General features: G+C 37.5%; 1 protein-coding gene and 3 long non-coding RNA genes across 7 annotated transcripts; 1 reads left to right on the forward strand and 3 right to left on the reverse strand.

Moving 5' to 3' along the window:
- Window positions 1-8,766: 8,766 nt before the first annotated feature.
- Window positions 8,767-457,123, forward strand: adgrb2 (adhesion G protein-coupled receptor B2). Of its 4 annotated transcripts, none has more exons than XM_030146710.1 (36): window positions 8,767-9,696; window positions 159,322-160,225; window positions 244,821-244,901; window positions 253,862-254,050; window positions 271,704-271,865; window positions 284,008-284,172; window positions 288,254-288,418; window positions 292,124-292,225; window positions 298,532-298,638; window positions 301,319-301,513; window positions 303,419-303,487; window positions 304,927-305,035; window positions 305,516-305,662; window positions 317,627-317,714; window positions 318,490-318,592; window positions 326,914-326,957; window positions 349,933-350,059; window positions 374,748-374,851; window positions 375,266-375,368; window positions 375,763-375,913; window positions 379,181-379,250; window positions 383,271-383,337; window positions 392,011-392,096; window positions 393,771-393,869; window positions 398,732-398,831; window positions 402,617-402,688; window positions 408,918-409,010; window positions 411,330-411,623; window positions 415,132-415,171; window positions 416,850-416,864; window positions 418,715-418,887; window positions 419,858-420,574; window positions 425,581-425,616; window positions 428,283-428,396; window positions 444,509-444,562; window positions 454,897-457,123. In XM_030146710.1, the coding sequence occupies exons 2-36, from the start codon at window positions 159,337-159,339 to the stop codon at window positions 455,071-455,073; spliced, it is 5,307 nt and encodes a 1,768-aa protein (XP_030002570.1). In that variant the 5' UTR covers window positions 8,767-9,696; window positions 159,322-159,336; the 3' UTR covers window positions 455,074-457,123. The 4 variants fall into 4 exon arrangements, with proteins under 4 accessions (XP_030002570.1, XP_030002571.1, XP_030002572.1 ...); XM_030146711.1 differs by having other exon boundaries at window positions 408,918-408,998; XM_030146712.1 differs by lacking the exon at window positions 411,330-411,623 and having other exon boundaries at window positions 8,768-9,696.
- On the reverse strand, window positions 40,447-61,621 carry LOC115427957 (uncharacterized). Its single transcript, XR_003936562.1, has 3 exons — window positions 61,608-61,621; window positions 54,398-54,400; window positions 40,447-40,548 (listed from the first exon to the last, which is right to left on the reverse strand). It is a non-coding gene; the product is annotated as an uncharacterized LOC115427957 (long non-coding RNA).
- On the reverse strand, window positions 443,443-460,321 carry LOC115427958 (uncharacterized). The gene is made up of 3 exons (XR_003936563.1): window positions 459,157-460,321; window positions 444,038-444,039; window positions 443,443-443,475 (listed from the first exon to the last, which is right to left on the reverse strand). It is a non-coding gene; the product is annotated as an uncharacterized LOC115427958 (long non-coding RNA).
- Window positions 460,322-534,684: 74,363 nt separating this feature from the next.
- LOC115428571 (uncharacterized) lies at window positions 534,685-553,956 on the reverse strand. Its single transcript, XR_003936648.1, has 3 exons — window positions 553,890-553,956; window positions 550,614-550,618; window positions 534,685-534,701 (listed from the first exon to the last, which is right to left on the reverse strand). It is a non-coding gene; the product is annotated as an uncharacterized LOC115428571 (long non-coding RNA).
- Window positions 553,957-576,716: the final 22,760 nt, after the last annotated feature.

Genomic DNA, 576,716 nt, shown 5'->3' on the forward strand with positions numbered 1-576,716 from the left:
TCAGAGGACACCGGTCCAGTCCCTGGAAAAGACGCCTACTTGGTACGATAAGGTCACTGAGCATTTTCTTAAAAAGGAACAGAGGGCCGAATGTATGTTTAAATAACTTGACTTTTTTTTTTTTTTTTTTTTTTTTTTTTTTTTTTTTTTTTTTTTGATGTAAGCCGACAATGAACTTCCCCTGTCTGAAAGATGAGCAGCCACCACTGATATGTACAGTCAGTCCAGTTTGGATTTACAAGGCTGACAATTAATACTGAACAAACAAGAACTCAAACTATGAATTATGAAAGAGCTGCAGCATCTGAAACTGGCCACAATGAACATTTGAAAGATAAACAGTACCACAGTGCTTCAGTTTCAGCTTCAGTTTGTCATGTCTTTTATGTATTGGGATTGTTTCTCTCAACTCACCATATATTTTTTATTAGTAGGTTTTAATTTCTATGTTTTATCAATTACTAGAAATTTTAGGTGACCCCATTTGAATTCCAGGTGACCCCACATGGGGTCCTGACCCCAAGGTTGAAAAACACTGGGATTGGTTGTAGGAGAGAAACTGCATGTCTGCAAGTGAATGTACAAGCGGCAATAAAGATGACACAGTGCTCTCAAAAGATGTTTTTTATTTAATGCAACACAGAACATTACAACTCGGGTTCTCGTCCATTTTCCACACTCATGTTTTCTTGGTTTGTTTATTTTTCTGCTTCTGACCCAGATCAACCCGGTGACCATCCACTCATGTCATCACGGTTCACTTAGAAAAAACTAATTTTACTTGATGCCTGTCGGGAACAAAATTTTTAGTCCCTGAATGCTCTGATTTTCAGTGTGAACACGTCAGCCGGTTTGAGATTAGGTTTGGGAACCGGTTCTCTGTCGGCCTGAAAAGAGCTACAGTTGCTTGTCTGGACATCTATTTCAGGCCGAGAGCAAATATCTTACATCCAGAAATATTGCTCTTTGCTCTAAACAACAGGTCACCCATTTGAGCCATTTGGAACGGATGTACTTAAGATGTTTTTGCCACAAGCTACATGCAAAAACTGGAAGATGCTCCCTTTCAAATGTCAACCACTGTTTTGTTGCTGTAAAAGCGCAAGGACCACCCAGTAGCATCAAGTGCTGTTTCAAGTGTCACCTTTACTGAGGATGTAACGTGACATAAAATCATGCAAATCACAAATTGGCTTATCCAAAATCTGTGCTTTGTTGGATGTGAGATGTGGGATGCCAAGCTGAGCAAGTGGAAAATCTCATTAAAGCAAATTGTCACAGAGTCTTTATCATGATAAATTGATCACAGATTTGACTCTCAACAACAATGTTATCATCTGAAAGTCTTATTTCGGGAAAGATAACTTACATTTTTGTTTGTTTGTTTTTTTTTACTTAGTTTTTATCAGATTTTTTTTTTTTTTTTTATCAGTACAATACAATGTATACATTTAAATACAGCTCAATTAGTTTCTTTTCCTTTTTCTCAGCTGTATGTGTATTCCTACAAACCTTCATAGGCAACATAGGATGGAAATGAAAGAAAACAATAACAACCACAGCAAACAAATAATGTCCACTTCCAAAAATAAGGCTGCTGCTACAAATCTTAGTCACAATTAGGATGACAACACCTTCATTAACAACATGGGGTTTTGCATCACCAATAAATATTATTGCAGCAACAAAGGTAACATGCAGTAGGTTCCCATCTTTTAGTACAGGTGGTTTTCTGAAGCCTGAGTAAGAATTTGATCTGCTCCATTTAGTAAATATCCCAAACTTTTTGAATCCATATATTACATGAGGGAGGTTCTGGTTTCATCCATCAGATGGTTATAGACTTTAAGGCAGTGGTAAATAATATATTCAAGAGGTATTTGTCTGCCCTTCTATCCAGACCTATATCGAAATATATCGAAAACAAGCTCATCGTCCGAGACCATTATGTCATGAGTAATTTCATAAAATAACAAACCAATAGTCGCTTTTCCATTGGACATCTGCGCAAAACTTTTTACTATATATATATTTTACTATTTACTAAATGTTGAAAAAACAGAAGTGCGTAATGTTGGTTTTTCCATTAAATCACAAATGCGATAATTTGTTTATTTATTATCGTGAGATGACACAAGAAGTCATTCCATAAACATGGCGACAAACGTAAATATGGGGTTGATGTACAGATATATTCATTATTATTATATATTACTCCTCTATCTCGTGCTAAATTTTAAAAAATGATTAGGTTTCCTGGTGTGTCCACACATACCGCAACATGTTTCTTCTTCTTCTTTGCTTGTTGTAACGTCTGTCAACATCCGTTTTTTTAATTCACCTGACTCTAATTGTAAAAAAAGGTCTTTCCATTGCAGTTTTGCGTGATATACCATTTGTGCTACGCCCAAAAAAACAGCTCTTGCCCGCGCAAAAACTTTTAATCGAAAAATGAGACTTTTGACGAAATTGTTGTTTTTCCATTAGTTCAATTTTTATGCGCAAGTTATATTTGCGCAATTTGAGGGTCAGTGGAAAAGTGATGAATGAGACAAACTTTTCAGCGCTAAGCTAACGCTAAGCAGATCTAACAGTACAAGTATAATTTCATTGTCGCTAAGACTCATTGAACGAACTGAAGAAGTGCAAAAATAAATGTTGCATTGAATTTTGTCTTCCCTTTTTTGTTTTCTGACCATAACTTGGTTTTATATGATTGAAGCTTCTGCCAATCTGCTAATAGTTTTATGTCACATCAAAATGTTTCCAACTGGAAACAAATGGTCCAGGCAGGTTGAGGTGATACCATAAGACGAAATGCTGCAGAATACATGCATCTTCATCGTACACCTTAACCTTAAAGAAAATTACTATGAAAAGGCTGAATGTTACAGCTTCAAAAGAAGAAGAAAAGTCAAGGGAATCAAGCAGTGTCCATTAGAACATAAATTGCTGTGTTCGCAAACATAGAGAAGATCTAGTCAAGTGAAAAAACACTGTTGGTTTGCTTTCGAGTCAAACTTGTGGACTTGTAATATGTGCAGGTTTTCTGGTTAATATCACATCTCTGACATGCTGTAATTTGGTCGACTCAGTCCCATGATAGCCTTTGTTTCCCCCCCTCTATCAGCCGCTCTGTTCAAGGAGCCTACTGGTGAGCAATTTTCAAATCTGGGTTGTGAAAGTAATTGTCCACTTTTGTCTTCAGCGATATCGACTTCATTTCACATTTCATTTTGCTTTCACACCGTGATCTGTTCTATTTGTATGCCTTTGGCTGCAAGTTTACAACCTCCTGCTAATTTAAAATTTTCAAACCTGAACCTGCTTTTTAAATGTTTACAGAATTTAGCGACAGGGATTTTATGCAAATTTGTTCCAAGACAAAATAATGCCAGGAACACTAGAGGTGCAGCCAGTGGTAATTGTAAAATCGCACATTGAAAGACCTCCATGGGGCAGTCAACTTTCACTTTAAAAGTCTCTCAAATGTCAAACACACTGCCGGCAAAAATAAAATTAACACAAGACATGAAAAAATTTAACAAAAGTGTCAAAGGCTGGCTAAAGCAAAATCAAAGATGCAAGCATTTTTAATGATTCTGATTTAACTCTGTAAAACCTGAACCATTAAATCATTGACAGAAAATTCCAATTCTTTGAAACTGGAGCCTTTATTGGTCCTTCTGAACAACGCGTTTTTTTTTGTTTTTTTTTTAAATATCAATTTCCATGTATGAGTTTCAATTTTGTATCATATTTGATACATCAGGTTTCAATGCTCAAATATTATTATTTTTGAACAAACAAAAACGTAATATAACATAAACATGTCTAACAAATTAGTAATTCCTTTTCAAAATTGACAAAGTTCTGCCTCCTTCCTCATTAATCACAGTCTTGTAGTGTCACTGGAAAGGCCTCTGGTGAACGCATTCCTACCCCCTGGTGGATTATCTGTGTATGGCATGTATCTAATTGTATACATTAGGTTTTTCAAGAAATAAAGTATCACACTGATTATGTAGAGGACTTCAAAACTCATGTATCAAATATGATATGTTTGGCGTTATAGGGTTAACTGTAATTTTATATGTTTAATGTAAATATTTAACATATGCCATATATATACATATATATATATATATATATATATATATATATATATATATATATATATATATATATATATATATATATATATATTAGCATGTAAATTTTTGCAATCTTAAATGTTCTTTCTTTCTTTCTTTCTCTTTTTGCTCTACTAAAAGCCTGACTAGGGACTGGAGATGGAAACTAACAATAGCTATAATCTCTTTATGTAAATCATCAGTTAGTACAGCTTGTTTTTAACAGGTAGAAGTTATACTGTGTAATTTGCATTGCCCCTACCAAATAAACTTCATAAATAAATGTACTGTTAATTAAAAAAAAAAAAAAAAAACTTTCATCATGTACCTTCTCCTTTGCTCTAACTATTGATAAGGTCTTCATTAAAATCAAGAGTATATTAATCATATTATTAACACATCGATCTGAACTAATTGCCAGAAAAATGTCACATGGCTGACAAATGGATGATGGATTGATATTGGGATGAGTGGCAGCGAGAACAAACGTACCGGTGCAGCTTCTCTCACCAAGCCCTCACTTGAACTGTTTAATATCCTTCTCCAACTTCTCATCCATATGCAAAAATATGCAGCAACATGCTCCAATCTATAATCCCATCATCTAGTGTGTAGGGGATACCTGTGATGCAAGGACCTGCATCTACTCATATGATTCAGCTGATGTGGAGGTCATGGGAATACAGTATTATGATGGAATGGGGCAGGATATGAGAGATATGGAGTAAAGCACTGTGTAAAAATCTCAGGACACCTTTAGCTTTGTTGTTTTTGCAGAGTTGAAATGAGCATACATATGCATTCTCATTCTCTTTTCTTCAAATTTAGAAAGAAAATACAGGGAAATACATGAACAGCTTGACAAGATGCACAATAAACTGAACTAAATAGGTTCTAACGGTTAAAGGGATGATTTAGTGTGACCTCTGACCTCATGACAAGAAGGGAATGCAAGTTTATTTATGACCATACGCATCGTAATTCACACATCAAACCATACAGATCGTAAAAGTGCTTCACAAAAATTAAAGTTAAAAATACATAGACAAGAAAAAAGGTAAAAACTGCAAAATATATAATTTTAATCCATAAAGACTCAAACTTCCACAGGCGACCTAAATGATTTACTGATCTAAAATGTTTAATACCTGTTGATCCACTAATCCTATCAATACATGTGAATAATTGGTGTAAAATACAGTTTGTCATCTTTTCATGGTCATCAGATATGACCCATTTGGACGTTCAGAGGCTCCGTCATCTTCTACAATGTTGATCCACCAGTAAAACCCATGGAGTTGGATCAATGACAGTGGATGGAGACACTTAGTTTATGTTCAGTTAATACTTATAATATTTGAATAGAGTTATTGTGTCATACTGTCATATATTTCCTTGAACGGTATGATTATAGAATGTTATGACATGTTTAAAGTTAAGGGGGAAAAATATATAATGTGATATAAGGAATGAATTGTGCGCTGTCCATTGTGCTGAATCAGAGACCCTTACACGGAATTGGTACCGAATAAGCAGATCCGAGAAAGTTTATCTTTGTTTTGAATGTGTTTGAAAGAAGGTGTTTCAGGGGAGTCACTCATCTGATTTTATTGAGAACTTATTGTTTTTTTTTTGTTTTGTTTTTAAGGAAAGTTTTTGTTTTACTTTAAACAATGACTTTACCTGTATTTCTATTAGCCCCGTATGCTGCATGTGTAATACAGCACCATGGACAGCGCACGAGTCATTCCTTATATCACATTTTATTATATTGTTATTCCTTATACAGCTTTAAACATGTCATAACGTTCTATAATCATACCGTTCAAGGAATATATGTCAGTATGACACAATAACTCTATTCAACCCATAAAGACCCAAACCACCACAGTCCAAAATCATCTACTGCTCTAAAATGTTTAATAACTTCTTAACCACTAATCTGATCAATACATGCAAATAATTGGTGTAAAATGCAATTTGTCATCTTTTCATGGTCAAAGTAGAGCTTCCAGCCCGGCTTGGTTCCGAGTTCTTTAAACAAAAACGGTTCTCAGAACTGGATCCGCGCCCCGGGTCACAGCGGCTCACTGCACAGCTTTGAAAGCCGCAGAAGCCGGCATTCGGACCCTGTAGGACGGCTTCCTCCATGGCATGCGGCGATGTGGGAGTTGGAGTTAACATTAAGGAAGTCATAAATGACATTCACCAGCATTAAAGAAAATATAAACAGCAGAGGAGTGCAAATGTGTATGACTTTTTGGCTCAGACCTGAAGGAGAGCATTATTCAGAACTAGATCCGAGGTCCGTGGAGAGGCGGCATGGTCTCCTGGTTCACCCCATTTTAGAGCACCTCCCAGGCCCACAGAAGCCGGGGTTGGAGGGCTTGATGAGGGCAAAGCGGGGCTTGGAGGTCGGTGCATGGCTTGGTTCTGAGTTCGGTAAACGAAACTAGTTCAGTGATCCTTAAACGGAGCTGGTTCCGAATAAGCAGATTCAAGAAAGCTTATTCATAACCAGCACGGAACTGGACTTCTGCGGTCCATTTAATTTATATGTAGCCGGTAGCTGATGAAAAGCCTGGAGGTCGGAGGTCCGTGCTGCGGCACGGTGTACCGGCTCACAGCGGCTTAGTGCACCGGTCTGCAAGCTGGCGCTAGAAGCCTGGAGCCCGCTTTGTGCAGGGCACAACGGGCAATGTGGAAGCTGGAGTTGGCATTAATGAAGAAAAATAAAATGACATTTGCCAGCATTAAAGAAAATATAAACAGCAGAAGAGTGCAAATGTGTATTAATTTATGGGTCGGACCTGATGGAGAGCATTATTCAGAACTAGATCCGAGGTCCGTGGAGGACCGGCTTGTTCTCACGATTCACTGCGGGTTAGAGCAGCTCCAAGCCCCGCAGGAGCCGGGCTTGGAGGGCGCTAAGCGGTGCTTGGAGGTCGGTGCACGGCTTACTTCCATTACACTTAAACGGATCTGGATCCATAAACGGAACTGGACCCTTAAACAGGACTGGACCCTTAAACGGAACCAGTTCCGAGTTCCGAAAACGGAACTGGCTCCGTTTACGGAACCAACTTCATGCTCCCATAAGTTATGTCGTCATTGTCAATGTTGGGTACGTGTTTTCAAATACCGAATTTCAAATGGTTAACGTGATATCGGCTTGGCGGCTTTCATTTTACATGTCATTTTATGTTTACTTTTAATTGTAATATTTAATTTTCACTTGGAATAAATTGGGTACAGAAATAATTGTATCTTTTTTTGGCCCCTGCAGGCACTGGGACTATAGTACATCATATGTAACACTGTAGGAGGCAGTTAAAAATCAACACTCTATGGAGTAATTTATTAATGAACACGTAGGTTTAACACTGGAAAAGTTATTTCTTAACACTTAACTCTTCAGTGTTGAATGTGAATAACACTATAGGTGTTACTTCTCAAATAGTATAAAATTTTATTTGTCTGCCCACAGTGAGGTGTTACATTGGAAGGTGGACTTGCTTTTTTTTGTAGTTTATTTTCTAAAAAGAAAAACTTGCGAAAAATCCACGGAATTATCCTTTAAAGAGTGATGCGAAATTGAATATGCTCGTGCACTTTGCTGTATTTGGAAACTGCGCGTGCTGACGTCACTACAGGGGTTGGAAGTGGGGGTAACGAGAGAGAAAGAGTTGGTGAAAATAATTGGAGTTAACAGAGGTTTTACACTGTCAGTGTCATATATTCAGTGTTAAAGTGAATTGACTCTCTCAAAGTTAATTCACCAACATCGTGCAAGAAGAAGTGCAAGAATAAAGTTACGTCGTCGTTGTCAATGTTGGGTACGTGTTTTCAAATACCGAATTTCAAATGGCTAAAATCAACACTCTTAGGAGTAATTTATTTATCAACATGTAGTGTTAAGTAGGTTTAACACTAGAACATTTATTTCTTAACACTTAACTCTTCAGTGTTGAATGTGAATAACACTATAGGTGTTACTTCTCACACAGTGTAAAACTTGACTGAGACTAATTAGTGTAGTGTAGTGTAAAATATTAACCCTTACTAGAGTAAAGTTGACTCTGGAAATGTAACTCTATGTTCAGTGTAAATTTTACACTTTGTAGATAGGGACCATATGTTCACTGAGGTCGTGTTAAAATGAACTCTTTAAATGTTATATAAACACTAGTTATTTGACTGTGTACTAAACCAACAAACCTAATAACAGACTTTTGTACAGTTCTGTAAACAAATAAAAGAGTTCAACTGAGCTTTTTATTTAAACTTTTAGAGCAGTCTGCCCACAGTGAGGTGTTACATTGGAAGGTGGACTTGCTTTTTTTTGTAGTTTATTTTCTAAAAAAAAAAAAAAAAAAAACTTGCGAAAAATCCACGGAATTATCCTTTAAAGAGTGATGCGAAATTGAATATGCTCGTGCACTTTGCTGTATTTGGAAACTGCGCGTGCTGACGTCACTACGGGGGTTGGAAGTGGGGGTAACGAGAGAGAGAGAGAAAGAGAAAGAGAGACAGAAGAGAGAGTGAGAGTAAGGAAGGGAGGGGGGGGAGAGGTGGGGGGAGATCCTCTGTGAACGCGCCTGACAGATCCCCGGCGGAGGGCAGCGAGGGCGCGCATCTCTGTCCTCCGCTTGTGAAGCGACTGCAGGGGAGCCAGATGACCGAGTGTGAGCCTCTGCCTGTGGATACCTGTCCCAGATGCATGAGCAGGAGAGATCCGCACACGCCTTTCACTCTCTGACAGGGACGATGAGAGAAGAAGAAGAAGAGGGACAGCAAACGGAGTAGGAATTGAACCGCTTCTATGTGTGTGTGTTATCCACCCTCCCCATCTCCTCTCTCTCTCTCTCTTTTTCTGTTTCTCCTGTTTCTGCGCTTCACATGAAGAGCTTCTTTGGACTTGGAGTACCGGGCATCAGTAGAAACCAACCCCGTCTTCTTCTTCTTCTTCTTCTTCTGTGCTGCTGCTGATGCTGCTGCGGTGCCGCTGCCTCTGAGCACGTCCTCCCATTGCTTTGGAATATCCAGCGTGCCTATATGCGCCAAAACCATGGAGCTTATATGACGTGGATTTATGTTTTTTTTTTCTCCTCCTGATCAAAGTGGACATCTACAAAACCTACGATCTTCTCTCTTCCCCCCTTTTCCTCACCTCCATTTCTTACCTTGTTTCTCCCCCTTTTTTTTGCGTTCTTCTGTTTGGTTCTTTCGTTTATGCGTCTATGGATACTTTATGATTTCATGTCCTTAGCCATCCTCCCTTGTTTTTATTTATTTAATTATTTACATATAAATATATCTTTTTTTTTTTATTATTTTATTTTATTACTCTTATTATTATTTCTGGTCCGCTTCGGAGGCGCAGAAGTGGGATGCCTCGCAGAGAACATTTGTGGGGAGAAGATTCCGCGCAGCAGCGAGGGTGAATGAATGATGGTCTCCTTCTCCAACTGAGACCTGCCATGGATGGGAAACTTAATTTGTATCCACGGAACCGATCCGGGAATAGCCGTCGCATTAAATAACTACTGCTGACAGCGATCAGGTAAGAGTCTTATTATTTATTACCTAATTTAAATTAAAAAAAAAAAAAAAAAAAAAAAGGTTGCGTCTTTGCGCCATGCTCCTCTCCGTACCCACTCCGGCTCCCTTTGCAGTCAACCGGCTTATTTATTTATTTATTTATTTATTTATTTATTGAAAGATCACGCTGACTGAGTGTTGTCCAGTTTCTTTCTTTTTTTTTTTTTGCAGATCGTAGTCATCTGTGTGTATATGTGTGTGATCCGTGAACCCGAACGGAAGTCTCGGTCAGAAAAAAAATAAATAAAAAAATTAAAAAAAAAATCCCCCAAATACCATTTTAGCAGTTGAATTACAGCCTATGAGTTGAGCACAGGTGGACAGCAATAGCCTTGAATGCTGAAGCCCTCTGTGGGAGACACAGGGAGCTGTATTATAGCCTCTAAATCCGCTGGCAGACCTGTAACTTTGCGCAGTGGCCAAAAGAAACACACACACACACACACACACACACACACACACACACACAGAACATCGTGCGCGTATATCTTTGCACGGGCACTTTTATTCCCATCTTCCATTCTAATGTTCACGCACAACGATGCTGGTGTCTTTCGTCATATGTGTGTGTGTATATGCATGTGTGTGTGTGTGTGTGTGTGTGTAAATGTGTGTATGTGTGATGCCATTTTGAGTTTAGAATAACATGAATATAAAATCACGCTCTTCCAGCCGAACGGAAATGTCTTTAATGGTTGGAAATGCTTCTTGCCAAGGAAAGGTGGTGGTGGTGGTGGTGTGTGTGTGTGTGTGTGTGTGTGTGTGTGTGTGTGTGTGGTGGTGGGGGGGGGGGGTTGTCTAGTCCCTGGTAGCCTATTCTACATATACCGGTGGGTTTGGAAAGGCTGGTGCGTGTATTCGCCCCCTGTGCGCACTGTGCGTCTGGGTGAGTGGGTGCCTTCTCCCGCTGAATGCTAAAAAGCCAGGATGTACCAAAGACTCCAGTGAGCGTGCACTGGGGATTGAGTGGGGGAGTAGGTGGGGAGGGGGTGAGGGGGTGAGGGAGGCGGGGGTTTGACTTACATCCGTCCTGGCATCTCACCACGCAACAGAAAGCCCTTTGAAAACTACCTGATTACGCACTGAGGTTCGATTCATTTGACAGTTGCCGCAGTGCCGCTCCGACCGCTTCGGACTTTTACGCAAAAATGATAAGTATGTGGTGTTTGTTAGGACGGTTTCTTCAGACGTTTTTCTTCTTCTTCTTCTTCTTCTCCCGGTGGAGAGCAGGTGGCCCCGGTGACGCTGAGCGGGAATGACAACCGGGAGTGCAAAGCAGCCTCGGAGCATCCTCTGTCTCCGTCTCCCTCTCCTCCTTCTTCTACCCATCTGTTGAGCGTGCAGCGTGTGCGCTCTTTTCCTGCACGCACCTCTGACAAATTCCCATCGCTGCTATCAAATACTCTTTTAACCCTTTCATGTATAGTGGTCACTACAGTGGACAGCTATTCTACAGCTACTTCTCTTGTATATTCATGGATTTTTGGTGTTTTAGTTTCATATCAGCCAACACAGTGGACGCTTATGAATCATCCCATACAGTGCAATTGATAACATTACTATAACTTTGCTGTTCTAGATAAACCTGATCTAACATGTTTGAGTGTAAATCAGTTGCTTGTTATTGTTATTAGGCTGTAATTAACAGCAAAGTTTTTTTTTTTTTTTTTTTTTTGCATATTATCTCCATGAAGTGAGTAATGGCCATTATTAGAGTATGTTAAAAATGTGAGAAAAGATCAGATTAGCAGCATTAGAATGTTTTTATTTCATAGTTTTCACACAGAATACCAGTAAATGTACATGTTTGCTTCAAAAAAATTAAATGTATAGTGTCTAGCTTAGTGGACATTTTTGCAACTCCATGAAAAATAGCTTCATAGAAAAATGGAAAATTCAATTGCGTTTTTTTTAATGCCTAAAGAGGAATAAAAAATAATCAGGAAAAAAAAAAATCTTGACTAAGGTTCTCATACTTCATGCATGAAAGGGTTAATAATAATAATAATAATAATAATAATAATAATAATAATAATGGAATGTGTCAGCCAGAGAAGCCTCTAAGAAATCATATGTTAACACGTTCAATGCTTCCTTTATTCCAACAAACTAGTCCGGTGGAATAAAACTGTGCCCAACAGCCGGTGCATGAACTGTTGGATTTAACAGGGACGTTGATTCATTAGCACTGACTGTCTCTTTTTTTGGCACCATTGAGGATTTACTGAGATTAACAGGTCAAACATAGCCTGTAGTGTTACTTATTGTGACTTTTGGATTAAAAAAAATGGAGTCATCTTCATTTTTTTAACAATGACCATCCATAGACATATATTGAAATACTACCTTGATTTTTTTTTTTTCCCCACCCCTCCAGGAGCTCTGTCTGTCTGTCTGTCTGTCTGTCTGTCTCTCTCCACCCTGGATGTGAGCAGTGAATAGCCACATTCTAGCCTCTTCTTTATTTTAATGCAGTGAATAACCTCATTTGTTTTATTTCTCGGGGCTGCTGTCGGAACTAATGGAGCCGGTGGGGCCGTGTCCCCTTTTAGCAGAGATGAGCAACCCACAGATTATGGCTGACGAGCTGGATGTGAGATAGAGCTCCTCTTTTTTTTTTAAACCCTGTTGGATAGAGGACATAGGGTGGACAGTTGCATCACTCCAAGTCTGTAAAGATGGTGGATGTGTCATAAATCAGTTTTCAGCCAAAACTTTAAAACCTTCTTATGTCCAAGAGTCTGTTTTACCTGATTATGAACTTAAAGGAGTGATTTTTTTTTTTTTTCAATGGAATTATGCATTCAAAACATTTCCCTGTAGTCTACATGAACTGTAAATGCTATGCTTGGGTCTGAATTCTTCATTAATTCAACTCCACAGGTCCATCTTTAACAGTATTTTTGAGTAATGACACCAGAAAGTTTGTTTTGAGCGCTGGCCCTTTAAATGCAAATGAGCCACTATATGCCCCACCCCCTCCAGGTTGTTGACCGTGCTTCTCTCTGTCCCATTCAGCCACTTCCGTTTGTTAATACAACCAACAACTGAACATTTTTAGGTAATCGGCTCAAAGTTTGGACATATTTTCAGTATGAACTACAACCGCTGCTGCTGACAAACAATTAAGTCGTACTTGGAGAAATGTTCATTGGAAGTCTTGATCTTATATGTGCAAATGCAACTCGTTATAGATGTAACAAATTAAGCAGGAATTCAAACAGGTTGTAGAAATCGATTTTTGCCAAAATGAACATAACGATAGCTTTGCAGCACCTGGAGGGTTCAAATTCAAATTTTATGAACTATCAGGGTCCAAATACACAAATAAATGTACAAAAGACTAATAAAAGTAGGTTTAGCAAAATATGACCCCTTTAAGTAATTATGAATGTAGCTATAATTTAATAAACCCCAGTTTTAAAACCATTAAACTTGACAAAAAAACTATAAAAAGATAGTATCGTCATCCTCTGTTTTATACACTTCTGAGATTTGTGCTGCCAAGACAAGATAATAAACGTGGTGGCATACAGCATACACAACCTACATTAACCCATGAAGACCCAAACATCCACAGGTGACCAAAACCATCTACTAATCTAAATGGTTTAATAACTTCTGATCCACTAAACCTACCAATACGTGTCAATAATTGGTGTAAAATACAGTTTATCATCTTTTCATGGTCATCAGATGTGACCCATTTGGACGTTCAGAGGTTCCGTAGTAAACGTGGAAACACCGTCACCTTCTACAACACTGATTCACCAGTAAAACCCACGGAGGTTGACAAATGACAGTAGTTGGAAACACTTGGTTTATGTTCAGTTAATGATATATTTTGTTTGAAAAGTCACTTATTCCTCCTTTTTTTAACCTTAACTTTTGCATTTATTTTGAGCTTTTGTAATCATCTACATGATCAGTAAACGAATGCAGGAAAATATCGGATTTTCACTAAAATAGCGCAAAATAAATACGATAACGTTATAGTAAATTGTGATAAATCACTTAAAAAAGGTTAAGTATAGAGAAAAATGTATTTGGGAACTACCACAAGAGTAGCACTGGGTCTTAATAGGTTAACTTAACCAATACGCGTACACTATAAAGGTCGACTAACAGTGTTTAGAGCAGGAACATTGATAACTGATCAATCACCATCCCGAAAATATTGATCCTAAAAAAACAGTAAATTTTTTTTATTAGTAACAGGGCAACTGTTGAATTTTTTGTTTTAAGTATTAAATACATAAGTGAATAAATCAGCATCAAACTTAAGCTCAGCCTTTTCAGTTGAGAAGGCACATTTACCCATCGGCTGCTATCATCGCCAACTCCTCCTTATGCCGATAGTTAATAAAATGTCCCACTGGCCAAAAATGATTCATCAGTTTGTCAGCAATACAATATCTTGTACTCTCTCTGGTAATATTATTTAAGATATTTTTTTTTATTACTATTATATGTGTAAAATGTTACTAAAACATGAAAAACTTGATGGTTCATGGATCTTCCTATTTTGTCTATGGATACTATGTGTACTATGTGTAACAGATTTGCAGGATCTGCCTTGTAAATGAGCATAAGCATTTGTGCTACATGATGCTATTTTTTTTTTATATTACTCAGGGAACAGAGTTGGCATCTTCTATCCTCTCTCTTGTTCTGTTTTGGGTGGAGCTGTTCCAGAAGCAGAGCCTCCTCTGTGTTTGAGCGGCCACTTTACAAACCGACCAAGGCCATTTGACTAGAAATCTCTACAGATCTGTCTTAACTCCTTGAGGAAGATCCTCCTTATGGAATCTTTGAGCTCTAAGCTGAAGAGTTTAATAATCAATGTAGCCAAGATTCTCTTCACTGACAATTAGTCCTTTGCTTGACTATAATCAGAGTGTAGTGTTGTTTATCAGTAAAAGTAGAGGGGCTTTTAGTCATGGTTGGATGCATAATTGTTCATAGATTTGGGTGAATTAGAGATAACTAGAATGTGTGAAAGTCAAAATGTTGCACATTCTCCCCTCTGCCAACATAGAACAGGTGCTTTTTCCAATTCACATACCTAATTTTGAACTATTCCAGCATTTCAACCAAAACAAATTTGTTCAGAACCTGTAAAGTTGGTTCCCAGCTGGAATCAAATAAATACATTTTTCATATTTCAACCTTCCGTACAGGTTATTATGAGGATAGAGAGCACAATGGAAAAGGTGAAGTCTAAGAAACTGGAAAAAAAAGGAGAATATTGCACCTTGTCATCTCTAGAGTTTCAGGAAATGCTGAGAGGTAACACAAGGTAGAGAAAACTATGCATTGTTCAACAGCCTACATAGAGAAGGGAAAATGTTAGTCGACAAGACCGCATGTAGCTTCTGAGGATTCTTGAACAACCCCTCAACCTTAGCAAATCTGATGCAAAATCTCTTATGTATACAGTCACAGAAAAAACAATTAGACCATCAAAAGTCATCAAAAACAATGGTTATGCCATCAAGTACTAACTCCTGTGTGTATCATGTGACTAAAACAGACAGAAAAGAAAGCATGGAATGCCTAAAAGCACTGTTTTTGGCAGGACAATGCCATAGATATTGATGTAAGAACTTAAGGGATTTTGGTTATTATCAAGAAAACATGATAAATGGCTAAATATCAGCTCTGAAATTAAACTCCTATGAGCTACTTTTGTTGTTATCATTAGTTTGGCCAAACACATGTACCTTTAGTTGTGCCAGGCATTAAAACGAACAAGAAATTGAAGAAAACAAGGGCGGTCTAATAATTTTTTCCGCAGTTGAGGTTGCTTTGTTGTGAATGGGAGACGATTAGCTTGCGTTAAAGAAATATCTGCACAAATAGACATCACAAGACATTAAACACAAAAGAACCGTACAGGATATACATGATAGGATGTATTGTGGCACTAATAATCAACATTTTTATCAAAAACTGTTGGCGTTCTGATCAGTTTCCCCTGCCAAGTTGACTTAGAAAGATCAATGTTTCTTGATTGCACACACAGAAATGGAAGACGCGATTAGATTGTGTTAAAAAGGCGTAAAACAAAAGCTAAAACTAAGCACTTTGACTCTTCCTAGTTCCACATTCTGTGAAACTGACCCCACAATGCATTGAATAAATACATGATTCCTTTCCCATTCTTTTGTCGCCTATTTTCTTTAGTTACACATTACAGACATAGTGATACCATTGTTATTGCGGGGCACCATATTGTGAGTTACTGTGTGATTCCCACCCCTATTAAATACACATTAAATAAGCAACCCATTTACTTGTTTTCACAGATACAATAGTTCCAGTAGATACAATAGTTGGCGTGGAACATTTGGCTCCATTAGGGTGCATATGTCGTTTTTTGCGACTCCACGGGTGCATTCAGTCACGGAAAAAGTCATTTTTGACCAAAGCACAACAGGAAGGTTAAATAGGACAGAGAAATGAGATGTTGTGTTATGACCGTGCTATCAGTGAATGATCATCTGAGCAGCTGCTGGAAACGCCACACAAATAGCAGTGCGACACATATCAGCTCAAGATGTATGAAAACCACCCAGCTCCATGGCAGTTTCATAAGGCCTGTAAATGTGATACTAATAACATCTTCAATATCCGCCCACATGTCATGCACTAATGCTGGCAATGCTAAATCTTTCTGCCTTTTTTGTCACACGCATACACACCGTCCACACATGCCTCCTTTTCACCTATCTGTCACTCCATGCATCTATGTCATGTCTCACTTTCATTCAAGTAACACTGATGGGCAAGAGTGTACATTAACCATCACATACACAGTGTTAGGATACAGTACTCAAAGTGATGGTGGCGTATGAAGCGACTTGTGTTTGTGTGTGAATGCGTTCCGTTTAAATACTGCATATGGACAAGGGGCCAGGCAACAGCTCGGTCTTGCTTGGATCACTGCACCCTGGCTGGGCCATTGTTTCTCTGTCGACCCCCCTCCTTTACATACACAAACACACACTTCCTCCTCTTCGATGCCCTTTCCCTAACAAGCTTCTTGCTCTCTTCCCCTCATCTCATCACTCCTCCTTCTGTTCCCATCCATCCATCCCACTGTCGTCTTATGAGAATGTCCCGGCCTTGTTGTTTGTGTTAAATTGGCCACTTAACTGCTCAGTGTATGACGCACCGGTGAGGATCAGGGTTTTATTTTACATCGGACCATCGGTGTCATTGGCCGAAGCTTAGCAAAACAACAGAGGGTTTTTTCCACTTCTAATGTGTCGTGTATTAGCCTTAGAGGGTCAATTTACAGTGGAAAGCAGTGTTTTTCAACCTTGGAGTTGGGACCCTATGTGGGGTCGCCTGAAATTTCTAGTAATTGAAAAAATAATTATAAAAATTACTAAAAAAAAATATACGGTGAGTTGACAGAGACAATCATAATACATAAAAGACATGACAAATTGTGAAGCTGAAACTGAAGCACTGTGGTTCTGTTTATCTTTCAAATGTTCATTGTGGTCGGTTTCAGATGCTGCAGCTCTTTCATAATTCATAGTTTGAGTTATTGTTTTTTTCAGTATTAATTGTCAGCCTTGTAAATCCAAGCTGGACTGACTGTACATATCCTGACCAAGGAAAATAAAATTCTCACTTTGTGCAGTAATCTACACCTGGCTTTTCTGCCTCCGTCCATAATAATATACATTATATAGACTAAATGTTGTCTAAGATTAACATTTATTCGCAACATAGTATAGTAAGCTATTACATGATCAAAAACAAATTAATTTTAACAAAAAAAAAGTCTCCGTTTTGAATGTCTGGGGTCACCAGAAATTTGTGATGTTATAATCGGGTTATGAGCCAAAAAAGGTTGGGAACCACTAGCATAAAGGGTATCAGATATAAGTCAGACAAGGACAAGTTGACATTTTTAAGAAGGCAAAAACTAATAAAGTGTCTAGAATGTTTCTCAACGGGGGGTGGCACTACCTCCAGGGGGCATTGGGACAGTGTCGGGGAATGTTTGGAAAAAGAAAACTGAAAGGGGGGCGCTGCGACCGAAATGGGGGCATTAGTCTGTATAAGTATGAATATCATGTTATGTTAGTGGCAAATTTCCATGACCCCCCCCCCCCCCCCCAGCTCCTCTGCAATAAAGTATGCCCCTCCCCAGGTCTTCGGCGGTAACGTCCGTCATGTCCTCCATCCCCTCCATCCCCTCCACCCCCCTGGCACTACCTATGTGACGTATATAAGCTCTGTCAGATGCACTGTCATCCCTCCCTCGACAAGTTGTTACGGACTGCTGTAAGGGACCCCCCTGCCCCACTGCAAATTTTTATTTGAGGGGGGGGTAGGATGCTCATGATGATGTAAAGGGGCGTTTGGTCAAAAAAGGTTGACAAATACTGGTCTAGACATATTATTAGTTTATTTCCTATTGTGTATTCTTCTTGTCTATCTATCTATCTATCTATCTATCTATCTATCTATCTATCTAGTCAGTTTTTGGACTCTCCTTCGGACAGAAAACATGACACCTAGGGGTATCCTATGCATCATCTGTTTGCAGTAAGTTGACAGTAAGAAGGCGACAGTCTTTACCACCACTTGAGGTACCTGCTGTTAGCTTTTTTTGTCATATCTCACAGGTGTATCCTTGGTAATAGCATTGCATGTTTCTCTCCAAATTACTGATTTCATATCATTGTATTCTGTGCCTTTTCTGATTGGCACTTAAAAATACCACTGCGTTTGCCCGACCAAAAAAACCCCAATTGTGCCCATGCTGTTTTAATAAATGGAAGTTTTTAACAGTGCCATGTGTATCACAAGGTATTAAAGTGGGTGAGGGGCAATTTGTCAATCATGGTCAAGGTAACTTTTGGTTATATGTTAACACTATGTGAACCAGTTGAGTACATTTAAATGTGGAGTGTATTTATTCAAGTTTCATTTTGATTGGGGGTCATACTGAGAAAAAGGTTTCACAGTGCTTTTGTACTGACAGGAAAATAAAAATGAAAAGGTGTCGAAGTTGAATCGCTTCCTTTTTTTCATCTGGGTGTCAAAGTGACCTCAGTAGGCTTATTACAGTCAAAAACTAAAAGTAGTAGCAAGTTGTTTTTTTTTTTTTTTGACAAGTTTTAGAACCAGGAATTAAAAAGTACAACAAAGAATGTGCCACAAATTAAAATCAAGTATCACTGCAGGTAAATCAGCCTCATTTTAATTCCCCACAGTGTTAATGGTTTGTGGTAGGGCTGCATTATTTTGGAGAAAAAAATGACATTGTAAAGTAATTTCTTTTTTTCATTTTTTTTTTGACATTGAATAAAGAAAAAAAAAGAGAGAGAGATTTTCACCATAGGCCTGGAATGTCTCCATTTGTAAAGAATTAATTCTATGATTTGGATCAATTTCCAAATTAACATCCAAAAAAGACTGTCTAAATGGAAAGTAATGAAAATGTCAAAGCTATAAAGACTCCTCTAGGGATAAAAACTCCTATTTGAATGAAAGCACATCTTTTCATTTTACACAATATGCAAATGAACTAACTTCTCCAAATAATAATTTTATTCTTAGAGTTTAGTAAGAAGTTCGTTTACAATCTACGTCATTACAGTAGTTTATTCCTGAGGTCCTGAATTAGTCGGTTGTCCTTGTACGTTGTCTTTGTGGTAGGATGACAGTTGAACATCATCCACATCCTCTCCTCCACTCTCCTGCAGTGTCATGTATTGTACCCTCCTACTTCATATGCTGTGCCATGCTCCATTTGGAGTCACAGATGCCTCTGTCACTGGGGCGGCATTCATTTGGCACAGCCCCGGGTGACTGTGTCAATATTTGCAGTGAGTGCCATTTTGGTTTAGGGCACTCTATAAGCATGACTGGGCTTGGTTGAGGCTAAGGCTAAAGGAAAATCAACAGGAAACAAAAGCCCAGCCCTATAGACTTGCTTTGTACAATTAATTAAGCCTTTTGGCAAGAAAAGTGAAAGGATGGTCTTCCCTGGGAATAGATAGGTTAGAGTTGCAGGAGGATGAGGTGGGAGAGAAAACAAAACAGATTAATTGCTTAGAATTGCAGGGATAATTCACATCTCTGATTAATATTGATCGCACAAGGGATAAGAAACTGCCACAATATAACCACAGAGAATAGTTAATTCATTGAGTTTCGTGTTAATGTGTCTTTGTTCAAAGACGAACGCAGACTCTTCGCCGCGTAATGACTGTGCAGTTTGAAGTGGTTACTTTATCTGCTCCAGTGGCGTTTGTCGAAACCTGTGTTTGTGTGTACAAGTGCACCATCCTGTTTGGTGACTGACTGCGTCCCAGCAGTAATATTTGCCTTTCATGTAATGTTTTTCATAATGCGTGGCCCGTGGGGGATGGAGAAAGACCAAGAGTCGGCAGATTGTATTGATTCAGAGCATCTAAAGCTGCTATTTTATAGCATAGTACAGGAGGGCCCTCGAGGATAGCTGTAGCTAACCTTTTTTCAGGAATTGTTTTTTCTTGGGTTCTACTTTCTCAGTCTTGCATTCCTGCATTGTGCTGCTATTGTTTGTCAGTGATTTGTTGAAAAACTAAAAAAAAAATTGCTCCATTATGGTTTTAGCTAGCTAAAGGAGGGTAGTTCAGATTATGGCTCATGTAAAAGCAGGTGGTTCGTTCCAGCGGTGACTAAAGCTACAGTAGGTCTGAACTCAAACTGTCGACTTTTCCAATACTCATTTGGTAGGTAAACATCTGATTTTCAATTTACATATGAAAACATTTGCATTTTCGTTAGGTTTTGCTAACCAGTGAGCAGTGTTGGGTAAGTTACTTCCAAACTGTAATATATTACAGATTACTTGTTATTGTTATTTAAAAGTAATCCCTTACCTTACAATCTTACTTTTGCAGAATTGTAATGTATTACATGATTCCTGTATTATTTCTGAGGTCAGACTCTTGTCACCCCCCGCCCCCAATACAACACATAGTAGAGCCTTGGGATGCATAAGTTTGTGCCCCAAAGTACATGTGGACAGATAGCCTGGTAAGTAACACTATGGTCTACGATGTTCGAATCCCAGCAGGAGCACTTGCATTTTTTTCAACATTTTACATGTTCAAAGACGCCAATAAATAAATCTGCAATTGATAAAGAATTTTAACTTATAGACACATGAGCTTACCTTGTCATTGCTGATCACAGGGATCATGCTAACTAGCTTCTGTAAAGCAGGGTTAGGGTTAGCAATGAACATACGTCCATGTGGACAATGGACTGTCTTCTACCGTCTTCACTGATTGGCTGAACACCAACAGGAAATAGAACTGTCCTGATGCATTTTTGATTCTTTAAGGTCTTGCGGTCTAGCTGTTTTAGTTTTTTCCTCTTAACGATTAAATTATGGGCAAAAAGTGTGTTGTCATGCCAGTGCCATTGAACATGTACCGAGTAAAATATTACTGAAAATTGATTAGTAATGCCTTACAGTACTGTGTTACAGCAAAAAGTAATCTGTTACTGCAATGCATTACTTTTGTAACACGCTACTCCCAACACTACTAATTAGTCCTTAGCCTGTTCTGGCTTGAGCTCAAGGCATGGCTACTCTCCATCATGTGCCATTAGCATTACCATGGCTACGCTAGCGGGTTTGTTGTACTGGTTAAGCTTCTGCTGTCGGACTTAAAGTGCATTCAGACTGTGTTCAATGGGAGATGCCTGTGAGTCAACGTCCAACCATATGGTGAGTCTTGGTCCCAGTGGGCCTGTTGGAGAAGTCCCAGCAATGGACATTACTGCAACTGTTACAGTCATTTTGCCACGTTATGTTGTTTTATGTTCTGTTTTATTATCTTTACAATTAATTAAATTTATGTTGGGTTGACTACAGTCTGCAGCACCGGAATGAGTAAGATTATACAAGAGAACACAGATCGGCGTGTTAAAATTGTCTAAACAATGTTTCATGGTCTTTGCGGTTGACTATCAGTGAATCCTTTAAAGGAGGCATTCTGGCAGTAGACTATCCAATATCAGCCCAGAAGAAGAAGCTCATGATGTGTCAGACACGCCAATTAAATAGTTTTATCATGTCCATCCTCGACAACATCTCGACGATATCTCAAAAGGTTCATTTTTTTGGCGTTCCACATTTAGTTCCTTCACTTTTGTGACTTTGACCAATAAAAGGACATCATATTTTTCCCAACTGTAACCACCATAAAGTGTTATTTTAACCTTAAGACTTTGAACAACCCCAAGGTCTAATGTCCTCTTCAAAATGATGACAATGAAAGTGCAGTTGTTTAACACTTTTTCAAGTACAAGACAGTCTGATCTCAAAGTTGGTTTCCAGCACTTCTTTCTTATATGTTTCAATGAAAGACTCTGTAAAACCTAATCTGATCCGACACACTGACCATCACAACAGTCAAACACGTTATCCAGTCCAGTACCTGCTATAACTCCTTTTTCAGCAAATAGAGACTTATTTATCCCATTAGAGTCCGCTAAGAGCTCTGTTTGATATCTATCAGCCACTATCACAGTTCCTTATAAAAGGGGGGGGGGGATGCTTTGTATTTGTGCAGCTAACAAGTGGAAGCTGCAGCAGATGGAGGAAGCCTGGGCTCCTTTGTGGTGTGATCTAATGGGGTCTGATGTGTGCGTATGTGTGTCCAGTGTTGCGAGGGTGGACGTGGTAAATAAAACATCCCATGTTGTCTGCTGCTTCTGGTTGGAAGCAATTAAGTGTTGTTGGAAAAAGCATATTTTAAAAGCTGCTGTTTTGTTTTGTCGTGAGGGAAACTTGAATACATTTTCATTTAATTAGGAGCTCAGCATTGGGTATTTATACTGCAAAATGCTACTGTAAATTGTACAAGTTTCCGCAGCAAAAATCTATTGGATTAAGTCATTTCACTCAATAATCAGATAAATACCTTACTTTGTCTGAACCAAAATGTGTTTCTGTGAGTCTTTAAAGCCCAAATCAATTAATTGTAAGCCTTAAAATGTCTTGGAACACCTAAAAGACTGTTTTTGGAGTATGTATTGTATCAAAGCAAAACCAATATCAAACCAGTGACCACTAATGCATAATGGAAAGACCTTTTTTTCACAAATAGAGTCAGGTGAATTAAAAAAACGGATCTTGATGTACGTTATAACAAGTGAAGAAGAAGAAGAAACATGTCGCGGTATGTGTGGACACACTAGAAACCCAATTATTTTTTAATTTAGTATGAGATAGAGGGGTAATACATAATAATAATGAATGTATCTGTAAATCAACATCATATTTACGTTCGTCACCACGTTTATGGAATGACTTCTCATGTAATCTGGCAACATTATCAAAACAATTCATCGCATTTGTGATTTAATGGAAAAACTGACATTACGCACTTCTGTTTTCTCGACATTTAGTAAATATTGGTAAAGTTTTTGCAAAGATATCCAGTAGAAAAACAGCTACTGGCACTAATGTTCACCTGAACCAAACTGTCGGCAGTTTCAGAATTCGTGAACGTCCCCATGCATTGGGGCGCCTTAAAGGGGGGGTAAACGTGACACATTCATGGGGCCCAGCATTTGTGTGTCCATTGGATACAGGTTAGAAGTTGTGAAAATTTCATGTAAGATCCGCTGTATGATAGAGGAACAGAACCTGGGAGTTGGATGTGGAAAGTATGTAAAGTTTCACGGCAGCGTTAGTTACATTAGTTATGGACCGCACGCCCACGTATGTAACTGCCCACCCCCCGTCCCACCCCACTCTGACAAAAATAAATAAATAAATAAAAACATCCCCCCTTCTATTTCTTTGACAAATTGCACCCTAAAAATACCTACATCTCAAAGTACAATAGCTGGGATAAATGCAAATTCAACAAGATCTGGCTCAAGAATAGTGCATTTTCTGCCTGGGTGAAGCTTGTGGAAAATAATGACTTTGAAACCTGTTGCAGCTCGGGCAAGAAAAGGCTCAAATTAGGAACATGGGGCATTAAAAAGCCATCAGCAAACACCTGCTATCACCCACTACTGTTTTGTATTCACATCAGAGACTTGACCAAAGTCAGACCTCCATTTAATTCCTTTCGTGCTGGATGGAACATGACAATCCCTGCCATGTTTATCCTTGGTGGAAGAATAAGAAGGCCTATTATAGACTATGCATGGGAAATGATCGTGAATAGGGTCTTCTACAACTCCCCAGGCTGCTGCTGTTAACAAAATGTGTTCTTGGAATGTGCTCAGCTTGCCTGTTTGAATAAAGGTTAAGATGAAAAATCTGCCAGGGAGTCAGGGTAGCATGCTGTGATTTTGTGTGCTGCCAGTTTTCATGTTTCATTAGTTTTCTGTGGGTCTGAGAGCAAATGTGTTCTGTATATGTGTGTATGAGGATGCATGTGTGTTTATTCATGCTTGAGGAATATACGCTCATGTGTGTGCAGATCCTCCCAGGTCCAGTGGCTTGTCAAAGCTGCAGCTTGTGTGTTTTTGGAGGAAACACAGTTGACAGGTGGAATTCCAACCCAGAGGCATGCTGGGTTGAAAAAAAAAAAAAAAAAAAGAAATAATAAAAAAAAGAAATAAATAAAAAATAATAATAAAAACTAAACAGCATAGCAGGTGTGTGCATTTGGCTGCATTGGGTTGCCATGGAAACCATTAATATAATCCCTTCGGAGCATATTATCATGTTTTCTGAGCAAGTCTTTGAGACACCAAGGAAGACAAACAGAAACAGAAAAAAAGAGAAGGAAAAAGAGAGAAATAAACAAACAAAAAAAAAAGTGAGAGAGATGTTTCTGAGTTGGGCTAATAGTATTAGACTGCACACAGAAAGTTGCATGCAAATGTGACCCTCCACAGTGGTTAAAAGTCTGCATGTATTAATGAAGTAATTCTTGATACTGTTAGGCTCATTTAGAGCGAAAAGAGGTAGGAAAAAGAAGGCCACTGTGAAATGCAACGCTCTGTTGGATGCATGTTACGGTGTGTATTTGAAGGTCAGACGTTTTGCTCTGAGTTATAGCTGTTAATTTATGCTTATTGAAAATCTTCAGTCCATTGGCCCATAGTATTTTTCATCACTGTGCACTGAATATAGCAGTTTTTACAGGTCAAAGACACCCTTTAAAAAGAGTATTTCAAGTTCATTTTCAAGAATAGCGTAAGCAGTAAGTACTAATTGTGAATCACTGCACTAGTCATATACTAGTGTGTACTGTCTGTACCACTTAATGGGACTAAATAGGACAATTGTTTTATTAATAACAATATATTTTCACATTATAACTTTACCAGTGTTCCAAGTTTAACCCATAAAGACCCAAACATCTACTGTCAACCAAAAGCATCTACTGATCTAAACTGTTTAATACCTGTTCTTCCATTAATCTTATCAATTCATGTAAATAATTGGTGTAAAATACAATTTGTCATCTTTTCATGGTCATCAGATATGACCCATTGTGGACGTTCAGAGGTTCCGTAGTGAACATGGAAACACCGTCATCTTCTACAACATTGATTCACCAGTAAAACCCATGGAGTTTGACAAATGACAGTGGATGGAGACACTGGGTTTATGTTCAGGTAATGATATATTTGCTGGGGAAAAAAATGGTTTTCTTCACTTTTCTGTTTTGATATAATGACCTTTGAATTTAGTTTGATTTTCATGAACATCTAAATTACATATGGGAATTTAAATATAGGAAAATACATGATTTGCACTGAAAAATGCTAAATATAGAAGATAATATTATAATAAATGGTGATAAATTGCAAAATTGAAAGGTTAAAGTTAAAGTTCTTCCTCCTTCCTCATTAATAACAGTCTTGTAGTGTCACTAGAAAGGCCTCTGGTGAATGAATTCCTCCCCCCTGGTGGATTATCCATGTATTGCATGTATCTAATAGTATACATCAGGTTTTTCAAGAAAAAAAAAATATCACGCTGATCATGTAGAGGGCTTCAGAACTCATGTATAGTAGTGAATGTATAGTACTTATTTTGTTTGTTAATTTATTTTAATTGCATTGGGCTGTTGTATATGTCCTGTTTGTGTGTGTGTGTGTGTGTGTGTGTGTGTGTGTGTGCGTGTGTGTGTGTGTGTGTGTGTGTGTGTGGGTGGGTGTGAATGGTGTAAGATTAATGTAAAAATTTAAAATTGTAATGTAATGTAGAGGAGACCCCAGGAAGAATAGCAACTGAATCATCAGTTGCTAATGGGGACCTTAATAAATGAAATGAAATGAAATGTATCAAATATGATACATTTGGCTTTATAGGGTTAATGATAACAAGTCACTTTTTCTTCATTTTTTTTTCTGTTTTGATATAACAACCTCTGAATTTACTCTGAGCTTTGATGAACATCTACATGATCAGTGAATTAAACACAGGAGATTAGATGATTTTTACTGAAAAAAATGCAAAATGCAGCAGATAATATTATAATAAATGGTGATAAATCATTTAAGAAAGGTTCAATAAAGAGAAAAAATCATTTGGTAAATGGCACAAAAGTCACACTGGGTCTTTATAGGTTAACAGCACCTACAGCATGATTGTGAAAGTGGCTACAGAGTCAAACAGAGGCTGAGGTGGAGGTGGTCAGGAGACAGGAATAATTTAGGGACATATAGGACAGAAAATCACAAGACCCTTATCAGGCTCTAAAAGGGTTAGTTTGAGTTTTTGTACTGGTTTTTTCTACCACCTAATAAAAGCTGCCTGAAAATCAATATCCATTTAAGTGTACACTATATTTAGAATATTTTCACTGCTCTTGCTCCCCATCTCACAGTCTTCCCCATGGGGAACTGAAGCCCTGAAGTGCACTTAAAACCTACCAAAGTTCCCTGACAAAATGTACACCCCATGAAACCATACACCCCCAATATATCTGGATCAAAAGATTAAGAACAAGCATAGGCCAAAATGCTTTTCTGTATGTGGGAAGAAAACGTTTTCACCTGAAAATGTGATTTATTCTCCATAGATAAAGTGTAACCAGGGCTCAGTATGTAATCATTGTACCTGGGTAAAGGTGATTATTTATGTGTATAAATAGGAATAAAAAGAAGAATGTCTCCAAACACATTATTCCAACTTAATTGACAAGAGCGTATATTCAGCCATACATATATCAAGGCTGAAAGCATGTCTTGCTTTAGTTTAACCTTGAATAATTTTCTTTGTAAGTGTTTTCAATGCGGTTCCATTGGAGTAAGTGCAGCAAAAATCCATACAATCTCAAACAGTGCACTTAAAGACTGCTGTTATTTGAAAGTATTTGTCATTTGTTGGATACAAGAACATATTTAAGTCTATTTTTTTTTTTTGTATTTCTTTACCTGAAATGGCTTCACATGCTGCATTATAATTCCACCCGCTTTGTAAGAAATGTCAGCACACGTGTCTGCTGGGTTGGAACATAGCTTAGGAGAACTGCATCAGAGGTGACGTTGGGGGTAAAACAATGCAGAAAACTTATGTAATAGTTCATGCCAGCTTCTATCAACTTCACTAAAACTGCAATTTTCAGCTCATACAGAGGCCTGGACCTTGTGGGGTATGTAAGTGCCACAGTGACTTTGTGTTGAGTAGCTTTTTCTGAACACTGGGTCTGTCTGTAGTTTCTTTCAGGGAGATTTGTTCTCTGTTGCGTCTCGGTGTCTTTCGGCCCCTAAAATTCGACGCGCATGTTCCGAAGTGACAGTACAGATGTCAGCTTTAACAACACGAAGTGACTGCGCTTCTTTGACAGTACACACTACAGCGATCGCAGCAGAAGTAACGCAAACTCTGTCTTTTGTCCCTCAGACTGCCATGTTTCGTCACTGTCTCTGTATATTCATCAGATGGATTCATACAGTTCTTTACAGCTCGGGATAACTGCGAAATTTTGCTCAAGTTGAAACACTGTCACCTCAAGTTGACTCGCCTCTTGTCTCAGTTTTTGCCACCTACAGCAAATCTGAATCTGTGCGCTTCTGTTTGCAATCTTCCCATTGCCTTTGTACGCATTGCTGCCAGTGAGGGAGTGGGTTTTCTTTCCAATGTGAGGGGAGGGCGGGTGGGGAGCGGCAAATATAAAACCAACAGCAGGAGGGATGGGGGTGAATGCACAATGTTTTGTACAGAGAATGGAAACTGCTGCTGTTTCAGTCTGTTACTCTGGGATTATGTGAACTGAATTTAATGAAATTCTATGAACTTCTTGTGGACAAACACATTTAGGTGCAAAGGTCTCCATAACGGGCCAAATATGAATTTGCTTTGCGCGTGTTTCTCACAATAGCAACAAAGTTTTGGAAGAAGAAAATAAGTTAAACGAGTTTCATGGAAATAGCTGTAAATAGGAGTTTGGCTTCTTTCAAAGTAGTCCCATATGGCGCCGTTATTCATGAGGTCCGTCTTGGTCATGCAGCATCGAAAAATGTATCATCTCAGGGGGAAACTGAGTGAATGTACAAGCACGGAAAACAACAACAGCCTCTGCAAAGCAAATCAGGTTTAGACTTGCAGCTTTACGTGTCTACAAGTGAGTTACTGCAGTTAATAACAGGCTCAGATTTTCATGGAGCACCGCAGAGGAATACATCTTTGGGACCCACAATGAGGTCTCCTCACAGATGCGTAGTGTAATTTACTGTCTCCCCACTAAACATCGTGACCAGATGCTGTGTCATCATGTGGCCCTCCTGCTACCTTCACAGCAATTAGACAGCGAGATGAAATGAGAGCATTGCAGAGGCCGGCGGTGTAATTAAAATATGGAGTGAGAGGCTACTTGTGTAAAGAAAGACCACACACACACACACACTTCACAGATCTTCACAGATCTTACATTAATATAAGAATGAGAACATGTCAAATAGACCTTGTATAAATCAATTATTAGACTGTTGCACAAATTATACACATATCGTCCAAGTACTAACTCCTGTGTGTATCATGTGACTAAAACAGAAAAGAAAACATGGAATGCCTAAAAGCACTGTTTTTGTCAGTGCAATGCCATAGATATTGATGTAAGAACTGAAGTGATTTTGGTTATTATCAAGAAAACATGGAAAATGACTAGATATCAGCTCTGAAATTAAACTCTTATCAGCTATTTTTGTTGTTAACGTTATATTTGTCCAAAACAAATGTACCTTTAGTTGTACCAGGCATTAAAATGAACAAGAAATTGAAGAAAACAAGGGGTGGTCTAATAATTTTTTCCATGATTATATATACTCTTACTCAGGCAGCTTGTTTTTACTTTTATCTTCAACATATATTTCATTACCATGCATTTATCGTCTATATCACAGGTGTCAAACATGCGGCCTGGGGGCCAAATCTGGCCTGCCAAAGGTTCCATTCCGGCCCGTGGGATGAAAGTGCAAAAATTAATCTAAACAGTCAAGGCTGTCAAAAATCATTTTAGTTCAGGTTCCACATACAGACCAATGTCATCTCAAGTAAAAATAACAACACAATAATCCATAAATAATGACAACAAATCTTCTTCGTGAAAAATTATGTGGAAAAAATTTAAGTGAAAAAAAAAAAAAACATTACACTGTGAAAATATTTACATTTACAAAACTTTCCTTTGACAATAAAATGCAAATAAATACATAAATAAAAACAAAGATGAACAACCCAAATAGTGCAATTTTAACAATATTCTGCCTGTTACTAAATGTTTTGTGCATTTATGGATCCACTGTGATCTGTAGTTGTGTTAATAATAAGAGATGTAATGTTGTAGAAATTGTTCAAACTTTAGTTCCGAACTCCAAAATTTTAACAATATTCTGCCTGTTACCAAATTTTTATGTAACATTATGTGTAAATGTACATGTATAAATAATAAGTCGAGGCATAATATTGTTAAAATTGCACTAATTTTTCAAATGAAATTTTTGTTTTTTCAGGTTATTCACATCTTTTTTGCAAAATGTAAATATTTTCATAATTTAATTGGAGGTTTTTTTTCATAGTAAAACAAAAAGAAAAACTTGGATTTGTCATTATTTATAGGTTATTAAGTCATTATTTTACTGGTCTGGCCCGCTGCAGATCAAATTGGGCCGAATATGGCCCCTGAACCAAAATGAGTTTGACACCCCTGGTCTATATCATTGTTTCTCAACTGGGGCGGTACTGCCTCCCTGGGGGTGTTGGGACACTGTCAGGGGGGCGTTTGGAAGGAGAAAGCTGAGAAGGAGCACAAATGGGGGGCGTTAGTCTGTAGTCGCTTTTCCATTGACCCTCAAATTGTGTGAATATACTGTAACTTGCACATACAAATTTGCCTAATGGAAAATCTCTTGCTTTTTGATTCAAAGTTTTTGCACTGGCAAACGGTGGTTTTTCGGGTGTAGCGCAAATAGTATATCATGCCAAACTGCGATGGAAAGACCTTTTGGTGCAACTAGTCACATGAATAAAAAAAACGGATGTTGACGGACGTTACAACAAGCGAAGAAGAAGAGTTTTAAAAGAAACATGGCGCAGTATTTTGGTGCAAAATTCAGACACCGCATGTCCATATTTAGCCACTGAAATAACTTCACTGGCAGAAACTTTACATCTCAAAAGACAATGACATTGATAATATGACATGACAGAACACAGTCAGGAACGTTTGTCTGTCTTCCAATAGTTATATATACAGGGGTTGGACAAAATAATGGAAACACCTTAAAAAATCAACAAAATATAATAATAATATGGTGTAGGTCCGCCTTTTGCGGCAATTACAGCCTCAATTCTCCGAGGTATTGATTCATACAACTTGTGAATTGTTTCCAAAGGAATTTTAAGCCATTCTTCAGTTAGAATACCCTCCAACTCTTTTAGAGACGATGGCGGTGGAAATCGACGTCTTACTTGAATCTCTAAAACTGACCATAAATGCTCAATAATGTTGAGGTCTGGGGACTGTGCCGGCCATACGAGATGCTCAACTTCATTAGAATGTTCCTCATGCCATTCTTTAACAATTCTAGCTGTATGGATTGGGGCATTATCATCTTGAGGTGAAGGTGTTTCCATTATTTTGTCCAACCCCTGTAAGTGGTAGCCTGTTAATCATGATCCAATACATCCAAATGGAGAAATAATATGAACCCTCTATCGAGCAAGTGACTATTTTTGGTCATTTCCACACACATTACAAGACAGTGACAGCCACAGTTCCAGTGAGGAGAGTGAGTCAACAATCTCAGGTCCAATGTGGTCTACAGGGTCTGTAAGGTCCACCTCTGCATGAATAGTGAGTGTACCTGCTTTGTTAGGTACCATGAAGTAATAATAATAATAATAATTATAATGATAATAATAATAACTTTATTTGTATAGCACCTTTAAAAACAAAGTTTACAAAGTGCTTTGACAGAGGGCACAACAGCAGGATACACAAAGCAAGTAAAAACACTAAAACAGAAGCAACACAATTAGAGAGATGTATGAACAAGTTCATAATCAAACAGGATCAAATTTAAAAATTAAAATTAAAATTAAGGTAATGGTACTAATGTAAGGAATGATGTTCAAAGGGATAATGTGGATGTGGACAGGGGTTTGGATCAGCACTTAAGTTGGTCTAATGTTCTAAAATACATGTTCCTTTCACCTTTCTTTTTTTTTTTCTAGTATTTTTTTTTTTTTTTTTTTACATATTTACTCCTTAGGTTATTTTTTTTTCCACTTATGGGCAAGTAACTAAATATGGTAACTTCACTGACCTTGATTTTCTACCTGAGAATAAAAAAATATATAAAAATTTCACAAGAGTAATACATTTTAGAATATTTCTATGAGAGCCCTGTAAAGGGTTAATAAATGAAAGTAAAAAGCACACTTTCCTTGCTGTGTGAATACGCCACATTAAACATAGATGTGGAGGGTTATTTTCCAAGTCATTGGAGGTCCACATGTTATATTAGTCCCATGTGAACAAGTCTTAAAAATACAGTATATTGCGATAGTTCTCACCCTATTTTCCAGTCTTAAAAATAACTACACCGAATGTACTGTAGAAAATGATTGCTGTATGATAGTTTTCTCAAATAACAAGGACAGCAGATAATAATTGTAACAGGTCTAACACATGTACCAAAGGTGCATTTTGTTTTTTTAATAAGCTCTCATTCAGTGCTATGTATGTTTTCAGATGAAACTATAATGACACCTGTTCTGATTGTCATGTAAGAACATCAAAGATGATCCTGGATCCCAAATGTGTTTCATTGTATCTGCTTTTTTTCCCCCCAAAAGTGCACTCTGCTGACACAGATGAGGACTGGAGCTCAGTAAATAGAGACCAGTTTAATTATTTGTAGGCCAAGTGTAAAGCTAAAAGCTATGTGACATACTACTTGGGCAGATTTTTGCAAGCGTTCACTTGAAACTAACACGGCCATACAGTGCACTTTGATTTGCTAATCAGTCAGTTTCTCTTTGTTCAGATTACAATGACTTGGCCTCTGGGTCTTACATAAGCCCCATATGTCCAAAGAGTTTCTAGAATTCAGGAAAGCAAAGGCTGAGCATCCCAGCCGGGCTCATTCTGAATGCATTATCTTGCTGATGTAGGATTATAAAACATCTTCTTAAACAGCAGATGTTACAATTAGAATTAAAAGTTTCCATGTGTCTGTTGGACTGAAATGATGTTTCATCCTTTTTAAAGCCCGCTCCTGAAATATGGCTAATGCTGCTTGTTTTTTTACCAAATAATCACAATTTAATCAGTAATATTTTTTTCCCTCTGCAGTATACAACAGACACTATGTTTATCTCACCCCCCGAAGGGTAGGCAAGGGGTATGGTTTTTGGTTCGGTTTGTTTGTTTGTCAACACTCTAGCAGCAAAATTGGGTGAATTCATACCAGATTGGGTTTATAGATTGCCAGTGACCCAGAATAGATCTGATTATTTTTTGGGAACAGTAGGTCAAAGTTAAATTTTTTTTTTTTTTTTGGGGGGGGGGAATTTTTTTTTCCCCATTTACTAAAAATGGCAAAATTTCAAATGTCTGTACCAGTAAAACTATTGGTTGAATTCGTCCCAAATTTGGTTTATAGATTGCCAGTGACCCAGAATAGATGTGATTACATTTTGGGAAAAATAGGTCAAATTTAAAATTTTGTATTAATTTTTAACCCCCCCCCCCCTTTTTTACTTATAATGAGTGAAATTTCCCATCTTTAAAAACATCAGTCTTCTGTCAATTTACTTCAAACTTGGCAAATATATAGAGGCAACTGATACGCTGACATGAGCACACGCATAGACATGATGACATCAGCTGGATCGATGCCAAAATAAGCTACAATATGTGCGAGGGGCTGGGTTTGTTGTGCCTGGTACCACTTGTTTCAGTTTGTTTTCCTCTACATCCATGTGTACAGCTGTTCCATTCTTGTGAACATGACGTCTATTCGATTCTATTCTATTCTATTCTATTCTTTATTCAACATCATCATTTCTCCAACTTCATGCCGAGTAACCCTGAACATTTAAGAGCAAACATACATTCAAGTATTACTATAAATAGACTGACTAGCCTAGCAACATGTGCTAGCAACAATAATTCTACAAACCCATAAGGATGTGTGCCATAGGTTAGTGCAACACTGTGTAAAATACTGTAATTACACTGATAAATGATCTGAGATCATGTGATTGTCCAGCCTTTATCACCTGTCGGTCTCATCAATTTATTGCTTCGTACTGGGACAATATTAAACTACATCACCTCTATCAGATAAATATATGCAGATTTATTTGGCGATTATTATTACCTCAGGAACAGAATCCTACGAACAACAGTGGGTGTATTTTTATTAACATTTAAAGCACATTTTGGAAAATTTTGATGGAAATAGAAGAACTTTTTTTATTTTTATGATGAAGGGTTAGTGGAATCAGGTCTGGTACAATGGGTAATGTGTCGATTCCTGTTTCATCCATGAAAAAAAGAAGTTTTAGTCATTTCACATGAAAAACCGCAACAGAGTCTTCTGCTTCTTCTGCTGTTTTTCTTTTAGAGCTGTGAAAACTGGCTTGACATTTGTAGGGAAACAAAGCTCCTAATTGCAGTTCTTCATAAAGTCCTGCTAATATAATGCTTTCTTTTATGCCTTTATCTCCAGCGTTTCACCTTTTGTTGTCATTCTTCTTCATCTGCTGTAGTTTTGCAAAGGCAGTATTCTGCTACATATGCACTTTCCGCACACACGGGGAAACACACTTCCTTTATTATTTAAGTGAAAATCTCGGTCTTACATATTGAACAGATCTCCACGAAGCATGGATTCTATCTATTACTGCTCTATTGAATAAGTGGTTTTCTCCTGAGTCCATCTGTACTGTCTCACACACACACACACACACACACATACACACACCATCATTCTATCCACTCAGCTGGGACACACCAAAAACATATAACTCTATACACACATGCTGCGACACATGAAATCTTGTCATATTGCATTTGCAGCTCAGCAGATTCCTTTATTAAAGCATCGTTCCTGTGGTATTCTGTTCTCCACAGTGACTTCATATCGTTGTTTCTTAATGTTCTCCTTGCCGTCAAAAAGTCACTGAGGCAAATATTGCAACTGTTTGATTATGACATTGAGGCAAACATGTCAGTTGTGAAGAACAATCGACTGGAACGTGGCACTTCTATCGCATATTGAATTTCAAGTCAGTTTTTGTTGGGATTTGCAACTTTTTATGTGCTGACATAAATAGGGTTAGCATCTTAACCCATACAGACCCAACACTACTTTGGTGGCAGTTCCCAAATTAATTTTTCTCTCTATTTAACCTTTCTTAAGTGATTTATCACCATTTATTATAGTATTATCCTCTGTATTCAGTGTCTTCTTTGGTGTAAATTAGGTATTTTCCTCTATTTAATCCGCTAATCATGTTGATGTTCATTAAAGCTCGGAGTAAATTCAAAAGTTATTACATCAGAAACAGAGAAAACTGAAGAAAAAGTGACACTTCCACTGCCATTGCTCAAACTCCATGTGTTTTACTGGTGAATCAGTTTTGTAGAACACGATGTCAAACATATGGCCAGCGGGTCCAATGTGGCCCATGGGATGAAAAATGGGATTGTAAAATGCTAAAATTACACTGAAGACATTAATCATTTTGGTTCAGGTTCCACATTTAGTCCAAACTGATCTCAAGTGGGTCGGACCAGTACATTACGATCACAATAACCTATAAATAACAAGAACTCCTACTGCTTCTCTTTGTTTTAGTGTAAAAAAAAAAAAAAGCTAAATTACATGAAAATTTCTACATGTAAAAATGATCTTTTCACAAAAAATGCAAATAACCTGAACTGTATTCAGAGAAGTGTAATTTTGATGTACATTTGTTGATCCACTGTGATCTGTAAATTGTAATATATGTGTGTAAATAATAAATTTAGGCAGAATACTGTTGAAATTGCACTTATTTTTCTCAGAAAATGCGACTTATTGTATTGGAAATAAAGAAAAGGTGACTTTTTAAGCAAAAATATCATTAACTGAACATGTCTCCATCCACTGTCATTGATCAAAGTCCATGGGTTTTACTTGTGAATCAATGTTGTAGAAGATGACGGTGCTTCCATGGTAACTACGGAGCCTCTGAACGTCCAAATGGGTCATATCTGATGACCATGAAAAGATGACAAACTGTATTTGACACCAATTATTTACATGGATTAATAGGATTCGTGGATCAACAGGGATTAAACACATTTTATATCAGTAGATGGTTTTGGACGTCAGTGGCTGTTTGGGTCTTTATGGGTTAAAAATCAAGTCAAGACAAATAAAAATGCACCAGAAGTAAACAAATACAACAGGATGGCAACTTAAAAGTTTACAATAGCTTTTAACTGATGTTTGGACTATATTTGTGTAGTTATAGCCCATTTAACAGCTTAATGTTAAATTCAATCTCTTCTAAAATAAACCGGCAGACTTTTAGCAGACCCACACCTGGTCAGTACATATGAGCTTTAACATCATATATAACACCGTATGACTTTCTCTATATGTGCTCTAGTGAAGAAGAAAATCCCTGGTGACGCTTAGATAGGTTTTATTGCTCGCGGCTTGACAGCATTTTAATTCCCCTCGCGGTTCCAGTATCATAGCAGCCCAATCTCTTCTCACCACACCATCAGCACCTTTCTCCCGGACCCAATTTAGCCCGCGATCCTCAATCTAGCATGTTAGAAACCCGGGAGACCCAGAACAGTTGCTCTTCGTGGAATAGCACCCAAAGTACCTTAAAGGAATAGAGCGCCTCGGAATGTAATTAGACGCTGCCAATCTCTGGCCATCGCTCGGGATGGATGGAGGCCGGTGGATCTCTTAATGGAGATGGTTTGCGCGTTCCCGTATCCTTCGCAACTAGAGCAGAACTCGCTTTCAGACCCGTGTGTGGAACATCAAAGTATCTTGTTAAAAGGCCCATTGTTATGAATGTCCCCGTTGGATCTGATCTCATTTGCTAAATGATGCTTTGTTAAGCTCGCACATCTTGTAAAGCAAATTCACAACATTCACAACCCCAGTTTGTAATTGGGGAAGAGGGGTTATTCAGCCGCTTTTCAGCTAAAGTGCAGATCTCTCGACAGTATTGAAAGCCAAATGGTGTAGAAATAAATCGCTACTTTAGAATTTTTAGGTTATTTTCCAGAAAACGTCTTTAATCTTTACATTTTAACATGGCATATCTGGACCTTTTACTTTCCTCTGTGTTACTTTCCTTTTTGATGCGTTTGAGGGAAATTATTGATTCCAGCATCAAGAGCGTTTTTCGACTGAAATGAGACAATAACGCATAACAAATGAGAAGACGATCCTTTGGTGCATCCATCTGTGTATTATCACGCATGACAAACAAGACTTAAAAGACAAACCAGACATGAAAGAGAAACTGGACCACAAAGAATATGCTTCAGAGTGTTTTGAATTCTGTCGCTGACATTGAAAACTGATTTATGTATTGTGATGGCACTAATATTCCTTCATCTCAGTGTGGATTAGTATTTATTAGGCTATATTTGACAGAATGGCATCATGGTCTTTGCAGTATATTAATATAAAATGAGGTTCCTTCACCCTTTATAGGGCACACAGAAATACTCTGAAATTCAAAATAGCTGCTTTTCCATTGACCCAAATATAACTTGCGCATACAAAATTGCCTAATGGAAAACAACAATTTCACCAAAATTCTTGTTTTCCGATGTAAAGTTTTTGCACTGGCAAGAGGTGGTTTTTCAGGTGTTGTGAAATTGGTATATAATGCAAAACTGCAATGGAAAGACCTTTTTCCACAACTAGAGTCACGTGAATAAAAAAAAAAAAAAAACATGATGTTGACGGATGTTACAACATGAGAAGAAGAGTTTTAAAAGAAACATGGTGCGGTATGTGTAGACACACCAGGAAACCAAATCATTTTTTTTATTTAGTACGGGATAGAGGAGTAATATGTAATAATAATGAATATATCTGTAAATCAGCGTGATATTTACATTTGTCGCCATGTTTATGAAATGACTTCTCATGTCATCTCACGATAATCAGTCAACAACTCATCACATTTGTGATTTAATTGAAAAAAAAACCAACATTATGCACTTCTGTTTTTTCGACATTTAGTAAATATTGGTAAAGTTTTGCGCATATGTCCAATGGAAAAGCCACTAGTATTAACCTTAGTGTGTTATTAGAGAACATAACAACACTTTATTACTTTTGTGAATTTTTTTCTATATTTTTATTGTTATGTAGAAATTTAAGGTCAATGAAGTTACCATATTTGGTTCCTTGCCCATAAGTGGAAAAAAAAAAAAAAAAAAAAATCCAAGAAGTAAATGTTAAAAATACAAGAAAAACACATGTAAGGTGAAAGGAACATGTGTTTTTGAACACTGGAACTTTTAGAGTCAGGTACACTCACTGTTCATGCAGAGGTGGACCTTGCAGACCCTGTAGACCACATTGGACCTCAGATTGTTGACTCACTGTCCTCACTGTAACTGTTGCTGTCACTGTCTTGTAATATGTGGGGAAAAGACCAAAAATAGTCACTTGTCCGATAAAGTTTTAAGCTTTGTGTTTACTCTCATATAAAAATTACAATTACATGCTTGTTCTTTTTCCCTTTTACTTGAGTAAAAGGTTGTTGGTTTTTTTACACCCATAAGTATCCATTCCTACTTGAATAAATCTCACATGAGTGAATTGTACATATCACACAGCCCATTCCGTACAGGGATTCTGTAAGCCTGTTCTGTTATCTCCCCAACAGATATGATGGCCGCTGTGATTTTCAGTAATTTATAGTAGCCAATGGTGTGCTAAAGCCTGATATGAATGTGGTTTTAAATCCTATGGTGCTCATGCTAAGATGAGACTGTAGCTTATGGGACTTTTACTTCTACTAAATCTATTTCAGATGACATTCTGACGCTTAGATCTGCCATTAAGGCTTTTCAGGGTATTTATGGTATAGAGACGCTATTAATGACCTGCTACTGGAAGATTAATGTGTAAATCACGGTGAATGACACGGATATGCATATGCTGTAGAGACATGGGGGGGGGGGGGCATGAGTGTATGGACATGCTTTTGCATATCTGCATTAGACCATGGACTGTAGAACAAGGGCGCTGACAACACTGCATCGGCTCTCTGCTCAATATGTGGTCTTCGTTCCCCCTTAAGGCAAGGTTAAATGGCTGTAAATACCTATTGAGCGAATGAGACTGCAAGTCTGACCGCATGAATCTTTATGTTGGTGTGTGTATTTGTGTGTGTGTCTTTGTCGTTGTGGATTTGTGAGACAGTGCAGTGATGGGACTGTCTGCCTTTCTCTATCTCGCCTCTACCCTGTGTCTACTCTGCCTCTCACAGTTGCAGGATTACATCTAACTATGTGTGTGTGTGTGTCTGTGTGTGTGCATTTTTGGTGTGAAAACTGTATGTGCTGATGGCCATCAGTGTGAGCCACTGTCAGGGCTGGACAGCAGAAGGTGACGGCAGGAATAAGAGGCTACTGGCATTATTAACCCCTCACCGGGTTGAGTGCAACAAGCAATTACAACCAGTCATCTGCTGTCACTTTGCCAGAAGGAGACATTTCTAGCACATACACACACACACACACACACACACACACACACACAGCGATACAGAAAGTATTCAAATACTCCCTTGAAAGAATTACTTGAATGATAATTCAGACATTATTTCAGTGCTTTAGGTTGTTTTTATTGGCAATAGTAAGTTTCCACTCATCATATAAACTGCAATCGATGAATATCAGCTTAAAGGGCAAGAACGGAGCAGTGTGTTAACTATAAACATTCAATGGTGTCCAGTACTATATGTTATTTGTCCTAGTCATGTGCACACACAATTCTTATTTTAACTAGGGGTATAACGGTACACAACAATTTTTCAGTTTGGTATGTTTTTGGTATAGGGGTCTTCAGTTCGTTACGTTTTCGGTACAGTGAAGGGGGGTGGGGTGTAGGGGGAGTGTGCTCCGTAACTACCGAACACCAAAAGTGAAACTTATCACGCTTTGAACATCTGATTCGGCTTCTGTGCCTCTGTTATACTCTCTGTTGTCATGTTTACCCCCCCCTTATCGGCACCCCAGCCTCAAAATAAAGTGTTTTTTGGTTTTTTTTTTGCAGTGAATGTATATACGGTAAACCCTGCGCATGGGTTCTGCTTGTGGCCACCCTGCTTACCAAGTCTTTTCACTCTCCACATAAGCTACATGTATTCGTTCGGTACAGCTCTGAATTTTATCGAAGGCCCCTAACCAAAAGGGTTCGGTACAAATGAGTGCACCGTTACACCCCTAAAATCATCTATTGACCCAAAATGCTTAATAACTTCTGACCTGCTAAACTTATCAATACTTTGAAATAATTCAGGTAAAATGCAGTTTGCCGTCTTTTCATGGTCATCAGATATGACCCATTTGGACATTCAGAAACTCCTTAGTTACCATGGAAACACCATCATCTTCTACAACATTAATTCATCAGTAAAACCCATGGAGTCTGATTAATGACAGTGGTTGGAGACGCTTGTTTTTATGTTCAGTTATTAATACATCTGCTTAAAAAGTCACTTTTTCTTCAGTTTTCTCTATTTCTAATATTGTAACCCTCAACTTTATTCTGAGCTTTTATGAACATCTATATGATCAGTCAATTAAAACATGGGAAAATACCTGATTTATGCTGAAAAAATGCAACATAAAGAGGGTATTAGTACAATAAATGGTGACAAATCACTTAAACTTAGAGATATATTGAGGATGCAACCTCATTTACAACATAGCTGAGACAAAACAAAACATTTGAAACATCTAATAGACATATCAGAAACACCAAAAACTAAAAGTAACAAAGACAAATTAAAAACAGTGAAGTCTGCTTAAAAAGAGGAGCAGCTGGAGGTGAAATAAAATGGAATTATAGATTTAAAACACTAAATATTTGAAACATACTATGCACATATTAGAAGTACCAATAAGTAAAAGTGACTAAGATGCACTAAAAACAAGGACATCTACTTAAAAACAGGAGGAGCTAAAGGTAAAATAAGAAGTGATTAAGGACTTAAATGTATGGTAAGTTTCAGATGGTTTTGGAGAGTGATCCAGGTTTCAGGTGCACAGTAAGAAAAAACGGACTTTCCCAATTCAGTATGAACTGAAGGAACCTGCAGTGTGAGCCAGTCCTTTGGGCCAGTGTGATATGGACATGCATTAAAAGATACTAAAAAATTAATATAAGATGTAACCTGAAAGAATGTAAGATGTACCCTGAAAGAATATAAGATATACCCTGAAAGAATATAAGATATACCTCGAAAGAATATAAGATATACCTCGAAAGAATATAAGATATACCTCGAAAGAATATAAGATATACCTCGAAAGAATATAAGATGTACCCTGAAAGAATATAAGACATACCCTGAAGAATATAAGATATACCTCGAAAGAATATAAGATATACCTCGAAAGAATATAAGATGTACCCTGAAAGAATATAAGATATACCCTGAAAGAATATAAACATATCAATATAAATTAAAATGTATTCAATTCTTGAGTATTTTTAGTGCATTATATGGCCAACATTTAGGTACAGAAGGAATTATCAGTGTGATATGACGCAAAGATCTGACATGATATGCATAGCTAATATGATACATTTATTACCCCAATCCAAAAATAGTTGGAATGCAATGTAAAAAAGTAAATAAAAATTGAATGGAATGATTTGCAAATCTAATAAACCCATATTTTATCCCCAATAGAACTTAGAGAATGTAACATTTACCTTTAAAAGAACTAAATATGCTCATTTTATATTTGATGCCAAAAACATGTCTCCAAAAACTTGGGACGGAGCCATTTTTACCACTGTAGCATCAGTTCTTCTGGAAACATCTGTGAACTGAGGAGACTTGAGCAGAAAATGGTCCAATAGTTGTTTATATTGGATTGTATCCTGGGTTTTCTTTGTCTGTAGTTTCATTTTATTTGTTTGGTTCTTCTTAATCAGACATCAGACAGTCATTTCTTAAAGAAATACTATTTTTACCTCACATTTATTTCTCTCACAGTAGAATTTCATTCATGCTGTTTCTTTTTGACTAATAGAAAACAGTCAGCTTTTACAGAAACAGACACTTTGCAGACAAATGATAAAATAAATAAATAAATAAAAAAACTTGCATTGAAGCCTTCTTTCCTGATTCATCTCAATTTGTATCCATTGCACTTTTTTTTTTTTACAATGCACCAGTGTCAGTCAATGAATCTCACCATCCTTAAGATTTATTACAGCTTGTTTTAGTTTTTGTTTGATAGTTTAAGCATTCATTTCACTAAACAAAGTATCTGATTACAGGCATAAAAAGGCAGTATTGGTGGACTAGGAGTGATGCTGCAGTCATCACAGATTAACCCATACAGACCCAGTGCAAGTTTTATGTCGGTTCCAAAATTTATTTTTCCCTTAATTTCACTTTTTTAACCCTTAAGGATCCACGGTCACGGCCCTGGGACTGAATCACATGACATTTTCAACATGTCGTAGTGTCGGAAGTCGGCCATGTAGACCTCTGAGCAGCAGTGCATTTGAAAGTGTGGACTTGAAACAATCTCCCACTTTTTATTTGATGTTGACAGAGTAAATACGACTAGAGATATGACGGTTTGAACTTGAACAAACATGAATAAAAGTATGAAAATGAGGTGCTGGTGTGTGTGTGTGTGTGTGTGTGTGGGGGGGGGGGGGGGGCGGGGGGGGGGGTTATATTTCTGACCATATCGACGTCATTTTTTTTTCCTTTTTCAAAACAGAAAAAACATGCTGAATCTGTGTATTCTAATCCACAGACTGCAGTAGCATTACAGGCAAGGGTGAGGATGACCCCCACCTGAACCGGATGTGGAAACCGGACTGACCGTGGTGAGAAGGGGATCTGATTGTGTGTGAAGTGACCAAAAAGTGTATGTGAATGGTTTGTATGGATGTTTTGTGTTATTATAAAAATATACAGAAGAAAAGGTGTGCTAACAAAGGAAGCAGATTTAATTTATTAGTTTGTTAAAAGGGGTGGGAGTCTGTAAGTTATACTTCTTCCCACCCCTTTTTGAGTGCAGAAAATTTTGTTTGTCCATGTTGTATGGCTCTTTGTTATCTGATGACTTTATGTGCTCGAAATAAAACTACACTACTACTACTACTATTACTACTACTACTACCACTATGTAAAGATATGCTTTTACTTCAAATATTTGAGTATAGTTTTAATTTTTTACAATTTTTAATTTTATATACCTAATATTTGGAACTAATATTCACTTTTAAAGTCTTTAAAAAGGTTCATTAAGCATCTTTGTGCTATTTATGCAATAAATTATACACTGTAAGCCCGGATAAGTAGAGTTTACTCAGAAAATTTGAGGCAAGTGATTGCATTAAATGATTTGAGTAATGATCAACTAATCAATTGGTTTAAGTAGGTGCAAATTTAATGCTAAAAGTATTTAACTTAAATTATTAAGTAGAAAACACTAAAAGACAAGTTATTTGTACTTTAAATCTGTTTGAAAATCAGCCCCACTATCCAACCATTCAACTCAGCAATTTAGATTACACTGACTAATTTTCTCAATTGCAGCCAGACTAAATTATCATTGATTTAACAACATTTTTTAAGTTAATGAAACTCATAATCCTATTCCTGACCAACGTAGTTATGAAATTTTTCATCTTAATATACTGTAGCATGAATGTAAGTTATTTTAGTGTCATTTGCCAGTTCAGGAAGTAATTTTAATTTGACAAGACATTAAAATCTCCATTGTCCACTAACAATCTTAGATGAACAGTAAAGCCATTGTTCTTCCTCTGGCTCTGACTCATGGTGCAGCTCTACAAAAATACAAAAACAAACACAAAAAGGCCAATAAACACTGCCATACACATATTAAATCCAAATTAACACTAACACCACAACCCCGCTGAACCCCTGCACATAAAAATAACACATTTTTAACAACATGCGCAATACCCACAATGCAATGCGAAGATAAAAAGGTGTGGTCATGACTAAAACTTAATGATTTAATTCCATTGAACTGAAACTTTTTCGTACTTTCAACTATGTCTACAAATTAGTAGAATATACTTAAGATTTTATAGTAACATCATAAAACTTAAATCATTTAAGTGCATTGTAAATAAGGCATTTTGGTAAATACGAATTCCGGGCTTACAGTGTACACATTTTTCAGAGCCGATTTTATATTTTTTTTTTTGTTTTTTGGCCTTTTATGTTGATGTAGTAGGTTAAAGTGAAAAAATAATAGGCAGATGACATAGATGAAATTGTGCTAAAAAAACAAACAAACAAACAAACATTTCTTTATATAGTATATAAAGGCAAAATCAAAAGTACTCAAATCAACCAAAATAGGCTCAGACCCCTAGGGGTTAAATAAAGGTTATGAATGAATGAATATTACCAAGAAAATCCCTCCAAATACAAAACATAGTTAAAGCTAAATGTAGCCTGTCAGTGCGATGTTAAATACAATTTACTGTATCTATTCTGAGCATTATTAGTGTGTTATGCCTCAGCCTGAGGTGGAGCTACATTGTCATATGAAATATGAACTTCTAATTAAATCTGACAAATCAGTGTAGAGCAGTACAAAGAGCCTGCCTCTGATATCCATTAAAGCAAAAAAAAAAAAAAAAAATAGAAAGTATTAAACTAAAAGGATTGTGTTCAAAGACTTCAGTGCTTGGTTACATTCCACCACACATCTTCCTTTTCCATTACATCTGTCTCCTCTGCAGCATCTTCCTCTGTTAGCAGCAGCCACTTGTGCTGCTTCCCCTCTTCATTGCTGTTATTGTCTTATAAACACTCCGCCCACACCAACTCGCTCCCTCTCGCGTTCTATTTCAAGGTGTTAAGCTGCTGAGCACGGCCAAACCTGCTCACACCAGTGTATCTGATCAAATCAATACCTATTTCTCCCTCTCACACTTTTTTTTTTTCGTTTTTCCCCTCGTTTCGGACTGCAGTAAGACGCGATAGGACGATTGGAAGGTGATACATCCACTGGGTCCGTCTTGTCTGTATGAGATAGATAGATTAACAGCAAAAAAAAAAAAAAAAAGTGTGTGTGTGTGTGTGTGTGTGTGTGTGTGTGTGTGTGTGTGTGTGTGTGTGTGTGTGTGGGGGGGATCACTTTAGTACACTGCAATAAAGTATTAGCCGATCCATCAGAGTAGTAGAGGAACATGACCCAGTCCGGCTGCACCTGCCTCCCTCACCATCCCGTAACGCCTCACGGGACCAATCAGGGAACAGATTGAGACGTCTTCTAACGCCCACAAACATGTCAGCCATTTTCCATTGTGCGCCTCCACTAGTTTTGTCTGTCAGACACCCATATTTCTCACAGGAATCTATTCTCGCCTCCTATCTGTGTTGTTGTCTCGTCGGTTTCCAATCTTTCTTCTGCCACACTTGAAGCTTTAGTAGTTTGGCAAATTTATATGCGTCTTCCACAAGAGCTTAGTCTTTTATTTATTTATTTATTTATTTCATTTATTTATTTTTTGTTCTGCTCATTGATTCTTTTATTACTCCCTGAGATGATTATATCTTCACCTCTCAGTGTGAAGGCAAGTTTTTTTATTTTATTATATTGTGGTTGCAGCGAAGGACGTCGGGGGTCAGTCGTCTGTATCTCTTTTCATCTCATATCTTTGCTTTTTCTTTCTTTTCAAGTCTAATACTGACTTCTTGGCTGTGTTTTTTTATAGTTCTGGGTGCTGGCTCAGGTCCTGCTAGGTTTAGGAAATAAAGTTCGGAGCCACGGTGTTTAATTAGTACAGTCGGTCCCATCACAGTCGACTAAACACACACTCATACACACATACACAACCTGTTTATTCATGACTCAGCCAGGCCAGCTCTGTGTGAGTGAATATGAGGATGTGTGCTGCTTTTGTTTTTCCTCTTTTATCAACATCTAAAACCTACTCAGTCTTCACATGCACGTACCCCATTGTGTATAACAGTCCATTTCTATCAGTCTGAAGTCCCCTACCACATCTCCTACTTCCCTTCTTGGAGTCTACTTACATATATTTATATATTTTTCTTTCTTCCTTTCCTTTTTTTTTTTTTGTCTCACCTAGCACATTATTTTTGTCGTGTTTTATAGTCTCATTTTGCAGACCCGCTGCTATGGTTACAGGCTGTCTGCTTTTCAAATACCACTTTTATATGCGTGTGCTTCTCTTTAAGAGCCTTAAAACACACACGCTGTTTGTCTTTTTCTTCGTTATTCACTGCCGGCAAATCCATCACATTCATGTTCAGGTGGTGACAATAAATTTCCTTCTGGAGAATAATCTGATCATTACTTAGGCAAAAACACCCCGTGCACCTTTTTAATTAGACCATTCCACACAATTGATGCTTAAATGGATCAACCACAGGGACTATGATTGCTTCCTGTGTTGTCAGCAGCTACAGCTAACGGCTAATGGCTGATGGCTAACACTGGCTAGCACTCCAATAATGAAGCATGAAGCAAATGTCAACCATGACACAGTTTCTACCCCACTGCATTTCAGAGGAAAATGGTGCACTTTTTACTTTACCAAATAAAGGCAGCTGTTTCTTAAGATACAAATTCTGTGAGAATTTCTGATTTCATAGGGTCTTCTTGCAGATTGTAGTGTATGTACAGTAGAGGTAGAGCTAAAACTCTTGGTAACTATTAGGATTAGGGCAGTGGCGATTTCTCATAGACTGCAAGGGAGGCCCGGCTTCCCCTAAAGTTACGAAAATGAAATGGTTAAATATGTTCGGTTGTGTTGACATTTTATTGACTACAAATATGTTAGGACACGTTCATCTCACAGATGAGTTCGTTCAGAATCAGCTTTATCACAAACCAACGGACGCGATGTTGTTCACTTCTCATACATTCCCGTTGCGCTGTTTTCTCATTCGATCTCTGCTCAGTGCATTTGTCCGTAGACTGCGGCTTCAATGGGACTGAGTGGAACAGTTTTTTTCATTGCCTCAAAACTGGACGGTAATTGGATAATGCCACGATGTTGTCCCGCCCCCGGACGCCGGGCGTCTCTGGGGGTGAATGGAGCTGTGGGCGGAGCTCGGCCGGGCTGGATGCCAGAATCCCACGTGCTGATCGGAGGATCAGTCGAAAGGCTGAATCCCGTTTGATTGACAGCTAGTTTCAGATCTCCTCCTTCACTGACACAGTTCAGTTTAATACACACACACATTCTGCTGTGAAAGAGAGCGAGAAACCACTATGAAACTAGAAGCACTCGGAGAACGCAGACCTCCGCCAAGGCTGATCAGTGCCCCCCCCCCCGTGGGCCCCCCCCACCCCCGATCACCACCAAAATTTAATCATTTCTTCCTTATCCCATTTCCAACAAACCCTGAAAACATTCTGCTGTGAAATCAAGAGAGAAACCATTACGAAATTACTCGTTCATTTCTTGCACTGGAAATAAAACACACTCATTGTACTTCCTTGTTTCAATTTAACATAATTTCAGCGTTTTCTTGTTTCAGTTCCATAATTTAATCATTTCTTGTTCGAGTTTAATATCGTTTTGTAGATAGTTAAATCAATCAAACTGTCGGCTAGGTCGGAGTGAAAGGAGCATCTGTAGTTTAAAAAGGCTGAAGTCTTACACCCACAACACAATGGGCCAAGGCCGTCTAAGCAGCCCAGCTCTGATGGATATTCAGAGGACACTGGTCCAGTCCCTGGAAAAGACGTCTACTTGGTACGATAAGGTCACTGAGCATTTTCTTAATTCTTTTTTTTTTTTTTTTTTTTTTTTTTTATGTAAGCCGACAATGAGCCTCCCCTGTCTGAAAGACGAGCAGCCGCCACTAGATTAGGGATGCAAATTATCGAGTAATCCATTAATCATTAGTTGGTTGACCATATTGATCGATTACAATTAATTAATTGATAAGCAGCGATTTTCCTGAGAACCTGAATTTGTCTTACGATAGGGTCTATAAGAATAAAAGCTAAATGTTGTTTATATACTTAATGAAAAAAGCACGTTATATTCCTTAATGATTGATTTATTGTTCCATTGAATACAGTACAGGCAATGACATTTATGGAGTAGAGTAAACTAAAGAAATTCTGCAGAGAAATTCAAGTAAATAAATGGATCTGAAGAGGGGCAGTTTAGAAGAATTGGGCATTTCTGAGTTTGCATCACTACCTGACATGATGGAGCAAGATTTCAGCGAAGATGGGATGTAAGGATACAACAGCACATGACTAAGACAGAGCGGGATTCGAACCGCCAGCCCTTCGGTTATTGGACAACCCGCTCCTACCTCCTGAGGGTTAGGGTTAAAAGAGTGACTCCTTGGTCACTTTGTTCAATACACCTTACTAATGCTGGGCTGGACCGACTTTTGGCTTCAGAGATGGTAGAATTCTTTGTAGCATACATTCAAGAAGGGTTTAAAAATATACCTCAGAGATTCTGGTCTAATGCTATTACGATGACTTTATACAGTGTTTTTCAACCTTGGGGTCGGGACCCCATGTGGGGTCACCTGGAATTCAAATGGGGTCACCTGAAATTTCTAATAATTGATACAAGTAAAAATAAACTCACTAACAAAAATATATGGTGAGTTGACAGAGACAATCCCAATCCATAAAAGACCTGACAAACTGTGAAGCTGAAACTGAAGCACTGTGGTACTGTTTATCTTTCAAATGTTCATTGTGGTCAGTTTCAGATGCTGCAGCTCTTTCATTATTCATAGTTTGAGTTCTTGTTTGTTCAGCATTAATTGTCAGCCTTGTAAATCCAAGCTGGACTGACTATACATATCCTGACCAAGGAAAATAAAATTCTCACTTTGTGCAGTAATCTACACCTGGCTTTTCTGCCTCTGTCCATAATAATATACATTATATTGACTAAATGTGTCTGAAATTAATGTTTATTCGCAACATAGTATAGCAAACTATTACTTGATCAAAAACAAATTAATTTACGCCAAAAAAAAAAAAAAGTCTCCTTTTTGAATGTCTGGGGTCGCCAGAAATATGTGATGTTAAAATGGGCTCATGAGCCAAAAAAGGCTGGAAACCACTGACTTAATATCATGATCATAACATCTAATGATATGATACCAAACATGATAGCATGACAATGTTGGTACAGATTTGTCAATTATAAATCCACGATGCAAATCTCTCTTTGAACCCCATCCCGAAAGTCTTCTATTGCATTGAGATCCGGTGACTGTAGAAACCATTTGAGCCACCAGGAGATAGATATGCTTTAGTACCAATGACCCTGCAGGTACCAAAGTCACTTAAATCACCTTTCTTGCCCATTCTGATGCTCAGTTTGGACTTCAGCAGATCATCTTAACAACATCTACATGCCTAAACACACTGAGAAGCTACCAAATGATTGGCCTGTTAGATATTTTGCGTGATCATGCAGTTTATTAGACGTACCTAATAAAGTGGCCGGTGACTATTGCAGTGCGCTGTGTTTTAATAAAGCATTATTTTTAAGAGCGACCCGTAGCTGAAACAAATTAGAGTTTTTTAAAACTAATTTAGGCTCCCTGTCAGCATCAGACATTAGACATATGGACATTTAGCTAAGAATTCCACCCATTAAAAGTTAATGAACATGTAATAGAAACTGAAGACGATAAAATGCCTCTGCGTTTGTATTTTTACACTGCTTCATCAGGACGTAGTGTTTTTAAAGTGAAATACTAATTGTGATTAGTTAGCCCGCCAGTGGTATTAGCACATATTTCAGCGTAGAAGGAGCTAATGAACTAATCACAGCACCTCACTAAATCAGCCAATCGCAGAAGAGTAGAAGGTCCCTCTGGCGAATCCATTCCAGCACCATCCATTAAAAACATTTAACAGCTAGACACCCATTGTCCAGATAAATGCGCCGACGTCCGCCACCCCTTCCAGCTTTGTCGCAAAACCGCTCTCCTCTTGATGCATTTCTTAACTTTACATTTTTTTATTTTGCCTTGCGATTCACTGTTGGCTTTGTGGATTCAGTCATCAGTTATTTATGAAAAGCCCTCACATGCACTCCAGTTCTGGAGGCGTGGTGCTGAAAGAGATTTTCTTTCTTTTTTTTTATCCTACTCATCCTTTCTATGGGTTTTATCTTTGTTGGCACTCATCCTCCCTGTCTCATTTCCTTTTGACTTATATTCATCTGAGAGTCCTCTTAGGGAACTAATGACGCGACTGAAGCATGAAGCTCAATCAAGGCCGAGCTCTGATAGAGTGACTAACGCGTCCCCCTTTTGCCTGATCAGAACTTTGATTGACACCTTCCCGTATGCTGAGTTTAAAAATCAGAGCACATTAAACGGATTTGCTGCCTTCATTTGCAGGAACAGATTGTTGCACTCTTTCCCGGTACGTAATGAATCACAAATGTCAGCTATGGTTATGAACAAAATTGTTTTGATATATCCTTTTTTTGTCTGTTGTCAGTAAATTACTTGTTTGTTTTTTTTTTGGGTGCCTTTTTTTTTTTTTTTACTCTTATAGGCTTTGGTGTCCTATACCCATTTCATTAGAGCAACACCCCCAATAAAAGCAGGAAACATCAATTTAACCCATAAAGACCCAAACATCCACCGTCAACCAAAACCATCTATTGATCTAAAATGTTTAATAAATTCTGATCCACTAATCGTACCAATACATGTACATAATGGATGTAAAATACAGTTTTTCATATTTTCATGGACATCAGATATGACCCATTTGGACGTTCAGAGGCTCCATTGAGAACATGGAAACACCGTCATCTTCTACAACGTTTATTCACCTGTAAAACCCATGGAGTTGGATCAATGACAGTGGATGGAGACACTTGTTTTATATTCAGTTATTGATATCTTTGCTGAAGAAGTCAATTTTAAGTCAACTTTAATCTGAGCTTTTGTGAAAATCTATCAGTAAATTAACCCATAAAGACCCAGTGCTACTTTTGTGTCAGTTCCCAAATGAATTTTCGTCTAGATTTAACCTTTCTTAAATTATTTATCATCATTACCTCCGTTTTTCCTTACGTTTTGCCCGGCGTTAGTTTGTCTGTCTGTCCATGTGCAAGATAACTCAGAAAGTTCTGGACGGATTTGGATGAAAATTTCGGGAAATGTTGATACTGGCACAAGGAACTAATGATTAAATTTTGGTGGTGATCGGGGGGGGGCACTGATCTGCCTTGGCGGAGATCTGCGCTCTCTGAGTGCTTTTCTACTTTATTACAATATTCTCTGTATTTTGTGTTTTTGTTTTTGGTTTTTTTTGTAAAAATTATGTATTTTCCTGTATTTAATTTTCAGATCATGCAGATGTTCACGGAAAGTCAGATTAAAGTTGAGGGTTATTATCTTAAAAAACAAAGAAAACTGAAAAAATCTGACTTTTTAAGCAAAAAATATCAATAACTGAACACAACAATAAGTCCTTCCACTGTCACTGATCCAACTCCATGGGTTTTACTGGTGAACCAATGTTGTAGAAGATGACAGTGTTTCCACGTTCACTATGGAGCCTCTGTATGTCATGTTTATTATGAAATAATCATCTGTATTTTGCATTTTTCCAGTGAAATTTGGTATTTTCCAATATTTTATTTACTAGTCATATAAATATTAATAAAAACTCAGATTAAGCTTGAGAGTTATTACACCAAAAAGCAGAGAAAACTAAAGAAAAACGGACTTTTCCAGTTAAATTTGTCATTAACTTAACATAAAACAAGTGTCTAGGACCACTGTCATTGATCCAACTCCATGGGTTTGACTGGTGAATCAATGTTGTAGAAGGTAACGGTGTTTCCACGCTCACTACGGAGCCTCTGAACATCCAAATGGGTCATGTCTGATGACCATGAAAAGACGACAAACTGTATTTTACACCGATTATTTCCATGTATGGATAGGATGAGTGGATCAACAGGTATTAAACAGTAACATCAGTAGATGGTTTTGGTCACCAGTTGCTATTTGGGTCTGTATGGGTTAAATCACAGGTGTCAAACATGCGGCCTGGGGGCCAAATCCGACCCGCCAAAGGTTCCAATCCGGCCCGCGGGATGAATTTGCAAAGTGCAAGTTAGGGCATCAAACTCAAAAATAATATCATCATAACCTATAAATAATGACAACACCATTTTTTTCTCTTTGATTTAGTGCAAAAAACATTAAATGATGAAAATGTTTACATTAATACACTGTCCTTTAACAATAAAATGTGAAAAACTTAAAATGTCTGAGGTAAATTAAGTGCAATTTTAACAATATTCTGCCTGTTATTGAATGTTTCGTACCTTTGTAAAATCTGATTTGTAATGCATATGTAGAAATTATAAATCAAGGCAGATATTGATAAAACTGTAATCACATTTCTTAACAAATTCCATTTTTTTTTTGGGTTATTCACACCCTTTTTTTTTGGATAGTTTGTAAATGTAAATATTGGCATAAGTGAATGTTATTTTTTGCGCTAAAATAATTTGGAGTTGTCATTATTTATTGGCTATCATGCTATTATTGTACTGATCCGGCCCACTTCAGATTAAATTGGGCTGAATGTGGCCCCTGGAAGAAAATGAGTTTGACACCTGTGGGTTAAATATACCTGATTTTCATTGAAAAAAAAAATTAAAATAATTTAGGAGCGTCCACAAAAGTAACACTGGGTCTTTTATGGGTTAAGGAGATGCATGGCCTGTACATATACCTACTAACTATATGTGACAGACACATATAGCAGGAAAGAACAATCATGTGTGAAGAATATGTAAATAGGAGTCGAAGAACCCTGCTTAGAGCACAGAAAGGCGTAAATTGGTTTGGATTACAGTTGGAGGAATACGCTTTGCATTAATAGCCATTATCCTAAGCCAATCAGTTGGAATTAGTCCTGACAGTGTAATCATTAAAAACAAAACTGCAAAACTTAGAATTCAACTGTGTTCAATGAGGGCATAATCCGTTTTTACTCAAGCTAATCAGGGCATAAAGCAATCAACCGTTACCCCGAGTAACAGGCAGTCGGGCATGTTCCACCGCTCCACTCTGCACGTATTAAGGCCATAAACGGGTTTATATACATGCATTATGATAAATATATCGGTGTGTTTCAAGACGAAGGAGTACCTCTGCGTTGTTGACTATAACCGTGGGATTAATCCGCCTAATGAAAGGAACTGGGAGAAAAAAACAAATCTTCAAGTCTCTTCCTGAGCTCATTTAAAAGGTACTAACGCAGCACTTGCCCTGTTAATGGAGGACAGAAGTGGTGTGAAGGCCAACAGAGGAGAGAAGCCAATTTAGAGATACCTTTTTGGCAATAAGAGGTCTTATTTGTATTCATCATTATCAATTTCATGGTTTATTCTCCTTGTAACTTGTTAGTTTTCAATTCTTGTTCTTTTGCAGATCTTCTTTTGACCTTGAGGTTTATTGTGCACGCATTTACAGCTTATTCTTTAGTCTGTACTTTCTTTTGGCTTTCAGATTCCAATCAATTTTTCATTATTTCTATGTGATATTTCACTGTCTTTTCCCATGGTAACATTATATGATTTTACTTTTTCCAATACGCCTTCGTCATCATTTTACTATTACCCCACTGCTATATGAAAGTCACTTCTTTTTTTTCTTTTTTTTGTTTTACTATTCATTCCTGCCAGTAAAATCCAGGTTCAGCTCAGGCCAGCAAGTAATGAATTATGGCTGTAATATCTTCCACTGGATGACAGCCAAATCTCATCTCTATACACTTTTTAAAGGTGTGTGTGTGTTTATCTGTGCTCCTGTCTGTATCAGCATATGTGTGAGTGTGTGTGTGTGTGTGTGTGTGTGTGTGTGTGTGTGGGTGTGTGGGTTCGCTGTTTAAGTGGAATGATCTGTCATCACCATCCCTGTCTCCTTCCGAGGTAGGATGTTCCATCATATGCATGCACATTTCACCGGAAAATGCACCGTCATATTCCTGTCATTTGCACAGCCATTATTATAATCTTTCCCAAATCTCATCCATTTTCAGAAGGTAAAGGCAAATATCTTCAAACTCCACATTTAAGAGTAAGCGACAAATAACCACATGCTCAACTCGACTCTCGTGCCGTTATCTTTTCATAATCACAGGGAATAATATCGCCTTAGATTAGAATCTAGGAGCCGATTCGTAATTGTCAGAACGTCTCAACCGATCTAATTGTCCACTTCATGACGAAGCTTCGACTCTTTAAGCTGACTTTAATTCTTTATAACCACCATAAACCCAGACATTCTGTGAGCAAATCATCTTGACAACCAGGTAAGCTCTTATACCGTGTGAAATATGTGCTGGGCTGCTGCTCTTTTTGGCAGATGTCTAAAATAACTAACTCTAATTGGAGAGAAGAGGCCAATCCCACAGTGATACTTGAATCTTTCAGCTCTGAATGCAGGATGTTTGGCCAAAGACGGCAATAACACACCATGATTACCTCTATTGCGCTCATATTATTCCATTTTGTTGCTCAAATAGGAGGGGTGATATGTTACACGCCGTCATACATTGGTGCGCATACATACAATCATGCATATTTGTGTATGTGTGTGTGTGTAGGAAATGCAACCAACTGGATCTGACTTGTGAGAGTTAATGAGGGAACAAGACAGATTCATTATGTTTTCCGCACAGATATTCGACGCACGGCTTTAAACATGAACAAACACTGCCAAAAATGTGTCACTTATCCCGTTAATTATGTTCCAGACACACGTCTCTGCAGGGTTAATCATTGTGACTGCGTGTCACGTGTGGAAATGCAACACATAAACACAGTCCACTTTGTTTTGTTGCTGCGATTTGGGTTTTTTTGTTCGACAGAAAATTACACCTTTCACTTTGACACCGTCCCGTGTTTGTAATAATCACCGTCTGACTCGTATTGTTGTTCTTGATAATTAAAGCTGATTTTTTTTTTTTTTTTTTTTATCCTTTCTAAATTGAGAGTCTTGGCTCTGTAACCAAGGGCATGCGCAGCAGTCATTGTACTGCAACAATGATAAGTAGAAGGGGAGAGGAGAGCAGAGTGTGGGAAGAACAGAGTGTCTGATTTGGCTGTAGTGCTGCCTTTCGTCTGATCTTCAGCTAAAAAGGCCCTAACTTCTACAACAGGCTTATAACCCCTCACTAATCCCCCCTTCTGACTCATTTCACTGCAGTTTGAAGCTCTCTCTTTAAATCTCTTGTTCGCTTGCTGCCGTGCGTTTGCACACACACACACTCGCGTACGCCGGAGTCTCTGAATAACAAAACCCTTCAGTTGAAATGGAAATGTCTCGCTGGACCGGTAAATTGCACTGTGAGAAATATCTTTAGCCAAATGTTCACGCGCGGGCACAAACACAAACACGAGCACACACTGCAAATCCATTGTGTGATTTTTGTTTTTAATTATAAGTGTGTGAATGCTAGCCACCCATGACTTCTATTATATGTTTTATTTTGGGTTTTTTTCTATCTTGTGTTAAGTTTTTTTGTTTTTTTCTTTCCGAACACGATGCTTTCGGGGGGTAAAACGACAACACACACACACACACACAGACAGACATACACACTTCACAACACTGATGCGGTCTTTCACTCATGCGTCACGTTGCTTATTTTTCTTTATCTTATTCAGTTTAAAATTAGAACTTTTTTTTTTTTTTCTCCCATACAGACCAGATGGGGAGTTAGTGAGCTGGTAAGCTGTCAAGGGTGTATGGAGGACAGGAAGTAACCCCTCCCCTCCTGACAGTAGGCCTTTGTGTCATTATTAAAGATTAATGTTTTTACAAGCACCGGAGGAATTAGCATTAGTGACGGTTTTAGTGTCAAATGCTTGTTTCAGAGCTGTCACTCGTTCCCGCCTCCCTAAAATGAGACGACTTAATATCATGGTACTAATAATACCACCTCATCACACTGCCAAAATAGAAGATCACAGCAATGGGTTTAATGGTAGGGGCAGAAATACAGAGAAAAGACACAATTCTGTCACACATCACACTGATGGTATTCATAGAAGGCAAAAGCTACTTCTATTTATGTCTGTTGTATATGTGATTATCATAATTGTCCATGCTGGCTTGTTTATGTATCTAATTTTGCCATGGGATAAACACATCTGCTGTGGTGGGTTCAGCTGTTTCAAAGCTTTACGCTTTAAGCATGTCTTGCCTGTTTTGTTTCATGTTAAAGGCTCAATATGCAAGACTTCCACATGCTCATGTGCACGAATGAAGTTTATGTAGGACTGTCTTGGGCTTAGAGCCAGTCATTATTTGTCCCTAACTTAATTTCTAAGTTAACTCACTGCAAAAATCAAAATCTTACCAAGTGTATTTTTCTCATTTCTAGTCAAAATATCTCATCACACTTAAAATAAGACATAATCGCCTAAAGAGTAACTTTTCAGTGAGATATGAGAACTTATTTTTAGACAATAGATCTTGAAAATTATATTTCAAGAAATCTTACCAATGACAATTGTCACTTGTTCCATTGGCAGATTTTTTTTTTGTTTTGTTTTTTGCTTGAATTAAGCAAAAAAAAATCTTGAATTAAGCAAAAAACAAAAACTGCCAATGGAACAAGTGACAATTGTCATTGGTAAGATTTCTTGAAATATAATTTTCAAGATCTATTGTCAAAAAATAAGTTCTCATATCTCACTGAAAAGTTACTCTTTAGGTGATTATGTCTTATTTTAAGTGTGATGAGATATTAGGACTAGAAATGAGAAAAATACACCTGGTAAGATTTAGATTTTTTCCTGTGCTGTCCCAATTGTCGACATCCATGATGACTTACACACTCGTTCTACATAGGGGACTCTTCTGTGCAACACAACTTACTGTAGGGTCTGATCAAGCGAAAGTGAACATCAACATGAAAAAGTACATTTGCACACATCATAATAGATCGCCTGAGTCATGTGACACACAACTAAATGTAACTTAATCCTATAACGCCAAATGTATCATATTTGATACATGAGTTTTGAAGCCCTCTACATGATCAGGGTGATATTGTTCTTGAAAAACCTGATGTATACAATTAGATACATGCAATACACAAATAATCCCCCCGGGGGAGGAATTTGTTCATCAGAGGCCTTTCCGGTGACACTACAAGATTGTCATTAATGAGGAAGGAGGCAGAACTTTGACAATTTGGGAAAGGAATTACCAATTTGTTGAACATGTTTGTGTTACATTATGTTTGTGTTTGTTCAAAGTAATAGTATTTGATCATTGAGACCTGATGTATCAAATATGATACAAAATTGAAACTCACACATGGAAATTGATATTTGGAAAAAAAAAAATTTTTTTTGGTTATTCAGAAGGCCCAAAAAAGGCTCCAGTTTCAAAGAACTGGAACTTTCTGTCAGTGATTTAATGGGTCAGGCTTTAGGTTTAACCATCTTTACCATGAACTGTAGCTTTCTTTATTTGTAAAATTATATTTTAACATCACACATGTAGATGATAGCACAATTCACATCAGATGAATTTTCTTTTTTTTTTTTTCAACTGGCTCATATTTTTAAGTCCTATGGGGCGGGACTTTGCATACCAGTATTTCTTTGTAGAAGTTTGTACTATCTGCATAATAAACTTGGCTTATGGAGCAAAAAAGACAGACATGGCATTTGATTCATAGTCTTCAAGTCCATCATGCTACACATTTCTACATAAGGGCGCCCTAGACTGAAAATAATGCAGCATATTCTTCATAGTTCCCACTGATGTATTGGTTCACCTTCAGTGCAGCGCAGAAGCTCTGTTCTCCATCTTCATTTCCTTATGCCATTGCGCTGACCACTCACATGTGAATGGGATGAGAATACGATTACAGAATGCCGGATATATTTACCATGCAGAACATATCACCCATCTGCCTCATTCAGAGCCATTAGGCGCCACTCAAACTATTTTTCAACCGTTCTTTAAGGCCAGGCTATCAGGGGATTTTTATACGATCCAATTACCTTTGTTCATCAGACAGAAGTTAAATGTCAGTGATTCTCACTGTAATGTGTGTGCTCTCAGCTCCATGGCACACATACCTGAACCCACTTACTAGCACACAGCCTTTCTGTGCTTCATGTAATATGAGTGTGTAATAGCACAGTGATGAGGGCGGGCTTATCATCGGAATGTATGAACCATTTAGGCTGCCATTACATAAATGAGTATACTGTACGTTCAATGAGCAAAGCAGCTATTGTAATCTTTATGCTACACTGCTGGGTTTGAGAAATTGTGTTTTGAAAGCACGGCTCATTGACAGAGGGCATAAGCCTTAATTCTGCATAAATGTGGAATACTGAGTTGAATAGCTTTGCACTTTTGAAAAGTGTAACCTCAGTCACAGAGAATTAACACAGTCACTGTCAAAGCTTAGAAAAGTTTTTAAGGTGCCCTCATTGACCCTGAAGGGAATTTGTTCACCATATTTAGCTCATCCTGAACAGTGGTTGGCCTCCGTTCATCACATTTGAGGACAGGGTCAGGGTAAAGGTTTTACACACCCCATGATGCCTTTGCATGGTAACATACTGTTTCAGACTATTGTTTTTATCAAATGTACTTTCACACTGACAGCAGTCCAACTGTGTAGTAGACCATCTCTAAAACAAATAAACAAAAAAGGAGAGGGGAAAAAAAGCCAGAGAAGGGGAAGGAGGAAAAGGAATACCTCTGGCTGGCTTCACCCCTCCATAGCCATATTGATTTAAATTAATTCATATAAATTCAAATTGATATCAATTGATATCAATTATTATAAATATTAAATTATTTCACCCATTTTTTCTGTTATTATGACTATCACCCCCAGTCAGTCTATATTGTTTAGTTGCTCTTTACGTTTATTATCTTTTTCATTGTAATATGATGTTGTTGTTGATCATTATTTGTTTGTTTGCTTATTTGCTTGATTTGTCTTTTGTTTATTTGTTGTTATTTTTTCCCTTTCTTTCCACTATGTCTTTTTAACATTATCACTGATAAAAAAGATAAATTTCAAAAAATGTGGAAAAAAAAGTACTTTCACACAGAACATGAATATTACATGGCAAAAAATCTATTGAGGTAATTAGCATAATGAGTCACTGACATAATGACATGACTTATAAATGTGTATATGTTTCAGTGAATACTGCACATAGACTAACCATCACATATTGCACTAGAGCATACATATTGGAGTCCATATTTTTTCCTTTAGATTCTCTACCAGTTTGGATTCAAAAGATTTACAAGCCCGTTTTCACTTTTTTCGTATCACTTATTCATCACATCCTTGGTTTGGAAAAGCTTTTAGTGTTTCAGATGCAGAGCTCGCGTACACTGTCTGGGTGAGTTTGAACTACATCCACCACAGTTCAACACAAAGGCTTAGATACACTGATGCCACCAGCACAAGACAAACAAACCCTCTGTTAGTGAGGGGATAGTGCACTTCTAAAGCATGTAGCAGGCTATAGATAGATATTGTAGCTGGTGGGGACACTTAAAAACAAGTTCATATGTGACCATCATTACATAATGGTAACTGGTGTTTGCGGATGCGTGTTGACAGTTAGCCACACTTGTCATTATGCTAGTCAAACTTTACACAGTTCAAAGGGCTAATATAAAGTACGACTACTTTTACATGTTTAACCCTGTAAAGCCTGAACCATTAAATCACTGACAGAAAATTCCTGTTGTTTGAAACTGGAACCTTTATTGGTCCTTCTGAACAACCAAATAATTTTTTTTTAAAAATATCAATTTCCATATGAGTTTCAATTTTGTATCATATTTGATACATCAGATCTCAATGCTCAAATATTATTATTTTTGAACAAACAAAAACATAATATAACAGAAACACGTCTAACAAATTGGTAATTCCTTTTCAAAATTGCCAAAGTTCTGCCTCCTTCCTCATTAATGACAGTCTTGTAGTGTCACTGGAAAGGCCTCTGGTGAATGAATTCCTCCCCCCGGTGGATTATCTGTGTATTGCATGTATCTAATTGTATACATCAGGTTTTTTCAAGAAAAAAAAAATCACACTGATCATGTAGAGGGCTTCAAAACTCATGTATCAAATATGATTTGTTTGGTGTTATAGGGTTAAAAACATACATTACAATTATTATTAGAGTGTTTAGGGATATGAACTCATGTGGTAGGCCTAGATTGTAGAGATATGAATTGAATATATTCGTATCAATGGTTCTGTGGATTCATGTGACCACTAGAGGGAGTAGTGAGTCTCTGTACCAGTCTCTCATGGTGAGGAAAACTACCACCACAGGGCCTTTGACCAAAACATCAGGAAGCGATGAGATGGAATCAGAACCACTAAGAAACAACTTTTAGAGTCAAAGAAAGAGAAAAAAGTGATAAAAGCTAGAAGTACTTTGTTGTTTTCACCACTGGACATGTTAAAATCACAGTATTTCATCTACATAATTGAGTTTGATTATGAAGCTGATGAAGTTCTGTGAGATTATCTTTGGTAAGTTGGACATTTGTTGATCCATGCTTCAGACTAAACTGTGACAGTTCTGACCATGTTTGGACGATTCCAAACAGATTTTTATTGCTATTGACAAAAAACATACAGAAAATGGAGGTGATTTGTGGTTTTACTGTGGCTGTTTTTGGTCTTAACTCATAAAGACCCAGTGTTACTTTGGCGGCTGTTCCCAAATAAATTTTTCTCCCTCAAAGTGATTTATCACCATTCATTGCATCATTATCCTCTGTATTTTGCATTTTTCAAAGTAAATCAGGTATTTTTCTCAATGTTTAATTAACTGATCATGTAGATGTTCATAAAAGCTCAGATTAAAGTTGAGGGTTATTACATCAAAAACAGACAAAACTGAAGAAAAAGTGACTTTTCCAAAAAAATATATCATTAACTGAACATAAACCAAGGGTCTCCATCCACTGTCATTGATCCAACTCCATGGGTTTTACTGGTGAATCAATGTTGTAGAAGATGACGGTGTTTCCACATTCACTACGGAGCCTCTGAACGTCCAAATGGGTCATATCTGATGACCATGAAAAGACAACACTGTATTTTACACCAATTATTTACATGGATTGATAGGATTAATGGATCAATAGGTATTAAACATTATAGATGAGTAGATGGTTTTGGTCGCTGGCGGGTCTTTGGGTCTTTACGGGTTAAACCAGAGCTAAGCTAACAGCGCTATAATGTAAACTATCAGTTGATGCAGCACATGAAGTTTATAAGACACAGTGTTGTTTTGACCCACTGTCAAAATAACCAACTTGAACTAAACTAGAGTTTTAGAGCAAATAACAAAACTGTTTTTGTAAAGAAAGAGCTTAGATACATAGCATTATTGTTGATGGTTTTGCTAGTTGTCAGTGTGTACAGTTGCAGTTTTAGAGAGTATCAATACTGCATGTAACCCATTTAAGTAGGGATGTCTGATATTGGCTTTTTTGCCAAAAACCAATATGCCGATACTGTCCAACGCTTAATTTCTATATCTACCGATACTGCTGCCGATATGTGTGGGATATTAAACTAATTTTAGGTAACATCACATATCTCCTGTCATGGAATTAACACATCATGCTTAATTTTATTGTGATGCCCCGCTGGATGCATTCTCAAATGCAACAAGGCTTTTAAAATGTAAACACTGTCTGTGCAAAGAATACGTACTTCAACTTAAGTTGTGGAAAAAATGCCATATTTATTTATTTTCTCTCCCTCCCTCCATGAGTCTATTACAGTGTGGCAACTCTACTGTACAGTTTTGAAAACTGCACATTTCTTTCAGCTACAAACAATGCTTCATTTACGCTTCAGTAAATGCCAGCGAAATCAAGGCATTATTTTATCGGTTTTAATGATAGGCAAAAAAAATGATAACGATATTCACCGATATTGCATTTTTATGCCAATATCGGGCCGATAATATCGGTGGGCCGATAATATCGGACATCCCTACATTTAAGTACAGTCATAACAGTGTAGCCTTTAAGTAACTGATAATGTCGGACCACTGTTTTGTATCTCTGCCATCCAGTTAAAAAAACATCCCGACTTTTCTGCCGGTATCGTATCTGTTAAGGTCCTTCTTTTCTTTACTTAGGACATAAACGTCTTCACACCAAACACAGTTCTCCCTCTCCAATAGTCCTCTAAAAACTCCACTGGGGTGCGTTCCATCCCATTTCCATTCCCGTTTATCGCTAATTGCTAACTAATGAATTGTTCTCAGCTCCTCTTTAAACATACATAACTAATGTACAGTACGACAGCTTCTGCTTAGCAAGGGAAAGCCATTCGACAAACAGCAGAGAATTAAAAAAGGAGCTCAGCACTGCAGAGGCTTTCTGTAATAAATTATGTTCACATCCTTTTGTATCACTTTTGAACCTAATTGTTTGCTCTCTGTCAACAGCCACATGGTTAAAGTTTACAGCTCCAGAAGAGAAACAAAAACAGCCTTTGCAAAATGCTTTACAGTTTAAGTGCCAAATACATAGATTAACAGTCTCCCAGATAAGCAGATTCCTGTGCTGTTAATTACATTGTAGGGCATCGGTCTAATACTCCAACGTCCTTGCTTCAGTTACACCCCTACTGTAGCCCTGTTTGTTCATGTCAGTCGCTGGGACAGTTTGCTCCATGCTAATTAGCGACTTGGTTGTACTGTGGTAGTTAGTATGCTAGTGGACACAACCTGATGGAGAAGCTTTCAACCAATGTCAGTCAATGTCACTTAACAGCTTGTCCTGACTGAATAAACATAGTAGGATGGAAAGATGAGAGGGTACATGTTTGATTAGCTCATGAAGAGAGGGATGTGCTTTTAATCCTTTCTGCAACTAATCCCTCTCCTCTTGGAGGGTCCTCACCGCCTGGGGGGTTGAAAAGTCTAAGTCTTGAGTGTGTGTGTGTGTGTGTGTGTGTTGGGGGGGGGGGGGGGGGGGGTTGTTCATTTTACAAATGAACCGCCCCTTATAACATTTATTTTACCTTTATTTAACCAGGAAGTCCTATTGAGAGTAGAAATTTATTTTGCAACACAGACAATATAAAAGACATACATAATACACAATAGACAATAAAACAGAATAACAATTATCCAACCAGAAATGAATGTTTGTAGTTTAAAAGTTTTTTGAAGATTATTCTATGACCATGGTGCACGGTAGGAAAATGCTGTTTTCCCAAAGTCTGTTAGAACTCGGGGAACAGTTAAAAGCAACCAACATAGATGGAAACTACAAGAGCAGGGGTGTCAAACATGCGGCCCGGGGGCCAAAACCAGCCCGCCAAAGGGTCCGGCCTGTGGGATGAATTAGTAAAACACTAAAATTACACTGAAGATATTAACCCTTTCATGCACAAATTATGAGAACCTTAATCAATTTTTTTTCCTGAGTGTTTTTATTCCTTTTTAGGCATGAAAAAAAAAACAATGCGATTGAAAAATAAATAAAATAAAAATAATATAAAAACAAAAACATAAAAAAATAATAATGAAAAAAAATTCTCATGAGCATATTTTTCATGAAGTTGCAAAAATGTCCACCCAGCTGGGCACCACATGTTTAATTTTTGACACACAGAAACATGTATTTACTGATAAATTGTGTGAAAACTATGGGGAGGGCTTGTGATTCTGGGGGTTTATGCTCAGGAGAGATCTACATAATGTTACCAATTCATGTCAGAAAAGATATGTAATGTCTTAAAATTTTAATAAAGATATGTGTAAAAAAAACAAAAAAAAAAAAACAAAAAAAAAAAAGAAGAAAGAAAAGAACAACAAAATCCATGAATATACAAGAGAACAGCTGTAGAATAGCTGACCACTATGCATGAAAGGGTTAACAATCAAGGATGTCAAAATAATTTTAGGTCAGTTCAAACTAAAGTGGGTCAGACCATTAAAATACTATCATAATAACCTATAAATAATGAAAACCACAAATTTTTCTCTTTGTTTTAGTGTAAAAAAGTAAAATTACACAAAAATGTTAACATTTACAAACTACCCTTTTACAAAAAATGTGAAAAACCTGAACAAATATGAACAACCTGAAATGTCTTAAGAGAATTAAGAGTAATTGTAGCAATATTCTGCCTGTTATTAAATGTTTTGTCTATTTGTAGATCCACTGTGATCTGTAAATTGTAATGAACATGTGAAAATGAGAAGCTGAGGCCGAATAATGGCATAAATTGTTAAAATTGCACTTTTTTTATTAATAAATTTCATTTTGGTCATGGTTGTTCATGTTTTTCCACATTTTTTTAAAGGATGTAAAAATTTTGATAATATAATGTTACTTTTTTCACTCCAAAACATAGAAATTAGACATACAAATTTTGGAATTGATATTGTTTTTGTATTATTGTGTTATTATTTGAATCATCCGGCCCACTGCAGGTCATATGGGGTTGTATGTGGCCCCTGAACTAACATGAGTTTGACACCCCTGGACTAGAGCTAACAGAAAGAAGATTACTGATTATTATTTATTTTGGGAGTTTACCCATGGAGTTTCAACATGGTCATTGATTATGATACTACATGAGTCAAAATAGTTAATGCTTCTCAATTTTGCTGAATAAAAAAGAAAAAAAGAAAATTCTGTTGAACCAAGACCTCCATTCTATCGCAGGCAGATGGCCAACAGCTGTATGAACATACTTAATAGGGGGGTAACGGTGCAGTTTGGTTTGGGGGCCTTTGATAAAATACGGAGGTGTACTGAATGAATACATGTAGTCTATGTGAAGGACGCAAACACTCGGGAAGCAGGGTGGACACTATTAAAAAAAAAAAAAAAAAAGTGAAAAAAACGGTATAATTCTGGCAGCAGGGGTGCTGAAAAAATACTGTAAAATAACGGAAAATAACCATCACATAAAAATACAGTAATTTTCCATAATTAAAATACAGTTTTTTGCCCTAACTTTACATGAGATTTTTTTTTTTTTTTTTTTTTAACTTTTTAATGTTTAATAAAGAATATTTACATGTATTAAAACAATCAAATTATCAATATATATATATATATATATATATATATATATATATATATATATATATATATATATAAGTAATTTTCAATGAGACTAAGTTGTACAATCCAGTGATAAAAAGTGTATTTGGACAGTTTATCAGTGCTTATACATGTTATACATCCACAAAAATACATTTATTCAACATTTTTGTTGTGAAACCTCCTGTAATTACACAAGATATTTGTCAATTAACAAACAAGTCTTGTTAAACTTACAGAACAAATACTTCTTTTACGGTTAATTGTCAGTAATTTTATCTCGTTTTATTTTATTTTACTTTTTTACAGTATTAAACTTTAAATTAAACAGTTTAATCTCATAAATAGAAAAGAAATATTTGTGAAAATATGATACATTTGCAAATGTATTTTAACTGTATTTTTCTGTGAAAAAAGAAAAAAATCTTTAAAAAAAATTTACATTTTTTGGTTATTCACAGTTACAGTTTATTCGTGTTATTTTACATTTGACATGTAAAATCACAGTCTATTTTTTTCATTTCATTTATATTTTCCTGTATCTTGACAATACAGGAAAAATCTGTAAAATAAACAGTGAAAATTCTGTTAAATTACTTCTTTTTTTTTTTACAGTGGACCTAAGCAGAACCCATGTGCAGGGTTTTCTCTATATACATTCCTTATACAATTCTCAGCGCCACTGCAAAAAAAAACAACAGCACTTTATTCTGAGGTTGGGGTGCTGATAACGGCGGGTAAACATGACAACAGAGAGTATAACAGAGGCACAGAAGCCGTACGTTTGAAGTGTGTTAAGTTTCACTTTAGGTTTTTGGTAGTTCTGGAGCACATCGTAGAGGGGAGGAAAGTACTGGAGGCATGCTCTCTGAATTTGTCCATTAATAAATGAGTAATGCTATGTATTTGGCATACGTCTGTTTTTGTTTCGTTCTATTTGAAACGCATCTCACTCTGACACCGCTAAGTGAACTCTCGGACCATCAGTGACCTCTAAGGATGATAAAGGTGATTTATGTCTTGAACAGTACCAGCTAAAATGGACGTTACTGCCCTGTCATGTCTGTTATATTGAAGATGAGCCTTACTGTGATAATTCTGTTTTGCACCTATATTATTGTTTGTATTATAATTTACCGTATTAAGTATTTATCATAAAGGGATTATTGTCTTTGAAAATTGTGGAATTGCGGAAAAAAAAGTTATGGAGTACACCCCCCACCCCCACCCCCCACACACACACATACAGTGATCTCCTTCACTGTACCGAACTGAAATTTTTCTGTACCATTACACCCCTAGTACTTAATACGACCTCATTTTGATGCACTGACAATAAAACGAATTATGAATTTATACCACTGAGATTATATGAAAAACGCTTTTTTTCTTTTTTTTTTTTTTACACTTGCTCTCCATTGCTGCATCCATCGCTCTCATCTCTAGAAATATTTTCTTTATGCAAATTTGTCAACATGTTCAATTGCAGAGCGAGGTCACAAATGCCATGTACGATCCAACCCACACTGAGCACAATTCCGTGTAGCAATATAGAAAGTGAACAGATTAAAAAGAGGGGGAAAAAAAAAATAACTGGCAGCAAAAGCTAATTGTAATTCCCTAAGCGCCACTGGAACTGGAAACCTCAGCTTGTAGTTTTATCCTGAATACTGAGTTTCAGCTGCCTGTACCCATTATAGGCTAACATGCCAAAGCATATCTTGCGCTGTGCAATTCAATTTAGTCAAATGAGTACCCAGGCTCCAGATAGGCCACTCTAGTAGCAATTGCAAACCTCCACACACAGACAGCAGCTGTCATAAAGGACCAGCCACTGCATAATGTATACCAAATGCTTTGCCGGTGGTATCAATGTGTGATCAATATGCAATAAAAACTCATTAAAGCATTCTGTGTTCTGTCATGGAAATTAATCTTGGAAGACAAATCTGTGATGTGTCACCCTGGATATGATTTCAGTCCATCCATGCAGAAACAAGTTATTTAAAGCCAGAAATTGGATGTGGAGGAGAGGGGGGGGAGGGAAAAAGGAGAGATACAAAAACAGAGATGGAATGAGGAAAAAGGAAGGATGAAACCAACCCATCTGGAAGAGAGGAGACAGAAAGAGTCTATGACAGCACGGCATAATGAGATTTAGTAGTCTGTGTGGCTTTCTATTCACCTGAAAGGGAATTAACATAAAAAAAAAAAGAAAAGAAAAACCCGCACAAAAAAAACCCCACACACACTCTTCTCCATTCTACTCACATCTCTTCAAACCATCATCGTGCCATATCCATCCCTCCCATTCTTAGTGGTTTTTAGCATCTGGTGGATCAATCATCTGACTGTTTATTGTAAATGCAGTCTTTATACCTGGTTTGGAGACAGTGAGACATAAATGTAAGGGAAAATATGTGATCTTACCATATGCTCACATTAAAAGTAGATACACCAGCAAGATATCGGTATTTATTTATGTTTTAGTTTAATCCTCTAACAACAGCAATCTCTCCAACCCCTCATTTTGCATTTTACAGCATTCAAATTACTGTAACTCGTGAACCTTTTTTGCTATCCACAAAATTCAAATGTCACCAAAAAGCGGAGATCCTGAGCTTTCTGACACTATAACGCTTTACGGCAGCAATGTGGGACTCAGGAGGTATTTCAGAGACTTCCACACAGGCTTGAAAAATGCCTGGAAATAACAAAAAAATATGAAGTTATAACACGGATACTGAATGTTCAAAACCAAAAAGCATGTTTGAGCAGATGTAAAATAGTTGCAAGTTCATTTCTGCAATGTCAAAAAAAAATTTCACAACGGACATTTACAGTTGTTTCTGATCAGGGTGCAGTTTGTTGGGGGGATTGAGGGAATCAACCCCCCCTCTGGTTTATACATCCCTACTTCTGCTCAATGAATTTTATCCTCGGGGGGGGGGGAGGGGCAACCAACCGATGTAAATACCAGACAGGTTGTGACAGTTTTCTTACACCTATATCCTACATTACTGCCATTAACGTTCACCTGAACCGAACTGTCGGCAGTCTAAGAATTAGCAAACGTCCTCATGCACTGGGGTGCCGTAAAGGGGGGGTAAATGTGACAAATTCATGGGGCCCAGCATTTGTGCGTCCAGTGGATACAGGTTAGAAGTTGTGAAAATTTTGTGTAAGACCCGCTGTATAATAGAGGGATAGAACCCGTAGTTGGACGTTGAAAGTAAGTAGTTTCACTTTCATTTCATGCTAGTGGTAGTTCCGTTAGCTATGAACCGCACCCTGCTCTGACAACCCCCCCCCCCAAGTTTTTTTTTTTTTTTTTTGACAAATCACACCCTGTTTCTGATAAATAAATATGCGAAAAAGGTCTTTTTTTTCACACTATTATAAGCATTTATTATTTACAATAATAATTAATGGCCAGATAACCTCCTGAGACCCAGAAAAGTGAAATTTTTTTTAAAATCTTTTTTACATTAAACAGTTGTCTTGAGTGGAAACAGCATAATGCAACAGTTTCTTCAGATACTTTTTAAAAAATTATTCTTATTTATTTATCTATTTATTTTTTAATGGAATGTCCTTTGCAATGGACAGCATTTTTTTTAAAGTAAATCTGTCAAACTTTTGTCCCCTACAGAGGACAAAAATGCATTGCTGGGTCTCAGGAATATATTGAAAGTTAAGTTCTTCCTGAAAACAGAGGTACAAAATAATTGGCAAAAAAGACACTTTTATTGCAAAGAAAACATGAAGACACCTAGGCGTTTCAATCTTTCTCCTTACATTGGTATAACGCTGTGACTATTGGGTAAAAACAAAGGCAGAGTGAGTAAAAGCTCTGTATAATCCACATTTATATTCCTCATTTGTCACTTAAGGACACAAAAACACAGACTTTACTAGAACAGTTCAATTTATATGATAAAACGAAACCGTTTCGGAAATACAGCTTTCCTCCTACTCTGCAACTGCTGATTTCTGTTCACAGTTTGACAGGATATAAGATGCACCTTTTTATTTTTAGATGCTAAGGAGTAAACGGCACATGTGCATTTGCTGACATACAGACTATACTTACACTTTTCCTCCGACGTGAGTTTTTTAATCTAATTCTGCATTTTACTCTGATGTGCATTAATATGAAAATCGTGCTCCTTATTGATCGCTTGTTTTTGTTTTGTTTTTTTCACACATTTGCGTTTATGCCATTCGGGAACAATGAACTATAGGAGATGCAAGCAAGAAAACAAAAGAATATGGGTATTGATCTGGCTTTACTTTGTCTTTTATCTCAATGGAGCATAATCCCTCTACAGGACTGGTAGACATTAAAGATGAGGCACATGTTTGATAACTTTCAAAGGTTTCCTTGAAATGCAACAGATCGATTTAGTGGGTGCAGAGGAACTGGGAGACTTACATGATGTGGACCATGTGACACATGCAGTTTTCTTTCATTTTTGCCTTTGATTATCTGCTGTGCTGAAATTGTGTATTGATTCATATTACATTATCCCCGTCATCTGGTAACCAGCCTTTGAAAGCAATGACTCTCGCCGGTCCCACTGATTTGTGATCGATGATGTGGATTACTCACATGAATCACTGACTTTAAATCTATGTAATTGGCTCGTAATCATTACTTTAGCCTGGTAAATCACCATAAAAGTGGCACTTACGGAGTTTCCTTGATGATGCTGCAGCTAAAGCTTTTGTTAATGCCGTCGATAGGCAACAGGATGATGTTCTTTAGTCTGACTCTGGTGGACTTAAAGGCATACTTGAAGTGGAGAAAAAGGAAGAAAATGGTGGTTGTTTGTTGGTTTGTTTGCTTTGTTTTTGGCGAAAATGACTGTTTTTATCTATTCTTGTTCTGCAATATATATGTAATATTATGATACAACAAATGCAGCCATTTTCATTAGAGGTCTTTAGTTATTGTTAGAGTATCAGTATAATCATTGTGGTGATTCTGTAGATTTTTGTAGAAGACATAGAAAATAAAATAATATTAATCGACCTTAACCCATAAAGACCCAAACGTCCATCACAGACCAAAATCATCTACTGATCTAAACTGTTTGAAACCACATCATCCACTAATCCTATCAATACGTGTAAATAATCGGTGTTAAATACAGCTTTTCATCTTTTCATGATCATCAGATATGACCCATTTGGACGTTCAGAGGTTCCATAGTGGACGTAGAAACACCATCATCTTCTAAAACATTGATTGACCACTAAAACCCATGGAGTGTGATAAATGACAATAGTTAGAAATGCTTGATTTATGTTCCGTTAATGGTAGATTTGACTGAAAAAGTCACTTTTTCTGCAGCTTTCTCTGTTTTTGATATAATAAACCTCAACCTTAATCTGAGCTTTTATGAACATTTTCATGGTCAGTAAATTAAATACAGGAAAATATCAAATTTATATTGATAAAATACAAAAATACAGAGGATAATGTTATAATAAATGGTGATGAATTACTTAAGAAAGGTCAGATATAGAGACATTTTCATTTGGGAACTGACACAAAAGTAGGGCTGAGTCATTATGAGTCATTATGAGTTCTTTTGTCATTATGACTTTGTACTCTGAAGACTTTCGGCTGCAAAGCATAGTTTCTTTAACTTTTCTGGTACAGTGTAAGGTTTAAGGAGATTTAGGATGTAATTGCAGAGCTGCAAAAATAACACCAGTGTGTTTTTTTTTTTTTTAGATTGAGTCCTTTATATCTATAGAGAATCTGCCATGTTTTGACAGTTACTCAGAATGGCCTTAATCTTCTTCTTCTTTTTTCTTTTTGTGACATGTGCCATCCAGTATTAAGATGTTTTTTCATGTCTTACTATATTTTAATGAAGGCCGAGTTGATGTCCTCTTAAGTGAAAAGCTTAGTGTGGCCAAAAAAACAAAACAAAACCAAAAAAAACACTGCCTCTAACAAGGGCCTTTTGCATTCTGGTGGCCACTGTAGGAGTGGGTGGGTGGGTATTCATTTGGTTGCAATCTGCAACTTCACCACTAAATCATATGTACTGGGTGCTTAATGCTACAACAGATAGACCATGTGACCACCCTTGTAAAATGATTTCAGTTTAAATCTGTTTGGAAAGTGGAGCTTATACAGGGTGACACAAAAAAACGGGAACCAAAGAGTTGAAACCAAGAGTGATGGAAGAAAAATATTTTATTCATAGTAATTGAAACCTTAAACCATGCCATTTAAGGAACAATGATGGAATTTTCATTTTTTAAAAATGACTTCCTGTAGATGGCGTCCTCCTGTACGAATGCTTTCTTGAAATCTGCTGTTGAGATTCCTCATTGACCGCTGCAACATCTCAGCTGGGATACTGTGAATTTCATCCTGAATTCTCTGTTTTAACTCATCCAGAGTTCTTGGTCGAGTCGTGTACACTTTACTCTTTGATAGCCCCACAAGAAAAAATCACAAACGGACAAATCTGGCGATCTAGGGGGCCGGGGACGTTACCGAATCTTGAGATCACATGGTTACCGAACAATTCTCGCACAGCCGCCAATGGTTACTAAAATGGGGGTGTGTTTACTTGCTCAAGGTCACTGTCTTGCAGTGCTGCCACTTGCTCATGTCTGCCAATACGCACTTCAAAAATTCCCGTTTTTTTTGCGTCACCCTGTACTTGTACAATTCAACCGCCGCCAATGGTTACTATGGTCACCCTGTACAAGTACAGGCGGTTGAATTGTTCGGTAACTGTGTGATCTCAAGATTCGGTAACGTTCCCTGGCCCCCTAGATCGCCAGATTTGTCCGTTTGTGATTTTTTCTTGTGGGACTATCTCAAGAGTAAAGTGTACACGACTCGACCAAGAACTCTGGATGAGTTAAAACAGAGAATTCAGGATGAAATTCACAGTATCCCAGCTGAGATGTTGCAGCGGTCAATGAGGAATCTCAACAGCAGATTTCAGGAATGCATTCGTACAGGAGGACACCATCTACAGGAAGTCATTTTTAAAAAATGAAAATTCCATCATTGTTTCTTAAGTGGCATGTTTTAAGGTTTCAATTACTATGAATAAAATATTTTTCTTCCATCACTCTTGGTTTTATTGGATTGTTAAAAAGTTCCCTTTTTTTGTGTCACCCTGTATAATCTCAATTGATAATGCTTTCATTTTTGGAATTTTCCACCTGTTTCTCACTTATGTTCAACTTCACACTGAGTTAATTTGATTAGATGAGAGAAACTCTATGCAAAACAGTACATTATGTAGTCCTATCTTGTTTTAACATTAGTTTGTAACATCATGGTTTGAGTCCTTTAGAGGTGCAGATGAGGTTATACAAGTTATAAAAGTAGAGCGGTTGCATATGTGTGTGTTAGTGTGTATGCATGCACTTTTGTGCTCATGCTATGACTGCAGTATTTTGCTCTGAGTCAGATCCTGTGAATAGCTCGGCTAATTTTTTTCATTTATCCCTGACTCTGCATTTACAAATCGGCCCTGTCACATCCTATTCATCAGTTCCCAGCCTTTCATTTATTCAACATTCACCTTCTTTTTTTCTCATTCTTTTTAATTTTTCAGACTCTCTTGAACCAATCGGACCTTTTATACAATACACCCACAGCAGCAGGTCTAAAACAATGTCAAGTGGTAGTGTCAGAACATTTCTTTAGTCAATTGAAAGCGTTCAGCAAACTTAAAAAAAAAAAAAAAATATCCCCACCTAACCCCATAAAATATTGTTTCTCTTCATTTACATAAAACATTTGAATATCATTTGCCTATATTAAGCTGGTCTACAACCCTTGGGAGCATTTGTAAATCAAAAATGTGTGACAGTACTTACAGTGAAATCTCCAATGAAGATTTATTATCACCCTCATATTTTTAGACCTGTACCAAGCATTATGCTGTGTCAAAGATGGAGTTGTTATTTGTACCTGAAACTGTTCTGAAATGAAATATTCTATCTCCAGCCAGTCACTGTGCCGATGCATTCCTGATCTCCAATATAATTCAATTTAGAAAGCTCACCACAGGCTGGGAATTCATTGGAACTGTATGAATCATTGCATGTCTGTCTTTTCTGTCCCATCCGTCCTCCATTAGTCTGGGTTTAAGACAGAGCTCAGTGGATTGATGAATGGGGAAGTGGTTGGCAGGGCATTTCCTTTACTACTCCTATCAGCCACAGAATAGAAGCCTTGCCAGTCTGCCTTTCAACTCTTTCAGTGCTTTTCCTCTACTAAACACTCAGTGTGATTCATATGTGTTATATACGAATGGTTTTATATCGGAGCTTCATTGCCACTATATGCTGATACTCTGCTGCTGTCTATGAATGGCAAGTCTGAGCAAAAAGGCGGCTTTCTGCCACAGAAAAACCCTGCGACAGCACAATGTATATGGCTCAGCTTTCACTGCCCGGGGCATCATTTGAATTGACTCATATGTGGTTTGTTTACTCACATTTAGCTGCAGCAGATAGGAATATCCTGCTGGTATATGTGGTATATCTGTTTTTCATTACCCAGCATCTTCACGGGGATGAATAAAGTTCATCATTTTCATCTTTTAGCATTTCCTTTATCTGCTTTTGAACTAAAGGCCATAGATCAGTCACTGAGTTCTGATAAGAATGAAAATCATACCCACCATAGCTGATGCACTTATAGGAATTTAGTTCTTTTATTTAGGTTGAGTTTGGCAGCTTAACTGGTTTTCTTGGTCCTTTTCACGGCAAAATGTGTAGTGCTGTGTGTGATGTTAATCTTTGGGTGTGTTCCAACCTGGAAAGTCCTTTGGTCCACTTATCTGATTGGGATGGAATGCAGACTTTGTTTTTTTCATTTGAGTCAGATCACATTCTCATTGTACTTTTTGCTACGGGACCAAAACTTGTAAACAGAAGCATGCATGGGACAAACTACACTGGAATTGGACAGAAAAGAAGTGGGCGGGCCGCAGGTGTTGATGAAAACCAAGGTTATTATCGGTAACGAAAACTAACAAAATGACGAAAACTAGAATTGTAAAAACATTTTTGTTAATTGAAATAAATGAAAACTAGAATTAAAAGGAAAAAATGATAACTGAAACTGTATTCTGTGTTTACAAAACTAACTAAAACGTATAAAAATTATGGATAAGATTCCCTTCATTTTCGTCTTTGTCAGTGTCGGATTGATATAAAATTGATTTTTTTCCCTCAAGCAGTTTTAGCCACTGGCACCATATGATATTTAACAGTCCGTCACTTCTTGTCACTTGTCGTTTAGGCATCTTCTGGTCCCCACTCTACCTGGAAACATGAAGACTAAAGTTGGGAGAAAGCAGCAGAGTCCTGTCTGGGATTTATTTGAATACGACGGTGAAGAAGATAAAAGATTTAAAAAAAAACCTAAAACTAAGCATTTAGAAAATAATGAAAACCAATTAAAAACTAGCAAACCTGCTCTAAAAACTAATTAAAACTAACTGAATTAGAGAAAAAAAAGTCAAAACTAAATAAAACTAAACTATAATGAAAAATCCAAAACTATTATAACCTTGATGAAAACAAACATGGAGATCCTACATGCAGTTACCGTTTTCAGAATACGTATTCAATTTTTACTCACAAATTTACAAAAATAATGTCAACTGTCAAAAATAGCTAATTCTGGGCCAGTTTCATAATATGGACATCTGACCAAATGTCTCCTCACTGGTCCACATCTGTCCACGGCTCATGGCTGCTGCCATTAGCTCTGACTTCCCGTGCGGCTCGGCTACTTCCAGCGAATAGAACAAAAAGGCACACGGTTCATTGGTTAGTTTCAGCTCGAGGCCGGTTATATTCACACCAGAAGTGAACCAGCCCAGAGTCCATTTGGAAGCAGACCGAGACCACCTAGAAGAGGTCCTAAACACCACCTTCACACCTAAAAAAAAGTCCAGACTTTCAGGGGAAATGAACTCTGGTCCGTTTTAAACAGACCAAACAATGTAGGTCTGAATACTCGCTTAATCACCTCAAACACAAATTCAGAAAACTGATGTTTGTCCACAAAGGAGGATAAGTGAGTCCAAATTTAGGTCCAAGTCACCCTTCCCAACAATCGGGGTGTTCCATATCAAGGGTGGCCATGGCTCAGGTGGTAGAGTGGGTTGTCCAATCACCGAAGGGTTGGCGGTTCAAATGCTGCTCTGCCCATGTGCTGTTGTGTCCTTGGGCAAGACACTTTACCCTCCTTGCCGCCAGTGCTGCTGCTCACACTGGTGTGTGAATGTTTGGTGGTGGAGGGGCCGTAGGCGCAGATTGGCAGCCACACTTCCGTCAGTCTGCCCCAGGGCAACTGTGGATACAGATGTAGTTCACTGCCACCAGAGGGAGAATGTGAGAGTGAATGAATAATGGATCCACTGTACATGCTTTGAGTATGTGTTCATAGAAAAGCACTATATAAATCTAATCCATTATTATTATTATTATTATTATTATTATTATTATTATTATTATTATTAAGGCTGGTAGTAAACATTAACTGTACATATGAAGTGGCTAGAGTTCGTGGATGTCACCCATTGGTTTTTGGATTGTTGTTTTGAGGCTAGTAGTAACTCAATTCACAAAAGGACAGATATGGGAATAAATGAAGGGTTTGACAGTAGTGTACTGACATGGTAAAATGCAAAACATCATTCAAGCTGTGGTTGTTGGTCACTGGTCGGGGCCAATTATCTGCTCAAGTGACCTGTGTAAGCTCGGAGGAGGGATTTTCCAGACATAGTATTAATGTTTCTGTCACAGATGTGGGTTTTAAATTGTAAATATCAAACATGTTTCATACTGGGTTTTGGGGTTTCTGAGGTAACCACTGAGAACAAGCTGACCATGAAGTGTCACCAACTGGATGTAGCCCCATTTGAGCCTGAGACTTCATTTCCAATTCCACTTTGCACTGCAGTGTGCATAACGCCATGCAATTTCTGTCTTCTCAGCCATGACTTCATTCAGAGCTTTTTTTTTTTTTTTTTTTTTTGAATATGAAAAAAAAAAAAAAAAAAAAAACACAAAACCACCTGATGAAGACAGTCTGCCTTCATGTTTGTTTTGCAGCAGTGCCACGTTTAATCACTCAAGTCTGTCAGATCTTTGGAGAGACGTCCTTGGAGATGTTGCTCAGAAATTGTTGAAATAGCATTAATGGCAGTTCTTCACTCTGACTGAATCATCTAGTGCAGTCATTTTTGTCATTAAAATATATAAAAGTCAGTTATTTTTTTTGTTATGCCAAGCGAGACCCAATAGTGTCTCATGTTTAGAGGTGTTAGCTGAGGTGTACCCGTCTAATTTAGCAGCAAAGAAGAGACTGAAATGTAATTAGCCATGACTGAAACCCTCTTGTTACCAAAAATGTCTAAATTGGCAGGGTGACCGTCAACAGACCTCCATAGTAATTGTATATCATTTTGAGCTTTAACAAACTGTTTAAAACCTGTTAAACCCTGACCATATTTTCAGGGGAAAAATGCCTAAAAAGACATACCCAAAGAAAATGAAGAATTACTTATAACACTTATAATAATAAGGTTCATATGGATGTTCTTGGTGTCTATGGACATTTAGAGACCTCACCGAATCTATTCCCATTGTCTAAAATATTGTATTTATTACTATGCCTGAGTAAACTGTAACAAACTAAAAGAGAAATTAGAATTTTTTTTATCCTCGCCTATTTTTTTTCGGCTGGATTGACGATGATATGCATAAATTAATTGTTCGTGTCGGAAATTTTTAATAGCGTATATTTCACCCCACAAAGATTAAAAATCATGTTTGAACATTAAAGTTTGCACTAAAATACACTTTTTTTTTTTTTTTTAAACTTTATTTATAGAACTTTTCAACATTTATAAAACTTTTCATTTCAGAAGTATGACATGTATAATTTCAAGCAATGTATTTATAATACAAAGATTGACACTAGACATGATAAACAAACAGAACCCAAGGCAAAACAAAACAAAACAACAACAACAACAAAAAAAGGGCAATACAAACAAGACACACATAAAGACAGTCGAGACAGTGCATTCTGGTACCATTAAAGGAGGAGAGAAAGTAAATAAACAAAACAGGTCAATAACAATATAAACACTTAAAATGTTTTTAAAGTTCCAGGCCAGGCAACATATTCACACAGTGTAAAAGAGGCTCCCATATTTTAAAAAATTTATTGATAGAGTTATTTAGGGTGCACCTAATTTTTTCTAACTTTATATTAAGCATGATGTCTCTAATCCATTGATTGTGTGTTGGTGGTGATGAGTCCTTCCATTTGAAGAGAATGGTACGTCTAGCTAGTAAAGATGCAAAGGCCCTAAAATACACTTTTGATGTACTTTTATTAACATTAGGGTCTAAACTTTGAGCAAAAGTTGAAAAAAACATTAATTGTCCTGATTTATTATATTTTTATAGTAGATGAATATTAATATAATTTTTCTGGCCCACAGGCAAAAGGGGTTTTTAACTGTGGCTTGTGTGAAATACAAAAGTAGTAATACAAAAACATGGAAAAATGAATAAAAATCCCCATGTTGTCATTCAGAAGGAGGTTTTAGAGTAAATCCTAACTCTGTTATTATGGAACTACTAAGGTGGAAGGCAACAGTGGAGTGTAAAATATTAATAGACCAGCTTTTTTTTTTTTTTTTTTTTTTTTCTTTGACTTTTGAAGCCAGCTTCCTCAGGTGCTTGACTTTTGCACAGGCTCATTGACTTCTGCAGGTATCCTTGCATTTCACAAGCTCCCATTTAACCAGTAATTTTCTTACCTACCACTGGTGGAAGTGTGTTAAACCGGCATATGGCGATGCATGTTTGTGTGTCTTAGTGTTTTCCTGTCACAACTAATCCTGGGGGTAGACCACAGCTGGGCCAGATTTTAATTGACTTCAGGGGAGCTTTGAAGGTACATTAGTATATATGTGTATGTATATGTGTGTTTGTGTGTGTGTTTGTGTGAAATTGCATGGCATAGAACAGGCATATTTATGGGGCGTTAACAGAGCTATTAATGTCACAGCTGGAGGGAAGCATTGGCGTGGAAAATGGAATTTGTATGCTTTTAAGTGCATGTGTGCTGTTGCTTTTATCTATGGGAATGAGGTAGGTAAATGTTGGGGCAAATGTCATACCTTATGTGAAGCAGAAGGTTTTGATATGGCACATGTAAACATCAACCAATTAAAGTCCTAAAATATCTCTTGAGTGGGTGACGGATAGAAGCCTATGGGAACCAGTGGAAATAACTGGCCCCAATTTGAGATTATTAAAGTCCTATCAGTAATTAATGATCACAGACAAACTCGCAGTGACTGCTTCGGTATTTGAAGATTTGCCACAAGATTAAACCCTTTCCGAACGCTGCAGGTAAAGGTTACGGCGGTGTCTCAACTCGACAGAGATTTGATGTGGTTTATCATATCACCGGAGGCTGTTGATAAAATGTTGCGCTATATAATGCAGGATTTCTTTCAGTATTTATACACTAGTACATTTGTTACCATGAGGTGCAGCGTTCACGTGGCAAGTCCTGTCTCCGTCGTCCTTGTATTTTCTCCTTGTTAGAGATAACAACCGCCGCTCTCGACTGCAGCTGTAGTAAACTCACGATCACCGTCTTCATTCGTATTTTAAAAAGATACAAATCATACCACGCTACAAAAAAAAAAAAAGCCTAAAAAGTCAGCGGTGAGAACAGGAGAGTTGTTGCCATTGAAATATGGCGTCTCATCTCGTCTTATTGGTCTAAACCAGGAGTGGCAAACTCATTTTAGTTCAGTTAAATTTGATCTGAAGTGGGCCGAACCAGTAAAATAATAACATAACAATAATATAAATAATGTCAACTCCAAACTTTTCTCTATGTTTTAGATCAGGGGTGTCAAACTCATTTCCTTTCAGGGGCCACATTCAGCCCAATTTGATCTCCAGTGGGCCGGACCAGTAAAAGAATAACACTGAAAAAAGTACAATACTAGAAGCACTCGGAGAGCGCAGACCTCCGCCAAGGCTGATCAGTGGCCCCCCCCCGTGGGCCCCCCCACCCCCGATCACCACCAAAATTTAATCATTTCTTCCTTATCCCATTTCCAACAAACCCTGAAAATTTCATCCAAATCTGTCCATAACTTTTTGAGTTATGTTGCACACTAACGGACAGACAAACAAACAAACAAACAAACAAACAAACAAACAGGCAAACAAACCCTGGCAAAAACATAACCTCCTTGGCGGAGGTAAATATTATGATCAGGTTTACATCTCCAAAGTTTCCTTAAAAATCTGAATAACATGAACAACTTGAACTGTCGTAAGAAAAACAACATCATTTTAACAATATTCTGCCTCGTTTTATCAGTTTATCATTTACACATGTGCATTACAATTGCACAAAATATTTAGTAACAGGCAGAAAATTTGTAAAATTGCATTTACTTTTCTAAAGACATTTCCGTTTGTTCAGATTTGTTCAGGTTATTCACGTTTTTATAAAAGTATAGATTGGTAATGTAAACATTTTCATGTCATTTTATTTTTTTACACCAAAAAAACAAAGAGAAAATTTGGGGTTGCCATTATTTATAGGTTATTATGATAATATTTTACTGGTCTGACCCACTTGAAATCTAATTGGACTCTATGTGTCTGTATGTGGAACCTGAATTAAAATGATTTTGACACTATTGATTGTTAATTTCTTCATTGTAATTTTTGCATTTCACAAATTCATCCCACGGGCCGGATTGGACCCTTTGGCAGGCCAGATTTGGCCCCCGAGCTTTATGTTTGACACCTGTGTTTTAGAGTGAAAAAAGTAAATTTACATGATGAAAAGGTTTACATCTACAAACTATCCTATCACAAGATGTGAATAACATGAACAAACTGACAAAATAAGTGTAATTTTAATTTTAATCTGCCTCAGTTTATCATTTACACATGTACATTATAACTTACAAATCACAGCGGATCTACAAATACACAAAACATTTAATAACAGGCAGAATCTTGTTAAAATTGTACTTACTTCTCCTAAGACATTTCAGGTTGTTCATATTTGTTCAGGTTATTCACATTTTTTGCCGAATTATACTTTGTTTTACTGTAAATACATGAAAATATTTACATTTACAAAGAGCAAAATTTAGAGTTGTCATTATTTATGTTATTATGATAGTATTTTACTGGTCCTGCCCACTTGAGATTGAAATAGTCTGAATGTGGAGCCTGAACTAAAAGGATTGTTAATATCTTAGTGTAATTTTTGCATTTCACAAATTCATCCCAAGGGCCGGACTGAACCCTTTGGCGGGCCGGATTTGGTCCCTGGGCCGTATGTTTGACACCTGTGGCCTAAATTTTTAGGGTTTCAGATCATTGCATACCGTAGCATTGCAAGCAGTTTCAAGTAGTTTCAAGTTGCAGATCATCTCATTGAAAATATTTGTTTAAAAAAAATCAATCTCATGCCTCATAACGTTAAGTGTGATGACTGTCACTTTTTTGTTATACGACAACAAGAGAGTAAAGTGAAAAATTAAATAAATTGAAAATAGGTCTGTCTGTGGAGGATTTTGTGAAGGGAACATGAAAGAAAAAGGGATCACACACACACACGCACACACAGATGATACTTATGCACACAAGAGACTGCTGTTTCATCCATAGACCTGTGTGGAACAAGGTTATAATAGTTTTGGATTTTTAATTATAGTTTAGTTTTATTTAGTTTTGACTTTTTTTTTTCTCTAATTCAGTTAGTTTTAATTAGTTTTTAGAGAATGTTTGCTAGTTTTTATTAGTTATTGTTTTTTCTGAATGCTTAGTTTTAGTTTAGTTTAGTTTAGTTTTAGTTATTTCATATATTTTATCTTCCTCACCATCCTATTCAAAGAAATTAGTGAGGTGTGAATCAGCGGGTTACCCTGGACACTTTATTTGGGGGTCAGGTTAGGGCGGCTCATTGACTGAGCAGAGACACAAACACATGTACGTTATGATGTATAAATTCCCTATAGCAGGTTGGGGGGGGGCATCCATACACAACGTAACTTAGGTGAAAACAATGCAAAGATGTGCAAAGCGTGAGAGGAGATGCACAAAGCAGCCAGCAGTAAACCAGATAGAAACATATATAAACCAGCTAACCAGCAGTTAAACCAGATACAAACATATATAAACCAGCTAACCAGTAGTTAAACCAGATAGAAACATATATAAACCAGCTGACCAGTAGTTAAACCATATAGAAACATATATAAACCACTTATAAACATATATAACCCAGTTCCTCATCAGTAAACCCCACCTTAGCAGATATCTCATATCTTAATCATATACAGTTCCATTATTAGCCAACTTTGCTTAATTTCAGTTCAGCTAGCTACCATCAAAGCTAGTACCATCAAACGTTTTTTAACATTCTAACAGGTTCCATACCTCTGTAATTGGATTAGTTTTCATCCTCCTCTTTTCTCCTCTTCTAAACTGTGCAGTTAAAGGCTTTGAAGGCCTTTTCATGGTGATAAACTCTCCAGTTTTTACTTGGATGCTAGTTCAACACTGATGCTGTCCTTTAGCTCCGCTCTGTCTCTGTCACTCATGCACACACACAGTGAGCAAAAAAAAAAAAACAAAAACGACCCCACACATCACTGGAGTAAATCCCAGACAGGACTGTGCTGCTGTGTCCCAGCTTTAGTCTGTATGTTCCAGGTAGAGTGGGGACCAGAAGACGACTGGAAACCACCAGTGACCAGACATGACAGACTGTGAAGTGTCGCATGGTGCTGCTAGCTAAAACTGCTGGAGCGAAATAAATCTATTTGATATCAATCCAACATTGACAAAGACAAAAACGAAGGGAATTTTATCCATAATTTTTATACGTTTTAGTTAGTTTTGTAAGCACACAATACAGTTTCAGTTAGTTATTTTTTTCTTTTAATTAGAGTTTTTATTTATTTCAGTTAACGAAAATGTTTTTTTCAATTTTAGTTTTCGTCATTTCGTTCGTTTTCGTTAACGATTAGAACCTTGATGTGGAAGTCTCTGAAACAGTTTCTTTCTACTTGTAAGAGAGTCCCACATCGCTGCCATAAAGTAGCACAAACGGTTCAGAAGTTAAAGTAGTTTGAATGCTGTAAAGTGCAAAATGAAGCACCGGTGGGATTGCTGTTGTTTAAGGGTTAAACAAAATTCTAAAGTCATGACACCCTCCCTTTAACAGACAAAAGAAGTGAATGTGATTTTTTTTTTTTTTTTTTTTTAATGTTGCTTTTCTGCAGCGTCGGTATGTGTTGGTATTTAAAATTAGGACAATGGCATGTCCTAAGGCTACAACACCACTGAACCTGCCACCAGTGTAGGGACTTACATATGGGTCAGCTCACCCACTCATAAGCAAATACGTGTGAGACTAATTAGCATCAACATCTCTTCATTAGATCACATGACTGTAGACTTTCTATTACAAAGCATCAGGGTGACAAAAGGGCCATAAGGGCTGTTAGTTGGTGGACACAGCTCAGCTAGGGTTTCTGTCCTGTTTTCTTGTGACAAATATTGGTAACTGTTGGTTGTGTTCATTGGGCTGGTTTCTGGAGTGTAGTTTCTTATTTGGACTTTTTCCTTATATGTCTCCTGTTTCTTTCCACTACACCTGTCTAATAAACTGAAACTGCCTAGCTTGTCCTTCTGTTGTAGCATCTATCAACAACCCTGTTCCCTACACCCCTACCCTTCCAGTGCACACACAGTGACAACTGATGGAATAGTTTCTACTAAGTGGGTGAAATAAGGGGAAACAACATAATAAACAACAGGAGAAAGAAAGTGGATTTGACCTCCAATGGGAGACAATTCAAATGCAGTGTTAACCCTCAGGGGTCCACGGTCACAGCCCCGTGACTCAATCACATGACATTTGCAACACATAGCAGTGTCGGAAGTCGGTCACGTAGACCACTGGAGATAATTGCCTTTGAAAGTGCGGACTTGAAACACTCTCCTACTTTTTATTTGATGTCGATAGAGAAAATACAGCCGACGATATAATGGTTTAAAACTGGAGCAAACAAATGGGAGTAAAAGTATGAAAATGAGGTGGGGGGGTGTTATATTTCTGACCATGTCTTCGTCATTTTTTGTCCTTTTTCAAAACAGAAAATACTGTCAGAATCTGCCGATTTTAATCCACAGACTGTATTAGCATTACAGGTAAGGGTGAAAATGACCCCCACCTGAATCAGATGTGGAAACTGGGAGGACCGGGGGTGGGGAGGTGGGAGGAAGGGGGAGAAAACCATAGAAAACAGCTATGTAAAGATGTGCTTTTATGTCAGATATTTGAGTATAGTTTTAATTTATTACAATTTTGATTTTATACACCTAGTATTTGGAACCAATATTCACTTTTAAAGTCTTTGAAAAGGTTCATTAAGGATCTTTGTGTTATTTATACAATAAACTAGAAGCACTCGGAGAGCACAGACCTCCGCCAAGGCAGATCAGTGCCCCGGATTTGGATGAAAATTTTAGGAAATGTTGACACTGGCACAAGGAACAAATGATAAATTTTGGTGGTGATCGGGGTTGAGGCACTGATCTGCCTTGGTGGAGGTCTGCATTTTCTTACACTCGTAGAGCGCAGACCTCTGCCAAGGCAGATCAGTGCCCCCCCACCCCCGATCACCACCAAAATTTATCATTTGTTCCTTGTGCCAGTGTCAACATTTTCTGAAATTTTCATCCAAATCCGTCCATAAGTTTTTGAGTTATCTTGCAGACAAACAAACAGACAGACAAACCAACGCTGACAAAAACATAACCTCCCTGGTGGAGGTAATTATATAAGTTTTTCAAATTGGATTTAATCTTTTTTGTGTGTTTTTTGGCCTTTTGTGTTGATATAGTAGGTTAAAGTGAAAAAATAATAGGGAGATGAGATAGATGAAGTTGTGCTGAAAAAAAAGATACCAAACATGGGTATAGTACACATTTCTTTATATAGTATATAAAGGCAAAATCAAAAGTACTCAAAAATGGCTAAAATTGGCTCTGACTCCAAAGGGTTCAGATTCTTAACAGTGTGAAATACATGTTCATCATGCGGATCATCCTCAACAAACCAACACTTCTACACATAAAGGAAACAGCATTGTAATAATAAGAAGTTCTCTTTTTATTAAACTACTGATGCGAATAACAGAGTATGTAACAATCAATATAAGACAATCAACAACAATACATCAAATGTGTCACTGAATAAGAAATAACAGGAAGCAGGAATTATGTATTCATTCACTGTTGTCTCACTGTTGTGTCAGACAACTCAGATAATGCACCGAGAATTAATCATAGTCAAATATTTATGATGTATTGCATATATGATACCATGCATTATGTTTCTGGACTGATATTTTGCACCAACCCTGAATTAAACAAACAGGAAAAGCAGGAATTTTAGAACATAATATTAAATTACAGTTTACAGTATTTTTGGTTGTACATGGCATGTTAAAATCATGCATATCAATCAGTAAAGTTGCCATATTTCAAAACCAAGCACATCTTTCAGTTTTGGTTTTAGAAACTTCTACAGGGTGATGAGGCAGGGCAACCTCGTACTGTGAGGCTGTAGTGGAAAAACATATCAGACTGAGTCAACTAAACCTAGACAGACTGTTGCACAGTTGTTTGATACCTTACAAAAATTCAAATCTTTCCAAGTGTATTTTTCTCATTTTCAGTCAAAATATCTCGTCACACTTAAAATAAGACATAATCACCTAAAGAGTAACTTTTCAGCGAGATATAAAAACGTATTTTTAGACAATAGATCTTGAAAATCTTATTTCAAGAAATCTTACCAAGATAATTTTCACTTGTTCCATTGTCAGATTTTTTGCTTGAATTAAGCACAAAAAATCTTGAAGTAAGCAAAAAATAAAATAAAATCTTGAATTAAGCAAAAAAAATAAAATAAAATCTGCCAATGGAAGAAGTGAAAAATAAGGTAAGATTGGTAAGATTTCTTGAAATAAGATTTTCAAGTTCTATTGTCTAAAAGTAAGTTCTTATATCTCATTGAAAAGTTACTCTTGAGGTGATTATGTCTTATTTTAAGTGTGATGAGATATTTTGACTAGAAATGAGAAAAATACACTTGGTAAGATTTTGATTTTTGCAGTGTACTGTTGTTTCAATGCTATGTGTGGGGAAAAAAAAGATTAAAATGGCTGTTGCATGGGTAAAACTCTCTTGTTTTGTTTTGTTTTGTTACCTTGTTTAATGTCATAAGATAGTTTTTTTTAACGACTTTGTTGGGATTAGCATCTGCACCTTCCATGTGACTTATCCAGAAAACACGTATAAATGTAATAAAAAAAAAAAGTTCCATGCACTGCTGTATTATAGCAGAGAAGAAGTTTCAGAGAGAAAACTTGATCATATTAAAATCAATCCAATGTATTACTGATACTGTTCCATACCACTAATGGTAAGTGAAAAGAGAGTAGCCTTTTCTGTACAATTTAGACCCTTATGCTTTTTGTCCTCTGCAATCGAGCAGCTCAAACGGCTGTCAAACAACAATCAACAACAACAACAAAAAAAACCCACACTGACATCGCAGCCGTGAAGTCATTACACCAAATTACACCAGCAGAGGCCTTTCTCGCATCAGGCAGACAGACTACATCTCTTCTTATTAAAAGCGAGGCAACATGAAGGTGAAGTACAGAAACCTTCTGCTGCCTCTCAAAGGTGAACGGAGCGGGGAAAAGACCGAGCTAGAAGAGAGGCGAGGGAAGAGTGAACTTGACAGTTGGCGTTCTGAGAGCGTTTTCTACTGACAGGTCCCACCTAGACTGGGTCAAAGGCAGGAGATGGGATGAAAAAGAGGAGAGGATACGGAGGTACAAAAAGAAGCTGCAGAGGGAAGTTGTTCTACACCTTTATCTTTCAGTGTGGAATAAAGTCTGCATTTTGCTTAAGAGCATGCACAAAAAGAAATAATAATAACACAGCTTGATCTTATCACTCTAAGCTGTTGGTTTTTCATTTTGTACAAGCTGATATCACACAGCTCGTCACAATGCATTTTCCATTTAGGAGGAGGAGGAGGGGGAGGAGGAGGAGGGCAAGCAGCACTGGAAAGTAATCCTCTCTCACAATAATACATTTATTCAATCCACAGCTAGTGGATCAGGTGACATTTGTGCTCTTATAATCTCCATCTTTCTCTTCGTGGCACTTTCTGCCCATCACTGTCCCCTCGGGATCCCATATCTTCATTGTTCACAAAGCACATTTCTACCTTTCTGTTTGAGGACTGGGCTCCGTCTAAGTGATTATGTCACCTACTACAATGTAAAACCTTATATATTTACATTAAAGCGTGTCGCGCCGCCCTAGTGAATGTGCTGATGGATGGATAGTGCCTTCGCAGCGTTTACACAAGGGAGACGAGTGAGGAAGGGAAAGCAATAGAGTCGGCGGAAAGACTTGTTTATATGCAAGCTATGGATACGTTTCTGAACTAAGGATATGCTTCATATTGACATTTTAGTGCTCTACACTTAGCATTTTAATGCTTTCACTTGTTAGATCGATCAGGAGATGGTTGGGCTGGATGGCAGATAAACTCCGAGACAAAAAGTTTTTCTTAGATTTATGCACTGAAAATGTTTCAAGAGGATTAGGAAACCATGATTTATAGAGATTTTTACAGGCTGTACAAAATAGAAACATATAAACAATCAAATTAAAAGGCATATTTAAAATCAATGTTTAATCCATTAGAGTCCTTCCATATGATGAGTATTGTCAGAATACAGCATATGATTGTGGAGCTGTACAGGGAGTAATTATGATGTCCCAGATACCCACAACAAATAAGTCAAATCTTTGTTCTTAATATAATAATGAAACGGCCCCACACTTTTTCAGAAGTGTCTTGTTTGTCTTTTAAAGTGTGGTAAACATAAAGACAATTCTTTGAGTCATTTTGCTATGCTCCGTTTGTCCATTTCTTTCCGTGACAAAGCGATCACTCTCTTTGCTTGTAATATTCCCAGGTTTATGAGGATTTTCTCACAGTGATTTATGTGAGTTTCTTCAGGGTATAATCCGAATATAAAAAACTAGTTTCACAGATAAAATCTCCTGTAACATACCTCTAACTTCTCCCCAAAATTCCTTGATTTTTGGACATAACCACAGACAAAGGACCAAAGTGCCCTTATCTCCTCTGCATCTATTTCACAGATCTGGGATCTGTATGTTGAATTTGTTAAGTTTTTTTGGTGTAAAATAAACTCTCATTAGCCAATTAAATTGCAGCATAGCAAAACCATGATAATTGGATTTATAGAAGCAATATATATCATTCAAGTATGATTGTGTACTGATGTGGAGGTGTCATTTATGAGCTGTTAGTTGATGTTTTTACAACTGTAGATGAGCAGATGAAACATGTAACCTAAAAAAAACAGCCAACAAGCAGCTTTCACGGATGTAAGTGTACATTTTTGTTTCGCAGCCTTCATTACAGTACACGCACACTGGAAACAAAAAATAGAGACAGAAAAAAAGTAATGTATACCTGTATATACTGTACATTACACACATCAAAGTACACTTAACTAAGTTGTTATTACCCAAACCTGACCATAAACATACTTAGTTATGTATATATGAGTCATTAGATGTTGGATATAAACAGATTTGATTTGATTTGGTTTGATTTGATTTGATTTAGTGATTTATTCCGAATATGCAATGAAATTTAACATATATGCGAACAACCAAATCATGCATAATAATACAAATATCAACAATCATAACAATCTTAGATAGAAGAACAGCATAATATATATACAGAGTTGATATGGAAGGTGTTTTTGGTTACTTAGGGTTTAAATTATAAATATACCTTCCATTTGCATGAACACATAGCGGCAAAATTCTTTCCAGTAATTGAGTTGCTAGCAATATTTAGAAAAACTCTTTCGATTATTCTTAATTAAAAGGTTGAATATGTAGAATTTGGAGTTTTATACTAGTTTCATTAGCTAACTGTACTGCTAATGTATCACTAGATAATATTAGACATTGATGTTGCTAAAGAGAAGCAGAAAAGAGACATTAACAATTAATTCAGGAGTGAGCATGAGGAGAGAATGTCTACTTAGAAATGACGTGAACAAGTGAGACGTTAGTTTAGAGATGAAGTTAAGTAGCGTCAAGCAAGGACAACTTAATAGCATGAACCAGACTTCAACACAAACTCCACATAGGTTAAGGCTGCACGATTTTAGCCACAAAAAAAAAAAAAAAAATCCAGATTTTTTTCCCTTTAAAACCTCGATTTTTGATTTGAATTTTTGGGTAAAACTACAGAAGACAACAGAAGTCAGCATTCTCATGTGCAGCCCGCAATGCAACACACTGCTGCCTACCTCAAATCTGTGATGGCATCATGGAATCGTCGAAAATTCAGTGATTGGCGCACAGAAGTTATACCAGTGTAAGGCAGTGACAGGCATCAAACCTGTGTGTGTGTATGCAGGGAGATGAAATCGATTTGACAATTACCCTCTTTTTAAAAATCGTCCTAATTTAAAAAATCCAATTTTGATTTAAAATCGATTAATCGTGCAGCCCTAACATAAATCCACAAAAACAAGCTTAAATTTTGTACTTAAATGGAAATATGTGCTCGCAGGTTCGTTTGCATTACAATGAAACAGGGGCGCCACTACCAATTATGGGCCCCATGAAAGCATAGTTGTTATTGACCCTACAGAAATTGACTATCTATGATATGTGCGTCACTTATGATACAGTAAACACAAAACTTAACATGCTTTCAACGTTCGCCTCCCGACTTCTACACCTCTCTTATACAGCGGATCTTACATTGAATTTTCACAACTTCTATATCCACTGGACCCCTTCCACTGCTCTATGGGCCCCCCACAAGTACTGGGCCTTATGAATTTGTCATGTTTACCCCCCTATCGGTGCCCCAGCAATGATGTCTTATAAACCGTTACCTTTTCAGATTTTTTTTTGAGGGATAATGTATAAGCTGATTGCAGCGATGAAGGTTGTTCCACAGAGAAGTGACAAAGTTTGGAAGTGAGGACAGTGAAGACAGAGGCCTTATCAGCATTCACTCAGCCTACAGTGGATGAAATTACCCTTCTCTGTCATGTAATGTCTGCGGTCACTGCTGTCTACTCAGGCTGGGAATTTGCACCGGCCATAAATCTGCGTGTGTGTGTGAATATGTGTGTTTGCATGGGCATGTGTCTGAGAGACGGGTGTGTGGGCGCAGGTGGGTGTTTGTGTTTAGATGTCCTGTTGTTAAGATGAAAGGACTTTGTGGACAGAATAAAATGTACGGAAATGAAGCCGTAGCCTGAGGAACGACCTTTCATAAATCATACGTTTGGGTGCGTATGAGTGTGTGATAGATGCGGTAGCTGGTTAAGAGTAAACCAAAGTCCTTAGACGCCCTTATTTTTTTTTATTTTTTTTTTTCCCATTTTACACTAATAGTGAACCAACAATGAGCTGCAGATGTCCGTGCATTCCTACATGTTTTTGTGCATGTGTGTACGGATTAGCTCCATGCAGAAACACTAGTTAAAAGAGCCCTCTAGTTGATGAATTCTCTTTAGTGAAAAAGCTGATTTAATTGGGTTGCTCCCCAATCCTTTCACTGATAAGGACGCCTTGATAAAAGATAATTCCTCTCTGCTTTATCTGCGTCATCATTTCATTTTATTTTTAAAATTTCTTAACCGCTGCCAGCCGTGCACCTTTTCTTTTTTACCTTCATCACCGTGTATACAGTACATTTTCTCTCTTTCCAGCTTTTCTCTGCTCTGCCTGCCCCTCTAATTTATTTTCTCTGTGTGCTGTGTGTGAAATGCTAAATTAGAAGTCGGGTAAAAGAGAGCCTTGGAGCAAGAGACATCAATAGCTTCCTTTTAATTCTGAGAACTCCCTCTCTCTCTCTCTCTTTCTCTCTCTCTCTCTCTCCCTTCCTCTTTCTCTTTCTCTATCTGTCGCTCTCTCTCCTCTCTTCTTCTTCTTCTTCCTCCTCCTCTCTCTCTCCTTTCCCCTGCTAATAAAGCCAAATTGGCATGAAAGCTAGTGACCTCTCCCCTCATCTTCTCTCTTTTCTCTGCTTAAAGAAGCGTGTCGTGAAACGGGGAGGAAGAGAAGAAATGACAATGACAAAAAAAAAAAAAGGACAGATGTCATTTGCCGTCCAAAAATATATATCCCGCATAGAGCATGTCTTTTATTATTTTTATACATTTCACGTCTCTTTCATGCGCCCTTAACGTCTAATCTGTTTGCTTCAGGTGCCATTCTTGCATGCCTGCCCTCTGTCATAAAAAAAAAAAAAAACCCTTCAGTATTTTTTCTTTATTCCTTTTATTCAGTCTTTTTATGGCATTCCCTGGGGAAAGTGGTTTTGAATTTTTTTCTTTTTTTTTTAATGCCTGACTCACTTGGTGTGTATTTAATAAGTCTGCCTGCCAGCCATACCTGCCTGCCTCTGTGACTGTCCCTTTTGAAGGAGTCGGTGCACAGCGACCCGGAGGTTGGCGAGATTCTAGCAGAGTTTAGATTTAACAACCATGCTCCCTTTTTTCATCTCTGTGTCTTTCCTGACCTTGAGGGGCTTTTTTTTTTTTTTTTTTTTTAAACGGCAGCTCCATATCGCTTTGTTGCTTTGCAGAAATAATAATTTAAAAAAAAAAAAAAAAGGAAACTTCTTCTGTGGTTAAACTTGGAAGGGCTAGTTTTTGTGAATTCCAGAAGGGCAAGCAAAACTTGGGCACACCTGTCATTCGCTTGTCCTCTTTTCACAACTTTGGATATGAATTATAAATACGGTGTTTCACTCTCTTTATCCTCTCTTGGGCATGGATGGCTGTATGCATTGACACACACACACATACACACACACATAAACGCAGAATCCCTTTTGGGTTATTCATATAGTGTACATTGCAGCACTTGATCCATTCCTTATTTGCATTTCCTTTGGTCTCTGTCTCTTCAATCGCCGTCCTATGGTAACCAAACCCCTCTTCACACTTCCCTCTTTACATTTCTTCTTTGTTTTGCACCCTTTCTTTGGCATCAAAGTGACACAGAGGAAGAAAACTTTTGGATTGGTCGTACCATCTTTTGAAGATTTGCCCAGTTGCTAGAATGAAATTTTAGCATTGTACACTACAAACAAAAAGTTAAGGATGTATCTTTTGTCATTTTTTTTTTTTGATAATTTTTGCCATTTGTAAATAAAACTATGTCTGGTCATTAAAAAATGTGTTTCAATTCACACACAAAATGTAAGAAGTGCTGTGCAAGAATCCCAGCTGAAAAAAATAGCCCAAAAATTAAAAATATCCTTAAGTTTTTCTCTGTAGTGTATGTTTGTGGACTCTACAGATATATGCTATTGTCCATGAAGGTGCAAGCAAATATTTTTACCTTTTCTCATGAAATGATTGTGACAGTGTGATTTATGTAACTGGGACTCAGTATGTAATCATTGTACCTGGTCAAAGGTTGTTACTGATGTGGAGAAATAGGAATAAGAAGGAGGAATGTGTCTGAAAAGGAAATTATTCCAACTTTATGGGCAACAGAATATATAGTATAAGCATTTTATTCATTTCTTGATCCATATTTATGGTTTAACCGCTTCTCAAATGTAGCAATTATGTTCCTGTCATTCACTGTACAATAGTGGTTTTACCTACCGGTGCCCTCCTGTTAGGATGGAAAATGTTAAAAATAATATATAAGCGCTTTTGTCAGGATTCAAACCCCAGTCTCCTGCATCATAGACTGTAGCATTACTTACTGAGCTATCCATCCACGTGTACAAATTTATGCGCGCCCTGTATTAGGGGGGGGGTTACTGTGGACATGCAACATTTATGACAAGCGTCTATATGGTAAAGGAAGTTAAATCTAAAATATTTAAAGTCTAATCATGAAGAGACAACAGTCTATTCAAGCATTATTTGGGTCTGCATGAAAAACAAACAGGCAGCCACAGAAGGGATGTAATGTATTTTTATAGTGGGAACTATAGAACTGCATGGACTGAATATTAAATATCTTTGAACACAGCCAGTGATTGAGCGAATCACACAACATTGTCAAACATAGGCCTATACCTCCACTGGATCCTGTTATTTCTTGTTTTGAATTATTACCCACACCCCCTGAAGGGGTATTGTTTTTAGTTTGCGGTGTTTATTTGTTTGTTAACACTTTAGCGGCAAAACTACTGGTTAAATTTGTACCAAGTTAGGTTTATAGTTTAGCAGTGACCCAGGATAGAGCTCATTGCATTTTGAGATAAGTAGGTCAAAGTTCAAATTTTTAATGAATTTTTTAAATCATTTTGTTCCCCTGTATTTATCATGGGCGAAATTTTAAATGTCTATAAAAATATCAATTTTGTTTCAATGTTTTAGTTTTATTAGTTTGATCCCCATTAGCTGCTGCACACCACAGCAGCTACTCTTCCTGGGGTCATCAACAACACAAAAACAAAGCACCTCAATTTCCCACAACTCACTCAACAAACAGGATGTACATACACTCAACTCAACAACACAAAAACCAAAAATCAACAGCACACAATACAAAACAATTACAATAACAATGATAATACCAACAACAGAAAAAAAGAATAAATAAACCAAAAATCAGAAATAAAAAATAAAAACATAAAATAATAAAAAAAAAATAAAATGTACTTCAAACTTGGCACATATATAGAGGTAGTTGATATGCTAACATCAGCACAGGCATAGACATGATGACATCAGCTGGATAGATTCCAAAAGAAGCTACAATGTGTGCGAGGGGTGGGGTTTGTTGTACCTGGCACCAATCATTTGGAATGCAATGGAATCCACTGCCATAACTGAGGACAACCTTATCAAAACCAACTCTTTGCTTTGGTTCCGAAAGTGGTCACATAAGTGAGGTTAAATTGTATTCATTTTAGTAGTGTGTAATGACAACAACAATAATAATAATAATAATAATAATAATAATAATAATAATAATAATAATAATAATAGAAACAATTTTATGTGAAGTTTTATGTTATTGGAAGCATTTATGTTAATTCTGCCCCCCTCCCTTCCTTTTTTTTTGACCCACCACTGCTGTATGTAATTAGTGGACAGAGTTCTCATGATTTCACTCACTGAATTCTGATGCTGCAACTACAGTGATGTTTATCAGGAAAAAATATTTTATTAAATACACAGAAAGTCTGTCAGTCTGACTCGGCAGGTGAGTGAGCTGTCATGCAGAAAAATCAGTCAAAGCTTGACACGGCAGACATTATGTCCTCTATTCGACCTGAGCCTGTATTAAAGGAGCAGTGAGGATGAACCACCAGATCACTTATTAGATGGTGTGAATAAAACAAATGAGACCAGAGTGGGTCTTCAAGAAACAAATGTTTAGTACACATGTTTTTTTGTTTGTTTGTTTTGTTTTTAAATAATAATCATCATCATCATCATCATCATCATCATCATAATACATTTTTATATTTGTATAGTGCTTTTCATGGTACTCAAAGACACTTTACATAAAGCAGATAAAAACAGAAACCAAACACATTAAAACACATAAAATGCAAGTGCAAAAGACAGGCATATGAATATAAAACAATTACATATTAAAAGCACTGTTAAATAAATGAGTTTTTTTGGCACCAACCCCAGTGGTCATGAGCTGTTTTACACCTTTAACCCAAAAAGACCCAAACATCCATCACCGACCAAAAGCATCTGTTACTGGTCCCAGTATGGTACCACAGCAACAAAGTACGAATCTGTAAAAAACAGATAAAGTTCAGCAGCAATGAAGACACAGATCACTCAGTTCTTCATTCCAGTTGTGTCTGATGCATGGGTGGAAGTTCCCACCTGAAACAACTGCTCCTATAACAAAAGTTCCACCTGGATGATGCTTACATTTATCATCTTTCTCCAAGATAAACATGAAATATAAAATGACATGACTGTCAATTAACTTTCCAGTGCAATATTAAACCCTGCAAAACAAAGGGAATTATTTTCTGCCTAAATTAAATATAATGCAAAAATGTTAGCACTATTTTTGGCATGTCACACATCTACTGATCTAAACTGTTTAATACCTATTGATCCACTAATCCTATCAATCCATGTAAATAATTGGTGTAAAATACAGTTTGTCATCATTTCATGGTCATCAGATATGACCCATTTGGACATTCAGAGGCTCCGTAGTGAACGTGGAAACACAGTCACCGTCTACGACATCGATTCACCAGTAAAACCCATGGAGTTGGATCAATGACAGTGGGTGGAAATGCTTGGTTTATGTTCAGTTAATGATATGTTTGATTGAAAAAGTCCCTTTTTCTGCAGTTTTCTCTGTTTTTGATCCAATAACCCTCAACTTTAATCTGAGCTTTTATGAACGCCTACATGATCAGTGAATTAAATACAGGAAAATACATGTTTAATACTGATAAAAATGCAAAATACAGAGGATAATATTATAATAAATGGTGATAAATCATTTAATAAAGGTTAAATATAGAGAAAATTTCATTTGGGAACTGACATAAAAGTAGTGCTTTATGGGTCTTCATGGGTAAAAACACCTCTGCACTGGCTTCACGTTATAGCTGAGGTCTTTGTTTCTCATTGTTTCGAGGGAATGAGTCGTATTCTTCTCTACAAAGAAAGCACATAACCTTTTTTTTTTTTTTTTCAAGTTTTAAGTACATTATTGTATTGCATAAAATGGCACAATGATAATAGTTTTTCTGGCTATTGAGTTGACATTTAATTCTTTATTCTTCTTTTTGCTGTCGGTGATTAATTCAGCAAGTGCCATCCTTTTCCTTTCTGATTTCCCCTTATGGCATCTGCATGTTTGTGTGTACTGGTGTGTTTGCATTCAGCCTCAGTGTAAGTGCGTCCTGTCCCTTTGGGAGTATTTACACATTAAGTTTGAGCCTGTGATTATTTTGACTTGGTAGCTGTGTTGTACTCAGAAGAAGTGAGGCACTAATATAATTGGCAATTAAATTAAGGAAGCAAGCTTTCCACACACCCCCCCGGTGAGTTAGCTCAGTGTCTCCTGAAGTACTCGGCACACATGCACTCAATGCTCGGTGAAGAGTCTCCCTAAAGTAATAAGGTTCCAAAAATTGTTATAAGATAAGCTAAATGTAGACTGAACAGATTTTTCTCCGTCACGGTCGGGAATTTACAGCAAGGAAACACATTTTTCACAATCAACACTTGATCACATGCCATATTTCACTTGATGATTGAGTACAAAGCGTTGAAAGTTTTGATCGCTCGATGAGGAAAAAAAACGTCTCATTCAGCTTCTAATGTTCATCAAGGTCAAAGTTATGCATGATGCATCACTCTCTCTGCAAGGCTTCGGAAATGAAAACATAAATTGCTCCATTTTTTTGACAGGGAATGTGCATTAGTATGTGAAGCACCCCTCACTTCAGCTTTCTAAATTACACTCTGCTCTGCACATTACTGCGAACCCAATGGGAAAGTGGTTTGTTTAGCTCCGCTCCAATGGGAACGCATGTTGTTTGAAGGCCTGCCATTTCAATCAGGGTTGTTGTTCAGCTGTTGTTGTCTTGTGGGGGAACCTGGCCAGGCTCATCGCCAGGGGGACACATGTGGTTCATCACGCCTGTAATTGGATTTGATTTTGCGTGTTCGCTCTTTCCCTATGTTTAATTAGGGGACTCGGCCGCAGATGAGAATAAACTGGAGTGAATGAAGGGAAAAAAAAAGAGATGAAGAGAGGATAGAACTGACAGGAAACCCAAAGTGAGACTGCATGGCGATTAGCGATTTGGGAAAAGTGGGCAAAGTTAATTGGTATATGTGGGTTATTTGTCAGTTTACAATTAGTTTGAGTTTCACTCTTGGGGGATGAAGCGGTTGTATACAGGCCGTGAGTGATTTTATTCGAGACCAGTGTTTTCACCTTGTGTGCATTGGAGTGAATCTGTCCAGCAGAGAGAAGGGAGGGGAGGGACTGATATACATGAGTAGCTGCATCGATTATGACATGGCCTTACTCTCAGGGGGAACCATGGTCAGGCCGTTTGTTTGACGGGAAAAAATAGAGGAAGTCTATTAGCGCCGTGCCTTCATGGAGTGATGACATGCAGCTGCAGTGACTGGGGCCGAGCCCACTGGGGCCGACCCCTTCACCCCCTCTGCTGGTGGCTGAGGCAGAAAAAGAGAAAGAGGCAGAGATATTAGGATACGAGGCTGGACGGTGCTCCCGAACCCCCCCAAGGGGGAGCTTTGAAGGTCACGATCTTTGTACGGCTCCACGCTTTATCTGAATGGGGGGGTACTGTGTGTGAGAGGGGGAAAAGAAGGGGGTGAGGTCAGAATAATGACTCTAACCTTCCCCTTTCGCTTTGTTACTGACATAGAAAAGTAGAATCGGGCCCAGATATCATCACCGCTTTCATAAACCTTTTTTCAGGCAAGTGACTATTTTTGGTCATTTCCGCACACATTACAAGACAGTGACAGCAATGATTACAGTGAGGACAGGTTAAATGTGATCTACAGGGTCTGGAAGGTCCACCTCTGCATGAACAGTGAGTGTACCTGCATTGTTTGATACCATCAAGCAGGGCCAGATTAACACTTCATTGTACCCGGGGCAACAATATTCAAGGGCCCCATCATCACAACCCCAGGATCCCTATAATCTGGCAAAATACAGAATAAGTTCCAGGAATATATGTAAATATACCCCATACTTCAATATCTAACTATCATCAAATGCATTTTGATGTACAAATGTGTAAATGCTCGTAGAACTGCAAGTGCACCACTATAGCCTCTTGTCAAGGCCACTCACTTGCATATGATGATATGAAAACAAAACACATTAGCATCAGTATAATCTAAAATTGATCCACTACACTACGTTCTTTAAATTTTCAGCTTTTTTAATGTCCCTCTCCTTTTTTAATTTTCGTTTGGCGCTCCCACTTAGCTGCTTCTCCATGTTTGCAATGTTGTGATTCGCGTATGTTGCGTAGTTCTTGACGTCTCACATCCCGCTCAGTGCACGCACGTTGATTTGCGTCACCGCTGATTCGCTTTTTGGACTGACCAATGAGGAGAGGGTCTCAGCTCACGGTCACAGACAGCAGGAGCAGGGTTTCTGTGCAGTGCAATGGCTCCGGGCAGCGGACAGTTTCATTTAGAAGCAAAAGATAACCAGATATTTTCGTTATGCCCGAGATACCCAGGGCCCTTCAGAGGTCGCGGGCCCCTGGGCAATTGCCCAGTTGCCCATATGGTTAATCCAGGCTTGCATGAAGTAATGGTACTAATGTAAGGAACGATGTTCAAAGGGATAATGTGGATGTGGACAGGTGTCTGGATCAGCACTTATGTTGGTCTAATGTTCGAAAATACATGTTCCTTTCACATTACTTGTATTTTTCTTGTATTTTTTATATGTACATCTTGTTTTGTTTTTTTTTTTGTTTTTTTTGTTTCTTTTGTTTTTTTGCCACATATGGGCAAGGAACCAAATACGGTAACTTCATTGTCCTTGATTTTCTACATGACAATAAATAGTGCTAAAATTTTCACAAAAGTGATCAACAGGGTTCCTGCAGGGTCTTAAAAAGATTTGAATGTACAAATCTGCATTTAATACCTTAAAAAGTCTTTAAAAGGTATTAAATTTGCTATGATAGGTCTGAAGTTATGTTACCATAAAGTTGTTCACTGTATTGTGTTTAAATGTGTCTGTTAACTGTCCAACCTGCAAAGAAAGTAATGCTAGTCTATACCAGGGGTGTCAAACTCATGTTAGTTCAGGGGCCACATTCAGCCTAATATGATCTAAAGTGGGCCAGACCAGGACAATAATATACATAATAGGATAAGAACTGATAAATAATGTCAACTCTAATGTTTTCTCTGTTTTTGAGTAAAAACAAAGTCAAATTCTGTAATGAAAATGTTTACATCTACGAACTGTACTTGAACATAACATGAACAAATATGAACAACCTCAAGATGCTAAAGAAACATAAGTGCAATGTTAACAATATCATGCTGTAGTTTATCATTTACACATGTATATATATTATAACTTACAGATCACAGTGGATCTACAAATATACAAAACATTCAATAACAGATAGAAAATTAGAAAAATTCCACATCCTTCTCTAAAGACATTTCAGGTTGTTCATATTTATTCTGGTTCACATTTTTTGTAAAAGGGCTAGTCTAAATGTAAACATTTTTGTGTAATTTGACTTTTTTTTTTTTTTTTTTTACATTAAATCAAAGACGAAAATTAGTGTTTTTAATTTTTTTATAGGTTCTTATAATAGTCTTTTACTGGTCTGACCCACTTTAGATTGAATTGACTTAAAATGACTTTAGCATCATTGATTATTAATATCTTCAGTATAATTTTTGCATTTCACATATTCATCCCACGGGCCGGATTGGACCCTTTGGTGGGCCAGTTTTGGCCCCCGGGCCACATGTTTGACACCTGTGGTCTATACAGTTCCACCCGTTCCAATCTAACAGTTTATACTGACATTAGGAAGCAATTATTGCAAACTTTGCAGCCCCTGGTGAGAAATGACTCGGAATGTTGGTGTTGGAGAAAATAAATACATTTTCCTAAATTCTAGGAGTGAAGAATTTTTGCCAGTATGGATGTGAAATGGGCATTAAATTCTGTTCTAAGTAGCCTTAAATAGGTCTTAAAAAGTCTTAAATTTAACTTGTAGAAACCCTGAATAAACTCTTGCTAAGTAGTAGTAGGAGTAGGAGTATTTCTGAGTGCCCTTTAAAGGGTTAACCAGTAGGTCTGTTTGCATCTTGCTTTTTCATAGTTCTAAAAATGCCATTTCTCTAAAGATACCACAAGATAAGGTAAAGATAGAAGAAAAAAGGGATTAAGGATGATTCTAGAGACTGCAGACAGTATTTTCTCCAAAGGTCATTGTCATTTAGAGTGTTGATGTGCAGGAGATAACAGGTCAAGATGGTGAAAACACAGCATTTTAACTCGACAAATCAACAGTTGATGGTAAAACCTTGATTTTCAGACACAGCTCTGGTATTTTCGCCTCTCTACAGGCCTTTCACATCACTGCTGGGTGTTTTATGTCACTTCTGGTGCAAAAAAAAAAAGCAGTTCAGCTTTATTTGATGGCTCGTGACTATCTGTTTTCCTCTTGATCACAGTCCCGATTCAGGTCTGACAATTTGAAGAGGTTTTTATGCATTTTTGTCACAGCCATGTTCACTCCACCTAAGTGCTTTTATTTTGATGATGTGAAATTTCATAGTCAAGAGACTTTTTGATTTCCAGCTTTTCTACAATGACTCAAAGTTTTCACAAACCAATTTTGCTGTGTATTAAGCCTGGAAGCTTCTGGAGATTGCTGGTAATGACTTATGAAGTCAAGACTGGCTACTTGGAAGTCGATATCCTGTGGCTGGATGACAAAACCTCCCTGCATATCCAGTTTTTTTTTTGTAATTGTCATAAATCTATATGGGTGCTTCTATGAAACTGGTTCCTAAAAACAGGACATGGGGGCTAACAGTTCAAACCAGATGTAGACTAATGTTATGAAGCAAGTTTGGAAGCACTTTGGGTCTATTTTAAAAATAAATATTTACTGAGATAAAACAGAAAGTATTTTTCAGATAAAACACATTTTTGTATCATTTTACACTATATTTAATACAAAAATCTGCATGTAACACAGTCAATAGGACACGAAAATTATGCCCTAATACAGGGTGACCCAAAAAAACGGGAATTTTTGAAGTGCGTATTGGCAGACATGAGCAAGTGGCAGCACTGCGAGACAGTGACCTTGAGCAAGTAAACACACCCCCATTTTAGTAACCATTGGTGGCTGTGTGAGAATTGTTCTGTAACCGTGTGATCTCAAGATTCGGTAACGTTCCCTGGCCCCCTAGATCGCCAGATTTGTCCGTTTGTGATTTTTTCTTGTGGGACTATCTCAAGAGTAAAGTGTACATGACTCGACCAAGAACTCTGGATGAGTTAAAACAGAGAATTCAGGATGAAATTCACAGTATCCCAGCTGAGATGTTGCAGCGGTCAATGAGGAATCTCAACAGCAGATTTCAAGAATGCATTCGTACAGGAGGACGCCATCTACAGGAAGTCATTTTTAAAAAATGAAAATTCCATCATTGTTTCTTAAATGGCATGTTTTAAGGTTTCAATTACTATGAATAAAATATTTTTCTTCCATCACTCTCGGTTTTATTGGATTGTTAAAAAGTTCCTGTTTTTTTGGGTCACCCTGTATTTTTTTTGAATATCTCTTTATTCTCTGGTACATTTTGGGAATTGAACTAATTATGCAAAGCAGAGTGTTTCACAAAAATGAAAAATTGCAAAATCATTTGCGATTTATGTGTTTAAATGGGCAGGTTTCGCATTTAACGCCAGTGGACTCGATAGGTTACACACAAAACCTGGAATAAGACTGAGATTCATGAAAAAGCCACGTCTGGATTAGAAAACCACTAGGGTCATCAAATTTAACACAGTGTCTTCATTTATAGTGGTATATACAGTAAGACCATTTCAAACAATGTGTTCCAGATCAAATGCACTGACACCTAGGCAGCTTTTCATCTCCCAGTTTTGGCCCCAATATTTTATTAAAAAATTCATTAAGTTTGGGATGGTTCAGGGTAAGAGTATAATTTTTTTGCATTTATCTGAGGTTATCATTAGGTACATCCTGGGGGGAAATACGTCTAAATTTCTCTTTTATTATTGGGTCTAAAAAGCTGGTAAAGTGCCAGGTACCAAAATAAACCCAGTTTGATAGCAGCACCCATAAAATACTGGAAGGTCTCAAGGCGTGTGTTTGTGTACATATCAGCACAGTTCTGAGAAATTGAGACATTTTTTAACTGGCCAATTTGGTACCTACAGTTGAGGAATAGTCCCATCTCCACATGAAATATCTCAGGAACGTGACAGGACCAATATTTTTTGGGAGATATTAGTAATTTTGCAATACAATAGCCATACAATCACGTTGCGTTGCTCGTGGTGATTGACGGGAAGTGCAGTACCGCGCTGCATGATGGGAAATGAAGTTAAAACAGGAACGATGCATTTACTAACTTCAGTTCCTAGATATCATATTAATATGACCTGTGGTTTTGCTAGTAATAAAATAACCCCAGAACATTAGACCTTCACCTACCAAGTTTTACCTCATAAACTCTCAAAGGCACCATTTTCAGTCATTTGTCTAAACACCAACAGCCAAATCTTCCAGGAAGGACCTCACCTGTATATGTCTTCTCATGTTATATGTAAAATACACCACATTCTTTGTTTTGGAAATGGTATCCCATCATAAATGAAATCTCCATAGATTTATAATTAAATTCTGAGAGCTTTTTAAAGTTTGATGCTCATGAGGTTATTTCATGATGCTGGTGATGTTTATTCCAGATGTTTATATCGTCTGTTTGCTTTTAAAAAAAAAAAAAGTGATTAAATGTGTCAAATGTTGTTAAACTATAGCAATAATTTCAGGTATGAACTTACCTGACAGTCGCAGTTTAGAACAGCAGATCGTCTAAAACTTTATTAATGTTGAATCACATTACGTCAACTGACAATAAAGAGAAGCAAACAATTATTTATGGGACAATTGTGCAGATTGTTGCTTGCAGCATATCAAGCAACCACAATCAGTCAAGCTACTTGGCTTACATAAATTGCTAAGCAGCTTCCTTCCTGACTGTGCAGCTTTAGCCTCAAGCTACAGCAACATTTGCTCACTGCTTTCACTGTCATAGATCAAATTTGGGTAGTGATTCCAACTTATTTAAATTTTCCCACATGATTTTCCAATCCCACGCATATAGCCCAAAGCCGGGATTGAGTTAACAGTGCCACTCTTTTTTTTTTGCACAAAATTCAGTGCAGCCTCTCAATGTGCCTCGCTATTTTCTCTTGCTGTCATTCTGACAACCCACTGACCTCCTCACCGCTACCCACACAACTTGAGTGGCAGTAGCTCGCCCACAGAATTGCACACTAATCTGAGACAGGCACCGAATGACCATCACAACAAACTAATTACCCAAAATAGTTTAACAACAGAGCATTCTACAGTGGTGATTTGACATTCACAGGTATATGTTGCAGAAGAATAAAGAAGCTGCTTTAAGAATATGCAGTTAATTTCACATCCTCTGTGTTAGTGTTCATGGTACACAAGCCCCAGGCAGGAAAAACTAACTATATATGTATAAGATGCAGAGAAAAGGACATTTTGAGTACTGAGCTGCATATCGAGTTGTGCTGCATTCATATGTACACATTTACAAATATTGTGCCGGTGGAAATTTTGGTGAAAACAGTGATCAAACGCAAGGAAAAAAAAGACATGTTTTTGTATTTATTTATTTTTATCTTTAACAATTGTAATGTCCTTGGCTTTGTTGTTACCATTTCACGTGGGCTGAGTGTTCAGGCACAAGGCCAAAAAGATTAATCCATCCCAAGCCCTTGACTCTCCAAACAGCTGTCAGTGACAGAAGTGAGATTGATTTTTGTCCCCGGGGTGCAATTTGAGATTCAAACATAAACATAGTCATTTTCATTGCAATTCTGAAAGGTTATGTTGTCTGAAAGCAAATGAAATAATGAATAAAGTGCCTGTCTTGAAGCCGCACAGACTAAATTGTAAAGTCGAGTAAAGGGCTGTTAAGGAAATGGAGTGTTGATTGTACAATTTCGGTGTCAGAAAAAAACAAAGTAAATTTACAGGTTGTTGGAGTGAATAGAATTTGTCCAAAATGAATATTGGTGTTGGGTGATATGCGAGGACGGATGGGAAATGCATTCAAATGTGTGTGAGCGCAGAAGAAACACTTTACCAAGGTCACTGTGGCAAACATTAGCTTATTTAAACACATCGGAGTCAGTCGTCTGAGACGCAAAGCAGCAGGTTTGGCTTTTCATTTTCCATTTAGGTGAGTTGTTACTTAAATTACAGCCTATCGACGTGTTAAAACTTAGTCATTGGTCATTTGAGTAACCTGTATAGTTATGTCACTTTGTGCAGCAACATCTAGTGGTGCAGCAACTTGTACTGTTACTGTAAATAGACTGGTCCATGTGACAATTAGCACTGTGACTAATTAATAATGTAGTTGAGTGCTTCTATGAAACTAGTCCCTAAAAACAGGACAGAGGGGCTTACAGTTCAAACCAGATGTAGACTAATGTTATGAAGCAAGTTTGGAAGCACTTTGGGTCTATTTTAAAAAATAAATATGTACTGAGATAAAAGAGAAACTATTTTTCAGATAAAACACATTTTTATGTTATTTTTATATAAAAATCCGCATGTAACACTGTAAAAAGGACACAAAAATTATGCACTACTATTTTTTCAAATCTCTTTTTATTCTCTCAGGTACATTTTGGGAATCAAACTAAATATGCAAGGCAGAGAGTTTGACAAAAATGACCACTGCTGCAAAATCACTGGTGATTTATTTGTGTTTAAATGGGCAGGTTCTGCATGTAACACGAGTGGACATGATGGGTTATACACAGAACCTGGAATGAGACTGAGATTCATGAAAAACCCATGTGTGGATAAGAAAAACCACTAGCATCATCAAATTTAACACAGTGTATAGCGCAATATAAGACCATTTCAAGTGATCTTTTCTAAATAAAACACACTGACACCTAGGTAGTTTTTCATGTCCCAAGTGGGTCCTATTTTTGGCCCCAATATTTTATTAAAAATTCATTAATTTTGGGATGGCTCAGAACAAGAGTATATATATATATATATATTTTTTTTTTGCATTTATCTGAGGTTATCATTAGGTACATCCTGGGGGGAAATATGTCTAAATTTATCTTTGATTATTGGGTCTAAAAAGCTGGCAAAGTGTCAGGTACCAAAATGAACCCAGTTTCATAGAAGCACCCAATTATGATTATCAGCATTACTGGTGACTTTTTTCTTGCATCAAAATAGCCAGCAAAAAGAAAAAAAAGTGTCGGGAAAAGAAGACAAATGCAGCCTCTTCTTCTAATTTCCTGTTTATGATCTAACATTAACAGACCTTGACACGAGTAAATCAAGAATAAGTTAGCATCACTCAAGATGGCTAATGGCTAACGGTTCAGACAATGTGAGCTTTTAGAGCTAGAAGTATTGACAGATTAAAACAATACACATCTGCTAAAATAATGGCAAAAGTCTCTGGGGTTATTTCTGCTGATCAGGGCGAAGCTGCTCCACCCACACAACAACGACTGAATGTGAGACTTGATCTGCAGTCTGGAAGCCGAGCAGAACTAAATACACTAATCACATGTATGTTGTTGAAGACACGCAGATGGAGTCTGTTATCGTCACACAGGCAATTAGCAAGACACCGGCGGCAGTGAGACACCACGCAAAGAGACATTTTCCAGCTGTTTGTTTTCCATCATGGTGGTATCTGGGCGGAAAGGTCTGATCTCCCATTGTGCATTAATAAGAGAATGAATCAGACTTTTATAAATAGTGGAAAAGATAGTTCTAACAGCATCTAATTTCTCATAATATGCAGGGAAGTAGATAGTGGTAATTAGTATTTTTAAGCACTGGTGGTCACTGGTGATGTCAAGAGGACAAATACAGTTGTGCTTATAAGTTTATATACCCTGACACAATGCGCATGGGATGGTCTTGGATGTTCCTACATGATAATGACCCAAAACACAAGGTCAAGTTACAGATACAGATCCAGACAACTTTATTAGTCCCCAAGGGGGCAATTCAGTTCAAGCAGTTCCTAAACATAGAAGAACACACCAACAACAACAGCAGCAAAAATGACATCAATCAGAAGACAACAGACAGGAGCATAACATGTCAAAGACACCACATCAGTACATAACCAAGGCCACAAAGGCAAAAGGACAAAGAAAAGAGAACTCACTGGCACTTAACCTGTTTAACCCTGACCTTATTTTCAGGGGAAAAACGCCTAAAAAGACATACCCAAAGTAAATGACGAATTACTTATAATACTTATAATAATAAGGTTCATATGGATGTTGTTGGTGTCTATGGACATTTAGAGACCTCACAGAATCTCTTCCCATTATCTAAAATATTGTATCTATTACTACGCCTCAGTAAACTGTAACAAACTAAAAGAGAAATTAGAATTTTTTATCCTCGCCTATTTTTTTTTGGGCTGGATTGCATAAATTAATTGTTCGTGTCGGAGATTTTTAATAGCCCCACAAAGATTAAAAATCATGTTTGAACATTAAAGTTTGCACTAAAATACACTTTTGATGTACTTTTATTAACATTAGGGTCTAAACTTTGAGCTAAAGTTGAAAAAAACATCCACTGTCCTGATTTATTATATTTTTATAGTAGATGAATATTAATATAATTTTTTCGGCACACGGGTGGGCTGATAGGGCTAAAGGGGTTATTAAACCACTGTCCACATGATTGGTAGAGTGGTGGCACAATAACGTAACCGAGAAGAAGATAAATAATAGTAAAAATAATAAAATAAATATAAGAAATAAGTGGGCATACAGAGGTGCCTTCAGCATTAAGTTACATGATACAAGCACTCCAAAGTATGACCATCGCTATCCTGGTTTAAGAGCCTGATGGCAGATGGGATGAAAGTTGACCTGTCATTGGCTACAGCAGAAAAAAGTGAAGGTGAAGGAGTGGCCATCTCAATCTCCTGACCTCAGTATCATTGAGCCACTTCAGGGAGGTCTCAAACATGCAGTTCATGCAAGAAAACCCCAAATCTTCTCTTTTGCCAAGAATGGGCATCTTTACCATCTGAGAAAATAAAGTGCCTCATCCACAACTACCACAAAAGACTGGAAGCTGTCATTGATGTTCAAGGAGCGAATGCAGATGATTAAAAACTAGTGTATGGAAACTTTAGATCAGGGTCATGTGGATAGTTTCTGTTGTCAGTATGATTTAAAAAGAAGAAACACATTTGTTTGATAACACTGGTCAACAACAAATTTATTGTTTAAGTTTTTTTGAGCTGATTTAGGACAATTTTGGTGTGCTGAATCCAAAAATCACATTAATTTTGCTCAATCAGGTCAACTTTCTGAACTATGCTACATATTGGCTTTTTAACATTTTTGCTTACATTTATGGGCATTTTCACATCATATGATACAAAATTCTTTCATATTTCTTGCAATAAACGAGTTCTAAAGATTTTACTTTTGCCAATTTATGATTAATGGTTTTTTTTAATATTACAGGTGAATGAAATGGCTTCAACTAGAAGATCTTGCAAAAATAAGCCTGACGTATTCTGCTACATCTGCGGTGAATACACCATTGTACCTAACAGGAATCAAGTGATCAAATGATTTTTTTTCTCTTACAACCTATTTTGGGTGAGAACTATATAAAAAATCAACTGATAAAGTCACAAAAATGTAATCAATTTTGTGAGAAGATCAAATTTTTTCAAAATCAAATTAGCAAAAAAAAAAAACTGACCCGATTGAGAAAAACAGACGTCATTTTTGGATTTAGCGGTGCAAAATGGTCCTAATTCAGTTGAAAAAACCTAGACAACTTGCAAAAAACATTTTTTTGTAACCCAGCGTAATAAATGGCTTCACCAACCACTAGCCACGAGTGAAAGAAAAGTTTCTCTATTCTCTGGAAAATGGCCAAAGAATCATAAGTTCTGCTAGGGTATGTAAACTTATGAGCACAACCGTATAGTGTGGCGTTAGTGGAATTACGACTTGGTGGGTTCAACTCATAAAGTCCCCAAAAAGCACTGGCAATCAAAATCATCAACCAATATAAACTGTTTAATACATGTTTATCCACTAATCCTATCAATACATGTAAATAACTGGTGTAAAATACAGTTTGTCGTCTTTTCATGGTCATCAGATATGACCCATTTGGATGATCAGAGGCTCCGTAGTTACTGTGGAAACCCTGTCATCTTCTACAACATTGATTCACCAGTAAAACCCATGGAGTTTGATCAATGACAGTGGATGGAGACACTTGGTTTATGTGCGGTTAATGATAGATTTTGTTGAAAAAGTCACATTTTTTTCATTTTTCTCTGTTTCTGCTATTATGTCGATTAACTATAATGTGAGATTTATGAACATCTACATGATCAGTGAAGTAAATATGGGAAAGTACCTGATTGTTATTGAAGAAATGCAAAATATAGAGGATAATCTTATAATAAATGGTGATAAATTACTTAAGAAAGGTTAAATAGAGAGAAAAATTCATTTGGGAACTGCTGGAAAAGTAAAACTGGGTCTTTATGAGTTATACACAGGAGAATTCTGTCACTGTTTACTGTTTTATTGCAAAGGTAAACGTCTAAAACCTGTGTTCGACACAGACGATCATCTTCAATCATACTCATTAAGGTACTTTCCTAACCCTCAACAAGTTACCCTAAATGTAATCACACCTTAACTGTAGGATGAATTTCAGTAGTTATAGGGTATGTTTTATTTTGTGTGTACACAGACTGGCCAAAAAAGTCCCACACATATTTTCTTGGATTACCTTTAGCTTTAATTATAGGATGCATTGACTGTTTATGCTATACAGCAATTATGCAATGTCATAAATAATGGCACATTTAACTCCATCCAGTGTTACATACATTTACATCAAGATCTTGTATTGATGATGAAAAAGTTAGACTGCTACCTTAACTCACAAAGACCCAGAGCTACTTTTGTGTCAGTTCCCAAATCAGTTTTTCTCTCTATTTAACCTTTCTTAAGTGATTTATCACCATTTATTAGAATATTATGCTCTGTATTTTGCATTTTTCACTGTAAATCAGGAATTTTCCTGTTTAATTTCCTATATTTAATTGAGATATTCATGAAAACTAAAGAGTTTTTTTTCCAAAGGTTATATCAAAATAGAGAAAACTGAAAGAAAAAGTGAGTTTTTCAGCAAAAAATATCAATAACTGAACATAAAACAAGTGTCTCCATCCACTGTGATTTATCAAACTACATGGGTTTTACTGTTGAATCAGTGTTGTAGAAGATGTCGGAGCCTCTGAACGTCCAAATGGGTCATATCTGATGACAAATTGCATTTTACACCAATTATTTACATGTATTGATAGAATAAGTGGATCAACAGGTATTTAACATTTCAGATCAGTAGATGCTTTTGCTTAACAGTAGAGTTTTGGGTCTTTATGGGTTAAGTCTTTCTCCCCAGTGATTTTCACTGCAGTTCAGACTTGGACTCTCTGGTGGAGCCTCATGCTGCCTGAACCACTTTTTCACAATCTGAGGCATGATGGGTAATCACTTCATCACACCCATCACTCTGGAACAGGGTCAATCTGGACTCATCAGACCACATGACCTTTTCCATTGAAACACAATCCAGTCTTTATGCTCTGTATTAAACTGATGGCTGTTTAAGAAATTAGGTAGAGTTGAATAATTACTGTAGTCATTATCCAATGACAGGCTCTTACCTGTGCACATATACATATGCCACTCATTCACCTCACTGCCCACATTCTGCATTGTGTGCAATGTCTTCTGCTACCTCTAGGGGCGCTAAGCCTTTATTTTACAAATGCAGCAGACCAGAAAATCTGCAAATGCTGGTTCTCACTTAAATATTACACTTGGACAGTCTCTGGCAGTGTACCTGTTGGGTCATTTGGACATGAGGATGTGTTAAAGTAAATGTGATTAGCTTTCAGATCAACAGGACACCATGACATGGAAGAGTGGAGAGTGGAATAATGGATTTTTTTTTTTTTCCCCAAAGCAACACCATTTTGCTGATTTAAAAAAAAAAAAAAAGAAAGAAAGAAAGAAATCAATGATGGGGAATGGTCTGTTTTTAAAAAGGGATTTTTTTTCTTTACCTAGGGAGACAGAAAAAGCCCATTTTGTCACATCAGCAGCCTCACATCCACCATGTAGAGCGTGTTACCTGATGAGAATTTTCCTATTTCCCTAGATTTTCAACACCTCCGAGGATTCAAAGGAGGAGGCTGAGGGTGTGTATTTCTGTGAGACTGTATCGGTGTGAGTGTCCAGACTTGGCACCTCGTTCTTCTGTAGCCAGTCTGTCTTACACTGCTCCGCTCAGCACTACTGTAATAGCCGCTCATTCTCTTCCGATGCTCACACACACACATACACACACACACACAGGCCGGTGCTGACTCAGGATATATGGTGACCAAGAGAACAGACAAAGAGCTGACAACACCAGGTTGTTTGGCTCGCAGCAAAAGGGTTGCATCGCTTGACAAAATTTACAGCTCAGCGGTCATAGCAGTTCGGAATTTCTTGGAGTGAAATGTTAGCATTCATTTTCTTTTTCTACTGATTAACTATGAGCCTGTTTACATTCATTCATTCATTCTCTGAACCCGCTTTATACTAACTAGGGTCACGGGGGTCGCTTGGAGCCTATCCCAGCTACTTACAAGCGAAGGCGGGGGTACACCCTGTACGAGTCTCCAGTTCATCGCAGGGCTGACATATAGAGACAAACAATCACTGTCACATTCACACCTATGGGCAATTTAGATTAACCAATTAACCTATCAGCGCATGTGTTTGGATGGTGGGGGGAAGCTGGAGTACCCCAAAAGAACACACACAGACACGGGGAGAAGATGCAAACTCCAAAATCGAACCCAGGACCTTCTTGTTGTGAGGCACGTGTGCTATCCACTGCACCAGCCTGTTTACATCCACACTAAAATTCGGATCATTATCTAATTTCTGACATTATCGGATTATTCAAGTGATCATCTACAGCATAATGTCATACGCTTTATCAGATAACTGCAGTCATCTCATTACGAGAAATCAGATTAACACATAAAGACCCAGAGCTACTTTTATGGCATTTTTTCTCTGTATTTAATGTTTCTTAAGTGATTATCACCATTTATTATAATATTCTACGCTATATTGTGCGTTTTGTCACTGTAAATCATGTGTTTTCCTATGTTTTATTTCCTATATTTAATTTAGATGTTTATAAAAGCTCAGTTAATTCAAAGGTTATTATATCACAATGGAAAACTGAAGAAAAAGTGAGTTTTTCAGCAAAATATATCATTAACTGAGCATAAACCAAGTATCTCCATCCACTGTCATTGATCAAAGTCGATTGGGTTTTATTAGTGAATCAATGCTGTAGAAGATGACAGTGTTGCCATGGTAACTACAGAGCCTCTGAATATCCAAATGGGTCATATCTGATGACCATGAAAAGATGACAAACTGTATTTTGTACCAATTATTTACATGTATTGATAGGATTAATGGATCAGCAGGTATTAAACAGTTTAGATCAGTAGATGCTTTTAGGTCTTTGTGGGTTAACATACCTGGATTTCTCCTCAATATTCTAATGTCTTTGTCCATGTATACACATTAATCTGATTTATTTCATTCTTTTACATCAGCACATGTGTAAAAAATAATTAACTCATAGAAAACAGAAGTGGCATTAGTTGAGAATAAGAGGAAGTTTGAGTCTATCATCTACCAGGGTTTCTCAATTTTCACATTTCTGAAGTGCATGTAAACTTGTCAGATCTGATTATTACAGTTATATTATTAGTTATCAGATTTTTATGGTCATGTAAACAGGCTCAGTGATGAAAAAAAAAAAAAAAAAAACACCCATAAACAAACAACTTTTTGTCACACATTTATTATATTTTCTTGTATTTTACCAGTTTGGTCCCATTGAGATGTTGGATAGTCTTATCTTATTATGATGGGAATCTTACTGTCCAAGAATAGAATGGAAGAAAAACTCATTTGCTTTAAGCACCCAACCCTTCCAGTCATTGCTTCCTTATCTGATTATCGACCGGCTGCTGGATTAACCACCTGCTTTGACCAGTATGTGGTATCGACTGGATGCCTGTCACCGTCACCAAATTCCTCCGAGCTGATGAACAGAAGTCAAGATGGAGATATTGATGCTGACCTGGTAACCTGCAAACCTCACAGGAGTCTTTTGGCTGTTATCAGCGGGTATCATTATCAAATGCTCACAGTGGGTTTGGGTAAAAAAAATAAAATAAAAAAAAGAAAACAAGTGGTGCCAGGGACAACAAACCGCAGCCCTCGCATGTATTGTAGCTTCTTCTGGCATTGATCCAGCTGATGTCATTATGTCTATACATGTGCTGATGCCAGTATATTGCCTCTGTATATGTGCCAAGTTAGAAGTAAACTGAAACAAAATATTTTAAAAAGGCTTATAATTGTTGATTTTTTTTTTTTGATTTTTTTTTTGAGGGGGGGGGTGGACTGTCCTTTTCTACTGTAGCAGTCTGAGATTCACTGAATGAAAAGTAAGTTAGAGATAAAATTGTATTATTTTTATTATTATTTATAGACCTTTGAAATTTCACCCATTATAAGTAAATGGGAGAAGAAAAATATTTTTTTTTAAAAATTATAAAAAATTTCATATTTGACCTACTTTGCCCAAAATGTAACCACATCTATTCTTGGTCACTGGCAATCTATAAACCCAATTTGGTATAAATTCAACCAATAGTTTTACTGCTACAGACATTTGAAATTTCACCCATTATAAGTAAATGGGAAAAAAAGATTTAAAAAATTCCTAAAAAATTTGAACTTTGACCTACTTTTCCCAAAATGCAACCACGTCTATTCTTCTTCACTAGCAATCTGTAAACCCAATTTGGTATGAATTCAACCAATAGTTTTGCTGCTACATACGTTTGAAATTTTGCCCATTATAAGTAAATGGGGAAAACAAAAAAAATAAATAAAAAATTCATTAAAAATTTTAACTTTGACCTAATTTTCCCAAAATATAACCACATCTATTCTTAATTACTAGCAATCCATAAAACTAATTTGGTATGAATTCAACGAATAGTTTTGCTGCAACAGATATTCGAAATTTCGCTCATTATAAGTAATTGGGGGGAAAAAAAAAAAGATTAAAAAAATTCATAAGAAAATTTATCTTTGACCTACTTTTTCCAAAATGTAATCACATCTATTCTGGGTCCCTAGCAATCTATGAACCAAATTTGATGTGAATTTAACCAGTAGTTTTGCTGCTACAGTGTTAACAAACAAGCAAACTGAACCAAAACCAATACCCCTTGCCTCCCCTTCAGGGGACAGTGTAGAAAGGACAGAAAAATCCCATTGGCATTGAATGAATACTGTTTACATTGTTCCTTCTCTAAATGTTTTCCATGTTACAGGCTCTTTTCCTTCTAATAATGTACAACCTTAATGAATCTAATTTAATTCCCTTAAATGTGTACAAAGGATCAGATCGTCAGAGTCAAACCAAATTGCCAATTACCAATTCCACTGATTGGGAAAGTACAGACGTTTTGATAGAGTAAATAACTGATGACGGCTGATGAATTCAATTAGTTGGTGTGAAAACCCCCCAATGAAAATCAACAACAAAGTGAATTAGATTTAGATTACATTACATTAGATTAGATCAGGACTAAGCTGCCCGTGCTTATCAGATTTACTTGTAATTATCAGCAAATGTACGTTTAGGAGAAATGTTTAATTGTTTGCCCAAGCTGAAAGTTATTCTCAGATTTATCATGGGTTTTCCAGCCACAGCGCCTGTTTGTTTGGTGATTAGCAGGTGAGAAGAGGTCAACGTCATTAACAGCATGCTTGTTTTAAGGTGATTTATTTACTTGTATTTAATATTTCTTTCATTAAAAGATTTCAGTATTCACAGAGGGAGATTTCCAGGGCTTATTTTCAGTAATGCGTTTATTTCTTCCAACTAACATAGAGTAGATATTGTTCTTTTCTTCTTCCAGTGGAAATGATTGCTTATTGCTGCCTGACTTTTTTGTTTTTAAATCATTACACAGGAGAAACAAACATGCCCTTTAACTTAACTGTGAAGATACTTTAATTTGGATTATTCAGGGTTTCTATAGGTTTCTACAAGTTAAATTTGAGACTTTTTTTTTAAGGCTACTTAGAACAGAATTTAATGCCCATTTTACAGCCTATTTCACGGCCATACTAGCAAATATTGGTGGCTCTCAGAGTTTAGAAAAATGTATTTATTTACTCCAACGCCTTTATTCCAACCATTCTGAGTCATTTCTCATGGGGGGGCTGCAAATTTAGCGATACTTGGTTCCTAATTTTAAAATAAATTATCATGTTGCACAGGTGGAACTGAGTCAACCAACTTTACTTTCTTTGCAGCTTGGGCATTTAACAGACACATTTAGACACAATACAGCCAACAAGTTGATGGCAACATAACTTAAGACCTACCATGTCAAATTTATTACCTTTTTAAAGACTTTTTTATAGGTATTAAATGCAGATTTGTAAATTCAAGACTTTTAAGACTTTTTAAGACCCCTGTTATTGTGGAAATGCTATACCAGTACTGGGCTGCATATGCATATCCACAGTTACACATATTCTGACCATTACGGTAAATGCAGCAAGCCAGGAGGCACGGGAGAGATGAAATTGATTTGACGATTCCCTTTTTGAAAAATCATCCTAATTTTAAAAATCCAATTTTGATTTAAAATCGATTAATTATGCAGCCCTAGTATGACAATAAACGGAGATTTTATGAGTCAGTTGCACAACTCAACTCAATGATAAGAGCAAACAAAGTCAAATAGTTTGATACACAGAACAGCAGTAGAAAGAGGCAAACAATCCACAAAAAAACACTGAGGTGAAGGTATGATACATGAGGCAAAGGCAAGGGTCATACACCAAAATCAGATCAATGAGAGAGGAGGGAGAAAATGGGGGGGGGGGGGGGGGGCTGGAACACTTGTCACAGAGAATGAGAACAATCTGGGACAGAGAGAGGAGAAGACGCAGACTAAATGCACTTGGAGAGGGGAGACAATGGGACGGGGCGGCCAGTCACAGCTACAGGAAGTAAACGATAGAAGAGGTTAGATGTATAGAAACAGAAGAATGCAAAAACATCACATAACTGCTCCTTATAATATAATAATCATAATCATAATAAATTAATTAAAAAAACTAGAAAAGCACTCTGAGAGCACAGACCTCCGCCAAGTCAGATCAGTGCCCCCCCCGATCACCACCAAAATTTAATCATTTGTTCCTTTTGCCAGTATCAATATTTCCTGAAGTTTTCATCCAATAACGTCCATAACTTTTTGAAAGATCCAGATCAGTCTTTGCCATTTGATAGAACACCCCATTGTAAATCCCTGAGTCAAATTGCATGAGATTTGCACAATTCCCCCATATTGTGATTTCCACCATAAATATTAGTCCCATATTTATTTTACCTATATTTTAAGATTCCTTGACCATGAAAACATACCATTAGCAACTGGATTCATAATTATATCCTTATTAGTTCAGTAGTTATTCACGAAAATCACATTTCTCGTAATGGCGGTTTTCTTCTGGATCTAGCTCCTTAAGTATTAAAGCTACATGAAATCCGGTGGCATACTCCCGATGCGGAACTGACTGAGCTACACGATGGCGCTTGTCAGAAATTTCTACCTTTAATATTAAAGGCACAGTAGGCCAAAAAGTAAGGGCACCCCCATTTTTTATATAAATTGAGATAAAATCCGCCTTCTGGATCAGATCCGGATCAGCCTTTGAAATGTGATAGAGGACCCCATTGTCAATTCCTGAGTTAAATTTCATGAGTTTTGGTCAATAATTAAGCGAGATATTGGGAAACAAAAATTTTGGCCCCATTTACCACAATGTTAACGAAAATTTCAAAGTGATCCAGAATCCAGGATTTCTTCCGGATCACCCCCAAAAGTAATCATTTCTTCCTTATCCCATTTCCAACAAACCCTGAAAATTTCATCAAAATCTGTCCATAACTTTTTGAGTTATGTTGCACAATATCGGACACACAAACAGACAAACAAACAAACCCTGGCAAAAACATAACCTCCTTGGCGGAGGTAAAAAAAATAAATAAAGTGACAGTACAGACTGAATACTAAGAATGTTTACTTCATCCATTTATATCCTACTAAATAATGCACGTTCTGTGTTCGATCAATGTGTGATTGATGTTGCAGCACAGGAGGGCATACGAGTACAATGTGTTGTGTTGTTGAGTACAACGAGTACCTCCTGTGTTGCACCACAGGAGGGCGTTTTAGCCTCTCACGTTATTGTACAATGGCACCACGGGTACAATGCTGCTAGTATTTTCAAATTGCAACATTTGCACCTTGAAATGGCTGCATTTCTGAAATGTAAGGTCATGTAAAACACATCACACCTCAATTCCTGATTTTAGTTCATGGCAGCTCTGAGTACGCACTAAAAATTCCGCCTTTGTACCGAAATACAGAAATTCGTGCGTAAACATTCAACATTGGCACCTTGAAACATAGCTCCTTTTCTAAATTTCTGAGGTGATGTAAAATCATTTTAGGCAGTTCAAGTGTTATTGCTCACATATTTCAAATAATCACACCCAAATATACACACAATTGGATGTTTTTTGTGAAATTCTCAGTTTAAATAACCTTGTGCAGGTAGCTGCTTTTTTTTAACTTCATCCAAGAGGTAAGCTGGTAGAAGAAGAAACACAAAAAAATGTTGCTGTTAAGTATATTTTTTGACAAACACAGATGTGGAATCGAACAGAGGCGCAGCGTTGTACTGTACGTTCGCAGGGTTGTAAAACAAAGCTCCTTACATTTATACTTAGCCCCGAGTGTCGTGTGTCTATGTGTGGGACTGTGTGTGTCTGTTTGTGTGTTTCTGCTCATGCTATCAGCTCCTTTCGATCAGTGGTGTGGGTTTATGGTCTGTGCCTGGTTCCTGAATCGCGCCGGGTCGTCAGGCCTCTCTGGCGTGCTACTGCCGGTCTGGAGCCAGAGATAAAATTCTGGCCTAAAGGAGAGAAGGCAAACCACATCCAGCCTCTCTCTCCTTAATCTGCCCTCTCCCCCTCTCATCCCCTACCTTGTTCCCACTCTCCATCTCACTATCTCTTCCCTTGCTTACCACCTCTCAGACCCGTGTCCTTCAATACACCACACTCTCTTCATTCCCCTTCCCCTTGTTTTTTTTTCCCTTTCCTTCCTGCTGCTACATCCTTCTGCCCTATCTCCCTGCATTTTATTTTTATTCCTCTTTCCACCTTCCCTGCCAGACCACCTCCATACTGGTCTATACCCCCTTTATACTCCTGTCACTGTGCCACTTCCCCTTTAGTGTTTCTTTGTGCTTGTGGTTTAACCCTTTAACCCCTGACGTGTCTGTATGTAAGATTTATTTGAAATATTCATCAAAATTCAACCGTTTGCTCAATTGGAAAAATTTCAAAACGTGCTGATAGAACAGACTTTGTTCTTTCCAGGGTCGTCTGAGCTAACTCAGTGCACCTCCCTACCATGTGTGGAGTGGGGGGTAAAACACAGAGCCGTGACTAAGACCGACTCACTATAAAAATAGATATTTTGAGCTTTTTTTTTTTTGCACCGTTTTCCTTATCGGTTTTTGTTTTTACTGTTGTTTGCAGTGTTGTGGTGATTTTCCTTTATTTATTTTTTACTGTGTTTTTACTGAGTTTTGACCGTGTAACTGCTTTTTGGAGCTCAACCAGGTGTGAAAATGCAGCTGGACTGATTTAGTAAAAAAAAAGAACCCCAAGGTTCAAGGTGACTTTACTGATACCCGTAGGTAGATTTGTTCTACAGTCTGGAGAGGGCATCTCAAATGTTATACACAAAAAACATTACAACCACAGGACACATACAGGGGACAGATTAAAAACAGCCCAGACCAAAGACGCTGACAGGTACTACCAGCAGCTCACTGATCAACAGACTAAAATAAATAAAAGTCATTACACTGGAAAAAAATCATGTATTTTTCTCATTTATTGTCGAAGTATCTCATCACACTTAAAATAAGACATAATCACCTAAAGAGTGACAGTGACATATTCTAACTTATTTTTAGACAATAGATAGAAATCTTACCGAGATCATTTTCACGTCTTCCATTGGTAGATTTTTTATTTTATTTTATTTTTTTGGTTAATTCAAGATTTTTTTTTTTTTTTTGCTTAATTCAAGCAAAAAAAAAATCTGCCAATGAAACAAGTGAAAATTATCTTGTTAAGATTTCTTAAAATAAGATTTTCAGTGTCTATTGTCTAAAGATAAGTTCTTATATCTCACTGAAAAGTTCCTCTTTAGGTGATTATGTCTTATTTTAAGTGTGATGAGATATTTTGACTAGAAATGAGAAAAATACACTTGGTAAGATTTTGATTTTTGCAGTGTAGATATTACTAAAAATGCTAATATAAAACCTGTTAACAGGATGATAAAAACATGATATAATATAATACAAGGAACAATATGTGATAATTAAGACCATGTTAAAATAAGTCAGACCCCAAGAATTAAAGTAAAGTGAAGTAAACCCTAACCCAAAACAAAAACTACTGGGCCAAAACTTAAATACTTGTTGTTCAGTGTGTTCCAGTTCACAGTTCATGTTCAACATCCTAAATCTCTTACTGATGTACATTCTGAGTGCCTTATTTAGTAAAAACCTGTCAAACTCCAATTCCTCTCTTTGTCTTTTTCTGTTTCTCCACCCTGTTTTGACCCTAAAACACACAGTAAAACAAAACCACTGAAGAAAAGCAGCTTTTATGACACTGAAACAGATGCAAATTAGCAGCAGCACGTTCACCCGGAATAATGTCTCTGGGGTTAAAGGTTTAATGCTTTTTTGATCATCTCAGGTGACGGATCACCAGTGTCTCAAATTATCCTTGAAGAGCAAAATCAGTCAAATCCATGTAGAATGAAAAGATTTCTCCTGTACTCTGCGTCGTTCTTTGATAATACGTTAAGTAGCGTAGAAGTGATACTCGAAGTGCTGCTTTTTGTACGTTCGGCAGGCCTGTTTTACTCCCTCAGGAATAAAATATTTTCGAATTCTAAAAAGCTTGGAAATGGTTTGAAGATCACAGGAGCATTTCATCTGTCACAGGCGTTTAGAAAGGCATTTATTGCACTGCTAATTAGAAAACGGGCATTGCTCTTGCCTGTTAAGCGAAATACACCCCTTTCTAAACTATGCCTTCGAGTGTTTAGATTGATTCCCCCTCCTTTCAGAAAACCATTAGGTCTTATTTATTCTCCACTATAAAAATCAGCATGCAGAAATTTGAGATAATCCATCACATTTCGTTTCCTTTATTTTTATGATCCGGTTATTCAGGGAGATTGTCATATTCTTTTCCCTTCATGCAACGTTCAGTGAAACTCAATGAAACATGTAAGATTTAAGAGACATCTGTCATCCAGTCTTCTTTTTCCTGCAGGTAACCGCCACATTTTGTCTTTATCCACCATCCTTGTTTGCTGTCATCTCACTTGTTAATAACATATTTTGTGTAGAAAATGTATTCAAGCCGCTATCATTCAAAATATGATAAGTGGCCTATCCACACTCATGAAATTATTGTTCTAAATAGGTGTTTTCACCCTTTGTTTTCATTTTACAAAATATATCTGTCTACACTGGAATGCAAAAATGACTCCAAAGCAGTACAAGCACTCAGATGAACCGTTATTTCCGGCAGACTTTAAACTGTGGACACCATGTGTAATATTGGCTGCAGAAGATGTAAAGATGAGCAGCAGCAACAAGCTAAGTAATAAACCTAAGTAACTTTATTTGTTAATTCAGGTTGTCATATTGTATTCTTTAAATTATGTAGATTTTGTTATATTACTGGTACCTCAATCAACTGCTGACCTTAATTTACTGCAAGTTAATTCACAGACGTATTCAACTATACTTCATTTAACCCTTTCATGCATGAATTCGTCTAAAACTGAGTGGGATAACTACTCCTTAACAAGGCTTCAGTGTCTCCATTTTGATTATTCTGAGTGAGATACATATATTTCAGTCTTTAACACAACTTCAATCATAAATATATACTGTTAGCATAGCATCCAAAAGCCTCTTTCTATAAATGAAACATATGATTGATGTAGGAAAAATTCACCTAAAAGATAACTGTGGTGGATATTATATATTTCAGTGATAATATTAGTTATATTATAATAAGTTCTTATGTGATAACGTAGAAAATATTAGTAATCAGAGAATCTGTGTTGAAATGTTAGTGTTGTAGTGCTATAATTGGGGCAAAATCAGCTAATTAAGAGCAATTTACTACAGTTTTATTGCAAGTATAAGGGCGTAAAAGGGTTAAACACAGCTGGTTATGTATTTCCAGATGATGCTTATAAAGGCCACTAGCTGAAATGCATTGGTCTATATTTATAGTTACATAAAGTTCTTCTATATGACACACACTGCTGGAGATCTTGACCTTACACACCAGTGTTTCTCAGTGGGGGCGGTACTGCCCCCCAGGGGGTGTTGGGACATCTTCAGGGGGCGTTTGGACGGAGAAAGCTGAGAGCTCAGGCACAAATGGAGGGTGTTCATCACTGTTGTACATTATAACATTATACATCACTGAGCCCCCCTCCCAGTGTAAGGAGTCTATGTCTGATGTATACTACACACAAAAAGTTAAGGATATTTCTTTTTTTTTTTTGTCTTTTTTTTTTGTCATTTTTGCCATTTGTAAATAAAACTATGTCTGGGCAGTAAAAAAATGTGTTTCAATTCAATTCACACACAAAAAAGTGAAAAGCGCTGTACAATGTTAACCATTCTCATGTTTTTTGGAAATGTTCAAAACTTTCGGAATATTGGGAAATGATCTGCAATGTCCTATGTCAAGTATTGGGATACACAACTCCACAGAAACCTGAAATTCTTTATTTATGCAACTTTGGTGATGGCACTATACGTGAATACGATAAATATTTGGTAAAGGTGATGTTGATAGCTGCAAAAAAATGTATAACAAGAATTTGGGGGAAGATGAACGTACCATCAAAGGATCAATGGATAAATACGATCGAGGACATATTTCTAATGGAAAAACTAACTCACAGATTGAGACTACAAGAACCACAAATGAACAAAAGTGGAAAAAATGGACATTATATAAGCAAAATAATTGATAAGACTGTGCTACCCAGACTTATTTATGTTGTTGTGTTTTCTTTTTGTTGTTGTTCTTTTAAAACTAATAAAATATAAGTTACAAAAAAAACCAAAGTGCTGTGCAAGAATCCCAACTGAAAAAAATAGCCCAAAAATATCCTTAACTTTTTGTGTGTAGTGTATTACAGAGACCCATACTCACTCACATAGCCTACTCCTCACTGGTCTTTTGCGCCACCTTGTTTTTGGGGGTGCCAGGTGGCCAATGATGAGGTGAGGGGGCTTTACCTACTGAGCTATGTAACGTACAAACTGGTCTGTTGCGGTTGCATTTTTTTTTTTTTTTTTTTTTTTTTTTTTTCGGGGATGGGGGTACAGCAGGAGGCTCATGATACTGTTAGTGGGCGTTTGTTCAAAAAAGGTTGAGAAACACAGTTATACACCCATATGACCTGTATTTGATGTGAGGTGTCGGTATCAAGTGACGTCCTTACACACAACAGACATTCATCATGCGCCATGTGACTCCATTATTTCCTAATCTCTCCATTTTTCCTGTCTGTACTAATACACACAAACTACAGTCTTTAAACATATTCACTTCAGAAAGTCTGTTTCTGTGACCTAAAATGCAAGAGGTCAAAAGGTCAATGTTGTAAAATATCTGTATTCCTGTAGAAGAAGTGCACTGTGGGTATTTAGAATTTTTGTGCTGCTTAATGTTACTCAGTTGCCTTTTGTAAAGTTTATACTTCACTCCTGTCTGCTCAACAAACATGAAAAAGACCAATGTCAGTAGAAAGAGGATTAGTGGAAAACTTTGTGAAAGTGAAAAATAAAATGCCATTTCCTGATTGTGTCACAGTCGCTACATTTTAAAGCGTAGGTAAACATGGCCACCCCTCCTGTGTACTTGGCTTAGAGGTAGCTCTGAGTTTCATGGTTTTGTTTTAATTTAACCCTGAACATTGTCTGACAGGCGAACACACTTGCGGCAAACAGAGACAGGAGACTCTACATTCAAATCAAAGCCAAAAAGTCCATGCCTAGAACCCTCATGAACACAGTAGAGCTAGGAAAGTACAGACAAAAGTGATATATTTATGGTTTAATCACTCTTATAAGAAAGTGCTTAATATTAGACATGGTTTATGTGTTTCAAGTGCATGTAAAGCAGGTGAAATGACCCTTTACTTTGTGATTTATCGTTACGAAGCCTCAACTTTGTATTTTGGCTGTTGTATCTTCTGTTTTTGGAACCAGAAATGATCATATTTGATCAAGGGGGCAGAGCTGAGGAAGCATTAGAGATGATGCATGACACTTACCAAGCTAATGCTACTGCTAACGCCAACCATTGAGGGAATCAGTTCTCAAAAAATGTTACATTAGATTTCAGATTGCAGATTTCAGGTACATGCCAAATGTTAACACACAGGCTATATTTATCTGATAGCAATCAAACCAACTTAAAATATAAGCTCAAATTAACAGGCTGGCTGAAACACAATCAAAGGTAAAACCACCATTACACAATAATGCCAACATTAGCTGATTAGGCTAAATTATGCTAACAGGACAGGCTTTGAAATTTAGTCCCACATCGAATATAATCATGAAACATAATCCTGTGAAAGCCTTGTCAGTAAAATGTCTTAATGACAACTTCAAAAGAGCTGCTTGTCTGGCCGAAAAAGAAAAAGAGAAAAAAAAGTTACTCAGTGAAGAGAAACTTTCTATGTCTGACTCAGCAGACGAGCTAGCTGTCAATCTCAGCCTACACAGGAGGCATGAAAGCCTTCCATTAGGCCTAAAATCTTATAGGAATAACTTACAGAGGGACCACAAGTTAATGATAGAGTCCAAAAAAAGTGAAATTGACCAGACTATTGAGAAAAGGTATAATAATAAGCATATAATAAAAAATAGTACATGAGAGAAGTTTATGAACAGAAGTCACTTAGAGCACCCTCTACAATTCCAAGCTGTGGTTGCATCCACTTGATGTCAACTCTGTGTAAAATACTGCATCTTAGTCATTTTACATTTAGTACATAGAGTTAACCTAAAACACACATAAGCAGTGGTAATAGACAAACTCAAATGGACTCTTTAAGGTGGTAAGAGGCAGAGGTTTACTCTAAACAAGGGTGTCAAACTCAGTTTAGTTCAGGGGCCACATACAGCCCTACATGTGCTCAAGTGAGCCAGTAAAATAAAAACATAACCTTTGAAGATTTCCTTTTCTTTTTAGTCAGACAGATTAAAAAAAAGTTAATTTATAACCTCTACATGTTTCAGCTAAACCTGTAGCCTTCCTCAGTAAGGTCACGGGATGTTACTGAGACGTGTCTGCTCAAGTGTTTTATCCAGGAATGCCAGACAACAGAGGACGACTATGCCCCCTGCTGTCTGGCATCGTGTGAAGAACAGCGTCCCAGGTGTGGGATAAGGTGTAAGACCCCTCCCTGTTCATGGTCCTTGGGGCCCATTTTCTGATCTCAGTGGCCTTCCTAATCCAGCCCTGTTGTCTGGCATTCCTGGATAAAACAGCTGACAAGATGCATCACAATAACATCACGTGGCCCTTCTGAGGAAGGCTACAGGTGTAGCTGAAATATGTAAAGGTAAAAATTAACTTTTTTATCTGTCTGACAAAAAAGAAAAGGAAATGTTTATGGTTTCAGTAGACAGCTGAACACGATTGAACTATAATAACCTATAAAATATCCCAACTCTAAACTTTTTTTTATGTGAAAAAGAGTAAAATTACATGATGGCAATGTTTACATCTATAAACCATCATTTAAAAAATGTTAATAACATGAACAAACTGAAATTTCTGAAGAAAAATAAATCCAAATTTGCAATATTATGCTTGTCAGCTTATCATTTACACTTGTGCATTACAAGTTACAAAGACACAGAACATTAGTAACAGGCATAATATAATTGAAATTTGGTTGGCACTTGGTTGTCTTACGACATTTCAGGTTCATATTTGTTCAGGTTATTTACATGTTTTGTGTAAGGATAGATTGTAAATGTAAACAGTTTTGTGTAATTTAACTTTTTTTACACTAAAGCAAAGAGAAAAAATTTGGAGTTGTCATTATGATAGTATTTTATTGGTCGGGCCCACTTCAGATCAACTTGGGCCTGAACTAAAATGATTTTGACATCCTTGATTGTGAATATCCTCAGTGTAATTTTTGCATTTCACAAATTCATCCCATGGGCCGGGTTGGACCCTTTGGCGGGCTGGTTTTGGGCCGTGGGCCATATGTTTTACACTCCTGCTCAATAGGACTCCATATATACTCCTCCTCCTCTTCATATACTGTATATATATTTGATCACTGATTTAAAAGGCATCAACATTTCACCCTGACTCTTCGGTGAAGTCGGCGGAGGCTATCGGTCCAGTATATTACCAGTCTCCAGAGTTCCACCAAATCACAGATGCTAATCCACCTTGAACCTTGCTTAAAACATGTAGGATTATCTCAAAGTTATTCCTAAAAGGACAGTTTCTCTCAGTACCGTATTGGGCCACCATCGGTCGGTTTTTGTACCAATGGAAGAAAAAACAAATAAAACCACACACATATTAGAGATAAATAGAACCGGACTGGGATACCATGTCAGAGCTAGTGGGATTGTTTAGCTTAATTTGTGAGCCAAATTTATTGTCTCTCTTTGTGTCCAAATATCTAGACACAGATTCGGTCTGTGTGAGAATGATTGTCCCTTGCCACTGTCATTAACATTTGCATTTCAATAGTTCTTGCTTGATTGAACACCAACAGCAGCGTAAGTGGTTTGGCAGGGCAATTTCCTTTTTGCTTCAAAACAAACATCCATACTTATTGATGTTTCTCTTCATTCACTTGCAGTCACAAACAGACTACGTTCTGTTCTTTTTGTCTGTCAGAAAAAATATTTCAGACTCCGTACTCTACTTTTTTCCCCTTATATATTTCTTTATTTCAAACTTCCATTGCGTATTTTTGATGATAAATCCTTTTGTTGCCCGTTCGCTTTTACCACAGCATCTTTTCTTTTTGTAGATCTTGCTTGTTTTTCAAGTGCGCACGCTTCATAAACATGCTTTATCTGCCGTCCTCTGCTCTTAACACAAGCATCATTCAGGAGACAGCATGTGTTCTGACCTCTCAAACACTAAGGAAATGGTGCCAGACTCCAGCCAAGGGCGCAATTCGTGTGCATATGAGCCTCCTTTTGTTGCAACTGCCCTTTCCCTGTTGTCCTTCCAGGTTACTGTGACCGCTCTTTCCATTTAGGTGTCATTTCAAGCGATTTTCATTATCAAAATTGCCCGTTTATTTATTTATTTTCCCCCCTCATCGATCTTGTGGCAGACCCCCCAGATCCAGTGTTCACCTTTCATCCGAGAAAGGAGGGTCATATTTTTCGCCTCCCTTTCTCTCTCTCTTTTTTTCTTTGTTTTTATTTTGCCACCCGTCTCTTCGCCATCCCTCTCTCCATATATCTGTCAGTGCATGAGGCGAGGAAAAGAAGTGAAGCAGACAAGAAATATATCCCAGTGAAAGACAGGTCTGGATAAATAAAGAAGAGGTATACTCAGCCCTACCCGTGAGGGAAGGCTAGAGGGACGAGGGAAGGGTTTTTTTGTCTGTCTTTCTTTTTTTTTTTTTTTTTTTTGAAAGCAGCTGTCAGATTTTGAGAGGACGATGAACACTGGAGGCAAAAAAAAGGTAAAAAGAGGAAAAGTTGAAGCGAGTGGTATTCAAGAGAGGAAAGGTGGGCCAGATGGATGATGATAAGAGGTAGGGATGGTGTTGTGAAGGATGACAAGGACGGATGCAGAACAGTGTGTACAGACATAAATAATTACTGACATCATAGTGTCAGCTGATTTTATGATAAACATAAACCTTTAATAGTAAAATACATTAGAGTGGACATTAATAATACAGGCATATCTTTCTGTTGATTTGTTGTTGTGATGGAAAATTTGGGACCGGGTTAATTCAGATGTCTTACAGAAGAAAAAAAAAATTACACATGTATTGACGCTCAACTGGATGTAAAAAGGAACACATATCATTTAATTGTCAAAGTTCTGGAAAGCATCAGGGAGGAGGAGGAGGAGAAGAAGCATTAAAAATACTGGCAGTACTTATTTGCATGAATTGATACAATTATTGGATCACCAGGTATTAAACATTTTTTTTACATCAGTAGATGATTTTGGTTGATGGTGGCTGTTTGGGTCTTTATTGGTTAAATACTATAAGAAAATACATAATTTCACTTAAAAATGCAAAATACAGAGCATAATATTAGAGTAAATGGAGAGAACTCACTCAAAATAGGTTAAAAATAGAGAAAACTTTATTATATAACTATGTTATTACGTATGTATTGACACTCAGCTGACTGTAAAAAGGAATACACATCATTTAATGTCAAAGTTTTGGAAAGTATCGAGAAGAAGAAGAAGGAGAAGAAGAAGAAGAAATTACATTTGTAAGTACTGGCAGTACTTATAGGGAAAACATACCAGGAAATAGACACTACCAAATTACCATCTTTACTTAACATAAAGTAGTTTTAAACTTTTTCCATAATTTACTACAAAATGTATAATTGCAACACTCTGTATTTTTATTTGCCATCCATCATTAACCAAAAAATGGTAGCTTCATCAGTGATTTTTGTATCTGTTTTTTGCAATAATAGGAAATATCCGATTGCAGCCCTTTTTTTTTCTGACAGTTCACTTAAAAAATGAACAACTTCTTTACAAATCCTCCTTTTCTGATTCTGACATCAATACTAATTAACTTGAATCACCCCAGGGTCACAGGATAACCTTCAGAGAGGAATTCACGAACATGTATACAATTAAGAAATGAATAAAACCCACTGAGTCATCAGTCATAATAACAATTGAAAGTATATAATCTTTAGCAATCAACTATGCCACATGGCAAATGCCAAGGCCCCTGTATGTATGATTGATAGGGATTTAACTGCAGTGATGGAATATAATTTTCATAATTAAGTTTTCATTAATTCGCAGTCACACAAAATAAGAATTGTTAGAATGAGTCATTTATAGTGTTCTACACAGAGTGGTTCACAGAGAGCACATTATGTTTATATGATTATATTTCAGCAGCAGCAGCTCCAGATTTCCACACTTTGTATTTTTTTTTTTTTTTTATCTCGTAGCCGGTGGCATCCAGCATTCAGTGCATTACCTTCACCTTCTATGTTAATATCCCATTAAATAAAGCCCAAAAAACAAACACCAGCACTAACAAGGGACTCTGCAGGTCCATTATAGGTGGAGGTGAGGGTACAGTTTGTAACTTCACTGCTACAGATCATACACTTGACCTTTACGCAATTAATTTCGATAGCATACAATATTACATGTGTATGTTGGGTTATTAAAACACAAAGATGGACTGTATTTGTATTTAAAAACCAGATTATAAATTAAACATAAAGGACATTTAACCCTTAAAGACCCAAACATCCACTGGCGACCAAAACATAAAATGTTAAATAACTGTTGATTCATTAATCCTATCATTACATGTAAATAATTGATGTAAATCCAGTTTGTTGTCTTTTCACGGTCATCAAATATGACCCATTTGGATGTTCAGAGGCTTCGTAGTTACCATGGAAACACTGTCATCTTCTACAACATTAATTCACCAGTGAAACCCATGGAGTTGGATCAATGACAGTAGATGAACACACTTATTTTATGTTCAGTTGATGATATATTTTACAGAAAAAAACTTTTTTTTTTCTTCAGTTTCCTCTGTTTTGGATGTAATAACCCTGAGCTTTAATCTGAGCTTTAATGAACATTGACAAAATCAGTACATTAACCCATAGAGACCCAGTGGTAATTTTGCGGCAGTTCCCGAATGATTTTTAATCTCTAGATTTAACCCTTCTTAAATGACATATTGCCATTTATTATTCATTTTCTCAGTGTAAATCATGTATTTTCTTTTATTTAATTCACTGATCATGTAGATGTTCATTAAAGCACCAGATAAAAGTTGAGGGTTATTGTATCAAAAACAGAAAAAAAACTGCAGAAAAAAGGACTTTTTCAGTAAAATCTAACATTAACTGAACATACCAAGTGTCTCCATCCACTGTTATTTATTCAACTCATGGGTTTTACTGGTGAATTACTGGTGTAGAAGATGACGGTGTTTCCATGTTCACTACGGAGCCTCTGAATGTCCAAATGGGTCATATCTGCTGACCATGAAAAAATTACCATGAAACTGTATTTTACACTAATTATTTACATGGATTGTTACAATTATTGGATCCCCGGGTATTAAACATTTTTCACCAGTAGATGAGTTTGGTCACTGGTGGCTGTTTGGGTCTTTATGAGTTAAATATTATTCGAAAATACCTAATTTTCACTTAAAAATGCAAATAAAAGATCATAATATTAGAGTAAATGGTGATAAATCACTCAAAATAGGTGAAAAATAGTGAAAACTTCATTGGGTTAATAACAGTAAATGAAAAAAAAGTAAAAAATAAAATATAAGTGGAATTAGAGACAGACATGAACATTATTCTTTAATCGAGTATATGCACACAGAAACATTTTTGCCATACATCGAAGAAATCATGTTTAATCCTGTATTTTCTACTAAAATTACAAATAGAAAGACACTCCTTATGTTCTGACATTAAACCAGTTGCTAAATTCTTACAAAACGTGGCACTTTTTTGTGTGCAAACTCTAGTTTCGGTCACAAATCTTGGTTCTTTAAACCTCATAACCCCAAAATGTCATCTTTTATGGTAGGCAGAGGGAGGGAGGAAAGCTTTCATTTCATTAATTAATGTTGAAAAGGTGTCTTAATCCCGCCAGCTATTTTCTCAACCCAAATGGAGGCACGTATTCCTTTAATAAAAGTGAAAACATGAACACCCCAAATTGCAATAACAAGGTTTTTACCTGACAGCCAAAAAGATGTCAGATTCTGAGCATTTTAATGGGCCCTGGTGTACATCACTCTGTCAGGACTCTTAAGTGAACCTATTTTAGTCCTCAAGTCTAAACCTTGAATATGGAAATTAATATTAGATGCAGTGGTACACCTGTATGTTCTGGTCTTGATCTGAGTTAACAAGTTTAGACGAGCATGACATCTCGTAGTCGCTCAAACGACGCCATTTCATTTGCTGAGAAGTGTTTTTTTTTTTTTTTCCAGTCCTCAACTAAGAAATAACATACAATCTGAATGTAGCTTTTGTAATCTTTAAAACCTGCTGTTCACTCAATATAATATTGCTTTCATGTCTCATTTTTACCGCTTCTTTTGGATTGTCAGTGTCTTTTTCGTCGAGTAACTACACTTTATCTGCTCATTTCCCTTTGAACACTAGAAGAAGTCTGACAATACTGACTGTTTAAGCTTTTAACTTGGCTATTTGTGGATTTAGCGAAGCCCGTTGGCTGTCGTCAAATTTATTCATAATTGTCTACGACTGAGAATGTACTTGGCAAGCCCAGTGTTTTAGACTTCACTTTGGCAAATACAGCTTATGCGACAAGGGATCTCTTTTTCAGACGGTTCCATCCCTGAATTCTTCCATGTTTTTTTTTTTCTTTTTTTTCATTGTTCTTCATCTTTTTATAGTTAGCATTCTGCAAAGAGCTGAGAATGCACTTTTTTTTCCCCACAGAAAAAGACAGCTTTTTTTTTGGACTTTTTTTTTTTTTTTTGGGTCCTGTTGTTAATGGAATGCATTGTTGTTCGTCAATAAATGCAGTTTTAAGTGTGTTGTTAAATTATAGTGTGAGGGAGTATTTCATCTTTTTTGTCGGTGAGGCCAGATCTGGTATGTGGGTGTCTAAAATGGCACTTACTACAGCTCTGAAAAACGAAAGCTTTTATGTACATGTAACATTCACCGATTGAGCAAAACTACTCTCCATTACACACTTAAAGCTGAAAGAAATATTAGCATTACTGAAAAATATGTACTTACATAGAGGGAAATACCAAAAACACAAGTACACTTTACAAGTACACTTGAATATACAAAATTAGGAGGACATTTAGTGACAGAATCACAGTCATTTTATCCAGTGTTATCACTGCTATTGTGCTTCAAGGATGATGCTCATCTGTCTGAAAGGAAAGAAAAAGTTCCAAATATACTTATAAATTGATATCTATTACCATGTCGTTAGCATCATAACATAATTGCTAACTCTTACACAAATAGGCAAAAGTATTAGGTCACGTTTATTCAGGTGTTTCTTTTCTAACAAGGGTCCGGGATACAAACCAATAATAACAAATGTCATAATATAGTTTTATATTGTAAATATTTGATTTGATTTATTTCGAACTTGCAAAAAAAATAAAAACAAAATGAAATAAAAGCAAAATAAAACATTCAAATGGACAGAATCTATCTCCAAGCACATACAAGTCTGAAATTTTTGTCGAAATAAATATCATATTGATTGTAAATACTGATTTTTATATGTCAAATCAGCGTGAACATGAGCAGCGGGAGCATCTTTTATTTTATTATTTTATTTTAGTTATTTGCACATCATAAACAGCAAGAAAAAAAATTAAAGAACAATTTTCATGCAAGTAACACCATTGTGCAGGAGAGGATAGAGATAGAGAAAGAATTAAAAATCCAATATAACTGAAATAATAATCTAAAGTAAAAACTATAGAAATACCAATCAAATGATATACAGCCTAACATTTTTTCATAAATTAGAGTCCTTTTCAGATGCTTTTTAAATAATGACATAGAAGATGTTGATTAAAGTTCAGGTTGTAGATTATTCCAAAAATGTGGTCCATGATATTTTAGAGAATACTGACTGACAGAAGTTCAGCGGTACAGAAGATAAAAAATTTGCTTAAGTATCGTGTAGGATACTTGTGAATAAAAGAAAACAACATAAAAAAGTTCTGGAAGACATTAGGAAGGACATGAGTTAAGTGAACATATTTGTACATGAAGACACAGGTCTGGTAAAGATTCTTATGAGGTGTAGCCATGATATGTCCCAATACTTTTGTCCATATAGTTTAAAAACATCAATATTTCCTTAAAGTTTAATGAGAGAGTTTTCTTCATAAGTGAGATGCGGAGAAAGTAGATGGTTGATTGTGGTGGAAATGTTTTATTTAGTCAGAGCATGAAAATATATTTTAAAAATTTAGAGGTAGAGCATTTAAAATCGTAGTCACTGATAAAAAAAAATAGATAAATAAACAAATCACTAGTGAAAGAAATTACATAAAAACCATCTCTGAGGCATTTTGGATAACAATTTAAACCAAACTAACCAATGCAATGATATTTATCACAATATAAAACTTACATTTGTCATTATTGTTTTGTAGCCCAGACCCGTGAATGCAACATGTCCCAATACTTTTGTCCATTTCTGTATGAGTTAGCTAATTATGCTATGAGGCTAACGATATGTGCATGTATTTGGTTTTTATCCCTTTCATGCATAAGTCACTCCAGTGGACAGTTATTCTCCAGCTGTTCTCTTGTATATTAATGGGTTTAGTTGTTTTAGTTCCATATCAGCCGACACAGTGAACACTTACACATCATCTCATATCCTGACATTCATACCATTACTATAACTTTGCTGTTCTTGATAAACCTGATCTGCACTAACATGTTTGAGTGTAAATCAATTGTTATTTGTTAGACAAGAAGGTTTTTTTTTTTGCACATTATCTCAATGAAGTGAGGAATTACTAGCAATAGAATATGTTAAAATGTGAGAAGACATCAGATTAGCAGCATTAAACATGTTTTTATTTCATTGTTTTCATATCCCACTCTGATATTGGGTTTTAAACACGTTTCTTTACTTCAAAAATTAAATGCTTGGATATTTTTGTAACTCCACAGAAAAAAAAAAAACCTTGATCGCATTGTTTTTTTCATGCCTAAGGAGGAATAAAAACTGAAGAAAAAAAATCTTGACTAAGGTTCTCACAATTAATGCATGAAAGGGTTAAAGTCAAAACTGTGATCACTGTGAGGTGTAGGTTGAACCAGTTTGGACCCTTGGGTGGGCCGGATTTGGCCGCATGTTTGACACCTGTGATGTAGAGGGCTTCAAACCCATGCAGGGCCAGATTAACACTTCATTGTACCCTGGGCAACAATATTCAAGGGCCCCATCATCACAACCCCAGGATCCTTATAATCTGGCAAAATACAGAATAAGTTCCAGGAATATATGTAAATATACCCCATACTTCAATATCTAACCATCATCAAATGCATTTTGATGTACAAATGTGTAAATGCTCGTAGAACTACAAGTGCACCACTATAGCCTCTTGTCAAGGCCACTCACTTGCATATGATGATATGAGAACAAAACACATTAGCATCAGTATAATCTAAAATCGATCCACTACATTAGAAAGAGAGGGAAGTGTCCTCCATTTTCACAAAAAATAAATAAGAAACCATTTCCCAAAGTATCCAGTATTTATTTAAGAACACTTTTTGCGGACAGTTTCATTTATAAGCAAAAGATAACCAGATATTTTTGTTTTGCCCGAGCTACCCAGGGCCCTTCAGAGGTCGCGGGCCCCTGGGCAATTGCCCAGTTGCCCATATGGTTAATCCAGGCTTGAACCCATGTATCAAATATGATACGTTTGGCATTATAGGGTTAAGATACACAGATGATAAAGTAGTATAGAACCCAGACTTATACACCCTGACCTGATCAATACATCAAAGTAGCTGGTGTAAGTACAGAGTAGATATGTTCAGCATTAACCTGTGAACCCAGCTGAGGTGTGATACGTGTGAAACAGACACAATAAAAAAAAAAGGTCACACACATACACACACACATGCACACGTACAAGATGTCCCACAGGCTGACTCTCACAGTGATCCCGTGGCCTCCTCAAGGTCTCATTACAGTGTGTGGTGACATACAGTAATGAAAAGTCACAGGTATGGAGCATGCCCAGAAAAAAAAAAAAAAAAAAAAAAAAAAAAGAGCTTGTGTTTACCTGTGTGAAATCTCCCCCACCTATCATCACCTCACACTGTTACTGCAAGAGAAGATACAAGCCAAAAGCACAGACCCCACCGTGAATATAAAACCCAATTAAACAATAAAACGTGGATTCAGATAACCACGCAGGAGTCAGTCGGATTTCCCTCATCTCCCTCAAACATATCCTGATTCTTATTCACGAGCACAAACACACAGTCCAGAGCTGGAGGCCTGTACCTGCAGCGTCAGCTTTCCCTGCCTCGACGCCTGTCTTTCCCTTGATACCGAACCCTTAAAAAACAAGGGGAGGAAATAGAGAGAGAGGGGAGATAATGAAATAAATACCCTGCCTGGCAACACTTCAAAGACAGAAGGAGAGTCTGATGTGTGCTCGACTGCAGCTAGAGGAGCAGAGACGTTACATAAAGAGAAACGAGACGGGGAGATAAAACCCACCACCTCCACGATCACACACACACACACACACACATAAACACAAATATATAAACAGATTCATACCGACAAACACATTAATAAAGCCTGACCGCGTTAGAGCCGGATAGTTTAGGATCACGTTCGGTATTTTACTGCTGAGTTAGTTAGTTAGTTACTTCGATGTTTCCTGATTAGTAGAAACATAAACACGTTATTCCACATGAACTGTTGCATGAAAAAGCTGTCAAAGCTACGCAAACCCTGATTCGCGTTTATTTCTAGTGTTGTACGAGCACAGGCTGCATTATACACTCGTGTCAATGCATTTATTATTCATATATTCATGTAATATGCACATGCAAGCGGACAAAAGATATGCCCCTTTAAAATATCCTCCGATGTCCACAGCGCTGTAATTGTGTGTGTATATAGTCGTCTGAAACGGTATCCACACTCCGTAGCTATGATTTACATTCACCTAAGCTTTACATACAATTACACTCAAGAGCGCACATACTACACAGACGCACGAAGTCTATGTGTTTGTTAGAATAAACATTTTTTTTATTTTTTTATTTATTTTTTTTTATTCATAGACATTCCAAGGTAAAATACCTGCTTGATGGATGATTTTTCTATAAGTTCACACACTTAAACACATGCACGTACACAGAAACGCAACCTTGCGTGATATACAGCCGAGGCGTACATAGAGACACACTTTTACCCCATATCTTGACTTTTTCATTACAGTTTCCCTCTTAGCTGTAGCATTTCTGTTGACATAGACAATAAATTTTGCTTTAGCTATGTTCTATCCCGAATCCTGAGGCCACAATTACATTAAGTACACTATTGCTTTGTGTGATATATCATCTTTTTTTATTATTATTTATTTTTTTATGAATATCTCTCCTTGCTACTGCTAATCATTCAATGAGTTTGGAACATAAAAGCTTCTTTAATGCCTCCTATAAACCATTCAGATGACTTGTCTTTTCATATTTGTGTATTGTATTTTTTTTTTTTTAATATGTCGGTCCCAAATCGAATTTAGGATCAGGTTTGCTGCAGGGATATTGGTATAGTGGTGCACAGCTCTGCATATTTACATCAGCGGGAATCAATTGCTGCACATATTTCGCCTTGAATACTGATCGTTTGCTTGCAGAGTTTATCTCTAACCTTGTCACAAAGGAAATGAAACACTTATTTACCAGCCTGTATTACATGTGCATGTCCTTAAATCAACACATCTCTTGTTTACTGGGATGACACACATAGGCCCCACTGTACATAATCTAATCTTTACTGCTTCTAAAATGAAGAGCGATACCGTTACATACTGTAGAGTGATTAGTCTTCTCTTCTCTTCTCTTCTCTTCTCTTCTCTTCTCTTCTCTTCTCTTCTCTTCTCTTCTCTTTATTTTCATCTGCTAATCTGACATGTTTTCTAAATGTCTAATAAATGAATAAACATATAAATATAAGGCTTATATGTAAATAATTTTCTGTAAAGGTCAACAATTAAAAGTCACATGCGTTGACACAAACTTTGTGTTGTAATCATTTTTGTACTGGAAGCCGATGGTCATTAGCAGCTATGCTAATGCTAACACTAATGCTCTGTTTTCTTTCTCCATTGCTGTGTCTCTGAGTGCTTAAAAGACATCTAATTTTGTCTTAATTCATTCTGTCTACCAAATTATTGTCACATTTGATACATCTATATAATGCCTAATATTTTAAAGTAGGCACATGTATCCACAAGCTATGTATTTTTTTTATTATTATTATATTATATTATATTATATTTATTTATTTTTCTATTTACACTGGCTCAGTTAATATTTTTGTACGTCACAGATTTGTTACTGCTTGTACTTATTTGATTTTCTACTGCTCAGAGACTATGTTATAATATTCGTATCCTGCTGTTGCCCCTTCTCAGAGGGCTTTGGGGTTGGTTTGGGCATGGGGGAAAATGATATAAAAGGTAATGTATAATGAATGCACCGTAATTCCATGCATTTGTATGTACTGTTACACTGCTCAAAAAAAGATAAAAAAAAAACAAAAAAAAAAAACATATAGTTTTCATTTTAACATTTTCCATGTGATGATAAAGAGCAGAGGAGGTGGTTGAAGCTGATAAGTCAAGTTTTAAGTCTTAAACAAAAGAGAAAAAATATTTAAATCTAGCGTAACGTTAGAGCTGCTAAACCAGAACCTTATGGAAGAATGTGGCTTTTGTGAGGTGTGTAACATCTTCACACTATGGTTTAACTTGTTTCATTCATCTGAGCTGTCCAATATGTTGAACATAAATAGAGTAATTACACTGGTCAACAACAAATTTATTGTTTAAGTTTTTTGAGCTGATTTAGGACAATTTTGGTGTGCTGAATCCAAAAATCACATTAATTTTGCTCAATCAGGTCAGCTTTCTGAACTATGCTACATATTGGCTTTTTAACATTTTTGCTTACATTTATGGGCATTTTCACATCATATGATACAAAATTCTTTTATATTTCTTGACATAAACGAGTTCTGAAGATTTTACTTTTGCCAATTTATGATTAATGGTTTTTTTAATATTACAGGTGAATGAAATGGCTTCGACAAGAAGATCTTGCAAAAATAAGCCTGACGTATTCTGCTACATCTGCGGTGAATACGCCATTGTACCTAACAGGAATCAAGTCACAAGTTTCATAAAGTGTGCTTACCAATCTTATTTTGGTATTAATTATTATATTTTGTGAGAAGAGCAAATTTTTCAAAATCAAATTAGCAAAAAAACCTGACCTGATTGAGAAAAACAGATGTCATTTTTGGATTTAGCGGTGCAAAATGGTCCTAATTCAGTTGAAAAAACCTAGACAACTTGCAAAAAACAGTTTTTTGTAACCCAGTGTTATTTATGTAAATATGAAGAAGGAAGTAAAGTGATGCACCGTTCGCTTTAACAGTATTGAAGACATTTAACATTGCAGGGTAGCAGACGTTAAGTGAAAAGTGACTCTAGAAAAGCACACTAATAAATGTGTTTTGGTTAAATGAATTAATTTAACCCCTTCTGAACCTAACCAGTGCCTCGTTAAATAGAAAGATAATAAATGAACATACAGACTTCACTGTCACGCACTATTTTGACACGGAACTGGGTTTTATTGCATCATGACTTCAGACCTAACAACAGATAGCAGCAACAATGTATAACACTAGCTTCAAAATGGAGTCTGTTAATATCAGCAAATTGCCAGCTCTCACAGCAACAACAGACTCCGACACAAACACGATATAATGCACACCAGCCCGTGTGAATCTTACATCTTGAACCTAAAAAGAAAAGAAGCAAAGAAGTCAGCCATTTTGGCAATAATTGTTGACCACATAACACTGGAACCATTTTCATCGACGGAAGACGTCCTAAGTATCATAGAACATATGCTGTTGCCTCAAACCAATCTGTTATTTATAACAGAAGGAAGCCCTCTTTTTGGCTGGTGTTGTCATATCACAGTATTGTTATCCGTTCGCAAAAAACTGAATTTTGGCAAACTTTGCTATGCAGAAAACCAATTTCCACAATACAATACAATCCATCCAAGTACTCTGTCTGCGCCTCTTCCTCTTTTGCGTATTTTGTCTGTCTCTGCCTTCTTTTTTATACCATACATCTGTGTTGTAAGCTGATCCGTTGGCAGGGTTTTCTTGCAGAGGACAATCACCCTCTTCCTCAGTCTGTGATTCCCTGTTTCACAATGATGCCCAAATTCCCTCCAGGCCCACCGCGATACTATAGGCTTTTTTCCAGCTCCTTATTGGACGCCCCACCTGATCCACACACGCTTACACGCAGATTTATGCAGATGTATACATGCGTACAAAAGAGGGTCTCCTGCACTTCTTGTTGAATAGCATATGACTGTGTGCGCATGTGTGTCACCTCAGATTCAGTCCAAACACTCAACAGATGGTGACATTTAGTTTTTTTCCCCCAGTATGACAACAAGGTTAAGGGTGTAAAGATGCCCGAGTGGGCGTGTTGGGTTTATCGGGGTCAGGCGTGACACATGCTCGTATAAATCAACATTCTGTGTAAACATTATTAGGTGTTTTGCATGATTGAAGGTAGTCATGTGACTTTTATGATCCGCTGCTTTCTCTTTCTTTTTCTTTTTTTTTTAAACCCTTTGTAGGGTTATTCGAGGACATAACAAGACTTTATAGCTTTTGTGAAATTTTTCTATTTTTTTATTGTCACGTAGAAACTACAGGCCAATGAAGTCACCATATTTGGTTCTTTACCTGTAAGTGGCAAAAAAAAAACAAACAAACCAAGAAGTAAATATAAAAAATACAAGAAAAACACATGTAAAGTGAATGGAACATGTATTTTAGAACATCAGAACATCACTTTTAGAACATTAGACCAACGTAAGTGCTGATTAGTGTTGTTTTCGTCAACAAAAATTCTGACAAAATATCTTCGTTAACGAACCTTTATTGCGTGAGGAAAACGAGACAAGACGAGACGTAACGAAAATAGTGGTCGTGTGACGATAACTATAATTAAATGTGTAATGCAATATTGTTGACAGATAAAAACGAGACAAAATGTAGTTTACAAAACAAAAATACTGATAAAATGCCCCCCCCAATCAAGGCATCTTAAGGCGTAGGCTATTTGCGTAGTACAGTGACCGACCAAAGACTCACACTTGCCTTCATGTATATTCATACAGATATGGTAATTGACAGCATATAATATATTTCTGAGTCCATAAGAATGATAAGATAACCTTATTTGAACTAAAAGAAAATGTTGGTTTTGTCAAGACTATATTGACCAAATTAAATAGAATTGAAGAGACTAAAATACGATTTTCATTGACTAAAACAAAACTAAAATGTCATCAATTTTCGTCGACTAAAACTAGACGAAAATAGTCATGTATTATTCTGACTAAAATACGACTAAAATGCTCAGAGTTTTTGTCGACTTAAACTTGACTAGACAAAAAAACTATGAACGTGACAAAAACTAATAGAGACTGAAATGAGAGTTTGGCACAAAGACTAGACTAAAACTAAAATTAAAACAGGCTGACAAAACCAACACTAGTGCAGCAAATATCTGAATGGATGGGCCATAACTTTCTTCAGTTAAACAGAGAAAAAACTGAGGTAGTCGTTTTTGGACCCAAGGAGGAGCATCTTAAAATCAGCATGCAGCTCCAGTCACTTCAGTTAAAAACCTCAGACCAGGCCAGGAACCTGGGTGTTGTCATGGATACAGACCTGAATTTTAAAAACCACATACAAACAATTACAAAGTCAGCTTACTATCACCTCAACAACATTTTTAGGATTAAAGGACTGATGTCGCAGCAGGACCTTGAAAAACTTGTCCATGCATTTATCTTTAGTCGAGTTGACTACTGTAACAGTATCTTCTCTGGTCTGCCTAAAAAGTCTATCCGACGACTGCAGCTGATCCAGAATGCTGCTGCTCGAGTCCTCACTAAGACCAAGAGAGTGGACCACATCAGTCTGGTTCTGAGGTCTCTACACTGGCTCCCTGTCTCTCCGAGAATAGACTTCAAAATTCTCATACTAGCATATAAAGCACTGAATGGTTCAGGCCCAAAATACATCAGAGACCTTCTAGTCCAGTATGAACCATCCAGACCACTCAGGTCATCTGGTGCAGGTCTGCTCTGTGTTCCCAAAGTCAAAACTAAACATGGAGAATCAGCGTTCAGTTTCTATGCTCCATATATCTGGAACAAACTACCAGAAAATATCAGGTCTGCTGAGAGTCTGAGTTCTTTTAAGTCAAGGTTAAAGACTCACCTGTTCACTGCTGCCTTTGACTAAAAGGATTTTGACTTTTTAAATGTTATATTCTCCTTGAAACTCTGCACTACAACTCTTAATATGTGTGTGTTTTTAATTTTTATTTTATTCTTTTTTTTTTTTTTTTATGTGTTGTTTTCTTACTTGCTGTTTTTAATCACCTTTTACATGTTTCTTTTATAATGTTTTAAATGTGTTTCTTTTTGTTTCTTTTATTTCAATGTCCTGTGTGAAGCACCTTGAATTGCCTTGTTGCTGAAATGTGGTGTACAAATAAACTTGCCTTGCCTTGCCTTGCCTAGTGCTGATCCAGACCCCTGTCCACATCCACATTCTCCCTTTAAACATCTTTCCTTACATTAGTACCATTTCTTCATGGTACCTAACAAAGCAGGTACACTCACTGTTCATGCAGAGGTGGACCTTACAGACCCTGTAGACCACATTGGACCTGAGATTGTTGACTCACTGTCCTCACTGGAACTGTTGCTGTCAGGGTTAAAGGGTTAACAACAAATTTGCTCAGATTACAACATCTGACTAACATATTTCCTACTGTGTGTCTTGCTGTGTTTCAGTGATTAGAAGTAGTTGAGAAGACCATCTTATTTATTTTAATTAGCAGCAGGATTGGCATGTGAATGAGCTGTGATAGGATGTAACTAATGAGTGATCACTAGCTGCGCTTTCATGTACTTGTCAGATAAATTTGAAGTAAACGTCTGAAAACAAGAAAATGCAAATGAGACGTGTTTCCATCAGCTGCAGAATAAACTCCTGTGATTTTTTTTTTTTTTCTTCATGGATGAAACCGGAGAGTAATTCTGTCTTTTCATCAGTCCGCCAGCACCTGTTCCCACTATTTACAATAATATATACGAAGACACAAAGGAAACAGTGAGTTTAATGTTTATTGTATCAGAGGATGTTCATGTTTCAAATCTCAAGTATTTTTGTTCTTTCATTTCATTAAAAGTGCACAAAAATACATCCAACACGTGACACACAAAATGTATGGTCACATCTTAGGAGTTAATTTAACCCATAAAGACTCAAATATCCTCTGGCAACCAAAACAATCTGCTTATCTAAACTATTTAATATCTGACGATCCATTAATCCTATCAATACATGTAAATAATTGGTGTAAAATACAGTTTGTCATCTTTTCATGGTCATCAGATATGACCCATTTGGACTTTCAGAGGCTCCGTAGTGAACATGGAAACAATATCATCTTCTAAAACACTGATTCACCAGTAAAACCCATAGAGTTTGATCAATGACAGTGGATGGAAACATTTGTTTTTTTATTCAGTTAATGATATTTATTGCTAAAAAAATACTTTTTCTTCAGTTTTCTCTTTGATGTAATAACATTTGAATTTACTATGAGTTTTCATCATCATCTAAATTAAATATAGGAAATTCAATACAGGAAAATACATAATTTACAGTGAAAATTGCTAAATACAGTGGATAATATGACAATTAATGCAAAATGGTAAATAGAGAGAAAAATACATTTGGGAAGTGCCACAAAATTATCACTGGGTCTTTATGGGTTAAATTAGTTCTTACTTTTAATGTAACACATTATGTTTTCTAGTAAATTTGTACTACCACAAACCTTTAATAAACAACTTGTGCATCTTGCTGAAATATGCACTGAATAATTTAGCTTAATAACTCATTTTTTGCAATTTATACAGTAAGCTCAAACCTGTAGGAGACAAATAGCCACTGATCTCCTTTTTTTTTTCTTTTACGCAAATCTCCTTCTCATTTCCTTCTGTTCTAAATAGCATCATTGAAGAAACCAAGGATCCTTCTATGACTATAACTCATATCTATGACACTGAGTACTGAGTTACTTTTATTCCTATCCTTTTGTTCAGCCTATATGAAAAACACATAATGCCATCCTGTAAACCAATTAAAGCTGCGTCTATTTGTTTATCCTCAACTCCAACAATTACTTATTCACTTGTGGAATTAATGGGCCTTATTGTCAATACTTCCCCTTGACTACAACACAGATCAATATTGAAATCTAGGTTTGGAACAAATGTTAAATGCCAATGAAAGTATTTAAAAGCTATTAAGGCAGAGAATAATTTAGTATATTGAAAAAACACTTGGGTGTGTAAATGTCTCAATACAGAGGCTTATATAACTGAGCCGCAATATTCTTCGAGCAATATGAGATGATATGTCGACCGCAATATGGTATCACTAATGGCACTGTCATTTATTTCTTGTTTTGTTTGTTTGTTTAGTATGGATAATGATAGCACCGTGAAGAACTGACGGAATGATGCGCACCGAGATAACCGTTGTATTTTATAGTCCTTCAGAAAACTGCTTCCTAAAAGTGTTGGCAGCAGCGGCGGCGGTCATCTCTGTACGGTTTAATCAGTGCTCATTTTCATACTTTATGCTGTCTGTTTCTATTTTGCTGTAGATTACAAATGTTATGGATCTCATGTGGAAGGAAATTGCACTTCTGAAGTCGCTAATCTTGAGTAGTCACTTTTCATCGGGCCATAAAAGGCATATTTTCCCTCGCTGCTTTCTCTAGGTTGCACTTTCTTGAAGGCCGGTTTTGAGGACTCTGAGGTGCAATTTACTAGACGTGAATTAATAGTGCTAGGTGTAAAAAGTTTTCAAGGGAGAGCTCCACTGAATATTTCTCATATTTCTCCAGGTCTGGGAAACTGGATGTAAGTCCTTAGATGTGTTATTAATTGAACTATTGCTTTTACCTTCCCTCCAAGGAAACACTTGATTTTAGCAACTTTTTTTTCCTACATTTATTGACTTCTGCCCTTTATGAATCCATCGGACCAGAGCTAAAAAATGTTAGATACTATACGCCACTGGGCTTTATGTTTTATTACTGGTTAAAGAAATCACATACATCGCCTGTCTTCCATCTCTGAATGCCCATAATGTTGACTTTTACAGATCTTTCCTTAGGCCGTACCTTCTTATCTGGATAAACATCCAAAAACCAAAATCAATGTGGGGCATTGTACTTGTAAATGTGCGCTGAAACCATTTAGCAGTTTAGAAATTTTTGTATTTGATTTTTATTCCATGTAAACTGGATGTTGTGCTCACTTGTTTGCAGTGTATTTTGTATTATTGAAGGAATGTTTACGCCCCTCACTTGGCAAGAAAACTGTTAAAAAATGAAGAAATCTCAGGCTTTTCACTGGTTAAAGGTTGAGTGTTCACATGAGGTTTGTCTGTTTAGTGCTGGAAGCCAGTTTTTTTTATTGTTTTTTTTTTAAGCCTTCTCTGTGCTTTCTATGTGCAGGAATCAAGTCATTTTCCTTCACAAAAATCTACATGTTTAAGTTCTTCAACTCGTCTAAAGACTGACACAAACTTCCTGTAATGTAATCATGCATGAATCTGAAACACTGGACCTTTATGTAAATGATAATGAGATTAATTAATATGTATTATGGTATAATGACTAAAATTTGCTTAGTCTTTGTGCAGAAGAAATCAATATAAGTGAATCCCCAAAGGAACTTTGTGTTGGTAAATGCAAGTTCTGCAAATGTACAGGATTTCAGTTCTGTTGCAACATGTTGATGGTCATATGAACTATGTTTTCAGCTCAAAAATGTCCAATTTCATCACAATTAATGCTATATTTTCATGTCACAAATGGCCAAGTTATATTTTAACTGAATTTACCTGAAAAACAAATATTCTATTCTTTCAGATTCCCCAATTTTTCTTACCAGATTCTCTCCTACATATCACATGTTTTATTTTTACAGGTTCAATATGGAGTATGGTGCTGATCCATCCTGCTTATGTTACGCCAATACATAAAGAATGTCACACGTCACTTTTTAAATCAACAGTTTTCTAATAATAACCATTTTTATAAAGAAATAATAATTCTGTATTGTTATTTACTCTTTAGTATGATGATAAACTATACAATAAATAATTCTGATCCTAGTTTTTGCACAGGGATCATTTGTGGAAACGGTGACATGGCTGCCGAGCATCAGTATGATGGGATCTGTAACAACCATGTCACATCCGTCCACTGACACATTTTGTGTTTTTGTGTCAGCTGTTATTGTTTTAGATCCACAATACTAACATTTATGAATAAGAGGAGAATTAACAATAGTAAGTATATAAGTTTATTACTAATAAAGTACTGGTACTGACCAGAGCATCATGGGTAATGTCACGTCCATTCACCAGCAAAAGTTTTCACATACACGTGCTATTCAAAATCCAGTATTTCTGAAAATATAGCTTCCACTGTCAAATAATATCAGTAGTCTGTGCACAAATGTATTAGCATTATTTCAACACAGTTCTATGCATTTCTTACAACTTTTTTTTTTTTTTTTTTACAAAAATGGTCACTCATTTGACCCCCTAAGTAAATTTTAGCTGATAATAATATTATTATAGTCGCCGCTCTTAATTAAGCATACTTGCCAAATTCCATGAGGAAGAGTAAAGTTTTTGGAGGAGGAGAAGAAGAAAAAAGTCAGTAATAACAAACATGGTGATGACTGAGGAGGTAATACTAGTGTTGATACTGATGAGGGTAGTTGTCATAAATATGTCAGTAGTTTTTCTCAGCTGAGTGGATATTTTTGCAACTTCATGAAAAATAGGTTCATAAGAATTTTTTTGTCATTATTACTTTTTTAATGTATTTTTAATTGTTTTTAAAAATTGTTTTTATTTAATTTATTTATTTTTTTCATTATTTTTCAGAAGAAAATTTTCGATCACATTGTTTTTTTCATGCCTAAAGAGGAATAAAAACACTCAGGAAAAATTTTTTGATTAAGGTTCTCATAATTTGTGCATGAAAGGGTTAAACTCAGAATTCTGACTTCGATATCAGAATTCTGACTTTTTTCTCAGAATTTTGACTTTAATCTCAGAATTCTGACTTTTTTCTCATAATAATAAAAATATATATTGGACCTTATTTTATTTTATTTTCCTCCAGTGGCTTTAATCCTCCTCCATACTTTCTGATACTGGGTTTTAAACACATGTTTCTTTACTTCAAAAATTAAATGCATGGACATTTTTGTAACTCCATGAAAAAAAAATTAAAAAATTAAAAAATTGATTGCATTGTTTTTTTTGTTCTTTTTCATGTGTAAGGAGGAATAAAAACACTCAAGAAAAAAATCTTTACTAAGGTTCTCATAATTCATGCATGAAAGGGTTAATTTTTCATATTATCATTCCCTTTATTTTCCCACCCTTCTGTTGTGAGATCTCACAGGAGTTTGTAGCCGTGACATTCAGACGTCAAATAAAGTCAACATTCTCCTGATCTGTGTGTGTGTGACAAATGTCTTTTTAATATCCCAACATTCAGTGGATATGCAGCTTGTGAAAAATGGCTCCAATTTTTACTGGTTTGACTTTGGGGCAAAAGAATCAGTCAAAATCTGTAAATCTCATTCCCAATCATTTGTGTCCCATTGGAATGAATGAAGGCAGGATTTGCCTCTAGTCTGTTAAATGGAGAAATCATCTGACTGAAATAAGAAATTACCAAACCGTCTCTCTTTGTCTGCACCTTGAAAGACATTACATCATCAACAGTTGGTTTTGTTGAAGCTTTACAGCGTTCCCACGTGTGTCATCTGTTTGAACATCCCTCTACCTGATTTAATAAGGCGCATTTAATCCTCCATCTGCAGCTCATATGTCAACTGTCATGGGTTTTTTGAATATGTAAGCATGCATGGGTGTGTCTGTGTGTTTTTCTGTGTGCAGTGGGTTCCATAGCCGGAAGCCAAAATGCCCTTTGCTGTGATCGTGGGGTTTAGTACCGCTGTCTCTATTCACAGTATGAGATCCTCTCATCTCCACTGCCATTTGTGAATAACTGATAAGGCAACGTGACAAGCACTGAGCCTAATAAAAGGATAAAGTGAATAGCAACTTGTAAAATGTCAACCGGGCTAAATTAGTTGGAAAAACATTGATTCTTCATATGGGGTTTTCAGTCATAACATCTTATTGACCACATAAATCAGATAAGATATGGATGCGTGTAGATCTTAGTAAATAGATTGACTTGAATTATTAAGGGGTTCACGCCAAAGATGAAAGGGGGCCATGGTTGAGGATTTATGCTGAAAGGCAGAGCGAGCAAAGCTACGTTTTATGACTTGTTAATCACTGGTAGAAAGAATCTCCAAACGCTTGGCATGAGGATACAATTTTGAACTTTTGATAACATCAAAGTCAGCGATGCAATGTGTGAAGCATGTGTTTGTGTGTGACCGCACAAGGATTAGTTAGTGTGCATGGCGGGGTGTAGGCAACATGCTGATCTCCACTGAGAACTGCAAATGAGAGAAATACTCTTCACTGCTAAATCAGACAATGGTATTCTCTACCGCATGCACTTAGATGTCTGCTCTAAGAATAAGAGATTAGGGGAGAGAGAGAGGGAGATAAGAGGAGCAGAGTGGGGGAGTAGGGGAGTAGGGGGGTGGGGGGTACCACAACTCAAAATGCAGTTCCCCAAACACTGCTACTCTGTCCAGGGATATTGTTAAAGCTGGTGCCCACAAGCTATCGCAGTTTATTATTCCACTAGAACTAGAAAGTTTACGGGCAGATATCTGTTGTTCAGCAACTGATATCTATTCATGAAAAAACCTCTTATGGAGCTGACCCAGCATTTTTACTGACCGCCACTAAAACAGCTCCTAAGATTTGTATTTCCAAAATTTCAACACTATAGATCTCCAAGGTAGCAAATTATTACAATTTATTAATATTATTAAATTACATATTAGAATACAATACAACAGGACAGGACAGGAAACAACAGAAGAGGAAAGGAAAGGAAAGGAAAGAAAAGGAAAGGAAAGGAAAGGAAAGGAAAGGAAAGGAAAGAACAGAATAGAATAGAATAGAATAGAATAGAATAGAATAGAATAGAATAGAATAGAATAGAATAGAATAGAATAGAATAGGAAAGGAAAGGAAAGAACAGAACAGAATAGGAAAGGAAAGGAAAGGAAAGGAAAGGAAAGGAAAGGAAAGAACAGAATAGAATAGAATAGAATAGAATAGAATAGAATAGAATAGAATAGAATAGAATAGAATAGAATAGAATAGAAAAGGAAAGGAAAGAACAGAAGAGGACAGAATAGAGTAGAATAGGAAAGAATAGAATAAACAGAATAGGAAAGGAAAGGAAAGAATAGAATAGAAGAGGAGAGGAGAGGAGAGGAACGGAACGGAACGGAACGGAAAGGAAAGGAAAGGAAAGGAAAGGAAAGGAAAGGAAAGGAAAGGAAAGGAAAGGAAAGGAAAGGAAAGGAAAGGAAAGGAAAAGACGGGGAAAGATGAGGATAGAATAGAATGGAATGGAAAGGAACGGAATGGAACGGAACGGTACGGGCTGGATAGAATAGAATAGAATAGAATAGAATAGAATAGAATAGAATAGAATAGAATAGAATAGAATAGAATAGGAGAGGTACGGAACGGAAAGGAATGGAAAGGAAAGGAAAAGACGGGGAAAGATGAGGATAGAATGGAATGGAAAGGAATGGAACGGAACGGAACGGAACGGAACGGAACGGAACGGAAAGAATAGAACAGAATGGAAGGGAAAGAATAGAATAGAATAGAATAGAATAGAATAGAATAGAATAGAATAGAATAGAATAGAATAGAATGGAATGGAATGGAATAGGAAATCCAGCTCCTATATCATAGTAGATTTCATATGTTGTAGTTTAGTAGGTCCAGTTATACTTTTAACAGAGAACACTTTATGAATTCATATTAAGGCCAAACGTCCCTCAGCCAACAGTGGCCGTGAATGCATGACCCTTAGATTAAAAGTCTCAAGCTCTAATGACTAACCTAATCAGCTTCCTTTTATATTTATTGATACGTACTTAACCCAGCATTGATACATAAAATAATAAAATAAAATATGGGATAACATCATATTAGAATCCTTGAAAACACTCCATCCATTTGAATAAAGTTAGTACATGCATTATTCCTGTTTTTAACTTCCTTTCCCATTATATAGTGTGGTACTGCACTTCCCATCAACCATCATGGGCATAGCAACGTGATTGTAAGGCAATATATTTTATTCCAAAATTACTAATATCTCCCAAAAATATTGGTCCAATCAAATTGCTGAGATATTAAATGTGGAGATGGGACTATTACTCAACTGTAGGTACCAAACTGGCCAGTTAAAAACGTCTCAGTTTCGCAGAAGTATGCACACACACACACACACACACACACGCTCTGAGATCTTCTAGTATTATGATATAGATTATTAAATCAAAATAGCAAAAACAACTGAATAAAGGTTTAACAGTGGCATGTATATTGTTTTTGGTAAATGTCTTATAATCATGACGATATTATTGATCCTCATAAAGGCTGATTAACATAATAATGTTAAAAAGCATCATAGACAGACTTATAGGGACATTATTATCCATTAGCACATAACACTTACAAGCACTGTTATATAATGTTACAAAAAACAGGAGTATACACTGATATGATGGAGTTTGGGCCATGTTGAGCTAGGTTGAATTGTTGGGGTTTTTTTTCTTTTCTTTTTTTCTTTTTTTTTTTGGTGTTTAGACAGCCGTGCACCAAGAGACCGAGATAAACCATTTACAACATACATTACACTGTGTTTATGTGCTTGTGTTTTTACTGTGCATAATTGGCAGGCAGCTGTACACTGGCAAATGTGATGAACAGCTTTCATGTAAACTCACTACCCAGGCAGGATGAGTCTTACATATACATTATCCATCTGGGGGAAAACAAAACAAAACAAACAAAAAAAAAGAGTCAGAGTGGGATAACTGTGATAATTCATGATGAGTTTTATATATTGCTGTACTCTCCCTGTAGTTGGTATATGTTCTATTCCCATTACACCTGTCTATTGTAATAATAACAGCAGTGCAATAAGAATTTTCAATGAATTGCCAACAGCTCCATATGTGAATATTTGACAGCACACACATTACACATTAACTTCTACCATATGGACTCTTGCCCAGTGTCAGCTGGGATTGGCTCCGGCCCCCCTGTGACCCTGCAAGGGTAAATGGGCATATACACAGGGAATGGATGGATGGATCTGCCATATGAGGTCATCACTGCCTTAACTGTCTCTGAAGAATTAGGATTTTCACACACTCTGAGATATGCATAATACACACACACACACACACACACACACACACACACACACACACACACACACACACACATATATGTATTTATTAACCCATAAGGACCCAGTGTGACTTTTGTGTCAGTTCCTAAATGAATTTTTCTCTCTATTTAACCTTTCCTAAGTGATTTATCACCATTTATGATAATATTATCCTCTGAATTTTGCATTTTTAAATCATCTATTTTCCTATGTTTAATTGACTGATCATGTTGATGTTCATAAAAGCTCAGAGTAAATTCAAAGGGTATTGTATCAAAACAGAAAAGACTGAAGAAAAGGTGACTTTTACAGCAAATCTATCATTAACTGAACATAAACCAAGTGTCTCCATCCACTCTCATTTTACTTTTATGACAGTTCCCAAATTAATTTTTCCTCTCGAGTTCACCTTTCTTAAGTGATTTATCACCACTGATTGTAATATTATCCTCTGTATTTTGTTTTTGTTCATCGTAAATCATGTATTTTCCTATATTTCATTTACTGATCATGTAGATGTTCATAAAAGCTCAAATTAAAGTTGAGGGTTATTAAATCAAAAACAGAAAACTGAAGGAAAAGTGACTTTTTCAGCAAATATATCAATTACTGAACATAAAAACAAGTGTTTCCATCCACTGTCATTGGTCCAACTCCATGGGTTTTACTGGTGAATCAATGTTGTAGAAGATGACAGTGTTTCCATGGTAACTACGGAACCTCTGAATGTCCAAATGGGTCATATCTGATGACCACAAAGAGATGACAAACTGTATTTTACACCAATTGTTGACATGGATTGAACATTTTAGATCAGTAGATGCTTCTGGTGAATGTTTGGGTCTTTATGGGTTAACAAGTGGACTTTTGGCATTTTACGTAAATAGAATGAGGCTTTGTTTGAGTTTTTGTGGTTAGGTTTAGGCATTGTATTTAGCAGTGTTTCAATCAAACCAGGATCTTTTCTCAATTAAAATCAAAACACTAAAATCTTCAAAACCTACAGCCCCTTATACTCTGCCTTACATTACACTCTGAAGGAATTAGACCCAAACACCCAATACTGACCAAAAGCATCTACTGATCTAAACTGTTTAATACCTGTCAATCCATTAATCCTATCAATACATGTAAATAACTGGTGTAAAATACAGTTTGTCATCTTTTCATGGTCATCAGATGTGACCCATTTGGACAATCAGAGGCTCCGTAGTTACCATGGAAACACCGTTATCTCCTACAACACTGATTCCCCAGTAAAACCCATGGAGTTGGATCAATGACAGTGGATGGAGACATTTGGTGTATGTTCAGTTATTACTATCTTTGCTGAAAAAGTATTCTTGTTCTTCAGTTTTCTTTGTTTTGATATAATAACCTTTGAATTTACTCTGAGATTTAATTAACATCTACATGATAAATGAATTAAATATAGAAAACTACTAAAATTAAACTGAAAAAAACTCAAAATAGGATAATATTACAATAAAATGGTGATAAATCACAAAAAAAAAAAAAAAAAGTTAAATATGTAGAAAATTTAATTTGGGAACTGTCACAAAAGTAGCACTGGGTCTTTACAGGTTAATCTTTGTTGTTTCTGCACATACATGTTTACTACTCATTCTCTTTTCTTCAGATGCAACAAGAAAATACAGGAGATGTATGCACAGGCTTGAAAGATGTAAAAAACAAACAAACAAACAAACAAACAAACAAACAAAAGCGGAACTAAAGGGGTTCTAAAGGTTAAAGTTGCTGCTTAGTATGACCTCTGACCCCATGACAAAAACAAAAACAAACAGAAACAGCCGTCATGTGTTGAATGAAACCTGGTATAAAACATCCGAAAATCAACACGATAAATGTCATATTGTCTAAACAAAAATGTCACTAATAGAGGTCACACTAAATACTACCACTGTGGTTTACAGAAGCTGTTTTTCCTGGAAACATTTGTTTTTGCTGCTGCACATACTTCACATATATCCAGAATGTATCTTAATATAGAGTCTGTAAGATGCATATGCATGGTTAAAACTTTATTAAACCAGCGACCCTAATGTTGCCCCAGGACTTTTGCACAGCACAGTATATATAACCCATATAATTACATCTATTTACAAAATTCTAATGAGATTCTTAATGGAAGAGAAGTAAACTGGATATTTTAATTTACAAACTTTAACCTCTAAAGGCTTGAATGATGAGATCACATTGTAAATTATGCTCTAAGGAACATTATAAAACTACAGACCTATTTATAGTGCACTGGTGATACAGTTTACAAAGACTTTTCACAGCTGCAAGGCCATTGGTTTTGTGCATTAAGTGCAGATTTCTATAATTTTGCAAATAGATGTATTTATGTACCACTGAGGGGGGAGTTTTATTATATATACAGTGATTTTCCCCTTTTTTTTTAATCTAAACAAATATATGTAGACTATAATTTAATGGCATGCTGAGAGCCACCCCTGCAGGATAATAAGCACCCCACTCCTGTGCATACAATATATGTGAAGCATTATTATTTTCAGATTATGTTTCACGTTCTCTTGATAAATGCACAGAAGGGCTGAAACACATACGATAATACAACAGTAAACCTACTATAGGATGGCCTCAGAAACAGTCCACTTTTTGGATCAGCTCAGTGAGGGCCCATGAAGAACGATCCAAAAATCCCCCTCAATGTTGTACAGGTCTGATCAGCAGCTACCGGAGAAGCTTGGTTGAGCTTAGTGCTGCAAAAAGGAGGTTTGACCAGTTATTAAATTTAAGAGCTCTCTTAGTTTTTTTTTTTTCCCAGCAGCACTGTGAGTGTTTAATGGGAAGCACTGGGAGTAACACATTACAAAAGTAGTGCAGTACAGTAACAGATTACTTTTTGCTGTCACACCGTAGTGTAAGACATTACTAAGCAATTTTCAGTAATATTTTACTCGGTGCATGTTCAATAGGGCTTGCATTACAACACATTTTTTGTGCATAATTTACTTCCTCAAAAGAAAAAAAACAAAACAAAAAAATGGCAAGACCGTCAGACCTTAAAGGGGTCATATTTTGCTAAACCCACTTTTATTAGTCTTTGGTTCATTTATTTGTGTATTTGGACCCTAATAGTTTATAAAGTTTGAATTTGAACCCTTCAGGTGCTGCAAAGCTATTTTTATATTCATTTTGGCAAAAATCGAGTGGATTTCTACAACTTGTTTTAAATCCTGCTTAATTTATTGCATCTGTAACTAGTTACGTCACAACATTTGCACATATAAGGTCCAGACTTCCGATGAACATTTCTCCGAGTACGCCATAATTGTTTATCAGCAGCAGTGGTTGTAGTCCATACTGAAAATATGTCCAAACTTGGAGTCGATTACCTAAAATGTTCAGTTGTTGGTCGAACGGGTCAAAGCAGCACAGCCATCAACCTGGAGGGGGCTCATTTGCATTTAAAGGGCCAGTGCTCAAAATGACCTTTCTGGTGTCATTACTCAGAAATAGGGTTGAAGATGGACCTGTGGAGTTAAATTAATGAAGAATTCAGACACAAACATAGCATTTACAGTTTATGTAGACTACAGGGAAATGGTTTAAAATGCATAATTCCATTTAACCCTTTCATGCATAGTGGTCACTACAGTGGACAGCTATTCTACAGCTGTTCTCTTGTATATTCATGGGTTTTGTTGTTTAGTTCATATCAGCCAACACAGTGGACGCTTATACATCATCCCATAAACTGCAATTCATCCCATTACTGCAACTTTGCTGTTCTTGATAAACCTGGTCTGCAGTAACATGTTTTAGTGTAAATCAATTGTTATTTGTTAGACAAAAAGTTTTTTTTTTTTTTTTTTTTGCATATTATCTCCATGAAGTGAGTAATAACTAGCAGTAGAATATGTTAAAATGTGAGAAAACATCAGATTAGTAGGACTAAAATCTTTTCTTTTGTTTTTATCTCACTTTCTGATATTGGGTTTTAAACACGTTTCTTTACTTCAAAAATTAAACGCATGGACATTTTTGTAACTTCATTAAAAAAAAAACTCAATTGCTTTTTTTTTCATGCCTAAGGGGGGAAAAAAACAAGAAGAAAGAAAAAAAAGCTTGACTATGGTTGTCATAATTCGTGCATGAAAGGGTTAAAAAAGCAAAATATCATTACTTAAAGGAATAAAAAATGTAGCAGGAAAGTTCTATTTCCTGTCGGTGTTCAGCCAATGGGTGAAGATGGCAAAAGACATGGACGTATGTTCATTACTAACTCTCACCCTGCTTTCAACAAGCTAGTTACCATGTTCACCTGTGATCAGCAATGACATGGTAAGCTAACATTTCAATGACAAGTTAGAATTCTTTATTGATTGTGAATTTATTTACAGGCGTCCTCGGCGCTGCAACCCCTGTTTGAACATAAAAGTGTTCCTGCTGGGATTCGAACATCGTACACTGTAGCGGTACTTACCAAGCTAGCCGTCCACATGTACTTCTGGGCACAAATTTGTGTCCCAAGGTTCTGCTGTCTCTTCTATGGGGGGCACATGCGTCATTTATGATGAGAGTCTGTATGTAGCTCAGAAGTAATACAAGAGTCATGTAATGCATTATACAATTCTGAGACAGTAATATTGTAAGGTAAGGAATTACTTTTAAATAACAGTAACTAGTAATCTGTAATGTATTACGTTTGGAAGTAACTTGCACAACACTGTAAATGGGTGTGTTCAGTGAAGAAAGATATTACAGGGTGGGGAAGCAAAATTTACAATGAACATTTAGTTGTTTTTTCTCAGCAGGCACTACGTCAGTTGTTTTGAAACCAAACATATATTGATGTCATAATCATACCTAACACTATTATCCATACCTTTTCAGAAACTTTTGCCCATATGAGTAATCAGGAAAGCAAACATCAGAGAGTGTGTGATTTGCTGAATGCACTCGTCACACCAAAGGAGATTTCAAAAATAGCTGGAGTGTCCATAAAGACTGTTTATAATGTAAAGAAGAGAATGACTATGAGCAAAACTATTACGAGAAAGTCTGGAAGATACTATTAAAGAAGAATGGGAGAAGTTGTCACCCAAATATTTGAGGAACACAAGTTTCAGGAAGTGTGTGAAGGCAGTTATTGAGAAAGAAGGAGGACACATAGAATAAAAACATTTTCTATTATGGAAATTTTCTTGTGGCAAATAAATTCTCATGACTTTCAATAAACTAGTTGGTCATACACTGTCTTGCAATCCCTGCCTCAAAATATTGTAAATTTTGCTTCCCCACCCTGTAGGTTGAGAACGTTGTGTTTGTCTGGACCTGTGGCTCTTACTGCAGAAAAACAGGAAGACTCAGTATGTTTGCGTACTTTTTCTTGCCACTGTTTGACCAATAAATCGTGATGTGATGCAAAAAGAGGCTTTAGGATTTTCTGTTTGTGAGATCTTATGAATTTGAGAAAGCTGGATGTGCTTGTGCAAGCATCCGCCATCCAACCTCCTTCTGTCCGCTGAGGCATCCTTCAATGACAAATTTCATTAAGATGATATGTATGGGTAGTTTGCAGAAATGTGCAATGGAAACATCTTATTCTGGTGACTAAATTCTATTATCGTGAATCCAACTGTGTGGGTTTACGTGCATGTGTACGCGTGTATGTTCTCAGCGTGTGATTTTTCAATCCTGCTATTGTGGAGCTGAAAGTGTTTGAGTTTGTCAGTATCTGTACCAAGATTGCAGAGCTTCCAGCCCCATGGAGGATAATAAAGTTGGTGATAGTTCCATTTGCTCTTACTATTATGGAGCGCTTACAGCCTCCCACTGTGTATAAGAAATACATCTAAACATTTTTTTTCTTTTTTTTATGTGGCTTGAAGTCTTTTCACATGCCGATTAATGGTAGAATCATAAAGACACATTGAAAGAAAAAGGCAAAAAAGAAAACTAGAACAGTTAACTTTTTTTTTTTTTTTTTTTTTTTAACATGTATGTAGGACACTGAATCTGGAAATATTCATGAATCATAAAGTAGTACCTTGGCTAGAATTGAAAGTATTAATTTTGACACATTATGTCCCAGCACTGATCTGTTTTGCATGAGTCTTACAATGGAGACAAAAATCAGATGAGTCATATTGTCACTTCACTGCATTAAAGAATGAAGAAGAACCCCCGAGGAGAGGACGGGAAAAAAATAAATAAAAAAAGAAAGAGACAGGCAGTGAGGGATATACATATTTTCCCATCCTTGGTGATAACATTAATGTCAAGGTGCAAGGGGGGAAGGAGAAGACATCAAAGCTAATGAATATTTATGGATGCCCACAGTAAAGTGCCATATTAGAGTGAAGTGGGACAGAATGGCCTCATGAAGACAGCACTTTAGGGCCTAGTCTTGCACAGACTGTGGCTCTATGAATATTCATTGTTCATTGTCCCAAAAACAATTTGCTTAACGCTTTTCACTTCTTTCCGTCCGTGAAAAATGTGCGTAAGGATTTACCTATGCATGGGTTGGCCTTTAATGCTATGTGTCCTCACTTTTGATAAGTCTGTGACAACTCCAACTTCTATTTGTGCAAGGGGAAAAAAATAATAAATAAGTACAAATGTCAACAAAAAAAAAAGACTATTCAACCGTAATGCATCTTCAAATTCAACTCAGCTCTGGAGGCGACAACTGAAGTGCCATTAATAATATTCCGTCCATAGAATATTATAAAATAAGCAGTGTATTCAACCGACAGTGACACATTGTTAGTGCGACATATGGCATAAAGTAGGATGCAGCCTGTATGGACGTCGTATCTGTTTGAAAGTGTGGAAGTGTTTTCAAGTGGCGGAGTATATAACCTTATCATATGGAGCAAACGCTATCATGTCCTTGAGCATATTTCACAATATGCTACATTAGTCTTCCCTCAACCCAACTGTGGCGTGCATTTGTCAAAGTGTCACCGCAGCCAAAGCCAAGCGCTCCTTAAAAACCCTTCATGTCATACGTAACGTGTGGAAAATCTCAGATGAGAATCCTGGGCTGGAAAAGCCGGTCCAAATCTGTGACAAAAGAGTCAGATAAAAGCAAGCAGAGAAAGCTACCACAAACCACAGAAAAAAACATTTCCAGGTCAGGAGATAGTGTGTTGCTATGGTTACTTGTCTCATACTACTACTACTATGACTACTCCTTAAGTAAACCCAGTAAAAGAAACAATAATTTTATGTTATAACATGCTCTACACTGGACACAAAGTCTGTTTTCTGACTCACTGCAATGTGTCAATGTCCAGTTTTGGATCTGTCACATACCTCAATGATTCCCTGAACAGGAGATACATCTGCAGGTTCTGTTGGTAACAGGTGTCCGGGATTACAAACTACCATTAAGCCGATCTTTAGTAAATGTAACATGATTAACCCCATAGGGACCCAAACATCCACCAGCAACCAAAATCATCTACTAATATAACATGTTTAATAAATGCTGATCCACTAATCCTATCAATACATGTAAATGATTGGTGTAAAATACAGTTTGTCATCTTTTCATGGTCATCAGATATGACCCATTTGGACGTTCAGAGGCTCCGTCATCTTCTACAACATTGATTCACCAGTAAAAGCCATAGAGTTGGATCAATGACAGTGGATGGAGACACTTGTTTTATGATTAGTTAATGATAGATTTGCGGAGAAAATCACATTTTCTTCAGTTTTCTCTGTTTCTGATAATAATTCTCAACTTTAATAATAACCATCTACATGATCAGTAAATTAAATATAGGAAAATATGTGATTTTCACTGAAAAACCCAAAATATGAGTATGATATTATAATAAATGGTGATAAATCACTTAAAAAAAGGTGAAGTCTAGACAGAAATCCATTTGGGAGCTACCACTGAAGTAGCTCCGGGTCTTTATGGGTTAAACTGACGTCAACATGAGTCAGCTCAAACCCTATTAAGGCCACATGTTTGCAGTTAAAATGATGTCTTAGCTCAAAGAAATGTGAAAAATGTCAGAAATTGTACTGTACTAGTCAAGTATTTTCTAACTAAAGATGCAAGATTTCAGTTTTTAGGTACTTTGGGGGTCTTTGAAGGGAGACTGTGGTCTGTTCTGCTTGAGTGAAGTGGCTCAGTTCTCTGAGTAAACAAGTATTTTGTGTAAATTGTTGGTTTCGTAACAATCAGATGCCCTTATCCATGGACTGAAAAATTATGATGCCTCTTGATAAGATCTAAATGATCAGTTTGTGAGACAAGTGACAGTTTGAGGCCCACTCACAGCAGCTCCACAATTTGCCATGAAGATGAACCATGGACCATCCATCCATCTTCTGAACCGCTTTATCCTCGAGAGGGTCGCGGGGGTGCTAGAGCCTATCTCAGCGATCTATGGGCGAAGGCGGGATACACCCTGGATCTGGGGCGCTGATAACGGGGGGTAAACATGACGAATTTATGGGGCCCAGTGTTTGTGGGGGGCCCCATAGAGTAGTGGAGGGGGCCCAGTGGACATAGAAGTTGTGAAAATTTCATGTAAGATCTGCTGTAGAAGAAAGGTGTAGAAGTCGGGAGGAGAACACTGAATGTGTTAAGTTTCGTTTTCACAGAATAATAAGTGGCGTTGTTTATGGAGTGCGCAACCCCCACCCCCCCAGTCTGACAGATAGGAAAGATAGTCAATTTCTGTAGAGTCCACAACAATTATGCTTTTATGGGGCCCATAATTGGTAGTTGCGCCCTTGCCCTCAATGTGTCGCCAGTTCATCGCAGATCTGACATACAGAGATGAACAACCAATCACTCTCACCCATATGGGCAAGCTAGATTAACCTATTAACCTATTTTAGTGCATATCTTTGGATGGTGGGAGGAAGCCGGAGTACAGAGAGAGAATCCACGCAAACAGAGAGAACACGCAAAGTCCAAACAGAAAGGTCTTGGTGTTGGAATTGAACCCAGGTGACAGTGCTAACCACTGCAGCACCATGCCACCCAGTCATGTACCAAATATATGCTTTTTTTTTTTTTCATCTATTTCTATTTTTGTCTTTATTCTTCAAAGTAGACTTAACCAGCCCGCCAAATACGTGACGATTTGCCCCCATCACAGCTAAGAAGTCATCTCTGTGGCACGACTAGTTGAGCCAGGTTAGCCGTTAATATTAATGGTGAAAAAGCCAGACTGGAATCTTTTTAGTATTTTTAGTCCCAATGATTCAAATTGTAAAAGTAATACATGAACATTACAAGGCTTATACTTGTACATTGTTCAAAGAATATGCTAATAAAGTTGATAACATAATGTCTCAGAAACTAAAAGTAACACATAAAGGTTAAGGTTAAACATATAGCTTCTCAAAGTAGTGAGTTAAATGCATGCATAAGCTGACATAGTAGATGATTTTGTATAAAAACTACTGTAAAAATATGCAAAATAAATAATTGTAAGTAATAAAAACATTGGTTTGTAGTCCATCTGAGCAAAATATAGTGTGCTGACAAGTGGTGCAGAGCTTATCTCATTGCACATGAGGGTACACTGGACAAAAACAGCTGGAAACCACTGACCTATTTAGTAAAAATAAACAATAGGGTGAGTATATATAAAAACAAAGAAAAAAAATCTGACAGTTCAATGTGAATCATGAATATTCTGCTTTGTCTCACCTTTGGGTGTGACTTCAGTATATTTTTTTGTTTTCCATATATCAGCCCTCTTTTGAGATCTACTATTTATTCTGCACAGTAGGGTGAACGTCTGTGATGCAGTGAGATTTAGTGTTTGCAAAAGCAAATCTGTGTCCATAAAAAAAACTGTGAGTGACTTGTCCTTGAGCGTGACAGCAGAGCATTTTATGCAACGCGCATCACTCGTAGCATCATCAGAATGCCTAGAACCAATAAGCTTGTTTATATCTCATGATGGATGATACAGTTTTTTTTCTAATGCCCTGTTTCCTCTAGCATGTCCTTTTCCATCTTTTTCTCTTTCAAACACCCCCTCATCACCGCTCGGCCTTTCATGTGCCTTTACCTCTCATTAGCAGCTTCCCCTTATAAGCCCAAGTGCCTCTTACTGTCCAACCCCTGTGGAGTCACCTCTTGACATAGTGAAGTAAGCACAGCTCCCAGCCTCTCACCGTGGTCCTGTGGACTATGTGTCTACCACTGGAGAGCCTTAACAGACTTACATAAATCCTGTGAGGTGTGGGCTTACCGCTGCGTTTCATTAACCTAGGCCTTAGGGAAGTGGAGGACATGCATTAAGGGTGCATGTGCTGCAGTTATGTCACCCAACTGTTAACCTCAGCTTCTGCTATGAGGAAAGCAATTTGTGTGTAAAAAGCAATGTGAAATATAAAATAAAATGTGTTAACACTGTAAGACCCTGCAGAGTCACATCTTGGGCGGTGGTAAATAGGGACAGTACATGTTTTAAGAATTTTTTAGTTATAGCTTAATTCAAGTTACTTTAATTTAAGAGTGATAAATACAGACGGACAGACAGATAGCAAAATCACATCATCAGTCTGTAGTATAGTACATTTACTGACTACAAATATATCTCTGTGTTCAAAATACATAGACAAAAGGGGTATTTGTACAAAAAAAAGGAGTTTTATATATTTTGATGTGAAAATGTCCACCCAATTAGCATATATAGGTTACCATTCTGACAAAAACATATATATATGTGTGTGTGTGTGTGTGTGTGTGTGTAAGTAAAACAACTTAAACAAATTAATGCTTATGGATGTGAAAGGAACTGTATTTACCCAAATACATACACTTATACATCTAGTTTTCTATTGACCTTGATATAAAAACACTCTACATTTATTCGTTCTACCTCCATCTCCCTTGTTTCATCACATTAATTTTGTTATTTGGTTATTATAAAACTGAGCAATCCCAATGGATGAAATTACACCCACACTTAATCTACATAGAGAGGCACAACAATATTTTGAGAGTGCTTCAATATCACACTATAGGCAATTCTAGAGGAATGTCTCTGCATATTATGCTGTGAGGTTATTGTTAGAGTGGCATGAACATTTCCCAATTCCCACACATCCTCCTGTGTTGATGCAGAACCACTTGAAAATCTCAGGTGATGGAGCAGTCATACAGGGTGTACCAAATGTACAGGCTACTGATGTATTTGCAAGGTGAATACTAAAACACTGTATATGGTGTATATATTTCTTTTTGTCAGCAGTGTGTATATTGTGTGAGTCAAAATCAAGCTGTTGGCGGACCCTCACTGTGTCAGTGATGGTAATAGTTTGCCAGAGCCTTAGGGGAGCTACTCAGCAGGCAGTGCAGTGTGTGTTTGTGTGTGTGCATGCGTGCACTTCAGTGCTTCTGTGCACGTACCAGCAGGAAAGGGTAGAGCAGGCCCCACAGTGCATGTCTCAACAGCCAAGTCATCAACCCTTTTAATCCAGCCCAGCAGGGATGTGTTTGTGTTTTTGACAGCGTGTGTGTTAGAAGAAGAACTTCATAAGAAATGCTGCCTAAAACTTGATATTATGCTTTAAGACAAAGCAAAAACCCTTTCCAAAATGTTTCAGACTCCACCTGATTCTTCAGTCCAGACTTGCCCAGGACTATTGATTACTCTGCCCGTGTCATGTTGGTTTTGTCAGGTTGTGTTTGAAGATATCCTCTGATGTCTCTACCATTTGTGTCTCTTGTGTTTCCCTACAGGACGAATGTCATAGGATGAACACTGCTGGTGGGGTGTGTCTGTCTGTGCTGTCCTCTCTCCTGGCTGTGGCTGGGGCCCTGGCTGCCGTGTCTGCCCTCGCTCTAGCTCCTCTTTCTGCCCTGGCTGAGGCTGCCTATGGGGTTGCCAATAGTGTCCCCAGCACCGGGGCAGAGGGGGCCCCTTCACCCATCTCCTCACCGTGCTCCAGCTTGGTAGCTGGGGTGCTCTATGGCTCTTTCTCCCTAAGGGAGCTTTTCCCCTCCAGGGCACCAGGCTGCTCCTGGTCCCTGGAAAACCCTGATCCCACCAAGTACTCCCTCTACCTCCGCTTCACCCGCCACCCGACCATCTGCCGGACACACTCCCCTATGCTCCTGTCACTTGACCACCACCTGGCCAATCAAAGCTGTCCTCTTCATCTACAGACGACTGCTGCCAAGGATCAGGAAGTCATCGAACTATGTGGCAGCCAATCCAGCTCAAATGGACCTTACGCCTTCCTACAGTTTGATAAGAACTTTGTTCAGCTGTGTCTAACAAGACATCCAGCCGCAGATGAGCCTCAGGTAACCAAGGAATTGCTGGAACTGAGACTGGTGGAGGTGTTGCTCATAAACAATGAGAACTCCAGCCAGTTTACGTGTGGCGTGCTCTGCCGATGGTTCGAGGAGTGTTTACGAACAGGTCACAATGGCAACCAGGAGGCCTCTGACGGGGACGGTTGTGGGATGACCCAGACAGGATGTATCTGTCCAAACCACAACATCATGGCACCTGCTATTCCGTTGCTGCCGGAGACTCCGCACAGCTTCAGCAATGGTTCAGTGGTTCCCGATGACTGCTGCGTCACTGAGCTGCATTCCAATGATGCAATCGCCATAGCACCCAGAGACGTCCGACAAGGTAAGAGAATGTTTCTGACAGATACTGTGGCAGCATCACAACGATATGCTTACATGAAACGCAGAGATTATCATGATAGGGCAACCACTTTACATCCTACATATTTTTTTCTTTTTTTCAAGCTTTGCAACAAATAGACACGTTTCAAACACAAAGCAGTAAAAAGGGAGCCCTCAGAATATCTGTCCCCTGCTCTTTATATTACAGATTCCCCAGTGTGGTGCAGATTGCGTGTATGGGATACCATCTGTTGTCAATGCCGGGGCAATATCAGTGTGCCTACACAAATGCACATGGCCATTCATACATCAGTGCATTCAACATGAAGCAATCCCTTTGCACACATAACACATGGGAATATGTACTGTATGCAGTTGTGTGTAAACATGTATTTCAGAAAGTGTCATCAACAAAGAAATGTGTTTTGGAAAATGGACAAAGATTGAAAGAGTTTTAATACATTTGAAACAGGAACTTGGATGAATGCATTCAAAGCTGAGCATATATAGTCCCTTGGTTGGTTTAGTTAGCCCAGCCACTTATTTATTTTGAGAATATTTAATTTCACGTGAGAATTATTAACCTTTAAATTGTGAATTAAATGTTCTACATAGTCAGTTGTTGCATTAGTCAGTTTATAATATAGGTACAACCATGAGTTATGTGGTCTAAAATGGAATTAAGTGGAAATTTGGCCAAAAAAGAGCAATTTGGAATAGCAGTAACTCAAATGAGAGCGTATTTGAGGTACACAGTGTCCGATGAGAATACATTTTAGTGGGAGGATGGTCCCCGGTTTGCCAGACAGTGTGTATCGAAATGAAACGTAAGGAAAAATGTGAAAATTTGAGTTTAAATGCATTTAGCCAAGGTGTATGCAAACTTCCACTCTCAACTGCATAATCATGTTTGAAGAGCGAATTGTGCTAATTAGAACCCAGTAATTTGTATTGCAAGACTTGGCGTGCCTTCAGCAACACACTACTACACATGCTCCGAGCTCTGGGGAGACTCTTACCTTGCTGACGGGAAGGTTATCGGTCTCTGCATTCAATCAGCAGAGGGGAGGATTTTATCATCTAATAAACTCAGAGAGAGAATAAGGGGAGGGACAGAGGTAGAGACGGGGGGGATAGGAGGATAAAGAAGGAGTCTTTTATCTGTTTCACTTGGCCTGATGTACTTTTGCTTGAGACAAAAGCCAAAAGGATTGAACTGCTCTATAAACTGATGCCAAGTGTTGGGTTGATATTAAAGTCGTGCCAGTTGCCTGGAAGCGTTGTTGCCGTTTTTGCGCCTCACCTCAAATACACTTCAATAGAATACATATTGGTTAGTGTCTGGTCGCTCAGCAAGTGATCAGTAACCACTCGCGGAGACTGCTGTGAACTGTGGCTAGCCATTGATTGAGATGAAAGCTCGAAGAAGTGTGGGTCAGGCTTTTTTCTGTGAACATTGTATCTTCCCACAATTCCCTTTATCCCAGCTCCTCTAAACTACCAGAATTACCGTAAAACCAACATTTTTGCTGTCAAAGCACAGCCAGAATCCCATTCCTGCTTTCTATCCACTAAAAAGACAAACACACCCTTATTGGAGAAGAGACACTTAAAAACAAATCTTAAATGCTTTCCTTTTCCGACCTCACCTCTCTAAATCACTCTGAGTCTCTTTCTTATGTTATCACTCTGCAGCACTATCTGCAGTGCTCCTTAAACTAGCGAGATAATGGAACACTTTTCTCTGTTTAAAGCAATTCTTGTTGAATGCAAGTCAAAGCTTTTTGGGGCCTTCATATGTTAGCATGGTAATTTAAGACACTTTTCGTACCGTCTCAAGAGTTTCCTGAGGACCTTTCGCAGCATGTCAGCGTGACACTGTTTTTTAATGTCACTAGTTACATCTGAGTGTCCTTGGATAACTATCAGTATTATTAAAGGTACAAGAAAAGAAAAGAAACATAGCTAAAAGCAGCAACAGTGCTTGTATCGGTGGTAAGTACAAGTGGTTCTTAGTTTTGTAATATATATAATGTCCTTTCCGGGTACAAGAGGCACTTAACACAATGTTTACTTCATATGCAGTATATTAACCTTACTTTTACAGTCCAAGTCTGTATAAAAGGTGCATGTAGGTGAATGGAGTTATACACAGATCTCATACAACAGCTTAGAAATGTCTTGTCAACACCCAACAGGCTGCATTTGTATATAAGAATCTGTTCTTAATTGCTTGTTTGGGTAAATAATGATTAAATGAATAAATAAAATAACCTTGGTTCTTCACAGAAATATTTGACAACTGGAATGAAAGATTATTTTAATAATTTTTAAGCATTTTATCCTCCTGAGACCCAGCAATGCATTTTTGTCCTCTAGTGTTTAACAGCTTTACTTTAAAAAGATAAAAAAAAAAAAAAAAAAGAAAAAATTAAATGTCCACTGAAAAGGATATTACATTAAAAAAAAGTATCTGAAAAAACTGTTGCATCATGCCGTTTCCAATTAAGACATTTATTTAATGTAAAATGGCAGAAATGTTTACTTACTGGGTCTCAGGAGGATGTAACTGGTGCTAAGTTTGTACAAAATGTGTATTATTATGCGTTAGTGAGACTGTATAAGTATATAGGAACACTGAAAACATATTTATTCTTGGCGGACACAATATTTTTAAGTCCTCACAAGAAACTTAACAGTTAATAACCTGCTTATCAGTTGCATATTGTGCAGTAGATATTACATTGTCAAACTTTGCATTTCTTTTTTTTGCGATTCACTTATTGAGGTTAAAAATGCTTTATGAAATGGACCGCACTTATATGAAGTGCACTCAATGTTTACTGGACAAAGCACTTGCAGCGATAAACACGATGACCTGGAGATCAAACCGCCAACTGTGCAGTTTGTGGACGACCCACTCGACTTCCTGAACCACACTCGCCCACGATATAATGCATGTATTAACACATTATGGATTTTATTATAATTCCTCATCTGGAGTGAATGTTCTCAATGTTATTAGAATATAAATAAATATATATGTTCTATGTGTATAAAGCACAAAAGCCATAGTGTCCAACAGGCCTTTAATTAGTAATGTCTCGTGATATTTTCAGACTATCTGTAACATATAATTTAACCCAACAATGAAAGACAATAATATATTATTTATATTAAACATTTATATTATTGGCCTCATTATGAAGTGTTTTTTTATTCATGAGGGGTTTTTTTTTTTTTTTTTTTTTTAAAGTGTATTAAAATGCAATTAACAAAAAAAAAAAAAAAAGTATGTGACAGTTCTTTTAATTGGAAACACTATATGGAGTGTAATTTCAATTGCTTTGGCCCTGGTTATAAAAGACACATGGACTAAGACACAGTAGAAGGGAACCTGTAGAGACATGAGTGCTATCTGTCAATAATACAGGGTATTTTATTCACTTTAAGCCTGTTTGTCCTTCAACACTTCTGCTAAGAGGACACGGGAACTATTTAAAAAGACATCCTAATTGTATTTGCTCACTGGGTTCTTATACGTTGTATTTTCAAGATATATGTATATTTTTAGGTTTAGTCTTAGGGCAATAGGGTTTGTGTCCATCAAATTTAAGAATACATTATCCGATAGTAATTTAAGACTCATATCTATGTAAAACATTTTTAAATAAAATACAGTCTAATTTCCATATAAATTGGGTATTATGGAGGAGTGTAATCTGCATTATACTATATAAAACAAGTTGTTGTTATTATTTCTTTAATTATTCAGCATTATCTAGCCTTACTCGTGGTTAGGACACTATGCACATACAGTTTATGTGTTTATCTCAGCTATCTGATTTTATTATTGTGTGTGCAGAAGGATGAAACAGAAAAACATTGTAAGCAACATCTGGGTTCTTCATAAACTTCATCAGACTACTACTGGACAAAAATAAATACGATAAGATAAGATAAGATAAGATAAGATAAGATAAGAAATATAGAAGAGTATTTATTTATTTATTTATTTTTATTTATTTTGCACATCATAAAACAGCAAGAGAAGATTTAAAAAAAACAAACAAACAAACAAAAAAACATTCAAAAAAGTAACATCATTGTGCAGCAAAGGTTAGAAGCCAAAAAAGGCTTACATGAATACCTCCCCGGAAATGAACAATACACAGAGAAAAAAAAAAAAGAGAAAAAATAATTAAAATACAATATAACTGAATTAATCAACTAAAGTAAAAACAATAAAAATGCAAATCACATTACAAATCATCAAATCAAATGATATACAGCCTTATATTTTTCATGAATTAGAGTCCTTTTCAGATGCTTTTTAAACAATGATTTAAGAAGATGTTGATTGAAGTTCAGGTCGCAGATTATTCCATAGATTTGGTCCACGATATTTCAGAGAATACTGAGATAGGGAAAAGGGAAATGAGCCTTAAGTTTCACTTTTACTTTCGCGAAGTACAAGCGGCACGGATTGCTACCGTACCCCACCACCACCAACAACCCCTGGCCGAACCACAGACGCCAGACTACCAAACCCCCCCCCCCCTTTCGGATTACACACCGCTACATGAAGAGGTCACTTCCACAGAAAACACTGAACTACAAGGAGCTACCATGGCAAGAGACAAGTCCTACACTGGTACCCGGTCTCTTCACCAGGGCCAGGAGAAGAGACTGCAGCCTGGCCCCGGGAGAAGACACCGACGGTCTGGAACCGGGTGAAGAGACCACGGCCCCAGTTCTAAGTGGTTCTTACCGGGTAGTCAGACTAAGGCAGAGCCGGTGTCGATCTTCAAATTCTTCTCTGCTTTCAGTCATCTCCATGTTTCAAAATCATCTCCTGTACATATCCTTGTTTTGTTTCTCACTTTGTCATAACGTATTTGGGAATAATAAGAGGCCTTTTAGGTTTATTAACGTCAGATATTTATGATCAGAAATGTTCCAGCTGCAGCTCAGTGGGAACTGGCAACCTGGATGCTGAAAGGCTACTGACTCTGTGATTGGAAGACAGGTGATGGGCGGAGCCTCAGACCAAAACACACAATGAAAACATAAACATTATTTCGGGGCTGACACTGAGCTTTTCAAATGCAAATATTCTGGCTGGACTACTACTGTCAGTGATATCAGTATTAGAAATGAACATGATTCCTTAATGTCATAATGCCTTAATGACATTGGATACTCTTTAAAATTGGACATAAACAAGAAAAAAAAAGAAAATAGAAAAGAAAACCCACAGTAGCCTATTTACAAATGATTTGCAGCTATGGGTAAAACAGAAACATAAATTAGTGGAGGTTGGTCTTGATAGGGGAGGGTGAACAGCTAGTTGGTCATATTTCAGAAAGGCTCATATTTCTTCCTCTCCTCCCTGAGTTGAGGTAGCAGTTCTTTTTGTTTCATGCGGACATTTTCACTGAAGTCCTCATTGATAAAAATGTTCGTGCCTTTGAGGGATTTAGCTCTCTTTAAGATTTCTTGCTTGTCTTGGTAACGAAGCAGATTTATCATAATGGATCTAGGACGACCAGAATGGGCGTAACGTCCAACACGATGAGATCTCTCAATTTCAAAAAGCTTGGGGTCTATTTTCAGATGGTCACAGAGTACTTTCTTGGCCTTGATCTCTGTCTCATTCCATGATTCAGATTTAGTGTTTAGTGTCAGGTATTCCCTCAATCAGTAGGTTATTTCTTCTTGACTGATTATCCAAATAATCTCTTTGCAGACAGATTAGTGATAGAAATTTGATAACCAGCAAGATTTGCAGAGATGGCTTGTATTTTTTCAGAGCTGCAGGTTGTTGTGCCGAATTCTACTCCCTGCCGAAAACGGCATCACGCAGCAGCTACCGAAAACAGCTCCCCCTTCCTAAACCAGCCATAAAGAGGCCAAAGTGCACCAGATTCACCGTGTCACACCAGAATAGCTCCAAATGTGAGCCGCTAAAGTCATTTCACTCCTGTAGCTTCGCAAGCTTTTTGTAATTGGGGATGCAGTTTTCGGCAATATCTGGTGCTGAATTCTGCTCCCTGCCGAAAACTCCATCCCCAGCCACAGTATCTATTGTTATTGTTATATATTTTGTGTGTTGTGTATCTAAGATTTAACTTTAGAAAGTTTTATATACCTTACAGTTTGCACATTCTTTAATATTTACCAGATTAAAAAAAAACATAACTGCAATATCTTACAATATTATTCATTATTTAATTGCTACACAGCTATGATGGTGTTAAGAGGTTGAATAATTCACAATTAATTTCATACCCTGCAGTCAGAAAGGAGAAAAAGTTGTGACAGGGTGAATTTGGTGCACATTGTCCTCTTCATGGCTGATTTAGGAAGGGGGAGGAGTTTTCAGCAGGGAGTAGAATTCGGCACAACACAGGCTATAGTAGGTTTAATTTCATCCAAGTTAGCCTGTGAAAACTGGAGGCTTTCTTTAAGATCCTGCAAGTCTTTAGACATGTTCAGGACGTCTTTAGTTTGTCCATACGGGAAAACATTGAGTCAACGATCACTTGCAAGCAAGATCTGTAGCTCTCTTGTTGTTCCAGTAGCTCTTTATAAAAAAGTTTTTGCTGTTCGCATAACTCATGAACCACGGACAGGGTGACCAAATCGTCCTCACCTTTTCGAGGCATCTTGATGATAAAGCTCCGTTAGGTTAAAAACTTCTTCTAGTCCACGTTTTTCCTCAGAAAAAGAAAAAAAGAGACTTCAAAGCAATAGCCACCAACTCAGAAGTGCAGTCGCCGTTCCAGACCAGCCTTTGTCTCCACTCCCTCTGAGTCAACAGTGTGTGACTCCTGTCCCACATCCCCAGTCTAGCGTCCTTCTCCGTCGGTCCCTGCACTCTCCAGGATCGCCCACGAAAGTTTGCCGGAGTCCAGATGTACTTTTGCCTTTGCGAAGCCGCTGTGCATGCGTCTCGCTGCGTCTCTCTTCCCTCATCCCTGCTGACAGCCTGGTTTAGCCAAATCGCCAAACATTTCCAATCCAGTACAGGTCAGCAGATACTGTATGTTGTTGTCCCATTTGGGTCTCTCCTCCACACTAGAGCCCATGTTTAAGCCGACTACTACTCCAATTTGGTTCCAAGACAGGACTGAACTTTCTTAACAGGCAGCGCAGTTATTTCCAAGGTTATTATCGTTAACGAAAACTAACGAAATGACGAAAACTAGAATTGTAAAAACATTTTCGTTAATTGAAATAAATAAATACTATAATTAAAAGAAAAAAAATGATAACTAACTGAAACTGTATTGTGTGTTTACAAAACTAACTAAAACGAAAAAAAAATTATGGATAAAATTTCCTTAGTTTTAATCTTTGTCAATGTCAGATTGATATGAAATTGATCTATTTCACTCAAGCAATTTTAGCTAGCGGCACCATGTGATATTTAACGGTCCGTCACTTGTGGTCACTTGTGGTTTCCAGTCGTCTTCTGGTCCCCACTCTACCTGGAAACATGGAGACTAAAGTTGGGAGAAAGAAGCAGAGTCCTGTCTGGGATTTATTTGAATACGACAGAGAAGAAGAGAAAAGATATAAAGAAACTAAAACTAAACTAAAACAAAGCATTTAGAAAATAACAAAAATTAATAAAAACTAGCAAACCTGCTCTAAAAACGAATTTAAACTAACTGAATTAGAGAAAAAAAGTCAAAACTAAATAAAACTAAACTATAAGGAAAAATCCAAAACTATTATAACCTTGGTTATTTCCCAAACAGCTTTTTATCATCCAGTTCCATTGGGGAGTGATGGAAGTGATGCCCAGTGCTCCTGTCTTTGTCCTGTCAAGTATCTGCAAGTTAACCACCTGAGACCCAGGAAATGTCAGCAAAGTACCAGCTTTTTTTGTTTTTTATTAAATAAGTGCATATATAGGAAACATCATGATGCAACAGTTTTTTCAGATGCAGTTTTAAAAGTTTTTATGGAATGTCCTTTGTGGTGGACAGTTTTTTTTGTTCTTTTTTTTTTTTTTGTATAAAGTTGTGAAACTCTTGTCCGCAAATGTGGACAGAAAACCCATAGCTGGGTCTTAGGAGTTTAAATTACTTTTTCTGTACATGATAAAATTACTTTAAATCATAATAATAATAATAATAATAATTAAATAAATTAATACAATAAAATGAATAGAGTCACGTGAGAAAAAAAAAAAAAACTGATGTTGACGGATGTTACAACAAGCGAAGAAGAGTTTTAAAAGAAACACGGTGCGGTATGTGTGGACACACCAGGAAACGGAATCATTTTTTAATTTAGTACAGGACAGAGGGGTAAGATATAGGAATAATGAATATATCTGTAAATCAACACCATATTTACCTTCATCACCATGTTTTTGGAATGATTTCTCGTGTCATCTCACAATAATAAATAAGCAAATCATCATATTTGTGATTTAATGAAAAAAAAACAGACATTACACACTTCTGTTTTTTTGGGTTTTTTTCGACATTTAGTAAATATGGGTAAAGTTTTCTACAGATGTCCAATGGAGAAGCCACAACTGTCTAGTAACATATGCAGAAATTACCACAAATAGTCACTTGCCCAATGAAGGGTTAATCTGCTTTTATCATGTCCTCTACTAGTTAATCATAATTTCAGGCTCTATTGTTGCCCAGGAAATGTTCCACCTCTTGAACAAATGAATCCCAAGCTGTTAATTCTAGAGAGCTGAGCTTTTAGGCGATTACGGGGTCACCAATGAATTTTCTAATCTGGGCTCCAGTGAGAATTCCAGCTTTGGGCTTTGCATCACTTTGGACTGTACCGCATTTTAGCACCTGAATTATGATCACTTAGAATTTCTAGGAAATGCTATTGTGATGTGGCACTAATGGATTTATCCTGCATAAGTCAACATCCTGACATGCTGAAGAAATTCTGATTTCAGTGCAACAGATTTTAGTAGAATCAGGTATTTTTTCCTCCTGGGAGCAAAACGAGTGTTGTCCAATGTGATATATACAAAAAAAACGAGGTTAAATAGGAAACATTTTTGCAAGGCTAATGCTTTTATTGTACCAACCTCTGCAGTAAAATAGGTTGCAAAACACTGTTCATGAATAATAACCTTTTCCCACACATTTTTTTTTTTCTATGGACCAAAAAGGAGCGGACATGTTTACATAGAAAACACCTGTGTGCTAGATTGTCTCACATGACACTGAGCATTGAAGGTGAGAGAGAATAACAGCACAAACTGTGAATAACATCCAAAGGTACAACAACAACAGCCTCCTGTATATCTCAGCACGCATTATTTATTCCACAAATAGTGTCAAGAGTTTTGCTCACCTTATGCTTCCTGATGGCACATTCATGCAACACATCCATGTACATTGAGATGCTTCCGAGTCATATGGCTCAATTCCTAACCATGCAGAAGCCAGCAGATTTCCTTCCCTGCTATGAAATGATGCAAGTCATAGAAACCACATACTTATACAGTATACCCACACACATAGACACACACTACCTGCACATGAACTCGCTTCTTGAGTTTCTGAAATTATAAGTGATGAGTGTCAGGTTCGCTACAGAGGGATCGTCTCTTTCACCAACACACACCCAAACACTCCACAAAGATAAACACAGATACACACCATACAGTGGCTCATCTTCACTCATTTTGTTCCATCTACCGCGTTTTCATTATATCGATCTTCTCCTTTCCCTCCTTCGTTTTTAGTTCGCAGCCCAACAAACGTTTACCCTTTAGAAATTTTCTCAGGAATACTTTGAAAATCCAAATTTCAACCTTAGTGTGTTATTGGAGGACAGAACAAGACTTTATTACTTTTGTGAAATTATTATTTTATTATTATTATATAGAAAATCAAGGTCAATGAAGTTTCTTAAGTGGCAAAAAAAAAAAAAAGAAAAAATCCAAGAACTAAATATAAATAATACAAGAAAACCACATGTAAGGTGAAAGGAACATGTATTTTAGAACATTGGACCGACATAAGTGCTGATCCAGACACCTGTCAACATCCACATTATCCCTTTGAACATCATTACTTACATTAGTACTCGTGATGTTCAATACCACGGATTTCCTTTCCAATCCAATACTGATCAAAATTCAGACTCGTATCAGCAATACAGATACAATATCGATAATTTGCACAAATACACTTAATGTCTGGAAAATCTAAAAAAAAAAAAGTGTATTTCAAATCATAACTTCATAAAGAATACAAGACATGACAGTAATTATTATTTAATTATTAAGAACTATTATAAAAATGAGAACTTGCATATTTAGTTCATGCTACATGAACGTGTTAACATGAAACATGAAAAACATTGAAAATGTAACACTTCAACAAAAGCATCCAATATCGACACTTTCCCACATTCACAGGTTTTTGTTATTGAACAGTTTGTTTAGTCTGTTCTGTTTTCTGCTCAGAATCTCTCCTGCCTTTGAAAAGACTCTCTCTGCTGGTACAGAAGTGGTGGTCATTCCCAGGTATCTCACTGCTAGTTTACTTAGGGCTGGGAAGGACAGACCCAGGCGGAAGATAAAGTAGTTCCCACCAATCACAGTTACTTTCCACTGTGTTCCTGATATACATTACCTCAAATGACCTAAGTATCAAAAATATCAATATTTTGATTTCTGAACTGATTCTACAGCACAGGTGTCAAACATGCGGCCCGGGGGCCAAATTCGGCCCACCAAAGGGTCCAGTCCAGCCCTTTGGATGAATGTGTGAAATGCAAAAATTACACTAAGATATTAACAATCCTTTGAGTTCAGGTTCCACATTCAGAACAATTCAATCTCAAGTGGGCAGGACCAGTAAAATACTATCATAATAATCTATAAATACTCACAACTCCAAATTTCTGTCTTTGTAAATGTAAATATTTCCATGTATTTACACTAAAACAAAGTGTAATTTCTCAAAAAAATATGAATAACCTGAACAAATACGAACAACCTGAAATGTTTTAAGAGTATTAAGTGCAATTTTAACAATATTCTGCCTGATATTAAATGTTTTGTGTATTTGTAGATCCACTGTGATCTGTACGTTATAATGAACATGTGGAAATGATAAACTGAAGCATAATATTGTTAAAATTACCCTTATGGTTTCAGTTTGTTCATGTTATTCACATTATTTGAAAAGATAGTTTGTAGATGTAAACATTTTCATTGTTTAATTTTACTTTTTTTACTCTAAAACATAAAGAAAATTTTGGAGTTGACATTATTTATATATTATTATGTTATTATTTTACTGGTTAAGCCCACTTCAGACCAAATTTAGCTGAATGTGGCCCCTAAACTAAAATGAGTTTGACACCCCTGTTCTAGAGTGTAAAAATCTGGTATCGGATATATCAATATTTCAGTATCAATCCGCACATCACTAATTAGTACCATTACTTCATGGTACCTAACAAAGCAGGTCCACTCACTGTTCATGCAGAGGTGGACCTTACAGACCCTGTAGACCACATTGGACCTGAGATTGTTGACTCACTGTCCTCACTGGAACTGTTGCTGTCACTGTCTTGTAGTGTATGCAGAAATGACCAAAAATAGTCACTTGATAAAGGGTTAACAATGAAAAGGGATATTGTTGAAAATAATGAATAACTGCATGGATTGAATGCATGTGTATGGATCGTCAAGTTTGATGCGTTCTCCGTTACAATCTCCAGTGTCAGATCAGATTTACACACCTAACGTACAGCGCAGATTTGCTGGCGACTGGCATCCTTTCCGAGAACAATTTTGGAATTCATAAAATCCGCCATGAAGATTGAAACTCATAGGAAAACCACCTTGATGTGAATGCACGTGTCTGCGTTTTGTACTGAATAGCATGTAAGTAAAGAGTCTTATCAACACCGCAACAGAACGAGCACTTCACAGGCTCCAAAACTACAAAAAATAAATAAATAAATAAACAACAATCAATCCAGGTATCCTGACAAACAGAAGGTGGAAACAGGAGAATGGATTATTATAACGTGTTACTGTATCCACTCAGCGCCCACAGAGTGAGAGCCTGAAAATCTTTGAGGCCTTTTTAGTTCTGCCAAGGAGGTTATGAGACCACTCCAGTTTGTCAACATGTCCGTCTGTCTGGTCAGCAGGATTATGCAAAAACCTTAGCATCGATTCTGATGAAACATGGTGGAAGAGCAGCAAAAGGGCCAAGGATGGGCCCCTTTATTACACTACAGATCCATAATAACAGATTGGGAAGAAGAACTGGCTATTGGCCTTGGCGGAGGGCCCCCCCCCCCCCCTCCATCCCTGTGTCCTTCTAGTTTCCATTCATGTCCTTGAAAGAACACTAAATCCTTATTTGACTCACAGCCAGTGGAGAATTAAGAGACTTGGGTCAAAAATAGGTAAGAAATACACCTTATGATATATAGTATAGCCCTGTGTACAATATATTCTAATATATCAATATGTCAAGGAGAAAATACAGCACTGACGGTGTTTGGAATTCAACAAATCAGCAGGTAATGATGTGAAAGAGAGAAAGAAAGGGAAATTAAATGCTTATATTCAGTTTATGTATATGTTTTTCATGAGTGTCAGTGTTTTCCCATTAAAATACATATGAAAATGACTGCTTTTGTGTTTCTGTTTAACTCTTTGCTTCATCTTGTTTTGTTGAATTTAATTAAATCTATGGTCATATATACATGCCGGTTTGTGGTTGTTAATAAGGATAGATCAAGAGGCATTTGTGTTTATGTGTGGACCTAAAGGTGTTGGTGCCGACACCCACAGCGCCCGAGTACAGCGGCGACTGTGTCACTATGATGGATAATGGATGCCTCGCAGCCATTTTTTTTCCCCTTGATGCTTGAGAACTAAAGGCCATAAGGGGTCAGAGCTGGGATCTGGACTAAGATGGAGCTGCTTATTGTGTTATTCTGCCCTTCTCACCAGGAGAATTTTATCTAATCTGAAAATGGCGCATAGACATCCGATTTATCTTAATGTGGTAGTATCGGCGTCTTAATGTTTTCAGCTGTTACAAGGTTGTCAAGACTTATAGACGTGTCATTTGTGCAAGAGTGTTTCGGCGTACAATATGGAGTTAACGGCATTGTTCTCAATCAATCATCAATCATTCATGGAAAAATTACACCATCCTCCATGTGTTGGCTCATCCATCATGCCGCAGTAACCACCATTCCTGTCCTTTAATTTAATTAGTTGGCTTGCATTAACTTGTGGCTCGATGTGGAACCTTGTCTGAAGGGTTCGCTGTTGTTTCTTATCAGGAGTTAATCAGAATGTTTACAGAATTAAAACAGCCTTACTACTGAACTCACAATAAACGCAGTGTTAAGCAAAAATATTTCTAGTAATTAATCACGACCGAAGGAGAATTCCCACCACAATCAGACGGTGGATGTAATGTCCACCAGCGGTATTTCCACAACAGACGCAGGCAGAACAAGGACAAACACATCCCTTTCATTTTGTCTGTGCTTTTAAGCACTTACAGTAAATAATGGGAAGCCATTTGTCAACTTGAAGAATGTGAATTCCAATACCGTGCAGTGTGAATAAATCTTAATTCCAGTCGAATATAACTTTCTACTCATTTATTTATGAAAAGAGAGACTGAATGAAAAAATACTTCCACTGTACATTTTTGCAAACCGCAGAAATGTTGACTTTCCACATAATTCTAATGTCTGCGGCACATTTGCTTGTCCCTTGACAGGCGGGATGGTGGATATTCAGTATCCATGACAACAGAGATTAGTTTTTAGTTTTATGAATTGGACATGCTTTGGTCGGATTGGGGAAGCCCAGGTATCTCTCCTGTTACCGTAACCAAGTACTTAAACCTAACCAAAAAAATGATTTTCTGGTTCCATAAGAGGTATTTTTGATGGAAGAAAATTAGAATGGCATCATGTGTGGTTCTGTTTTTTGTTTGTTTTTAGCTTCACTGTCGAATTTCGTTCTTCATATCACATGTTGAATGACAATGAATCTTTTTTTTTTTTTTGTAACTTAAATCTTTGTTGAGTTTTATGTTGAATTGTAACAGTTACCAAAAAAAAAAAGAAACAGACAAAAACAAACAAAAAAGACCCCCCCCTAAAAAAAAAAAATAAATAAAAACAAAAACAAAAAAAAACAGGAGCACAAATGAATAAAAAAAGAAAACACTTTGTCTGGGTAGCAACAGTCAGTCTATTGATTTTGTGTTGCTATAGTCCATTTATTCCACGTTTTATCCAGTTGTGGTTCTTGCAGTCTCAGTCTGTATGTTAATTTTTCCATTAGAAATATTTCTTCAATCGTGGATATCCACTGGTCCATTGATGGAATGGTTGCCTTCCCCCAGTTCCTTGTTATAGGGTTTTTTGTTTTGTTTTTTTTTATAGCTATTAGGAATATTTTAATCGAGTATTCTTTCTTTTTAAGAATGGTAATGTCCCAAAAGTTACAAAGATATAGAAAATCAGGAATCAGTGGAGTTGAATAACCCAATACATGGTACAGTATGTCCCCAATCATCTTCCAAAACACAGTAATATATGGACATTTCCAAAATACATGTGAATGGTCTACATCAACTTCACCGCATTCACACCAACACCTTTAGTGCATCTGCATCTGTTTGCTTTTTAATTTTGGAGTAATAAAAAACCTTACATGATTCTTCCAGGTAAATTCCCTCCACGATCGAAAGCAAGTGGTTGTTTGATGAATCTTCTGATGACAATGAAGGATTTTGAATCTTGAATCTAATGTTTTACTTTGGGAAACTGGCTGCCTTAAAGTTGTTTCACAGCAAATGTGGATTTTTGCCTGAAAAATATGCATGGAATGTAGAAAAACATTTGATTTTTTGAGTTTACTAATACTTGGATACTTAATGAAAAAAAGTTTCACTGGTCTATAAACACAAAGCTTTCAGAATAAAAGCAGAGAAACTTTGCCATGTTTGAGTCACTAAAAAAAAAGAAAGTCAAATATGGAATATGGCTATAGCTTTCAAGATACAGTATTGGGTCAAAATGAAATTCTATGTGAGGATTTCTATCACCAAAAGGAACAATGATCTCTGAGTTACCAGTTCTACTTCAAAACATTGTCTGCACATTAGAATACCTTCACTTTTCAGATTCCTTCTAGAGCAGGGGTGTCAAATATGCGGTCCGTGGGCCAAAACCGGGCTGTCAGACGGTCCAATCCAGCCCATCAGATGAATTTGTGAAACTCAAAAATTACACTGATGATATTAACAATCAGTCATTTTAGTTCAGAGGTTACATTAAGTCCTTTTTTGGTCTCAAGTGGATTGGACTAGTAAAATATTATCATAATAACCTATAAATAATAACAATTCCAAATGTTTCCTCTTTGTTTTAGTGTAAAAAACTGCAATTACATGAAAATGTGTAAATTTACCAACTATCCTTTCACAAAAAAATGTGAATAACCTGAACAAATATGAACGACCTGAAATGTCTTAAGAGAAATAAGTGTAATTTTACCAATATTCTGTCTGTTAATATATGTTTTGTGCATTTATAGATCCAGTGCAATATATAAGTTGTAATGCATGTGTGTAAATGATAAACTGAGGTATAATATTGTTAAAATTGCCCTTTTTTTTTTTCTTTAGAAATTTCAGCTTGTTCATGTTATTCACATTCATTTACAAGGATAGTTTGTAAATGTTAAGATTCTCATAGTGTAATTTTACTTTTTTCACTGTTAGTATTTTACTAGTCTGCCTCACTTGATATTATATTGGGCCCTTGAACTAAAATGAGTTTGACACCCCTGTTCTAGAGTAACCTTTGTTAATGAGGTTAAGAATGTACAAAAACATATGTATGTACAGTATGTAATAACACTTTATCCTGTATATTGAAAACATTAGCCAAACAGCACTTTTGTCATTTGTTTTCTGATTCACTGGATCAAATTATGTAAGATTTAATACATTCTTTTACCTCTGAAGCAGATATCTGCCAAAAAAAAAATCACAGACTGGTGTTTTCAGATGGACTTTGATTTCTACAGATTTTGGCTTGTGGGAAAATATCTCTGACTAAAGAAATCATCTGTTCCAACTGCTGGTATTACAGCTAATTACTGTATCCCAACCCTCCCAAAGCAGTGGAGCCACCATCTACAACACACTAGCACTAAAGCTCACCAAAAGGCTGTCTCCCACTATTACTCAGGCTTTTGGCCTCAAGTCAAGCATCTCCGTTACTTGAGCACCACAAAGACAATAATATCATTGTGGTTAGCAAAAAGGCAGTTTAAACAACTGAAGCCCAACTAATTATCTACCATTTGGAAGAGAAATGGCAAAAGAAAATGCTCACCTCCAGCACACTGCCAGTTGTTGCTCAGGCTTTAGCGGTTTGTGTGTTCTTCTTTGGATGTGTGAGGCTATCATTTCCAGCAGGACCTCAGACTGTTTCATAGTCATCTGAAAATATTGCCTAAAGTGATTTAAAAAAAAAAAAAAAAAATTCTGTATAAAAACACTGTTGGAATTACTGATGGCCTGGTCATGCTAATACGGATGTTTTGCAAAACAAACACTTTTCTTTCCTTTGGGCTATTTCAGGTTACTAAAATATTTATTTATTTATTTGTTTATTTATTTAAAAAAAAAACTCCCAGAGCAAAAAAAAAAACAAAACAAAAAAAAAGATTTTTGTGTATTTGCATGAATAAAAAAAACAAAGATGTCAGAAAACACTTTTAGTGCATGCATTGAACTTGCACCTGAAACATGAAATATGGATCATATAGGTCTATTAAATCTAATTTACATGAAACTACTAAATCTTACAGACCTTATATTGCTTGGATATATCGTTGTTATGTCTACTATTACTATTATCATTTTATCACTTTGTTATAACTATATAATTTGTGACTATTTACATTGTAGATTCTCACTGAAGGCATCAAAACTATGAATGAACACATATGGAATTATGTAATTATTTTAAAAAAAAAAGTGTGACATAATTCAAAGCATGTTTTATATTTTATATCTTCAAAATGGCCATGTTTTGCTTTTATTACTGCTTTGCACATTCTTGGCATTCTCTTGCTTCATGAGGTAGTCACCTGAAATGTTTTCCAAAAGTCTTGAAGGAGTTCCCAGTGATGCTGAGCACTTGTTGGCCATCTGTGGTCCATCTCATGGCATTTAAATGAGAAGGTGAGCCCAAACTTTTGAGATATATATATATATATATATATATATATATATATATATATATATATATATATATATATATGTATACACACACACACACACACACATACATACATACAATCATACATACATACATACAGGGTGTCCCAAAAAAATTGATATCATTTCATCACCTAATAATTTGTTTAAAATTAGATTGCTCTTTTTGCTCAAAAAAGTGTATTCATTTCTATTATTCTGCTTTCAGGAATAGACATGTCGTTTACTGCAACAGAGAAGGTGTTCTGTGTATTGAAGTACAGCCAAACTCAGACAAATGTGAATGTGCAAGGTGACTTTGTTAGAAAATTTCATAAACAAGCACCAACAAGAAAGTGGATTTGGACATGGCATAAGAAGTTTCAAAAGGAAGGCTGTTTGTGTCGGAAAGGAACTCCACTACCGACTTGATGTGTGCCGCATCACAAGCGGTGCACACACTGAACATTTGTAATAACTTTGGAACATTATAAAACGACCATCTCCCAGACGTTTTCATTTGAAATTTGTAGAATAAAACATTTTATATTCAAAATCAATCCTATTAAGTATCATTTCTCCTGAACATGTAGTCACTCCAAAGGAAGTCATCTGTGATCTTAATCCTGTGGAGATGTGCCAAGTCTGTCTGTTGTAAACTAAAAAAATCCCTTTAAAATGACCTACGCTTCATCAGCAAACACAGACATCCTATGATAATATTAGCCCCATCTGACATTCATGTGATTGGGTATGGTTTGTAAACTTTTTTGTTTCCACTGCGCATTTATTCAGCCTATTTCTTTGTAAAGGACTATGGAGACTGCACTGGTGGTGATAAATGAAAGTTTTAAAAGTGTTTTGGGTGCAAATTTACAATGCTTCTGTCAATATAACATGAATATTCACTGAAAGAGAAGAGTTAAATCCTCCAGTAAAGCAAAATCTCAAAAGATGAGACAGATGACAGGCATGACAGTCAGAGACATTTTTCTATCTCCAGCATCTATCTGTAACTGATGAGCCTGGCCTTGACATCAGAACCGGAGAATAAAAGTAAATCTGAGTCAAAAACAGATGTGTGAATGTTCTGCATGGAAGACAAATGTGAGCATTTAATTTCCAAATAACCAGAGGTCCTGAGGTTATTTGACTCCTACCTGAACATTCACACCTTTTGGTCATTTAGATCGATTGGTTAAATCTTCCTGCACCAAACACGATGAAAATACTGCAAACAATATTACAACAAATTATGTTTTCATTGTGTGAAATAAGTCTGGTTTTACTCAGCCTTTCAACACAACTGACTTCACAGTATTACTTTGACATCTGCACTTTCCACACAAGTTGAAAGGAAAACTCAGTGACGCTCTGTCTTGCTGCTAAGTCATTTTAAATTGGTTATGATGTTGCGTTCAGGGACTCTTAAAGGCTATTAATGACAGACTAAATCCTCTATGTCTGCTATGTCCGGTGTTATTGTCTGAAACCCATGATATCAGTTTAAGCCTTTATAGGGCACTCATAGATATACTCAAAATTTCAACTTTAGCGTATTATTGGAGGATATAAGACTTTATTAGTTTTGTGACATTTTTCAACATTTTTTATTGTCATGTAGAAAATCAAGGACATTGAAGTTACCATATTTGGTTCCTTACATGTAAGTGGCAAAAAAAACAAAAAAAACCCCTAAGAAGTAAATATGAAAAATACAACCAAAAAAATGCATGGAACATTAGAACATCATCTGTAAACATCCACATTATCCCTTTGAACATCATTTCTTACATTAGTGCCATTACCTCATAGTACCTAACAAAGCAGGTACACTCACTGTTCATGCAGAGGTGGACCTTACAGACCCTGTAGACCACATTAGACCTGAGATTGTTCTTTCATTGCACCTGTTGCTGTCACTGTCTTGTGTGAAAATAACAAAATAGTCACCTGGCCGATAAAGGGTTAAAGTCTGCCAGGAGGAATGGTGACATTTTTCAACATTTTTTATTGTCATGTAGAAAATCAAAGTCATTGAAGTTACCATATTTGGTTCCTTACATGTAAGTGGCAAAAACAAAAAAAAAAAAAAAAAACCAAGAAGTAAATATGAAAAATACAACCAAAAAAATGCATGGAACATTGGAACATCATCTGTAAACATCCACATTATCCCTTTGAACATCATTCCTTACATTAGTACCATTACTTCATGGTACCTAACAAAGCAGGTACACTCACTGTTCATGCAGAGGTGGACCTTACAGACCCTGTAGATCACATTAGACCTGAGGTTGTTCTTTCATTGCACCTGTTGCTGTCACTGTCTTGTGTGAAAATAACAAAAATAGTCACTTGTCCGATAAAGGGTTAAAGTCTGCCAGGAGCAATGGTTTATCTGAGTGTTTCTATGTGTTTGTATTTTTTTCATGTTTTTGCAAAGGTTGTGTTGTGAGAATTTTTTTCCCAATGTTAAGAAAAATATCCGTATTAATGTGCAAATGGCATGAATACATGAGACGTTTCTGATGTGGCACAGACTCCATTATCCAGGTGTCAAGTCTCGACGCCGGACACCTGCCTCGGTTCTCCGACATCCACATCTCCCCACGGCCCACACCTTACGCACACACCAAACACTTCCTCAGCCATCAGTGGGAATTCTCATTAGCGCACAGAGGAGAGAGGAGGCGGTGAATGTGTTTTATATGTGAAAGGAGGAGGGGGGGGGGGGGGGGTAGTAGAAGAGGAAGAAAGACAAAGAAAGAGAGGGGCGCAAGCAGATAGAGAGAGGACTGGGATTTGGCTGGGACTCCTGGGACCAGATCACCCTAGCATTGAGCAGGAGCCAGTGGTCTGTCACTTAGAAAACACTCTTGCACACATGCAGACAGCTTATCCCATCCGTATGGAATACTATCTGCTTCCTGGTAATTAGAGCAGAGAGAAGTGTGTATTTTTTTTTTTTTTTTCTGAGATTGCGTTGTGGGTGAGATAGGTGGTTTTTTTTTGTTTTTTTTTTTGTCACAGTGTGTTTTTAATAGCCCATTCTTGAGGCCCTTCGCGGCTCGTATGTATACCCGTGTGTGTGAGTGAGTCTTCTCCGGGAGACTGTGGCGGCAGGATTAGTATTCTGTGCTCATGAGCTATGACTCTCTCTGTACAGACTCAGCACTGAGCCCCTTTATGCTCCAGCAGAGGCCCTTATACACACACACACACACGCACGCACACACATACACACACACACACACACACACACACACACATATACACCTTACCGTTTAGACCCATTGCTGTTTTCTCAACAGATCTCTGCGGATCAGTATGGATTGCTGTACAGTACACTCACCGGCCTTGGCTGTATTTCAGGAGCAACACAACGGCAGCCAACTTCTTTCTGATGCCATTAAAAGTGTCATAAATCAAAAATAAAAAAGAGAAATACGCTGTGTACCTTCCATTAAATAGACCTCTTTGTCCTGTTTCCTCGTGCACTGGCCACATCTCACAAATATATATAGATATAGATATAGATAGATAGATAGATAGATAGATAGATAGATAGATAGATAGATAGATAGATAGATAGATAGATAGATAGATAGATAGATAGATAGATAGATAGATAGATAGATAGATAGATAGATAGATAGATAGATAGATAGATAGATAGATAGAGAATTTTGTTTCATTCTGACAGAGAACATCATCACGATTTGGGCATTATCGGCTGGCATGTGTTCTCAATATTCACAAGGAGTAACATTCTTATTTTACCTCCCACTGCTACCATCTGCATGAGGAGCAGAGGACTAATCGTTCTGCATTTTTAAGATATGTTGCTCATTCCAACTTATCTTGAGATATCTATTAAAATTGAAGTGTTTATACATTACAGGGCTTTCATTTGGTCTGCAGAGCAATTTAATGGCTTTTAGTTGTTGGTATTTGATTAAGAGCAATGCATTTAGAAAGCATCTCAAAGGAACCCGAAACGAATCTGATCGTCACTGAAGTCGCTATATAATTTCAATTTTGCAAAAATATGCGACCCCCATTTTTTCATTTCAAGTGTATACTGGAGTGCCGATAAGAGGGGGGAGGTTAACATGACAAATTCATGGGGCCCAGTATTTGTGCAGTGGAGGGGGTTCAGTGGATACAGGTTAGAAGTTGTGAAACTGTTGTATAATAGAGGCACAGAAGTCGGATGTTGAAAGTATGAAAGTTGCAGTTTCATTTCACGCTAGTGTAAGTGACATTATGTACAGACCCCCCCCCCCCCCCCACACACACACACACACACACACACACACACAATGTTTATGCTTTCATGGGACAACAATTGGTAGCGGCGCCCCTGGGTGTATACAATGATAGGCATATATATATATAATTTCCTATTATGCTCTGATGTTTATATCTTAAATCATACTCTTTCAGGCAATAGTTTTTATCGCTCACGTAATTTACATTTTTTTCACACAGCACAGGTGCAAGCAGAAAATTTGCATGAAAGCAACACAAACAAACATGGAATAAAGAGAATGTGATGCAGAATGGGGTCATTCTGAACAGGAATTGGTAATAAGAAGCTCCAGATAAAAGAGGAAAATAATCATATGCGATGAAGTGTGGTATGTTAAACCATTTCTTAATCAGATTTACAGAATATTTCCTGCATTGTGACGTATGCTGTTACTGTGGTGGAAAATAACACACATGGTTTTAGAGGATTTTGTGACTGAACGGGACAGAGCAGCAAAGTCAACAACCTGGAGGTGGGGGGGGTTCATGTGCATTTAAAGGGCCAGCACTCAAAACAACCTTTCTGGTGTCATTACTCAGAAATAGGGTTGAAGATGGACCTGTGGAGTTGAGTTAATGAAGAATTCAGACCCAAACATAGCATTTACAGTTTATGTAGACCACAGGGAAATGCTTTCAAATGCATAATTCCATTTAAAAAAAAGCAAAAAAAAGCAAAGTATCACTCCTTTAATTTGGTAGATGACTGATCATATCCACATGAGCTGCAACACAGGCAGATAAATGTAAAATAAAGAAATAAATACAGCATATGTATAAAATTATAGGCTAGAGTGGAGCAGTGTGTAGTTTCATTTCTTCTGCTTCAACCTTTTTCACATCCTGTGGGATTTAACCAGCTTCAAGCACAGAATAAAGGGGCAAAGGTTGGTTCTGAATAAGTCCCATCCATGTATCTGTATCTAATGAAAGCTGTATGATGTTAAGGAATGAGCTGGGGTGGAAGCAGACGTACATTTGCGAGCGGGACGTTTTAGACGGAGAGTTGAAGTTTGGAGCGACATATGAGTGGGAGTCGAAGAGAGATGTGGCTGAGGCACCAGTGGGCCAAATTAGCTAACCTCCAGAGATACCCTCACGTCTGTCCGCCGAGGGAGGCTCTACGCATCTGTGTGTGAGAGAAAAAGAAGAAAGTGTGTGTGAGCTCATATGTGTGCGTGTGAATGAGTGGAAGACAAAAAGCCTCAGAGCTACAGTGCGTCTCAGAAGGCTCATGCAGCTCTGGAGTGATCGTCGAGCGATTCCATGATAATGGAGTACAGAGATGTATTACTGCACCACACACACACACACACACACACACACACACACATATATATAGAGACACACCGTCTATATCACTCTCTGGCCCACTGACTCCCAGTCAAGCTCCACTGGCTTCATGTGATCGATTAACTGCAGAAAATAGACGGGCATCCCACAGTGCACCTGTGCCCGTGGTCATGTGTTATAATCCCCGGAGGCGTGCGTTTTCATGGGTGTTTGTGTGTGTATGCGTTTTGTGTTGTTCCGCTTGAAAAAGTATCCCAGTGTCAAACTTCAACCATGCAAATCTGTGTGGCAGGTTTGACATTTTGCGCCAGTGTAAGTCTCTGTATCCTAATGAAAATATGTTTGTGAGGCGCTGCTCTTGGAATTTCACACGCAAAACCTTCCACTGTTGTTTTGGCAACATTGACATTTCGTGTGAACAAAGTGTTGTCATACAGTTTTGGAGCACAGCATTTTGAATAGGGCAGTGTTTTTCAAATGTGAGGTTGTCTGGAATTCAAATGGGGTTGCCTGAAATTTATAGTAATTGAAAAAACAAAACAAAACATATTAATAAAAAAATATATGGTGAGTTGAGAGAGACAATCCCAATCCATAACAGACATGACGAACTCTGAAGCTGAAACTGAAGCATTGTGGTACTGTTTATCTGTCACATGTTCATTGTGGTCAGTTTCAGATGCTGCAGCTCTTTCATTATTCATACTTTCAGTTATTGTTTTTTTTCAGTATTAATTGTCAGCCTTGTAAATACAAGCTGGACTGACGGTACGTTTAGTGACCAAGGAAAATAAAATTCTCACTTTGTGCAGTAATCTATACCTGGCTTTTCTACCTCCGTCCATAATACAGACTGATCTCATGAAATTGCGTTGTATTTGATGTTAGTTTATTGAACTTGGCGAGCTATACATACGCATTTTCATCCTTTCGCATGTTATTTAATGCCACTTGATGGTGTGTCAATGCTCTAGCTGCTAATCATGCTAATCGCTAACCCAAACCCTACACCTAACCTTAACCACTAATCTCGTTAATGGTGTGCTATTTTACACAGTGTAAATATACACACTGAAAGCTTATAATACATACAGATAACCCGCTAATTAAAAGTGGCGCATTATCTGTGATATCATGTTGCATAATAATATGCATTATATAGCCTAAATGTCATCTAAAATTAAAGTTTATTTGCAACATGGTATAGCAAACAATTACAAAAAGAAATGAATTTTAGCAACAACAAAAAAAAAAAGTGTCCATTTTGAATGTCTGGGGTCACCAGAAATTTGTGATGTTAAAATGGGGTCATGAGACAAAAAAGGTTGGGAACCACTGGATTAGGGTGACTCTGGGTATGAAAAGATTCTGTTGTTTCACTGCTTTGTGCATCCAAACAGCTGTTTTAGTGCAGTGTTCAGTGTTCCAAAGTGGGACTAAACAACAAGCCTTGAATGGGGAGGCTTTGGCAATCGCATGAATACATCAAAGATATCAATATTTCCAGTGGGAGATGCAACATGAGGCTTTTTTTCAGATGTTAGCTTGTGTGTGAACAGTGTCATTTCATAGCAGGCTGTGATTGTTATTGGTGAATTCATTATGTTTTACTGTACATTTTATACCAGTAGTATATGGGCTGAAGAGTGTTTTATTCATACATGATTAAATTAAAGTAAACAGCTGAAAATAGTCTTATTTAATGCTGTTTGGTTTTGTATATTTGTGCATGTGTGTAGGCGTTTATCTATGTATGTGTATTTTTGTGAGAAATGACAATTGTAATCAACAAATTACAAAAATGAAACAAGGACATTAATTTTCCATACTTTCCATACAGCTTTATAGTGACAGAAAGCTAAATAATTGACTGTTGTGTGGAGAAGGGGTCAGATTAAATAAGTTTATACTTCCTCCCACTCCTTTTGGAATATGTGAATCAAATCAGTATGTTTTGTTATAAGTTGTCATGTTTTCACGAAATCCTATTTCTAGCATTAATGTAGAGTTATTTTGTTTTTCTTGCATATTTGAAAAAAACTGAACTGAAAACGTACTGATGGATCTTAACCCTTTCATGCACTGTCCACTCCAGTGGACAATTCTTCTCCAGCTGTTCTCTTGTATATCAATGGGTTTTGTTGTTTTAGTTCCATATCAGCGAACACAGTGGACACTTATGCACCATCCCATACACTGTAATTCAGATCATAACTGTAACTTTACTGTTCTTGATAAACCTGATCTGCACTAACATGTCTGAGTGTAAATCAATTGTTATTTGTTAGACAAGAAGGTTTTTTTTTTGCATATTATCTCCATGAAGTGAGTAATTACCAGCATTAGAATATGTTAAAATGTGAGAAGACATCAGATTAGCAGCATTAAAAATGTTTTTATTTCATTGTTTTCATATCACTTTCTGATATTGGGTTTTAAACACATGTTTCTTTACTTCAAAAATTAAATGCATGGATATTTTTTGTAACTCCATAGAAAAAAAAACTCGATCGCGTTGTTTCTTTCATGGCTAAACACTGAAGAAAAAAATCTTGACTAAGGTTCTCATAATTCGTGCATGAAAGAGTTAAAATTACGGAAAGCTGACGGACTCTTTATCGGAATACTCCATGTGAAAGATTGAGATATAAGGTGTCGGGAAACCCACATAAATTTTACAACCCATCTTGAAGCACCTAAAACTTTAGATGACCCCTGATAAACACCTACTCTTTTGTGATTGGCATGTTTTGGTGGAGATTTAACTGTGACACTAATAGCCTCATTGTTTGTATTTGTGTGTGTTTTACTTTGTGTGATGTTTATTTGTGTTCGTGTTTATCTTTGGACTGTTAGTTTGTTTTAGGTATTTTTTTCTATGTGATATATAAAACACTAAAATTTCTAAACAAAGTTATAAATGTACAGATGCAAATTTGACATCTCCCTCAGTTTCATCCAGCTTTTTTTATTCATATCAATGGAATCAGTTTCAATAATTATGGAACAAATAATTGCATTCAGGGAATTATGTCCGACACCAAGTTTACTCGGATTTATCTAAAACACACCGGTGGAGCTTTGTGGCAGGTGGTCACTGAACCCCCACCCCACTGATCCAGTTGTATAAAGGGTTATAGTTTCACGGCTCGTGGTAGTGATACTTAACCCTATAACACCAAACGTATCATATTTGATACATGAGTTTTGAAGCCCTCTATATTATCAGTATGATATTTTTTATCTTGAAAAACCTGATGTATACAATTAGATACATGCAATACACAGATAATCCACTAGGGGGGAGGAATTCATTCACCAGAGGCCTTTCCAGTGACACTACAAGATTGTCATTAATGAGGAAGGAGGCAGAACTTTAACAATTTTGAAAAAGAATTACCAATTTGTTAGACATGTTTGTGTTATATTATGTTTTTGTTTGTTCAAAAATAATAATATTTGAGCATTGAGACCTGATGTATCAAATATGACACAAAATTGAAAATCATACATACAATAATAATAATAATAATAATAATAATAATAATAATAATAATAATAATAAATTTTCTAGCAGTGATTTAATGGTTCAGGCTTTACAGGGTTAAGTCATGTGCTGGTAGTATCATAGTTGTTTTTTTTTTTTTCTTTATTCCAAAATTTTTTGTCAATAGATATATAAAGAAAAATAGCACTTTAATAGAAAGGAATGCCGCTTTCTCCTGTGGTCTGAAATAAGATAGTGAATGTGTATGTAACGCCGCTGCTGCCATACAGAGGATATATAAGGTACATGTATAACTTACAATGGAGGCACTTCTGTATGACATTGGCTTCACATACCAGTCCTTGGGTTGATTCCTATGACAGGGGAGACTGGGAATACAGACAGGCGAGCTGAAGTTGACTTGAAGGAAAATGGTTGAAGGAAACTGGAACACTGAGGACAAAGAAGAATGAGCACGCTGAACTGTACGTCACCATGGTTTTACCTTGATGAATACACAAGTAAAACTAAATCAATACAAAAACATAAAGGTTTCAGGTGTACACCTTGAAGAGGAAGCAGTCTAATATTGTCTGAAATATATATAGCCTATTTTTTATTAAGCTAACATAACCTTATCATTACACACCAACTGATACTTATTCTACTTTTAGTTCTATTCTTATTTTACAACTTGTAAAATTGTATATTCTATTTTCTTATCTTACTTTTTGTTGTAGTTGTAGTAGTAGTAGTTGTTGGGCTTTATTCGGTCGTCAATTACTTTAAACGACAAACAAAAACAACATATTGTTCAATATACAATGCGACCAAAAGGGTTTAGGCTGAAATACAGACTTATTTTGCCTAACCGTATTTACAATTAACACAATGTTTCCACAAGAGAACAAACAAAAAATGAAAAACAAAATTTCAATATAATTACTGCTAAATATACAACAGAAGAGAATACATATTTCATTTTAATTCAGGTAAATCATGTCCTAGTCTCAACTAGCAATATTGATCCCAGTCTTTTAAACTAGTATTCTCTTTAGTCAATTCTGAGCTCTATATTTTTGAATAATAGTTAATTTGTAAATCTTTTTAAAAGTTTTAATTGTTTTAGACTGTTTGAATCAATCTTCGAGGCCATTCCAAAGATCACCCCCTCTAACGGATATACATCTACTTTTTTTTATTTGTTCTTTTTTCATTTGTTCTCTTTGAGCTGTTTTAAACATGCCGGTTCCTCTGAGGCCATGCTCACTTTTCCTGCATTCAAACATCTCCTGGATATAAGGAGGGAGAAAATTATTGTGTGCCTCGTACATCACTACCACTGTATTAAGGTCAACAAGATCATGTATTTTCAGTAAATTAAGCTCTGTAAAAATAGAGTTTGTTGGTGCATAAAAATCTGCATTAGTAATAATTCTTATTGCCTTTTTTTTTTAAGTAAAAAGATAAGATGAATATTTGAATAGTAGTTGTTTTCCCCATATTTCTGCACCATAATTTAGGTATGGAAGAATGATAGAATTATATAGTATGACGAGTGAATATTTATGAAGTATAGTTCTCATTTTACCAATTATGTTTTTATGTATTATGTAATTTTATATTCGCTCTATTCTTATTTTCTGACATATTGAATTTGTATTCATATTATTGCACTGACTAGAGTAGCATTCCTAATTTTATTACACACACAATGACAATAAAGGCTATTCTAGTTCTGATACATCAGTTGAATCAGATATCAGAGTTTTTCGTGATCCTGCACAGATTCAATGTGACTTGATTATGGGTTATTGTTAAGCAGGCAAATTTAACATTTTCGTTTGATGTTTGATCACATATACCACTATCTGGGCATGTAACCCACGTATTGAACTACTTTCTTTCACGTCGGTATGGCTTACTTACCATATTTGTCCGTGGATATCTTTAGTGTATTCAAGCTTATTTAATGCAGTAACTGGTAGCTTAGCTCATTACACTTTCCAAGAAGCTTATCCAACACTGACTGTACACTTATACAAGCATTTTACTGGATTAGAAAGCTGCACAACCTTTATTATTGCATGTGCATTGCATGTGGTCCAGTTATGATGCAAATCAAGTGTAGAAAATGCCATGCTGTGTGACCCATGTGGTAAACAACTGGCCACCTGAGCCCACAGTGGCTCTTCTGCAGTGTGAATATGCGCATCATAAAATATGTGCATGACTGTATGCACAATCGCAGGCTTGTGGGAGATGATCTAACTTGCCAAGCTATCAAAAAGATTTACAATGGCACTATAATTACCTCTTGGTACAGTCCTGTGATTTAGTGTGTATTGGTCCTACCATCTCAAAGGTGGAATGATACTGAAAGCGCCATAGCATTTGACAACCAGTAGTTATCTAATGCTATTCTGAAGATGGTATAGGTGCAGCTTCCATCCATTTCCAGAAGTGAGCAAATGGTATTGTCACCAAGAGAGACATGCAGAGACAGACAGAAGAGGTTTATAGATTCCAAGCAGCGAGAGTTGTGACAGATGACCTGCCATTATGTAAATGCATTGATTAATGATCACGCTTTTAAGTTTAAGTGTATAATCCTGGAATATTGAGCTCTGCGTGTTTGAATATGAGCTTGATGCATGATGGAGCCACGCTCCTATGTGGCTGTCACCCACACCTTCTCCTCACCCATAAGATGTCCTTCACGATAAGTGTCACAGGGACACTTTTCCCCCTGAAATGTCTCCTCTGGGGAACTCATTTGTGTTCATCTGGCTTGACGTGAGGGGAATCTGTTTGCCAGACACAGCTTTACAGGATAGACAAGGCTATTTATCCTAATACAGGGCGGGAAGCGACTCAAACACACAAATTACACATGCATACCAGTGTATTCTTTCACACAGACACCAAGACAGGACTGTTTACTAATACTTGCTACTAAGCTTCCACATCTTGTGTGTCACAGGGAAAGAGGATTATTACAAGATCGTGGACATGAAATTGAAGCCGATGAGGAAGTACAGTATTTACTACTGATGAGTACAAGATGCTAGCTCGAAAAATCCTATTTGCAGTGACTCCCATTCAAAATAAAAACAAAAAAAATAAAAATAGGACCAATGGCCCTGTAGTTTACCAGCCAAATTAAAAGCTTTGGGAAATGTATCCAGATGCCATTTATTATCACCCAGTTATGTGTATTTATTATATTACAGAAATAGCCCATGTTTTGGTCATATTCCAATCAGATCTGTAAAAAATTCAAATTCCAATTTGATATCATTGATACTTACTGATTTATTGGATCAATCCACTTCCTATCTCTTATAATGGGGAAATTTTTCAAAGTCACACTAAATCCAGAATCAAATCCGGATTGAAATAATTTCAATACCTTGTGTTGACATCATCATACAGAAGCTGTATTCCAAGTTTGAAGTCAATCAGAACTGTAGTTTTGGAGAAGAAGATGATTGAAATTTTTTCCCCCATAAGAGCCCATGTTAAATTTTCCATAAGTTCCCAGATCCAGAAGAAGATCCTGATCAGCATGTGGCCTTTATGTTTTGGTCATCTCCCCATCAGGGCTGGACTGTAGAAATTTACACTGGATATCATTCATATTTACTGAGTTATTGCATCGATCCACTTCCTATCACTTATAATGGGGAAATTTTTCAAAATGGCACCAAATCCAGAATCAGATCCGGATCCAAATAATTTCACTAACTTTTGTTGACATGATCATAAAGAAGCTGTATACCAAGTTTGAAGTCAATTGGAATTGTAGTTTGGGAGAAGAAGACGATTGAAAGTTTTGTAACGGAAGACAGACGCCACCGGCGGACGCTGCGTGACAACAATAGCTTACGATCTGTCGGCCGGTAAGCTAAAAACAGCTATAGTGTTCCAGTTTGCTACAGTGTTAAGCAAGAAGCTTCTATTTAATGAGTAAAACTATTCCTATTTTACCAGACCATTGACCATCATACTTTACCATTACGTAATTACAATACCTAGCCTGTTAGCATAACTTTTCTACAGAAGCTAATAGCAGCATTAATGTTGTATATGTATGTAATATTTGAATGTAAATCTACATAAATGTATAGAAATAGCAGATTTTTTTTTCTTTCTCATCTTCATATTTTTTTTTTTTCTTATCTTATCTTATCTTATCTTATCTTACCTTATCCCCTGTCAGCTAGCCTGCTAATTAGCCCCCTTAGCCTACTCATTAGTGTGCTTATACATAACATGAGAGTAAGTTATCATTTCTGTTACAATTAAATGTGTTAATATTTGATAAGCAGCTGAAACTTTAGAGACATTTTTGTAAAGTTAGTGCACACTGAGAATTGAGTCTCATTCCGTTGCAATAGAATTGCCCAGCAGCTTCTTCCAAGAACTGAAAACATTTCTCAAAAACCACCAGTTTGATGTTTTTTTCCCTCTGACCTCTGTATCTCCACTCTTTACTACTGTCAAACAGCTTTAAATGTTGCATACAGCCCCGCTCTCTCCAAGTATGTTTTATTCTGTGCTTTTATTCTGATTTTCTTTGTGGTGGACAAACAGAAACGCCACATTGGAATAAAACCATGCGGGTCTACGTACACATCTCTTCATGTCTTTGTGTGCACGTGCGTGTGTGTGTGTGTGTGTGTGTGTGTTGGTGAAACAATGCATTGTGTGAAGTGCCAGTGTGAGGGAGTAAAGGAACTGTGGCTAGGTCTCACTGGGTACTGATGACACCCCATGAAATACTAGATTAACATACATATATACAGAAACCCACTCCAACATATTCACAAATGCGTATATGAGCACACACCAGCCTGCAACACAATGGTAATTGCAAGGGAATCTGGTGACACAGTACAGAAAGAGACAATAGGCTGGCACAGAGGTGGACACGTGTGTGCGTATATGTGTGTGTATGTGCATGTATGCAATAGAGAGCGAGTTGTGGGCGAGCGAGCACACATGTGACAGCCTGCTCTTCCAACAGCTCCAGTCAAACTGCCCAAAAACATCCATTCATTCATTCTGACCACTGACTGGCAGTTGCTCTTGCCCTTGCTAAGTCAAAGTTACTTCAAAACAAGTGTGACTAGCTCCTCTCTCTCTCCCTCTGCCTCTTGCTCTCTTTTTGTCAGTGCACATTAGCATCACCAGCCGGTGTGTGGCAATTAAATATATCCCTGGGCAACGAGGCCCTATTTAGAAATCATTACAAGAGAAGGAAATCTTGCCCCACGAGTTTAGCAAAAACACATGAGAAACTATGTGTGTGTGGGTGTGTGTGTGTGTTGGTGGGTGCTTGTGTGTGTTCCTTACCTTCACCATTCGTCATTCTGTTCCACTCATCCATGGCTCTTTGGTTCCAAGATAACTCTCCCCTTCAGACATTCTCCGGCAGTGCTGTGAAACATCCCCTCCCACCTTCCCCTCTCTTCCCGTCTCGCCTCCACGCTGAATAAAGATGATATCTTCTGCATGGGAGTCGAATGGACCAATGGGGTGACGCTATACTGGGCGGAGGTGGGGATGAGTAAGAGAGCTCAAATACTGGATGTGGGGTTTTAGGGAGCACACAGTCATGTTTCTATCCACTGATTATTGCTGTCCTTGACTGGGTGTCTGTGTCTGTGACTCTGGTGTTATTTGGAACAGTGATTTTCAAAGTGGGGTCTGGGGTCCCTTGTCAGTTCATGACCCATAGCCAGGGGGTCCAGGAAATAATTGGCCATAATTTACAAGGCTGTGCTCTTAATATATCTATAGATAGGGACTCTTTGTGGCAATAAAATAAGCCTTTCATGCCCATCCCACACCTTTGAGCCAGTATTATGATTTTCTTTATAACATTGTTGAAGAGTTAGAAAAAAAAACAGCAAATTCATTATTATAAGTTAAAATCCAGTACAAAAATCACCTTTAGACGGGTTATTTTAAATGTGTGGGTTCATTATGTTTGGTTTTGCACTATTTAATTTCAGGAAGGTTTTAAGATGAGTTACGAACACCTACACCAAATACCCTTACACTGTCACTTTATCCAATTGCTGATTAAGATTGCATTAATTACTTGCACTGTCTGCACAAAACCATAACCAGTACTGTTATAATCTCACTCAAACCCACTGGTTTTGTCCACACTGTATATTGTGAAACTTTCTCTTACTTGTCTATTCTATTCTATTCTATTCTATTCTATTCTATTCTATTCTATTCTATTCTATTCTATTTTAACTGCATGCTTCTTACCCACTCCATGTTCTACGTATGCATCAAACCACTGAAGCAAATTCCTAGTAATGTAAACCCTGTTTACATACATGACAATAAACGTGATTCTGATAATAAATTAAATATAAATATAAATTAATAAACACCCTCTATTATAGGTAGTAGTAGATGACAAACCATAATTAGATTAGATTAGACTTTATTGATTCCACAATGGGGACATTCAAGGGTCAAGGCAGCAACAGAATAAAGTACAAGAAAAAGAAAAGGTGTGTATGCATAAAGATAGTGCAAAAAAACTATATGGAATAATAACAATAGTAATGAGAACCATACAGACTATATACATATTTACAACATATTGGAATATTGCAGTGGAGTTGAATATGAATGGGTGTCTTTTTATCACATTAAGCATGTGGCAACTGTTCAAACTGTGTAGTGCCAAGTTTTCATGTGTGAATCAGCTATAGAAAATAAAACATAACATGCTGCGCATTTTTAATAGCCCTGGGCTAAATATAGTGTAAGATTCTGTTTAAAGTTACTAACCTATAATTTAGATTAGATTGTCTTTGTGTAAGACTAATTACATACATATAGACACAAAAAATGATTAGACCATCAAAAGTCATAAAAAACAATGGTTATGGAATTAAGTACTAACTCCTGTGTGTATCATGTGACTAAAACAGACAGAAAAGAAAACATGGAATGCCTAAAAGCACTGTTTTTGGCAGTACGATGCCATAGCTATGGATGTAAGAACAGAAGTGATTATGGTTATTATCAAGAAAACATGGAAAATGGTTAGATATCAGCTCTGAAATTACCCTTTTAGGAGCTATTTTTTGTTGTTATAATTATATTTGTCCAAACAAATGTACCTTTAGATGTACCAGGCATTAAAATGAACAAGAAATGGAAGAAAACAAGGGTGGTCTAATACTTTTCTATGATTGCATTTATATTTGAAAGTACACAGAAATTATAACTGCATAAGGCGGTTTGACCTTGGAAAAAAAGTAGGTCAAGGTCATCTACACTACAAACAAAAAGTTAAGAATATTTCATTTTTTGGTCTTTTTTTTTTTCATGTATGGTTATTAAAAACATATGTTTCGATTCAATTCACACACAAAGAAGTAAAAAGCGCTGTGCAAGAATCCCAACTGAAAAAAAACAGCCCAAAAATTAAAAATATCCTAATTTTTTTTTTTTTTTTTTTGTAGTGTATTTTCAATAGACCTCTGCTCCATGCCAAGATGCACCCACAGTCTAAATTTAGGGCAGATATCTCAATGCATTCTTCAGATAATGTGATTATGTTGTTGAAAGGACAGATTCAAAATGTATTTGTCATTCCAGTATACAGAATACACAGAAACAAAACACTGTACTCAGGTACCGGTTGTCAGCAGGATTTAGTAAAATGCAGACGTACAGATGCACAGACAGACATCAAAACGACTACAATTCCACTTCAGCCTGAAGTTGGCCAAGGGGTTAAAACAATCTGCTGCCCCCTGAACATCTATCTGATTTGTATGAATAGTGTAGTTTGCTGTTTGCGCTGCATAAAGCAACACCGACAAATGAACACGTATTTTGTGTTTTGAATGGTTTCAATGATTTCATTTATTTATTTGTACCAAACAAATGAAGCAAAGCAGCCAGCCTGTTGAAAAGTCACAGTGCAGGCAGAGGTCAAGCACATCTGAAAGGCTAGGGCTATGAAAACAGAAACTTTAGTGCAGGCGATTTGCAAACATACAACACAGGCTGTCAAGTTGAACAGGCTGGATTTGAGATGATTCATCCCAAATGTATGGTATCACACCCGGAGAAACCTTAATTTGAGTAAGCAATGAACAAAACGGTGCTTAACTTGTTGAGATTAACATAGTGAGGTAGACGTGTTTTAATTCCATTCAACGCGCTGCTCGAGAGGTGAATTTTACGAGGGAATATTTTGTTGTGCTCAGTGTGTGAATTGGTTTGTGTCAATGTCAACATGAACGTTTAATTTGCTTTTTACTGATTCTTTTGTATGATATACACTTTAGTTAATGATTTGATGTTCAAGTGCTTACAAAACGGTATGTGAACTTCAATTACATCATTTAGATTGAGTATTTCATTTCCACATGTCTATGGGATGACAGAATCTGATAACCTTCCTTTACCACCTTCTATTTCTTTTCATTTTTGTTATTTCGGAATATTATATCTGCACATAAAAGGAGAATTTTATCTCATTTTATTTAGGGTACATTAAGCTTTAGCTGGATTTAGTTATTACAAGAAATTGAATAAGTTAAAAAAAATTTGAAAGACCCTTCCACAGTTTTCTACTACTGAGCTTCTTTGTCTGCTTTTGGTTCTTCAGATAAATATATTGTGCTTAATAGTCTGAGTAACTTGAAATAATAATTCCATTATCCTTTTTTTTAATTATTATTAATTATGAGTCACCCATTAAGTATTTTATTGCTTTTTTTGTGGACAATACATGAATCTGCATAATGCAATGTTTGGAGGAGTGAATTTAATCATTAACTATTCTGTTAGGGATGCAGTCAGGGAATGTGCATGCTATCATGCAAATGAAGACAACTTTCATCTAATAAATACACAACAGAAAGATGATGAAAAGCTAAGGAGGTAACAAACAACTCATATATTATGCTCCGACTGAATGCCATAAAAGTTTATTGTGTATGTGAATCTTTTAATATGTAAATAACAGGACAAATAAGGGGATAGAAAAAATAAAAAAAAATTCACCTTGCCTTTTTCGTTCTGCAGGGGACATAAAGTAAGGCATGCTGCCTTGGTCTTGCAGGAAATAAATGCGCTTGGGATTTATCGACACACTGGCTGTTATAAGCCTACTGTCACACTCCAGCAGTTACCCATGGCGGATTTAAGACTCCAGGAAGAAGAAACACTCTTAGTCTCCATCTCAGTCTCGTTGCCTTTTCTTTTGCACCCCGCTGCAAGTACTTTTATGCCACTGCAGCTGATTCTTACTCAAATGTGGTCAAGTGGAACTGGAAAGGCATTTTGTTCCGCACATTTTTAAAAAGTTTTTTAATGGAAGTATCTACATCTGTGCCAGCCGACCTATAATTCAGTTGATGGTAACACACTTGGAACAGAGCCACAATTCCTTTCTGGCCCTCTGTTTGTCCCATGTGCACAGCTGCCTTTAAATTGCATTTTGTTTATATGATGGTAAAATATTCATAGAGAAAAATAGCTGTGGAAGCTGTCCATATAATTCCTCATAAACCGATATCTAAATCCATCATACACTCATGCACACAAACACACTCATATTACCATGCACTGAGAGCTGACACCCTCAAGGGCATAACGAAATGAATGACAGCAGCACCCGGATGTGTCTGTCTTACACCAAACATTTTGCTGATACGCCAACAGATATGCACACAAATACCTGAATGCACAAGACACATGTACACACACGCGCACACGCATTCACGCAAACTCCCAGATGGACGCTGTGGTTTGGGGAGTCAGTATCGATCGGCACTCTTCAGCATGTCCTCTATAACGAGCACTGTCCCCGAAAGCACTGCAGCAAACCTGTTAGGTCGAGACACAAAGAAAAATAGTGAGAGAGAGAGAGACAGCGGCGTACCTGTGTAGACGGAACAACAGGCTGACAGGTGAAGCCTACTCAGTGTGAGTGACTGCTGAACACAAACAAATGCCCGACAGAATCATCCAAAAATGGCCACTTGTTTCTGTACCCGCAATGAATTGGCACAATCCTTTCTAATTTGTTTTTTGACTTTTACTCTTTTTTTTTTTTTTTTTTCCTTCTTTTCATTGCAAAGCCCGCTTGAAGATTATGAGCAAGGGCAGAATGGCTGCAACCGAAGTGCAAGCCTGATGATAATGATGTAGTATCTAGCCACCCGGCTAACGAGAGCCCAGATCCACCCAGAGTCTGCCTGCTATGCAAATTTCTCACACATGAGCAATGAATCAAAGGCATAGCAAACCAATGTTTCTCTTCGCAGCACTTTAGCAAAGCCATCATTCACAAAGGACACGCCAAAGGCAAGCACGCACTAGCAACAAGCACGCATGCATATGTATACACGCCAAGAAAGTGGGCGCACTAACTTTAGGAGCTGACCTACAACATGTCAAAACACTTTTTCTGCTACTAAGAAAAATGCTAGCAGTATTAATACTTATTGAAGCTAATAGAATCCATGTGCACAAGTCTGTGTGTGCCTCATTTTTCTGTTGGTGTATTACTTCACAGCAGAATGGCCTCTTACACCGAGTCCACAATAACAAGGCTCCCGAGACAAATTCCTCTAAGTTGATGTTCTTGGCAGTGAAACACAGAGACATATGACAGATCTTTCCTCCCTCGCCACTCTGACCTTGTGGCACCCCGGTGTTCCCGCAGTATGAATTTTTAATGCTCAACAAATAAGTTGTTTCTTTGGCGCCAAGATGAAAAGTGAGAGATCTAACAGACAAAGCTTTAATTGATGGATCGAGGCATGCACAGATGCTCACAAATACAGAAGCATTTTCATGTCACTGTATATCCTTCATTCTTTCTTTTTTGTCTGCTTCTCTGTCTCTGTCTCTCTCTCTCTCAGTCCTCTCATTATCTTGTTGCTCTGTCAGGCTGTAGGTTTGCCTCTAGGGTGTTGAACTGGCAGAAGTAACAGTATGACAGTAATTTGCTGGAATGGAAGGTTAGACTGGCTCACCTTGCTTTTTAGATGGTGTTATACGGGCCAAATGGCAGACCTTTAACACTATATTTAATTATGAAACACATGTAGCGGAGGTTTTCTTTTTTGTAACAAGATTTATGTCTTAATCAAGTGATTACACCGGCATATGGGGCTAATTTCAACACATGAGCAATTAAAACGGCGCAGATTTATGCTTATTTGAGGCAAAAACATGCAGTGAATACATATAAAAATAGACAACAAATGCCTATGCTCACGTACGAACATGTCATACAAGCACACACACAAACATGCGGTGACAGGCTTTTAAGCCTTTGTCAGATTAATAGCCACTTTCTCTCTGTGGTCAATAAATGCTTCAGGGAGTTCCCTAAAGGCTGCAGGGTAGCTCCCTGTGCGAGGGTGTGTATGTGCCTGTGTCTGTGTGTATGTGCGCATCTAACAGGCCTCATGGGTCAACCTGTCACCACAAAGATGGCTAAGCAGTTGGTTGGCCAGCGGGAAATCAATGTAAGGTGATGAGGCTTCTGTGTGCGTGAGTATTGGTGTGTGTCTGTCTGTCAGTGTGTTTTATGTATACCTGGGCTCTTCTGTGTCTTTCAGCACAGCGCTAATTTACACTGAGAAAAAAAAAAAAACCCAAACAAGAAAAACTTGAGGGGACTGCAATGAATTGATTGATTCACGCTTTACAACACTGAGAAATAAATAAAAATGTATTACTTTTGCCTAATTATTTTGGTTCAATATTGCAATATGAGTGCTGTTAATCAAATGGCAGTGTCAAGACAGTGTGACATAACTTGAAGATTCTCGAATGGCCAATTGAGGCTGAATTTAGAGCCACTTCCACAGACTGCATTTAATTAGAGGAGAGAGGAAGTACTACCGAAGCCAGTAGTTTGGGATTTGTCCTTGTGACCAAATTTGGATAAAAGGATGGAACCTGTTTATGTGGGGGCCCTAAGCAAGAACCCCCCCATTACCAGTACCATATATCCATAAACTGCAAAATAATTTCACTCTGAATGACAACACTAATTCATGTCACAAGCTCAGGGGCTATACATACCAATGTGTTTTATTTAACACAGTGACAGTAAAACAAAAGACTAATAAAAATTAACTGACTTTGGCGCAGGAGGCTGGGGTTTGGATCCTAGTCAGGGTGTTCCCAGTTTCTGATGCACTCACCACCTGTCAGAAAGGCCATAAGGGGCTGGTGAAGTGGCAGGAGGTAAGCACATCTAAGACGACTGGTCTGAAAGGGTTAAAATCCCAGTAGCTGTCTTACTCTGGGGTCCATACAGCAGTGGAGTGGGCCTGGAGAGTTAGAGGAATGGTGAAGCGCTTTCAGTTTCAGTTTCACCTTGCATCCCCCCTCCCCAGCTCCAGTATTCACAGACCGCTACCCCCCTGTTCCAACATAATGTATTTACTGGACTGACAAAACTGCATTTGGCATAGCATAGTGTTTATTGCACATAATCAGTTGAAAGTAGTATTGACAATGACTCAGGACGTCATGGGCACTGCATTAGATTGTATCTGAACACTAAAAAGACAGCGCTCAAACACTCTGCCGAGTTACCATGAAGCATTTGGTGTCATTATGTGTTCATGGAAAAATGTATTTCACATAACCTTGAGAGAGTTGTTTCTTTTCTTTTTGCAACTTTTTTCTTCTTCCATTTATCGGCGGTATAGTTGTTTGGACATGGTGAAACCGCTCCAACTAACTGAGTAATCGCTTCATCCTGGGTTGCCAGGTTTTCATTACAATCACCGTTTTCACTGTTTGGCGTTGCCAGATCATCAACAAATCAAATGACATGATACATAAGTTTGGGGCCCCCTGGTGGCTGCAGGGCCCTTAGCAGTCACTTAGTTCACTGGAAGGAACTAAGAAAGTCCAAGTGGAGATAGGTGAGCTCCAGTGGGGAACCTCAGCATGTCAGTTTACAGTCTTTGGAGTGGGATCAGACAACAAAGATTACAGTTGAATTATCTTTGATAAAACAAAATGTGTTTTATTAAATAAACCAAAACTCCTAGAGTCCAATGTGACAGATAAGTGAGCTTTCAAACCAAACTGTCAGTCAAAGCCTAATGTAGTGGACATCCAAGCCTCCTATTTGACCTGACATCTAATTAACAGAGGAACAATTAAAGATGGACCAACAGATCACTTATTGGAGGCTCCAAATAAAACAGGTGAGACCAAAATACTCAAATAAGAAACTTTAAGATACTTCATTTTGGAGGTTGTTTGAGTTCGGGGGTCCTTACCTTGTGGTCATTCGCCACAGATGTCCATGATAAACTTTTTAGTCAAAATAAATGTGTTTATAGCCTGATATGGAAAAGTGTTTTGCTAATCACGGCTAATTTTAATGTATGCAAATGTATTAAGACTGAAAGTTCTGCATATCATAGTAACACACACCAGTTAGCCCTCTAATTATTATTTTTCTTTATACATTACATGCAGTTTATATTACTGTTATCGAACACATGTCTGTTTAAACATTTAGCTAGTAGTAACTATAGTAGACAGGGCTTCCTAACTGAATTTAACACTTCCTAGTTAGTTGTGTTGTGTTGATGTGAGATGGGAATTTTCAGTAAGTTAGCTTTAAGAATTAGCTTGTTGAGTTTACCCCTCACTCTTCCTTTAGTCAATATTTATTTATTTTCTTTATTTATATTTATTTTTAAATAAAGTCACCTTGAACCTTGAAACTTAGTGTTCCCTTTTTAAGCATTTCGGTGGAATTTTAAACACACCTTTTACAATTTTAATACATTGGTTTCTACTTTCAGTTAGCTAGCTGTAGCATTAGCTTGACTAGTTTTACCCATTTACCCTTTTTTCCTACAGTCTTCCACCTTCTTGTCCAAATATAGTCACTTCAGACTCCAAAACACCAAGATGGTGAAATTTGAGGCTTCAGAATATCAGTCCACCGACAAAGGGGTGACATCAGAATGCATATGTTAACTTTTACACAGTCTGTGGCGCTAATTAGTGGAGAGATTCAGATTCAGACGAGAAGACATAATGGAGCCTCAGGACCTGTGTGCCTCTCAGGGCCACAGGTCACATCTATAATACCTGGCCTATAAATGGCACTGAGCCTTTATATTACAATGACAGCTCATAGTGGTAGGGGTGGTGATGGTTGGGTCCAAGGCAATACGTGTACTGATGCAATGCGGGTTGGAGATTATAAGACTGGGATGCACTGGAGCTTCCCTGCTTTTCCCTGCTCGGGGGATGGTTGCAGCTCCAGTTCGCTTCTCCGTTAGTGAACCCTGGTCATTTAAACGAGCCCCAGTGGTCCTCATTACCCTTTCCCTGGGCACACACTGATGGAGTCACACACACACATTCATGAATGTACACTACTCAGAGTCACATGGAAAAAAATATCTTTGGACACATACAACTGCTGGTTTTGATACAGTGTAACAGGGATGGGCACTAGTTCACATACTCTGCTTGGGCTGCTGTCCTGTCCCCTGTCAACCCTTGGCTTTAGTGGTTATTACCACAGTGATGGTGTAATGATGCTTTGAACACCCTAGGGTTCACACATACCAACGCTCCACAAACATAGTCTTTTATACATGATCTAAGTTGAAAGTGATCCCATAATATTCGATTTCCATTGATGAAAACACTTGAGTGCACTTAGTCTGCTGTGCAAATTGCGAATGATGATTTCAGATATGGCTTTTGTGTGTTTTTTACGCAAGCATCATCAGAGTTCATTTACTAATTCAAGTACTTAAGTGCAGCTATTTGAGCCCCCTCTCGATGTAATCACTGCTTTAGGTAAGCTCAGTCAAGTACGTACATCCTTCTTTCTTGAGTCTCTTTCTACTTACTCTTTTCTTCCATTTCCACGTTTGGGTTTATTTGACTTATTTGGTTCTCCCTTATGTCGCACTCGTCATGTCAACATGTCAACTACACCGTCACCTACACAAAGGAGGATCTCCTGTGGGATGAGGGAACAGAACGAAAGCGTGACTCGTCGCCGCTTCAAGCTCATCTTCCTTTCCATTTGTCTGTGTGTTTTCATTTCTCTTATGATCTCTTGCTCCAGTGGAGACCACCTATGGAGCTTGAGATAGGCCTGCCGTTTTATTGCTTTGCCTGTGTTGCCTTGTGTACTTGTGCTCGTCTGTGTGTGTGATATAGAACACTGTTTGAAGCACTCAAGTGAATTCTTAGCACCAGGGTCAGAGAGACAATGATATAAGGCAACAGTGGGGTGCGAATGTTTTTAGGCAGCGCACTTCAACCCTTAAGATTTTCCAAGGAAATGTGATTGAAAGGCTTTCATTGATGCACCACAACGCAAGCCTGATAGTACATATGTTGCATCATGCTCTCTTTTTTCTTGTACCAATAATATGAAACACTTCAGGTTCAAAGGGTGCGACTTAAAAATCCCAGACAGGTTCATGCTGTCTATAGCTTCAAGACGTTCTCTATAACTTTAACACCTCTAAAGGGATTTGGTCTCTGTCTGAACTTGTCTTTTTTTCTGTTTCTCAAAGAGAGCTCAATGTTCTTTGTCACTGAATAGTGTGTGATCTCTCCAAGATGTCATAGACAGAAATGACCTTCCATTGCAGAGTCTTGCACAGATGCCCCGTTTACCAGGATTTGCTTCTCATCACAAATCTACAAAAAGAGAGTCCTCCTCCCTGGAGAGTTCACCAAAAAGCCCTCTTGTGGTGTAGTTAATCAATGCGACTATTGGTTGCGAGTAATCAAGTGATTAATCAGCACGACACTCAGCTGACGCAGGAATTTCTTGTGCAAGACTTATGGATAGTGAAAGAGACGGAATAGAGAAGCAACAGTGAGGAGAGAGCTGGTAAACAACAAATAAATTTAACACAACAGAAAGTAATTCCGAATGAGGAAATGCTGGATGCTTGTTCTCAAAGAATGACAACTACGTAAAATAGACAAAAGAAGAACTAATCAAGGTGACATTTCCAACACCCTCCTGAAACAGAGATACTGTTGGTGTTGATGCAGTCTTTTGTTTCGTGCTGCAATGCAATTTTGTGCTCCTTTGCTACAACGCACAGCATGAAAACAATAATGCTCATTTTCTGCTTTCCAAACTCAGTCACAACAAAACATAGGTGTTAGCGCAACACAGAGAAGAGGGTGTGAATGCTACGTGACAAGAGAGACAACGCTCCATTTACCTAAGCTAAAGATGGGAATTTCAGTGAGATGATGCAACGTGTTGTTGCTGTTGTTGTTGGATTCACATTCTTGCATTGTTCCCGTTCTAAACGCATCATTAAAAAAAGCGAAAGCAGTTGACACGCTGTTCATGTTGCATCGATCGAAAGTCAAGATCATACCTTAAATGTGAAGTTTATCCCACACCATCTATTCTTTTCCCAGTGGTAGCCATTAAAGTAGCCTACTGTTACATTCAAGTATTTCTGGTAGAACTTTAGTTCAAAGCAGCATAGTCAGATTTTTTCTTTCTTTTCCCTTTACTTGTTTTTCATCTACTGAAAACTTTCTGCCATCGGTATAGTAAGAATGATGAGGCAAAGTTAATCCTGTAGCCAACAGCAATCTTTGAAAAATATTACTGTGGCAGAGCTGTCTGCGGTGTGATTTTTGTCTCCCATTATATTCAAGCTAGTTATTCTATTTTCTTGTTTTTGTAAATAATAGCTATTTTCTTACAAACAAACATTACATTAGGAAATCCGAGGAGGTATCAAACGACTTAAGATGTGCTTTGATTTTCCTGAAAACTCTTAGTAAATTAAATTGTTTTGCAATTCACTGTGATATTATTGACCCTTTCCTTTACTTTGAAAGCCAACTCACTAAAATCTATTTAATGCAATGCTTTTATTTGTGCCATGTATCACACTAGTCTCATACCATTATTCTGCAGAGTACATTGTTTCAGGGTTGAAGAAGATACCCATGAAGGCAGAGATGAAGAGGGGAGGAGTGGGAGGTGAGAAAAGGCCCGAAGAAGTGATTATTTCATTCAGAGGCACCTAGCATTTCCACTTTCTTTGTCTGAGGTATGAATGTGCGAGGGGCGGCAGGAGGAGAATCAAGTTATTGAGCAGAGAGGGGTAAAGGAGACGAGGAGTGGGTCAAGGGAAGCTGACGGGGGGTGGGGGTGGGGGGGTGAAAAGCCGCCGAGACTCATGATAGCGAGAGGGCCATGACGGCAATAGAAACTAGCAGATATGAAGCAAGCAGGTGCGAGAGTGACTGATGATATTGTGGGAGATAGTGTGGTTGGTGTGGCACATTTATGCCTTGAAGGGACAGGAATGTGATAGCTGACGGTTTATTCTTTTTCCTTTTTTTTTTTTTTTTAAAACACAAGCCATGGTGGAAAAGTTCTCAGTGCACTGGGTTCCATTTATATAACTTATGAAGTTACTCTTATTAACATAGGAGCTTCACAGCATCACATCAGACTGTGGTACATCCAATAATGATCTTTTGTACAGTTCCGTGTAAAATCACCAAATATGTTGCCTATAATTGTTCCTCTTACAAGTTGAAAAAATCTGAACAGTTCTGTTTTTTTGGATCTCATTAAAAATCGACCTTTTAGACCAACACAGTTCTTACTGCTACTACAGTACAATGCTGTGTACACATTAACAGTAATATTAAACTTTTAAGCGCCAAAGTTGCTATATTAAAACAAGTAATAAGTGAATGAAACAGACAGCGTTTTTGAAATCTTGATATCAAAATTGAATTTAAAAAAAAAAACAAAACTCTGGCACCCAAAGGGGTTATACAAAACAAATAATTATAAAACACTAACATGAATAATTTTGGCTGGATGCTTTTAGTTTTTGCTAATTTCTTTTTCTGATAATACTGTATTTTGTCAGAGCCTTTTCTTGTAGTGGAGTTTTTTCACAACATCCTATTGATACCAGAGATGGAATGAAGCTGAATAATCAGTACACCTGAACTGGGGTGCTGATAAGGGGAGGTAAACATGACAAATTCATGGGGCCCAGCATTTGTAGGGGACCCATAGAGCAGTGGAGGGGGTCCAGTGGATACAGGTTAGAAGTTGTGAAAATTTTGTGTAAGATCCACTATATAATAGAGGTATAGAAGTCAGGAATTGGATGTTGAAAGTATGTTAAGTTTGAGTTTTGTTTCACGGTAGCGTAAGTGACTATGCGTGGACCGCACACCCCCCACCCCCGGTCTGACAGATTCAGAAGGAACTGAATTTATGAAGGGTCCACAACGTTTATGTTTTCATGGGACCCACAATTGGTAGTGGCGCCCCTGCAACAAAAATCCATTACTCATGACATCATAGTTAACATATGCCCCCCCCCCCACCCAAACCAAAATAATGATAAAAAAACTGACCATCCACAGAGTGGTCATACCACAAGGACACTTATTTATTTATGTATGTATGTATGTGTGTATCTACCTATCTATCTATCTATCTATCTATCTATCTATTACTCAAGGGTAAAAAAGAATGAATTCTTAGTTAAAAATACTAAATAAATAAATAAACAAACAAACAAACAAACAAACAAACAAACAAATAAAGATAGATAGATAGATAGATAGATAGATAGATAGATAGATAGATAGATAGATAGATAGATAGATAGATAGATAGATAGATAGATAGATAGATAGATAGATAGATAGATAGATAGATAGATAGAAAAAGGAAAAAAAAACAAAAAACATCAGAATTCTTCTAAATAAAAAGTGTGTGTTTGGCTGCTCTCTCCTTTCAGTCCAACTCCACATATAATCCATAAGGACCCAGTGTGACACTTTTGTGACAGTTTCAAAATGTTTTTTTTTTCCTTCTGTTTAATCTTTCCTAAGTGACTTATCGTCATTTATTATAATATTAGCCTCCAAATTATACATTTTTTCCAGTGAAAATCGTTCATTGTTTTATGTTAAATTGACTGATCATGTAGATGTTCATAAAAGCTCAGAGTAAAGTCAAAGGTTATTATATCAAAACAGAAAACACTGAAGATAAGGTGACTTTTTCAGTAAAATACATCATTAACTGAACATAAACCCAGTGTCTCCATCCACTGTCATTGATCCAACTCCATGGGTTTTACTGGTAAATAAATGTTGTAGATGATGACGGTGTTTCTATGTTCACTACGGAGCCTCTGAACGTCCAAATGAGTCATATCTGATGACCATGAAAAGATGACAAACTGCATTTTACACCAATTATTTACATGGATTGATAGGATTAATGGATCAACAGTTTAGATCAGTAGATGCTTTTGGTCAACAGTGGATATTTGGGTCTTTATGGGTTAAATAGATGGAGTGGAGTTCAATCACATCCAGAACATCACTTGTGATAGCTAACTATACCTATCAATCATATATTTAATCCTCCTACGTTTGTGAAAACATCCCTGATTGGCTTAATTCTGTGTGACATGGGTAGATTTTCGACAGACTAATGATACACTGAAGGAGAAAACTCTCATGTCCTTTCAGATCACACTTGAGTCCCAAATGCTGAAATGTAATTATGGATTTTTCTGCCTAGTGATGCTAAAAACTACCAACACTACAGTTTTCAGAGGATGACTTGACTATTTATTCCACAGCTGGTTAAAATCTATGCAATATCGAACATCTACAATGCACAGAAATTAGTATATAACAAAAACTTTGATCCGCTATAGCAGGGCCATCAAACTCATTTTTTTTCAGGGGCCACATTCAGCCCAATTTGATCTCCAGTGGGCTGAACCAGTAAAATAATAGCATAGTAGCCTATAAATAATGACAACTCCAAATTTTTTTAATGCAAAAAATAACATTGAATCATGAAAAACATTTACATTTTACAAACTATCCAAACAAAAAGGATGTGAATAAGCTGAAAAAAATGAAATTTCTGAAGAAAATTAAGAAATAAGAAGAGAAATCTTATCAAAATTCTGCCTCAACTTATGATTTCTACATGTGCATTACAGATCAGATCTACCAAGGCACAAAAGAGGTAGAATATTGTTAAAATTGCACTTATTTTTCTTTAGACATTCTAGGTTGTTCATATTTGTTCAGGTTATTGACATTTTGTTGTTTAAGGAGATCAGAATTTAATGTTCTTTGCAATAAATCAAAGAGAAAAAATTGGTGTTGCCATTATTTAGAGGCATAATGTCATATTATTTTTCTCACATTAAACCAGGAAGAAAATTTGGAGTCATTATTTCTAAGTTATCGCTATTATTTTTGAGTTCGACGCCCTTGACTGTTAATATCTTCTGCACTTTGTAAATTCATCCCGCAGGCCGGATTGGACCCTTTGGTGGGCCGGTTTTATCACAACAGTTGATTTTCTATATTTCCTTTAATTATAGTGTGCCAAAATCTACAGGCGTACGGCAGATGGGGACAAGCTGTACTAGCCAATGATAATAATGATATCACGTCTGCTCCAATCATTAAGGACTGGAAAGGCAAAGAAGGACACATACCAGTGTTTTCATTTGACTTTTGCAACACTTATCTTATTTATTTTCATGGCAGCTCTGTCATTTCTAAGATTTCTCATTTTCCAGGCATATACACTGCGGCACATGCACATTCAGACCTCATGCATGCACACACCCACACAGGCTTCGCTCAGTTTGAGCAGCAGTACAGAAATCTAGGACAGTCTTATTTCTTATTTTTTTATGATTCAACTTTGGCTAATTTAGCTAAGCATAGTGTTCTCAAAATGAGGGGTGTTGAAATTCCCACAGTAAAAAGTAGCCTAGTACATATTGCAAAGCATTCCTCCATGGGAAAATGCTCCAGTGTCATTAGCCCTGCTAAACCACATGGCTGAAATTAACTCTTTTAGCATGGAGCTCCATTCACTGTGCACCACAACGCTGCTCTCTGGAACAGTCTTGTGACCTTACTGTTCTAAGCTATTTATGCAGGTGCTCGCTGCGCACAACACTTTTTCTCTCCTTGGACTAAATCACCTGGTACATTTGGTAGTGGATCAAAACAGATGAAGAACAAGCGGCTCAATGCAAGAACTGCTGAGGCCACGGTAGTCCTTGAGAACTGTGTAAATGAATATGGTCAGTGCAAGCCATATATATATGAGTGTGTGTGTGTGTGTGTGTGTGTGTGTGTGTGTAGTACACAGTGAGTAGGAGTGTATTTCATTAGAGGTCAAGGCCATGCCTTTGCTATCTACAGATTGGTGACAAGCCTAATGGGGGTGGGCTGTTCCAAGATGACAATGACCCCATCCATAGGAGATGAGGGCACACGGAATGGTTTGATGAGTATGAAAATGGTATGAGTCATATGGGATGGCCTTCACAGTCACACTGGACATGTATGGGGAGGGTTTGGTTTTACACTCTGCTTCCCACCATCATAGTTCCCCAGTTTGGGATAAATAAAGTCTATCTATCTATCTATCTATCTATCTATCTATCTATCTATCTATCTATCTATCTATCTATCTATCTGTCTGTCTGTCTGTCTGTCTGTCTGTCTGTCTGTCTGTCTGTCTGTCTGTCTGTCTGTCTGTCTGTCTGTCTGTCTGTCTTTATTTATTTATTATTTATTTATTTATTTATTATTTTTAACTCAGAATTCATTCTTTTTTTACCCTTGAGTTCAGCTCCTGCAGCTTTAAGTAAAAGTACTAATTGGGGCTGTTAAATTGTCAGTTAGTAGAAGTGTCAAAACAGTAAGTATAGTGGAGTTCTATTGTCAAGAACTAACTTTTTTTTTTTTTACCTGAGTGTTGAAAGTTGTAAGTAATCTGTGAAAAATATACTAATTATGTCCTAATAGTTAAAAAGTTAATAGTTTGAAAAAAATTGTTAGACCATCAAAAGTCATCTAAAACAATGGTTATGCAATCAAGTACTATCTCCTGTGTGTATCATGTGACTAAAACAGACAGAAAAGAAAACATGGAATGTCTAAAAGCACTGTTTTTGGCAGTACAATGCCATAGAGATTGATATAAGAACTGAAGTGATTTTGGTTATTATCAAGAAAACATGAAAAATGGATAGATATCAGCTCTGAAATTAAACTCTTATGAGCTATTTTTGTTGTTATCATTATATTTGTCCAAACAAAAGTAGCTTTAGTTGTACCAGGCATTAAAATGAAGAAGAAATTGAAGAAAACAAGGGGTGGTCTAAACATTTAATTTAATTTAATCATCTATCCTTAGTCTATCAAGAATAAATCATATTCTCACAATCATTTCATGAGAAGAGGCAAAAATATTTTGTCCCAACTTTATGGGCAACAGTGTATTATACGATAATACTATATATTATTCCTTATATTAAAGGTCCTATTATAGTTTTGAGATTCAACAGCAGATCACTTTTCATTACCACTAAATTAACACCGCGGTTATCAGTCAAGGAAAAAAAGTGATCATGTGAGGGTTATTGTTAACTGTGGATTTTGGCATTATCAATTTTTTTTTAATTAATTTTTTTTTTTTTAAACCCAACTGCCACTCTAAAAACACTGCTGTTCTTTCATCTTGCTCTACTTTACATCATATATTGCTCAGCCCAGATTTTAGCAACAAAGTACCCATAATACGATAATGAATCACCTTGATTATGAGTATTTCTATGTATAATTAGTGTTGTCAGTAGCTGATCCATTATCCATTCTAAGTGTTAAGACCCATCATAGTTTGGTAGATTAATATCATGAACTGCAATAACAACAAATGACAAACAAGAAGCATCATGAGTTCAGCATTAAACATCAGTCTTTTCTGCTGAGAACTCATGCTTCTATTTGTTATTATTTCTTTCCTTTGGCCCTGAATGTTGTTTCTTGTGACAGAACATCTTGATAACGCTTTATGAAAACCCTCAGCTATTGATATGTTTCCTGTTTCTTACTGTGTTTACGGTTCATGCTTTCTCCTTCATAAGTGAAAAGAGGTTCAAGTGGGCCTGGTGATACACTTTTCATTTACAATACCCTGAAAAGGCCATTAAAACTGGTCACTACTCACCATAGTAGTAAAAAAAAAAAAAAAAGGTATTTTGGCAGAGATAAGATGGATCAGATCATGACTCTGAAATGCAATATGTTGATATATTTGCTATAATGTCAGAACTCTTCTTTCTAGGAACCCTAATGGTAACTGTTGATCATTTGAACAAGTATTTTAAAATAAATACAATCAAAATAGCATCTTTAATTCAACATACTGTTCTTGGTGTCTATATTTTTGCAGTTATCATGCAAATATGTTTGTGCAGTTGTATTAATGTTTCAGTAGTTTGATGCAAATCAGCTATGTTCTGACTGTGTGACCAAAAAAACCCAAAACAAATAAATAAATAAAAAGCTTAAATGATTTAATTTAGTGAAAAAAAGTAAAGTAAATACACATACAAACACACATATATATTACATTCTGTGTAGACTCCAATTTCGAGTAACAGTGAATTTCTTTCTACCACTTCAGTAATTCACTTCATGTAGTCTCACTACTATGAATAAGAATGAAAACATTTTGTATCCAAACTAAGGTTATTATTGTTAACAAAAACTAACGAAATGACGAAAACTAGAATTGCAAAAACATTTTCGTTAACTGAAATAAATAAAGCTATAATTAAAAGAAAAAAATGATAACTAACTGAAACTGTATTGTGCACTTACAAAACTAACTAAAACGTATAAAAATTATGGATAAAATTTCCTTAGTTTTCATCTTTGTCAATGTCGGATTGATATGAGATCGATTTATTTCCCTCGAGCAATTTTAGCCGCTGGCACCATATGATATTTAACGGTCCATCACTTCTTGTCACTTGTGGTTTCCAGTCGTCTTCTGGTCCCCACTCTACCTGGAAACATGGAGATTAAAGTGGGGAGAAAGCAGCAGAGTCCTGTCTGGGATTTATTTGAATACGACGGTGAAGAAGATAAAAGATATAAAAAAAAAAACCCTAAAACTAAACTAAAACGAAGCATTTAGAAAATAACAAAAACTAATAAAAACTAGCAAACCTGCTCTAAAAACTAATTAAAACTAACTGAATTAGAGAAAAAAAAAGTCAAAACTAAATAAAACTAAACTATAATGAAAAATCCAAAACTGTTATAACCTTGATCCAAACTGAACATTTACTGATGTGAGATGTGTGAAACAATATTATTAAATTTTTATCAGGGTTTTTAGAACATTTGAGTGAGTGCATATGACATGTGGCCCCTGTTTACACTTCCACAGCTTAAATACAGACAAAGATCCTGATCCTGACAAAAACAGCAAAAAAACAACCAAAAACACCCATCCACATTCTTAGTCAGACCAAGAACCACAGTGCTACTAAAAATTATAAACGATGATATGAACAGGTTTTTGGATACGAGCAAATATTAAAAAGCTGACCCTGTCAAGAAGGTGTTTGAGGGAAAAGAGGGAAGCTGGATTCGCACAGTGGAAGGAGCGCCACCCATAGGAAACTATGATAAACCCCTATTTTTATTCAGTGTATGTACGTCTGCATGTTAACAGGAATATAAGTGTCATATTCACTTTCATTAGTTATATAAACACCTTATGGTGGCTTCTTCAGAATATGTGGGAAAAAAGTAATGTTATGTAAATGTAATAACTGACAGCAGAGATTATTGTTTAAGTTGGTTCTCAATAACCAGACACCAAAGTGTTTCATACTCATATTTATAATATAATCTATATCATAATACTGGAAGGTCTCAGAGCATCTGTGTGTTTGTGTGTGTGTATCGGCATGGTTCATTTTTAACTGACCATTTTGGTACCTACAGCTGAGGAATAGTCCAATTTCCACATTAAATCTCTCGCCAAGTTGATAGGACCAATATTTTCGGAGATATTAGTCATTTTGGAATACAATTGCCTTACAGTCACAGAAGTGCAGTACCATGCTGCATGACAGGAAATGAAGTTCAAAATGGGGATGCTGAATTTGCTAGCTACAGTCTGACATATTGGTTTCGGGGGGGGGGGGGGGGGGGGCGAAAATGCCCCCTTAAATAAATGTCCTGCCCCCTCAAATGAAAGTGTGCGAGGTTTCAGGAGGTAGGGGAAAGGTAAATGAGCTTCACAGCACTGGGAGACGTAGAGGAATTAGTAATATGTGTGAAGTTTCACTTTCACTTTGCAAAGGGAAACAGGAGACATATGGTCATATGATCTGTGCATACTTATTGTGAGGTATGGCATGGAGGGGACGGTTTACAAATCATTCACCCCCCACACATATTTTAAAGAAATGCTTACCAAACACTTTTTATGTCAGTACTTATAAAATATAGACACTTTTCCCAAAAGTCTGCTCTCCCTAGCATAAAAACTACCACATCTACATAATAATAATAATAATAATAATAATAATAATAATAATAATAATAATAATGATGGATTAGATTTATATAATGCTTTTCTATGAATGCATACTCAAAGCGCACACAGTGGAGCCATTATTCATTCACTCTCATATTCTCCCTCTGGTGGTGGTAAACTACATCTGTATCCACAGCTGCCCTGGGGCAGACTGACGGAAGCGTGGCTGTCAATTTGAGCCTACAGCCCCTCCGACCACCACCGAACATTCACACGCATTCATACACCAGTGTGAGTAGCAGCACTGGAGGCAAGGAGGGTGAAGTGTCTTGCCCAAGGACACAACAGCACATGGACAGAGCCAAGGCTGCCCCACATCTACAACCCATGGTCTCATACTAGTGGTATCACAGCCACATAATATTTTCAATTAACTGAAATCAGGTGAAAAATCTAAATGAGATTTTTAGTGCTTTTTATTCAGGACAAACCCAACCACGTCATTTGCTTGTATATAGTGTCTTTACAAACTGTTACTGCTTCATCCAGTAAGATGGTTATTAGATCCCAACACCAGGCTGAACCAGCCAATGTAGCATCTGCATACGTCTACACACCAAAACTCCATATAACACAATATCTCTGGGAGGAACGGTTTTCTATCCCTCCAGCCCATAATTTTTTTTTTTTACCATCAATAAAGTTCATGAGCTCAAAGTTATGATTTCATTGTTATATTTATTGAATGATATACATTCCCATGGTGATATTTCTTTTCTTTAGCTCAGGGGAAACTATTTGGCATTCGACAATGCAAGACTCACGTTTGTTCATGCCAGATAATAGTCCAATGTCTGCCAATGAAACATGAGTTATTGTGAATAAGAGTGTTTGTGATTAATGCATCATGTCATAGAAGCTTTTCAAAGATGGGAATAAGCAGGAGAACCAAAGTGCAGCAGCAGCAGCTATACCAAGTTGTAGAGCCAAATCTTAGTCTTCTTTTGGTTTCTTAATTCTGCTTTTAACCTCTTCTAAAATAAATAGACGTCAAAGAATATTTTATGCAGTGTATGGTGACGATGTTATCCAGCGTGTAAAATATTCTTTGACGTCTATTTATTTTAGAAGAGGTTAAAAGGAGAATTAAGAAACCAAAAGAAGACTAAGATTTGCCTCTACACAAGTAAACACATTACAGAATTAGAGGAAGGCCAACACTTAGCTGGTGTCTGACCTCTAGTTCTATAAACACCTGATAACAACTAATGACTCTTAGAGAAAATACTGAATAACTAAAATGAAGGTTTTCTATATGAAAAGTATTAGTCTTCAAAAAGTCATTCTAATGATTTCCCATGGGTTCAAACTATTTCATATGATCCTACTTCCGATCTTCTTAACCCCTTTAGCCCTATCAGCTCGTCCACCGAAAAAATTATATTAATATTCATCCACTATAAAAATAAAATAAATCAGGACAATCAGGGCTCAAAATTAACTTTTTGACCTAGGAGCACTGTGCTCCTAACCCTAAAAAGTTAGGAGCACAGGCTAAAATCTAGGCGCACCACTATTATATAAAAAATTTGGAGAACAAGCAAAACTCTTGGCCATACCAAGTAATATTCCTATTAGGGCTGCACGATTTTGGCAAAAAAAAAAATCCCGATTTTTTCCTCTAAAAATTCGATTTTCGATTTTGATTTTGATTTTTGGGTAAAACTACAAAAGACAACAGAAGTCAGCATGTCGTTTCGTGAGCAGCCCACAATGCAAGGCACTACTCTGACCTCAAATCTGTGATGGTATCACGTGATGAACCCCAGAAGTTTATTTTTTCTTAATTAAATCTTTATTGAATGAAATAGAGTATACAAACAATGTATGCAACAAGAAAATAACATAAGTTTGCCAGGGGGAATACACTATAATACAATGTCCAAATCAGAGCAAATACTTATGTTTTTTATAGCCTTTTTGTTTCCAGATTTATCTAACAGCTTTAAATAAAGTTCAACATCTTTCAAAAAATAAATATTTGTTTTTGTGTTACAGAACTTACATTTGTGAATGAAAAATTTAGCAAGTAAGAGGACTAAATTAATTATTTAATTTATATATATATATATATATATATATGTGTGTGTGTGTGTGTTGTTGTTTTTTAAATTTTATTTATTTATTTTTTTTTTTCCTGGGTATCTGGGCCCACAGAAGTGATACCAATGTAAGTCAGTGACAGGCATCAGTCGTGCGTGCGTGCGTGGACCAGGTTAATATAAGTGATCCACATGCGGTTCTGTTAAACTGAGGGATCCGTGCGTGGAATAGACCGACCCAGGACACGCTGGAGGGATTCTATCCTGGAGCGGGTGGATGTGTGTGGGCACAGGGCTGTGTGGGCTCCTCTGCTGAGGCTGATGACCCCGAGACCCGGACCCGGATCGGAAGAAGACAGTACGGTACGGATCCGGGACAACGGAAGATGAGTGATCCGCATGCAGTTCTATTTCAGTTGCGGGATCCGTGCATGAAGCCACGGCTTACATTGCTATAAGTACTGAGGGCTCATGAACACATTTAAAGTCCGGCCATTGCACGGAGTTCTGTGACAGACCGCTGTCACTGATAGGAGGAGGAGCCTACGGGAGCCCGCAAGCGCATGGCCCGCAGGCACGAGAGAGATGAAATCGATTTTACGATTTCCCTTTTTTAAAAATCGTCCTAATTAAAAAATCCGATTTCGATTTAAAATCGATTAATCGTGCAGCCCTAATTCCTATATGTATTTAAGCAATGTTAACAACCTAGAATAAAGTATTTGAATAGAGTATGAAAGAAAAAGCTTACATTGACACAGGTGCAAAACAATTGTCAATGTGTGGTATATACTTTAGTTGGTTCTTGGAGAAGAAAGACGAATCACACCATTATTTGCAACAACCAACTTTTTTATTTCATGGCCTAAAGGCCCTTAGTCACTGTGGTCTACACCACGCCTGAAGTCAAGTCTCCTTGACCTGGTGCCAGAGTGTAGGTACTTCCTGACCGCTGGCAGTGCATCGAAGTCATGCAGTGTTGGACCATCCGCAGAGATGCGCACGCGAGGGGGCGGGGACTAGATTTTCCGTTTCAGTCAGCGGGGCGTGGAGCTTGTTTATTTTCAGCTGACGAGTTACTTCTGCAGCCATTATTCTAGGCGCACGTATTAATTTTCGCTCATTTTTTTATTGGCGCACCGTGCGATCGTAATCTCAAAAACAGTCGCACTACCGAAATTCTCAGGCGCATGCAACCGTAATTCAGTCGCAGTCACGAGCCCTGACAATGGATGTGTTTTTCAACTTTTGCTCAAAGTTTAGACCCTAATGTTAATAAAAGTGTATTTTAGTGCAAACTTTAACATTCAAACATGATTTTTAATCTTTGTGGGGTGAAATATACGCTATTAAAAATCTCCGACACGAACAATTAATTTATGCATATCATCTTCAATCCAGCCGAAAAAAAAACCAGGTGAGGATAAAAAATTCGAATTTCTCTTTTAGTTTGTCACAGTTTACTCAGGCACAGTAATAGATACAATATTTTAGACAATGGGAATAGATTCTGTGAGGTCTCTAAATGTCCATAGACACCAAGAACATCCATATGAACCTTATTATTATAAGTATTATAAGTAATTCTTCATTTACTTTGGGTTTGTCGTTTTAGGCGTTTTTCCCCTGAAAATATGGTCAGGGTTAAACAGGGTTTAATCCATAAAGACCCAAACATCCACTGGCGACCAAAACTATCTACTGATCTAAAATGTTTAATACCTGTTGATCCATTTGCCCAATCAATACAAGCAAATAATTGGTGTAAAATACAGTTTTTCATCTTTTTATGGCCATCAGATATGACCCATTTGGAAGTTAAGAGGCTCCGTAGTGAACGTGGAAACATCGTCATCTTCTACAACATTGATTCACCAGTAAAACCCATGGAGTTGGATCAATGACAGTAGATGGATACACTGGGTTTATGTTCAGTTAATGATAGGTTTTGCTTAAAAAGTCACTTTTTCTTCAGTTTTCTCTGTTTCTGATATAATACCCTTTGAATTTACTCTGAATTTTTAAGAACATCTATACAATCAGTGAGTTAAATACAGAAAAATACCTGATTTTTGCTGAAGAAGCATACAATAAAGAGGATAATGTCACAATAAATGGTGATAAAACACTTAAGAAAGGGTAAAAATAGGGAAACATTTGTTTTCAAACTGCCACAAAAGTAGTGCTGGCTCTTTATGGGTTAAAATCTGTTGATAAGGAGTTCCACGTTCCCTGAACACCGACAGCAGACCATCAAAAGAATTTAATGTCAAGAAACTGACTATATCAAATCGTTATACACTCAGACTTGGCAGAAAGGGAATAAACCTGAGCAATGAGAGGAGGAAAAAAAAAAACAGTCTGGTGAAAGAGTTCATCGCCCACAAACATAAAAAACTAATCTAATAAAAATATCTCAAGGATGTTGAGCAAGAACGTAATCAGCAAGAGGTGTTGGCATGCACACATCTGCAGATGGATGCTAAAAGGTGGGAGGTTATTGTACATCACACCTGCCTGATTTTGATTGGACGTTCCAAGCCAACTGGTTACCAAGCAACTGGAGAATAAGCCACTGATAGTGAAGACAAAAACAGTTGATGCAGTTAATCAGAGTAAGCAGTACCCCTGCAAAGTAAAGACATCTCATAGTTGCACCTTAACCTCCTAAGACCTAGTGATGTTTTTTGTCCACATTTCTGGACTAGAGTTCTACAGCATTATCTTTTAAAAAAAAAAAAAAAAAGAAAAAAAAAAAAAAAAAAGGAATTTCAAAAGACATTCAGAGATACTTTTTATGCATCTGAAAAAATGTGTCACTGTGACGCTGTTTTCATTCTAGACATTTTTTTTTTCATTAAACATTCAGAAATGTGCATTCTCTGGGGTCTCAGGAGGTTAAGTAGCTATACTGAGCCACTTCACACTACATCTCAGCACTGTTTTATATAATTACAAACATTATATTCTTGAAAGCAATCTCAAAAGTTGAACTGCTGATCATTCAATTGTCTATCTCAAATATTCCAAACTTACTTTTAATAGTTCTGTGTTTCTTTGTCAGTCAGGTTCCTTTTTATGACCACCTAGAGGCATCATCTATTAGGAACAGGAAGTTGTATAATATAAAGTTGTGTGTGTGTGTATGTGTGTGTGTGTGTGCGTACAACAGTCTAATAGAATAACAGAACATAGTGCAAGTGTAGAATCAAAAATAAACTCTATTACATGGTTCAGTGGTGCATTACCAGCCTGTATAATGCATAATTGTTGCAGAAAAGCACATACGATGCAACATTCATAGAGCATTCATAAAAACACATTAAACTCACTGTTAACATGATAGATAATGTTTTGTTTTCCAACATTCAGCCTCCAACTTGTTCTCAGTTTCCAGGTATTATACAGTAGCTGAAAGACGAGGGTACCCATGCAGAAATCTAGGACACACTCTTGTTTGATGACTCATATGAGTTTTATTTTGGTGGGAGTGGGCGCCTCACATGGATTCACCCTTCCTTCCTATCTAAAACATGAAAAAAAAAAAAAAAAAAACCCAAACATAAAGTAACTGAGTAAGATGTTGGACCACCACATGCTGACAGAACAGCTTCAATGTGTCACTGATTCTACAAAACACACCACTCCACCAAAACATGTTCATTCATTTGGTGTTTTGAAAATGCTGTAAACCAGGGGTGTCAAACTCATTTTAGTTCAGGGGCCACATAAAGCCCAAATTGATCTCAAGTGGGCCAGACCAGTAAAACAATAGCATACAGGGGTTGGACAAAATAATGGAAACACCTTCACCTCAAGATGATAATGCCCCAATCCATACAGCTAGAATTGTTAAAGAATAGCATGAGGAACATTCTAATGAAGTTGAGCATCTCGTATGGCCGGCACAGTCCCCAGACCTCAACATTATTGAGCATTTATGGTCAGTTTTAAAGATTCAAGTAAGACGTCGATTTCCACCGCCATCGTCTCTAAAAGAGTTGGAGGGTATTCTAACTGAAGAATGGCTTAAAATTCCTTTGGAAACAATTCACAAGTTGTATGAATCAATACCTCGGAGAATTGAGGCTGTAATTGCCGCGAAAGGCGGACCTACACCATATTAAATTATATTTTGTTGATTTTTTTAAGGTGTTTCCATTATTTTGTCCAACCCCTGTAAGAACCCGTAAATAATGCCTACTCCAATTTTTTCTCTTTGTTTTAGTGCAAATAAAATTTAATAATGAAAATATGTACATTTACAAACTATCCATACAAAAATGATGTGAATGACCTAAAAAAAAAAAAAAAGAAATTTCTTGAGAAAAATAAGTGCAATTTTAACAATATTGCACCTCAACTTACCATTTATACATACATATTACGGATTGGATCCACAAAGGCACAAAATATTTAATAACAAGAAGAATAGTGTTAAAATTTCACTTTCAAAATTTCAGGTTTTTTCACATTTTATTGTTAAAGGACAGTTTGTAAATGTTAATATTTTCATAATTTAATGTAAGTTTTTACACTAAAACAAAGACAAAAATTTGAAGTTGTCATTATTTATAAGTGTAATGTAATAGTATGTTTTTCGCATTCAACTAAGAAAATTTGGAGTCATTATTTATAGGTTATTATGCAATTATTTTAGTCGAGATCACGTTTTTCTGTATGTGGAACCTGAACTAAAACGAGTTCGACAATCCTTGATTGTTAATATCTTAAGTGTAATTTTTGCACTTTGCAAATTCATTCCGCAGGCTGGACTAGAACCTTTGGCGGGCTGGTTTTGGACCCCAGGCCGCATGTTTGACACCCCTGTTGTAAATACTGTTATTTAACCTGTCCAAATCTGCCATAGCTGTTTGATTGGATTGAAATGTCCTATGGGAAAGGTTCTGCCTCAGTAAGCCTTTTGTCAGAAAGAAGAACAGGTATGTTTTACCCCAAACTATGATAATCTTCTTGCCTACGCTTAACATGGTTATTTTGGTATTTTCTGAAGATCCTTCCAAAGCAGTATTGGTGCCGAAATATATTCCCATCTAAGGAGTAGTGGTTCCTAAACTGAACCAAGTAGTTTTTGTGTGTAAATCCAACCAAGAAGTATTGGTGTCAAAAACTGACAAAGTACTTTTGGTGCCTAAACCTAATTTGAAGCTAGTCTTACTTTTGCTGGTGCCTCAACTTAACTCTGTAAAGCCTGAACCATTAAATCATTGATGGAAAACTCCAGTTCTTTGAAATTGGAGCCTTTATTGGTCCTTCTAAACAACCCCCAATTTTTTTTTTTTTTTTTTTTTCTAACATTAATTTGCATGTCTGATTTTCAGTTTTGTATCATATTAGATTCATGGGGTCTCAATGCTCAAATATTAGTATTTTTGAACAAACAAACATAATATAGCACAAACATGTCAAACAAATTGGTAATTCCTTTTCAAAATTGGCAAAGTTCTGCCTCCTTCCTCATTAATGACAATCTTGTAGTGTCACTGGAAAGGCCTCTGGTGAACAAATTCCTCCCACCCGGTGGATTATCCCTGTATTGCATGTATCTAATTGTATACATCAGATTTTTGAAGAAATACATATCACACTGATTATGTGGAGGGATTCAAAACTCATATATCAAATACAATATGTTTGGCGTTATAGGGTTAAACTGCGGCTGAGAATTTAAACAATAATACAAATCCTATAAATAATAGGCTAAAGTGAATGTGATGTTTTTACTCCAGTTTCCTATACGTTGTGTGGGATCCATTCATCCATAACAATCTCTTCCTCTTGTGGACTTGGCTGATTTTCATGCCACTTCATTTGACTCCCCAAGGCCTTTCTGCCATAAAGTATGTCTACTTCAAGGTCCTGAAGGCTAACTTCTCCCAGTACTGCTCAGTCTGGGTGACTGCCAAGGCCATGACATATGATTCATGTCATTTTCTTTCACATCAAAGCATTCGTTGATCCCTCATGCCCTATGGATGGGGGCATTATCACTCCTAGAAGAGACCGCTCCGATCAGGTTTTTCCTTTAACCCTATAAAGCCAGACGTATCATATTTGATACATGAGTTTTGAAGCCCTCTACATGATCAGTGTGATATTTTTTTCTTGAAAAACCTGATGTATACAATTAGATACATGCAATACACGGATAATCCACCAGGGGGAGGAATTCGCTCACAAGAGGCCTTTCCAGTGATAATACAAGATTGTCATGAATGAGGAAGGAGGCAGACCTTTGACAATTTTGAAAAGGAATTACCAGTTAGTTAGACATGTTTGTGTTATATCATGTTTTTGTTTGTTCAAAAATAATAATATTTGAGCATTGAGACCTGTTATGGTCTCCAAACAACAAAAGTAAAGTGGCTCAAAGGGGAAAGGAGACCCCAACATAAGGAAAGGACACCAATAAAAATATAATGATTTTAAAGGTTTTATTAATCCAAATTAAACAAAAGAAATTCAATGAATCAACAAAGTTATTCAAGAAAGTAATAAACTCAGGAAATAATACATACCAAAAAGGGAACTTAATGAACCAAGAGAGCCTGGAGGTGCTGGCAAAAATAAATAAAAGGGAGGGGAAAGGGAGGCCACCCCCCATAGGGACGTAGAAGCTGCTCCCCCTCCTTAATAAAATAAGAACTCAACTAAATCTAAGACGAAAAATGTGACCACCGGCCACCCCCAGGCTAAACTAAAGAAATTAACTTAAAAGTTAACCAAAAGCAAAAACTTCAAGCTGGGCTGGGTCTGGAGTGGTGGTTTGCAGTGTCTGGGTCTGAGGAGGCTTGGATCTGACTGGCTTTTATTGCAGGCTGAACAATCAGGGTGCTGGTTCATCAGATGGTCTTCAGGTGTGTGTACTGATTGGAAAAGCCAGAAAGGGTTAGACAGCACATGTCATGGCCTCACGCAACAAGACCTGATGTATCAAATATGATACAAAACTGAAACTCATACATGGAAATTGATATTTGAAAAAAATATATATATTGGGGTTTGTTCAGAAGGACCAACAAAGGTTCCATTTTCAAAGAACTGGAATTTTCTGTCAATGATTTAATGGTTCAGGCTTTACAGGGTTAATTTGTCATTTGGCTTGTAATACCTTGCTACTACTAAGTGAATGCGTGTCTGTGAATGACTTTGTCTTTTCTGTGAGTGAAAGTTTATTGTGCACAGCTCTGTCCTGCTTTCTTGACCCTTCCCTCTGATGAAAGGTAGTTGACAGAGTAGCAGTGAGTGGAAATTTGAGTGTTTGTGTACTCAAGAGAGAGGCCGAGGGCAAAGAGTCAGTGTCTGAGTATCATTTTTTACGCCCCTTCTACCAAGTCAAGAGACAAGGTCCAACTATTCTAGACTCTTCTCATGCTACTCTGTCGTGCTTCATGAAAAACACCTGACAAAGGACACTCTGAGTTGCTTTAGTGTGTGAGTTAAGTTCCCATGCAAAATCAGATTGTGTGCATGTGTGAGGGCTTGCATGAATGGATTTCACTGCACAGGCAGATGCAGTTAATTGTCCTCAGCAGTTAGATTATTGTTTGCGGTTTTCTCAGAAGCAGCACGTGCGTTCAGCTGTCATTGTTGATTTCCAGAAACACGCAAATTGAACGCACAATACCACGTCTGCAAACAAAACCAGATTAACTTTTGAATGTGAATGCACAAATACACCAAGCTCTGATTCTTTTTCTGTAATTCTACTAGGTTTTAGGTGCAAAATATTATTAGAAAAATATGTGGAGAAGGAGAGGGAATAACTGAGGCATACATGACAGAAAAAAGTAGAAAGAGAATAGGAAAAAAAGCCAACTACAGAGGAGTCTGATCCAGTCACAGCAGCTGCCCTTCACCACTGTCTGTGGGCTATGTTCACCTTTCCATCAGACACAAAACTAACCACAGAGTACGGACACTGATTAATAATCCACATCCCACCCCCTGTCCCTCCTTTTTCTGTTCCTTTACAGTGTCAGCATGATGGTGTTGCTATGGCAACGTCATGCAACTGTAAGGATGAATGTGACCAGAAATTGATCTTTTCGTGTGACTGCACCATGAGTATGTCGCAGTTATCATGTGAAAAGCTCCAAAGCCAAGTGCCAATGTTAGTTGAGTAGGTGTGCTTAGATATCTGTATTAGTGAAACAAAGGGTGGGGGCGGTGGGGGTAGGAGATGTGACGAATTGTAATTGAAACATGATAATGGAGATGCTTTGGCTTAATCTTTTATAGGGCACTCATAGAAATATTCTGGAATTCACATTTTCAGCCTTAGTGTGTTGTTGGAGGATCTAACAAGACTTTATTATTTTTGTGACATTTTTCAAAATTTTTTTTATTGTTATGCAGAAAATCAAGGTCAATGAAGTGTCTGACCAACAGAGGAATTTTCAAAGCTTATATATGTTTAGTCTTTTCCCATGTTAGATTAACTACCAATTGGTTGGTTACTTCTCAACTCCACCTATGTACACATTTTACCTTAAAAGGTAAAAGGAGAACACTCGGACAGTGAAGTCAGTAGGATTCCTTAAAACACAGGCAGGGCCAGATTAACAGTTCATTGTACCCGGGGCAACAATATTCAAGGGCCCCATCATCACAACCCCAGGATCCCTATAATCTGGCAAAATACAGAATAAGTTCCAGGAATATATGTAAATATACCCCATACTTCAATATCTAACTATCATCAAATGCATTTTGATGTTCAAATGTGTAAATGCTCGTAGAACTACAAGTGCACCACTATAGCCTCTTGTCAAGGCCACTCACTTGCATATGATGATATGAAAACAAAACACATTAGCATCAGTATAATCTAAAATTGATTCACTACGTTAGAAAGAGAGGGAAGTGTCCTCCATCTTCACAAAAAAAAAAAAAAAAGAAACCAGATATTTTCGTTATGCCCGAGCTACCCAGGGCCCTTCAGAGGTTGCGGGCCCCTGGGCAATTGCCCAGTTGCCCATATGGTTAATCTGGGTTTGAACACAGGTGTTAAACATGCGGCTCAGGGGCCAAATCCGGCCCGCCAAAGGGTCCAGTCCAGCCCTTGGGATGAATTTGTGAAATGCAAAAATTACACTAAGATGTCAACAATTGTTTTAGTTCTGGTTCCACATTCAGACCAATTCAATCCCCAGTGGGTCAGACCAGTAAAATTCTATCATAATAACCTATAAATACCCACAACTCCAGATTTATCTCTTTGTAAATGTAAATGTTTTCATGTATTTACACTAAAACAAAGTATAATTTTGCAAAAATATCTGAATAACCTGAACAAATATGAAAAACCTGAAATGTCTTTAGAGAAGTAAGTGCAATTTTAACAATATTCTGTCTGATAATAAATATTTTTTGTGTTTGTAGATACACTGTGATCTGTATGTTATAATGTACATGTGTAAATGATAAACTGAGGCATAATATTGTTAAAATTACAATTTTTTTTTCAGTTTGTTCATATTATTCACATTGTTTGAAGGGATAGTTTGTAGATGCAAACATTTTCATAATGTAATTTTACTTTTTTCACTCTAAAACATAAAGAAAAGTTTGGAGTTTACATTATTTATATTTATTATATTATTATTTTACTGATTTGGCCCACTTCAGATCTAATTTAGCTGAATGTGGCCCCTGAACTAAAATGAGTTTGACACCCCTGCCTTAAAGAGAAGGTAGACAGTAAGTCTCTGACTCATCAATATGTGGGCAGTGAAGGAAACAACAAGCTTGACATGTTTGACAAGTTACACAGTAGGTGGCCCTAAGTGATGCCATGTTTAAAATGGGAATACTGGACACTGCAACATTCCAGTTTTCTTCATCAGTACCTAACAAAGCAGGTACACACTGTTCATGCAGAGGTGGACCTTACAGGCCCTGTAGACCACATTGGACCTGAGATTGTTGACTCACTGTCCTTACTAGTCACTTGTCCATTGATCCTCAAATTGCACGAATATAACTTGCGCATAAAAATTTACCAAATGGAAAAACGACAATTTCGCCAAAACTCTCGTTTTTCGATTAAAAGTTTTTGTGCCGGCAATAGGTGGTTTTTGGGCCATAGCGCTAATGGTATAACATGCAAAACTGCAGTGGAAAGACCTTTTTCCGCAACTTGAGTCACGTGAATTAAAAAAAAAACAAAAAACAATGTTGACGGACGTTACAACAAACAAAGAAGAAGAGTTTTAAAAGAAACATGGTGCAGTATGTGTGGACACACCAGGAAACCGAATCCTTTTAGAACTGGACAGAGTTTATTTTAACTTGAAATGCTGCTGCAAAATGGACGGTCTATCCTTGATCTGTATAGCAATTTTGTGTTTTATGCAGCAGAATTTAGTCTGATATGTGAGGATTTTTGAGTTACTTATGGGATCTGACATAGGAATTTAGGAGAGGTGAAAGATGGAGTAAGTCGGCAGAAGATTATAAATTAAACTTCATCCCGCTCCTTTTCAAATGGTTTACTTTCTTTTTTATATAATTCTTTTGTTGTTGATTTTATTGCAAATATTTGAAATAAATAAATGAGATTAAAAAAAAAAAAAAAACAATTTAGTACGGAATAGAGGGGTAATATATAATAATAATAATAATAATAATAATAATAATAATAATAATAATAATAATAATAATAATAATAATGAATATATCTTTAAATCAACACAATATTTATGTTTGTTGCCATGTTTCTGGAATGACGTCTTGTGTCATTTTGTGATACTGAATTAAAAAATCATCGCGTTTGTGATTTAATGGAAAAACTGATATTTTCTGGGGTTTTTTACATTTAGTAAATATCAGTAAAGTTTTGCACAGATGTCCAATGGAAGAGCAACTACTGTAAATGTGGCTGTCACTGTCTCATAATGTATGCGGAAATTACCAACAGTAGTCACTTGCCCGATAAAGGCTTAATGGACCACTACACTAAGCAGGACACTTCCCATACAGATTACTTCTTGTGCTACACACATGAACTTTCACACTGATGTCTTCCTTTTGTGGAATATATTTTCTGTTTAATTAGATAAGCAGTACACAACTCCCTCCCAAGGTGACGGGCAACAAGATGTCTAAATCTGGACACATTATGCAAAGATCCCCCTGTAGCGAGGCTATCTTTGCATAATGTATGTCAGACTGAGACAGAGATACAAAGTGCACCAATGCTGGCTTTGCAGTTCAACAGGGGATTAAGCTTATCTTGCATCGATCCATTTAACATCCTACTAGCCATGACTGTAAACACTGACAAGTTTATTCTGAATCCAACATACAGCACAAACATACTAAACCGTTGGTATAATTGTCTGTAATTGATCAAGCCAATCCAGAGCAGTAATCTTGCTTGGAATGAATTGCTCAGGCCTCCTTACATTGATTTCTCCTTGATTGTAGCTATGTAGCGTTGCTTGGAGTGTGCTGGACTGCAAATCTATCTAAATTCACATCTCCCTGTTATTGGAAGAAAATCCGAAGTAGAAGGCAGAGGGTGAGGGGGTGGAGGGCAGAACGATAGACAGAATGACTATGTGGTGTGGGAGTTGGAAGATTTGAAAATATCTAATAAGAGAAAGAAAAATGGGGAAAAAAGACAATTTGAGACCGCGAATGAAAGTGAAATGAAACAAAGCCAATTTAGCAGTTTGGAAGTATACCAGGGCTTGTGTTGATCGGTGTGTGTATATATATTGTTGTGAATGTGTGTAGGTGTATGTGTGTGCGTGTAAGAAAAACACCAGTCTAAGGCCTAGGGCTGAGAAAACTAGATTCTGAATCCATTTTGAAGGCACATAAGTGACCTTGCGGCCCCCATAGTGAGGCAGATGCTGTCCTGCACCGACGTGATTCAACTTCGCGCTTCATATCTGCTGCTGTGAGAGAGAGAGAGAGAGAGATGGAGTGGATCTGTCTGTCCAGTAGCTTATAAAAAGCCCATTATGGAGCGCTTCTATCAGTTTGGGCTCTCCCAGATGGACCCTGGAGTAAATGGACAGCACCAGAGAGCTATAAGCTCAGATTTGATATATGGCTGAGAAATAGCTCTGTGTGTGTTCATGTGTGTGTGTGTGTGTGTGCAGTCAATCATACATGCTACAATTGAAGCTGTGAACATTTCCGTGTCATTATGTTTTGTTTTGTTTTTTTTAATGTTATTTACTTTACTTAACACAGCTGTTTTATTACATTACCATATGTGATCCTCTACCTCACACACATCCACACAGTCGTCCCAGCAGGCTTAAATCTCAGCTCAGTCTGACAAAAGAGCCCTGGCTCTAACTGGCTCTGCCCCAATCCCCTTCTCCAGCCTTCTGCTTTGTATGGGCTCAAAACCATTTTACCACCATGGCATTTATTTATCAGCCATATTTACTTCCTTTTGTGGAGGTGGGTGTGTGTAGTGTAGTATGTGTATATGTGTGTGTGTGTGTGTGTGTGTGTGAGTATTTCAGCTTGGTGTCACTGCTAATGTGTATGATTAGGTGTTCAATATGCTGCGTGGATAATTCCATATGGGTGTGTGTTTATTGAGAGTATCCCCACACTCATTGCAGTGATTTGGGAAAGCTTACAAAAGCCTCCGTCTGTGGAGTGATAGCGCTCAGCAGGATACGAATGGGACTTTGGCCTTCTCCATGCTACTTTATCAAATGTTTGTTTGGATGAGAGGCAGAAAATGGCCTTAAGCAAAGATGTGGGTGAAACTAGTTGAGAGCATTCTTAACAGTTGTTGTCCAGAGTGATAAACAAGTACAGAGATTGTCCTCAAATAACCATAAAAATTTAACTGTCAGCTCCACTACGTGAAGTAGTAAAACAGTGTAGCCTCACAGTGATGTCTTTCAAACTTTAGGAAGTTAACAGGAAGTAAACAGAGTATATTCATTCAATTACAGAGGACGTCGAACAGTTAATGTAGTGCAGGGGTCTCAAACATGCGGCCCGAGGGCCAAATGCAGCCCGCCAAAGGTTCCAGTGTGGCCCGTGGGATGAATTTGCAAAGTGTAAAAATTCCACAGACAAGGCTGTCGAACTCATTTTAGTTCAGGTTCCACATACAGACCAATATCATCTCAAGTTAAATAATAGCATAATAACCTACAAAAAATAATGACTCCATATTTTCTTCTCAGTTTGATGTGAAAAGAAAAAATAATATTACACTATGCCTATAAATAATGACAACTTCAAATTTTTGTCTTTCTTTTAGAGCAAAAAAATAACATTAAATTCGGAATATATTTACATTTACAAACTATCCCGAATTAAGGAAAAAATCTTGACTCAAGCCAAAAAAAAAAATCTTGAATTAAGCCAAAAAAAAATCTCAAATTTAGCAAAAAATTTGAATTAAGCCAAAAAAAAAAATCTTGAATTAAGTTAAAAAAACAAAAAAAAAAAACAAACTTGAATTAAGCAAAAAAAAAAATCTTCAATTAAGTAAAAAAAATCTTGAATTAAGCCAAAAAAATCTAGAATTAACAACTTAATTTTTATTTCTTTGTTTTAGTGCAAAAAAATAACATTAAATTCTGAAAATATTTACATTTACAAACTATCCTGTAACAATAAAATGTGAATAACCTGAACAAATATGAACAACCTGAAATTTCTAAAGAAAAATAAGCACAATTTTAACAATTTTCTGCCTGTTATTAAGTGTTTAGTGTCTTTGTAGATCTGATCCATAATGCACATGTAGAAATGAGAAGTTGAGGCATAATATTGTTAAAATTGCGTTTATTTTTCTTAAGAAATTTCAGCTTTTTCAGGTTGTTCACATCTTTTTTGTTTGGATAGTTTATAAAAGTAAGTATTTTCATAATTTAATGGGGGGTTTTTGCACTAAAACAAAGACAAACATTTGGAGTTGTCATTATTTATAGGTTATTATGCTATTATTTTACTGGTCCGACCCACTGGAAATCAAATCGGGTGGAATGTGGCCCCTGAAAGAAAATGAGTTTGAGACCCCTGATGTAGAGTGAAATCAATATATACTGTAGATGTGTCTGAAAATTCCAAAAAATGTTCCTCCAATGTATTTTTTCTTGACCAGACTGTAGGTCAACTGCAATGAAATTAGAATAGAATAGAATAGAATAGAATAGAATAGAATGTCCTTTATTGTCATTTTGTGTACAATGAAATTAGGAGTGCTATGCCAGTCAGTGCAACAATATCAATAAGCACCAATTCTTCAGACACAAAATTTAAAATCACAAAAATCAAAATAATATAAGAAAATAGAATATTAAATTTTACGAAAGTAACATAAGGATAGAGCTAAGTAGAACCTGTCTGTATTTTATTTGTCTAAAGCAGGGGTGTCAGACTCATTTTCTTCCAGGGGCCACATTCAGCCCAATTTAATCTGAAGTGGGGCTGGACCAGTAAAATAATAGCATGGCAGCCAATAAATAATGACAATTCCAAATTGTTTTAGTGCAAAAAATAACATACACTTATGCCAATATTTACATTTCAAAACAATCCAAACAAAAGGATGTGAATAACCTGAAAAAAATGGAATTTGTTAAGAAATATAAGTACAATTTTATTAATATTATGCCTCGACTTATCATTTCTACATATGCATTACAGGTCAGATCTACAAAGGTACAAAACAGTTAGTAACAGGCAGAAAAGAGTTAAAATTGCACGTAATTTTCTTCAGACATTTCAGGTTGTTCATATTTGTTCAGGTTATTAACATTTTAAAGGATAGTTTGTTAACGTACACATTTTCATAATTTAATGTTTTTTGCTGTAAATCAAAGAGAAAATTGGTGTTGTCATTATTTATAGGTTATTATGATATTATTTTTGAGTTTGATGCCCTAATTTGCACTTTGCAAATTCATCTCGTGGGCCGGATTGGAACCTGTGGCGGGCCAGATTTGGCCCCCGGGCCGCATGTTTGACACCTGTTGTCTAAAGAGTGAACCTATATGTTCTAACTGTTGTGGTCTGTTTTTTGTTCTTTTTGGTTATTTGTTTATTCTGAATACTGTAAAATGTGGAGATAACAATAAAGTATATGAAGAGAGCTAAGTAGAGTAAAAAAAAAAAAAAAGTCATAAAGCATGAATAGACACAAAATTTACAGTATTAACAATATGTGTATCTATGAACAATATTAACAGTATCCATATCTATGAACTCCAGTCTAAAGATAGTACATTTATATTTTAGATAAATATTGAATAAATATTGCATTGTTGTCGTGGAACAGAGGATGATTGCATGACTTATTGCGCACACATTGTCGCACATTATTCACAATTAAAGGTTATTGCACACTTTGTGATGGTATGAGGACACATTGGGGAAGTGATTGTACAGGATGAAAACACTATAGTGATGACTTTTTGCAGTTTAGTGTGGTGACAGCTCTTGGGAAGAAACTGTCTCTGAATCAATGATCTGAAGATGGAATCCAAAAAAGCATCTTGGATACTTTCCCTGGTACATTATTGTTATTTAATGCAAAATGTAAATGTGGTAAAAATGTGACTTCATTACCAAGGTCGGAGCAGAATAGGCTTAGATAAAAGGATGGAGCTGCAAGTAAAGTAAATCCTTGTAGAACATAGATAAAGCCATAAATGATGTCTTTAAGTTCGCTCTGACAGAGAACTCTGACTCCTCTAATCATGGCTGACACTCCGACAGTTCCGGGTCATCACACCGACTCACCTGTTAATAATATTCAGTTGAGCTGCTCCATTCCTCAGCAGAGAAAGGGGGACAACACCAATTCGATTGTCCAGGACCCTATGTCTTCTAGTCTTTAAAAAATATATGAAAAAAGTTGTAACATTACATATTTTAAAACCTCTATACCAGGGGTGTCAAACTCATTTTAGTTCACGGGCCATATTCAGCTAAATGTGATCTGAAGTGGGCCGGACCAGAAAAATAATAACATAATAACCTATAAATAATGTCAACTCCAAACTTTTGTCTTTGTTTTAGTGTAAAAAAAAACATTAAATTATGAAAATACTTACTTTTATAAACTATCTAAAAAAAAGAAAGAAAAAACTTAAATTTAAATTTAAAAATGTAAGAAAATTTAGTGCAATTTTAACAATATTATTCCTCAACTTCTCATTTGTCCATGTGCATTATGGATCAGATCTACAAAGACACTAAACACTGAGGAACAGCCAGAAAAATTGTTCAAATTGTGCTTAATTTTCTTTAGACATTACAGGTTGTTCATATTTGTTCAGGTTATTCACATTTTAGTGTTACAGGATAGTTTGTAAATGTAAATATTTTCAGAATTTAATGTTATTTTTTTTACACTAAAACAAAGAAAAAAAAATTAAGTTGTTAATCCTAGATTTTTTTTTTTTTTGGCTTAATTCAAGATTTTTTTTTTTACTTAATTGAAGATATTTTTTTGGGCTTAATTGAAGATTTTTTTTACTTAATTGAAGATTTTTTTTTTTTTTTGGCTTAATTCAAGATTTTTTTTTTTTTTTTTTACTTAATTCAAGATTTTTTGCTAAATTTGAGATTTTTATTTATTTATTTATTGCTTAATTGTAGATTTTTTTTTTTTTTTTTTTTTTACTTAATTGAAGATTTTTTTTGGCTTAATTGAAGATTTTTTTTTTGTTTTTGTTTTTGTTTTTGCTTAAGTCAAGATTTTTTCCTTAATTCAAGCTAAATTTTTGTAGCTTAATTCAAATCAATACTGTGGAATTTTTACACTTGGCAAAACATCCCAGGGGCCGAACTGGACCCTTTGGCGGGCCGCATTTGGCCCCCGGGCCGCATGTTTGACACCCCTGCTCTATACTGTTGCCTGATTATAATATTTTCTTAAGTGTACATAAACAATTTTACCTCCTCCCTACAATAAAAAAAAAAAAACGGTTTGCTCCATCACTTCCCAGTGCCATCTTGTACCCCTCCTCCTCCTGTAAATTTTCAGAACAGGCAGGTGTCAAAACTTATAAACCGAAAAAGAGACAATGATAGCCGAGCAGCTGATGTACGACAGACTTTATAGGCAGGTTCGTGGATGTGGAAGTGGATGACGCATCTGCCACAAGTTCAGAACCACCTGCAGAGGAGCGTATTAAGAGAGAGCAAGGGGAGACATCCACTTAACTAGCTTAAACATCTGGCAAACACAGCTGCTAATAGCTACCACCTTGGTTTAACTTCAGCGTCCAGTTATTTGCTTGTAAAAGAACTTAACACAATGCATCCCCTGACAGAAAATAATGAGACTGGAGACAGAAGAGAGAGAGAGAGACCCGGTGGGCAGGGGAAGGGGGGGGGCATTTTTGTCATGAAAATGATAAATCTCGCAAATTATTAATTAGGGATGTAACGATTACTGGTATAATGATAAACTGCGGTAAAACTGCCAACGGTCAGTACAGGGGTGTCAAACATGCGGCCTGGGGGCCAAAACCTGCCCACCAAAGGGTCCAGTCTGGCCCGCAAGATGAATTAGTGAAATTACAAAAATTACACTGAAGATATTAACAATCAAGGATGTCAAAATAAATTTAGTCCAATTCCATCTAAAGTGGGTCAGACCAGTAAAATATTATCATAATAAAGTGTAAATAATGAAAACCACATATTTTTCTCTTTGTTTTAGTGTAAAAAAAAAAGGAAAATTACACAAAAATGTTAACATTTACAAGCCTTTCACAAAAAAATGTGAAAAACCTGAACAAATATGAACAACCTGAAATGTCTTAAGAAATTTATGAGTAATTTTACCAATATTTTGTTTGTTATTAAATGTTTTGTGTATTTGTAGATCCACTGTGATCTGTATGTTGTAATGAATATGTAAAAATGAGAAGCTGAGGCCAAATAATGGCATAAATTGTTAAAATTGCACTTTTTTGTTCATAAATTTCATTTTGGTCATGGTTCATGTTTTTCCATATTTTTCTTAAAAGATAATTTGTAGATGTTGAAATTTTGATAGTATAATCTTACTTTTTTCACTCTAAAACATAGAAATTAGACATGCAAATTTTGGAATTGATATTATTTATTTATTATTATGTTATTTTAATGATCCGGCCCACTGCAGGTCATATTGGGCTTTATGTGGCCCCTGAACTAACATGAGTTTGACACCCCTGGGTTAGTATTACCGTTTAAATTCTAATTATCATAATAACCGTGTTTGATTACCGCACTTTTCCGGAGAAAACGCCTATGTAAAGATCTGCTTTTATGTCAAATATTTGAGTATAGTTTTAATTTATTACAATTTTAATTTTATATACCTAATATTTGGAACCAGAGTCTTTGAAAAGGTTCGTTACGCATCTTTGTGTTATTTATGCAATAAAGTACATACATTTTTCAAATCGGATTTTATATTTTTTGTGTGTTTTTTGTCCTTTTATGTTTATATAGTAGGTTAAAGTGGAAAAAAATAGTAAACAGAAGATATAGATGAAGTTGTGCTGAAAAAACAGATCCCAAACATGGGTATAGTAAACATTTGTTTATATAGTATATAAAGGCAAAATCAAAAGTACTGAAAAACGGTCAAAATAGGCTCAGACCCCTAAGGGTTAATATTTGTATGTTTCTGCCAAGAGAAAGTACTTTGTACCAATTATTTTATTTCTTTTTTTTTTTTTCTTTTTTTTTTTTTTTTTGGCAAAATGCAACTTGGTTAAATTATTTCAGTGTTTATCAGTACTTTTCGAACATTTTGAGTACAATTTCAACAATACCGCCATAATAATGATAACCATGATAATTTTGGTCACAATAACCGTGATATGAAATTTTCATATCGTTACATCCCTAGTAGTAATACACATATTTGATTTCTTCTTTAGTTTTGTTTTGAGCTGAATAAATAAACAAACAAATAAATAAATAAATAAATAAATAAAATCCAGTCAGTCTCTGCCATGTGTAGGTGACACAGCAATACAGGTGATGAGGAAGAAGCATATGTGAGAGGACGGGAAAAAAAGAGAAATTAAAATGTAAAAGATGGCTTTCACCTTTTCCATCAATCTTGCACGAATTTGTGAAATATTTTATAAGCAGTATGATCCATGCCTGCACAGTATTTTTAAGGCTTGTAAGGATATGTGATTTTTTTTTTTTTTTTTCGGGTGACACGGTGGTGCAGTGTTTTGCTAGCAAATATTTAGGGCTGTTTCTAAGATGCAATAAATGTTACCAGCAGTTGTAGTAAACACCGCATGGTTTATACTTGAGTTTGGCTAAATAGATGATGCCTGAACAGTTAGCAGCTCTACCCAGGCCAATCAAAAGCTGAATTTCATAGTAAAGCAACAAATAACAAAAGGAGGAAAATGGATCATGATTTATAGTTTGTATGTGGGTTGATACTGTAGAAAGAAAAATAGAAATGTGTCAAAGAAATGTCTTTAGAAAGTGCAGTATTACTTGGAAATACAAGGTGATGGTGTACTACTAACCCAAGGCCTCAACAGGTGGCATTCATTTTTTTTTTTTTTTTTACCATTTTCCTTTTTATACACACACACATTTACACGTTTACATTCAGTTCTACTCAGGCCAATATAAAGCTAAATTTCATAGCAAAACACTAAATAACAAAAGGAGGAAAATGGATCATGATTTATAGTTTGTATGTGGGTTGATACTGTGGAAAGAAAAATAGAAATATGTCAAATATGTCAAAGAAATGTCTTTAGAAAGTGCAGTAATAGATGGAAATACAAGGTGATGGTGTACTGCTAACCCAAGGCCTCAACAGGTGGCATTATTAATTTTTTTTTTCCATTTTCTTTTTTTTTTTCTTTTTTTTTTTAATACAAATACTGCGTTTTATCAGTTAAATATCTTGTAACTGTTTACATTCAGCTCTACCCAGGCCAATCTAAATCTGAATTTTATAGTAAAGCACCAAATAACAAAAGGAGGAAAATGGATCATGATTTAGAGTTTGTATGTGGGTTGATACTATGGAAATAAAAATAGAAATATGTCAAAGAAATGTCTTTACAAAATGCAGTAATAGATGGGAATAATACAAGGTGATGGTGTAATACTAACCCAAGGCCTCAACAAAGTGGTATCATTTTTTTTTTTCCATTTTCCTTTTTTTTTCTATTTTTATACTGCGTTTTACCAGTTAAATATCTTGTAACTGTTTACATTCTTATTCAATGCTTTCTCTTCAGTGATAAAGTAGTGGCAAAAGTCAGTTAGGCCGGCATAAAAAAGTCATGATCTACTTTTATTTCTCCATTTATTTAGGCAGGAAGCCTCTATTGAGATACAGTAAGTCTTCTTCTAGTGACTCCTGGTCAAAATGGCAGTAACGAATAGCTTCCCATAGAAAACAACTTCACATATAAAACAGTGAAGGAATAAAAGGACACCTTGTAAAAAAAAGCATGAGAGAAAGAAAGGCACCAAGAAAGAGGCTTACAAATGATCTCCATAAGTCATAACCCTTGGATCTGAACAGGTTTGTGCCGTAAAAACAACTATGAAGTCCAAGTGTTTAGTCAGAGTCAAGGCTGAGTCAGAATGTGCCTTCTTGAAAGCGGCACTCGCTCCTTAAAAAGCAGAAAAACAAAACCTATTCCCTTTAATGTTTTATTAATGGTAGGTGTATTACCCAAGACAAATCAGTCACGAGTGGCTGAAATAACAGCAAGGATTCATAGTAACGAAGCAGAAGCACTGGCTACCCGTAAAGATCCTTTTTATCTCCAACTTTCCATCTTTGAACACAGTGAGAGGTCTGTTTTCTTCAGCGTTAGGTCAGTTCTTGCAACATCATGTATTCTCCTTTAATTACATTTTATAAGATGTGTTAGAATAATATACACTCGGCATCAATGAAAACTTTACACTTCATTTTTTTTTTTTTTTTTTTATTGTGGGAGCTTAATTATTACATTTCAAATCGACTCTGCTTTGATGTATTGGCGGTATATTTCTTAACATGAAATTTAATGAATGTTGTGTATATATTGCATCAATCAAGGCCAATAAATTTGTTGAAAATAGGGATGCAAATAATCGATTAATTCATTACCTCCACCAAGGAGGTTATGTTTTCATCAGGGTTTGTCTGTTTGTTTGTCTGTTAGCAAGATAACTCAAAAAGTTATGGAAGGATTTGGATGAAATTTTCAGGAAATGTTGATACTGGCACAAGGAACAAATGATTAAATTTTGGTGTTGATCAGGGGGTGGGGGTGGGGGACTGATCTGTCTTGGCGGAGGTCTGCGCTCTCCCAGTACTTTTCTAGTTAATTATTAGTCGGTTGACCTTGTCGAATGGTTAACGATTAATTAATTAAAAGCAGTGACTTCTGAATTTCTGCTGCATTTCTCTTTCAATAGGGTCTATAAGAATAAAAGCTAAATGTTGTTTATATACTTCATGAAAAAAGCATGTCATATTCCTTAATGACTGATTTATTGTACCATTGGATACAGTACAGGCAATCACATTTATGGAGTAGAAGTAGGGATGGGAATTGTTAAGAATTTAACGATTCCGATTCCATTATCGATATTGCTTATCGAGCCGATTCCTTATCGATTCTCATTGGGTGAGGGAATAAAAGAGTACAAACGGGTGTGTTTGCATTAACTGCCTTTTTTATTTCCATCTCTGCACAGAAAATATAACATGTACAGTATGTACAAATAATAATAACAGATGACGCCGAGCCAGTTGGGGTGGGGGTGGGGGGGTAGTGAAAGTGAAACTAAAGACGCTTTACTAATTCCTCTATTGCCGCATTTCTACTACGTGGAACCGGTTCCGCTCGGCTCGTCTCCCATTGTTGTGCACCACATTTCCTTTCCCTTCTTACTTTCGGAAACTTGTATTTGAGGAGTTATGACGTTTGCTGCCCACACCGGAACTGGAACTGACCTGGCGTTCACTGTGCTGCTACATTCACAAGGGCCGCTGAGTATCAAATACATGACATTCCTGTAAATGAGTCACATGCTGTGGACAAATGTTAGAGGATATTGGAGGGATTCCACCCTTTTGAAGACATGGAAGCTTTGCAAGTGTTCCAAGTAAGTGGACCTGGTGTCATCTTTTAAGACTGTTTCTGCTTCAACACCATGTTGGCTACATTCTGACCAAAACAATGCAGCGTACGTGTGACGTCATCGCGCATGCACAACGAAGGCAGAATCGATAAGCAGAATTGTTAAGCCGGAAGGCAAACGATTCCAAGGAATTGAGCTACTGGGAACCGGTTCTTTTTTGAGAACCGGTTCTCGATTCCCATCCCTAAGTAGAAGTAAAGAAATTCTGCAGGGACCGGACTGATACCGACCCTGCATGTGTGCACGTATTTGGACCTCCTCCTGTCAGCAGGCATGTACCGCTCTCACAAATAGGCAATGTGAGATAAAAAGTGTTTTGCTCCACCATGTCCCTAAAGCCATTCTAACTCATCAACGCCACGATCCGGTTCGATGACCAGCTATCCCAGTCGCAGCGTCGCAGCACATACAAGCCGGCAGCCTTCAGACAGGTGTGGACAGGTGGACAGGGTGACTCCCCCCGATATTCAACCTCAGCGATGAAGCCTAGTTTAGGCAGTGGCGCCCCCCTACTGTCGACACCACAAATACCGCAGTGGAAAAGGGAAATTAACTGACAGTTATTGTAATTTAATCAAGCAAATTCTTATCGACAATTAATTGACAGTCAATTAATTGTTTACATCCCTAGTTGAAAAGAAAACTATTCTAAATTGAAAATCACAGCAGTCCATATCTGGTACGACCTGTACAACACCTTCTCATTGAGTGCACCCGACACCTGATATTGTCCGGGGGGATGTTCTGCCACTCCTGCTGCAAGGCCGTCACCAACTGCTGGCGATTTGTTGGACTAGGAGTGTGTCTGATGATCAATGGGTGACAGATCAGGCGAAAAGGCTGGTCATGGCAGAACGTCAATGTTGTGTCGCTCCAGGAAGGCCGTAGTGACCTGAGCAGTGGGGGGGGGGGGGGGGGGGGGGTGCATTATCCTGGGTGGTCATTGAGGACCCATTGTGGATCATTTTAGCATGGTGTCATTCTTGAGGTATTGTTATTCTTCACTTTTGGTGGCATTTCATTGACAATATCAGTCTCAGGATCATTAGTACAGGATCAGCATTGACCAATGAGGAAAATCACCTTATCCAGTTTTCAGCCAATCACATGACTGCATACAGCGGAGGTTAAAATGGTCTCAAGTCGGACCTTTCCTCAGAGTTGGAGGATTCATATGTGTACTTATTTATTTAGTTTTTGCTATTTATTTTATTTAATATTATTTTTTTCAGTTTTAATTAATATGTATTTATGTGTATATGTGTGTATACATATGGGTATTTGTATACACTTTTTTTTTTCCTTTTTTAGCGTTTTTTTTTTTTTTTTTTACTTTTGGTTGAATTGTTTTCCTTAACTATTTCCTTGTCTTTTGTTTGGGTTGGCTTTGGGTGGTGGGTGATGGGTGAGGGGGGGGGTTGGCTTTCAGGTGTGGCAGTCGATGTTTGTTCTATATTTTTGTACCTCATGCTGTGTGACACTCTGTCTAAAATGTTCAAAATGTCCTATAAATAAAGTAAAAAAAAAAAAAAAAAAAAAGGTATCAAGTCAGTGGTCATCAACATGCATTGAGCTGTTACAGTTAATTCAGCCATAAATCATTGCTCAAATAAGTATTTGTAAAAACAACACCAAAAAAGTAAAGTTTCACTGATGCCGAGTATTTTTTTTTTTTTTTTTTTTTTTTTTTTTTTTCAGTTTGCATTTATTTTCAGGTTCAGGTCAAAACAGGGTGATCTGTTTGATTCACAGACTTAACTTCACAGATGACACCAAAGCATCACCTCTACCAAAATAAAGTAGAATATCCACCCCCTCAACCCACCCCCATCCTCCCAACCAGTCATCGACCCCATCCACAATTGGAAGTGATACCGCTAGCTAGAGATGAAAATGGGTTCCGTAGAGATGAAAAAACGGCTGAAATGGGTGAAAAAGTAGTGCAGAGAGAGGGCAAAGCGATTTGATGAAGTGTGTGATGATGTGTCCATTAAAGTGCAGTCCAGAACATTAAACAATATAGTGGGGTTTATAAAGGTCAGTGCTCTCAGGGGTTTATCCATATTGATCTTTCCTTTCGATTGTGCTGGACTCTTCCCTGTGTCCATCTAAATCCTCTTCACTGCTGTAGACCTACGGACAAACAGAGAGGAAGGGAGAGGGGGAAATAAAGAGATGACACCACTGGTACGCCTTACTGGATATTTTATACAAAACATGAATATTTCATCCTCTTTCACTGACCTCTGTGTCAGCTGGAATATTCACCCACAATTTATACCACATTGTGCTCAGGAACAGGGCTGGACTATAAAACCATAACCGTTTACAGGATATCGCAAAATAACTTTTCCTCGATAGAAATGTGAGACATGCTCGGTACAGTTTCGATAGAATTCATTCGTCCGTGTTTTGACAGACATAAGAACAGCCAATGTCGCTTCAGCATTTTTGATCGAAAAAAATTGGGCAAAATTTGTTCCGGTGCCAAAGGTGTCTGTTTATATTTTCAAAACTTTGTAAACAAACAACGTATATTTAACTGTAATATATATATTTTTTTAAATTAAAGCAAATTTTGTGTGCAAAATCTCTTTCACTGATCAGAAACATAAATAAATTGTTATTAACTAGAAAAGTACTCGGGGAGCCCAGACCTCCGCCAAGGCAGGTCAGCCCCCCCTGGATCACCACCAAAATGTAATCTTTTTTTCCCTTGTGCCAGTATCAAGGTTATTAGCGTTAACAAAAACTAACAAAATGACGAAAACTAGAACTGAAAAAACACTTTCGTTAATGATAATAATAAATAATAATAAATAATAAATAAAAACTATAATTAAAAGAAAAAACAATAACTAACTGAAACTGTATTGTGTGCTTACAAAACTAACTAAAACGTATAAAAATTATGGATAAAATTCACTTCGTTTTTGTCAATGTCAGATTGATACGAAAGTGATTTATTTTGCTCTAGCAGTTTTAGCGAGCAGCACCATACGGCACTTCACGGTCCGACACTTGTGGTTTAGAGTCATCTTCTGGTCCCCAATCTACCTGGAAACATGGAGACTAAAGTTGGGAGAAAGCTGCAGAGTCCTGTCTGGGATTTATATGAATAAAAAGATATAAAAAAAAAAAAAAACTAAGCATTTAGAAAAAAATGAAAACTAATAAAAACTAGTAAACCTGCTCTAAAAACAAATTAAAACGAACTGAATTAGAGAAAAAAAAAGTCAAAACTAAATAAAGCTAAACTATAATGAAAAATCCAAAACTATTAGAACCTTGGCCAGTATCAATATTTCCTGAAAATGTCATAAAAATCCTTCCATAACTTTTTGAGTTATCTTGCTAAACAGACAAACAAATACACAAACAGACAAACCCAGATGACAACATAATAATTAAATGAACCTTTCATCAACAAAAAATATATACTTAGCTACTTAAATAAACTAGTTTTGAATAATATAAAATAGAAATGTTCTTAAAATGTTACCAAAGCTTAAACAAGATGATTGACAATAAAACTATTATATGAATGTATTTATTGTGTTTTATATTTCAGCATTAATTCTCATTATTTATTTTGTATTCAGTACATGATGACTTATTTAATTTTTTATTTTTTTTATTTATTTATTTTTTTAAATTTTAAGTCCCCCCTGGGCTTCTTCCAAGTACCCATGGGGGTATGTGTACCCCACTTTGGGAACCCCTGTGTTCTATGATAGATGCAGTCCACTGAGCCACTTCACACACACTACTACTATTATTCTGCTTTTTCTTTTACAAACTTTGACTTTATAGACTTAGGAATTCCAGATGGGATCGAAATATTATTTGTCTCTTTCCATATTTTCAGGGTGCACAAGAAGAGTCAGGACAGATGATTTTAATGCACATTATTTTATAGAAAATGAACTTAGATACATTTATGTTTCATATTCATTTATTTTCCTCCATGGTTTCTATGTTGTCATTTTAGACAGCAGACCAGCCTGTCATTCAGTGTTCATGTATTACACTCAGGTGTGTTGATGGATGCAGGGATGAACAAGCAGCTCTGCTAGTCAAAGCGTTGCTATGGCGCCAGTGTTGAAGCACCTGTTTCACCACAATAGAATGAAATGAAATTAGACAGAGAAGATAGGGAGCAAAAGTAGCAGAGGAGGTCAACAGCTTGTGGCTTTACACAGTTAGATGAGGTTTTTGCATTATTATCTGCTGTAGTGGTTGGAAATGAGTGTCAAGTGTTTGAGAAGGGAAGTGATTAGGTGATACTGATCAGTCAAAAATAACAGAAAAATAAAACAGCTGATGATGAGCTGGTCTGTGTGTTTATGTGTGTTAAGTATTATAGAAGTTGTAGATGTTGTTGCACACCCTTTTTTTCTTCAATTTCTTGTTCATTTTAATGCCTGGTACAACTAAAGGGACATTTGTTTTGACAATTATAATGATAATAACATAAATGGCTCATAAGAGTTTAATTTAGAAGCTGATATCTAGTCATTTTCTATGTTTTCTTGATAATAACCATAATCACTTAAGTTCTTACATCAATAGCTACACTGCAAAAATCAAAATCTTACCAAGTGTATTTTTCTTATTTCTAGTCAAAATATCTCATCACACTTAAAATAAGACATAATCACCTAAAGAGTAACTTTTCAGTGAGATATAAGAACTTATTTTTAGACGATAGATCTTGAAAATCTTATTTCAATAAATCTCACCAAGATTATTTTCATTTGTTCCAATGGCAGATTTTTTTTTTTTTTTTTCTATTATTAACCCTTTCATGCATACTGGTCACTACGGTGGACAGCTATTCTACAGCCGTTCTCCTGTGTATTCATGTTCTTTTCGGGGGTTTTTTTGTTTGTTTTTTTTTTTTTTTTTTTACACATATCTTTATTAAAGTTTTAAGACACTACATATCTTTTCTGACATGAATTGGTAACATTATGTAGATCTCTCCTGAGCATAAACCCCCAGAATCATAACTCCTCCCCATAGTTTTCACACAATTTATCAGTAAATACATGTTTCTGTGCATCAAAAATTAAGCACATGGTGTCCAGTTGAGTGGACATTTTTGCAACTTCATGAAAAATAGGTTCATGAGAATTTTTTTTTCATTATTATTTTTATTTTTTTATTTTTTTTTTTTAATTATTATTTTTATTTTATTTATTTATTTTTCAGAAGAAAATTTTCAATCACATTGTTTTTTTCATGCCTAAAGAGGAATAAAAACACTTAGGAAAAAATTTTGATTAAGGTTCTCATAATTCGTGCATGAAAGGGTTAATTCAAGATTTTAATTTTTTTGTTTTTTTGCTAAATTCAAGCAAAAAAAATCTGCCAATGGAACAAGTGAAAATTATCTTGGTAAGATTTCTTGAAATAAGATTTTCAAGATCTATTTTCTAAAAAAATAAGTTCTTATATTTCACTGAAAAGTTACTCTTTAGGTGATTATGTCTTACTGTAAGTGTGATGAGATATTTTGACTAGAAATGAGAAAAATACACTTGGATTTTGATTTTTTTTTCTCCAATGTATTGGATTGTACTGACAAAAACAGTGCTTTTAGGCATCCCATGTTTTCTTTTTTGTCTGTTTTAGTCACATGATACACACAGGAGTTACCATTGTTTTTGATGAAATTTTGATGGTCTAATAATTTTTTCCACGACTGTATTTTGACCTAAATTTATGCATTTACGTAGCAAGGTGAAATAGTCTATTTTTTTATTCATTCATGTAATTTTCACTGTCACACCATTTACTAAAATAAATTTGTTCGAAAACAAACTATGACAAACCCCCCACATGCATGTTTACACCAGTTACACCTTTCACACTGGTCAGGATCGCAGTAGAGATCATCAAATCCCCACTGTTCCTTTGTTAAAATATGGTGTTTTGGCCTTTAAGCACAAGTGGCCCTGCTGAGAACAACACACAAACAAGGGAATGAGAGGGAGAGTTAGTCAGTGTGAATGAAAGACTGGGGGACTGAGTAAAACAAACATCTTTTTCTGTGACAGAGACTTGTTTCTATAACAGGCCAAATTAGAGGGCTGGTAGCAATGGGCGTTTGAGCAATCATGACAGAGCCTTGGCGCACTTCTGAGGCATTTGTGCATGTGTGTGTGTGTGTGTGTGTGTGTGTGTGTGCGTGCGTGCGTGCGTGTGTGTGTGTGTGTGCTGGTGTTGGGAAGTGTGAGAGGATGTGCTGCATGTGCATGTCTGCTTTTCTTAGGTCATTTCCTTGGCAGAAGCTAATATGAGGAAATTTCAGTGTCAGTCATTTTTGCAGTTTGTAATCTAATGCACATGAACATGCACAATTATGTTTCATGTGGATAATTTACCTTGGATAGTCTGTATGTCTCTGTTACTTTGTGTAAATGAAACCATTGTAAAATATCCCATGGGTGAGATGTACTCAAGTGAAAAAGATCGGCTAAATCAAAGATAGTTCCCCTCGCTCAGGGAGTTGATTAAGTCTTATGATGCTGAAACTAAGCCTGCAAATCCCTTTGTGCAGAATGGAACAGAATCTGTACATCCCTGTGTATGTTTTTATCAAACCGATAAAAAAAAACAGACTTAAAAATATTGTATGGTGTTCTCAGGTTGTCATTTCTTTTGAATGTATTATAGGTGCTCAGTTCAGTTCAATCTTTACATACTGTTAAATATTCCAAAACCTTTTCACTTATTTAGGAGCCATGCTAAATTCATAAACTCCTATCACAGTATGTATTTTTTGTTGACATTTTCTGTTTTCCCTCTAACGAGCTAGTCAGAATTGACATCCTCTTTTCTGATTTTTCTAGAGATTACACTGCATACTTGACACTATGTTATCTTCTTTAGCACGATGTGTGCTGAAATGTATCAGCCTGTTTTTTGTTTTTTTTTTCATATATTTTGCTACAAGAAGCAAGCCAAGGAAATGTAGGCGTTTGTATTTTTGTTTTGCCAGAGTCGTGTTTTGTATGTCTACTGAAACTGGCTTTTTGACTTCTCTGAAAGTAAAAGTGGCTGATGCTGAGGACTTACTACATCAACTTTCTAACAGTACTTTAATGTACGCAACTTAATACAGTAAATAAAATTGTTTGCCTGTAACTTAATCTTTTGCCTCTCACATTGTCACTAACTTTCACATATGAATTTGCTTAATAATAACCATGAATTGGTGATTTGTTACAAAAAAAACTTTATTTAACCAGATGAAGTCCCATTGAAGTCGAGATCTCTCTTATATAGAAATAAGGATGTGTTATTATTATTATTATTATTATTATTATTATTATTATTATTATTATTATTATTACATTGATATTCATATAAAATATTAATTGCTATATAGAGATCATAAGGAATAGAGATTGGGGAAAGGAGTATATAAGTTTTTACTTCCTCCTACTCCTTTTTGAGCATGTTAAATTTCATTTATTTTTATTTTATTTATTTTCTTTTTTCTTTTGTTTACTTATCAACCTTTTATGTATCATTACTGATGTTTTGTTGGTTGGTTTTGTTTTGATTTCACTGTCTACATGTTCGAAATAAACATTTCAATCAATCAATCAATCAATCTTTTACAAGGGTGACCTGGCCAAGAGGTCAGCAGCACACACCATGATGAAAACAGGTTTAAAAAACAGGTGATAACAATAAATACTATTATACTATATACTCATTAAAAACTCAACATTAGCAAACTCAAAACTCAACAGAATTCTTATAGGATGAGTCGGATCTTACAAACACCAAGTGACAGAAGTTTCTCCTTCTTTAACTCATGAAAAATAACTTTAATGAACTTTTATTTATCAGAGCTCATCTCTACACCAACTCTCCTCCTAATGATCACATGACCTCAGCTGACAAACTGAACCAAACACCACCAGGTTTAGCAAAACGACTAAAATAAAACCCACTGATAACAACATTTGTACTAATGTTACCTTATCTTAAAAACTCCATAATTTGTTGTTATAGTGGTTAAATCTCAACAGCTGGGCAGGTCAAGCTAGTAAACCATAGGTCTACAGCTGAAAATCCAACATAACAGTTGTTTAAGATATAAATTTATACAAACGCTAACACATACCAAAGAAAACAGAATTTACAACATAAATGTCACTAATACAGGAAATACACTCAAAAATTTGAAAGATGACGATATCTTATTAACTTAGCACTGGCATTGCTAGATCAGCTGCAATAGAAATGAATGAGTTCCAACAGCCTTACACACAATGTAGGAACTACCAGCCCCTCCAGAACCTGGAAGTAGGCGCATATTTTGTCTGCCATTTTTTACAGCGGGAGTCTGTCATATACCAATGGCTCTGGTTTAGGCCACCAACAATTTTTCAAGTTCAAGATTTGGTCGAGGTCTTCAAACAATTAAAAACATAGGAAAGGATTCTCGCTGTCTAGTCAGTGAGACAGGAGGAAAAATAACAAAAATAATCATGAATATTTATTTCATCTGTTTGTTTCAGATCCATACGATGATGACCTGAAAGTGAAAACGCAGAGACCACGATCAGCTGATCAGCCAGGTGTGTTTCAGGCACAAACAGGTGAGTACAGTAGGTGTATGGACGTGACCCCAGCCATGAAACATGTATGCTGAATTAGCCTTTCAAATAAGGAGTGTCATTAAAAAAATATTGAGCATTTACCTTTGGAGGCTTTAGTAACCTTGAGCAGCTCTGATAATTGACTAATGGCATGTGTGAATTTGAACTTATATGTCTGATTTTCAACTCTTATATAATTAATCGCATATAGAATGGAGAGATTCAATTATTAATGCTCTAATGCATTAAAGATAATGCCATGGCAGTGTCACATGTACATATATATAGAACTGTGCTTATACATAATGATGCTACATGTTGGCTGGTACTGCCAACTATAATAGGTCATATAGCAATTTGAGCTCCTGCGCGTATGTGTGCACATATGTGTTTCCATATTCACCGCTCACACCGTGTGGAGGAGGGAGTCCCTACCACGAGGGAAACCCCTGGCTCTCTCTTTTCATTCTCCTTCTGTATTTTTTTTCTCCTTCTTCTCTCCCCTCTTTCCTTCTCCCCATTCTTTCGCTCCTCCAGGCATGTGTGATGAGCTTAAGCTTTGACTCACAGCATGTTAATGAAGATGTAATGCGATTAACGGACATGCAATTAATTTGATTTCCTTCTTTGCCATGTGATGACGCCTCCATCAAAGGACACGGCCCTCATAAACAATTTACAAGCCCAGATGTAGAGTGACGTCACTTGGAGTTTTCTCTTTCAAGGGCGTAAACTCAGAGGAAACAATACAAGAGTTTTCACACACCGTGGAAAACGCATCAGAATCACACAGATACACTCGTGCATGATCGTATGTGCATATTTGCATGGAAACCCTTTTGATCATACCCTTTTAGCATTTATTACAGATCATCTGTGTAAATGCTCTTTGAGTATTTAATCTTTGAATATCACATTAACTTTACTTCATCTCTCATGAATATTTACCAGAGTTTTAATTAAATTAAAGAGCTTCAATGTATTGATAATGAAAGCAAATCCCTCATATGTGTCTCATATACAAGAATGCCATATGCTGGGTTTTGCGTAGAACAGGACATGTGGAAATTATGTGAAATGAAAATGTGCTTCAAACATCACATATGCAAATCTCTAATAGTTTTCTAAACCTTCAGTAAATATTTGTCTGTTGTAAGCACTAGGGATGATACTGGTATTGGATAGAGGACCGATACTGACCCAAACAGCTGGATCAGACATGAATGACAATGGCTACGCTCCACAGACTGATGTGTGTGGTTCAGTTCTATGTTATTCTGCCTGTGTGTACCATGTGACTCTGCCAGTCTAAAGAATGCAATCTGTGCATTTACAACTACAAAGATCATCTGTCATCTAAGTCAAGGTTGAGGTTAAGTTTGTTTATATAACATATTTAACAGAACGGCAAGTGCTCGAAGTGCTGTACAAAATTGTAGATACAAATGCAAGATATACTAAAGCAAGTGGTGCCAGGCACAACAAACCCCGCCCCTCGCATGTATTGTAGCTTATTTTGCCATCGATCCAGCTGATGTCATCATGTCTATGTATGTGCTGATGTCAGCATATGAATTTCCTCTATATATGTGCCAAGTTTGAAGTAAATTGTAACAAAATTGATGTTTTACAGACATGAAATTTCGCCCATTATAAGTAATTGGGAGAAAAAATAACATTTAAAAAATTCGTAAAAAATTTAACTTTGAACTATTTTTCCCAAAATGTAATGACATTTATTCTGCATCACTGGCAATCTATGAACCAAATTTGGTATGAATTCAACCAATAATTTTGCTGCTACAGACATTTGAAATGTCGCTCATTATAAGTAAATGAAAAAAAGAAGATTTTAAAGATTCATTAAAAAATTAAACTTTGACCTACTCTTCCCAAAATGTAAGTAGATCTATTCTGGGTCACTGGCAATCTACAATCCAAATTTGGTATGAATTCAACCATTAGTTTTGCTGCTAGAGTTTTAACAAATAAACAAACTAGAAAAGCATTCGGAGAGCGCAGACCTCCGCCAAGGCAGATCAGTGGGCCCCCATGGCCCTCCCACCCCCGATCACCACCAAAATTTAATAATTTGTTCCTTGTGCCAGTATCAACATTTCCTGAAATTTTCATCCAAATCCGTCCATAACTTTTTGAATTATCTTGCACACAGACAAACAGGCAAACCAACGCCGGCAAAAACATAACCTCCTTGGCGGAGGTAACAAAAGGAACCAAAAACAATACAGACTGTCTGCCCTGTCTGCCCTGTAACTGATAAAAACAAATACACAGTAATAGGATAAACAGCATATAAAACACAACCCGAAGATAAAACAAATCAAAGTCACACACTTGTATTAAAAGCCAGTGGAAATAGGTGTATCTTTAAAAAAAAAAAAAAAATCTTATTTATAATCCCTTGTTTATCTCATTATAAAGGAAAAAAACCCAAGAAACTGCTGATTTATTTATTGATGGTTTCCTTGGCAGAAAATGGAGAAGATAAGACATAAAAAATAAATGAGTAAATAAATAAGTAATAATAAACTGAAAATAACCTCTATATCAGCTATCAGGCAGATTGTTATTTTACCCATTGATAGCCCAGAGATTCAGTCATTAAAGGAATCAATAAAGTAAATATTGATGCTTTTAGAAAGAATCAGAGCTTGTTTCATTTGTTTTACCCAAAATATGAATATATCTGAAATGCAACACATGAATGTGCCAGTAATATGAATCCAAAACATCATAAACCTATTGTTATTATTTGATGTGTTATTATATTGTTATATTATGATAAATACTAAAAGCCATTCTTTTTTTATGTCAGTGTATGTCACTGATCATAACAGAAAGATTGTGTTTTCTTTTGGTGAAGGAATTTTAAATTAAATTAAGTAAAATTAAGTTCAGTAAAATATCTTAAGACAAATAATACCCACATTAATACTGGTGTTAATGTGCAATATGAAACAAGAACAACAATGAACACCCCAGTAGATTTGGTCACACATTAAACATTTTTTATATCGTTTTAATGGAACTATGAATTGTGGCTTCATGATAAATCACTGAGTAATAAAAGTTTGTTTTTTTCCACAGTAAAGTTGTGGTCCTTTTTGCCATATACACCACCTCACTCGGTCAGATCATCCACTCACACGGCTTCTCATATCATTGCTATGCTGATGATACCCAGCTCTATCTGTCATTCCCACCTGATGACTCCACAGTCTCAGTGCGGATCTCAGATTGTCTCTCTGACATATCTGCATGGATGAAAGCCCATCACCTTCAGCTGAACCTGTCCAAAACTGAACTGCTGGTCTTCCCAGCTAAGCCAACCATACAGCTGGACATCTCCATCACTATTGACTCCATACCTCTGGCTCCTACCAGTGTAGTACGTAACTTGGGAGTCATGATTGATAATCAGTTGACCTTCACGGATCACGTTGCCTCTGTCACCCGATCATGCCGTTTCACTCTGTTCAACCTAAGAAAGATCAGGCCATACCTAACCGAACAGGCCACCCAGCTCCTGGTGCTATGACTATGGACTATGGACTATGGTTATCTCCCGTCTTGACTACTGCAATGCTCTTCTAACGGGCCTCCCAGCTTGTGTTGTCAAACCACTACAGATGGTCCAGAATGCAGCAGCGCGTCTGGTCTTCAATCAGCCTAAAAGGGCACATGTCACCCCCTTACTCATTGAGTTACACTGGCTACCCATAGCTGCCCGCATCAAATTCAAATCTTTAATCCTAGCCTACAAAATTCTCCGTGGGTCTGCTCCTGTCTACTTAGGTGCACTAATAAAAGCTTATGTCGCCCCACGACCACTCCGCTCGTCTGGGGAACGTAGTCTGGTGGTCCCCAGACCTTGTACAAGACAATCCAGGCTCTTTTCATGGGTCGTTCCATGTTGGTGGAACGCTCTACCAAGTGCTACAAGAACAGAGTCATCCCTGCCTATCTTCAAGAAGCTCCTGAAGACCCAGCTCTTCCGAGAGCACCTCCTGTCCTAGCACTTTCAAACATTCCATTTTAAATATTCTAATAAGGTTTTTCCCAGGATTATCACAGATTCTTTCACGATTATCTCTGGACCTGCTGCGGTGGTCCGGCCTCTTCCCTGCCCTCATCATCACCACTCACTTATCCTCAACCGCCTCCATGTGTCTCCCCCTACTCCCCCCTTCTCCCCCTCTCCCCCAGTCCCTATCTCTATCGCTCTCTCTTTTTCCCCTTCTCTACTCTCTCTCTTTAACCCCAACTGGTCAAGGCAGACGGCCATCCTTCAGGAGTCTGGGTCTGCTCCAGGTTTCTTCTGTTAAAGGGAAGTTTTTCCTCACCACTGTCACCAGTCACAAGTGTTTGCTCCTGGAGGATTCTGTTGGGTTTCTGTAAATTGACTTAGAGTCTGGTTTTGACCAACTCTATATATAAAATGTCAAGAGATAACTTTCTTGTGATCTGGCGCTATATAAATAAAATTTGATTGATTGAGTGATTTAATTGGTTTTCCCCTGTAAGTCGCTTTGGAAAAAAGCGTCTGCCAAATGCGTAAACATAAACATAAACATAAAGTGTTTGAGTTACTGGACAGACAAAAAAAAAAAAAAAAAGAAATTCAGCCAAATATTCATTGTCTAAGGTTATATCCCACATTATTGAGGGCAGACGCAATGTGATCCCTCGCATTTATTTGTCTGTGTGTCACTCTCTGTGACACACAGACTCCGATTACACCAAAACTAACGAGCCAGGTTTTAATAGAAGAACCCATAAAATGTCGGAACAGAGCCATAAACTACAACAGAAAGTTGTTTTTTTTTTTCTACATGTGGAGATGAGCGCATATAGGGCCGGATCTGTGTAAAAACATGTATAATGAGTTTGCATACATTTTTATACAAAAAAAAATAAATAAAAATGACAAACGGATTTATTGACAGTGCACACTAAGGGTTGCATCTTTGCATCTTTCAAAGGCCCAAAATAGCACATCTGCATCCAGTTAGTACAGGATGGGGAAGCAAAATTTACAATATTTTGAGGCAGGGATTGAAAGACAGTGTATGACCAGTTAGTTTATTGAAAGTCAGGAGAATTTATTTGCCACAAGAAAATTGACATAATAGAAAATGTTTTTATTCTATGTGTCCTCCTTCTTTCTCAATAACTGCCTTCACACGCTTCCTGAAACTTGCGCAAGTGTTCCTCAAATATTCGGGTGACAACTTCTCCCATTCTTCTTTAATAGTATCTTCCAGACTTTCTCGTAATAGTTTTGCTCATAGTCATTCTCTTCTTTACATTATAAACAGTCTTTATGGACACTCCAACTATTTTTGAAATCTCCCTTGGTGTGACGAGTGCATTCAGCAAATCACACACTCTTTGATGTTTGCTTTCCTGATTACTCATATGGGCAAAAGTTTCTGAAAAGGTATGGATAATAGTGTTAGGTATGATTATGACATCAATATATGTTTGGTTTCAAAACAATTGACGTAGTGCCTGCTGAGAAAAAACAACTAAATGTTCATTGTAAATTTTGCTTCCCCACCCTGTACATTTGTCGTAATGAATATGGAGCATTTCCACACAATTGTGCGTGTGATGGAGGAGAAAATATATTAATATAATATAATATAATATAATATAATATTATATTATATTATATTATATTATATTATATTATATTATATATAATATATATAATATAAATATATTAATTTAACACATGCAAAGTGATTTATCAAACCCAAAAGCAATTTTGCTCATAGAAACTGTGTCTATATTTAACACATTTCAAAAGGAAGTGCAAATGGTTTGTATGCGTAATTGCACACACATGGCTGTGGTTATTGTCACAAGAAGGAGACATCGAAACAATGAGACGAGATGCAGAGAATGCATTTTTCACCCACGTGTGAACATTTTTGGAATGATGGAAGAAAAAATAATTGAGAGTTTTCCACTTGATCTGATGATTGTGATTAAAAATGCGCACCGACATTAGGCTACAGTGTGACAAAATTATATGTGCCTGACAGTCATTCAATCCAACAACCCCCCATGCCCCTCCACCTCTAAAATGAATCTGGCGCCGCTGCCCAGTAAAACCATTTTAGAACTTCTAAGTGAACTAGGGCACAGGTGTCAAACATGCGGCCCGGGGGCCAAATCCAGCCCACCAAAGGGTCCAGTCAGGCCCTTGGGATGAATTTGTGAAATGCAAAATTACACTAAGATATTAACAATCCTTTTATTTCTGGTTCCACATTCAGAACAATTCAATGTCAAGTGGGCAGGACCAGTAGAATACTATCATAATAACATAGAAATAATGACAACTCCAAATGTTTCTCTTTGTAAATGTAAATATTTTCATGTATTTACCCTAAAACAAAGTATAATTTTGCAAAAATCTGAATAACCTGAACAAATATGAACAACCTGAAATGTCTTAAGAGAAGTAAAATTTTAACAAGATTCTGCCTGTTATTAAATATCTTGTGTATTTGTAGATCTGTAAGTTATAATACACTTGTGTAAATGATAAACTAAAGCATAATATTGTAAAAATTACACTTTTTTTTTCAATTTGTTCATATTATTCACAATGTTTGAAAGGATAGTTAGTAGATACAAACATTTTCATAATGTAATTTTACTCTTTTCACTCTAAAACATAGAGAAAAGTGTGGAGTTGATATTATTTATGTATTATTATATTCTAATTTTACTGGTTCGGCCCACTTCAGGTCTAATTTAGCTGAATGTGGCCCCTGAACTAAAATGAGTTTGACTCCCTGAACTAGGGGATGATTTGGGGCCAGTCACAAGGAGGAGTCATGCAATACTGTGACATTTCCGTGCGTCTGGATCTTTCCAGTCACTGTTGCCATTAGTGTTGCTGTATCCCAGAGCAGTTTTTCCAGCATATTGTCTCCATGACGACAACCAGTAGCGCACGCAAAATCCTCCTTTAAATAGGGCGGTCCCCAAGACTTTGCACCTGTTGTCATTGGCACAAGCTATCTTTGTAAAACCGCGGTTCAACCCCTCACGCAAAATTCTAGATTGCACATGCAAATTAGTGCTGTAATTTCCAGACTATTGAGCACACCTGAATATAAACCGCACACTGCCATCTCCAACGTCTCACCATCGATTCATTGATGCCAAGCTTACGTGCAGCAGCTCTATTTCCTTCTTCGACAGCCGGATCGATCACCTTTAACTTGAAGGCTGCCTCATATGCATTTCTTTGTGTGTTTTCCATGATGAGGGTGTGTGCATGATGTGCAAAATGACTGAAGAATTTAGTGTGAGTGCGTTTGATTTACGGTGATACAGCTTACAGCTTATAGTCCGGAACAAGGATAGAATAGTTTTGGATTTTTCATTAAAGTTTAGTTTTATTTAGTTTTGACTTTTTTTTCTCTAGTTCAGGTAGTTTTAATTAGTTTTTAGAGCAGGTTTGCTAGTTTTTATTTTTTTTCTAAATGCTTAGTTGTAGTTTTTTCATATCTTTTATCTTCCTTGCCTTTGTATTCACATAAATCCCATATAGGACTCTGCTGCTTTCTCCCAAATTTAGTCTCCATGTTGCCGGTAGAGTGGGGACGAGAAAACGACTCTATACCACAAGTGATGAGAAATGACAGTGAAGTGCCGTACGATGCCACCAGCTAAAATTGCTACAGCAAAATAAATCGATTTTATATCAATCCAACATTGACAAAGACAAAAACAAAGGGAATTTTATCATTGTTTTTATACATTTTAGTTAGTTTTGTAAGCACACAATACAGTTTCAGTTAGTTAGCGTAGTTAGCATTTTTTCCTTTTAAATTATAGTTTTTAGCTTACCGGCCGACAGGCTGTAAGCTATTGTCGTCATGCGGCGTCCGGCGGCGTCGTTTGTCGTCATCTGTCGTCCGTTACAAAACTTTCAATCGTCTTCTCCGAAACTACAATTCCGATTGACTTCAAACTTGGTATACAGCTTCTTTATGATCATATCAACAAAAGTTAGTGAAATTATTTGGATCCGGATCTGATTCTAGATTTGGTGCGACTTCGAAAAATTTCCCCATTATAAGAGATAGGAAGTGGATCGATGCAATAACTCAGTAAATATAAATGATATCCAGTGTAAATTTCTACAGTCCAGCCCTGATGGGGAGATGACCAAAACATAATGTCCACATCCTGATCAGGATCTTCTTCTGGATCTGGGAACTTACAGAAAATTTAACATGGGCTCTTACGGGGAAAAAAATTCAATCGTCTTTTTCTCTGAAACTCCAGTTCTGATTGACTTCAAACTTGGTATACAGCTTCTGTATGATAATGTCAACACAAGGTATTGAAATTATTTCAATCCAGATCTGATTCTGGATTTAGTGTGACTTTGAAAAATTTCCCCATTATAAGAGATAGGAAGTGGATTGATCCAATAAATCAGTAAGTATCAATGATATCAAGTTGGAATTTGAATTTTTTACAGATCTGATTGGAATATGACCAAAACATGGGCTATTTCTGTAATATAATAAACACACATAACTGGGTGATAATAAATGGCATCTGGATACATTTCCCAAAGCTTTTAATTTGGCCGGTAAGCTACAGGGCCATTGGTCCTATTTTTATTTATTTCAGTTAACAAAAAAGTTTTTTCAATTCAAGTTTTCGTCATTTCATTAGTTTTCGTCATTTCCTTAGTTTTCATTAACGATAATAACCTTGGTCCGGAAATTTAGGTACACACAAATTGGGACCTTAGTAGATCCAGCCTATACTTTCTTTCCTGCCCGTCGTGCTTCATAAAAACCACAACAACAGACAAGCCTTTTCAAAAGAAGTCACATGGTCTGTTATGTCACTAATATGTATTATTTCTCTTGTCTTGTGTTTTTGTTGTGATCATTCAGGAGACCCAGCGGCAGAAGAGTGGTCACAATGGAGTGTGTGTTCCCTCACATGCGGACAAGGCTGGCAAGTGAGGACACGATCGTGCGTTTCCTCTCCTTACGGGACGCTGTGCAGTGGCGCTCTGCGGGAGACGCGCATGTGCAACAACACCGCTTCCTGTCCGGGTGAACCTGGAATCACAGGCTCAGGTATGTCATGGAGTTTCATCTGTGCTCGGGTAAACTGTCACATTTACTCATGAATACTGTTTCTTCACAGTGATGATGCTTTTTTTTTTTTTTTTTTTCAATTTTCATGGAATGTTCATTGTTACACCTTTGAAAGTCTGACTTTCCAGTGTGTATCCTGTACTTCCTGTGTCCAATGCTAAGAGAGGTAGGTAAAGAAGGGCTGAAAATGATGAAATGATCACCAAATGCAGTTTCAATAGAGTTTGAGCCTTTAGTATTGACTTTAGTGAATTTCATGTAATTGTTTGTAAATTGAACATAAGACAAAGCAATGATTTCTGCAACCAGTGTCTGTCAATTTTTACACTACAATGGATCACGTAGGGCTATTGTGGTAATTGCAAGCAACTGACAACCGCAGTAGTCACAGTTCTGTTTGGTATGAATTGTTATTGAATAGTTATCTTGACTGTCATTTCAGATTTGTTGTACAGATAATGTCTTTCTTAATACAATTAATTTTAAATGCCCAAGTACCAGTGTAAATACAGTCTGTTGCATTATGGGTTGTCAACGTTACTTCTGCTTGCCATTTTTGTGTATTTATGTACATCTATAAGGATTGTTCAGTGTCTATCCGCACTAAAATAACTGCTTAGTCTCCATTGTAACCTGTAAAGTTTGTGTAACATGTTGTTTTACTCCTGAAGGAAATTATGACTTAAGACAGCAAGGAATTAGTATAACTCTGTGAACTCCCAGCCTGGCTCCTGAACTCCCAATACAATTAATTTTGCTGAGGCAGTGGTACAGAACACAACATTAAAATATATATATATATATTTTTTTTGGTTTGCTTCTTTAGAGTCTGTCAGGATTGAAAATGTCTGGTGCAATTAACTCATAAAGACCCAGTGCTACTTTTATGGCAGTTCCCAAATATTTTTTTTCTCTCTATTTAACATTTCTTAAGTGATATCTCTATTTATTATAATATTATTCTCTATACTTTGCATCTGTCTCTGCAAATCATGTATTTTCCCATATTTAATTTAAATGTTAATGATAACTCAGAGAAAACTGAAGAAAAAGTGACTTTTTCAGCAGAATATATCATTATTTTTTTATGCATATAATTAAAATACAGTTTGTCATCATTTCCATGGAATCACATATGACCCATTTGGATGTACAGAGGCTCCGTAGTTGACATGCAAACACTGTCATCTTCTACAGCATTGATTCACCAGTAAGACTCATGGAGTTGGATCAATGACAGTGGATGGAGAAACTTATTTTATGTTCAGTTGATGATGTATTTTGCAGAAAAAACTTTTTTTTTTTCTTCAGTTCCCTCTGTTTTGAATTTAATAACCTTCAATTTTAATCTGAGCTTCAACAAACATCAACATAATCAGTACATTAACCCATAAAGACCCAGTGGTATTTCTGCAGCAGTTCCAGAATGTTGTTTTTTTTTTTTTTCTCTAGATTTAACCTTTCTTAAATGATTTATCATCATATATTATTTATTTTCCAGTGAAAATCATGTATTTTCTTATATTTAATTCACTGATCATGTAGATGTTCATTAAAGCCCCAAAGTAAAGTTGAGGGTTATTGTATCAAAAACAGAAAAAACTGCAGAAAAAGCAACTTTTTCAGTAAAATCTATCATTAACTGAACATAAACCAAGTCTTTGATCCAACTCCAGGGGTTTTACTGGTGAATCAATGTTGTAGAAGATGACAGTGTTTCCACCTTCACTACAGAGCCTTTGAACGTCCAAATGGGTCATATCTGATGACTATGAAAAGATGAAAAACTGTATTTTACATCAATTATTTACATGTATTGATAGAATTAGTGGATCAACAGGTGTTAAACATTTCAGATCAGTAGATGCTTTTGTTTACCAGTGGATGTTTGGGTCTTTATGGGTTAAACCTGCTTGAGTTTTAGCATGTTTTTCTGCAATTGTGAAGAAAAGTGTAAAAACATGTTCAATGATAATATAATAATTGCAACTCAGTATTTCACCCATATTTACATTTGGTAATGTACCAACTTTAGTGTAGCATGTAGGGGTCCGGAGGTCTGGAATGAGATTGAAAACGCTATGAAAAAAATTTCCTTTTTTTAATATATTTAAAACATGTCTTAAGCAAAAACTGTTGCCGCTTTATGCTTAGTGTAACCCTATACAGCCTAATGAACCAAAACAAAACATGTAAATGTTAATAAACAGAGCTACTTCAAGAATGCGCCTGACCCTAAACCCTGCATGGCTGATATACATGTCATGTAAACTCTTTATTTATGTGGATAAAGCCCCATGTCTGACTATTAAATTATCTGAGAATATTGGAATATGCTGACTATAATAGGACTCAGGAAAAGGAATTGAAATGAAACGTCATTAGATAGACAGGCAAATATTTGAAATATGTTTGTAGTTACTTAGAACATTTGAATTTATTTAAGATAATAATGTAAATTGTGTCTCTTATCATATGTTTAAGGGCCCCCGTTTATAAGCTGAGGACTGCATCTTGTAAATAGATTGTCAATTTTAACTGTTTGTAATAATTCTGTAATAAATTGAGTGATTGATTGATTGAATGTAAAGACAGAAGTCAACTAAGATGACTAGCTGTTTTTAGATATTTTAATCCAGGAATTTGTTTGTCAGAGAATGTGAAACGGTTTTTACAGAGCAGGTGCACAAGCATGGCATAGCATGGGATCTGTACAGCCAAAATGTAATCGAACCATGGCGTTGGAGAAAAAAAGCACCACAGATTCCACAGAATGAAAATGTCATCTTGTCATTTCAATTCTCTGCTGGCCAGCTGAGAGAGAGAGGGTGAGATGGAGATAACACCTGAGCTCAATGTCAGCAGGTCTATTAGACTTGCCACAACTCAGACATTCCTACTTCTGGCTTTTCTATCTTTAGCACGCCTCTGCTCTTTCTTACAGTATTGTCCTACCTTCTCTTCTCTTGTCCACATCAGTGTCGGTACATGTATAGACAATATATGCATAAGAAGCAGAAAAACCATCTCAAGACATTTTGATTTACAAGATAACTGAGATGACTGCCATGGCAAAAAAAAAAAAAAAAAAAAGGAAAATGAATGTTTTGCCTTTGACCTCTGAGGATTCAATCAAATTAAATTTTTATGCGCATACATGTCTTTCTAATCAGTGTGACTGATTAGAAATGATTCAGCCCTATCTACTTGCTATTAAAGACAGCAACAACACAAGGATTGCCTCTTTCATTTTCCTGTATCAAAACACAACAACACAATCAAACCAGATCATGTCACGGAAGGAACTCGGGCGCTGATCATCCTGAGTAATGTAAGTTGAGCTCTGGTTTGATTGCCATTGTCGGTCCTCGCTAGATGAAATTTTAAAGTACTGTCTGTCCTGCTCTAGTTTGATTGCTCTGATTGCAATTGATGTGAAAACTGGTAAGGCATTAGCTCAGTCCCTCATCTAATCCACTTCTAATGTCCAGCTCCTACCCAGACGACCACAGAAATTCAGCATCAGTAAAACTGTAGTATCATGCAGCAGTGTAGTGCACTTCTGCATTCATTGTCTGAATCCTGCTGCCTTGCTGGGTTGTACATGAAGCCTTTAAGCATTTGACATTGTAAATTTTTCTAGAATCAAAGAGGCCGAGGCAAATAACAAAGCAGATTCTTAGTATGTCGACTGTGCGAGCAAAATTCTTGTAGTTTGAGAGAAAGAGGAAATGTCTTTGTGCAGACAATCACAAACAGTGACTGAATGTTTTGTGTTAGATTTTCTTCTGATTAGCAAGACATAGTTATTTATTTATTTATTTATTTGACAGGGACAATGCAGTCAAACATAGTTACCGGCTTGCAGCTGATGTGATGCATATAGAGTTTATGGCTACTGCTCTAAAATTCCATCCTAACATTATTATGTGTAAAAAGGGTGTGATTTGTTGCGGGGGGGGCATCCCTACTTCTGCTGAATGAATTTCATCCTCGGGGGTGGGGGGATGAGTTTTCTAACACCTATAGCCTACATTATACAGGGGTTGGACAAAATAATGGGAAACACCTTCACCTCAAGATGATAATGCCCCAATCCATACAGCTAGAATTGTTAAAGAATGGCATGAGGAACATTCTAATGAAGTTGAGCATCTCGTATGGCCGGCACAGTCCCCAGACCTCAACATTATTGAGCATTTATGGTCAGTTTTAGAGATTCAAGTAAGACGTCGATTTCCACAGCCATCGTCTCTAAAAGAGTTGGAGGGTATTCTAACTGAAGAATGGCTTAAAATTCCTTTGGAAACAATTCACAAGTTGTATGAATCAATACCTCGGAGAATTGAGGCTGTAATTGCCGCAAAAGGCGGACCTACACCATATTAAATTATATTTTGTTGATTTTTTAAGGTGTTTCCATTATTTTGTCCAACCCCTGTATGGGGCGGCCATGCCTCAGGAGGTAGAGCGGGTCATCCAATTGAGGACTTGCAGCTGACGTCACTGGTCATGTGATTGTTGTTTACACCGCCATATTAGTAGGCACGCTATCTGGATCCAGAAAGTCAGAGCTGTTGCTTTATATGGTGTTTTTCTTTGGACTTGTGTTTGCGTGTTTTGTTATTTGCGAGTATGTCAGCTTGTGATAAAGGCACCGTAGATGAGTTTCAATGTTTACTAAATACAGTGATACACACGCAACTCAGAGGTAAAAACACGGGTACCAGCTCCAGCCGGCTCACATCAGCTGCGTACACCTCCAGGCTCTCCCCCGGAACTCGTGAACGAGCCGATATGTTCGCTCTGAAACGGTCCATTATCTGTCTCTGTCCAAAAGCCGATCCCGTCTTCTCTTTCACGGCCGTATAATTTGACTTGATCGCATCAGGAAGGCTGTCCCATAGTAGAAAAGCAGACCGGCACAGACGGGTGGGGAGTTTTGTCACCAGCTCCAGCTGAACTCAGCGGTGTTGCCCGCCGTAGCGCCGACTGCCACTTCCAGCTGAGGAAACTCTGGCTGCCATCGCCGGCAAAGGGAGCAGGTAGATCCACAATCACTCTGTCTCTATAGGGTGATGGGTCCAGGGGAAGCCCTCCTGGTAGGTTTAAAGGGGTCTTCATCACCGTACCACATGATGACAATTCTTTTGTCCACACCGCTAAGCCCAACAGACACGCAGGCTAACTATACTGAGAAGCTACGCTAACTGTGGTAATAACTATAAACAGCGGTGGGCAGAACAGAACCACCGCTGCCACCAATGGAACCCAGCGGTCTTTGTGCCTAACTTATACTTGGTGAAAGCTAAGTAATAAACAGCACACAGAACTTTAGCAGGTCCATCGTTTAACACGCTACGAACTTGGCGTGACTTCCGCCTCCAAGACTTAATGTATGCATACGTCACATGAAACTCATCTATTGCAATCAACCGCAACACATGTGGTTACCATGACCACACTGCTTAAAGCTTACGTTATTGTAGATCTACGCAGGAGAAAGAGAAATATCACCAACAATGGGCAATTGTACGATCCAAGGAAAGCTTGCCTACCAATATGGTGTCATAAACAGAAAACCATGTGATCATGTGATGTTTTTTCGCAAAACCTCAATAACCGAAAGGTCGGTGGTTCAAATCCCGCTCTGTTCTAGTCTGTCCGTTGTGTCCTTGGGCAAGACACTTCATCCTCCTTGCCTCCAGTGCCACTCACACTGGTGTATGAATGCGTGTGAGTGTTTGGTGGTCAGTCTGCCCCAGGCCAGCTGTGGATACAGATGTAGTTCACCACCACCAGAGGGGGAGTGTGAGAGCGAATGAATAATGGGTCAATAATGTAAAGGGCTTTGAGTGTCCCAGAAAGCGCTATAGAAATCTAATCCATTATTATTATTATTATTATTACATTACTGGCACAAATATTAACCTGAACCGAACTGTTGGCAGAATTTGTGAATGTTCCCCATGCACATAAATACATTGTATATCATACCTATCAGCAAGTGTGCCTCGGGGGGGGGGGGGGGGATCAATAAATCTTAAGATGGGGTGGCTGGGGGGAGATGAATAAAACGGGGGAATTACATGTAAGAGCGGGTGGAGGGAGTACTCCCTAAGTACCAGAACGTACCTCTCTCTCTCTCTCTCTCTCTCTCTCTCTCTCTCTCGCGCTCTCTCTCTCTCTCAGGTACACATAACCGTACAGGACGTACACCTGCAGGCACCAATGTAACATGTTCAACGGCATCTTTAGGTTTTAGGTTTTATGTTACGTTTTACAGTCTGAGTTTCCTGTTCACCATAAATCCTCTCCCATGTTGGCATGATCAGCCCTGAAAATTAATTAGACAACCTCCCAAATCGCAGGTATGGCCATCGCAGAAATGTTTCATGTATTTTTAGTTTGCATTAAAGATAAATGTTCAACTGTTCGACATGTAATAAGGCCTACTGTTAACTTAAAAAAGAAGTAGGTCTATTGATTGCTTGTTTTTTCATGATTTAAAAAAAAAAAAAAAAAAACATTCCCCCTCTGTTTTTTTGACAAATTGCACCCTGTGTGTAAACAGTATATAAGTGTATCTGAGGCTTTAGAATGGAAACCAATAGTAGCCTCTATAAATTGTCAGTAAAAATTATTGTATTGCAGTTTACCAGCACTGGACACTAAGCTGGCTAAAATGTCCCAGTGTGCATTGCAGTGATGACAACAACATGACAAACTTAAACCTAATGATAGATTGGATAGATATTACCCAGTACATTAACCATTCAATGACATATGAGATAGATGCTTATAGTGGTGTCCCCTGTAAAGCTGAGCCAGGGGATGATTCAGGGATTATCTAGCAACAAGCAATGTGTCTCCCATGTTGTATCAGTCAACGAGAGAGATGATTTTGCTGTTGGGTGTTGCAGATGTAGGTTGAAGGGGGGGTTTGCTGGTTATTACTCTTGTGTGCCTCCAACAGGAGTAGTACAGTTGGTTCACACAAAAGTACGGGGTGTCAAACAGAAGCTCACATATTGAGTATATAGGACTTTGTATTGGATTTCAAATGGAGCTCCACATCTGCCTCTCTGCATCAGAGTTAATAAGAAGGGTCAATGACTATGTCCTGAGTGGGGACTTAAAGTGAGCTTGTGTAAAAAAAAAAAAAAAAAAAAAAAAAGAAAAGGCTGGGTTTCTTCCAGACTACTAAAGAGCTTGGGTGCTATAACTGAAAATGATGCATTTTACTGTCACTTTGGGGCCATATTATTACTATATTTCTAGAATAACTAATAAATTTGAAACAAACCTGCTCATTAATGAAGTCTACACCATCCTTTAACCCATAAAGACCCAGATCTACTTATGTGGCAGTTCCCAAATGATTTTTTTTCTCTCTATTTAACCTTTCTTAAGCAATTTATCACCATTTATTACAATATTATCCTCTATTTTTTTTTGCATTTTTCACTGTAAATCATATATTTTCCTATATTTAATTACCTATATTTAATTTAGATGTCCGTGAAATATATAATTAACTGAACATAACCCAACTGTCTCCATCCACCGTCATTTATCAAACTCCATGGGTTTTACTGGTGAATCAATGTTTTGACTGAAAAAGTCATTTTTTCTGCAGTTTTCTCTGTTGTTGTTATAATAACCTTCAACTTAACTCTGAGCTTTAATGAACATTCTAAATGATCAATAAATGAACCCATAAAGACCCAGTGCTACTTTTATGGCAGTTCCCAAATTAATTTTTCTCTACATTTCACCTTCCTTAAGTGATTTATCACCACTGATTGTAATATTATCCTCTGTATTTTGTTTTTGTCCAGCATAAATCATGTATTTTCCTATATTTCCTATACATTGCAAACTCACTGATCAATTATGTACAAGCTAGAACACTGAGGTCATCAAACGCAGGGTTACTAGCGACTCCCAGAAATATTACAAAGAAAATGGGGGACGCAGCCTTTACTAACTATGCACCAAAGTTATGGAATACAATTCCAGAAGACATTAGAGAAGCCAGTTCACTGAATATATTTAAAACCAAATTAAAAACATTTTTATTCTCATTAGCCTTTGAAAGGAGATAAAAATGGGGTCACAATTCAGGAACCAGGAATGTGTGCTGTTTTTATTTTTATTTTATTTTATTGTATTTCTGTTTTTATTTTTTATTTTATTGTATTTCAAATTTCATCTTATTTCTTGTACTTCAAAAATTCTATGCATAATCAAATATTTTAATGTGCACTATTTTTATTTTTATTTTATTGTATTTCTCTCAAATTTCATTTTATTTCTTGATGTATAATCAAATCTTAATGTATTTTAATATTGTATTTTTTCAATCAATGTGAAGCACTTTGGGCTACAATTTCTGTATGAAAGGTGCTATACAAATAAAGTTTATTATTATTATTATTATTATTATTATTATCATATTTCATTTACTGATCGTGTAGATGTTCATAAAAGCTCAGATTAAAGTTGAGGGTTATTAAATCAAAAACAGAGAAAACTGAAGAAAAAGTGACTTTTTCAGCAAATATATCAATAACTGAACATAAAAACAGGTGTCTCCATCCACTGTCATTGATCCAACTCCATGGATGTCACTGGTAAATCAGTGCTGTAGAAGATGATGGTGTTTCCACGGTAACTACGGAGCCTCTGAATGTATCTGATGACCATGAAAAGATGAAAAACTACATTTTACAACAATTATTTACATGTTTTGGTAGGATTAGTGGATCAACAGGTATTAAACAGTTTTTCCGACACAAAAACCATCTCTTTTGGCTAATACGGTATCATTTCTTCAGCTTAGGTGTAGCACCTAGACATTTTTGGATAGCAGTTAGATCCTGTAAATGTAGGGAATCCCTAAAAGTATATCATCAAACTCATCGTCGAAGCGGAAGGAAGTGTGACCCTTCATTTGAGTTGGCAGGCAGGAAGTAAGAGTATACCTTTGAACCCAGGGATACGCAGTAAATGAGTGCATGGCAGGAAAATGGCACCGTTGTCCTCTATACACAGACAATCTAATCATGCCAGTAAATAATGGGACGATGCGTTTGAGGGCATGCTGTTAAATGAGAAGTCAGGGCCCGCACCTTCTACAGGGACACATAAATTGGAGCAGAAGTGCGTGTACTAGCATAGAGTGTCATCACTGGGTTTTTGTTTTGTTATTTCAGCACCATGTAGGATCCGTACATTGTAATTAGTCACATACCTCTGTAGATTTTCTAGTTATCTTTGTGAAAATTTTCAATCTCACACAGAAAAAAAAGGCTAATTTTGTATATTTTTTAGTCCACTTACTTTCCCACATACACATAAGAGTTGGTCAGTGTTTACCGATATATACCGTCTGCGAAAAACAAGAGCTAAATGTAAAAATGAGAAACAAGAAAAGCGAAGGGGAACATCTTCCTTCCCTGACAGTACATATGCTAATCTTGTTTTTATGCAAATGTTCCAACGCGATTTGTATGTCTAAGTGCCTCATTTTCCATTCAGTGTCGATATTAATATCCTCAGCCGCTGCTTTGATGGGATATTGGTTGCTGTGTTATGTTCCGTTTATTATTTCATCTTTTTCTCCGCTCCTCTGATGTTCTCTGACGTGGTTCTGGAGGGGTGTAGGGGGCACTCCAGGGATTGTCTGAATGGGATTGCACCAAATTCAAATAGACTGACAATGTGGGGGTGGCAGCAAGACACATTAAAGTGTTTAATGAACTTGATGTCATCTACTTGTTTTTTTTTTTTTTTTTTTTTTTTTTGTTAAGTTTGCTTGATTCAGAGTAGATTCTACATGCTGTTTGGTTTGTTAATCTCTTCACTGTTGGATTCAAGCGCTGTCGGCTCTCAATCCGATAGGAGCCAGACACATAAGCTGAAGTGTTGCAATCAGATCAGGACTGCTGGATTTTAGACATTTTATTCAGTTCTGTTTCTTTTTGCCTGTATGCTTCTAAAAACATTCACAAACACTTGCAGTGTGCACACTTTTAGATTAAATTCCCTAACCTAAAACAACTTTGGTTTTCATTCTTAAGGGAGCAAAGAAACATTGCGATCAGAACGCGAGGGCTAGTCATGGAAACTTTGGGATTTATCTACAACATCAAGTGAAATATTCTCCATCAACATCATATATTCTGTTTCCGATGCATGCACTCACAACCAAAAAATATCTACATGCATAAGTAAGCGCCAACGCACACTATCCCCCAGACCGTGTCTTGGGAGAGTGCATAACTAATTTAAGTGGATGTGTTGGCTAGAATGTTCTATTTTGTTATATTTTTAACCATTTATTGTGCACAAGTTTAGACGTAGGGGTGTGCTTTGAGTGTGGGCAGATATGTCTTTGGGCCCATCTCTGCATGCCTCTGTGAGTGTGTGTCGACACGAGTTAGGGAACATCAAAGAAAAGCAGCTTGGACAGAAAGCCAATGAAGTGAAAATGGACATTTTTTTCCCCTCCTCGTTTTTCCATGGGTAAAACTCCTAAATTAAGGTGATACAGATAATCAATTTTAAGTAATGGTTTGGCTCTTGACAAAGCAAACCAGGCAGTAATTGGTCCAGCAAATTAACTTTTTTTTTTTTTTTTTTTTTTTGTAATATGCACTGAAGTATAAGGCTTTCATGCCCGAAAGCGTACAAAGTGAAGGAGTACCCCTACTGCTGTTCTATTTAGCTACTGTTCATTTACCATCGGCTCAGTGACATTTAAAACATGGACTAGAACAATGGTGCATTATGAATACAGTATGTCTGGGTGAGTGAATAGTCAAATGTTGCAACACTTTGAATAATCATTCAAGCAAAAAACTTAGCATGCAACACTGCAGTCATGAAGCAAAGTCATGGCTACACAGACTCGCACACACAACACACACACAGCTTTTAGTAATGCTATTATGATGCGGTGCTTTGACCCCGAATGAAGTTGCTGACAATGAAATTATCATCATTAGGGTTAATTTGATCCACGTGGCCTCATACAGACTCAAGTCTTCAGCTTTGTTCTACTGTTTTGGAAAGTATAAATCATTTTTTAATCAATTTATTTATTTTATTCTGTACTTAGCAAGAATGTTTAGCTTGATTATAAGCTGACTTAGACCCAATCCCAATTCACCCCTCAGCCCTCCCCCTTACCCCTACCCCTTTGCCCTTGCACTTGGCCCTACCCCTTGAAATGGAGCTGCAAGGGGTAGGAGTTGAAACATTCCCCTATGAAATGGGACAACCCTTCGTAACCTGTGACATCATCAGCAGTCATCGATGCCGCTATTAACAGATGCGAAAACATTGTCTCCGAAAGTATTCATCATGCCATCAGTAGCTGTAAAAATCTCTGTTCCATGGGCTTTGGTCATCTTTTTGTGGCTATCGACTATAAACTGCAAAAATGCGATCTACAACGCATTGAAACGGCATTAAACAATCGATCAAATGATTAAGTTGTTTATTAAGTAAATACGTACATTTGTGTGTTCCTTTCATCACACTGCTGCACTTTTTGGCTGTGTTTACTTTCATTTTACCAATGATTTGAACAGAATTGTGGGAAATTTCTCCTACCCCTCCGTTCGTAGTGTGGTCCTGAAATATCTCTGTTTCAAGGGCGATACAGCCCCCTGCCTTAGCCCTTCCCCTCTGTCTAATTAAGAATCGGGACAACACTACCCCTTCACCTACCTAAGGCTGAATCCCAGTTCACCCCTTACCCCTACCCCTCCATTTTGCGCATACACGTGACGGGGTAGTTTTGTCCCGATTCTCAATTAGACTGAGGGGAAATTTCCCATAATGCTGTTCGAATCACTGGCAAGATGGAGGTAAACACAGCCAAAAAGTGCTGCAGTATGATGAAAGAAACACAAATGTACGTATTTACTTCATAAATAACTTAATCATTTGATCGACCGTTTAATGCCGTTTTAATGTGTTATAGATCGCATTTCTGCGGTTTATAGTCGATAGCCTCAAAAACATGATCAAAGCCCATGGAACAGAGATGGTTACAGCTACTGACGAGATGGTGAATTCTTTCGGAAACAAAGTTTTTGCATCTGTTTATAGCAGCATTGATGACCGCTGATGACGTAACAGGTCACGAAGGGTTGTCCCATTTCATAGGAGAATGTTTCAACCCCTAGTAGTAGTGCTAAGTGCAAGGGCCTAGGGGTAGGGGTAAGGGTAAGGGTTAGGGCTAAGGGGTGAACTGGGATTGGACCGTAGAAGTTATGCATTCTCACTAGTCAAGCAGTTATTCTATGTGGAACTGGAAGTATTTATTCATTTAAATGTGTTTATACATGTGTTTTAAATGGAGTCGGGTGAGTTTGGGTATTTTATCTTCCCTTCTGAGCTTTGCATCAGAATCCCAGACCAGTGTAAGTAAACCAGCACACCCCACATTCACGTTTGTTTTATTTATTTATTTAGTTAGTTATTTAGTTATTTTGCTTTAATCTTCATCTCATGAAGCTGAATTTCTGCAATAGCTGAACTTCCTTTTGTGACCGGGGTTTTCTACACATCGGTCACTTTGTTGTCGTTTGATCAGCACTGATCAGTTTGTTGTTCCCTTTTTTTTTTTTTTTTTTTTTCCTCAGTTTGCTGCAGTAAACATGCTCTTATCCACCTCCCTCTGTGACTGCAAACCTGATGGCAAAGCATATTCTTTTAATGCGAGCTGCTGAAATAAAAGGCATCATGATAGAAGACAAGATAGAAGACATATCTGATGTATCTCCCCTTTTGCTGCTTTGTTTAAAGGTTTCACCTTATAGGGGCACTTATCTGAACACCAGGTGCTGCTGTACAATTCTGGTCCTTACTTTCATCTCTCTTCTTCCTTAATTTTGTTTATCTGTTTCAGCAGTTTCCTATCTTTGCGCCATCTCCAATGGATGTTTTCTCTGTTAAATGCATCCTGAAGCCGCTTCCAGCTTGGTTTTATTGGCTAATTGATTGGCTTTATGCAATGTCTTCAGCTATGCTTTTACTGAGTTCAAGAGACAGAGATTCAATTTGGATGAATAAGTAATATCTTACAAGCAGTCCAGTAGTGTTTAAGTAACACAAGTGATTTTTTTTTTCTTTTTCTTTTTCTTTTTTTTTTTTTTTTTAGCTTGTCTCTCCTTGTTATTGTACTGCATCAAGTTCTGGAGTCTGTGTTCGTCTCCCGAGAAGATTTTGCAATTCAAAATCAGATACCTCAAAGATATCTTAAAGATATTCTCGCACTTTGACGATACCAGTTATGCTTTTTTATTATTGTGCTTTATTCAGCTGAATATTTTACAGATTGTATTTTTTCATGTGTGATATTAAATGTTCACACTGCATCAAGCTATTATGAAAATCCCACCATTTTAATCTGTAGCAACATTCACACCTTCACTGAATCTGAATCTGAAAACTTATCTCTGATAATGATGATTTTCCATTGCCCTGTTACGATATATCCAATAATACTAAGCTGATAGCATCCCAAGTCATCGCTGACCCGTGGAGAACACCAGGTTTTATTTTTTACTGGGTGATCACACCTCAACACTCGCTGAAGTCATATGGATGGTTGATTTTTAAGCAAATCATATCAGGTCTGTGGAGTGGAGATAGATCCAGACATAGATGAGCCCTCATTTTAAAGTGTACCAGTACTGGTCATGTTAACGACATTAATTGTGCTTTGTGTATTATAAGGAAGATAGGTGAAAATTCTGTTTAAAAAAAATCATCATAAATGCACCACACTGGTCCTTTTTATTATGCGAATTACAGGCAGGGAGCAACCATTGCCGACCAGAAGTGACGTTGCCTACGTTGTTTCCAGGCGATCGGTGCGAGTAAACAAGCAGCAGTCAGTGAGCATGATTGAGTGGAAAGCATATGTTTTTGCTAGTTGTTTGTGCAGTTGTAAGCTTTGCACTTCACCACTGGCCTAAAGACACGACCCAGTACCAGTTGATAATTTGTCATCTTAGACTGGTGTAATATGCAAGTACAGGGGTGTCAAACTCATTTTGGTTTAGGGGCCATATTTAGCCCAATTTGATCTCAAGCGGGCCAGACCAGTGAAATATTGACTTAATAACCTATAAATAATGACAAATCCAAGTTTTTCTTTTTGTTTTACTACAAAAAAAAAATTAAATTATGAAAATATTTATATTTTACAAAAAAGATGTGAATAACCTGAAAAAACAGAAATTTCATTGAAAAATTAGTGCAACTTTAACAAAATTATACATCGACTTATTATTTGTACATGTACATTTAGACACAATGTTACATAAACATTTGGTAACAGGCAGAATATTGTTAAAATTTTGGAGTTTGGAACTAAAATTTGAACAATTTCTACAATATTCCATCTCTTATTATTAACACAACTACAGATCACAGTGGATCCATAAATGCTCCAAACATTTAGAAACAGGCAGAATTTTGTTAAGTTGTGAGTATTTATAGGTTATTATGACCCACCTGAGATTTAATTGGTCTGAATGTGGAACCTGAACTAAAAGGATTATTAATATCTTAGTGTAATTTTAGCATTTTACAAATTCATCCCAATTGGACCCTTTGGTGGGCCAGATTTGGCCCCCGGGCCGCATGTTTGACACCTGTGCGCTAGTATTACATGTGATCTTTTGAAATAGCTAGCAATGAAAATGTACTACAGGTGCCCTTTACGCATCCTTTTGTATGTGTTTGTGTATGTGTTTTAATTTGGTATAGTTTTATTCACATATAATGGAGCATAAGGAGATACGTATTGATAGGTATTTGAAGCTTGAGAAGAGGGTCTCAGACCCTAAGTAAATAACATGAAAATGTCTAAAAAGACAAAAAAAAAAAAAAAAAAAAAAATCTTAATACATTTTGTTCGTACATCAAGGTAAAAGACTAAACCTCAAGGTCACACTTAAAGTAATCTAAGCTAAACCCTAATTTACGAAACAGAAATATATCAATAGAATAAAATAAATCGTCCTCAGGCAAATGTGTTGTTTATGTACAGAAAAACAGAGTAATTATTCTTAAAACATCAGGAATAGCAAATTGCTATGAATGAATAGCAGATGAACATTTTACTAGACCATAATTTGTGTTGTTGTTTTTTTTTTTCTTCCAGTATTTCATAAATTCAAATATTGGAGCAGATTTGACTTGTGAACACAAAGGGTATAATTTTTTTTTTTTTTTTTTTTTTGTAAGTACACGTAAGGAGGTTTATACTACCTGTTATTTCTGTCCAAATTCTGTCCACTGTAGTCCATAAACCCAGTAGGGGCCAACTCTACTTTAGTGTAGACCAGGGCTATCAAAGTCACTTCAGTTCAGGGACCACATTCAGCCCAATCTGATCTGAAGTGGTCTGGACTACAAAAATAACAATATACTGTGTATATATATATATATATATATATATATATATATATATATATATATATAGTATAAATAATGTCAACTTCAAACTTCTTATGTCTAACTTTAGAGGGGAAAAAATAAAATTATTTTATGAAATTCTTTACATCTACTAACTATCCTTTAAAACATGTGAATAACATGAACAACCATGAACAAACCAAAATTTGTTAAGAAAAATACTTGCAATTTTAACAATATTCTGCCTGATTTTATCATTTACACATGTACATTACAACTTACAGATCACAGCAGATCTACAAATACACAAAACATTTAGTAACAGGCAGAATACTGATAAAATTGCATTTACTTCTATTAAGACAATTCAAGTTGTTTGTGTCTGTTCAGGTTATTCACATTTTTTGTGAAAGGATAGTTTGTAAATGTAAACATTGTCATGTAATTTTACTATTTTAAACTAAAATATATATAAGAATTTGGAGTTGTCATTATTTGCAGGTTATTATGACAGTATTTTACTGATCTGAGTCACTTTAGATTGAGATTGAATGAGGCTCCTGAACTAAAATTATTGTTAATATCTGAAATAAAAATTTCTGTAATTGCAAATTCATCCCACGGGTTGGACTGGACTCTTTGGCGGGGCGGTTTTGGCCCATGGGCGATGTGTTTGACACCTGTGCTGTATATACATTATATTATATTATTTCTTTTTGCATTGGTATTTTTGGATACAGGACAGAACCCTTGAATTGTAGAGCTGGTTGAACACATCCTCTCTGAAACTGTGCATGAAACGACCCAATAAGAATGGATTTTATTGTGTTTGGGTCTAATATGACTCATACATCCGACAGTGAATGTCATTTATGATCACCTCTGATCATTTCAGCTACACATTTGTTACTATTTTGTCACATAAACACTCACCACTGCTGACACAACATGCCAATACCATGTTTTGCAGAATATTTTGACATTTCATGCGTCTTATCTATTTAGCAACTCTCCATACTTTTGAATATCACCATCGCCTCTTTCTCTCTGCCTTCTTCTGCTCTTCTGAGCCTTCCTTCACAGACTAAGGTTAATTATTTATCGTCATGATTTATTTAGATTTGCTCAACACAGGCCTAGCCATTTTCATCCAGCCTGTCTAAAACTTTCTCTCCCTCCATCTCCACATCCTTCTCTTTGACTCTTATTTCTTTTCAGAGCTTCTCTCTAAATCTGATTCCCTCTCTTCTTCTTTTTTTTCCTTCTGTCTTCCATCTCTTTCAGTATAGTTTAATCTTCTCTGTTCTCTCTCTGAATGTATTCTAAATAACCTCTGCTCTCTCCAGATTCTGGTTCTCCTTGCAAACTCCAAACTTCTTCAATCTTGGATATTTTCTTCCATATTTTCTCCTCAATTGTTCATATTTTTTTTTCATTTATCCATTGCATTAAATGAACTGATCCCACTATTCATGCTTGTCTTTTACGTTCATTTTTCGGTCAGACATGTAAAGACTGTATTTTTTTGTGCGTCTGTTTGCATATGTGTCAGGTTTTATCACAGATAGAGACACAGTCACTTAGTGCTGTGTAGTGCTCATACAAGATGAATCACATCTGAAAAGTTCTGTGAAAAGTTTTTGTGCAGCTGCTCTTTTATTCTATTTGGATTATTTCATAACTTCTTTCTTTCTAAAATGGAATGAGATGTCTTACAAAGGGAGAAAATGGGAAAGAAGAGGAGTAAAAAAAGAATATGTTTAATACTTTAGTAGGTGTTTGAAGTCATTGGAGTCTCTGGGTAATCGTATGTACTAACTGAAAACTGAAAACTCTACAAAGGTTCCACGCAAACTTAACCACCCTCGCCTGAGCTGCATGACTCCAAAAAATGATCCATTAATCCTAACCTCCACTTTCTTTCATGCAGTAACATGTTATTGAAATATCATATTGAGTTTTTTTTTTTCCCCTAATAGAATGTTTTTGTGGGGGTCACATTGTCGCCTCCTCCATATGTTTATTAATCAAAGGAATGTACTCATACTCATTTAAATCTCTCATGTTTCTCTCATTTGTTTCCCCCTAACCCTCTGCCTGCGTTGGGATGCTCCGCCCCCTCCCTCCCTCATTCCTCATCCCCATCCCCATGTCGTACATGCGTGCGTGTGTCCATGGGTGTTTGCAGTGCATGGGCTTTGGGAGGAGTGGTCGTCATGGAGTCTGTGCTCCGTGACCTGTGGGCGGGGCTTCCGGAGCCGAACCAGGAAGTGTGTGAACGCAGACGAGGGCGTGGCTTGCGGACAGCCCGAGACTCAGACCAAAATCTGCAACATAGCAGTGTGTCCTGGTTAGTACCATCCCCATCTACATGCTCTGTTTCTTTGCCTTTCTGCCTTCTCATGCATGCCTCTTCTGCTGCTTTTGTGTTTGTGCTCCAACTCAACCTGATTACCATCGCAGCTCGGAAAGATATGTGTACACTCTGCGTTTGTCTTCTCTATGTTGTTACAGTGGTGCCAAATGATGTTCTCACATGTTAACCCATTAAACCCTAAGTCTAAAATGGTCTGTCCGGACCTTTTTCTTACTTTGACTTTGAAAACGTTGGAAATATGCTGTGAGTGAGTCCTTTTGCCCATTTTTCCAGAGCACATAGAACTTTCAAAATCTAGCAGTTATTCACAATTTACAGCATGTTCAGGGTTCCCACGCATCCTGGAAAACCTGGAAAACCTGGAAAATCTAGAAAATGATTGACCAATTTCCCAGACATGGAAAACATATGTAAAATGAGAAAAAAGGTCAAATCTCCTGGAAACAGTTAGGTCAGTGTTTTTCAGCCTTGGGGTCGGGACCCCCTGGAATTCAAATGGGGTCGCCTGAAATTTCTAGTAATTGATAAAAATAAAAATAAACTTACTAATAAAAAATATATGGAGAGTTGAGAGAGACAGTCACAATCCATAAAAGACAATTGTGAAGCTGAAACTGAAGCACTGTGTACTGTTTATCTTTCAAATGTTCATTGTGGTCAGTTTCAGATGCTGCAGCTCTTTCATAATTCATAGTTTGAGTTCTTGTTTGTTCAGTATTAATTGTCAGCCTTGTAAATCCAAGCTGGACTGACTGTACATATCCTGACCAAGGAAAATAAAATTCTCACTTTGTGCAGTAATCTACACCTGGCTTTTCTGCCTCTGTCTATACTAGTATATATTATATAGACTAAATGTCATCTAAAATTAACGTTTATTTGCAACATAGTGTAGCAAACTATTACATGATCAAAAACAAATTAATTTAAGACAAAAAAAGTCTCCTTTTTGAATGTCTGGGGTCGCCAGAAATGTGTGATGTTAAAATGGGGTCATGAGCCAAAAAAGGTTTGGAACAACTGAGTTAAGTTATCCTGGAAAATTATGTATCCTCCCCCCTGCCTTATGACCTTGTGTGCCTAAACTGAGATGAAACAAGGGAAATTTTTTTTCAGTAATTTATTGAAAATATACAAATGTTTTTAGAGGAAACGTAGGAGAGTAAGTAAGAAAGAAGAGAAAGTTGAGTTGGGAATTCCAAATTGAATATTGTAACTCCAGTTTGTCATGCTGTAATCTGTGGGTGTGTTTGCATTATCCTATGATATATTTGTCATAGTTATTTTTCATAGATAAATTATAGCTATAGACAAATGTCTAAGTAATAAACATAGAAACAACCTGGGTAAATACAAGTTACAACTGTAGAACAGAACACTTCCAAAGAATATGGGGGACAGGTGAATGTAGCGGCTGAAAATGTCCTGGAAAATAATTTCGGGGAAAGAGTGGGAACCCTGATGTTACAAAACTGCTAAAACAGCTTCCTCTCCAGCTTCCAGTACAGGTGTGAGTGAAATTACCATAATGACCCAATAAAGCCTGTAAAGTGCAGCATCTCAGGTTTCAGAAACTGTTGGAATTTTTCCAATTGCACAAACAGCAAGAGTTACAGCCATCCAAACTGCATATGTGCGGGGTGTGTCAGCGATGACACGTCAGGTTTTACAGAGTTAACCTAGTTCTGACTCAAAGATATTACATGTTCTACTTTGAAAAATACTAAAAGTTGGAACAATGTGAAAATTTACTCTAACTTTCAATTTATACAGAATGAAGTAGGTGGTATTCAGTGTAGTATCTGAACTAAAATTGATCTGTAAGTATATTGGACCTGCATCACATGCCAAAAAACTTGGGGCAGGGGTCACTTAGATTTAGTAATGAGGTAAAAACATGTTGAATAGTGATATGATTTGGAAAAAAATATGTCAGAAGGTGGTCATACTCAAGATTTCATCCAGTTGTTTTGAAAGAAACATGGATAAAATGGCTAGAATATTGCCAGTTACTCTTAAATTCAGAGGGAAATATTTATAAAGTTTAAAAACAATCCACGCTCTACAGTGCAGAATAGATTTAAAAGATCTAAGTATCTGGCAATGTTCAATTCAGATTCAAGTACCTGAGTCATCAGATGGTACTGCATCAAGAACATCATTCATTTGCAAGTTATGTAACCACATCAGGTCACATTTACCTCGACAGACCTTTATATAAGACCTTAATATACTACAATATGTTGTTGCATCCACAAATAGTATAATTCTAATATGTAAATAGAAAGCCTTACATTAACTGGGTTTCTAGAAGCCTGAGTAAAATCTCTGAGCTCAGAAGTATCAACATTTTTCAAATCACATTGTTATTCAAATGTTTTACCTCATTACTAGTCCTAGAGTGTCCCTGTCACGTGTTTTTGCAATGTATATTTACAAATGGATTATGAAGTTTACCACATAACAAACTGTCTCAGCTTCTTCTGATGTGGGTATATATTAACAACAGCAGAGTCATATTAGCTGGTGTATTTGCTTCAATTTTTTTCTGTTTTCACATTGTGCAATTGTCTTCTTTTATGACCTATGTGCTTGTTTTTGACAGTTCTGTCCATTTTGTGTGGTATTACCAGTCCATAAATTGTAATATATACAACGTCTCAACTCGACTTTATTTATAAAGCACTTTAAAAACGACACAGTTGGCCAAAGTGCTTTACACAGACATAAAAACAAGTAAAACGCATAAAAGAATTAATAGACAACAAAAGTAATTATACATTATAACCATAAAAGCCAACCTCTCACACTGAGTTAAAAACATGTTTTAAAACAGGATTAAAAACAGAAATGGAGTCGACCTGCCTGATATGCATCTAAACAAGTATAATTGTCAGCAGGGGTGCCTCTAGCAATTGTGAACCCTTCATAAAATACAGCATCTTGTTGATTTGTTGAAGCAGGGGTGGTAGGGGTAGGGGGTGGGGGGGTGAGGGGTGTCTATAAATAACATAACGAATGCTGGCGTGAAGCGAAAATGAAACTTCACATGCTTCTATGCCTCTATTATATAGCGAATCTTACATGAAATGTTGACAACTTCTAACCTGTATCCACTGGGCCCCCTTCACTGCTCTATGCCCCCCCCCCCCAGAAATGCATTTGTCATATTTACCCCCCCTTTTATGGCACCCCAGATTGTTAGTACAACTACACCGCTAGTTACCTCCGCCAAGGACGTTATGTTTTTGTCGGCGTTGGTTTGTCTGTCTGTTTGTGTGCAAGATAACTCAAAAAGTTATGGACGGATTTGGATGAAAATTTCAGGAAATGTTGATACTGGCACAAGGAATAAATGATTAAATTTTGGTGGTGATGGGGAGGGTGGGGCATTGATCTGCTTTGGCGGAGGTCTGCGCTCTCCAAGTGCTTTTCTAGAAGAGACAGCGCAGACCTCCGCCAAGGCAGATCAATGCCCCCCCCCACATCACCACCAAAATTTAGTAATTTGTTCCTTGTGCCAGTATCAACATTTCCTGAAATTTTCGTCCAAATCCAGGGCGCTGATCTGCCTTGGCGGAGGTCTGCGCTCTCCGACTGCTTCTAGTTATAGAACTGAAGTGATTCTAACTCACAGTATTTGGAAGTGTCCCATCCTCCTTTAGCTTGCATCTTTCCTGCCTGCTCATGCTCACTGAATTAGCTCCTTTATACTGTTTTCAGTTCCATCTTCATTTATTTCCAGCCATGGGATTCATGGCCACTTTTCAAAGTCCCACACAGCCACACTTAAAGAACCTTGCCAAGTAAAGCCTTGAGGCTGGACTTCGATGCTTCTTCCATGGTTGGCTTGGTTCAAATTGCCGAGCGGTCTGGCCACGCAGCTCTTCAGCTATTGTCTCTGAGATTACCTATTAGGCCCATACGTTGTCAAGATCAGTAATAAGTCGCCAGTGCAGCCCCATCTAATTCTGGTGTCAAGGGTACCTCGGGACTTAATTCCAATCTGGCTCAGACTGTCCAGCTGAAACATCTTCATCAGGCTGCCAGTGGAGTGGAATAGGACCGACCAGGGGTGGAAATAAAGTTGCAGTGGAGCAAACCTATCACGGGCCAGCTCTCTAGATAGAATCTAGATAGAGTATGTGGTTTTCTGAAATGTAAATGTGAATTCTTGTCATCAAAAGTGATTATGTTCAGATGTGTCCTGAATAACTAAAGCATATTTAAAGGCATATGCACCACCTCGCAATTTTACATTTCCGTTTCAAGTGTTCCTTTTGAAAAGCACTTACTTTGAATGCATTGACATTAGAAAGGAATATTCATTTCAGTGATTTAATTTGTACTATGCTTTCACTGTTGGCAGAATATAAATGGTTTGTGAATAAAGTTGGGATAATAATGTTGTTAATGGACACACAGACACTAGAACATAAGACTGTTTATAACTACAGTGCTGGCTGCTTTCAGAATAATAACCTTTTATCTCCTGAACTGATTTTAGTCGAAGTGTGATCATGTGTTACATAGTCTGTAATCATTCAACAGTTTTCACAGGGTAAGTGGTTTTTATTTATTGTTACTAAGGTAAGAATGTTGCATCATTTTATGCGGACTGCAGATGTATACCACTGTTCCATTTAACTAAATGCCAGTGTGGCCGTTTGAGACTTTCTGTGTCCTCACACTCCCTACTGACTAATATTTTGTTGTTTTGTTTTTCTCCCGTTTTTTTTTTTCCACAGCTGGGGTTTTATAAGGTTAATATTTAAATAAAACAAAACTGTCCCATCGCCAGACAAAGAAGAATAGGGAGATGGAATAATGTAAAGTATGGCCTGGGGGATGTTTTGGCATGCTGTTTTGGGAACAGTGATGGAAAGAGAGGGTTTTTTTTTTTTTTTTTTTTTGAGGGGGGGGCTGTTCCTTCAGTGGCCTTGAGGAAATCTGTGTACGTGTGTTTTCGTATGTGTATGTGTGCACAGATTCAATGTGCTTTTGGGAGTTCAAAGGCAACGGCCCTTTGAAATGATGAATACCAGCATAGGCCTTTTGGCAGAAACGTCCACGCATAGAGAACAGAGCTTTGATGGATCTTGTTTCTGCAGTGTGTGCGTGCGTGTGTGTGTGTAGGTGTGTGTCTGCGCACTTGTGTTGTTGTTCTGCATGTTTGTGTGGATTCATCTATCTTTGTGGTGCGAGCTCACTATACAGCATAGACTAATATACAATCATTACAATATAGCGTCTGTATAGGAGACGCACTTGATGGGACTCTAATTGTAAGAGAAAGCATTCACAGATACAACGGCAGAGGCAAATGGAAGCATAAGCCGCTGCTTCAAATGAAGACACGACAGGCTAAGAGGAAAAGAGGCAGAACTATAATACATGAATAATTAATGAGTCATATTAGACCTTTTTAGAACTAATGACAAGAGCTAAAAGACACTCATGTGTAGGCTGAGAGCTGGCTGGATATTGCATTTGAATTCTTTGACACCTCCTGTTTTCCTTCACAGTATAAACAAACCTTCACAGCCAAGTGTGTGTGTGTGTGCGTGTGTGTGTGTGTGTATACATGCATGCCTTAATTGAAAGTAAAAAGATATCTTGCACCATTTCCCAGAACCTTTCTTCTTCTTTCCAGAGAGCTTCCATAAATCACTTGTGTTACTTTCAGTATTGATATACAGGTAGTATTTTTTTTTTTGACAGTACTTGTTCTGATCCTGCCATGCAGTATTATTTCATGTATTTCTAGATGTTGTTATTTAGCATTTGCCTGCTTGCGTTATGTAATGAATCGGAAAGAGCCGTCACTGGTGTTGGCATCAACCAGGCCTTTATTCTAATAACAGAGTTCCTGCAGGGTCTTAAAAAGTCTAAAAAGTCTTGAATTTACAAATCTGCATTTAATACCTTAAAAAAGTCTTTAAAAGGTATTAAATTTGATGTGGTAGGTCTAAGTTATGTTGCCATAAAGTTGTTCAATGTATCACTGTATTTAAATGGTACAGCTTTTTATGTTTTTTTAATCTGTTTTTGTATTTTATTCTTTTATTTCGGTTTTATTTATTCTTCTGTACAGCACTGTTTCCTTTTTTTGTACAGTTCTATGTCTTTTAATCTATTCTGGTATTTTATTCTTTTATTTTGGTTTTATTTATTCTTCTGTACAGCACTTTGATCCACTGCGGTTGGTTTAAAGTGCTTTATAGATGAAGTTGGATTGGATAAATGTGTGTGTTAAATGTCCAACCTGCAACGAAAGTAACATTGATCTACTCAGTTCTACTCATTCCAACCCGATCCTATTGAAATTAGGAACCAATTATCACTAATTTTGCAGCCCCTGGTCAGAAATGACTCGGAATAGTGGGAATCAAGACACTGGAGTAAACAAATACCTTTTCCTAAATTGTGGGAGTCACAAATTTATGCCAGTATGGCTGTGAAATAGGCATTAAATTCTGTTCTAAGTAGTCTTAAAAAGGTCTTAAAAAGGCTTAAATTAAATTTTTAGAAATCTGTAGGAACCCTGTAATAAGAAATGATCAACATTATGTTTCTCATGGTTAGTTTTAGACAATTGAATTTAAAAGAATGAACATCACTATTATTATGATGATGATGTTGATGATAATGATGAAGTTTAGTAGTAATAAGGGGCCAAAATGTCACATGAATAATAAACAAAAATGATCTTTATACAAGTAATTTAACCTAGTTTATTTCACTTCAACTGTTTGTTGTAAGTGGGGATGCATCTTACAATAGGAAACAAATAATAATGCCTTATACATAATATTTTATAGTATATATACATATATTTATATATATATAAAAACTGGGAAATAATGGCAAATGGAGACACATTGAGTCATTAACTCTGCTACACTTGAATGGAAAAACATTTCCTCTGATCATCTAAAACTATTTACAATTATAGATTATAGTTGTAATTATAGCAAATATGTGTATCATATTAAAGTTACGGTAGTGTAACAGTCACGCTTCTTGCCGTTATTTGTAAGGTCTTTTAGACAGCTTCGTCTGCTAATGTCCCATTTTTGCTTGGACTCCAGTTCTCAGTTGATTCTGTTTTTAATACAGTAAGCCTCAGCTAGTTGGAGCGCTGTGCAAGTCACACACAGTGTGATTGACCACATTACCAAAGAGAGTTGGCAATGCCTTCCCACTTGGGAGAAGCAGACAAATACATTTAGAACACTGTACTTCACTTTCTCAGCTACTTAAAGCCCCTGTGTGTACAATGTGTGAGTCAATACATCATTCTGAGCTGAAACGGGAACAGTTCTCACTTTGAATTGCTATTCTAGTTAATACAAAGACAAAGTACCATGCGTCCAACAGTCCAACGTTCAATGTGAGGCATAAAGTAGTTCCTTCAGTAGTGTTTTTGGCTGAATGGAATTGATTCTGTATTGGCTGTTGTTACAAATGCTAACATGTCACCAGACACAAAAAAGAAGATTTATTTTGACAGCTCAGGCTGTGTAACTTAAAAGAGTGACATTTTGCTTTTTTAAATGGAATTATGCATTTGAAACCTTTCCCTGTGGTCTATATAAACTGTAAATGCTATGCTTGGGTCTGAATTATTCATTAATTCAACTCCACAAGTCCATCTTCAACCCTATTTCTGAGTAATGACATCAGGTCAAATCAAATCAAACCAAATTTGATTTATGTAGCGCCAAGTCATAACAAAAGTTACCTCATGACACTTTACATATCGAGCTGGTCAAAACCAGACTCTCAAGCCTGTTGGATTTTACAGAAACCCAACAGAATCCTCCAGGAGCAAACACTTGTGACTGGTGACAGTGGCGAGGAAAAACATCCTTTTAACAGCCACCAGAAAGGTCATTCTGAGCGCTGGCCCTTTAAATGCACATGAGCCACTTTACACCCCACCCTCTCCAGGATGTTGGCTGTGCTGCTCTGTCCAGTTCAACCAACAACTGAACATTTTAGATAACTGACTTGAAATTTGGACATATTTTTAGTACGGACTACAACCGCTGCTGCTGACAAACAATTATGGTGTACTCGGAGAAATGTTCATCAGAAGTCTTGACCTTATATGGGCAAATATCGTGACGTAACTAGTTATAGACAGAACAAATTTAGCAGGAATTAAGGCAAGTTGTAGAAATCCACTCGATTTTTGCCAGAATGAATATAAAGATAGCTTTGAAGGACCTGGAGGGTTCAAATTCAAACTTTCTGAATTATTAGCGTCCAAATACAAAAATAAATGTACCAAAGACTAATAAAAGTGGGTTTAACAAAATATGACCCCTTTAAATTTAATGCTGTGCTCATCACCATATAGTCAGCGGAACCTAACTCTAACCCAGAAATTCATTTAGGTTCAGTTCCACCATGAACCTTCTTAAACCCAGCTAAAGACAAGAGTTTGTAGCAGTTATGTGTCACTTCTGAACACTGTTATTTAGCTCACTTTGGTCTGTTCACACCCACAGTGATTAGTAAATCTGCAGAACAGCCTCAGAGTTGAAAGCCAAACAAAGCTAAAAGGTGAGCGAATAATTGACCTACATTCAATATGCAGCCAGAAACAACAGTACACTTGTTCCTGTCTGATTAATGCATAAATAGGCCGCAGTTTTCTAATAGTTACAGTTATAAAATATTGACTTTACAAGTTGCTTTGAATGCCATAAATTGCCCTTAAAATTGCCTTAACTGTGCTTAAAATTTGATGTACATTTTATACTTAGGTGCTGTTGTAAAATATTTCAAAGTAAAAATCAGATCAAAGCATTTGCACAAGTCTATATTACTGTACAATTTCATTCATAAAGTTATTTTAGCACAGTTATGGGTAAATATCCATCAGTTTCACCTCCTGCTGATCATGATCAGCAGGATTAGGTGATCACCTAAGAGTAAATTTGAGAAAATGTCTAATAATTCAGGTAGGAAGCATTAATACAAATGTTCATATGTGAGATATCTAACATACCATGTGTCAGTGGATGACGATTGTACATGTCTCTTTATTCACTCTTATTGTTGCGTTCTGATTGCTAAGAGTTTTCAGATTTTAATTCATCAACAACATTCTAGGCTTGTCTTAAACTCCTGCAGGTCCCTTGCACATATTGAAGATAGATACTGTTCATTTAAATGTTATTTTGTTTTTGTCTTAATTTGCTTTGTTTTGTTTGATTTGGTTTCTTTGCATGTTTGAAATAGATAGATAGCTAGATAGCTAGATAGCTAGATAGCTAGATAGATAGATAGATAGATAGATAGATAGATAGATAGATAGATAGATAGATAGATAGATAGATATCAAAACATTATTCAGTTCTAAACCTTTTGTTACAAAGATTTGTCATCACATCTTATAAGTAATTTTAGAGTTAAAAATGACTGACCATTAACTATAGCACAATTAAAAAAAAAACCAAGACAATATATTTATTGACATTTTTCTTATACACACACATATACAGGGTGACACAAAAAAACGGGAACTTTTTAACAATCCAATAAAACCAAGAGTGATGGAAAAAAAATATTTTTTTCATAGTAATTGAAACTTTAAACCATGCCATTTAAGAAACAATGATGGAATTTTCATTTTTTAAAAATGACTTCCTGTAGATGGTGTCCTCCTGTACAAATGCATTCTTGAAATCTGCTGTTGAGATTCCTCATTGACCGCTGCAACATCTCAGCTGGGATACTGTGAATTTCATTCTGAATTCTCTGTTTTAACTCATCCAGAGTTCTTGGTGGAGTCGTGTACACTTTACTCTTGAGATAGTCCCACAAGAAAAAATCACAAACGGACAAATCTGGCGATCTAGGGGGCCAGGGAACGTTAGAGAACTTGAGATCACACGGTTACCGAACAATTCTCACACAGCCGCCAATGGTTACCCAAAAAAACGGGAATTTTTGAAGTGCGTATTGGCAGACATGAGCAAGTGGCAGCACTGCGAGACAGTGACCTTGAGCAAGTAAACACACCCCCATTTTAGTAACCATTGGCGGCTGTGCGAGAATTGTTCGGTAACCGTGTGATCTCAAGATTTGGTAACGTTCCCTGGCCCCCTAGATCGCCAGATTTGTCCGTTTGTGATTTTTTCTTGTGGGACTATCTCAAGAGTAAAGTGTACACGACTCCACCAAGAACTCTGGATGAGTTAAAACAGAGAATTCAGGATGAAATTCACAGTATCCCAGCTGAGATGTTGCAGCGGTCAATGAGGAATCTCAACAGCAGATTTCAAGAATGCATTCGTACAGGAGGACGCCATCTACAGGAAGTCATTTTTAAAAAATGAAAATTCCATCATTGTTTCTTAAATGGCATGGTTTAAAGTTTCAATTACTATGAAAAAAATATTTTTTTTTCCATCACTCTTGGTTTTATTGGATTGTTAAAAAGTTCCCGTTTTTTTGTGTCACCCTGTACTTGTAAATATAGACAGAAGTAACGCAAGTATGTAGACCTGTGCGTCACTAACAAAGGTACCTGCAGTATTACAAGTGTTGTAAAACAAAAAAAAAAACAACAAACTAAAATTACAAATTAGGGCTGCACGATATTGGAAAAAAAACTGACATTGCGATTTTTTTTTAACACTACAATATATATTGCGATGTGAAAAAATACTCAGGAGGATATAATAGCTGTGTGGTGCTGACGTAAATGGTCAAACAAATTAGTTGTGTTACTTCTCGTTGTGGCAACAGGTGCAATGCACTATCGACACAGAACACAGTATTTCAATATCATCTTTCTTGTAGCCGAAATACTTCCAATAATTCTTTAAATTTTGGTACCAGCTCTTCATTTTTGCTGATTTTTTTCTTATTCCTTGCTCATTTTTCAATGAAATTACCAGCTCCATGTCACTCTATGTTAAACATTAGATGAGAACACACTGAGTTCATTTTCTTCCTACATTGCAGGACTTTACAATGTGACTATAGCGCACACATACATCACGATGATGACGCTCAAATGATATATTGTGCAGCTCTATTACAAATAAACAATACACATCACAAAAGGTCTTGTGGGATTTTGACTCTCAATTATGTCTGATCTATGTTTGATGGAATATGTCAAAATAATGGACTGAAAATAATGGAAAAATCCCTTCACAAGTCTGCAGACATCCTCAAATACAAATACACACAACATATTTCTAAAGATGCAGAGTCGTAGTAAGTAAGGAACCTCTAAAATACTCTGTAAATCTCAGTATAAGAAGCTGAGTTTACTTTTTTTCCCTGTTTGTATTGTCTTATTGTTGAATAGTTCCTCCAAAACTTTCGACCTGTTCGTGTGTTTTAAGTTGGTGACATATGAGAAATCATTGACTACACACTCTGTAAATGATAAATGATCTGCCTCCTCTTCATTATCATAATTTTGTGATATTTGGGTATTTTATTTGACAACTCATTTACACCTGCAAAACTGTCCTTTCTACCAACTATTAAAGTGGACAGGAGGGGTTTTGATTATAATCAGGCTTTTAGTTGAGCTTTTTAGGTACTCGCACATTCTCTGACAAGCTCCACTTGAATGTAGTCAATTATTATTATTATTTTTAGTTTGTTTTTATTTTTATATTTATGTTTCTTTTGCACAAACACCAGTCCTCAGTTGAAATGTGTTGTCTTTGTAATAACACTTTGGATAAAAATCTAGTCGACTGCACTCTGTGTGAACTCTTTAAGACAAAGCATGGAAGAGATTTTAATCAGCTGCTTCATAACACACTGAAATATTTAAAAAGTCAGTGGACCCATGAAGTGAGTTATGTTTGTTCTTTTTTTTGCCATTTTTGGTAAACCAAATATACTCTGCAATTTATTTGTTTGCCTTCCTTTCTCATTCAGTATTCTGTTTACTTGTGGTCTGCTCACTTTGTTTTTTTCTCTCTTTGCACCTTTTCTTTTCCTCCCCTTTTTTGTTTTTTTCCAATATTTGCAACAATTTACCTTCACTTCCTGCACGTCTCGTCTAATTTGTCCCCTTCTCTTTTGATCTCCTCCTCTGTCTTTCTCCATCTATTCTCATTTCTTTGTCCAGTGGAAGGCCAGTGGTTGGAGTGGGGGCCGTGGTCCAGGTGCAGCGTCACATGTAACACGGGGTCCCAGCAGAGGCAGAGACGCTGCAGCGCCTCAGTGCACGGATGGGCTGAGTGTAAGGGCCCCCATCAGGAGACTAAAGAATGCACCAACCCCTCATGCAGCGGTAAGGCATCCATATTACAGGGTGCTTGTGCAGGTCTTGAAAGTCTTGATGTCCTAAATAAGAAATTGAGTGATAACACTAAAGCAACTATACAAATACTGATACAGCTGAAAATTGTGACCTGAATGTGTACATAAGCAGCATTTACTCTTTAGGTTTTGCTAAATAATTCAAACAGTAAGTTTGGTAGTTTACATTTTGTATATTGACAGGAATCTGTGTGACATTTTGAGTCGTTTCAAGTAACATGCGTTTATAAATACTGAAGATTTGGAAGAGCAAAGTTTTATCATGTCATTATTTTGTAATTTTAGTATGTTATAATTACAAGAATAAAATTATTTTACTTGAAACTAGAGATTATAGACTGTGTCAAGATGTCTAACATGTTGCAATTGCCAAGAGTTATACAGGGTGGGGAAGCAAAATTTACAGTATTTTGAGGCAGGGATTGAAAGACAGTGTATGACCAATTAGTTTGTTGAAAGTCATGAGAATTTATTTGCCACAAGAAAATTTACATAATAGAAAATGTTTTTATTCTATGTGTCCTCCTTCTTTCTCAATAACTGCCTTCACACGCTTCCTGAAACTTGCGCAAGTGTTCCTCAAATATTCGGGTGACAACTTCTCCCATTCTTCTTTAATAGTATCTTCCAGACTTTCTCGTAATAGTTTTGCTCATAGTCATTCTCTTCTTTCCATTATAAACAGTCTTTATGGACACTCCAACTATTTTTGAAATCTCCTTTGGTGTGACGAGTGCATTCAGCAAATCACACACTCTTTGACGTTTGCTTTCCTGATTACTCATATGGGCAAAAGTTTATGAAAAGGTATGGATAATAGTGTTAGGTATGATTATGACATCAATATATGTTTGGTTTCAAAACAATTAACGTAGTGCCTGCTGAGAAAAAACAACTAAATGTTCATTGTAAATTTTGCTTCCCCACCCTGTATATCCTGCAATACCTATGTCAATTTATGATAAAACAAACTGAAAGAGTAGCAGAAAATATTGAACTTTTGAATACCCTAATATCTAAACATGTAGGCATCAAAACATCGTAATGCATGTAATTCTAGCATGAATATGCAATATATACTGCGTTCCATCAGGAATATGTAATATATCACCAGAATAGTTGTCAGAGATATATATTTCTTAAAATGTTTATTTACTGCTATGAAATTTTTTTGCGAGAAGCTTAACTTTAAGACAAGCTGTCCTTATATCATATGTCATTTTTATTGTGATAAAGATACAAATACAAAATGATCATATTTGGAAACTAGAGATTATAGGCTATTTTCTGATGTATAACATGCTGCAATTGCCATGGGATAAATGGCTACAATACCGATGTCAATTTGTGGCAAAAACGAACCACAACAGCAGTGGAAAATATCACGCTTCGGAGTACCCTAAAACATAACGTCAAAAAGTACACTGAGACTGAGTTGCTTTAGTGTCACCACTCAATTTCTCATTTAGGACATCACAAAGGTTAAAAAAAATCAGGTGACATTTTGTTGGGGGGGGGGCATGGTAGGCTATCGTGGCTCCCAGACTATTAAAAAGTATGGAATTTTAATCCATAAAGACCCGGTTCTACTTTTGTGTCAGTTCCCAAATGAAATTTTCTCTGTTTTTAACTTTTTTTAACTGATTTATGACCATTTATTGTAATATTATTGTCTTCATTATGCATTTTTTCAGTATCAATCATGTATTTTCCTATTTTTAATTTTCTGATCATGTAGATGTTCATAAAAGCTCAGATTAAAGTTGAAGGTTATTATATCAGAAACAGAGAAAACTGAAGAAAAAATTACTTTTTCAGTAAAATATATCATAAACCCAGTGTCTCCGCACTGTCATTGATCCAACTCCATGGGTTTTACTAGTGAATCAATGTTTTAGAACAGGGATGTCAAACTCTTTTTCGTTCAGGGGCCACATCCAGCCTAATATGATCTAAAGTGGGCCAGACCAGTAAAATAATATAAATAATAGGATAAGAACTTTTGAGTGAAAAAAGTAAAATTCTGTATTGAAAATGTTTACATCTATAAATTGTACTGGAACATAATATGAACAAATATGAACAACCTGAAAATTCTTGAGTAAAATAAATGCAATGGTAACAATATTACACCTTAGTTTATCATTTATACATGTGAATTACAATTTACAGATCACAGTGGATCTACAAATACACAAAACATTTACTAACAGGCAGAATATGAGTAAAATTAGAGTACTGTTAAGACATTTCAGGTTATTCACATTTTTTGTAAAAGACTAGTCTGTAAATGTCAACATTTTTGTGTAGTTTTACTTTTGTTTTATACTAAAACAAAGAGAAAAAAATTTCAGTTTTCATTATTTATAGGTTATTATGGTAGTAGTTTACTGGTTTTATCCACTTTAGACTGAAATGACCTAAAATGATTTTAACACCTTTGGTTGTTAATATCTTCAGTGTAATTTTTGCATTTCATAAATTCATCCCAGGGGCCGGATTGAACCCTTTGGCGGGCCGGATTTGGCCCCCGGGCCGCATGTTTGACACCTGTGTTTTAGAAGATGACAGTGTTTCCATGGTAACTACTCAGCCTCTGAACATCCAAATGGGTCATATCTGATGACCATAAAAAGATGAAAAACTGTATTTTACAGAAAGTATTTACATGTATTGATAGGATTAGTGGATCAACAGGTATTAAACAGTTTTGATCAGTAAATGGTTTTGGTCACCGGTGGATATTTGCGTCTTTATGGGTTAAAACAGAAAAAAAAAAGATTAAGAACAGATTACCACCCATACCATCGTAACCTTCATCACAGGGTTACAACGTAATTACAACATACAATGAATTTGTAGTCTTTGCTTGTCAAGTATTTACTTTTTATATTTTTCTTGACTTCAAAATTGACTATTCCTACTTCTTGTCCTTTGCCCCATTATTAATTTTCATCATTTGTCATTACTCACAATGTCTGGGTGTTGACCAGATTTAACATCCTGTTAAACACAAAAAACCCAGATGACATACTGCATTTTACACCAGTTATTTACATGGATTAATAGGATTAGTGGATCAGCAGGTATTAAACATTTACATCAGTGGATGATTTTGTTAGATGGTGGATGTTTTGATCTTTATGGGTTAAACACTGTTTTCCAGACTTTGAAAAGTCCTTAATAATACACATTACATAGCCTAAATGTCATTTAAAATCAACGTTTATTTGCAATATAGTATAGCAAACTATTACATGATCAAAAACAAATGAATTTTAGCAACAAAAAAGAAAAAAAGTCTCTGTTTTGAATGTCTGGGGTCGTCAGAAATATGTGATGTTAAAATGGGACCAAGAGCCAAAAAAGGTTGGAAACCACTGGATTAATCCTTATGGTTTTTGTCATTTTGTATCAATGGCTGAAGTTTCACAGAATATAATCACTGATGTATGACATTGATGACAGTGATAGTTACATTTTACACTGAAATGATATGCTTTTTTAAATCATTGATGCATTCTGTTTGTGGAACGAGCTTTAAGGACGTGTTTATACTTAAAAATTAATACTTTTATATGTTAAACCGCTGATGCATGGAATCCACTACAACGAATAGCTGTGTATTATGCTAAAGAAATAAGATATTAAAGAAATCTGATTGGATAAGTTTTATGTCAGAAATACCACTAGTTTATTAACAATTCATGCGTTAAAAGGTTAATGCTTACTATGCTCTCAGAAGCCATTATGCAAACATGGGACATGCACTAAAGGCATCTATGTATTCCACATAATAGCAATTTGTGGTTTGGGACTTCATTTGGCTTACAGATCGCTTCCAAACACAGCCCTGGGGGACGAATGAGCTCATATTAACTTTAGTTTGGTTCTGAAAAATACATTTTTTTTAGAGACCGCCGCCTTAGAGTTCTAACCTAAAGGTACTATTCATCAACACCTGCCATTTCTTTCTTTTAAAGTCTCTGTTTTCGCTGTTGTTTCCTCTGCATTCCCTAATCTTCACCGGTGGTGCTTTGCGTCTGATCTAGGTGGAGGTAACTGGGGCAGCTGGAACCACTGGAGTCTGTGCAGTAAGACATGTGACTCGGGTTGGCAGCGTCGCTTCAGGATGTGTGAGGGCACCGGAGTACAGGGCTACCCTTGTGACGGCTCAGGAGAGGAGGTCCGGTCCTGTAATGAGAAGAAGTGCCCCGGTACGTGTACATATGTAATATTTATGCTTCGAATGCCTGTATGAAATGTGGCTTTTGCAGCTGCATTTAGCTCTGTGAGGTTTTGCAGGTTTGCATGTGTGTACCCATGCACATTCATAGTATTTTTCAGCCTGAATGAAAGTGATTCTCTTTTAGCGCCACAGCTACAGACCTCCATCATACAATTTTTTTTTTTTTTTTTTTTTTTTTTTGCATAAGCATCATCAACACTTAATTTTATTTCTTTACCAAATGCAAAGTCGACATGCTTGGGAGACCTTTTTTTTTTTTTTTTCCATCATACAATTACATCTGCATTCTTCTAGTCTTTATCTGTCTTCTGTTCGACTTCCTGTCAGTGTACATGTCCATTCATGTGTATCTCTTCATTGATTCTTACCTGGCCTTGCCTTATTTTATTCCATCTGATAGTTCTTCCTTTACAGTCGCGGAAAAAATTATTAGACCATCAAACATCATCAAAAACAATGGTTATGCAATCAAGTACTAACCCCTCTGTGTATCATGTGACTAAAACGGACAGAAAAAAAAAAAAAAATAGAATGTCTAAAAGCACTGTTTCTGTCAGTACAGTGCCATCGATAGTGATGTTAGAACTGAAGTGATTTTGGTTATTATCAAGAAAACATGGAAAATGCTTAGATATCAGCTCTGAAATTAAACTCTTTTGAGCTATTTTTCTTGTTATTATTATACAGGGTGACACAAAAAAACGGGAACTTTTTAACAATCCAATAAAACCAAGAGTGATGGAAGAAAAATATTTTATTCATAGTAATTGAAACCTTAAAGCATGCCATTTAAGAAACAATGATGGAATTTTCATTTTTTAAAAATGACTTCCTGTAGATGGCGTCCTCCTGGACGAATGCATTCTTGAAATCTGCTGTTGAGATTCCTCATTGACCGCTGCAACATCTCAGCTGGGATACTGTGAATTTCATCCTGAATTCTCTGTTTTAACTCATCCAGAGTTCTTGGTGGAGTCGTGTACACTTTACTCTTGAGATAGCCCCACAAGAAAAAATCACAAACGGACAAATCTGGCGATCTAGGGAGCCAGGAGTACGAGCATTTCTTGGTCATCCTGTTGGTTTCTTCTTTAGGGCACATCCAGTCTCTTCAAAGTTATTAATCCAACATTTTATCGCGTGTTTTGATGGAACAGCACCATGACGTCCTAAGTTGTAAAAACGTCGGAACTCCCTCTGCGCAGCTGTCAAACTATCACCGTTTTTATAAAACATTTCTATGGCTAACGCACACTGTTGCCCGTTCCACTGATCCATTGTTACTAAATTAGGGGTGTGTTTACTTGCTCAAGGTCACTGTCTCGCAGTGCTGCCACTTGCTCATGTCTGCCAATACGCACTTCAAAAATTCCTGTTTTTTTGGGTCACCCTGTATTTGTCCAAACAAATGCACCTTTAGTTGTACCAAGCATTAAAATGAACAAGAATGTGAAGAAAACAAGGGGTGGTCTAATATTTTTTTCTGCGACTGCATCTTTCCTTTTTAACATCTGTCCTTATTGCTAGTGTTGGGATGGTTGCTCTTGAAACATAATAGGGGACAGGTTACTAGTTGTTACCTTGTTAATTAAAACTCTAATTACACACCTGCTACTGTTGTCAGTTCACAATTTTTTTTCTCTATTTAACCTTTCTTAAGTGATTTATCACCATTTATTAAAATAGGAATTTTTCAGTGTTTTTTCAATGTAAATTAGGTATTTTCACATATTACATACCATATAAGCAAAGAAAACTGAAAAAAAGTGACTTTTTCAGGAAAATATATTAACTGAACATAAACCCAGTGTCCATCCACTGTCACTGATCCAACTCCATGGGTTTTACTGGTGAATCAGGGTGTTAGAAGATGACGCCATTTATTATGTTATCCTCTGTATTTTGCATTTTATCATTATAAATCAGATATTTCCTGTATTTAATTTACTGACCATAAAATGTTCATAAAAGCTCAGATTAAAGTTGAAGGTTATCACATCAAAAACAGAGAAAACTGCAGAAAAAGTTACTTTTTCAGAAAAATCTATCAACTGAACATAAATCAAGTGTTTCCATCCACTGTCATTGATCCAACTTCATGGGTTTTACTGGTGAATCAATGTTATAGAAGATGACGGTGTTTCCACGTTCACTACAGAGCCTCTGAACGTCCAAATAGGTCATATCTGATGACCATGAAAAGATGACAAACTGTATTTTACGCCAATTATTTACATGTATTGATAGGATTAGTGGATCAGCAGGTATTAAACAGTTTAGATCAGTAGATGGTTTTGGTCACTGGTGGATGTTTGGGTCTTTATGGGTTAAAACAGAAAAAAAAAAAAAAAAGATTAATAACAGATTACCATTCATACCATCTTAACCCAAATTACAGGGTTACAATGTAATTACAACATACAATGAATTTGTAGTCTTTGCTTGTCAACTATCAACTTAAATATATTTTTTGACTTTCTTATTCAACTGTTGTCTGACATTTCGGCCATGTTGTACTCAAAATTGACTATTCCTACTTCTTCTCCTTTGCCCCATTATTAATTTGCATTTTTATACTCACTATGTCCGGGTGTTGACCAGATTTAATATCCTGTTAAACACAAAAAACCCAGAATGGACAAATCGAACACAGTCTTTAACAATATTTTTAGCAGCCACTGTAAATCCCAGTTGGGCAAAAGATATTCAGTTGGATACAATCCCAACCTTCACTGCTGAATATTACAGTTTTTTAGTATTATAACAGACTGAAATTTCATTTATTTTATCATTTAATTTTGTAACACTTTAACATGTAACTATTTAATTCCCAATACCACTTATCTCACTAATTCCATGTCATTTTTACTATCGTTTGTTCACTCCCTCTATATTTCCCTTCATGGTTCCATGTGAGATATTCCGTAGCCCACTCAGTGTGATTTGTCAGTGTCAGCCTCTGCAGGCAACAGTGTGTTTTAATAAGCAGAACTCTCCACTCAAACTGCATGTGCACATGAATACACCGTGTGTGTTTTCCACACAAGCCCGAATGCCATATGCGTCCACGCTTACGCTGATATCTGACAGACTCCAAATGGTAAACTTTTGATTGCAACCTCCATCATGACCCCTTTATTTCAAGTACTTCTCAAGCCTTTTTTTTTTTTTTATACACAAGACGAGGATCTTGTCTGTTGGCACTGCGGGGGAATGTCATATGATGTTTTCTATTTTCTGTCTCTATTCCTCTCTTTCCACTCTCCACTTTCTGTCCTTTCCTTCTTCATCTTTCCGCATCGCCTTTGCCAGCACTTGTCTGCCCCCTCGGAATATCTTCAGAGCACTCTGGCGTTTTTTCATTAGGACTATGAAAGAGATGGAGGGGGGGAAACAGATGAATAAAGAGAGGGGTAAGATGAAGAGGGAATGAGATACTGTACTGAGGCACTGACACTGACAGAGAGCACTGAGCAATGTACAAGGGAATAAGATTGGGAGCTGCTGCAGGAGAACATTGATTTGAATCTTGTTTTTTGTGCTTTTCTGTCTTTTTTTGTGTGTGGCCATATGTGTGACTGTGGGAGTGTGCGTATGGTGATTTTTCTTTTGCTCTGTTCTTTTTCTCTGACAGTTCCTGTCAATTCACTTTTCATAATGTGGTTTTCCACAGCTCCTCATGAGATATGTAAAGAAGAGCACCTCCTCTCCATGTCATGGAAGAGAGCCTCAGCTGGAGAAACCGTCTACAACAAGTGTCCAACTAATGCCACTGGTCAGTCATGTGATCTGCTCTCGGCTAATGTCCGTTGACTCGTGTATCGGTCCTGTCCGCACTAATGCTGATGTAAAATGCTGTAAGAATGAAATGACGTTGCATTGGTCTCTAAAAAACACACAGATAAAATGCTTATAGACTACAAGGATATATGTTTTGTTTTTTTGTGTTTTAAATTATACATTTACATAAATATGTGCTTAGACACAGTGGTGCAGTGGTTAGCACTCGTGCCTCACAGCAAGAAGGTCCTGGGTTCGATTCCAACACCAGTCGACGGGGGTGAAACACATGCACTGATAGATTAATTGGTTAATCTAAATTGCTCATAGGTGTGAATGTGAGAGTGGTTGTTTGTCTCTATATGTCAGCCCTGCAATGAACCGGCGAAATGTCCAGGGTGTACCCCGCCTTCGCCTGTAAGCAGCTGGGATAGGCTCCAAGCGATCCCGCTGACCCTAGTGAGGATAAAGCAGGTTCAGAAAATGAATGAATGAATGAATGAATGTGCTTAGACATAAGGAACCACACAGACACAATACAAAAAAAATTATACAACAAACCTACAGACGTATTAAACCCAAAAAAAGAGAAAAAACAAAACAAAATACAACAACAACAAAAAAACAACATAATAAATAATATTATCAACCCCTCTTTACGAAGCTCAGGGTTGATTAAGAGTTAATATAATATGTATTAACAACAAATTTCTCAAAAGGACATAGGAGACAGCAGGACACTCTTGTTGACAGTAGAGAAAAAAGGATTCCATTGTTGATAAAACAAATGAATTTGTACACAAACAGAAAACTTAATCTTTTCCAACTTTAAAAAGAAAAGTAAATCATGCACCCATTGCACAAAGGTGGATGGCAGAGGTTCCTTCCACTTAAAGAGAATCATATGATGGGCCAATGGTGTACAAAAAGCTATTGAGTCACTTGCAATAAATAAATAAATAAATAAATGAATACATAAATAAATAAATAAAAAGACGACAAGGAATATAGAATAAAATAGTATAAAAATATACAAAAATCCAAACATAAATAATGCACATGATAAAATCAGTGGTAAAAGTATAAAGATGACACTAATCCGATGATAAAAAGTATTGCACTGACTATAGCCCAAGTCATTCATTATTGTACAGTGTGGTTGAAATCCGTCCATATAATGCACTGTTTATCTCTGACACCTGAAATTGTTTATCAGTCTGACAGCAGTTGGGTCAAAACTGTGCCGGAATGTCACTAGTTGCTTTTCCATTGGACATTTGCGCAAAACTTTACCGATATTTGCTAAATGTTAAAAAAACAGAAGTACATAATGTTGTTTTTTTCCATTAAATCACAAATGTGATGATTTGTTTATTTATTATCGCGAGCTGATACCAGAAGTCATTCCATAAACATGGTGATGAACGTAAATATCATTTGAATTTACAGATATATTCATTATTATTGTATATTACCCCTCTATCCTGTACTAAATTAAAAAAATGATTCAGTTCCCTGGTGTGTCCACACATACTGCGCCATGTTTCTTTTAAAACTCTTCTTCTTCTCTTGTTATAACATCCATCAACATCCTTTTTTTTTTTTTTTTTGGTCATGTGACTCTAGTTGTGGAAAAAGGTCTTTCCATTGCAGTTTTGTGTCATATACCAATTGTGTTATGCCTGAAAAACCACCTCTTGCCAGCACAAAAACTTATCAAAATATAAGAGTTTTTCCGAAATTGTGGATTTTCCATTTTTATTTGCAAGTTATATTCGCACAATTTGAGGTTCAGTGGAAAAGTGACAACTGTCAAGCACGTGAGACCTCTGTACCTCCTTCCTGAGAACAGTTCATGACAGGGATGGGTGGGGTCCTTGATGCGGTGCTGATGCTTTTGGCTGTTTTGTCCTCTTGTTTCCACACAAATGCCATTTCATGTCACTAATGGGGCTGCGTAAGGTGCTGTCAGCTCCATTTCAATGCACACTCTGACACTGTTTGTTCCAAAAATAAGGAGTTAGAATTAGTCTGTAAAGGGTTTTTTTTTTTTTTCTGTGTTTGCAAATGCTTTTATTGTGAAACTGTTGTTATGTGACTGTATCCCTGCCGCCTTGGCCCGGTTTATCATTCATCATCATCATTAAAAATTTTAACTTTGACCTACGTTTCCCAAAATGTAATGACATCTATTCTGGGTTACTGGCAATGAATAAACCCAATTTGGTATGAACCAATAGTTTTGCTGCCACATACATTTGAAATTTTGCCCATTATAAGTGAATGGGGATTTTTATTTTTATTTTTTTTTAATTAATAAAAAACATTAATTTTGTCCTACACTTCCCAAAATGTAATTAGATCTATTCTGGGTCGCTGGCAAACTATAAACCCAATTTGGTATGAATTCAACCAATAGTTTTGCTGCTAGAGTGTTAACAAACAAACAAACTGAACCAAAAACAATACCCCTTGCCTCCCCTTTGGGGGGCAGGGTAATAATCAAGAAGTGTACAATATAAATGAACTCAACTACAACCTAAAAATGAGTGACAAACAGGAGAAAACAGAAGATAAAAATTTGGCTTCATAAACAAAAACAACCAATTACATGCAGTTATTTCAGTCACAGAAAAGTTGAATAAACCAGATACTTGACTTCATTGAGAGTCAAACATTTTATTAAAAGGGCTTATATCCATTCAGATCCACTGCAGTCGTCACAGCCTTCGGTTCTTTGTGAGTTTGTGCGTCATACCAGTGGTATAGTGTCAAAGTTCAAGAAAACTGATCAGAAATAAAGCCTACGGAGTAAAGAATTTTTCAGTATTTTTATTAATATTTTTTTTACCTTCAAAACAGATAGACTTATCTACAAAATCACAGCAATTCTGTCCACATAGAGCTGTTCCAAACCTACTGTATTTTTTTATATTGCAGTATCTGCTGTGGGAAAAATATATATATTTCAATGTTGTGCAGCATTAGTCACTTAAATGGACATTTTTAAAGACACCTTCTAATGTGATGTGAAGACTTTTCAAAAACTGACAGATTTTTGGAGCATTTTGTAAATAACATGCACCAGAAATATCAACAACATCAACAACAGCAGATATTTAGAGCCATCTTTACCTTTGTTTTTCATCAGTTACTATAACTTGTCATTGCTGCATCAGTTTGATGAGTATTTGGAGGCGTTTTAGCTCCAGAAAAATAAAACGAAATGGTTTTCCACTTTTAGTCGTACTGTCGATGTAGATTTTTTTCCAACACCAACTGACTTGTCATGCGTCCTTGAATGTTTGGTTTAGTTTTGGCATCCTCGAGTACATTTTAGTGCTTTACTCGAATTCACGTCTAACTAAAAATGTCTTTAAATAGTGCCGCACTGAGCGGTAAAATACCAACTCATGCATTATCTAGCATTAATTCTTAATTAGTGCAGCAGATGTGTCCTGCTTGTATAAAGTCAAGCCATATTTGTGTTTTACTTACTGCTGCAGTCTGCTCCGCCAGACATTCTCTTTCAACTTCCAAAAAAGCAAAAAATAGGAACAAACTTTATGCTTTCTTTGTCAGAATTTGAGCCAAGAACAGATGTGGTTCAATGTACCCGTAACATTAGTATGTGTCTCTACATCTGTCAAACTATAGCCTTGGCTCTGACATCAGACTGTGCCTGCCAGTGAAACATTATAGCTGAAAGAACGCTGCATTTGAGCTAAATCAATGCATCAAATTTAATTACCTGTTAAACTTTATAGTTTATTTACGTCAATCTCCTTCTCATAAAAACAGCCGAGCCAGAAATCAGGCCCATATTTATTTGGCTTTGAAATCTTAGTTAAGTATGTTGGCATTGCTGCTTTGACAGGTAAAACAACCAGCAGGTATGAGCTGCCAAACCATTTAGAACAGCTACAGGTGAAATGGTTTGTAGTTGTCACAATCCTAAATAACATCAAATATTCAAAGCAGCCAAGCTGTTATTATGGTTTCATTCTGTCTATTAAAAATCAATTTTGCTGATACAGTCCCCATTGTATAATTCCTACTTTTCTGGACTTTATTTTTGGATGGGTTTTATGCACAACAGTAGGTTTAATGGCATCAACTGGATGGTTCCTATTCATCATATAAATCACAGATGTCAAACAGCTAGGAGCCAAAACCGGCCCACTACAAGATCCAATGCGGTCTGTGGGATGAATTTGTGAAATGCAAAAAGGACACTGAAGATATTAACAATCAAGGATGTCAAAATCAGTGGATCAGATCAGTAAAATACTATCATAATCACCTATAAATAATGACTATTCCAATTTTTTCTGGGTTTTAGTGTAAAAAAAAAAAATTGCATGAAAATGTTTACATTTAGAAATTTTCCTGTCAGAAATCCCCAATCCTCTGCTATATATAAATCTATCCACAATAATTGTTAGACAATCGATGTGAACTCAATTTGAGCTTCATCGACCTGATAGTGGCAGAATAACGGTCAGAGAACCAATTTTTCCAACAAAACTCCACCTAGTGAATGAAAATGACACCATATGAACTCTGGATGGTTGCCAGAAAATGGACATTCGTAAGACGATCAATATGAACCAAATTTTATCTCAAGTAGTCTATTATCGCTTGATTTATGTCCAAAACACTGATTTTCAACTAAAGCACCCCCATTTGGATGACTTAAAATACTCATAGAGAAGCTGAAATCAACAGAGTGTGTCCTCTATGTTGGTTATCAAGGGAGCAGAAATCCAACCAAATCTGTCCTAGGCCATGTCCATACGAAAACGGTTTCGGTTGTATCCGCAAAAGGTTTGTACTGGAGAGGCCTTTTCAGTCACTGAAACCGCAACTTTTTGAAACTGGGTCCCAGAGTGGATAAATTTGAAAACACCAGTTTTGAGTCTTTGTACGACCAAACCGCAACTTTTCTAAAAGGATGATGTCATAGCCCCACCTCTCTAACCTTTCACCCCAGAAGCAAGATGCCACTTGACAACAACAACAATAGCAGACTACAGAGTACTGCTGGTGTGACTACAGCTATTGAGCTTATTGGAAATATTGAATCCAAATCTTCGGCTACAATGAGCAACAAACAACTATAGCTAACAATATTCATTACATGCTCTTAGATCTACCGCAGAGAGGGGCAACCAGGAGGAAATATTGGATAAAAAACCTGGTAGAACCAAGTAAGCTTAATGCGCATGCTCCACGTCCTCTTCATTTTTTTTGCGAGAGCATTACAACTAGTGATGGGACTTTTGTCTCTTTGAAGGGAGCCGTTCAATCAGGAGCCATTCACTGAAAAGAGCCGTTCAAAAGACTGGCTCTTTAATGTTTTTTACATTATTTTGAAACACCAATGTTTTAATGACTAAACAGGCTACAAGTGATGATTGACATTACATTTTAAAGGTGTTTCATTGGCGTGGCAGTAAATATTATCTTACCGTAAAAAAGAATAGTTAGTTGAAATGTGTGGGCTAAATACATGACATGAGAGGTGACATTAGGCAAACGCTGGAATTTGACCAAAAACATCACGGTACATTATGTGGACTAGTCTGTAACCTAAAAATGAAGAAGAAAATAAAAACATTTTCTTATGAAATAACATTTTATTCTCCTCAAAACAAGAACAATAAATGTGTGGAAACATACGGAAAAAAATTGCACAAAACACAACAGTGATTAATCACTGCATTGACTTAAATACCTGAACTATAATGCAATTCTCACAACAAGAACAGTATGTTGGTAAATTGACAGGCAATCGGACACTCCCTCCTTAAAAAAAAAAAAAAAAAAAGAACGACTCTTTACAAAGACTCGGTTCCCATCGTTCATTTCAAAGAGCCGTTCAAAAGATTTGATTCGTTCATGAACGTCACATCACTAATTACAACACCACATACAGGCCTGGCATTTGCGACAAATATTTTGCAGACACTGTGTTTACGGAGCACTTTTTTGAAAACGACAAAGAAAAGTTTTGGATAGGAAAAGATGTGATTCTGTGTGGGCATGGCCCTAGTTATCGCATTCACATGAAGGATATCTGGTGGTGGCATTCAGGGTAAAATCATTAAATCCCGAAAACTCGATTTTGAGCTATAATGACTAGAATGTTAAATTTGAAGTTTTAAAATGGTGGCATTCAAATCAGTTGGAACTAAAATGATGTAGCCTTGGATGGATTTTTGTATTTTTTTTTTTAAAACCTGGTTTCTGAATAGTTTTGCATGTTTAATTAATGTGTATTTGTGTCTTTTCCTTCTAGGATCTGCTAGTCGTCGTTGCATGCTGGACAATAACGGAGTTGCTTTCTGGGGTCCTCCGAGCTTCGCCAGATGCGTCTCACTTGATTATAGATATTTACATGTATCTGTAAGTTCCTTTTTCCTTCATAAATACAAAAATAGCCAAGCCCTTACCGTACACATCTAGACCGCTGTAGCTCTGTATGAATCATTCATTGAGAGCAGAGAAAAATGTATTTTAGATTACATCACTTCAGCCAGTAAGTTGCAGCATCACTCACCTTCATCAAACTTGTCTGTCTCATTAGTGAAGACTCTACCCGTTTTTTTTTTTTTTTCATTAAAGCGTTTCTCTGCCCATATTTTCCCCTACTTACCCATCATGTGCCTCTCCTCAACTTTCTTTAAAAACTTTACTCAAAATGTATCTCTCTGTATCTCTAATTAGCTTTTCCAGAGCCTTGCACTCACACTTATCAATTAATGAACATAGCTAATGAATGTCTTCATCAGCCAGACTGTTTTCCTCCTCTGTGAACTTCAACCCCTTCCATCTCCTCAATGATGGCGGAAGGAGATGAGGGTCAGGAATTGTGCGTGACAAAGCTGATTGCACTGTTAGCTTCTGTTCCAACCTTTCATTAACACCAGGAGTCAATAATTAATTTTCTGTGATTGCTGTTATCTTCTGTTCTTCCAGGCCTGTGTCTACCTCATCCTCTCTCACTCTGCATTTCACCCTCCGTCTTGCTTTCTCTATCTCTCTCTTTCGCTCTCTGAAGTGATGACATCCAATTTTTTTTTTCCTGGGAGTGCTTCTAGGTCTCTCTCTCTCTTTCTTTCTCTCTCTTTCTCACTGCCTCTCTCTCTCTCTTTGTGTCTGTCTCTGTTTCTCTCTCTCTGTCTTTCTCTTTCTTTATGTCTCTCTCTTTGTCTCTCTCTCTCTTTGTCTCACTGTCTCTCTCTCTTTCGCTCTCTCTCTCTCTCTCTGTGTCTCTCTCTCTCTTTGTCTCTCGGTCTCACTCTCTCTCTCTCTTTTTGTGTCTCTCTGTCTTTGTCTCACTGTCTCTCTTTCTTTCTCTCTCTCTCTCTTTGTGTCTCTCTGTATCACTGTCTCTCTTTCTCTCTCTCTTTGTGTCTCTCTGTCTCACTGTCTCTCTCTTTCTCTCTCTCTCTCTCTTTGTGTCTCTCTCTCTTTGTCTCTGTCTCTCTCTCTTTGTGTCTCTCTGTCTCTCTCTCTGTGTGTCTTTGTGTCTCTCTCTCTCTGTCTCTCTCTTTCTCTCTCTCTCTCTCTTTGTGTCTCTGTCTCTCTTTCTCTCTCTCTGTCTCACTGTCTCTGTCTTTCTCTCTCTCTCTTTGTATGTCTCTCTCTCTGTCTCTCTTTCTCACGCTCTCTTTCTATCTCTCTCTCTCTCTTTGTGTCTGTCTGTCTCTCTCTCTCTGTCCCACTATCTCTCTCTCTCTGTCTCACTGTCTTTCTCTCTCTCTCTCCCTTTCTCTCTCTGTCTCTTTGTCTCTCTGTCTCACTATCTCTCTCTCTGTCTCACTGTCTCTATCTCTCTCTTTGTCTGTCTCACTGTCTCTCTCTTTCTCCCTTTCTCTCTCTCTCTGTCTCACCGTCTCTCTCACTGTCTCTGCCTCTCTCTTTTTGTCTCTCTCTGTCCCTCTCTTTCTCCCTTTCTCTCTCTGTCTCAATCTCTCTCTGTCTCTTGTTCTCCCTTTCTTTCTCTCTCTTTCTCTCTCTCTTCTTTCCTATTTTAAGTACAAGCACATCACATCCCACCATGTACATATATACATCTGTGTTTGAGCATGATCCTTGTAATGTTTGATTTTACCACTTGCATAATCCATCGCCTAAGAGAACATGCTACATTTAGTACTGAACCCATAAAGACCCTGTGCTACCTTTATGGCAGTTCCCAGATTCATTTTTCTCTCTATTTAACCTTTCTTAACTGATTCGTCACCATCTAGTCTAATATTATTTTTCAGTGAAAATCATGTATTTTCCTATAATTAACCCATAAAGACCACAAACACCCTCTGGTGACAAAAAAACATCTACTGGTCTAAACTGTTTAATAACTGTTGATCCACTGGTCCTATCAATACATGTAAATAATTTTCATGGTCATCAGATGTGACCCATTTGGATGTTCAGAGGCTCCGTAGTGAACATGGAAACACCGTCATCTTCTACAACATTGTTTCACTAGTAAAACCTATGGAGCTGGATCAATGACAGTGGATGGAGATGCTAGTTTTTTATTTTCAGTTGTTGATATCTTTGCTGTAAAAGTCACTTTTTCCTCAGTTTTCTCTGTTTCTGATATAATAACCCTCAATTTTAATCTGAGCTTTTAAGAACATCTACATGATCAGTAAATGAAATATAGGAAAATGCATGATTTACACTGAAAAAACACAAAATACAGAGGATAATATTGCAATCAGTGGTGATAAATCACTTAAGAAAGGTGAAATCCAGAGAAATATTGACTTGGGAACTGCCAAAAAAGTAGCACTGGGTCTTTACGGGTAAATTTATTGGTCGTGGAGAATGTTCATTAAAGCCACTGGATGTTCAAATGAGTCATATCTGATGACCGTGAAAAGATGAAAAACTGCATTTTACACTAATTATTTACATTTATTGATAGGATTAATGGATCAACAGGTATTAAACATTTACACCAGTAGATGGTTTTGGTCAGTGGTGGATGTTTGGGTCTTTTTGGGTTAAGCTTTTAATAAAACTCACTATTTTTCTTCTCCCCTCACTGTGTTCTTGAATGTCTTTGTAGTTACGAGAGCATCTCGCGAAGGGTCAGAGGACCCTGGCCGGGGAGGGCATGTCTCAGATCGTAAGGAGTCTCCTGGAGCTCTTGCTGAGGAGGAGCTACCTCAGTGGCGACCTTCTCTTTTCCACGGAGATCCTGCGAAATGTGACGGACACCTTCAAAAGAGCAACCTACATCCCAGCTCCCGACGACGTGCAGGTAGGCAGTGCCCGTGAGCCCTTATTTGAAAGTCCCAGCACCTGCAAATGTTTTCCGAGTAAAAGCTCCACTTTTTTTACTGCACACGTTTTTTGCATGGAAATGAGCTAAAGCTACACAGTTGCTATGCTGTCAACGATTAGTTTTTAGGGGTGTTTTTGTCTTTTGACTGTGTGTAAGACAGCGGAAAGCTCCTGCCTCAGTTGCCTATTTTACAGATAATTTATTTTTTTATAACCTGATTCTATACAGGGTCTGACAGGGAATAAAGTACAGCACTGCTGCTGAGTGCAGGGTAGGTACTGTAGGTACCACAACACAAGGACCACGATGATTAGCACTGTAGGAACATTGCTTTTGAGATTATAATAGGTCACAGTTTATTAACCCTAATAATAAAACTTGAATATGTAATGCAACTCTTAATTGCTAAACTGATTACATCTGATTCATTCTTATCAAGGCTTTTTATTCTGACAGCATTTTCCCCATTGGTAAACAGGCTTTACACTGTAAGAGCCTTTTACTCTTGGACTTAATTTGCATCCTGGTTATTTAGATCACAAGTGGACACTAAATACACTACATGGACAAAAGTATTTGGACATACTGGATTCAGGATTTCTTTTCTAACAGGGGTCTGGACTATATTTATATCTCAAATCAGCATGAACAGGACATCTGATGAACTGCAGCTGTTATATGTCCCGATATTTTTGTCCATATAGTTTATAAACATTCATATTTCCTTAAAGTTTAATGGCAGATTTTTCTTTCTGAGTGAAGAAATCATTAGTTGTGGTAGAAAATATAGAAAAATATTTGAGAAATTTAGAGGTAGAATATTTAAAATCATAGTCATGGATAAAGAAAAAATCAACATTGAGAGATATCAAGAAAAAAACATCTCTGAGGCATTTTGGAAGCAAACGTAACAATTTAAACAAAACTATCCAATGCAATGATATTTGTCACAATATTAAACTACAGTATATTGTGACATTTATCATAATTGCTTTGCAGCCCAGACCCTGTTAAAGAAGAAATGTCTGAAGTCAACATGTTCCAATACTTTTGTCCACATAGTATACCTCTAGAAACCCCCACTATCCTTTGTGAAATTACCATTGTAGGACATGATGGTTGTTTTATCGCCAACACGCCAATACTTGTAAAATGAAGAGAGCACTGATGTATGAGTTAGCCCATACATGTGGACTAGCTTTTGATGTTTTTTTGTTTTTTTTTTTCCCATACCTATTCCATTTCTCTGGACTGTCTCCCAAATGTGAGACACAGATGTAAGTGGTGATTTGTAACATGGCTGTCCACTTGTGGATCACTGAAATGCACCTATTTTTAGCCCCCTTTTCTGGTTTCAGAGGGAAAGTACTGTTACATATCCTGCACTGAAAGGTGCTTTTGTCTGACGATGTGGCCAATCCACCTTGGGCTGGTAAGATGGTTGCAGCGAGACATAGAAGACTCGTCTTAAAGCATTCATTGATTCCATTGGCATAAGAACCAGTCAGAAGCAACACTTAAAATGTGAGCACACATTGTCGTGAATGAAGCCTGTCTAGACAAAGAGACCGCTCTTTGAATGACGATGATGACGGGGGATTCATATTTGTCCGGACAGCCTCGTGGACCGGGGTTTTCTGGAAATATGCCAGAAGAAGGTTTCCTGAACACTGAAAAGATAACTAACAGCAGATTGTCTGTTATATTCTACAAGATTGACATGCTTTTCTTGAAAAATTATAAGTGCATTTAATCCCTTTTGATTCTTAACTGTAACTTAAGCATATATTTTGTCTTTAATTGGAAAATGTGACTTAATTTTTTTTATTTGACTTAACAGCCCTGCATCAACAACTAAATACATTTTTGTTTCATGTCTAGAAATTTTTCCAGATAGTAAGCCACATGTTGGACATGGAAAACCTAGAGAAATGGGAGGATGCTCACCAAGTAAGGCTTTCTGCATTAACCTTTTAAGTGTTGTGCGTAGTTTTGCTCTTGCTATGTACACTCTGTAGATCTATACACAGGTTTGTGTGTAGATAAGATAAGATAAGATAAGATATGACTATTGATCTCACTGTGGGGAAATTTCACAGTTAACAGCAACAACATACAGCACAGTAAGTAAAGAGAAGAAGACAGGTAGAAAAACAACAAATGAAAAATGAAATATAGAGAAAAATAAGAAATTTCATATTCTTATAAATATAGAATTAGAATTAAAATTTATAGGGCACTCGAAGAAATACTCTGACATTCCACAGTTCGATCTTAGTGAGTTATTGGAGGATATAACAAGACTTTATTACTGTTGTGAACATTTTCTAGAAAAAAAAAAAAAAAAAAATTCTGTATAAAATCAAGGTCAATGAAGTTACCATATTTGGTTCCTTACCCAAAAGTGGCAAAAAATTAATAAATTTTTAAAAATCCAAGATGTAAATATAAAAAAAAAGTATTTTACAACATTAGAACATTACTTTTAGACCATTACAACAACATAAGTGCTGATCCAGACACCTGTCCACATCCATATTATCCCTTTGAACATCATTCCTTACATTAGTACCATTACTTTACAGCACTTTGGTCCACTGCACTTGTTTTAAAGTGCTTTACAAATAAAGTTGGATTGGATTGGATCCTTCATGGTACCTAACAAAGCAGGTACTCACTGTTCATGCAGAGGTGGACTTTACAGACCCTGTAGACCACATTTGACCTGAGATTGTTGACTCACTGTCCTCACTGGAACTGTTACTGTCACTGTCTTGTAATGTGTGTGGAAATGACCAAAAATAGTTACTTGCCTGACAAAGGGTTAAATATTATTTGCATATTTACATTGTGGTTGCACATGCACACAGTGTGTAGGAGGGGGCTTACTGAGAACTGTTTTAAAGTCTGATGGCTGTGGGGAGGAATGGCCTGCAGAATATATATAATATGTATATAATGTCCATCTTTACAGTCCACATTACTCTCTTTTACTGTAAAATTGCTGCCCACAGTGTGCATATATGCGTTATCCTTCAATACCGTTTCATTATTAGTCATAAAAATCCACCTGTTTACCAAACTGCAGTGGCCACCCAATATCTGAGGTAGATGTAGTGTATGTGAGGGAGTTTGTACATTTTTGTGATCCATCTCGATGCCCTCGGGTTGAGGTATATTCACCTGCCATCTGGACACAATAAAAATGCAAACAAATAGGATATTGTATCCCATGTGGTTTTAGTTTACTGACCCATAGTGCACTCTGCACTCACCCTGCTGTAATGAATGAAAATATTTCAATGGACAACACTTCCACAGAGAGTTGGACATGGAGTATAATACTGGTGAGTGACACGCTTCTGTTTCACTCGTCTGCTCATTCACAGGTTGCTCCCGGTGCTGCACTGCTGATGAGAATATTGGAGGATTTCATTCACCTCATTGGAGAGGCGCAGAAGCCTTTTCAGAGTTTTCTAGTGGTTACCAATAACCTCAGTAAGTGTCACACAGTGCTGATACACAATGGTGCATTAACGTCACTGCTTAAAGGCTGTCACTAATGAAGATTAGATGCATTCATATCCTCCTGAGACCCAGTAAGTAAAAGTTTTGGCTTTTTTTTCCCTTTTTTTTTTTTTTTTTTTTACATGAAATAATTGCCTTGATTGGAAACCGCATAAAGCAACAGTTTTTTTCAGATACTTCTTTTTTTGTGGAATATCCTTTCCAGTTAATGGCTTTTTTTTCTCATTATTTCTTTTAAGCTGTAAAACTCTTGTCCACTACAGAGATGCATTGCTGGGTCTCAAATTTATTAAATAAAAATAAATCATTTCTTAAATTATTTTATTAATATATTTAAATATAATCCTCACTAATCAAGACTCCATAACTTTAGAGAAACAGTTGTTGCAGTGATATTATTTGGCAGTGCTGTCAGTTTGAAGCATTTTGTGGCGTTTTTGTTTTTTTCAGTGATAACCATCCAGCGAGAGCCAGTGTCAGCAGTTTCTAGCGATATTAACTTCCCTATGAAGGGCCGCAGAGGGATGAAGGACTGGGCCAGAACAGCAGAGGACAAGCTCTACATCCCAAAAGAAGTCTTTACAATCCCAGCCGAAGGTAAAACAAACAAACAAACAAAAAAAAATTACCTAAAGTAAAGTTTGGGCTCCAAACTTGTAACCATCATTTAAATGTGGTTTTAATGCTCATATTCACTCTCTTAGGGAGCTTTGGTAACTTCTTTGAGTCAGACTTTTGGACTTTTCATCCAAAACAAATGATGAAAAGAGTGACGGCATGTTTCTGGGTCCTTTTGACGACTTGACAATACTGGAAGCAAGAAATAAATGAGCTGCAGTAACACATGAGGAGTGTAGGAGATGAAGGTTTTAATAGAAATATGACCTAACAAAGTAATAAAAAGTCAACTTGTAATTGAATCTTGCCTCCATAGTTGTCATTAATGATACAGATGTCACACAATAAGGATCCTCAATTGGTGAATTTAAACTAATATTGTTACTAATGTTATAATAATAATAATAATAATAATAATAATAATAATAATAATAATAATAATAATAATGTATTGGCAACAAAATGAATATGTCCAATCTCACACATGTAGGTGATATTTAATTGCCCTACAGATAATTCTGTTTAACTGTTTACTTTTTGATCGTACCATACCATATTCTTCCGCTTATCCTGGTCTGGGTTGTGGGGGCAGCAGCCACAGCAGAGGAGCTCAGACAGCCCTCTCCCCAGCCACTTCCACCAGCTCTTCTGGGTGAATTTCAAGGCTTTCCCAGTCCAGATGAGAGATATAATCCCACTAGCATGTCCTGGGTTAGCCCCGAGGTCTCCTCCCAGCTGAACATGCCCGAACATCTCCCGGGGGGGTGGCATCCTCACTAGATGCCCAAACCACCTCCACTGACTCCTCTCAATGTGGAGGAGCAGCGGCTCTACTCTGAGTCCCTCCCAGATGTCTGAGCTCCTCACCCTATCTCTAAGGCTGAGCCCGGCCACCCTGCAGAGGAAACTCATTTCGGCCGCTTGGACTTGCAACCTTGTGCTTTCGGTCATTACCCAGAGCTCATGACCATAGGTGAGGGTCAGAGCGGAGATCAACTGGTAAATCGAGAGCTTCGCCTTTCAGTTTAGCTCCCTCTTCGCCACAACAGACCAGTTTAGCGTCTGCATCACTGTATACACCGCCTCGATCCGCCTGTCGACTTCCCGCTCCATCCTACCCTCACTCAGAACAAGATTCCGAGGTACTTAATCTCCTCGACCTGAGGTAGGACTTCCTCCCCTGACCCAGAGTGGGTACTCTACCCTTTTCCGGCTGAGGAACATGGCCTCAGACTCGGAGGTGCTGATCTTCATCCCAGCCACTTCACACTCGGCTTTTTGGTCATTAATTGCAGAAGGTAGATTTGGCACATATAAGTTACATATAAAAAAGCCTATTACTGAAATATAAAAAGAAACTGTTATAATGATAAGTACCAACAGGAGTTAAGGTCCTTGAAATAACTGCAATAACTGAGACTGATCTGTGGTCAATGATGAGGAAATTGTGATGGAAATATGATTATTATGCTGGTTTTAAGTGAGATATTATCATGATCCTTCAAAATAATTGCAGTTTTACCTCACATAACATGCTCTATGTGCTAAGCAGTGTTGCGCAAGTTACTTTCAAGCTGTAATACATTACGGATTACTTGTTACTGTTATTTAAAAATAATTCTTTACCTTACAATATTACTGTCTCAGATTGTAATTTGTTACATGACTCCTGTATTACTATTGAGTTACATACAGACTCTTATCAGAAATGCCCCCCCCTCATATAAGAGATAGGAGACCGTATAAATTTGCGCTCAGTAAGTAACGCTATGGTTAGGAACACTTGCATTTTTTTCAACATTTTTCATGTTCAAACAGTGGACGCGGCGCCGAGGATGCCGGTAGATAAATCTGCAGTCAATAAAGAATTCTAACTAGTCATAGAAACGTTAGCTTACCTTGTTCTTGCTGATGACAGGGATCATGCTAACTTGCTTCTTAAAGCAGGGTTAGTGTTAGTAATGAACATACGACCATGTGGACAATGGACTGTCTTCTGCCATCTTCACCCGTTGGCTGAACACCAACAGATTAATAGAACTTTCCAGCTGGTCTTGCTGTTTTTGTTATTTTTTTCATTTGAACAATTAAATTATGCACTATTGAACATGTACTGAGTAAAATATTACTGAAAATTGCTTAGTAATGCCTTACACTACTGTGTTACAGCAAAAAGTAATCTGTTACTGTAATGCATTGCTTTTGTAATGCGTTACTCCCAACACTGGTACTAAATATGTTCACAAAATCACAATATGAAACTAAAAATACTCAGGTCAAGTGTATAGACTGTAACACAAACATGAACCTTGTTTCTGACCTTGTATTGAACTTTCAGGCGTGAAAAGACCTTTAGACATATGAGGATCGTTTGGCACTTCATTTAACACTCTTCAGCCAAGGTCAGCCTAACTCACCAAGTGGAGTTTCCCCCGCTGTGGACTCACATAGTCACAGATGTGTCTCGTAGAAGCTGATAGAAGGCTCCTGAAGGACAATGAAGGGTAATGCTGGACTGTAAAGACACCCTGGAGGGCTCCTCAAGAAGACGCTGTTCTTTCATGTGTCAAGACGTCAGCTTCCCCCTCGTGAGAGCATCGAGTCCTCATGCACTTTTAAAAGACATATCTTTACTTTTAGCACGAGAGCAAAGTTAATGATGTCAGCCGTAACTGCTGTGGTTTCACGTAAAGCCACAAAACAAGCAAAGAGGATTCACAGATACAAAAGCCGTTACTGCAATCGTTGCTGAAATCAGCAGGAAGTGAATTGTTTATATCTGACAAGACAATTACAGTGGCAGATGTGATGCACTACCGAAGAAGGCAAAGGTCGCTCCTCGCAGGAAATTACACTGGCCGACTTCCTGTCTGACATCCCATCCGCAGCCCAAATTAAAGTTCAGAGAAGCTGCAGGCCGAGAGATCAGATCCGTCTCTGACTCCTGACCTGAGCCGAGGACAGTGACTCCCTTTGATTGACACTGAAAACATCCTGTATTCTGACCTCAGAGCTCCTCGCCTCAATTCTCCTCCTCTCCCCGTCTCTAATATGCATTAAAAATGTCTTATTTATTCTGAGCAGCACATTCATTCACTGTCTGCCTCGCATTTAATGTAACATCTTTATTAGTTGTTGGTGATTTTTTTTTTTTTTTTTTTTTTTTTTGCTTTTCCCATTTAATGAACTAGGAAATTCAGATATCACTAAGAATTAATCTTCTGTTCCAATTAGAGGTGAAATGGTGGTGGCTGTGGATTATTTAATGCTGCTGCATAACATTTTCTTTTATATTCTCTCGTTCTGCTACCTTTTTTTTTTTTTTTTTTTTTTAACTTCACTTCCTTGATATTATATTTTCCTCAGCATCTTGAGTTTTTCTTTACATTATTCCAGTGGTGTAATCCAGGGTATACCTACTTATTTTTCAGTCAGCATTGCTTATACTCACTTCTAAATCCCCCCGATGTGCACCATTCAGTAGTATCTGAACCAAACTGCCCATTATTACCCCTTGGATGGTGAAGCCATGACCCACCCTACTCTGCCTCTAATTGGCTAGTACTCGTTGCCTTCACTGATTAGATTGGTTAACTTTAGGCATGAGGACTGATGAGCCAATCAGAGTCAGAGTAGGGCGGGTCATTGCGTGGAAAATATTGATAACTGGCGCTGTCCACCTCTGGAACCTGATTGGACACCTCAAGTGCCAGTGCCATCCCAGTTGATTGACAGGTCACTGAAAGATGCGTGATTATTGGAAATGTGAAGAGAAAGGCAGAATAAACGTTTTTCAAGTGAGTGGCACATATTGAGAGAACCTACTTTCATGGAATACATAATTCTGTGGTAAGTTTTAAGGTGGTTTCAGAATGAGTCACTGTTTTAAACTACTGTCCATATGACTGCACATTTAGAGGAGAGACGTTGTAGCAAATAGTTAAACTGTGTGAATATGCTAACGGTTTGAGAGGCTAATGTTATGAGTGGCTGATGTTATGAGTGGCTAATGTTATGAAAGGCTAATGTTATGAGTGGCTAACGTTATGAGTGGCTAATGTTATGAAAGGCTAATGTTATGACTGGCTAATGTTATGAAAGGCTAATGTTATGAGTGGCTAATGTTATGAAAGGCTAATGTTATGAAAGGCTAGTGTTATGACTGGCTAATGTTATGAAAGGCTAATGTTATGACTGGCTAATGTTACGAAAAGCTAATGTTATGACTGGCTAATGTTATGAAAGACTAATGTTATGAGTGGCTAATGTTATGAGTGGCTAATGTTATGAGTGACTAATGTTATGAAAGGCTAATGTTATGAAAGGCTACCTTTATCCTATGTTTGCCTCATGTTGAATACATTCACATTCATGCAGCTGCCTGTGTGACCAGTAATACCTACAAACTGCTCCTGATCAAGTCAGGATAATTTTATAATAGTGAGCAAATACTACTGACAGATTTTTTTTGGGTAAACTAAATAGAGTAGTCTGACATGTCACTGTTTCTAAAACAGGGTGTTTTTCTGGACTACTTAAAAAAAAAAAAGGCAAAAATTGAGTGTATACTCACTTCTCCAAGGACCACTACACCCCTGCATTATTCTCATAGTTTACAGTGGTTGATGTAATCAGGGTTAGGGTTAGGGTTAGCTCTAATTGAGCTCTAATATCATTTAGATTAAACTTTAATTTAGTTTAGTTGTGTTTATTTCTACCTTATTTACCTGCTGTCTGTCTGTGTATGTGCATGTGTTTGTATATTACAGTGCATTCAAACCCACCAGTGGACACATACGTCTTTGTGTACACTTTTCATAAGTAGATATTGGTTCAGTCCTAAATAAGGCTTTTATTACGAAATGGGTAATACTCAGGGACATGCTGACAAGAAGTCATTGTACTTTTGTTTTGGCAGATAAGTCAAACTCTGTTTATAAATCTTGATAATATCAAAATCAAAATAATAATAAATAAATATATAACCTCACTTCATATCTCAGCTAGAGGCTCATTTTAATGACTTTAATGTCTTTATAACTGATCTTCATCTCAGCATTACTCTTGAACTCGATGGGCCTGAATTTCTGGCAGTTTCAGCTGCTGTTTGAGCCTTTTTATTTGTTAAGATTTAGTAGGCCCAGCCAGACTGAGTAGAAGAGTAGTTTGCCAGTTCATAAGCTCATTAACACTTTATAGAGTTTGAGACTCGTCTATGTAAGGTGGTAGTTTGTTCACAGAGAATGTGGTTGTGTGGATATTCTACTGAAAGAAATACAAGGATTAAGAAATAGAATAACATTTCACAAGGGTGGGATTTATTTTAGATCATACTGTAAACATGAAGAGGTTGATAACAATGACTTACTCTAATTTAAGGCAAAATAGTCATAAAGTTACTGACCTGATACTAGCTACTGTAACTTAAGACTATATAAAAAAAATATGGCATTTTTTATTTATTTATTTTTCAACCAACCATCATTCCTTTCTTGTTTGTTTTACTTTTATTTTTTCAGGTATTATGAGGAAATCCTTGATTTGTAAAAGATGAAAATAGATGGATACAAGAATTCATGGCATTAAGTATGAACAGCAAAACCATCCATAGTGTGCAAAGCCATGTCATACTTATACCATGAAAGTCAACATGGAAGAAAATTAAGCTTATTTTAGCTGCAATTCTATGACTTTTCTTGCAGCATTTGTCATTTTAGTTCTAGTTTTTTGGGTGTTTTTGAATGGTGTAGTTTTATTTAATTTGAATCTAAAAGAAGTCAGAAATCAAACACCAAAATTGTACACCCTTATTCAGTCTGTCCAAGGAAACGGACTGAATCTAAAGACATATGACCTGATGCTGTTTCTTCCCGCTGTGGAAAACAACACAATGCCAAACTCTTATGGTTGTGGGAGCTGCCATGTTGCTGTTGTTTTCATCCATAGAGTAGAACATCTGTTGAAATCTGATCAGCGAATAATATTCACATTTTTAACCCACCTACCCGTCTGAAAACACCTGTTACAGACCATAAACTCCAGAGTTGTTATTTACAAGTAATTCTTTACCTTACAATATTACTGTCTCAGAATTGTAATGTGTTACATGACTCCTGTATTACTATTGAGTAACCCCCCCCCCCCCCCCCCCAATACAAGAGATAGGAGAGCCTTTCAGATGCATAAATTTGCGCCCTGAAGTACATATGGTCTACGACAGGGGTGGGCAGTCCTGGTCCTCGAGGGCTGGTATCCCGCATGTTTTAGATGTTTCCCTCTTCCAGCACACCTGAAGGTCTTTATCAGGCTTCTGCAGAGCTTGATGATAGCCTTATCATGTGAACCAGGTGTGTTGGAAGAGGGAAACATCTAAAACATGCAGGATACTGGCCCTCGAGGACCAGAATTGCCCACCCCTGGTCTACGATGTTCAGATCCCAGTAGGAAAGCTTTTCAATTTTTTTTCAACATTTTACATGTTCAAATAGGGGTTGCAGCGCCGAGAATGCCAGTAAATAAATCTGCCATTGATAAAGAATTCTAACTAGTCATAGAAACGTTAGTTTACTTTGTCATTGCTGATCACAGGGATCATGTTGACTATCTGCTAAAACAGTGGCCTTTTCTGCAATGTCAAATGCACAGAAATCTGTTTTGTACAGTTAATATCCACATTTGAACATAGAAGAAGAATGATTATATCCATCTTCTGATTTTTCAGAACTAAAAATATGTGGCCTTTTTATAGTGTCACAGCCTGACTCTCACAGCCATGATAAGAAGTGGAAGTATGTTGTATAAAGTGAACTAAAGTGATTTATTATAAATAAGTGATTTAAATAATAAGGATAACAAAGACAAAATGACCAAAAGGAAAAATTAAACAGATACATCACCAGAAGGAGAAGGAGAGAGGAAAGTGTTAAAACAGCCACAGCTTTATAGTCTGGCAACACCAGGCCCAGGCATCACCAATGACTGAAATTAGGACTTGTCACAATAGCATAACTTTAAAAAATTGGGCACAAACACTATGCTAACAGTCAAAAAGTACAATAACCACTGCATCATTTGCTTTCATACTCACAATACTTTTGCATTACTAATGGCATTACTTTTACATTTAGGGAGATTAAAAAGATCTGTAATGCCCTTGAATGTGTGAATGCCTTGTCATAGTTTTAGTCTTAGTCACATCGCGTGTACTTTTTCTGATATGATATTCAGCACATGCAGTTGCCTTTTTAGCATATGTTATCTGATGAATTGCTCCGTGCACAGTGTGTTCTGTCTCATGAGTAAGGACACTATTAGTGCTCTTGGCCCCTGTGGGAACTCTGCCTCATCCCATTGGCAGTTCATGAGTTGAGGTCTTCAGTTGATTGGTATCAGTTTGTTTGCTTCATTTAGTCCATAATGAAAGCCCATCTGAGACGGACAGCTTCAACATGCTCATAAAGTCCCATTGGCACCTTTGTGTGTGCACATGGGCGCACGTACGCACAGCCAATTGATAGGTTCATGAATCGCTTGACTGGGCAGAGGCTGGGACTGTTCTTCACTGATTTTCGAGATGACAAAGTCCTCCTCTCCCTCCTCAGTCTCTTTCTCTCACAAACACACATACAAACAGCGGAGTGTGTCTTGCAGCCATGCACACACATAACATCCAAACATACAAGCAAGCAATGACTTCATATTTCACATTCACCCTCGCCGGGACATGAATCCAGCTATGCGCCATTAACACTCGACTATTACTCAAACAGAGAACACACGCTGCGATAATGTGGAAAGGACAGACTTCCTTGTTTACAGTTTTAACTTTAACTACTCAGTTAGCATCGCCGTTGAGTGCCGAGGTTGACCTTTAAGAGAATAATTGATGCTAAACAAAAATGATAAAAACAATTGCATTATTTGGATGCCATGTTTACTTCGTTTAAGAGAAAATTGTGTATAGTAGATGTAATAGGAGGATGCTATACTTCAATCTATCCAGTTTCGCTGGTAATGACAAAGTAACAGCTAGCTTGTGGCTAATTAGCTTAACTTCAATCAATATGAGCCAATCAGATCCCTTACATAAAAAAACAAAAACAAAAAAATTCTGCTAATATGTAAGACGGGTTGTGGTTCAGCAAAGTTTCTTATCCATAAGGTGGGACATATTGACCTTGGGATTGAGCGAGAAAGAGCAAAAGGAAAGTAAAAATGTGTGTGTGTTTGGTTCATGGTTCAGTTACATGATACACTATAGAACTGCCATGAAGTGGTACCACTTGTCGGAACACTTCAAACTTTCACTTGTCTCAGACACTTATCATTTAATTACTGTTAGACTTCATCAAATAGCATTATACTTGGCTTGTCTATGGATGAGATTTTAAGGATTATCATAGAGGTCGTCTGATTGTTGTGTACCCAATAGTTGTCAGAAAAATAGTTATTTATTAAGAGAACTGGGATGTTTTTCCCATAAGACTCCATTCATACAAAATAACATCTGGTCTCCCTTCAGAGATCAGGATGTGGTTTCACCTAAGGATTAGAAACCTTTGACATATAGTTTTTGGTCTGTAAATCTTAATTTAATTAACCTTGCTTTCTTTTAAGATAGGCTAGCTACCCTAAGCTAGGACTGGAGGTGAAGGGAAACAGCATGTGTGGCTCTGCTTCAGAGACATAAAAATACACCCAAGAGTAAAGTTAATGTATTAAAATGTCTCTTTTGTTTAATATGTATCACCAGGCATGTAAAACTCCAGGGTCTTGCGAGCGCTAGTCAGTACAGCCAGATCTTTGTTTTGGACAGAACTGGACTATCTCTTTTCCTCAGTGTGTCTCTATGATAACGTGGCTAATCAACTCTTGCCTCCATCTCTCCTCTGAAGTCACAGAGTTAGCATCTCATCTCATCAAGAAAGTGGTTATAACCCCATTTTGAAATGGAATGAACTGAATTAAATAAGTGTAATATAGATACAGTTAGTTATATAAAACATTTAAGCATAGATCTTAAAACTAAGTATGGAGCAATGGAATTGAGGCTGATCTGAAATTTCTGAAATCTGTAAATAGACCAGAAGGAAAACAAATGTGCATGAAAAAGCAACAGAGTGACTCATGCTAGACTATTTGGATGTAGAGCTCAATCTCTGATTAAAACCATCAATTATGGCTTGGGATCAACTTCAAGCACATCTTTTCTTGACAAATGGTGTATTAAAGTTCACAGTTGGTGAATAGTGGTTTACCATTCTGCTGGATTATAGCTGACCACCAATCATTTAAATGCTCAGCAAGGGGAGAGTGACAAAAAGTCTGTTCGTGGGAAATTAGAGTTTTGTGATTGAGTGCTTTTGTGGTATTAATCATCCGCCAGTGTAGGAGTGCCATCCCTTAACACACTGATTTACCATTTACCCACAATACACTGACTTTCTCATTTGCATGCCTTTGTAGACACTGTCCAATTAGGATCCATCACACTCACAGGCTTTTTCATGCTGACTTTGATCTGTTTTTTGCCTCCTCACAGTCTCACAATTGGCTTTTTTTCCCCGACTGTCGAGATCTTTTTGTCTCTTCCGCTTTCTCTCCTCGTCTGTCTTGCATAGCTATCTCTCTTCCTGAGTGTTACCTCTTAGGCAGAAGGGAGACAGATTTTGGATGAGTCACCCAGTGTGTCTGATACCATCAGCCCCCTCTGCCTCCCCCCACTTTTCCGCCGATGCTACGACGTTGCTTCTCTCAGCCTAAAAGGGCAAAGGAGGGAGTGGCATCTCTCAACATGAACTCTTTCCCTCTGTACTTGCCTCTTTGCTTCCTTCTGCCTTCCTCGCTTGAGACAAAGTGACATTTACAGAGGGACACTGTGTCTCCATGGGAGCTCCTTCTCTTTTTTGGTGAAGGAACAATGAAGGGAGTGATAGGAGGCGCCGGGTTGTTCAGAGCGGCTCTTGAAAAGGGATGGAGAAGTTAAAAAGTGGGATGGAGAATGGCGACAAAAACAGACAATGATGAGGAAGGAGTGGTGATGAAGAGGAGGAAACAAGACAAAACAAAAAGGGAGGACAATGTCTACAGACAGCTGGAGGTCTCTATTGAAAACAGTTTGAAGCAATGGATGTGAAGTTGAAGTTAAGTGACTGCATTACGTCAAACTGAGCTGTGGGATAGCTAGCAAAAACGAGAAACCATCAACCATCTAACACGGTTTTGAACCCAAGAGCATGGAAACGTTTGATACACAATATGTAACTGTCATAGCGTTTGCTTCAAGAAGGTGTTGCAATTAACCAACTGTTATTGTTTTGATGTAGCCAACAGAGCATTTGTCAGCGACAGCTTAAGAGAAAATGTAAATGAAGCTCAAATCGCAGATTGACGAGACAGATGAAATCTGTGCTTGTTTGCTTCAACAGCTACTCGATGTGTACGGCTCACTTCATGTATTTCAGGTTAGCTCAGATTTATTCACCATCAGTTTCCGTGATTCCCTTGACTGCTCTGAAGGATTAATATTCAACAAAGTCTCCCAGAAATAGCATTCATATATAGATAAATAAGAAATCCAATTACTCGTTGGCAAGAACCAGTGACACTAGTGACATTGTTTTCAGCTCAGAAGCACATTAACAACATTTAATCAAAATGATGAAACAAAATGAAATGCAGGAGGTGTCATGTTTCTAACAAAATAGAAATTTAGAGGCGGTTTAGTTATTTGAACCTAGTTTCCTCATGCTTATAACCCATGAAGACCCAAACAGCCACTGGTGACCAAAAGCATTTACTGATTTAAAATGTTTCATACCTATTGATCCACTAATCCTATCAATACATGTAAATAATTGAGGAAAAATGCAGTTTCTCAGCTTTCAATCATAATCAGATATGACCCATTTGGACGTTCAGAGGCTCTTTAGTGAATGTGGAAACACCATCATCTTCCTTAACATTGATTCACCAATAAAACCCATGTAGTTTGATAAATGAAAGTGGATGGAAACAGTTATTTTTAAGTTAATTTTGAACTGTTTACATCTTTGCTGAAAAACTCACTTTTTCTTCAGTTTTTCTCTGTTTCTGATCTAATAACCTTTGAATTTACTCTAAGTTTTCATGAAGGCCTACATGATCAGTGAATTAAATATAGGAAAATACATGATTTATACTGAAAAAATGCAAAACACAGAGGATAATATGATTATAAATGGTAATAAATCACTTAAAAATGGTTGAATATAGAGAAAAAAAGATTTGGGAACTGTCACAAAAGTAGCACTGGGTCTTTATGGGTTAAACTATATGCAATTTTAATTCTCTATACACTACACTGAGTGAAGGTTTGTATTTATTTATTCCTTATTTAAGTTAAAATAGCAGGTTTTTTCTATTAAAATACATCATCTCATTTAGATTTATAGTAATATTATTATAATATCTAAGATGAACATACCCTATGATAATAAATTCTCAGACGATATTCTCTCTTTTTTTCTTCTATTATGTATAATGGCTGCCATGATGCAATTTTAATGCATAAAAAACAAAGATGCAATTAATAATAAGAGGTTAAAAGATTAAGTGCTTTTCTGGCAGGCTTCACGGTTATGTTTTTAATGATGCTACATTCTGCTAATTTACAAAATGTCTGTGTAGCCAGCAACAATCCACATCTCACCTCTATGAATAGACATTCTATTTTATTGTAATATGCGAGTGCTTCACAGTTCCCATCTTATTTCCTCCCCTCAGGAATTTCCTCGCACTAAATGTAACCTATACATGACTGAAGTACTACTTGTCTGAAGAATTCATTTTTTCAGGCTCCCAACACCTCATACCCTCACTTGAAAGCATGTACAGTATATTCATAATAAATAATTGATGAATTTCTATTTTGGCTGATCAGTTGCGTAATTTTCTGTGTTTCAGAGACGGAGGCAGACTCGGAATCTACAATGTACTATGTAATTGGAGCCGTCTTATACAGGACGTTGGGGATCATCCTGCCAGCACCAAAGTGAGTTCTTTTAATGTTAGGTGTTCTGTGATATAAAGCACTTCAAACTCATTCCCATGCACTTTCTTCATCTCTTATTTCCTCGACAACTGCTCATCACTCAGCTCTATTTCCGTACCCTTTCATCCGCAGCTTCTTCCTCTACGCTACATCTGTGTTTTTCTTTATATTATTTTCATTGTGATTCTCCTTACGTCTGTCTCGCTGTCGCACAAATGTCTTGTCCGTTCCTATTTATTTATTTATTTCCCTGAAATGTACCGCAGGCCTAGTGAGTCCTGAAACTTAGAACGTAGAAATTTTCAACTGTAAAAACAGACATTCAGTGGAAAAATCAGGGGGTTGTCAAAAGGCCACTGTGATATGGTGTTTGTGCTGGCCCCGGGCCCTCTTATTCAGGTCAGCGCTCTTAGTTGTGGATGAGCTGGATCTGGTACAACCCTTCTCTGCCTCTAGCTTGGCTGAATGCTAATAGGTCCAGGGCTGTGTTTTCACTTAGGTGCTGGCTTCAGCTTTCCTCGTCTTTTGTTAGTTTTTATTTATATATTTATGTGTTTATTTATTTCTGCAAACACATTAAAAAAACAAAAAAACCTCAGAAGTATGGCAGGGGCTTGGGTATGTACAAGTGTGTGCATTTAACAATCAGAAAAAGAAAACATCTCACCAGCATATTTTTCTGTCATTGTTTTGATGAGCATCAAAGAGACAGTTCTGCTGCATTTGTTAAAAAGTAACCCTGTCTTTTGGTGTGTTTGTGTATGTGTGTTTGCAGTCCCCCTGCAGTGATTAACTCCAAGATCTTGACGGTGACAGTACGACCAGAACCACAACCCAGCGAGCCCATGGTGGTGGTGGAACTGTCACCGCTTCTAAATGTAAGTTGGAAAAAACCTCTTCCTCCCTTAGCTATAACAGGGTTCCTGTGGAGTCTTAAAAAGTCTTATAAGTCTTGAATTTACAAATCTGCATTTAATACCTTAAAAAAGTCTTTAAAAGGTATTACATTTGATAAGTTTTATTGCCATAAACTTGTTCACTGTATTGCATTTTAGAAATGTCCAAGCTGCAAAGAAAGTAATGTTAGTCGAATCAGTTCCACCCATTCCAACCCGACAATTTATATTGAAATTAGGAACCAATTATCACTAACTTTGCAGCCCCCATTGAGAAATGACTCAGAATGGTTGGAATCAAGGCGGTGGAGTAAATAAATACATTTTCCTAAATTCTAGGAATCAACTTTTGCCAATATGGTCGTGAAATAGGTTGTGAAATTTTAAATTCTGTTCGAAGCAGCCTTAAGAAGGTCTTAAATCTATATCTATTTTTTATTTGTTTATTTATTTGCACATCACAAACAAGAAGAAAAAAAAACAAAACAATTTTCATGCAAGTAACACAATTGTGCCTGAGAGGATAGAAGCCAAAAAAGGCTTATATAACAATACACAGAAAAAAAGAATGAAAGTAGGATATAGCTGAAATAATAATCAAAAGAAAAAAAAAATACAAAAACAAATCAAATGATATAAAGCCTTACATTTTTTTTTCATAAATTAGACTTCTTTTCCTTTTAACTGTAGGAACCCTGTATAAGAACCACACTGCTTTATGCGTATTCATCCTATATCAAAACACTGACACAAAGCTGCCGTTGACCACTGTGCAGCTGGAGCGGCTCTTTAATGTCTCTCTTATTTCAACAATAGTGAAAAAGGGGTTAAAAAAAACAAAACAAGGGGGACTGTTATGTCATTTTCCTCATCTGAGACGCTGTAGGGACCATCAGAAGAATCCTACACTGTCCGCTTTGTAATATCAAAGCTTGTCAGATGTGACCAAAATGTAAAAACTCCATATGAAGCACTTTGAAATTCAAAGGTTTCTTATCTGAAGCGTGCTCAGTAAGTATATGAGTACACCACTTGCATACTGAGCAAATTTTGGATAAGAAAATATATTTTTTTAAGCTTTAAAGGATTCCTTTTCTCCCAGCTGACCCGTGTTTCCTGAGTTTAGATAAAAGAGAAAGTGCTGCATGCTATAAAGCGCCATAGTGCTTAGTGAATTGCCTGAATAAATGCAGACCTTTTGACTTGCTTTTATCGCAGTGTCTCCTGGTACCTATACAGTTTATATTACAGTGGAGTGTGTTATTATAAATGACTCGTGGGGTGTCTTCAAGTCTTCAATGGAAAGGACTAAGTGCAAGTTTAATGGGAGGTACTCTTCACGACCTCAATAAGATGGGTTTCATTAGCCATTCTTCTGTGTACAGGTGGGTGCAGTTCTGAAAATAATGTTTAATATTTAATGGTTCTCTCTGGACAAGATACATACACAAACTCTAGATATCTACTATAGATGTACGCACTAAGATCCTCTACTGAAATCAGTTTGTAGATACTTCAAGCCAGACCTGAGGGTCAAAATAATTGCTCAGTGTTTCATTATAAACATTTTGTATTCATTCTCCGTCCCCTGACACTCCATCTCACGGCTTTAAAATGCTGATTCATTACATAACTATGGCATTTCCTTTATATCCCTCTATCTTTTATGTTCCTATTATTCTGCTCTTTAACACCTTTGGCGCTTGGACAACCTCTGTCAAGTGGATGATGTCTTAATGCTGATCTGAGCACGCTGGTGTGTCATGACCGAAGGCTCCCATTGAGGACAGTTAGCGCTTAGCTGGCGCAAAGCACACTGCACATGTAGAGGGCAGAGGCACCTGTGTAGCTTTAACTGAGTGCGTAGAGATGATCATCCTGCTACAGTCCAGTCAGAAACAGAAGCCAATTTTACACAGAAATCCCGGAAAAACAATAAGATGGTGATCCCACCTTTTTTTCACCACTGGCCGATTTCCACAGCCAAGCCAAAGGAGTAACAGAGGTGAGACAGGCTGGACTTTTACACAGTGGATCTGTGTTCTGGATTCAAAGGGACAGTGACGCAGCACCGCGTAAAGTGTGACTTATGACTTCTGTGACGGAAATATTCTAAGCATAGTGGTGTTGCTAACCTCTCCAGACTTGGCCCATCTTTCACTGTTCCACAAATGTTAGCATGGATAGAGTCCTCCGCCCAAAGTGACAACAGCTCGTGGATCTTGGCGTCTCTCCAGTTTAACATCTTTCTGACTATGTTGCTATGTTTTACTGTACACGGCCTGCACTCATTTTTAAATCCCCCCCGGCGCAGGAGAGACAGCAGGCGCATATGAAGGCACTGGCATAGATTCTGCAGCAGCCGCCCTGGGTGCCACTGGTGCTGCCGTGGTTTCATGCCAGAGGTGCCATGGCTACATGTCAGGGTGCCATGGTTTCGTGCCATGGGTACAATGGGTGAAAATGGCACAAAGCCACAGCACCCTGACATGTAGCAACAGCACCTCTGGCACAAAGCCACAGCGGCACCAGTGGCATGAAGCCGTGGCACACGGGGCGGCTGCCACAGAATCCATGCCAGTGCCTTCATAGTTGCCCGCTGTCTCTCCAGCACGACGGTCGCCATCATCAAAACGTCACACCCTGGTAACAGAACGAAAGGTGTTCCTTTTACATAGTGTTCCAGAATCATGATTCCACCTTTATCATGGCTCTGTTACTACCTTGAGAGGTGTTACAAAGCCATGGTAGAAGGTGGGACTAAATGATCCCACCATTTCGTTTACACAGATGTCGTTGTGGAAAAAAGGCGAAATATTCCAGTAACAGAAGTGCTGTGTAAAAGGGACTATAGAAGCATCAACAACACTCAATAATAACACAGTAATAGTGGTTTATATATGTAATAAAGGAAAAACCCTGGTAAATTTGTAGGGTAATAAGGTGACAGGCAAGGGTAATATTGCAGAAAACATTTAAATATAGTAATGATTCCAAGTAATGTACCATTTAGAAGAAACAATTTGATTGGCTTGCCTGTGTACATCTGAACACTGATTGGCTCATGATGCATGGTTTAGTCTAATACTCCCATGAAAATAAATCGAAACATGTAATTTAGTATTAAAATGGAACCTGGCACAAGTATTTTCAGGTACTTAGTCATGACATTAAACATCTCAGTTTACCCAGAATTTCAGTCTAACAATATGGTAATTACTAATTTTGACTTTCAAGAATTTCTGTGTGATTATTATTCACTGACAGTGGCCTAAAATATAAGTGACCTCATTATTATCTGCTGATTACACAATAGTGGCCATATTGATTAAAGTGGTTATTGTTTTGTGGGCTATCTGACATCAGATATGCCTACTGTTTATATTATTATTAATTTCACTTTTGCTAGTTGCTTAGTATTATAATTCCACACAATGAAATTATGGTGAAAACATGGATTTGTAATTAGCATTGTTTAAATTCACAATATACAGTGACAGAAAGAACAGAGTAAAAACTTTTCCCATCTAGACTTGGTTGAAGTGTTGTGTAATGCAGCCAAAAGGTTTTTTCCTTTTTTTTTTTTTTTTCATGTCTATAAATTCATGTGGTGATAAATACTGTAACATCTTTTCAAAAGTGAGCAAAAGAGTACAAGAAAGGTAAAAGGAGAGTAGAAACTGCTGTCAGGGTTTTCTGCTGTAGGAAGTACTGACCTTGGCCCTTGTAAGAACATCAGGGCTGCTGGAGTAGCGCTATGGCAACAGCTGCCACAGGTCACACTCTCAAAGGAGGGTGCAGCGGTCTTTGTGTATGGTCATGTCCTCGCTGAGAAGATATCTGTAGCAGCCAGACTTCACCTGTAGTTCTCTGGCACCCAAGTGAGTGTCTCTCATGTTGAGTGAGGCCAGAAAGCTCTGTCCCTACAGTGAACCATCAGACCAGATGCCTCTGTTCACCCCCAACCCCCTCCTCCAACCCCCACTAACAGACAACCTTTACCTGTCCTTTTTTATAGAAGCTCATTTCTGCCTAGAAAAAGAGCTAACATCTCAGATTACTGACTCAGTATGTCAGAATAATAGAGCAGAATATTGTGTAATGATACTCTCTCAAAACAATGACTTAGTTTTTCATTTTTTAAACAACGTTCTGCAAAAATGTCTCTCGACCTCAAAATTTTCTCAAAATTAGACACTTTCACTGACACAATGAAAGGAAATTTTCTCAAAATAACGACAATTTAAAAAAAAAAAGTAATTATGCCTCAAACCTTCCCAAAATACTGACTTTCTTTGTCAAAGTAATGAACTTTCACAAGTGTTGAGTTTTCAAAATGACAAACTATTAAATTTAAATAATGCTTAAAAAATACAGTTTTTCCTCAAAAGAATCAAAGTAATGCGATAATTTCTTGAAATAATATAATAACTAATAATTTCATTAACTAAGGTCTTGTTTTCTGAACATCATTAAAAAATACTTTAATTGTAAACGTGGGATAATTCCTCTTAAGACCTTTTTTGCTCAACAAAATTCTGAATGCAACCTGTTTGTATCTTGCAACACATTAATTGTAAATGTGCTTGTCCAGTCAGACATGGTGTTCATGTGGCCAGAAAACAACTATGCTGGGAAAAAAAAAAGAAATTTAAATCTTAGTGTAAGTTCATCTCAAGTGTTATAGATTTTTTTTGTCTTTTTTCCAATTGGCAGAAAAGGGCTTCTCTAATTTTTAACTAAAAGTCAATTTAAAAAGTATCACTTGTCTGGTTTACATTTTGGATATCACTGTAATGCGGTTAAATTATAGTAATCAGTAAAACATAATCCTTATTTCAGCATTTCGTGGTTTGAATTCAGTATTCTGAAGGCGACAGCTTTTAAGAGTCCTTGGACTTGTGCGTTTTGTTCTGTTACAGTAGCTTGTTAATCTGATGAACTCACTTTATTCACATCTAATATGCACTGAGCAATTACTGCCAAATGGCCACCACAAATGTGTAAATACCTGGACGTAAATGACTGTTGCATTTTAAAGAAAGAACAAGAAGCTGTTAAAGTACACACACCATTATAACTGTTCGTAAATGCGGCGAGCAGACACAGGTTGCTCCCTTAGAGAGGCATCAGCCGAGCAGACGCTGTCATTATAAAACGCATCAGGGCTAAAGAGAAGGCAGACATCGTGGGAGTACACGGATGTCACTCCTGCTGTAGTAGGCATGGCGCCCACTGATTGATAACTGAATGCTAACAGAAACCGCCACGCTAATGCACACCCAGGGACATGTAATGTCTGTGACGGCGGTCCGTATGTGAGGCAGAACAAAGCACTGTCATCCATCAATCTGCATCAGCCGGCTTCTGATCCTGTGTATATAAACGTTGCATCATCCTTGTCCTCTGAAGTCCAGTCATGCAGAGACCCCAGAACTTACTGATTCATGGAAGATCGGTTATGAGCTGTTCAGAAAAGGAAGGGTGACCTTGTCTTTTAAAGGAATAAATCCTCACAATGCTGACTTGAATGTGCAGCATCTCCTTCTTCTGTCTTTCTTTTGCTCATCTAAACCACTATTGATATTCAGAAAACATTCAGTTTGATCTTAAGGCCTCTTCACTCAAGACAAGGTAATTTCTTTGAAAATACCTCAGGCGGCAGTGAGTCAACTTATGGTAGATATCATCTTTTCAGAGTGGTCAAATACTCTGTCTGAGCTGAGGAATGACTGCTATAACCCCCTTTACCATTAGGGGGAGCTCCTCCATTCAGATTCAGCTCCAAGGCAAATTGCAGGAAGAGACCCATACGAGAGAGAGAGGGATCTATTTTCCTCTGCATCAGCGTGGTGGAAAAATGGCATTCCAATTGTGATGTATTACTGCACGGCTGACACTTTAAAGGACCTCCAGAGTACCCCGGTCTTTGTGTCAGGCTCCGGGATTCAGTGACTCATTTTATCCTCTCTAAGGCAACAGCGTGAGACTTTAAAGGCCTCTGATGGAGGATGGAGGAATACATGTAAGAGCAGAACTGTTGAGCCAGATCAAGAAAGCCCCACTTCTTACCAAATGTGACGATCGGGGTCAAAGGGGCGCGGACGAGGCTTTAGAAGTAACAAGTACAGAAATCGCTACAGATCACCGGTGGAACCGGTCGCAGCGAGTCAGTTAAAGATATTGATCCTCTGATTGATTCACTGATTGAGTTGTAGCGAGTTTCTTTGTCACTAAGTGTGGATGAGCTTTGATTACCACATGATTCACCTGCCTTTTGACCCCCGGTGACTGACTTTTAGCTCTACTGAGTCGATGAGTTAGCTGATTGGGAATCAGTTTGATTTGTTTTTTACTACATGTCATTATTTCTTCCAAGAGTGCATCTAGGACTGTATGGAAATTTAGAAAGCGAATGAATTAGTCAGCCTGTGGGTGTGCTTTATATTAAGGTAAAAATATTCACCATTAAACAGTTGATTGTTAGCATGTGTATGAGTAACATGCTGACTCATTATAAAGCACTAGGCTATTAAACAGTTTAATTGTTACAGTTCTCCCTCATTAACCTCCTAATTATTGCTTATTGATAGTAAGGAAGTTGTACATAAATTACGTTCTCAGTGTGTATGCCTCATATATAAGTAGTGTGGTTGTAGACTTCGCCTTAACAACACTTAAATATGGTCTGTTCTCTAATGTAGACTTTTGGACTCATTGTACGTTACTCATTCACCAGTGGTTTGACATTTATTGACAACTAGTAAATTAGATGCAATTTAGGGTTAATTGTGAAGATTTCTATTCCAAGACTTGTATACACAAATGAAAAAAATAATTAAAGTTCACAAATTGACTAAATTTTCTCAATTAATCTTTTTTTGTTTGTTACAGCTATTTCCTACATATTATAATGTATCATAAAGTAGGTTTCAAAGAGTTGCTTTGTCAAGCATTTGTTCATTTGTGGTGTTTGTAGCTACCCAGCATCCACACTTTTGAATATATCATTGCTGATCACAGTGACCCTTCTAGGTCAATATGTGGAAAAAGACTTGGGGAAAAAAACATTACCAAATTCACAATCTTATAATAAAGAAAAATTAGATTTTTGTCAAACCTCATGTGATTTTCGGCAAATTTGATGGTGTTGTCTGGAATTGATGTGCAGAGGCTTACATGTATGTCTTTTCTTACAATCAGTAACCAATAATTAGAAGGTTAATGGGGAAAAAGTTTTAGGAAGGCAACAGGTTTGTGGTTTAGTAGTTTTATAATATGCAGGAGAGCAAATATGATCAATATGTCTGGTAACACTGGTCTACAAGTAAAATGCTTCCAGAATAAAAGTAGTGGAATTTAACCCATGTGAGTCACTGTTAAAGAAAAATCAAGTCATTAATGCTGGTTGGCTAAAGTTTCCAAGATACAGTCTTGGGTCAAAATGTGAAATTTGAGTATTAACAAGAGAATGGGTTAAACTCCAAAGGAATATTAGACTCAGAGCTACCAGATCTACTTCAAAACACTGTCTGTACATGACAATACATTCACTTTACAGGTTCTATCTAGTGGAAGTTTTAGAAATCTGTTGTATAAATGTACATAACACGTTATCGCATACCTTGAAAACATCAGCAAACCAGCACCTTTGTCATTTGTTTTCCAATTAATCTTAAAATATCCTAAAAAAAATCCTAAAATACATAACACTGAGCACATTTAATTTCTGAAGTAGTTCGTTTGTTAAAAAAAAAAATGCAGACCAATGTAATAAGCTTCTATTTAATGTTGGTTATGTGCACCTTAACAGAAGGCGCTCTCATACATTTTACCTTATTTTGCTCAATCTGTCCTTTTAAAGACTTTTAAAGGGGAAGTAACTACTGTTTACTACTCTTCACTTTTTTTTTTTTTTTTTTTTTTTTTTTTTGCTACTTACACTTTTCCATTACAGGATGTTTATGACCCCAAGTGGCTGTGTATTATTGTGCATGAAATGGCTTTTTCTCTCTAAGTCATTCCATTTCTCACACACCTACTCTCTTTGTGCAGCAGTAGCTATTTGCTGCTCTGTCCTGTGCCAATGACTCTTTCTCCATCTCCCTTTCCCGCTGTCTGTCTCAATCCTTCTCTTTCATTGTCTGTTTACCCCTCTCCATCGCCCATGCAGCATCACTCTTTCTCTTCTGGCAACAAGCTATTCTGTCTTCCCTCCGCCTCTGTTGCTCACTCATCCTCCCGACTGGCAATAACAGCTTATCTTCTCTTACCCTCCCCTCCTTTCCTTCTCTATCTTGCAGGGTACATCAGATCCTCAGTGCGTAGTCTGGGACTATGGCAACCCGTAAGTTACTTTAAATGATTGTGATACTCTCGTGCATGTGCAAAGTGTGGTTACGTAAGTGTCTGTTGATGTGTTTGATGTTTATCTCATCAGCTCGTGCCCAGTCTGATTCATTTTATTAATGAACTGAGAACAGCCTAATGAAGTTGCCTGTGATAGTCTTAATTAAATTAGTCGATGAGAACAAATACTATTCTCTCTGTGTTCCTATGAGTTCAAAAGTCACTCAGAACAGCCCACTGAAGCGCGCTTTACTCTTTTCAAACTTTAATTTTGCTCGCAGCATGCTGCAGCTCCAATTTCCAGCCTCGTCTTGTGACACAGGGTCTAATTTAGCCAATCGATCATCCACGTGAGCAACCCAAAGCCTTTGTTTTTACCTAATGGGTTTGTGTATTTAGGCTACTGACTCTTTTAACACTGTTAGTTGTGCAAAGTGAAATGTGTATTGGACTGTACAATGTAAACCAGTGCAATTGATCATGCTGTTATCACCATTAACCCACATACTGACTGGAATTTGCCAATAACTAAGTCATGTCAGTCTTATTTAGTCCTGTGAATGAAAGCATTAATTCCAGGTCATGGTCCCTTTATATTTTCACTGTCATGTACCACTATTATCCAGTGAGCCACAGCTTCCACCCATGGCAGTACAGTTAATGTTAACCCAGTGCTTCCCAACCTTTTTTGGCTCGTGACCCCATTTTAATATCACAGATTTTTGATGATTTATTGTAATTTGTTCATCCCTTTGAAAGTTATTGTATGCTTAAAATTCTAAATTCTTCTTTAATCCATAATGACCCAGTGCAACTTTTGTGGCAGTTCCTAAATGAATTTATTTTCCTCTATTTTTTAACCTTTCTTAAATGATTTATCTCCATTTATTCTAATGTTATGCTCCGTATTTTGCACTTATTTAATTCACTGATGATGTAGATGTTCATAAAGTTCAAATTGAAAGTTGATGGTTATTATATGAAAAACTGAGAAAACCGAAGAAAAGGTGACTTCTTCAGTAAAATGTATCATTAACTGAACATATAATCCAGTGGTTCCCAACCTTTTTTGGCTCGTGACCCCATTTTAACATCACAAATTTCTGGTGACCCCTGACATTCAAAACTGAGACTTTTTTTTGCTAAAATTAATTTGTTTTTGATCATGTAATAGTTTGCTATACTATGTTGCAATAAATATTAATTTTAGATGACATTTAGTCTATATAATGTATATTATTATGGACGGAGGCAGAAAAGCCAGGTGTAGATTACTGCACAAAGTGAGAATTTTATTTTCCTTGGTCAGGACATGTACAGTCAGTCCAGCTTGGATTTACAAGGCTGACAATTAATACTGAAAAAAACAATAACTGAAAGTATGAATTATGAAAGAGCTGCAGCATCTGAAACCGACCATAATGAACATTTGAAAGATAAACAGTACCACAGTGCTTCAGTTTCAGCTTCACAGTTTGTCATGTCTATTATGTATTGGGATTCTCTCTCTCAATTCACCATATATTTCTTATTTTATTATTATTTTTTTTAATCAATTGCTAGAAATTTGAGGCAACCCCACATGGGTTCCTGACTCCAAGGTTGAAAAACACTGTGTTAACCTCTATAAAATGTATTCAGTAGGAATAGAACTGTGTAATATGACCAAAAATGGAATGTTGTTTTTTTTTTCCAGTATTTAATTAAATGTTTTCTTGCTACATGAACTAAAGATGAAACTTAACTCAAAAATACTCCTTTTTTACTAAAACTATGTACCATATCTGACATTTGATATCTCAATTATGTAATTTAGGTATTTTTCTAATTTTTGTAAAGCAAAACCTTGATTAGAGAAGTTAATTTAAAATATTGTCCAGCACTAATTAAATATAAACATATTGATATGATGTGGTGCAATTCAGATAATACTTGGTTGTCATTTCTCTAGCTCCAATTAAGTAGGCAACATATGGTAAATTAACTAAAAAAAAAACCCCACCATTTTTACTTCACTTTTTTTCTCTCACCAGTTCTGCTGCTCTCATTTATGCTTCAGAAAACCAATTTGGCCCTTTCACAAACTTTCTATCATGTCAAAAACAAGTCTCTGACCAAAAATTAAATAAAAGCAGGCCTTCCATCCTGTTCTGTATCCACTTAAACTTTCATCACACCCCTCAGCCTACATTTTTATTTGGACTCATACGAGACTTGGCTCTGAGGTTTTTTATGAGTCGGTCACTGACAGTGGAGATGAGACACACCTGAGAAACAGGTCAGAGCAGAAATCAATCTTCCAGAACATATTAAATGACTGGATACAAATTATTGATCGCATTTTGTAAAGCCATAAAATGATACGACCTGTTGTAATAATTATCTGTAAATAAATCAGATTTTATCGACGCAGAGTTAAAAGGATGCATCTTGATTTTGTCGATATAAAATATTTTTGCATTTTGTTCTTCTTTCTACGTGTTACACGGATATTTTAAAATAAGGGAATTTTTTTAGACTCTACATAGAATGTAATAAATGTTTTTGATCCTTATTTTGGGTCGTAGGATATGCATGTCTTCATCCTTTTCTGTTTACAAAATATTAAAACATGGCTGCAGCCATCAAAACATTCCATCACACTTCATTAAAAAATTAGTGGTTACTTTCAGCTCCGTCATAAACAACATATTCTGTCTTTTCTCCCAGGCTTAACAAATGAACTCTCTGAAAAAAGAAAGTTCCATTTGTGAAGTACAACTTTTTTTTTTTTTTTTATCATCCAAGCAGAAGAAAAGCGACTTAAATGGATATGTAGGCAGGACAGGAAAACAAAAATGGACCTCAGTTTTAGTTTATCGAGTGTACACAATAAAGTCTGTCCTCTTCTGCAGTTATATGAAAACAGCTAACGATGCTAGCGGCTAATGGTGGAAATCTGTCCTTTAGTTGATACTCCACATAAGGATCCACCCTGTAGTTATTTTTGAAAAAATAAGTTAATAATATTTGTTAACCCTCCATATTTCTTCCTCATGGTATTCTAAATATCTGGGATATGAATGAGGATCAATTCCAATAAAACAAGGAATTCTCTCTCTTTTTTTTTTTTTTTACATAGATTCTTTTTAATAAGTCTCTGATCAGACATATTTCTAAGCCTAGTTCAGTATTAACCCATAACAACCCAGTGCTACTTTTGTGGCAGCTACCAAATTAATTTTTCTCACTATTTTACCTTCCTTATATAGCTATTTATCACCACCATTGTCCTATATTATATATATTATCCTATATTATCCTCTACATTTTGCATTTTTAAAGTGAAAATCAGATATTTTCCTATGTTTAATTTACTGACCATATAAATTTTCTTTAAAGCTCAGAATGAAGTTAGGGTGATTATATCAGAAACAGAAATCTGAAGAAAAAGTGACTTTTTTTTTTAGCAAAAATATCAATAACTGAATGTAAAACCAAGTGTGTCCATCCATTGTCATTGATCCAACTCCATTGGTTTTACTAGTGAATCAGTGTTGTAGAAGATGACAGTGTTTCCAAGGTAACTACAGAACCTCTGAGCGTCCAAATGGGTCATATCTGATGACCATGAAAAGATGACAAACTGTATTTTACACCAATTATTTACATGTATTAATAGGATTAGTGGATCAACAGGTATTAAACAGTTTAGATCAGTAGGTAGTTTTGGTTGCCGGCTGCTGTTTGGATCTTTATGGGTTAAGTATTTCACCTTTGTGTTTTAGACCAGGTTAAATACTATAAAAGCTGTTTCATGTTTCATGTTCGCAACCACTTTACAATATATGTCCAGAACCACAGCCTTCTTTTACATTAACCAGATGCATTGATTAAGCTGCCCTGCAATCAAAGCCCCAGAAGAAGCGAGTTGACCTTAAAGTGAAAACGATTAGCAACAGCAAATGTTTGAGATTCGACAATCGAAGCAGGCCTTCCTAGAGCTTACAGGAGGCGAAGGTTTAACAGAGACAGGATGAGAAACTGGAAGTTATCAAACCCTCTCCATCAAGGTAGGAGCGAAACAATCCTCAGCAAAGTCAATTAACTAGCCGGCAGATTACAGCTGCAATCAAATTAAACTTCCAGACATTATAAGGGCAGAGAGCCAAACAGAATATAAAGTGTCGAGGTGGCGGCGATGTGTATCAACCAAGCGTACTCAAGCTAGATGGAATGTGGAGAACATCCAAAAGTGTTTGCCAAGGATTAAGTAACATATCAGTATTTGCACACACCCACAGATACGGATACACACCAGGGTGAAAATTGCAAATAACACATAAACTGTCAGTCAAAAAAAAAGCATATCAGGTACACTCTGTTTTTTGTGGTGTTAAATTGACACGATTAAACAATATTGTAATCATAATTACTAAGGCTGTCTTTGATCAGCTGGGTGCATCAGATTCATCTCAGTATTTCATGCTCGTGGCGGCTTTTCCTGCTGTTATTAATGGACATGCAGAGACTCCTTGTGGGGTCCAGTGGCTGTTTGCATTTTGAGCTGATGCTCAGACTTAACTATTTCAGCGTAAACAGCCCGAAGTCATCGCCATTTGGGTGCACAGATGCTGATAGTAAAAGGTGTGAGGCTGTGAAACTCAGCCAACTGGTGAATTTCAATTAATAAAAGAAAAAAAAAAAAAAAAAAAAAAAACAAGAAGGAAAAAAGTTCCAAAGTCCTTCGATCATTAAAATGTGTTACCTTCACAAACTTTACCTGGACACCAACATCTGCTCATCATATAAAGCAGTGTTTCCCAACCAGTGTGCCGCGGCTCATTAGTGTACCATGAGAAATCATCAGGTGTGCCGTGGAAAATTATCCAATTTCACCTGACTGGTACTGTAAACGAGCAGCGTCGTATAGATACATACGACTGCACACACCAATGATCCACTCTATAATAACAGTCTCCTGTTTCCCTTTGCAAAATAAAAGTGAAACCGGCCTCAATGCAGTGTGTGCTGTTGATAAAGCCCCCCTCACTAGTGATGCACTGATTAACGAATTACCCATGAATTAGGTTGTATTAGGTTGGGGCGGGAAGATATGCCTCCCATACTATTATACAACGGACCTCAAACCGCAAGCCATGGAGTCTGTCTGAGGGGTCGCTAACACACCCCTCTCAGCTTTCTTGTTCCAAATGCCCCACGACCCGTGGACCCCCAGTGTGCCCCCCCCCCCATCTATGCGAGGAGCATGACTGATATAAAGATGGAAAAAGAGAGACTCTGAGCTGTTGAGGAAGATTAGTGTGTCTTTCTTCAATTCCTGCAAGAATATCAGCTTTGTGTTCAAGTAAACAGGCCCAGGTTTCACACTGAGTAAGTAAATTGAGACAAGATTTGAATTATATTTCAATAAATATGCTTTTGTGACATTTTTGTTTGGTGGTGTGCCTTGTAATTTTTCTAATGAAAAATATGTGCCGTGGCTCATATAGGTTCGGAAACACTGATATAAAGTACATAGACAGACAGACATAGAAGGACACCTACACACAGACCAGAATAGCATGTGTGTTTATACATATATCTATTGGTATTTCAGTCTTTTTCTATTGGCTTGTCTGAACACAGCAGCAGATCTTGACTGGCACTGGGCAGGAGCACACAGCTGATACGGGCAAAGAACATGTTGTACAAAGCTGGCGTTTGTTTGCTGGAGGATATCACCTCTCTCAGCCTGGCTGTCTTTCTAACTGAGCCATAGGCTTTGAGGTTGAGCAGGAGGCAGACAGGAGGTGGAGAATGTATAGATAGAAATATGAAGGGAGGGAAATCACAGTGGCAGCTGAAACAGACAGCGGGAGTAAAGTTCAGCTCAGATGGGAAAATATTACACATCTCTGTAAAGTATGACCTGCAAACAGAGACTTTATCCAGTGCATGAGGATTAAAATGATAAACAGTGAATCAGAGCTTAGTTTTTATGTACATTATGCAGACTGGAGGTTAGAGGAGGAGCATGATGCCTCGAATCTATTCAACCTATTGTAGTTATTATCACAATCATCGGCCGTGGAGGTCTATTTTACCAATCTGGGAGCAGTTTCAGTGGAATCGCTCTCCCATTTGAGCGTTCACTCAGCTGGCTGAGTTGGCCAACAGTTTGTGGCACTCACAGTTCATCTCAGTATTTATGTGTGAGTGTTTATTTATTTATTTTGCCCCTAACAGGCCCATATGTCAGCACCATCTGCCCACCCAAATCGCTGCACTCACCATCCCTCCCCGTCTTCCCTCATGTGTCTGTCTCCTCAACCCACTTCCAACCTGTTTTCATCTGCCTTGCTGGCCAGACACTGTTATGTTTAGCACTCGTAAAAGTTTTAGAGGGTTCAAAACTGGGAGAATTGGGGTTGTGAAAGCAGGTAAGTAAAAATGTGAACATCCTCTGACAATCTGAGGAGATATGCACTACAAATGCATGAATAGTCAGTCTATGTGCTTTCATTTTTGTGCCCACAGAATCATAACCATAGACTTTATAAAAGAAGTGTATTTTTGGACTTTGTTATCAAATGCTAATTTCAGCCACTGCATAAATGTTAGTATCAATATGATAGCAATACATAGTAACAAATGGCACCAGGCACAACAAACCCCACCCCTCACACGTGTTGTAGCTTATTTTGACATCAATCCAGCTGATGTCATCATGTCTATGCATGTGCTGATGTCAGCGTGTCAATTGCCTCGATATATGGGCCAAGTTTGAAGTAAACTGAAACAAAATTTATGTTTTTATAGACGTGTGAAATTTCGCCCATTGTAAGTAAATGGGAGAAGAAAAAAGATTTTAAAAAATCCTAAAAATTTTGAACATTGACCTACCTTTCCCAAAATGTAACCACATCTATTCTAGGTCACTGTCAATCTATAAACCAAATTTGGTATGAATTCAACCAGTAGTTTTACTGCTAAAGTGTTAACAAACAAAGAAACAAACAGAAAGCAAAAACAATGACCCTTGCCTCCCCTGCAGGGGGCAGGGTAATAATATGTTACTGTAAAAGCAGTAGTGTAAACTTTACCAGTTTAGCAGGCTAGGTGGTAGTTAGAATGCTAGTCATACCATTCATTAGTGTAATTTTGATAACATTAGGTAAGTTATGCTAAAAGGTTGAGTACTAATATTAACCCATAAAGACCCAGTGCTACTTTTGTGGCATTTTCCAGATGATTTTTTCTCTCTAATTAACCTTTCTTAAGTGATCTATCACCATTTATCGTAATATTATCCTCTGTATTTTGCTTTTTTAAGTGAAAAATCAGGTATTTTTCTATATGAAATTCACTGATCATGTAGATGTCCATAAAAGCTCAGATTAAAGTTGACTGTTATATCAAAAACAGAGAAAACTGAAGAAAAAGTGACTTTTTCAGCAGAGATGTCAATAACTGAGCATAACAACAAGTGTGTCCATCAACTGTAGAAGATGACGGTGTTTCCACGTTCACCACAAAGCCTCTGAACGTCCAAATGGGTCATATCTGATGACCATGAAAAGATGAAAAACTACATTTTACACCAATTATTTACATGTATTGATAGAATTAGTGGATCAACATGTATTAAACATTTTAGATCAGTAAATGCTTTTGGTTGCCAGTGGATGTTTGGGTCTTTAGGGATCAAGTATTTGTTAAATGTCCCTAATCAAATTCTTCAATGACCTTATGTTGATGATTTTGATCTAGTGTCTTTAATAAACAGAAGCTCTTGAAGTTGACTAGGTTAGTGATCTGTCAGCCACACCTATCAATCAATAACCCAGACAGACCTGAAAGTTCTCCATAATGGTGCTGTTCTACAGACAGTATCATGGCGACTTCACACGACATGGATTTTTTACTGTTCCTGCTGTGTGAGAGCCAGACCATCAGACACCACCAGATACATCAGATAATATTTCCAAACTTCGCCGAGGTTTCAAACGAGCTAAAGCAAAACTAAACGTGACTTGAAATCATGCAGGTCATGGATTGGTTGAGATGTGTACGGATACAGAACATGATACATTGACCACATATTTAATAAAAAATGGAAAATGCAATTTGCAGTTTTAGACACACCCATAGCTGCAGTTGTGCTGAAGAAAATGTCACAATAGTTAATGCTGCGTTGCTTCAAAGATCAGCTGCATGTTGTGTAGTTAAAAAGTAAATTAAAAGTAAAGTAAAAGTTAAAAAAATAAAGTAAAAAAAAGCAAAGTAAAATAAACTTTATCGTCCCGTGGGGGAAATTCATCTTGGGCACAGTGCTACATATCATTGCTTCACAAGACAAGATAAAAAACATCATCATCATATGGACACATTATAACAATGACATGAAATAGTCATATAAAACAGACACGGACTACATTTGACAATCACAACACAGAAAATATAGAGACGCCTAAAGTGCAGAGAGAAAGAAAAAAAAAGTAGTTGGGTGCTTCTATGAAACTGGTCCCTAAAAACAGGACATGGGGGGCTAAAAATTCAAACCAGATGTAGACTAATATTATGAAGGAAGTTTGGAAGCCCTTTGGGTCTGTTGTAAAAATCAATACTTACTGAAATGAAAGACAATCTATTATTTAGATAAAACACATTTTTAGATTATTTTACACTATATTTAATACAAAAGTCTGCTTGAAACACGTTCAACGGGACACGAAAATTATGCGCTACTATTTTTTAAAAATATCTCCTTATTCTCTCACAGGTACATTTTGGGAATTGTACTAGTTATGCAAGGCAGAGTGTTTGACAAAAATGACCGCGGTTGCAAAATAATTTGTGAATTATTTGTGTTTAAATGGGCAGGTTCTGTATGTAACGCAAGTGGACATGATGGGTTACACACAAAACGTGGAAAGAGACTGCCAATTCATGAAAAACCTGCATGTCTGGATTAGAAAAACCATTAGGATCATTAAATTTAATACAGTGTCTTTATTTATAGTGGTATATAAGACCATTTCAAGCAAGGTTTTCAAAATAAAATGCACTGACATCTAGGTAGCTTTTCCTGTCCTAATTTTGGTCCTATTTTTGGCCCCAATATTTGATTTAAAAATTCATTAATTTTGGGATGGCTCAGAGTAAGATTATGTTTTTTTTGTATTTATCTAAGGTCATCATGAGGTACATTCTGTGGAGAAATAGGTCAAAATTTCTCTTTTATTATTGGGTCTCAAAAAGCTGGCAAAGGGCCAGGTACCAAAATGAACCCGGTTTCATAGAAGGACCCAATCTTGTACCTGCAGTGGAAATACAACACCAGCAGCCAAACCAAGCCAAGCCATGCTGAGTCAAGCTGATGCCTGCAGTGGAAAAATGGCATTAGTCCAAAAACTTTATTAACAGAGCAGTAATTTGTGAAACAACCAGCAGTTCACCTATCGATGGGCCCAAATGAGACCATAATGACTCCTTGAAACAAGAGTTATTAACTTAGTATTTACTGAGAGAAGTTGCCAATTTTGAGGTAGAGCCTGCATTTTTTTTTTTCTGCCAAAATTCAGCTGCTATCAATAGTTTTACATTTTAAGATACTGGCATCCTGACTTCAATTTCCAGCCACGGTTGTTTGACCTTTGATCTTGGTATTTTTTTCAAACTCTCGATCTTTACCAACTTTGCTTTTCACACTAATGATAGGTTATCAGCTTCTCTTTTCGATGCGCTTTCTGACCTTGCCTTTGGCGTCTGCATGTTTTGCCTGCTAACATATACTATACGCACACACGCCTGTATTTTAGAGTTGATGTCCACTGCATAATAGATTACTGTGCCTTTGTACGATTGCGTATGTGCCACTCCCAGGTGTACTTTACGGATTCTATAGATGCAGCCTTTCAATCTGAGCAAACTGCCTTTTTGCTGGCGTCTATAAAATATACATTACACTACTTAAACATTTATTTATGCATCTCTCATGCATTTCACATTCCATTTCTAATAAGCGTAGAAGCCGCACACTGTCATACAAATGATAAAGCTCAAATAACTATGCATCATAGGGGGGGTAACTGAGCAATCTCATCTTTACATGTGCATAAAAATATGACAGAGGGGTTAAGGATAAATGTAATATACACTTTAGATAGATGGATGGCAGTAAGCTTGCGAAAGCCTGAGGGTCACTTAAGCCTATTTCTAATCCCCGGTGGTCGTCAGCTTGATCGGGGATCAGTGGTTAAACACCCCACCCTGCCCATCACCGCCATGGAGTAATAATGGCCTGGTGTGCAGCACAAGTGGCTCTAACGTCGTCAATCTGACATGGTAGATTGAAGCTTGCTTTGGGCTCACACAGATCTGGCACTGCTATCAGCTTTGGCACAGGCAGGTTTCAACCTTAAATGAAGTTTAAAAAAGAAAAAAAATGGCAAAAGGCAAATTTTGTTCCGCTGCCAAAAAAAAAAAAAGAAAAACTGGACACATATCCTGCCAAAATACATTTTATTTTATAAAAAGCCATAGCAACAAGTCTCAACCTGAGCCAAATGTGTAACACTTGTTTTTTTCCATTGTCACGTTGGCAGCGTTTAGTTCTGTCAAATGTCATCTACTCCCTCCTGTGCAACACTGAAAAAACAAGGGGGTGAATCAATGGATGCATTAATATGATTTATTGTTAGATAGTGAATTCTTCACTTTTAATGTATTGTTGTTTTCAGCTGCTCTGACAGGTAATGCATTGGAGGTTTACAGTGTCTCAGTGCACCTGTCCATGGTGTACTCCACATATCGTAGCTCTAATTATAGACTTCTGCAGCCTTGGACATGATACACAAGCATAAAAAGTGAATGGATAGGTAGTAATAATGGGGGGGTGGGATAGTTGCTATAAAGAAAACATTAGACTTAAAGAAACAACATGTAGCTCGGGCTCAAAATTGCTTTCAGTGTTTATGTCTCTGCAAGGTAATGACTATATATTATCATAAGACGCCATCCCATGTTTTGCAGGTAATAAACAGTGTCCCGAGGTGGAAAAAACTGCCTAATTTTTGCATAAACATTTGATTGTTGTCACAGCAAAACACTATCGGTCTTAATGGTGTAGCCACCAGAAGGAGGAGGGTGTTGGGGGGGGGTGGAGGAGGAGGTGGAGGGTGGGGGGGGGTGGACGGCTGATAATGCTTGCTCCACTTTTCCATCTGACAGAGCAGAAGGGATCAAGACTGTGTCAAACAGCGAGTCGGAGCGGCAAGAGGGAATCGGCCAGGAAGGCTTAGGCGGGCTGTGCCTCCACAGGGCGGTTACAGACGTGGACGGGCACTCACCTTGTTTCCCCCGGCGATGACGACTGTACTCAGATCACGATAACTTCTTCAATCCGTATAGGACAGCCGCCTTAGGGTACATCTGATACCTTTAAGTAGTGCTTAATAGGTCGGGGTCAGTTCTGTATAGAGCGTCTGGACTTTGGCTGTGATTTTGTCCGTCTGCGAGACCTCTTGGATAGATGTGGGCCACACACTTGCGACATTCTTATTGATTGCGCCATCATGTGACTGTGGGGGAGTGAAATGGAGCACTGTGCTGTATCATACCATATGGCCAGAGGTGGCTTTTACACTGTTTCACCTGGGTATAGTCTTGGATAAAGATGATGTAAGACATTAGTAGTGATTAGTGTTTTGAGTTTAGATTAGAGGTAGGGAAGAAGAAGAACTTGCTTGTGGCTGCCACTTGGAATACATTGCTTATGTTACCGCTGCCCCTGTAGAGTTCAGCAGCTGCTGGGTAAGTAAAAGCTATAACCCCTTCAAATCTTAATATAGTTTCTAGGTCATTTTTTGTGTTTAGATGTGTGGTGGTTTTGTAGACTGTTACAAGGTCTCCGGTACTTTCAAACACAGTATGTGCCTCATGGTTATCTTGTTAACTCACACATTATCCTCTTTACAGAAAGTATGTTGTGAGGGCACTGTGTAAGTGCTCGATGAGAGTTAGAGTTGACCCCGCTGGCCTTGAGTCCTGTTTAAGCTCTAGGCAACGTACTCAAGCCCGTTCTTCAGAAAGATCTACATTTTACAGAGTATGAATACAAAAAAAAAAAAAAGAAAATCTGTCATGTGTTTTTTTTCCAAATTAGGACAGAATCCCTTTTTCTGCCGGAGTTGCTCTCTTCAGAACCGTGGAGCATGTCCATATTAACACAGAAAGCGAGCAGTCAGAACGGCGGGCCATTTATGGTTCTAGTCTCTGCTTTTTCCTGTTTGCTCGCTCAGTAGCTCACACACCAGGAAGAAAGATAATCCCGGGAAAAGGAGCTTATAAATTAGCTCATGGCCATGCCAGAGAGCAGATTGGGGCAGAGGAGGTCAATGACAAAGCATCCTATCCTCTTCACACGAGAATCAGAACAGAAAGAGGTTTTGTGTGACAACCTCACATGATATCAACCATGAGACAGACAATTAGGATTAAGCGCACGGGTTAAATTCATCTCCTTTTCAGAAAGTGAGCAAAGAAATTTTACCAATGTAAGTGGATTTAATCAAACTGAAATCTATTAATACAGCTACCGTGTAATTCTCGACAAATAAGTCCTGATATTCACCCCACTTGCCTTGTCGCTTCATTGTTTTTCCATGCTATTTTAGTCACAATAGTGAAGCATGAATCAAAGGATGCTGATGTATGCACTCATGTATTTTTCTGAGTCTTTTCATAGCCCATGGAGCTCACATAAGTTGGTAAATTATTCATGTGTGAGTTTCCCCCAACATAGATTTAGCAACATAAGCTGCACAGTCTTGCACATAAACATTGCAGTAAGCTCAAGATTATGTGATGGCATGTTCTTCTGTTTGTAACACCTATCCTTACATCAGCTGCTGGAGAGGAAGCTTAGCTCTTACAGAGATAATATCTGGGTCAAATACATTTATGCATGCCCGTACAGACGGGCTCAGAAAAGGCAAACAAGGGGGTCTACGTTACCGTTTTATAAATGCGTCCTGGTCAGCGCTGCGTTAATAGGTGCCGTGGCGGGGTGAGTAAGTGCAGATGATTTGTGTCATGTGAAGATGTGCTCCACTGCTTTCTAGTTGTATAGAGAGTAAACAGGCAATATGTAGTACGCCTGGTGAATGTCAATTCTGGCTCACTGGCGGCCTTGAACTGAATATCTTTTGAAATAGATTCCATCAGCTGGAATGAACACTCATCTACTCTCAGTGTGTTTTTTTTTTTTTTTTGTCCCTATGGCCTTCATGAACAGCTCAGAGATGTAACTCTATATATATGATTGCACACTGCAAATCAAACAAAACCGTGTCGTCCCCTGATGAAAATCAAGTATTTTACACGTATCCTTCTTTTCTTATGCAAACAGTGTCACCCATTGCACACCACAGTGATAATGATGCAGAGGTGTTTGCTCAGTTGCCTAGTTGCAGACAAACACACTCAGGAGTTTCTTTGTCCCCAGGGCCATTAAACACCTCAGCTCTTCCCTAAAGGGAGGATGGAGTAGTTGAATTCTGGGCCGTATTCCGTAGTCTCAATTTCTGTCTCTATTTTGCTCTATTTTAGTGTTATATTGGGCATGCCGTGCACTTTAAGTCACCTCAAATACAGTCATTGCATAATCTCATTGGACAAGTTCCTAATTTTGTGTGGGTTTGTATTGTGTATTGTGAAATTTGTGTTGCTATATCTTTGCTGGCTTGACTGTGAATGTGTGTGACCACAGGCAGGAGATTGTAAAGAAGATTATAGAGTTGAATTGCAAATGATTATTTAGACCCATTTGTCTGTAAGTCTATCATTCTGTTTCTATTATGTTTAGCTTACAAAAGCTTAAAAAAGATTTTGGTGGGCAGAGATCAAGGTCTTTGTGATGTCTGTTCAATGCCTTGAGGGAATTGAGCACAAATATTCTCTATAACTCAAGTAGTACTGAGTAGATTTTGGCGGCCAGAGGTTAAGATGGTTTTGACCATTATGTTTAGTGGTTGAGAAAACTGCATACACAGATACTGATGTCAGGACAGTAGACACATCTGATAATAAACATAGTACAATATGCAGTATCTCCTCTTAGGTGTGTGTGTTTGATAATTTATTGTAATTTGTTCATCCTTTTGAAATTTATTTTATGCTTAAAATTCAAAATTCTTCTTCTTTGCAACTTTTGTGGCAGTTCCCAAATGAATTTTCCTCTATTTTTTATCCTTTCTTAAATGATTTATCTCCATTTATTCTAACTATTCTGTTATGCTCTGTATTTTGCACTTATTTCATTCACTGATCATGGAGATGTTCATAAAAGCTCAGATTAAAGTTGAGGGTTATTATATGAAGAACAGAAAAAAACTGAAGAAAAGGTGACTTCTTCAGTAAAATCTATCATTAACTGAAAATATAAAACAGTGGTTCCCAACCTTTTTTGGCTCGTGACCCCATTTTAACATCACAAATTTCTGGCAACCCCAGACATTCAAAACAGAGATATTGTTTTTGCTAAAATTAATTTGTTTTTGATCATGTAGTAGTTTGCTATACTATGTTGCAAATAAATGTTAATTTTAGACACATTTAGTCTATATAATGTATATTATTATGGACGGAGGTGAAAAGCCAGGTGTAGATTACTGCACAAAGGGAGAATTTTATTTTCCTTGGTCAGGATATGTACAGTCAGTCCAGCTTGGATTTACAAGGCTGACAACTAATACTGAACAAACAATAACTCAAACTATGAATTATGAAAGAGCTACAGCATCTGAAACCAACCTCAATGAACATTTGAAAGATAAACAGAACCACAGGGCTTCAGTTTCAGCTTCACAGTTTGTCATGTCTTTTATGTATTGTGATGTGGGTTTTACTGGTGAATAAATATTGTAGATGACAGTGTTTTTATGTTCACTATGAAGCCTCTGAACATCTAACTGGGTCATATCTAATGACCATGAAAGGATGATAACTGCATTTTACACCAATTATTTACATGTACTGATAGGATTAGTGGATCAACAGGTATTATACAGTTTAGATCAGTAAATGATTTTGGTCGATGGTGGATGCTTGGGTCTTTATGGGTTAGGACTGAATCATTTGCTTCACTGCTGAACGTACAGCAAAAAATTAATTCAAGATGCCTCACCAAAGTCTCTAAATGCAAGTTAGTGTGGCTTTGTTGATGTGCAATGCTGAGTTTTAACATGCGGATAGTGTCAGCACATCTGTTTCCACTAGAAACCACTTGCCTTCACTTACCTCTCAAAATCCCTTTGTGCTATAAAAGACCTTGTCCCTCCCAATAAACCCTCCATCTATGAGTCGTTAGCACTTCATTTACAACGTTTTTTAGACAGTATTCAGAAATGTCTTTTAAAAAGCACATGAAACCATTGGTTTGTACACGGCAGTTTGGCTAGAGAAGCACAGTAACGCACTGATAATTAAAACAAATCTTTTTGTCATCTAAAGATTTTCATAGCAATTTCACTTACAAGTCTTCTCTTTGTAATGAGGATACAGCGTTGTGTGATTTACATGCTATTGATTTGGGAAAATGTCATGGGAACTTTACTTTTGAGAACTTCTGTAATTCTTGCAAAAAATAGACATACATTTTTTGTCCCTCTTTGACGCAGTAGTTTTTGGTATATTTCATTTAAAAATATTTGAAACTAAATTTGGCTCTTTGAGTATGTTTAAGATGGCATTTAGACCTTTCCAATTATGTGTTATATTTCTCTTAAACTTGTCTGATTCAAAAGTTATGAATGAAAAAGTAGTGGGCTGTCCATCCTTGATGCCCTCGACCTCACCCCACTGCTAACACACTTTCTGACATTTAATGACTCATTATTCTAGAAATGAGTGCTGACAACACAGAGGAGAACACAGGCTGTGCAGTTTCTGTAATGCTATCATCTAGCGAAAACTGACTATATATTTGGCTACAGTCATCTCATAAATCAGCTATGACAGTATTTGCCAGCAGCTAAAATTAGCTTTTAATGTTAATCTTTATCACATCAGTGTAGAACATTTTCCCGTGTTAAACTGGTTTAAACGCTGAGCAGTGAATAGATAATAAATGTTAAACTTCAGTAGCTTCAGACAGACAAACAGGAATGATTTCAGGTGAATTTGCTCTCAAAGTTTCAAACCGGCGCAGCTTAAGGCGATACGACAGACGATATGTGTGTGTAGTCAGCAGATGGAGGGCTGCTTTTTCAGTGACTTAACTTCCCTACAGCTGACATTTCTCCAACCAGCCCTTCAGTTTTAAGCATTCAAATCGTGTTTAACCTTTTTTTGTGTCTTTACGGGGTGCAATTGCTTTTCAAAGCACTGCCCTTTCTGCCAAGAGTTGGTGCCAATTTATTCTCAGTAGACATAAAAGGTCAATTTACGCTGTTGTTCAGGAAGTATTTTTCTCATTTGTCTTAACAGCTGGAACATCATTCTGCAAGCAGTCAGGTAACAAAATGGGCCTGCATCGAAACATGTTACTGCAGTGATAAATGTCCATGTTTGAGCATGCCGTTGAGACATAATTCTTCAACACTACTATTTCCATCACAAGTGTGCCATGGTGAATTTGAACGTGTATAATAAGTGAGGTTTTCGGTGAGGCTGAGCCAAGCACGTCTCATGTGCACTGAAGGATAAATACCTGTCAAAATGAACCCAACTCTAACATCCATTATATTCAAACTTAATTCTTCGGGTTAAGACCACACAACAGATGCGTTGATTATCACCATGCTGGTAAATTGGGTGATGGTATGCATATTTACCTTTCCGAGCATTTTTTTTTTAGTATTCCAGGTTTATATCTTTACAAAATACATTTGGGATCTGTAGCCTATAAACCAACTATACTGATATGTACACCTGCTTGTACATCTGGAACCTGTTTTCTGTGATAAGAAGAGAGCACAGCAGCTCTGGGTTCATTCAAATGCTATAGCAAAAATAAAATGAAGCCATGTTTGTGTAATCTTCCCTTGCCAGCTAAAGCAAACTGATAAACTAATATTTCTATGAGCCCAGCGGGGCCTGCAGCAGCTGCATGAGGCTATAGTGTATCTGCAGTAACATATATCAGGATTTGTACTTTGTCGGCAAAACAAAACTAAACAGAAGTCAAAGCTTGCTTTCTTGCTAAAAGGCATCAATACCAGCAATCAAATGCTGCTAAACTAGATGAGGGCAGCAGTCAATTAAATGGGAAATACAGCAGCCAAACAAAGAGGGCACAAATAGTGTGTGTTTGAGTGCAAGTACGTAGCGTTTTCAGCGACCCCCTGTTGTTAGCAGCGAGACTCACAGTTCCTCATTACACTGTTTTCCTGTTTGCTGCCAGGCTGGCACAGAATACTTGATCCACGTGGGTCTTTGAAGCATGTCGTCTGACCGTCAGTGTCAGTAAGCGACAGCAGTGCGTGCCTTCACATCCTATAAGTCAGCCAACATGCATACATCAATACGGAACTGGTTTTTTTTTGTACTTCACCCTTGCAAAGCACATTCATGCACATTTAATCAGCGTCCATATGGTTATATGTTTTTTTCCACTTGTGTGAGTGAAGCTATTTCAAGTGATGCACTTGATATCTCTGCGGTATGTGTGCGTAAATAAAGTAGGATGGTGTTATAAGCATTTCAGGATGCATGTTATGTATGCAGTGTATGTTTTATCTAAGGATTGTAAAAAAAAAAAAAAAAAGAAGAAAAAAGAAACAGAAATAATACTCTGATATATTTATTTCTGAAAGGTATCCAGTGCTCATGCTCTCACTTTCCGCTGACTTTCTACCCTCTCTTTCTATGACATGCTCTATGCACTGTGTTGTTACCTGTCAAACTGTCTCCAGGCTTCATTTCTGTGACTTCAGTCTTTAGTCTTTGAAGTGTCACAGTGCAGACGATGATCATCAGGGAATTGTGCACATCTCATTACTGACTCTGAATTGAGTGTCATTATGTGTGTTTGTGTATGGTTTCCTCTACATTCACATCTACCTTTGAGAGTTGATGTGAAACATTCGTGTCATTTAATGTCACAGTGATTGTATTTGAGCGGCCTGTCACAGCAGAGGTATATTTAGTCTTTGTATTTTATGTTATTTGAGAGGATGGATGCAGTTTAACATGCTTTGAATGCATGAAATTTTGTGCTGCACAGAGACTTTATAGCTCTGCCTCATTTTCAACTGTTGCCCTCAGTTGGGCTTTTACAACCAGATAATACAGTGTAAATTTTCATTTGTTCATTCATCCTCTGAACCCACTTTATCCTCACTAGGGTCGCGGGGGGTGCTGGAGCCTATCCCAGCTACTTATGGGTGAAGGCGGGGTATACCTAGATGAGTCGCCAGTTCATTGCAGGGCTGACATATAGAGATGAACAACCAATCACTCTCACATTTACACCTATGGGCAATTTTAGGTTGACCAATTAACCTATCAGTGTATGTCTTTGGATGGTGGAAGGAAACTGGAGTACCTGGAGAGAACCCACACAAACACAGAGAGAACATGCAACCTCCACACAGAAAGGTCCCTGGTTGGAATCGAACCCAGGACCTTCTTGCTGTGTGTTCTCATAAAAGCACATTACACTACAGCTACAAAAGTACAGTAAGACATGTACATAACAAAATACATAGCGGCTAAAATTTACTTAGGGGGTCAAATGAGTGGCCATTTTTGTCAAAAAAAAAAGTTGTAAGAAATGCATAGAACTGTGTTGAAATAATGCTAATACATTTGTGCACAGACTAGTGACGTGTGACATTCTTAGTGTATGTATTGGCATAACATAAGCAGGATGGATCAGCACCATACTCCATATTGCAACCTGTAAAAATAAAACATGTGATATGTAGTATATAATCTTGTAACAAAAATTGGGGAATCTAAAAGAATAGAATATTTGTTTTTCAGGTAAATTCAGTTAAAATATAACTTGGCCATTTGTGACATGAAATATAGCATTAATTGTGATGAAATTGGACATTTTTGACCTGAAAACATAGTTCATATGACCATCAACATGTTGCAACAGAACTGAAATCCTGTAAATTTGCATAACATGCATTTACCAACACAAAGTTCCTTTGGGGATTCACTTATATTGATTTCTTATGCACAAAGACATAAATAAGGCCTCTAAGCAAATTTTAGCTGATAGAGATACAGTCCTCATTTGTGGTAGCCAGCTTTTAAATTTTATTATAAAATAAATTCAGTCTGTACTTAATTTGAGTTGTCAAATTAATGATTTTTCAAATATATCTAGAAATAAGCTGAACAGTCAATACACTAGAAGACCAGTTTAAGAAAACAAAACTTAGAGAAACTCTCACTTCTAAGTGTCTTTTTAAAATGTGACTGATTATTTTCAGAGCGATGTTTCTAAGTATGGTGATTTTTGAGCCCATACCGTCATACAGTATGATAAATGAAGACACATGAATAGTTTGAAGCAGTGAAGCCTCATTTTTAATGATTGTTATATCTTTGTGTGCTTATCAAAGCTGAGTTGTGGGTCTTTTGTTAAAAAGGTGTGGTTGTTTACCTACATGAGTCGGTCACTCTACGTTTTTTTAAAAATACAGATAGAAAATGATACAGATGTACAGTACATGTAATAATATTGGTGACTGGCATCATCTGCATAATGCCTGATTCATTCTCTCGGCCACTCATAGGCAGGTCATTTAGAGCAGGGGTCTCCAACCTTTTATCTTCTGTGAACTATTCTCAGGAAAAGTTCCTGTGAACTTTGGTAAAATTCCACTCCATGTTCCATCTTTTACCGACTGCCATGCTCACGCCACAGATCAGACACACACTTATCTTTCACATTTGCCAAACAGAAGTCTGTGTCTCATTGTTCATGCAAATGATACATTTTATGTCTGTTACTGTCGTGATTGGATTCCGCTGACATTGTTGCGGCGCTAAACCCACAACCTGCCTGCCACCTGGCTCATCCTGCTCCCCCCTGGCCCCGCCCCTCTCCAAAGACAGACACCAAACCAGTGCAAAAGTTTGATTGACAGCTAGTCTGGGGCACTGATAAGGGGGGGTAAACATGACAAAGTCATGAGGCCCAGCATTTGTGGGGGGCTCATAGAGCAGAGGAGGGGGTCCAGTGGATACAGGTTTGAAGTTGTGAAAATGTCATGTAAGATCTGATGTGTAACAGAGGCCTAGAGGTCGGACATTGAAAGTATGAAAGTCTCAGTTTCGTTTCATGCTAGCGTAAGTGACGTTATGTACAGACACCCCACCCCCCCACCCCCCGGATCTGACAGATTGAGAAGATACTGAATTTAAGGGTCCACAATGTTTATACTTTCATGGGGCCCACAATTGGTAGCAGCGCCCTTGCAGCTAGTTGATTGTTTCATCTTGGGAAGGGGCAGGACACTTGTAATTTTGATTGGGTGGATATTTAGACCTGCTCCACTAAGTGACCAGTCAGCTTTGTGTTATTATATTGCTGACCCATGGCGAGTGACTGGAAAGAGCCTCATGAGCCATCGGTAGCTAGTGAGCAACATGTTGGAGACACCTGGACTAGTTCTATATTTAGAACAGGCCTGCGGGCAACTCTCGTGGTCCCTGTGGACACTGTGTTGGTGACCCCTGATTTAGAGACTGAAAAGCAATGGGCCCAGGATTAAACCATGGGGAACACTCATTCTAATGTTTAAAAATGGATGACTTCTCTGTCAGCTTTCACAAACTGCTCTTTGCATTGAAGATATTACTCATGAGAGAATAGATTTCCAAAGGTCAACTAGCTTTGCTGCCACAAGCTTCTTAAATACCCCAGAGATGGATATCAGGTGACTGTCTTCTAAGATAGGTGTAATGACTGACTGGTTCCAGTCATTTGAGAATTCACTGGTGCTAATCTATAAATCAATGAGAAGAGTTACAGGTCTTGCCAATATAGAGCTGTATTTATAATGAAATAAGCTTCCACATATTGTATGTTGTATTTTACTGTACCACAGTTAAAATATTATAAGAAATAGAGGTAAAAAAAAACAAAACAAAACACAGTATTGTGATTATATGATCATACCTTTTCATTTCATCAAGGTACATATACGTCTATGTCCTGAGCATCTATTTTTTAGAATATGTGATAATTTTACCTACCGACTCATTGATGCCATAGCGTGTGTCCTTGTGCAGTTTTCTGTATTTTGATTATCGGAGGGTCATTTTGTTCTTCACGTCTGTATCTCCAAATAAGGTTAACTTCAAAATCATCCCTGGGAAATTATAAACGCGACTAGAAGCGAGCCAGCTTATCTTTTCTCATAAAGTGAAACTGTCACAAAAGCCTTCCCTCAAGACATAAGCAGTGTTCAGATGTACATGACAGTGTTTCCACAAAGCCCATACATTCTTTGTGTTTTGAGATTGCAAATCTTATGCAAAGCCTCATATTGTGAAGTCCTTATCCAGGCGACTTTATTAAATTTTCCCTCCTCCCAGTGTAGAGGGTACTCATTGCTATTAGCTTGAGAGAGGGTAATTAAGTTTTTCACTAAAGCATTAGCTGTGAAAGAAGAGTGTACACTGGGCTCTCTGCAATATCACTGCATTTCATCCATTCTGCTTTATGGATCTTTATAGAGAAAAATAACAAAATTGAACCTTTAATATTTCCTAACAATGTGTTGACTCAGTGAGGATGTATATGTCCATGATCAGAGAAGTTTTTATTACCTTAACACAAAGATTTGCCCTCGGCTAGTGTGCACTTGTACAAATATAGTTCTTCTCTCCTAGATCTGCCTTCTGTAGCACAAAAAGAAACCAGAAAAGGACACTGATAGGATGCTTTTACTTCTTTTACCTCTAGTTCTTTTTAACATCCTTTTATGTGTTACAGAAACCCTTGAGGAACTAACATCTTTTTGGAATGTGGCATCTATTGGGAAAGCTATTTTCCTTTACTTTATTTTTTACTGTCATTTAAGGCCCTTTGCTTCTTTCTGTCATGAAACTGGTTCTTTTGACCTCCTTAGCTCCTCTCCAGAACAGCTTGTACTGTAGGTCTTCTATGTTTCCACCTGTCTCTGGTAACTGATACTGAAGGATAGTTGAGGCTGAACTCCTAGACTGAGATGCCAGGGTAAGTAATTCAGGTAGAATTTTTTAGAATGTTACCGATCAACCTTTGCACTCAACATTCAATTGGCGAAATTTAAAAGAAACTTAGAGCTGGTGAACAGGAAAAATAAAATAAAAAATGAAGTGTTCAAGGTTCTATTGTATGAGGACAGTCTCTTTTCCAGTTGCTCGCTGGGTGCCAGAGCAATTGACCATTTAAAGCTGAATAACCCCTCTCCACCACTTACAACACACTTTTTTTTTTTTTTAACAGTTAGCTGATGCAACTCTTTTCATTTTTTTCCTCAAGGCTGGGCTCTTCAAAGAAAGAAGAGTGTAAGGGTGGAGGGCGGAATGGGAAAAAGAAAAAGATGAGAAAGAAAGTGTTTAGGGTGCTAAACACGGCGAAGGCTCAGAACAAGTGGGGGTGACATTGGCTTCTAATGCCAGAAGAGTAAAGGAGCCTGTCAGTGTGTGTGTGTGTGTGTGTGTGTGTGTGTGTGTGTGTGTGTGAGAGAGAGTGACAAACACTGAATATTAAACCTATGGGCATGAATGGGGAACTTGGGGAACTTGATCATTAAGAGGGCTTACCCTTTTTTTAAACTTTGTCTGTTTTCCAAACCCCTTTTGAGCTGGAGGAAGATCCTACAGGCATTGTACAGTCATGTGATGCTTTTGTGTGTGTGTGTGTGTGTGTGTGTGCTTATCTCACACTTACTGTTTATGTCCTCTTTGACACCCCCCTTTCCCCACCCACCTACCCACCCTACCATCAACCTCCCCCTCTCTCTTCTCCCCACCTCCAGGGAAGCTGGCGCAGAAAACTGGGGCACAGAAGGCTGCCAAACACTCGCGTCAACCACTGTCCACACCAAATGCCTGTGCAGCAGGATATCCACCTACGCCGTGTTAGCGCAGCAAGCTAAAGACCCGGTGAGTCACCAATGTACTCTGTGGGACTTGAGGGGCTAACAAGGCAACTAGTACCAGGGGCCAGGTCAGTGAGCTGATGAGTTATTGTAGTGTAAATTTAGATGGCATTCCTGTCAGTTGGATTCTGGTGTGAGGTGCGGGAGGCACTCAGAGTTGCCATTTGTTGTCTTTATTTAAAGCTTTGGATGGAATCGCTGACAAAGTTTGAATGTGAGCTGTCTATCTTCATTAGAAGCATCTCTTCTTGTACGCCTGACAGAACAGCGACGTGGTCTGGGCATATGTGTGAACCTTTGGCACTGTGTTAGATGTTTTCATCACCGTGTCTTAGGCTGCCTAATTATATGCTGACGGGTTGTCACTGTCCACATTATGCAAGTTTTTGGAGCTTAAACTTCGGGTCAGGTTGTGCTGCAAACAACTTCCATGTGATGGGGAGAAAAAAAAAAAACTGCGTCAAGAGAAAGACAGTTTTTATTGTGTCTGAGTGTGATTTTTGCCTGCAGCACATAACCTGAGTATCTATTAATAGCACACGTGGCTTGCAGTGTGTGTTCGCAATGTGACATGATTAAAGAAGGCTTTTTAGCAGTTCAGGATAGTGCCAGCTCTCGTTCTTTGACCCATTCTCTTTTCTTGTGCTAATGGACATCCGAAAACCTGAAATCTATTAGTTCACCTTGCTCTCACATCACCTTCTCAGCCAGCTCTTTTTTTTTTCTGGAGACCCTTAATCATCGATTCGTTGATCCGTTAACACAATCAGGGAATCTGCACATTTTTTACGTACAAATTGCATGACTTTTAAGACCTTTTTTATTATCTCAGGAAGGAAAATACATATTTGCAGTAGACAAATCATCTTAAGTACTATTGCTGACTGATGAATTAGAATTTCATGGTCACTGCAATATCAACATAACCAGCGACTTCCTGAATCACAATGAATGGGAGAAAAACCTTATTCATACACACAATCTGGTTAAAATGAAATATTAAACCGAACAAATCAATAGCATACTCATTCATTATGCCTCAAAACAAATTTAATGCTTCCACTTTGAGACGTTTTAAGACATTTTAAGGATCTGCTGGGACTCTGCATTATTTATTTCACACCTTTCTTTCTTTCATTCATGCACACCTAACCCAATTTATGATTTATCGGCACTTTTTCCACTGTGGTCTTTCATTTTTCAGCTTTTGCATTTTGTTATTACTGTCTATCTAACATAATTGTACCATCTCGCCCTTTGTGTCATTCTATTCTTGTCTTTTTTCATCTGTTCTCATTTGATGACGCTTGATGCTCCTTGACTTCTTGCGAGTTACAAAATGTTCCCTCTAGCGTTAGCTGTTAATTTGTCTTAATGCTTGTTGCACTGAATGCCCACAAGAGCAAAGGTCACATTAAATAGAACTAGCATGGCGAGTTCTTTGTTTAGTAATTTTTTTTTCCTGCTCTTAATAGTGGTGAATTGTTTCAAGATGTCACAGAAATAGCAGGTTATTGTGAGGAATGAAGGATTCTGGGTAGGAAATGTTTAACCAAGTAGAAAAGGCAGTCAGGTCTCAGCTGGCAGGGAGAGATAAAAAAAAAAAGAAAGACGGCTACACAGAGAAATGGAAAGGAGATGTTGTCTACGCTACATAATAATTCATTAATAACAGTGTTGTTCAGATAAAGAGCTGTGCACTTATAGAGACCATTCAATGTTAAACATGGCTTTTACGCAGCAGACACTGATGCTGGCACAAACCTACTTCTGTCAAATATTATATTTTCTAAATCTTATGTCTCTTATGTCTTTTCTTGGATTTCAAAGTCACATTGCTGCATAAAGTCTCTAGGACCTACTACATCATTCTGCAGTATATTCCCATTTCATTTTCTTATGTTAACAGCAGCACCAGTGTTCCTTCACACAGAAATATAAGAGTCTCTTAAAAAATGTAAGCGACCTCCCAGAATTTCAACATGGTTACCTATTATTTTAGTTGTATTTCCAAGATTTTATTTTATTTTTTCCTCCACACTACTGGCTTTTTATCAAAGACACCCCAAAAAATGAACAGACTGATAAAAGCTGTACGTTGTCTCTCACAGGTAATGGAAGTGAGAGGGTCATGCTAATTTGCTCCGGAGGCCATGTTAACATGTTGCACTACTGATTGTATAAAATTAACCACTGTGACATCACTGATTTGTGACCGAACCATTATTTTAAACCGTAAAAATGGGGATTTTGGCTTTCAAGATGTTGTTTTTTTTGAGTGTCATGTAGGTACTACTACAGGGACAGCTCAGGCGGTATAGCGGGTTGTCCAATAACCAAAGGGTTAGCAGGCCAAATCCTGCTCTGTCCTAGTCATGTGCTGTTGTGTCCTTGGGCAAGACACTTCACCCACCTTCCCTCTAGTGCTACTACTCACACTGGTATATGAATGCGTATGAATGTTTGGTGGTGGTTGAAGGGGCCATAGGCGCGGATTGGCAGCCATGCTTCCGTCAGTCTGCCTCAGGGCAATCTAATCCATTATTACTACTGTTATTGAGCTAACTTCCTGAAAACATACTGAGCTGCAAGTCAACATAATACACAGCCTATGGATCAAGGCACTTCTTGAGTAAACACTAGAGTCTATCAGGGCTACCTTTTTGTCTCCCATCGTTTTCTCATTATATACAGTCACAGAAAAAAATTATTAGACCACCCCTTGTTTTCTTCAATTTCTTGTTCATTTTAATGCCTGGTACAACTAAAGGTACATTTGTTTGGACAAATATAATGGCAACAAAAATGCTCATAAGACTTTAATTTCAGAGCTGATATCTAGCCATTTTCCGTGTTTTTTGATAATAACCAAAATCACTTCAGTTCTTATATGAATAACTCTGGCATTGTACTGACAAAAACAGTGCTTTTAGGCACTCCGTGTTTTCTTTTCTGTCTGTTTTAGTCACATGATACACACAGGAGTTTTTGATGACTTTTGATAGTCTAATAATTGTTTCCGTGACTGTACAAGTACTCTCACCTGTATCAACAATGTTCCGTCATTCCTTCCATATATACCCATACCTTGGTTTTGTTGGTCAGTCTGACAGACCACTGCTCCCTGTCCATACACAGGCAGAACCTTGACACCATGGTCCACTGGTTCTAAAAAAGCCCCTTTGAACTAAACACCAGGAAAACAAAAGAGTTTTGTTGCAGTGGGCACCAGGGACCTGACACACCATAACCTCTCTCAGAACCACTCAGACTGGCCGGACAGGTGGTGGAACATGTCGATTACCCCTAGACTGACCACCATCTGTCCATCACACAACATGCACATGTGGTCCATTATAAAGCTACAACAGTCTATATGGTATTTCATCAGTGTATAATGTCAGTCAGAACCTTATGAGTCACTTAATAAAATCAGTCCTCACAATCAACATCACATCCTAGAGCAATTTCTTCATACATAAAAGCAAGAAAACAGTTGTAGGAATCTCTTTTTATATATCCAGTATCACTGAACATGTTACGTACTGGGAAAATTCTTTCAGTCCCAGTGCTGTATTCATTATATATAAAGTAATATAGTCTTATTTTGATACCGTCTGTTTCTCTTCATGACCTTCTATATTATAATATCAGTAAATGTGAGCCTTCCATATGTGTTTGTTTAATATTATTTGCGAACCTGTAACAAAAGGAAATTTTATGTCATGTGATAGACAATAAAGGTTTTTGAATCTTAAATCCTGTATCTGAAAACATGGATATTTTCTAAAATTTAACAAAAATATTAATGCTAGTTAGGTATCTTAACTAAAACACATACTATGGCTGGCTAAGAAGTATTACAATAACGCAGCTTAGTAATTTAATCTACTTTTAATCGCTAATACATACATTTGTGTTGAATATATGCAATGGCGACTGCCCATACTATCTAAAAACACAAATGAACAAGCTGGCTGGCTAATTATCAGGGTAGCTGATGTTTTTTCTTCCAGCCGTGGATGTTTTCTCTACCCAGTCACCTATACTGGACGGTCATGTAATATCTATAATGTAACGTATAGCCAGTCTTCCATCTTCATCTTACTATTATACTTTGCATTATAGATATTACATGACCGTCACTGTGTTATGGAAGATGACTGGGCACCTACTGTTCCATGTACTGGGTTATTCAATTCCACTGATTCCTGATTTTCTATATCTTTGTAGCTTTCAGGACACTACCATTTGTAAAAAGGATTAATGTTTGGTTAAAATACTCTTAATAGCGAAAAAAAAAAAAAAGAAAAAAAGAAAACTATAACAAGGAGCTGGGGGAAGGCCACCATTCCATTAAAGGATCAGTGGATATCCACAATTGAAGAAATATTGCTAATGGAAAAATTAACGCACAGATGCAGACTGCAAGAACCATAACTGAATAAAAAGTGGAATAAATGGACTATATTTACAAAACATCAATAGACTGACTGTTGCTACCCAGGTACATTGTTTTCTTTTGTACTCATTTGTTCTGTTGTTTGTTTGTTTGTTTGTTTGTTTTTTGGTTATTGTTATAATTTTTGTCCATAAAACTCATTAAAAATTTAAGTTACAAAAAAAAAGTCTGATTGCCAGTGCTTAGGTTACTCATTAGATTAACCCATAAGGATCCAGTGTTACTTTTCTGGCACTTTCCAAATACATTTTTCTGTATATTTAACCATCCATAAGTGATTTAGCACTATTTATTGTAAAATTATGTTCTGTATTTAGTGTTTTCTCAGTGCAAATCAGGTCTTTTTCCTTATTTTAATTCACTGATCATATAGATGTTGATAAAAGCTCAGATTAAAGTTGAGGGTTACTATATCAGAAACAGTGAAAACTGAAGAAAAAGTGACTTTTTCAGTAAAATCTATCATTAACTAACATAAACCCACTGTCTCCATCCACTGTCATTGATCCAACTCCATGGGTTTTACTGGTGAATCAATGTTGTAGAAGATGATGGTGTTTCCATGGTAACTATGGAGCCTCTGAACGTCCAAATGGGTCATATCTGATGACCATGAAAAGATGATAAACTGTATTTTACACCAATTATTTACATGTATTAATAGGATTAGTGGATCAACAGATATTAAACAGTTTAGGTCAGTAGATGGTTTAGGTTAAAGGTGGATGTTTGGGTCTTTATGGGTCAAAGGTCTTTACAGTATGTTGCTGGAGTTATTATTTAATTCCGTTCTTGTATTCCCCTAAATAACAACCCTTGATTTTATTAAGTGTAAAGGGGGTCAGAATGAGGTTTTGGCCTTTACATCAGTAACTGCAGTTCTTCATTATTTTGTCCTTCAAAGCCTGAATTACTTTGCAGGGTTCTGGAACCTATTACAAAACTCAGTGAAACATTAATTCCTGTTGTGTGGAAAAACACTATAGCTGTGACCTATAAGTTGAGTGGGTCATTCCAGTAGCTATTTTTGTTTCCTGTAACTTCTCTTCCACCCGAACAATATTGACTTTCCCCTTACTGCAGCATGCATATTGAGTGAAAGAGAACTAATAGGGAGAAAACATTGACTCGTCTGACATTTTGACATCTGTTAAGGGTGAATTGGTCATTAGTGATTCATCAGTCAGCCCCTGTGTGTCATTCGAACCAGCGCTGAGGACCGCAAGGTATGGGTCAGTGTGTTTGTGTCAATGGCTCTCAGACAGTAGCTGTTGCAGGCAGTTCTGAGTGCACTGTGTTGCTTTAGGGTCCTTCAGAGTTAGCTTTTCATCCCAGCTCAGATTGAATGCTATAAATGAAGAGATAGGTAGAGGCAGATTGAATTTTCCAATATATAAAAGCTTACAAATTTCAGCAGTCATTCTCATATTGTAGCAAGTTTTGGGGAGAAACTCAATGCAAGTGTGTAGAATACAAAGCATGGCTAAGTAAGAGTCATTTTTGTAGTGGTCATTTTTGTAGTGGTCATTGTTTAGAACAAAACATGAGAGATGGCACTGGGAAGTGTGTGTTATATTCCACAGTTCTCACCTTTTTCTTGCTTTGGGATAAGAGAGGGTACAGTCGTCCTTTCCTGGTGTTAGAAATCAGTGTGCATTTCTATGTGTGTGTCCCTGACTTATAAATGTTTCCCATAACCCAACCGTCCAAATTTGGGGTGAGAATTTAAAGTGATATTCAAATGAGATGAGTATTACCTGGTGTACTTCTTCTGTTTTATTGTTTTACTGTACATGCATTCAGAATGCTCACTATAGACACACCAGGGGTTAAAGGGTTAAAGCAAGTGTTTGCATCCATTCAGAGACCCCTAGGTTCAGTCCACTTCATACTGTAGTATTGAATGGTTGCTGCATTTATTCACACTGTTATATTTATGAATAATGACAGAATCCAGAATTTTGCTTTTTAAAATGGAATTATGCATTTTAAAACTTTTCCCTGTGGTCTACATAAACTGTAAATGCTATGCTTGGGTCTGAATTCTTCATTAATTCAACTCCACAGGTCCATCTTCAACCCTATTTCTGAGTAATGACATCAGAAAGGTCGTTTTGAGCGCTGGCCCTATAAATGCAAATTAGCCACTTCACGCTTCACCCCTCTGGGTTGTTGACCAGGCTTCTCTGTCCTGTTCAACCACTTGTGTTCATTAAAAAAATCAACTGAACATTTTAGGTAATCGACTCGAAGTTTGGACATATTTTCAGTATGGACTACATCCGCTGCTGCTGGTAAACAATTATGTCGTACTCAGAGAAATGTTCATCAGAAGTCTTGACCTCATATGTGCAAATGTCGTGTAGTAACTAGTTATAGTCATAACAAATTAAGAAGGAATTGAAACAGGTTGTAGAAATCCACTCAATTTTTGCCAAAATGAATATAAAAGGTACCTTTGCAGCACCTGGAGGGTTCAAATTCAAACTTTTGGAACTATTAGGGTCCAAATACACAAATAAAATGTACCAAAGACTAATAAAAGTGGGTTTACCAAAATATGACCCCTTTAATTACTTTGAATAAGCAGAATTCTTTACAAACTACATCCTATCCCATCTATTTCTGTACCTCTTCCAACACTGACTGTAGGTATGGATGTTTTGACTTTTATTCCAGAAGCATACACACCCACAAACATGCACATGGACTGTCTCACACACACACACACACGCACACACACACACACACACACACACACACACACACACACACACACACACACACACACACACACACACACACCCGCTGCGTCCAGCCTGTGTGGCTGTTGGAGCAGAGCTGAGTCTCAGCAGCCCAGCTCTGACAGCTTATCCTGGGCCACGGCACCAGGGACAAGGGGGGCTGAGGATTAACCTCCATGTTTAATAGAAAAGGGAGGGAGGGAGAGTGGGGGGAGAGAAAGAGATGGAGGGATTTAGAAGCAGTGCTGCCATTACAGGCCGTTTACAGTGGAGCGAGGGATAGCCAGTTAATCCTGTTTACTTTCTATAGCCTTTGAGATTTCTGTGTGTGTGTATATATATGTGCGAGTGTGTATTCAGTTGTGTGCGCGTCTTATTGAGAAGCCTTCACTATCAGACACAAGACAGAGGTTGTTTCTTTAGAGAAACAGTAGAAAGAAGAGATGATTGAGTGAGGTCATGAAGCCATACAATAAACCAAGCCACTTAATTCCCAAAATGACTGCAGTGAGAATACAAACCCTGCGGATGTGTCCAGACTCATTGCCTCCACAGCGCCCATAGGGGTCGTGAGATTTGGAGTTGAAGGAGGTATTGGCTTTATAAAAGTCAATTTAACATTGTGTCCCTCCAGTTTAACAAGGGAGTTATACCTCTGTGCTTCTGTTTTGATTGCTTGAACCGTTCGCTGTCCTTGCCAAGTTGACAAGAAAAAAATAATTACAGTTACTGTCAGCGGTGGAAGAAGTGTTCGCATTGTTTACTCAAGTGAAAGTATTAGTACAATACCGCGACTGCACTCTAATAGCGCGCAAGTGTTATCAGTAAAATGCACTTAAGATACAAAAATTAAGCCATTGTGCAGTAAAATGCTACACTATTGCGTATGTTCAAGCTTCAGTCTGAGCTCCATCTACAATCATTGATTCCTCTGATTTTAAAGACAGTGTTAAAACACCGGAATCAAGACTGTTGGTCTGTAATGTTTCCACTGATTGTGTTTTTTTTTTTTTTCCTGTGTTTTCAAATTCTTTTGTCCTTGTAAAACTGTAATGATGTGACAAATCACAGGGACCAACCCAGTTAAATAAAGGTTAAATCAAAAACAGTTGCATTGCACTACGTTAGATATTTAAGGTTGTTGTTTTGTGAAAAACGTGCATCCCTAAAATGTCAACTTTTCGTGTTGTTTTGACTATTTCATTATCTTTTACACTTTGTTTTATGATTTCAGTTGAGTTTTAGTCAGTTTTATGAGTAATTTTAGTTTGAGACATTGGCCAGTTTTGGTTTGGTTTTTATGTTTAGTGTTAGTTTTAGGTTTAGCTTTAGCTTTTCAGGTATTATGAGGAATACCTTGATTTATAGAAGCTGGGAAAAGTAGGTTATGTTATCTTTATTGTCTCCCTAGGGAACATTTGTTATGTAGCAAGGTTCAAGTTACACAAAGGCAACAAACATCAACAACAAAAATAAGACAGATCCAGTGCAGATGACGGGAATTCTTACCAGGTATAAATATACTAGAATGCAAGCATAAGAATGAAAGCATGCATGATATCAAATATGACTTACAAAACCATTGTTAAAACTCTTAAACATCCCATATTCTGCAAATCCATGCAGACACAATACTGATTTTACCTGTAGTTCTACTTGGTTTAACATAATGTTGCATTGTTTATTATTTTTGTGTGTTTGTTTTATTTTTATTTCAGTGAGCAATGATTTCTTTCACTCCAAGTTTTATTTTTAGTCTGAGTTAGTTTGTTCGGAAAATACAATAGCTCGGTGAGCCACTAAAATAGCCCTATATTTAGCTTTGTGCCGATGTATTTTCCGTTCCAATGGTTTCACTTAAGGAGGCAGAAAACCCATCAAGGAATACTTCATGACATGAATCTGATTCTGAAAAGTAACTGAAGCAGACAGAGATGCACTGGGGTAGCTATATCAGAATCAATCAGAATCAGGATACTTTTCCCAGAGGGAAATTTTTGTGTTACAGTTGTTTCATTCAAGTATGATAAAAGTAGCAGGAAAGAAACTAACGATACACCAAAAAAAGAAAATTTGAAAAATTTATTTATTTATTTATTTACTTACTTACTTACTTACTTACTTACTTACTTACTTACTTACTTACTTTCTTACTACCTATGTAAGCCTCCCTCCCTCCCTCCCTTCAATTCAATTCAATTCAATTCAATTTTATTTGTAGAACCCAGTATCACAACAAGGTCGCCTCACGGGGCTTTACAGAATTTGTTGAATATGAAAATAAACAAACAGGTCAATGAAACAAATGGATTGATGTCCCAGTCATTGCCCATCCTTAGACCCTCCTTCTCGGCAAGGAAAAACTCAAATTAAAAAAAAACAAAAAAACAGTGGGACAAGAGAAACATTGGGGAGAACCCCAGTGAAGGAGAGATCCATTCCTATGAACGGACAGGCTGTCAATGAGACCAGGACTGATGGACATTTCTGATTTAGTTCCTGTCTGTAAGGATGCAGTAGGGTGGGGGCACATGCAGACAGCTGAGGGCGTACATCTAGTCCGATGAGGGTGAGGAGGTCCATCTGGACAGGTGACAGCTTCCTTCCTTCCTTCCTTCCCTCCCTCTCTCCCTCCTTTCTTTATTTTACCAGGAAGTGAGTTCAGAAATCTCTTTTGTGAGGGAGACGTGGCCAAGGTAGCTGCCATACAAAGTTAAAACTATACAAAACACACATGATACACAATGAACAACACAACAGAATAACAATTATTCAACCATAATGGCCTCTCAAAAAAAAAAAAAAACAAACAGTGACAGTCCTCCTTCACTGCATTCTCTGTGATACTTTTAAAATCATTCACAGAGATCAATGTTTGTTGTTTAAGAGTTTTCTGAAGATTATTCCATGACCATGGTGGACGGTAGGAAAATGCAGTTTTGCCAAAGTCAGTTAGAACTCTGGGAACAGTCAAGAGCAATGACCTGGAGGTATGTAGATGAAAACTATTAGAGCTAACAGAAAGAAAGGTGCTGAGGTATTCTGGGAGTTTACCTAGCAGAGCTTTATAGATGAACATATACCAGTGTGGTTGTCTACGAATAGTGAATAATGTCCAACCCACTAAATCATACAGAATGCAGTGGTGATATATATATATATACCAAATATACATATTAAAACACTCTATTAAGACATAAATAGAACACCAATTTGTATAATATGTAGTAGTGGTTCTTAATCTGGGGTGCATGCCCCTATCAGGGGGGTGCCAGAGATCCCCAAGCGGGGGTGTGAGGCTTTGTCTGCATTGAGGTTAGAAGTTACAAGTGGATGTTAGAGATGCACTGATACCACTTTTTTCCAGACCGAGTACGAGTACGAGTACAAGTACTTACATTTGAGTACTTGCCGATACCGAGTACCAATATGAGTACTTAATAATCCCATTCCAGTTCTTAGTTCCTTTTGTAAATGTGCTTTATTGTCGTTGTCATTAGTCTGACTGGAGAAAAGTGCTGCTACTGATATTTAATGTGTTGGAATGAGCGTTTCTCAATTAATCCACCCGGGGGCACCGCTCTGAATTAACCATACTGGACAAATACCACGAAGAAGAGTAAAGTTTTTTAAGAAGAAGAAGAAGAAAGTCAGTAATAACAAACATGGAGATGACAGAGGCAACGCTAATGTGATACTAATATTGCAGCGTTTTCGTTAGTAAGGTTTAAAAGCTTAGCCTCAGCAGGTAGAGAAAAGAGAAATGAGTGATAAGCTTCGTTTTCACTTCCGCTGGCGGGGGTCCGCATCGCTCCGTACTCCTGGTGGTATTCTTTGTCTGGGTACGCATCCGCCAGCACCTAGAAAATGGATGGAATGTACGTAGAGGACGGACAGAATGCTGCGTCCGTATCTGTCTGTGTCTTTAACGTTACTTGCAGTCAGCGTTACTTTTAGCACCGTCATTTATTTTGAAAAATCTCCACACTCTTCACACTCCCCACACATTATTCCACCACCGCGTACTGGCTACACTGACCTGTGAATGTCACATGGCTATGAGTGGTATCGGTGCATTTGTATCGGTTATCTTTTACGAGTACGAATACGAGTACACACACTGAGTATCGGAGCCGATGCCCAATACTTGTATCGGTATCGGTGCATCCCTAGTGGATGTTAAAGAAAAAATACACCCAACAAGATAATCAAAAGTCTGTATGAACCCACTCAAAACATATTTTCACTTCATGTAAAAAAAGATCGAGGTATTTATTAGCCACACCCTCTTGACCTCTGAAACTTTGTGACCCCCACAGCCGGAGCAACAGTCTAGTCAGTTCAGATAGCTAATTCATCTGAGTCTTTTTTTTTTTTTTTTTTTTTTTTTTTTAGTGGTGGGGCAGGCTTGTCTTGGACACAAGCAGGGGGGGGGCTCCAAGGAAAAAAGATTAGGAACCACTGTACTAGACAATGTATTATCAATATGATAATTAAGGAAATGTTCTTAAATAAGTGTGCAAAATACTGTTGTGTTATTGGAAATGATGTGGTTATAATGAGGAAATGGACACCTCAAATTTGTACCTACATGGAGTACTTGTGTAAAAGTATTAGATTATATTCCTTTAAATGTTGTGGTATTTGTGGCCTGTGTTTGCCTAAGCAGGTAACCGTGAATGCCACTTCAAATATCAGCACTTCAAACAGCACCTGAGACCTTGAGCCACTCAGTGTGGATGAGTACACAAACAAACACATGAGCACACGTGGTTGCTTGGTGGAGGAAAAAAAAACCAACAATAACAACAGGCACAGAAAAGAAAGTGGTCTCTGTGCTTCCGTTACTCATTAGCAAATTACTGTAAAGCAATATGTGTGTGCTGATGTCTGTTTCTGCAGTAAATCATTTCTCAGCGCTACTTCCACTTCGCAGCGCTAACCGCTTTTGGACCGATCATTCTCTGAAAATGATTTGGCCTGCTTGAGATGGATTGGGTCTGTTTCCTCTGCTGTCATTAGCTCACACCAGCACCTAATCAGAAAAAAACCTCTTGCTGCTAAGTCTATTATTTAGACTGTTAATGGCCAAGGTGCATGATTTAACTGTGAAAAGGATGATTGAGGCTGGGCAAGATGGCAGCTCATATTTTAGCGTATTCTATCCCACATGGAGACATTATTTCGAAGGAAAACAAAGCCTGTCCTTGATGAAGTAAGTCTACAAGGTTAGGGTATGCAAATATCTTCCACTTGTCAACTGTAATTACAAGATGCATGTTGCCTAAATTTATGAGGGACTCTTACATCCGAGTTTCTGAACCCCTTGGCAAATTTGTTAAAGGTTGGGGAAACATAAACAAGGTGCAAACAGGTGAAGTTTTCATTTCTTTGCCTGAAAAGGCAGGCTATCTACAGTTTGGACAGGTCTGGATTTCATATTTTCGTACTGACATGACAGTTTTATTCAGGGTGGAATCGCTTTTCCACTGTGCCCAAGTAAAAATAATCCACAATTTAGCCATGAGCATTTTTGGCATGTGGTCAGCTTTGAATTCAACAAGCAGTACAAATAGTCTGAGGTATGAAAAAATACCTGAGGATAAGGGCAGCACTTGTGATGTGATGACTGTACATTTTAAGTCAGCCGGGCTCGCGCTTTCAGCTCTCGGGGGGGTCTGCCAGATTCATTCTGTCGAAGCCTAGCACAGGCAATATTTACCCAGTGCCATGACAGCAAAACAGGAAACTGAAGAGCAGGAATGCTAGATTAGCAAGATGTAGAGTTTGAGTTTTCTGCAGTGAGCACTCTGTGGATGTGTTTGTTTGCTTGTACACAAAGAGAACATTTTCTATGACTGCCATTGAAAAAGAACTTAAAATTTTGAATTTGTCATCATTTAAAAAGAAAAAAATGAATGAATGTAATATGAAATATAGTACATGGTGTCCACAAAATCTCTTTACAATTAAAAAGAGTATTGTAAAATGAATTGATGAGATATGATCATCGGACTTGTTCAGTGTTATCAAAGTTTCTGGGATCATGTGCAATTGAATCATCGGTCCATTTTTCTTCAACAAGATCATTACTGCAAATGTTTACCTTGACCTTTTGACTGACTATATGGTACCACAACTGAATGACCATCAACCAACCATCATTGTCCAGGTAGACGGTGCACCACCACATTGGGGACTGCATGTTGGTGGGTTCCTGAATCAAACATTTCCAGACCAGTGGATTGGAAGGGATGGTCCAGTTCCCTGGACACCTCGTTCACCAGATATCACTTCCCGGAATTTATTTCTATGGGGTTATGTTAAAGATTTCGCGTGTCAAACAAAGATACGGGACATCAACGACCTGAAGCTAAAGATCACTGATGCCATTTACACCATTGATGAAAAGGCTATGATAAAGCCAGCATGGTAACAAATTCAGTACTGTCCTGATGTGCTTCATGCAACTAATGGTGCCCATATAGAGGTGTATTAACCCATAAAGACCCGGCTCTACTTTTGTGGTAGTTCCCAATTCCAAATTTCTCTCTGTTTCTTTTCTTAATTAATCACCATTTATTATATAACCCTCTGTATTTGCATTTTTTTTTTACTGTAAATCAAGTATTTCTCTATATTTAACTTCCTTTATTATGTTAAAGCTCAGTGTAAATTCAAAGGTTATTATATCAAAACAGAGAAAAGTGAAGAAAAAGTGACTTTTTCAGCAAAATATATCATTAACTTAACATAAACCCAGTGTGTCCATCCACTGTCATTGATCCAACTCCATGGGTTTTACTGGTGAATCAATGTTGTAGAAGATGACGTTTTCACGTTCACTACGGAGCCTCTTAACATCCAAATGGGTCATATCTGATGACCATGAAAAGATGACAAACTGCATTTTACACCAATTATTTACGTGTATTGATAGGATTAGTGGGTCAGCAGGTATTAAACAGTTTAGATCAGTAGATAGTTTTGGTCAGAAGCTGATATTTGGGTCTTTATGGGTTAAATGAGGCAAATAATGATTTCTACAGATTTGTCAATTCATTTGCTTTTGTAATAAATTTGTTCAATTGTAAAGAGAGTCTATGGATGCCCCGTCAGACTTACGTTGACCTATGTTATCTATAAGGCGATATATTGGTGTCACATATATGAAGGATATATGATGATATACTTTTCTAAAATAATCAATAATGTACTCAATTGTTCATTTATTTGTGCGGCTCATGGAAATACATTTGCAACAGTTACCATATAAACATGATTCCTTTAGCACATTTTAAAACAAAATTTAAAAAAAGAGCTGAGAGGAGAAACTCTTATTTTACTTGCCCTTTGCTCAATACTTAAATAAACAATAAACACAGATGGTCTGTCAATACAGATCCAGATAAAGATACGGATAAGCTTTGTTCATTCCCAAGGGGAAATTCAATATCCTTCGGTCTAAGAAAAGGAGAAATGGCAAAGAAATCAGTGAATTATTTTCAGAATATTGAGTCTATTTTCAGTTTAGTCTTTGGTCTATCTTCCATTGGATAAAGTGTTGTACATTCTAAAGCAGTGTATGGATGGAGGATGTTGTGGAACGTTCTGTCCTCCGTCATAGGGTGATGGATGATGCAAATTGTCCAAAATGTCCTCCAGTTTATTCAGTGTGCCTCTCTCATCACAGCTACTTACTTTTTACCTGCATATGATGAAAAACACAGAAAATAAAGAGCCAATGCAATTCACAGCAAATACATTAAATGGCAGATTTATATAACCTCATTATTCTTCATGCTTTTTTTTTTTTTAAATAGACATAACTTTCTAGAAAAGATCATTTAAATGTTCAGTTTGTAAGATTTCATGCTCAGTTCAGTTGAGATCCAGTTGTCCATCTTTAAACCACTTTTGCGAGATACTAACCACTGCATACCTGCAAGAATTACAGTTTTTACAGATACTTTACCCTAGTCGTTTGGTCATCACAATTTGGTTTTTATCAAAGTCACTCAGGTCATTATTCTGCCCATTTTGCTGCTTCCAACACATCACTTCCCAGGACTAAATGTTCACTTGCTGCCTCGTGTGTCGCACCCACTGAAAGGTCCTGGTGTAATGAAATACCTCTGTTAGTGATCATGTTATTGCAGATCAGTGTATACGGGAAGTATCACAGAAAAATGAAGTACGTAGCATTTTATAAATAACATATAGGCCTTTCACAGTTATAACATAATCACCCTAATGCTACTGAAGGGTTCCTGTGGTGCCTTGAAAAGTCTTAAAAGTCTTGAATTTACAAATCTGCATTTAATACCTTAAGAAACTTTAAAAGGTACTAAATGTGATATGGTAGGTCTTAAGTTATGTTGCTATAATTTTGTTCACTGTATTGTGTTTAAATGTGTCAGTTAAATGTCCAAGCTGCAAAGAAAGTAATGTTAGTCTATACAGTTCCACCTGTTTCAACCTGACAATTTATATTGAAATTAAGAACCAATTATCGCTAACTTTGCAGCCCCCGGTGAGAAATAACTGAACAGTGGGAATCAAGCCATTGGAGTAAATAAACACATTTTCCTAAACTGTAGGAGTCACAAATTTTTGCCAGTATGGCTGTGAAATAGGCATTTAATTCAGTTCTAAGTAGACTTCAAAAGGTCTTAAAAAGTTTTAAATGTAACTTGTAGAAACCTGTAGAAACCCTGTGCTAGTGTTGTAGTCAAGACTGCACCATCCAAGACCAAGACATTTCTGAGACCAGAGGGTTTCGAGACCAAGACAAGACCAAGACCATACATACAATGAAAAATTATTAGAGGAGTGAACAAAGTAAGAATTCTCTATTTTAAGATTGGTTAGAATAAGAGTAACTGTGACAGTCTCTGCACTTTTTTCAAAGCACTAATGCAGGATATCTCAATTCTTAGTTTATTTTTCTGTGTCAAAAATCCAGCATCCATCAACCGAACAGCAGCTGTTTCAGTCACAGAATTAAAATGATGGGAACATACCGAGCCTGAATAAAATGCAATGACAAAACACTCAAACGCCTTCGCCATCCAGAACAACCCATAAATATATATGCCTCATTTTTTGTCACAGTTTTTGGTTCAGTTTGGTTTTGCATGTCAGTTTACAGATGTATTCTTTGTGGTTAACTTTATTACTAACGAGTTGGCAGACGTCACTTCTGCTGGACATGTAAACACCTTCTCCTGGTCTTCCTTCACTCTCATTGCATTCATGAGGGAAGGGATGGGGGAGGGGGTAGGGGGTAGGGGGAGTGTTGTCACTCGTGTGGTGTGTCTGTATGCAGTCGTTGCTGGGGAACCATGGGAAACAAATCGAGCAACCGAAAACTGGTTACAATGAAACATATCATTTTCCACTCTAATCAGTGGTGTGAGCAAATAACTTAACAGTGGTGGTCTCGACCGGTCTCATCTTAACCCATAAAGACCCAGTGCTACTTTTGTACCAGTTCCCAAATGAATTTTTCCTTTCTATTTAACCTTTCTTAAACGATTTATCACCATTTATTATAATATTATCCACTGTATTTTGCATTTTTTTAATGATAATTGACTGTTTTCCTACATTTAATTTACTGATCATGTAGATGTTGATAAAAGCTCAGGTTAAAGTTGAGGGTTAAAACAAGATAACTGAAGAAAAAGTCACTTTTTCAGCGAGGATATCAATAACTGAATGTAAACCAAGTGTCTCCATCCACTGTCATTGATCAAACTACATGGGTTTTATTGGTGAATCAATGTTTCCATGGTAATTACGGAGCCTCTGGATGTCCAAATGGGTCATATCTGATGACCATGAAAGGATGACAAACTATATTTTACACCAATTATTTACATGTATTGATAGGATTAATGGATCAACAGGTTTTAAACAGTTTAGCTCAGTAGATAGTTTTGGTCAATGTTTGGGTCTTTATGGGTTAAAATCCCGAGTCCGCACAGTCCGAGACCAAGACAAGACTTAGTAAAAATGGACCCGAGTCCAAGACGAGACGAAGACGTTAAAAAAGAGGGTACTACAACACAACCCTGTACTATACTTACTTGACATAAATGTGATAATCATATACATTCATCTGGATATAAATGATATATTTTCATAGCTATTAACTATTTCCATGATGTTTTCCACCATTTTATGTTGGAACTTGTACTAGGACAGCATCTGTTAACTCATTATTGGTCATTATCAGTGACAGTGGCTGTTTCTCTTCATTACATCTAATGTGTAAACTGTTATTAGGCTCATACTATACTGGTGTTATAAAATGAACGATAATTAGATATAGCAATTATTTCAAGGACTGTTAATTATAAAATAAAAATGTCATCATTGTGACAGCCCTACTGACACAGGATTTCTCCAGATTTTACATAGTGGGGCTACGAAACACGAGAACAATACACACACATATGCACATCAGAGAAACAAGTATTTTAAGCTCTCATCCTTCTAAGGGGAACACAATTGCTATATCACACAAAAAAAGAACAGCATTCTCAGCACTGTAAATCCTCCTGATATCCCTACAGTGGAAAATGAGAGATTTAACACAGGAGTTGGTAGTGGGTGGAAAAGGTAGACGGAGAATGAGAAAGAGAGTCAGTGCTGTGGAATAAGAGTTAAAAGTAATGGGGCGGGGTTGACAGGGAGACTGCGAGGGAGGTGGGGAGAGGGGCTGGTAGGAGGATAGGTAGGAGTGGAGGGAGGAGGAGTGTCAGCGAGGGGAGATAAGTAGGTTAAACTTCCTGAGCTGAAAATAGCTATCTTCTCCATCACATGGTAGCCAAGCTGCCCAGGGGAGCCTGGTCACATACAGCACAGTAGAACACACTCTTTCTAATCTGTACTCGCTCTGTGTGTTTCTCTTCTCTCTGCACACATGTGGATACACCAGAACACATACTGCACACATGTATCCGCCTTCTATGCTCTGACATATATATATTTTTTTTTTTTTTTCTTCCAGGCAGGGCGTTTGTGTGACACTTAAGCCTCAGCGCCGTTTGGTTAATGTGCTTTCGTGGTGTGTGTTCATGCAGGCGCCTCCCTGCTTCATTTCCTTCATTGAAACGTCCTTCCACATTATGAAATTAGACACTTAATCTCATCACAGGCACATAACCTAAGCGTTGTAATTAAGGAAACACCCGTCAGACAAATTGACACAATGAGGAGCCCAGGGACAATAGATGCAGATGTATATTGAGTAAATTACAAGTATAGGTGTAATTTATTCTAGTTCATGTCTGGAATCGTTTAAGACAGAGGGATAGAGGAAAGGGTATTCAGTTGGGTCCGCAATTCATGTCGTTCATTGGTTATTTCATTTCAAAATTAAATCAGAAAAACTCAATTTCTGGCTCTTTTAAAATTTTTGTCTTTTTTTAAACTAAATCAGAAAAACCTTAAACTTAAAATGAAACATCGGACTGTTTTTTAGTTATACAGTGGAAAGGAAAACTGGAAAAACAGCTTTTAATATTTTGTTTGGTGCTGTTTCTCCGGCACATATTCCAGTGGATGTCAACTATCCTGTCATAAACTTCCTAACATAGACCAGACCTGTCTGTAACAGACATAGATTGGTTTTAGTGCTAAATTCCAAAACATAATTTGTGTAGTCAGGGTGCGATTTGTCAAAAAAAAACAGAGGGGGAGATGTTTTCGGTTTTTTGTCGGAGCGGGGCAGGGGGAGGGGCAGTTGTATACGTGGGGTTACGGTCCATAACTAATGTTACTAACGCTGGCCTGAAACAAAAGTAAAAATATACACACTTTCAACGTCCTTTGGCCAGGTTCTGTTCCTCTCGTATACAGCGGATCTTACATGAAATTTTCACAACTTCTAACCTGTATCCACTGGACCCCCTCCACTGCTCTATGGCCCCCCCAGAATGCTGAGCCCCCTGAATTTCTCACGTTTATCCCCCCTTTATGGCACCCCAGTGCATGGGGATGTTCGCGAATTCTTAGACTGCCGACAGTTCGGTTCAGGTGAACGTTAGTGCCAGTAATGTAGGATATAGGTGGAAGAAAACTGTCACAACCTGCCTGTTATTTCCATTGGTCGGTTGTCCCCCCCGGAGGATGAAATTCATTGAGCAGAAGTAGGGATGTAAAAACCAGAGGGGGGGGTTGATCCCTGCACCCCCCCCAACCAATCCCACCCTGTGTGCAGTAATAAGCTTTACAGATGTAGCTTCATATTACTGCATATACCTGATAAAAGGAAGAAATCACTGCCACTGTATGGTTTGGACGTCTAAGGTTGTGGTACGAGCAGAACCTCCTTACTGTCATTAAAAAGCTCCGTGTTGCCTCCTGGTGATGTAAAGCATCTCTGATTTCTGCATTTTTCTACCCAAGTTTAGAAAAAAAAAAATAGAAATGGAAAAAAATAAAAAATAAAAATTGTTTTGTCTGATTTTATTTTGAAATGGAATAACAGATGAATGAAACATACATGGATTTTGTGGCCATCCAATATCCATTTTGATATTAATGAAAAACAGAAAATGGCTAGTATTTAATTTTAAAATCAGTAAGCAAAAAATGGAAAAGGACTTGTATCCTGTATTCTGAAAAAACAGGAAATGGCTCTTAATTTGACTTCAGATGCTGTGCAAAATAGAAAATTGGAATTGCGATAAATATTCCTTTTCCATTCCCATTTTGTTGTAGGTAGGTCTTTTTGTAATGACCCTGAAAATCTTGTTTTCTCGAGTTTTCCTGTGAGATCCATGAAACTAAAGACGGTGTTAGCAGTTCAGATTTATTAGGTGTAAGAAGATGTCTTTAGATCAATATTCAGATTTCATTAGTGTATTTTGGCCGTTTTTGAATATCTTGCGTCTCCAGTGCATGCTCCACACTCAAATAGCACATCATTTTTCAGACACACAAAAGAAAATCCAACTACACTACACACTCACACTGCACTACACACTAATTATACAGTCATTCTAAGAAGCTGTTGCATGGACACAGAAAATGAAATGCAAGTAATTTTCCATTTGTCATTTATTAATATCAAACAGAAATCAGATGGGCGCGATGTACACGAACCCAGTTGACTCATGATTATGTATATGTGTGTTTGTGTGTGTGTGTTTGGTTTTGTGGTTGTCATCTCCAGTGCATCCTGAATATTTGATCTGTAAGACCTCCAAAAAAACAACAAAAAATACAAATGCCTGCGTGTCCTTTGACCTTCCTCTGTATATAATATCAAACACAGTGAGTCTCTGTTGTCTGTCTGTCATGCTCCTCCTGGGCCTTCCTTCTCCTCAATCTTCAAGCAGTCCTATTCCCTGCTTTTTTATGAATGTGTGTGTGTGTGTGTGTGTTGTTTTGTGGGCCACTCTCTTCTTATAACACTGTTTTGATTATGTTTCACCTCCATTCTCCCCCTAGTGCATTTGTGTGTGTGTGTGTGTGTGTCGTATTGATATTCCAGCCTATTCTACTTCCCTCTGGAGAAATTGGCTTCCTTTGATGGACCAGGGAAAACCACTAAAAAGGAAGCCTCGACTCTTTCTCTCCTATCTATTTCTTCCTCCTCCCACCCTTTGGTTTTTCTCGGAGTCATTTTTAACTCTTTCTTTGAGTTGCTCTCCCACGCCTTCTCCGTTTTGCTTCCGTTATTATCCTTCTGCCTTTACCCATCCCGTCTTGAACAGACACAATCACCCGGCATAAACACAGACTTTGAAGCACTTGGCATGTCTGCCGACCAAAACGTGCCTTTGTTTTCAAGTATTTGCAGTAAAAAGAGACCTTGCACATCGACTGTGTACAGTGATAAATCTTGGGGATGAAAGGAAAGGTTAGACGCTCTAGGAGGTAAATTGAGGTAAATTGTGTGATTGAGAACTTAAAAGCAGGCCAAACATCAAGCCCATTTGTGACACGGCGGGGTGTACGCTCTCCATGTTGCTTCATTTGTCTGTTCTGAATACTTTCAAAGGCACACCTCGAGAGAGATGCAAAGCAGAGGTGCACTGTACACTATGACCTAAATTACTTAATTATGTTCTATGGTTGAGTGCCTTTACCCTTGTGCATGTGAAATCATACAGTAATGGAAATGGTTGGCAAGCACCTAGCGAAACTCAACAATCCTTGATTTTTTTTTTTTTTCTATTTTTTTCTCCTCATACATTTATGATCAGCTTTTAACATTTTCAGCTCTGTAGGTGAATACTGGAAGCATCGCACATAGGTGACTTAAGATCGGTCAAGATAGTACCACTACAAAATTAAATTAAATTGCAACTCCGAAGAGTTTAATTGCGTGTTATTTTCCTGTTCCATCCAGCACGCTCTTGTAATTGTGATTAAAGGTAATTGCGTGGAATTATGGAACCTATGATTAAATGCGGAAGCAACTAAGGAACTGCAGGAGTTAATAGACACTTTACGTGAAAGGCAACATGCTAGCAATTACACGTGCCACCAGACAGGATTTCACTACATGCTGTTATACAAATGGTCTTACCCTACCTTATAGCTGTTAGATATGTAGATATGTTGGTAGCTAACTCCCTGTAATAACCCACTTATTCACTACCTCTTATATAATATACACTCAACAGTTCACTGAGCTAATGGTGTCATTTTGTGTCATAAGTGACTGAAGTAGCTGAAGCTTGTTTGAAAAAGTTGCAAGGTCTTCCTATGTTGTAGCCATTTATATATTTGAAACTGTATTTTGCATGAAAAGTAAATGGGTGCTTCTATGAAACTGGGTACATTTTGGTACCTGGCACTTTACCAGCTTTTTAGACCCAGTAATAAAAGAGAAATTTAGACATATTTCCCCCCAGGATGTACCTAATGATAACCTCAGATAAATGAAAAAAAAAATTATACTCTTGCTCTGAGCCATCCCAAAATTAATGAATTTTTAATAAAATATTGGGGCCAAAAATAGGACCAAAACTGGGGTGTGAAAAACCACCTTGGTGTCAGTGCATTTTATTTTGAAAACATGGCTTGAAATAGTCTTATATAGTGCTATAAAAAAAGACACTGTGTTTAATTTGATGATCCAAATGGTTTTTCAAATCCGACGTGCAGGTTTTTCATGAATCTCAGTCTGATTCCAGGTTTCGTATTTAACCCATCATGTCCACTTGTGCTACATACAGAACCTGCCCAGTTAAACACATATAAATCTTAAGTGATTTTGCAACAGCGGCCATTTCTGTGAAACACTCTTCCTTGTATAATTAGTTCAATTCCCAAAATGTACCTGTGAGAGAATTAAAAGATATTCAAAAAAATAGTAGTGTGTAATTTTTGTGTCCTTTTGACTGTGTTACATGAAGATTTTTGTATTAAATATAATGTAAAATAATATAAAAATATGTTTTATCTGAAAAATCTTTTCTCTTTTATCTCAGTAATTTTTTTTTTTTTTTTTTTTTTTTTTTTTTTTAAATAGACCCAAAGTGCTTCCAAACTTGCTTCATAACATTAGTCTACATCTGGTTTGAACTTTTAGCCCCCATGTCCTGTTTTTAGGGACTAGTTTAGAAGCACCCATATAGTAACGACAAAGTCAAAGGATGCTGACTTCCCCTGGAGGAGATCAGCGATTGGTCGTAAGTGAGAGAAGCTGAGATCTGTGCAAAAGTTTGCATTTTGAAGACAAAAAGCTAAACAAAGGACTGTAAAAATCATAAAATCTAATTGGTAGCCCAAAGCACTTTACGTAGCGTAGACATTATTGTTGTTGACGCAAAGGTATACTTTCTAATAATTCTCGCTCTACATTCAGATGACACTGGGAAAGAAAATAACACATCATAGAGTGGGCTGTGTTTTAAGTAAAGAGGGGTTTCAGATGCAGCTTCTGTTTTTCTTTCAAGCCTCGCATGTTGCTGTCTCGCTAGCTAGATATTTATTAACTCAGAGAGAGGAAGCTATAATTGTAAATACATTACAAGAAATCATGATGCAGCATCACAATATGTAATAACCACCCAAATATAATAGATGTTTACTTAATTAATAATAGCCTTAATGTTTAACATAATACAATTTCTGTATTGTAAGAATATATTACAAACTGAGATTATTACAAAATACAGGGGTTGCAGTTGAAGCTTTTTGACTGATTGGCTTTTATTTGTAAGATAAATTATTATTAGAAAATGGGTATATTGTTACAAAATTGTAGTGCTCTCACATAATGCTTTGGAAATGTATTTTCCTCTCTCTCTCTCCCCCCCGCCCCCCCTCCTGTAGGAGATTCAGGATACTCAGGACTAGAACAGACTCAAGCACAGTTAAATCAGTTAAATGTCCCCCCTTAATCTCACCTGTATATATCCTTATCTGTTATACATATTTGTCATTTGAAGTATAGATTTCGCTTTTGTATTTCAGCAGTTTTTGTTGTACTTTAATACCATTTAAAGTAGCATTTAAAGGGGTCATATTTTGCTAAACCCATTTTATTAGTACATTTATTTGTGTATTTGGACCCTAGTAGTTCCTAAAGTTTGAATTTGAACCCTTCAGGTGCTGCAAAGCTATCTTTATATTCATTTTGGCAAGAATTGAGTGGATTTCTACAACCTCTTTAAATTCCTGCTTAATTTGTTACGTCTATAACTAGTTATGTCACAACATTTGCACATATAAGGTCAAGACTTCCGACGAACATTTCGCAGAGTGCGACATAATTGTTTATCAGCAGCAGTGGTTGTAGTCCATCCTGAAAATATGTCCAAACTTTGAGCTGTTACCTAAAATGTTCAGTTGTTGGTTGTATTAACAAATTTAAGTGGTTGAACGGGAAAGAGCAGCACAGTCAACAACCTGGAAGAGGGTGGGGTCATGTGCATTTAAAGGGCCAGCGCTCAAAATGACCCACGATCTCATGTGATTACTAAAAAATAGGGTCGAAGATGGACCTGTGGAGTTGAATTAATGAAGAATTCAGACCCAAGCATAGCATTTACAGTTTATGTAGACCACGAGGAAATGTTTTAAAATGCATAATTCCATTTAAAAAGCAAAATATCACTCCTTTAATATTTTGTCCTTTAGCTTTTTGCACATGCCTACATTTTCAAGATTTTGTAATTTTTTTTTATACAGTCTTTTTTGCACTAAGTGTTTTTGCTCCAAAACTGATTTTCTTTGTTCCTGTGACAGTGACAATAAAGCTATTTTCTTTTCTTTTTTTCTTTTCTATGACTTTGTTGAGGTGTAGGAAAGTGCTGTGTTCTTCAATAATGCATTGTTACACTGTGTAATAGATAAATGTAAATGATGCAATAACTAAGATGTGGTTTGATGTGAAAAAGCCACACACTGGGCTTTTTCATGCAAGGCTCAGTTATTAAATGATTAAATGGTTTTTCCTAGTTCAACACTGACCCCTCTCTGTGTCCTCTCTTTTGCCTCCCTGTGGTTTTTCTCAGGACATGGGTCCAAACAGCATGCCCTCTGTGCCCCTCATGGTGGGCTGCGGGGTCTCCTGCACCGCTCTGCTCATCCTGCTGCTAATATATGCTGCCTTCTGGAGGTGAGAACACACTCTGACATGTATTGCACACACTTGGAAAGGTGCACTTGGGTACACAGACCAGACACCATCATGCATGTGTTAATACTCACACATCAACAGTGAAAACAGATGTTTTGTGTTTTTCCCCTCACTGTTCAGGCTTCATGCCATAAATACATGTTTCGTGTGTGTGTGTCCTCTACTGTGCCAAAACACCAATGAGGCCTAATAAGGAACAAATGGTTCAAGTACAGCAGGGGGTGGTGATTTGTTTTTTTTTTTTTTGGTAACACGCATGACAGATGGTAAAATCAAGCTAATGAGGATACACTGTCCTAACACTACAGCTCAGTCCATCACTCAATTCATAACACTTGTCTGTCTGTCCTCTCTCTTTTTCTCGCTGTCACTCTTTTTTTTTTTTTTTTGTAGATATATCCGTTCAGAGCGATCGATCATCTTGGTGAATTTCTGCCTCTCCATCCTGGCTTCGAATTTATTGATTTTGGTGGGACAATCTCAAACGCTTAGCAAGGTAAGAAATGGTAAAAGCAAAAGATTGATTTGAGATCCTGTAAATTATGAGCGTCACCCTATCGATCGTGTAACGTCCATACAGCAAGGTTTTTAGAGAGTCCAGTCACTGATATTTTTTTGACACACACCATTTCTGAATTCTCACACAAAGTACGTCCAGTATTGATGAAAGTGAGACACCGCAGGTCAGGTCGCACCGCTATTCTTCTACACATTATGTGCTTTATCAGACTCCCTTTTTCCACACTTTTCATCTTTATTTTGCTGAGATTTCATTTTTCTCTGCTGAATAGTCCTAAGAGATGATTTATAATGATGTACCACAAAAGTACATTTCTTTTTTTTCTTTTTTTTTTTCTGTTAAATGTACGCATGACTTTCAATCTCCTCAGGGTCTTTGTACTGTGACTGCTGCCTTCCTGCATTTCTTCTTCTTGGCGTCCTTCTGCTGGGTCCTGACGGAGGCGTGGCAGTCCTACCTCGCCGTCATTGGGAAAATGAGGTCGCGCCTCATTCGCAAGCGTTTCTTGTGCCTCGGCTGGGGTGAGCACCTGCCACAACACATTCGTCTACATGCATTTTTTTGTGTTAACCAACAAAAAAAGATGTAAAGATATTTTACATTTGGCAGAAAAGCTGAAAATTGAAAGGAATGACATGCATTTTTTTTTTTTTTTTTTGTATATGTGCTGTAAGCATTAGGCTAATGGTGCCTAATGGTTTCCTTGATGCACTTACAGGTTATAGCTGTTGCCTTATTTGTTGTTACTTGTTGCCATGGTTACATGAGTTATCCTCTTTGTGAGCTCTTAATATCAAAACACACTATTTCAGAAACACATCCTCTTTGATAATGGACTCACACTCTGCTGTAAATTTATCCGTCGGTGCTGTTTGTGCAGACTTAATAATGCTCTGATCACCTGCCATTTTTGCACAGCTCCATGTGTTCTCTACTCTAGAGCACAAACTGCTACGCTAATAACATCGGCCCTGAAACTACAAATCTCATACATATGTGGTAGAGAGTAAGTTAAAGCTGAGGTTTTCAGCTCAGCAGTATCAGATGTCTTATTCTGATAAGTCTTTTGAGCCACCATTCAGCTTATTTTATGAAATATAGGTTTTTATTATATTAGAATAGCTAGAATAGTTGCTTTGATGGTTTTGTGTAGAAAAATAGTACAGAAAAATAAAAAAGCACAACTATCCTAAGGTTGCATCTGAGTTCACTGTATAGAAAACACCATTTTTAATATATATTTTTTTAAATTATGACAGATATAACTATTTTCAAACAGACGGGACTTAAATCATACTGAAATCGAGCGGAATGTTGTATTTGATTCTTTTTTTTTTAAATTTACTTTCTTTATTGGAAGCGTTTTCAAAGGCAACAGCATGACAGTGCAGTGTGATAGAAAGGACTTCCATTCGTTCATTTTTCTTTTTATCCCACAATCCCACCCTAACTGAAAGAATTCTTTATGTAAATCCAATATTGACATGTGATCAGTACAGAATACATATGACAATTGTCTAATTAAGAAAAATAAGAAACCAAAATAAAATAGGAGGAAAAACAAAAAAAAAAAATAAAAAATGGGGGTGGGGGGGTCCGTCATCACAATCAGGTAGCGATGTCAAGGTTTCAGTATAATTCAACAGAGGTCTCAAAGTTTTTTCAAATGACTTTAAAGTGCCATTGAGGGATAATTTAAGCTTTTCAAGTCTAATGGACAGTAACAGTTCTTTCACCCACCTGCCATGAGATGAAGGTTGAGGGTGTTTCCAGTTGAGGAGTATGAAATTCCTTACCAAAATGTTAACACATGCCCCTCCTCTAGTAAACATACTGTGTATCACAGAGCTCATCATAACAGATCATGTCAGTACTTTTTCTCAGTGTGGTTTTATTACCTGCATTTTTAAAATCCATGCACCATAAAATGTTGCTGCTAAAGTTTCTGCTGTTGCTGTCAGTTGTTGCTGTGGAAATATAAACTGCTCCTCTGTGCCAGAGGATTTTCTGCATAGCAAATGAAGAAGCTTTCATGAATTGGGTTCTGATTGAACCACTGTAGTGTGACATGAATTGGTGATGGAGAGCAGCATGGCAGGCATATTTTACATGGAAATGCAACAGATTATTATGTTGTAGTGTAAGAATGGTTGACTGCATAATGTCTAATAACCTTAATTTGCTCAATTCTCATTTACATCCCATCTTTCTTTGTTGTGTTCAATTATTTCCTTCTGAAAGGGAACAGATTCCCAAGTCTATTACCGTTTATGCTATAATCCTACCTAATACCTGCCCTGCACATGAATAGTGATAGTTTACGGCATAACCACACACTATACATAACAATACAATAGATAAACACAATGCATATAGTGGTACATGAAAAAAAAAAAACAAAACTCCAATGTTGGTCTTTGTGCTTTCCTTTTAGTGTACCTGACCTGATGCAACAGGCATCAGTGATGTTAGAGGATAATCAAAACATCAGATAACATCTGCACAGCACTGTAAACGTGCTTTGAGATAGCCTTAGAAATTACAGCTGCTTCAACGCACACACAAACACACACGCTCCCGTCTATTCATTTCACTCCATATTGATCCCACCAGTCTAATCTGACAAGTCACCGATGCCCTTACCTGATACACGGCAAGGAGAATGTATAGATTGTTGTACAGTGGCAGATAGAGACAAAGATAGTGACAGTGTGTGTGTGTGTTTCTGTGTGTGCACTGCAGCTGCAGCGACTGTCTGAAGTACCTACAATTGCACATTAAACCCATGAAACAGTCAAGCTGAGTGGAAGAGATCAAACAGCTTATCCTCCACACGTCCATTTTGCAATTTTCTCCCCAAATTAAGTGATTGAAATCGGTTGCCTTGGAAACAGGAGATTGTGGGTGTGACTCTATCTGTGTTAGATTAGCATAAGAGGGTGTATTCATGATCTACATACTATACAGATGTGTGTCTACTGTAATTTTTCTGGTTATGTGTGTATGTTAGGTGTGATGTTATAATATTTTAATATATATGTTATGTTAGACAGACACGATTGTCTAATTGAAACTTTGCGCATGCTGGTTAGTGGACCGGTCTGGCTCCCCACCATCTTATTTGTTAATGTTAATGTGACTTTTTCTAATTGCTTTTCATTTGCAGCCATAATCACAGCTTTGTTAATTACATGAATATTTCAGAGCCAAGCTCATTACGGGCCCAGCATATTTCCTTTTTCTGGCACATGCTCTGTGACACTCATTCTCAATCCGTTTCTCACTCATTTACACACACACACGTATACCCACACAAACTGCTTGATTTAGCTAATTAATGCATGACTTATTGACCACTCTGCGCTGTACCTCACAATTTTAGAAACTCGCACACACCTACACATGTACAGTGCATTGTTCGTGTAGGTCAGCGGTTGCTCGTGACACAGCAAGTGTCGATGAACACAGATGTCAGGAGGGAGTGCAACATAGCTAAAAACAAGCTTCCATCTCAGTAGAAAGGAACTGGGATCGAAGCCCACTTTCATGCCTGTAGCTAGACCTTCGTGTTAGGAGCAGTCAGGCTTAGTTCTCAGTCACTTTCAATCACATATGCACATGTTACGCGCTATTGCATGGCTGCTTACCATTTGAATGGGCTAAGCCATGTGGAGTTATCCACACTGGAGAATCTTTTTTGGTCGGCACGCTCTATCGCTCCATTAAGGTATCCTCTTATCCTTTGTCTCAACCTTTTAATCTTTTGATCTCTCTCTTTTTCTCTGCAGGTCTCCCAGCCCTAGTTGTAGCAGTGTCTGTGGGTTTCACCAGAGCCAGAGGTTACGGCACAGCTAGCTAGTGAGTACCACTTTCACAGACCCCGCCCTGCTTTACAGTAATTGCAAGCCGTCTGAGCACTCAATACCAGCCTTACTGAAGTCCACTTAACCCATAAAGACCTAAAAGATTCACTGGCAAACCAAAAGCAGCTACGGATCTAAATGTTTAATAACTGTTGATCTGCTAATCCAGTGTTCTTCAACCTTGGGGTCGGGACCCCATGTCGGGTTGCCTGGAATTCAAATGAGGTCGCCTGAAATTTCTAGTAATTGATTAAAAAAAAAAAAAAGAAAAAGAAAAAAACCCTTTCTAATAAAAATTACATGGTGAGTTGAGAGAGACAATCCCAATCCATAAGACATGACAAACTGTGAAGCTGAAACTGAAGGACTGTGGTACTGTTTATCTTTCAAATGTTCATTGTGGTCAGTTTCAGATGCTGCAGCTTTTTCATAATTCGTACTTTGAGTTCTTGTTTGTTCAGTATTAATTGTCAGCCTTGTAAATCCAAGCTGGACTGACTGTACATATCCTGACCAAGGAAAATAAAATTCTTACTTTGTGCAGTAATCTACACCTGGCTTTTCTGCCTCCGTCTATAATAATATACATTTTATAGACTAAATGTCATCTAAAAATTAACATTCATTTGCAACATAGTATAGCGAACTATATTACATGATCAAAACAAATAAATTTTAGCAAAAAAAAAAAAAAAAAAGGCTCTGTTTTGAATTTCTGGGATCACCAGGAATTTGTGACGTTAAAATGGGGTCGTGAGACAAAAAACGTTGGGAACCACTGCGATACTCCTACCAATATATACAAATAATTGGTGTAAAATACAGTTTCTCAGCTTTTTATGGTCATCAGATATGACCCATTTGGACGTTGAGAGGCTCCGTAGTGAATGTGGAAACACTGTCACCTTCTACAACAATGATTCACCTGTAAAAGGGTGGATGGAAATGCTTTTTTGCATTCAGTTATTGGTATCTTTGCTGAAAAAGTTACTTTTTCTCTAGTTTTCTCTGGTTTGATGTAATAACCTTTGAATTTACTAAATTAAGTATAGGAAATTAAATATGGGGAAATACATGATTTAAAGTGAAAAATACAAAATGTAGAGGATAATATTTTAATAGATGGTGATAAGTCATTTAAGTAAAGGTTAAATAGAAAGAAAAATTAATTTGGGATCTGCCACAATAGTGGCACTGGGTCTTTATGGGTTTATCCATTATGATCAGATTTAACATATGTTAAAGACTGATGTTTGTATGTTTCTCCAGTGTTTGAACAGTGAAAAACACACCCATCTACAATTCATGCATCTTGAACATGAACTATGATGAGTTCATCATCTTTGGTGTATTCAAGAAACCGTTCCAACCACAGATACGACTCCAAATTCAATCAAGTACACAGAAGAATCTACATAGAAAAAAACCTCCCAGATTCCCATATATCAGAATCCATCAACCCAATGCGAAAAAAAAGTCTTAATAATAAAAAGAAAAATGAAAGAAACATTTTTTTGTAGATATATTAGGCATTAACTACCTTCTGTAAAAAGCTAACAAGATCAAATCACACTAAGGGAAATGAGACACCTGTTGAACAAAGAAAAGTAGATTTTTCTTCATATTTCTGAATCACTGTCATGATACTGCCACCATTTTGTATTTTAGATAAAATGATGTACTTTTAAGGCTGAGGTATATTGTGAGCCTGAATGAAAATATATGTTTCTTGGCACTGTGGGTGTATTTAAATCTTCCTCATGTGTTTATATGTATACATACAGATGTGTTTTACATTTTCTGAAACTTTCTGACCAGATGAAAATCTAGTACAGATACATCCACACTTCTTTTTTATATTGCAGGGAGACGTAATTAGCTCAGTGAAGGTGCCTCATCTCTGCTGTTAAGGCATGAATGTCTATTTTTTCCACACTATTTCTCTCAGCAGAGCAGATAGTCATCTATCTATTGATAAACATTTCACATCCTTATTGTTGTTATTCACTGGGAGAGCGCTTTTAAAGTGCTTTATAAGTGAAATAATGAAGTACAAAATGAAAGGGTATTTTATTTCTTTAATAGACTTGAAACTGTGTTAATCCACGTGAACAGGTGCCACAGCTGTTCCTCTGAAGGTAATTTTAAAAACCCTGATAAACAAGCAACAATTTAAGCTGGAAAGACATCCTCAAGTGAGGTTAACACCCAAAAAAGCTGCTCATTTTCTCTGTTTAGGGTTGTGTCAGCGTGTTCAGTTAGATTTGAGTGATAAGGAGCAACACATCCACGCAGAAATAGCAATTTGTTTGTTTTTGTAATTGTCTTGTACAGTAAGTGTAACTGCTTTGTTAGGTACCATGAAGTAATGGTACTAATGTAAGGAATAATGTTCAAAGGGATAATGTGGATATTGACAGGTGTCTGGGTCAGCACTTATGTTGGTCTAATGTTCTAAAAATACATGTTCTTTTCACCTTACATGTGTTTTTCTAGTATTTTTTATACATTTACTTCTTGGATTTTTTTTTTTTTTTTTGCCACTTATGGGCAAGTAACCAAATATAGTAACTTCATCGACCTTGATTTTCTATATGGCAATAAAAAAGTAGTGTATTTCTATGAGTGCCCTGTAAAAGGTTAAGAGTTAATGTCCGTTGACTTTTGGCTGTCAAAATCTTTACAGTTCATCTATGATGACATCTGAATCACATTATCCCTTAAGACTTTTGTCATGGGTTAGATGAGAGATGGACCCACGATGCAGACAAAGAGACATTAGAAGAACTTGTAAAATGACAAAAATCTTTAATGATTGTTCCAAAAATGGCCTTGAGCAGGAGCAGGATGAAGGTGGCTGTTGAGTCCGGGGAGGAAGCAGGCAAAGGCAGGAACTGGGAGAAAAGAGCATAATCAGGATTAACAAAAAACAGGAAAGTAACAAAGCAAACCCGCAGAACCAAAGTTCATGAACTACCACTGAGGTGAGCCGACAATCTGGCGTTGAGTTGTGCAGTAAACCGGTCTTAAATACTGAGGAGTGGAAGTGGCAGATTGGAGGCAGGTGGCTTGATTGAAGATGGTGTGCAGGTATGTAGGTGAGAGGTAACGGTAAACTCCAAGTCTGCCCAGCTCCAGACAACACACACAAACACACAAACAAGACAGGGAAAGAACAAACAAGACACACACCCACAAAAGGGAGGGGGAACACAAGAAAAAAACACTAGGACCCTGACAACTTTCCTGACATATGGTATTCTTTAGAACAGACAGACTTAAGGTCATAGTGACCTTGACCTTTAACCTTTGTTCATCATCTTTTCAGCTAATTCCTCAGTTCAAGTGAATGTAAACACCCAATTTGAAGAAATCCTGTCGAGCCTCTAAATATTTTACACATAATTAGGATGAAAGGACAGACAAAGCCTCTAAAGCCTTTAAAGAAAACTGGTATAAATGCCTCACAAAAAACATTTTAACAGTCATCATAGTCAGTATTTAGATATTCATCCCTTCTCGCATTATTGAAAGCTCAATTCTTTGTATTAGTAAAAAATAAGCGAGATGCGTGTGAACAAAACAGTGCTTTCAGCTTTTCGGGCTGATGTGGTTTTCATCTTTGGCTTTCTTTTTTATTGAGCTGCAATTAAGACAACAGAGTGGCTTCAGTATGCTTTGGTGACATCACTGGAGGACACATTTACACTCATTAAGCCTCAGTAGCTATCAGACTAAATGAAATTTCACAAGACCGTTTACAGTTCCAGGATACGTTTTAGATGGTGTACATAATAAATTCACTCAGCACTGAGGGCATTATTTACAGGGAAAAAAAGCATTTGCCCAAAGAAATGGCTCCTTTATCCCACACTTATTTAAGTAAATGTGGTCCTTAATTGAGTGCATGGTTGTTATAGTTCAGTATATTGAACCCACAGCAACTGAAATTAGTTTTACACAAGAATAGATGTTTTTTTTATGCTTAAAATGTGTCTGTCTCTTTTTTCTGTAGTTGCTGGTTATCCCTAGAGGGTGGTCTGCTGTACGCCTTTGTTGGACCTGCTGCTGTCATTGTTTTGGTGAGTTTTTCCTGTAAACTGCAACATCTGCAAAAACAAAACAAAAAGAAAAAAATAAAATAAAATAAAATAAAATATACTTAAAACACCCAACTGTCATGTACTAAGCAGAATGAGCAGAATGGGGTGAGCACATTTTTCTTGGCTGAAATTCATAAAATCAAGCCACTAAATTACCATAGTGGACTTGTTTTGAAGAAAATGCCAAAATTTAACAAGTCAGACTCATTATAAGCAATGAAAACACTAATTGAAAACCATGCTTGGCAACATTACTTTTTTGTGAAATAAACAGATTTTTTATTTTTTATTTATTTAATAATTTTTTTTCCGTGTACCGCTTGTCTGAAGTTGCCTTAAAGCAGGGGTGTCAAACTCATTTCTTCAGCCCAATTGGATCTCAAGTGGGCCAGACCAGTAAAGTAATAGCATCATAACCTATAATTAATGACAACTTTTTTTCTTCATTTTAGTGCAATAAAAAGCATTAAATTATGAAAATATTTACATTTACAAACCTTTAACAAAAAATATGTGAATAACCTGAAAAAACTGACATTTGTAAGAAAAATAAGTGCAGTTTTAACAATATTATGCTTCAAATTATCATTTATACATGTGCATTACACACAGTGTTACACAAACATTTGGTAACAAGCATAATATTGTTAAAAATTTGGAGTTTGGAACTAAAATAACAACAGTTTCTCATTCAATTTCTCATTTGCCCAGCTCATTGTTAGTTCTTCGAGGTTCAACTGGACTAGTTTTGCTTCAGAAGAGTAAATGAGTTTCACACCCTTGATTGTTAATATCATCAGTGTAATTTTTTGCACTTCTCAAATTCATCCCATGGGCCGGATTGGACCTTCTGGCGGGCTTGTTTTGGCCCCCGGGCTGTTTGAGACCCCTGCCTTAAAGAGGCAAAGAATCAGTTAAACCAATTAAACTGGAGCAATAGGATGTTTAACAAACTATCTGTGTCAGCAGAACAGAGAACTGATAAATAACTACTCAACTGGAATTACTGTCTTTAAGGGAAAATAATGGTTCATAAGATAAAAGCTTAGTTTCAGATTTAATTACTTTTATGTTCAGTGATGCAAAGATATCCATTACTTCTTTTATTTTTAGGTAGTTGTTAATTTAGCTTCAGCTTTATGCGCATGGGACTAGCATTAGTTGGAGACTCAGGTAATTTGTAATAATTGTCTGGGGCGCCGATAAGGGGGGGTGAACATGACAAATTCATGGGGCCCAGCATTTGTGGGGGGCCCATAGAGCAGTGGAGGGGGTCCAGTGGATACAGGTTAGAAGTTGTGAAAGTTGTGTGTAATATCTGCTGTATAAGACAGGCACAGAAGTCGGGAGTCAGACACTGAAAGCATGTTAAGTGTCAGTTTCTTTTTTATGCTAGCGTAAGTGACATTTTGTATGGACTGCACCCCCCCTCGCTCCGACAGTTCAACAAGATACTGAATTTTATGAAAGGGTCCACAACGTTTACCTTTCATGGGGCCCACAATTAGTAGCGACGTCCTTAATAGTTGTGCATCTGTAATTTTAATCCTGTCTAAATCTCCCATGTCTCTAATTTGCAAGTTAAAATTCCACTATAAACTTCCCTCCTTATTTCACCAAAAAAATAATAGGTCATTATTTCTTTGCAAATTGGTATCTCCATGATTTGGTGATGGTGATTTTGGTGATTTTCCAATATTTTATTCTTTTCTCCTTGCCTCTTTTCTGCAAGGCAATTATAAAAAAGTGTTTTTACAGAATATTTCATGCAAATTTAGCTAAGCTTTTGTCACTACACAGTGTGGCATCCCATTCACAGAAAAAGCTCAAAAACTTTCAGAGAGTTCTTAGAAGATGTTGAGATGGATGCCATTTAGAGCAATGGGTAGTATGAACATTTTCTCTTTCAAAAGGCTCAACAGTTACAATTTGGCAGATTACACTGGACAACAAAAAACTTTTTTTGTCTGTTACAAGGAGAAAAACATCTCATCATGAATAAATTTCAGAATTTCTCCAGCATATCAGGATTTTGAGTTTTGAGAACATGTGAAAAAAAACTCCACAAATTTACATAGATATCAGGCCCAATGAGGAATGATTGTTTCAGAAGTGTTTCTCTTGTAGGTTGTGATAGTTTCCTGCTGTAGAACCGACAGAACCATGTCTGGGTGGAAGTGCCCTTGGTACCTGGTTTCTGTTTCAGAAATATAAATAAGTGTTAATACTACTACTCAAGTGTTAATAGTACTACTCCAAATACAAGTATTAACAGTGGATAGACTACTACTGCAGCTGTTAGTATCAATAATACTAGAAAAGCACTTGGAGAACACAGACCTCCGCCAAGGCAGATCTGCCCCCCGCGCTATCAACACCAAAATTTAATCATTAGTTCCTTGTGCCATTATCAACATTTCCTGAAAATTTCATCAAAATCCATCCACCATAAGTTTCTGAGTTATCTTGCTAACAAACTAGAAAAGCACTCGGAGAGTGCAGACCTCTGCCAAGGCAGATCAGTCCACCCTCCCCCCCACCCCCCGATCACCACCAAAATTTAATCATTTGTTCTCTGTGCCAGTCTCAACATTTCCTGAAAATTTCATCAAAATTCTTCCATAACTTTTTGAGTTATCTTGCTAACAGACAAAAAAACCCCTATGAAAACATAACCTCCAAACTATACTATCACAACTATATGGATAAATGAGTAATCAGCTACCAACTTTTTCCTGTTCCAAACTACCATTCCTTTCTTACTTTTTCATTGCAAACATCTAAATATTTAGTAAGTTTGACTCTGCAAACTCAGACGATAAACCCAGCAGCTTGTTGACCTGAGGCTTTTCCTATTCGCTGTACTCCCACATCGACATGCGAGCTCACACACCCAGACCCAGGTCGGACATGACAAAATGATAAGTTGAGCACTTTGATCCTTGAGTTTAAAATGTCAACCTTTAAAATCTTACATAAATTCGAGCAGACAAGACCATTCTGGCACCACGCCATATGCCAGAGATGAATTCTTTGTCCGACCCAGCAGCCAGATATCTCACTCTTAGGTATACTTGTGTAAATATGACTCGGTGAACTTTATGTATTCAAGGCCAAAGCTTTTTTTTTTTTAGGAAAAGTTCTTTTCAGCCAAAAAATATGACTAACGGTGCCTGCTGAAGTCATAATAATGTGTCCTTTGTTTTCGCCAAGTGCTATAAAACTGATGTTTTTATATACAAGTAAATACAGCTCTATATTGTACTACAGCAAAATAGAGTGCAATGATTGCATCTCTGTGGTGTGTTAATCATCTGTTGTTGTGTGCTGCTGCTGTTTCTGCTGTATGTGGCTCCGTGTAGGATTAACTAATTTCTCCTAAATGAATCCCTGGGTGGATATTTCACCACTAAGCTTAATAAGTCTGGATGGGGTACTAAACTTTAGTTTGGTAATTGCTACTGCTGCTGCTGTTGTTGTCTGATGCATTACAATTTCTCCTGTATGTCCAGTGCTCCTTAAAATGCATGTGCACATTCTTGTTGAGATAAACTGTGGACAAGAGATGAGCCTCTGGCAGTTCTTTTAAGCCCATATGGTGTAAGCAAACACACATAACATAGTGCTGAATATTCATGTTTATGATAATAAATGCTTTTAAATACTACTGCTGTTTATATTATACCGTCAACAAACCAAGCACTAATGACAGCAGATAATCACATTTTTAGGGAATGAGAAAGTCTTTCATTACTGCAAAAAAAAAAAAAAAAAAAAAAAAAATCTAAGATAAAATATCCTCATTCTAGTTTTTTTTTTTTATTTGACATGATAATTCTTCTTTTACTGGTTAAGTGTCTTAATGCTTGAAACTAGAGGAGTTATAAATCATGTTTTCTGTGACCAGATAAATGTAATAGTTTTTAGTGTGGATGCACCATTTTTAAGATATCTGCAGGATATTTTTACTTGTTTAAGAAAAGGTTGGCAAGCCATATTTTCCTGTGCTGTTTGCAGACAATTTTAAGTAATATTTCACAATGAAATGAGTTACAGTGCATCCAGGGTTGTGGCTTTATTTAAACAGGGTTTCTGCAGGGTCTTAAAAAGTCTTACAAGTCTTGAATTTACAAATCTGCATTTAATACCGTAACCCATAAAGACCCAGCACAACTTTTGAGTAGTTCCCAAATGATTCTTTCTCCATATTTAACCTTTCTGAAGTGACTTATCACCATTCATTATAATATCATCCTCTGTATTTTGTGTTTTTTCAGTGAAAATTATGCATTTTCCTATATTTAATTCACTGATCATGTAGATGTTCATAAAAAATCAGATTAAAATTGAGGGTTATTATATCAAAAACAGTGAAAACTGAACGAAAAGTGACCTTTAAAGCAAAATCTATCATTAACTGAACATAAACCCAGTGTCTCCATCCACTGTTATTTATCAAACTCCATGGGTTTTACTGGTGAATCAATGTCGTAGAAGATAACGGTGTTTCCACGTTCACTACGGAGCCTCTGAATGTCCAAATGGGTCATATCTGATGACCATGAAAAGACGACAAACTGCATTTTACACCAATTATTTACATGTATTGGTAGAATTAGTGGATCAATGGGTATTACACAGTTTTCAGTAGATGGTTTAGGTCAGCGTTGGATGTTTGAGTCTTTATGGGTTCAAAAAGTCTTTAACAGGAGTTACATTTGTTTAGCACATTAATTAATAAGAGAGTTAAGACAGCTAAGAAACAAGATAAATCAATATAGATAAAAGAGAACAGTGAAACATCAGTACAATCATACAGAGAAAGCACATTTGATACAGTTGGTCTTAAGTTCTGTTGCAATGTTCTGCCATAAATGTGTTTAATGTAAATAATGTGTCTGTTAATTGTCCAAACTGCAAAGAAAGTAACATTAGTCTACTCAGTTCCACCCACTCCAATCCTATAATTTATATTGAAATTAGGAACCAATTATTACTAATTTTGAAGCCTCCTGTCAGAAATAACTGAACAGTGGGAATCAAGGCATTGGAGTAGATAAATACATTTTCCTAAATTCTAAGTCACACATTTTTGCCAGTATGGCCATAAAATAGGCATTAAATTCTGTTCTAAGAAGTTTTAAAAAGGTCTTAAAAACTCTTAAATTTGGTGATACAACCAATATAAAGGTGCTATGACTAGTTCTTCCTTGTTCTCTAATTTAATGTGATAAATAGCCGATGAAGGAAAAATATTTGGTTATGAATCTGACACTGAAAGTAAGGAAGGGGCAGGACTAGATAAGCCTTTGATTGTTTCTGTCCCCTCTCAAACTATGTTTATGAGTTGATTTATATGTACACTTATGTTAAATTTATTGTACTTCATTACTTTTTCTGTGATTAATGACCATTGATGGGTGCATATGTAATTGACATCTTGATTTTATAGGGTTTTTTTTTTTTGGTTCTTTTTTCTTTTTCATTTCAAAGTTTGAGACAAATAAATAAATAAATAACCTGTAGGAACCCTGTTTAAAGGAACGCAGAGGAGAGAATTACATTGCAGAAATAAAATCTTCCATGTAGTAAAGGAATAAAGGTTTACAGAATCACACAAGTAGAAAATCAAAGGTTGCAGGCGTGTGAAATCAAAGGACAGTCATGTGATTCGGGGGTCAGTGTCTTGTGATTGTTGGTGTGTTGGTGTGTTGCCATGTCTTTATCATTTGTCCGTGCTATGTCGAATCCACACCCCAGCTGCTGTGGGAGTGTCCCCAGCCCCCTGGTGTTGTTGCTGGGTTTCCCACTCTAACAAACAGCTGTAATGAGAGTGGGAAGAGAAACACAGACCTTCCCACAGGACTCTTTTCTAATTAATGAACATGGCCTTGGGCAAATAGCAGAGCAAGATGCTGCTGACTCACAGCGCCGGGGCTCAGACATGACTAGCATGACAACGGCACGATCGCACTCCGGCACGTTGTCGACCGTTGTCAGGCGAGCGCAAAGAAGGATCAGAGAGAGATTTCAGCAAAATGTAAACGCAGTCAGATGTGTGCTGTATGCAGAACAAGGAAACATGTTTCAAGCCTCGACCAGTGGCTGCAGTGGTAAAGACAAACTCCTGAACCCCTCAGCTTTCCACAGGCTGTCAGCGATAGTGTTTTGAATATGTAAAATATCACTGCTAAGCCGAGAGCTGCTCCTTTTGACGGATGAAGGGCAGAATCCAGTCAGACATCCGGTTTTAGACCTTGATAAGGATCCGAGTGTATCCCAAACTCTTGTGAAGGTCATTCTTCTTCTTCGTTTTTTTGTGTTTTTTTTTATTACCTCGCACCCCGAAGTGGAGGCAAGGGGTGTTGTTTTTGGTTCAGTTTGTTTGTTTGTTTGTTAACACTCTAGCAGCAAAACCATTGGTTGAATTCATACCAAATTTGGTTTGTAGATTACCAGTGACCCAGAATAGATCTGATTACATTTTGGGAACAGTAAGTCAAAGTTTAAATTTTTAATGAATTTTTAAATTCTTTTTTTTCCAATTTACTTATAATGGGCGAAATTTCACACGTTTGTAGCAGCAAAACTATTGGTTGAATTCACACCAGATTGGGTTTATAGATTGCCAGTGACCCAGGATAGATGTGATTACATTTTGGGAAAAGTAGGTCAAAGCTAAAATTTTTAATTAATTTTTAAAATCTTTTTTTTTTTTTTTTTTCCCATTTACTTACAATGGGCGATATTTCACATGTTTGTAGCAGCAAAACTATTGGTTGAATTCACACCAAATTGGGTTTATAGATTGCCAGTGACCCAGAATAGATGTGATTACATTTTGGGAAAAGTAGGTCAAAGTTAAAAAAAAAAAATTATAATTTTTTAAAATCTTTCTTCTCCTCCCATTTACTTACAATGGGTGAAATTTCAAATGTCTATAAAAACATCAGTTTTGTTTCAATTTGTTTCAAACTTGGCACATATATAGAGGCATTTGCTATGCTGACATCAGCACACACATAGACATGATGACATCAACTAGACTGATGCCAAAATAAGCTACAGTACATGCAATACAATACATTGTTGTGCCTGGCATCACTTGTTTATTTATTTTTTTCCTATGCACCTCTCAGCTGACAGCACAAGTAAAAGAATAAGCAAAGAATGGCTCCAGGAAAGCAACCTGGGGTGAAAGACAGAGTATTGCTGAGATTATTAAACATCAGGATTATGAGGTACATGTCGCCGGCGTAGAAAATCTCCCAGCTGGGCGGGATTTTAGAGTGAAATAGGTCTACACGTGGCAAGCCTTGGCTCGGATCAGAGTGTTCATGTGTCTAATAAAATCTGTATCACTGGGTCAGTGTTGCCAGATGTTGGACAGGCTTAGCTAAGGGCGACTCATTAGGAAGCGAAGGCAGGATGGGAAGCAATCAGTGCTTCCTCATTTATTTATTTTCTTTATAAAGTAGTGGCCACATGCTTCAAGGACTTGTATAAACACTGTGTAATTGTGGTTGTTAATGTTTATGCTGTGTGAAGCCCTGGGAAGTAACACATTAAATGTAACAAGATTTAGTGTCAAAATACAACTAATTTTCTTGGTCAAGCAATAAAAATAGGTTAAATAATAGACTAAATAGATTTTTTTTTCTCCTTTATTATTATATTTGTATTGTTATTCTGTTTCCTTAAGTATATAAGCATTTCTTTGTAGATTGTTTTGACATCACTTACTTTTTTCAAGCCTGTGATTTCAAGTAAATTGTGCAAAAATAAAATCTAAATACAGTCAAATCTGCACCTTTGAAGTTGACGGTGAACAATCAGGTTGACTCTAAGTTTATAGTATTGTTATTTATTCCATAACTTTGCCTCTCCTTTCATGCATTGGGAGAAGGGAAGGTAAAAACATATTTTTTTCTGCTGCCATTTTTTACTTTAAGAGGATTAGCTGCAGGGAACAAAATGTACTTCAGAGAATGGAAAGTAAAAGTGTTCTACTATGGAACTGTAAATTCACATAGTTTTATTTTTATCTTTGCTTACTGCTTCTCACTCTGAGTTTAAGCTGTGAAAAACAAAAGGTCAGGGAAAAATGTCATTATACTTATTGCGAGACTCAAACTTAACAGCGCTTTCTTTTTTGTATACATTTCTAAAGTGTTTATCCTTTGTGTTAAGATACATTCACAGCAGCACCTTCATGTAACCCTTAGCGCTATCACTTTGTATAGAGTCTAACAAACTTAAAGTTCTATTTAACCTGTGAAGACCCAGTGCTACTTTTGCAGCAGTTCCCAAATTAATTTTTCTCTCTATTTAACCTTTCTTAAGTGATTTATCACCATTTAGTCTAACATTATCCTCTGTGTTTTGCGTTTCTTAAAAAAAAAGTCTGGTATTTTCCGATATTTAATTTACCAATCATGTCTTTAAACTGGTTAAACTGGAATAAATCAGTTAGCCCAAGACAAAAACCCTGTCATTTTCACTCTGGAGTCTCTGCGACAATGAAAACCCTACTGTCGATCATAGAACTTTTTTTTTTTTATTTCAATCTTTTACTGAATGCATGAACTGAATTACATTTGGCAGCTCATCTGTTACAACAACCCTGATCAAACTCTCCCACGTTTTCCTCAGGTGAACATGCTCATCGGAATCGTGGTGTTTAACAAGCTGATGTCTCGTGACGGCATCTCAGACAAATCTAAAAAGCAGCGAGCAGGGTAAGTGAACTTCCCCAAACTTTTACGTGCATCACACCCGACTAAACACAGAAATCACAAATCCACACACATACACACATACTTGGTGGGAGCTGACTACAAATTCGCCGCATTAGATGTATTTTACCGTCTGTCTTGCACAAACACAGGGAAATGACATTTTCATGGCGACTAACCGCTTTCAGGGGCCTCTGAACGCACACCTACTTGTACACCTGTTCCTCCTAAAAAAAAAAAAAAAAAATCCAGAAATACAACCCAATTTGGCAACAAAATGACAAGACATCTGTCATGTTCTGTTGCTTTGTAAAACCTAACAGCATTTTATGGTCACGTCCACATATGCAGGTATTCCATCTCATTTTCTCAGTTTATGTGACATACAGTGGATATGAAAATCAATGGCAGATGGAAACCTAATTACCTTCTGTAAACACATGGATTATGTGGATGAAACCTTATGCACTATCGAAAGTCTATAGGATAAAGGCTATTTTTTCCTTTTCGTCTTGCACACGTGATATATGCATAGATAGTAGGCATGTATGCATATGCATCCACATATTTTGGCTAAAGCACCTGGCAGCTTTACTAATACTACGAGTGTGGATTTCCTCAGTTTTTTGCAGCCAAATCCATGTTTCCATTTCCATATCTATTGATTCCATTGTTTTCTCTCATTTAATCACTCATGTGTCTCTCTCACGTGACATTTCCCTCAACGTCTGTCTCTTGCACAAATTAAAATTGATGATTTGTGTATAGCCGCAAGGGTTAATAGGGCAGATTGGCTCTCTGGAGGGGTGTTAATTAGCTTTTGTTCCCAGTTATGGGGTGGAGACGTGTGCAAACACAGGTAGAAACACACACAAATGAGCCCAAACTAGTGTATCCTTCTTTATTACAGCCAAAGTCATTGGTGTTAAGCACATTTCCACCAAGACTCCTCAGACGTGTGTGCACAAACGCCCACACTCACCGTATCGAAATGATCATACGCACACAGTAGTTGTTGCTAACAGGACAGGCTGTCATTAGCGTAATGTATTTCTTTATGAAGCCATGGGGATGTGGCAGGCACTAAGGCAATGAGCTGTGATGGGACGCTAATGTAGCATAGCCCGTGCATGGCCCCATCATTCTCTACTCGTAACACATACACACAGAAACACACACAGACACACATTTTCTCTCCATCTGAGTAGTCAACTGTAAGTAAACAACCTAAGGGAAGTCTTTCTTCACTTATGCCCTCATAAACTTTGCACGTACAGATAAATAACACACACACATACACACTGGCAGTAGAAGACGACGGTTCAGTGTATTTTCTGTCTTGTCAATGTTAATCCACGTGATTCTGCTGTAACATTACAATGTCCGTCTTTCACGTTCTCTCTATTTGCTCTGAATCAATCTTTGACTGTTTTTCATTGCTGCTACTTTTTTAAAAATCTGGTTTTAATTTGCCTTTCTTTCTTTTCTCCCCCCTTCCCCTTTTTTTCTTTTCCCTTCACTACCTTTGTTGTGTCCACTTTTTCCTCCTTTTTTTTTTGTTTTGCAACTGTGACACCTTCACATTCACCTGTTGCCATCACTGGAACATGTGTTTCCACACCCCCTCCCCCTTCCTCTCCACATGGTTGTGTATGTATGTGTTCACATGTCTTAAAGTGTCCCAGCGGAGGCGCGTAGTCGGCTGCTCCTGAAATGCTCCAAGTGTGGCGTGATCTCGAGCACCGCTCTGTCCAGCTCTACTGCCAGCAGCGCCATGTTAGTCCATCTTCATCGTCCTACCTCGATTCTATTCTCTGACTCCACACTTGAGTTTCTGTCTCTTACTCGCCTCCATCTCTCTCCGTCTCTCTCTCTCTCTCTTTCTCTATCTCTACTCATTTTAATCTCTGGATGTCGGTAATGATGCAGGATGACATTGAGATTGGTCCGTATAAAATATAAACAAAGTAATGAAAGGAAAAAGGAGAAACACATGCACTAGAAGCTACCACTGTTTAATGAGAGCATGTTTTGATCTAAAGCCGCTTTTCCTCAGGTCATTTACAACAAACCTGGCCAGTGTCAAACCCTGTCTTTTTAAGAGCTGAATTACGGTGGATTGTTTTTTCGGAGGTGTAATACATCAGGGCAGTACAATGTCAGGAAGGTTGTCAATTATACAAGCTGTGTTACTGTCGAACACATTATTCAGCTCTTTTTTTTTTTTTTTTTTTTTTTATGTTGTGGTTCTCACGTTGTGCTGTGTCAAAGTCAACAAATTCAATATCAAAAAGAGTTCAGTAACGGCATATAGAACAAAACCTGTCTCGTTTCATTGTAGGAAGTGTAAGGTCCAGCATGTTTGACATGATTGAAGCTTTATATTCAGTTTTTGTTTTTGTTTTTTTAATCCCCATCCTGTACAGATATATGCTGATTTTGGATGATAACCTGAAGTGTTCTTTATGGCTTAACCCTTCATAGAAATACTCCGAAATTCAAGTTTTTAACCTTTGTGTGTTATTGGAGGACATAACAAGACTATTACGTTTGTGAAATTTTCCAAAATTTTTATTGTCATGTAGAAAATTATAGTCAATAAAGTTATCATATTTGGTTCCTTACCCATGAGTGGAAAAAAATGCAAGAATTAAATATATAAAAAATATAAGAAATGCACTCACGCAGTACTTTTTTCATACTTGCATACAAGTACAAATTGCTGATGATACTTAAGCACTTCTACTTATGTACCTCACACACAGAACATATTAATGCATACAGTCTGACTGTTCTTTTATACAGTAGGTCTCTGTCTTTTGCAATCCTAAATAATTGTTTTTTTGTTACACATTGTCAAGTTTTCCATCACCCCTCATACTCTGATGTAGGGAATAAAATGAAGTAATTTTAAATTAAATTACATTTAAACAGGTGTTAATGAGTATCTCAACACACAACAGTAGATATACAGGGTGTCCCAAAAAAACTGACATCATTTGAGTTGTCCATATTTAGAGATGATTTTGAGGTGTACATATATAGAGTGACTATATGGTCAGGAGAAATGATACTTAAAGGTAGGGTGGGAGATGCTGGAAAAATGGTTCGAGCAAGCTACATTTTGAAAATACACAAAACCCCTTTCTTCACACTTTACCCTGAAAGCATGTCTCCAGAGTACTGGAACGTGCAGTGCTTGGTCCTGCGGGTTTACAAGCGCTGCGTAGCATCAGTTCACCTGTACAAGTGCTCCAAGCCTCTGAGAACACACGATTTGTGCTCAAAGAGGGGTACACGCAGAGGGGGGAGGGACAAATGACAGTTGAGTTTGATAGACATATCATCCTTCAATCATTTGGAAGGGCCGGTAAAATGATTGGTTGGTCTTTTTTCAGTCTTGTCCGTTCCACAGGTGACAAATTTTTTTTTTTAAATTTTGTGTTAAAGCATTTAATTAATTGGTTGCAATCGGGGTGTGAAGGGGATTTTAAGCAATATAGTTAAAAACGCTCCAGGAAAACATCTCCTACCCCACCTTTAATAGAATGTATTTTATTTTGGGAATGTTTTATTCTCCAAAGTTCACACGAAAAATTCTAGCAATGATAATTTTATAATGTTCCAAAGATATTACAAATGTTCAATGTGTGCGAGAATAAGAGGAGAAGCACTGAGACTCTGGAGAATGTTACATATAACATGCTGCAGCGAGTGAGGCAGAAACTCCACTACTGACTTGAACATTTGTAATAACTTTGGAACATTGTAAAATGACCATCCCGCAGAATTTTTCGTTTGAAATTTGTAAAATAAAACATTTTATGCCCCAAATAAATCCTATTAAGTATCATTTCTCCTGACCATGTACTCACTCCAATATGGACATCTCAAATCTCGAATGATGTCAGTTTTTTAAGGATAGCCTGTACTTTACATTCCTGCAACAGTCATTTTTTTCCACATATTCTTAACATTATTTTGTGGTATAACAGGCTTTGTAGTTGTAGTTGTTTTTTTTGTCTCAGCATCTTTGTGAGTTGTTGTCATGGTTTCATATTCACTGCAGACATCATCTGAATGAAAATTGAATCCCAGTTGCCATTACGCTGTTACAAACACTCCTATGCATACTTATGTCCTTCAATAACCTGTTTTCTACCGAATCTTCCATCTCTGTTTTTGTGCTCATTTTATATCTTAAAAAAAAAAAAAAAGCTCTCTGAAATCCCAGCTTTTTATGGTTCTGTTGTTGCATGATTGGAGGATAATGGAACGAGATTGCCCGTTTTCTCTTAAGATTTTTTTTTTGTTGGCACTTACGTGAACACAGCACATAGTGTTTGTGTTATTGATATTTTCCACATAGCTTTGCAAATTCATTTACATCTGTGTTTGAATAGAGGTTTCTACTGTTAGATTTGCCCATTTACTGTTGCATTACTTGCAGAATACTGTTAGTTAAGGTCGTTCAGATAATCTTCTTACAGAAATCCTCAGCGTACAGCCGTAATATAACAATTGATATTTCTACTTTATTTACTGAAATACCTTTTACATAGGGGAATTTAGCTTGAAGTTTTCTGTTTTTGTGTTATTGTAAAGTAAGCTGTTCTTATTTGTACCTGCATATCCTGCTATAGCTATTTGTAGAATGAAATAACTACCATTTGACAAAGCAGCTCCAAAGCACACTTTTTTTTTCGTCCCAAATGAATTTGCAGCACTTTGAAATATAACGGCTCATTAAAAACACTTATTGTGTATGATGAGGTACGCTCTGAGGTATCAGAGTTTTTGGGTTTTTTTTTTCATTTCCACATCGAATGTAGGCTAGTATTGTACTTCTGAAAGTGGAGTGTGAAGCATTTTATGAAAAATTAAGACATTACAAAAGACTACAAGGTGAGAATGTCACAGCTGTGTATTTATCGTTCTATAATCTTATTTTATGCACTGCTTTTGGTAGTTTGCACCTTTATTGCCTATTCTACACTGAAGAAAGCCTGACCTTCTCTTACTAAAAGATCTCCTGTCATAGGGCAGAGTTTTCAGTCACAGACCAGAAGGTTTTGGAGGGTTTTTTGAAGATTACACCTGTATTCCTGTGGGAGTTTTATTCATTTTTTGCTTAACTTGATGCTTGATCTCCATGTAATCGTGATAATATCAGGCTTAAGCATCACATTTGAGGATATTGTGAAGAAAATGTTTTGTTTTTTTTTTTTGTTTTGGTTTTTGCATTTTAGTTTCTAGACCTGGGCTTTAACCTTAGACAACAACAGTTAAAAACACTGGAGATTTCATTTTGTGCTTAGATGTTTAACAGCATAACAGTCACCACCAGTTTAATCACTTTCCTACAAAACATACACCAAGGTGCAGTCGTTTACTGTATTTTTGCTTAAATTGAATGTCTGTAATCATTGAATTTCTAACAGTTTTCTCCTTGCTGTTTTGGTGTGTATCTGTTTATAACTGAGAATGTTCATGTCACTGAGCAAAAACTTACAAAAATACTAATCAGAACATCAAGACAAAGAAGACTGACTTAACCCTTGATAGGGCACTCATAGAGATATTCTGAAATTCAAATTTCAACATTTGTGTGTTATTGAAGGATATAACAAGACTTTATTACTTTTGTTGAATTTTTCTAAATTGTTTTATTGTCATGTAGAAAATTAAGGTCAGTGACGTTACCATTTTTGCTTCCTTGACCATATGTGACAAAAAGAAAAATACAAAAAAATACAAGAACAGTACCAAAGTACCTTTACTTCATGGTACCTAACAAAGCAGGTACACTCACTGTTCATGCAGAGGTGGATCTTACAGACCTTGTAGACCACATTGGACCTGAGATTGCGGCCTCACTGTCTTCATCCTAACTGTTGCTGTCATTGTCTTGTAATGTGTGTGGAAATGACCAAAAATAGTCACTTGCTCAATAAAGGGTTAAGTGACAATGATTTTTAACACAGCCTTACATTAAATGATCAAAATGACACAAGCAAGACCTCAAGTCCAGCAAAAGTCTTGTGATTTTTGCAGTGAAGATACATACATATATATATAAATATTTTTTTTCTGTAACCATCACTTACAAAGTTGTTTTGTGTGCAGCTGTAGTTCCGACTGTCTGTCAAACCACATGAATATGTGCTCAAACAGCATGAACATTTTAAATTGGTGTCTGACTCCTGACACAGATACACACACTAACACACATATAGTTACTCATTAGGAGAAACCCTGTGTCAGGCTTTGTCAGAACCCTGTCACCCACCCACCCACCCCCTTTGGTCCACCCGCATGACACTTAGTGTGCATCAACCATGTAATTGTGAGCAATTGTCAGATACATTACCATCTACATGATTACACATCATCTTCCACTTTTCAGTTAGAATATGAAGTCTAAAACAGGGTTTCGGAATGACAATCAGTTTCGACTCGCCCATAAACTCGTGTGTGTGTGTTTGTGTGTGCGTGTATGTGTGTGTGTGTGTGTGTGTGTGTGAGAGACGTACTGGAGTTGACTCTTGTGGTATGAGACTGAACTTCTTGTCCCTTTTCCTTCTCCTTCTCTTCCCCTCTCTGTCTCCTTCTCTATGCTCTTTCTTTTTCTCTGACAGGGCGTCTCTGTGGAGCTCCTGTGTGGTTCTCCCTCTGTTAGCGTTAACCTGGATGTCAGCGGTGTTGGCCATAACCGACCGGCGCTCCACACTTTTCCAGGTGATGTGTCTCAGCTCACACACTCACATTCATCTATGACCAACCATGTTAAAAAAAAAAAAAAAAAAAAAAACTCTAAATGGTGTGGCGTGTCATGGAGTGAAACACACTGCACCTTCTGGTCTTTTTTTTTTATTAACACACGAGCCTGGTAGTGGAGCCGATCTTTGAAGCAGATGGGATAAAATTGCTGCTTTTGTGGAGCTGACCCGCAAAAAAATGACGAACAACCTTTCTCCTTTTCAAGATGTAGCTGCTATTTCAACTGAAGCATAAAAGTGAATTTTTCAGCAAATGCTGATGTAAAATACACATTCAGTAACAGTCAGTGATTCTCCTTTTGTCATATTTGCCCGTAATATGAAAAAAGGTCACATTAAAGTTGAATAATGCAATGTGTAAAGAACAGAAGGAAGGCGTCAAATACAGGCATTTAAAAATATTAAATAATGCACTGTGTTTGAGTAAAAACAGCCTCTCGATGAAATTTCACTAAAAATGATAATTTATTTGGAATAAAACAGACTGATAAATAATGGATTTAATTCCCTGCCTTTTTTAAGGATGAGGCTAGAGGGTTTTTTAAATATAATAGATTAGGTCAGTGTTTTTCAACCTTGGGGTCAGGACCCCACGTGGGGTGGTCTGGAATTTCTAGTAATTGATAAAAACTTACTAATAAAAAATATATGGTGAGCTGAGAGACAATCACAATCCATAAAAGACATGACAAACTCTGAAGCTGAAGCTAAAGCACTGTGGTACTGTTTATCTTTCAAATGTTCATTATGGTTGGTTTCAGATGCTGCAGCTCTTTCATAATTCATAGTTTGAGTTCTTGCTTGTTCAGTATTAATTGTCAGCCTTGTAAATACAAGCTGGACTGACTGTACATATCCTGACCAAGGAAAACAAAATTCTCACTTTGTGTAGTAATTTCAACCCGGCTTTTCTGCCTCCGTCCATAATAATATACATTATATAGCCTAAATGTCATCTAAAATTAACGTTTATTTGCAACATAGTATATCAAACTATTACATGATCAAAACCAAATTAATTTTAGCAAAAAAAGTCTCCGTTTTGAATATCTGGGGTTACCAGAAATTTGTGTTGTTAAAAATGGGGTCACGAGCCAAAAAAGGTTGGGGACCACTGGATTAGACATTAATAGTTATGTTAAAAACACAATAAGTAATGTACTTTAATTACTTAATCAAATGAATGCACACTTCTGATTACTTCTTAAGCAGACATTTTAAACGCTTTAGCTGAAATATCCATACAACAGGACTCATCAGATTTACAAAAAGTACAGCAATGTTTGCTCAGAAGGTATCGTTAGAATGCACACAAACATATACAGGGTGGGGAAGCAAAATTTACAGTATTTTGAGGCAGGGATTGAAAGACAGTGTATGACCAATTAGTTTGTTGAAAGTTATGAGAATTTATTTGCCACAAGAAAATTTACATAATAGAAAATGTTTTTATTCTATGTGTCCTCCTTCTTTCTCAATAACTGCCTTCACACGCTTCCTGAAACTTGCGCAAGTGTTCCTCAAATATTCGGGTGACAACTTCTCCCATTCTTCTTTAATAGTATCTTCCAGACTTTCTCGTAATAGTTTTGCTCATAGTCATTCTCTTCTTTACATTATAAACAGTCTTTATGGACACTCCAACTATTTTTGAAATGTCCTTTGGTGTGACGAGTGCATTCAGCAAATCACACACTCTTTGACGTTTGCTTTCCTGATTACTCATATGGGCAAAAGTTTTTGAAAAGGTATGGATAATAGTGTTAGGTATGATTATGACATCAGTATATGTTTGGTTTCAAAACAATTGACGTAGTGCCTGCTGAGAAAAAACAACTAAATGTTCATTGTAAATTTTGCTTCCCCACCCTGTATGTGCACATGAAAAGTAAGATTTACACCTTTGCACACACATGTACTAATCTTTAAATGGATGTACATGAACGGGAATCTTTGAGAGCAACCGTCAGATCTGTGAGGCTAAAATTAAAAATATGTGCATAGGTTATTCATTATTATTGAGGTTGTGACATACATGTTTGCTAAATTATTTGCATACGTTCATATTTGTAAAAATTGATTTAACCAACCTTTGGCCTCTTCCATCCCCTGACAAATCCAGTCAACAAATCACCACAATGTCAGTCAGACCATTTCTATGTTACGTTGATTCTGAATGTCTCAAATCCCAAAAGTCACAACACAAACAAAAAAGCACCAGAAATTAAAAAAAGAATAATTGTTGTATTGTATAGCATGTAGTATATTATAGGAGGTGTAGGGTCCAGCATTTTTGATACAACTGTAGCTTCATATTACCGTTTTATTATCCCCATCCTGTACAGAAATATGCAAATTTTGGATGATAACCTGAAGTGTTCTTTATGGTTTAATAAAATCCTCCTACGTCTTAAAGACCCCTTTCAGTTACATGATGATACTTGATAATAATTTGATTTTTATTAACATTTTTCACACAAAGTTGAATGATTTAAAAGTGTTACTCAGTATTGCTAACCAAAAAACCTACACTCAAATATTAGTCTTTGTGCGTTGATGGCTGCATATTTCTGTATCTGAACTGTAAACGTTGCATCCTAGATTATGATTAACCCAAAAAGACCCAAATATCCACCAGTGACCAAAATCATTTACTGATATTAAAAGGTAAATCACTGTTGACCCACTTATTCTAATTGGTGTAAAATGCAGTTTGTCATCTTTTCATGATAGATAGATAGATGGACAGGCAGACAGACAGAAGCTTTATTATTATCGTATTAGCACAAGGCATCAACATGACGCAATTCAAGGTGCTCTACAGATCAGTGCAATCAAGGTTAACATAGAAGAGAACGTATACTATACCCAAAATAGAGGTAGCTAAAAACAAGTAAAGGCGGCCAAGACAATGAAAGTATCTAAGACAGAATAAAAGTGGCTAGACAATTAAAAAAAAACACACACACCTAACAACACTTAACAATATTAAAGCAGATGTAGACACAACATAATAGGAGCTTAATGGTGGTATTTAGGTGAATAAATAGATATATTGCACATTAGGGTCATACTATCAGATATGACCCATTTGGACGTTAAGAGGCTCCATAGTGAACATAGAAACACTGCCATCTTCTACAACATTGATTCACCAGTAAAACCTATGCAGCTTGATCAATGACAGTGGATGGACACACATGGTTTAATTATATACTTTACCAAAAAAGTCTCTTTTTCTTAAGTTTTCTCTGTTTTTGGTATAATAACCCTCAAATGTAATCTCAGCATGATGATTGAAGTACATGATCAGTGAATTAAATATTGGAAAATACCTGATTTTCACTGAAAAAATACAAAATGGACAGGATAATATCATGATATATGGAGATACAACACTTAGGAAAGGTTAAATCCAGAGGAAAAATTCATTCAAAAGTGGGTCTTTATGGGTTAACTCCAAAATCACAAACCTTATTGGTAGAAATTCAGATTCAGTTTAATCTCAAAATGTCAAACTCTGTACAGACTTTGATTGAAAAGAGATCAAAATCAGACTTAATTTCACTGTGAGAGAAGTCAAATGCCACATTTATTATGTACAAACCTATGACTATCTTACTGAATATGATGCATTGCTGTAGACGTCCTAACTACATTATTAGAATTTCAGTTGTTTTACATTAAACATTGCTGTTCCGTGTAACTATTTACTAATAAGAGGATGTACTTCCTCTGTTTCAGGTCCTGTTTGCTGTCTTCGATTCGGTCCAAGGCTTCGTCATCATAACTGTCCACTGCGCCATGCGCCGAGAGGTGAGTCCGTTTCCTTTTTCCTCGGCGCTGTGACAGTTCCAGTCTTGTCGTGTTTGTTTATTATGCAGCCTCACACGTTGACCTCAAAGAACCTCACTCCCTTCTGCAGGTGGAGTAGACGTTAGCATTATGTCATGTAAGTTTCCGGGTCACTTAGAAGTCATGACAGAGCGCGAACGGAGAGGACATGACAAGGATTAGCGTGGGATTTATGTCCAGTGTTGCCGCGCTTCTTTTTCTTTATAATGCAGTATGATAGTCCAGCATTGTCCGTCTGATCCATGGGTGCTTTAAGGAGCTTATGAAGATGCTGTATGGAATAAGATAGGATAAGTCTCTGACTAATATCCCCCGGTGCTTGTTTGCTACAGGCTTTGCCATGCCCCCAAGGATGCTGAATTTTAAACTCATTATGCACATACATGTGTTTATACCCTTCAGACAGACACCTCCATCTTGCAGCTAACTCACAGTTCCAAATGGATTTACAACACAAACTGTAAATGTGTCCTCTGTAGCTGACGACCGCACATGCAGCATCATCTACACCCAAGATATCATTATGTTATTGAATGCACCACATAGAATAAGTGCATTTTTAAATGCTTTGAATGCCGAGCTACACTAAATCAATATTACAAAAGCAGCAGGGATCAGGGTACAGTAAATCCAGGAATTATTTATTGTAAATGAATGAAAATCCCGCTGCAAGAGACTAAGTGTAAATCCTTTGTAGCTGCACAGCAACAGACCAAGTCACACAAGAAGAGGAAGAAGCAAAGAAAGAGGAAAGGCGTGATATTTTCTGAAGTACACCACAGACAGGAAACGCACACTGCAAAAATCTAAATCTCACCAAGTGTATTTTTCTCATTTCTAGTCAGAATATCTCATCACACTTAAAGAGTAACTTTTCAGTGAGATATAAGAACTTATTTGTAGACAATAGATGTTGAAAATCTTATTTCAAGAAATCTTACCAAGATAATGTTGAGATGGATGTTTAGGGTGTTTCCAGTTGAGGAGTATGAGACGTCTGATTTTTAAACATTTTTTATCATTTGCATGTTTGTGTCTGTCTGATGCAGCCACACCTTTTGAAACACAAAAAAAGATTTTTCTACAAATATTTCATGATCATATGTGAGATGGTGTAAAACTTTGAGGATATCCAAAAACCTTTTTACCACCACTGTAGGTCATGACCATCATAATTTGATCTGTGGTTAGTAATTACAGCTGTCAATCATATATTGAACCCTCCTACCTGTGTGAAAATGCTATTAGCCAAAACTGCACTGCAAAAATCAAAATCTTATCGGGTGTATTTTTCTCTTTTCTATTCAAAATATCTCATCACACTTAAAATAAGACATAATCACCTAAAGAGTAATTTTTCAGTGAGATATAAGATTTTTTTGCTTGAATTAAGCAAAAAAAAATCTTAAATGAAGCAAAACAAATCTGCCAGTGGAACAAGTGAAAATTATCTTGGTAAGATTTCTTGAAATAAGATTTTCAAGATCTATTGTCTAAACATAAGTTCTTATATCTCACTGAAAAGTTACTCTTTAGGTGATTATGTCTTATTTTAAGTATGATGAGATATTTTGACTAGAAATGAGAAAAATACACTTGGTAAGATTTGGATTTTTGTAGTGTAAGGTGAGCACGATACAGCTCGCAGCGCTGTATGATGGCGACAAAGGTGTGGAATAAAAGGACCACGGTGGCTCAGGCGACCCGCTGAGATCAGTCAAAGAGCAGCAGGCGAACGCACACACACAACGTTAAACATGTTGTGATTAGGTGGCAGCGGGAGAGAAAAGCAAAAGGAGACATGTGAAGGAGATCTTTACTGTAAGAAAGAGCAAGGGAGGGACTCGGTTATGTGAGTGAGAAGGAGGGAGGTAGCCTGGAAATAATTGTGCGCAGAGATCTGTAGGAAAAAATGTGGTTGATTTCAGAAAGAAGCACAGGAGGAGGAGGAGGAGGTAGTGAGATGAAGGTGGAGAGAACAGTATAGACCCAAAGAGCGGCTCTTGACTTTGAAGAATGAGATCCAACTGGTGCCAATACACACAGTGACAGACAAACAAACAGGTGGCAAAAGTACACACAGTCTTTATACGGCGAGAAAACGCATTTCAAAGAAGTAAAAAAACATAGAAATGAGTTTTATGGGTTTTTATTTAAAAGGAAAAATTATCTTGTTGTGCATGTTTTTCATTAGAAAAGCAGTCTAATTTTAAGAAAATATATCTAGCGTTGTCTTAATAAGATATTCAGGTTAATACTGAGGACGATTTAACCAGTGTGAAGCAAAAAACAGTGGCTTGCACAACATCCCACCAGATGAATAGAGTGTTTTCCTTACTTTGAGAAGAACCAGAACCACAAGAGCAGGACTTCTCAGTTTAAGAGAAGAAAGTCTGTTGTAAACAATAGTTTTTGTTGGTTTTAATAAACACAAATTCAGCTTTTTCCAAAGACCATTATGATTTTTTAGTAACTAGAAATCTAGTCAACCTGAATTTGTGACATCTCAGAGGCAGATTTTTATGTTTAATAAAAGGTAGTTTGAATATATTTAAGTATGGCTATCTTTTCAGTAGACCTGTTTTTGCAGGGTACTTATTCATACTTCTGTTTTCAGCTTTCATCTTCTATACCCAAGTATGACTAAGTAAAAAAATAAATTAATAAATACAGGCTCTGAAATGTGGAGGAAATTAAAAAATAGCCCTTTTAAGATCATTTCAATCAGTTTGTCTGCAAAAAGCTAATTGAACCTCACAACATACTGAAAAGAGTATCAAATCAAATTAGCAGATTAGTTTCCATGCCAGTATCAGGAAGAGAACACACAATGTTTTAAGACCGTTTACTCCTGTCCAGCATCCACTTCTTGTCTGTTTTGCCTTGTGGCTGTTATGTCAGTTTTGTCTTTTTGTCCTTTGCTTTGTGTGACTAATTGACCCACCAAGTCATTTTTATGTGTTATTACGCTGTCCCTTTAGGTTGAAATCACAGGTTATGATGTTGGGAAGGCACAATAAAGGAATGATCAGCAATTCCTCTCAAATGCATTAAAGCTGATTAGGGATGCAAATTATCGATTAATTCATTAATCGTTAGTTGGTTGCCCTTATCGATCGATTAACGATTTATTGATAAACGGTGATTTTCCTGAGAACCTGAATTTCTTTTTCAATACGGTCTATAAGAATAAAAGCCAAATATTGTTTACACACTCCATGACAAAAGCATGTCCTATTCCTTAATGATTGATTTATTGAACCATTGGATACAGTCAGTGTTTCCTGTGGAATTCATCTGTTGATGTGGCGTTGTGTAATGGAGGGTGCACGTGCGTGCATTTTGCCGGGGGGGTGTTACTCGCATGCACGCAGTACATCCGGGGGATGCATGCGTCTTGGTTGGTAACTGCGCACATGTGTGCGTCACTTTCTGTCCTACTTCTAATACTGCGGGGGTATGGGGCGGTGCAGTCTGTGCCCCCGCAAAAGTGAAAGTGAAACTTTTTGCTCATTTATCTTTTCCCCACCTCCTGAAGCTTTGCATTATATACCTGTGGCCCGGATCAGGAGCCTGGAGGATGTTTTCAACTTCTGTCTCACTGACTGTGGACTACACCAGCCTCCAGGGAAAACAATCCGATACTGACCCCACATTTGTGAGTGTACTTATTCGGGGGGGGGCACCACTCCCACAAACAGACAGTCGGTCTGTGTTTGGCTCCACCATGTCCATAAAGACATTTTAACTCATCAACGCCATGATCCGGTTCAATGACTGTCTATCCTAGCCACGGCGTTGCAGCACGGACAAACCGGCAGCCTTTGGTCAGGTGTGGACAGGTGGACAAGGACAAATAACCAACAATTAATAATTTAATTGAGCAAATTCTTATCGACAATTAATCAGTAGTCGATTAATTGTTTACATCCCTAAAACTGATGTATCAAGTTTTGAAAATCAAGAAATTGAAATTACAGAAATTACTGCTAAAATGTGGGGCACAAATATCAAAGAATATCACACACGTAAACACTCAAGTGAAGGGCTGATAACTCAAAATTCCTCATAAAACACATTAAACTTATTTTGGCTTGATTGAACAAATATTCTGTTATAACCTTTCAGTATATTGTTCTGGTTGTCTGAAAGGGATGACCAGGTCCTGGTTTCAATTCCAGCACCAGCTGGTGTGGGTCTTTCTAGCCCGTTTTACACAGCACTTCTGTTACGGGAATATTTTGCCTTTATTCTGGAACCACTTCTGTGCAAACAAAATGGTGGGATCATTGGGTCCCACCTTTATCATGGCTGTGTAACATCTCTGGAGGTAGTAACAGGGCCTTGATAAAGGTGGAATCATGATTCCGGAACTCTATGTAAAAGGAACACCTCTTATTCCACAACTAAGGTGTCGTTCTGATGGCATACTGCGTGTGCGAACCCCGCGCCTTTGGGATTTAAAAATGAGCGTGGGCTTTGTATAGTCAACAAACATATCAACACAACAAGAAAGATGTTGAACTGGGGAGATGCCGAGATCCACAAGCTGTTGTCACTTCGGCCAGAGGACTCTAACATTTGTGGAATGGTACCACTATACTTGTGGTATTTCCAATTCGCAAGTTATATGTCATGCTATATGCTGCGCTGCGTCCCCCCCCCCCCCCCCCCCCCCCCCTTTGATTCCAGAACACAGGTCCACTGTGTAAAAGTTCAGCCTGTATCACCTCTGTTACTCCTTTGGCTCAGCTGTGGAAATCAGTCAATAGTGGAAAAATGGTTTGATAACCATCTCACATTTCTTCCGGGATCTTGTGTAAAAGTGGCTTCTGTTTGGAGTTTGTATGTTCTCCCTGTGTATGCAAGACTTCTCTGCCCCCCCACCCCCACCCCCCCCATCTAAAGACATCCATGATAGGTTAACTGGTCAGTCTAAACCTTGAATGGTTGTTCGTCTGTACATATCAGCCCTGTGATGGACTATCATAAGTAGTTCAGAAAATTCATGAATGGAAGGTAGTCTGAAAGTGTAAATTCTGTGAAAGAATTCATAGTTCTGTGGAATCTACAGCTCTGTTCCCTGGAAAAGTGTCTTCTCTTTTCCACAGCATGTATTATATATTTACTTTTGATTTGGACTGAGAGGAGAAAGGTGCAGAAGGAAGGTGTGTGTTTTCATGTTTTCTATAGTCATATATTTTTAGTTTTTTTTCCCCTGAATTCAACCCTTGCAACTGTAAATACAGTAACAGTGGCATCATAAACAAATACCACTGAGTAAGGGAAGACGCAGACAGACGAAAGGAAGGAAGGAAGGAAGGGAACAATGTAGGCAATACGCTAGTGCATGCAATATTAATCAGTCATGGACTCAAATGCACTCCATTTGTAGCATCACATGCACACATACAGTAGCGAGACCGCCCAGCGAGGATGGAGATGCTCTGGTTTTTTGCTCTTGTGCTGCTTCTTACATGAGGAGTCTTGTTTCCACTCGTGATACTCTTATGGGATTTGACAGCAGCAACTCTGAGAAATGTAGCTACTTCTCAGCAAGCAACCAAGATATCTATAATACAGAGTGTGATGATGGTGACAATGGTGGTTTTGGCGGGAAGCGGGGGGGTCTCCAAGTCTGCTGTGGAACATAATGCGCAGAGATCCATTTGATTTGAGCTGTGTTACTAGAACTAGTTCTTTGACAGTGGGCTGGTGTGTGTTTGCTTAGATGTTGCATGTGGGAGGATGAAGAAAAACAATATGACACTGGAAAGGCCCAGGGGTTAGAGTTTGTGTATACCGTATTGTTGGTTTTAATTAGGACCTTGTGCCAGGGATCTCACAAAGCTCAAATAGGCCACTTTGAAGTGTCGCTGTGTGCTTTCTATACTGTTCCTCTGACTGTTGTATAAGCGGCAAACTGAGATACTTTGTGAGGAATATGGCTGTTGCATTTACTTTTTTTTGCCCTTTCCGCATATTTTTGTATTCGCTGAACATCTGTCATCGCAGTGATAAAGATGAATATAAAATGTCTAAGGAGTGAGTTCCCCGTGCTCCAAACTAACTTAAGTAAAGTTCCTACACTATACTTACTTCCTACCCCCATGCTCATCGTTCTTTCCTCCTCCTTCTCCTCCTCCTCCTCCTCCCCCCTCCGCCCTCTTTTTCACCTTCCCTCCTTCAGGTGCAGGACGCAGTGCGCTGTCGGATGGGGGGATGTAAAGACGACAGTGAAAACTCACCCGACTCCTGCAAGAATGGACAGGTGCAGATTATGGTGAATAGCATTCCATTTCATCCCACATTGCAAACCATGTTCCTTCAACTAACATGAACCAGGCTGAAGCCTTCGAAAAGCATCAAGCATGACAGCCATTACTGAAATGCTCCATTCATTACTTCCTGTTTCTTTTCCTTAATCTATATGGGTGCTTCTATGAAACTGGTCAGAGGGGCTAAATATTCAAACCAGATGTAGACTAATGTTATGAAGCAAGTTTGGAACCGCTTTGGGTCTGTTTTAAAAACAAATCTTCACTGAGATAAAAGAGAAACTATTTTTCAGATAAAACACATTTTTATATTTTTTTATATTATTTTTACACAAAAATCTGGACACGAAAATGACACGCTACTATTTTTTCGAATATGTTTTTATTCTCGCACAGGTACATTTTGGGAATCGAACTAATTATGCAATGCAGAGTGTTTCACAAAAATGACCACTGTTGCAAAATCACTCACGATTTATATGTGTTTAAATAGGCAGGTTCCGCATGTAACGCCAGTGGGCACAATGGGTTACACACAAAACCTCGAATGAGACTGAGATTCATGAAAAACCCACGTCTGGATTAGAAAAACCACTAAGATCCTCAAATTTAGCACAGTGTCTTTATTTATAGCGCTATATAAGACCAGCTCCTAGGTAGCTTTTCTGTTCCAATTTTGGTCCTATATTTGGCCCCAATATTTTATTAAAAATTAATTAATTTTGGGATGGGTCAGAGCAAGAGTATAATTTTTTTGCATTTATCTGAGGTCATCATTAGGTACATCCTGGGGGGAAATATGTCTGAATTTCTCTTTTATTATTGGGTCTAAAAAAAGCTGGCGAAGTGCCAGGTACCAAAATGAACCCAGTTTCATAGAAGCACCTATATTGTCTTCATAGGAGTTCATTTGCGAATGCACACTGACACCTGTAGCCTGAAATAACTGCGTGCACCTCGAAAACATCATTCACATGAATCAAGTTACATTTTTGAACATTCTCATTCATAGGATTTACATTTTTGTTTTAGACAATAGAGTTTGACAGAAGACATATAAACCTCATATTCCATGTTTATTGATATTATATTCCAGTATTCCTCCTGCAGAACTAACTTTAATAATAGCCATAAAAGTGATTTAATTTCATTACAGCATATTGAAATGCTCATTATAGATTATTTCTCCTTCAAATGGTTTATTCAAATTATATTTTTTTGTGTCTGTGAGATTTGGATATGCTCATATATCCAATTGCTGACATTTTTTGATGAACAAGTGTGCCACGAATGGAAAAGATTTGCACATTTTTGTTAGCTGCGTAAACGTCTTCTATATCTAAGAAATATTGTCAGGGTAAGGGTTAAACCTGCATATTTTTTGCTCGTAAATGTAATCACTGCCTGCCATTATTAAGATTAAAGTATACGTTTGAATATCCTGTTCTAGTATTACAAAAAGTGCATTAATTTACTTTAAACGTATGCCTCTTGATCTTAAGATGAAGAACACGGAGCTCACATAAGGTTAGCGTGTGTTCCCAATGTAGCTCACAGTGTGATAAATCATATAGACCTGAAGTGCCTTGCCAATGTCAGTCCGGTCACACTGGTGCTGTGAGCGGACCAGGCGACTCACAATGGTGTTGCCTTTATTTCTCCCTCAGACCTGCTTGTGGTAACGATTATGGGCCTCTGAACGCCCCTGTGAGGTTATCAAGATTAAACGCCGGAGCCATCATTCTGCAAGGGGAGCCTTGTAACGCATTGTTTTCCCGAGTGTTAATAACCAAGCGGAGCATTTGCAGGCTAAATGTGCTAATTTAATTTAATTTTTCGTTAAGTGTGTCAAGCGCCACCCGTACCGTCAGCTGTGTGTATGTAATGTGCTTTTAAGTAACACAGTCTGTAAACTATCTCCGCTAACCATTTGAAGACTTGTTTTCCAGGTAGCACATACGCAGAGAAATGTTGAACAAAAGACACAGTACCCTTGGGAACATTAATTTTGATGGATAATTTAGTGAAGTCGGAGCCAGCAGTTACATCAGCACTGTAATTACAGTACGTGCCATCCTCTCAGGTGTTCCTGCTCTATTCACTGGAAATCTCATTAGAATGTTAGCCCCTGACATTTAGAGACATCATAAAAATGGAGAATGGTAGCAACACCTTCTTGTTAAAGCGGAGTTGAATCTGTCTTCAGGCAAATCATTTGATTAGTTAATCGCTAACTCAGTGCTCTCTTCAGCAGAACTGGTTATATGTCCTCCTCTTAACATTCCACGTTGATGTTCTCCATTATATTTCTCTCGCACCGTCAGAAGTGTCCACCTATGAGCCACTGTGGGCAGCAGTGTGGGTCTCTGCGTTACGGCACGGTGATGTGTCTGTCCGGAGGTCACCCACAGCCGCTTCCACCGTCCACATGCCACCAGACATGTCAGCAAGCCTGTTGCCACAGTCTGCCCCACAGCCACCCCAGCCACGGGCCAGACCACACCCATGCCTTCAGCCACGCCCACAGACACGCACATGAGCCTAACGCCATTGTGAACAATGCTCACGGTCTCTCCCATGACCATAACCACGCCCACAACCACATCAGCAACCATCATGTATGTCACTATGTAGAAAAGTCAACCATGTCCATAGGTGCAGAAAGGTGCAGTATGTAAACAGGTATCCTGCAAAAAATACTCACCAAAAATTGAAGTTGTGATTACATAATGCACCTTTAAATAACAATAGCTAGGTGTGTGTAAGTAGTGGCTACTGTAGCAAGGGTGAGGAAGAAAAATAGAATTTATTTAGTGCATTTTTTGGTATTTCTTTTGGTCTTTTTCTCTTTTTCATGCAAAAGTCATCTCAACTTGCTGTGAAAGTTTATTCAACTGTTCTATTTTTTAGTGTTTAAACTAGAAGAAATACAATGAGTCTAAAAATGGTTCTTTTAGACATGAGTCATACCAATAGTCCACTTTATGGTATGATTTTTCTTTTGTTGTGACTGTGGTGTCATCTAGCCAGCACAAGCAATGTTTAGGTTATTTTCATTCTCATTTCACCTTTGCGCAGTGCATTTCCAGTGAAATGTAAGACTGGTGTTAAAGAGGAGGATAGGATTAGAATGAGACGGCATTAAACCTGTAATGTTTTGAGGTTTTTCAAAACTATATTTCGAATTTTTGTAAATATTTTTTTTATTTTGCTTTTGTACAAAACACATACATATAAAGATCATACAATTTACACAATTGGTAACCGAAAAAGGAAGAAGTTGAGGCCAGAGGCTAATTTCTGCTTCTCCTACCCCCATCCTTTGAATTTCCTGAAGTTTCAGCAAATAAAACATTGACACACATTAATCTACATTCAGTTTCTTAAGTCACTAAGAGATTATTTTACCTTTATAGCCCTTGATAATTTGACAAATTAAAGCATTTTTCAAACTCGACAATGAACTACACAATTTCACTTCATTATTAAACTGATTACATAATTTGACACCAATAACAGAAACACAGTGATATTTAACATTTGTTCGTACTTTACATGTTTAGAACACAAATAGCCCTCTTAAATTATAATTCCCTTCTCTTAACTTAAAAAAAAAAATGAATACAAACAGGAAAACTTTTGTTCTTAGCATGAAAAATAATTTGTTTTTAAATATACAATATCAGGAAATTTTTATCATACCAGGTCCTACAAAAAAAGGATTACTTGATTAAAGATAACAAGCTTTACTTATTACTCTAATAGCTTTTTTTTTTGGGAGTTTAATTTTAGGGTCTATATTAGTTTTATACACATTGCCCCAAATTTCCACATAGTATTTCCATTGTGTACATGTAAATACTGAAATTCAGTCAGTATCTGAAAAATGTCTGTTATTGACATCAGGGAAGGTATTTTAGACATGCATCCACTGCAACCTGCAATGAAGTACAGTACAAAATAATATTTAATAATTTGACCAGAAAATTAGATATTTGTGTACTGTTTTTGGACTTAAATGAAGTGTACTTTTAAAGACTAATAAGAACCATAAGTTTAGCAATGCCTCCACTGTCCTTGAATCAGCTTCATTTGAATTAGAAGATAACTAAATTTCAATCAGATTAGGATTATCTGAGAAAATAGATCCTTGAAATGGAGACTGACTGACAAACCATCGCATAGAGATCACCTAAAGAGGGGCCTAGAAGTATATAATTATAATTACTACCTATAAATTCACTGATTGTTTAGTGTAGTTACAATATACTATAGTTTAGACTCCAGGTTTCACAATATAGAAGTACAGTACAATTTATATGCTCCACTGTTTGCAGTATAAATGTGTGATTTAATTTAATTTTTAGTTAAATGTCAGCTGGGTGTATGCAATGTGCTTTTAAATAACGGTCTCGCACAGTGCCAGACAACTCCACTGTTCCAGCTTCATTTCAATTATAACAATATAACTACCAAGTTTCAATTAATGCGATTAGAAATAGCAGAGACAATTGGGCTTTTCAATGAAAGTGGGACTGACTGACAAATCATCACCTAAATCACCTAAAAAGTGTCCTTGAAGTTTGATTTATTACCTATAAATTCACTTATAGTATAGAGTAGATACTGTTCAAGATGAAACTTAGATGTGGAAGGGTACACTCCAGTTTTACACTTGAAGGAGACTGAAAATTATACATTTAGAGACTAAAAGATGGGTATTTTAGTCCAGCAAATACTTAACACACTTACAGTTACAAGTATACAATTGTAAGTATACTTACTCCATAAAGTATACTTGAATTTTACTCAGTAAAGTGAACTTGAAGGTCTACTATTTTTTGGAAGTGGATGTTTAAAAAAAAAAAAAAAAGTGTGTTAACTTCAGCAGAATAATTTCCCCTCATGACATTTTTTTCTCTGTAGTTGACATTGATATCTCACTGTACTTAACCTGTGAGGCTTTTTTTCAGAGAGTGAGTTGATAGTTTCAATACAAATAGTTTTTTTTCTTTTTTTTTTTGGTTAAATTTCTATGAGAGTATGGGAAATCTGAGAGTCAGAGACAGAACAGCCCTTTTCATTTTCTCATTTGTCCGTTTAGCACAGGCCCATTTACAGTGCTGCAGGTGATTTGCGTACTAAGAGCTTTTCTGCTCCTATGAGACCTTTACACATTCTCTCCTACTCTCTTTCAATTTTTCATTTCCCCCTTCCTCAACTCTGCCTCTGTGGCGTGCCCAAACTGTCTAAAATCTGTAGTTTATTATCCAAACAAAGGCTTTTGTAAGTGAATACCGTTGAGATGGGAAGAGAAGGGAGGACCACAACTGCATGGTAATGAGCTTCACTTTCACTAAAGTTTAGGAAACTTGAGCAGTGGCCATTGTTGAAACACAAATATAAACACATTCTAATATAAAGAAAAGCTGTCTGTCTTTTTATGGTGTCACCATCTGCCGCTCAATCGAAATCGACACCAGAGCACATTTGGCTGCACCTGAAACTACACGATCGACATAATATCTTAAAATCGAGTTCAGGTTAAAGTCAGTTTTGTGGATTTATTTGTGTTTTTTTCGCTGTTGTTGAATATTGTCGAGCATTTTACTCATAGAGCCGCTCACGCATATGTCTGCACAGTTTTGCTTCAGTTGGCACACCAGATAATAGCTACATTTCTGTCCCTGTTTCCACTGAGACAAAAAACAGTTGACTGATGAGGCGTAGAGTAGCATTACATACCTGGTAAAACGCCACAGTGGCTGTCTCTGTTAAAAAACTGTATTTGGATCTGCTGCTGTGAACTGATGCTGAACTATTATCTCAGTTCTTTTTGGTTTTCGTAGCATATTTTTGTACTGAACAAATGCACTAAAAAGAAATGCACATAACATTCGCAGTACAATGAAATCTTTTTCCTGAAAAAGAGCTTTACTAATTGACGAAGTTGTAATGTATCACCATGGAAAGAGATATTAACCTCTTGTAGAAGCAAATCAGCGCATTAGAGTCATCAGATATAACCACTCTAGATCCACTCATTCATACATATGGGATGAATGTACTTGCTCACACCCACACTTATTGTTTTTCCTCTCTTTCCACCCCACTTCCCACTTTTAGACGGACTTTGAGAAGGATGTGGACTTGGCATGTCAAACAGGTGAGCTCCCCCTTCCACCTATTCCTCTTTCTTTGTCTATTCTTTCAGCTCAGTAGGAAGAGTTGTAACCGTCTGAGATTCCACTGTGTGTGTGATGATGGAATGACGGGAGATGATGCGTTACAATTCCACACCGTTGTGCACTAATTATTGTTCTTATCAATCACACACTGACTCTGCCAAATAACAATGCAGAGAGGATTTGTTTGGATGAGACTGTGTTCACTTGTGCATGGTAATAACACTCCTAAACGTGTTCAGACCTGTTTCAGAGCTGGGGACCATTGTCTATTCCAGTGATTCTCAACTGGTGGCTCGCGACCCAAAAGTGGGTCATGAACCCATTTTCAGTGGGTTTCAGGCCTTTGTCTGGGCAAAAAATAATGTTAACAAGCGGTGCCAGGCACAACAAACCTCACCCCTCACTTGTATTGTAGCTTATTTTGTCATTGATCCAGCTGATGTCATCACGTCTATGCGTGTGTCAGCATATCAGTTGCCTCTATATATGTGCCAAGTTTGAAGTGAATTAGAACTAAATTGATGTTTTTATAGACGTGAAATTCCACCATAAGTAAATGTGAAAAAAACCTAAAAATTCATTACAAAAAAAAACAAAAAAAAAAAGATTAGGAAAATTCATTAAAAAAAAAAAAAATGTAGCTTGGACCTACATTTCCCAAAATTTAATCGCATCTATTCTGGGTCACTAGCAATCTATAAACCCAGTTTGGTTTGAATTCAGCCAATAGTTTTGCTGCTACAGGCAAGTGACATTTCGCCCATTATAAGTAAATGAGAAAAAAAAAAAATTAAAATTTGAACTTTGACCTCAGTGTGTTTAATTCTTCAATAAGTAACTGAATGCACCAAATTTTTCACTGAGTGCACTTTTCAGTTTTGGTTAAAATTGACCTGATTTAGTGTTAAAGGGAATATTTCCCTCTTTAGCATCACCACCTGCTGGTCAGTTTGGTTTATCATTAACCCATAAAGACCCAAGCATCCACTGGCAACCAATACCTGTTGATCCACTAATCCTATCAATACATGTAAATAATTAGTGTAAAATACAGTTTGTCATCTTTTCATGGTCATCAGATATGACCCATGTGGACGTTCAGAGACTCCGTAGTGAACATGGAAACACTGTCATCTTCTACAACATTGATTTACCAGTAAAACTCATGGAGTTGGATCAATGACAGTGGATGGAGACACTTGGTTTTACATTCTGTTATTGATATATTAGTGGAAAAGTAACTTTTTCTTCATTTTTGTTTTAATGTAATAATATTTGAATTTACTCTGCATTTTCATGAACATCTAAATTAAATATAAGAAATTAGATGTAGGAAAACACATGATTTACATTGAAAAATGTGAAATACAGAGAATAATATTATAATAAATGGTGATAAATCACTCAAGAAAGGTTAAATAGAGAGAAAAATTATTTTGGGAACTGCCACAAAAGTACTCTGGGTCTTTATGGGTTAAACTTGTCTTCTGTGTTGGCAGTTTATCAGTTTGGGTCGTCGTCATTGAGGGGTGATAGTGGGTCCCACAGCCAATCCAGTTGAGAACCACTGGTCTAATCTGTGTGTGTGTTTGTATGTGATAAGTTTGTGTTCTTTGAAATATTAACACAAGTCACTTTCCTCCGCCACCCTTTCAGAGAGAGGACACCCATGTAAGTTTTTTTTCACCCAAATGACTTACTCAAGGCTGCCTGGTCCTGAACCTAGACTTGAATATTTCTGCGGTTGATTCTCTTTGCCTCGGCTGTTGGATGCAAATGTGAACAAATCACGTTGGTCAGATTTGTCACAATCTGTCCACTCCTTTCATATCTCTTTGCACCAACAGGACAGGGAAACATTTACAATGCTAGGTTCTGTCTCAGCAGGACCCAGTTTCAATTTTTGATCAAGCATGTAGCTTGACATTTTGTCACATCAATGGATTACCTTAAAAAATGTCTGAGCTACATGTTGTGGTCTAGAATTGGATTTTGGTGATACAAAGTAAATATTCTTTCCTCTGATGGTGAAGAATGAGCATGATGTGTAGCATGAATTACAAGACTTTGATTTATGTTTGTGATGGTAGAGCGATGTTGGTGTGTAGATGACACTTTACGGGCCAGATTTACTCATGGTTTGGGGAAGTCGTAATTTACTAAAGATCCACAGTGAAAAGTTGGCATTGGGAGGTTCGAGGCTGGACTTGCTGCATATGTATTTGTAGGAATATTAAATTCATAGACGATCTGGAGGAGTTGTATAAAACGCACTGCGCTAGAAGAACTTGTAACCCTTCATTTTTAACCTCTGGCTCTTTACAATGTACTGTGATGTCTGTTGCTGGATTTCAGAGTCGATATTTTCACATGCACTGTCCCGAGGGCACTAATGGGAAGACTTCAGGGACAGATAACACTTCTAAATGGCCAGGGGGCTCCTCAAGAAGTCAAACATGGGTTTAATAATGTATTAAAACGCAAATACAGAGGCAGCATAAAGTGACATATCAGCCTTTGTACCAAAAAAATCCATTAATTTCTACAGTTCAGACCTATGTTAAGGACTTTAACTGTTATATAAGTTCATTGGTCACCTGTTAGACCTGCAGAAACAGCCTCTACCATTGCCACTTTTTTTGTTTTTTGCAAATTTACCATGCTTAGTAAATCTGGCCCGGTGTCTTAAAAGCATGGTATAATTAATCCTATTCTAGAAATGTGTGTTTGTAGTGTTTTTCCTCAACAATATGCATGAAATCCCAAAGCCAGCATCAGTAGTTTATAGTTCTTATTCAATGGCGTTGTTTTGAAGTAAAGAAACATCCTCATTCATAAAAAAATCCATGTATTTTGTACATGTGAGTGTATAAAAGCACACAGACTTCATCAGTTCAGGCAGTAGTACGCCGGTGAGCAAGATCCAGGACAGGATTCAGCAGCAAGGGAATTTGGCTCCATTTCATTTGAAGCACACAGCACATTTTGCCCTGAGACTCTTTCTCCAAGCTAATAAAGTCCTGGCTCAGCAACAAATCTTGAGATGGAGCAGGACTTAAGGTCACAGTGTCAGAGACAAAACTCATCTCAGTCAGTGTGAATCATATGAGGCCAAAATAAGAAGTGAAACTTTTCTTTGGAGATGCAATCGGTTGTCTAGTCTGTGCAGAACTGTGGCTTACAGCTACACGAGAGCTGCACAGAGACTCCGTACCTCATTTGACAGTGACAGTGCATGGATCCATGAATGCTGCGATAGTGGCTGCATAGATAAATCCTTTGTATTCTTTACTAGTTTTTGTCTGTGTTTCTGTCAACTGCCTTGTGTCTGGTATAATTTATACCAATTCTTTTCCATTCAACATCCTGTTTCTAAACACTCCTCTCCCTCTTCCGTCTAAACTCTAAACTTTCACCTCTTTTTTTTTTTCCTTTCCCCACCTACCCAAACTCCTCCTATTCCTTCTCCTGTGTTTTCTTCTACTGGCTCAATGTCTTACATTCCCTTTACCTCCCTCAAGTCATTTTCAAGGAGGTGAACACCTGTAATCCAGCCACCATCACTGGGACCCTGTCTCGCATCTCCTTAGATGATGAGGATGATCCTAAGCTGGCAGCCCATCAGGAAGGGGGAGTGGGGGTCAACTTCAGCTCACTTCCTGGGAACATTCCTCCTCCCAACCTGATCGTACAGGTATCAAAATTACATTACATTAGCATTCTGTTTATCCGTTCCAGAAGTTACATACAGTTTCAAAAGGGAAGGAAAGCTATTACAAAATTGCAATTGGTGTTTTATAAAGGGTAATGACCGAAAGAATGAGGTCATGGGAACAACCAGTAGAAATGAGTTTCCTCCGCAGGGTGGCCAGGCTCAGCCTTAGAGATAGGGTGAGGAGCTCAGACATCCAGGAGGGACTCAGAGTAGAGCCACTGCTCCTCCATGTTGAGAAGAGCCAGTTGAGGTGGTTCAGGCATCTGATGAGGATGCCCCCTGGATGCCTCCCTGGGGAGGTGTTTTGGCATTTCCATGTGGGAGGAGACCTCGGGGCTGACCCATGCTGGAGGGATTAAATCTCTCAGCTGCCCTGGGAATGTCTCGAGATTCCTTCGCAACATCTGGTGGAAGTGGCCGGGGTGGGCTGTCTGGGCTTCTTTGCTGAGGCTGCTGCCCCCGCGACCCAGACCCAGATAAGCGGATGAAGACGAATACGAGTACCAGTCTTATAAAGGATGAATGAGATTTATTTAGGTGTAGCAAGGCACTTGGATTTACATCACTTACAAAAGTGATAACAAACACTTACCCATCACTACAATGATTATTGAGCAAGCTTATCAGAGCTAGTTAGCTGGTAAATGACACCATCATTCTACTGTTAGTGATAACGCAGGTAAATAAACAGATAAATGTTCCTACATAACAAATTAATGAGCTCCACAACCTTATTCTGCATTCATAGATAACTCCCTGAGATTATCAGATGCATGCCACTTGGTGAAAAAATGTTGACAAAAGGGGTCTTAATTGGGGTCAGCATTAATCTGCCTAACTGTAAACCCCTACAGATGCTAAATTACTACATTAGATGAACTGTCAAATGTGTGTTTTGCTCCAAGTCTGTATTGAACCAAATACATATAATATCTTCTTTTTCTTTCAGGTTCCACCTTTAGGAGGTCTGAATGAGCTAAGCGAGACTCCACTGAAGAAGGAGGTGAATGTGGATCAGCAGAGGCAGCAGGGGCAGCAGCGCAGCGGTGCGCCCATCTATCTGTGCACCGAGAGTGGGCTGGGCTGGGCTCGACCGCCCAATTCCTCCAACACCTCCCAGGACGGAAGTGCTGGAAGTGGAGGAAGTGGAGGTGGAGGAGGGGGGAGCGGAGGGGGAGGGGAGGGAGACTACATGGTCTTACCTCGTAGGACGGTCAGTCTCAAACCTCCAGCGCCCTCCTCCCAAGGAGGAGGCCTGGGATTGGGGGGTGAGGACAAGCCTCTCAACATCGCAGTGGAGGACCCTCCCTTCCCCCCACCTCCCTCTCCCCTGACCCTCCACCCAGCTGAGAGCGAGGCCTATCCGGCTGATTTCGTGCCGTCTAGTGTGGGTGACATGAACATCACCATGAACCTCAACCGCTCCTATGGGACGATCAAAACCATGCCCCACAACCACGGCCACATGATGGCACAGGGTGGTCTTGTACACTCCCACGGAGGACACTTGCACTCCCACGGGCATTCACTCCAGCTGAAGCCGGGCCAGAGGCCATCGGTCAGACAGATTCTGACAGGGGGAACCGCAGTGGAAAGAACCAGGACCCTGCCACGTAATCTGGGCAGCACCAATGCCAACACCAGCCTCTCAGCAGGATCCCTGGAGGTGGGTGAAAGGGGTGAGGGATGAAGGGTTCCCGCTGGTGGTGCAGCTCCTTCATTTCACCCACCATTCATTTTAGCTCATGGTTTTGAGCTCATGCGGATGATAGATGAAGAAGTGTTGAGAAAGTGGGCTACAGAAAGAATGTGCTTTGGTCCAGATATTACTTCTTAAAGAACTCAAAAAATAAAAATATAAATAATGCTAGTGGTGTCAAAAATCAGAAAAACAAATGAAACAAGCTGATTTGCAATGAGAAGTAAAAATCCATTACCCTCACACATTTAATTAACCTTTCTTTTACTTTGTAGAATTAGGATGTGCCATTGTACAGTAGACTAAACAAGATTTTTGTGACACTTGCATACACTGTGAAAACAGAAAAATGAGAAATGATTAGTGCAGGTTTTATTGAAAATGTTCATGAGGTGGTTTTAATTAACTTAATTAGTCTTATATAAATATTGTCCTCATTCAGAAGCATTTGTACATTTCTAAGTGCTCTCAGCCATCTAAATCCTTTCTCCAGATGCGCTGAATGATGACTCCTACTTACTCATAGACTGAGGGCAGGTGATTGATGGTTTATTAGCAGAGGTAAGACTTCCTGAACACTATATAAGGCCAGGTGTTGTGCCAGGTTCTCATACTCTGGCAGATGCCCAGAGACGCCACCAGAAAATAACTTCAGCAGTTGCTAAATTAATGTTGTGTTACAGGAAAGTGAAAAACTCTGTGTGGTGACAACTGAAGTTAAAAGCAAATGGTTTGACATGGAAGTGCTGATTGGAGGTGGACAGGAGTACATGGGGGTCTGCCAAGAAGACCTGAAAATTCAAGAAATAATTGAAGAGGTGACGTTGACAGCTGAGAGTAGTACTTCTTTAGCCCTCATGTTTAATAATTCAATCATTAAAACGCTATAACTCTGAAATATATAGTTGAAATTCTACCGGTGTATGATATTGATTTATTTTTTCTGCTCTTCAACTGTAAAATATACATTATATATGCTTTGCACACACAAAATGTGGACTGAAAACACAGAATTTTTTTCTTGGTAAGAGTAGAATTTTCTCTCACCTAAGAAAATAGATAAAAATGGTGAATCCCAGAACTCACCAGGTACTGACAAATCATGATCTGAACAAAAACTAACCCTTAACTCCTACCGTAGCATTATGTCGATCATGCTGTGATATTAGCACAGGTGAGTGTCTGCTGCTGAGCCTCCTGTTATTTTCAGCCCGGTGCTATTTATTGCTTCTGACTGAGACAATGAGCGTTGATGAGTTATTGTCATTCTGACAGACAGCTTCTTCTTAGTTTATTGTGCGAGTGCGTGCAATGTGTGCGTCTGCGATACCTCCTCCAAAGCGTACAAGGTGGCAGAACAGATGGACGGAGACATTCAGGATCAGAGGAAATACCCGTGGTGAATGTATTTCAGCTTAACTTAATTTTACACACACGAACAGGATAGCATGGACTCATATAACAGACACTTACACACACATAGATGCACACTTTGGATCTTCCCCCAGTGGTATCTCGCTGACTCACAAGGTTGATTAAAGAGATGAAAATGATACTTTCTTCAGAAAAAAAGTGCAGATGCTTCATTTAGGGCTGAGGACATTAAGGACGAGTCATTAAAAGGCATAAAAAATCACTGTCAGACGGGTTATGAGTGCACTCATGAATACCAAAAAATGAAAAAAAAAAAATCTGTTGAGAGAAACCTGTGGGATGTAATTTACTGCTATAATTTACCCTGTTTGAATATGCTTGATTTGGAGATGGATATCAGAGCGTGCCTCTCAAGATTAAATCACAGTAGTGTTATACTCCATCTCAAACACAGTGATGCATAATGGAGGGATCACGTAAATGTACTCACAGTGTTCATTTCACTCTTGATTTTTAGTTGAAGGCCTATAAATCTGAGCTGTAAATTTAGCGTTAGCATTGAAAAGATTCCCTGGCTATATTAGCATATCATTGTGCTTTAAATTTCAGATTTACGCTGTAGAACATATTCAAAGCTGCATGTGATGTATGCAGAAAAAATTAATAAAAAACTAAATTGCAGACTGGAAAAAATCTAAATCTTTCCAAGTGCCTTTTCTTTTTAATTCTAGTCAAAATATCTCATCACACTTAAAATAAGACATAATCATCTAAAGAGTAACTTTTCAGTGAGATATAAGAACTTATTTTTAGACAACAGATCTTGAAAATCTTATTTCAAGAAATCTTACCAAGATAATTTTCACTTGTTCCACTGGCAGATTTTTTGCTTGAATTAAGCAAAAAAAAAAATCATGAATTAAGCAAAAAAATCTGCCATTGTAACAAGTGAAATTGATCGTGGTAAGATTTCTTGAAATAAGATTTTCAAGATCTATTGTCTAAAAATCAGTTCTTATATCTCACTGAGAAGTTCCTCTTTAGGTGATTATGTCTTATTTTAAGTGTGATGAGATATTTTGACTAGAAATGAGAAAAATGCACTTGGTAAGACTTTGATTTTTTCCAATGTATGTATTAATCATGTATTCATGAACAGATTATGAAAGCATTGCCCAAATGTTTTGGTTGTCTTCCACGATAATCATCATCATTACCCTATAGAGTGGGTAAAACTGTGCAATACGAGCTAACATTAGCTTAGAAATGGAGTCCGTTAATGACCACAAATTTAACGTAAACACACGTGCACACATAAATGTCAGACATCGCACCTTTAAATCTGTACAGTTTGTCAGTACTTGTGTGTTTGCCTGACGTTTGTGGTGGAGTCTGTCATAGCCAGGCATTGGTTAACAGTAGCAAACTCTATCTCTATGCTAATGTGTGTCTTGGTTGTCTGCATTCATGACAAAAGCCTGTTTAGTGTTTTCAATGTGGAGGACCGATTTTTCTGCAAAAATCCTTTCGCTCACACCCAGATTGTTTCATCTGGTCCTCTTCAGCAGCAGCAGCAGTGGTCAAAATTAAACCGTTAGCTCAGTAATGAAGATGTTCGAATGTCAGTAACCAGCTCCCAACACTGGAGACTCCATCACAACCATTATAGAAACACACAAGCACATACAAATGTCCGACCTTGATACAGATAAGATTCATCAGTTCTTGTATTTACCTTAAGTTTGTGGAGCATTTATAAAAGGTAACAAACTCCATTTTTTAAAAAAAATATTTTATTTTGCTGTTTTCAGTTATGTTAAAGCACAAAACACAAAAACAAAGGCTTAAATGTGTGTAACAACTAATTAGTTAATTAATTAGCCAGTCCTTACTTAAAGAAAGGAAGAGGGGCAGAGGACAGTCACTGGTATACAGATATAATCCTTAGTACAATCTAATTTCCTCCAAGTATGCAAGAAACAGAGTCCAAGCACTTGGAAAAGTATTCACAGAACATGTCCTCAAAGACCTGAGCTTTTCCATCTGTGTTAATTAATGACAACATATCACTGACCCACATTTGAAAAGGACGATTTGGACACTTTCATTCTTTTAGTATCAGCCTCTTAGCGATTATCCTTCCAACTTCCAGTGGACGATGTAGTATTACAGGTATATTCCTGACAATCTGAGAACAGAAAAATAGCAAGCCCTGGTTCAGGCTGAACAAACAAACTCCATTTCTAAGGTAATGATTATCTCATTTGCCTGTTCATAGATTTCTATGTAAAGGATAGGTTTTTGCTCCAAAATTCTTTTGCTCACCCCTAAATGTTTCTCTCATCTGCAAAACTATTTGTAAAACTATGCCATTAGCTTATTCATGGAGTTGATATGGTCATGTGATCAAATCCCAGCACAACACACAAAGCAAAAATATGCCTGCACATGTTATACTGTATATTGTGCCTTTGGATTTCAACATATATATCCACATAGCAATTTTTTTTTTTTTTTTTTTTTTTTTTGCCCCGTGTGCATTATGATTTCCTCCATGTACATGTGTGAAGATAAATGAAGCACTAATGTGTGGCTGTTGACTGGGTGTAAATTTAAGACCAGTAACCATCATGTCATCATAACTGCAAACCACAGGAGCATTGCTTAAGATTTTCATGAGTTAATGAGCTATACGTGTCCTCACCAAAACATGCAATTTACTTGTAAGTATATGCATGCCGCATGTCAACCACAAGTAGACTCAATCACGGAATGTCTCTGTTTAAGGTAAGAATTGGTCTATCGGAGGATTGTAATTGCATTGTTGTAAACGGTGTCGGTTGCATTCAACAGGACATCAGTGAGTCAACACACTTACTTCTATCATTTTGCATTCCTGTTACCTCTTAAAGCTTTGGCTGCTTTAGTATCAGATCAGCAACTCCGGCCTCTCAAAGAATAAATACAGCTTTTAACTAACTGTTTAGAGTTGCTGCTCTCACTGCCAAATGCAAATCTGGCAGAGAGCGAGAGCCAGAAAGGAAGTCAGAGATGGAATGTAATGCAATGCAATGTCAGGGACAGATGAGTTGGAAACGTCTGCAGCTGTTAAATTGGCGGCTTGTGTGCTACTCACTATAGCCACCGAGGCACTTAAGAGGAGAGTGGTGGAGTCCAAACAAGATTAGAGGATGAAAACCATTTCTTATATGTTTGACGGCGTTTCTTTTTTTAATCTGAGTGTCTCCAACAAACTCTCCAAAAATAGCAAAGAGGGTGATTTATGCTGGTGTTGTAATGATTATATTTGAGAGTATGTGAGCCGAGAAATTATTATTTCATTCTAATTCTGGGTTATTCCACTTCACTAATCTCATTACATTGAAATAGACTGAATAATTTGCTTTTTGCTTTGACATTTGTAAGAATGTCTGTATCTTGGTGAGTAGCCGGCGCGTATTAGCTCCCTTCTTTTGCTACCAAACAATGGCAATGAGAGATCCACGGAGAGATGAATACAGAGAGGTTGAAAAGTTCAGTAGTGGATAAGGGGTGGTCATTGATGCTGTCTTCTCTCCCCCTGCCCCCTCCTCTTCCAGAGGAAAAGAGTACGGTACTCTGAGCTGGACTTCGAGGTAAGATCTCGGACCTCACCCCCTCCATCAGCCTGTCTCTGCTTTCATGTGCTTCTGCCAGGACTTGAGTAACATAGAGGAGCAAAAAAAAGCATCGCTAAACCCTTCCCTTCACACTCGTCTCCCTTGCATTTAAAGCAGTTCAGACCTACTTTACATAATAAGCTGTTTCTCCAACAAAGGTCTTAATGCTCTCCCTAATTAATCGATTTCTGAGTCCAGAACTTCCCCTCTGACTAATCCAAATGATGCTGTCATGTCATCATGGGTGTCCTGGTTGAAGAAACAGCGAAGTAGTATGCTTCTTGTGTCTGAATGAAAACTACAAATCAGTTTTGGGTCGACACGTACTGTTCATGTGGCTGTAGTTGATTGGCTGGATATATCTGTTGGAACGACATGGTCTGGCAGTGTGTGAGTATATCTGTGTTAGGCGTCTACTCCATAAAATGACCAGGGGGTTCTGTGAATCTCCAGTCTCTAGTGAATATTTCTACAGTAAAACCTGCATTAAAGTGAACCCTTTGCACTTTTCAATAAGACTGTTCATAAAGACTGGACATTCACCCTCCACCATGGAGACATATCATATTGAAGGTATGTGTGGTGACAATCTACTAACAGTGACTGTGGCTGATCATTTACTTACTGTATCTGGCTTTTTTTTTTTCTTCTTTTTTTTTCTGGAGATCCATTAGTGGACGCTGCATGAGTTTTAACTCTCCTAAAAGGCAATGGTTTTCTCATAAAATAACCACTGACTTTTGAGAAAGAGAATGGAAAAGAAGACTATGAATACAAAATGTACATTTCCGTAATACGATGGAAGGTTAATTCATTTTAAAGCATAATAGAATTTTTTTCTAGTATGATGGCATATTAGGGCAATTGTCGGTAAGGAACATTAGGCGGGGGGTTAATATTTTCAGGTATTTAAAAGAAAACCATATCTTTGCTTTTAATCTGAAAAAGAAAGATTCAAATATTCGCTTAGATTAAAAAGTCAGAAATTTGTGAGGAAACAGTTGTAGGTCCAGGTACATGAATGCACTATTGCCTACACTATATGGACAAAAGTATTGGGACACAATTAATTCAGGTGTTGCATTGATAACAGGGGGCAACAAAAAGCCAGTAACATACATTTTATATTGTAGTAAATATTATTGCAATAACTGTCTATTTTGTTCTGGGGGTTATTTTTCTTTACATTGTTGTCTAAAATGCTTTGAAAATGCTTCAGAATTTTCACTAAATGTCACTTTTTTCATTATTTATAATTTCCTGCAAATAATCATTATAAACGACAACTTTTTAGCTTGTTCAGCTCTCTCTCAAGAAGAAAAATCACCCTTTAAAGATATTGATTTGACATTAATATGACATTTATCTTGACGATCAACCACAACTAACACAAATATTTTCAAAATGATATTTCAAATCTGCAAGAATGGGAAATTCTATACAATTTAGGTATGATTGTCCCATTATTTTTGTCCGTATTCCATGTCTTTATGATAGATGTACAAACGTGTTCAGTTCAGGTCCAGATGGTTGTTATATCTTGGTGTTATTGGCAAGTTGATTCAACTTTGTAAGGTGAATTGAAGTTTATTGTCATGACTTAGACGTCAAATCGCTCTTTATATAATAACTTTATGATCTAATAGTTGTATCACCTACACGTGCCCTAATATGCTGCTGTAGCTTTTCAGATTGCAAAAATAAAGGATCAAGAATATAATACTGAATTATAATACCTCCAAATAGCACTGAATAATATTCTTTTTTTTGTGACGTGAGGATCATCATCTGCTTAAGGTCACAATTCTATTCAACTATAGAATTTTATGACTCAGACACGACTAAGCCAAAAAAAAAAAGAAAAAAGTCTGCACATATAATAATGAGACACATTCCAAGGCTGTAGTAGCTCAGTCTTAGCTGAACAAAGATGAAGCTGCCCACTCTGAAGTATTTGGAGCCAGTACTAAGCGTTGGCCTCGGCCAGTAAGTGTGCGGGTGTGAGTGCTGGCATCTTGCCCCCGTGTCACTTTCAACCTTGCAAGCTGCTTTGCTGATTAGTTACTGCCGAGCACCTCCAGCTCTCCCCATTAGCACCGGGAGACAACAGTAGACGCACTGACAAATGCAGTTCGCTGTCAGAGAATTAAAGATCTGGACTTAGCTGCCTTCTAGATGGACATTTTCAGAATGCAGGAAAGGCAGTTTTTGTCAAATATCCCTTTAGTTAAGTCTGGAGTTAAATTCCGGTCCGTCTGTTAGACATGTAATGAATTAGACAAAAATCCTGAGTTAACAGAACTAGCAGCTAGCAGCCACCAGTCTGAAACAGTGGCGTTTCTGCCAGTCATTTTCACCAAATTTCCACTTAACAGACTCTGCAGCACTCCCACTTGCCAAATTCTCAAAGACTCAGGAAGTGGATGATGTATGAGCATGAGCCAGCAATCGATCTGTCAGCGTCCCTCTCTAACCCCTTTCCATGGCTGGCTTCATTGCAGTTCCCCTCAACCTTTTCCCCATACCCCTGCTCCCCTGCCTGCCCCTTTTTTCTTTTTGCTTTTTTTTTTGTTTTTTTTTTTTTGCTTTTTAGTTTCTCTTCGGTTTCATTTTTTGCTGTCCCTTCCTTTCTTCCCTTCCAGAAAGTGATGCACACTCGCAAAAGACATTCTGAGCTGTACCATGAGCTCAACCACTCGTCCAAGTTCCACACCATAGACAGGTATAGCAGGGACCCAGCCATGTCCACATTCAAGGTAAGACCCTTGCCCAGACGCGGGATGGGAACCCATTGTACTTTTGCACCTCCTCTTCCTCCCGCACAACCCCCCCGAGCCCCCACAACCCCTTAGCAGCATTTAAAGAACTGACACCGGAACGCAAGCACCGAGTATGCACATTTAAATTGCAGCCGTATGCTTTGCAGAAAGTGGTCAGAACCCAATAAATAATATCAGCATCACAGTGACATTGCATTTATTCTTAAATGCAGCCTTGAGACGATCATAGTTATAAAGATTTGAAGCGAAACCCCCACTCATTGACAAACATGAGATAGTTTGTAAGGCCGCTGTATTCATTACAGCGCCAAATTGCTGTGTGAGAAATGTAGAAAACATAGTTAGCACTAACAAGGGAAATTGTAGAGTGTAAAAACTACACACTGTCATTTCCTCAATTGATGTTGTTATCACATCCACAGGGAATCAGACAATAACTACCTCACAAATATAACTTCAGAGACATATTGTTTTGACACTTTCAGGGGTGCTTTACATTACAGCTTAGTAATAATGTGTGAGTTGGGTAGTTTCATAACACAGTGGTAATTATTAATACCATACTTGTTATTAAAAGTGGGTAAATCAGGGAAATTCTAGACTAAATTAAACTTACAAGGTGATAATGGGCCAAAAACAAAGGGGAAACACATTTGAAGATAGCTGTCATTAACGCCTCTTGATGTTTGGTGAAATGAACCAGAAACAGGTAGTTTCCAGGCAACAAGTCACACCATTAAACATATCATTTGTACAGGGGGAGAACTGTTTATAGCACATGGGGCGGAAACTTCCAGCGTTATAGCGGATAGTAATTGTCCAGTTTGATGGATAAGATTTTCATTTTACAGTAGAAACCACTTGACCTCATTCTGTTTTGTTAGTGATTCTGAGGTGTGATTACATAGAACTGTTAGTAGCGGTGGTTTCAGTGAGTATTTCACTACTGTTATAGTCACACATGTAGGAAATGGCTGAAAACAACCCTGAAGTCTCAGATATGGAATTACAAGTAGAGCAGGTGTTTCCCAATCAGTCATTCATAGTGTAGCATATGATGCAAACACTGAATTAGCATGATTGTTGTCTTGGCAGCCTTCCTGTCCATAGAAACTGGGCAAAGATGGCTTTAAAATTATCCTCAACAAGACTCACTGTCAACTCTGCATTTTTTCTGAAAATCTCAAAACAACATTGTGACAGAACATCATCCACCCACTTAACAAGGGGTGACTTCGATCTTAAGTGTTTAACCCAAAATAAACACTTTAACTCATAAAGACCCAAACATCCACCGGCAACCAAAAGTATCTGCTGATGTAAACTGTTTAACCCTTTCATGCATAGTGGTCACTACAGTGGACAGCTGTTTAAAGGAGTTCTCTTATATACTTATGGATTTTGTTGTTTTAGTTCCATATCAGCCAACACAGTGGACGCTTATGTATCATCCCATACACTGTAATTCATACCATTACTGTAAATTTGCTGTTCTAGATTAATCTGATCTCCACTAACATGTTTGACTGTAAAAAAAAAAAAAAAAAAAAAAAAAAAAAAAAGCTAATTGTTATTAAACTGTAATTAACAGTTTTGTTTTGGTTTTTTCCATATTATCTATATGCAGGTATTGTTAAAATGTGAGAAAACATCAAATTAGCAGCATTAAAAATGTTTTTACCTCATAGTATATCAGTAAATACATGTTTCTTTGCTTCTAAAATTAAATGCATGATGTTCACCTGAGTGGACATTTTTGTAATTCCATGAAAAACAGGTTCATTTAAAAAATTCAGTCACATTGTTTTTTTTTTCATGCCTATAGAGGAATAAAAACACTCAAGAAAAACATCTTGACTGAGGTTCTCATAATTCGTGCATGAAAGGGTTAATACCTGTTGATCCATTAATCCTATCAATCCATGTAAATAATTGGTGTAAAATACAGTTATTCATCTTTTCATGTTCATCAGATATGACCCATTTGGACATTCAGAGGCTCCGGAGTGAACGTGTCAACACTTTTACAACATTGATTCACAAGTAAAACCCATGGACTTTGATAAATGACACTTGTTCTATGTTCAGTTAATGATATATTTTCCTGAAAAAGTCCCATTTTCTTGAGTTTTCTCTGATTTTGATATTATAACTTCAACTTTAATCTGAGTTTATATGAACATTCACATAATCAGTAAATTAAATATAGGAAAATACCTGATTTTTACTGAAACAATGAAAAACACAAAGGATTATATTACAATAAATGATGATAAATCACTTCAGAAAGGTTAAATTTAGAGGAAAAATTCATATGGGAACTGCCACAAAAGTAACTCTGGGTCTTTATGGGTTAAATGGATTACTTAATGGAGAGGAATGAATCTCCCTCTGGATTTTGGATCAGTATATGCATTTCCCACTATTTTAGAAGTGTTATCATGTTGAAAGCCTATAATACAACTTTTACTCCTATATGTCATCACCATATTACAATTTTTAATCTTAATTTATTGTCAGCAGATTACAAAATTTGTAAAAAAAAAAAAAAAACTGTGTTTTCCCATTATTACCTATCATTTTTGGCTCCTTTTTGCTTTGTTAAGTCAATTTCAATCTAATGTTACCCAGATTTATACCCACTGTTGATACCCAGTTAATACCTTGCTATTACTTTGTTGATTACTAATTACAATAGCACTACTTAATTAATACTTCTCTATTATTAAACTGTTACCCTACTTTTACCACATTATTACCAACCTCTGAAATAAATTTCAACCTCATTTTCTTACATCCCATTTTATGCCTCCTGTAATTGACCTCAACTCAATTCAGTCCCACTTCTGGTTGGTTAATCACATGGCATTATCTGTTAGCTGGAGGCTAATCAATCAAGGTTAATGAAATTCCCAATTCTGCAATTTAAAGCCTGTGAGTATTGCAACCAAATCGCTTCACCATAATGCACTGCTAATAACCCACATGTGTTGCCACTATACACCAGTGTTTCATCTGTGCCTTTACCACACAGGTTTATGTGTCTGTTTTGTTGGATTCATTGTTCATGTACTATATGTGTTTTTACTTGCTGTCTTTTTTTTTCTGTTTTTTTTTTTTTTTTTTTGTGTGTGTGTGTGTGTGTGGGTGTGTCCATGAGGTGCTTGTGTGGGCACCTGTGTGCATTAGACACAGAGGCATCTTTATTAATGCACCATTAGCAGTAGATGAAAGAGTCCCTGCGTCTTCTGCACTGACCTTCAGAGCGCCACTTTCATTAAGATTTAAACACACACACACACACACTCACATTCCCCTCATCTGTGGTGCGTTAGTGCGTAAAGCCATGATGAGTTAGTCAGCCTTGATAGGTGTACTTTCCCCTGGCATCGGCGGCATGCTGGTTCACATCTAATTTACACCGCCGGTGGAGGAAGAGAGGCCAGCCTGACATCTTTCATATTCTCCATGCCATGCAGCCACACACATACTGTATATCCACACACTCACACAAACACACTGCCATTTCCCGATGCCAGACCGGCGGCCGTTTCCTTCACTCCTCATTTGCTCAACGTCTTGATCAAGATTTTCAGAAGCATTGGCCGACTCCCCATTCATTAATGCCAAGCAAATATTTTATGGAACAGAAGAAAAATGGCAGGGTGCTTTCAAAGGCATGAGCCATATATTAGATGTCTGAGGTTCTTAACAGTTGCTCTGCAGCATGCTAATGTGGCTCAGAGGGAGCTCAGGTGTGCTTCGAGATTATGGCCAAATGTGGAGGAAATGAAGAGCCAGCCACAAATAATAGATAGGCTGTATTTAAACTAATTAAGACAAATTGGAATGTGTACATCCCCTGGGTTTGTGACGTCACATAATAAAAGGGCAGCGTAGATATGGCTTACTCATCTAAATCCATTATGTTAAAAGTAAGTAGGCAGTTCACTTAACTGTGAATAATTACAGGGATAATGCTATCAGTGTCAGGCCTTTGACAGGACCCAGCTTCAAGAGCCCAGAGTTCAACTCCTCTGTTGTCAACATCTCACTTTGAGAGTCACCCCCAGACAGACATGCTGACTATACAGTAATTATGGAGATGAGAAGGGTGTGTGTGGCTGTGTGGGTGGGTGTGCACATCCATACACTTGCATTTTTGCAACTGCATGAAATGCCTCTGTGAGCATTTGCCGACATGAGTGTACATTATGTGTCTCTGTTCCATTTGTGTTCCTATTTATGTGTTTATCTGTTTTAAGTTTGACATGTCTGACTACGTTTACATGCCAGTGTTCTAATTTTTGCTCATATTCTGGACAAGATAATATTCTTACTGCACAATTCAGATGGATAATGAAAGTAAATTTTGGCAACGTGCAGCCTTAAGTTTTCTTCCTGTGAACTTATTGGACCATGCAAACAACCTTACTGTTTTTATTCTCTCAAACGTCCTCTGAAAAGGTCAACATGCCGATATCTGTGCAAATCTATTGATATCTAAGTCTTTCTTATTGTTTAAAGGTGGGTGTATTTGTCCTCACGACCATAAATGTGGGCTTTTGGCCATGCATCTCTAACCTAGCCTTGCTAACTTTAAGTTGCTTCTTGGCTTGTGTACAAAGCACAGAGCTGTAAACAGGCACAAGTGGCAAAAAATCAGTTACACATTCTGAACAGAAAAGGCCAAAGCTCACTCCTAAAACCTTAATCATATCAATACATCTCATCTTTTAACTGAAAAATTCTACATTTGGAAATGGAATGGAGCTAAATTAAACAGAATCTCCAAATATGTGGTTTGACATTCTGCATATTGGAGTTTTAATATGCATGTAAACATAGTGACTGTTTTGCATTGCCTTTGTCAAAGTACATCAGCTGTATTCAGGAGACTCGAACAACGTGAATAATGACATAATTGTTTCATAATAACTTTAATAACATTTTATAAGCCTCATGACAGACTCCGCTATTTATTTTATCATGCAGTCCATGAGTGCTGTGATTTAACAGCAACCATAACTGCACTTCACCAGCTGACAACCTAACCACGGTGAACGCTGACACTTACCCTTAACTTCATGCAGAGATACTATTGAGTCTGTTATATTTTAATCAGGATAGGATGATGAGCACTTTCAGTCCTTTGGTAAAAATGAATGAATGATAAAACCCTGTTCCGCCTTAAATGTCCCACGATGACTCAGCTACCTCAAGCAACAGCAACACCTCCAAACTCATTAACCCCATGACTTTTGCAGGGATCTCTCACCTTAAAGTGCCTAAACACCCCTTCAACGCAGACCTTAAACCCCCTCTAACTCCCTCTAACCGCCGCGGTACGGTGTTCACCCCCTGCAGGTTCCCCCTCTCCCGCCCCCGAGGCACAACACAGAGCCGTCGCTAGTGCGCAGAACGTCTCTCGTTTACAAAGAAAGTCAACGTAAGACACTATAAAACCCACATAAACCCCCGTTAAGTAGAGCCACTCTAATTCACTCATAAATGGACCTGCAAGTTGATGTGCTACGTAACTCTTATAGTTTGACACTGCATGTAATGTATTAGATCTGGTCATTCTTTGCAGGAAACGTTTGCCTTTTAACCCTTTTAGGGCGCTCATAGAAATACTCTGAAATTCAAAATTTCAACTTTAATGTGTTATTGGAGGACATAACAAGACATATTTTTTTAACTTTTGTGAACATTTTCAAAATACTTTATTGTTGTGTAGAAAATCAAGGTCAATGAAGTTATCATATTTGGTTCCGTACCCTAACATGGCTAAAAAAAAATAAAAATAAAAAAAGTATAAAAAAATACAAGAAAAACACATGTAAGTTGAAAGGAACATATGTACACATTATCACTTTGAACATCATTACTTACATTAGTACCATTACTTCATGGTACCTACGCTGGAAAAAATCTAAATCTCACCAAGTGCATTTTTCTCATTTCTAGTCAAAATATCTCATCACGCTTAAAATAAGACATAATCACCGAAAGAGTAACTTTTCAGTGAGATATAAGAACTTATTTTTAGACAATAGATCTTGAAAATCTTATTTCAAGAAATCTTACTAAGATAATTTTCACTTGTTCCATTGGCAGATTTTTTTGTTTGAATTAAGCAAAAAAACATCTTGAATTAAGCTAAATAAATAAATAAATAAATAAATAATAATAATAATAATAATAATAATAATCTTGAGTTAAACAAACAAAAAAAAATATTGAGTTAAGCAAAAAAAACAAATCTTGAATTAAGCAGAAAAAAAATCTGCCAATGGAACAAGTGAAAATTATCTAGGTTAGATTTCTTGAAATATGATTTTCAAGATCTATTGTCTAAAAATAAGTTCTTATATCTCACAGAAAAGTTCCTCTTTAGGTGATTATGTCTGATGAGATACTTTGACTAGAAATGAGAAAAATACACTTGGTAAGATTTTGTTTTTTTCCAGTGTAACAAAGCAGGTCCACTCACTGTTCATGCAGAGGTGGACCTTACAGACCCTGTAGACCACATTGGACCTGAGATTGTTGATTCACTGTCCTCACTGGAACTGTTGCTGTCACTGTCTTATAATATTTGTGGAAATTACCAAAAACAGTCAGTTGCTTGATACTAAAGGGTTAAAATCCATCAGATCACTGGTGTCCATCTAAGGGTTAGAATTACATTGGAACAATCTTTGAACTGATGTAGTTCAGACTGTTTTAGCCTCATGTTAACTACATAAGCCATTCCTATTCAAATTAAGTCTATTTTGGTTTTGGAGGTCTTCTGCCATAATCTAAACCCTGACCCTCAGTGGAGGTTCCATGAAAAGAATGGATGAAAATGACTCCAGCACTTTAAATGTGCATTTCCATATAGTTACACATGCAGTATCAAACTATAGGTTTACGACATGTAGCTGTTGATCTGTAAGTGGTCCGTCTCATAGTGAAGTGACTGTATTTGATGAGCCTACATAAACAGTAGATGATCCCCCTAGTGGTGTGGTGGTGTAGGAGTTCACTGCATTACACCTCCCTGTGCTTCTACATTCATGTGCTGGACGCCAACTCCCCTTCCCTCCATCAACCTCATACAAATTCACATCAGAATATACGATCTGGAACCAGTATAACCACAGAGATGGATTTGTAAGTGGTTTGATGCAGAGCTGGATTTATCTGCCATGATAAACACAAATATGTAAGGATTTTTTTGTTGCTGTTTTGAGTTGTGTTTTTATATCTACAGCACCACTATGTCCGTTTTTAGTGCCTGGAGTTAAACCTTATGACCTAAACACCATACCCTATGGTTAATCAGTTCATAAAGACAACAACCCATCCAAACCGATTTATAATCACCTCATAAACCACAATATTCTGTCCATAAACTAGCTCACTGGCACTAAAAAGGACCAAACATGATGCATTTTGTGAGGATGAGAAAATCAGAAAAATCCCAAAAAGGGTCAGAAAAAGATCCTTTAAACGTCTCAGGAAAGGTAAGAATGTGTTGGCTGTGTTGAGGAGACGAATGGATATCAGAAATTTCCCACATACAGACACAGGCACACCCTTTTGCCTTTCTTTCACATTTCATCCAATTTTCTGTGTAAGTGCACTGGGCTTGAAGTGGGATAGGGTGTTACATGGACCTTCACAGATAGAATCCAAATACTTTTAGCTCTTGAAATCTGCTCTTTTTTCCTCCCTTCTTTGTGAAACTCACTCAAACTGGAGTTAACCCTTAATTACCTGCTCTGTTTGCCACCTGCTGGTAGCTCAGGACCTAACTTACTGATGACTGATGACTCAGCGTTACGCTTAACAGGCGAAATGAAGGAGAAAGACATGACCGACAAAAAAAGGAAGCAGACACTATATCACAAGATTCCCCATTAACCTCAATGCTGAAAATCACCTTGTCTGTCTTTTCTATTACGCTGCTGCTGAGACAAGCAGAGCTATTCCTGTAGGCTGCAAATAAATGTACGTGTTGTCTCATATTCAGTTGTTATTGTTCCAAAAACATATGCATGACCTTTAAAATGTACTTTGGAAAATGACTAACTGGTAAACTATCGCTAACAAAGGTCAGGCGCTGGTGGTGACAGAAACATACATTACTCACGCTCCTTTTAAATATTTTGGAGTATTTCTTTGCAGTAAGATTCTCAAACCTGGGCTCAGTTTCATGGGGTGTTTTAGACGGGTCTGTGATGTTAGGCTAGTCACAGTTCTGCTCGTAGGCTTTGTTTAGACTGCAGGGAAATCCAATTTGTTTCTCAGATTGATTGTTTGAGACAGTCTGTTGACACAGTTACTTGCAGATCAGATTGGACCGGCCTATCTGCATGGGTTGCTGTGGTAACAACATCCATTCAAGTTCTACTTGGCTTAATCTAGCTATGCTGGTGACATGGCTTCACAGGTTTACGTTCCTTTCATGCTTTGCTGGTACAGAGTTGCCTGTGCACAGCCTGGACAAAAGAAAACCCACACTCTATGATCTCATTGGACCGCTGTTAGCTTTTATTAGAGCACACATTCACCATGGTATCATTTTGATACGCTAATGCAATGTCACAACCTTTATTTAATTTACATAACATTGATGAGCCTAAGTCTGACCCCCTACAGACTTATACTGCAGGCACTGAGCATGATGGGTAATCACTTCATCTTCCTCTCTTCTCACCCTGATGAGCCCATCACTATGGAACAGGTTCAGTCTGGACTCAAAAAAGGGGTGTCTAAAAACAAGATAAGAACACTAAATCTGAGAGAAAAGGTACTCAAAACAAGTGAAATATCTGTCCATGCAGCAAGATAATTTCACTTTACAAGATTTCTTGAATTAAGATTGTTAAATCTAGAAATAAGCATTTCCACAGTTGTATGAACACTTAAAATAAGAAATTAAGATAAGTTATCTAACACTTCTAAATCTTTTTTTTTTTTTATCTTGGTAAGAACTAAATAATTTGCAGTGTATAAAACTGATGGTTGAAACTTATTCCGTCATAGTAATAATCCAATGAAAGGCTCTTAAACTATCTGTTAAGATGTTTATTTCTGACCAGGCTGTGCATATTGGCATTGTTGCTCTGATACGAGTAGTGTAAGTCATGTGGGTGTGTGTACGAAGGAACAAATTAGTCAGAACAGGTACAGGTACAGGGTCTTTCTCATAACTTTTAAAGTGAGCTCCAACACACAGTACAGTCCCACTCAACTCTCCATCTTCCAGAACAGCGCCCCCCCTAGGCAGAATCCCTGATAACAAAATATCAATTTAACATTATTGTAAACTTATATATGTAAACAGTCATATAGTAATTATGTAAGAAAATACTAAAACCATGCCTGTATAACAGCATCATAAACATGTCTTTACTATTACTTTGCTTATGTTTACCCCAGAATATTTGCTTATTATTAGCATTTTCCATTTTCACTCTTACAGTAGTATGGATTTTTATGGCACCGGCGCCACTGAGGTGTTTTGGGAATAGCCAGAGCATCCTGACAGAACTGCATTTCAAACCATCTCTTAATAGGATTAGGATCCAGTTAGCCTAACTCATATTCCGTTTGTGTTTGTTGTCTTTTGCCATCAAGACTGTCTAACATTAATGAGGATACAGTCTGAATATGCCACACATTTAGCCACAAGTCTGACGAAGTGAAACAGGTTAGACAGTATTACAAAAACAGTGGCACCAACTGACAAAAAAGGGGAGAAATCTAGATCATTATTTTTGGTTTGTTTGTGGGTGAAGTAATATCGGGAAATAAAAAGAAAATATAAAGCCAGAGGGAGACTATTTATTATTATGTCAATGACAATCTTCAATATGACTGAAGAGTTTTTAATGCCAAGTCCTGCAGCATTGTGTGGGATTGTGTTTTTCCAGATTACTTTTTTTTAATATTAGTGTGATTTTTCCCTTTAAAATATCTCATGATTGAGAAAATTCCTTCTGAGTTTTAAATGGTGGCAAATCAGCTGCATTTTAAGTGTGTCAAATTTAGAGACTTAACACATTTGTGAATATTTGTGACATCTCAATTTCATTTTAGATGAGATTGAACAATGAATTGTCACATAGTATATCAGTGGTTCCCAACCTTTTTTGGCTCATGACCACATTTTAACATCAAAAATTTCTGGCGACCCCAAACATTCGAAATGGAGATTTTTTTTTTTTTTTTTGCTAAAATTAATTTGTTTTTGGTCATGTGATAGTTTGCTATTCTATGTTGAAAATAAACATTAATTTTAGATGACATTTAGTCTATATAATGTATATTATTATGGACGGAGGCAGAAAAGCCAGGTGTAGATTACTGCACAAAGTGAGAATTTTATTTTCCTTGGTCAGGATATGTACAGTCAGTCCAGCTTGGATTTACAAGGCTGACAATTAATACTGAACAAACAATAACTCAAACTATGAATTATGAAAGAGCTGCAGCATCTGAAACCAACCACAATGAACATTTGAAAGATAAACAGTACCACAGTGCTTCAGTTTCAGCTTCAGTGTTTGTCATGTCTTGTATGTATTGGGATTGTCTCTCAACTCACCATATATATTTTTTTATTAGTAAGTTTTTTTTTGTTTGTTTGTTTGTTTTTTTTAATCAATTACTAGAAATTTCAGGCGACCCCATTTGAAGTCCAGGCAAACCCACGCGGGGTCCCGACCCAAAGGTTGAAAAGTACTGTAGTATATGGATGAGCTGTTGAAGACTGACTATTTTACTCATTAATTATTAGACAAAATTGTCCATATTTTTATTATTCAAAGTCGAAACCCCATTTCAATTCTGTTTTAAATTGCAAATTAAATATTGAACACAATCTGCTATAATGTTGGAATTACTCTTTAGGCTCATTCCCTTTGGACATTTCAAGTATCACCAAAAGGTCTTCATTTATCCAGAATTCAAAGAAAATTTGTCGTACTTAAGAAAGTCAAGAAATAAATGGCTCCAGGCAACAAATGGGTATTAGTTAGATCTAAACCGTAGTCAAGCTCTCGCTTTGTAAAACCAGCCCCTGGCTACAAGACCTACTGCGTGCTAATGTTAGCTTGTGAGCTATCATTTTGTTTTGATGTCATCCAAGTAGCAGCTATTGACCTTGAGGCAAATGCCGTTGGCAGGAGAACACAGATGTTGGAAACAGAAAGACAGTAGTATCTGTTGCAGCGCACCACGTTGAAATGGAGTCTCACATTAATGCTAATGTCGATAACAAATTCAAATCCTACTGCCTTAAGTACAGTGCACACTCTGGATGGGGTCATGTGGGTAGCAAACAGATTTTCACTCGATGTTTCATAATGGACAGACGATACAAATGTTTCAGTAGGGTTACTCAGAGATAGGATGCGGTGCATGTGAAGCACAGTATGTATTAGCATTAAGGCCTGCACTAATGTTTAGATGTAGAGCAGCTTCTTGGCCTCCGTCACCACAGCGCAAGCCCATTGTTTCCTTTCCTCTCCACAGGGTTCAGAAGGTCACAACACAAATTTGCATGCAGTGCCCAATGATGCAGTGTTGTGCCGCTCTGTGTGTGGGATGGTTGTGTGTCGGAGAAAGAGGGAGAGAGAGAAAGATAGAGGGAGAGTTTGCACCGCATAATAGCCTGGCTGATGCATTTTTTAGCTCTCAAATGGGATATATTTCCATCCCGTCGTCTGCTGTGTTCTTGATTAAATGAAGCGTACTTGGCTTCCCTCTCCACATAGAGACACAGTGAGGAGTTTTGCAGAATGCAGTGGGATGGAGAAAAAGACAAAGAAAACAAGTCGACTTTAGTGATTTCACTCATGCTAGATCAGAGCAGGGACGGCAAGCAAAACGTTTGATCATAAAAGATGCATTTGCAAGTCAGTTTAAATGGCTGTAGGCACGTGTGACAATTCTGTGATAAAAGTAAGCTACCTTTGGACATATCCTCCTGAGACCCAGTAAGTAAACATTTTTGCCATTTTACATTAAATAATTGCCTTATTGGAAGTAGCATGGTGCAACAGTTTTTTCAGATACTTTTTTTTTTTTTTTTTTCCTTTTCAGTGGATTTTTTTTTTTTCAAAGGAAAGCTGTGAAACTCTTGTCCACTACAGAGGACAAAAATGCATTGCTGGGTCTCAGGAGGCTATATATATATATATATAGTGGCAGCCGATCCTTCCATTAGCTTGCCCCATAAAAGAGGTGAGACCTTGGGTGCTCTTTTAATAACACTACAGTTAACAGTGAGTGTTATTGATATCCTGGCAATGTTTTAGGCCATTGAAGGGAAATTTAGCTAAGGTAATTTATATGCTTTGGGGAGCTTTCATGTTAAATGAAGACATATAATTTGAAATGACAATGACCCAATTTTTGTTGATTCAGAGGGGGCAATTTGTCGGCACTTGCGAACCCTGTAGGTTTTGATATTCAATTTGCTAGCATTAAGCTAAGGGGCTTCAATTTCACATTCCAGCAATAATGCAAGTCCTACCCTCTTCTTTCTCTTCATATCTCATTCTCTCTTCCATTTGTCCTCACGCCTTGACATTCTCTCTCTTGCCATCTCACTTATTTTCCCATCCCCCTCCCTCGCTCTGCCCCCTCTGATGGCACGTTTGCAGTGTTAATTGAATAATTAATTTCTGCTGAGTATAAACTCATCAACTATTTTCATCCTTCCACATAAATTGCCCTGCCCTAGCTTTAACGTGCACTGTCTCAAACCGTGGCGTCTAATGAGTGGACGGCTAGCTCAGGCGGAACAAGCCGAACACTGGCTTTGTGCACCACAAGCTACTATACTAATTTAGCTCATTTAGTGTCCTTGGGCCAATTAAAAAAGAGGTGAAAAGGGCTGATGCACTGGCTGGAACCGATTTCGCCGTTTCAGAACGGGCCTTGGAATGCAGAGGCCCTCTCAACGTTGAACCGAGCGTGCATCTCTGATTGCTCATTTGTTTGCAATGTGTTGCACTAATGGAATTTATTTGCCCTACATTCTCCAGATTTGGCTCTTTGATGGGCCTTATTACTTGTGACACAGATTTCTTCCCAGCTAAGGGGTAAATGGTGCTAAAGACATCCATGCCCAGTTGGTCTATTTTTGTGCCCTCTTATAAATTATGCCAGTGCTGAATAGGCAGTCGAGATTCTATCATGCCTTTAATCATATGATAAAATACAATTTGCATAAAGAAGGGAAGGCAATAAACATGAAGCACACTGATAAGCAATGTAAGGATTTAATACATACTATATTCTGGTATCCATTCAGTCTTCTCCTGTGCTGTTTGATGTTATCTTTCATTTATTTATGTTTCTTTATCATTGAATCATTTAATTTTCTTTTTCATTTGAGCCTCTCACTCACTATGTCATGTCTTATTGGTGCAATTTATTGATTTCTATTTTTTTTTTTTTGTTTCCTGTTTTATGTCCTTTGTTGGCTGACTGGGCCTTGTGTTGCATGCTTGTTGTCATGTCCCAGTTTGAATGTAGCCAGACAGTCAGCAGAACCATGGGCATCCAATTCAACAAAGGTAACGCACTTACCCACAACCACCACCTGTCCTCCCCCGTCATCTCTCCCACCAAAGACAGCCTTGCCTGCCACGTTGTTCACCCACATCCACAGAAAAATTCCATTCCCCAGTCCAAATGAGGGGGACTCTGAGTGGCAGAGAGTGGGCCTCCTCCACCAACACACTGTTCAGAGGCTTCTCAACATGGCATCGATGTTTGTTTTTGTCTGTGTACTCTCCCATCGAGTCCCCTATAAGCTGTGTTGTCTTCACTTAGCTTTGTCATGCTTGTAGCTTGTAGCGAACTTTTGTAGTTTACCCGTGTCTCGTCTTGTTGGGCAGTTGGCCAAGTGTTTTCTGTTGGCCACTGTCACCCCTCGACTGGTTTTACACTGTTTATATGGAGGTTTGTAAGAGCAGCTAAACTGAAAATACTTTCTGACTGATAATTTTAAATTTTTCCCAATAATGCTAGCAGTAATCTTCAAAATTAATGTATTTTAGATGTTTTTATATTTGCCCTGTTAAGCTACTGTTAAAAATGTGGCCACCCCAAGTCCATTTTTACTACCCCTTAAAGACGTTGCTTTATTTGTTACCAGTTTCAAATAATTACAAACACTAAACTTAATTGTCATGGTTGATCTGATTGTGTAAATACAGTCAGGTCCACATGTACTTGGACAATGATAACATTTTTGGTCTTTTTGTCTCTGTACATCACCACAGTGGATCTCAGTGGTGCCAGGCACAACAAACCCCACCCCTCGCACATATTGTAAATTATTTTGACATCAATCCAGCTGATGTCATCATGTTTATGCATGTGGTGATGTCAGTATATCAATTGCCTCTATATATGTGCCAAATTTGAAGTAAATTGAAACAAAATTAATGTTTTTATAGACATTTAAAATTTTGCCCATTATAAGTAAATGGCAGAAGAAAAAAAGATTTTAGAAATTCATAAAAACAATTAGAACTTTGACCTACTTTTCCCAAAATATAATCAGATCTATTTTGAGTTGCTGGCAACTTATAAACCCAATTTGGTATGAATTCAACCAGTAGTTTTACTGCTACAGACATGTGGAATTTCACCCATTATAAGTAAATGGGAAATTAAAAAAAAGAAAAAAAAAAAATTAATAAAAAAAAATTGAAACTTAGACCTACTGTTCCCAAAATGTAATGCCATATATTCTGGGTCACTGGCAATCTATAAACCCAATTTGGTATGAATTCAACCAATAGTTTTGCTGCTACAGATATTTGAAATTTTGCCCAATATAAGTAAATGGGGTAAAAAAAGATTTTAAAAATTCATAAAAAAAAGTTTGAACTTTGACCTACTGTTCACAAAATGTAATCAGATCTATTCTGGGTCACTGGCAATCTGTAAACCCAATTTGGTATGAATTCAACCAATAGTTTTGCTGGTAGAGTGTTAAGAAACAAACAAACGGAACCAAAAACGATACCCCTTGCCTCTCCTTCAGGAGGGTGGGGTGGATATGGTTCCACAAACTGACAGCGCGATTATAGCAATTGGTTATGCCAAAGAAACAGATCTGCTTTAACCTAAAATATCAAACTTTTAAAAGCTCAACTTTGACCAGCAAATGATGAAAACACCTGTTACCTTAGAACAGCAACACACAATGTGAGCAAAACAGCTATACATAGCCCATACTGAACAGATCCACTGTAAACTGTGGCGTGGTTAAAAAGTGTCAGAGTGGGGCATAAATACAAAGGACAGATAACACTGCAGAGGTACAGAAGGGGTAGTAAGTTTTATGAGTTTAAGCCAGAGGCAGAACATATAGAGTCAGCAATGTCCAGTTTATGGGCTAGCTTTAACTCTTTTATGTGTTGTTTGAACACATACAGTATCAAATCAATAATGCAGATAGTGTAGATAGCATATCAAGGCACTGATACCAGATTAGTTATCCTCTTTCACCATTATTTAGACAACATGCAGCCGCAAAGCCTGTAGCACCGCACAGCAGATTCATTGTTACGGCTTTTAGAATCAGATTACTCTACGCCTACATGCCATCCCTTCTTTTATCTCTTCTATAATTTTTCTTAGCACTGTGCGGTTTGTAGTTTTTGTTTTTCCATCACTGTCCTCACTTACACCCATCGTCAGTTCAGGATGCTGCTTAAAAACAGATCGTTTCAGCACAGTTGGAATATGTGTGTGATGTCGCACATGGGATTGTTGTCTTTTGTGTTTGTGTGTGCATGATGTGGGTGATATATTCTCATGAGGGGAATAGAGAGAAGGCGACACAGAGAGAGAAGGGGTAAGGTGTAAGCACAAAGGAACAACTGCCTGTTCACCTGTCCAAGGTGTGGGAACAATACCATTGTTTCAGGGCAGAGTTGTCAGTGACTGTGATTCCCCCTCTTCTCTCTCTCCTCTCTCTCTCTCTCTTTCCCCCCCCTTCTATCTCTGTCTCTCTCTTTCTCGTCACCCCTTCCTGTCTTCTCCCTCCCATTTCATCACCACAGAGGGAAAAGCGATGGAGCATTTCGTCTGCCGGAGGTGAAAAGAACTCATCGAGTGTAAGTAGAGGGGCTTTTTGGCAGAGAGAGAGAGAGAGAGAGGCAAAAAGAGAGGGATGAGATGGGGCTTCAGGGCAAGGAGGGATGGAGGCAGGCAGAGATGGCGAAAGGGAATGGATAGACACGCAGTAGCAGCACAATCGCGTTAGCCTGGTCTCCCAGGGATAAAGTTGGGCTTAACTGCAGCATTACCCACACTCCTGCATTACAAAATGTTCCTTCGCCAGCATTTAGCATGCAAATTGGCTCCCAGATTATGCCTTTTGTATTCATTTTACCAACTGTCAGACTGTGACGCAGGGAGAATGATAATCAGGCAGATATTGCCCCCTAGTGCTCTGGCAATGATCGTCACCCTGCAAGGAGGTGTTGGGGGTGGGAATGGGGTGGTGGGGGTGGGGAAGGGGGGTGGGGGGTGGGTGGGTGTTGGATGATGTGCTCTGCTGCTGATCAATGAGTTGTATATATATGTGTGTGTGTGTATGTGTGTGTATCTCAGATGAAGAGATAGACAGGGTTTGACGGTGTGAATACTAAATGAATTACATGTGACTACTTGGTAAGAGTCAGTGCAGTGAAGGCAGGAAAAAGAGGGAATAAAAATAAAAAGTAAAAAACAGAAAGAGGTGATGTTGAAGTACAGACATTGTATAGTCTGTGTCACAGGTGGAGTGTTGCCGGAGCGCAACACAACAACACTGGATCATGTTTTTTACCCCAAATGAGGATACAGTTGAAATCTATGCTTTTGTTAGTATGTGAAGAGCCAGTTATGACTCGTGATAAAACAAATGGAAGGGCCAAAAGTGTCATATTGACTTCTAATATGTACTGACTGATTCACAGCATCAATTACAATGAGTAAAGTCAAAGACATTCCACTTTAAATGTTGCCATTGTTTGCTAAACACTGATTGTATCGCACAGTTTACTTTCGTCTACAACTACCTTAATCTAGATCGAACTGTTAAAATGCACAAAACACAACTTTATGTCCTCCTGAGACTCAGCAATGCATTTTTGTCCTCTTTAGTGGACGAGAGTTTCTCAGCTTTACTTAAAAAAAAAAAAACACTGCCCATTGCAAAGGATATTCCATGAAAACAAAAAAAAAAGAAAAAACAAATCTATCTGAAAAAAATTGTGGCATTATGCTGTTTCCAATCAAGGAGATTATTTAGTGTAAAAAAGCCAAAACTTGTACCTTCCTGGGTCTCAGGAGGATAACCTTGTAAAACCTTGATTTTGTATTTGTATTTATTTATTTATTTAGTTACTGGACAGTGTGTATTGGCATTAGTTGCAAAGAACAAGATGCATGCACCAGATTTTAGCAGAGAAGCTAATTTCCATCTGTTGTCCTGGACAAACCTGTCCTGGATGTGGCTTACAAAAAAAAAGCAAATTGCAGTTATATGAAAACATCTGTCTTTTGAACACATAATCAGTCAGAATTTTATAACATTCATTATTAAGACATTTTATCAAGTTTTAGCAGAAATGTCATCACACTTTTTAGAAAATTCTCGCATTACTGAGTGCGATATAAAGGCATTTTAGTGTGAGCTGGAACAACAAGAAGCCCCTCTCGTTGGTCCACATTCAGCCCCTTTTGGATCTGGATCAAGCACTCAAAACTTTTACACCCGTGGTTATAGCAAACACACAGCTTTCCTTTTAACTGCTAATCACACTCATTGCCAAGTACGTGTTTGCAATTTAAAGTTGGCTTTACATGATTCTGTGCAATGTCGTAATATTATTCTGAGTTTTTTTTATGTCTCATATCTCTTCTTCAGGCCCGTGTTTGGCAACTGGACTGTAATAATCGACATTTACAGAGCAGTTCAAGGAATAGTCTCTTTTGCAACACTGATTTTACATGCTCTGTGACTGAGATTATGAGCAATGTAGTCTTTTTTTTTAAACCAGTGTAAACGTCTTTAAAGCTGACGGCAATCAGTTTTTGGCAGAGGATCAGCAATGAAAAACTGTTGGAAGTGTTATGGGGGCTGAGTTTACCCCCAGATTAACCCATAAAGATGCAAACATCCCCCACCGACCAAAACCGTCTGCTGATATAAAATATATAATGCCTGTTGATCCACTAATTCTACCAATATATGTACAAAAAAACTGGTGTAAAATGCAGTTTCTTATCTGTTCGTGGTCATCAGATATGACCCATTTGGATGTTCAAAGGCTCCGTAGTTACCATGGAAACATCGTCATCTTCTACAACATTGATTCACCAATAAACTAATGGCGTTTGATAAATAACAGTGGACGGGGACACTTTTTTTTATGTTCAGTTAATTATATATTTTACTGAAAAAGTCATTTTTTCTTTAGTTTTCTGTTTTTGATATAATGGCCAGCGAGTTTAATCTGAGCTTTTATGAACATCTGTATGATCAGTTCATTAAATATTGGAAAATACCTGATTTTCACTGGAAAAACGCAAAACAAGGATGATTATTTTATAATAAATGGTGTTAAATCACATAGGAAATGTTAAATACGTAGAAAAGAAATCATTTGGGAACTGCCGCAAAAGTAGCACAAACAGCCACTGGCGATCAAAAGCATCTACTGATCTAAACTGTTTAATACCTGTTGATCCACTAATCCTATCAGTCCATGTAAATAATTGGTGTAAAATGCAGTTTGTCATCTTTTCATGGTCATCAGATATGAGCCATATGGACGTTCAGAGGCTCTTTAGTTACCGTGGAAACATCATCATCTTCTACAACATTGATTCACCAGTAAAACAGCTTATTTTATGTTCAGTTAATGATATATTTTACTGAAAAAGTCACTTTTTTTTGTAATTTTCTCTGTTTTATATACAATAACTATTGACTTTCATCGCAATTTGTTGAACATCTTCATGATCAGTACAGTAAATATCGGAAAATACCTGATTTTCACTGGAAAAATGCAAAACATGGAGGATTATTTTATCAGAAATGGAGTTAAATCACATAAGAAATGTTAAATACATAGAAAAAAAATCATTTGGGGACTGCCGCAAAAGTAGCACAAACAGCCACTGGCGATCAAAACCATCTACTGATCTAAACTGTTTAATACCTGTTGATCCACTAATCCTATCAGTCCATGTAAATAATTGGTGTAAAATGCAGTTTGTCATTTTTTCATGGTCATCAGATATGACCCATTTGAACGTTCAGAGGCTCCGTAGTTACCGTGGAAACACTGTTATTTTCTACAACACTAATTCCCCAGTAAAACCCATGGAATTGGATCAATGACAGTGGATGGATACACCTGTTTTTATGTTCAGTTAATGATATCTTTGCTTAAAAAGTAACTTTTTCTTCAGTTTTCTCTGTTTCTGATTTAATAGCCTTGAACTTAAATCTGACCTTTTATGAACAGCTACATAATCAGAGAATTAAATATAGGAAGATGATTTTCACTGAAAAACTACAAAATACAGAAGGATAATATGATAATAATTGGTGATAAATCCTTTAAGAAAGGTTCGATCTGGAGTAGAATTCATTTGGGAACTGCGACAAAAGTAGCGCTGGGTCTTTATGGGTTAATATTGTCAACGTCTGGTCAGTTTAGCCAGTAACATGAACTTACCAATTTAGAAACAAGGATAATATGACCTTCAGAATGAGCCACAACCATGCATGTGCTCTGTCACTTTAAAGGGGTCATATTTTGTTAAACCCACTTTTATTAGTCTTTGGTACATTTATTTGTGTATTTGGACCTGAATAGTTCATACAGTTTGAATTTGAACCCTCCAGGTGCTACAAAGCTATCTTTATATTCATTTTGGCAAAAATCGAGTGGATTTCTACAACCTGTTTTAATTCCTGCTTAATTTGTTACAGTTTATAACTAGTTACGTCACGACATGCGCACATATAAGGTCAAGACTTCTGATGAACATTTCAGTTGTTTGTCAGCAGCAGCGGTTGTACGAAAAACTGAAAGTATGTCCAAACTTTGAGCCGATTACCTAAAATGTTCAGTTGTCGTTTGAACAGGACAGAGCAACACAGCCAACAACCTGGAGGGGGTGAAGTGGCTCATGTGCATTTAAAGGGCCAGCGCTCAAAATAGGGTTGAAGATGGACCTGTGGAGTTGAATTAATGAATTCAGACCCAAACATAGCATTTACAGTTTATGTAGACCACAGGGAAATGTTTTAAAATGCATAATTCCGTTTAAAAAAAAGAAAAATATCACTCCTTTACAAGGTTATTATCGTTAACGAAAACTAACGAAATGACGAAAACTAGAATTGAAAAAACATTTTTGTTAACTGAAATAAATAAAAACTATAATTAAAAGAAAAAAACGCTAACTAACTGAAACTGTATTGTGTGCTTACAAAACTAATTAAAACGTATAAAATTATGAATAAAATTCCCTTCGTTTTCATCTTTGTCAACACCGGATTGATACGAAATCAAATTATTTTGCTCTAGCAGTTTTAGCTAGCGGCACCATACGGCACTTCACGGTCCGTCACTTGTTGTTTCCAGTCGTCTTCTGGTCCCCGCTCTACCTGGAAACATGGAGACTAAAGTTAGGAGAAAGCAGCAGAGTCCTGTCTGGGATTTATGTGAATACGACAGAGAAGAAGAGAAAAGATACGACAAAACTAAAATTAATACTAAAACTAAACTAATACGAAACATTTAGAAAAAAATAAAAACTAGCAAACCTGCTCTAAAATGAATTAAAACTAACTGAACTAGAGAAAAAAAAAAGTCAAAACTAAATAAAACTAAGCTATAATGAAAAATCCAAAACTATTATAACCTTGCTCCTTTAACAAGTGGATCTACAGCCTTTGTAGTGACTATCCACACATTTAGCTCCACACAGATATTTGGATAAGAATATTGTAGGTCACAACTTGTCACCATCTTTTCAAAGCACATATCTTTGGACACCTTCAAGATATTCTGTGTGAATATATGTGTTTCTTAATGTTTCTACGTGGCTCTGTTCAGTCTAAAAACCTGTGCTGCAGTTGTGTCCATCATGTCTGTGAGAAATATGATAAGTATTCCGCTTTTTTTTTTCCTGTTTTGCATGTTTTGCACCTCTACCGAGAGTCATGTGGGTGAGTGAAAGCCACGTGTGTGGGATCGGCTCACATCTGTGAAGTCGTTATCGCTGCACAGTTTTTTTCTGCAAGTCCGAATTTGAATAATAGCCCTTATCTGATGCATAATGCTACCTCTAATTACGTTTTTCATTAATCCCATAACATGTATTTTACATGCATGGAGGGCACATCTGCAGACCACATGCAGAGATCACAGACCCCAGGCAAGAGGTTTCAGCTGATGTGGAGAGTCACTGATTGGAAAGAGAGGGGATAAACACTGAATAAATGAACAGTTTTCTTTTGATGGTAGACTTGATGGGAAAGTGCTTATTACTGCAGGTAAGGAGGGATGGCACTGCTTTTTGTGAGGTTAAATGACTTTTTTTAGGAAATGGAACCATTATTTCCTCTCCGCATGTTTTTGTCTGTTGATAATTGGTAGCTTTGAAGAAAAATACAGAACGTCAAATTCAGCTTCCTTAAAAAGTGCATATCTCCAAATTTTGAACAAAACCAGAAAGAGCAATACTAATTTCAATGTTTGGGTTTTTTTGTTCCTTTGTTCGGGTTTTATTCTAACAACTTCTGCTAACATTGCTAATGCTGTAAACCCCCCCCCCCCAAATCAAAACTGTCAAACTGAAAGTCAGGCTCTTTAATTCCAGTTGATTCTGAGAGAAAAAAAAAACAAAAGTGAGTGAATCCAAAATATTTGTAATGATCTGTTATTCCACAAGAAATGGTGTTGATGCACATACGGTTCAATAAACAGCAGATTACTGAATCATAAACACTAAGTCAACATGTTTTCAAATGCAACTATGCAAGTACGAAAACTCACATCTGTAAAATTGGGCATTAAGAACAGGGTATGGTCACAGCTTACATTGTACTTTAGCTTATACACTATACATCATATTTCTATAAAGAGGCTTTTAGACGATAGAGTTATCATTCGTCCTCACTTCTGTTTGGCTAGCCTAGTAGATGATCAAAAAACAGAATAATTGTATAACTATCCATATTACTTTTCCTGCTTTCTGCAGGATTTTTTTTATTTTATTTTTTTTAATTATTATTATTATTAGCAGTAAAAGGTAAGTTTTTGTTAGTTTAGTTTTATTTGGAGCACATCAGATAACACAGAACCATACAACATGTCAAACTACATTTTTCGGTGCTCGAAAGGATTAGGAAGTAGTATAACTTATAAACTCCCACCCCCTTTTTACAAACTAATAATTAAATAAATTCCACTTCCTTTATTTTGTAAACACACTTTTTTATGTATTTTTATAATAACACAAAGCATAAAACCATTCTCATACACTTTTTTTAGTCACCTCACACAGTCAGATTTGCATAATCAACCGCTTTTAATATAAACTATAATATTTATATGCATTTTAAATATTTACTACAAATACATGTATAAATAATTGTGATAATATCTCCTAGTCATGATAGTCTGTATTAATTAAATAATTACAATACTATCTTATGCATTCTTCTATATTATAACAAGATGTTCACTTATTCAGATAATGTTCTATATTTTGTTATTATAGTTGATTTATACATTCTTTTAAATGCACAAATTGAAGAAGACATTTTTAAGTTTTGATCCAGATGTACCCCTCTAATAGAGATGTCTGACGTGGACAATCTAATGATCTTATATTGTGGACCATCCAAATGAAGTAGTTAGGTAGTAGTTAATTAAGAGTGAGTGAGTGAATGAATGCTTCATATCATATAAATACAACACTGGATTATTGAATTGTATGGTATGATTGTTTTAAATGATGTATATTTTATATTGTATTGCACTGTTGTGGAAAAACCCAACTGGGGACTGGAGTTGAGAATTAGCACTAGCTTTAAACTCTATATGCATCACATCAGCTGCAGCTATGTTTGACTGCATTGTCCCTGTCAAAGATATAAATTAAACAAATTAAATAAATAAATAAATAAAATATATCATCCACCTTTCAGAAGAATTGTACAAATTACATCGCTCCCTCAATTTATTTACCCCAGTTGTCATTATGAATAGGCCAAGTACTGAGCTGTTACATTAATCTCACTAAAATGGAAAGTGTATTTAAGATGATTTCAGTGATTTTTAAGAGTTAGTACTGTAAGTAGTGTTTGGTTAACCCGCTTTCACCTGCAGAGGTTTGTCTAATGTGTTAAGTTGCTACTAATGAAGTAAAGTCAAGAAGACTGAAACAAGTCTGGATTATCCTGCGGTGTCTTCACTGCACAAATGAGCAGACAACAAGGATTATGGGAACTGCAGATAAGGAGCTCAGAAAGATTATGTTAAAATTATGTCAGAGCAGGATTCTGCAGTGGAAAAAATCTAAATATTACTAAGCCTGTTTTTGTCATTTCTAGTCAAAATATCTCATCACACTTAAAATAAGACATAATCACCTAAAGAGTAACTTTTCAGTGAGATATAAGAACTTATTTTTAGACAATAGATCTTGAAAATCTTATTTCAAGAAATCTTGCCAAGATGATTTGAACTTGTTCCATTGGCAGATTTTTTTTTGCGTGAAGTAAAAAAAAAAAAATCTTGAATTAAACAAAAAAAAAAAAAATCTTGAATTAAACAAACCAAAAAAATCTTGAATTAAGCAAAATAAAAACTTGAATTAAGCCAAAAAAAAAAGTCTTGAATTAAGCAGAAAATAATGAATTAAGAAAAAAAAAAATCTTTAATTAAGCAAAAAAAAAAAAAAAAACAAAAACAAACCAAAACCTTGAATTAAGCATAAATTTAAAAAAAAAAAAAAAAAAAAATCTGCCAGTGGAAAGAGTGAAAATTATCTTGGTAAGACTTCTTGAAATTCGATTTTCAAGATCTATTGTCTAAAAATAAGTTCTTATATCTCACTGAAAAGTTCCTCTTTAGGTGATTATGTCTTATTTTAAGTGTGATGAGATACTTTGACTAGAAATGAGAAAAATACACTTGGTAAGATTTTGTTTTTTTCCAGTGTAACAAAGCAGGTCCACTCCCTGTTCATGCAGAGGTGGACCTTACAGGCCCTGTAGACCACATTGGACCTGAGATTGTTGACTCACTGGAACTGTTGCTGTCACTGTCTTATAATGTTTGTGGAAATTACTAAAAATAGTCACTTGCCTGATACTAAAGGGTTAAAGTCCATCAGATCACTGGTGTCTATCTAAGGGTTAGAATTACATTGGAACGATCTTTGAACTGATGTAGTTTAGACTGTTTTAGCCTCATGTTAACTATATACACTAGAAACCATTCCCCTTCAAATTAAGTCTATTCTGGCTTTGGAATTTTTGATTTTTGCAGTGTGAAAGGAGTCAATGCTGCAGAAGTTTAATCATGATTTAATTCTGGGTTTCGGTATGTCATTTTATGTGGTGCAGGTTTAACTGTGTGGACGTAAATGTAGATTTGCTTCATGTTTATTTTAGGTCTTTTCTAAATGTTCTAATTTGTTTTCATCAAAAAATACCAACGACGAAAGAAGTCATCACACCGTCTTTTCATTCCAAAAACATCCTTATTTTGTAGATGTTAAACTGGAAGAAAAATCCAAGGCACTCTCTTTAAACATTAATATGCCTTTATTCACATGGCACGGTCATATTTAGAGTCTAGATCACCAGTGTCAAACATGTGGCTTGGGGGCCAAATCCAGCCCGCCAAAGGGTCCAGTCCGGCCCTTGGAATTTGTAAAATGCAAAAATTACGCTAAGATATTAACAAACCTTTTAGTTCAGGTTCCACATTCAGACCAATTCAATCTCAAGTGGGCAGGACCAGTAGAATACTATCATAATAACAGAGAAATAATGACAACTCCAAATTTTGGTCTTTGTAAATTTAAATATTTTCATGTATTTACACTAAAACAAAGTATAATTTCGCAAAAAATATGAATAACCTCTAATGTCTTAAGAGAAGTAAGTACAATTTTAACAATACTCTACCTGATATTAAATGTTTTGTGTGTTTGTAGATCCACTGTGATCTGTAAGTTCTAATGTACATGTGTAAATGATAAACTGAGGCAGAATATTGTTAAAATTACACTTATACTTTCAGTTTGTTCATGTTATTCTAATCTTTTGAAAGGATAGTTTGCAGATGTGAACCTGTTCATAATGTAAATTTACTTTTTTCACTCTAAAACAAAGAAAAGTTTGGAGTTGACATTATTTATATATTATTATGTTATTATTTTACTGGTTCGGCCCACTGCAGAACAAATTTAGCTGAATCTGGCCCCTGAAATAAAATGAGTTTGACACCCCTGGTCTAGATAGTCTAGATATGACTGTGCCATGTTAATAAAGGCATTTTAATGTTTAACCCTTTCATGCATAGTGGTCACTACAGTGGACAGCTGTTCAGAGGGGTTCTCTTATGGATTTTGTTGTTTTAGTTCTATATCAGCCAACACAGTGGATACTTATGTATCGTCCCATACACTGTAATTCACACCATTACTGTAAATTTGCTGTTCTAGATAAATCTGATCTGCACTAACATGTTTGACTGTAAAAAAAAAAAAAAATGCTAATTGTTATTAAACTGTAATTAACAGTTTTGTTTTTTTGCATATTATCTATATGCAGGTATTGTTAAAATGTGAGAAAACATCAAATTAGCAGCATTAAAAATGTTTTTACCTCATAGTATATCAGTAAATACATGTTTCTTTGCTTCTAAAATTAAATGCATGATGTTCAGCTGAGTGGACGTTTTTTGTAATTCCATGAAAAATAGGTTAATTTAAAAAATTCAATCACATTTTTTTTTTTCATGCCTATAGAGGAATAAAAACACTCATGAAAAAAATCTTGACTGAGGTTCTCATAATTCGTGCATGAAAGGGTTAAAGAGAGTGCCTTGGATTTTTCTTCCAGTTTGATATCTACTTTTTGAATCCCTTTTTCCAAAGAGCACCTCGAACAAACTCTTTTTTGGTCCGAGAAGCATTCCTTCCCATGAATTTTTTGAACGTCCTTATTTTGGTTGTAACTAATCGCCGTTCTACCTGAGATGATAAAAACTGCGGTTCTCAGATTGTGACTCTTTCTTTCTTCCAGATTACCCAGCTCTAATGGAAACAACAACCAGATTAGATCCAACTCCATCTGCTCTTGAACAGATTCATATGTCCGAGTCGTTGTTCCTTACCTGGTTCTGTTTCTCGTCTTCATCAGGACAAGTCAACCCCGGAGGACCAGAGCTCCTGGGACAGCTTCAAGACCATGACCCCTGAGCTGACCATCGTGCCTGGGGAGCAGCAGGATCGGATGGAGCTGCACAATAAGAACTGGGACTCCTCCTCCGCCAACACGCCCGAGTCTTCGGAGGGAGACTTCCAGACTGAAGTGTGAAGTGCGAAGACGCGCACACGTACACACTCACTCACTTGAATACACACACGCTCAATGCCGAAATCCAGCTGCACACGGAAATACTGAACTCCTGCAAATCTATAAATAAGTACATGAGTGCAAAACACGTACACACAACCGCTCCCCGTCTCCTGCAACGTGCTCTGTCGGATCCCATATTGTATTTGTTTACTGCTGCAGTGGACAGACATGGAAAGAAGACTGTTCTACTCTATATTTTCGACAAAAGACTATTGAAAAGAAAGAACAGGGGCTTGACACGTCTGTGACCGAGAGAAATTTTTAAACAAACTAAAACTATAAAAACTTTATTTCTGAGAAAAATGTCTTGATTTTATTCTGGAGAAAAAAAAAACAAAATCTCTTTCAATTGTTTGAAGATTTTGGGGGGGGGGAAAATAAGAAAAAGATGAATATTTCTGCACCGTTCCTTTTTATAGCAAGGGGAAAAAAATCTCACTGAGGTTTCTGACACTAGTAGCCCCATAGGCACCACGCTTTCATTTTTTTTTTTTTTTTTTCCCTCTAATGGATGACGAAAGCGCTGAATCTTGCGGTCTTTTTACTTTAAGTTTCTTTTCGTCATTTGAATGGATTGGGGATGGAAGACGTGGAAAGAGCTGCATTGATACGTGCCATCCTCTGCTTTTTTTTTTTCAGGTTCCGGTTCAATAATCCCACATCCATCCATTCCCCTCACATCCTCTGTGTCAACATTGTATTCCCCTTTTTGTGTATTTTCTGTGATTTAGTTAAAAAAAAAATGTCCTCCCTGATGGTTTGAAACTTTTAATGAAAAAAAAAAAAAAATATGACTGATACAAATAACTACCAACTTGAGTTGTGTTCTATGGTCTAACCGTTCAAGAAGAATGATGATTTATGACGGTTTGGTTCGTGCTTGTGCTGCCTTTTCTCTTTTTGTTCCTTTTTGTTTTGTTTTGTTTTTTTTCCTGTGAGATTTAACCCATGTGGAACTTTAAGAAAACGATGTAGGACACATACAGCACATAAGTGTGAGCTTGCTTTCTGAGGTAATGTGTGCCGCATGTTATCTGCTCTCGAGGGGAAAGAAGGGTCGTGATTGTCATGCAGATTCTCGCATCTCCTTCACTGTTTTTTTTTTTTTCCCCCCTTGCTTGGAGATAAAAGCCTTTAAAGATTGCAACATCTGAATCCATTTCAGCCATCACCAATCATAGTAATGCTCAGAAAAGAGAATATCTCAGTCATTTCAACCCAAATGGAATTCCTGCAAGCTCTGTTTAGCGTCGCTCGTTCCTCAAAACTGTACGCTTATAAAGCTTAGAGTGAAATTTCAATCAGCGTAGGGGCCAAATTACCTCTTTCCAGTTACCAAATTATTGTTAGATAACCTGAGGAGATGTGTGTGGAACTAGAAACCATTTTCAACCGTTTCTTTCTTTTCCTAAGGATCTCATTGTGAATTTAAAGAAAACCTTTCCAAACATAGTAACTAAACATGCCTTCCTTTGCTTTCATCTTCCACCTCTTTCCATATCTTTTTTTTTTTTTTTCCCGTTGCTCATTCTGCCCACCCGGCGTCGTGCTACAAGAAGGCATGAAATCTTAATGTTAGCAGTGAAGCCAGATGTATAAATCCTGGTTCACATGGATCCCCGGCTATGTAACAGCGTCCTGTGCTGCATAATCTGCTTGTGAGCACAGCAGCAGCAGAAAAGCAAAGAAATGGAAACACAGTGAGGGGTTCGCAGAGGTTATACCACTACGAGGATGCAAAGAGACAGGCAGACAGACAGGGAGACGGATGAGAAAATGGCAAAAAAAAAAAAAAACAAGTGGTTACGCATCCTGCTTCATATTCTGTCAGTGGTGACATGAGGATGACCGGTTTCCTGTTGCTGCTACATTACCACTTCAGTCCTCCGCACTCTGACAAAGCAGAAAGTGTCAGGGATGCAGGATGAATTCTATAGAGGGCTTGATAACTTTTCTGCCTGCGTTCAAAGCGGCACTCATTAATCTGGGGAAAGAGATGAGACTATTTTTTTTTTTTTTTTTAAATGAATGCAAGAGAAAATGGTAGTCCAGAAAAAAAAAAAAAAAAAAAAAAAGACCAAAAATACTAGCGAGCTAGAGGCAAAGATGCAGATGAAGAAGGGGAGCGCTCAAAACAGTAATTATCAAGGGATGGTGATTTGTCCTGACATTTTCCGATGCAGCCCTCAAACCATCTGTTTAAAGATCCCTAACGTGGTAGTAGTGCAGCGCAGCACAGATGGTGAGACAAGAGTGCAGCCCTTCTAACCTTTCAAGCTAATCAGCTGATAGGCAAACCTACGGCTCGGCTACTCTCAGGAGGGAGCCGGGCAGGTTTGGTCTCGAGTTGCGGCGCTAAGGTCACATTCTCTCGACCTTCTTTGAGGTTCAGGATTTGGACGCACCGTCGCCCGCCGTGCGCGCTAACATCAGCAGCGGTCGGTCAGCTGTACACTTTTATGTCAGCGGTCACCACTCGGCGGCAGAGAGAAACATCAGTCTCAGGCGAACGACGTGACCTTCAGTGATAAAACCCAACATTTTAGAGACGAACCTTAACACAAATGTTCTAGTACTCTTTGTTTCCATGGTAACCTCTACAAGTCATTTACCAAGAGAAAGAACAAACAAAGACCATTCAAGTTTTCATGATTCATTTTAGATTTCAGTTCGTTTTATCCTTGAGATTTCTGGGTTTTGTTCGGAGTATACTGTGTGAACAGCATGGTAATTCAGTTGAGAGGTGGATTGTATTAGTTTCTTCCTCAAGAACGGTAAGTAAGACGCTGCTTGAATGATATAGATCAGGGGTGTCAAACTCATTTTAGTTAAGGGGCCACATTAAGCCGAATTTGATCTGAAGTGGGCCGGACCAGTGAAATAATAACATAATAATATAGAAATAATGTCAACTTCAAATTTCCTCTCTGTTTTAGAGTGAAAAAAGTAAAATTATGCAATGAAAATGTTTATATCTACCAACTATCCTTTAAAACATGAGTGTCAAACTCATTTTAGTTCATAGGCCAAATTCAGCCAAATCTGGTCTGAAATGGACCGGACCAGTGAAATAATAACATAATTATATATAAATAATGTCAACTCCAAACTTTCCTTATATGATGAAAAAGTTTACATCTATAAACTGTTCTTTAAAACAATGTGAATAACATGAACACCCTAAAATTTGTTAAGAAAAATAAGTGCAATTTTAACAATATTCTGCCTCAGTTTATCATTGACGTCATGTTCATTACAACTGACAGATCACAGTGGATCTACAAATACACTAAATATTCAGTAACAGGAAGAATATTATCGAAATTACACTTACGTCTCTTCAGACATTTCAGGTTTTCCATATTTGTTCAGGATATTTATGTTTTCTGTGAAATTATAGTTTGTTTTAGTGTAAATACAGGAAAATTACATGAAAATATTTACATTTACAAAAAGAAAAAATTGGAGTTGTAAGAATTTATAGGTTATTATGTTAATATTTTTCCCGGTCTGTATGTGGAACCTGAACCAAATTTTCTGTGATCATCTTAAGTGTAATTTTTGCATTTCACAAATTCATCCTGCGGGCCAGATTGGACCCTTTGGCGGGCCGCGTTTGGCCCCCGAGCCGCATGTTTGACACCCCTGATATAGATAAAGGGCACTTTCACACCTAACTTGCTTAAACCAGACTTTTGGACTTTTAAATTCTCCCTGAGACGATGACAAAACTGCCAAACCTTGGTTCAAGAAACAAAAGAGAAAAGCACGTATTGTAACTTCTTTTGGCATCGATCCAGCTAATGTCATCATGTCTATGCGTGTGTTGATGTTAGCATAGTCAAATTTCGGCCATTATAAGTAAATGGGAAAAAATAAAGGTTTTAAAAATTCATAAAAAATTTGAACTGTGACCTACTTTTCCCAAAATGTAATCACATCTATTCTGAGTCACTGGCATAAACCCACTATAAACCCAGTCTGGTATGAATTCAACCAGTAGTTTTGCAGCTAAAGTGAAACACAAACCAACAACAATACCCTTTGGGGACGGGGTAAAAATGGATGATCTTGGCTCAAAAAGCGAACCATGGCTCAGATTGTTTCGAGTGTGAAAACACTTGACCTGGATTGTTCAGACACAGAAGAATTCTAGGAGGTTATGTTCAGCTATTGTCAGCTATTAAGAAAGAAAAAAAAAGTATTGCACTGTAAAAGACTGGATGTCGGACTCCACAATGGCATGTTTTTCACTGGCACATGCACCAAAGCTGTTTCTGGCCTCAGGGTTAATTGCATGTTAAGCAGCCCACAGCAGCAGCCAAGAATTTCATATTCAAAACATGGTAAACAGAATAATACCCAACCTGTTTCTGGAGTTATAGTTATCCTGTCAGTTTTACAGACATCTCTTTTTATCATTTGGGAAATTTTTTTTAGCTCACGTAGTGCCATGAGTAGCTACTTGGAGAATTGTTGACGAGGGTCAGTGGTGCCATTTGGTTCTCTGTGAGTTGGAGATGGAGTTTATGGTAGAAATAAGGGCCAACAAAAAAATAAAAGAAAAATCAACTTATATTATCTGTGTGGATAATTTGGCAAAATAAGTTCTCAAACAGTAAAGGTTACCTGCAGAACTGAAGATGAAATGCATACCTCTACAATCTGAACAACATAAAGCAGGTACAGCATGTAAATGTATTTAATGTGTGAAGCCAAATGCAACTGGATGAAACACACAAAGTAACAAAAACCCAGGTCTGGAAGGTCAGGTGTGAAGTAGCCCTAGTATGACTTCAGTGTCACCACATTTTGTTTGGGTTCAATGAGGGTCATCTTGCAAAGCTTACAATCTTTCCTATGATAGCCTGTTTGACAGAGGAGAGGATGCAGGTCAGCTGTTGTTTGTCATCTTTTTCTTTGTGTGTGCTGAAAGCCTGATTAAATGCGCATAATGACCCGTACATCAGAAGCAGGTAGTTCTGCTCCTTCTGTGGTGGATGCCAATCCAAACCTGTGCTCACCTTCACCTTCACCCCTCGGCCTTCGATGCTTAGGTGTTAACCAACTGCTATAACCACCCGACATTCCAGTTGATTTATAACTGAGTCCTCCCTTTTCCTTTTCTCCCTCATTTCTGTTCTTTTTATACATAAGATTGTACAAAGTAGTCCTCTAATGTTTTCATAGTGTCTTTTTATATGAAAATAAATTTTCAAATTCATTTGACTGCCTTGTGCTGTATGTGCCTATGTGCTACTTCAAGGACATCTGTGGCTAAGGACAACCAGCTCTTTCCTGATTTGCAGTGTACTCACAATCCCATGTTTTTATAATATCACTCTGGGTGTTGGGCATGACAAACTCTGTTACCCAAAAGCATTGAAGCTTAACTGTGACCAATCAGAGGCCCCGCTGGTCTGTCTGAAAATGTAAGAGGAACAGTTCTGTGGGTTTGAAGTTATGTTGCATTGGAATAACCAAAGGGGGAAATGTCAATTCAAAGTGATTATTTCATTTAAGACGGATAAACTCTGAGCAATATTTATGCTAATAACAATCCTCTTCCGAAATGGAGCTTTTACAAAAATGGTTTTGTTACGTAACATGGTGAGAACAGCCACAATGGACATAAAGAGTCCAGTCAGTAGTGAAGGAATGAAGGAACAAGAGGGATATGACACACTGCGCATGGCTCACTCACTCGACATTTGCCCTCCAAGGGGCTTGTGGGTAATTAAGTGTGGATGAGTCTGCCCATGGAGCTGCCATAAGTCACCCTGGAGAAAGGCCACCAACTGGAACTTTCTCCGGGGAGTGAGAGGGTAAGAGGAAGCACGAGAGAGAGAGGGGTCAAAAGAGGGAAGGAAATAGAGGCCAGCCCCGAGGATGATATTCATACTGACAGAAGAAAAGCAAGACAGGCTTTCACATTACCTCTGGCACCAGAGTGATTAGACTGCCTCGTGATTTTTTTTTTTTTCTCCCCAGAGGTGTGTGAGTAATTAAGTTGAAGGACTGGTTTGTCAAGAGTGACCTAAGAAAACGTTTGTGACAAGTAGTGAAGGAAGACAGATGTAAAGTTAAAGGAAGAACAGCAATTGTCAACTCAGAGTTCAGTCGTTTCTATCAGAAATCTCAGACCAGTGCTTCCTTCTGCTTGATTTTTACAGTAAAGACAGGGCACGCTATTGCATGTCCCTGACAGCACGGGGAGATTAGCCTGTTCTGATGCTGACAACGGCATGTCTTCAAAGTTTTATATAGCGCCGAGTAACATGAAAGAAAGAAAAGTTCCACTGGGGGTTTTAGACAATGACACGGCGGAAACACGATGCAGTAAACTTGTCGTGCATATTGAAAGTGATCATCGGAAAGGTTCTATGCGTGTTTGGGTAAATCCTGTTATGAGTGGTCACTGTGTTTGGGATCAGTCGGACAAAACGCTTCCTTGTACTCTGACCCCATCTGTTGGGGCCACTAATATAGAAAAATCATACAATCCCAATTCCAAAGAAAGTTGCCATGCTGTGTAAATTCTAAATAAAAACAGAGTACAATTATGGGCAACTCTCAAACCCATATTTTATTCACAATTTAACATTTACACAGAAAAAAAATGTGTAATTTTGCATTTGATGACTGCAGCACACATTTGGTATGTTTTCAGTAAGTTTTCAATGTCAAATCATTGCATTCTTTTTCCACTTTTTTTACACAATTTGCCAACTTTTACAGAAGGTTGCCGTTTTTTTTTTTAGGTTACAAATACACTGATCAGCAATACCATTATGACCACTGACAGGCAATATAAAGACAGAAACCTCTGCTCGGGACCAAAAGCATCTACTGATCTAAAATGTTTAAAATCTGTTGATCCACTAATCCTATCAGTACATGTAAATAATTGGTGTAAAATACAGTTTGTCATCTTTTCATTGTCATCACATATGACCCATTTGGACGTCCAGAGGCTACGTAGTTACCATGGGAACACCTTCATTTTCTGTAAAATTGATTCACCAGTAAAACCCATGGAGTTGGATAAATCACAGTGGATGGAGACACTTGGTTTATGTTCAGTTAATGACAGTATTTTGCTGATGAACTCACATTTTCTTCAGTTTTCTCTGTTTTGATATAATAATGTTTGAATTAGCCCTAAGTTTTCATGAATATATAAATTAAATAGAGGAAATTAAACAGGAAAATACATGATTTGCATTGAAAAAGGCTAAATATAGAGGATAATATTATAATAAATGGAGATAAATCACTTAAGAAAGGTTAAATAGACAGAAAAATTCATTTGCAAACTGCCTTTAAAGTAGCACTGGGTCTTTATGGGTTAATTTTGATGATCTCACTCCAGTGGGATCTATCCGTGGGTGGGATATATTAGGCAGCAAAAGAACATTTGGACCTCAAAGTTGATGTGTTAGAAACAGTAAAATGGGCAAAAGTAGGGATCTGACCAACTTTGAACAGGGCTATTATTACCACCTGTCTAATATTGTGTAGGTCTTAGACTCAAACAGACCTCTGAAGGTGTGCGAATCGAGGAAGGATCCTTAAAGCTGCAGTGGTTGATAGTATTTTAACATAAATTGGGGGGGGGGGGGGGGTCCATCATCACCTTCTAAGCGTATTGCAATTGAAGTGGTCTGAGAAGACTTTTGCATTTATTATTATTAATGTTTTGGTATCTGGACCAAGGCATTAGCAGCAGACCCCTGAAGTCCTGGAAGTAGAAAGATGGACCTCCAATGGATCAGATTTATTTGTCCAACACCTCCCACAAATGCTCAGTTGTCCTGAGATTAAGATGTCCATTTTTGGTCAGTACTAACCAATGTAGACCGGGAACACCCAAAAACACGCTCTGAGCCAGTCATCACCGTTACAATATGGACCTGCTCGAAGTCACTCAGTTCCTTTTGTTGTTCATTTTGCTGGTTTTCAACACATCAGCTTCGAGAGCTAAATGCTCATTTGCTGCCTAATGTATCCAAACCCAGTGAAAGGTACCATTTTAAGGAAATAATCAGTATTTTTACCAATTCTCCTATCATTTGTCTGATTGTTCTGGCTGATCAGTGTATAAACATATGACTGATATTACAGTTGTGGAAAAAATTATTAGACCACCCCTTGTTTTCTTCAGTTTCTTGTTCATTTTAACGCCCGGTACAACCAAAGGTACTTTTGTTTGGACAAATATAATGATAACAAAAATAGCTCATAAGAGTTGAATTTCAGAGCTGATGTCTATCCATTTTCCATGTTTTCTTGATAATAACCAAAATCACTTCAGTTCTTACATCAGTGTCTACGGCATTGTACTGACAAAAACAGTGCTTTTAGGTATTCCATGTTTTCTTCTCTGTCTGTTTTAGTCACATGATACACACAGGAGTTAGTACTTGATTGCATAACCATTGTTTCTGATGACTTTTAATGGCTTAATAATATTTTTTTTCGTGACTGTATGTAGGGATGGGAATCGAGAACCGGTTCTTTTTGAGAACCAGATCCCTGTTGCTCGATTCCTTGGAATCGTTTGCTTGCCTGCTTAACGATTCTGCTTATCGATTCCGCCTCCGTTGCGCATGCGCGATGACATCATGCGTATGCTGCATTGTTTTGGTCAGAACGTAGCCAACATGGCGTTGAGGCAGAAATGGTCTAAAAAGACGACAGCAGGTTCACTGGAACACTTGCAAAGCTTCCATTTCTTCAAAAGGGTGGAATCCCTCCAATATTTGAAAACATTTGTCCACAGCATGTGATTCATTTACAGGAATGTCACGTATTTGAAACACGACTTAGCGACGCTTGTGAATGTAGAGGCAGAATGAACGCTGGACCCGGTTCCGGTTCCGCTGTGGGCAACAAACGTGGTACCCAAATACAAGTTTCCAAAGGCAGGGGAAAGGAAATGAGGTGCACAACAACAGGAGACAGGCCGAGTCGAACTGGTTTGATGTAGTGGACACATGCGGCAATAGAGGAATTAGTAAAACGTCTTTAGTTTCACTTTCACTGTACCCCCCCCAGGCCCAGCGTTATCTGTTATTATTTGCACATACTGTATATGTTATATTTTCTGTGCAGAGATGGAAATATAATGGAAATATAAAAGACAGTTGATACAAACACACCCACTTGTACTCTTTTATTCTTTTATTCCCTCACCCAATGAGAATCGATAAGAGAATTGATAAGGAATCGGATCAGTGAGCAAAATCGATAATGGAATGTCAAAACTACTTCATCATTTTCCTCAGAACAAGATCTGATGTTATCTACCAACTGAAATAGACCTGGTCCAACTGCACTCTATCAACTAACACATTCAGAAGCAACCAGACATGAATGTGTGGGCAATATTACTCTGTGTCACTCATTATTATGTTGGTAAAACATATAAAAGAATTAGTTCACGTAATCAGTTCAATTACTAATGCAAGAGCACTGCCATTCTTATTAATGTCTGAACATGGACACCAAAATAAATGTTAGCTAAAAGTTAGTCAGTGCCGACTTTACTTAAGAAACTCAAACCCAATTACAAATGTTCAATATTTACCACTCTCACTTCTGTGAAATTAATTTCAACTAAATGCATGTTTGCTCTAGAATCACTTCTGCTTTTGCCATTCTTGTTATGAATGCTCATAGAAGGCAACTGAATTTTTTTTTTTTCTTTTGCCAAAATTATTTCAGGAAATGAGCAAAATTACTGATGTGCTAATGCCTTTAACCCTATAATGCCGTACATATTATATTTGATACATGAGTTTTGAAGCCCTCTACACATGATCAGTGTGATATTTTCATTCTTGAAAAACCTGATGTATACAATTAGATACATGCAATACACAGATAATCCACCAGGGGGGAGGAATTCATTCACCTGAGGCATTTCCAGTGACACAACATGATTGTCATTAATGAGGAAGGAGGCAGAACTATCTCAATTTTGAAAAGGAATTACCAATTTGTTAGACATGTTTGTGTTATATTATGTTTTTGTTTGTTCAAAAATAATTATATTTGAGCATTGAGACCCGATGTATCAAATATGATACAAAATTGAAAGTCATACATGGAAATTGATATTAAAAAAAAAAAAAACACTACAAGCACTCGTAGAGTGCAGACCTCCGCCAAGGCAGAGCAGTGCCCCCCCCCCCGCCCCGATCACCACCAAAATTTAATCATTTGTTCCTTGTGCCAGTATCAACATTTCTTGAAATTTTCATCGAAATCCGTCCATAACTTTTTGAGTTATCTTGCACACAAACAGACAAACAGACGCCGACAAAAAAAAATAACCTCCTTGGCGGAGGTAAAAAATTGGGGTTGTTCAGGAGGACCAATAAATGTTCCAGTTTCAAAGAACTGAAATTTTCTGTCAGTGATTTAATGGTTCAGGCTTTACAGGTTTAATCCACACAAATTACTCTGGTAGTAAAAGAGTTAATAAGCACAGCATAGATTGAATGACTAATTTGATATTCATTGGCAGTGGGCTTGTAAAATCGACTACGAGGTTTTTAGTCAATTCAACAATTCATTTCAAAGCAGCGGGTTTAAAAAATAATGTGTTTTGGCTCTGCGGTAAGGGGGGTATTTCAAGTGAGAGCGAGGGGAGTTGGATAGCGCTAAGACTGACAAGCAAAGTCAAAAAAACTAGGAAAACAAATACAGCGGGAAGGAAAAACAAAGAACACCCTTTGGAACACTGGGGGGAAAACTTGGGAAAGTGACAGTGCGAACTACCTTGGGATTATGCAGTAACCTGTGAAAAAAAAAATGACATGTCTCACTTTGACACAGCAGTAAAAGTGAAAGTGCACGGCACATGCAAGGATGCAGTTTAGTCCAGAGACAGGGAACAGGAGAAATCCATTCCTGTAATGGCTGTAGCATGTCTAGCTGTCCCTTTTCGCTCGCTGACAGATGGTTTTGTCCCAGAGGCTCCTGTGCCTTGCTGCTCAAAGAGGACACTGAGGATGGAGCAGACTGACGGATTAAATGCGAGGACGGGCTAGACAAGGCCATAGTGGACAAGAGTGCTGATGAAAGTGTGAATTAAGAACTGAAAGTCATTTTTTTCTTGAGGCTGTAATGCAGAAGGGAAGATCATAACGTAAAACCGATCATGTAAAAGCTTTAAAATAAACTTTAAAAAAAAACCTTTTGGACAATGCCATACACATCACTTGTTTATGTTCAACTAAACAACTTATTCTCATCTGTGCTGTTATGGATCACATCCCTGAATGCTTTGTGATGCCAGTATTACAATATTTGGCCCAGTTCTTTGGAGCTGATGCCACAGCCAGACTGCTCCTTTGAGACTGCCTTTCTTCAATGGTGTTAGATGGCTGTCCATATGAAATGCTCTTGTTGTCCCTCATCCAAATTCTGCCTTTGCTGATCCATTGAGTGTCCTTCTCCCCCGTCGTACAGGATACGGGATAAAACACAAGTGGTCTTTGACACTTTGAGGGTGATTTATTCAGAACTGAGGTAAAGGACCCATTGAAGCTTCTTTTGGCTCCATGAAGCTCTCTCGACAAAGCACTCTTCACATATCATGGCAACCTACATTTAGTCAGAATGAATTGCCTCTCCACATTGCCAAGGGCTTCTCGAAATACTGGCATAAATTAGCGGTAGGCTGAGGCTAATGCAATCCACCACAGTGTCTCTCTCAGATACCTTGAGACCCAAAAAATGGAACGCATGGATGATGTTTAATAGCTATTTGGCCTCTGCTTTATTTTTTTATTTTTTTTAACCTATCGGCAAGGAAATCAAAAAAAGGGTGCAGTAGAAGGCTGTCCAGGCAACTTTAAGCCTCCGAGCTGTTTTTTTTTTTAAAGAATATGGTTGTAGACGATCTGCTGATAGGAACAGAGGAGTCATGATGAGCCCCTCACATTTTTCTGGTTGTAAAAGGGTAATGAGGAAGCCACGCTGGACTCACCGACCTCAACCGTCCAACAGTGACCAGTACTGACGGGTCCAAATGAGGGTGACCACCTCCACACCTCCCACTGAACTGGAGTCATGCATTATAGCTGTTAGGGTGTGTTTGTGTTGGAGGTCAGGGCTTTACTCTCCAGGCATGTATGCCGGGTTTCCACTACGTGGAACCAGCTCAGCTCGGCTCGACTCCATATTCCTGGAGAGTGTTTCCATTACAAGATACTACCGACTTTACAGTTCCTGGATGCGGGTGCGTTACTTCCGTGTCGTCTGCTCAGAGAGTTCCTGATAGTCCCTCGTTGCGTGTTGTCTCGTCTGAATTTTTACGTCAGCCACCAAAGCCACCAATCTCCTCGACCGGCCATGGTGTAGTTTTGGGCTGTTATCATGTGGATTAATGTACTGCTGTATTTACTGTCAACTTCCGCGTCTGTTTTTTGTAAAACGGTGGGTCACAGAGAAAACTGTCTGACCAATCAGTGGTCTGCAGTGTTTACACGTCACGTTTTAGTATCTGGTCCCCAGTCCTGGAACCTCGGCGGAGGTGATACCAAAAAAGTAGTACCGGGTACCAGATTCCAGGTCCTTTTTCGTAAAGGAAACACAAAAAAGGCAGAGCCGAGTCAAGTCGAGTCGATCTGATACCATGTAGTGGAAACGGGGCAGTAGATACTAGAACTTTCTGACAACGACAGAAACCTGTTTTCTGAACCTGAATGTGTTTTCTGTTTTCATAAAGTTTACCAAAAAAAAAAAAAGACATTCTGTGCGTTTCCATGACAACTTTTATTCCTGGTTTAATCTGATTAAAGGTTAGATCCTATTTCAGATGCCCATGTAAACACCTTATTCCAGTTGAAAAAGAAACGTTTGGATTAAATTTAAACCCGATTAAAGTCACTGGTTTAACCCCCTTTTAATTCTGACCTAAATTATTCCTCGGACATGTAAACCCTTTATTCCGTTTGGACTTTATTCCTTCCATTCTGCACATGCTCGTTGTCTTGTCCTATCTCGATGACGCACACATTCTGCGCTGGCGGAAGAATATGCAATGCAGTCTAGTCAACCCAAACCGTTCCAGTGGGCTATTTTGATGGGATCTACCAGCCTGGAAAACCCTGAAGGAAGAGTTCATCACCTGTTTTTTATTAATTCATTTGCCATTCACTAATGAGTTTGATAAGTGGGCAAATCAGTTTGCACTGCAGTGCACCGACTGCCTTGTTCTCACAGCTCTTCCATTAGCTTAGCTTAGCCTAGCTTAGCATAATCGCTTCATTCCTATGGTCAGACAGAGCCAGGCCTTTATAGGATTTGTAGTATTTTACGAGTGATTTTGTGAAATTCAGTTCTCCCTAATCATTCCTTTAGTCCGGTGGGGTCAATATGATCACAAATTGAGGCTCAAATCATCATATGTTTCTTTAATGCATTTGCATTGGACTAAAATGCCTTCATTTTCAATGGGCATATACATATGCAGCTGAAACAGGTAGACTAGTGCATCTAAAATATTTCAACATTAACATTTTAATATAACATTATAGTCATTATGGCCTTTAGAAGAATGTTTTTTGGAGAGGTGGGGTAGTGGACTACAGGCCCCTGTGGAACCACCTAAGCTTTTGTCTTAATGGCATTTTTTCCCCTTACATTTACTTTTATACTTTAAGTAGTGTTGAAACCAGTCCTTTTACACTTGAGTAAAAGCTTGAGTTGATACTTCAACCTCTACAGAAGTCTATTTAAACCCTAGCATCCATACTTCTACCTGAGTCATCGTGAATGTGAATACTTTTGACACTTCTGGTGTGATCAACACCAGTGGAGACGTGTATGTGTGTGTATATACTGCAGGTGTTATTGCGGATATAGACCACCAAGACACATACAGTCAACTAACTCCAGAAAGTGCTCCAGTCGATCCAGTCAAAATCAATACAATGCCATTTTGGAAGGAGGGACACGCTGATCAAATCTACCAGATAACTCAGCTTTTTTATCAGATCCCCAAAGATCCTAACAGTTAACAGAGGTGGATGTGCACAAATGGGAAACCACGGTCAGTAGATTGCATTTAGGGAGTTTATGGGTTTTGGTTTACATTCTGTGCATATATTTGTGCTTCACTTGTTCCCAGACCATTTAACAGAGCTAAGTTTGCAACTTAAAGAATCTGACTGAAATTGTCTAACAAACCATAAGAATAGAACTAAGTGTTAAATTCATTTAATGGAACACACAACAATGTTAACTTACACATTCACTCGGTGGGTATTGTGTCGATAGGTTTCCATTCAGGTTTCGATTGCAGCAGTTATGGAACTTTTAACCTGTATTACAGACTATTTCTACATTCCTCACATTTGTTTGCTTTTTTATGAGAACACTGCAGCTCTACATCTGTCTGTGTTTTTGACTGGTTGTGTAGTGTTAATACTGCTATTCTTTGCATGAACGCTCCCATAAAATGAGTTGATCACCACTGTTGAGACACCACTGTGCATGACTGCAACTGTTAGAACCAGGCAATGGAAAGAGATCCTGTGTCTGTTATAGTTTCAGATCCCAGCCCAAGTGCTCAGTTTAACCCATAAAGACCCAAACATCCACCACCAACTAAAAGCTTCTAGTGATCTAAACTGTTTAATACCTGTTGAACCACTAATTCTATCAGTCCTTGGAAATAATTGGTGTAAAATGTCATTTGTCATCTTTTCATGGTCATCAGATATGACCCATTTGGATGTTCAGAGGCTCCATTGTTACCGTGGAAACACTGTCATCTTCTAAAATATTGATTCATCAGTAAAACCCATGGAGTTTAACAAATGACAGTGGATGGAAGGGCTTGGTTTATGTTCAGTTAATGATATATTTACCTGAAAATGTCACTATTTTTTCTCATTTTTCTCTGTTTTTGATACAGTAACCCTGAACTTTAATCTGAATTTTTAGGAATATCTTCATAATCAGTAAATTAAATATATGAAAATACAAGATTTATATTTGGTAAAACGCAAAATACAGAGGATAATATTATAATAAATGATGATAAATCACTTAAGAAATGTTAGATACAGAGAAAATTTTATTTGGGAACTGACACAAAAGTAGCACTGGGTCTTTATAGGTTAATGTAAAAAAAAAAAAAAAAAAAACTCCACAAAGAGATACATACTTAAACTAAAGTTGTTTGCCAACCCTAACCAAATGACTATTATTAGATGTGAGCTTTGCTTTCTAGTGGCAAAGTCTTGGATTTTGCACATCCACAATTCACCCCATGCATTTCCTGTTTGCAGAGGAAATGAAAAAGTAGCAAACTGTCAATGACAAATAATGAATGACAACAAATACTAAGATTATGTAATGTACTATCTTCAGTTTGCAGCAGTGTGCAATCAGTTTATGGAAATGGTAAAAAGGCTAATTTAATTTATGTGGAAGCAAGTTATTAAGACACAGAAATGCCACAGGTTTTATATTTAATCCCTACAAATAAGACTGGTGTTGGTCTTTTATATTTTCATATAATTTAACTAGTTTAGTTTCCTTATCAGCTAATCATATTAACCAAAGAGGTGCATATTAGTGACTGAGCATGTTAACAATGGGCATGTTTACATATATTTAGCTCATTTGACACAGATTTAACATACTTTTCTCACCTACATTATCGTTCACATTCTCTTTTTACATCTTATTTTGTGAAATTTAAGAAGTTTGCTTCAAATTCACTTGACTGCGATGTGGAAACACTATTAACCCACAGAAACCCAAACAGGAACTGGCAACACAAACCATCTACAAATATATATTAATACCTGTGGATCCATTAATCCTGTCAATACGTGTAAATAATTGGTGTAAAATGTAGTTTGTCATCTTTTCATGGTCATCAGATATCCTCCTGAGACCCAGGAAAGTGAAAATTTTTGTTTGTTTTTTTTACATTAAATAATTGTCTTGATTGGAAACTGCATAATGCACCTTTTTTTTTTCCAGATACATTTTTTAAATTATTGTTATTTATTTTCTAATGGAATGTCCTTTGCGATGGACAGCATTTTTTTTTTACAGAAAACTGTCAAACGTTTGTCCCCTACAGAGGACAAAAACGCATCGCTGGGTCTGAGGAGGATATGACCCATTTGGACGTTCAGAGGCTCCGTAGTGAACATGGAAACACCGTCATCTTCTACAACATTGATTCACCAGTAAACCCATAACGTTAGATCAGTGACAGTGGATGGACACACTAGTTTTTACCCTCAGTCCTCGCCACATCCATCCGTCCGTCCATATGTGCAAAAACTTTGGCATGGACTGAAGGCCAAGGGTTTTCAAGTACGGGCATGTGATGTTTATTTTCAGTTGTTGATATCTTTGCTGAAAAACTCACTTTTTTGTAATTGTTTTCTGTTTTGATATAATTCACTTTGAATGCATGTTTAATTTAATTACATTTAATTTGAGTTGTCATGAACATCTACATGATTTGTAAATTAAATATAGGAAAATACATGAATTACGCCAAAACATGCAAAATACAGAGGCTAATATTATATTTAAAAAAAAAAAAAATCAGTTAAGACAGGTAGAAATACAGAAAAATTAATTTGGGAACTGCCACTAAAATAGCAATGGGTCTTTCTGGGTTAATGTGTAGTGTCTGAGGCTTTCAAGCAGAACACATTTGGATATGAAAGAACGCATATGTATATTGAACTGACATTGAAATAGGCACATTCTGAACATTATTGTGTTAATGCAGACACATTTTTACTGCATGTATTTCTATACAGGGTGGGGAAGCAAAATTTACAATATTTTGAGGCAGGGATTGAAAGACAGTGTATGACCAATTAGTTTATTGAAAGTCATGAGAATTTATTTGCCACAAGAAAACTGACATAATAGAAAATGTTTTTATTCTATGTGTCCTCCTTTCTCAATAACTGCCTTCACACGCTTCCTGAAACTTGCGCAAGTGTTCCTCAAATATTCGGGTGACAACTTCTCCCATTCTTCTTTAATAGTATCTTCCAGACTTTCTCGTAATAGTTTTGCTCATAGTCATTCTCTTCTTTCCATTATAAACAGTCTTTATGGACACTCCAACTATTTTTGAAATCTCCTTTGGTGTGACGAGTGCATTCAGCAAATCACACACTCTTTGACGTTTGCTTTCCTGATTACTCATATGGGCAAAAGTTTCTGAAAAGGTATGGATAATAGTGTTAGGTATGATTATGACATCAATATATGTTTGGTTTCAAAACAATTGACATAGTGCCTGCTGAGAAAAAAACAACTAAATGTTCATTGTAAATTTTGCTTCCCCACCCTGTACATCCTGCATGGTTGATGTATTTTGCCATTTATCTACTTTTATCTCCCTCTCTCTTTTTACATACATGTACATACATCACAGAACACATGACCCTTCTCCAAACCTTCAGACAAAGCTATCAGGAAGCAAAACAAGCCACATAAATTCTATCACCAACATGCAGACAACATATGTATGTCGCAGTTCTATGTCATCCTTCTATTCTGATAGATAAAGCTCAAAGAGTGGCATGAGATAAAAGGAGGATGCGTTCAGGGACTCCATGTCATCCCTCAGGGAGAGGAAACATTTGATCCCATTCAAAGAGCCTCTGTGTACCAAGTCAAGCGAGCCAGCCAGCAGCAATACAGGAATAGATTCCTCCATCTCATATCCTGTTTTTCTTTCAGGATTCCTGTCCGTGACCCGTCCCAGCTGAGAAAAGTGGTTTTGATTTTCTCTGCACACTTAACACAGTGTCGTTCTAATGTCTGTAAGAATGCATCACAAACATGAACATGTGTACATGAGTGTGTTGACACATAAAAAGGATGCACCACCTTTTTTTTTCTAATTCAGTTTGCCAGTTCATTTTTGTCACAGTTTTAACCATATTAATAGAATTGTTTTCTTTAACAGGTATCAGATTTTTTCAAGTCCATCAAATAAAAACAGTAGATTTAAAGCCAAGTCTTCTCACTCATATTGACCATATGTAAGAAATGTATTTCAAAAGCAAATTTGTTATACATTTAGACAGACCCCAACAGATAATGATGGATGGATGGATGGATGGATGGAGAGAGAGAGAGAGAGGGAGGGAGGGATGGATGATAGATAGAGAGAGAGGAATAGATAGAGAGGGAGAGAGGGGAATAGATAGAGGGGGGGGGTAGATAGAGAGAGAGAGGGACAGACAGACAGACAGACAGACAGACAGACAGATAGATAGATAGATAGATAGATAGATAGATAGATAGATAGATAGATAGATAGATAGATAGATAGATAGATAGACTTTCCAGTGTAGCAGCAGTATGATACACATCCAGTAAAAACAGCGTACCAGAGGAAACACGAGTAAAAATACCATACATATAAAACATAATAAATTCAATATTGATAGAACACTATATCTATTGTTTTTAAAGGTCCCGTATTATGCTATTTTTCAGTCACGTCATATAGGTCTCAGAGGCCCAAAAACATAGTATTTAAATTTGTTCGCCCCAAAATCATCCTTTTTTCGGAGTTTCAGCGGTCGAAAAAGTCACTCTCACCAGCCCTCCTAAGAACAGTCTGTTTCTGGGCCTGCTTCCGGGTATCCAAATGAACGCATCTGTCCACACCCACTCCCCCTCCCCTCTCTGGGAGAGGACGCGGCTTCCGTTAGCGGTACTACGCGCTAATGTTGACTGTGAAGCCATGGCTCTCTCGTCTACAATACACATGTCTCAGACAGAACGTCTTTCCAAACACTGGCTTTCTTTGCCTTGAGGCGTGATTGAGCCCCGACGGAAAACGGCGGTGTTGTGTTGGGTTCGTGGACCTGACACGGAAAGACGCCTGCCGCCACTAATGCAGGCAGCTGCTAACAAGCTTGATGCTAACTCTACTGATGCCAACCACAAAAGGCCCGTGTTCAAAGTAGTTCTGTTGAATGTCTCTTGATATTATCAGCTCTTGCATGTTAACGGGGACGCAAACGTTAGCAGCAGTAACCGAGCTATGTTAGCTGCCATGCTAACGTTAGACGTACACATCAACACCCACCAGCTTATCCGTAATGTAGGGTTATGCAGTAAAGATACAAAAAAATGATCAGAACTTACATCTCCCACACTTGTACTTGGGTCACGAAGCGTTGGTACTGCGTCCTTCTGGATTCGGAGTCTTTGTGCTAAGCCGGAGCTGTATGGGCCCATGTTAAAAAACACTCGTCCGTGAATGCCGGGCACACACATACAAGCGTTTGGGAATGTTGTTTGGTCCATGACCATCACAGATAGAATCCAGCCACTTTTTACGGAGAGGCTCGGAAGTGGGGAGCAAAAATAAACTATGGTGTTGGTGTGTGCAGCCAACAACACCACAACTTGCGTGTCTCGCCTTCGCCATGTTTGTTGTCCAAGAGGTACTTTGCCAGGGCGGGGCTCGCTTTGCGAGGGTGGGGGCACAGTCAGGGGGAGGAGTTAAATCCGCTTATGTCGTCATAAACGGACCCAACTCAAACTCGGCCGTTTGAGCAGGCATTTTCACAAACTGTGGTGTAGCAAGGCAGGGAGGAAACAGACAGTTTTCAAATTCTAACCTCATAATGTGGCTACTGCAACACACACTACTATAGGAAAACTGTCACAAAGTCAGATTTGCATAATACGGGACCTTTAAGAAAAATGTTACATACTTTAATATTCAATTCAATTTTATTTGTACAGCCTTATATCACTACAAGGTTGCCTCGCAGTGCTTTCCAGAATTAGTTGGATATGAAAACAAACAAACAACCTCCTTGTAAAGGTAAGGTACTTGTGCTCCTCCACATCCACCAGTTAGGCTGATCTGTGCATCGTCTGAATGCTTCCTGTCGAGTCTTGGGCATGGCTGACTGTATGGAGCCCCCAGAGCAGACCATGAACACACTGGGGGGGGGGCTTCTATCCTGGGGCTGGTTTGGCCTGAAGCTACTGGAGGAGGTTACTGAGAAGATGGAGGTCTGGGCTGATGCCACCAACAGATGAAGGGAGGATGTGACGGTAAAGTAACACAACATATATCACATTCAAACACTTGGATTAAATGTATTTCATCAAAGAGCATTATTACAGATCACTGTCTAAGAAAAATATTCCTCATCTAAAGTCTGTCATGTCAAACTCATTTCAGTTCAGGGGACACATTCTCCCAGTATGATCTGAAGTGGGCCGGATCAGTAAAAGGATAACATAATAATATGTAAATAATGTCAATTACAAAGTTTTCTCCTGGTTTTAGTGAAGGGAAAAAGTAAAACTACATGATGAAAATGTTTACATCTACAAAAAAATGTGGATAACATGAACAATCGTGGAAAAAAATGAAATTTATTAAGAAAAATAAGTGCATTTTTAACAATATTCTGCCTCAGTTGATCATTTACACATATGCGTTTCAATGTACAGATCACAGTGGATCTACAAATACACATTAAAATTACACTTCTCTTAGTACATTTCAGGTTTTTTGTATTTTTTGTGAAAAGATAGTTTCTAAATTCAAACAATGTCAAGTAATTTAGCTTTTTTTTTTTTTTTTTTTTACACTAAAACAAACAGAAGAATTTGGAGTTGTCATTATTTACACTTATTATGACCTGACCCACTTCAGACTGCTTTGATCTGAATGTGGAACCTGAACTAAGTTATTCTTAATATCTTCAGTGTAATTTTAGCATTTCACAAATTCATCCCATGGGCCGCGCTGGACCCTTTGGTGGGCCAGTTTTGGCCCCTTGGCCGCATGTTTGACACCTGTGTTCTAGTGTATAAGGTTTGTACGTGTGCACTTAAATGCAGAACTCTACAGAATGGGATTCAAGTTGAGCTTTATTCACCACAGAGACTTGAGTTGAAGCAGGTATCGTCACTAAGGATCTGATGGAGCAGGTCAGCTGAAGACTGGAGCAGGATTCACCAGCTGAGTGGAGGACAGATGAGGGCAGATCAGAGCTCAGGAAAGTCAGACAATCAAGGCAACTCACTGAGTGACGGGCTGGTCAGACTGGAGTCAGCACACAGGTACACAATCAAGACCTTTTCCTAAGGTCTGTGTTTAAACTGAACCACATCTTTACCATGGGGCTGTCACATCCTAAATGCAACTGTTTGTTTATACATAGTCATGTTATTCTGGTATTTGTGTAAGTTCTACTACTGCCTGTAGGGGGAGATAATTCAACATTCTAGTCCAACAAATCTACAATTATACATAAAGAAGATTTGGCAACTGTTCTGATGGCTAAGAATGAGGAGATGAGAAGTCCAGATGGGCAGGATCTCTTCATATCAGAATAGAATAGAATAGAATAGAATAGAATAGAATAGAATAGAATAGAATAGAATAGAATGTTCCATCCAATAGGGCTGCTCGATTATAGAAAAAAACAATAATCACAATTATTTTAGCAATAATTGAAATCATGATTGTTTAAAAACAATTATTTGTTAACCTTAAAGTTGTTTTTTTTTTTTTTTCTTGCAAAACAATGTAAAATATACTCTTTAAACATAAATAAAGTTTTTCTTCATCCTGCTCCTTTTCGAGTATGGGTGTGTACATGTTTGCTTACTTGATGATTATTGAATGTTACTGATGAAATGCACAACCATGAAATAAATAAATAAATAAAAATCTTTTAGACACTGAAACAAAGTATGTTCACTTTTGTACGAAACAAAAAAAAAGGATCTTTGAACGCAAATAAGTGTACTGTAAATTCAAGTATGATTCCTTTTGTAAACAAATAGTGCACTGTAATTAAACTGCTATAAACTTGCCATAAAACTGGAGCAATAAAAAAAAAAAAAAACGTAAAGTGCAAATTATAAATTCAAGTATGTTCAGTGTAGTAGCAGCTGGTGTAAAATGATGTCTTGTAGGCAAAACCTAGCGTTTGTCCAGTGGATTCACCATTTGTCTGAAGCCCTCGTTGTCAGTGGTGTTAATGGAGCACATACCTTTAACCAGGTAATGGCCAATGGAGTCTGTGTTTTTTTTTGGTGTCTCTCTGATGTTGATGAGTAGGGAGTTGCAGCGTAAAGAGATTCGAAGATTGCATTGCGGACGAAGTTGGAGACGGAGTTGTTTTTTTTATGTATTGGTTTTTCATCAGATTATCATAAAGGTGGCGGTGGTTAAACTTTAGATGGTTTAAAAGGTTTGTTGTGTTAGCGGTCAGTGCGGACATAACTACGAAATACTTTTTGCACATGATGTGTTTTTGCTCTTCGTCTTCTTCATCAAACCCAAAGTGATTCCATATAGTTGAATTTGACTTGCCTTTTTTGTTCGCCAAGCGCTCCTGCTGTGATTCTCCTGCCATTTTTCAAGACCGCTAGGTTCAACTTTCCTCAATGGGTGGACCTGCTGGCTAGCTGACTGCTGCAGCTTCGAGGGGGGCGGGGCCCAGCAGCTCATGGTAGCTTGCGTGCGCGTGAATTAAAACAACTCCAAATTAATAATCGTTTTTTCTCAATTACATTATTTTTGTAATTGTTGAGTGTAATAATCAAAATCGTAATTGAATTTCGATTAATTGCACAGCCCTACTATCCAATCTATACATCATAAACAGTCACAGAAAAAATTATTCGACCACTATTGTTTTCTTCAGTTTCTTGTTCATTTTAATGCCTGGTACAACTAAAGGTACATTTGTTTGAACAAATATAATGATAACAACAAAAATATCTCATAACAGTTTAATTTCAGAGCTGATATCTATCCATTTTCCATGTTTTCTTGATAATAACCAAAATCACTTCAGTTCTTACATCAATAACTATGGCATTGTACTGACAAAACAGTGCTTTTAGGCATTCCATGTTTTCTTTTCTGTCTGTTTTAATCACATGATACACACAGGAGTTAGTACTTGATTGCATAACCATTATTTTTGATGACTTTTGATGGTCTAATATTTTTTCCTGCAACTGTATATATTCTATTAAACATACAAATAAAAGTAGCTAAAAGAAACAGGTTAAAAACAAGCAGAAACCCATCACTCACACATAAGCATACACTATTATTGCGCTGATCTCTTATAAAACATACTGCACATATGTCGTCATATCAAACCACCATATCATCAAAACAGACACAGGAGATATGTTTTTTTTTTTTTTACACATAACATCTACATCTTGTGGTTGTGCAGTGTTAAGACTGCTCCTGTTATATGAACATGCTCAAACTCAGATTCATGAAACCAGTTTTGACCAAAATGTGCTCATTCATTCATTCATTCATTCATTCATTTTCTGAACCCGCTTTATCCTCACTAGGGTCACGGGGGTCACTTGGAGCCTATCCCAGCTACATAGGGGCGAAGGCGGGGTACACCCTGGACGAGTCGCCAGTTCATCGCAGGGCTGACATATAGAGACAAACAATCACGGTCACAATCACACCTATGGGCAATTTAGATTAACCAATAAACCTATCAGTGCATGTGTTTGGATGGTGGGAGGAAGCCGGAGTACCCGGAGAGAACCCACACAGACACGGGGAGAACATGCAAACTCCACACAGAAAGGTCCCACCCCCTCCGTCGACTGGTGTTGGAATCGAACCCAGGACCTTCTTGCTGTGAGGCACGAGTGCTAACCACTGCACCACCGTGTCGCCCCAAAATGTGCTCATTTTATTTATTTTTTAACACATGAAGTAACACAGTTGTAAATCATGGAAGTTTCATTATCGTGTTTCCAAATGCAGACCTAAGTTAAGATATTAAAAATCCCAACACAGATGAACATTAAAAACAGTAGTATTGCCTATAGTGCAAACATTCTTTGGCCTAGTATAAAAGCAGGGTGCTATTTGTCAAAACATCGGGGGGGGGGGGGGATTTTTTTTTTTTTTTGGCAGGGGGGGGCAGCAGTTATATATGTGTGGGTGCAGTCCATACACATACATGAAATTTTCACGACTTCTAACCTGTATCCACTGGACCCCCTCTACTGCTCTATGGGCCCCCCACAAATGCAGGGCCCCATGAATTTGTCATGTTTACCCCACCCCCTTTACAGTGCTTCAGTGCATGGGGACATTCCCGAATTCTGAGACTGCCGACAGTTTGGTTGAGCTGAATGTTAGTGCCAGTAATGTAGGATATAGGTGTAAGAAAAGTCAGTCACAACCGTTCTGTTATTGTAAGTGATTGGTTGTCCCCCCCCAAGGCTGAAATTCATTGAGCAGAAGTAGGAATGTAAAAACCGTCCCCCCCAACACATCACACTCTGACTATAAGAAATCACAAAGTTGACTGGTGACACACTGTAGCGGTTCCCACAGACGTAAATATGTGTGTATTTGCACATTATGGCTGTTGAACCAACATAAAAACATGAATAGAAAAATATACTAATATATGTAATCTGTTTTTGGTGCAGTATAATACTCAGGCAGGTCATTCAGGTCAGGAACAAGACATTCAGGTCATGGCAGAGAAGCAGGTGAATATTATGAAGAATGGACAGGAAGAGCAGAATATCTTTTTCACATAATCATAGCACTCCTGAAACACCAGGAGATGCAATATAACACTCCACACTTCTACTGACGTTCATTTGCACAGAAGTGATTAATGTTGTGATTAATGCCCAGGATCTGTTCTTATTAGATTCTTCTCCCTCACCAAAAGAAACTTGTTCCAAGGATCTCATTAATCTTTAAAGAGTTTAAGAAAAGCACAGCTTGTTGGACTTCAAATAATTGAGCTGGAAAAAAGAGGGAAAGGGAGGCTTTCCTTGTACAGTCACTAGAAATTACTTCACAGCCCAGTTACTTAAAACACATTTGTTTTTTGCTCATTAATACAAGTAGTTACATATGGTACGTTTCGGATATATTGTCCTGTTTTGAACCTGTTTTAAACAGTTTTCTGGTGCATCTGTGTAAAGGGGTGAGCTTATGCAAATCATAATAAAAACTAAACCATAGGAGGTATGAATAATTTGAATTTATTGTCGGTTTTTTAATAATAAAAAAAAAAAGTTGTGGACAGTTTTGCAGATGACACCATAAAATAAAATACGTGTTCGGCTAAATGTCAGCGTCCTGTCTCTGGCAGCTCGTAAAGCAATTAGCCGATATGCATTTAAACTGCCTGTTAATTAGTTTCCTAGAATAACCACAGTGTTTATTATCGATCTGAAAACACTGGTCCAACCCAAACCTGCTTCTTTGTATCTGGGCAAATAAAAATGACAGAGGTAGTGCTGTACTGCTTGTGTCCTTTCTATTTCCCATCGTATCCATCTCCTTTAGTGCTTGGACACTGATAATAGGCACTGATTGAAGGCCCTGATGCTGAAATGCAAATGTTTTACTACAGTTCATCAAAGTGCCAAATCCATAGACCAGACAAATACAATTTCGTTTTTCAGCTACGTTGGCAGGGCCGTTGCCTTCACACTCCTGCTCCCACCCCTGTCCTCGAACGTCCCATCCCTGCATTATTTGGCTCCTCTTCCCCATCCTGCAGCAGCTGGTGTTAGTCCTGCTACATCAGCAAATCTGTTGAAACAGAAATTGGAGTTTGAAATTAGTTTATTAATGGAACACAATAGGATCGTCAATTTACAAGCGAGGTTTACTCTCCGAACAGAAGATGTTTGAGAGATAACCTTTTTTTTTGCATGAAACAAAAACATGTGCTTTGCCAGGGTTCTGTTGAAACAAGCTGAAATTGTTGCTGGCTAAGCTAAGTCCCATATGGACTATCAAAACTGCATTAAACTAAAAGTTCAAATAGTGCCAACTGGTAAACATGACAAGTTAGAATAACAATACACTCACTCTGTTCAGCTAACAATATATTAAAAAAACAGATATTACCTAATAGTCTTAATCTGCCAGACTGAGATGGGTTTCTCCTGTCTCCACCCACATACTGTATCTACAATATGATACCTGTGGGAAATCACCCTGTTCTCATACTAATTATTCCATTAAAAGTTTGCACTGAGGAAACATCACTCTATCACCCTTGCACATCATTCCACTGCATTTTATCAGTAAAGTTTAGCTGGTTGCACATTTAATGTCTATGCACTTTCTGGATTACTCTCTTTAAATACTTACTTTCCACTCATCACTGCAATATACTCTATATTACTGTATGTAATATTATAACAAGTGTTAAAAAAGGACAGTTTCATGTTTGTTTTTTTTTACAAATGGGCTAATGTGTTTACTTCCCAACAATGTTGTCCAAATTACTTCCCAACTGTAATACATTACAAATTACTTGTTACTCTTATTTAAAAGTAGTTCTTTACCTTACAATATTACTGTCTTAGAATTGTAATGCGTTACATGACTCCTGTATTACTTTTGAGTAAAGCAAATAAAGTCAAATAATCCCCTCCCATACAAGAGATAAGAGAGCCTTGAGACGCATACATTTCAAATCCTCAAAGTGCATGTGGACAGATACAGGTAGCTCAGTAAGTAACGCTATGGTTTACAATGTTTTCGAATCCCAGCAGGAACATATGCATTTTTTTCAACATCTTACATGTTCAAACAGGGGGCGCTGTGCTGAGGATGCCGATAGATAAATCTGCAATCGGTAAAGAATTCTAACTAGTCATAGAAATGTTAGCTTACCTTGTCATTGCTGATCACAGGGATCATGCTAAGTAGCTTCTTAAAGCAGGGGTAGGGTTAGTAATGAGCATACGTCCATGTGGACAATGGACTGTCTTCTACCGTCTTCACCCATTGGCTGAACACCAACAGGAAATAGAACCTTCTTGCACATATTTGATTCCTTAAGGTCTCATGGTCTTGCTGTTTTTGATTTGTTTGTTTTTTTCATGTGAGAAATTATGAGCGAAAAGTGTGTTGTAATGCAAGTGCTATTGAACATGTACCAAGTAAAGTATTACTGAAAATAGATTAGTAATGCCTTACACTACTGCATTACAGCAAAAAGTAATCCATTACTGTGATGCATTATTTTTGTAACACATTACTCCCAACGCTGCCTCCAAATATGCTTTAGATCAGTGGTACCAGAGGTCCCAAGGGTAGCACAAGGCTTTGTCTGCATTGAGGTTACAAGTTGTGAAAAATATAATTAACAATAATTTGTGCATGTTAAAGAAAAAACACTCATACACCTAATAAAATAATCAAAAATCTATATGAACCCACTCAAAACATATCAAGCTATTTAGTAGCCACACCCTCTTGACCTCTGAACCTTTGTGACCCCCACAGCCAGAGCAACAGTCTCATCAGGTCAGATAGATAATTGATCTGAGTTTTTTTCTGTCTGTTGTCAGTGTATCATCATGTTTAAAATACCATGTCTGAGAGATGTAAACATGACCATGACTTATCAGTATCAAAAAAGAAAGTAAGGCACTATCCAAGAGTTACCTTAACTTTGGTTTTATTGAAGGATATGAGAGTTTCAGCATGGGAAGGGGCTGGCTTGTCTTGGACACAAGTGGGGGGGCTCCAAGGCAAAAAGATTAGGAACCACTGCTTTAGATCAAAGTTGTCCTTGAGAAAACACACTATGAAAACTGCTTTTCAGAAATAAAGTCAACCTGTATGCCAGACGGTGGTGAAGGTATGCACTAAGCATTCTTTTTACAATAACAAAGACTGAGATTTGAAAGACTGTTGCCTGAACTATAGCTACTTAGTCTATGCTAAATCTAGTAGTCTAAGCTTGGAGGTGTAAAAGCTTCTGTAAAATGTAGATCTGTGCCTGCATGTTCTGTTTTTCCTCTAAAGCAGAACCAGCGGCAGCGTCAGACTTGAACTGCTGACTGTAATGGGATGTCTCCTGTAAACCTAATGCTGCTGCTTCGGTCCCGCTGGCTGATTGAGAGTCTGCATAACTATGAGAATCACAGCAATTTAGCCTTTACATTACATTAGTGGGGTCCTGGTGAAAGATACCAGAGCAGGATAGCTAATGGCATTTATTTGACCTCAATTCTGGAAACGTAACACACAGATCTATAGAGAGTGTCATTACCATTATCTGAAAAATCATAAGATTTTCTGATTAATGAGACCTTGAAGTATATTATTACACAGCTAAGTATGTGTGAAACTGTAGCTTTACGTACACCAACCAGTAACCTCGAGGACTGAAAGACTAATCCAACGCCAACGTCAGTCCCTATAGACCCTGACTGAGGCTGTTGTCGTGGATGAAAGCAACAGAGACAATCTGTCGCTAGGGATGGGAATTGTTAAGAATTTAATGATTTCGATTCCATTATCGATTTTGCTTATCAGTCCAATTCCTTATTGATTCTCTTATCGATTCTCATTGGGTGAGGGAATAAAAAGAGTACAAACGGGTGTGTTTGCATTAACTGTCTTTCCATCTCTGCACAGAAAATATAACACGTACAGTATGTACAAATAATAATAACAGATGACGCCAGGCCTGGTTTGGGGGGGGCATCGGGATGCAGTGAAAGTGAAACTAAAGACGCTTTACTAATTCCTCTATTGCTGCATTTCTACTACATGGAACCGGTTCGACTCGGCTGGTCTCCTGTTGTTGTGCACCTCATTTCCTGTCCCCTATCTTCGGAAACTTGTATTTGGGTACAATGTTTGTTGCCCACACCGGAACTGGAACTGGGCCCGGTGTTCACTCTGCTGCTACATTCACAAGCGCTGCTAAGTAGCGAATCAAATATGTGACATTCCTCTAAATGAATCACATGCTGTGGACAAATGTTCGAGCATACTAGAGGGATTCTACCCTTTTGAAGACATGGAAGCTTTGACAGTGTTCCAGTGGACCTGCTCTTGTCTTTTTAGACCATTTCTGCCTCAATGCCATGTTGGATACGTTCCAACCAAAACAATGCAGCGTAAGCGTGACGTCATCGCGCATGTGCAACGAAGGCAGAATCGATAAGCAGAATCGTTAAGCAGCCAGGCAAACGAGTCCAAGGAATCGAGCTACTGAGAACCGGTTCGCAGAAAGAACCAGTTCTCAAAAAGAACTGGTTCTCGATTCCCATCCCTATCAGTGGCTTAGAAATGGAGTTAGCAACTGCTGTCAAAACATAGGTTTCCAGTGCAAAAACAACAACACAAGCTTTACGTTCAGTCTTTCATACTCATTCTTCAAAGCCAGCTTTCTTACCCGAGGACATCAGTGGCAATCATTCCAAAGTCAAGCCCCAAAAAAGCTTTAAACTGTCTTAAAAGGCTTTTAGTGACCTCAAATACAATCAGACATCAACTATTGTTTTGACATACGTGTCAAAGTCTGCAGTAGCTGGCAGTAAATCAAACATTTGATTGACAGATGTTTATAGGCAACATGTAGCACCAATGTGACCCTGACTGAGTCAAATATGGATTTACAAACACTGACAATAAAAACATACCGAAACCCAAGTGTAATATTAGAGCTGAAATGTCATTTAGAACCAAAATACACACTTAACAATAGGGTTTACAACAACTGATTTGTCATGTAACATATTTTGTGACTGAACACACCATTGCAGTGTTTGCTAGCCTATTTTAGAAAAATATATTTGTTTGGTTTGAACTCTGTAAAAGAGGCCCATGACGTCAAGACCAGTGGAAAATGTGGGTCCCAAACCCGGTTCAACTGAGAACCTCTGATATAAACGTATGAAGAACAAGGGAAAAAGTAAGCCAACACTTTGCCCCTCCTGCTCACTGATACTCTGCCTACCTGATTAATTCTGACTCTTAATGTTCAATCTTTTTAAACTGTAGAACTGTTCGACTGTGAAAATACACTAAATCACAGAGGTAGCATCATCATGACTGTTTCTGCCTGCGATCTGTTCAGAGCTGCAGAGACGTTTTCAACATGACCAGATCTATAGCTATTCCCACCTCTCCTCATACTTTTTTGTCTCGCTTTTGGAGATTAAGGTAAAATGTGCAAAGGGATCATTCTGGACCACTTCTGTGTTGGTGACATGTGATGCAGTCCACTGAGCTGTTGAATACAAAATTAATACTCCTTTGCCATCATGAACCATGACTTCCATGACTAAATAGTAACACAATTCAAACAGAATAAAAAAAATAAATAAATAAGGAAAGTAGTTATTTGTCTCTTGTCACTGATCACTGTTTAAATATTTTCTCAGGTTAGGTCCCATGGTGAACACCGGACATGGCAGGACTTTGGCTTTATATTCTGCATTTTATGACCTGTGAATCAGCCCAATCAGCAACTATATATACATGTAGTGTATTGACTCATGGGGATCCACGGGTTCTAGATGTGGTAGTTTTTAAGCTGTTGTGTATTTGTGCATGCTGTACCACATTTGTCCAGCAGTCACCATCAAAGCGCTCTGGCCATAGCAACATGACTGTAAGGCTACGACATTCCAAAATTACTAATATCTCCCAAAAGATTAGTCCTATCAACTTGCCATTTTCGTGACCAAAAAGTATGCCAAACTGCAGCAGTCAGCTCTTACCGGATTTTGTGTGAATCCCAGGACACACACACATGCACACAAAAGCCACTTAGCTTTTATAATATAGATGATAACAACAAAGTTGACATAACTATCAAACACAACAGTATTCCTTAAAATGAAGCTGAAAGTCACTTAATTGTGGTTAAGATGATGGTGTTGGCAGTTTGACTGGCATTTTCAGTAAGTTAGCAGTTGCAATTGCATATAGGAAAAATTAGAGCATTTTTTCCAGACTCAAAAGTACTTTCCTCAAAAAGAGTAAATTTGTCTCAGTATTGAGTAAATTCATCTCTATATTGAGTAAATTTGTCTCAGTATTGAGTAAATTCATCTCTATATTGAGTAAATTTGGCTCTGTATTGAGTTTGGAGAGCTCTACCCAAAGAGTAACTTTTACTCTTTTTAGAGAGGGACCAAATGTCATTTGAGTAGAGTAAAATTTTCTTCAACTTCAGTAAGTTTTACTGAGGCAACTTTCCCATGCATGGTGTGTTAGATCCACCCTTTTATCCAAATATGGTCACCCCTGTCTCCAAAAATCCAGGATGGCCATGACCAAATCAAAACAGCAGTTGACAAACCGGTGGACTATGTCATGGTGGCCACACAGTTTGGTTGAAAAGGAAATAGGCTGACAATGAAGCAGTGATGCCAGAGTAATAAAACTATGCATCAGATTCAGCTCTGCTTATGACTAACTGCATTGCTTCTTTCCAGATAAACTTACTTAGTTCATTGAGCAGTTTAACCATCTGCACAAGTAACTGCTGACCAGTAGGCTGGTCGTGTCATGGGAGAACTTGGCACACTTTAAAGCGGACCCAAGCTGAACTGAACTGGTTGATAATCCACCATAGTCTTCGAATTTAGCACCATCTGACCATCATTTGTTCCCTAACAGTAAAAAAAACATTTAGCTGGGGTGTGGTATCAGACCCATGACGTGGTCTCCTGTTGGTGACGCTTTAATCATCGGGATGAAAGTTTCTACACAAGGGAATCCAAGCAGTGCAGCGCCATAGGAAAAAGTCTGTAGATTGCGAAGGGAACTATGTCGAAAAATAAAACCACATGTGGTCTCATTTCACCACGGCATCATGGTCAGCCGAGGTGTTTTCAGCCCCACATATAGTCTACGGTGTAGGGTTAGCTGTGTTTCTTTATTTATGGTCGGATCACTGGGAGTAAGAGTCCGAAAAAGTGTAAATAACTGTTGGAAAAAGACACCAAAGCTCATATTATTAGGTCAAGGAAGCAACCAACAAATATAAAGGATAAAGAGAGAAAAAGAGAACTAACTGATTGATTGATTGATTGATTGATTGATTGATTGATTGATTGATTGACTGAGTGAGTGAGTGATCACTGTAATTTCATGTCAGTTTAACATTTCTTAAAAGTGAAGTAAAAAAAAAAAAAAACTTTTCCTCAAAAAACACTTTTTATTTTAGGCATTTTTTATTTAATTATTTATTTCTGTTACACTGCTTTTGCGAATAAAATAAATAGCTAAATCAATCTGTAATCTCTAAATTTCCATATACACATAGTCAAGGTGTGTTTTCACAAGATATTTCTTTCTTTTTTTTTTTTTTTTTTTTTTCTTCAAAAATTTCAGTGTCAAGGCCCAACATTTTCATCACGGTGTTCTAGTACAGATGAGCTTTTATTCTACTGATAGCTGAGCGTATTCTGCATATTTTGATATGCAGCACATGGGCTATCAGGTTATATGAAGTGCCTAAAAAGGTTATTATAAGCAGGTATAGCAAAAGCAGACATTTACATTACAGACTCCTAAGGGTTAAAGTTTTATGCAAAATATTAGATGTAGGTATTAAATATATTTTTATCTAAGTACTAGACCCCGTTGTGCACATTATCCAGCTGATCATGCATTTCCTGCCAATGTTAGCAGAAGATGCTTCTGCTGCAGCAGGTTATTTAAAAAAGCAAAATCCAAAGATGAGTGGTCCACTCTCCTACTGCACAAAGTGCACTCGAGAAAGTTATTAAGCCCTTGTGTGTGAGATAGAACCCAGCAGGATGATGAGTGTTTATGTCATGGAAGGTTTCTAGCACTCTGGACACAATTTGGATGAAAACACAGAAGTCACTGAATCGGGGTTGAAGCAAGTGTATTTTGCAATTTCCCTGTCATTTGCATGTTCAGTAGGCTGTAACTGAAGCACAGATAACAGGCCACTTGGAACATGAGTTAATTCAGTACTGGAGATGATGGCTCCATACAGGCAATTCACTGTTGCTTCATAAGGTGAAATAATCCATTAAGATATTACTCTGAAAAAAAACAAATCTGTAAAATTGCTTATCTTAAGAGCAGTTTTCCAACATGATATAACCACACTTAAAATTTTAATGTGAAACACCATAACTCAGGGGTGTCGAACACATTTCAGCTTAGGGGCCACATACAGTACAACCCAATATGATCTCAAGTGGGCCAGACCAAAAAAATACAAACATATACATAATGTCAACTCCATACTTTTCTCTGTGTTCTAGAGTGAAAAATGTAAAATAACATTTTGAAAATGTTTACTTCCACAAAGTATCCTTTAAAAATGTGATTAACATGAACAATCTGACAAACAATTGAAATTTCTTGAGAAAAAAAAGCAATTTTAACAATGTTAGACCTCAGCTTTTCATTTACACATGTATATTACAACTTACAGGTCACAGTAGATCTACAAATACACAAAACATTTAATAACAGGCAAAATATTGTTACAATTACTCTTACTTCTCTTACAACATTTCAAGTTGTTCATATTTGTTCAGGTTATTCACATTTTTTGTGAAAGGGTAGTGTGTAAACATAAACATATGTATGTAATTTTCCTTTTTTACACTAAAACTAAGAAACTAAAACCAATCTGTCTGTATGTGGCCCCTGAAGTAAAATAAGTTTGACTCCCTTGATTGTTAATATCTTCAGTGTAATTTTTGCATTTCATAAACTCATCCCACAGGCTGGACTGGACCTCTGGTGGGCCAGTTTATGCCCCCCTGGGCCGGATGTTTGACACCTGTGTCATAACTGGTGTCTCATGGATGAGAAATTCAGCTTCCTTTGATCCACTACCTCATTGCCAAAGACATTTGTTGAAATCATGTCTTTGGCTGAATCCCATTTCACCCCCCCCCCCCCCCCCCCCCCTTACCCCTTACCATCCCTTTTTGTGTGTACACGTGAAGGGGTAGTGTTGTCCCGATTCTCGATTAGACAGAGGTGAAGGTCTAAGGCAGAGGGCTGTATAGGCCTCAAAATGGAGATTTTCCAGGACCACACTACGAACAGAGGGGTAGGAGAAATTTCCCATAATTCTGTTTGAATCATCTGCAAGATAGAGGTAAACACAACCAAAAAGTACAGCAGTGTGATGAAAGAAACACACAAATGTACATACTTTCTTTGTAAACAACTTAATCATTTGATCAACCATTTAATGCCGTTTCAATGTGTTATAGATCGCATTTCTGCGGTTTGTAGTTGATAGCTGCAAAAAGATGACCAAAGCCCATGGAACAGAGACGGTTACAGCTGCTGACGGCATGATGAATACTTTCGGAAACAAAGTTGTCACATCTGTTTATAGCGGCATCAATGACTGCTGATGACGTAACAGGTCTCGAAGGGTTGTCCCATTTCATAGGGGAGTGTTTCAGACCTTGCAGCTCCATCTCAAGGGGTAGTGCCAAGTGCAAGGGCCAAGGGGGAGGGGTAAGGGTCAGGGCCAAGGGGTGAATTGGGATTGGGCCTTTGTGTTGTTTATGTTCAAAACAACAAGACATTTGTATTTTTTTTTTTAACTTGCCTTCAACTTTTACACATCTGTCCACACAGGTAACTCTGTCGCCTCACAGCAAGAACCCACTTGTCACCCAGGACCATTCTGTGTGGAGTGGAGTTTGTTTTTCCTGTTGATTTTTATTTATTTATTTACTTTTTAAAGTAGCTGAGTTTTATTTAGTGCTAAAACTGTGATGAGTTATTAAGCCTTTAGTAATTCAATTAGGTGAGACTTAAATTACACTAGAGGTAAATGGAGAAAGTACATCATCATCCTCATCTTTATCATCATCATCATCATCATCATCATCACCTATATTAGGAGACACCTTTAAGGAGAACATTTCCCCACAGTCACAAATGGAAGATTATTGCATCTCAAATCACCTGATTTCAGAAAATGCTCTTGATCAGCCAGCTCAGATTTGCATCAAATTTACAGAAAATTACTGTATTATTTCTAAGAAACATTGCACAAAATTCCAGCTTTTTATCTCTGTTACTTTTGCAGATATTGGAGCTTTGAAATGTGAAATGCAGTGTGATTTTACTGTGAAAACGAGTGGTTTAGAGAGAGCTGTCAAGTACAGTAGGTCAGTACTTTACATGACGGGTGCATGACATTTATAGGAGTTGTTCTAAGGCACAAGATGAATTTAACCCATAAAGACCCAGAGCTATTTTTGTGGCCCTTTCCAAATGAATTTTTCTCTCTATTTATTCTTTCTTAAGTGATTTATCACCAGTTAATATATTTTTATCCTCTGTATTTTGCATTTTTTAAGTATGCATCAGGTATTTTTCTGTATTTAATTCACTGGTCATATAGATGTTCATTAAAGCTCAGATTAAATTTGAGGGAACAGAGAAACTGAAGAAAAATTGGCTTTTTCAGCAAAACAAGTGTCCCCATCCACTGTCATTGATTCACCTCTATGGGTTTTACTGGGGAACCAATGTTGTAGAAGATGATGGTGTTTCCATGGTAACTATGGAGCCTCCAAAAGACGACAAACTGCATTTTACACCAATTATTTACAGGTATTGATAGGATTAGTGGATCAAAAGGTATTAAACAGTTTAGATCAAGTGATGGTTTTGGTTGCTGGTGGCTCTTTGGGTCTTTATGGGTTAACCTCTAATAGGAGCTGCACAGTTGCCAAATTGTAGCTCGCTGAAATGTAATTTTGGTATGGTGTGTCCGATTTTTCAAAAAAATAAATAAAGCATTCTGATTTGTGAAGCATTTAATATGAAAACTATAATTTCACACCTAGATTCTAAATGTATATTTAGTTCAGTTTAGTTTAGTTTAGTTTAGTTTAGTTCAGACACAAACATAATACAAAACAGTTTAGTTTATTTCAGACACAAACATAATACAAAACTTAGGACAAAAAAGAAAAAAAACAACAAAAAAAATGCCTATGAATTGCTCATGTATGACAATGTCTACCATAAAAACCATTATATCAGTAAAAAGAGCATGTCTGTGTATGACGTTGGTGTCTTCTATATTTTTTAAGGTATGAAGAACATTACTGTTTCCCTCCTGAAGACTATTGATGTCCCACTTGCATTACCTGACAGACAGTATAAACCACTTCCACTCTATTATTCAGACTGACCTAAATGACCGCAGAGTGAGGGAGTACTTTATAAGTTCGACAGTATACTGTACATGTTATTCAGTTATTGATATCTTTGCTGCGAAAGTCACTTTTTCTTTCATTTTCTCTGTTTTTCATATAATAACCCTCAACTTTAATCTGAGCTTTTATGAACACAATCAGTGAATTAAATATAGGAAAAGACATGACTTTCACTGGAAAACTGCAAAATAATTCAGAGGATAATAATATAATAAATTATGATAAATCACTTAAGGAAAGTGAAATCAAGTGAAAAATTCATTTGGGAACTGCCACACAAGTAGTCCTGGGTCTTCATGGGTTACGGAATTGACTAATTTTAGGTTAGTTTGCATTTGTTTTAGTGTTAAAAGTGTTAAAATGTCAGGTTAGATAAATGTCTTGATTTATAGAAGATGAGAACATTAGGAAAAAATGCATGACATCTAATGTGGTTTACAAAACCATTATTCTCAAAGTCTCCAGACTGTGCAAAGCCATTTTAATCATGCGTACCATGTGTCATCATTTTAGAGCCTTTGTCATTTGGATAAAGCGCCAAAGCAACCAGCTGATTTTACCCATATGTTGCTCATTCTTGCTTTTATTTCATTTTCTTTTTTTTTTGAAAGAAATCATTTCTCCATTCTCCTGTGAGTGTCAGTTTTTCTGAATTATAAAATTACCAGAGAGTCTTCCCACAGTCCAAAGACAAACAGTGCAGTACACCATCATGTTCTGAATTATTTGTATAAGTGTGTTGACGCTGTGATCAAGTGGCTCCACACCTCCTTTACACTGAAGAAAAATCTGTACAGATAATGGTCATCAGTATTGTGCCTTTCACCATGTGTGAAAAAGTCTTTTCTATAATTGCAGTCATTATGAAATATCCTCACTAAAATGTTATTCTTTCCTTCTTTAGCCTTTCACTTGAATATAAGGACATGTAATTACGTTTGTTTGCTATGTTCCACATTGTTAAGAGCATTACTTTTTTTTAGCATGGCATTAAAAGTAAAATGTCACAGAAAGTATCTCCATTTTTTTGCTAAGCTGATTTATTACCCCACCCCCCGAAAGGGAGGCATAGGGTATTGTTTTTGGTTTGGTTTCTTTGTTTCTTTGTTTAACACTTTAGTAGCAAAACTATTCCTTGAATTCATACCGAATTGGGTTTATGGATTGCCAGTGACCCAGAATAGATCTGATTACATTTTGGGAAAAAAAAGGTCACAGTTCAAATTTTTTTGTAAAATTTTCTAATCTTTTTTTTTTTCCCTATTTTCTTATTATGAGTGAGATTTAAAATGTCTGTAACAGCAAAACTATTGCTTATATTCAAACCAAATTGGGTTTATAGATTGCAAGTGACCCAGAATAGATATGATTACATTTTGGGAAAAACAGGTCAAAGCTAACTTCTTTTTTTTTATTATGAATTTTTCTCTTTTTTTCCATTTACTTACAATGGACAGAATTTCAAATGTCTATAAAACATCAATTTTGTTTCAATTTACTTCAAACTTGCCACATATATAGAGGCAATTAATAGGCTGACATAAGCACATACATAGACATGGTGACATCAGCTGGATCGATGCCAAAATAAGCTACAATGTGTGCAAGGGTTGGGGTTTGTTGTACCTGGCACCACTTGTTATCTGTTGTCTTCATTTTTATACAAAGTAATTATTCTTTTATCTGTTTATTTCTTTGTATTTTACGGATTGTCTGTTTTATGTGGTTGTACAGTGTCCTTGGATGTCTTGAAAGGCACTTATAAATAAAATGTATATTATAATTATTATTATTATTATTATTATTATTATTTTATCATCATTATTATTATTATCATCATCATCATCATTATTATTATCATTATTATTATTATATTTGGTATGTATTTTATTTGTCACTTTCCTTCTGTATTCACCCAGGATGTAATCATATCCTCCTGAGACCCAGCAATACATATCTGTTCTCTGTAGAGGAGTTTTACAACTTTTTTTATCCTTATCCACCTTAACAAAGACACTAAGTATCGACAGGTAAACATCTGCTACTGCCATCGATGAAAAAACATCCCATATACTGATACCAGTGTCTGCCCAACATATCGATGCATCTGTAGCACCCAAACATTTAGTCTGTTTTTAATGGGGAACAGATTCAGTCTATAACAATCACCAGGATTTAGTCTGTGTCACATTGTTATTAAGTGATGTCATTTTGCACCTCACTGTTATGTTAATGATACCGGCAGTCGCACACAGTCTGTGTCCTCCAAGCTGTCACGATGTCATATGATAATATATGGGGCTTGTGTGGTGACAGGTGCAGGTTATAAGAAGCGATGAGATGATGCTTTAGAGGCCACCGTTAAATAATGCCTCTTCATAACGTGTCCAATGACAGGTCAATGACACAGTCCCAGGAGATCTACAGGTGTAAACACTGGACAACGTGACTCCACTTTTATGCTGTAAAACCATATAATACGTCGCACTGTGCCTGGCGGGGTTTCTGCCTGCCTCTTTGTTAATCAGGCTTAGAGTTAGTTACCTTGACAACGCATTCTCTCCTCTCACTTCACATCAAACTCTCCCTTGACTCTCCCACAGTGCACTAGATGGTTTAGTGGACGTCTCGTTGCAAGCAGACGAGTTATAAGCTTTAAAACCACGCTTTATCGTAGCGTCTTTGCTATTTACTTTCTGTTTCTGGTCTCTTCCAGTGGACTATGTGGTTAGAGGGTCGATGTTTTCACAATAGGGAAAGGGCACATCTTGGAAATAGACATGTCATGTGGAGCAGTGCCCAGTCAGTTGCACTGCAGACGGCCTGGCCTCGAGGGCCTGGAGCAGATGAGCCAGGCAAAAGAGAAAAAAAAAAAAAAAGAGGAGAGAACTATCTTTGGACAGGCATCCCAGGCTGCTCCCTGAGCCAAACTGGACTCATAAGAGAGAAGAACTGAGAAAGACATGGATAGAGGACAGAAAAGGAGTCAAACAAACTGCATTCAGGTCTTAAAAGCTCAGTAAATGAGCCATTCAGGACAGTTAACATTAAAACGATGAACTAAAACCAGTTAAATGAGTAAAATATAACTAGAGACTGAAAATAAACTGAAATACTATCAGTAGTTGCTTTTACAGGGGTTGGACAAAATAATGGAAACACCTTAAAAATTCAACAAAATATAATTTAATATGGTGTAGGTCCGCCTTTTGCGGCAATTACAGCCTCAGTTCTCTGAGGTATTGATTCATACAACTTGTGAATTGTTTCCAAAGAAATTTTAAGCCATTCTTCAGTTAGAATACCCTCCAACTCTTTCAGAGACGATGGCAGTGGAAATCGACGTCTTACTTGAATCTCTAAAACTGACCATAAATGCTCAATAATGTTGAGGTCTGGGGACTGTGCCGGCCATACGAGATGCTCAACTTCATTAGAATGTTCCTCATGCCATTCTTTAACAATTCTAGCTGTATGGATTGGGGCATTATCATCTTGAGGTGAAGGTGTTTCCATTATTTTGTCCAACCCCTGTACATTGACCTTCAAATTGTGCAAATATAACTTGCGCATAAAAATTTACCTAATGGACAAACGTCAATTTTGCCAAAAGTCTCATTTTTCAATTAAAAGTTTTTGTGCTGGCAAGAGGTGGTTTTTTGGGCGTAGCACAAATGGTATATCACACAAAGCTGCAATGGAAAGACCTTTTTTCGCAACTAGAGTCAGGTGAATTAAAAAAACCGATGTTAACAGACATTACAACAAGCAAAGAAGAAGAAACATGTTGCGGTATGTGTGGACGCATCAGTGTTACGACCCTGGGTCATAATTTGTCTATTTGTGTTTATATGTATATGTTTTCTGTATAGTGTGTGTTCTCCCCCAGTCCTGTAGGTGTGCTGTGTCTGTCTTGTGTCTTTTGTTTTCGGCAGGAAGCTGATTGGTGGAGTGTGATGGCCCGGCCCCTTTAAATGGCCCTGGATCCAGCCGTTCGCTCTCTCTCTTGCCTCCTGCCAGCCTCCAACCGTGTGTTCCTGTGTGTGATCATCAGTCTTCGTGTGTTCCTGTGATAATTCAATTGTATATAGTTGTAAATAGATATTTTGTAAGTTCGATCTTTTTCCTGGTAGGGGAGGACAGCTCTTTTATTTTCACTTTTTCTCCTGTTTTTGGTTAGGGAGTTTAGGTTAGTTTTCTGTATTTTATTGCCTGCATTTATTTTGGATTAGGTAAGTTAGTTTGAACTTTGAAGAAGATCTTTTGTTTGTTGTTTTAGCCGTGCCCTACCATAACCCTCCTTTAGTTGTTTAGAAAAATAATAAATATTGTGCGCTTTAGGCTAAAGACGTTCATTTTGTCTTCTGTTTATGTAAATATAATTTTTTTCTTTTGTTCAGGCAAGGAATAGTTTTTAGAAAAAAAAACTATTCCTTGTCTGAACAAAAGAAAAAAATTATATTTATTGTGAGTTTTAGTTTGTGACTGACGTGTGTGCTTGGGAGCTGTGGGGGGACAAAAGTAGAGCATATTATGTTCACCCTGGTGAACCCCTAGGCCAGGGCGTAACACCAGGAAAGCCGATCGTTTTTTAATTTAGTACGAGATAGAGGGGTAAAATAGAATAATAATGAATATATCTGTAAATCGACATCATATTTATGTTCGTCGCCATGTTTATGGAATGACTTCTCGTGTCATCTCATGATAATAAATAAACAAATCATCGCATTTGTGATTTAACGGAAAAACCGACATTATGCACTTGTTTTTTCGACATTTAGTAAATATCAGTAAAGTTTTGCACAGATGTCCAATGGAAAAGTGACTCGTGTTGGGAGTAATGCGTTACAAAAGTAATGCATTACAGCAGGAGGTGCCCAAACCCGGTCCTCGAGGGCCAGTATCCTGCATGTTTTAGATATTTCCCTCTTCCATCACACCTGCTTCAATTAATGATCAGCTCATCATCAAGCTCTGCAGAAGTCTGATAACGATGTAATGGCTTCCAGGTGTGATGGAAGAGGGAACCATCTAAAACATGCAGGATACTGGCCCTCAAAGACTGGATTTGGACACCCCCGCGTTACAGTAACAGATTACTTTTTGCTACTTTTGACATGACTAATCAGTTTTCAGTACTGTTTTGCCCAGTACATGTTCAATAGTGTTTGCATTACAACACACTTTCCACGAATGATTTAATTGCTCAAAAAAAATTACAAAAAAATAGCAAGACCGTGAGATCTTAAGGAATCAAAAATGTGTTTGTAAGGTTTTTTTTCCTATTGGTGTTCAGCCAATGGGTGAAGAAGAAGAAGACAGTACACTGGCCACATGGATATATGCTCATTACTAACCCTAACCCTGCTTTAAGAAGCTAGTTAGCAGGAATGTAAACAATTAATCGACTAATGATTAATTGTCGATAAGAATTTGCTTGATTAAATTATTAATTGTCGGTTAATTGCCCTTTTCCACCCATCCACACCTGTCTGAAGGCTGCCGGTTTGTCCGCGCTGCAACGCCGCAGCTGGGATAGCTGCTCATTAAACCGGATCATGGTGTTGATGAGTTAAGGCTGGTTTATGCCTGTGGCGTCAGCGAGCTCCGCGCGGCTTCACATGGTCAATTGACATCATTTTCACAGCCACGCCCCTTCGCACGGCTCATCTCCAGCGGAAACTTTCCACGCACCTCGAAAATTTGTAAGGGACGCGCGGACAACATGGCCGACATTCAGGAGCTCCTGGTGGTAGAAGTACACAAGTACAGGCACTGGGATGATTGGTCACACCGGGACCACCTGAACAGCCGTATGGTGAACAATTCACGGAGGGACAGTGCAGCTACAGTCTGCAAAGAGAAGGAATGGGTTAAACAAACCTGGAAAAACATTCGTCACAGAAATGTGAAGGCAATAAAGACTGGCAAAGGGAGAGGTGGAGATCCAGGGGGAGCCCAAACATCCGGATTCTGAGAGAGTTCAGCTGGCTCTGGAGTTTTATTAAACACAGGGAAACAGACGCAAATTTCCCTCCGGAGGAGGGAAGTTTATTGATAATTTTCTTCTACTCTAGTTTTTTACTGTGATAGACGTGTGTCTGTGGCACACTGCCCCCTGCAGTTTGGGAATAGACGCCGTGCGGAGCCGCCCAGAGTAAAAGCACCACGCGTACTCATGTGCCGACTCCCCGTGTCTATTTTCCGCACGTCACGTTCGTGCGGCAAGTATAAACCAGCCTTTAGAATGTCTTTATGGACGTGGTGGAACCCAACACAGACCAGCCCGTCTGTTTGTGGGAGCGGTACACCCCCAACTAAATACACGCACAAATACGGGGTCGGTATCAGAACGTTTTCCCTGGAGGTTGGTCTAGTCCACGGTCAGTGAGACAGAATTTGAAAACATCCTCCAGGCTCCTGATTCGGGCCACAGGTATGTAATGCATCTGCGAAGGTGAGGAAAAGATAAATGAGCGAGAAGTTTCGCTTTCACTTCTGCGGGGGCACGGACTGCACCGTACCACGTAGTATTAGAAGTAGGACGGAAAGTGACGCAGGCACGCGCGGTTACTAACAAACACGCACGCATTCCCCGCCGTACTGTGCGTGTGCGAGTACACCCCCCCTAAATGAAGCGCACGCACGTGCCCCCCCGACGTAGAAAAGCACGCGCATGTACACCCCAACCCACCCACCGACGAAATGCACCCACATTACAGACCGCCACACCAACAGATGAATTCCACAGGAAACACAGACTGTATCCAATGGTTCAATAAATCAATCATTAAGGAATACGACATGCTGTTTTCATTAAGTGTATCATCAATATTTAGCTTTTATTCTCATAGACTGTATTGAAAAAGAAATTCAGGTTCTCTGGAAGATCACCGCTTATCAATTAATCGTTAATCGATCGATAAGGGCAACCAACAAACGATTAATGAATTAATCGATAATTTGCAGCCCTAGTAGTTGGTATGATCCCTGTGATCAGCAATGACAAGGTAAGCTAACGTTTCTATAGCCCCTTTTACACTGCACTTCTGTTACAGGAATATTTTGCCTTTATTCCGGAACGACGACTGTGTAAACAAAATGGCGGGCACATAGCCGCAGATTCCGTGTCAGTACCTCCATATATGCCTGCTGTCTTTCCTGCACCGGGGGGATTTAAAAATGAACGCTGCGTCACTGCCCCTTTGATTCCGGAACGCAGGCTCTGCTGTGTAAAAGTCCAGCCTCTCTCACCTCCGTTACACCTTTGGCTTGGCTGTGGAAACTTTTATCTCCTTGTGCTGCATGCAAAGCTGCTGAATACTTGAACTTCCCTCAGGATCAATAAAGTATCTATCTATCTATCTATCTATCTATCTATCTATCTATCTATCTATCTATCTATCTATCTATCTATCTATCTATCTATCTATCTATCTATCCATCCATCCATCCATCCATCCATCCATCCATCCATCCATCCATCCATCCATCCATCCATGTGTGAGGAGACTAGTTAGAATTCTTTATCAATTGCAAATTTATCTGCTCGCGTCCTTGACACCGCGCCCCCTGTTTGAACATGTAAAATGTTGAAAAAAATGCAAGTGTTCCTGCCGGGATTCGAACATCATAGACTGTAGTGTTACTTACTGAGCTATCTGTCCACATGTACTTCAGGGTGCAAATGTATGTATCTTACTATCTCTTGTATGGGGGGGGGGGGGGGGGTTCTACTGTTAATGCCCCATTTATGGCAAGAGTCTGTATGTAACTCAAAAGTAATACAGGAGTCATGTAACACATTACACTTCTGAGACAGTAATATTGTAAAGTAAGGAATTACTTTTAAATAACAGTAACAAGTAATCTGTAATGTATTACAGTTTGGAAGTAACTTGCACAACACTGAATACTAAGCTACATAAAGATAAAACTAACAAATAATCCTTTTGGAAACAGTTTCGTGCTGACATGCACAATAACAAACTATAGATGTTCAATTTAAAATGCAGCACTTGTTTTTGAGGTTTCTGAAAGCCTGGTAGATATGGAATACACTCAGAACGGTTCATTTTGGGGGAATTAATAGTATTTCAGCTGTGAGCAATTCTGCTGGGACAAAACACACCAACCTGTGTTCAATATTAATATTCAATAACAAGGTGTGTGGCCTTCATCAGTTAAAAGGAAGATGGAAGATGCTGCCTTTGAGACAAGTCTGAAACATTTCCAATCTCTTACTTTCTTGAAAAAGTTAGATGACATGGTTCTCTGGAAATTGGATTTCTAAATGAGGAATTTTTTGCTCTAAATGATTCTCAGCTTTGATGTGTTTTTTCCAGTTGTGTACAAAAATTGACAAAGAAAGCTGTGATAAAATGAAATAGTTCAGTTGCATAAAGTGGATGTAGCCACTGTGATATCACTACTGTTTACTGTTTGTTTTTTTTTCAGAAGTAACAAATAACCATAATTAGATTAGATAGTGGCACTTGGGAAGAGTGAGGGTGAAACTTGCCAAGCAACACTACCACTAACTCACTGAAAACACAGAATACACTGCTAATACATTTATATTAAATATCACCACGTAATTTTAGGTGCTTCATTAATGTTCACACATATCACTGTGTTTTAATAAGAGTAATGTCAACTTGATATAAGATATAAAGACTGTAATTAGTCGTAAAAGGCTGAAGTCACAGGCTGATAATCAGAGGTGGGAAGTAACAAAGTAGAAGTACGTCATTACTGTACTTAAGTAGATTTTTTAGGTATCTGTATTTTATTTGTGTATTTATTTTCTGGCAATGTTTTCCTTTTACTCCCTACATTTTTGCATAAATATTAGTACTTTATACTCCTTATATTCTCAGAATTGGCTCATTACTTTTTCAAACTAAATGAATGTATGATGCTTCGGAGGGAAAATCAGTGGAGGAGAGAAGGTGCACAGGCTGTGACCAGGGTCGGTCCCCGAGTCCTGCAGGGGGTCGGTACCCGAGTCCTGCACGGGGTCCACTTTTTCCAAACTTTTCCACCCGTACCCACAAAGCTGAGTACCATGACCTGACCCGTGATTAAACACATTGTCTACACACTAACTCACTTGTAATGGCTTTATTTTGGGCTAAAACGCATGCCATCAGTAAATCTCTAATATGTGCTGCTCAATAACGTCTGTGGTTGGATGTAAACAGAGGTGAAGCTCCCTTCAAAATAAAACAAACCAGCTGTGGACCAACCACGGTCAAATTAGATGATCATCGTCATTAAGTGTCTTGCACATTATTTTCATCCATGAATCTTTAATTTTTTTCACTTCCTTGCCCACATTTTCTTTAATTTTATCCGTGAAAATTCTTATAATTTTTTTTTACCCGTCTCTGCATGTTTTTGCGGGTTACCTGTGGGGTACCAGACCTGGTGCAGGACTCTGGTCAGCACCATTCACTGTGGAATTAGAAAACGGAAACTTTTATGATTTTGCCTCGTTAAATAAGTATTGATTCATTCATGACAAAAAATTTTGTTTTACTTTTGTACTTTATTACAATTGAGAAGTTGTACTTTTTTACTTTTACTTAAGGGAGTTCAATCAGCACTTCTACTTTTATGAGTATTTTTTCACACAAGTAGCTGTACTTCTACTTAAGTACAGAATGTGAGTACTTTTGCCACCTCTGCTGATAACCCAGTCCTGTGTTTCATTCTTCATTCTATTTTGAGTGTGCAAGTGTGTTCACGCTGTCAGTTATGCAAAATGCACTACATAGTGAGGACCCAGATATAGTGTTATAACACTCCAACTGTTGAGTGTGGAAGGCTGGACACTTCCCTCGCCCTCTGTCACCTTTAACTACTGCTATCTTGGCTACACAGTGATTAGAAGATGGCAGAGGAAAGTGTGATCACAGCAGCGATCACTGCTTTGTACAAAATAATAGTAATTTAAGAAAAACATTTTGCACAAAATCATACAATTAGAAGTAAAGTTCAGTTTAATAATGGTTCTTCTGGTGGACAGTAATGTTCCACTGATTAACCATGAAAACAGGAAAGAACATTGTATTTGAATTTCTGATTTAAGTGGACAACAACCAGTTTGATTTTAGTCAAGATTAATTTGTTGACATTTGCATAATGCACATTTACGTACACTGTATAAATTGTGCTGCATATGGTTGTATTAGCATAGGTGCAAGGTTTGAGACTCAATATTGAAATATTTAATTTGTTTGTTCCTGGAGGATTCTGTTGGGTTTCTGTAAATTGGCTTAGAGTCTGATTTCGACCAACTCAATATGTAAAGTGTTATGAGATAACTTTTGTTATGATTTGGTGCTATATAAATAAAATTTGATTTGATGATTTAATTAATACTAATATTGGCTAATGCAGCTAGGTAATACTTTCAGGGCAAGTATTGTAATTAAGTGTTGGTAAACTTCACAAAACATGTGCATAACAGGTCCTCTGATGGTCCTTTTATATTATTACCAACACACTAACATATCATTACTGTTGGACGTTATGTCCAAAACAGTTATTTTTCAGGAAATTGGAAAAACGATGTACATGCTAAATAAATGAATGGAGTTAAGAGATGCAGTCACAAGCTGTTTTCAACACTTTTCATTGGTTAAATATTTCTAAAACTGTCAGGCCAATGTGAACACTGACCTATAGAATCGTTTTATGACAAGAGAAAACCAAAAATGAACTTATGAGGTTTCCGCACAACAGCAATAATATAGTTGTATGAGCATAAGTACAAGGTTTAAGACTCAATATTGCAATACTTAATTAATGCTAATACTAACTAATGTAACTAGGTAATACTTTCAGGGCAAGTATTGCAATTAAGTGCTGGTAAACTATCTAACATATACTATGTTACATATTGTCGCTGTCGGGCGGAAACCTTGTAAGTCCAGTTTAGGTCTTTTCTCTTTTTTGTCATAAAGCGATTTTATTGGTCATTCTTCACATTGGTCTGACAGTTATAGAAATATTTAATCAATGAAAGGTGTTGAAAATGGCTTGTGACTACATCTTGTTTTCCAGTTTCCTGAAAAATAACCGTTTTGGACATAAAGGGTATCCGCCCAACAGTGACGATATGTAACAAGTGACAGTGATGTACCTTAACGCTGGATGCCACAAGCCACACTGGTCACTGCAGGTGTGTGTGTTAAAAGGAGCTAGACTAAAGCTGCCTACATAGTCAATGTGAGTGACGCGTTTCTTTTCATAGTCAACACACTGAACTCAAGTGAGCCGGGCGATGCGTAAAATGCAATACATCACTTACGCAATAGGGGGTAGCTCTGAGTCAGGTACAGTCTGGGTGTCAGACCAGGTGATACTCAGATCAAAATGACTACTGTAGAGGAGTGTATTCTGATGTTTGTTGCACCTGACATTTTAAGGGTAGGAATACTGTGGTAACTCGCCCAATTCACAGGAGAATAATCACATACACAACAATGAAGTTCGACTGGAACTAAATGAGCCTGTGTCACTTTTTATTTGTGAACATCCTGTTTGACCCTTCAGTTTAAGAGCACAAAGAACACAGAACAGGTTGGAATACATAACAATATTGATTTTGAATCAACAAATATAGATGACAAATATAGATGGTGGTATGTCCGATCACTGAACTGCAGCAGAAACGGAATCAGAACAGGGAATTCCAATCTCTTGTTGGGCCTTTGCGAATTCTAGATGGGGATAGGCGTTTCTGAATTTCTGTCTCTGACCTGCTGGCTCAAGTAGCTTGCTTTCTTCTGTACATATAACAGCATGTTATAAATGAAACTACATCGCTTACGTATTGCCCCCACCAGTGACGTATGGTATATTTTGTGGGAGAAGTCACTTTTTCTTCAGTTTTCTCTGTTTTTGACATAATAATCTTTGAATTTACTCTGAGCTTTAATGAACATCTACACAATCAGTGAATGAAATATAGGAAAATATATGACTTTCACTGTAAAAATGCAAAATACACAGGATAATATTGCAATAAATGGTGATAAATTACTTAAGAAAGGTTAAAAAGAGAGAAAAATTCATTTGGGAAGTACTTTGTGAAGTACCACTGGGTCTTTATGGGTTGATAGCCAATGCGTCTTGGTGCACTGCAATGCGTTCATGTCTGCGTGCCCTTGCGTTGACAATAAAACGGGCCTTAGCCGTAATGAGCTGTCAATCAAATTACACACACAGTAAACATGTACGTTACCCACCTGTCACTCACGGTGCCCACACTGTTAATTATGCATAGCCTTAAGCCCTGATATCATTTTAGTGGTTGAATTATATGGAAATTCAGCCAGTGTATGGTTGTCATGTAGCAGGTTGGGAACATGGTGATTTCTAAATTGGGCAGTGAAACATGGGGGTCTTGAGCCTCCAGAGACCATTGTGGGAACCACATGTATTAGCACTTCCACACTGGCTTCACTTTTCGGTCCCAGAGGTTACCGCACGGGTACAAAGAGAAAGATAAAAACAAGAATGTGAATGACGGCACATCAAGATGAGAAGCAAAGGGCAACTGGGGTGAAGACAGGAAGGCACCCGGAGAGAGGAGGGGGGAAATCAGCCAAGTGTATCACTTTAATGAAGTATCATGACTCCCTCAGCGTTCGTCTGTCCTTCTCCTGACTCTCCCCTGATGCAACGGCATCATCCGACAGGGAATGTGTCACTGTGACTGCCGACTGCTCTGCCTGTCATGGTCCAAATTCTGAACTAATTTAGAAACATGACCCGAGGTCCACAAGGTGTGAAATGGACCATAGGTGCTGGGTAATATAATTCTCAAGAGTTTCCCCTGAAATTAAACAGCACCTTGATGTTATTAATGTGCATGTGATACAATCGGTTTTATCAGTCTATTGAACCCCAGTGTAAATTGTGTTTATATCTCAGGGGTTAGAGTGGGCTGGAGGGATCTGGAACTATGTTATGACTACGTTTCATTTTATAAGTGAACAAATCTGATTCATAATAATACTTATAACAATAAATTGCATTTATAAAGCACTTTTCATTCAACAGAATCTCCAAGTGCTACAGAGAGAAAGAAAGTCCAGCATTAAAAGAAATAAAACACTACCTTAAAATGATTATTATTTTTATACATTATACTGTCAGGTGAAGTCTCTCTGTACACTCACTACATAAGTAAAGTTACATCACAAACTACCCCCCCCCCCCCCCCCCCCCCCCCCGAGTCAAAGTGGGTGTCACAGTACAGTTACCCTACATACTCTGATCTTCAATGAGACGATATGGTGGAACTGTACTGGTGGTCACAAAAAGAGAGAGGAAAAAATAACTATATTTACATTCTCACTTAATTATTCACAATTTGACAGGTGTCATATAAACAGCATGTTCTGCTTGAATACTCTGAAATAGGCTTTTTTTTTTTTTTTTTTTTTTTTTTACAAAAGGAGAATTTTCTGATTCATATGTGGGGTATTCTGATATTATTGGTGGTGAATACACCGCATTCAGAATATATGAAATCTGAGCAGAAGTTTGCCACACAGCCTCTTATATATGGCTTTAGATGAATGGTCAACATTTGTACTCATGCATGACCATGAGAAGAACTGCTTGGAGAACACAGTTTTGTAGAACAATAGCAACAGTGGTACACAGTTCCACTTTAAATACCTTAAAAGTCATGATGGATATTCTGTGTGTAACGTTTGTAGGGATTGTGTTACATTAACCCATAAAAACCCAGTGGTACTTCACAAAGTACTTCCCAAATGAATTTTTCTCTCTTTTTAACCTTTCTTAAGTGATTTCTCACCATTTATTGGAATATTATCCTGTGTATTTTGCATTTTTACAGTAAAAATCTTATATTTTCCTATATTTAATTCACTGATCGTGTAGATGTTCATTGAAGCTCAGAGTAAATCCAAGAGTTGCTATATCAAAAACAGAGAAGACTAAGAAAAAGTGACTTTTCCAATAAAATATACAATTAACTGAAGATATATCCAGTGTCTCCATCCACTGGCATTGATCCAAGTCCATGGGTTTTACTGCTGAATCAATGTTGTAGAAGATGGTGGTGTTTCCATGTTCACTACAGAACCTTTGAACATTCAAATGGGTCACATCTGATGAACATGAAAAGATGACAAACTGTATTTTACACCAATTATTGACATGTATTGATAGGATTAGTGGATCAACAAGTATTAAACAGTTTAGATCAGTGGATGCTTTTGGTCAGTGGTGGATGTTTGTGTCTTTATGGGTTAATTGGAATTTGCAGTGCTGTATTTAAACAGGAATATATACTTTCATGGGCAGTGTTTACAGCTTATTCAAAATATTGTGTAAAAAATTCTATGTTTGTGTGCTTGTAAATGTAGTCCAGGTTCCATGTCATGCAAGTAACATTAAGTTGAAGTGAGTCATCTCATCTGTCTCCCACTTCCAGGACTTTATTTTGTGACTTTGAGCCTCAAGTATATCGAAACAACAATTTATTACCTTTCATAATCACCAAATTAACAGTTTCCAGCAACGATGTTGGTCTCTGTGTGATAAATGGATTCACTATGATTAAATATTAAACTGAAAATTCTGAATTATGGAGGTACTGAGCAATATAGATGATCTGCAAATAATACACACTGATTTTCTGTCATTTAGACTTGCAATGCTTATGTTTGTCATAATCACCGGACTCAGCTGATCCACATCCATCCTCACACAGCGCTAACATAAACCCACTGCTGCAGCTTCAGGTCAGACAGGAGAGAATCTTAGCAGAATTTTTTTGTTTAAGGAGGTCAGGACCCGCTCGCATCACAGTGCAAATCAATTTGGGAGTTATTCTGAGGTGACTCACTTTGTCCCACTGCACCAGTATACTTGATCTTAGGGTTACCACACCTGCCAAATCCCACGTGAACCCTGTTCTTTTACTGCAAGTCATGTTGTTTGTCTGAGGTGTCTGAAATTTGTGGTAGATTTTGGACAAACCTTATACCGGTATTCTATATAATACAACTGAATGATGCCAATTAAAAAATATAACATGTATTTTTATACTTGAAAGATCTGTTCTTGTGCACAGGATAGAGACACACAATTATAAAGAATCATTAAATTATAAAGACCCAAACAGTCACTGGCAACCAAAGCCACCTACTGATGACTTTGACTTTTTTCAGTGTAAATCATGTATTTTCCTATATTTCATTTACTGATTATAAAGATGTTCATAAAAACTCACATTTAAGTTGACAGTTATTATATCAGGAATAGAGAAAATGTAAGAAAAAGTGGCTTTTTCAGTCAAATTTATCGTTAACTGAACATAAACCAAGTGTCTCCATCCACTGTCATTGGCTTTTACTGGTGAATCAATGTTGTAGAAGATGACAGTGTTTCCACGTTCACTACGGAGCCTCTGAACGTCCAAATGGGTCATATCTGATGACCATGAAAAGATGACAAACTGTATTTTACACCAATTATTTACATACATTGATAGGATTAGTGGAACAATAGGTATTAAACAGTTTAGATCAGTAGATGGTTGTGGTCACTGGTGAATGTTTGGGTCTTTATGGGTTAAGACAAATATATCCAAACAAGTGGTGCCAGGCACAACAAACCCCGCCCCTCGCATGTATTGTAGCTTATTTTGGCATTTATCTAACTGTTGTCATCATGTCTATGCATGTGCTCATGTCAGAATAGATATAGACAGCATAGACAAATTTCAGCCATTATAACTAAATGGGAAAAAAAATTAATAAAAATTCATAAAAAATGTTAACTTTGACCTGCTTTTCCCAAAATGTAACCACATCTATTCTGCGTCTCTAACAATCTATAAAACCAATTGGGTATGAATTCAACCAATAATTTTGCTGCTAAAGTGGTGCGAGGCACAATAAACCCTGACCCTCGCACATATTGTAGCTTATTTTGGCATCGATCCAGCTGACGTCATCATGTCTATGTGTGTGGTGGTGTCAGCATATCAATTGCCTCTATATATGTGTCAAGTTTGAAGTAAATTGAAACAAAATTGATGTTTTTACACACGTAAAATCTAGCCCATTTTAAGGAAAAGGGAGGGAAAAAAATTGTAAAAAAAAAAATCATTAAAAATTTTAACTTTGACCTACTTTTCCCAAAATGTAACCACATTTATTCTGGGTCACTGGCAATCTATAAACCCAATTTGGTATGAATTCAACGATGACTTTTGCTGTTACAGGCATGTGAAATCTTGCCTATTAAGAGTAAATAGGAGAAAAAAAAAGATCTAAAAAAATTATACAAAATTTGAACTTTGACCTACTGTTCCCAAAATGTAATCAGATTTATTCTGGGTCACTTGCAATCTATAAAACCAATTTGGTATGAATCCAACCAAAAGTTTTGCTGCTAGAGTGTTAACAAACGCAAAAACAAGCAAAACTAGAAAAGCACTCAGAGAGCGCAGACCTCTGCCAAGGCAGATCAGTACCCCCCCCACCCACCCCCCCGATCACCACCAAAATTTAATCATTTGTTCCTTGTGCCAGTATCAACTTTTCCTGAAATTTTCATCCAAATCCGTCCATAACTTTTTGAGTGAACCTGCACACAGACAGAGAGACAAACCAACGCTGGCAAAAACATAACCTCCTTGGCGGTGGTAAAAAAAACCACACCAAAAACAATACCCTTGCCTCCCCTTCGAGGGGCGGGGTAATGATAAATGTAGAATCTAAAAAAATCAAAAGGGATTACAATAATTTCAGCATTGTTCATCTCGGACATCTTTTGTGCACAGTTGCTATTCTCCCAGTCACTCTTCTATTATATCTTTTACAAGCAGCAACAGGCAGATGAATTTCTAATAAGCGCTGCCTCTATAATTACAGCAGTTCCAGCCGGCTCCCTTTCCATCATCTCATGCTCTCTATAGGTTGTGAGAGTGTCTGTGTGTGTGCGGTTCAGCCGTGTGTGACCGTGTGAGGTCGTGATTGGATGCTCTTAAGGAAGTGAAGCATTACGGGAACACACAAGAGAAAGAGTTAGAGGGGGAAAAAAAAAACACAGGATGAATATGAGCAAGAGAAACATGCAAAATGAGGAGAGGGAGAAACTAGAAAAGAAGAGCCACTTTAAATCAAGCACCTTTTAATCAGAGCTCTCACAATAGGGGACATAAAGATAACAAGGCAGTGAGAGGCTCCCGTTGGCTTCGCACACAGATTTATGGTTAGCTGTGGAGAGTCTGCTGGACCAAGTTTAAACCTCAGCGCCAATCTCCTGGTGATAGGGATTACACTGACTAGGCCATCTCCAGACACATTATGAATTATTCTGGGATTTAGACTCCCAACCTGCTGTTCATGCAGGTGGCTCTGTGCTCCATTCCTTCATAAATAACTTAGGCTCAAAAAAAATAGTGGTCTCTTATTTCAGATTTTTTCCTTTAACTCTGTCACTTCCATAAATATTACCGTGTTTACTGTAGCAACCGTAGTTTAAACCGTCATATTTCACTGCGAGGATGATGATCCAAGCAGATTTTGACACTATCTGGATATCTTCACATTCAAGGGTGGGGGGTGGGGGGGGGAGAGCTTCTGTCTTCGCTTTAAAATGTGGAGGTGAGACAGTTGAAGGCATGTCAGTTTGATAAGCAGGATTTTTGGCACCTTACATGTGGAATGTGGGAACTTGAAGTCATCGCTCTGTGAGATGTAAAATGAACTTGAAGGAGAGCAGGAATCATCTGGTGTCCAACAGTCAAAAGTGTTAAATTAACACTATTTGCCTGTTTGCTTCCAGTGATTGTGGATTGTTCAGTTTGTGGGGTGAAGACTGGGGTGCCGTCAAGAGGGCATAAATGTGACAAATTCATGGGGCCCAGCATTTGTGGGAGGCCCATAGAGCAGTGGAGGGGGTCCTGTGGATACAGGTTAGAAGTTGTGAAAATTTTGTGTAAGGTCCGCTGTATAAGAGAGGCATAGAAGTTGGGAGTCAGACGTTGAAAGCATGTTAGGTTTCACTTTCACTTTTGCTTCACGCCAGCATTAGTGACATTATGCCATGTTTCCACTACATGGAACCAGCTCGACTCGACTCGGCTCAGCTCGGCTTGACTCGGTATTCCTGGAGACCGTTTCCATTACAGGATACTACTGACTTTACAGTACCTGGATGTCATAGTGATGCGGCGTGTTATTTCCATGTCGTCTGTTCAGAGAGTTGCTGATGAACTCGCTTGTTGCGTGTTGTGTCGTCTGAATTTTTACGTTGGCCACCAAAGACTGAATCTCCTCGACTGACCATGGTGTAGTGTTGGGCTGTTATCATGTGGATTAATGTACCGCTATTTACTGTCAGCTTCCGCATCTGTTTTTTGTAAAACGGCGGGTCACAGAGAAAACTGTCTGACCGATCAGTGGTCTGCAGTGTTTATATGTCACAGTTTAGTATCGCTTGGAACCTCGGCGGAGGTGATACCAAAAAACTAGTACCAGGTACCAGATTCCAGGTCCTTTTTCGTAATGGAAAAGAAAAAAGCCCGAGCCGAGTCAACTTGAGTTGAGCCGGTACCACGCAGTGGAAACTCGGCATTAGTTATGGACCACATGGACTGCACCCCCACATATATAACTGCTGCCCCTACCCCCCGACCAATTGACAAGATACTGCATTTTATGAAGGGCCCACAACGTTTAGCTTTCATGGGGCCCACAATTGCTAGCGATGCCCCAGGGTGAAGATATAATTTCAGCTCTTTAAAACCTGACGTGTCCTCACTGACACACCAGTTTGGACGGCTGTAACTCTCTCACTGTTTGTGCAATTGGAAAAATTCCAACGGTTTCTGAAACCTTAGACGTTGCGCTTTACAGACTTTATTGAGCCATTACAGTAATTTCACTCACGCCTGTACAAGAAGCTGGAAAAGAAGCCGTTTTGTCAGTATTATAACATGCAATAAATTGTATATGACTGCTAGATTTTGAAAGTTCTCAATGCACTGGAAAAATGGGCAAATGACTCACTCACAGCATATTTTCTAACCTTTTTATTGTCAAAATAAGAAAAAAAAAAAAAAAGTCCAGACGGCTCATTTTAGATCTATAGTTTAAAGGGTTAACTGGTTTTAAAGAGGTTATTGAGTGTTTTTGTGGAAGAACTTATTCAGAAAGATATGATTACTCAGTGCAGGCTGTTTTATTGCATCTGGAAGGGATCTTTAACCCTTTAACCCCTGAGATATTATTCCAGGTAAACGTGCTGCTGTGAGTTTGTGTCTGATTCAGTGTCATAAAAGCTGCTGGGAGTATGTGCTTGTGTTCCTTTTCTTCAGTGGTTTTGTTTTACTGTGTGTTTTAGTGTCAAAACAGGGTGGAATAATAGAAAAAGACAAAGAGAGCAATTGAAGTTTGACAGGTTTTTACAAAATAAGGCACTCAGGATGTACATGGAACACACTGAACAATGATGATTTGAATTTTGGCCCAGCAGTTTTTGGTTTTTTTTCTAAATCAATCCAGCTGCATTTTAACACCTGGTTGAACTCCAAAAAGCAGTTACACAGTCAAAACACAGTAAAAATAAATAAAGGAAAATCACCACAACACTGCAAATGACAGTAAAAATAAAAATAGGACCAATGGCCCTGTAGCTTACCGGCCAAATTTAAAGCTTTGGGAAATGTATCCAGATGCCATTTATTATCACCCAGTTCTGTGTATTTATTATATTACAGAAATAGCCCATGTTTTGGTCATATTCCAATCAGATCTGTAAAAAATTCAAATTCCAACTTGATATCATTGATACTGATTTATTGGATCAATCCACTTCCTATCTGTTATAATGGGAACATTTTTCAAAGTCACACCAAATCCAGAATCAGATCTGGATGGAAATAATTTCAATACCTTGTGTTGACATCGTCATACAGAAGCTGTATACCAAGTCTGAAGTCAATCAGAACTGGAGTTTTGGAGAAGAAGACGATTGAAATGTTTTCCCCATAAGAGCCCATGTTAAATTTTCCATAAGTTCTCGGATCCAGAAGAAGATCCTGATCAGCATGTGGTCATTATGTTTTGGTCATCTCCCCATCAGGGCTGGACTGTAGAAATTTACACTGGATATCATTTATATTTACTGAGTTATTGCATCGATCCACTTCCTATCTCTTATAATGGGGAAATTTTTCAAAGTCGCACCAAATCTAGAATCAGATCCGGATCCAAATAATTTCACTAACTTTTGTTGACATCATCATAAAAAAGCTGTATACCAAGTTTGAAGTCAATCAGAATTGTAGTTTCGGAGAAGAAGACGATTGAAATTTTTGTGAGGGACGACAGACGACGACAGATGACGACAGACGACGATGACAGACAATGCCGCCAGACGCCGCATGACGACAATAGCTTACGGCCTATCGGCTGGTAAGCTAACAAAAAACAACAGCGAAAAAAAGCCCAAACCATCTATTTTTATCACGAGTTGATCCCACTCACTGCTCTGTTTTCCCCCATTCCACAGGCAGCCGGGTTGCACTGAGCATGCTCAGATGTCTATGGACAGCACAAGGTTTATTCTCTCAGCACATTTAGAAATTTTTCTTATTGGATTAATGGATGAATTTTTATGAATATTTACAATAATTCATACATTCAGAACGCTCACCACAGACACGTCAGGGGTTAAAGGATTAAAGTTATTTGTGGCATTCTGTAGCATTTCTCCTGATCCAAAGGCACCAAATCATCAGCGATCTTATGCAAACTAATGAAAAACTTGTATGACTATTCAGGTAGACAGACTTGTTTTGTTCTAACTTCTGAAATTTCGTAAGTCATTCTGTCTTTTAAATAATACTGTTTTTCAACTATCTGAAAAAAACAGTGGGCTTCACTTATGTCTTTTGAAGTAGAACACCGGTCATCCAAAAGTTTTAGTGTTCTCTGTCGAAATGTAGTGTGCGGTGATTGTAATGCAATACTCATAGTGAGGCAATTCAAGCACTCTGCAGGTCTGGAAACAACTCTGCATGAAACAGACTCTACAGAAATGGAGTGATGGTTGAAGAGGTCAGGATGAGAATCTGTTCATGATGTTTGGATAAAACAACAGCCATGAGAACAGCAGCTGAATTGAAACCAATTCATCAGTTGAACATTCTTAAATCCCGTATGGAGGTATCCTGAAATCTTAATTTGTTTTTTCAATTACTTGCAGCTAAGGCCAACATATAGTTTTAAGTAGAGATGCACCGATACCACTTTTTTCCAGACCGAGTACAAGTACAAATACTTACATTTGATTACTTGCCGATGTCGAGTACTAATATGAGTACTTAATTAATTAATTAACTTTTGAAAATGTCCTTTATTGTCATTGTCATTAGTCTGACTGTAACAAAGTGCTGCTACTGACATTTAACGTGTTGGAATGAGCGTTTCTCAATCAGAGGGTACTGCTCGTAATTAACCATACTGGACAAATACAATGAAGAAAAGTGAAGTTTTTTGAGAAGAAGAAGAAGAGGAAGAAAGTCAGTCATAACAAACATGGCAGCAACAGAGGAGGTAATACTAATGTGGATGCACTTTTATGAGTATGAGTATTACTACACACACTCCGTATCGGACCGATACCTGATACTGGTATTGGTATCAGTGCATCCCTAGTCTTAAGATTAAGATTAACATATTCATTATTGTCCAAAAAGAGAAATCTGTCTAAGCTGCAACTGTAAACACAAATAATACAATTATGATAGAACACTGTAATCTGATCCCTACATTAGTGGGCAGTAAACACTCATGGTAGCAAAAAAACACATAAATATACAAAATCACATTAATATATACAATATTAATTGAATATGCATACTACACAATCATACAAATAGTTCAAAATGCATACAAATATATGAAGACAATGATCATGAAAGAATCTATTTTCTAAAAGCCAAGTGGCCTCTGTGTATGTGTGTGTCTGGGGATTCACACAAAATCTGTGAAGAGCTGACTGCTGCACTTCCGTATACTTATGTATTAATGGTCAAGGAACAGACTAGCAAAACAGCAAGATGACAGGACCAATATTTTGGGAGATATTAGTAATTTTGGAACACAATAGCCTTACAATCACGTCGCTATGCCCAGAACACTTTGGCGGTGACTGCTGGACAAAAACAATACAACATGATCAAACACACAACAGCATAAAAACGACCACATCTAGAACCCGTGGTCAACACGGTAGTTCATACATGTTTTCTGAAGCCATACCCACCTTTTCTTTTGACCCTGAGCCACCAAAATTGAAACGGTTCTCTCATGCGTCCAAGTCAGTGTTTGTTCCAAATCTGAAGAAATTCCCTGATGTTGTTGATCTATTATGTTTATAGAGAGCCGGTAGTGGGTAGTCTTTCTGTTTATATATTTTCACATCCTAATGTTTAAATGGAATCAAAAATTTACTTGCCTGTTATTCAATTTATTATTTATTACTTTTTCAGACCAAGGTTATAATAGTTTTGGATTTATAATTATAGTTTAGTTTTAATTAGTTTTGACTTTTTTTTCTCTAATTCAGTTAGTTTTAATTAGTTTTTAGAGCAGGTTTGTTAGTTTTTATTAGTTATCGTTTTTTTCTGAATGCTTAGTTTTAGTTTAGTTTTAGTATAGTTTTAGTTATTTCATATATTTTATCTTCCTCACCATCGTATTCAAAGAAATTAGTGAGGTGCGAATCAGTGGGTTACTCTGGACACTTTATTGGGAGGTCGGGTTAGGGCGGCTCATTGACTGAGCAGAGACACAAACACATGTACAGTACAATGTATAAATTCCCTATAGCAGGTTGGGGAGAGTGCGATCCATACACAACGTCACTTACGTGAAAACAGTGCGAAGATGTGCAAAGCGTGAGAGGAGATGCACAAAGCAGCCAGCAGTAAACCAGATAGAAACATATATAAACCAGCTAACCAGCAGTTAAAGCAGATAGAAACATATATAAACCAGTTAACCAGCAGTTAAACCAGATAGAAACATATATAAACCAGCTAACCAGTAGTTAAACCAGATAGAAACATATATAAACCAGCTAACCAGTAGTTAAACCAGATACAAACATATATAAACCAGTTAACCAGCAGTTAAACCAGATAGAAACATATATAAACCAGCTAACCAGTAGTTAAACCAGATACAAACATATATAAACCAGTTAACCAGCAGTTAAACCAGATAGAAACATATATAAACCAGCTAACCAGTAGTTAAACCAGATACAAACATATATAAACCAGTTAACCAGCAGTTAAACCAGATAGAAACATATATAAACTAGCTAACCAGTAGTTAAACCAGATACAAACATATATAAACCAATTAATCAGCAGTTAAACCAGATAGAAACATATATAAACCAGCTAACCAGTAGTTAAACCAGATACAAACATATATAAAACCAGCTAACCAGCAGTTAAACCAGATACAAACATATATAAACCAGTTAACCAGCAGTTAAACCAGATACAAACATATATAAACCAGCTAACCAGTAGTTAAACCAGATACAAACATATATAAACCAGTTAACCAGCAGTTAAACCAGATAGAAACATATATAAACCAGCTAACCAGTAGTTAAATCAGTTACAAACATATATAAAACCAGCTAACCAGCAGTTAAACCAGACAGAAACATATATAAACCAGTTAACCAGCAGTTAAACCAGATACAAACATATATAAACCAGTTAACCAGCAGTTAAACCAGATACAAACATATATAAACCAGCTAACCAGTAGTTAAACCAGATACAAACATATATAAACCAGTTAACCAGCAGTTAAACCAGATAGAAACATATATAAACCAGCTAACCAGTAGTTAAATCAGTTACAAACATATATAAAACCAGCTAACCAGCAGTTAAACCAGACAGAAACATATATAAACCAGTTAACCAGCAGTTAAACCAGATACAAACATATATAAACCAGCTAACCAGTAGTTAAACCAGATACAAACATATATAAACCAGTTAACCAGTAGTTAAACCAGACAGAAACATATATAAACCAGTTAACCAGCAGTTAAACCAGATAGAAACATATATAAACCAGCTAACCAGTAGTTAAACCAGATAGAAACATATATAAACCAGCTAACCAGCAGTAAACCAGATAGAAACATATATAAACCAGCTAACCAGCAGTTAAACCAGATAGAAACATATATAAACCAGCTAACCAGCAGTTAAACCAGATAGAAACATATATAAACCAGCTAACCAGTAGTTAAACCAAATACAAACATATATAAACCAGCTAACCAGCAGTTAAACCAGATAGAAACATATATAAACCAGCTAACCAGCAGTAAACCAGATAGAAACATATATAAACCAGCTAACCAGCAGTTAGACCAGATTGAAACATATATAAACCAGCTAACCAGTAGTTAAACCAGATACAAACATATATAAACCATCTAACCAGTAGTTAAACCAGATACAAACATATATAAACCAGCTAAGCAGCAGTTAAACCAGATAGAAACATATAAACCAGCTAACCAGCAGTAAACCAGATAGAAACATATATAAACCAGCTAACCAGCAGTGAACCGTACAGAAACATATATAAACCATATAGAAACATATATAAACCACTTATAAACATATATAACCCAGTTCCTCATCAGTAAACCACACCTTAGCAGTTATCTCATATCTTAATCATCTCCAGTCCCATTATTAGCTAACTTTGCTTCATTTCAGTTCAGCTAGCTGTAGCTAGTAACATCAAACGTTGTTTAACATTATAACAGGTTCCATACCTCTGTAATTGGATTAGTTTTCATCCTCCTCTTTTCTCCTCTTCTAAACTGTGCAGTTAAAGGCTTGGAAGGCCTTTTCATGGTGATAAACTCTCCAGTTTTTACCTGGATGCTAGTTCAACACTGACGCTGTCCTTTAGCTCCGCTCTGTCTCTGTCACTCACGCACACACACAAGATGTGCAAAAAAAAAAAGAAAAAACGACCCCACTCATCACTAAAGTAAATCCCAGACAGGACTGTGCTGCTTTGTCCGAGCTTTACTCTGCATGTTCCAGGTAGAGTGGGGACCAGAAGACGACTGGAAACCACCAGTGACCAGACATAACACTGTGAAGTGTCGTATGGTGCTGCTAGCTAAAACTGCTGGAGCGAAATAAATCTATTTGATATCAATCCGACATTGACCAAGACGAAAACGAAGGGAATTTTATCCATAATTTTTATACGTTTTAGTTAGTTTTGTAAGCTCACAATACAGTTTCAGTTAGTTATCGTTTTTTTCTTTTAATTTAACGTTTTTATTTATTTCAGTTAACAGTTAGTTTTCGTCATTTCGTTTGTTTTCGTTAACGATAATAACCTTGTTTCAGACATGAGGTCATCATGATCTTGACCTTTGACTTGTTGCCTCCAAAATTTCTGAGTTTCTTCATCTTTGCCTCCAAGTGACTATCTGTGCCAACTTTTGCAACATTCTCTCCAGCTGTTCATCAGGTATTACTTGGTAGATATACTGGGAATTGACTGATGGTGGATTTTTCAGTGAGCAGGTGTCTTTCTACACTGAGGAATCCTCAGATGACTTTCCAGGTGTATTATGCAGGAAATATTTATTGGGAAGAACTTGTGAGAACAAATTTTTTAACCCATAAAGGCCCTGCACTACTATTCTGTCAGTTTCCAAATGAAATGTTCTCTATATCTAACCTTTGTTAAGTTATTTATCACTGTTTATTATTTATAATATTATCTTCTGTATTTTACATTTAATCAGTATAAATCAGGTATTTTCCTGTATCTAATTCACTGTTCATGAAGATGTTCATAAAAGCTCAGATTAAAGTTGAGGATTATTGTATCAGAAACAAAGAAAACTGAAGAAAAACTGACTTTTTCAGCGAAGACATAAATAACTGAATATAAAACAAGCATCTCCATCCACTGTCATTGATCCAACTCCATGTGTTTTACTGGTGAATCAATGTTGTAGAAGATGACGATGTTTCCATGGTAACTATGGAGCCTCTGAACGTCTAAATGGGTCATATCTGATGACCATGAAAGATGACAAACTGTATGTTACACCAATTATTTACACGTATTAATAGGATTACTTGATCAACAGATATTAAACATTTATATCAGTAGATGCTTTTGGTCTGTGATGGATGTTTGGGTCTTTATGGGTTAATACAAGAGTTCTAGCGTCGTGTAAAAATGTAGTTCTGAATCTATTTCCCATTGTAGAAACATTATTTAGTACAAATGTCAGATGTAGAGAATGTGTCTCTATATGATCTATTTGATGTATTGGTAGTGTAATGCATACAGAAGACACATACAGTCTTGGAGGAGACAGACACAGAAAATTCTGGCAAAATATGTCTCACAACCTTGGGATGTAGACGTCTCATCTGCAGATTCAGATGGAGGACAGAGTACAAGGTACACAGTGTGCAGACAGCAGCACGCCATGACCTGCAGCCTGACCTCAAAACAAAGACATAACTAAAACCACAAGTTATCTTAGAGATTCTCTAACAGATCCCACCACCGTTTGACCTTTAACTCAAATCTTCAAGCACTCCGGGAAGAACCCTCAGTACTGGCTGTAAAGGAACACAAATAAAACCATATTCACCACAACCAACAGTCAATACCTGTATGAAGCAGTTAAAATACAAACCCCCTCCATTATACAGGTAAGGTCTACAGATATGCCGCCATTTGTTCCAATTTCCAATAAATGACATGCATATGGACCTTCAGGGGTGAAGGGGTCATGCGTCTGCTCCCATACATGACCCTGGACCCACCAATCACAGCCTGAGAAGATAAGTGACTGCATCATCAAAAGTTTTAACATGTCACAATGACATTGAGGCAACAGCTTATAATACATAATTGTTTTGACAGATGGATGAAATAACCAGAAATGAGTCCATTGAAAAGTGGAGTCCAGTGACAATTAACCCATAAAGACCCAAATATCCACTGGTGTCCAAAACCATCTACTGATGTAAAATGTTTAATAACTTCTGATTCATTAATCCTATTAATCAGTCCCTCCAGGATTTCGCGGGATATTTTTTAAATTGTTGCAGCCTAAAATGCCTGATTTTACGGCAGCTTTTCCAAAATATTGTGGTGAAAGTTGCGATGATTTGAGGCTTCTTTTATTAAAGTCACAGGAACATGGGCATTTGAAAATTACCTAGAATAGTCTTTTTTTGAGGTTTAGCCTTAAAAAGCACCAAGAAGCAATGGTTTTAAACAAAACAGGCTTTTTTCATTCATTCATTTATTTGTTTTGAGCAGCCAATGAGAGTGGAGCGTCACAGAACACTAGCCAATGAGAGCATAGCGTCACAGAACGCCAGCCAATGAGCGTGCTGTGTCACAGAACGTCAGCCAATGAGGACGCTGCGTCACAGAACGTCAGCCAATGAGAGCGTAGCGTCACAGAACGTCAGCCAATCAGAGCGGAGCATCACAGAACGTCAGCCAATGAGATTTGAGCGTCACACAACGTCAGCCATTTAGAGTGCACTGTCACAGAACATCAGCCAATGACAACGAAGCGTCACAGAACTCCAGCCAATCAGAGCAGAGCGTCACAGAACATCAGCCAATGAGAGCGGAGTGTCACAGAACGTCAGCCAATCAGAGCGGAGCATCACAGAACATCAACCAATGAGAGCGCAGCATCACAGAATGTCAGCCAATGAGAGCGCAGCATCAAGTAACGTCAGCCAATCAGAGTGCAGCGTCACGGAATGCCAACCAGTGAGAGCGGAGCATCACACAACGTCAGCCAATGACAGTGCAGCGTCACAGAACTCCAGCCAATGAGAGCGGAGCATCACAGAACATCAAGAACGTCAGCCAATGAGAGCGCAGCATCACAGAACGTCAGCCAATCAGAGCCCAGCGTCATAGAACGTCAGCCTATGAGAGCGCAGTGTCACAGAACGTCAGCCAATGAGAGCGCAGTGTCAAGGAACGTCAGCCAATGAGAGTGCAGCGTCAAGGAACGTCAGCCAATGAGAGCACAGCATCACAGAACGCCAGCCAATGAGACCGCAGCGTCACAGAACATCAGCCAATGAGAGCGGAGCGTCACAGAACGTCAGCCAATCAGAGCGGAGCATCACAGAACATCAACCAATCAGAGCGTAGCATCACAGAATGTCAGCCAATCAGAGCAAAGCGTCAGAGAACATAAACCAATCAGAGTGCAGCATCACAGAATGCAGAAAGAAGTTGACAAAGGGGAGTGGAAAGTCCAGGTCCAGAAGGGTCTTCCAGCTGGTGAATCTGTGAATGAACTAAGGGGTTGTGGGTAGACTATTGTACCCAAAACTGAAACGGGTTTTTTTATGGGATTACTCTACCCACATTTGTGGTCTCCCAGTAGCTTTAAGGGAAATCCTTCAAAAATCAGAGTTGAATCAGTTTGTCTAGTTTCACCTACAGTCAATATCTGCTCAAATATTTAATACATTGTGAAGTTAAATTGGTCATTCTTAACGCATAAAGATCCAGCACTACTTTTCTGGCAGTTCCCACATGAATTTCCTTTATTTATTATGATGTTATCCTCTGTATTTTGCATTGTTAGGTGTATATTAGGTATTTTCCTTTATTTAATTTACTGATCATGTAGATGTTCATTGAAACTCAGATTAAGGTTGAGGGTTAGTATATAAAAAAAGAGAAAATTTAAGGACTGCAGGAAAAAGTGACTTTTCAGCAAATGTGTAAATAACTGAATGTAAAAACATGCATCTCTGTCAGCTGTCATTGATCCAACTCCATGGATATTACTGGTGAATCAATGCTGTAGAAGATGACAGTGTTTCCATGTTCACTACAGAGCCTCTGAACGTCCAAATAGGTCATATCTGATGACCATGAAAAGATGACAAACTGCATTTTACTCCAATTATTTACATGTATTGATAGGATTAGTGGATCAACAGGTATTAAACAGTTTATATTAGTGGATGGTTTTGGTCACCAGTGGCTGTTTGGGTCTTTATGGGTTAACTGTAACCTTAGCTCCTGTTGAGCCGCATTATGTAATAAATTCCCATTATGTAATAAAAGTTCAAAATGTAATAAGAATGTCACGTCATCTTGTAATAAAGCCGCATTATGTAATAAGCTGACACATTTTGTAAAAAACTACATCAACGCATTATATAGTAAATTTTTTCACATTATGTAGTAAGTTATTACAATTTGAGAAATGTATTACAAAATGCACTTGACACTTTTATTTTAAAAAAATGTAATAACATGGTTCATGATGTAATAACAATCCAAATTAATATAATTTCAGAGCAATTTGGAAGAAATTAGTCACAGGAGCTCTAGGTAATATAATCAGAACTTTAACCACACAGTTTAAAGATTAATTTAGCACTTTTACATTTTCCTGAAAAAAAAAAGTGTCAAGTGCATTTTGTAATAAATTTCTCAAATTGTAATAACTTACTACATAATGTGAAAACATTTACTACATAATGCACTGCGGTAGTTTATTACAAAATGCGTCAGTTTATTACATAATGCGGCTTTATTACAACATGACGTGACAGTCTTATTACATTTTGAACTTTTATTACATAATGGGAGTTTATTACATAATGCGGCTCAACAGCTCCTCACAATTCTTGAATTACATTAGAATTTCTCTGACACCGACCAATAGACACACTTTATATCTCATAAACCTGGGTTGAAATAACACCTGTAAAATATTCAAGCCTCAACATGCTCAGCTCTGATTTTGTCAGACTGCAAAAAAACAGATTGGATCTTCTGAGGTGGATAAATACAGACTGTTTTGTGAAACTATTTCTGTCTGATGCAGCTTTCCAACATATGCTTTTGTTCCTGCTATTTGAGCATTGAGACGTAGCGCACCCAATAACAAAATAGACACCATTCTGTAATGTTTGCTGCAACATACACACTTGAGCAAATAACCTGAATTTTCAGCTTTTAGGTTGCAGTGAGCAGTTTTCTAAGGAGGAAGGTGTTTGCTTTGTTCGAAGGCAAATCATCTTACTAACTGGTTGGCTGAATCTTCAAGCTTGTTGGTATGTTTATCCGTTTCTTTCTACCAGTTATTTTCAAGCATCCTTATCATACCACCCACCTGTTTTGCTTACTTTTCATCACTTTAATATCACTTTTAAATTCCTGTCTTTTCAAACTCGTGCTAGGAATTTACACCTTTTTACAACCTTGGAAATGTGTCTGCTCTTTAGCTCTCAGGTACTAATGAGAGATTATTGCATGTCTATGATCCTTGTCCTTCTTTAGTTTTCTGTGGAAGAAAAAAGATTCTATTTTGTATTGAGATTCCAAACCAGAATACACTTGGGACTACCAGAACCACTGACAAAAATCAGCACTATATATCTAGAGAATGTATCAGTCACTGAATAAAGTACTTCTAAAGCTCATTGTTCACACGCATCTATCTCTACAGGGTATATAAAAAAAAAAAAACATACAATTTGAAAAATTACTCCCAGTTCCGCATTTGATAATTTTTGGAGTTTTCTTTTATGGATGTCGGAAAATAGGGGATTGGTGGATTGGTTAGGCCAAGTTAGGGTTTGGGTTAGGGTTAGCCTAACTCTAACTTGGCCTGTCCTCAGTGACATTTTCAGGCCTAAACAAGTTGAATTAACTTTGAAAGGCAGGAACAGCTGCCATGGGTAAAGAAATAAAATTGGCATGGTGACCGAAATGTTTTAATGCTGTAACCTTGAAATTTTGTGGAAAACAAGATGGATGCCAATTGTCTCCTCCCATGACCTTTGATTGGATTTATATCCCACCACTACTTCGCGCAAACCAGTTTTAACTTGGATTGCGCAATTTGCCCTTGCTTACTCATGCATGAAAACCTGGGTCTGTAAATTTGGACAAATATCCACCAATCCCCTACCTACCGACATCCATAATTTTTCAAAATGTAGAGGGGTTTTTTTTATATACACATTGTATTATAGTATCATCAAGTTTTCTTGCTCAAACTAAAACCCATAGCAAGTTGTTTTGACAGCTGCTAAAATGAGCTGAAGGACTGTGAAAACATATTCCAACTGATAAAAGTGTATAAAGACAGAACAATGAGATTATATGAACAGTTATACATTTTTTACATTTTGCTTCGTATTTGTTTTGCATCTTGTGACATTTATTTATCATTTATTTTGGTCTGGTATTGTAATGGTTTTGCATCATTTCGTCAGGTATATATTTACCTATGTTTTGTTTTGTTTGTTTTGTATTTCCTAGATATGTAGTTTTGCACTTGGTTTTGTATTCATTTTGTGTCATCTTTGGATGTATTTTGTTTGGTTTGTCTTACTTTACAGCTAGTTGTGTATCACTAACCATTAAGGCTGTTATTACTTAGAAGGTTGTATATGTACAGGTTGTATATGACAATTGCATGTATAGGTTTTGTTTTTGTTTTCTTGTTTTCTTCTGTGACTTCTTACTATCTGTTTTATTTCTAAGGACTAAGTAAGATTACTTTTTCTTGTTGCATATTCAAAATAAACTAAACTAAAAAAAAAAAGGGGGGGGGGGCAGGAAATATAAGATTTTCTTCATCCTGCTCCTTTTTAAGCATTGGTGTGTACATGTTTGTTCACCCGATGATTATTGAATGTCTGCTGATGAAATTTTAGCGCATTGAAATTTAAAAGCAAAAACTATTTACACAGTAATAGGATTTGGTCAATTATAAGTACATAATTATAAATTCATATTTCATTGTAGAGGTTAAAACATTATATATATATATATATATATATATATATATATATATATATATATATATATACACACACACACACACACACACATATATATATGTATGTGTGTGTATATCTATCTATCTATCTATCTATAGATAGATAGATAGATAGATAGATAGATAGATATACATACATACATACATACATACATACATACATACATACATACATACATACATACATACATACATACAAAACTGAGCAATTCATTTTTTGTATTCTAAAACTGTACCTTTGTAATAACATGGTCATGCTCCTTTAAGAGCGAGACATGAAAGGACTCATGGGTAGCAGAGTCAGTGCATTGTTGTGTAGTCGTGCAGAAACTTAAAAAAATGCTTGATCTAAAACGAACTGAGGACAGTCATAAAATTTGCCCAAAACGAAGATGAATGAGTCTGGTCGGTCATTTCAAGGGTGCAACATAATGCATAGCCATGAACGAAATAAATGAAAGGAAATGAAATAATTGCCTAAGTCATATTTTTTCATAAGTCATAAGCAGCAGTTGGGAGAGTAAAGTTACGCAGATATCGCAGTTTGACCAAAAAATATGACTTAGGCAATCATGCTATGAAGCTAACAATATGATAACTTTACCTATCTTGTATGCGATGCAGCTGTGTATATATATATATATACATATATATATATATATATATATATATATATATATATATATATATATATATATATATATATAAAAGAACCAAAAAACAAAACAGTAGTTTGTGGAATCTTTTTTCTATTATTTTCCACAGACATTTTGTTGTTTGTGAGAAATGGGGCCTTCCTGTGGTGTTTGAACTCTTGGTTATCTCATCTTTGTATTTTTATCTTTTTTTTTCTTCCAGCGTTTTGTTGGATGCAGATTTTGTCATTCTAATAATAAGCCTCTGTGTCTCGTCTACACACACACACACACACACACGCACACACACACACACACACATACACACACACACACACACACACTCCACCTCCGTCTCCTCCACTATCAGCTTTGCTCTGGGTGGTCGGCTCCACTGCAGACAAACATATCCATGCCTTTGGGCTAAGCAGCAGGCACAACATTTCCTCTGCAATAATTTCTCATTGTGTCCGAGCAAGCACTTTTGTCTCTTCCAAATAGAGCACATGGCCTTTAAGCAACTAACACGGACATAATGATGGCTTGAAGGGGGGATATGGCTTGGGAGGGGTGGTGTGGGGTGACGGCTGTTGGAGGAGGGCTCTAGTCCTGCAGCTCCAGTTTGTGATGACTGTTTGCTAGCCGTAGGGGTACTGCTGTGCTCTGGATGCTGTGTCCTGTGGTGGCACATCTTGCATAGAGAGGGCTCCTCTTTTATACTGTATACCAGCATTTGAGTCAGTGACTGACAGCATGGTGTGCCTTTCTTGACATTTCTGACTTCCCAGAGGGAAAGTATGTGTGCGTACGTATGCATGTTTGTGTGCATCTGATCACTATCTGGCACCTACTGCTTTTCCATCTTTTTCCACTTCTCCCTCTCCCCAGACAGTCATGTTTTTGCAAAAGTACCACACATTTGGGGTCCTCAGATGGGTTTTATGTGTTTCACAAGTGAGCTCCTTTCACCAAATAGGAACAATGGGAGGTAGCAGAGTGCTTGACAGTATTTACCACCTTTGCGAGATTGAGCTTTATCAATCAGAAGGTTCAAAGGTGTATATTTTACTGTTTATTTCTTATTGTGTCCATGCGTGATTTTTTCGTTAAAGTCCGAGGTGAGGATTTTAGTATGTATTTGGTAAAAGAAGAAAGGAAATGGTAGATAAAAACAGAACCAGACACACAGGGTGATGTAATGAAGTGATAATTATTTTACTGTCTACTGTTAGCTAACTCTTTCTGACTTTGATAGATGCGTCTGGCTGAATAAAATGACATTTCAACACTGTAGCAGGGACTCGACTTAAAATGTCAGACTGCCCGCTGCCCCCTCCTCTGCCCTCTCTTTCCACTCTTTTTTGCTGCACTGTCTCTTATGTGACTCTGTGCACGTATGTGTGTACATAGTCTGTCTGTAGACCCCTGTGTCCTGTCTCCAAGGTAACATCAGAGTAGAAATCCAGGTACCGCCATCCAGCATTTTCTCTCAATGCTTGAGAGAAATCCTTTGGTTTCTTTCGGTCTTTTTCTCCCTATGTTTTAAATCCTACTGACAGCTTGTCAAGGCATGCGTTTGATTAATCTTTTCAACACACTGTATACCATCAGTTTTGGTGATGTCACTGTCCATCCACACAAGCCTGAAAGGAAACCATTACATCAAGTTTTTTTTTCATTTTTTTTTTTTCATTTGATTCAAAGTGTTGCTGGAGATTGCTTTTGCTCTGTTAACTGTGCAGGTTAATAAAAAAGAGAGTTATTCAATTAAATTTGCCCTCTTTGCAAATCAGGCTGAAAACAATTTGTGCTCTCTGCAGTACACTTACAACATTCATCGTTGCCTGCTTTGTTCTGACATTCATTTAAAACCTGTTTATAGTTGGCATCCATCTGATTTTCTTGAATTATTCATATTTACTTGCTGTTTTTGTGCTGAATATAATTAACTTGAGGTATTGTGTGAATGAAAAGGTGATCACCGTAACAATGCATTGCGACTTCATGACATGAAGCTAATTTTACTACAGACAAACTGAAGTACCCTGACAACCACAAATATTGTACCTGAGAGGCATTGCTTAAGCATCGCCAGCAGTGTGCAATGGCTTTTTAAGAGTGCCTGTAAAGCACTTGGTTTATTGATCATCAGAATCAGAATTAGAATACTTTATTAATCCCAGGGGAAAATTACTGGGTGTCACGGTCGCTCCATTGAGCTGTAATAAAAAGTAGCAGGAAAGAAATTATCAATACAACAAAAAAAGAAACATATTCAAATATATACTTATATAAAGCTCTAAATATACAAACATATATATAGCTCTGAATATATATATATATATATATATATATATATATATATATATATATATATATATGTATGTGTATATATATATATATATATATATATGTATGTGTATATATATATATATATATATATATATATATATATATATGTATGTATGTATATATATATATATATATATATATATATACACACACAGAATATTTAATCAATATGATAATTAAAGAAATATACATAATTAGTGTGCAAAAATATCAGTGTTATTATAATCATGTGGTTATAAGGTGGAGTGGTTAGTTGCTTTTAATATTCTTTCCTATGTTACACATATGTGAGCACATTTGCATATACCCACCCGCCGAAGGGGAGACAAAGGGGTATTATTTTTGGTTTGGTTTGTTTCTTTGTTCTTTGTTAACACTCTAGCAGCAAAATTATTGGTTGAATTCAAACCAAATTGGGTTAATAGATTGCCAGTGACCCAGAACAGATTTGAGTACATTTTCAGAAAAGTACAGGGTGGGGAAGCAAAATTTACAATGAACATTTAGTTGTTTTTTCTCAGCAGGCACTACATCAATTGTTTTGAAACCAAACATATATTGATGTCATAATCATACCTAACACTATTATCCATACCTTTTCAGAAACTTTTGCCCATATGAGTAATCAGGAAAGCAAACGTCAAAGAGTGTGTGATTTGCTGAATGCACTCGTCACACCAAAGGAGATTTCAAAAATAGTTGGAGTGTCCATAAAGACTGTTTATAATGGAAAGAAGAGAATGACTATGAGCAAAACTATTACGAGAAAGTCTGGAAGATACTATTAAAGAAGAATGGGAGAAGTTGTCACCCGAATATTTGAGGAACACTTGCGCAAGTTTCAGGAAGCGTGTGAAGGCAGTTATTGAGAAAGAAGGAGGACACATAGAATAAAAACATTTTCTATTATGTCAATTTTCTTGTGGCAAATAAATTCTCATGACTTTCAATAAACTAATTGGTCATACACTGTCTTTCAATCCCTGCCTCAAAATATTGTAAATTTTGCTTCCCCACCCTGTACATCAACGTTCATTTTTTTTTTCTTCTCCCTTTTACTTATAATGGATGAAAATTCAAATGTTTATAAAAACATCAATTTTGTTTCAGTTCAAACTTGGCACATATATAGAGGCAATTGACATGCTGTCATCACCATACGCATAGACATGATGACATCAGCTGGATCGATGCCAAAATAAGCCACAATATGTGCAAGGGGTGTGGTTGGTGGGCCTGGCACTACTTGTTATTTATATTAATCATTATCATAATCATCAGTGTTTGAATGGATTACCATAAGGAATCAGCACCTACTCAGACTATCAAGATTCCTTCCATTCACCACAATCTATACATTCATTTCTATACAACAGAAGATGGTTATTTTCAATGCCTGTTTTCTGTTCTTGTCATAATTTGCCTAAATTTAACCTTAACATTGGTTTAACAGAGGGATAATTTGTAGATGAATCACCAGAACACTTATTACAGAATAGAATAAAACTCTGTGTGTGAGGACAGTATCTTTAAGTGTCATCCTGCAGCTGGTAAGGTTGTAGCTTCCATTGACTTAGAGTGATCTTCACTGAAAACATTAAAGCAGTAAGTCACTTTTGATCCTTGTTCCATGGTTCTTTCATAGCCGGAACTTTACTTACAATTAGCCTGGAGATTCAGTTAGTTAACATTAACCACTATGAGGTCACAGCACAATACAGTATTAATACAGGGTCCAAATAAAATGAATGAGACCAGAAAAACTCCTGGGAAAAAAAATCTATTCATGACTAAAAAGCCTTGATGTCTGTTGTATTGGTCTTACAATGACAGCGCTATGCAACATCAGATGTTCAGAGCTTCTGTTCATTGAATAAAATGTATATGTTCTTTGACATATCGATTGTAGCTGTGAATTAAAAAACCCCACTGATAAGACTGACTTTGTCATGCAAATATTTGTTGAAATTTACCATATTACTCATGCATTGACATAACAATATAAACGCATGGGAGGTAGCATCTAGTGCAGGGGTCTCAAACATGTGGCCCGGGGGTCAATGCGGCCCACCAAAAGTTCCAACCCGGCCCGTGAATTTGCAAAGTGGAAAAATTCCACTGTCAAGGCTCTCAAACTCATTTTACTTCAGGTTCCACATACAGACCAATATGATCTCAGGTAAAATAATAGCAGAATAAATTACAAAAAATAATGACTCCGTATTTTCTTCTCAGTTTGATGTGAAAGAATATTACATTCTGCCTATAAATAATGACAACTTCAAATTTTTTGTCTTTGTTTTAGTGCAAAAAATAACATTAAATTATGAAAATATTTACATTTACAAACGATCCTGTAACAATTAAATGTGAATAACCTGAACAAATATGAACAACCTGAAATGTCTGAAGTAAATTAAGCACAAGTTTAACAATGCTCTGCCTGTTACTAAGTGTTTAGTGTCTTTGTAGATCTGATCCATAATGCAAATGTATAAATGATAAGTTGAGGTATAATATTGTTAAAATTGCAGTTATTTTTCTTAAGAAATTTCATTTTTTTCAGGTTATTCACATCTTTTTTGTTTGGATAGTTTATAAAAGTAAGTATTTTCATAATTTAATGGGGGTTTTTTGCACTAAAACAAAGACAAAAATTTGGAGTTGTCATTATTTATCAGTTATTATGCTATTATTTTACTGGTCTGGCCCACTGGAGATCAAATCGGGCTGAATGTGGCCCCTGAAAGAAAATGAGTTTGAGACCCTTGATCTAGTTAGTGGCTGTCAGTGGCGTTACTCTGTCATGGTCCTCGTACTTTGGTTCCCTGAAAGCACACTGACACTATTGCACAGTGTTAATAAATGAATACAACCAAAAACACTGCACATTAAAAGAGTAGGAAAAAAACTTAATAATTTCACCGATAAAATGAAAAGAAAAAAAAAACACTATTAATGACCTGTAAAGAGTCAATGTCACGAGATTAAGCTGTGATATTCAAATACACTCTCTAACACAAATGTCCTCTAAAAGCTACATATAAATAAACATGAATGTTCCCTGCTTACTTACTGAAGTAGCTGCTGCTGTCTGCTGTGCATTTTCCAACACCCCTGCATGAGTAGGAGTGAGGAGACAGACTGTTTATTTTTATAATAACACTTTCTTGCTGATACAAAATATGTTCAGCAAAGCAATATTTTATCTGTGTTTTACAAAAGAAAGAAGAAATATGAAGTCCCTTATAAAGGTTGAATCTGCTGCTTCTGAGCAGGAAAAAAGAAAATGGATTTTTATTGGTGAAACTGACAATTACATCATGAATCTATTCTCATTTCTCTCCTGTTTGTGGGTCCAAGAACATGGTCAGGAACAGCCGATTCAAAAGCACATGAATCATACTTCATTTTCTTCTGGTTCACACCTCATTACCAGTGTTTTTTGTGGTTCTGTACAGTCACCATCTGACACTTTGTTTGCATCCATCCACATCTATATTCAGAAGACTAACCCTTTATAAGGCACTCATAGAAATACTCTGAAATTCACATTTTCAACCTTAGTGTGTTATTGGAGGACATAACAAGACTTTAATAGTTTTGTGAATTTTTTCAAAATGTTTTATTATCATGTTGAAAATCAAGGTCAGTGAAGTTACCATATTTGGTTCTAGGGGTGTGTGATATGATGATATTAGATCGTGAAGTATCAAAATGTAACGATGATCTGACAAAGCACAGAGCCCGGGGAATTGGGGGGTTTATATGGGGGGGTGTTCCATGTCCCCCCCCCCCCCCCCCCCCCAAAAAAAAATAAAAAATTCCAAGCATATCTGAGCATATACATGAGGTGAGTCCTCCACATTCCACATACAGGTCCGTCACGTTACTCTTAGAATAACGTATGGCAACATGTCACCCAGTAGAGAAAATGACCTTATTCCTCTCCTTATATTTACTTTAATGCATTTGCATCATTTCATTTTGAAAACCATTTATTTTGAAAAGAGGAACTGTGATCCCCTGTCTCTAACTTTATTTTCCTGTTTTCATGGTCACGTTGGGTGATAATGACCTTCTCATTTGTTGTTCAGAGTATTAGTCCCGCCTTCCGAACAGGGGGCGGGATCACAGTCATTTGTCAGTCATTAGCGTGCTGACAGTGAACGGGAAAGGCAGTGAATTGGTCCGTGTTGAAATATATGATTCATTTTGGTGAGTTTTGATTCAGAAAAGTGCTTTAAACATATATTTGCACTATTCAAATGCTAATTGAAAATATTTATTTTGTTAAGTTGATGTGAGGACGAGCTACAGAGGCCGTGTGACTGTGTCTATTGTCGTGCTCGTGCCGGTACCTCATCTCTGTGAGTTAACCCTAAGACCATGTACTTGCTAACAAACATGCTAGCGCCATGCTGATATTAGCATTATGCTAACGCTAATCGCGAGTGGACATTTTCTGTTTAAAAGCAATGAAAAAGCTATTTCTGTTTAATGTATGGTTTTGCCAAATGAGACTTAAGTTCACAAAAGTATTACGAAGCACTTTTGGTTCTCTTTTGCGCTATTTTTGGTCATATGTAATGTAGGGCTGCACGATTAACCGATTCTAAATTGAAATCGGATTTTTTAATTAGGACTATTTTTAAAAAAGGGAAATCGTCAAATCGGTTTCTACGACAGCGGTCTTTCACAGAAGTCTGTAATGACCACGGACATTAAATATGTGAATGAAACCGCAGTAATGATACCAATGTAAGCCGTGGCTTCACGCACGGATCCCGCAATTGAAATATAGCTGCATGGGGATTTAGTTCTGTTACTTGCTAAATTTTTCACTCACAAATGTAAGTTCTGTAACACAAAAACAAATATTTATTTTTTGAAAGATGTTGAACTTTATTTATAGCTGTTAAGATAAATCTGGAAACAAAAAGGCTATAAAAACCATCAGTATTTACTCTGATTTGGACATTGTATTGTAGTGTATTCCCCCTGGCAAACTTACGTTATTTTCTTGTTGTATACATTGTATTCTACTTAATTCAATAAAGATTTAATGAAGAAAAAAAAAACTTCTGTGTTCATCTAGGGTTGCTCGATTATAGAAAAAAATAATAATCACGATTATTTTAGCAATAATTGAAATCACGATTATTAAAAACGATTATTTGTTAACCTTAAAGTTGTTTTTGTTTTTTTCTTGTAAAACAATGTAAAATATACTCTTTAAACATAAATAAAGCTTTTAACCACTAAAACAAAGTATTTTCACTTTTGTACGAAACAAAAAAATCTTTGAAATCAAATAAGTGTACTGTAAATTCAAGTATGTTTCCTTTTGTAAATAAATAGTGCACTGTAATTAAACTGCTATAGACTTGCCATAGAACTGTAGCAATAAAAAAAAAAAACTCACGTAAAGTGCAAATTATAAATTCAAGTATGTTCAATGTAGTATGAAACATAGTAAATTCAGTGGCGTGCTGTGAGGTTTCAGTTAAGGCCTTCTGTGTACATCAGCCATCTACAGGGTGTCCCATAAGTCTCCATGTGTAGGAGACATAATACATATGGTTCTAACATGTATTTCTTTATAGTTCTTCAGCAGTGGAGGACACACATTGAAATGTGTTCCCGACAAAATGGCAGTCATATAGAGCATATTATATAAATAAAAATGGTTTATGTCAAGAAACGTTTATTTTTCCTATGTATGGAGACTTATGGGACACCCTGTAGAATACGCACGTTAGGGTTATACGGGTTAGGTTAATACGGGAGTTGCAGCATAAAGAGATTCGGAGACTGAAGATTGCATTGCGGACGAAGTTGATTTTATGCGTTTTAGTTTTTCATAAGATAAAGAATATGATAAAGGTGGTGGTGGTTAAACTTTAGATGGTTAAAAAGGTTTGTTGTGTTAGCGGTCGGTGCGGACACAAGTACGAAACACTTTTTGCACGTGATGTGTTTTTGCTCTTCGTCTTCTTCATCAAACCCAAAGTGATTCCATACAATTGAATTTGACTTGCCTTTTTTGTTTACCAAGCACTTCTGCTGAGATCCTCTTGCCATTTTTCCAGACCGCTAGGTACAACTTTCCTCTTGGGGTGGACCTGCCGGCTAGCTGGCAGCAGTAGCTTAGAGGGGGGCGGGGCAGAGCAGCTCATGGGAGCTTGCGTGCGCGTGAATTAAAACAACTCAAAATTAATAATCGTTTTTTCTCGATTACATAATTTTTGTAATTGTTGCGTGTAATAATCGAAATCGTAATTGAATTTCGATTAATTGCACAGCCCTATGTTCATCACATGATACCATTACAGATTTGAGGTAGGGAGCAGTGCCTTGCATTGTGGGCTGCTCACGAAAACAACATGCTGACTTCTGTTGTCTTATGTAGTTTTATCCAAAAATCAAAATTGAAAATCAAGTTTTTGGAGGAAAAATCGGGATTTTATTTTTTCCAAAATCGTGCAGCCCTAATGTAATGTTTATTTCTGTGCTAAATGTACAGTTTGATGGTTTACCATGTGAAAACTTACAACAGTTCCTGTGCAATGCTGAACCTAATAGCCCAAATAGGGTTTTACTGACACAAGGGGTGATTTTAAAGGAAAATATTGAAAACTATTGTTTCATTACCTCCTTGGGAATGTAATAAATTGATTGTATTTCATTTCATTTCATAATTTACAAAAGTTAAAAAATAGTTATAAAATCCATTATTTAATTGGTTGAACATATTAATCACAATTTCGTGGTTGAATAATATACGGTGGTATAAAGAGAAATGTATTCGTTTTATATGGGTTAAAATAATTTCATTTACAGCAAAGGATATTTTGAGTTAAAAACATGCATGTAAAACATTACTGTGTATTGTTATGATGGTAATACGATTTAAGAAAAGAAGATAAAAATTAAGTTATAGCTATGAGAAAAGATTGAAGAATGGACTTTATCTAGCTCTATACAATAATATCATTATTGTTGTGCAAGCTAGTTTTTTTTTTGTTGTTTCTGATAAAGAAAACCGTGGATCAGATTCCTGGATTCTCTCCGGATGGAGATGGTGAGCCTGTGCCCAGAACTGAAGCAATTCCTCCGTTGAACATAATTTGTCTCTTCAGTATGAAGACACCAAAGTGGTAACAACTCAAACTACCACCAGGAAAAAAGTACTGAACTCTGACCTTAACAGAATTTTTACTTTACTGACTAAAAGGACAAACTAAAATATTGAGCTCAAGAGGGCTTTTATGGGGTTTTATATTTATTTGTGTGTCATCTTATTGATATAGTCATTGTTAAATTGTAATCTGTTTTATTTCTTTATTTCATCTGTTTCTACCAAATAACAATTATTCTTGCTCATTTTCTGCCTCCAGCCATTTCATTCCATACTCACTTTAATTCCTATTGTAATTCTTTCAAACCTAACAACTGTCAGGAGTTATAAACACTATGAATGTGTTCAATAAGCCGAAGAGACAGCATCCCAAGAGCCAAACTGAACTAGAAGACCAGTCACACTGCAGCCAGATGCAACAGGTCGAGTTAAACAAAAGCAAACAACTGTAACACAAGCATTTAGTAAAGGCACTCTATGAGAAAAGTAGCAATTACGTTCCATATTGATCCTTTTTTGGATTGCCTGGATTATTATTCTTAGGTTGGACTTCTTCCTCCATCCAAGATCACCCAATACACTGATTACCAGTTGAAAAACTAGAGCTACCAGCCACCTGTTCTGTAAGCCTGGAGGATTATTGGAATCAGGCATTTCTTCATTAATATTTTGTTCAGTTTTTTTTTTTTTTTTAACTTTTCATGTTTTTTTGAAAGCTACCTCCAAATCCAAGTGCTGTTTAGTTTTTCTGTTGCAAGACTGCACTTAGAGTGTTGTTTACGTTTTAGTTTGTTTCTGTTCTCTGCAAAATTGCACAAATATTTAAATTACAAATGTTCTGGAAGGTTCTTTGGGCTAAATTGTCTATTTTATTTTTTCTTTTAGGGCTGTTTTTTTACATAGGGAAATCGTTTGATTGCACTGTTGAAAAACTTGCAAATTAGTCACAAAGATCTGTGTGAAGAATTGTGATAAAATTGAGATTGTGATTTTATTTTGAAAAAATCGTGATATGTTTTTGCCATATCGCCCACCCCTATTTGGTTCCTTGCTCGTAAGTGGCCAAATAAATCCTAGGTGTACAGTATAAAACGTAAATATAAAAAGTACAAGAAAAACACATGTATTGTGAATGGAACATGTATTTTAGAACATCACTAGTACGTTGACCCGTGGGGATCTATGGGTTCTAGATGTGGTAGTTTTTATGCTGAGGTGTATTCGTGCATGCTGCACCACATTTGTCCACAGCCAAAGCATTCTGGGCATAGCAACGCAATTTTAAGGCTATTGTATTCCAATATTACTAATATTTCCTAAAATATTGGTCAAATCAACTTGCCGTTTTTGCTAGTCTGTTCCTTGACCAAAAATGCATAAGTATACCAAACTGCAGCAGTCAACTCTTTCTGGATTTTGTGTGATTCACAAGACATGCACACATCCACACAATGAGGCCACTTTGCTTTTGTAATATAGATGCTGATCCAAACACCTGTCAACATCCACATTATCCCTTTGAACATCATTCCTTACATTAGTACCATTACTTCATGGTACCTAACAAAGCAGGTACACTCACTGTTCATGCAAAGGTGGACCTTACAGACCCTGTAGATCACATTGGACCTGAGATTATTGACTCATTGTCCTCACTATAACTGTTACTGTCACTGTCTTGTAGTGCTTGCAGAAATGACCAAAAATAGTCAGTCACCCAGTAAAGGGTTAAGATCTAATTTTGTACTGTTTTATTCACTTATAAAGTTATCACCATTGACATTCTATAATATCCATATTATATAATATAAAGTTTCCTGAACTGTTGATGCGTGTGGCTGTTTTCTGTTAAGTGTCTGGGAGTATTCTGCACCTACAGATCATTCTATTTAGAGGAATGCAGCACAGTCTTTTCACAGTAGAATATTTTCAGGGACAATGTCTGGCCCTACAGCTCCTGACATTTTGTGAACTGTTGCTATGTGCTTTAAAGTTTGTGCCATTTGTGTCACGAATGGTGGCTGCAGGGAGGAGGCTAAGCATCTTTGCAGACCTAGATAGATGGGAAGGGAGAGAAGGGAAAAAATAGGATTGTGGCTAGTCTGAATCGGTAGCTATATGTGTATGCCAGTTGGCATTTTTGTGCATATCTGTGTTAAAGTCTGTCTGTTCTACTTACATAATGAATGTATCAGTGCATTTCAGACCATTTATTCACATACTTTCTAAACTAAGTTCTAAAGACAGTACCAGGTATTGCAGTCAGCGGCATCATTATCTGTTTTGTTTCTGTTCCCGTACTCTGATGACTGCTTTTCAAATGTTCACTTCTTCAGTTCTTTCAGTCCCTCGTGAACAGCTGAACATTATCATTTGCTTTCTTCCACAAGTGACAGTTGCAAAGCAGCCTTCTTATTCTTGTCTAATAACACTGAATCTGTTGATCTGTATACCCCCCCTTTATATGCCACCTACTCTGCTTTTTTTTCTTGTGTCATAAACAGGAAAACCCTACAAGGCATTGTGTGACACAGATCCAAGCTGACAGCTCGAAATAACAGTTGACAGCTCGAAATAACAGTTAACAGTTCTTCTGCCTGGTTCCCTCTGACAAATGCACGGCGCTCTAATGTTAAATGGAGTGTACCACGGACCAAGGAGAAGCACAGGTGCTCTCTGACACCATGCCAACTTCACCTCAATGCCCCCATCTTACAACCATCAATATTACGACTTGCCAGACCTCCTCTTTACACTCTGTCACATTCCACCACCATAATATTCATCTGAACTGCCACCGTCTTTCCTATCATGACATGTCTCTTTCTCCTCATGTTTCCTGTTAAACTAGATGGGCACTCACAGAGGACAGACCTCTGCCAAGGGCAATGGACCTCTGTTCTTCTTCTTCTTAAGCTGTTTTCGTCTATTTTGGCCGTCTGTAACACCAATTCATTTTCTAAATCAGGGGTGTCAAACTCATTTTAGTCCAGGGTCCATATACAGCACAATTTGATCTCAAGTGGGCCGGACTAGTAAAATAAAAAGGTTTCAGGTTCATGTTTATTCAGTCATCATCCATAATGCAGAAAATACAAACAATGAGGCTGATTTTAAGTCAACCAACTGTGAATTATGTTGACTGAATAGGCTTAGGCAGAAGCTAAATGCTTATATACGCCTCGCCTGCATTCAAATCAAAATCAGTTTTAGCATACCAATCAAAACATCAGAAATCATTCCTACTTATAGCCCTTGATGAAATATCCCTCTGAACCAATATTTTGAAACCATTAATGACTTGCACATCTTTAAATTTATATTTGTCATTCCATAATTTAACCCCAATAACAGAAATACATCTTTTTATACATTTAACGCTTTTTTCTACAATAAACATACAAACACCTTTAAAATCATACCGGCTTTCCCATATTGAAAATAACTTTTGAACAGTGTCTGGGAATGACCTTTATACAGGGTGCTTGCTCTTTATCCAAATAAAAATTCCAGACTTTTTCAAAACTGCAATTTTTTTCCCAAACACCTTGACTTTATGTACTTTTATACTTGCATGCCTACTTTTTTGATTGAGCTTGTACCTGTTGTGTGTTGTAGAAAAGTTCATTTTAATAAATGTATGAATGCATAATTTACAGTAAATTATGTTTTACTGACAGAAACATTTTCAAAACATAAAAATTGCAAAAGTGCATGGATATAATAATACATTTGATTTGTATAGCACTTTTCATGGAACTCTGACACTTTACATAAAGCAGAAAAAACAGAAGCCAAACACATTAAAAACAGATAAAAAGCAGGTGCAAAAGGCAGGCATATGAATATATAACAATTAACCCTTAAAAGAAATCTTAAGTGAGTTTCTAAAAGAGATTTAAAGGTGTTGAGGTGGGAGGGAGTTCCAGAAGGTTGGAGCAGCAATAGAAAAGGCTCTGTCTCCCCAGGTTTGGTTCTTGGTTTTTAATGGTGGGACAAGGAGGTGAGCAAAGGAGGATCGGAGGGTGCGGGAGGAGGCGTGGGGCTGAAGTAGGTCGATGAGGTGGGGGGGGGCTGGTGATGGAGGGCTTTGTGGGTGAGGAGGAGGATCTTGAATGTTATTTAGTGTTTGACAGGGAGCCAGTGGCGCTGTTGGAGGATGGGTGATGTGATCGGGTGTGGGTGAGGAGACGAGCCGCAGAGTTCTGAATGAGTTGGAGTTTGTTGAGGAGTTTAGAGGGTAAACTATAGAGGAGGCTATTACAATAGTCCAGTCAGGAGGTGATAAAAGAATGAATAAGTGTTTCAGCTGCAGGGAGGGAGAGAGATGGTCAAAGACGGGCTATGTTTTTTACATGAAAGAAGGACGTTTTTGTGACCTGTTTGATATGCTGTTCAGAAGTGAGTTTGGTGTTGAAGATGATTCTGAGGTTGCGGGTGTGGGAAGAGGTAGTCAGGGATGAATTGTCAACAGTGAAACATAAGTAGGGGACAGACTGGGTAAGGGATCTGGGGCTGATGAAATATAGGATATCATACAACCATTCTGGTACTGACTGGTTAGTGAAATTATATCAAGTTTTTTTTATACTTTCCTCATGTGTTTGTTGTTTTACATGATTTTTGAGTATACTCCAAAATTCAAGTATGAGAGAAACTTTTTTCCATACTTTATTAAGACTTTCACACAAAATTCCAGACTTTTCAAGGTCTGAAAAATAGAAAATTTCATACTTCTTAAGACTTTTAAGACTTGCGCAAGCACCCTGTTTATAGTATAGTAACCTATAATATTGATAACTCGAAGTTTTTCACTTTGTTTTAGTGCAAAAAAAACACCTATGATCTTCAGTGTAATTTTTGCACTTTGTAAAATCATATCTCAGACCAGATTGACACCTATGTATTAAATAATTATCTAATCTTAAACTGATAAATGTGTTAATATGAAGCGTTCTTGCAAGAATACGAAAAGAAAAAATCTTCACATTGATGTAATTCGTGGCACTTTGATAATTACCACCAAGAAATACTATTCACTACAGGGCTGTTCATGTTTCAGTCCTCTATTCCATGATAGTTTTTGCATGAGGCTAATATTTTGTGATTATGAAGATGCTTGTGTTGCGCTTTGCTTTGGTGTACAAGCTACATTCACGGACTGAAAAGTGTTTAACATACAGTCCAGACAACATGATAGTGGATGACAACACTTTAATTTATTTTCGTTTTATTTACACCTACCAAATTCCAATAAAAATCATCTCAAGGCACTTCACATAGAAAGGTCAAGTCCTTATATCATTAAAAAAAAAACAAACAAATCTCTCATGAGTAAACACCTGATGACAGCAGGGAGGAAAAACTCAAACCGACCCAGGCTCAGAGTAAGCAGCCATCTGTCAATCACTGAATCACTTTAATCAAGATTACCTGCACATGTCAAAATCAGTCATTTCATTTTCTTAATGCTGCAGTCATTTTTCCAACACCACTGCTTAAAAATGCTGGATAATAAACCTTAATAAGTGGGTGTCTGGCTCAAATGTGAGTGAAGCACACAACACCTGCCAAGTCTGTATCCAACATTACATCATCCCTAAACGATAACATACATGGACTGCCAAAATAACATATATGAGCATTTGCAAATTTGCTCGTCTAGAGCAGGGGTCACCAACCTTTTCTCTTCTGTGGGCTACTTTTACCTAATGAAGTTGCCGGAGGGCTACTCTAATTTAGCAACATTTATTTACATAGCTATTTTTCATACATACACATATTTTGTATCATACATTTGTAACATTGTGCTCTTCATTTATTTTATTTATTTATATATCTTTGTTTTAACATTTACAATACTTAAAAAATGTTAATATGAAACTATTATTTTACTTTAATTAAGAACATCAAAAGTAGAAAAAAACAAATACAAGCATTTGCATGCTGTATTCCTAAATATTTTAATACTATGTCAAAAATTATGAAATGGAACAATCCTGCATATTTTTATAGAATTACTAAAAACAAATAATACACACCTGTATGTGCATTTTTAATACTTTGAAATTGTGAAAAGGAACGTTGTCACTCACACAATAAAAGTTCACCAGCATGTGCTGCTGTTTTTCTGAAGGATTTGACCTTTTCTAAATTCACATATGCTGTCAAAACATATTAATTAAAACCAGAACTTTGTGCACATAAATCCACCATCCCCGTCACTTCTACAGTCATCACACCGGAGTAAAACGCAGAGGCACCTGTTAAGGTCCGACTCCAGCTGTCTAAGCGCATGCGCAGATAGTGTACATAAGTTTGTGCTGGTCCAGAATATGACCCACTTTACTGATGCCTCTGTTGAAGCGCTGGCCTTGGTCCGTTTAGTGAACATGGACTGTTGTTTTTGGACTTTAGTTTTCAGCTCTTTTACCTTCTCTTCACGGAGGCTGATTCCTACCGGAGAATCTCCAGAAAAGTTGCTGTGAACTTTGGTGAAATTCTGCTCCACGTTGCATCTTTTACTGACTTCTAGAACGCGCCACAGATCACACACACACACACACACACACACACTCGTCTTTCACATTTGTCAAACAGAAGTCCGTGCCTCATCGTTGGTGAAAATAACTCCCTGACTATATTCAGCTGACATCGTTGCGGGGCTAAACCCACTACCTGCCTGGCATCTGGCTCATCCTGGGCCCCGCCCCTCTCCAATGACAGGCAGCAAACCAGCGCTAAAGTTTGATTGACAGCTAGTTGACTGTTTCATCTCGGGAGGGGGACACTTGTAATTTTGATTCGGTGGAAATTTAGACCTGTTCTACCAAATGACCAATCAACTTTGTGTTCTTATATTAGTGACCCTTGGCGAACCACCGGTAGATTGCGAGCAACGTGTTGGAGAACCCTGAACTAGTTCGATTTTTAGAACAGGCCTGCGGGTGACTCGCGTGGTCCCTGCGGGCGACCTGGTGCCCGCGGGCACCGTGTTGGTGACCCCTGGTCTAGAGGACTAGGAACTACACAAACGCAGGACAAATTACTCAAAATACAACATAACTGTAAGTGTAGTTGCATAAATGATGAAGGTTCATAATATAAAACTGGTAAATAATCATGTTTCATGCAGTAAATAAGTAATTTATGCTTTGCAATATGTCTTTTAATGTTTAAAAATTAACAGTCCAGTATAGTAATTGTTCATTTGTGATTGGGTAAAAAGTGACTTTGTGAACTAACGTGAACACAAACTTTATTAAAACCATGTGAAATTTTAAGCATATAGCCTAAAGGGCAACTCTGCTTCTGTGACCTCCTCCATGAAGTGAAAACAAATGCCCGAAACTTCAATGTCCAGCTAAAGTTTGCCATTCTGCTCCACTCCGGTAGCGTATTTGATCACTATTTTTTGCCTTCTGGTCACCGGCTTCATTGAAAACAAATGCACATGGTCGGAGGGGAGGGTTAAGTGTGGGTTTTACAACAGTGAGTATGTACTTCGAAACTGTAGGGGGAGATCTGTAGAGAAAAATGTTACAAAAACAGCAAAGAAGAACCAAAACGGAAAAATCTTACACAGTTCCACTTTAATGGTAGCTAGTGTTGTTGGTGGCTGCTGTAGAGGAGCAGAAAGAGACACTGAATAACTGTAGCTAGCATAAGGATTTTCCATGAAACAACCCTGCATAGGATTAATTTACATGCTGTAGTCATGGATGAAGATAGTTAACTTAGAAGTGGAATTAGGTAATATTAACAAATGTCCAGCTCCAAGCACATTATTGAACATATTAAGGTTTAGTTAATGCACAAAAACAACTTGGGTAGAAAGGAAAGCAATTAATTTTCAAACACAATTTCAGTTTAAAATTAGACCCTATTTTTTTCGCCTTCGTATAAACCCCCCCAGCTTCCTCCAATTAAGGACTTTCACCCCTATAACAAAGTCACCAGACCATTCAGAGATTTTATCTAAAAAACATAATTTCAATCACTTAAACTATTGAACCGGCAATGTTGTTACCACCATATGTCCAAACTTTTTTTCATACTAATTGGTGTAGTCATTTCTCAACACTAGTACTCCTGCCTCATAATCTTTAAAAACTGTCCAGGTTCTTTCTGAATGTAATACAAGTCTTAACAGAACTTGTAGAATGCATGTTTCCTTCTTTTGTTATTGGAATATTAAGAGTTTGGGGCATTGAGATAATTAGTTCATCTGTTTCCTTTGCTGTGAAGTTTTAGTTTTGTAATTTCTATTTGAATTATTTTCAACTTAAGAAGAAAAGGAATAACTTTAATTATTAGCTTCTTTGTTCTCCACCTTTTAAAATGGACTTCTCATCAAACAAATCTGTGTTCTGTGTGTGCTGAATGCAAATTTGCTTTGGCTAAAACTAGTACTGAAACCCCTCCAACCTTTTGTGTCACATCATGCACACATTTGTTAAAAACCCAATAATACATGACCTGTGTGTACATATTTCTCATCAAGAGAGCCATTGTGGTGGAACCCACCTCTCTGATTGCTTCTCCTTCTTGCTGGGCACATTTCTTTCATTTTCTCCAAAGCCCTCTTCTATTCAGCCTTTTGTTTCAAAGCAGCCACTTTAATTACTTTAGCCCGCGATGTGAGCTTTGCATGACGGCTTTCACTCAAGCCTGGCACTTGGGAATGTGGGGGGAGATGATTTGTATTAATGATGGGTGGCAATAAAGGGGAGATGACGAAAAGGAGGAAAATGATATGAGACAGAAGGAGAGGAGGAGCTGTCAACAGAAATGTGGCTGATGAACCCCAGATCATGGCTGAAATGATGCTCATCCAACCTTTTACCTTTTAGCCCATTATCAGTTGTTTATACGTCTATTGGAATCATCTTTGCATGCTTGAGCCAGATCTTTACGACTGCAGTGTTATGTTTTCAACATTCATATCGTTGCCGTCGGGCAGAAACCTGTTATGTCCAAAAGAGTTATTTTTCAGAAAACTGGAAAATTATATATATTCTAAATAAATGAATGGAGTTAAGAGATGTAGACACAAGCTGTTTCCAACACTTTTCATTGGTTAAACATTTCTAAAACCATCAGGCCAACATGAAGACTGACCAATAGAATCGTTGTATGACCAAAAAAAAGACCATAAATGGACTTACGAGATATCTTACATAGTATACATTACATAGTTTACCAGCACTTAATTGCAATACTTGAGCTGAAAGTATTACCTAGCTACATTAGCTAGTATTAGCATTGATTAAGTCTTGCAGTATTGATACTTATGCTAACATAATCATATCCTCCAGGGTGTTCCCTACACTGTCAGGCCGGATAAGTCGAGTTTACTTAAAAAATTGGAGTAAACCGGCTGCCTTAAAAAATTTAAGTAATGAGTAATGAAAACCTGAGTGTATTAAACTGAAGTACTTGATTTTAATGGAATTGCTGTTTTAAGTACAATGCACTAAATGCCAAGTGAATTTAACTTAAAATTTGTTGCAGTGTCAATTGCTTTGTATAATCATTAGAAGTAATATCATCAGTTCATTGTACTCAATTCCAAGTTGATTTAAATTAAAATCTTTTGCAATATAAATTGCTTTATGAAATTATTCAACTTAATATATTGTAGCGTGGATGGAAGTTAGGTAGGAAGATAGCTCAGTGTAATTTGCCAGCCCAGGAAGACCTTTTAATTTGGCAATGCATAAAGATTTACATAAATTGAGGACGTTTATATAGATGAACAGGAAAGCCATTGTTGGGCCTATAGCTGTCACTCATGGTGCAGCTTTAGAAAAATACAAAAACAAACATAAAAAGGCCAATAAACATTGCCATACACACATTAAGTCGAAATGAACACTAACACCACAACCCCGCTGAAACCCTGCACATAAAAATAACACATTTTCAACAACATGCCCAATACCCACAGTGCAATGCAGAGATAAAAAAAAGTGTGGTCACGACTAAAACTTAGTGATTTAATTCCATTCAACTTAAACTTTTCCGTACTTTCGACTATGTCTACAAATTAGTAGAATATACTTAACATTTCACAGTAATGTAATAAAACTTAAATCATTTAAGTACATTGTAATTCAAGCATTTTAGTAAATATAAAGTCCGGGCTTACAGTGTACCATCACCCACTGTAGGACTTTGCAGTTCAGAAAATGAATAACCTGAGGGTGTTACATAGTTAGGGATGGGTACCTTTCACATTTAAACCAATAAGGTACAACAGTAACTGTCTTCGGTACTTTTTGTGTGTATGTGTGGTGATTAGTCATTTTGTCTATAAAAACAAATAGTAAAGACTTCTGAATTCTGAATATTTATGTCAGCATCACTTGTGAAATAACATAAAACTTGAGGAAAGTGTGTGTAGTGGAGGGCAAATAACTTAAAACTAAATATAACATATATAACATTTCTTCAAACTAAAGTATTACAAATTACAACAAACCACTCCCTCTAGCACTGCAGATGTTAAGCAGTTCTTTTTCAGGAACACCAACATATCTACTTTTTCTGGCATTAGCTGAGCCTGCTCCATGCTGAAGTTTCAAAAAAACATTTTTTACGCCACTTCTCCACCAATGCTGGTGTGGGAGTCCTAGCCTGTGCTCCTTTGGGTCTTTCCAATATTGTATATTCCTCAGCCTTCAAGTGTAGCTTATGTTTGACTGTGTCTTCAGGTTTGAGGTGTTGTCGTGACTGGCTTTACAGATATTGCAGTCTGCATCAAGTTTAGCAAAGTGGAGCCACACCCTCGAACGCTTTCTATCTCCCATCAGGCAGACACTCCACTCTCTCCCCGACACATGCAAAACGAGGATGTGTTCGAGCAGTGGCGTGCTGGGACCATTTTTCAGCCTGGGAGTTTCATATCCAACCAGCCCACAGACCGAGGACAATACTTATGGGTTACCTGTTTTTCAAGTTATAAATATGCATGCACTGTGCACGTAATATGTGCACACCTCTGGGATTATCATCAGTAAGATACTACTGTTAATTAAATCCACTGTTTATGTGCTGTCCATAACAAGTAGCTATCATCAGCTAAGCTCAAAGTCAAAAGTTAGTTAAAACAGGAAAATTTTCATGAACTCACCATATGCACATCTTTATGAAGGCAATCATTAAACTTTTGGGAAGTATAGGCCTGTTGATGGAAATTACACTCAGTATAAGTATTGTATGTACAAATAATTTATTAGAAATTTAAATACTTGATAAATAAATAAACATATTTTGCTTTTGTTGAAAAAAAATTCTTTAAATATAATGCCTGAAATAAAATTGAACTCAACATGGAACAACTCAAATGAAACTAAAGCATCAATGTGGTGCACTAGTATCTTCAACTTTATCTATGACCACGTCATTGTCAGTTGACATTAATATGGTTTTCTCAGCAGATAAAAGCATGAATGCCTCCAAGTGTTCATGATGAGTGTCCTGTTTTTGATAAATTTGAGTGTAGAGAAACTTCTCTCACATGCAACCTGGGAGATTGAGAGTTGCAACAAAAACTTGTATGCCAGCCCAATGACATGGTAGGCATCTGTGAGGAAATTACTAAGTGTGCACAAAGTACACATAAATCAGTTTCTGCAGGAAGCACAAACCCTACCCTCCATTTCAAACTCAGGTTCACCTGTGTCATCCTGACCCCTCAATGCCATCTCAGTACCTGCCTTGACAGTATAATCTTCTAGTGAGGACTTCCCGCTGAGCTGCAAGACTGCACAACTCAGCCTGCAAAGTGCTCACTGTTGCCCTTTCATCAAACCTAATCAGACATTTGCTTATCTGCTGGAGGGATGAACTCGCCAGTCTATTCATCTGTATTACTGGGAAGTTTTTAGGGTCAAGGCAGACAGGATCCGAAGTCAGTCTTACATTAGCTGCAAACCCCCTCTTAATGCTTCCAGTCACAGTGTCCAGGATTATATTGTGGACATTGATCTCAAATCCAGCATCAGGTGAGGCTACTGGCTCATCCTCCTGGAGCTGTCCTGGCATTCTTTTCTTTTTTTCTGACACATTTCTGTGGAAGCTTTGTTTGCACCACAAGGTCACTGTCTGCCTCTTGGAGCTTTTCATTTGCCCAGTGCACAAAAACATCAGCTGGCCTTTTCACAGCCTCAAAGTCTCTGACACATTGCTTTAGGCGATCCTGTGTCCCCTCAACAAGCCTCTGAGCAGACAAAATGTCCATCCCTTGTGTTTGTAAATATTTAGACAGTGGGGATGCATGCTGAAAAACACGAAGAAAGGTTTTAGCAGTTAGTATGATCTCAAATTTCAAGAGCTTCAAGGAAGCCCTTTGCTCTAGTCCTCACTGTTGATTTCATTGTGCCATCTTCCAAATCCGATTCTAAGGTCAACAGAAGGTCAACATATAATGCATCTTGGGGATTACCATAACATCCAAAGACATTGCTTAGAGCCTGATCCTTAGCCCACCACCTAGCTTCGCCTATTGGAATCAGTCTTCTGTGGTGCTTGGCCTTACTGACCTCCTCCCACATTTCCATTCTTTTATATGACCCTCTCAGAAAAATGGCAATGTCATTGAGCAAGGAAAAGACCGATGCACTTTCAACCACACTGGCTGTAGTGTCTGACAGTACTAGATTAAGGACAAACATGGATCTGCATGGGAGACTGCTGAGATAAAAAATTTGAGAATCGTTGATAGGGACCTTGCATGCTTGCTGCTCTGTCAGTGGAGTTGCCCACACATTTGTTTATGTTCAGGTTGAGCTAGAGTAGTGTCTCCTTTAACACGTCAAGCAAGTACTTGCCTGTGGATTTCTCACAATTTATAACACCAATCAAATGTATGGTGTCTGTCACATATCTCACAATGACAGCACATTGATGAGTTGAGGTGATATCTTGCGTGGTATCTATTTGGATGGAAAACAGAAAACATACCTGCCTTTCTAACCTCATCTACTATTGTGATCTTAATCAACTGGCTAAGAGAATCCACAACTTTACCAACAGTGTTGTTGGACATTAGAGTCACCAGTGAACCTCACCCCTTTGCCCCACTCTCATGATGCTTCTTGCTCTGTTCGATATAGCTGTTGATATTAGAGCCCAACTGATATGGGATTTTTGGGGCCCATACCGATATTGGGGGCTAAAAAAAGCCAATATCCAATATATCGGCTGTTATCCGATATTGGCCAATAGCAATATATTGTCCGATATATGAAATAAGAACATTGATCTACAAACGATATAGTAATCTTAGATAATTGTGGACAGGTGGATTAACAGTTGCATAAATCTTTGTTTATCTCACAAAGATAGGGAGGGTAGTAGTCTGTGATTCCGTTATTGTGTGTGTGCATGTGTGGGGGTGATAGCGTGATTGTCCAAGCAGAGGTGAAAGTGAAACTGACACGCTTTACTGTTCCTCTAACTCTCTGGGCACACACAGACATAGCAGCGAGCGACCGAATCTCCGCAGTAAAAAAGTTAATAAATTGGTTACGTATTGGCCGATGTTGATTGATCAGTGATATGCTATAATCGGCCGATTAATCAGTCGGGCTCTAGTTGATATGTTGCTAAAGATGAAGATCATATCGTCAAAAATGTAAATAGGAAACCAGTTTTATCTTGAAAATCAGTGTCTTTGGAAAAAATGCAGTTTCCTCTGTTTTTTGCTCAGTTTTTTCCTCGAAATTACCAATATTAAAAATGTTTATACCTCACAAACAAATGAAGATAGAATAAAATAGTTTTTTGTGTTTAAAAATTAAAATTCAGTTCTTTCTTTTGATGTATTCAGTCTTCACATACTCCTAACACTACATTTTCAGCGGGCCTCCAAAGAGTAGTGAATATGACCTAAAAGGCTGGCGCTGGCTAGCAACTCACTGTAAAATACTCTGGCGGGGAAAGAGTTAATAAAAGTTTGACGCATAAATATGCATGTTTACTATTTGACCTATGATGTTTACGCCTTGCAGGCTTTCATTCTCCCGCTGTAGACGTCTGTGATCTCATCTGTGAGGCACCTAATCGATTGACCCTGATGCAAATCCAGAGCGTGTTAACAGACAAGAGGCAAACTCACTCGTACTCTGAGGCCTTCAGATGGTAGAGGCCCTCTGTGGAGTCCGGTCCGGCGGGAGCTAAGTGTTGATCAATGCAGCAACGGTAGATCGGACTGAGGGAGGGGAGTAAAAACAGAGGAGAGAAAGGCCACGGCCATCGCTCTTCCATGACGCTGAGGATCTGGATCCGCTGGGCTCCCAGGCTAAATTAAAACAACCGGCATCCCATTGATTCCAGCACTGACAGGGACCATACATCACCCCACAGCCAGGGAGAGAGGGGAAGAGACTAAAGAGAGAAAGAAGGGGGAGGGAAATAATAGAGAAGCAAAGAACACATTCAGGAAAGAAAATGATACCCAAAATGATAGGAGGAGAAAAGAAATAAGAGGAGGGTAAAAAGAGAGAAGCTATTAGGGAAGAGACATGTACTGAAAAGACAGAAAGCAAGGTCATTGGTGGAAAGAGCAGAGGAGAGAAGATGAGATGGCAAACCAGACGTAAGCAATCGTCCCCTGACAAGTCAATTTATTTCTTATGCATGGATTACCAAGGAGCAGAATGAACTTTTTGGGTGGAGAATTGGAGCCTAAGAAAAAGACAGGACAGTAATAGTAACTTTTCAGTAAATATAAAGCTCTTAGAGTGGACAGCTGGGAATAGAAGAGCAAAAAATAATTGGTTGTTTGAGTTAATTTTAGTCTCTTCAATCTCTCTATTAGAAATGGGGGAAAAAAAATCTATTAGGGACCTTTTTTCGCATGCCTCGGAAGTTAATTATCTTCTATCTTCTAACAATATCTGAAGGACCCTCAATTTATCTTTGCATTTCAACCTCGCCCATCATCCAGACTCCGTAAAAAGATGTATTTCATTTATTGACTTGAGGCGATTTGCCTATTGTTCTTCATCATCGAGCAATATGATTGGGTATCAGCTTCCAAAATGAGGTCTCGTAGAATGAATGAGAATTTGATGTGTGAGGTGAGCCTTGCTGTGACTATGGTAATATTAGTAGCGTCTCCAAGAGCCACTAGAGAAGAAAACAGATGTGTGGGATAGTTGGGTGAGGGATGTTGTAATTAATCTGTCAACATCGGTTAACCTGAGAATAATAGCAGAAATTTTAAACCTATCCCTGTTCCCTCACTTGTGCGGCTGTACATTCGATTTCACTATCATATTGGTACATTGAGTTGCTTCCATCGTGTATTTTATCTTCTTTTTGAAGTGCTGCATAAAAAAAGTTAATGAAAATAATGAAAAAATGCTAATTTTGCAAGCAAAGTTTTAATAGTTTTTCTAGTTAATGCAGTTAATAAGTTATGGAAAGTCTTTCTAAACAAGTGGTGCCAGACACAACAAACCCCGCCCCTTGCACATATTGTAGCTTATTTTGGCATCGATCCAGCTGATGTCATCATGTCTGTGTGTGGTGTTGTCATCATATCAGTTGCCTCTATATATGTGGCAAGTTTGCAGTGAATTGAAACAAAATTTATGTTTTTATAGATATTTGAAATTTAGCCCATTATAAGTAAATGGGAGGGAAAAAAAATTGAGCTTTGACCTACTTTACCCAAAATGTAACCACATCTACTCTGGGTCACTGGCAATCTATAAACCAAATTTGGGATGAATTCAACTAATAGTTTTGCTGCTACAGGTGTGAAATTTTGCCCTTTACAAGTCAGTGGGGTAAAAAAAATAAAAAAAAGATTTAAAAAATCATAAAAAATTGAAACTTCGACCTCTGTTTCCCAAAATGTATTGACATATATTATGGGTCACAGGTAATCTATAAACCCAATTTGGTATGAATTCAACCAGTAGTTTTGCTGCTACAAACATTTGAAATTTCATCCATTATGAGTAAATGGGGGGAAAAAAATTAAAAATTCATTAACAATTTTAACTTTGACCTACTGTTCCCAAAATATAATTAGATCTGTTCTGGGTCACTGGCAATCTATAAACCAAATTTTGTATCAATTCAACCAATAGTTTTACTGCTAGAGTGTTAACAAATAAACAAACTGAACCAAAAACAATACCCCTTGCCTCCCCTTCTGGGGGCGGGGTAATATATTCGGATGTAGCAAATGTAAGACTGTGTTGTAGCAAGAGGTGCATGTTTTTTATTTTTATTTTTTTTTCTTCAGAGATTTTGGAAGCTGCTACACACCTTGGCTCTGTTTACAAAAATGACACAATTACATCGACTGATTCAAAAAAAAGTAAGAAGTATGTGATACATGACCATTCTGAATCTGTAGAATGTCAAAAACACCCAGGTGTATTCGACACCAAAGTTGAATATATGGTGCTTGAACTACCTGTATCCCATGTACTACATCCCACAATGCATCACAGTCCTTCCTCTTCTTTTGTCAAATGGAATTAGCATAGTTATTCCGTTAACGCCACCTGCTCTGCTGGAGTTTGGGCCAGAATTCACAGATAAGACATTAAATATGGATGCACAGTTGAGGAAATGCAGACAAAAACAGCCATGAGCTGTAAGCATGTGCACCCAAAATGAATGGGATGATTTGTGGTAATATATATGCATGCAAATGGTTACATTGTGAAATATTAAAACAGGACAATGAGCTTCTTACGGTAGGTAGAGACATGTAGTTAATGTAAATAATTTTATTTATATCAAGTGATTTCTACATTAGTGGTTGTGATGATGTAGTATACTGCAATAATGTTAATAAGCTACTGCTGGAGAAAATAGCTTTTCATATCTATCCATTGTATTGTACATGTATGTACCTGATGACTCCACAGTCTCAGTGCGGATCTCAGATTGTCTCTCTGACATATCTGCATGGATGAAAGCCCATCACCTTCAGCTGAACCTGTCCAAAACTGAACTGCTGGTCTTCCCAGCTAAGCCAACCATACAGCTGGACATCTCCATCACTATTGACTCCATACCTCTGGCTCCTACCAGTGTAGTACGTAACTTGGGAGTCATGATTGATAATCAGTTGACCTTCACGGATCACGTTGCCTCTGTCACCCGATCATGCCGTTTCACTCTGTTCAACCTAAGAAAGATCAGGCCATACCTAACCGAACAGGCCACCCAGCTCCTGGTGCAGACTATGGTTATCTCCCGTCTTGACTACTGCAATGCTCTTCTAACGGGCCTCCCAGCTTGTGTTGTCAAACCACTACAGATGGTCCAGAATGCAGCAGCGCGTCTGGTCTTCAATCAGCCTAAAAGGGCACATGTCACCCCCTTACTCATTGAGTTACACTGGCTACCCATAGCTGCCCGCATCAAATTCAAATCTTTAATCCTAGCCTACAAAATTCTCCGTGGGTCTGCTCCTGTCTACTTAGGTGCACTAATAAAAGCTTATGTCGCCCCACGACCACTCCGCTCGTCTGGGGAACGTAGTCTGGTGGTCCCCAGACCTTGTACAAGACAATCCAGGCTCTTTTCATGGGTCGTTCCACGTTGGTGGAACGCTCTACCAAGTGCTACAAGAACAGAGTCATCCCTGCCTATCTTCAAGAAGCTCCTGAAGACCCAGCTCTTCCGAGAGCACCTCCTGTCCTTGCACTTTCAAACATTCCATTTTAAATATTCTAATAAGGTTTTTCCCAGGACAACCACAGATTCTTTCACGATTATCTCTGGACCTGCTGCGGTGGTCCGGCCTCTTCCCTGCCCTCATCATCACCACTCACTTATCCTCAACCGCCTCCATGTGTCTCCCCCCTACTCCCCCCTTCTCCCCCTCTCCCCCAGTCCCTATCTCTATCGCTCTCTCTTTTTCCCCTTCTCTACTCTCTCTCTTTAACCCCAACTGGTCAAGGCAGACGGCCATCCTCCAGGAGTCTGGGTCTGCTCGAGGTTTCTGCCTGTTAAAGGGAAGTTTTTCCTCGCCACTGTCACCAGTCACAAGTGTTTGCTCCTGGAGGATTCTGTTGGGTTTCTGTAAATTGACTTAGTCTGGTTTTGACCAACTCTATATATAAAATGTCAAGAGATAACTTTCTTGTGATCTGGCGCTATATAAATAAAATTTGATTGAATGAGTGATTTAATTGGTTTTCCCCTGTAAGTCGCTTTGGAAAAAAGCGTCTGCCAAATGCGTAAACATGTATGTAGTATGTAGCATCTGGTGTGTTATGTCAATTTCTGACGATACTATACAGCTACTTCTTTTGCCCCAAACCAGAGGACAGATTTTTTTCTCTCTTTTTCAGGATATTGACCCTTTAACCCTTGTTGTGTCTGTGGTGAGCGTTCTGAATGTATGATTTATTTGAAATAGTCATAAAAATTTAACCATTTGCTCAATAAAAGAAATTTAAAACATGCTGATAGAATAGACCATATTCTTTCCATAGACATCTGAGCATGCTCAGTGCAGCCCCTGCCACCTGTGTAATGGGGGGATAAATCACAGAGCTGTGAGTGAGACCGACTCACAATAAAAATAGACAGTTTGGGCTTTTTTAACACCGTTTACCTTTTGTTTTTTAGTTTTACTGTTATTTGCAGTGTTGGGTGATTTTCCTTTATTTCTTTTAATGTGTTTTTACCAAGTTTTGGCCATGTAACTGCTTTTTGGAGTTCAACCAGGTATTAAAAAGCAGCTGGATTGATTTAGAAAAAGAACCCCAAAACAGAAACTACTGGGCCAAAACTCAAATACTTGTTCAGTGTGTTCCAGTACATAGTTCATGTTCAACATCCTACATCTCTTCGGAGTGCCTTATTTAATAAAAACCTGTCAGACTTCAATTCCTCTCAGTCTTTTTCTGTTATTCCACCCGGTTTTGACCCTAAAACACACAGAAAAGCAAAACCACTGAAGAAAAGGGACACAAGCACGTACTCATAGTAACATTTATGACACTGAAACAGATGTAAATTCACGTCTCAGGGTTGAATGAAGGGTTAAATGTCTCAAAATTTGCTTGACCAGTACCCTGAACACAGCTGTTGTGGCACCATAGATCCACTTGAAATATGCACAGTTATCTATGTTGATCACTTATAGTCCCTGCAGTCTGTTATTACACTAAGAAAATCAATCTGAAGAAAAGCCTAATGATGTTATAAATGCTGAAACACACACACACACACACACAGAGGCAAATGCACACATAGCATTGCCCCTGGAAGTATATGCCCTACAGAGAGAGCACACAAAGAGACAGATTCCTCAGTCTCCTTCTGCTAAAGGTTAATGCTGGTAATTTTCAGAGCGTTATTACCTTCCCTCATAGAGTAGTTACAATAGTCATGCTTTGCCTTATTCTTCCCACCTGTTAGTCTGCTGGCAGGGTTAGCGCCTTGCATTTCATAAAGTGCAACAGAAGTTTGATTAAGTGTCAGGAGAAACTCATCAACTTAAGACTAAAAAACTCACCCACATTTTTATAGCATATTATAAAGAGACATTTGGATGATGCCTTACACTAGAATATATGGCTCCCTTCTCATCTGGCTGGACCATTTGCTGCATGTCGTTTCCCACCTCTCCCCACTGACACCGCTAAATAAATTCGCCCCAAATATATTATGCAATACAATATGTGTAGGACATCGTATTACTTTCACTAATAGAGCTCAATGCCATGCCAAAGGTTTCACGTTGTGCATAACTGTGCAGCACTTTGATAATAGCACTACATCCCTCATAGTCTGCAGATGGAACACACACATATTGTACACAACTGTTTTAATCAGATTCAATTGACTGAAACAGAAGGAAGCAGCCATTTACCAAACCCAGTGCAGAACCTGCCACTATCACATAAAACTTTTAATTTATGACTCCGAACTGGGTGAGATGAAATATTTATATTATTGCAATAAAGGCAAAACTCCAGATGGGCTGAGAGTGATTTAACTTGTGTGGGTGTGTGATAGTTTATTTGTACTTCATACATCTTTTTTTTGTTAACCCACGTGTACTCTGGTTCAGAGTGTTATGTTGCTTTAGAAAAGATGTCAGAGCAGAATGATACTGTGGCAAGACTGAAAGAGTTAAGATGCATAATACTTTAGAAACAGGTGTGTCCAATCCTGGTCCTCGAGACCATGTTTTAGATGTTTCCCTCTTCCAGCACACCTGACGGTCATTAGCAGGCTTCTGCAGAGCTTGATGATAGGGTTATCATTTGAATCAGGTGTGTTGGAAGAGGGATACATCTAAAACATGCAGGATGGTAGCTCTCGAGGACCAGGATTGGACACCCCTGCTTTAGAAGATAGAATTAGACTTGTTTTCTGCACACAGACCCTTAAGGCCCTGTCACACCTTGACGATTTAGGCAGCGCCTGCCAACATATCAAAATTTATCTAAAACGCTGGCATACATTGAATTCTCAATGTTTTGTTTTGTTTTTCTCATTTTAAGCATAACTTACATTGAATAGAATCTTTATTTTGTCAGTAGTAGTTTGTCACACATGTAAACATGCACCACACACTGAAATGTGTCTTCTGCCTTTAACCCATCACTAGATCATGCATCACACACACTGCATGCCAGGAGCAGTGAGCTCACCATGTCAGGTGCCTGGGGAGCAATTGGGGGGGGTTAAGTGCCTTGCTCAAGGGTACATCAGCCAACTACTGTCGGCCAGTTCAAGGAATTGAACCAGCGGCCCTTCGGTCACAAGCTCTCCAGCCGACTTTTCACCCATCTAGGCCCCACGTTTTGATAACTTATGAATAACTTATACCAAACAAAAGCCCAGCATGTTTTCTGTGTCATAGCCAATAAAATGGCTGCTGTGAGGATTCAAATACCCACACTAGACACTGCAGTATCAGCACCATCAGAAAACAGCTAGTAGGTATCCTCGTGCTGGATCCTCCATGTCTCTGCTCAACACGGTGTTTAGAGGAGCACTGACGGGTTCCTCCTGTCAACCCGAATTTTATACTGGGCGGCTCCGGAGCCACGTGGTTGTTTCATCCCTCTGCTGCGGCTTTCTGTGGCTGTGGAAAATTAATAATGAGTATTTAATTTTAATTGATTTTACTACCTCACCCCCCCAAAGGGGAGGCAACGGGTAGTGTTTTGGGTTTGGTTTGGTTTGTTTGTTTTTGTTTGTTTGTTGTTTGTTAACACTTTAGCAGCAAAACTGTATGTATTGGTTGAATTCATACCAAATTTGGTTTACAGATTGCCAGTGACCCAGAATAGATGTGGTTACATATTGGGAAATGTAGGTCAAAGTTCAAGTTTTTAATGAATTTTTTTAAACATTTTTTTTTCTCCCATTTACTTATGAGTGAAGTTCCACATCTATAAAAACATCTATTTTGTTTCAATTTACTTCAAACTTGGCCCATATGTAGAGGCAATTGATATGCTGACATCAGCACGTGCATAGACATGACATCAGCTGGATCGATGCCAGAATAAGCTACAATATATGCGAGGGGCGGGGTTTGTTGTGCCTGGCACCACTTGTTTTGGTTAGTTAGTTTTCTAAAATGTAATTCCAAATTTGAAGATTATGGTGATATTAGGTATTACAGGTATTATCTCCTGCTGTACAACAAAGTCCGGTCGCTGTCCAGAGGCGAGGTGCTGAAACACTTTGCAGCGTGTCTGGAAGAGGTGAAAAGAGGTCGTCCAGAACACATCAAATACATCTGCAAACATCAATATGTGTTGGAGATGAGTTTGATACAAGTTACACATAGGTTCAAAGCACGTTACTCATAGGTTAGAAATAAATTTTGGATGCGCTAGACGTTATCTCGACGTATTTCAAATTATGAGTAACTTACAAGTAACGTGCAAACGTGTTTCACGATCCCATAACTTACCTACAACTTATGGCCCGGGTACGAGACATACACTGGCATATGGCAAAAAATTTTGTGCATGCACAAAATTTGTTGATGACCTCACCATACTATGACCTATGCCAACGTGCTCTTAACTTATACAAAACTTACCCATAACTTATTTGATGTACGTCAACGTATTCGCCAAATTTGTCGTACATTGGCATATACTGCCTTATAAAGGGTTAATATGGAAATGTTGCAGCTTTGAATAACCTGATTATGTTTGTAACAGTTTTATCCTGGACATGAACCAGGCTTTTTTTTTTTTTTTTCTCAGAAACATATTAAACCATACCTGTGTACAGATGATACATACCCCGAGAATAGTCGAGCAGGAGTGTGAATAACCACGTTTCTCATGTCCCATGTGATCTAAACCAGGATAAGACGAGAGAAATAATTCATTAACTTCAATGATTGCATATTTTCCAGTAGGATTTGTTTTACCCATTGACGTCTGTGGCTGAACTGAACACCTTTCAGCGCAGAAGGAGATCTTCTCCCTCTTCTTTTTAGTCAGATGTCTCTTAATGTGCTTTTTCAACACTCCACAACATTCCCCATCTCTGTCTTTCACTCTCCTCCTCTGTACTGTTTCACCTTTCTCATTTTCACAGCTCTTATCTCTGATGCTCTGCCTAGGTTTCCTTTCCCATCCGTCTTCCCCTGTATGTCTGTCTTCACGGTTTCACTCATGTTTTCATCATCAAATCTCCAACTGCATACTGTATCTTTTCACTTACTTTCTTTGGCGTCTTTGGGGTGGATTCACTGGTTTATCCCTCTCTTTCTTCTTTATCTCTGTAATTTTCTCTTCTCTGCTTTTTGATATTTGTCATCCTTTGAAATGCTGCCGAACCTCGTGGTCATGGTTGCATAAAGGCTTAACAAATTTGCATTTCTGTGTGTCGGTGCTGTAAAATTAATATGATCGTGATCTGTTCATCAGTAATTTTTTTTTTTTTTAGGTTTGATGAAACAAAGACGGAATTCTAAGGTTACTTATTAAAACATTAATGCAGATAGTTGGGTTGTTCATCTGTTTTTGTGTGTGTTCTTGCTTTATGCTACACTGTTGCCCATAAAGATAGTATAAAATGCTTTTACTTCTCATGAAATGTGATTTACTGTTGATAGATAAAGTATAACTGGTGTAACTCAGTGTGTAATCATTGCACCTGGACAAAGGTGATTATTGATGTGTATTAATATGAATAAAAGAGAAATGTGCCTGAAAACTAAATTATTCCTACTTTATGGGCTACAGTGTATGTGGCAATGAGTGTTGACTGTAAAAGAGGCAGAAACTGGGAGAGCAAAATAGATTTAAAGAGGTAAATAAAGATACGCTTAGATGCCAAAGTAAGGAAAATAATACAACAATCAAAATAGTTGCAAATCTTGGTTGGATTATTACTTTAAATACTGCTGAAATCAAAATATTCTTTGAAAGGATGTAAAAGATAGTGTTTTGACAATGTTTGTACATTGTTCATTATAATGGAGAATGCGTTTGGAAGCAAGAGACAAAAGCTTCACCAATTTATTAAGTAAATTTAGTATTACTGACAAGAAACCTACCAGTCCACTGAAATTTTTGTTTACTCATAAAGTCTGGTCCCTCTGGGGAACTGTCAATGTGTCAACTTTATCGATGCGTTCTCCACATACAGGTCCGTCACGTTACCAGTAGAATTAGCCTATGTATTGAGGTCTGGATTGAGGTCCATCCCCCCCCCCCCCCCCCCCCCCATTGCAACTTTGTTTTCGGGGGGCAGCAGGTAGTCCATGATGAGGTGAGGGGAGCTCACTTTCACTTTGTCACAGCTTTATCTACAGAGCTATATAACACACCACGTCCTCCACATATAGGTGTGTCGCATTACTTGTAGAAGTACGTCATTGCCCCCCCCCCCCCCCCCCCCCCCCCTTCCCACAATTTTTTTTCAGGAATAGAGGGAGTGCCAGTAGGCTGATGATGCCATTACTGAGGCATGGTTCAAAAAAGGTTGAGAAACCCTGGTGTGGACTGAAGGCCAACAGTTTTCAAGTGCACGTTATGTTATTTTCATGTGACAGAAAGAGAAGTTACCTGCATTAACCAAGAGATGAGTGATGTTTCTTTGTTGTTTGTCTTGTCTTCTACTTTGGGAATTCTTGATGTAGCGCCATCACACATGAGAAGGGGAATATGTTATTCAAAATGTTCGCTTCATTTGACAAAGTGTAGACTGAAAGCAAACTCGGACCAGATGAAAGTTGTAAACCCAACTGAACCCAATTCTCAATTATACTAATACCGCGTTTTCACTACGTGGCACCAGCTCAACTTGGCTCGGCTCAACTCAACTCAACTCGGTAATCCTGGAGACTGTTTTCATTACAGGATTCTACTGACTTTATACTATCTGGACGTCACAGCAATGCAGTGCATTATTTCCGTGTCATTTGCTCAGAGAGTTGCTGAAAACTTGCTCGTTGCGTTGTTGTCTCGTCTGAATTTTTACATCGGCCACCAAAGACTAAATCTCCTTGACCGACCATGATGTAGTTTTGGGCTGTTATCATGTGGATTAACCTGCTGCTATATTTACTGTCCACTTCTGCATCTGTTTTTTGTAAAATGGCAGGTCACAGAGAAAAATGTCTGACCAGTCAGTCGTCTGCAGTGTTATATGTCACGGTTTAGTATCGCTTGGAACCTCGGCGGAGGTGATACCAAAAAACTAGTACCGGGTACCAGATTCCAGGTCCTTTTTCGTAATGGAAATGCAAAAAGGCTGAATCAAGTCAAGTCGAGCCTGTACCACGCAGTGGAAACATGGCATAAGTCTACTGGACTATTAGGTGTGAAAATGACTTCAAATATTTCCAAATTGTTGAAAGGGTTCAGCTCTGACAACAGTTTTTTTTTTTTTTGGTTAACATTTTGATATGGAGGACTGAATACTTCATTCACCATCAATTCAATTTGACGAGCATTACAAAGCAAGCGAGATTCAACAAATGAGTGCATTGTTCACCAAGATTGTTTGACATGAAAACAGAAACCGTAGAAACGAGTAAAACTTCATACTGAGACTCCAACTTCTTATAGCATTTCAAGTTCTGTCTGTCAGTTGTGTTAATGGTGAAATACATCAGGCGTAATGGAAAACATGTATCCATCAGCACAATTTATGCTGGGCCAGTACTGCAGATGTGTGTCTGTTGCCAAGCAGCTTAGTCGAACTAATGAATCTTAATCTATGTTGTAGTATTCATACTGTAGTACTTCTTCCAATGTAGTGTAACAGCCACATTGTTTCCAGGAAATCAGATCGATATGACTGTCACGTGGATTCAACTTTAAAATAATAACAGCTTTTGATGAAATGTGATAAGTGAAGTGGAGTATATTCAGAGTCTTGACTGAACCAAAGTAAGCTCACATGTTCTGGTTCACACTTACTGTTCTTCTTTGCTAGATGTTGCTAGAGGCAAACTGGGGAAATGTTGAGTGTACTGAAACGTATATTAGTAAAAACATATTTCAGCTTCATCCAAAGGTTCACTGAGATAGTGTTGTGACCCATTTTCTTACCAGAAGAAATCTCATTCTATTGTATTAAGCACCACTTTGCGTCGATGGCTCTCAAATCAAACGTTCATCGATGGTTTTTACACTCAGTCATATCCATAACACTCCAGTTATTCAGTCATGTTGGGTGCTCTGATAATGACACTTCCTCTGTCTAGAATAGAATAGAATAGACTTTATTGTTTGTTTTATTTTATTTATCTATTTCGAATATTGCATTAAAATCAAACAACAAAAGAATTGTATAACAGAAAGTCAAACATTCAAAAAGGAGCAGGATGAAGTGTAATTTATAATCTCCCACCCTCTTGCACCATCTTTCACACTACCCTAAATTCCTCTAAACTCTGTCCTATTCATGACAATAATACGCATATCAAAAACAAAAGTACACTATCCGTTTCATAATAATGCACAAAAATGAACTGTCATTTTTTATCAGTAATATACTTGATAAAAAATAAACGACGTCCTAGTGCTGGGCGATATAACGATACGTATCGTGGGGACGATAGAAAAGTGTCTATCATGCCATTTCTCTTCTATCGTTTCTAACCTAATTTTATCAATTATTACAGCAAATATATCATTAAATAGCCTGTGACGATTGTATTAGTGTTGTCTTGTCACTATGCATAGTCTAAGTTTATATAAGTGAAAATAAAGATGAATAAAAAAGAGATTTTTTGCAAAGAAACTCCGTCTTGTGGTTTTGCGACATGACGCTGCTTTACGTTCTTTGATTCTCACGCTGGTTTGCGACATGCTTTACGTTACTTAACTCATGAGTGCTGAACGATGGAAGCGCAACAGGTTGAAGTTTCATGCCCGGAGTCGCAACAGACAGAGACAGCTACGCAGGCAGCCCAAGAAGAAGCACTTTTACCGAAAAGAGGGGGTACGTCTGTGATTTGGTTACATTTTGGGTTCAAGAGGTCCAACACGGAGCAGAAGACGGCCATATGCAAACTATGCTACAAGACTATTCCTGCACCCGATGCCAACACAACAAACCTCTTCTGTCACCTAAAGAAGGTCCACGAAAAATCCGAGCTAAACCAAGTTGTGGAACAGCGGGGGCAAGTTGCGAAAAGAAAAACTATAGCCAGCCGAAGATAAAGCAGTCTTGCGCACAAGGCACGCCGTATGAGAAAACGTCCCAGCGCCATAAACAAATCACATGTGCCATCTCACGTCACATTTGTAAAGGCATGGCTCCCGTGAATGTAGTTGAGAAGGACAGCTTTTGAGACCTCGTCAAAGGTACGTTATGCCCGGTCATAAGCACAGCTGTTTTCATTTGATACATCTGTATTGCTGCACTAAAAATGTATGTTTCTCATTTGTGACAGTTCAGTTAAATGTCACTTCAAAATAAAGTTGGAGAAAAGTAAGCAATGAAACTTTTGTCAAACTTTTCAGAGAATAACTGAAAACATACTTTATTGTGGCATATCGTGTTATATATCGTTATCGTGATATAAAATAATCCATATCGGGATATATGATTTTTTTCCATATCGCCCAGCACTACTACGTCCAATTCATAACCATATCCATATAAAAAAGTAAAATATACTCTGTCCATTTCATGACTATAGTGGAATGGAATAATAATTATTATTGCATGTACAATGAAATTAGGAGTGTTACTCCAGTCGGTGTAACAATATGAATAAAACACCAGTACAGAAAATAAGAAGAGCAAATGTAAAATTACAAAAACTAAAAGCAAGATCAGAAAATAGTTTTTTTTTTTGTTTGTTTTTTTTTTACAATTTTACATAAGAATAGAGCTAAGCAGAATAAAAAAAAAGAAAGACAAAATATGAAAAAACATCTATCTATCTATCTATTAGGGCTGCACAATTTTGGAAAAAAAAAAAAATCCCGATTTTTTTTTTTTTTTCCTCTAAAAACTTGATTTTCGATTTTGATTTCGATTTTTGGGTAAAACTACAAAAGATAACAGAAGTCAGCATGTCGTTTTCGTGAGCAGCCCACAGTGCAAGGCACTGCTCTGACCTCAAATCTGTGATGGTATCACGTGATGAACCCACAGAAGTTTATTTTTTCTTAATTAAATCTTTATTGAATGAAGTAGAGTATACAAACAATGTATACAAGAAAATAACATAAGTTTGCCAGGGGGAATACACTATAATACAATGTCCAAATCAGAGCAAATACTTATGTTTTTTATACCTTTTTTATACCTGCCTTTTTGTTTCCAGATTTATCTAACAGCTTTAAATAAAGTTCAACATCTTTCAAAAAATAAATAATATTTGGTTTTGTGTGACAGAACTTACATTCGTGAATGAAAAATTTAGCAAGTAAGAGGACTAAATTAATTATTAAAAAAAAAAAGAATTATTTATTTATTTATTCTGGGTATCTGGCCCACAGAAGTGATACCAATGTAAGTCAGTGACAGGCATCAGTTGTGCGTGCGTGCGTGCGTGCGTGCGTGCGTGCATGGACCACGTTAATATGAGTGATCCACATGTGGTTCTGTTTAAACTGGGGGATCTCTGCGTGGAATAGACCGACCCAGGACACGCTGGAGGGATTCTATCTGTGGAGCTGGTGCATGTGCGTGGGCACAGGGCTGTCTGGGCTCCTCTGCTGAGGCTGCCGACCCCGAGACCCGGAAGAAGACAGTACAGTACGGATCCGGGACAATGGAAGATGAGTGATCCGCATGCAGTTCTATTTCAGTTGTGGGATCCGTGCGTGAAGCCACGGCTTACATTGCTATAAGTACTGAGGGCTCATTAACACATTTAAAGTCCGGTCATTACACGGACTTCTGTGACAGACCGCTGTCACTGATAGGAGGAGGAGCCTACGGGAGCCCGCAAGCGCGCGGCCCGCAGGCACGAGAGAGATGAAATCGATTTTACGATTTCCCTCTTTTAAAAAATTGTCCTAATTAAAAAATTTGATTTCAATTTAAAATCGATTAATCGTGCAGCCCTATTATCTATCTATCTATCTATCTATCTATCTATCTATCTATCTATCTATCTATCTATCTATCTATCTATCTATCTATCTATCTATCTATCTATCTATCTATCTATCTATCTATCTATCTATCTATCTATCTATCTATCTATCTATCTATATAAAAATAGTGCATTTATATATTGATAAATATTGAATAAATATTGTATTGTTATTGCACAACAGAAGATAATTGCATGACATAATGCACATAATTTCACAGTTGTAGGGTTATTGCACATTATAGTATGTGTTTTTTGAGGATACATTGATGGAAGTGGTTGAGCAGGAAAAAACTACCAGAGTTATTACTTTATGGAGTTTAGTGTGGTAACAGCTTGTGGGGAAAAAACTTCTCTGAATTGATTTGTCCTTGTTCTGAGGCTCTTGTAGCATCTACCAGAGGGCAACAGGTCAAACAGATGGTAACTGGGGTAGGATATATCCTTGATGATGTTGCTAGCTCTGTTGCGGTAGCGAGAGCTAGCATGTTTCAGAAGTTGAGAGCAGTTGAAAAACATTGTTCTGACTCTCTCATCCTTCATGATGGAGGATCTAATCTACTATTGTCACACTTCCCTGCAAACTGTTACAATTTCACATTCCTGCCAGTTTCGGGATGCAGCTTTCGGACATCTGGATATCTGGGCAACTTTGAAGAAACAAAACATACTGGAGACTACAAATCCTCATTTAGTGGCCAAATCAGGCTGGGATGTTCGACAACATGTCCGTGACAGCCAGGCGTGCCAGTTCTACAAAATTGAAAACAGGAAATTGGCAGAAACCCCCCCCTCGGTAAATTCTGTCTATAAGCCAGTCTGAAGATGGATTTAATGGGTCTTTTTCAGTCAAGTTCCAACCAGAGAGTCCTTTGTGGTGACAGACCTGATGGGGCTTTCCTGATTCCATTCTTTCAGACAGTGGATCTCAGTTTAGCTCCTTAATTTTTTTAGTCCTCCGTAAGTAAAAGTGAAAAACAAATCATGTACCCATTGTCTGACCCACAGTGAATGACTCACTTAAAAGCCTGAAATAGCAATGGACACAACATCTCAGCTGACCTGGTCTTGATGATGAGGTTCTGTTAAGTTAGATAATTCAAGAAAACTCTGTTCATGGCCATAAATTGTAGTTTGTAATTTAGTGATTTATTTCATGTAGAAAGAACTCAGGCTCTCAGTTGACTGATCAATCAACCAATAAAGAAAATATAAATTAAACACAGATAGAAGATAACTATAATAATTCAACTTGGGTACTAGAAAGAGGCATACTGTTGCAAACAAAATTCAGTGTTGCCTTCAGTGACTTTATAGACACTTCACCTGACATCGATTTCACTATAATGTTAGACCTATGGCCTCATTCATTCATTTATTTATTTGTTTTGAGCAGAAGAAAAAACAACTTTCATGTGTACAAGGAACCAATAGCAGAGCAAATATATTAATAGAGGTGATCAAGACAATATAGCAATTGCCATGTACACCAGTAACAACCAAATAAATTGAATATGTATTGCTCGTAAAGGACTGGGGAGAACTTGTTAAATCCCACCCCATCTCTCATTTATACAACATGACACATTACTTTTGCTTCCTTAATGATATAGTAACATCCGTTTAGAGTCCTAATAATGTAAATAACAGTATGTATGAAAACTGATGTATATTACACATTAATAACTATCTAATTGATAGTCTGCATGACTTATAATATATTTCAACAGTAATTACATACCAACGATGGTAAATAACAACAAGCACATACCAACAAAGGTAAGAAAGAGCCAAGGATGGACTGGCCCAGCAATTAACAATAAGCCCCACCCTCCCTGTACTGTGACCAGACCATACGTTTGTGAAGTGCTTTAAAACTGTGGATATTTTTGCATTGCTTGTGATGAAGATCCAGACTGTTTCATCAGACAAAAGCACTTCCTGGTAGTTCGAACCTTAGGGAATACAATGGAATCCATCCCATTGTTCGTTTTCTGAATAGCTTAGTACTGGAGAGGGTTGAACTGGAGCTGGAGTCTTGAGTTCATCTCTTGTCTGTTATCAAGTTCTGGATTTGCATCACGATCCATGTATGAGATGCCACAGTGATGAGATCAGAGATGTCTACAGCAGAAAAACTAAAGCCTACATTATAGGTCAAACTGTGAACATGCATATTTTATGCATCAAACTTTTATAAAGTGTACATGGATTATCACAACTTGAAACTGAAGCATATGCTGAAGTTCGACAATGTAATTCATTTCAATTCACTCATTTTCCGAACTGCTTAGTCCTAGAGAAGGTTGCGAAGGTCAGTCAGTCATCTTCTGAACTGCTTTATCCTCGAGAGGGTGGCAGGGGTGCTGGAGCCTATCCCAGCTACCAACAGGCGAAGGCAGGATAGACTGTTGATGTATCATCAGTTCATCACAGGGCTGATGAACAGACATTCACTTATACATTCACAGCCATGGGTGATTCACTGTGACCAATTTAACCTATTAGGGTGGGGAGGAGGGTGGAGTACTCAGGCAGTTCACATTTTATTCACAAAACATTTAAAAATATGCATGCAACTTGTATTTATAATTTACAGCAAGATATGATTATGTTAAAAGGGTAAGCCCAGAAGCTATCCACAGCTTATAAACAGGTTCCCAAGACATTAAGCAAACAGTACAATTGATTATGAAGACAATCCCTGTTTCTACCTAAGCTAAAGCCTAACCCTTGCTCTAAAACAACCTAATGCTGCATTTCCACTACGTGGTATCGGCTCAACTCAACTCTGCCTTTTTGCGTTTCCATTACAAAAAAGGACCTGGAATCTGGTACCCGGTACTAGTTTTTGGTATCACCTTCACTGAAGTTCCAGGACTGGGGAACAGATACTAAAATGTGACGTGAAAACACTGCAGACCACTGATTGGTCAGAGAGTTGTCTCTGTGACCCGCCATTTTACAAAAAAACAGATGCGGAAGTTTACAGTAAATATAGCAGTAGGTTAATCCACATGATAACAGCTCGCAAAACTGCACCATGTTCGGTCGAGGAGGTTCAGATGTAAAAATTCAGCATGAGCTTGACGAGACAACAAGCAAAGAGCAAGTTTATCAGCAACTCTCTGAGCAGACGACACAGAAGTAACGTGCCACACCGCTATGATGTCCAGGTACTCTAAAGTCAGTAGTATCCTGTAATGGAAACAGTCTCCAGGAATAGTACCTGGTAGCTGAGATGAGTTGAGCTGGATCCACGTAGTGGAAACACGGCATATGGTAATTCCATAAATACAGGTAGTATAGAATTTAGACAGTATCAACATATCAGGTACTTGAGGCAAAAATACAATGACACAGGCTTAAATTAAACATATTTCAAAAGCAGTTTTTTCTTTAATTGCTTTTTAAATATGGACTGGGATGCAGACTCTTTTATGGCAGACACAAGGAGAGCATGCTAACACAATGAAAGCATCTGCAATGAATATTCACGAACCCAACTTCAGTCCCCAGTATATTTATGTAAACATATCTGCAGGAGGTGATGAACTCAGAGGCTTCACGCCAAACTTTATTCTACTGCTCAAATAAAACTTTTCAGACTTGAGTTGTCAGCCTGAAATGGCACACCAGCCCCAAGCTAGTTCAGCAAACTTACACTGTACTGCTACATACACTGAACATAACAGGATTCACTTAGCATGCATCGAACAAACGCTCCTTTCCAATATGGTGGTCTATCTAAGATGTAAAAAGTTCTCATCTCTCACTCTGACATGTCAGTTCCAGTGGGGCTCCAGATTGCTGCCCACACTTCAGCCCTTGTCACCACCCCTGCACCCACCTGTAGGCTCCAGGAATGAAAAAAAAAAGCCATCCAGCCTCTTTTTCTATATATAAACAGTGCTACACTCTGTGCGTGGACTCCATATTCTATCTATGTCCTGTTGCTCTAATGACATGTTTAAAATGTGACTTGTCTGACTGATCTGTTTTGTTTTATTATCATAACTGAACACCCACTACCACTGACAGGACAGAGGCTCGAAGCCTGCACAGAGTCGTTGCCTAAAAACTGCAGCTACTCTGAATCCCTGATATTGCGTTCGTGATGCAATTTGGATGTAATAAATGCTAAAAAAAAATGTGTATGGCAGGAATATTTTAGCAGAGACAAGATTTTTGTGTGTATGTATTCACTTACAAAACTGACTGAATGTAGTTTGGTGGCAGTGGTGGTTGTAGACCAGTTTTACTGGAGGGGGAGGCAAGTTGTTTTATCACGTACACATTCAATCAGGACATGTTTATATCTCTGCATAATGTAAAGAAGTGGCCAAGTTATAATTTAAGTACTTTTTCAACAGCATTCAACTTCAGATACAAATATTGAACATTCATTTGTTTGAAAATTTTAAGTACTTTTCATGTTCCATTTTAATTCCATTTTACTTTGCACATTACAGTTTATTGTTGCATCTTACTGTTTTTCTACCATTTTTTATACTTCTAATTTATGATGTACAGTGTGTTTGCTCTTGTATTCTATGTTGATCCTATCTTCAATTTTTGCTGCTTGTCATGCTATTGCTGCTTTACAGTTTCCCAGTTTGGGATCAGTAAAGTCTACCTACCTACCCACCTACTTACCTACCTTATCAACTTGATGTACTTCCTATCTAGGGAAGATCAAATATCTCAAAATGTGTTCATTTTTAATGTTTTTTTTTTCCCCAGTGCTACTTCTGTGGCAAAAACAAAACTGAATTTTTCTCTCTATTTAATCTTGAAGTGTTTTATCACCATTTATTATAATATTATCCTCTGTGCTCAGCTTTTTTAACCAAAAATCTGATATTTTCCTATATTCAATTTATTAATTATGTAGATCAGGTCCAGTCCTAGTCCTCGAGGGCCGGTATCCTGCATGTGTTAGATGTTTCCCTCTTCCAGCACACCTGACGGTCATTATCAGGCTTCTGCAGAGCTTGATGATACGTTTATCATTTGAATCAGGTGTGTTGGGAGAGGGATACATCTAACACATGCAGGATGCTGGCCCCCGAGGACCAGGATTGGACACCCCTGATGTAGATGTTCATTAAAGCTCAGATTAAAGTTAAGGATTATTATGTCAGAAATGGAGAAAACTAAAGAAAAAGTTACTTTTTCAGCAAATCTATCATTAACTGAACATGAACCAAGTGTCTCCATCCACTGTCACTGATCCAGCTCCATGGGTTTCACTGGTGAATCAATGTTGTAGAAGATGTGTTTCCACGTTTGCTACGGAGCCTCTGAACATCCAAATGGGTCATATCTGATGACCATGAAAAGATGACAAACTGTATTTTTAATGGATCAGAAGTTTTGTATTGGTAGATGTTTTTGGTTGTTTGGGTCTTTATGGGTTAAATCCAGTTATTGTAAGTTCACGCTTAAACCTTATACACTTGTGGCATTTTCTGGTTTGATGGAAATGGAAACGTTCCATTGGTCATCACTGTGAAAGCTATTCCAAACCACTTGGATGGCGCTCTGGGGTGAAACAACAGCGCATACCCTAGACCACCCTCACACCCCCCACCTGTTCCTGTTCTCTCTGAGAGACCAGCAGTATGGTAATGAGGGGTATGAATGGTGACTCTTTGGGAAGACTTTCCTTTGAGTGTGTATCTGTGCGTGCACTAGTATATGTGTGTGTGTGTGTGTGTGTGTGTGTGTGTGTTTCCAGCTGCTCTCTTGGCCACTATGGCCATTACCGAGCAGTACCAGGCAGCAGAGCATGACACACACCAGCTGGATCTATACACACCTCCACTGAGAGAGAGAGAGAAAGTGCCAACGAGACAAGGAGAAAGAGAGAGAGAGAGACTGAGGAAGGATGGAAAAGGGAGCATGAGACAATGAGGGACAGAGGTGCCAAAACCAAGGAGACACAGGAGAGGAGGGATGCGTCCTCAAGGTAAGATGAAACACTTTACACTCTGCGAATGACACCGACAAAGTCACCAGCACCAAAAGCACCCTACTTTGTCCTCTCAGCACGCTCAGCGCAGAGAACACACACATACCAAACACATAATTGCGCTCACAAATACATTATCCTGACCTAAATGTCAGATTGGATGTATACATACTTGTGTGATGAATTTTCTGTGTGTTGGTTTGTGAGTGTGTGTGTAGGTGGGCAGCATCCAGAGAGGAAAAATCTCTACCATGTGTCATATTGTCATGGTGACCACGAGAGCCATAAATACAACTCAGAACTATGGCATAAGGCAGTGACCAGCTGTGTGTATGTATGTGCACGTGTACTGTATCTCCTAGACATATTGAGACTGCCAACTATGTCTGCAAGGCATTTTTCTCTCCCCTTTTATCCTTTCTTTTTTTCCCTTTTTGCATCTCAGTCTCACATAGCTATTCACAGGCACCTTCGCCAGTGATGAAGAAAAACATTATGCATGGATGGATAGGGGATGGGGTGTGGTGTAGGGTGGGGATGGTAAAGAGATTATTCATATGCCAGAAGATAAATGTATTTTCTCTACTTGCCTCATTCCCTGCCCTCACTCACAGCAACTCTTCCATCTCTCCTTCCCTCGTTTCTTATTCCTCAGTCCAGCCACATTATTCCTGCTCCCTCTCCTTCTTGGCGCTGTCTGGCCGGCTGACACGAAACGATAGAGCGTTCTGTCACCGTGTTTGGAACGCACCGAACATCACTTTTCAGCTGTAGGATGACAATGGCTGGCATTGGAGCGGACGGTACACGGGCGAAGTGGGACATTCTACTTTATTCTACTTCTGTCTTGGTTGAATTCCCATTATAGTTAAACGGGAGTCTCCTCTTTTTTTTTTTTTTGGCTGAATGTCAATTAGTGACTCATTTTGTCTTATTTGTCTCAGTTATTATGATGCATCAATTGTATTAGGTAGTATTTGGCACTTGGAAAAATCTGAAAAAGCCCTCAGAAAACCCACTATCGATTAATTTTGCAGAAAGCAAAAGCAGTCAGGGGCAAGGCATTATTTTTCTGTCCCAGTGTGATATATTATTGATTAGAAACTAAAATATCTTTGATTGATCGTGTATGCTTTCCTAATATGAAGTGTTTTACAATGTGGCCCCAAGAAATTTTATCACATTGTTGTTCCCTATTGTTAGCATAAAATATACTAAATCAATTGAATTAAAGTAGGTGGATGGTGTAGTTGAAATCTTATCTGACGTCAGGATAAAGTGAAATTTAGTTTTAACTGAACACTGATGTATAAAGTGATGTCAAACCAGTTGTACAGTCCATACTTGACATGTAAGCATAAATATATAAAATAGGGATACCACTCACTAGAAAGGTTAACTAATCATGTTACTCTGACTGAGTGATCATTGAGTTAACCCTCTTTTTTCTGTCCTTTGCATTTTAGGTTAAAAAAACATTTTTTTTGCATTTTGTCCATTACTCTGTAATGCTCTATTCTTACATTTTTGCAGCTATCAGTGAGCTCTTTCATGTCTGTCCATTCATATGTCATCATTTTGTTCCCTAAGCAGAAATGGCAAAAAAAAACAAAAAAAAACAAAACATGTGCTATTTGGTGCAGTTTGCCTCTTTAGACCCTGAACACCACAATGGGGCACTACAATTTGTTTATTTTTATTTAGAATATGAACATTTAGATACATTTAGGCACAAAAAACACACGACAAGACATAAGGAAATCTAATGTTCATTTGTTTGTGTGGACTGACGATATATCCAATCCAACTTTATTTGTAAAGCACTTTAAAACAGCCGCAGTGGACCAAAGTGCTGTACAGAAGAATAATTAAAACCAAAATAAAAGAATACAGAATAGATTAAAAGACTTTACAAAAAAAGAAAACAGTGCTCTACAGTTATACACTGTAAGTTACAGTTGTTTAAAAATGATTAGACCACCCTTGTTTTCTTCAGTTTCTTCTTCATTTTAATGCCTGGTACAACTAAAGGTACATTTGTTTGGACAAATATAATGATAACAAAAATAGCTCATAAGAGTTTAACTTCAGAGCTGATATCTAGTCATTTTCCATGTTTTCTTGATAATAACCAAAATCACTTCAGTTCTTACATCAATATCTATGGCATTGTACTGACAAAAAGAGTGCTTTTAGGCATTCCATGTTTTCTTTTCTGTCTGTTTTAGTCACATGATACACACAGGAGTTAGTACTTGATTACATAACCATTGTTTTTGATGACTTTTGATGGTTTAATAATTTTTTTCCGCGACTGTATATATGGAGGAATGTGCTTGAGTAGGTGGGTGGGTCTAGAGCATATCTCGAACTCTCAAACTTAACAACATCCATTTCCTGATTGCAGCCCTAAGATGAACCGGTGACACGTCCATGGTGCACCCCGCCTCTGCCTGTTGGTATCTGGGATTGGCTCCAACACCCTTGCAAACCTCTGGAGGATTAAGCAGGTTGGAAAATGATTGAATGAATTTCCTGGCTGCAATGATGGAGGCCAGACACATCACCCCATGAACCTGGAATCTGAATGTAACAGCTGCAGAACACAATTGAAGTAAGATCCTGATCCAGTGTTAATGATGTTATCGCTCCACTACTTCATGCATAAATGTAGACAGCCTCTTTAAGAGAAGCACTTTAAACTGCTATGCCATGCTGCCAGTGGCAATGTAAAAGAACAATGAAGTTTGAGTTGTTATTGAGTAACGCATGAAAACATTATTTTAACATATTACAGACCTGTATGGGTCATATTCATAGGTGGGGCATATTTTGACAGACAGTTTAGTTGATTAAAAAGAGACAAAATACATGAATGCAGTAGTAGAGGCAAAATACATGAAAGCTACCTTATGATCTTGGAGAATTCCATGCACAGACAAACTGCTCACATTTTTATGCAGGCATATCGTTATTGTAAAATCTTTGGTCTTTACAAAAGCACAGATTGAAAGTGAAAATGCTGTGTTTGTAGTCGGTACGGTCCATTATTTGTGGATTTGGCTCTAAGCGCTTTGTAGAAGTCTGGGATTCTCAGCCATAAGTTTTCTGTTCTGTCTGTCTCTCTCTGTGCAACAGTGTGCAACTCTAGTTACTACTACTCTTAGCTTAAATGCAGTGAGCTAACGTCAAAAACAACCATCTCCCAGTACGTAATTGATTCCAATCAGTTTGTGGAGACGTCACTTCCTACATCCTGGTAATAGTAGTTTATTCGGTTGTTAATTACTTTAAACAACAAACAAAAAACAACATATCCATTGTTCCGTATACAATGGGTTTAGGCTGAAGTTAAGACTTATTTTGCCTAACCCTATTTACAATTAACACAATGTTTCCACATGAAAACAAACGAGCTAACAAAAAATTTTCAATGTATTCATTGCTGAATACAGAATACAGGATGGGGAAGCAAAATTTACAATGAACATTTAGTTGTTTTTTCTCAGCAGGCACTACGTCAATTGTTGTGAAACCAAACATATATTGATGTCATAATCATACCTAACACTATTATCCATACCTTTTCAGAAACTTTTGCCCATATGAGTAATCAGGAAAGCAAACGTCAAAGAGTGTGTGATTTGCTGAATGCACTCGTCACACCAAAGGAGATTTCAAAAATAGTTGGAGTGTCCATAAAGACTGTTTATAATGGAAAGAAGAGAATGACTATGAGCAAAACTATTACGAGAAAGTCTGGAAGATACTATTAAAGAAGAATGGGAGAAGCTGTCACCTGAATATTTGAGGAACACTTGCGCAAGTTTCAGGAAGCGTGTGAAGGAAGTTATTGAGAAAGAAGGAGGACACATAGAATAAAAACATTTTCTATTATGTACATTTTCTTGTGGCAAATAAATTCTCATGACTTTCAATAAACTAATTGGTCATACACTGTTTTTCAATCCCTGCCTCAAAAAATTGTAAATTTTGCTTCCCCACCCTGTACAACAGAAGAGAATACATATTTAATTTAACTCAGGTAAATCATGTCCTTATCTCAACTACCAATATTGATCCTAGTCTTTTAAATAAGTATTTTCTTTAGTCAGTCCTGGTCCAAACTTGTTCACTTAGGGCAGCCATGGCTCAGATGGTAGAGCGGGTTGTCCAGTAACTGAAGGGTTGGTGGTTCGAATCCCACTCTGTCCATGTGCTGTTATGTCCTTGGACAAGACACTTCACCCTCCTTGCCTCCAGTGCTGCTACTCACACTGGTGTATGAATGTTTGGTGGTGGTCCGTCAGTCTGCCCCAGGGCAGCTGTGGATACAAATGTAGTTTACCACCACCAGAGGGAGAATGTGAGAGCAAGTGAATAATGGATCCTCTATATGCGCTTTGAGTATGCGTTCATAGAAGAGCTCTATATAAATCTAATCCATTATTATTCCTCTATACTCAATCTGTTGCAATTCTGTGTCTCTGGATCCACTAAACATATCCACTTCTCATTCTAGTACTTCAGATGTGATGGTAATGGCCAGAAGAAGTAGAAGAACCTGATAATTACAGCTACATGTAATAAGAAAGGAGGAAAAAAAAGGTTGCTAACACAAAGGCATTAGCTAACTAATTAAGAATCTTTATTTGTCAGTATGTATTATACGCGCAGACAAGCATCACACACTGGAATGGGAGGGTGCTTTGTTGAAGGGCACATCAGCCAAGGACTTCAACCAGTGACCCTTCGATGAGAACCTGCTTCTCCGACCTTCTAGCATCCGTTTCCACTGCATCAGTAAAACCGGATCATTATGGATACCCTTGATATGGTCAAAGAGTCTGATGAGATTTTTCACATATTCGATACCTTGTGTTTCTTTTGTCAGACCTTTATCTATGCTGGCCAGTTCAAGATGAAGGTAGATAAAGAAATGATTTATGTAAATGTACAACAAAGCATGAAGTGACTCAGACACTTGCACGCTATTGGAAATGGACCAGTAGCAGGAATGGTTCTTCAGACACTTAGAATTATGATGTGCTGCAGGTAAAACTGACAATGAAAAATAACACTAATCACTGTATTTCAGTTTAATAAATGTTTTCAGCTCCGTCTGAACACAAATTGATGCCTCATTTAAGAAAGAAGTTGAGGTAAACAAGCTTACAGGTTTTGATGGTAACGTGACATCAGACATAACCACATACAAATGAATGAACTGTATTGTACCATATTTCTGTCTACCGTACCCATCTGAAAAAGTCTTGTGAGGCGTTAGCTAACATGTTCTGTGTGTTGCTGGCCAGGTAGCATGCAGTGCACAACTTTTATTTAACCAAAAACAGCTGCCTCTGCCGCTTGACTCCACTCTCTCCACGTTGCCATATTTAATTTATTTTCTCATCTCCTCCTCACCTATTTACCTGTTTCAAAAAGTACCAGCTAGCAGCGGCTGATGCGAGTTGCCATCTGTGTCAGTCAGGAGTGGCCTATTTAGGGCAGCTAATTCATCATGGCCTGAGAGCTTACATACGGTACATATAATTACCCCCCAACGCAAACAAGACCCTCTCAGTGCCCGTGATTTATGGTCGTGTCAAGGGAGAGGAGACGTGGAAGCGAGGAAGAGATAGGCATGAGGAGGAGGAGGAGGAGGATGAGAGAAGAACAGAGGGAGGGATAGAGGTGAGTCTCTGAGTGCTGTAGGTGGAAATAAAGAAGAGGATTTTCGGAGAGAACAGGTGAAAGCTCAACGGGCGCAGAAAAATGTGAGGCATCATGGCTTGACAAGTCCTCAGGACATACTATAATAATACTAGATCTGCATGCTAAAGTCAAGGATCATGTGCTTTTTTTTTTTTTTTGTTGTCTATCCCTCTCAACCTATTTACAAAGACTCCTCAAGGCCTCCCAGTTCTCATTTTGAAGTCATATCCACTTTGACTCTTCCCATTTGCCGACGAGAAGATGGAGCTGCTTCTATTGTTTCCCCAGAACCCCCCTGTGGTGCTTATTTTAAAGTTGTCACAGTGGTATTGTACCGCTGAAGGCCGATGAGATGGCTATACAAGTGAGAGAGACAGAGAGGGGCGGGGGGGGGGGAATTAAATAAATAAAAGAAGGGAGATGGAGAAGAGTAACAATGAAAGATTTATGATGGGCATTGAGAGCAGGCGGTGGTTTTATCAGCCTATTATCAACCAAATCGCCCCCGCTGAGATGTATCCATTCTGTTTTGCACTATCCCCACTCATGCTATTTCCAGATCAATGCCTGCCCCAACCGGCAACCACCAAACCTAACCTTACCTCTTGGCGTTCAATCTTTTACCTCTCTTATAGTATTTACTCACCCCTCACCTTTCCCCGCCTCCCTCCTCCTCATCTCTTTGACTTTGCATCTCTTGCTCAGTCAGGCCTTTCACCTCTCTTTTACTCTCTTATTCTTGTCTCTCTGCTTTATTGCTCACATTTCCTCCCTCTTTCCCTCCTTCCCTCCTGGCTGCCGGAGTATTTTCTGTCTACTTTGCTTACGCCGTCTGTTTTCCCCCCACAGCCTGCCTGTATATCTGCCTTCTCTCAGTAACCCAGGGCTCTTAATCAATGGCAGTTCACCCTACCTCACTCTCCTGCCACGTCCCACTCTGCTCCAGCCTCTTAAGCCCACCCTCCTCCACCCGCCTATCCCACTCCGCTGCTGCCCCCACCTTTTGAGAAAAGCAAGGCACCTAAGGGTGAACAGGTTAATGTTCTGGCAGTTTGAGATACGCTTGTGACATTTCAATCCGGCATCTGTTTTTATCGCAGCTGATTTAAGAAGTGTGGGGTGGGGGTGTGAGGGGGTAATGGAGGGATGAAGAAGAGGAGGAGGTGGAGGAGGAGAGAACCCACTGGGGGGGTGGGGAGGGGCAGCTACCCAGGGACTGTGGACATGAGTGGCGTGGACCTGCATTTGCAGATGAGTTAATAGATGGAAGGATATGGTCATGTCGCCCCCAAGTGGCAGGCAGCAGAACTCTTGGAACAACTGCTGCAGTGTAACAGACAGTAGCATGTATTCTTGAGGTACTACAACAGAAAGAAGCAAATAATACAAGCAAGTTGAAAAACGATGCTGTGGCGCATCATCAGTCTCCCCGTTCTGATCATGACCTTTGAAAGAAGTAACAGCGATCTGCAGAGTTGACGAGGAAGTTGCATGGAATAAAATGATTACAGAAGAAATGGAGTGGAGAATGTCATATGAGGAAAATAACAAGGGGCAGAGCGAGAGGCTAGATGAGGACGGATGCAGAAAGAGGCAGTAGGAACACAGCTGAAGCAGAGTCAAAAAGTGTAAGGGGGGGGGCTAATATTCACCAGAGGATAACACACAGACCTTAGATTTCAGGAGAGTAAAGCAGCTGGAGAATTTGATGAAGAAACTGAAACAGAGCTCCAGAGGTTTGTCCAAGTGAAAAGAAATGGATGAAGGCAAAAAACAGAGAGGGAGGGAGGGAGAGAGAGAGAGAGAGAGAGAGAGAGAGAGAGAGAGAGAGGACAGCCAGACTTCCAATGAGCTGAAATGAGGGAGAGACCAAGAGGGAGGAAGGAAGAAAAGAGGCGGCAAATAAGAGAGAGGAAGCAGATATGACAGAATAAGTAAGTGAATTAGGAGAGAACGGGCTGTAGATGAGCTGCGGGGTGTTGGGAGGGAGGGATGACGGTGGAATGAAGTGGTGGTTGAGGTGGGTGGGGGGGGGGTGCAGAGGAGTGAGATGGGGATGGTTGGGATTGCTACATCACGCCGCTAGCCGGCACTTTCTCCGGAGTTTTATTTGATATGAATTCAATAAGCAGCGGCCGATCTCCGTGCCCCGGGTGTAATTACCAGCAGAACAGCGGGGGCATTGTGAGCTTCGCCACCGCCTAAACGCTCCCCTGCTCGCTTCCAGGTCAGCACTGATCTTGTCTGAGAATGTCAATTATCATCTTAAACACCGTCTGAGGAGTAAGGGAAGGGATGGGTGGTGGTGGTGGTGGTGGTGGTGGTGGGGGGTGTTCAGGTTGAGAACGATGAAAAATGGCAAGTTAGGGAGGAAATATTTGCCCAAGCTTAAGAAAAGGAGGACGAAGAATAAGAAAGATAAGGCTACGGGCTAGAATACTAATGGGTTCCTCTTCAGTTTTTAATATAAGATAGAAGCCAAAAGAGCAAAGTTAAGCATACTATGTTCCCAGAGCCTCTTCAGTTATATCCTATTATCTTGGATCACTGTGTACAAGGTACAACAAAGCTGAATTAAGGCGCGAGTGGAAGAGAAAGCCTATGTTGATTTAGTCAGTCAAATAAATCATATAATGGTGAGGACATAACCATCTGATGTAGCTAATGTACCCATCCTGAAGAAGTAACGGTGCCACAGCCATGGTCAAAATTTGTTGAATGAATATGTCATATGTAGTATTTCTGCGGCCAACATCAGACTGGTAATATGTTGACACCATCTGTGGATATTGGAGAGTCCAATGTCCTGCACCAGTCACCACCAACAGTCGTACTGCCAAGATTCACAACGTTTTGGAAGATAACACAGTGAGAGTTTCCAACCAACACTTCCGCACTTTGGTCAGCGGAAGATGGACTGGAGACTAAACTTGCTACTTTTTTTTTTGGCTGATGGATATTGAATTTCTCCCTGTAGATTAATAAAGTTTATCTGTATCTGTGGTTGTCCAAATATTTGAGCCTAGCCTCTGCCTCTCATCATTAAAGTGAGTACCTACAGTATGACAGATTAATCTGTAGTTTGTTTGCTGTTGCCTACTTTGACTTTAGTTGAACTGCAGAAAGAATGCTAACAATTTTTGTCAACACAAATATGGAATGAATGTTGTATTTAGTATTAAGTCACTTTTTCCTGCAGTTTTCTTTGTTTTTGATATAATAACCCTCAACTTTAATCTGATTTTT

This window comes from Sphaeramia orbicularis, chromosome 11 (assembly GCF_902148855.1).
Source record: "Sphaeramia orbicularis chromosome 11, fSphaOr1.1, whole genome shotgun sequence".
NCBI lineage: Eukaryota > Metazoa > Chordata > Actinopteri > Kurtiformes > Apogonidae > Sphaeramia > Sphaeramia orbicularis.

Coding starts and splice junctions, on each gene's coding strand:
- adgrb2 (XM_030146710.1), top strand. CDS start 159,337: ATGAACACTGCTGGTGGGGTGTGTCTGTCTGTGCTGTCCTCTCTCCTG. Junction 303,488..304,926: donor AATGGGAGGATGCTCACCAA/GTAAGGCTTTCT, acceptor GCTCATTCACAG/GTTGCTCCCGGTGCTGCACT. Junction 411,624..415,131: donor ACCACATCAGCAACCATCAT/GTATGTCACTAT, acceptor TCCCACTTTTAG/ACGGACTTTGAGAAGGATGT.